Source organism: Vanellus vanellus (genome assembly GCF_965231255.1).
Source record: "Vanellus vanellus genome assembly, chromosome: 8".
In the NCBI taxonomy this organism is placed as follows: Eukaryota; Metazoa; Chordata; class Aves; order Charadriiformes; family Charadriidae; genus Vanellus; species Vanellus vanellus.
The window spans coordinates 25,201,336-25,778,051 of NC_138913.1; the positions used below are offsets into that span (position 1 = coordinate 25,201,336).

Sequence of the window (576,716 nt, forward strand, 5' to 3'; positions counted from 1 at the left end):
AGGCACGTCCACTGCATTACAAAACTTTGGGAAAGTGCTAGAGAAAGAAGACATTCCTGTGAAAGTCGAGGTTGTACAAAACCTCGGTTCACTTCTTTTTTTTTTGTTTTTTGTTTTTTTCTTTTTTTAAAGTGTAGGTTTCCCCACTTGTGCCAGATGATTTGGCTCTTCATCATTCTTGCTTCTTCATAATGCTTGGATCAGCTTTTCTGTGGGCAGCGCTTTTTGTCGGGACTGTCAAGAGGTGATCTCCACAGCAGGATGGATTTTCTGTCTTCCTCAGACTATCTTGCTGGCTGGCGGTGTGCTTTTCTCCTCCTCTGCATTTTGTCTGCTCATCTTTGTGTTTTACTGTGCTTTTTCTTATCGTCCCCGGTTCTAGCTCTTTCTGCCCGTTGTTGGACAATCTTTTGATCACTTTCTGCCAAGCTCCATTCTTTCAACTGAGAATGTTCAGAAAGTGGATCTGGTCCTGAAGTACACACGGAAGACATCAAATTTATAATGGATGCCATCGTGGTTTGTCAGGACGCTTTGAAGATGTTTATTTCAATTTGCTTAAAATGTACCTAGCCCAAATCCTGCGTGTGCATACAAACTTAACAGTGAAACAAACAGATGTGCCTCATAACTTAAGATGTGTCTGCTCAGGATTGGACCCTGTATAGACTTGCAGATAGCTTCTCTGTTGAAAAGCTCGTATCACTCAGGTTTATTTTTAATTTGTCTACATATAAGCTTCTCATTATGATAGTACGTGAGCATCTCGCAGGCAGGCGGTCAGATAAGAAGCACTCTTACCCCGATTTAGGAGGTAAGTGACCTGAAGGTGGCTGGAGGTTTGGTGGCAGAGCTTGTATTTCAGTTCTAGCTCCTGAAACAGGCTTGGGAGCTACAGTGTGATCTGTGCTGGCAGTCAGTAGCCTAGTGTTTCACCATGGGAATAGTTTCACCATGGGAATAGAAGAGCGCATGCTGCGGTCTCTCGGGATTTTATAAGGAATGGCATGACTTTAGTCCCTGCCGCAGGCACTGTTGTTACCCAGCTTGGGGAAGTGAGATGTATATGAAGAAGGGAAATACTTTGGTCTGTGAAATGACCTATAGCTCAGCAGATGATTCCAAGGCCGAAACCCAAGGGTTTCAGTCCCAGGTCTTTCTTGCCCTGTCAGCGGTTAGTATTTCGGTGCGCTGCGGCAGCTGTATGATTGCAGAGGGCTTTATGCCGCAACCTTGGGGTGCAGCTATAGCTCACAGAGAGCTTCCCCCAGGTCGCTTCAGGCACAGCTGGAAGCAAGTCCTCAATATACAACGGCAGCAAGCATCCAACCCCAAGCTTTGAGAAGGAAAAGAGAAAATTAGGTACTACTTTGGTCCCCTGTGTCATCCCGAGTTGTTCTGTAGCAGCCTGACCGGATAAGAGGTTTATGACTGTCTTTATTCTCTATCAAGTACTTTGTCTCTTTGGAGTTTGCATTCCTGGAGCTCATTCCCCTCAACAGACCCAAGTGAGAGCATTGCGAACTGTGTGTCTGTAAGTATTTGATTTTTCCTCTTTGATTTTCCAGGAGGTGGAACCAAGGTCTGGTGTTCCTGTAGTCCTGGTAATATATGTATGGATTCCTTTGGTGCTTGTTGTCTGCTGTTATTGTAGTTGGATTAATTAGATGAGATCTCTGACATAGGTCTCCGAGTGATGTGTTCAAAGCTTGGGGTGGGGAAGGGGTTATGGCTGTAAAATTAGAATAAATCCCCGGGAGTAAGGGCTGAAATAACCTTGTGGCACATAAAGTACTTGGTAACCCCTTATGTGTGCAGTACTCTTGCATTTACAAAAGAGATCCCATTTAAAAACAGGGTAGGACGGACTTTACATCATTCATAGCAGATTTTTTTTTCCCCACGTTTTGAGGAAAAAGACCCATTTCCATGCTCCGGAAAGCCCACAAAGCAAGCTCCAAGCTGAGATGTACCAAGTCTTTGGGGCTCTGTAAGCCTTGGGTTTCTAAAGTCTGCATCACTGAGAGACGCAGCAAGAGACCAAAAGGTACAATGTCATCTGTAAAAGAATTAAGATTTGGGATGTATCTGACTGTGTTTTAACTTTTGGTGACAATGGTGTGTCACCTTAGCCATGATCTTCATTGCAAAATTCTCCCTGTCTTTGCAGTTAGATCCTCTTAGTCTGCTCTGTTGTATCTCATAGATGAATTTAATTAGGAAGATTTCATAGGAAATCATTAGGCGATTTCATAGGAAAGCAACAACTTCTTCCCCACTGCCATCCTTCCCCTCCCTGGGGCTCTTACTTTGCTGTCACTTACTTCTCCCTTACTCATTGCTCAGGAGAACAAGCAGTTCTGAAGCAGCAAGATGAGCGAGCCAACTTCCCCATGTATTTTTGCATGTCTGAGTGACTGACTAGTCTAAAAGGTACAACCCCTGATAAATTTTGCTGGGGTTTTGGGGGGAACCGTTGTGGCGGTGGCATTTCTGTGTGGAGTTTCTGACGGCTAGTAAGGTGTAAGCTCACACAAGTGCTTCAGCTGAGGTGTGGGAGATTCCCTCTCCTTTTTCCATAGAAAACAACTGAGTCTTCTGGGAGCAGAGGAGTGAACTTTGGGTCCTCTGTCTGTTGTCAAACATGTTAGATACTGACCAAAAGCCTGAGAGCTCGTTGTGGGGGGCATTACCTTGACACCCCGCTGGGAAGCAGCCTGAAACCTGGCTGGCGGAGCTGCGGAGCGCCAGTTTGAGGGGCTGCTGAGGAACCAGACTCCAGAGCTGAGTATCTCTAGTTGAAAATCGCCTCTCTTCTCACATCTGCTTTTAGCCTCCCCAGGACCTGGCTGGGCTTCCCAGGCTCTCCGTTAAGATGCTTTCAACTCACCAGTCTGGTTAAGCCTTTTATAAGTTAACTCGTTGTTTTCCCACCAAATTTGGGGAAACTCGAGGCCTTCACATTAAGCACCGGGACCGCGACGCCGACAAAGACGTGTTTAACGCCCGTTTTCCCTGCGTCCTTCCCGAAGGACGGGGTGCGGAACCTGCCGGGGAAGGGGCAGTCCGTCCGCGCCGCCGCCGGGTCGGCGATGCTCTTCGCCCTCCGGCCGCTCCCGGGGCCGGGCCCGGAGCTCTGCCCGCGGGGGGAGCCCGTCTGTGCCCCGCGGCGCCCCTATTGCAGCCGCTCTGCCTCGGGGCCGGGCCGGGGCGGCGGCGCGGGGGGGCGGAGCCGGGCCCCGGGGCGGGGGGCTGCGCCCTGCGCGGGATTGGCGCCGGGCGGCGTGATGCCACGTCCGGCGGGGGAAGCCCTGCCTCGCTCGGGAGCCTCCCCCGCCGCCCGGCTCGGCGCGCAGGTGGAGCGGTGCCGGCGCACGCACCGACCGACCGACCCCGCCGAGCTCAGCCCAGCCCGGCCCCGCCGCCGGAGCAGCCCCGCCCCGCTTCCCCGCCCCGCTCCGCCCGGCCCGGCGGCGCCGCAGCCGGCAGCATCGCGGCGGGACTGCCCGGGGATGCAGCCGCGCTAAGAACAAAAGCCCTCTACGCGGTCGCGGCTCCGGGGCTTTAAAAGCGGCTCGGCCCGGCTAAACTTGGATCTCTGCCCCCTTCCTCCGCCGAGCAGCGGCGTCCGCATCGAACTCCCCGGCGCCTTCCCCGCGGGCAGCGGCAGCGCCCCGAGAGCCGGGGATCCCCCGCCTGCCGTCCCGCCGGGGCTGCCCGGGGAGGGACGGGGGGGGCCGCGCCCCGGACCCTGCGCCGCTCGGCAGTGCGCCGCCCCGGGGACCCCGGCCGCCTCCCCGCCGCGGGACCTTGGCTTTGCCCTCCGCACGGCAGGTGGCGGGGCCAGCGGAGAAGGATGCGTTTCTTCCCGTGGGGATTTTGGCTGCTGTGTGTCGCCTCCGCCCCGGTTCGCGGTGACAGCGGCAGCAAGGCGAGGAGCTGCGCCGAGGTCCGGCAGCTGTATGGGGCCAAGGGCTTCAGCCTCAGCGGCGTGCCCCAGGCCGAGATCTCCGGTGAGTCCCGCGGAGTGCGGTGGGGAGGCGGCCGAAGGCGCGGTGCCCCCCGGGCCGGGGCTTCCCCGGGCTCGGCTCGGCTCGGCTCGGCTCGGGGGTGGTGGCCGCCGCCCGCCTCTGGAGTTTGTCTCGGGTCGTGGGCGGCGAGAAGTCGGATCAAGAGGTTTCCCCGAGGGGCAGGCACCCCCTCTCCCCTTGCGGCACCCCTCGTAGGCGCTGCCCGGGCTGCAAAGGGTCCCTCTCCAGCGGCGGCGATGCGAAGGAAGCTGTGGGGAGAGGGGGGTGATCGCACCAAGTGTTCGGTGGTGGCTTTCTTTTTTCTTTTCTTTTTTTTTCTTTTTGTTTTCCATTGTCTCGTTTCTGCTGTTTTGAGTGCAGCTGAAAGGTTTTCAGGGTTTTGGTTCAGAAATCAGGATAATCGGGCTGTAATGGGTTTTGGTGTCAGAGCTGGAAAAATGCCACAAGGTTACGAGACAGAAAAATTGTTTTTTCTTAATCTTCTTTTGGATGGGAAACAAACCTGTAAATGGTATTTGTCAGTTGTTAAAAATGAAGCAGGAGTAAAATGACCCTGTGTCAAGTATGTAAAGTGTAGAGGAAACCTGAACAACCTAGATCTGACTGCCCCCTCTTCCCTTCATTCTGGTTTGGACAAATCTTGGTTGATTTCCTCCTCTTTGCAGAAAACCACTGAAATACCAAACAATATTCAAGGTCTGGTTTGTGTTGGGTTGCTTGGTTTTTTTTTTGTTTTGTTTTGTTTTCTTTTTTCCTGAAAGCTTGGGGAAAATATGCTGAAGTATTGTTTGTTTTTTTTTTTAATTCTTGTCGAAGTTTTGATACACCACCTTGTGTCCCATGTCTGAGAGCTTTCTCCTCACTTGCAGGAGCTTCCTTCTTTAGACAAAGCATAAAACATGCAGGCGTACGTGCCAAAGCCAACCTACAGGGACATCCCAGTAAAATTGCAGTTTGTAGTTCACATCTAAGCTACAGAATGCCTTATGTTGAATATTTCATTGTGTAGTTTTCCAGGGAAACCAATTCATTATCTGACCCAAGAATGGAAAAGGCTGAACCATATAAATGTCTCATAAACGTGAACAAATTAATACTTGCTTTGTCAAGTTGCAACCAAGAGTAAATTTCCAAAATAAAATGAGCAGTCCTTGAAGTCAAACAGTGGGAATTTCAAAATCATTGGAACATCACTATTAATAGAATAGTAATTCAGTTGAGCAAGAAAATGGCTTTTTATAAATTTGCATCTAATTATTACAAATGTGAATGCGTTAGCAGTCATATTTCAAGTGGAAAGTTCTTGGAAGACTAAATGTTTACAAATACTGGTGGACATGGCTGCAGCATTGTGTGCAGGGGTAGTACTACGGGGCAGTCAACTCAGAGTCACCTGAATTGCAGTTACAAGTATCACATATCACAGGTTAGCAGCGAGTAAAACATCTTGTGCCTACTTGAGGTTCAGAAAGTGACAGGGGACACAGATTTCTAGGAACTGGGAGTTTTGTCTCCTACTGTTTGTTGCTGTAAGCGTGTACGCTGGCAGTCTTAAGCAGCAGTAGTTAAAATTGTAGTATCAAACTGGGCATCTCTGTTACTGTAAACAGGGAAACTCTATAGGTAAATGCTATAAAAACTTGAGGAATACCGCATAGAAAGTAACATGAAGAAGTGCTCGGGGGAAAAAGGCTCCACACATAAACCTGCTGCTGATATTATTAGCCCGGTATTTAAAACAGCTAACGGATTTTCATTGGTAATTATCATGCATACCTTCTGACTGATACTTATTCAGGAATGCCCTTTTCTATTGCTGTAGTACTTACCCAGTACAGTTAAAACGTCAATGTATGTTAATACCTTAGAAATGTTTCTAATAAAGTACAGTGTTGCATATCGTGTATGCTTTTCAGCAGTTGTGCAGGTTAGTGCAGAAGTTCACGCCAGTTTTGTCGTCTCCAAAAAGAAGAGTCTCAAGACCCTCCTGCAGTGTCCCATATGTAGTAAATACAGGATTGTGCAGTTTATAGTTCCACGTTTTTTTGAAATACTCAGTCATCACTTAAGGCTGGTTCCAACAGCATTTGGTCAGCTTTCTGACCACGGGGGTTGTAATCATATGGAGCCTTGTCAGGTTACCCCTGACTGATACCTGTAAATGCATATGCATCAACATAGGACAACTTTTGGATAAGTTAAGGAATGCTGATGAAGACTGTTCAGTGGTGGCTCCAGTTGGACCTGTGCTGAGATTTCCTGATGGTGGCGTTCCCTGTGTTGTCAGAGAAGTTCAAGAGCTAGCCCAAGAACAACGTTTTTGTCTTATTTCCAAGCCTTCCGGAGGCAAAAGCCCTTCACTTTCTCCCTCTCCAAGGGGATCTTGCTGTTCCTTCTTTTTCCATTGCTTGCCCTGAAGCAAAGGGGAAGACTCATTTCTTAGCCCCACAGCCGTGTCCCCGAAGAGGTGCTGCTGTGCCAGGCTGACTTTGCTCCTGTCTGCTTTGAACTGGCTCCAGGCACTGTTTGGTGTGGGTTGCCGTCACACCAGCCCGGCACCAGGAGCCAAACCACACGCTGCTTGCACCTCCAGAACTTGACTTGAAAAGGAGTTTAGTAAGCTCCCATGATGCAGGCTCTGACTCAGGCTGAGATGGCTCTGTTTATGTTGGTTTTAGAACACTTACTGCACGCTTTACACCTTCTAATCTGTGTTCTTTGTTATGATTTAAGAGGATTATGAGTAATATAAAGTCTCCACAGCTCAGCAGAAGGTAGTCCCTGCTTATGACTGAACAGATCAGTTAGAGAAGCAGTCGCACAGTTATTAGCTGGCTAATAGATAAGCATCTGATTCAGGTGTAGACTCTTGGCTTACCAGATTTCACATGAACCACCTAGACAGGGGTTCCTGTTTTTTTGCTAATGTTGTACAATGCCTTTAACATGTCTAAGCACTTTAAATGTGTCGGGTACTGTTATTAAGTGTGTTTAGGGAATACGCAAGGTGTTATATCTCACTGCTTTGAAGTCAATGGCAAAACTCCCAAACATGAAAGAAGCGTCTGCTCATATTAGTAATCCTGACAGACAGATGTGCGCCCAGAGTCTCAGGTGAAGATCTGCCTAGAAGACAGTTTGTAATGCCAGGGGAAATGCTCCCTACTCCTTGAGTTTGGGAAAGTTGCGACACTTGCTTCCATAAGACGTACTAACTTGAGCAAAATTTTCCCATGTGTTGGAGAGAGCTGGCTGGGGGACCCACACCCCCTTTCTGGGATTGATACAAAATATGGGCAAAGAGTTTGAGAGCTTCCAGTTCTTGTTTCCCCTCGAGTCATCTGGAGGCAGCAAGCCTCAGTTCCTACTTTACCACGTTCTTGCTACCCAGACACCATCACCCCATCGTGGGTCCCCTACTCTGGTGATGGAAGGAGGGAGGTGCCCTGGTCTTGCTGTACTTCTTAGTGCCTGTGCTAAGGACTGGTCTTCTGGGGCTCACAGTGTGGTTCGTGATGGGAGAGAGCAAGCCTAGGGCAGAAAATACTCTGCTTTGGGGAGGACATCCAGCTTTCTCTGCTGACTTGATGGAGTCGTTTAGGATTGCTGATGTTGGGTGGGTGACTGCTCCCCAGTGTCTCGAGCAGAGATGGTTCTCTCATGTACTGGAGAAGACTTGAGTGTTGTGATTTGACTTGGATGTGCTTGGCCCTTGCTCACTGTTTGGGGTAGGCTTTTGCTTTGGATTGTTTATTCCCAAGATTAATCCTTCGTAGACTTGGCTCACTGCTGGGTTGAGCTTGTTGACACGAGTGATGGGTGTAACGCAGTAGAAGAAGAGGAGGGCGTGGAATAAAGCCAGCCGGACTTTGCCAGGCCATATTGCTGCTCAGCCCGTCATGTACCTGCTTCCCTGGTTCCTTAGCTGAAAGGAGTCAGAGCAATATTATTATTTTTTTAATTTTTTGGTCCTTTTAGGCTGCATAATTTGGTTCAGTAATGAAAACATTGTCAAGCGCATGTGCTAGAGCCATTTGGAGGAGTGTTAGCTGAGTAGAGAACAGGTCTGGCTACAGGATGGGACTTGAGGAGGCTCTGGGAGTATGAAGAAGGTAATGAAACCTAATACTGGAGGGCATTTTAACTTCTGGCAGTTGCAGTACAAAAGGCATAATAAACGCAGAGATGGGTAAACCTGCATCTGTGGTATGAAAAATAAAATCTGGGGCTCCTCCAGTCCCAAGGAAAGGCCTTTACCAGTTAGTTGAAAGGGGGCACTCTGTTGCTCCAGCACTTTTTGAGGTGGTTCTATTTGGGTTGTAGTTACTCAAGGCAGGAGGGATTTCGCAAGGTTAGCTGCTCTATGGTGAACTCCTGAATGACAATATCGACCCTTTTACGCTAATGAATTTGTTCGGAGTGAATTGGAATGGCCTTTGTAGCCTGCTTGGTGTGGAGTGCTATTTCTGATGAGGCGGAACACAGGGAATTGCGCCTTTTCCTCCATCTGGCAAGTGTTTTGGTGCGAATGTTAGAGGAGGCCATGCCTGAACTGTGTCTCTCCATTTCTGTTTAACTTAAAATATACATAGAAATTTGCATATTTTGCACTTTGTGGTTGTTTTGTTAATTTGTGACTGCAGAACGTGTGCATACAAAACTGTTGGGAAGATGAGATTTATGGAGAAAAATGAGCTCCCTCTAGCGGCGAGTGACGGCACCGACCCGGCCGCTCGGCGAGGCTCTGCCTTCGCACCCCCGGCGCTTCCCCGAGCTACGTCTGGAATCCGGGAGGCTTTATACTTCGATATTCTTTGGAGTTTTGTAGTGTTGACATTATTTTTAAGAGAATCTGCCTTTCTGTCGCGGTGATATGGATGACTAAGCTCTCACCAATAATTATCTTTATCAGCTGCGCCTGACAAAACTATTTCAACAGCTTCTTTTGTTGGTGAAGCAAAAGCCTGATATTTTCTTTTCAAAAAAAATTGCATGCATACATAGCTGGAGACACCCACCACCACTGCGTGCGACTGTAGAGCTCACCTCATCTCTCCTTTTTCTGTTCTTGCCCTGTAAGTGCCCTGCTCTGTTTAAGAAGACATGTCATTCAATCTCTGAGTACGCCGGGTGGGTTTGATAGGAGATGTGTGGCTTTTGGCAGGGATTGTGGAAGAGTTGGTTTAACGTTCTATTGCTTTCACTACAATTGTCTCACGTTGAGGGGACCAGATAGATATAGTCCTCTGGGTAATTTCAATAATTAAGCGTGCTTTGACTTAACCAAAGGTGGGGAAGGAGCTGCTAACTTCATTACCAAAAATGTGTGTTTAGAGCAAGAGGTTTTATTTTCCTCACAGGTCACAATGATGGTAACCAAAAACAGAGGCTGTGGAGCACCTGCCCAGCAGCAGCAGCTGAGCACAGGCTCTGTGCCGTACCCACCGCTGCCCATCGGACTGGGGGGGGGGTTCGCTATCAGCTATTTTTGTTGCAGCATTGAGTTGCATCAGGCACAGTATGGAAAGTGACGGCGGGGTAGAAGGATGGCCCCAGCCTGGGAGAGCTGTTGGTCTGAGGAATAATCCTGGCCCTGCTGCCTGCAGCAGTCTCGGCACTGCGTGGCTGGGGCCGGCGCTGCAGTTTCGGTCTCCTGGCAGCAGCTCAGCCGCTCCTGTTGCCTGTGTTGTGGGACCGTGGGAGCGAGGAGCAGGGTGGGTGGGAGGGCGATCAGCAGGTGTCACTGGCACAGGGAGAACTCTTGTATCTGCTTCCAGCCTCCAGCTGGAAATGCTGGCTGGGAATTTCAGGGGGAAACCAGGGGAATATCCCAATTCTGTGGAAATCTACAGGCTTCCTTGGGGGAAAGAGCTTTAATTTCTGTTTGCTGCCCTGGTTCCTGCTGAAAGCAACACAATTCTATATATTGGGTTTCTTTCTTTGTCCCATCTAGCAGGCAGGTAGCTTTTCGGGGGGGATGGCATCAAGACAGCATGCTGCTCTGGTGTACAGTTGGCCCTGTGGGCTCTGCCCAAATTCTGTAACTCTTTACCCTGCAAGCGGGAAATCAGCAAGCAGCATCCAAGACGGTATGTGCGCATGTCGCTCCGCTTGGAGAAGCGGTAACAAAAGCCCCCACCAAGAGTTGCCTTCAGCGCAGGGTCCTGTCCTGGCTGGGCAGGGTGTCTCCAGCTGGCTGCCCGGGCTCGGTGCGCTGCACCGCTGCTGCCTGTAACCGCAGGGCTCGGCTCTGACTGCCTTTGGGGGTGCAGTGGTCCTCCCCTATCCCCTTGAATGTTCTGCGCTGTAGCGAGCATGTAGAGTCACCTTTTCGGCTTTTCCTGTGGAAGAGCATCTCCTTGGTCAAGTGTTAATTCAGAAAGGAGCAGGACGTGCTACTTCTGGCTGTGTGACAGCAAAGCTGGGGAGGGCGCTTGATGTTGACTTTCATCTGCCCCTTTTGAACTTTCTGCACAGATTGTGTCTGAAAATCCTAAGCAAGTCCCTCCTCGTTTCCGCTTGTACAAGTTAAGTCAGAGTTGGGACACCTTCTTCAATGCTTCTCCAAATACTTCTTACCAGGCACAGCTGTGAGAAGGAAGGAGAGGTTCAGTGGGCAGCTTGGTGGGGCAGAGACGCCACCTGCTTGGGTGGTGGCCTGGAGCGCGTCCGTACAGAGTCTCTTCGTCTTTAAATCTCCCTAGAAAAAGTCACATTCTTGCTTTCCTGTCTGTGGAACGATGCTTGACAGTGTCTTCCTGACCTCTGTGAGGATAGCTGCCCCACCACAATGGGGAGAGACCTAGGGAAGGCAGACCCCAGAGCCTGCAGGACCCCCCGTAGCAGTCACTTGAAGATTATTCCATCGTGTTTTGTAGTTTGTTTGCGCAAAGCTGCTGTAGCTGCCGTTGAAGTAGGACATTTCCCTTCAAAGTGACCAACAATAAACACAATTCAAAACTCTGTGAAAGCAGAAAATTTCCTTTTTTCCCCTCTTATGCCTGAAGGACAGACCGCCCTCTCCTGTGATGCGTATATACCCTGACACTTTGTTGCTCAGAATATGTTATATCCCTGACAGGTGAAACCTGTCTTTAAGTAACATTTGATTCCCAGGGAATCGGGTTACCTCCGTTGCCAGATCGTTCTGCAAAAAATAATGAAGCTTTAGACTGTCGACACTTCAAATGCTTGTCTACACGTGACAGAGCCGTGAGCTGGGTCACTCACTTCTGCCCAGTAATGTGTTCCCATTTTACTTGGAATTTTTCAGATATGGAAAACTTTTTTTTTTTTTCTTTCTTACAGTCTGAATAAGCAGACTGTGCTGCGACAGTTATTCACAAGGCTCTAGCTCTGAGTTTTAGAAAATACATTCATCACAATTGTGTTGACTGTACAGAGATTATAAAACTAATTTAATTTTTCGTGCCTTTTCATATAGAGTGCAGCATGAATCAAAAGTACAGAATTACCCGGATGTTATGAACTCCTATGCTAGCAGCATGAGTAAAGCAATTTTTTAAATTGCCGTGCATTCTTCTGAAGTACTAAAAAAAAGAAGAAAACAAAAAAAAAAGTTTTACTGTGGTTTCAGGGAGCAACATGATAGTGCTTATGCAGACAGTCAATCTTTTATATGACTAAAATGCAAATACTCTATGACAAATAGTTTTGGCTTGCAAAAAAATTGGTATTTTATAGGATTGTAAAACTGTACTGTATAATTTAGTTGGAGTGTTTCCACTAGTTTTATTCAAGTCTCTTGCCTTTTAGCTGGAGCAGACAGGCATATGAATATTTAAGAAATTCTTCTAGCTGTAAATTTTGTTCATAAATAAAAATATAATAAAAGCAGTGTCAGAAATTAATTTTACTTTTGATAAATACAGATAAAAAGAGGCTACTTCACTCTCCTCTGCTCTCCATTTGTGTCGTTGCAGTCAAGTTTGCAGTGATTTGATTGTATAATTGATCCTGAAGTGAGGGCCAAGCATAGCCTAGAGTGAACTTTGCATGAGTGGCAGAGCAGGGCTGCTGTATTCGCACGTCTTGTCTGTTCCTGCTGTCTCCCCAGGTAAGCTGAATGGTGGAAATTACCATGCAGGTCTGGCAGGAGGGAGGTCTGGGTCCTGGTCCCTCTCTGGGTGCAGATTTTCACTATGAAGCTGGAAAAGCCACTTCACTTTGCTCTTTTCAGCAGTTTCCTCTACCATAAACACTACATTGGAATGAGAGAGCTTGAATAGCTCGTGGGAAGTTCGGTTTATTAAACTCTAGTCCCTAGATGTAAGAGTGCCTTAAAAGAGAGCAGTGGTCTTCTCCCCTGATGCAGTTGTTCGCTGTGCACAGCTGCATGAGTTTAAAACAGTTGTATAACCAGTTTAGATTTTACAAACATCTGTTTGGCTTTGTGACAGAATACCAAACAAGCCCAGCAAAAAAAAAACAAAAAAAAAAACAATCAACCCTCTTGCTCCCCTTTCATTTGTGGGAGGTCTTGTAGAGGCTTCCCTGTTGAGGAGGCTGGTATTTTTATTAGAGAGGCTCTCTAAGGCCAAACCGTAGCTAGAGACTCATCTGCTGTGAATTTGAGGAAGGGCTGCACAATAGTGGGAACCCGTGGGTAGAAGTCCCACTGACTCAGCCGCAGGCTCCCCAGGGCCTGTGCCCCATCCTGTCTGCTGGTGGTAGGATGTAGCAACATCCCAACTGCTTGAGCTTTGGGGGGGTTGGCGTGGAGGAGAGATTAGGAAGTGCCTGGGGAGGTCAGCGAAGTGCTCCAGTTTGCCTTTTGCCTTTCATCGGCCACTAGCACGTTCCCTAAATGAATTTAAGCCCAGATGAGCGAAAAGTGATTTGATGTTATACAAACGTAGGCATGAAGCTCTGTAACGTGTCAGGTAGTGGAGTCCCTGCACAGAGTGCAAGAGGGGGGAAGCCTCCTTACCCCCTTGGTCCTCAGTGCTGCCATGGAGCTGCTGTCCCCAGGCTAGTGACCAGGTACTGCGCTGTGTCTTCCCAGGTGAGTTCACGCATTTGTCCTCTTTCTAGGCTTTGCATTAAGTTGATTTAGAACAGTGTCTGTTGGACTTGCTGTGTCTTGGGAAGTTGTATTTGATTTTATTTGATCAGTTAATAGTAAACAATAGCTTAATTCTGCTACGCAGAGATAATTAAGAGGCAAAAAAAGTTTGGGTGTGGAAAGTGTGGCTTAAATTATTCTGCCTGCTAGAGTTTATATGGGGTGATAATACGTGATACCACCTATTAGACACATTAACGCAAGGTGGTCAGAAAGGATGACATGGAGGGTTGGAATTAGGTGTGGGAGAGCAAAGCAGAGTGCTGTAAATTGCTCTTTAGGTTTACCTGGCCAGTGTTTTACTTGACTGGTTGCGGAGTGTAAGAAGTGGAGTGTGAGAAGTAGACCAAATCATGCTAGAAAAGGATTTGTTCAAGTAACTGATGTCCAGCCGCAGGCATGTGGTGTGCTGGTAGCCTCTTCTTTGCGTCTTTCTCCATGAAGTGTCACAACCTCTCCCTGCCGTGTTGACTATCGCTCTCTTACAACTACACGAGAAGAGGTTGTAGAGAGGTGGGGGTTGATCTCTTTTCCCAGGTAACAAGTAATAGGATGAGAGGAAACAGCCACAAGTTGTACCAGGGGAGGTTTAGGGTGGATATTAGGAAAAAATTATTGACTGAAAAGGTTATCAAACATTGGAACAGGCTGCCCAGGGGAGTGATGGAGTCACCATCCCTGGAAGTATTTAAAAGACTTGTAGATGTGGCGCTGAGGGACATGGTTTAGTGCTGGACTTGGCAGTGCTGGGTTAACAGTTGGACTTGGTGATCTTAAAGGTCTTTTCTAACCCAAATGATTCATTCTATGACTTGTGGCAGGTCTGTTCTGTGCTCAAAATGCAAACTTTTGCAGGCGCGTGGTGGCTATGTGCTGGGCTTGTGTTGGATGAGGGAATTGTCTGGCCACGTTCCCTGTGTTCACAAACACACGCACCTCTCATGCAACTGGGTAAATCATCTGTTGCATACGATGCGGTGCCTATGCTTTGATGTAGCATGCACCTTTGCTCTCGCAATGCCTAAGGAATCGTCGATACAGCTTTAAAAGTACCCATAAATGGAGGAGTGACTCATCCCAGTCCAACGCCAGGGCTCCATGGCTTTACTGGCAGTGTTGGTATAAAGGTGACATTGGCAGCCAGAACAATTTTGTGTTTGAAAGGGATGGAGCATACAGCTATGTCTTTTTGAAAAGCTGACTGCTGCTGTTGCAGGAAATAACACCATAAGAGAGTTTATGGTTTATTGCCAAGAAACAGGAAGCAGCTCATGAGTTTTACATATGTGTAAGTGTCCGTATGTGCGCTGGTAGCTCTGGAAAGGGAATTTTGACAAGTAGCTCTTGAGCCCGTGCTCTGGGAGAAGTAAACCGGACCATTCTTGGCTTTGGCTGGATGAGGGGATGTGTCCCGTTCTGGGCCTGCTTCTTCCTGGCGCTGCTGGTTTGGTCCCAGCTGTGGAGGGGCTGCTGCCATGGCAGCTTGCTCGTGCCACTGTCCCTGGGGCAGGAGACTTCCCGGCCTGAGCTCAGATGGGCAGCAGCCTCCCAGGATGAAGGTGAGCAGTTGCATACAGAGCCGTGCTTGGTTCTGACACTAACTGGTTTGTCCCATCCTGGGCAGCAGCATGGAGGACGGTTTGTTTTGCCATATCCGCATGTGCTGCACTGTTCAGGTGTGGGATCGCTTAAAGCCCCAGATGTCTCCATGCCATGCAGATGCCTTTCCTGTCAGCATGGCTGCCTGTCACCGAGCCGACTGACTTTGCTGCCCTGTAGAACCTAAAACAAATGTTGATAGTGCTTTTGCAGAGCTCATTAAAATGAAATTTTCATCGGTAAATTTTCACAGGTGCCAGCAAATGTAAATAAGCAAAGCTTAAGCTGTGACTTTGCTCTTTTTGAAATAAACAGAGAGCAAGTAGCTTCTGACAAAGGGCACATTTTAATCGTAAGCCAGGAAAGAAAGCCACTGTGTTTAAATGCAGTATCATTTCTCCCACTATCCTGCATCAGCTGTCCGGGGGCTTGAGTTTTGTCTTAATAAGTAACACTGCTGCTACTGTTTGTTGCACTGAAGCAATCTCCTGTCACAGTCATAAATTAAAGATTTTTCACTGTTACCCGTACACTCTGTGACAGGGTTTAGGACTTAAATTCCTAAATATATCTGCTGATGTATGTGTATCCAGCAACGTGGTGTCTGGTGTTATCCTGCTATCGCTGATGTATTTTGAGTGTGTTACGTCACTCAGGCTGATCTGGCGATCTTTTTTGTCAGCTAGAGAAAAAGACATCTGAAATGCCCCTTTCCATTAATCTTTATGGGAGCAGTGGTTGCTCTCAGAGCCACATGTGCCTGCGTGTACTGAGACCCCTGCAACAGCAAACTGCCAGAAGTGGTGTGCGAGAACAATGTTCCTGTGTTGTTTTGTAAACTGAGGGATGCAGAATTTGTGTAGTTGAAATGTGTAAAAAAAAAAATACAATAATTGTTTAAAGAAAATGAACTATTTGCATGCTTTATTAAAAAAGAAAAGGTGTGGAGCGCCTTATACCCTTCTGTTCAGTGATTGTGAGACTGCATCTGGAGCATGATGTCCAGTTTTGGGCTACTGGAGTGAGTCTGGGACAGACCACCAAGATGGTTAGGGTGCTAGAGTACGTGATGCACAAGGGGAAGCTGTGAAATCTGGATTTGTTCAGCATTGAGAGGTAAAGTCTAGAAGAAAGAAGGCTAGGGGAGATCCCATTGCTGTCTGCAGCTACTTAATGGGTGGGAATAGAGAAAATGGAGGTAGACTTGGGTGTACGGGGGCAGGATGGGAGATGGCAAACACAAGCTGGAACTGGGGAAATTCTAATTTCATACATGGAAAGACTTTTTCAACATGAGTGAACAATGTGGAACAGGAGCCCAGAGAGGTAGTGGGATTTCCATCTCCATCCTCGAAGATGCTCAGAGTTTGAGTGGACAAGGCCCTGGGGCGCTTGCTCTAATAGGCCCTGGTTTGGTCGAGGGGTTGGACTAGATGTCTCCAGAAGACCTTTTGGCTTAAATTATTCTGTGATTCTCTGCAAATGCTGCAATTGTGCCATACACCGGCAAATCAAGTGTATGTGTGGGTAAAGCTCTTTTGTTAACGAAGGTCTTCAGAGGAGGAGGGGTGAAAGGAAATCCTTCCAGTTCTGCCACGTAACGTTTGTATTTTTTTGAACTTGTTAGTTTGTGAAATATGACATCTAGTGAAATCAAAGAGGAGAAGCAATGTTCTCCTACATGAGTAAAAGACCGTGCTGGTACTCCAGAGATCCGAGTTCAATTTTCTGCTCTGGCACATGTGTCTGGCATGACCTTGGGCAAGTTGCTTAATCTGTCTGTACCTCCAATCCCCGCTGTGCATTGCTGCCTTTAAATTATATCATCTTGCTTTTGTAATTTGTCTTTAAATTATGAAGTCTTGGAGTACTAAGTCTCACTATTTCTTTATATTTCACTATACAGTACTTAGCACAATGGGACCATAAATCTTCATCAGTCCCATGATACGTGAATAATAAACACTAACGGCATAATTTAGGGCCACATTCTGCCTCTGTTCTCATGATGTATAAAGACAGGGGATTTTTGTTGATTAAAATGCTGTGCTGTTCAACCTAACGAAGATACATGGGCCTTACCGAACAGGTTTTTACGAGCCTGTTGTTGGCTCTTTGGGTTTGTTGGGGTTTTATTTTGTTTCATCATTACTCATTGATTGCAGGTATCTAAACAATTTGCTTGGCAGGTCAGGGAATAATAAATTCCTTTAATCTGTATCTCTTTCAGTTTAATTATTGCTAACTCATTACTTGTTTAGCGCAGTGGATAATGAACTCTGTTCACAGTGCGGTGGAAAAGAGTTGGACTACAGAGGCAGAACTGGATTCTCCAGTTCTTTTGAAGATACAAACCAAAATTGCAGAGTCACTGAACATTTAACTCTAGGTTAGATTGAAGGTTACCAGCAGGCGTACCGCTTTTACCTTTGCAGGCTCGAATATAGGTTAACATTATTTCGGTTGGTTCCGTGCCTGGCGTTGTATTACATTTGTTGCTTTATTTTCAGACAGTTAAGAAACTGGTGACTGCTATGTAGACAGCTATTTTTGTCTTGATTATAAGACAGTGTCAAATAAAATCATATGTAGTACAATCCTAATTATTGCAGACAGACTTTGGATTTGTGACTGTGGTAATACTTACTGTGTCAAACTACTTCCTGCAAAGTTCAGTACTGTGTTCAGACCTTCCCGTTTCAGCTGCGGCCAGGGGAACCAGTACTTCATTCACCCAGGGGTGCTGCGGTCCCTGGTGCCATGCTGCTGAGCGCGTGGGCGTTGTGTTTGGAGATTAACCATTTCTCTCCTTTCTTCATCCTGTGATTTTTATTGTCTTTCCATCATAGAACACATCACGAACTGTACATAGCAGGTGCTGGCTGTCCTGCCATGTTGTGCCGGTTGCAGCTTCTGGGGCTGTGGTGGTGCTGAGGAGGCTGTCACCAACCCCAGAGAGCAGGCACAGGTCAGGGTCACCACCATCGCTTCGCTTTCAGTCAGGAACTCGGTTTGGCCCCTGAAGCCAGCATCCACTGTGTCGCATATAACTCAAACTAAAATACATCAGTATATTTTTAAACACCTTGGTGATGTACATGAAGCTTTCTTCCTAAGACTGAGGAAAGCTAGACACCAGAAGTTAGGGGAGACTGATGTCCCAGGGAGGGGAGCAGGACACGTGGGGTCACTCTAAAAATGAACAGCAGATTGTTCCTCCGTTGCTGCCTGCTCTTATACCCCAGCAGGTTTCACGCATGCCTCCCGCAGTTCTGCAGCTATTCACACAGGAATTTGGAAGAGTAAAAATGCTACCAAGATTTTTCCCTTATCACCAAGGCTGAGGCGCTGGAGCAGACCATGAAGCCTGCAAAGACAGTTGCCCTTGGTAGAAACGTAGCTTTCCTGCCAGGATATTACCAGCTTTTTCAGCTAGAATGAAGTAAAGAGGATAGGGGTTTCAGTGAGAAACCACGCTGAATGGCTTCTGAGGGTTTAGCAACATGTCACGGAGAGGTTGAGTATGGCTATGTGTCCAAGATCAGTGTTGAAATGTTTATTATGGGCTTGCTACTGTATTCTGCTCAGTCATCAGGAGAAGACGGTTCGTAGCACTCTTATGGTCTGACCGTTCTCAGCAGAAATTTAATGCAATGCGCTTTCTTGCCAAATAAACAAGGAGAGGGACCCTGGATGCCCTAGAATACTAAGCTGCTGCTCTGGAGATATTTTTTCACTTCTGGGGAAGGAGTTGTTCTTTGCACAGTGTCCCCCACAAAAGCCCTCTTAATACGAATGACATTACCCACGTTTGTAGAAAGAGAAAATGACACTTGCCAAATTTGCAAATCACAGTTGTGTTTCTGTCAGCTTTGGCAGTTACATGGCTTCTGGTAACGCTAATGAAGGCAATCTGCTTTTAATTTAAAATCCTCCCTGAAGAAAAAAAATAGCTGGCAGTTGAGGGATTCGGCAGTGTCCTTGTGTGAAACTTCTCTCTCCTTATTTTCTATGGTTTGCTTTAGGAATATTTTTTAATTAACAGTTTCTTCTCAGCTAAAGTAGCCAAATATGCAGGAATGTACTTATGCAACAACTACCTGTACCGGTTCTGCAGTAAATCACTTCTTTGTTTTCATTTGATGAGCAATTCTAATTAACCAAATAAAAATACTGCTTACCTTGCACTTAACTCAGCATGTTTGCTGCCTCCCCTGTGGTTGAGGGACCGAGGATGGCGCCTTTTGTTTAGATGACTTTTTTGAATTCAGCAAGGCCAAGGTGGTCAAGCGGCGCGAGGCGGGGACGATGCCCAGAGGAGGACTCTGCCTGTGGAGCGGTTGCTCCTGGCTGGGACGGGCAGGCGGGGAGCACCAAAGGCTGCAGGCTCTCCCAAAAGGCGTGTGTTGGGTCCGTGCCTCCCCCGGGCACAGGGGAAGGAGACAGAGGAGAAGGGGAAGACAGCATTGCTCAGGCCGCATTTGAATGCAGCTTCTTTGAAGGCATTTTGCCTCAGTTGGGAAGGTACTGGACCAAATCATGGATCCAGTCAGCCTAATTTTGCGCTTTGCACGACACTAAGTAGTCAGTGCTTGGAGGAGAGCGTAGGGAAAGTGTGTCTGTGTGTAAAAACAGGCATGTGTACAGTGATGCTGATGTGGTCCTGCAGCAGAATCATCTTGAAACCGTCCAAGTGCCCACGTTTTGAGGTCACTTGCTGCAGCCCTCGGTCCTGCCCTGAATCCTTTGCAGCAGTTCAGAGGCGCTGCAGGCAGGAGCTCCACCGTAGAATTTCTGCTGTAAAGAGCTTAGGGCACCTTTGGAGCTGTAGAAATTTGGGGATTGGGCAGGAGATGTCAGAAGACCTCTTGGCAAGTATAAAGCGATCAGGCTGCCTGGTCAGCAACTGTGGTGATCCAAGTACAGTATTTTCACAGGTCCCATTTGACAAAGCACCATCAGCTGCAGCCTGTCTGCCAGCATCTGGAGCAATAGAAATTATTTCATATTTTGGGGTTTGGATTGTTTGGTTTTTTTTTAAGCACGTAAAGATAGAGAATTGTCTCCAGCTTTAGGAGTACCTAAGTAAAATCTACTGTAGAGTTGTCTTGAGCTACTCCATAACTAGGGTAAGCATTTATAGTGCCAAAGGCTGAAAGCATTTTGCTCTTTATTGGATTGTAGTGGCTTCTTCAGCACTGCATTTCTTGTGTGCAGGAAGGAGGGGTTTGGGTTGTTTCACAACTACTTCACAACAGTTTGAAAGGTATTTGTTCCTTTTCTCATCACAAATGAAAAAATGGCCAGAGCTGTTAGCCCTGTAGCTGATTACCCCTTCACACCAACAGCTCTGAAAGGGATGGGGAGCTAATGAAAGTGCTGGTTCAGCCTGAGGCAGAGTAGCACTAGCCTTTGCCGTAATATAAGGAATTATTATAAGCCAATAGCTGCAGCAATTTTTCCTACCCAAAGTTTGGACGTCCAGCGAGAGTCCTGATCGTGCTGGTGGAGCAGCAGCTGGTACAAAGGGCTGTAGCTGCAGCAATCTTTGAACAGCTGAAAACTGGGCACAGCGTTCCAGGGCTGCACAAGCGGCGCGGTTCGCTCAACAGCACTGACTCCAGGCTCCCATCTGCTTTGAGGCTGTACTGGAGGGACAAAATTCTGGTCTCATTGCCTCCCCTGGGAGGATTTGTCTTGGAATTTTGAAACCTAACCTCCTGCTCCGTCCCTAAATTTAAATCCGTAGCTTCTGACTGAAGACAGAACCGTATGTTGGTGAAGCACCGGGGCACAGCCGTCCTCTGTGTATTTATAATCCGCGTTAGGAGTTTGCTGTAGGAACAGGGGCCAGAAGAGGAGCCGGCATGGCAGGAGGCGTTGTACGGGCTGCGCGCTTGGGCTGCCGGTCTGCTGCCCTGTTAAGGGGCACGCTGCTAGCCTCTTCCATGCTTGGCGAATGTGCGCCGGGGGTGGCGGAAAGATGGCTGATGTCGAACCCAAAGGTCACCTGAGGTAATCCAAAAGCTCTGTGCTGTTCCGTGGAAGCGCCGTGGTCCTGTTCTCGGAAGCAGCCATGGTCTGAAGCCTTGCTGCGCAAAGGAAGTCAGTTAAGCAGAAAGCTCGCCAGCCCAGCAGAGCCTTCCCGAGGCTGCAGGCCAGTTGTATCTTCCCTGGTGACCTTGGGAAGGGGGCAAATCATCTAACAGATGGAGCAAATATATTCTTGTGATTAATGGGTGATGGGCTCCTCCTAAGCAGAAGAGGTCTGTTCTTTTAATTAATTAGCTGTTTAATAGGTTTGTGCAGTGGCATGCCTAACTAACGTGCAGTTACTATGACTATACATACAAATGGTAGTAATGGGTGCAGATGGCTGCAATTACCCATGTTGATTTCTACAGTAATCACACGTGCAACACATCAAGTTGGCATAAAAATTGACAAGTATTGGGTGATTTGTTTTCCTCCCCTCGTTGTGTCTGAATGTGCTCGCATGGCCATCCTCTGTACTCCTGCATTGCCTGCGCTCGCTGCTGGGCTGTACCCACCAAGCTGAGATGAGATTTTAGATTTTGACATGCATGTACACAAAGAACTCAAGCCAGCAAGGTCAAGACAACTCTAACGTAGGTTTTTCTCTGCAGTGGCTTACACCCAGTGCTCTGGACTACGTATTTTGGCTGATGACAGTGCAGAAGCAGGGCTCTGGGGCTTCTGAGGGTTTCACATAACGCGTATGAGGTGTCTGGTTGGCCTTTGCAGGGCAGCTGGTTCTCGCGCTCACAGGCAGGCCTAGGAGTGGTGTGTCAGGGGCTTTGGTGCCCTGCAGTTGCCTTGGAGGAACATAAGAAATGTCTGACTGGGTCACCCCATGGTCCTACAAGCCCTACAAGTTGTGTCTGATAGTGAGATAGTCAGAAGATGATGTTTAGGAATGGCGTGTGGCTGTGGCATCTTTCTGAAGTCTCTCACTTTGTACTCCCAAACACCCACAGTTCCTGGAGAGGGGATATCGGGGGGTACATCCCTGCCCTGTCCTTTACGGATCTTTTGTCCATGAATCTGTGTAATCTCTCCAAACCTGCTGGATATGGTCTGCCTGCACAAACTCCTATGGCAGCACACTCCCAAAGTTCACCTCCCGCTATGTAAAAAAGCACTTTCTTTTGTCTGTTTTAAACTGGCAAAGTGCTTGAGCTTGCATGGCTGCCCTTCACTCGCATCATCTGGCCAGATGAATCTATAAAAGGGCTTTTATTAATTAGCCCAAATGCTAAGGAGGAGTTGTATTCAAAAGACAATTCAAGGTTTGGGGAAGCGGTTGCACCTTCTTTGCCCTGGGGGATGCCCTGGGGAAGGGGACAGTATCTGATAGTTGTAGTGATGCAGCTTCAGAAAGGAAACTGAGCTGCTTGGAGTGACTTTGGACCTGAGAGATCCTGGTTGGCAACAGGAGTGGGTGCTGCCAAAACCTCTTTTTGCTTTCCACACGGCATAGCGCTTACCTGAATTGGATGATGGGCTCCGTTGGAGCCTAATGACTGAGGAGCTACTTACCCGTCAGGCTGACTTCTAGTTTAGGAAATGGCAAAGACAATTTAGGGGAAGTATGCGTCAGAAAGCATTTCTGGGATTGCTAAACGCTGCTCCAGGTATAAGCACCGAACACCATCTGCTCCGGGATAGCTCAGCACAGAGGAGAAAAAGCTCTAGAAACTGCTACCGCTCTGTGCGTGGCAGATCCAGAGGGAAGCAAACAACAAGGGGAAACTGCCGGGTGCTGCTCTTCACCCGAGGGGCGTCTCTGCTCTGGCGGCGGGGGGGGGTGTACCTGCCTTGCAAACTGCTTTGGGCAAAAGGCTCTGTCAGAGTGGAAGACCTGTGGATAATTCATGTGTCTGCACTTCTTTGTGCAGCGGCATTAATCTTTGCATCAGGAGACTGCTGCTTTGTCTCCCAGGGTTAAATCTTGAAGGTTTGTGATGGCAGTTAAAAAGCTAGGGGTACAAAGGGAAGTTTAAAGAAGCCTTGTAAGAGAAATTCATGTCAGGCAGTGAATAATCTGAGGACTCTGTGCAGTGTAATGGAGAGACCATCTCAGGCTGATCACTTTAACGTAGTCAGTAGTGCAGAAAAGAACTGTAAGTACTTCCAAATCCTATGGCCGTCCTTTCTTTCCGCAGCAAAAACATCTCTTTTGTGATCAGTTTTTTTCCAGGCTTTTTTGTCTTTCTTATAGCACATACGGGTTCTGTTAAATATTTACTTTTCAACTAACATTTTCCCTATCTGGTTAATTTGTTTTGCGACACTATTTCTTGTTTTTTTGAAGCTTGTTTTGTTAGACTGCTGGGTAAAGCCTTCCTTTTTTGACAGCCTTTTTACTCATTCTTTAAAGCTCTTCTTTGATGTGAGCTCAGAAACACAGATCTTATTCTTTTTATCGCTTTCCACTGTCAGTTTAAAACCAGTTATGAGTACCACAAACTATTAAAAACAATCTAAGCTAACCTCTCAAGTGACAGATATTCAGGGCCTATCTCTTATTTTCAGGACTGTACAGAGCTGATTTTAGTTTTGAGGGAACAAGAAAGGATACTGCTTAGTAAAGAAACATGATTGCAGCAACTCGAAAAACTGTTTTGTAAAATTCATCTGGAAAAAAAAAAAAGCAGAGCAGCTGGATGTCCCAGTGAGTTTACTATCCCAAGGAACTGACTATCCATGCAGTCATGCCTGTCCTCGGTTTCTGTTTTCTACACTAATGTAGTTGATCCTTTGTTGATAATTAAGTTACTTGAATTCATTCCTTCTTCAGCAAGAAGGGGTAATGGTCTGGCAGGTTAGCTCATAGGGATGTGGAGTTGGAAAGGACAGCTGGGGTGTGAAAACCAGTCCTCGAATATCTCATGCAGCCTAATGCGTGAAGGTCTGCTGAACTACTTCCACGTGTCCCCAGACTCCACTAGCCGTGAAACGCTGCAAAGGATAATGATGAGGAGATGGCAGGCGAGATCACAACCATCGCTGCTGTCCCAGTACGTGCTAGAAAAGAAACTGTGGAAAAGAGCTCCCCAAGCTTTTTATCTTCCTTTGTGACGCAGCAATGTTACGGTTCTCCTAATGGCCCATCTCTGCCATTCCACGGGGCAGGAGTGTATGTTGGTATGAACTAAGCGAGGTTTTATCACTTGGCTTGCGCGGTAATGGTGCTGCTACTGTTTTTTGCAAAAATAACACCTGCCATCCTGGAGGCAGGTCTCATCCTGGAGTGCAGCACGCTCCATCACGCACAGCAGGTGGCATCCCTGGGCATCCGGGGCCGTCCTGGTACAGCCAGCCGCTTCCACCCTCACCCTGAGCTTCTCATTGTAATCCACCCAGGACACTTGTGGGCACAAGTTACCCCATTCAGGTCAGGACAGCCCATCTGCAGTGGATCCTCGCTGCTATGGGAGTCAGGTGAGAGGAGAATTAAAGCATTCTGTGAGCCTTAGTGAAATCATCAGTTTTTTCCAGACTTTGTCCATCATGCGTAGCCGTGTCTGCGAGGTCCTGAAGCTGTCTAACTAGCAATGAGAACTGGTAGAAATATCTCGGAGTGGAGGGCAAGAGGGCCAAGCATAGCACCGGCAAAAGGAAACCAGCTATTAAAACTGCTAGTAGAAAAACTGGATGCCTTCTTAAGAATAGACTAACTAGATGAAATAATTTAAAAATGCCTTACCTTCATCTATTCCAACACTGTTATAATTTAAATTTAAAAAGAGGATTTTTTTCCAATATGTAATTATTTTTAAGTAAATACATTTGGTTTGGTTTGGTTTTTTTTTAACTGGTGGTAAACAGTTATCTGGCATTGCTCAGAGGTCCCTGATGGGCTGGGAAAGCCATGTTTCTTAGGATTTCACTGCTCAGAGGTGCTGCTGTAGCTGTGAACAGCAGCAGCTGAGTTGAACTTGGCTGGTTCAGGGCTCTGGCAGGCCAAAATAGTGTCTTTTAACTCTATCAGATTGAGTTTCCTGGTATCCAGACTTCCAATAAGTGAGGTTTGTAGCTTTACCCTCAGAAGATCTGCCAAGCTCTTTCGCTCTTGCCTTTTTGGTCTGAATTAACCATTTTCTTATGGGCAATTTCCTCATATTCCTTTTCCACAGCTGCCTGACAGTCCTTCACAGACATCTGCAAAAGCTGGGGTGTTTGTTTGCAGTAACACAAATGTTTGAGTTACCAAATCCGAGGGGACACTTTATCCTTTCTGCTGAAAGAGGGGATACTTCGTAAGGCCACGTCTTCACCTCTGGGCCTGTGTCGTCCCCTGAAGGCATATACCATTTTCTGATGATCTGCCACTTGGTTGCCATGGCCAGATTTTGGAAAGTGCTTTGGCACCCAGCACCTCGCAGGAGGAATGGGACTCTCCCAGCGGCTCCCGGCAGCATCGCTGGATGGGGCTACAGAAATGGGAGCGACGGAGCTGGGCAACTCTGACTGAAACACCATTGCCAAAGCTTTCCCCAGTGGCCCACATTTCTCTCTCAGCTGTCGTTCTCAGCTGCTTGTGGACACAGACAGCTGCTGTTGTCTCAGCGTGGGCTTTGCTTTGTTTTGTTTTAATCTGTCCACTTCATTTATGTGCCTGAATTAGAGCTGAGCTCTTTGAAGATCTAACCACTTGTTTAGATCCTTATGGGAGTACTTTTGAAAGTCTGGCCCTTAGCCTCTGAAAATCTTTGATTATAAACTCACACCAGATTGGAGAATGAGGTGTCTCTGCGTGGTTTTTCTCCCTCCTCCCTTGCATTTAGCTGAGCATCAGGATATCTGGCATTTGCTACATCAGAGGGCTCATCTATAATTCATAAGGGAAAGCTCTCTACCTTGTCCAATCTGGGAGTTAACAGTTCCTTTTAAAAAGTGCTTCCGAGATGCAACCTGATCCTAGGTCCTAACCTCTGTTGGTGCTCTCAAGGCTGTCTGTCACCACTGTAGCCTCTGATTTCACTTTGTTTACATAAACACCAGCCTCTTGCAAAGAAACCAGAAGTCTAGACAAATTGGAGCTGCTTCCTGCGTGTCCAGATCACAGCTTACAGGGCTTCCCAAACCAGCCATCTGTCTGGGTTCCTCTCCTTTCGGCAGTAGTTCTGCAGCATTTGGTAAGGCCCCACGAGGGCTGCCCACGGTGCGCAAGGACAGTCTGTAAAGACCTTTCATCAGGATTGACAAGGCGAAAATCTGACTTGTCACACACAGAGGTCAGGATTCTGACTTTTATTGAATTTAGTTGCGAGGAAAGGATATGCACTAGTGGTTCTGGAGCCAGAAATCTCTCTGCAAGAGACACGCAGCCAGGGGTTTACAGCTTCCCTGGTAACTCCGAGCGGAGCACACCCTCAGTCTTCGTGTTTCTGTTGCATCCTCTTACATACATACACCCCTCCGTCAGCAATCAAGGCTCGGGCCGGGCAGGAGCTTCAGTGCTCAGAACAAATGGGGAAGAGCAAGACGGGGCTGAAGCCTCAGGGCTCCTCAGTTGGCCAAGCAGCAGCTGCTGGCACGCAAAGGATCTTAAGAGCAGGACTTTCAAAACTACTTGTGTTGACTGAACTGTTTCCATTGAGGCTCTTCTTGGCTTCACTGGGAAACATTGGGCTGTGAACGAGTGCTTTTACAATCAGAATCATGGAATTATAGAACGGTTAGAGTTGGAAGGGACCTTAAAGATCATCTCGTTCCAACCCCCTGCCCTGGGCAGGGACATCTCTCACTAGACCAGGTTGTTCAAAGCCCAACAGATACCTGTGCCCGTTCACTTGGACCTAGCTTGCAGCCCACTGACTGATCTTGCCTCATTCTGTCTTTTGAAAAGCTGCCCGTTCCTTAAAACCAAGGCTGGGGCTGTGCGTGTCGGTTAAATATAGGTAAGTCTCTTGGGTGACCTGTCTGTAGCAAATCCAGAGCTGCACTCTGCAGTCCCAGCCCTGCGCCCGCTGCCAGAGAGACACACTGCACATATAGGAACCTGCAAATCGACGAGAATCACGTGTGTCTGACTCTGCTAGAGAAACATCTTGTCAGCAGTATGTAAGAAACAGCAGATGATGTTAACAAACGCATACGCTGCTTCACACAAACACAAATTTTAAGGCCAAGTCTTCTGTATGGTCAACGTTGGATTCAGCGCGGGCTGCAGGAGCGTGTCTCACCAGCGGCAGAGCCTCCACAGGGCTTGGTGTAGTGACTTTGCTTAGTCAGGTGTGAAGGTGCATGTTTGTGCCTTGGCTTCTGCCAGGGATCAGGTGTGCAGGATCTGCCCCCGCTCGGCACTCCTGTCCCTGCTGAAGATGGGCAGTGGAAAGAGCTGGGATGTGATTTCACGCTTGTGGAAGGGGAAGTGAGCAGTAGGAGGCCACGGAAAGGGCAGGAGTGTGAAATCTTGACCAAATGAGAACGGACGTTTACAAACCACACTGCCAGGTCCTGGTGCGTGGAGAAGAACATCAGTCCGTGCGTTTGGGTCTGTGCCGTGGGAGAGGAGAGTAGGTTTGCGTACATGTGCGTGCAGGCAGGGCTGCTCCCATCCCTGCTCTGGCAGCGGCTGCTCAACCGGATTCTGGCTGTGTCGTGCGATGGAAGTTTGTCACCATCACAGGGCTGAGAAACACGGACTGGAGGCTTCCAGCAACAGAGACCTGGTTGTTATTAGGACCAAGCTCTTACCAGAGCAGGCTGTCTGCGGTTTGGGTATGTGTGTATATCCGTAGCGCATTTCCTCTGCCCTATTCATCAGTGACGGAGAAAAAAAAAAAAAAAAAAAAAAAAAGAAAAACCAAAATGCTGTCCCAGTTCAGTACACATGTCTGCCAGTAAGGGCCTCCGTGTGATCAAGCCTTTGTGGTTTGCAGCACTTGGCAGCTGCACAGCTGCTCCTCTCCTGGATGGGATGGAGCCATCACCAGGAATTTCTCTTGTGCTTTGAGAGAGCCCCACCAGCGCTGCTGGTGGTTTCCTCCCTGTGCTGCCTGGCTCTGTGGCATGCGCCTGCCCGGCCATAGGGACACCAGGCTGAAAGTTGGGCTGAAGCGGGGCTTGGTGCCACCTTCCTGGTGCATGTATGGAGCCAGACATCAGCGATGGGAGGAGGAGAGCCGAGGAGAAAGGATAACCCATCAGAGCAAACGTCTGCGTGGCTCGGCAGTCTCTGTCTCAAACACACACTGAATGCAGGTGCTTGGGGAAGAATGAAGGAACAGGGGGAGAACATTGGGATTTTTTGCCCCACAATGCTCTCCCACACTTGGGAGATCTGGGGCTTCAGGTATCTAGGGGTTTAGCAGCCATTTTGGACTTTCTCTTTAGGACTGAAATGAATAGCACATAGTGTGTTAAGGGAGTTTCAAGCACCTTTTCTATACTAAGTCAGGGTAGAGAAACGTAGCGCACGATTTCCTGCACAAATTCTTTCATCCTGTCACAGAGTAAGTAGATAAAGAGGTCTGCCCATCTAAAATATCAGATCCCATTTTGTCAAACCGGGCGCAGGAAATAGCAGTGTAGTTCGCGTCCTCTTCTTCAATTTCAAGTCTCCTTGAATTTCATTCCTTCCAAGAGATAAATTTGTTGCAGAAAAGCTGGACTATTTCCGTAGGGTGGGTGCTGTGGGGTGGGTGCTGGCCGCCCGCCGGGGCCGAGGCAGTGTGGTGGCACCTGGCAGAAGCGATCCTTGGGCTCGGGAGAGTCTGTGTTCATGGCTTTTAAGGGACCTCATCATGTGCCTTCCTGCTTTAATGGAAAGCGTTAAATGAGCTGCTGTAGCCCAAAGGGAGAAATAACGATAGTCTCTTCAGGGCACCTTTGCCACACACTGACTGTGCGACTTTATTGCAATTCACATTTCTTTCATTGAGGAAATAGTCTGTCTGGTACGCAGTCATTTTGCCCCGTTGCCTGCAATTATGATTTCTTCATTCACTTTCTGCTATTGAGACTCCGGTTTCTTGGAATTATTCCTCGTCTAATGACTTCCATTGCTAATTTAGTTCTAAGTGATCCCTGGACAGCCACAACCACAAATGCGTGTAGGTGGCTGGGCGATTTGTTAGGGCTCTGCCTCTAGGAGAGGCTTAGTTTCAGTACTTTTACGAACTATTTTAAATAGTTATCATCTGGCTTATGTCTGCACTATAAAGCAGTCTTGAAGTATGGCTTTTCCATTTTTAAGTCGAAACTTGTTGATTTCTATTAGCAGTTCCAATTTGCTGGCTTGCCTAAAGCATTCCCATGGGAACGTGCCGGGCTCCGAGAGCAGAGCTGGTTGTGCCCTGCGTGGTGAGAGCCACCCATGGGAGCACGCTCGCCTTTCGGCCACACAGATGTGTCCGTGTGGACCTGAGTGAGAAACATCCCCGTCGCTTGCTCTCGACTGGCACGGCCGCTGTGGCTGGCTGGTGGCTCGGCCCTCCAGGCCCCCCCTGGAAAGCCTGGTAAAGACTTGCCCCTCGATGATACTATTTTTGCTTTCTGGCAGTCACCACGTGCGTAACTTTCAAAATCTGTCATCGTTATGCAGTCGAATTGACTAAGTTTTTCCTTGCTGGAGGTTCGAGCACAGATCTGGGCTGCCTGTCTTTAATAGTGTAGCAAAACACAGAGAAACTCTTCTGGGAGGTAATTTCAATATTAAGCATTTAGGAAATGTGCACCATCCAGAGCTAACCATTTTATCTGGAGACATTTATGCAATGTTTTGCAGACTTATTATGACCTCCATTCCCACAGGTCATAAAAATATCTGCTGTCTTCTGCTTTGATAAGTTATTTATTTCCTTCTATCCCTCCAGGTCCTAAAACAGAGAAAGGGGTGCTGGCTAGTGACCAGCAATAAGGAGGAACTGATCACAGCTGGTAAAATAAGATCCCACCTCGCTTACCTAGACATGCCGTGGGATGTAACTGCACCTGTGGAAGGAAGGAGCTCATGTTGTGATACTTTCAAAGCCACTATCACGAGTTAAATGATATTTTTCACTCTGTCATTGCCATTGATTTTTAGCTGTGTTGGAAACTCAGCACATTGGGGCATATGAATGTTTTATATATGCATATATATATCTCTCTTCATCAACTTTTCCATCTGCGAAGCATATCCTGAGAGACTTCAGAACGGCCGCTCCAATAAAGTAACAGCAGAGCATTTGCTATCCTGTTTTGTAGTTGGGGAAATCAAGTTGCTACGAAGTGGAATGATTTGCTCGAGGTTGCTTTGAGAGCTCAGTGTTCAGAGTTATGTTTCCTAATTTCCTTGATTTTCATTAATATGGTTTCACTCTTTACTGTATTCTCAACTTTTATGAGTTTGTACAGATTAAAAAAAAGTGATACAGGATGGCCAGAGATAAGCGACTGATTCAACTAGGCTAAGGATAAAATGAGACAGTATCTGTTAAACAGACATAGAAAAAACGTGATTCCTCTCTCCTCTTGCACCAGTGCAGCCTTAGGCTTGCTCTTAATCTTGCTTTGTCTCAGGACAGTGGCGTGGTTCTTGCCGGCCATGTCACCCCGCAGCAGCGAGGAAGGGGTTTCTGGCTGAGTCCAGCTGTTCCCGAACTGGAGGAGACTCAGGAGCGGGTGCCTGGGCCAGGCCAAAATGTTCAGGGGTGCTGTAAAGAGCCTGGATGGATAAAACCTGCGCTCCAAACGAACATGCTGGAATGTTAAATGCCAGACATTGTACAGTTATGGTGGTGCTAATTAATGTTAAGTGAGAACCAGCTCTTACATGATTTATAATTCAGCATGAAACACGTGGTTTTAGTCCTTAGCGCGTAGCATGAATAGCTACAATGAGTTTTTGCTGGCGATACCATCAGAGTCTAGGTTGCGTTGCTGGCCAGGGTCAGGACACTGGCAGAGCCTGAGCGATGCGTCAGTAAAGCCCTTTCCAGGGTGGAAGTAGCGAAGCCAGCGTGAGAGCCTGGGCCACGCACAGCTCTGCAGCTTGGGCTTCATCAGCTCTCTGGGGCAGGTGGCTGTGGCGTTCTTGTGTGTCAAACGCCTCTTCTGGCTGCGGCTTGGCTGAACAGCAAGCGCACCGCTCAGCTGTGCTGGGGCCTTTGTTGCTCTGATGAAACACTTTCGCGAGACACGTGGTGCAGATGGCCATAGATTCTCCAGCCTCCCAAAGTGGCGGAGGGGTTGAAGCGTGTCAAACTGTCGTGTAAGCAAGTCAGGCAAATTCCTTCCAAACGTGCCATGTAGCTACGGTGTCTCTGGTGGCTTTGTGTTGATGTGAGGACAGGAGAGGAGTCAGGCCGGTGGGTCGGAAGGAAAAGCTGCAGGTAAAGGGTTGTATGTCCCATTGGTACTGTATTGTGTGTCGCGCACATCGGAGCTGTGCGGAGTCTGAAGCTTGGCTGCCAGCCTCCCGGTGACCTACTGCCTGAACCGAAGACAAATCACGTCTCTCTGCTCCTCCTGGAAAGGTGGCTTTGTACCAGGCTTGCTGCTCTCCATCTGCAGTGGACAGAAGTGTTGGGAACGGTGGTAAAAACCGCATGTGCAGCCTGTAGAGAAAGGAGGGGGACAACGGTCCTTGTCAGCCTCACATAATCCTCATTGCAGTTACCCTCGAATTACAGACAAAGAGATAATACAGCCCGTTTTCCTAGAGCGTGAGAAAAGCAGATAGAAAAGCAGATCTTATATCAACACAAATGCTCAATTTGTCATGTATCTTAATGGGATATCCCCTTCGGTGTAGCCTAGTCATTGAGTTGGTTCCAGCTGTTGAGCCAGCATTTTATGAAATATCCATTAAAAAAAAAAAAACAACCTAACACAAAGCACCATGTTTTCATATGTCCATATATCCATTATAATGTGTTTTTTTTTAAATGGACCTCCGGGGCAGCACCTTGGTGGGAAAACATCTGCTTTTACACATGGACCTCTCTCATGGTGATAGCCGTATAAAATATGTGGGGTAGAAGGTCCTTCTGGTAATGAGGGAAGCTCTAAAGCCCAGGAGAGACAAGCTGCTGGGTGTTTCAGGGGAATGACTTGTGTGTGTAAATTGAAGTGTCGGTATGAGAGCTCACAGATTTTTAAGGCCAGGAATATTGTCCCTGTTTCGAACTGTGGATTGTGTCCCCTTTGAGAGTTGCAAAAAGCTTCAAAACATAGTGGGCTGTGAATTATTATTAATAGCCTCATAAGGTGGTTTGTTTAAAAAACCAAAACTAAACAAATAACCCTTACCAATTATTATGAAAAGAAAACAAGATAAAAATCAAAATCAATAAAGGTAAATGGTTGCATACACATTCTCTTTTTTAAGTGCCGACTGTGAAATTTTACCCATTTTTTCAGCCGTCAGTGGGTTTTATGAAGACAGATGATCCATGAAGCAAATCAAGCTTTCAGAAAGTTTGATAAACTCTGCCTTCTTTTAATCACCCTGCATAGCTCCAGGTGTAAAATTTATACGGAATAGAGTTTGTAGGTTCAGGGACTAATCATTTTTCCTGAGTTGTAGAGCAAGCTCAAGAGAGCTGTTAGACGTCCTAAAATAAATAAATACTGAGCCCAAGGGAGAGATGCGTATGTAATTACCTGAGGTCTGGCTTTTGTGCCCTCTCAGAAAGTTAATTTAAACTTTGGATAGCTGAAAGCTCTCTGCAAGAGGGGGCACCAGAACATCTCTGCTGCCGGTGAATTTGTTTGGTGGCATTTTTATCTGTCGGCTTTCTGACTAAAATCCACGCACACAAGAAAATCGCGTGGTTTGGAGGGGAGGCACGTGTGGGGTTTAACTAGTAGTTGTGACCGTGAATGGCAGGAAGAAGGAGAATAAAGGGCTGGTTCTGCACAGCCTTCAACCCCGTGCTCGGTTCAGTTTGCACAGCAATTTTTTCTTTGGTTGGTTGATTGCTTTTCGTTTAGTTTTGTTTGGTGCTGATTTACATCATTGTGCTTGGGTAAAGATGAACACGTGATAGAATCAGACTTCAAACACGTTTAGTTAAACGAGGGCGACTCAGTGGCGTCATACAGGTATGGAGTATAGAAACAAAAAATACTCGTTAGAGATGAATTGTGTGGTCAGGCCTTGGGAAACTTGCTTGACCCAATTCCGCTTCACACTGTCTCACATCATCGTGAGCTAATGCTCTCTTACCCTGCAAATCCCATTTGCTTCAGTGGGGTTGCCCTCATCTCAAATTCCGCAGCGCATAGGGAGGTCATGAAGCCCACTGTGTGTTTATTTTCAGTCTCTTTAAAACCAAATGTATTTGGCAATGTACAATGTGATTCCTCATAATCCTTATTGAAGTCTTCTGACTGCAGAAGTCAGCCCAGAGTTGGAGATCTGAGTAGAGAATTGCGGTGTTGGATTTTCTTTTCCTTGCTGTTTTAAATCCCTCCACCTTCACTGTACCCGAGGACGATCCTGGCATGCACAGGAGCCGGGCCACGTTCTTTGGTCGTTTCCTCTGCTTCCGTTCAGCCTTCTAGTCTTTTTATATTTTGTCTACTTGAGGCAAATAGCAGCTGTAGCTTTAGCCCGGTGTGGAGGAGGTGGCAATTTCAGTATATTGGACATATAAATACTTCTGATCACATTCCTAAACATTACAGCAAGATATGAGTAACTGGTGTCATGATTCATTACCGCTGTAGCTTTTGAAGCTGTGCCCGGGTCTCCGAATCACACAGCACAGCAGAGCTTGGCTGTAACAGGAGCCACTGCGGCTCACGAGCCGCGTCCTTGGGGCAGGGAGCCATGTCTGTCCTGCGCGCCTTTGGCGTACGTGCGCTGGGATTCGAGCTTATACGGGAGCTCCTGGATCTTAGGCCAGCAATAATAATAAACCAAAGCCGGTCTGGTAGCACTGCGGAGGCACCCAGTCCCGTGGGGGGGTTGCGTACCGCACAAATAGCCGAGTGCTGCGCAGACAACGCGGGCTGGGGTGGCCGCGAGGAAAAAGAGGGTTTCCCCCCAGGCAGCAAGTAGCGCGTGGCTGGTGCTGTGGCTTAGCAAAGCCGCAGGATTTCTTGGGATATTTTAACGCGTGCCTAGAAGGCGGCGATGGGCGAGCGTTGGATCCTCTTTCAAATGTACCATATACAGCGATGCATACGGAGCTGCACCAGGCCTTCTGCTGAGCCCAAATATGTGTTGGGCAGCAGAGCCCAGCGATCCTACACCACCCTCGGAATCCCCGCATTCGGAAACATTGCGCAAGATTTGCCCGTTCTTTTTTCTTTAAGCTGCTCGGGTTTGGAGGTTTTCCAGAGGTGTTCTTGTACATTTGGACGTGAATGTTCTGTACCAACAAAAGAGAAAACGTCAGTGAATCTGTGTTTCTCTTTCAGCTACTGAAGCAAATGGCAGCAGTCCAGTACCGTAGCAGTGATACTCAGAGGAGGACGTTATTTTTACCTTTCTGCATTTGCAGAGTTGCCTTGGTTTTTGGAAGAGGTAGCCAAGTCATTGTAAGCAAGGATCTCAGATCCAAACTGTGCTTCTGGTACCTGTGTGCTGTGCTGTCTTTGGACAATTTTTGGTTTATTACTCATGAGGTTTGTCTCTTTTAGTGCCTTTCGTTGCTAATGGAACTGCATTAGCACTAACTACGGTGGTTTTTATCTTAGGCTTGAACGCATCCTAAATCAAAGAAAATTATCAAGAAACAACTCGGTAAAAACCCTATCTCTCAACAGGACTAACCAACAAAAACTGTGTGAGATTGCTTATTTTGCATTTTTATAGCGCAGGAAATCATCTGAAGTTGCTCTGAATTGAAGACAAAACCGGAAGAGATGTTTATGCTGTGAAAATACTTCTGTTGCACCTATTTGGTAGAGCTGTTAAGTGGTGCACTTGAAGGCTTACCTGTGCAACTTAAAGGAATAGCTCCCCAAATGCAAGTGGTTCCACACGTCATCCCCCTGGTTTCAACCACGTAACTCAGGGTGGGATTTTGGCACCTAACTTCCACAGACACCTAAGAAAATCCTGGTCTTAGGTCATTAGTTATTGAATTAGCTTTTTTACTCCATATGCGTACCTTCAGGACTGAAGAGCACGTGTTTTCCTGCACCAGGGTGGTTTCCTGGCCCTGGTTGGTGTGTGGCTGGCCTGAAAGTACAGATTTTTAAGGCATTAACTCCTTCAGCCTCTTAATGCTCTTGGACCTTTTTGCATACCTTCCTGGTTTTTATAAGCAGGGAATTTGAGAGAGTTCTTAAATCGAGCGTTAGACTTTGCTAGTGCCTCTTTCAGCTGAAAAACAACACCTAATTAAATTCAGGTTGGCAGCACCGAGTTGCATAAAGCCTTCCTTTTAAAAGGCGCTTCTTCCACAAGGCAGTGAACTTTAAAGCCCTGTACACAGACATGGATACAAAATATGAGAGGTTATAAGTCTAGACATAATCACTGTACATAACCGTGTAGAAATAAGGGCAGCTGAAAATGTGTTCCTCCACTGCATGTACCGTTTATGACTGTTCAGTATTGTTTCTGCTTCAGTTAAAATGAAATCTCTCTAGGGAATAGACCGTATCTTCTTCTGTGATTCTACTGTAGGAAGCACACCGTTGTGGTCTATAAATAATAACTGTTTGTATAGTGTTTGCCTTTAACCTTTCCATTCCCCTTGTAAATATGTAACAGTATTGCTGTCTTTGCAGTATTCTTTATATTAAGCATAGGGAGAAGTAGCGTTATTTAAAGAGAAAGATAAATTGCAGCATTAGAGTGTGATACATGTAGTGTGGATGACCACTGCAGTCGTTTCTGTTTCTGGTTTATAACGAAGGCAGACTAGATTTAAAACTCGTGATTGATGGTTAACAGAAAACTATTGCAGAATTCCTGTGGTTAAAATATACAATTTGCATAGATCTCTCGGGACACTTTCCACATTTTCATTGCAGGAGGCACTATTACTTCTCTCTCATTCATTTTTTCTGGCATCCTTCGTTAGAACATAACAAGGTGCTTTGCAGCAAATACCACTCATCAAGTTCACGACCAGTACAAAAGTGTGCAGCGAGTACCCAACTTCAGCTCTGGAGGCTGGCGGTAACTGCAGCGGGATGCCGGTACAGATACGTGGTGATGCACTACACGGACATCCCTTTTTGCCTTCTTCATGGCCCCCCTTTGAAACCAGGCACTGAGCCGAAGGGAGTGCACTAAGGCAGTGATGCTACAGAGTGGGAGATGTTCCTGTTTGCTTTAATTGTAAATAACTAGTACCGATGACTGCGAGCCCTCAGGGCACATCCTTATACAGATCTCAGCATTCATTGCTACCTTGTCCTTCATCCTGTCTCCTTTTTTTTATCAGTTAGGGACAGCCATGGACTGTGACAGGGAATTACGTGTGGGCAGGGATCTGCGCCTGGCACACCTGGGCTCTGATTTCTGTTGTCCTGTATGCTGTGGACTCACACAGTAAATTTCCTTGCTGGTTAAGCAGAATCCACAAGTTTGTGTTTGCTAAATTTTCAGTTGTTGTTTTTCTTCAGTACTTTCAGGAGTTGCTATCATCATGTTCATTGCCAGCTAGAAGGAAGTTACTCACCTGAAGATGGGAGGCCCTGAACGTGCACGGGAATTTTCCCTACTGTTCAGTAAGCTTTATGGGCTACTGCTTGTATGGTAAATATCAATTCTATAAGGCCTTCGTGTCAAATATCTGGACTGAATCTGACAGCAAATGGCTGAATGATGAGCTTGCATTTCCAGGCTTCTCCAGAGGGTTTGGGAGTTGAAGAGGACTAGTAAGTGATACATCTTGCCCTTTCCACCTACACAAGTTGAGCTTTGGAAATTTTTACTTTTAAAACAAATGATGATACGCCCTGTACAGGGAATACTTGAAATACTGAGCAAGTATTAGCTCATTTCCTTTTGCAATAATACTGGAGGTGGGTGGCCAAAATACGCTTCTGCATGTGGAATTTCAGCCTTATCAGAGAAGGTGAAACCGCAGGATGGTCCTGGCAGTCAGAGTGGGACTTCAGAAAGCTGATCTGGAGCTGATGGGTTTTAATGCGGTTCCTGTGAAATGTCATACGATACACAGAGAGGTATTCCCAAGGCCAACTTCAAGTATTTTACACAAGCCAACTGTGTTTGGATGTTCTCGCTCTCCAGGTTCTGATCTGTCTCTATCACTTAAATAAGGAGATTAGCCTCCTAGAAGAGCCTCAAAATTTGTCAGGGTGAATATTTATGCAAGTGATGGTACCGTATCTTCATCCTGTCCTTCATCTGTAATGCTTTCACTTTGACTGACTTTCTTACCTGTGAGAATGAGGAGTAACATGGAAATCTTTTTTCATTAGGTTCCCGCATATGTTGTGTGTAATGTGGCTTGCACAGTAATTTAAATGCAAGTATAAATTTGGTCTCCCAGGCATATTGGCTTTTGAAGTCCTGAAATTGCTGCATCTCTACCCACGTAGAGCAAGCTAACCCCCTTGGTTTGGAGAAGGTTCCTTGAGGTATTTATCCAGATGCTCCACGTTGCAGCATATAAAAAGCTTTCTGCTATTTACCTCCAGTCTGACCTCCAAAGACCCTTACTCCGTCTCCCAGAAAGAAACTTATTCACTGTGGTAAAGAAGTACAACTTCGGTATCCAGTCCCAAATTGCCTGAAACCGCACAGGGGGACGGACTCCTTTTGCTGAGTACTCGGTAGTGCCTTGAGCCACTAAACAAACTTGGAGTTAAATAGACTGACTGTCTTGCTCCAAAACATCTGCCCAAATAAACTCTTTCTTTACAGCCAAGAGCAATCTCGCCTCACTGGTTGTATGTTACATCCACTAGCATTAGTGGCAACTACACAAAGCAGCAGAGAGGTGTTTTACTTTGAATTCTTGGAACAAACGTTGGGAATTAGTGCTTGCAGGTCGTAAACGAAATAGCTTTATTTTATACGCACCTCTATTCATTGGATCAGAGGTCTAAAAATACATGTGAAAAAGGTAACTGGTGGCACGTACCCAGTTTTCTGGGGGAAATTTCCATTAAGTTGAATGACACATCAAAATCGCAGAGGAGAAAAGAAACCAAGACAGCTAAGAAGTGACAAGGGGGGGGGGGGGGGGGTTGAAGAAGCAGTTGGAGGATTGATGTGGCTAACATAAGAGGGCTGTTCCAGGCAGCAGGGGTAGGCGATGGGGGATGCTTTTTTATGAATAATGTTAAAATGATCTGAAGGGACAGTATAGAGAGCAGTGAGAGCTGAGCTGGGAGAACGAGGATCGTGTTTTGCATTGAAAACAATGACCCGACTTCCACTTGGCTAACGGGAACTTCCTGCATGTGTGCAGGAGCTGGTTTGTCAGCTACCGCTGATGGTGGATCCGTGGAGGAGAAAACATGCTGCAAAACACAGAATTCTGCTCTGATACGTACAGTGTTTTTCTGCATTGCTAAAAGTGCTCGGTGTGGATGGAGAAGAGTCGGTGGCCTTTCAAAGGGCGCCTCTAGGATAAACTCTGTTTAAGGGTGGTTTCGCCGCTGGCGATTAGTTGATGGTGTGCAGCTGTGATAGTAGCGCCTACAAAAATAATATTAGAGATCAAGTTCAGAGTCTGGCAGGGAGGATAAAGCAAACAACTGTTCTTTCTCCTCCAATACATGAGTTAGGCAGCAATGAGTGAAAAAAAAAAAACAAAAAACAAGTGTTAGGCACAAAACAAGCGAGTTGTGGGTTGTTTCTTTTCTTCCCTGTTCTTTCTCTGATGGGTGGCTAACTCCCAGTTTCAAATATCAAAATGCAGTTTCTGGTGCACAGGGTGGTATTTTCTTGCTGCTGTAAAACTCGTAGTGAACTATTAAACTTCAGCAGCATTTCATCCCTGAGCTGCCTGCACCTCGCTGTTGGATGAAGTGACCCGGAAAGAGAAAGTGTATTTTATCTTGTTAAATTCATAAAACACCGAGATGGTTTTTGAGAGTTGAAGTGCTACAGAAGTGCAAGATCTGATTATTTTGGGAAAGATGCTGTAAAAAGGGGTCCCGATGTGTATTAGCTCACCTGAGGGCAAAGTGGATTTCTTAGGGGAAAAGAGTATGTGTGGGAGACCTCAGAGTTAGTCCTGTGGGCAAAGGTCATGCTGTTAAACACCTGAAACCTTCAAGCTGATGATCGTGCTAAATGAAGCACTAACTCCTGACCATGCTGGTGCGCAGCTGCTCCAGGAAAACAGGTTTGCTCCCTGCGGAAGACAACAGTATTTCATTTAGGTTTTTTCCCTTCTGAGACTCTCTGCTTCATCCCATGCTTGGGTGAGTGGGAGTGATGCACAGGTAAGCGTGCAGTTTGTTCGTTGTTTTTGTATAGCTTTTCCTCTCCTCCTCTCCTGCTTCTTTGCAGCCAGATGTAATGGGTTTGTGAACTCCTGCCTTCTGCCGCGCTTGCCTAGCTGCCTTTACCCATGGTCGTGCTTGTGTGGTGATCCAGCAGGGCAGCAGTTCTTGTGCTTTGCCTGAAAGCAGGTTTTAGGCAGACTCTTTTTCTCCTCAGTGGCATCTTTAATCCAGAAAAACAGCACTGAAGCAAATAAGGCCTTCCTTTATGCAGAAAAGATTTTGGTTTTGAAGCTGTCATGTAACTGGCAGGAACAGAAGGGCACCACCAGCTAGGAGAGGAGGAGATAAAGATTTTTTGGCTCAGTGAGTTGTACCTAGGAGCTTTTCAGAAGATTGCACTAATTTCCTTCTAACACCCAAAGCAGCACACTTCATGCTGACACATAGCTTGAAACGGAGGTTAATAGTACCAGATGTTGGCTTGTATTATTATTAATTGTTTGTATTACAACATCCCTTGGTGGCCTTGTTTGGCGTGAGTGGCGCTGCGTGCAGCGAAAGAGGCAGCCCGGGCCTCACCTGCTGAGCGGAGGAGGTGGGTAAGGATGACAAGGGACACAGAAATGCCAAGATGTGACTTGCTCCAAGTCATAGAGCAAGTCGCTGGCAGGGCTGGGAATAGAAATCGGTTCTCATGAAACTCAACAGAAATAATATGTAGGTGATACCGGTTTTGGCACTTAATGCCAGTGTAGTACACTGGTTTATAGGTTTATAAGGCGTCCAGTTTGATCCTCTTTAAAGATTGAATATCTTTAATCTTGGTGTCTGTGAGTTTATAAGGAGAGCTGGAAACTGAACAGGAGAGTGACAGTGTCTTGGATTTGTCCTGATCCCACAGGTTACGGTAAGTCGGTGGTGGAAGAATATTGCGTATCATGGTGCTATGCCTGACTGATCAGCTCTGTCCTTCAAATGCTATTAACTTCCGCCTGGTTAATCTATATTCCTGTATGTTGAACACAAAGCAGTGCTGCCTGAGGGATTAGGGGAGAATTAAGTATTTGTTCTCTAATCCTGAATGTTTATAAATCAGTATTAATTACTTTAGGTGCTTTTAGAGAGTTTACATCCCAGTTTTTGTGATAATTTCATGATCCATCTGGCTAATAAAAATACTTCATTGCAAGAGAAGAAATAAAATCTGTTGCTGTGAAGTGGAAGCATGCATATCTTTTGCTTAATGGGGGCTAATTGCTGTTATTACGGATTCAGATAAGTTACAAATAACAGTGGGGCTAGCCACAGCCCCCATCGCTGTCTGCGAACGCTCAGCCCAGTCTGTGGGAGAAGAAAGCTGAACCCAGGCCAGGGGAGCCCCACTGTTTCTAGGAGTAAACTAGTGCCTTTGGTGCCTTTAAGGGTGTATGGGGTTTTCTGGGGTAGCCAAAAAAGAAGTTTAGGTACTAGTGGGGTAGGTTGGGTTGGTATTTTTGGGGGGGGGGGGGGGGGGGGGAGTTGAATGATAAGGCAGAGGAGAGCCATGGGAAATGAGGGTCCTGCAGGGTTTGTTGCCTGGCTGGCAGTGGGGTACAGGCACCACAGCAGTGCTGAGGAATGGTGTGTGTGGGGAAACAAAGACAGGCGTTATCTTCAAAGGATCATCTTTCCACTGATAAGGACAATGGTCTCAAAGCAAAGAAAAGGGGGTTTGGCTGCGGCAGGAAATCTTGCACTAAGCATTAGCGGGGCTATTGATTGCCCCAGATTCAGCAGTTAATCCTTCCTTTAATCACGAATCAATTCCACTGTGTGTTTTTTAACAAGTTTTTTAGACTTTTCATCCAAATGTTTCAGACTTCAGAACAGCGGTGTACCCTGTGCAGGGCTTTGGGGAACTGCAGCCCACCACCACCCGTCATTCCCGCCACTTAGGTGCAACCAGAAGAAAAACTATTAGGGGCAAGCACATATATCAGGACTTACTATGTTTGTGTCTTTATCTTGGCAGGAAGGAAGGAGTCCTTTCTAATACTTTGTCTCCTTAAAGTCCTTAATCAACTTGGGATTTTGCTGGAAAGAGTATTTGGTTTTCTTCCCTTTGATCTGCATTTAGCTTACAGAATAGATAGGGTGACGTGGGTTACGCTCCTGCCTGCGTAACACTCAATCTTCTGTATGAACGCTTCTGTATGCTCAGCTTTTGGGCCTGCTGAGAAACAACAGGGCTGGAAAATACGAATATGTGTGAATGAACATGGCATGCTGCTGTGTTTCCGTGATCTCCATGTTCGATGCTGCCCCAGCTCTTGCTGGCATTGAGATGCGTCCGTTGCGATTCGTGGGGAAGTGGTACGGCCGAGGCTGCGGAGCGCGAGCCCGGGTACCCGCGTGTGCATCCTGCTGCCTCCACATCTGCTGCCAGCACGGCAGCTACGGCTTCTCGGGGTGCAACGTACCAGCCTGCTGGTAGCCGGCTTTTAGGATGCTGCTTCTAATGCATTGCTTAGCTAATATTCATTACTCTTTTACACTGATTAAAATGGAAGGGACTCAGTTGTTGTGCATACATGTCACAGAAGTGCTTTATAATGGCTGAATAGTCATCTTGAGAGGAAGAAGAAAACAAAATGGTCTGAGAGAAAAATTTTGAAAGCTTTGGCGCACTTTCTTGTTCCCGGTTAAATATATTTTGACATAATATTTTGAGGTATAAACTGACTGGAACAGTGTTACACAAAGAAAGAACTGAAGCTCAAGGCTTCTGAATCGGTGGGGTTTTTTTTGTGGTTTTGTTGTTTTGGTTTTGTTTTTTTTTTTTAAATATAGCTAAATTTTTCTCTTGGAGTTGCTCAGTGGGACGGTGGGATTGGTGGCCGCATCCCCCTCCCTGGCATCTGCGTGCTGCCATTGAAGGGAGGGAGTCTTGTCCGGCTTGGAAGGGCGCACCAGCCTTGAGCACGCCTGGGTAGCTCTGCGCACCGGAGGTCGCAGTGCTGCTCTTGGGGTGATTCAGCTCGGCACTGTCCCAAGCCCCAGATCTACAGCAGGGCCTTAAACCTTAACACAACCCTTGGGTGTCCCCCTGCCTATCAGCACTCTGTAGCGCAAATGCTTTGTCTGATTCATCATGCTGTTAGTGTCATTTGAGGCATCTTTCGGGCCCACTTTTATTTATTAGTTTCTCATTAAGAGTTTTTAAGCACTCTTTTTTCCATGATGGTAAAACGTATCTGCCTGAACGCAGAAAAAGGCAAGGGAGAGAGGGAATGCAGTGACAATGGGTGTTAAGAAGTGTTGTTTGTTTGGTTTTTTTGCCAGGGTTTTGACAGTAGCACATTACTTGCAAGCGGGACAGCCACTGCTGAGTTAGAGTTGCCCCATTGCAGTAAAACTCCCAAAATTTTACAGTGCCTTTTGCCATCATGTTTGTGTTTATGTCACATCTATTTGGTGATGTAATGTGTCACCTGCTTTTAATAGCTTCCTCTAGTCTCCTACACCGCGGTAACAGGCATGTCACTCACTGGACAAACATCAGTGTTTCCATTACAATTCTGCTGGAGCATAACATGGCAGTGGAAAGAGAGTTATAGATGGGCTGGAGGGACTTTCCCGAATGACTTATTTACCTGGTGGCACAGCTGAAATTTGGACTTCTGTCCCTCAGTTATAAAGCAAGATCTTAGCTGATGGACCACGTTCCCTGAGAATCAAAGGTCTTGTTGGAACTGCAGTATTGCTGTTGGCTTACATCTTTTGTGGTTTACTTTTAAAGATTATCATCTCTGTGTTGTATCAGGCTATGGAGTAGCCTTTACATGTTAGTCTTGACATCGTTGGACGTGTCCTAGCCTTGTCTTGTTTTTCACTTTGCTGGCAATCGTATCTGTACTTGCCATATCACAGTGCTGGCACAGCGGACACCTAAACAGGGTACATCCAAGTTAGGGAAGGAGTTTGGGCACAGGGAGGTTGTTCTGTAGTTTGTTCGGAATTTTTTTCTGTTGTTTGTGTTTTTTTTAATATCCAGCAACTACTTTTTAACATACTAATGCGCCCTTTAGCTGTTGCTTACTCAAACCCTGAACCCCGAAGAAGGTCATTCTTTCAGTACCTAACCCCAGGTCAAGGTCAACAGGACTCTTGGTCTTGGCTGTCATGAGTTTGATACTGTCTAATCCTGAACGTTCCAGCCTGCACAGCTCTCCTAAACAGGGTAATTTTCTGAAATGACACATCGACTCTAAATATTCTCTTATAGGTCAAGGCTTTCCATTCGTTAATGATTTGTCTTTTTCCTCCTGAGCTTCCTCCAGTATTGCTTTGATATTGGAAAGCTTGCTGGAGGAGGAGGTGGGCTCTGAGGACAGGATATCCCTGACATAAAAGTAAACACATAAGATAGAAAAAGAAACCATCTTTAGCAATTAACAGAAGAAAGAATGTGAGAGGTGATGAATGGTGGAAGGTATAAAAGGCTGATTTTCAGCCACTGCATTACTCTGCTAGCATGTGGTGCTGTGAGAGAAGCAATGTGATATATGAAAATAAAAACATTGACTATCTGAGCTGGAGACTTCACTTCTGAAGCAGAAAGCGAAGGGCGCCAAATCCTGTTAAATTTTAATGAGATTTTAGATACAAGTCCTCGTGTGTCACTGCTTGAAAAACAACACTTGAGACTGATAACAGCAGAGAGCTTGTGAGTTAACACCTGCAACCCAGCGTGGGGCTTTCCGAGCTGAAATATTGGCCGCGCTGGAAGGCGCTTCACTCGGGAGCGGTGGGAAGCAATTCCTTTGGCCGGGCCATCAAAACCGCTGTGCAGTTGCTTTTGCTGCCTCCGAGCTACGGGAGCTTACCCGGCACGCGGGGCCTGGCACCGCGAGAAGGGGGGGGCTGGTAGGGTCACTGTCCTTCCCCACCCGCCTCTCTCTTCCAGCCCTCGTTTCCCCCGATGCCCGGGAGCAGAGTGGGAAGGGGGCAGTGAACCCAAGTTGTATCTGAACAGAAGAGCGAGGCTTTGGGGTTGTGGTTTTTTTTGTTGTTTTACTACTGTCATCATAGCTTGGCCAATAGGTAATATTTCAGGTTTTGTTCTTGTTTATGGGAGGTGGAGAGGTGTGATCATAACTTCTTTTCCTTTTTGGGCATGTTTTCTTAACAGGATACTATTTTTGCACCGGGCCCGCCTCTTTTTCTGATGGTTGCAAGAACTGAAGTGTTCTTCCAGTCTTCAGGTGTAGAAAGTAACATGATAAGAACGACATCATCATTCAAGTGGATGAGATTTGTGAAAACACCTCTATTTTTAATAAGTTTTGCAAATGAGTTTTCGTGAGGGCTGAGAGGAAGGAGAAGGGGGATAAGAAAGCTGAACTGTTTCAAAACATCACTTTAAAGGCTTTAAAGTACCAATACTTATTAATTCCTTTGGCATGTATTAGAATAATATTAATCCTGATGAACTGAAATGGTATTAGTGCAGATGTCATAAGTACTTCTACAGGCATTCAGCTGTAATTTAGCATCAATTAACTAGACCATTATTTAAAAGTGTTATTTTAATACATTAAATTTCCCAGTCTGTCCTCAGGCAGTTGCTAGAGCTGCTGTTAGCTTCTCTTATCGTTCTCCATTTTTCTTTCTAGCCGTCGTTCCTGTTCTCCTCTACTTGGCAGTGTGTGCTTTGCACAGGACTCCTCAAGGGTGGCTGGCGGTGCGCTCTCACCTTCTGCTTAACCTAATTTAGCTGCAGGAAGCTGCTGCAAGGGACGGTCCTGCCTGTCTCTCTCCACATCCCCTCCCTGTATTCTTTTTCCTCCCCTGTAGGACATCTAACATTTCTAGAGGTAGGATTTTGAAAATTTCAGAGCGACTTATGGTCAATTTTGTGACCTTGAACACATCCTCTGGACCACGTAGCTGCTGCTCAGTGCAGCACTGTGCTACAGGTTGCGTAGCCAGTGCCCGGAAACGTGGCACTTGTTCCTGTCCCTGCTTGGAGCCATGCAGAGATGCTCACTGGAGTGCGCTGGGGTCTCTGTAGCTGTGCTAGTGCCCTGCCATAAGGGGCTGCATGGCCTCGTCTGTCACTGTGCTGTGACAAAACAGCTGCTTGTTCGAGAGCTGGCAGGGGAACGCCTGTGCCTCCAACTGCAAAACAGACACAGTGACTGCCCGTTTTATCTCCCTGTTCTTGGGGAGTGCCCTAAAACCAGCTTCTGCCTTCAAAGATTGACTCTTAGGATGTAGGTGTAAAATGCCCTGTACAGCAAAGCCCTCACACAGATCGTTCAGGGTTTCTATACGTTTCTACAGTATAAATTAATAATAAGAATCTGATACTGGAGAGTGGAATGACCTTTTTCCCCCGTATAATGTATAAGAGCTAATCTGTGTTCAGTCACTGCTGTGGCGTAGTCTACTGTTTTGCGTGGAAGAATTTGGGATGCGTTAGTAGGCTTTTTCCTTTCAAGAAAAATCAGCTGCTGCCTTGCCCTTTTCCCACAGCGCGGTAACGGGCATCTTGGCTGATGAGCAGGGCAGCGGGGCCAGGACACGCTGCAGAGCACCCTGCAGGCACCTGCACTGGCGCTTGGGTCCATTTCCATGGGGCTCGTGACGCATCCTAAGGAGCCCGATGGACAAGCTCCCGCTGCCCCGGCAGCTCCCACCTAGTGAACCGTATTTCAGCTCATACGCAACATGTCAAGACAGGCAAAGTTGCCATTTGTAAAAAGTGCAGTTAACAAATGCTTTCTTTAACCTCTGTCTCCAGTTTGCTATTCCTGTTCGCTCCCTCTGAAAGACAAATTTGTGTATCTTCCGCGAAACGACCTTAAGGGTCTATGTTAATGCCTGCAGAAGGCAGGGCAACGACTCTGTGGAGGCAGTAGTCTTTGGGTCGGGCCCTTACCGATGGGGACAGACCTCTGCCTCCCTTGCCTGTAGCAGCGTTTCTACTTGCATTGTTCTGTCGTGGTGCAGAGACGCATATTTTGGATTTTCTTGTATCTTTTTTCCCAGCTTTACTGATCTCTGCAAGCTTCTGTGCTCTTTCTGAGCCTGCCAGCTACACGCCATAAGCAGGGCGAGGTTGGCAGGGAAGGTAGTTAAAACCAGCTGATAAGTTAAGACAATATAGCTCCTCACCCTTTCTTTGGATATAAAGTGGGAGCTCTTCCTACACTTCAGTCAACATGCTCAGTGTTACTACAATTCCTACTGTAAGCGATTTTTCTGCAGACCAGCAGAGGCCTGAGCGTTAGCAGGCCACGCTAAATCGGCAAGTTCAAAATTTGCGAAACGTATGGCAATCACTACCAAAACCTCCCGATTTCAGTAGAACCATCAAAATTACCAAATTCAGCCATGTCCCGTACTGTACAGTGTATTTTATTTGTTGTACCAGATGCTTTTGTGAGACTGGTGTGGATGCGAGCACACAACTGAAGAACTCTGAAGTCACTTGTAGAGGATGGAAATACCCGTTACTAATGGGACAACATTTTTCATTAAGCATCCACACTGTCTTACTCCTCTCAGCAGTAAGCCTCGCAGAAGAGCAATGAAACAAATTTGTAAATGGAAATTTGTAACTCCACTAAATCTCTGATTTTTAGTTGCAGTAGAGATGATGGGGTTTATGTCGCAGTAGAATTTCCCCGCACACCTCCCCAGTTTCCTCATTCATCCCCGATACATAAGCAGTAATTGTGGGTCTCCCTCCTCCTCCTCCTGTTCCACAATTGGTTTTCTCTTTAACTAGATCAGAGTAAGCAGTCTTCTTAATCTGTACTTAGCTTATTTTATAGCTTCAGTTTTAGACTTTAAGGAAGACCTGTGACCATGAAGTTTGTTGTTTTCCATCAGTCTCATAGAGATACCTCTCCCTACAGTCTATTCCTGCATTTAGTTGTATTTCACTTAGTGCCAATGTTATGACTTTCATATGCTGTATTTCTCCCCTTTTAAGCAGTCAGAATTCTTCAAAGTGTTTTGCAAGTCATCTTTTGCAAAGAGGAGATGATTGGTGTTTTGTGGTATTGTTGTTCTCTTTTTTTCCCTTGTCCTGTTCCCTTTGTAAGAACGTCAGTTCTATTGGACATTGCTTAACCTCAGTGCTGTTCATCAGGCTGGGACTTTGATCTGCCATCCGGCCTCTGCATTCGACTGTGTTTTCTGCACAGTGATGTGGACTGAGATGCTTTTAAAATGATGGCCTTTTGTGTTGTTTCACATGGATATCTAATCTGTCATTTAGTAATTAAACCCCTATGAGGAATGCAATAGCTGTTCTTTATGTGCTTCTCCTTGGCTTTCATACAAGTTTGTGTGATGTTTGCGCTGTAGTATTTTAAATTTCTTTTGGTAGACCAGCAATATATCCGCTGTCGTGCTGAGAGTCATCGTGAGATGTCATCCCTCCATCTCCCTGCCTCTGAGGTTCCTCCTGTTGGACTTTCGTAGACAAACCGTGCTGACATCGCAACTTGTGAAGATTTCATCACAGTGAGAACAGTCATTACCTTCCATCTTTTGTCTTTCTGAACATCAAAGAGTTGCAAGTCCCAGCAAGTGAGGTCCCAAGGAGTGAGGTTTGGTTCAAGGTTCCCATAAAGCCAAATTGGCAAGTCCGGTGGTTTCTCATTTGCAAATCGTATTGGGAGTCTTCTCGGACATCTGAACTGAGCAGCGACTGCAGTTTGGCTGTCTCCTGTTGACCCAGCTGCTTCTGCCCTTCTTGCTGGTGCCTGTAGGTGCTAAAGCAGTAGCTGTCAATATAACTCATGCTTTCTGAGAGTGGAAAATTCATACAGTGAAACACTGGGAGCTGACATTAGTGCGGAGATCCCAAGTGACAGCCACTAACCTGACTGTAACCACTGGTTATGGCTTTCAGAAATCCTGAAGTAGCTCAAGTGATCAAGAGGTCAAACCCTGGCATTTATGGGAGCAACGTGAGTGAGTAAATCGGTATATGTCAATACCTACGGCACGGGGTGCAGAATTAAGGGATTTCCTAGTTTTATTGTTTGAAAGTAGAATTGATCTATTGTTCAATTTCTGATGCATGTAGTCAGTTGAGATATTATTTATTTATTTTGGCGTTGGGCATAGGCTACGCTGTAATGCTCCCTGGAGTTGTTCAGCTGTCTCTTCTGTTCAAGTTTTGATCTCGCTGTCACTGCGGTTTCTGAGTACCTTCCAACCACGTGTCAAGCGGTATGACTAGCATGTGTCTCATTTACTTTCTTCTCCGGTCCTTGGGGATGAAAGTGATTTGGATGTATTTTGCTAGTTAAGCTTTTTTTTTTAATTTCTCATTTTTAATGAGCTACAGATGTGACCATTTAAGCCAGTAAAATTTTACCGGTTGCCTCAACGATGTCAGTGTTTGCTGTGCATTTGGAGAGTTGCTATTCCTAAGGGTTAATCCTGAGGCACGCCGAATGCCCACAACTCCTCTTACCTTCAGGACCAGGCAGCGGGTGCTTGACATCTCTCAAATTCAGCTTCCAAACTCAGTATCACCCCACAACCCGTTTGCTGAGATGCTTTCATTATGCAACATTCATATGTAAAACTGCATATTATTCTGAGGCTTGTTACTGTTCATTGAGACGAAACCAGCTCTGAATTTTTATCTTTGAAGGACTTGTGGGGCTGCCTATCCTATTTGTCAAATTTAGTAGAATTGCACTTTCCTTGCTTTGCAAAGCGTGCTGTAACACGGACTGCAACTGACGGCTTGAAAATTCTTGGGACTGGAAGCTGCGTTGTGGTCCTGCGCATGGCTCTCAGTTCAGCTGTACGCTTACGTTGGCTTATTTACAACCCTCCAACAGCTTTCAAAGTTCAGTTGTTAGAGCTTTCTACAAACAGAAATAGGCACATACTCCGCCCAGCCCAGTGAGCAATGTTTTCCCTCAAACTTTTGCAGTAGAGATAGCAGAGTTTGAAGTTATGTTTTAACTGGGTACATCATAGTGTCAGGGTGGATCAAGTCAGGAGAAAATAATCTCTGCCTGATAAAATTTGCTGTGCATTGATACTCAGCGTGAACTAGAAGATTACAGGGAGCTGTGCAGGTCTCGACTTCGTGTTTAAACACGCTTGTAAGCAGATGTCTCTGTTGAGGGAGAGATCCTGAGTGGGTGTAGGTCACTCCACCTCTGTTGTTTGCTATTGCATTTATTGTAGCTTGCAACTTGCTAATTTAGAGAAGATCGCTGAGCTGTTGGCTCTGTGCGGTTGTTCTTGCACCAGTTGAGCGTAATCCTTGATAGAGAGTCACGTCACTGCCACCTCTCTACCCCCGGAGTCATTTGTGCATCCGTTACTGAGGCAGTAGGTGGTGGATCCCCCAGTTTGGCCCCAGTCAGTCCCCGTGAGTCGGCTGGTTCCTGCTGGCTGCAGGGCAGCCTTGAGGAGGGCTGCGGGGACGGAGAGGTGCCTGGGGGGAGCAGCGCGGGTGTGGAGGGTGCTGGGGAGGAAAGCACGGAGGTCTTAAGGCAAGGCTCTTTGTCGAGGATTTGCTTGATGTCACTGGAAGGAGAAGGGGATTTGATGAGAAACCGGTGGGTACAAGCAGGGAAGGACAACAGTAATGATGACAGCCAGATGCAATGCAGTGATGGGGAGCCAATTCATGTCTTGGTTATGATACAAAGCTGTGAATGTTTTTTCTGGACTGTGTAGCTGTGTAAAGAGACTGCAGGGTTTCTCTAGAGGCAGCTGAGTTCCAGCAGGTGTTCGGTGCTTACTCACGGTGCTTATTCCAGGAGCAACATCAGGAAGATGCTGAATTTCAGTCAGGCACAGCGACTGGTTCGTTTCTTGTTTGTGAACTAGATCAGCATCGTGATGTAAAGGCCCTGAAAATGACAGCTGATGCTGAGTCACATGGAGAGGTCTGGATTTGCAGTACGTCTTTGTGGATGGCCACTCGATGTATATCTGCTGGAGTACTTCTCCGAGCCCATCACTTACCGACACAGAATTTGACTGGAAACTGAGCTGTGGGGTGGAGAAGTGCTCTTCACTCACTTTACAGAAGTGAAGCACAGACAAGACTCTGTAGGGGAAGGTCTTGTAATTAATTAGTTAGGACTTAGCTTCTGCAGTCTTCACACAGATTAAGTTATGTTTTGAAAATCTCAAATGACTTGCTGCTATTAGGTGGGAATCCCCTTCCTGGATCTGTGACTTGTACCTTTCTGTCTCCTTAAATACATCAATACATCATCTAAACAGACACTGCCTGTGGGACTGTCCAACCACAGAGACCTCAGGTTTTTGGTCTCTCCCGGGATCTGGGAGAGTTCACTGGTGTAGGCACCATAGTGGCTTCACGTTTAAGGCAAAAGCTCCTCTCTACAGAGCCTCGAAATGCATTCAGAAACACTTGCCGTGAGATGGAAGTGCAGAAGGAAGGAGAGCAATTGATTAATAAATAGTCTGTGTGCCTGGGAGACCAACCCTGACGTAAAACTGCCGCAGAATTGGGCAGAACCCGCAGCCCCAGTTTCCCATGGTCCCACCAGAGCTGTTAGCTGCGCCAAGGGGCGCGTGCCGCAGCGCTGCAGAAGCTGTGTGTTTCACATGAAGCCATCCGGTCAGTGTATCCGGGATTGCGCGCCTTCCAGTCAGTGTGTTTTAATGGCTCGAAACCAGACATCTTCTATCTGAGATATGCTTTGCTTTGCAATGTGTGAGCTGGATATCAGTTCGGTTTAGCAGCGTTGTCTATGGCTATGCTGAAGGAGGTTGTCTTTTTTGTTGTTCCAAAGGTTGGGATCAAGAGCGTGTACTTTAACTAATTCAGTGATTATTCCCCCCCCCTTTTGGTTCAGATTTTTGGTATAGATGATATCAAAAGATATCACCTCAGATTAAATTGGAACATGTTTTATTTTGAAGAGGTCATAAAAATGCTGTTTCCTAACGTGGCAATATTGTTATTAGGCAAAACTCACGTTGCAGGGTCCTTGTTAAGAAGGCCCTCCTTGTGAAAGTGAAGAGCAGTTGTGAAAAGTTGTTGGGGTTTACAAAAGCAGCAATATCCATACACCCGGAGGTTGGCAGAGCACAGGTCAGGGAGCGGTCCAGATTTATACGTGTGCTTAACTGTGTGATGGATAGACTTGTCACAGCCACGCTATGGATGGGATCGAATGGGAAGTTTTTGCACTCTGCTGCTATACGTGGATCCCAGCACTGGTAACTCGTGAAGTTTCATCACAAGCCTGGTGATGAGAAACATTTGCTTGCCAAGAGTGGGGCTTTGTGAGAAGTTTGACTCCAATTAAAAAAAAAAAAAACAAACAACCTCATACAATATAAAACATAACTTCTTCATGATAAAGAGGAAGAGATAAAAGATACAACCCAAAGCATTAAACTCTGGAAGGCACATACAAAAGGAATGTATAAACCATACAATGCCTTTTTTTTTTTTTTGGTAATTTCTTTAAATCTTGTGGTTGGGATGTTCTATTTGTTTTCAGGGTCTTGAAGAAGGCCTTTGTTTTTTTGAGTGTTTTTTTTTTTTTTTTTTTTATTTCTTGGGATCAGCCTTTCTGAAATACCTGTCTACGTAAAGACACACCTTGGTGGTCTCCACTGGGACTCATTCTCCTTCCAGAAAAACAGTTGGGGAAGGAACAGAGCTAAGCAGGAAGACAGGTTCACCTGATGGATTCAGACTTTGGTTCAGGTGCCCTTTGTCCCCTGTACCAGAGGTGGTTATGAAGCGCAGCATGTCACTCAGTGATGCTGTAGCGCCTGAGAGGTGACAAGGCAGTGGGACGAGGATGCTCTCCCTCCAAGCAGCAACATGTCACCGTGGCCATCATCTTGCCTTAGAGGAAACCCATCCAGTGGGGTGGCAGGCAGATGCTCTGTGCTGTTTGTACTCATCTCCGGGAGTCCTGCCTGGTTTCTCTGCAAAACCTACTCTGAAACAGGGCCGTTTGGTGTTCTTCTAAAGAATCAGCTAAAAACACTCCGCTATGGCATATCTTGCTGATTGTCCATATTTACTGAAGAGAGAAATTCTGATTATATTCCTTTGGTTTTGATCACTGCAATCAAATGAGGGTAATTTTAAAAAGAAAGAGCAGTGTTATGCACTGCTGAACAAATAATGAGAGACTACTGGGGGGAATAATGGGTGGTAGGAGAGGAAGTTTTCTGAAAAAAACTGGATTCAGGAACTAAGCAAATTTAATCAATGCTGTCTTTCAAAACTCTGACATAGCTTTAAGTAAAAAATCTTCATCTGGCGTATGAAGTAAGCAAGAATTTCATATAAAAGCCCGTACAGATATTGAGTTGGACTTTTAGATTATGTGCCTAGACGTGACATTCTCCTTTCATTCAGACTTCCTTTTATGACTGCGTGATCTTACCGTGAACGCTGCTGAAGTGGGGTCTGCCCACACAGAGCATATTGCAGCTTCAGTGCTGACGGCAGCTTCAGCATCCATCCGCTCTTCTCTCTGAATTTGTTTGGGGGGTGGGGGAATCCCTTTCCTTTTGGAGAGCAGATGTCAGTCTGCTACTCTCCCGCAGCTCCCAGAAATGAACTCTGCCTGGCTCATGTTGGAGTACAACACGAAGGAAAGGTTCTCCCCTGCAAACACAGGATGATAAATAAATGTACAGACCTTAAACAAACTACCTTAAGCGACATTAGTGCAGACCTCTGCTCACCAGGTAACAAATGCTGTATCAGGTTTCTCTGTCTCCTCTCATGTTTTACACTCAATTACAACACCTTTGAAATAAGTGCTTTGGTCAAGAGCAGCAGATGCTTCTGTCTTCAGCTGAAGAGTTCCTCCCGCTCTGAGCAGGACTTGGCAGAGTGTGCGCCGCACGCAGATGGCTGGGGCCACCGTTGTTACTGGTGCGAAAGCGAAGGGGAGGGAAGAAGCTTTGGGCAGTTGGTAGTGCGGTGTTGGGGGGCTGCGTGAGAGCCTGGAAGCTGGGAGAGGAGGAGCGAGGATTATCAGTGCTGAATAGAGATGTAGTGGTGGCCTTGTCCACGTGCTTTGCGTGAAGTTACCTCCCGCCCTCAGCACCTGGCACCCATAGGACGCTCTTGTGATAGCGGTGGGTTTTAAACTTCTGCTGGTGGCTGAGGTGCACATGCTCCTCTGCCGAGCAGGTTACGCTTTGGGAAGCAGGACAACCTCTGTAAATGAGGAGAGGCTGCAAGCCAGAGTAAGTATTTGAGTGCTGGACACCTGCCTCACCTGCCGTCTTCCCCTGCAGCCTGGCTGGTCCCAGCGCTGGGCCAGTGCCTCCCTCCTACCAGAGGGACGGTGGGTACCTCTTGCCACCACCCCTGGAGCCAGCAATCCAGGGCAAACTCTGCTCCCAGCAACCAGTGTGTCCCAGAGCTGCCCTCAGTGGGGGGTCCTGCGGGGAGGGCAGGAGTGGTGGGGAGCAGATATGCGGCGCGGGCAGGCAGCGGTGACCAGCAGGATGCAGGTGGAGTGGTCCTGGGACACGCAGGGAACAGAAACCTGTCTCAGCACTGGCTGTGCCAGGGCCTTTGCCCAGCTGCCTCTGGGACCAGGGGATGCCCTCTTGTAATGCCACTAACTGTGAGGCTTTCAAAACACCATAAATCGTAACGGCTGTTAGTCCCCGCTGGGTATGTTGGCAAACTGGGAACCACTGGCTTGTTTGATAATCTCAACTATCCCCCAAAGACTGCTGTCTTTGGAAATGAGAGCAGATGGCGAGAGTAGTGGTGGCCCCACTGGCACGTGCAGCTCTGAGCTCACACCAGAGCAGCGTACTCATAACAGTGCTGACCTCCAACGTTGCAAGAGAATAGTAACTTGTGACTTAAGGTGTTGCTGTCATGGCTTTGCTCAGAACATCGTGCTACAACCCCACAAGCTTAATTTTGGTTTTGACCATTCATAAACGGTTGCCACAGCCTGTACGTGGAATACAGCACGTTCACGATCACTGCTGTCGTGGTGGTTGTGGGAGGCAGGGGCTGGGGTCTCCTCGCTGGCCCTGACCCAGCCCCACCGGAGAGCTGGCATCCTCGTGGCCCTGTTCACGGCCTGGCTCCGGCACTGGTGAGACGCCGGGAGCGGAGCTGAGCTGTGGCACTGCCTGGTTCTGCCTCACCTATCGAGTGCCAGATTCAACCCGAGCTCCCTTGTGCTTCCCCCCAAAGCCAGCCGTCATCGTGCCTTCATTGTGCGGGTTTGTCAGAAAAAGGTCCCCTTCTCTGGGGGAGGGGAGAGGGAGAAAAGGGGGGTTGTGCTCCTTTGTTGGATGGACAAGTGCAGCCTGATGAAGGGGCCGCGTCCCCGGCTGCCCGCAGTCAGCCTGCCGCAGCGCTGCCTGCACGGGCTGCGAGGGCTTGTGAGCCTTCCTGCGCTTGCCCTTGGACAAACCCTGGCGTACCAGCACTTGGGAGACCTGGTAATGCTCCACCAGCTCTGCTGTGATTTATAAGCTGTTTTGTGGGTGCAAAAGTGCAGCTGGCCGCGTATTATAACTGCGCCAGAAACGGTGAAGGGTTTTCTGGAATCGCCTTCTGGAATCGCTGCAGTATTGAATGGGAAACCCTCAAAGCGCTGTGGGGGTGTTCAGAGAGACAAGGTTCAGCGTGTGGCAGATGGCATCCTTCCCCATTTGGCTGCTCAGGCTGGGACCTCGCTGGCCCAGGCAGGCTCGCGTCTTCCCTCCCCAAGGGGCAGGCTGCGTCTTAGAAGACAAACTGTCTGGCCGGCAAAATCAAAAGGAAAAGGCAGAATTCGTACCTGCAGGGTTTGGGGGTTGGGTTGGGTTGGGTTTCTTCCCCCCCCTCTTATAACAAATCATGCCCTGAAGTGGTGAGGCTCTGCGTCTGCCGGGCTAAAATTACCTTGTGATCTTAATGACTTGAAGTTTTAAAAATTAAATTCCAGCAGTTATTGATGTGGCAGATGTAGTTTCTTCAAATAAGGGAGAGATGATGAAAAGTAAAGAAGGATGAATAGATTATTGTTTTTATTAAAGGTATGATGGAGGAAGAAATTCTTCTCGTGAACAGGCTTTCCTTTCTTATTCCCATCCTCTCAATAAATCATTGCCACGGTGTCAGTTAATGCTGTTTGGGGATCTTGCTTAGGAATGTTTTAGATTGGAAGAAAGAAATTCATATAACAAAACAAACTGTCTCTGCCATCACCATAAGGGTTACTGTAGTTAAGAGAAAGTAAAATATTTACCATCTGATTCACATAATAGGTAAGATAAAGATTGACTGCTAAGGTGGGGAGAATAGCCCGAGGGCACGAGCCACTCCTACCAATGCCAGCCGGGATTAATGAACGGCTTTCGCTCCTACTCGCTTTTCTTTGCTTTGTACTTGAAAGTCTTTGCTGCAATAACTTCAGACTATAATTAGATTGGCTGGAAAACTGAATTATCTGCAAAGAACTACTCAGATCACGAATGAAGTGCATGAGCTTTATTTGTCCACCTTAAGCGTGTGTCACCTTCAACAAGCAGCAAAATGATTCCAGCACTTAATAAAATAAAAGACAGACATGTCTTAGGAAGTTGAATATAAAGACTCAGCAGTATTAGTCTAGAGAAAGACGGAGCGTCGTGGCTTCTTCAGCATGGCAGTCATAAATGAATGGCTTCGGTAAGAGATTTTGACTGGCAGCATCATTCAAAGAATAGTGTTTACCTACCTGAAGTTGCAGCACTTAATATTGGGATGAATAGATTTCATCGAACGTTGTTCTTTGAACTTAATTAAGCAACAGAAAACCCACTTTCTAGGCTTGTAAGAAGAGCGGTTTTGATGACCAGCTCGGTTTCTTTTTAACATGCATATTTTTTCATCTTGCCCTTATATTTGATGTAATGCTCTCATAGTTTTAGTAAAGTGTGTGATAATGGTGTCAGACCAACACGTAGGGCCCGAGCATCCCTGTCTCTGGCACTGTCATTAAAGGCATCAGATGTTGCTCAGCACCTCGGGAAGATTGACCTGTAATGCGAGTGCTCCGGAAACTTTGCAGATGCCTCCAGACACTGTACCATAGTGCTGAACTCCCGCGGGCTCTGGGGAAGAGAACTGAATTTGAGGTAACTGAACTAAATGTCCAGAGCAGTCCATCTTGCAAAACCGTGCTCCAAAACCATGCTCCCTGGGGAAGCTTTGCCCACAAGTAATCCAATTTTTGTTTGAAATGAGCTTGAGTTGGCTACAGAGCTGTACTCTACCCTGGCTTTTCTCTGACAGCAAACGGGAGGGGGCCACCAACCTTTTAAGCCCACACTGCATGTTCCCCTTCCCCTCTGCCAGCACCGCAACTGGTAGGAATGCATGAGAATTGATTTACTGAGAAGAAAAAAAAATATTTTGTTTTTTTTTGTGTGGGGTAAGTTGTCAAAGGGGAAGCTGAAAAGTAGGTTTGATCCCTTGTTTTCCGGGGTGGTGGGGTAAGCTGGAGGCACATCCCAGTGCTCATCTTCTGCAGCGTCCATCTGTCGGAAGCTCCTGCCGACAGCACGGTGCAGTGCCTGCACTGCTGCGGACTTGGGCTGAGGTCTCGGACAAGATCTGGCAAATAAGGGCAGGAATTTTACAACTGAATAAAATGTGAAGTCGATTAAATTTAAGGGGGGTTGCATTTTGAATTACAGTGAATAAATCTCCCCCTTAAAAGGAGAAATTGTCTCACTTCTGACTTTCTCCAGTGTTTTACAAGGTTATGAAGGAAACTTCTGAGCGTGTTTTGGCACAGTTCACATTCTGTGGTTTCTATTCAGAAGATCTTTTTTAATTTCCCTCTACAGTTAACCTTCTCTTGGGGCATCTCCCCTGGCTACCTTTTTTGTGTTAAGCCACTAGAAAGTTGGCAGCATCCTTCAAACTTCAAATGCATTTGTAGCAAAGGCTCTTGTTAGGACATATGAGTGTGATCAGATGCGAAACTGAGTTTAACTGACTTCTCCTCTTGAGATCCACTTACCTTCAGCTTAAATGAGACAAGTTGTCCTCCAAGTTGAAGAGTTTCTCTTGCATGTTCAGATGGGGTACCTGCAGGAGGAAGAATTAGGTTGGTGGTTGGAAGCCTAAGGTTAGCAGACATATCATATGTCGCTGTGATTACAGTACTGATATTTTTTTTTTTTAATGCGGGTGGAATACAGGATCAAAATTGCCTCCTGTGCTTCAGCTTTGAAGTTAATACTTCTCTTTGGCTGCCATCACAAGTGCCCTTTTAACAAACTAACCAGTGGCGATATTGGCACCCATGTGCTACCCAACCAAAGGCAGCTTTAGCACTGTGTCAAGACTGAGGTCTGTGCAACCTGAATTATGTGGCCTGTGGCTCCCTAATGCAAATGTGCAACCTGGCCTGGGGGGGGGATAAAGAGAATAGCACGATCTGTAGGCATCGTGAATGTCTGTGTTGAAGAAGGTGACAATGATGGTGTGTTTTGTAGCCCAGTAAGCACTGGCTGCTCCGGTGCTCCTCCGTTGAGGAGCGGGGTATTGAATGCAGATAAGTGCATGGTTTAGGGGGCTGCCACCACTCGGAAGCCTCCCCCCAGCAGACGGTTATGAATAGCCCCATTCACTTCTGGACGCGGCGTTTCCTATTCTCTTCCGGTCTGAGTTCAAATATCAAAGGCCAGCATAAGTTCATGTTACTATTTTACCACAGGAGTGTTATATGGTTATTGGAAAATAATAAGAAATACAGGGGAATAAGGTTCTTCTTAATACCTGGTTTCCTTCAAGGAGGCATCAATTGTTCTCAGAACGTCTCTGGTGAGTCTACTGTAATAGTCTCGGTCAGTATGCTCTTACACGCCTTTATAAATCTTCTAGTCACTATGCTTGCTAAGCTTTCCCACAATGTTAGTTTTTAGAGCTTGCTTGATTTATTTATTTTTATTTTTTCCATCTTATTTGCACCGTCCCTCCTCTCTGTGGTAAAGCAGAAACACACTAACTCTCATACAGCTCTGGTAATAAATTTGCAGTCTCTTATGAACTGCAGCAAAGTTGAAGGAATTAAAATAAATGTGGAGAGCAAACACCTGTTTTCTCAGGAGGCAGCAGTAATATCCTGCTCCTTCCTGTAAATCCAGTGCCTTTGGGTGCCTGTGGAAATACAGGACTATTACACCTATTTAATGCGCTTAGCATTAAAGGCTGAAAGATAGGGCTAACCTCGATATCCATAGGTTTCTGGCTTGGCTTCAGCCACAAAATCTGCTTCGCTTAAAGACATGCCAGTCCCCACCCAGCTGTGGTAGGAAACCTCAGTCCCCTGCTGAAACACGAGTGTCATTGTGTGGCTTCTTTGGAGAGCACACTGCAAACAGGAGTAATTGCGCAGAGGCAGAGAAGTGCTAAGCACAAGTTGTAAAGTCCCTGGAGAGGCACGAGCTGGATGCTCCATCTTAGTACAGCACCTGGCACTGCGGGACCCGACCCGTGACTGGGGTTTCCTATCAACAATTAGTCACTTTAAGGCCTTTCTCATAAACATCTGAAATAGCACAGGAGACTTAATGAAAACAGAAAGGAATAAAAGTCAATGGAGAAAAAAAAAGGCAGAGAAGTGAAAGGGAGTCTGTGCACTAGCGGAGTGGAGGGCAGAATAGGAAAAGAAATGAGACAAAAAAAGAGAAAATGAGAGCTGAATTAAAAGGAATGAAGAGGTGGGTAAAAGACAGAAGTGGGAAAGTGTTAAAAAATGTGAGCAGGAAAGTGTAAAGCTATAGAAAGAAAAGCAGAAAGGTGGGCAGGGACCTTACTGCCACGTGTGCTGTGTGCCCTCTGTGTGGTGCTGGACAAATAACATATATAATAAGGTCCTGCAGACAGGCAAATCACCGTTTCCTGCTGGTGTGCACTGGGCGGCCGTGGGTGAGACCCTTGAGGCTGCCCCAGCAGGTGACGTGGTGTGTCGGAGCAGAAGAGCACACGCAGCAGAACAGTTGGTGCTGAGGACCAGAGGTCCGCACCACGTGCATTTTGAGGGCTAGTGCCACCGGCTGTTTCTGGCCCGAGGACGGAATGCCTGCCAGCGGTGGGTACATTTCTGGTGTGCTCCTGTGCACGTCTGGCAGTTTTGTTTCAGCCACAAGGAATCCGGTTCCTGTGGTGTGTCACTGCCATAGCCTTGTGAGCCAAACCACGGTGGGTGAGGGTGATGGGGACACTGTCTCTGAAGCGTGCTTGTCTACAAACTGCAGCTTTAGCGTAGACACGCACTGAAATACCTGTTAGAGAGCTGCTGTTTTCCTTCACTCATTTGGATAAAGCAATTGGAATTGAGTCTGTGGGTATTGGATTTTTCTTCTTTCTCATACCTCAATAAGTGTGGGACGGAGACTTTAGGACCTTGAGTGTGCTGAGTTGTCATGCTGTTTGGTACTTAAATCACTGCATTAACGAATAGGTGAATTTTCTCCATTGCAGGATCAAGAACCTGCTTTGGGAAGAGGTAAGGTTAGGGACAGTGCTGAACACCAAGCATCGGATGCAGCTGAAGAATGTGTAGTGTAAGTGGTCTCTGCTTGCCCACAGCCCAGTGGGAGGTTCCAGTGGAGATTAGAACCTCTCGCATTAGAACTGAAACATCAAGTCCAAAAGTAAGCTCTCTTCAAGCTGGTGGACATTTAGTGGTTGCAGGTGTGCGTGCACTGTTGCAGGATGCAGAAGTTCGTTGCTCTCCAAAGGTCAGTCTCTGTGTCGCTCAAACCCAACAAAACCAAAAGTAAAGAAAGAGCTCAACCTTTGATTAATACCAGCTTAGTCAGGTGAGGGAAGGTGGCCTAAAAGTGGTGTCTAGGTCTTTGGAAAAGTACTTTCTTAATATTTGTAATGTGGCAGCATATAAAGGTCCCAGACACTTATGCCTTATAAGAATTTTTTTCTCACGTAAAAGATGTTGGGGCTACAAACTTCTAGAGTACCTGGACCAATAGTTTGGGGCTGGATTTGTGTACAGCTACCCTCAAGCATCTCCAGATTCATTGCCCGTTCCCCCGCTCTTCAATTTGACATAGGCTTGTCCTAGGAAATAAATGTTTGAAAACAAACCAACAAATAACACTTGTGTAAAAATTCTCTGGAATGAAGGTTTGTTTTTATTTCTGTGGGTGTGGAGCCAGGCATCAGAGGCAGTAATACTCCCTATTATTTAAGATTCTTCATTTTCACAATTGCCTCAGTCCAATCGATTTCTAGTCCTTAAAGGTCACTGCTATTATTTCTACGCGGGTTTTTTGCATAATATGAACGAGGGCCATTATCGTGTGTTGGGTTTGTCCTGGGCTCTGCCAAATTCATTTCCTGTCCTGGTCGTGACTTTCTTCTCTTGAAGCTTATTGCAAGTCGGGTCACACAGTCCTGTCTCGTTTCTTTCTGATGGGCCTGAATAAATCTCTCCCAGGCCGAGAGGTGTAATGACTGCACCCAGCTCGCTTATCACCTCTGCCTGACTAGCTCGGTAATCATGCGGGACAGCAGATCTCCAGTGTGTATCGGGTCTTTGCTTCCTGGGTTCCCAGTGTGTTGATGGTAAGAGTCGGCGGCGTTTAAAACTGCCCTCTTGAGCTTCATGTCCCATTTCCTCCCAAAGTGCCCTTCTCTCGAGTCTGTTAGTCTCTTCTGCATTTGAGGTGTTTACTTATCCAGTGGTTTGGATCAGATTTGGCTGTTTATGCCAAGTATAGAGCGGCGGTGTGTGTACATAGGAAAAGCACCTCTGAGCTACTGATTTGCACTTCTGTGAGCCCCACTGTGCTCTTACAAATGCTCCCCCGTGTTTGTGGAATGGCACGGAGAACCGGGGTCACCTCTAAGCGAGGAGATGTGACGCAGTGGAAAACCCACCTCACCTTGCACTAATTGGCCTTCACAGTGACTGACTTTATGGAGGGGTCAGGGAGCAAACGGGTAAGGTGATTACATATTTCATAGGCTTCAGAGACAGGAAAGACATAACAAGACCTGCAGGCCGTATTGATGTGGAGCGAGGCTGTGCTATCTTTTTAGCTCCTCTCCAGCCTGGTTCTAACTAGCTGTCTAATAGCGGTACTTTGGGGACGCTATTGTGCTTTCTAACACATCTCAGCACTATGCTGCCCCGATACTCAGTCTAAATTTACTTCTGCTGGTTGTTTTCATCATGTTATCCTTCCTCATAAGACCTGTTATTCCTTCGGAGCCGTTCTTGCTCCTGTGAGCCAGCCCAGTTTCCATTTGGGACGGGCTGTAAGGGAGCAGCTCATGGGATCTCGCGCCAGGCTGTTGCCTGCATTTTATCCATCGCTATTTCGGCACCAGTTTGGTGGGTTGTGACATTGGGGCTGGACAGCTAACGAGAGGCTGCTGTGATTATGTGGCATTATAGGCACAGGATGCCACACTGAGCAGGCAGGGATGAGTTAGTGAAGGAACGTGCTACCACTCTTGCTGCATTTCCTCCTTTAATAAATAATACAGGGGGCAGTTCACTGACAGTTACTTCATATTGTGCTGTATGATTAACTGCAAAACACTCTGCTGGCCTCTGTCCCCCGTTTATATAGAGCGAAGCAAACTGCTAAGAGCACTCTTTGATTATAATAGTTCTGAAAATGAGTGTGTGAGGGAGTGCTACATCCCCTAACTGCTAGCTTTTAGGTACCACCGTGTTTTTCTCATCAGACACAGCTTTAGTCAAAGCCTTCCTGCCCTGACAGCGCTCCGCTCCATCCCTGAGAGAGGGGAATATTCTTCAGCCGTCAGCACAATCCCGCTGTCGTGCTGAGGAGCGGCAAGCCCGCAACGCAGCTGAAACTCTAGGAGCTCTAGTTAGTTCCTGGCAAAATGCATCAAAAGGGAGGGAGATGTTTATCTTGCTCTTTTCTATGGGTGTATAAATGTATATATGCTCAAAATACCAACGTAAGGTACTGTTTTCCCAGCTAAAATCTTCCCTATTCTGGTCTGACATAAAAGAAGTAGTTCATTCCATCGCTTCAATATAAAAGTGCCGCTTGCATTCAAGAACTACAGCCTCTGGTTTGAATCAGAACCAGACTGCTGGTGACCAGAAGTTTTGCAGTATGGCGGCTGTTCATCTGTATCCAGTATGTGCTCTGAATTATTGACCCCGCTCCAGTTTCTAGCGGACAGCCTTCCACATCACAGCAGTACCCAGCTGGCGGTGTTACCGATAGCCTCGGATGGGAAGCCAGGGAATGGAGGAACCTGGAGTCTCGGAGGCTTCCGGGCATCAGAAGCGGTCCCTTTGGGTCAAGGTTAAAGCGAAGCAGTGTGGGGAGAATTTTGATTTGACACTGCCTATGATGTACGTGTCCTGGGTATCGGTAACTTTGCAGTTAATGTGCTGCCAGTACAGATTCAAGGGGAAGATATTTTTAAAAGCAGTGACTAACACGTCAAATTTCACTATTCAAAAACCTTTATTGTATTCCTAATATCCTTCATCTCTCCTGCGCTTTCCTCTAGCAGAGCTCACGCCAGCCTTTGGTAACCTGAGTCAAGTCCTCGTCTCGAGGTCCTTCCTATGCCCCAGCCCCTGTTAGGGGAGATCATGTTTTATGTTCCCCCTTTGGCTGGACGTTGGTGGCTCTGTGGCAGGCTGGGGAATGTCAGCTCATTCCAGGAGAGAGGCTGCTGAAGCTAAATTTATTTTATCAGTCTGTCAGTGCTGGAGTATTTTGCAGTGAAAAACGTGTTGTTTTGACTTTCTCTCCTTATGTAAATTCCTCTACGGTTAGCTTTTCCATGTTGTGTAGCCAGCCTAATTTTCCAAATGTGCATATCGCAAATGGCCGTGCTCTGTGTAATTCCAGCGCTGCAGTGTGTCCTGAGGAGTTGGGGCTCAGTGCTCCCAGCACTCCCTGCGGTGAGGAGCTGGGGGCACAGGGACAATCTTCTAGTGCAGTGGGACTTAGTACAGAAAGCGTCCGTGATGCCACGCAGGCGGAGTGGAGGAAAAGCAGCCACTTCCATTTCATTTTTTTATCGTCAGTGAAACTAATTCCAGACCCCTGATAGAGAAGTCCCAACCCTTGGTTCGTTCTTCTCTTTTATTATATATATTTATTTTTTTGTAGGCAAAACTTAAGAAACATGCAGGCACCCACACACATGCACAGAGTTAGATTTCAAGTCCTAACAGGAAATGTGTAATCTGCTTGAAGATTAAAGTGCCAAGTGCTTCTCTTAAGATTGGGAACCTGACACGGATGTGATTATGAATTAGAGATTGCTTTGTGGTATCGGTGGGGAAGAAAAATGAATGTGAAAATAGAAGGGTACAGACTTGTTGAGTTCTGCAACCGTCTTCAAACAGATATGGGAAGCCTGGAGGTTTTGGATCTTAGGGGATATGCGGAAGTAAAGCCAAGACTGTTACAAGAACACATTTTTCACTTTTGCTAAGATTTTGTGATAGGAGAAAAGTAGCAAATCTGACAAAATGTTGCAGAGCAGATGTCTGAACATGTGTCCTCAACGCTGAAGGTTAAAGGTATACTAAGTTAAGTGTTTGAAGAGAAATTCCTTGCTGCTGCAGCTTGGTGAGAAAAATAAACCATCCCTACTCCCAAAGCAAGGGTGGCAGAGAAGATATCTGCGCCTGACTACAGGCAGATCTGCTGCTTTTTGAGGAACAGAGCGCAGCACCTGCCAGATTATCCCAAGTTTACTCCTGCTGCCAGAAGAAGTTAAAAATAAACCTTGTCAAAAAGCGCTCCAGCAGAGTAAAAGGTTTGTACCTGGCTTACAAAACTGGAAGCAAAGAAGCAAAGCGGAGAGGCAGCGGATTAAGGTGCTCTCCCTGGTGACAGCTCTGCTCATCACTCCTGCGTGCTGAGCCCCGTTGCTGGACACTTGCCCGGCTGTCGGCACAGCTGGAGCTCACGTTCTGCCGCTGAGCGTGGCTTTCCAGAGCGAGCAGCTCTCCGAGCTTACCGGAGCTGTTTCCTAACTACAACTAAGTAAAAACTTAACCAACCTAGAAACATAATTCAACCTGACCTAAAACCTAACTTAAAACTAAGTTTATAAAGTGTACAAATATCTCAAAAGTACCCCCTCTAACTTTTCTCCCTTCCTAGCGCTGAGGATAGTGGGAAAATGTGCTTGGTTTTACATTTCAGAAAAAAATGAAGTATTCGTAGACTTTCCTGAGATTTAAGCTAACTTTGGTCCGCTGAGCCATTTCTGTGCTTTTCCTGTTGTAGCTCTGCCTTGAGAGCTGGATTTCCTTGCTGTGTAAACGGGCCGTCAGTGCTCATCTGAGAAGCATTGCCTTTTCTAGGCTGCTCTTAAGCTTAAGCTTATATATTGATAATCTCACAGCATCGGAAAATTGCTGGGGTTGGAAGGAATCTCTGGAGGTCATCTTGTCCAACCCTAATCACCTACAGCAGGCTGCCCTGGGCCACGTACAGATGGCTCTTGAGTATCTCCAAGGATGGAGACACCACAACCTCTCTGGACAATCTGTGCCAGTGCTCTGTTGCACTCACGGTAAAAAAAAAAAGTGTTTCCTGATGTTCAGACAGCACCTCCTGTGGTTTTGTTTGTCCACGTTGCCTTTTGTCCTGTCCCTGGGCACCACTGAGAAGAGCCTGGCTCCATCTTCTTTGCACCCTCCCCTCAGGTATTTGCACACATTGGTGAGGTCCCCCCAAGCCTTTTCTCCTCTAGCAGCAACCATCATGAGGCTGACCACGGCCTTCTTCCTGGCGTGTAGGAGGACTTGAATGTGCTTGGTCATCTTATTGATATCTTGATGAACTGGACCAAAATCTAACATGATGCTTAATTCTGTTGCATGGGAGAAGGGTCATAAAAAAGGGAAGACCAAGTCCATCAGTGCTTTTAGCATGAATTTGGGTCTGGTCAAGGAAGCCTGGGGCTGCGAGGTCTGAGAGGAGCCTTGAGTACAGCAGTGCTACACCAGAGGCTTTTGCCACCCTTACGGTCAGCTGTAGGGCTCTGAGTTTGTGTTCTTCTTTCTTTTAACTGAGAGGTGTTTAGGTTGGCAGAAGCCATTTTCTGCCGATCCACTTGGTCTCCTTGCAACACCCGCCTGTCTGCTCAGTGGCAGTTTGGGCACACGATTAGTGCAGGAGCATGCCTGACGCGTGCACGCGTACCAGTGCGTGTGAGCAGGCACCCGCAGGGTACACGCCGACCCTTCACACCCCGACTTATCACAGCCTCTGGCATTTTATCTCACGACACGCGTATCGCCTGTGCCTTATCTTAATGGGATTCTGTTTCTCTGGAACTCTGAAGTGCTGTCAGGCAGTTCTGTGTACAGAGGGTAACGAGCTGTGCTCTCCCCGCTGAGCCCTGTGGGACACAGCAGCATGAAGGTGGTCCGTCAGAAGCAAGGGTTTCGTCCCGGCCGTGCTGCGGAGCAGCGGCGAGGGAGGGGAACCGCTGCCTCCCCGTGCAGGCAGTGCCCGCTGGCAGAGCAAAGCTCTTCTCTTTCCCGGCTCGGAGGGGACCTCTGAGAAAGAAATTTTGTCTCCCAACCGGGTGTAAGCATGTTGTGCTTGTTATTAGTCCTTCTGGTTACCAGGCTTCTAAGAGGTCTCCTGCTGCATGGACTGTGTATGGAAGAGGGACTGATCTCTGCAGCCCCTAGCGTGCACGAAGAGTTTCTGGCACGGCCCGCGGTAAGGAGGTGACAGTGGATGAGCAGTCTGCGGGTGAGGTATGAGGGTATATATCACTGCAGTGACGCAAAGCCACTGACTCGGAGGGTCTCTACGTTTGGAGTTACTTTAGAAAATAATTTCCAAATGGTCAAGAAGTTATAATACTGCTTGTTTTTTTTTTTCTCTTGGCTTTCTAAATCCAAATACGCGCGCACACCGTAAACTCTGTTCCTCTGAATTGACTGTCAACGCTGCTGTGGGCTCAAAGGACAAACTGACCACTAATTTTAGGAACTGAAAGAGTTTTAATTAAAAAAAAAGACAACAAACAAACAAAGGGGAGGTTAAAAGAATAAGGATGTCCGTTTGTGAAAGAGCAAATGCATGATGAAAGGCTGCGAGACAGTTTCTCTTGGTTTCCCAAAAGAATTGAGACTGGCTGTAGATCTGCAAGGAAGGAGTCATAGAAATAACATTTAAATAAAGAATTTGGTTCTCAGCCAGGGAAAGGCACTCAGGTTTTGGCACTGGTGCTTCTCATTTAGCAGTGACAGGCGGCATATTGCACGGTAGCTGTTAAGAGCGGTAGGAAGCTAACCCGTGCGTGAGCGGAGCTGCGTGGAGGCAGAGCTGCAGGGCTCCCTCGCCCCACTCCTGGCAGGTGGCTAATTTGGCTGTGGGGAATTAGCCTTCACGGTGGCACTGGGCTCAGCGTGGCAGTAATTTGCCTCTTTGTAATGACAAGGACAGCCCCTAGATAAGTGCATACCCTGCATTGCTTTTCTAGAGCAGTTTGCCTGCCGTGAACTTCGCTTAGGGGCATTCTTTCTCTTGGGACACCCATGCTGGCTGGCTTTATTTTACACTTTCGGTTTTTGCCTTCCCTCTTGGCCCTATTGAGCTCCTGTCTGCTTTCACCCAACCTCCCCTGTAATCTGAAGCAATCCTGGGCAATACCAGGCAGAAGTGAGCTCTGGATCGTGTTTAGTGTGGGTGTGATCCATCCCAGGTTTGGACTTTGGGGCTGTGCCTGGCCACCAAGTTTATGCCAGCAGGACTCGTTGCTTGCTGGATCGCCCAGCGATGGGCTGGGTGGCGGACAGTGGCCCCTGGCAGGAGCAGGCTAGCTCTTGCTCTTGGGTACCTTCCTTAACCATGGCCCCCGGAGGCTTGAAAACCAGCCACGCTGCACTGCTTGGCTCATGGGCTACGGCGTGCCACCACCATACCCTCGCTAGGCACCAGGGGAGATCTTGCTGCTGGGTCTGTCCACTCCTCCCTGGTCCCCTTGGCACCACACCTGGGAAAAGCCAGCTTTCTCGCTTGCCAAAGATGGGCTTTAAATTGATGACTGATGTGCATATTATTGCAGCAGGTCCCTTTCCCTGTTATGTTCCTCTATTTATTCTCATAAGGGCAGGATGAACCCGGTCAGCCCCAATAATAGAAATGTCAGAGGCTGCCGAGGATTTGCTGAGATAAATGCTTATTGGAATTTTAACGTGGCAGGAAGCATCAATTTTGATAGTCATTTCCTTTGTGGAAGAGCTTGCTTGATTTCTTCTTATTCAGGTACGATTCTGTACCATCTAGGCTTCTTTATATAAAGATTTTGAAGTGTAGGCGTTTTTTAAAAATATATTTTAAAAAATTATCAATATTGCAACATGCCAATATTAGTTTGCTGAAGCTGAGCTCCAAGGAAGTGCCGGAGCTGCTGTCATGACTGGGGTGTGGGGATTTTTTTCCTGTTTGTTTTTTTTTTTTTTAACTCAACAGCGTATTTATTTCCAGAAGCAACAGCATAAATAATTACTGGGATTTTCAGAAAATATTTAAGGAAAACAAGAAATGTGTCATAATGTGTCACTTCAGGCCTTTCTACCTTGATTACATATGTGAGAAAACTGTTTTATTAAAATAGTTTCTACAGTGGTAAGCTTGCAGCATTTGTTCTTCCCTTAGATGCCCATTGCAAGAGCACCTGGTGGCAAGGGAGGTGGTTTCTGGGATTTCTTTTTATTCTTTCTTGTGGTTTGGTGGTGGTGTTTTTTTTTTTTTTAAGAGACAGAATCTCTTTAGAAATATAAATCCTTATGTCACAGCTCCCTTGCTGCAGTGGAAAGCCAACCTAGCAGTTGTTATTTTATCAGCTTACATCTTTAGAAAGCAAGTACACAAAGTTTTGATGGTAATTTGCGATGTTGGAGCAACTGGAGAAGCAGACAGGGAGACAGAGTATCTGCCAGGGTGGAAAAAAGCTAATAAAGATGAAAGCAAACTGATCTCCCTAGACTGGTATGTAGTAGTAAGCTCGGCTTAAGGCCAAAGTCGCTATCAAAGTATCACACTTCAGGACTAAGCCCACGAGAGAGATTTTTAGGATAGCTCTATCAGTTGTCACTGGGTTATTTTTAGGGTCCTCCTAACCCCGTCGCTGAGAGGCTCGCAGTTCTGTGTGCAGGTATATGTGCCAGATGAGGCCCATGGAGCTCTGTAGCTTTTCATCCTCTTTTCAGAGAACAAATTTGATTTTTTTTCATTGGTCAGGCTGCTTTGTGGGTAACTTTAGTGAACAGAAACAGCCTCACCCCTTGGTAGAATTTCCAGGGAAATCCTGGACTTTTTTCTCTTCTCTCTGTGATTTTTATTTTTTTTTTCTTTTTAATGTTTGGGCACAGCTATGGAAATGATCACAGTAAACAGGTGGGGCACAGACCCACGGCATATGCTGTGTAATGCAGTGTGCGCAACCAGTTGTGGAGCTTTTGTGGAAACTTCTCGATCCCTGTGAGTACTAAAGAAAAACAGGATCAGTTTTGATTCTCTCTGATACATGCTAAATCTGCTGCTGCTCTGCATTTATTGCGTGGTTTCGCTCAGAGTCAGTGGTGTCCCTGGTGTACGAGTACTTCATGGTGGTATCATCTTCATGTTCCCTCGCTTCTCCTTGCAGTGAATCCCAGGGAGCCGAGCAGCCATCCATTTCCAGTGATCACAAACATTTCAGTGTCATCCTTCTTACATCTCGTTCCTTCCCCTGGGGTGACTTTTTGCTGATGTGCCCGCAGCGGCATTTCAGCTGCCAAGGGACGTACGTCCTCCCGCAATCTTGTGCTGGGCTGAAGCATCCTGACAACAGATGGTGGGGCTCTGAAGTTGCTGCCCTGGTTGCAGAGGTCGCTGCCTGCCTTGGCTTCGTCTGCAGAAGGGAGCACACCCCCAGGAGCTCGCTGCCGCTGTCTGACCCTGCTTCGGGAGGCTCTGCCTCAAACCTCCAGGCTGCTGTGCCGTCAGTGGCACCCTCAAGGTCTCCATCGCCATGGGCACGGACCTCATCCCCATTACCTTTTTCCTGATGGAGCCCAACATGCCCACTAATGGCATCTCTGCGTTTGCGCCACAGTCCTGCATGCCTGAATGAGGCCAATTTGTTTTGCACTTTGCCGCCTAGCTCAAGTGCTCGCTTGGTTGTGAAGGTTAAGTTGCATTACGGAAGGGTTGTTTTCTGCAGGCTTACCAGGGAGACATGCTAATCGTTTGGTTGAGGATTTTTCTGCACATCTCTCTGCACAAGCACACCTTAATCAAGGACTCACTTGAATGTAAGAAGTGCCTTCATTAAGGGGGCTGGCATTTCAGAGATGCCCTTTGCTTAATTCCAGTTGTCTGCTTAATTAGACATTTGAGAGTGCCGTTAATTGATTGATGAACAATTAAAACAGCACCAGCTTCTCTCCTGACTAAGATGCATTCAGCAACTAACCCTTCTTGTCTTCCCCTCTGGGAATTCGCTCTGCAGTTGGTTAGCTGTTACCTTGCCTGTTTTGGTCTGTGGCTCTAGAAACACGCAACGCAAACACATTAGAAGTGTCTCTAAATAAACACACATTAATGTTCTGGGCTTGTCATGCGCTCGCAGCCACAGTTACACCCTGGGAAAAGAAGGCTGGAATGGGAAAAAGGAAAAACTGCAGAAGCCAGGGGTTTTCTTCCCTAGGATCTTGCATTTGCAGTTTCACGTTATATTTTATAATTACACTGAGGGTCATGGGGTGTTGTGACAGTCATGCCAACTATAAATTGCCCTTTATCAAAACAGAGGGAAAAAAAAATCTAAGTATTAATTAACTCTGGTTCAGGCGATCTGTGACGGTCAGCCTCACCCCGATCCCTGTTGCTGGCTGTATTGTAATAACCCTTTTCGTTTAATATTCAGAATCCCTGAGGGGTTTGGCAATTTGGAGACGTTTAACAGATGAAGGGGTGGCACTAAAGGGAACGTCTCGGAGGGGAGCTTGCACAAAGTGTACGTAAAGCCTAGTCTCGGTCCTGCCCCCGGAGCCCAGGGGCCGGCGATGGCCGCGGCGGATGCCGGCGCGTGCGGGCAGGTTGTGGCAGGCTGCCCCAGGAGGAGCACGCGCAGAGGGATCTAGCTACCCCAGGCAAAACAAGAAAAAAACCTCAATTAAAATTAAGATTAGATAACAGAGAGAGCAGCTGCTCTGAAGTGTGCACTTCGCAACAGCCTCGGGGGCACTTATTCCTCCCTACTCCCACACAGCTTTGTAACAGAGCCCTTTGCTGCGGAACAAACCCGGTTGGAAGGCTCTTGGTGTTCTTCTGGAGAAAGCAGCGGGCACCTTGCCAAGCTCCGAGGAGCCTCCCTTCTTCTTCGGGTCGTGTCTGCCCGCGCCCGTAACCATGTCCTGCCGCCGCCGTATCCCAACCTGCTGAGAAGCGGACTGGACCTGACGGACACGGGAAGGGTAACGCCGCTGGCAGGGCTCTCGCTTGAGCAAGGAGAGGTGTCCTCTCCTGCGGGAGCATGCAGGGCGCTTGCCTGCGAGTCCTTGGGAGACACCCATCACTCCTCTGTGCCTTATTTATACTCGGCACACCTTTGCGGTGTGTCTTATGGCCAAGGCGAAACAGGCTTTTATGTAGTGGGCGGGAAACACAGTGCATGTACTCCTGCGGTGCCCTTACAGTGCGCCGGCCTCAGGTTTGCAAAAGATTTTGCTGTAATGATTTAAGGCCTGAGGAAAAAAATTTTCACTGAACGGGTTATTAAACATTGGAGCAGGCTGCCCGGGGAGGTGGTGGATTCGCCATCCCTGGTGTCCTGGTTCCGGCAAGGATGGGGTTAATTTCCCCACGGAGCCGGCAGGGGAGGCAGTATTCCATCCCAGGTGCCCCATGCCCCGCTATAAGGGGCGCTAGCCGGGGAGGGGGGGGCAGTCGCCACTCGGGGGCGGGCTGCGGCGGGGCGGGTCTGGTCTGGTCGGCGCGCGGCGGTACTGTAATCGCCTTCTTGTACTCCTTTATGGGTGTTATTGTTTTTCTCTCTTCTTCCCTTTGGCTGTTCTGTTAAATTACACTATTTCAACCCACGAGTTTTGCCCTTTTTCTGCCGATTTTCCCACGGCTGTGGGAGTCGAGCGAGCGGCTGCGGGGTTCTTTGTTGCTGGCTGAGGCCAAACCACGACACCTGGAGATGTTCAGGAAAAGGGTAGATGTGGTACTTGAGGACATGGTTTAGAAGTGGCTTTGTCAGGGTAAGTTAACGGTTGGACTTGATGATCTTAAAGGTCCCTTCCATCCTCAGCGATTCTATGATTCTATCATTCTATCCTACGAAAAGATCATAGAATGGTTTAGGTTGGAAGCGACCTTAAAGATCACCTAGTTCCAACCCCCCTGCCATGGGCAGGGACACCTCCCACCAGCCCATGTTGCTCAAAGCACCATCCAGCCTGGCCTTGAACACCTCCAGGGATGGGGCAGCCACAGCTTCTCTGGGCAACCTGGGCCAGTGCCATACCACCCTCAGAGTGAAAAATTTCTTCCTGATATCCAATCTAAATCTACCTTTTTCCAGTTTGAAGCCATTCCCCCTCGTGCAATCACTACACACACTTATAAAAAGTCCTTCCCCAGCTCTCCTGTAGACTCCCTTCAGATACTGGAAGGCTACTATAATGTCTCCTTGGAGCCATCTCTTCTTCAGGCTGAACAACCCCAACTCTCTCAGCCTGTCCTCATAGGAGAGGTGCTCCAGCCCTCTGGTCATCTTTGTGGCCCTCTTCTGGACCCGCTCCAACAGGTCCATGTCTTTCCTCTGTTGGGGGGATGTGTTGTATACTCATTATTGGTGTGCTGTCATATGGAGGGGAGCAGTGACTCGGGTGGAGAAGGATCTTAAGAAGTCTCAGGCAAATACGCCACAAATTCCTCAGGGAACGAATGAGTCGAGGAGTATGTGGCAAAGCAAGGTGGGGAGCGTGGGGCTCTGAGGAGCTGGTGGAGACGGAGGTGTGAAGGGCACGAAGGAGCAAATCTGCACGCTCCCTGCTGCAGTGAGCAAACCACGGTGTTTGCTTAGGTGAGACACTGTGGGGCTGCCGAGGTCCTGCCGTGCCCATCAGCACATTCGCAGCTGAAGGTGCTGCCATGGCAGTGAGAGAGGTGAGACCCTCAGTGCTGGAGGGGGAGCGTCCGTGGCCATGGCTCTTGGTGGCAGTGTGGGCAGCCCTGGGTGTCCTGCCCACAGCCCCGCCAGGGGCAGAAGCGTATGGGGACTTACAGTGGTTTTTTGGGGGGTGGCTGGAAACATTGGATCAGCCTGGCCCCATTCCTGCCCGACTGCCAAACATGCGCTCCCTCCCTGTTTCCCAGGTGGCTAGCTTTCCAGTTTTCTTACAGATAGGCCACAAGGGTCTTTTTTCTAGAAATAAAAGTGTTTTTAAGAGGCGAGGATGTGCTGGCCGATGTACAGGGGACGGACTGGTGTCAGTTCCACATCAGCAGCTGGGTGGCTGAAGAGCAGCCGGCAGAGCTGCACGTTGGGCTGGTGCTGGGGAAAGGGTTCGGCTTCTCCTCCTTAGCTCTGCGTTTTTTCGTCACTTGCATTAAGCAAGATCAGAATATGTTTTAATGAATTTCCTTGTTCTGCCAGATGTGATTGAAGTTGCTTTTAAGTGGAAAATAAATACGCCTGCCGTGCTGGGAAAAAAACCTCTCGAATATCGCAGTGCTCTTGTTAAAGAGAGGAAGAGTGTGCTCTCAGTGACTGGTCATAGGTTGGGATGTTGCAGTCTGAGCTTCTCTCTGCACAAGGTAAAAAGAGTCATTGCATTTAGAGGTGTTAATTGAAAAGCACAACAGAAGGTAAGAAAATAAAGCTTCCGTCCCTCCATCTTTTCTGGCTACTGGGAGCTGACAGGCACGGAGTCCCCAGAAACATGTTCAGAAATATGAACGGTGTTAATGTTTAATTCCTACTGTAGAAGTAAATCTCCTCATTTGGATGAAGAGTGCTAGAACCAGTTTTGAAGGAACCCGAGTGCTTCCTCAGAGGGACGGATTTCCCCCTAAGTTTTGTGGAGTTTTGCAGGTCGGGTGCTCAGTAAGATACAGAATGAGCAAATGTACTGGTGGTGGTTAGTTTTTTTGCAGAAGGAATGAATGTTGTGATCTGATACCACCTTTCTCTGTCAACAGATAATCTTCAGTACTCTTCTAGCAAGGTTCTGAGTATCACAGTGGGTATAATTTTGATCTGATTATATGGTGCCCCTTTGTAACACCGAGGAATGCCCAGTTGTTGGCTTAATATGAACTCAAGTTGCAGTGCTTAGTGCAGCAGTGACAGTGCTGACAGAGTCAGCAAGGGTAACTTTGGAACAGAGTTTTATTTATTTGGGTTTTTGAAGTGGCTTACGCAAAAGTAAGGAACATTTTTGCAAAGCAGTTGTCATAGACTAAATACCAGATTCCCCAAACATCTGTTCCAAAAACCCTGTTAAATTCTCTTTCCATTCCATGGGGAAAGCCTGAGAGAAAAAAACAAGCAGACCTTTCAGTATAAGCTAAAGGAAATTAATTGCAGGCTAAGGAGGAAGGGAGTTGAGGTTCCCAGGAATGCGTCCTCTCTTTTTTGCTATGGTGAGCTGTTAGCTGGAAAATTCCAGCTGCCACAGATATAAATGGACAGAAGGCTAGTCTATTAAGCGCATGCACCTTCCAGAAGAAAATCATTTCGTTAACCTGTACGTAGATCAGAAATGTCTAATTTATTAAGACAGACACCCGCCCTCACACGTGCTCCAGGTGAAGCCGAGGTGCCCAGTCGTGCGTGCGGATATTGGTGGAGCGGCTCTGGGAAGGTGCCTGTGAAGCTAACGCCAGGGCTTAGACCCCGTGCATCGCTCTGGTTTATGTAGACATGTGCCCTTTGCTTTCTGTTCAGCTGCACAGCTGAATCACCCGTCCTCATTCAGCCTTTTAATGGTTGTACTTGTTCTTTCATTCCTTAATTTTCTGAGAATATAGCAGTAAAACCAACGATTGTTTGAGCTCAAGTGGACACGCAGTATGTGCAGCGCACACCGAGAGCAGGCGGGATGGTACAAGCTAGCCGGCTGCTGTACAGAAATGGTGCGTCCAAATTTTCTACAATCTCTCCTTTTTTAACCCCTGTGTCTTAGAGTATTTTTGGAGTTTAATAAACAGCATTAGTCTAGTAAACTGGTCCAGATAGGTCCTTTCTCCAGCTTCCAGCTTTTAATCATAGTCTGTTTTCACGTTAATAAAAGAGCAAGTTATATAAGTAATTTCACTAATATTAGCCCCAGGCTTCTCGCTGCTGAGAGTTTTGTGGTACAGTGCTATTCTCTGAATCCCAAAGCTATGCGTAATTGTGTGATACACAATTCAGCTCACCATATGCGCTTTATGTAATTGAGAAAATTTACTTAATTTTATCCACTATTAACACGCAGCTTTAAATGAGAAATGAAACTAATTAATACAATGGGCGATTCCTCCTGACTCTAATAAACTCCGTGTTTATGTTTTGTTGGTATCAAGCAGGGTTTATTTTATTATGGAACAATAAATACGGCTGAGCACCCAGCCATTTGTCAGTGTAATAAAGGACAGAGGTAATTACAAGGTAGAGCTCACTGACCAAATAAAGTTAGAAAAACAAACAAACACACATTTATATCTTCTTGGAGATCTCTGGTAGGTGTCAAGTCATGCCCCGCTTATTTCGATAGAAGGGGTTGATGCAGTGCTTCCCAAGCAGCCTGCGTATGGCAGGAGGGACCGGTGCCAGTAACCGCAGCACCAGCTCTTGCTTTGGTCTGGTGCCGGGCAGCGTGTGCGGGTTCGCGAATCTGCTGCAGCCTTCCTCCAGCTGGCACCGAGGTCTTCATTAGTGCAGCAGGAGAGGCTCCTGCTTTGGGCTGCTGAGGTTACGGCGTTGGCCTCATAGAAGAGCTGTTGCTTCCCAAGCAGCGTTGGATCTGTCTTCATGTCCCGTGCTTATCTCCATAAGCATTTATATCACTCACAACTTTCCGGAATTGTTTTGTTTTACACCCAATTATTCGTATGCTGCAGGATCTCCTCCTCGGCTGTAGTCTAACCAAGAGTAAGAGTGGGCATGATCCTGGGCTCAGGATTCAGCAGATAAAACTCCCATTGATATGGGAGTCAGATAATGCCCACCGTTTCCCCTGCCAAAAGACATTACAATCCAGTGACGGGAGGAGAACAAAGTATTAGGTGTCCCTTGACCCTTTGAGATTATAAGGGCCTAGAGCTATGTCAACGTCCCATCCAGTTCCAACACCACTGCATCTCAGAGCACCTTCTGTATGGCAGGGAGACCCGGCAAGAGGGAAATAAATCTAGCTCTTCAAATGCTCTCTCTGCTTTTGAACCGTCTTTGGAAAGCAGTCAGCGTGCGATGTTGTCGTGACCTGGTGGATCACACAGACGTCCCCGGGTACTCTGGTACAATGCCTTCTGTCTTGAATATCTGATCAGATCAATATCTGACTTTGCCCAAAACAATTTTTGCTGTTGGGTAGAAGTGGAATTTGTCACACAGGCTGCAGGTGAGTCACAACCTACTTTGCCAGCAGCAAGCAGAACGTTTTCTTGTTACAAGCTTTATCTTTAAACCTGGCCTGCTGCTCCTGGCGTTGGCCACCGCAGTGAGTTACCGGCTCCGCTGCTTCGCTCCCCACGTGTGAGGGAGGTCGGTGGCGGGGCCGCGCTGAGCCTGGGCGCTGCTGTCGCCTCTCGTTCCTTGCTCCCTTTGCGGAGCGCTCGGCGCGGGATAGCAGATGGGCGAGAAGCTGCTTGCGTTTCCCCAGATGGCAGATATTTGAACAGGGGGATATCGCAGAGCTGCGTTGCTGTTTGCTGACCGCAGCGTGGGCTGCGCTGTGAGTACCGACTTTCCCCTTCCCTTCCCCGTCGGCTGCAGACGGTCGCCTGGCTCCCGGGCAGCGACGCTGAGCACCGGCCGTGCCCAGCGCAGACCGGCCGCCTTCCCCTGCTGAGCTTAGTCCCAGTCGCCGCTAACTGGTTTTTGGGTTTCACGTGAATCTCTCGTTTCCTAGGCTGGGGAGATTCTTGCCCTCGTGGCAAACATTGCGCCTATGGGTGGGTGAATGTCTGAGTGATGCACGCTTATTGTTCTTTTTGCTTAATTAAATGGTTTAATTAAGGTCTCAGTTAAAATGCTTCTCACTGTTTATCTGCAGTGGCAAGGGGTGCCACTTCTGCTGGTTAGGGTGGACAGTACACAGTCGCTTTCCCTGGAACAGCAGGCAAATAAAAAGTGCAGTTGATTATGGTCTGAAAAGTTTTTCCCAATAAATTAATTTCCTTCACTTCATTAACTCTGGCTGGCTACCAAGGGGGCACTGTGAACCCTTCTCTGTGGAACATGTTTTAATTTTGCGCTCATGCTCATGACAGGCAAATTTACCTCTCGGTTAGGAACCCGCGTAACGAGATAGTGGAAATAATATCTTTGGCTGAAATATGTTCAAAACAGGTTCGCTGTTAAGAAAACCCTCAAGTAATTCAGTGCATGTTATTAAGGCAGCAAGAAGCTTAAACAAGATTTCAAATCTATATTTGACCTTTAATTTACCTCAGCGAGGCAGAGCTGAATTAGCATCATGCATCTAAACAGAGATTTTGATTTCCAGAGCGATGTGTGAGCCTTGATTTCATTCTCCAATTTCGCAAGCCATGTCGTAGAAATGAGAAAAGCTTTTTTTTTCCAGTCTGCCTGTTTGTGGAGTAAATGTTAATGACACATTTCCCCCTCTTTTATGGGCTTTTACTTGTGAGTGCTAGATCTGATCCCTTGCTCCGTGGCTGTACTCACTTGGCATATAAATTAGGATTTCTAACAGAGTTTAACTCTTCCAAATGATTGCGGGGTCAGAGGTGACTGCTGCTTTATGGTATGGTCTCAAGCACAGAATGTTGGGATGTTTTAGTCCTGGGAGAAGAGTTTATGATACGAGCTTCCTGTGGTAACACGGTTTTTAGGAGGAAAATAATTCTAGGCATCCTGGAGGCTCTAAGCAAGAAAAAGGATTTGCCTAGCAAATGTGTACATGGCTGGCTTAAGTCTTTGGTACCCCAGTAAGGCCTTTAAAATACGTGACATTTGGAGGGGGGTTGGTCCCGGTGATGGTGTGTGTGTGTGCTATGGAGAGCGTTGTCCATGCGGGGTGGCCAGTTCATTTGCTCTTCAGAGGCACTGGAGCAGTCTTAGCAATGGGAACTGCAAGAAAGTGAAGAATAACCTTTTTCTTCTTTATTCATCAAGGTAGCCTAGTATTACTCCAGGCATAAAGCCTGCGTAAATAAATGGGGTGTAGCTCAGTCTCACCCCCCTGGTGCGCAGATCCAGGGCTTCGTGAGAGGGGTTCTCTCCACTGTCCTTCCTCTCACGCAGAAAAAAAAGAGGTTTTTTCTGCAGGTCCGAAGTGTGGGACAAGGTATTACAGGTAGGGCTCAGGTTATGGGATCCTTATGTCTCCTGACGTCTTTGTGCAAGCCAGGAGAGTGCGTGAACATTCCCGTGGGTTTTTCTTCTTTTTCTCCAACTTTTCTGTTCTCTGTTGTAAAGCTGGGGGAGGGAGCTCTTTGTTACGCTTCTGGAGCCAACTTGTGTCTCAGTCACATGCAAAGGAAACTTTTGCACTTTCTGGCTTGCACATGTGTAATTGCTCTTTGTGAACTTGCATGCAGTTCTTCAGGTGGGGAGCCTCCACGAAGGTTTCTTGACATAGCAGGAGGTCCTTGTCAGGATGAGGGGACGGGGAGTGAATTTACTCTAATACCTACTGGAAAAACCATGCTACTGCGAAGGTAATGAATGCAGAGTCTTTTTGCCGTTCCGAGCTGGGATTTCCGAAGCAGTTAAAGGCGTGAGTTATGTGCCTCACGGCGCTGGTTAGCTGGACAGCTGACTCCTTTCGCTGCCTCTGAAAAGCCAAGCTATAATCTCCACGCAGTACATTAGCTATGAAATATTTGGGGCATATTTCAGCCCCATCCTTCTGCCATGGCCACCTTTGCCTTCATTTTGCCTTCCTTGTTCCTCTGTCGTCTCCTGCTCTTGTTCCTCATCTGCTCTTACTTCCCTGTTGGTTTACTCAGTTTCATTTCGAGTTGGAGGAACTGGAGCAATTCTTGTCCCGATGGTGGGTTTCACACCATGCCTCTGATGGAGACCCCAGAGGAGGGATGTTCAAAGGGAACTTTCAGGACTGTAGCGCCCACTTGTCATTGCTAGGAGGAGGATGGAGGGGTCTGAATCAGCTGTTTTGATGCTGAAATCACAGTAGGACAGTACACGGCTTATGTTCCTAAATGAAAAGAAATTCTTGGTGATAACTTACCTGAAAAGACATTATGAGGGCTTTTTCCAGAATAGAGCGGTACTGGCAAGAGTTCTGCGCAACGAATTTTGCTTCTGTGTCTTACCTTATTTGCAATGTTCGTGAAAGGCCAATGTTTCGCTGGCTGGAGAAAGTGGCTGTGGTCGCCCCAGTGGCGGGTCCCAGGGCCCCGGGGCATGGGTGTCTGGGTACACGGGGAGCGGGTGGGCTGAGGAGGGGGCTTGGGGCAGTGCCAGCAGATTCCCCAAAATGGTTTCATCCAGGGCACGTGCTACACCGTGAGGTGGTAGAGCCGACTTAAACACCGTAAGGAGGACAGAAATGTAATGCAGCTTGGTACACGCATCAACACGCTTATTCTGTAGAGCTGATTGGTGATTATTTTTTTTTTTTTGGACCAAGGACAAGGAAATTGATAAAAGGGAGCTAGAGGTGGTTCTGCAAAGGGTTTATCGTCAGAACTTAAGTGCAGAGTCCTGCTTCTGTCTTCATAACTCTTGGGTTTAATCTGCCATCCTTGTGGTTTCTCTGAGCTTTTGTTTAAGAACTCAGGAGGATGTGAATGTTTATGTAGCCAAGCACAGAGAGGTTTTAAAAATGACTTGCACAGAGAAAATCCCTTAAATATCAGGAGCAGCAAACCCCACAAGGATGATCAGTTTTTTATGATTACTGTGGCTTATTTGGGTCAATGAAGAATGTCTGCTTTTATTCAGAGAAGCTGTGACTGGGGCATAAAAAACCATTGCGAGGACTGTTAAGGGATTTTTAAGTTCCTTATGATATGTGAGGAACACCCAGGAGGCTCTCGGAACTTTTTTTATTATTCTAAAGTTGTTTTATATTGTGCTTGGTCTTTATGTGGAACACCAGAACTGTCAATGCTTCAAGCTCTAATTAAGTCGAAGGCAGTTACTGAGCTCAGCGGAGGGAAATAGTACTTTACAGGTGGTCACATTAAATGATCCAGTGGCCCCCTTCTGGTCATAAAAATGTAGGCTTTTTTTCCCATTATCCTCAAATGTAAAATATGCACTGAGCTCTTTGTTAGCCTTTAAATCAAGCTACAGAAGGTGCTGAAAGCAAACCCAGAGTTTTATACCGGATTATGAGAAGTATGAAGAGAATGAAACCAGGAAACAAAGCGTGCCTAAAATAAGCCGGTCTTCCAGCACAGGGGAGCGAGAGCAGTTTAATACACTGTCGGGCCTGGATATAACGCAGAGCGTGGCGAACTGCTTTAGGTGTTGCAGGGCTTTCTGCTTGCTGCATTGCCCTGATGTTCTGCCTGACACCCGCAGGTGGGTCTGTGCGAGGTGCCGTGAGCGATGGGGAGAAAACCCGGAGACGGGGAAACCTCTGCTGCTGGGAAAGCTCGTTGCCTTGGTTGTTCGACAAAGGGCTCACCGTGTTTGCGTGGGGTCACCAGGAAAATGCTCTCCGTGCAGCAGTGTGTTACGTGCCCAGGAGAGCGGCACTTGCCCTGCAGGTCGCGTGGCTCGGCACGGTCCCCAGGGCTGTGCGCGCCTGCGAGCCACAGGCACTCCATCCTAGAAACTGCCATCATGAGCATGTTCTCCTGGCGTGGACAGCAGCAAAGTGCTCAGAGGATTGAGGACTTTGTCAAAAGCACTTAAAGCAGGAGCACTCCCATTAGCTTTTATTAGATATGAGTGAGTGCAGGACTTTTTAGAGACAGCGGGAGTCAGCCAGGGGTAGGGCTGCTGCCGCACATTGAGGTGAGGGGTCTTATGGTTCATCGTACTCGTTGCGGCCACTTACACTCTGTGAGTAATAGAGGGCTTTGGTTTAAGGGGCTGGCAACATCATGCCTTTTGTGGGGCACAGAGTTGCATAGCTGCATTAGGTTTAAAGAGGAATTGCGTTTTTTGAGGAGGTATTGGGTAAGGGTGAAGTGTATTCCTAACGGTGTGCGTGTGGAGACCGTCGCTCTGTGAGGCTGAATGGCAAACATCAGTGACACACAAAGGGAAGTCACTGGGGTAATCTGAACCAAATATGGTTTAGCAACAGCAACAACAAAAAGATCCGAAACTGCATACAGCGGATTGTAGTTAGCTCCCAGCTATAGTAAGGACTGACCAGATCTATGTCCCGCCACCCTGAACTGAGTCAGCACTGTCCCCAGCGACTCACTCAGATTTCCTGGCTATTTTCCCCCCCCGTGAGTCTTTTGAAAAGCACAGGGTTTGTTCTGTGCAGCTTATAGGCTGGGTAAGAAAATGCAATCCTCTTTTCTTATTACATCATTATTTTCTTGCAAGCAATCAGGTATGTCCAGCCATGAATTTAATGAGCCAGGCAAACTGTTTTGCGTGAACTGACGGCACCATTGAGTTGGCCACTTAGCCCGGAGGGGCTTTAGTCCACGGTGGCACAGGTTCCTTCTGGACTTGCCTCCTGTCACAAGTGGTGCGGCTGGTATTTCTGCTTGTGCTGAGAGGTCAAAGACTTTGCTACTTTGAAGGAGCCACTGAAATAATGTTGACTGCAATCCAGTGTGTGAGCAGAATGAGACTCCACCAGTGATTTGGTCTGCAGACGGTGGGGACAGGTCACAGATGTTTACAGCTGGATTGCTGTCTATCTGTGACGGGTCCCTGGTGGTGTAGATGGCAGAAGGTTGGCCTCTTGCAGTTGCTGTGATGGGTAATAATTTTGCCTTCTCCTCCCCCTTCTCCATCCAGTAATGACCTCTCTGCTCAAGAGAGGCTCAAAAAACTGAAAGGCATGTTTAATTTGCTGTTTGCAGGCATTAGGTCTGTCCCTGCGTTGGGGTGTTTTGGCAGTGACTTCTCTTTAAATATAATGGTGTTACCTTGAAGGCTCTGCGCTGCCCGTATGAGAGACAGCACGCAGATATTTCAGGCAGCTTTTAGAAATTGGGAGGGGAGGCGGGAGGAGAAAATGCTTCACAATTGTTTGATGTGCTGATCAAAAGATAAACTAGAATCAAATTAAACCCCAAGGGTTTGTACAACCTTGCTTATGTTTTATGCAAACCCTCCTGTACCAAAGGAAATAAAACACCGTTGCCTTTCAAGGCAGATGGGGTGCAAATGATGAGCAATTTTTCCCTTTTTTTTTATTCCACTACTTACGTTGTTGTTTTTCATTTTCCTCTTACCTGTACCACTTCATTTCTGATCATTAGGAATATGGATACGGTACTTGCTATTCGTTCTGCCACTTGGGGTCAGGAACACAGACTCTTCGGATAGTTTAAATTGGCATAGCAGTGCGTCACTCTGCTGATTTCCGACACGCGAAGTGTATCCCTTCTCTTGTGGACTGAGAGCTTTCCACTGTCTCTCGCTAATGCATGCTATATGCTCAAAAATGTGGCACGCCACTTAATAAAGAGAACAGTCTTATACAATATTTGTGCTACCTTGCTCTGAAATAGGTTCAATACCGATGTAACCTGCCCCCTCCCTCCCAAAACTGAACAGCGCAAACAGGATTAGGTCAAGATCCACACAGGGGATTCCCCATCTCATTGCAACACCTGGATTTCACTGAGGTTTCCTGCCGTGTAAGAGGTGGTTGTATGACAAAGATGACTCCGTGAAGTCTCAGTGCTGGAACGAGCCATGAAAAATCCTCCCTTTTCCTACCCCGGGACTTCGCATCCTGCAGGGCATGTGTGTTTGGTTGGCACGAGGCTGGGTTTGCATGTCGACTTTGTGGATACTGCAGCAGAGACGACGCATTTTCTTCATCACTTCTCTCGCGCTGGCTGGAGAAATTGAGCCGTTTGTCTCTTGGCTTCCCATCAAAAGGCCAAGGGTGCACAGCAGGAGGGCAGGGAGACACTCATTTTGTTCCCTGAAATGAAGGGGGAATTCAAGAAGCGGACTCTGTCAGAGGCAGAGACAAAATCTCAAATATAGCCAGGTATTTTCTCAAATTAGACACCTCCCAAATCTTCTAGGTCATCTGAAAACACACAGGAAAGCGTGTAAGAAACAGTTTGTCTCAAGTATGAACAAGCCCCAAAATATCTGAAAAACCAAAACCTGACAGTGCTGCTGGCAAATGCGAGGCCTCTTGTAAAGCAAGAGAGCGTTGTTCTTCCAGCCCAAAGTACAGCACAGTCCTCCCCTGTTCTCTGGTCTGTAGAAGCAATCCTGGGAGCAGGAGATAGTCCTGAACTGTGAGACTGATCCTACCAGCGTGGCATTTTTGTTGTCTTTCCTTCTGATCCTGCAGTTCTTGAGCAAGCAGAGCTCCCCAAAAAGTTGGTAGGTGCCGTATCTGCTGGCAGGATTGCATGCGTGAGCAAAGATGCTTGTTTGGCCTCAGATGGACTAAAATCGCCAGTGAAGTCTGCACAGAGCCTAGAACGGCTTTAAGTGGTGATAACTACTGTCCTGTCCAGGCTCAGATTAATGGTCTGAGAGTGAGAGACTTCATCTCCCATTCCCAGTCCTGTGTTTGGCCCAGCAGTGTGTTTTGCAACAGCGAAGACCATTTCAGTGGGCATATTGGTGCTGGCTGCCCTTTGCTTGCGCCTTGTTTGCTCTTTGGGTAAGTGTTTAGCCGTGGAAGTGAAATGAAGAAATACCTTGGCTCGTGCCAGGAGAGCCATGTTGAATTTACAGGATGGTTTCTGTCTCAAGAGCTGGAATTCCAGCGAGTCTGCTCGGCTCGTGTTTCCAAATAGCAGGAGTCAGTGTTTTCCTTGGACACAGGACAGTATCGGTCAGTCACTGCTGTCAGATTTCTGGTTCTTTATCTTGTCATGCAGTAGCATGAGATGGTTTTATGAAGGTGGCTATTGCCATAACTACTATAATCGTTTCACTTGCCTGGCTGTATTCCGGCCTTTCGTCTTTTGGAAGCTGGCTAATGAAGCACTGAAAAAGCCGATTGTGGTTGAATCCACAAAATGGCAGTAAAGTGGGACCGTGGGCAGGGCTCTGAGGCACCCTCTCGTGTTTCATGAGACCATGTTTCTCTCTTCTTTACTGAAGCCAGAATACCCTGTGTTCAGAATGGCTCTGTGCTTGCCCTGGCTGTTGTACTCCAGCAGGATAACCACGCTCTGCCGGCGGAGCACGGCTGGTGCTCCCCGACACTTCGGTGTTGTAGGCTTTGCATCAGCTAAAGCTGCTGGGGCTGGGTGGGTGTGATGGGCGCGCGAGGTTAAACACAGATTATGGTTTGTAATACAGTGCGGCAAACGCTGGATGCAGGCGACAGCCCTCCCCTGTGCCCGTAGAGCTGATTTTCCCTGGGCTGTGGGGGATGTGCAGAACTGCGTTCTTGGGTACGGCACTTCCCTCCCGAGCACCTGAGTTTGTCGAGTGTATTTAAAAGACAACATTAGATGAACGAAAACTGATGAGAGATGCACGGGGCTGAAACTGCTCGCGACTGTCGACTTTAAACTGTTTTTTTTTTAATCTTTAAATTGCACTTTTTTATCTTTTAAATTCTTCCTGCCGTGGCAATCTGTGTACAGACGGTGATAATATGGAAATGCTGACATTCACAGAACCTTTTTCTATCACAAAACTTCTGTATAAAGATGGAGCTTTGAGATTCTGGAGCTGGATATACTGCATTTTCCTGGCCTGTGCAGATGGTACTTTTTGCTACGTGCCTGTCAGTTATAGCACAAGGACCCACAAAGAAGAACAGCCTGGTGGTTAAAGGGCAGATGAGAGATGCAGGAGTTGTGGATACGGTTTCTGGCTCTGTTGCAGACTTGCTGCATAAAGTTGAGCAAGGCAGTACCCCTTCTGCACGGAGCTTCCCTCACCTGCCCTTTTCCTGCCATGTCTAGTTAGGCTGTAAAGTCTTTGGTATGTGGAAAGACCTCTTCTGTACGTCCATACGAGCATCCAGCCAGAACCCATATTAGGTTGATGGCTGCTGGCAGCAGTTAAATAATTGCTAATGAGGAGCGAGCACTTCCCCATCTGCCTTCTCTCCCAGGATCTGCCCATAGACGCTCTCGGAGCAAGCCTTGCAAGGACCAGGCAGCAGCGCAGCTCCTTCCGAACCATCTCTCATCTATCCCTTGTCTCTCCAACACGTGCCTGGATGCAAGGAGATGGAAAGCTCTTTCTTGGCAGCAGCATGGGGGAGACTTGCTCGGGGTTAGCCCTTGTGTGGAAGTCTGTGACAGTGGAAAATGATGCAGCGCAGTCTCTTTGCGTTTGAGCAGCCCTCACACATACTCCTCTGCAATAAGGATAATTAATGGATGCTAGCTATTAGCAAATGAGGGGCAGCTGAATTGCTCTGGCTTACACCAGCCATTTCACTGTATCAGAACAACATCCATTAATAAAGGACTGTTGCTTGTGTTACGGCAATTGAAGGTTGGATTTGGGCCTCGCATCCAACCCGCCTATCGTTGGTTATCTCTGTTATTAAAAAAAGTTAAAATCTTAGCAATCTATGTGTTCCTTGAAGCAGGTACAGGAAGGAATTTTTAAAGCAGCAGCAAACACACGCTGCTGATGGGGCCAGATTTCCCATACCCAGCGACTCTCTGCTGACCTTGTTTCTCAGCTGAGACACACACGTGGCGTCCACTAGGTCAGCCTGCTTATTCTCTGGAACAGGCAGGTTATTGATATGTACGAGAATTGTGCTCTTGTAGCCTTCAATAATCTGTCAGTTCACAGAAGCGGAGCAGACAGGCGTAGGACAGGGAGGGCATGATGGAAGCCAGGGCTCGGGAGTTTGCTCACCAGTAAGGCATAGAAAGAAGGCCACAGGGTGGGAGTCCGTGGCAGAGCTCAGGCTTTCCTCAGGAGTAAATTGGGGTTTTTTGTCCTAGCGTAACTGGTGTGCCAGCTGCCGATCTGTGGCTTTGAAGTGGAAGGTGCAAAGGAAAGAGTGCTTGACAGGCAGTCAAGCCTTGTTGGTAAAACTTCGTGTGCTCCGTGCAGGAGAAGTAGGGCGCAGAAGTTGCTGAAGGCAACCGTAGTCTTTCCTTTGGACTGCAATTTTTGACATTTTCCAACACAGTGTTTTATGTTTCAATTTATGTTAACCGATGATTTCAAAATATAAAAGAAACCACTTCTCAGATGCTGTTTTCCAAATGGTGAAGCCACAGTGGTTTCCAGTGAAGTATTTCATGGTCAGGAATAATTATAATTATGTATCAGATGTTGTCCTCTTTTGGAGGGGTAAATACAGAACACAAGACCTGCAGTTTAGCAGGGACGTGTGTCCTTTCCGAACCGAGATGTGATGCTAAGATACTGGTAGCTCGTGGTCCTTCAGAATGACATTGGCTATATGGAAAGAGGAACGATGAATTCACGAGGGAAAGCAGTGTAACAAGGATGCAACTTCACCATCAGTGTTTGTGGACTATAGGACATTCACTGATTTCAAGCTGGGCTGTCAGGGTTGCTGGTTGCAAAAAGCAGCAGGATGTGGTGCTCACAGGGCTGAATTTAGGTTGGAAGCATTTACCCTTCTGTGTCCAAGGCTGTGCTACCAGCCTGCCTGCTGTGTCTTCTCTGTTGTTGGGTTGTAATGTTGTTTGACAAGGTTTTTTCCCTCTGGAAAACTTGGAAGGACTCGGCTTTCTTGCACATTCATGGGGATCATTTAGTGACACCAGTACTGGGGCCCTGGTGGAGTTGAAACAGCATATGAGTAACAGCCCTTCAGTAACTGCCTAGATGTGGTGCCGTTCTGCAGGGAACTCTTCTGTGATTTATTTTAAACAAAAACAATTTGTAAGTTGTGGTGCATTGAAAGAGTTGATCCTGAAGAACATTTCTGCTCTGAAAAAATGACGGTGCACAATAGATGTGCAGGTAGGCTGTAGTGAGAGTCTGGCTTGCTGAAGTTATGGCCAAAATAAGCAAATGTTGCGGTTAACACACAGCATGTATCGAGCCCACTGCACCTATGAGAGTTGAGCTGGTTTGGTTGCTTTTTCTTGCATCTTCAGCAAAAGGTTTACCCGGTTCCAGTCAGGAAATGGTGCAACTGCACTAAGGCTGACGAATCTTTTGTTTAATTATTAGTATATATTGGAGGTACTGGGAAGAAGAGGCTCCCCCCCGCAGCTGTCTCCCTTGATTCTCCAGATCCAGGCTGAATTTACAAGGTGACCAGTTAGGGAAAGAATGGAACCGTCAGCTGCATGCATATATACATACATGCATACGTATATATATATACACACACACGCGTGTCCTCCCTTGAGCCCGCTGCAGTAGGAAGGGTCCAACAATGAGCCTCAGTGGGCAGGAGGCTTGGCCCCTAATTGCTTTGCAGCTGCTGCACACGTGAAGCAGAAATCACCGCAACACAATAAGCACAAGGCTGCAAACGGCAGTGCGTTGCGGGCAAAACAGCTGGTACGGAAAGCAACGACAGAGATGCATTCAGCACGGATGAACTCTGTTCAACGCTTGGAAGCTGGAGAATGCAAATGACAGCTTTCACGGTGCTGGGGGAGCGTTTGGGGACTGGGAATTCAGCAGGCAGGCTGTCTCGCTCCTTGCCACTTGAGTGGTTTGGATGAAACGCGAAGACACATGGGCTTAACTCCACAGCGTGCCTTTTCAGCTGAACGGGGGCTGTGAGATTGCTCTCGCCGGGGTCAGCAGGGGAGGCGAGGAGAGGCTGAAAGCAGCGGGGAGGAGGATGAAGTGTTGGTTCTTGAACTTCTTTAGTTGCCATTGCAGTGAATTGAAAAGGTGTTTTGAAAAAGTTGCTGGCGGGAACTTTCAGGCACGGCTGCACGTGCTGCTGGAAGGGAGCTGCCAGGCGGATCATCCGAGCAGAATTTAATCTCGCCACTACGCCCGGTGAAAAGGGTCACTGGGAAACAGACAGTGTGGGAGGCAGTTCCTTTGGAAACAAGGGGCGTGTTTGATCTGCGGTACCTGTCCTGGGCTGGACGCACAGGGTTGTGTCTAATCTTGCAAGCAAGACAGTTCTAGCCCTCTCCAGAGCTTGAATGGGAGGTGGGAAAGAAATTCCCAATATTGTTGGCACGTGGCAAGGAGTCTTGGGGGAAGAACTAGGCCACAGAAATGAAGTGAGTCATAAGATTGCATTTTGGGTGCTGTGGTTTTCTGCATATTGAGGGGAGGTAGGAAAGGAGGTATATACTGTAGTGTGAAGTGCTCTCCGTGGTTTAGACAGGACTTTTTCAGACACTTCTTTGCTCTTACTCTTGGATTGTTGAAACTGCAAGTAAATTAAAAGTCCAGTTATTGACTTAAATCCTCTCTGTACATGTAAATTCCGTGCTTTATATAAAGCTGAAGCAAAGAACTGATAAAAATATTTAGATATGCAGTGCAGCGTGTCACACACAAGAACCCCTGTCCAGTGGATTTATGCTCTCAGAGCTGTTCCTCAAGATAAACCTAAACAGCAAATAGTGAACTATCCCTTCTGCGTCCTATTGCACATTTTCTCAAAAGGCAATTTAGAAGGAACCTTGAATACCTTTTAATGCTAATGGTAGATGATAGCTTAGAAACAACATGGGCTCGGGAAACAGCCAGCAACTGTAATGTCAAGAATACTGGTTTTATGACTGCTTAAACCAAGCCTGTTCTAGCTGGGAACCATTGTACTGCGTGTGCACGATCTCTGCAACGTATTGTAATACCTACTGTAGGTTGTGATTGTCTGGTGTGTATTTAAATACTAAACATAGCATAAAATTAGTACCAAACAGATCTGGACTTCACATCTTTCCCTCCTGTGCCATTCAAACTCAGTTAAGACCTTACAAAAAAATCCTAGAGTAGTATGTATGGATTTATTGGAATCATAGAATGATTTAGGTTGGAAGGGACTTTAAAGACCATCGAGTTCCAACCCCCCTGCCATGGGCAGGGACACCTCCCACCAGCCCATGTTGCTCAAAGCACCATCCAGCCTGGCCTTGAACACCTCCAGGGATGGGGCAGCCACAGCTTCTCTGGGCAACCTGGGCCAGTGCCATACCACCCTCAGAGTGAAAAATTTCTTCCTGATATCCAATCTAAATCTACCTTTTTCCAGTTTGAAGCCATTCCCCCTCGTGCAATCACTACACACACTTATAAAAAGTCCTTCCCCAGCTCTCCTGTAGACTCCCTTCAGATACTGGAAGGCTACTATAATGTCTCCTTGGAGCCATCTCTTCTCCAGGCTGAACAACCGCAACTCTCTCAGCCTGTCCTCATAGGAGAGGTGCTCCAGCCCTCTGGTCATCTTCTTAGCCCTCCTCTGGACTCGCTCCAACATAAATCGTAAATTTCTCCTTTAAATCAGAAAACCCGTTTCAGCTGAATTAAGGAAGTTAGGCAGAAAATGTCAGCATCAGGGATGCTTTACCTGGAGGGCTGTTGCTCCCAGACCTCTTTGGTTATGACCGTTCTCTCGCTTAGTGCACTTGCTCTGCCGTGAGAGCCGCGCTCGGGTCGCTGAGGCCAGGTCCGCCGGTGCTCCTCGCTCTGCACACAGCTACTGCCTGTGAGTGCTTAGGGACCAAAACGCACTGATGGATGTTGGCTCGAAGTGCTGAAGGTTTTTTATACCCCAAGGAACAGGGAGGATCTCGGTTGGAGGTGAGCCACTGTATATAAGTGAAACCACTGGGGAGCAGTGCTTTCTTTGGTGGTGGGGGGAACAGCAGCAACGTTTGTGCTGGGGGACACTTGCAGGTGGCTCTGTGGCTTCTCTGCAGGGCGAGGGCTGGCTCTGGTGCCTGGGGAGCCAGCAGCGCTGTTCCTTCTGGGGCTGAGCTCTCCCTGCCCAGGCTGGCATCGCTACCATGACTCTGCTGGACCATCTCTCATTCCTTCCCCCCTCGCGCACCAGCGATAGCATGGCAGACACAGACAGGAGCGTCAGCCCTTCCTTGTCAGGGGCAGATCAAACACAGCCTCGTTACTGGGAGGTGGCATGCCGCCATTCGTCTCCCACCCGCTGTCAGCAGCTGAGCAGATAAGAGGACAGGGAGATGCACCACAGGGACCTGGCAGTCGTTTGAGGCAAGTCTTTAGCTCGCCCAAATGACGCAGAAAAGCCACTGGGGCTCGCAGCATCCACCCAGGGTGGAATGGGGAGGGAAGCACGCTTTAGGCTGGCTGGATTCAGCTCTGCATGGTGGGTGATGGCTCCCTTTGATCCCGCAGCTCGGCGTTCTTTCCCCCTGCGCAGCCGTAGCTGCTGGGCTCGTCGCCATGTGATTTGGGCACAGCAGCATCCTTATAAACCTACTGCCATCCTAAAAGACATCACTTAGCTCCCTGGTGTTTTCAAAAAGGCTTCGTGTGGTGATTTCGCTTCCGTCTCAAGGCAACATCTGCCATTCTGGATCCGTACAAACCCAAAGCCCTGGCTCCCCCCGGGAGCTGTGGCACCCCTGCGAGGCGGAGGTGTGCAGCTCCCGGCGCCGGCTCTGTCCCCTCCACACGAGCCCCTCTCTGGGGCGCAGACTGCCCTGCGGCGTCCTGGCTTGGGGGCACAGTTTGAAGCGTAACGCAGCCCTCTTCACGCTCAATGAAGACACATATTTTTACTTCATCTGAGGGACCTCAATTTCGCTCTCCCAGCCTGGCTGCTTGCCGCCTTGCTCGGACGCGAGGTGGGAAGGCGCTCCCTGTGGGCAACTCCTGTCCGCTGGGATTTTGGAGGTGCAAAGCAGAGGCGCCTGCTGGGGAGAGCTGGGTGCTGGAGCCCCCCAGGTACGCCAGCAGCTGCTGCGCTGCCGCCTTCTGCTGCACGTGGCTCGCGGTTGCCCCGGCCAGCATGTTGGGAGCAGACCTGTTGGAAGCTCCGTGTTGGCCTGCCCATGCCCCCTCCATGGGGATCACCTCCCTTGGCTTCGACCTCGTTGTATGTGGCTTCTCAGCCTCCTGCCCTCAGCCCCGAGCAAGCGTCTCTGCTCCGCCGCAAAGGGAGAAGGCAGCCACTGGGGCCGGGGCTCTCCATGGGGCAGAGATGCTTCACCTGCTGATGCACAGCGTCGCAAACTCCAGAGGTGACAGGGTTGGGGACCGGAGTCTCGCTCTGCTCTAGGGCCTGCAGCTGGCATGAAGAGCTACTTAGATATTCAGCTTTTTTTTCCCCCATGGGTACATCATTATTCTCCACAGAAAGAGAATTTTAAACGAAATCCAGCTGGATTTGTCACATTGGAAGCATGGGGAAAAAGGTGCGGAAAGATGGCTGCTCCTGACTAGCACATGCTCTCTATTGTCATCATTTACTAACAGATTTTCAAAGTTGCTTCCATTGCCTTAACTTGTTTAGTTTGCTGCAGTAAGAGAGGCTCTGACTTTTGGAAGGCAAGTTTCAGCGTTTTTTTGAAAACTGGGCCTCTTTAAGATGCCTGTAGTCACTCAAAACAACAAAAAATTCTTGAAGATATTAATCAGATTATCTTAGTAACTCAACACCGATGGCCAGAGGGGACAGGAAGATATCCAGACGAAGGGCTTCCCTTTCGAGTCACCCACCCTGACCTCAAGAGACATATGGTTGAGGACTGCCACGTTTCAGGGCCATTTGGCTGCTGGTTTGTAGCAGTATCTGCCTGGTGTCCTCAACCTGAGCAGCACACGTTATCACAGATCCAGCTCCAGAGTCTTGAGCGTGCTCTGGAAGCGAGGGGGCAGCAGCCGCTGCTTCACGGTGGGGCACATTATCCCACAGGAGACGTGAGAAACTTTGGTCGAAGCGGAGAGGAGACCAGGTGGGTCTCCCTGCGGTGTGTTCCCCACCCGGGGCTCTATGGTGGCCTGGCCCCAGCACGTGAATGCAAGCAAAGGTGTGCCTGGGTCCAGCTCTCGGCTATCGATCCCACTTCAGCTGACACTGAACCAGATTTGCAGTGACTGAAAAACGTGAGAGATAAGCACACGAGCTCAAAAGGCTGAGCTCTGGAGCTGGGCTCGCATTTGGTGTTAGTCAGGCCCTGGGGGAGAAATATCAGTGACCGGTGGGAGATATAAACACCAGATACTGCTTAATTTACTGGCACAGAGGTTCGTGGTCTGGGAGCTGAACCAAAAGCAAAACAGTGGCTGCGCTGCTGGGAAAGACAAGGGTTATAAGCGCTTGTAAGGGCCTTCCACAATCTTGCTTTCATCAGTTAGGGTAAAGAAAAAATACAGCCTAGCTGACAGCAACCCTTTAAGGCGCGGGAAACAAATAGTGATTGCAAGCAGGAATGACAGACAGCCCAGAAATGTGCTTTCTGGGGCTGAATAGAGCTGTTAAGCAGCATCTGAAGGGCTTGAGCAAAGGTGATTAAAGAAGATGTTATCTCCCAACCTTAGCAGGCTACAAAAGGTGTATTTTCGACGGCTAAATCCTGAAACAATTACAGCCTTAGAGTGTAGTCAGGTTATTTCTTATCTTTCTGATGGCCTGCTGGCAAAATCTGTTTCCTTAAATGAGGTTTGTAATGTCTAATACTTCCAAGGAAAGATGGTGTTGTGGCTCCTGTGTGTGTGGTAGTGAGGATCAGAATAAACATACGAGCAGGCGTGGCTAAAACTGTGTGGGCTTATAATTAATACCCAGTTCCCTCAGGGAAGTGACATTTTTACTCTACTTGCAGAACGACTTGTTGCTTGTCATGTCAGGAGCGCCGTGGATTGTCCCTGCTCCCCACTCCCTGCGTCCCCTCCTCACAGGCAGATTTGGCATTTGCATGTGGGTTGCTGGGCTTGTTTCTACTGGGTTCTCCAGCCGCTTCTCTGGTGGAAGGGGAGTTGCTGTGGAAGGTGATGTGCCTGTGTTGGTGCAGCAGCGGAAGGGTGGGCGTGCTGACACCCAGCCCAACGCAGCGGTCCATTGCTACGAGTGAGCTGTTTCAGGGGACGTGGCGTTTTTTTTCTGATCCTGGTCCTTGACCATCTTTCCCGGCCATTTTACTGTGCACATCCAAGATGGACAAGGTGCCAAAGTCCTTTACTGGCATAAGGTGTCTCATTTGCACCATTTGGAGATGGTGGTCTGTGGTTCAGGTGCCAGCAGGCAGCAGTACACTTTGGGGGCTTCCCGAGCCTGCCTGGGGCGGAGGGTACGTAGCGCTGCTGAGCCTTAGGTCTCCAGCTCAAAATGAGATAAATAGTGCCTTTGCGTTGGTGATTTTGTGAAGGTAAGCACAATTTATTATTATAAACCACTTGTTTGTAAGCCTCAGTGCAACGTGCCCTTTCAGTAAGGCCACTCTATTGAATGTTTCTTTTTCTGAGGTGCTGAGCATTCTTAACGAGAAGTTTTTCTTTTAAAAAAGAAACACCTCGGGGATGCCTGTTCCGCCTGGCAGAGACGATGAATTCATGGCAGTGCGGCTGATGGGGTTTCTTTCTTCCTACTAAGCAAGCAACCCCAGAGTTGCATTCAAGTAGCTGAGGTTGCTAGCGCGCCCTTGTCAGGCTTCTTATCTATGAGGCATGGAAAAAGGACAGATGATGGCAAAGCACTTTGAATGGATGAAGGCAGAGGAAGAGATGTGAAAGACAGACAGACTGCCGAGGAGGGGAAACGCTGGCTGAACGGCGCAGGTCACTGTAAGGCAGAGGTGTCCCAGCAGCTGACTAGGAGCAGATCTCAGGGATTTAACTGGTAGGTGGTAAAGCCACAAGGAACTGTGATCTTCTGGAGTGCTCTCCTGCATAACCCATAGCATAGGATCACTATGCGTTAATTCTTTGTTATGGCAAAGCCTCCCTCTCCCTCCCAGGGAGAGGGTTGCTGCTGGAAAGGGAGCCATGACCCACCACCGTGGGCAGACTGAGGGATTGTTTTTAGGGAGCAAAGAAAGTGTATGGAACAGAGAACGAGGGTTGGGTTCGGTGCTGGATCACAGAGATTGAATAGGCAAACACTCTTTGGACTTAGTCTTTCTACTCACTCTGCTCATGAGCATCCTGGCTTGGTACTTGCTGATACATTGGGGTTTTAGAGAAAATGTATCTGAATTTCTTCCCTGCTCTCCATTTGGTCAGATGAGTATCCGAGTGTAGTAGAGAGTTTTCCACAGGCAACAGCGATCCATCAGAATTGGAATAGCGGTGTGGGGTTTTTTGGGGGGGGGGGCGAAGCATCTGAGGAAGAGGGAAGAAGTAGGATATTCCAAAATGACAACAGTCCTGAAAAGTACAGTGGTGCTGCTGCATTCCAGGCTGCTCCGTGTGGCTTCTCTGAATATAAATCAGCAATGAAAGTGGTGGAATTTGCTAGGAATTAGAGGAGATAATATGAGTAAAGCGCACATTGAAAAAAGCCCCTTTTAGAGAGTGGTAAGGCTTTAAGATCATTTTCCTGTCCTGAAACTATATTGTACTATTTTTGCTTTCATGCGAAATCTTGGTCGGTTTGAACTGCCTCAGGAAGTATACGCTATCTCGTTCCTGTGATCCTGCTGTGGTTTAACCCCAGCCAGCAGCTAGAACCTCGCAGGTGCTCACTTGTGCACCCCAGTTTGGTGGAGGGAGAGAATCGGAAGAGTAAAAATGAAAAAAAAGAAAAAAAAAATGGTGGGTTGAGATAAAGACAGTTTAATAAGTAAAGCAAAAGCTGTGCATGCAAGCAAAGCAAAACAAGGAATTCGCTCACTGCTTCCCATGGGCAGGCAGGTGTTGAGCCGTGCCCGGGAAAGCCAGGCTCCATCACGCCTAACGGTTACTTGGGAAGACAAATGCTATCCCTCTGAACGTCTTCCTCTTCCCCCTTCTTCCCCCAGTGTGACGCGACATGGCATGGAATAGCCCTTTGGTCAGTTGGGGGGTCAGCAGTCCCGGCTGTGTCTCCTCCCAACTTTTTGTGCACCCCCAGCCTGCTCGCTGGGGGGCGATATGCGGAGCAGAAATGGTCCTGACAGCTTAGCAACAAACTCAAAACACCAGTGCGTTATCAAAAGTATTTCTCATCCCAAATCCAAAACGTAGCACTATACCAGCTACTAATAACAAAGTTAACTCTATCCCAACTGAAACCATGACAGATCCTTGGATCCCTTTATTGAACCAGTACATTTCAGGCTGGAGAAAAAAAAACCAACAAAATTCCATTTAGGGAGTCCACATCTTTTGACAGGCAAAAGCATGAAATCAGAATACTTGCAGGACTTGTGAAGGAAGCTCATGTTTGGCGGTATCTTTAATTGCAGAGTCTAAAGGGTCATAGCTAGGAACTAGTTGACCACTTGGCACAGAGTATATGAAGTCCACCTTGGAGAAACTGTTGTTTCGGGCCCGTAGCGTCTATAAAGCACCTTGCCTGCAACAGGCTTCACTTCTGAAAAGCGGCACTTTGTTCAAGCTCCTGACATCAGGACAAATTGCTGTGTAGTGGTTGTGATTAAAGTAATTGAGCAAAAAGCTTTGCCTGTGTTTGGGCAAACCTCTCTCTGCTGTTCAGAAAAGGGCTGATGAACACGAAAGCTCTTCCCAGTTTGGCTAACCTGCTGTTCAACTCACGGGTAGGTTACAAGAGCTGAAAGCACGAGGGGTCAAGTCCCTCTGCCTCTGAAGTCAGCGGGAGTTTTGCCATTGACTTCGGTGGGAGCAGCTTCAGGCCTCGTGTGGGCAGCAACCTGAAGTTACAAGTGCTTTGCGTCACATTGAAAAGGAGCTGGATTTGAAAAAAAATCCTGGAGCTGTTGAAAAGCAGCTCCTCTGCAAGGAGATCCAATCGCTCCCATTTGTTCCCCTTGTCAGATGCTGCCTCAGAAGTCAGTGTCTCTGCCGGCTTAAGGCAACCGCTGATCAAAGCGCAGGTTTTATTTGTGCACCATACTAAATATCTCATTACGGCAGATGCAGAGCTCTGTAAGCAGAGGGAGGCGGTGGTTGTCAGTCGAAGGTGGTTGTGGGATAGAAGCAGGGATATTTCCTCCGTGTCCATGGCAAGCCAGGTGATTGCCATGTGCTGTGAGTGAACAGGATCGGAGTGGAGGGAAAGGGGTCGAAGAAGAGGAAGAAGGAGATAGAGTGAGTGGACAATCTGTGTCAGTGAGAAGAGCCTGGGAAGGAACAGGAAGAGATGACAGTCGAGCTGTCGGTCAGCCACGCGGTCTTCTCCTTCCTGCAATAATGCAGTATGGTCTGCAACTGATGAGCTGCGTGTGTGTGAGAACAGGCACAATTGTTGGTTACAGGAGACCAGTGACGTACCTTTCGTAAATGTAACAGAGAAGTGTCATGGTCAAATTTCAGAGACAGGGACTGACAGACAGGTGGAAGACAGGATTTACTAAAGGTTTAAGAGCTAAGGGAGGGAGGGCGATCTGGTGCTGAGTGCTGAGGAAGCTGAAGAATCAAGTCATACTCAGAAAGGAGGGAAGGGGGAGAGGTATCTGCTGCCACCTTCCTCCTCGAGCAAGGCCGAGTGATGGACACTGCAAATCTCAGGGGGACTCTCAGCAGGAATGGGACAAACATACTCTGCTGATGGTTGGAATTTGAAGTGGATCAAAAATAGACAGTGTGTGAAGTGTATTCATTAAGGGGTTTTCAGCTGTCACGAGGAATGAGGATGCAATTAAAGGTGCAGATCTTGTTGCATTCTCTTTATTTCTAATGCTGGATAAGTATGCTTGACTGTCACTCTCGCGTGCTGATGAATGTGTGTCGTGGAATGTGTTGTCCCGATTGCCAGATGAGGTGCAAGAACCTCACAGTCTCTGCCATTGCCTGACACCCCAGCCGGGGAGATGGACAGGTCATAACATCTTGGGAAACGGAGGATGAAAACGTCCACTGAGACCATGTGGTCTCGGCGAATACAGCAAATAAGAGTTGCTCAGTAAAGTATATTTAGAGCTGTTTGCCCAGCCTGTTTCTACGCATCCCCAATGACAACACCTGTTCCCATGAGGTTTCCACATGGATTTTCTCCAGTGCAGGTTCACTGAGGCTCGCCGTGACTGGCATTCAAGCTGTGTGAGCACATATGGTAGGAGAGGAGCAGTCCCACAGCAGTACCCTGGGGAAGCCTGAAGGCTGGAACACGACTTGCTTATAAACACCAAAACCCAGAGAATTGCAGTGTTTACTTCCGTGGGTGCTCAGAGGAGCATATCCACTCCAGTTTCCTACCAAATTGGTCAGTAAAGGCCACATAGTTAGCTGGTGGGAGGCAGTCAACCTGTACCCAAGTATGATTGCTCTGCAGAAGGCAGTCCTGCTCTGGGAGCCTTTGCTTCTCTGAGGGTACTTGGGTTTATGTCAGTAGCTCAGAAACAAGTCAAGAGGTGGGCAGGGCCAGGGGAAAGAATGCTGCAAGGTGTTGCTGACAAACCTATTGATCATGACGGTAGTCATGATGTCATCTACTTACTGGTCGGACTGGTATTAAACTTTTCCTCAGATCTTGCAAAAAGAGAAAGTGCTTTTGAATGACATTCATGGCTTGTGCTAATAGTGACCAGAGTGGTGCATGTGTGGAGGTAGAATATCGCAACTTTAAGAGTGCCAAGAACGTTTCCCACTGGCTTAACTGAATCTGGAAGTGGAGTTGACTTGCAGACTTGCTAGAACTGCTTTCTGAATCCTGGACATGGTCCCTTCTTTCTTTTTAAGACAAGAAAGAAAAATTTGATGACAATATTACCGTGCCACGATGCACAATGTGACTATTCAAGAGCAAGCGCATGTCATTGAGCTCAGAGAACAGAGGGATCAAAAGGAGAGCTTGCCACTTTGACGGGGATTCTGGGTTTAGACCTAGTTAAGTACCTGGGACCTCATGCATGAGATGCGCTTTGAAGCATTACAGATTTTCCCAGATGGGAATAACATACCTACTCAGATAACACAGTATCAGAATTAAATTCAGGTGTTAGAAGTTGCATCTTTTACTGATTGGCCCGTGATGTCTTTAAAGGTGGCTGCGGAGGACGCTTGCATTCAGGGGAACAGAGGTGAAGAAAAAAACCATGCAGTTTGCATTTAAACTGAATCTACCACTTCTTAGCAACACTGAAATGAAAAAGACCCAATAACCAAAATGTCAAGAACGGACCTTTTTCCAGTTATAAATTCCTGAAATTGCAGAACTTTTCCTTCGCCTGTCTTAATGCATTTAGCTGAGTGCTTAATGAATGACAGTTTCTCTAAGATATTCCCTAATCATAACCATACTCTATGGAGACCACTTACAGCATCGTTATCGTCTCTTACTCTGTGAACATGTTATGTCAGGTTAATAATGGCTGCAGTGGGAAAGCGTGATCCAGCCCTCTGAAGCCAAGATCTTGCTAACATTCCTGTAAATGATTGAAGGTACATGAGTAATCTTACCGAGTTAATTTCTATCTACCACCTTGAAAAGCAGATTCAAGTGGTGTATCTAGGAATTCTGCTTTGTACTGTTTTTAAAACGTGGCAGGAGTTCAGATCCTCGCTGCACATAAATACCGTGGTTACTACAATTTATAGTAGAGATAAGTACTTTCAGCCTAAAAGGAGAATTTTTCTTTTATGGTTTTCACAAATCATAGTGGTCAAGATGGTGGTGTATCTGCCTTCCTCCCAGTCAGAAGAGATGGTGTCGCTGTTCTTGTCCCCTGAAGGATGCATTGGGATTGTGGGGAGCTTGGTGGCAGCTGCCCTCGGGAATGCTGCGTAGTACCTTGCAGGCGCTCTCCTCTTTGTCACCTCTGCTAAGCTGTCCGAGGGGAAGCTCATTAGTGTTGGAGTGGGGAGCTCTAAGGGAGGCATGAACATTGCAGGGTGTTAGAAGCTCAGAGGTGGCCCAGTTTCCCATATGCCAACATCATCGGGGGTTGGACTACATGATGTCCAGGTGCCTTCCAACCCTGACCATTCTGTGACCAAGGTCCAGGAATACAGTGTTTGAAGCATGGTGTTGCTAGGTGGTGGCATCTGTTTCACTAGAACATCTAATTGCCTGGATAAACTAGTCTGTTCTTTAAAAACCTGTGCACCAAAGGTACTGGTATGAACATTCAGACCATTCACAGTGATGCAGTTCCAGACCGAGGGTTGCAAGTCTCCAAGCTCGCAGTTTTACGCTGTTTTTTTTCAAGCTGGGTAACTGTTCTACTCTACCACTCTGAGCTGGGTCTGCACTTGAAGCAGTTGCCTTCTGATGTGTGCCGCTTGTGGCATGCGGTGACAACCAGGCAGAGTGCCCAGAGGCTGCTGTACCTTGGTGGCCTGTGGTCCATATGTGTGAAAGTAAATCTTGTCCGTATCTGGGGACGCTGAATCTCTAGAGTGCTTCAGCCAGAGCTAGGTGGAAAAGGGCAAATGCATTCTTGTGTTGTTCTTACGAGTGCAAACAGCATTTGGGGCAATTACTGTGCAAACAGTTTCTCTCAAGTAGCTGAAAATGTTGTGAAAGGCTCTATTTAATATTGTCTGGGATAAAATGCCCAGTTGAGGTATTTCTCCTGTCCTTTCCCTTTCCTCATGCTTCCTCTTCCATGGTCCCCACCGTGCCCGTGTACCTGCTGAAACGTGACCACTAATGGAAGAGTGAGGTAGGTGGGGAGGAAGCAGCTGGGCGAACGTAGGGCTTGGGGGTGAGTCCAGCAGAAAGTAATCTTTTATAATCCCTGGAAAATGTTATTTCAAAGAAAGAAAGATGCAAAGAAATCTAACAGCTCTGTCCCATGAAATGTAAACCCATCTTTGGCACTAGAGGAATATACAGGGTTTGCTTCGAATGTAAAGGCCCCTTAATGCACAGCAATTAACACCATAGTAGCAATAGTTATGAATACATCCAAGGAACAGTTGCGTTGTAATTGTTGTGGGAGTCGCAACTTCAAATTCTGAAGACTTCTATATTTGAAAATCCCCGCTAAATTGATATTTTTGGTCCCATTAATCACACGGAGACATGCACAGGAACCAAACATCAAAGAGCCCGCAGAAGTGTGCTTTGTTTCTTTCATGAGTACTGCCGCGGCCTCAGAAGTAAGAAGGGAGTTGAAAGTGGGGAAAGAAAAAATTCTTTAAATGGCTTAAAAAAATAATCCTTGCTCTAAAATGTCTACTGCCAAATTTCCTCACGGACTAATTCCTTGCAGCTGAGCTGCAAACCAATATGAAAATGGGGGTTTACAGTGGAAACACTGACTAACTATAGCTATGCAGTCCCATGTATAATGACGCTCTAATTATGCCTTATGATCTACCAAGACCTGGTTTCTGTACCGCTCGTGAGCTTTTTTGCTGGTTGCTGGGTTTGGGAGCAAGGGTTGGGGTTTTTTTGGCTGTGGTTTGCTTCCTTTTGTTCGCATTATGTTGGCACATACTCTTTGAAAAGCTTTCCTCTGAAGGGAGCTGGGCAGACAGCTATGATTAAGTATGAAATGATTGGGTGAGCTGTTTGTCAAAGTTATAAATAGGATACCACACAAACCCAACACTAATCTCACTGGAAGACAGATACTGGCAACATTTCTTAGTCATCTGTTCCTGACGCTCAGGGGAGAACAGCTACACTTCCATTAAGTTTTCAAACAGAAGTTGCCTAAAATAAACTTCTCTGGTAAAATTTTGGGCATATGCCCTATGAACCATGCTAAGATCTAGCTGGGGGTTGGAGTTTTAAATGTTCATCCCAGTTTAAACCTGGTCCTCTGGATCACCTCTCTGTGTGGAGGTGAACGGTGATGGTTTGACTTTTGTGGAAACAGAAGTCTTTTCATGAAACGGTTGTGGCAGGACCAGAATGGTGCCCTCATCTCCTCCTACCCCTGGGTTAATTTTAAGGGTAGAAGAGGAGCTCCTTGTGGATATCCATTGCATCTTTGGGTTTACAGGCAGCTTCCTGCAGCCTGCTTTTGGAAGATCAGATGGAGGCATCAAAAGAAGAGCAATGGCAGAGGTTTCACCTACGTGCTTCTGCAGCCAGAAGTCAAAGGCAGCATATTGAATTCCTTCTGCTGCAGGTCTCTTGCATGCCGTGGTCAGAGGTTTCTGCAGGCTCCAGCCTCGAAGCTGGTACTCGTCCGTCCAAGTTCTGTATCAGCTTTGTCGAACTGGAAGTCTCTAATTTCATGCTCCCACAAGATGACCCCGTACTTGCCATTTCCTTTCATGGTGACTCAAATTGTAGGAGAGGGCTCCGCAGTTGTTCAGCACTTTTGCTGCCGGCCAAAACGTTCATGAGACAAATAGAGCACAGCAATAGCTGAATAAGAACCAAGCGTTTCTGGGGCTGACAAAAGCTTCAAGTTGCAAAATGAAAAAGCCCACAGCAACCAGAACTTGCCCCTCCGATGCTGCACCTTCCCACATCCCTGCCAACACATACAGCAAAGAGTTTTAGAGGAGGTATAAGCACTCCTAATTCCTGGCTCAAGCCAGCAACTCTGCTTAGGTGAAGTCTCTTAAATTTTTAGAAAGATCTAAAAAAGGACGATCTTGAACTTGTGGGGTTCAGAAAATTCATTACATGCATCTTTATATTTTTAATTTTGAAAGATGTATGCACATTTATGGAATTTAAGATTAATGAGTGTAATTAAACCTAATTTCTTAAATTTTTAGGTATAGTGGTTTTGTTTTCGCGAACTCTCAGAATCAGATTCAGATCCAAGAACTTAGTTTGTTTAATATCTATTTAAAGATACGGTTTTCTGCAAACTCAGGAGTTGTTTCATTCTTACCAGCAGACAGAGTGCTTGGGTTTTTTTAGTTGGTTTATTTTCCCTGGGGAGATTTTTGTTGCTAGAAAGCAAGATCCTTCTTGGACGCACACATCCTTCCGCAGGAAGGGGCTGAGCTGCCCCCACAGTCCCCGGTGCTACCAACAGCATCTGCAGCCCTGCTCAGCAGGAGGAGGCAGCGTGTGGTCCTCCCTTGAGTGGGCCAGCAGCCAGGAGTGTGGCCCGTCAAGGTGGGCGGCCGTGGCAGCCCGCTTGCGCATCATGCCCAACCTCCTCCCCTGGTGTGGTGCGTCCCGCTCATCCCAGCGTCCTGCGAGGGTGGCAGAGGGATAAGGAATAGGGGGTGCCTCGCAGGAGCCCGGTGTTGAGCGTGTGTCTGAAACCCAGGAAGATGACTTTCATCGTCTTCACACCAGCATCTACTCCTTGAGCAGCTTTGCTGGTGTTGGAAGGAAATACTCTCTAAGTGCTGCCTTCTCCATGAGAGGTGAATCCAGGTTTGTTCTGCTCAATGAAATGATTGGGACTGGCCACGAGCACTCCCCATTCTTGAGCAAGAGTCTTACAGCCTTTCTGAAGCTTGTTTGTCTCTTTACCCCAAAATAACCCAAAGTGCAGTATCACTGTTTTCTTTGCAGCACTTCAACAGGGGGACTGGAGGAGCCTTTTGGTTTTGACCAAACCCTTCCTCACATTCCTGTCATGTTTATATTAATTATTGCCCCAAAACTTTTTTTTTTTTTATAGGGAATAAACCAAAAGCCATCACCTCTTAAGCCTCTTAGTGGAAACTGCGTCTTTAATCTTCAGTTTACTATCGAGATTCCTTTTCCAGTCTGATCCTTCTGGCAGCAAGCTGCCGGAGCATGGGGAAGGGCTGACAGTTTCTGCAGTAGATATTTTTCTGAGAAGAAGTTGAAAAAGGTTCTGCTTAATGAACTGCTTTGCCTCTTCTGTAATAACATATTTATGTTGTTATGAAGCCTCCAATGAAGCTGCATCTGATAAGAGTGATAGGTTTCCAGTTTGATCTCATTTTAGATAGCAGAAAACTGAGGATAAAAAGACTCTTTATTCCAAAAAGGAGAGAAAAAAATAAAAGAAAAAGCCAAAACATCTGGTGAGAAGCTGATGTGCTCAGGACAAGTCTGAAAGAGGTTGATAGCGATGGATTACGACACACAACTTCAATATGTCCCCATAAGTGTTACGTGAAGAGACAAGATAATTCTTCCCTTGTCTAAGATTCTTTTTAAGAGTTTTCTGTTTTTCAGAGAACGGGAAAGAGCGTAACAGTGAACTCCCTGTGCATTTTTCCACGATCCTTGCAACTGGTCTGGTCTGAACTGAAGGCTTCTTTCAAGATGGATTTATTTGGAAACTGCTAATTGTAGACCACGTCCTAGCTCCCCTTTGAAGCCTTTCAAAATGGATCATCTCCTTTTCGGGAGCAGAGACGTGCTCAGAAGCTCCCCAACAGTGGGTCCAGTGCCCAGAGGAGGATCTGGGGAGCGCTGGGTTTTGGTGTGTTCTGCTAGATAGGAGGTCCCTCATTGCTTGTGGTACATGTGGATTTGGCCCTCATTCTTTCATTCCTCTGTCAAACTGCTGAAAAAGATATTTTCTATTGCAAATTATAAAGCGTTTCCTACTTTGTCCTTAAACACAGGCTTGGATCATTGCACCCTGTGCTTATTCCTGCTGCGTGAGTCAGACCCGTGCAGCTAAGGGCAGATCCAGGTCCTGAGTGAGAAACTGGGGGAGCGGAGCGATGGGAAGGGGTTTTCTGGAGCAGTGGGTTCATTCTGAAAGACACTCCCCAAACCCAAAGGAGCAATGCGTGGGTGAAGTGCTTTTGTGCGGTTCTTTTCAGTAAGAATCAAGTCTGTTGTCAGCATTTGTGACATTTTCTCTGTTCCCTTCCTTTGGGCAGTTTGCCACTGTAACATACGCAGATGACATTGGGATTTTCAAACTGCCATTTCTGAAGGCAGACTTATCTACTCTGTACTTAATATTTTTCCAGGTCACAGAGGTGGCTCTTTCTGCTCTGTTAATTAACTTTTTTTTTGCCCGTGTTTGCCTGCCTTATAAATTCCACTGATGTCAGGGTCTAGGATTAAACAAATTGATACCACACTTCCAGCATGTGAGTGTGACACTGAGCTGACAGCCCCAAAGCCTGAAGTGTTTTGACACTCGAAGAGAGCAAATACAGAGGAAATCCCCCATTCAGCCTCCCTCGTGCCCTCCCGCCCCGCTCCCTGGGAGCCAGGCTCCCGACTTGCACGGGCCCGCGTCCGTAGGAAACAGGCCAGTGCCAAAGCCCTCCCACCCATCAGCACTTTTCTGCTCCCAGGACTCTGGTTGTGGTAATTCTCAGGAATACCTGTACCTATTCACGGCGTTGGAGTTCCGCTGTAATGCAATTACAGAGCAGTGCGGAGCTGGTAGGGAGCCAACTCTACGCAGTAGCCAGATTAAGTTGTCTTGTTTGGTTAACAGTGTTTTGATGGTTTACTAAATCCTGGTAGGAACAGAAAAGGTAAGGAGTGGAAAGAGCAAATCTTCTGGATTATCTGGTCTTGGGTTTTCGCTTCCGTTGGTATAATCCTGGTCTGAACGATGAGCTGTGGGAACAAGCATTTCATGTTTTGCTGTTGTCTTGTCTTAAATGCATGCATTGCTTTAACAGGATAAGCATATTCTCTAGATATTCTTTTCCATTTTGCGGTTTTTATCACTGATGTGGAACGTAGTGCTTGTTTTCTGTATCTGCAACGGAAACATTGGTTGATCTCAGATAGCACGAGCTATTTGATCAGCCGTCAGATGGGAGGGCATTATAAAAGCTGCTGACACGGGACAAATTCAGACCTGTGGCGTGCAGCTTGAAAAGACTTCGTGCCCTTTTTTTCAGTCCCTTGAGATACCCAGCTACTCCCCCAGCAGCAGCGAAGAGAAATTGGAGTTGGCTGTGCTACAGCCAAACCCCTCTCACCTCACCGGGGCCGGCAGGCAGCAGCGACGTGTGTGGGGAGCCCGGCGTGGATGAAGAAGGCGAGACGGCACCTGCCTCTTCCCCGCAGTCCTCAGCGTGAGCTGTGACACTGCTCTGCGGTGGCCTTGGGCTGCCTGAGGTTTACCTGGGTCTTCCTACATAGCAGGCGCTGAGGTCCGTGAGGCTTTCCTGCAGGATGCTGGTGAAGCAGACAGCTTCTCTCTGGCACTCCTCTCCCCAGTTGCTGTGATAGGTCCCAGTCTGGCTCATCCCAGACGTCCACAGCGGGGCCAGGCTCCCAGCTGCACCCTGCCACCTCCATTCCTTATCCTGAGAGCGCTTCTTGGTATGAAAGTGCAGGAAGATCGTGGCTTCGTGTGAGCACAACCCTTCTTTGTGACCACTAGCCCCTCTTCTGCCCCTGATTTCTTGGCCAGCACATACCCCTGCCCCCGTCCCGCACCTCCTCATCCCGTGGTACTGCTAATACCAGGGAAGAGGATGGTTCAGTGCATTCCGATCAAAGTTTGAAGGTTTGCCTTACAATACGTAAAATTCAGGCCTGCTAAGACTCCCCTGACATTATGTGCAAACCGAAGCCAAACAAACCGATACTCTTAATACATAATCAGAAAATAGAGGATATCGTATTTTGCCGACAGCTGACTGCAAATCAAAGAAACAGGCTGCGCAGCGCTTAGCTGACACCTGCCTTGGCAATATGGGCGAACTTCTGATTTGCGCTCTCCTTTAGAGAGCAGCCTGGTAGCCCGTTCAGTTTGATGTTAGCAGCTACTGTGAGAGACCGGCTGTACCCCCGGACACCTCACACAAATATTATGAGGCGTAGGTGTTTGGACGCGGCTTCTCAGCTGATGTTTCTCAGTGCACCTAGAATGAAAAGGGCATGAAGAGCTCTTCCTGGGAGGGTCAGCCAGGGCTTTCTCCTTGTCCAGATGTTTTTAGGGGAACCCCTGTTTCCTCTAGGAGTTATCTGTGACAAGACTGGGTTTCAAGGGAGCATGGCTGTATACTAATGCTGGAGGCTGTGCTGTCAATTACTTATCAGCATGCTCTAAATCATGTTCTCTTTAAGGATATGTATTGCAAGAGAGATGGGGACAGGAACACCTGAAGCAGGAAAAGCTGGGAGGCATAAGGAAGGGGATTTGCTTTCATTGCACTACCTCTTTGCAAGGTGTTTTTAACATCTGTACCACCTCCAGGCTCGTTTTGCATCAGCTGCAGACACTTTGACACAGTTAAAAAAAAAAAAAGAAGGGGGGGGAGGGGGAGGGAGGGGGCAAGCCACGGTCTGAATGACACTGTTTTGTCCTCAGTGATGCTCATTAGCCTGGATGGGATTTGGGTGAACAGAAGGTAGTGCCTGCCAGGGACAGCAGGAGAGGGCTGGAGCTCCTCGGCTGCCGGGTGCTCTCGTGCTCGCTGGCTGTACCTGACCGGGGGCTGTGTCCTGGTGCATGTCCATGTCCCTGCCGTGCATGGCGGGGGGGCCCAGCAGCGTGGGACTTCAGCAAGCCTGATTGCCTGGGACACGTCCACCCAGAAACCCCCAAGGAGGGGCTTTGGGCTGTAGGTGTCCTGGTGAGGGGGGTGGACTGGGGCAGCCGGGGTCAGGTTTGGTCTAAGAGCACGAGATGAGGTTTTGGAGCCGTTTGGAGAGCAACTGGGAGGAGGGCTACAAATATGAGGGAAGAATCCTGACGGGTTTATCACAGCTTGAAATAAATTAACCTCTGGGAGGAATGATTTTGTAATAATTTGCATTTAGATACTCTGACACATCCAAATAACCCCGAACCTTCTGCAAACATTGTTATGAATTCAATCTCCAGCGTCCTGGGAGAGGGATAGAAATAGCACTATTTACATGGTTAAAGGAGCCGAGGACTCTTCTCTCGGTGTTGCATTTTACACGCCTGGGACTGCCTTTCTCTGGTGCTGGTGGCTGCGGAGCCTCGCGGCGGGGTGAAACACAGCAGCAGTGAATAGCTGGAGCCCTTTTCTGAGCTCGGTAGGCTGAGATCCTGCCACCCCGACACAACCGTGGGTCGCAGCGGCTCCCGGCACAGCCCACCACCGCGGAGAGCCTGCCGGAGCTAGGGCGGCCAGGAGCACGCTGGGGTAGAAGCGGGGAGCTGAGCCCCGCCACAGCTCGTGTCGGCGGCGGCTGCGGGCAGGGCTATTCCCCCCGCGGGGACCCCGCCGCAGAGCAGCCCGGCTCTGCCCCCGAGGGAGAAGTGGTCAAGTGATTTAATATTCAGCACTCCCAAACGCAGTAATGAATTTGATAGCCAAAGTGATCTGCTCACCCAGCCAGCTGAGAGGGTGTTTGAAGGACGATCCAAGCCCGTAGCCAGGCAGCGTGATATTTTCTTGTCATCAGCCTCCTGCCTATTCCTTTCCACTCCAGGGCAGTTAATCATAAATGAGATATTTGTTCGATGCTGTTTTCATGCATGCTCTGCCCTGTCTCCGTGTCCAAGAGACCGTGAAGTCAGTGGGTTACATCCCACCCTGATTTCGGCAGCCTTTGCAGGAGAGCCACCTCTTCCAGGGACACCCAGATCGAACCGCACGTTTTGGCTGCCAAAGGCTTGGGCAAAGCTGCTAGTTTTCTGCAGGGAAGCCGAGCATCCCAAAGTGCATCTTCTCTTACTTACAAACGTGTCTTAAATCCAGAGTGCTTAGGGCAGCTCAGAGCTGGTATTAGCAGAGCCGTTGAATGCACCCTGGGCACCTCCGTGCTCCGCTGCCGGACCTGGGGGGTTGCAAGTCAAGGGCTGGGGAGAGGCGGACAGGTTTCAGTTACAGACTCATATGCGATAGCGTAATTCATTTTTGGGCCTGGCCCAGAGATGCCCTGAGTCCCTGGGAGTGTATCCGTTATCTTCAAGGAGATTTGATGCTGTCGGTTCAGCTTCTGCCGCGCTGGCCTTGCTTTCTGCGAAGCTCTTCCAGGGGCCGGGAACACGCGCTGTGGTGCAAGGGGTTAGCACATGGCACATGTGTACAAGGGGAAATGTCTCTGCCGCAGCGGTGGAGAGGAGAACGAGCGGTATCTTGCAGATTTACTCCTCGTAAAACACCTCTATCTCTCCGTAGGTATCTGCAGATAATCTCCTGCCAGGTGAACCCAGAGATGTTTATCGTGCCGCTTCAGCAGTGTTAACAGCCAGTTAGCAAACCAATGAACTTTGAAATACAGGGAGAGCAAAAATAGGGTCTAGAGTGCGTTTATTTTGGAGTCAATAAAAAAAGGTTAAATAATAATAGTGAACTTTTCCAGGGTGGGTCAGGTTAAACAGCAAGGAAAGCAAAGCATTTTCATAGCGCTATAAGACTGTTTTGCACGCGCTGAGTTTCAGTTACAAAGACAAATGATAAAAACTTTGCTTCCCACTGAGATAAAGTGCTGTGGTGCTGAGTACCAGACAAATGCCTGCAGAAAGCCAAGATAAATGTGGCTTCAGAAGGGATCAAAACTACTCTGAGTTCCAAGCATTAAAAAAAAAAAAAAAATCTATATTCGATTCACAAGGTTGTGTAAAATTAAGCAATTTTAGCTCCGGGTGGGACTTTTCCCTTGCTTTCTGTCTTTGTCCCCGCTGTGTCTTTCCCGCTGTGTGCCGTGGTGCGGGCTGGCTGGAGGCTGTTCGGAGCTCTGCCGGTGTTGGACCGAGGCCATCCCGCTGCAGCGCACTCGCTGCTTTGCCCGGGGTGGGAGCGTGGTGGTTTTTTGTCCGGTCATGTCACGTTTTAATTAGCGTGCCTCACACTGCTGCTGCTCCTCGCTGCTGGTCAGGGAGCTCGGGCGCAGCACAGGGCTCTTCTTCCTCTCCGTCTTCCTCCTGGGGACAGGCTCTGTTCTATCCCAGAGGCGAGTCCCACACTTTCCCCCGTTCTTTTGTTTCTGAAGCCTGTGTGGGTTGGTTCCCCACTGCTTTGTCTTGGTTTACCGAACCAGGGGGGGTTGTAAAGGGTTGGTTGCGGCTTGAGCGAAACCTACAGACCCTGTTGGGGAACGGCGGGTGGAGAAGTGGGGGGACTGCTCGTGCTTTTGGGTGCTATCAAGTGCAGGGGCTTGCAGGACCAGGACCTCATCTGCAAAATTTATCAGCAACCCAAGGCAGTCTTCGGGAATCATTGGGATCCTTTGGGATCATTTGCCTTATTTATAGGGCTTTCGGAGAGGCCAGGCACTCTAACCTGGGTGGTCCTGAGGGCACCAGGGGCAGCGTGGACGGATGCATACCACAGTAAAACAACTGTCAACAAAACTTCCATCCTCGTCAGAAATCCTGTGGCAGCAGAAATCGGACGGAAGAGGCTGGGCACGAAGAAAGTTTTTAATTTGCCACGACAGGAAACAAAGCTGTGTCTTGTCAAAAAATTCTAGCTCTGCCTGTCACGTGTCAGCAGTCCTCACGATGACTTTCTTGTACTAACGTGGCTTTACAGAAACGAGCTCAGGGAAGGAGTTGCAGCAGTTTACGAAGGAAGGAGAGGCTTAGGCAAGCGCGGTGCCTCGAATTGCGTTTGGTACGGCAAGCGTCGACCCACGCCACGTTTGTATTTGACTCTTAGTTTTCATATTGAAGCAAGTTGCTGCTATTCCCGTTGCTTTGGCGGCGTGGCACAGTGGTGCCTGGGCTCTCGTGGGGACTGGGAGGGGGGGTACCGTCGGACACGAGAGCCCACGGGACACGCTGCCTCCCCTGTTGCTCCTCTCAGGTGGGAGTAAGTCAGGAGCCTGGTGGTGGGAGTTATCCTCCCACGAGAGGTGGCGGCAGCCGTGCCCGTCGCGTGGGCGGGAGGGCTGCTCGGCGGGCGCAAATGCACGCAGTAACGTGTTTCCCAAGGGCGGGCTCACCCCAGCGCCGCCGGTGAGCGGCGGCCCGAGGGCCAGCAAAGTGCAAACTCCTCCCGAAGGGTTGCTGCCGAAAATACATCAACGACAGAGCACGCCTGTCAAAATTGCTCTCAGTCAGGCTGCTAATGACATGGCACTCACAAGGGTGGGACGCGTGCCCAGTTTCAAAGACCCTTTGCCCTTAAGGCACCCATTTGCCGAGGGCTCAACGCTGGAAATAGCAAAGGACTTTAATGGGGAACTCCGGAGGATTGTGCAGGTTCAGGATTTGAAGCTGTCGAGACGCACGAGATAAAACGCAGTTTTAAATGTATGTTTCAGCTCAACTGTGATGTTAAGACAGCAGTTCTGTAAAACTGCCAGCAAAATCATTGGCAATCCCGATCAAATTATCTTAAGCACGGTAACTTCATTTTAATTGGTCTGTCTCAGTGTGCGCTTGGAACAAGGGGGTTTTAATACTTTACAAAAAAAACCCAACCCTGATGTTTGATTTGATTCAAATGAATTCTTACTGCTGGGTAAGGAGAAACGTAGGGTGTGTTTGCAGGTGGACGTGTCTTTGTTTGTAAGGACTCATAAAAACTTAAGCGATTATTTTTAAAATGTTGCTGACTCTGCCTATGCAAAGGCTCTCTTCTCCACAATGAAGAGATCGCAGAGGGCAGGAGGAGCTCCCGTACCGAGGAATTTTTCACTTTGACCGCCGAGTCCTCTTACCTTTCGGGTCCTTCCCTATAGCACAGGGTGTAGTCAATCAGTGATTGTCATAGGAACCCTTTTTGGGGTGGTCTTGTCTCTTGCAGGGAGAGAAATTTTTCATTGAAAAAATAGTGAATGGGCAGGTTCCAAAACGTGTGGAGGAGAATTAGTCACCCAAATTCCGCTGGCATTCAGCACATCTCTGTCTTCTGAAAACTTCTCACTCGTCTCACCTCTCTGGTTATGGAAGTGCCTTCTCAGGATAGTTTGGGGACGGGGGAGTTGGTTGAGGACAGGGAGCACATTGAAGTTGAGGTTTTTTTCTTGCCAAATTAGTTTCAAACAGTTGTTCTAATAAACACATTAAGTCTAATGAGGATGACAAATTTGTCATTTAATCAAAGACTTCTGTGTCTTCTGGGATTCTAGGTGGAGCTGGATTCTAGGGCAGACTTTGAGCAGGAGACACTTGTATTTCCCTTCTCCTTGCCCATGTATGAATTTTATCTCCTTCACCTTTCCTTCCCTCACGGTCAGCAGTGACAAAATTTGTACCTGCGTTCACACCAACCACTGTACTGATGCAGTATAACTTAAATTAGAGGGTAAACACGTAAAGCCTGACGCAGATCCAGGTTACCAGGGAGCTGGAATATTTTTATGCTGGGGTTGTCTGGGGTGAAATCCTTCATTTTCCAGACCTGGCCACTCAACTACATTATCTCTCATTTTAGGGGAGCACCTGCGAATCTGCCCGCAAGGCTATACCTGCTGCACCAGCGAGATGGAGGAGAACTTCGCAAACAAAAGCCGAAGTGAATTTGAAGCCATGATGAAAGAGGCTGGTCGCGCTGTGCAGACGACCCTGACAGCGCAGCACAGAAGCTTTGACAGTAAGTAAACCGGCGCGGTTCCCCCCCCTGCTCGGGATCCAGTCGCTGCTTAACTTTCCAAGCACTCTTCGAGCCGGGGATTCGTGTTCAACACGCGTTCCTCTGCGTCTCGCTCAGTCGTTCGCATGAAACGTAGACCTTAAACAGGAATCGTACCTCTGGCAGTGTTTTTGCAAGACCAAGACATTCGGAGAACTCCATTTCAGTGAAGCCATTGCAGGAGGCCGGGCAGGCGCTCGCACCAGCAAATTGTGTACCTTGGCACTGACGCAGCTTTTACAAGCGTGCTGTAATCGGGTCTTACCACAGCAGCATAACATTTGAGGTCGTGATGTAAAACTTGGCACTGGGCCTTGAGCCGTAAATTGAAGAATATGGTAAAGGTGACTGGATAGCTCTCAGCAGATGGGGAGAGTTTAAGGAGGCATGGATTTTTCTTGTCCTTTCCATATGGAATGCAAATGAAAAGGAGGTTAGTTCACATTAGACATTCATAACTTTCAGCTTCATACAAACATCAGAAAGCGTTGTACAGCAGTGCAGGTCTTCGAGACTGTAGCACGTAAGATGTTGTGGACAAACATGCTCACCAAGGTACTGTATCCCTCCTAATGTGCTAAGCAAAGGCTGAGGATGGCTCTCTTACTTTTATTGTTCCCTGAAGAATCCATTTTGCAGTGCACAGTAAGCCTCAAGGTCTGAAGGCCGCTGGAAATAAATGGTTTATTGGCAAAATTGAGATGACCTATGATTCAGAAACTGTATCCATTATCAGATTTTGAAGAAGGTCAGACATTTAGAATCATGGTCCTCCTAACTTTATCAACAGTCATCATATGGAGTTATCGTGAAAAGAACAGGAGTTGGGGAAAGAAGCTATAATAGCCAGAAAGGTGGAACTGGAAATCTCAAGCAGTAAATAATAGATCTAAAGAAATAAGCCTGACCTTCAGGGAGCCGATAACCAAAATTAAGTGCTTTTACACTGAATAGAAAGAAAAGGCAGTGCATCTCTGCAAAATGCATTGTAACTGTGTGGCCCGGGTTCACTGCAGTGAAGGCGTTCCTTTAAAAGCTCAAAATTAATTGATTTTCACCTGCCTTAAAAGGCTATAACCAGGGTTTTCAAGAGAGTCCTACAGTGCTGGTTGCTCAGACGGAGGTCTGAATGGGACCTGACGTAGCTGCCGCTGCGCGCGCTCGCTGAGCTCTGAAATCCAGCCCCTGGCAGGGCATCATGCAGGGCGTCCCTCAGCCTTGGCACCCTCTCCATCCGTCCAGCGTTGGCTGGTATATCAGCTACTTATTATTGCCACAGACACTCGAAAGAACATAGCTCTATGTCTGTCATGGAAAAGAGTGCAAAATTTGATGGAAGCTTTGAGGATTATATTGACGAGCAGAAATTGCCTGGTGAACAACTGCTTTAGTACGAGTGTGATGTTCTGGGGGATTAATAATAATAACAGCACTAAGAATAATAGTAAGCAAACCTAAGCATGTGAAAGGGGGATGCTTGTGTTGAGGTGACGATTAGATCTGTAAGGGATTTCCTGTTTGGTTTTTTGTTTTCTTTTGTTTATTCCCCAGCATTTTACAAAAATAGAGCTTTATTTCTGTGGTGCATACCCGAGTTTCTTTTAAGCATCAAACAAAGTAAGTGTTCAATAAGCCAAGTATTACTTTTAACAGACCATAATGCACAGGTAATTGGTGTTTTGCAGTGGGAATAACCTCCCTTGAGCCCGCAAGGCCAAGAAGATGTCTCCTGCTCCCATTATACATTTTTAACTTCTGTAGCAGTCAATATAGAGTTTATAACTTATGCAAGACACGATTTAAAAAAAAGTCATCATATTGTGTGTGAGTTTCAAGCATGACTTTACCTATAAGCAGTATTATTAATTTTTCTTTAGCTACTGCAGAGATGGTTTAAAATTGAGGGAGTTCTGGTGATGGGGCAATGGAGTCCCCTCAGCTTCCTAAAGCAATGCCATAGAAACCACCCTATCTTCCAGTTAATGTTATTAAGCTCACAGTTAACAAGTTGTTTTACGGGTAGTGCTGTTTAGAGCTGCTCAATAAGAGATTTTCTTAACATCACATTGATGAGCTCTGGTCTTCCTGGCACCGAATGCCTGGTTTTGTCGGATTTCCTCAGCAGCAGCATGGAGTGCAGGGCTTGGGTTGCAGAAGTGTTGATGCGCAGCTCGTCTTCACCTTGGGGGTTTTGTTTGGCCTTAGGAGGACATAGTGGGGGAGACTCCACTGGACGGGGACGTCCAACCCTTTCTCAACGTATTTGCAGCCTGGAGGTCAGCTTATTCATAGATTCTCTGCTAGCAGGAGTGGCACACTGAATTTTAGGCCTGGAGCTCTGTTTTTTAGATTCATCACGGCAAATCTTGCTTCTGTAATCTCACCGCTGATCATGGCGATAGTCCCTACTTGTAAACTGCCCTGAAGCTCCAGCTAGAAAATAGCAAGACTACAGAGATCTGCCTCTGAAGTAATATTCTCCATGCTAGTGTTCAGCATTTTGCTTTGGAGAATAATTCATCCTTGCAGGTCAGGGTCTGTAGAACCCTAAATTGTCAGAGCCCCTCTATTCTGAGCTACGGCTTTGTCTCACTGCAAGGAATTATGATTTGTTTCAGTCTCACTTGGCTGCTTTTGGGACGAGCACTTTGTGGGCAGGAGCAGAGTGTCCTTTATCTCATACAAAGTATTTTTAGAGAAAATATATGTATGAAATATAGATGACATACGATAGGTATAGCCGTATATTCAAAAGTGATATATGTGGAATAGGATCCTATGGTTTGAGTGCTCTCTGCATAGCGGAGGACACGTGCCTTCTGGGATGCCCTTCCTCCAGGGTCTGCCAGGGCTAAATTTAAAGTTTAACAGCCTGCAGTATTGCTTAGCTGCTCGCCGGTGCATTTGTCGGTTTGCTTTTGTTTACTGTAGTTAGCGGGATTTGGGGGCGTCAGATTCGAGCTACACATGTAGTCATTGGCTTGCTGTTAACGTTTTAGCTGAAAAGGTAGTACTCTGCTCTACGACGGTTTTAATTTAAAAAAGAAAAAAAAAAAAAAACAAAAATGTGAGCAGTGGGAGTGTACGCTTTTGATAAGTCAGTGTTAGGGAGGACGCTGAGGTCAGCGTAGCGGTATTTCATTAGCAGGATTATACACGCATATTCGCTATATTCCCTGCTCTTGGTCAGGCAGAGAGGGGGATGTAGTTACCTGGGTGGACAGCCTGTGGGGGGGGCGTGCTGGAGGCTGCTGGGTTCGTTTTGGTCAGCGTTTATTTGCCTGGAAAATTGTACATACCCCATACTTTAAAAGAAAAACGTGAGTAATAAAAGTGAAAACAAGACAGGGAGTCTTGGAGGGACCGGGGACAGTCTCTGTTGGGACTGGTACTAGGTGTCGTTTTAAAGATGCTACCAACGTTTATATGTGCCTTGGAGATTTTAATGGCAGAATGTTCTTGTTTTCAAACTGGTATCATCTCAGTGGATGGGACATTTTTGGTATCTGTTATTATAAAATTACATACTTTGACAAAGAACTTCGTTCAAGCGAATGGTTTGAAGAAAGCGGTGAGAGCTGGCTGTTGCCCCCTCTGCCGGCTGCACGACAGGAGTTAGCCAGCAAAGGGCTTTGGCTCTTGAACTGTGCTGAGAGCGAGTTATAAACATTGGGCAGCTTTGGGGGAGATTCCTTGGGAAAATTGGCGCTTTTTTGGCATATCACACAACTGTGTGTCAGCGTTGCACAAAGTCACGGGACTCCTGTCCTTCCCAGTGAAACTGGTGCCTCCGTAATCTGCCTGGAAAAAGCTTTGGACCATTGAAGAAGGGCTAGAGGGGTGCCTGGTCGCGTCCGGAGCCGGCGCAGCCCGGGATGGCAGCGCGGTTTGGGGCTGCAGGGCGGGCAGAGGGGGCGGCAAGAGGGAGCAAGAGCCAGCGGTGCTTGGAGCGACGGCGAGGGGCTGCAAGCAGCAAGGAACAAGGCTGTTTCTCTAGTCTTGATGAAAGCTCACTTGTTGAGAGTCTAATCCTTGTCTGTCTCTCTCTTTTCTCCCTTTTTTCCCCCCACTTAAATCACTTTTTGACAATACTGCCATGTTGTGCCAATCTTTCCTTCCCAATCGTTTTGGTACGCTTAGCGAGCGCTCCCTGTGTGACTGCTGACCTTTAGCTGTGAGCCAGGAAATCTGTCCTTTCAGAATTGTTTCATGTTTTCAGGAAATATCAACAAGCCGAACCAGAAATCTTGGCTTTTATTCCACGCTGCACAGCCTGAAAACTATTTGTAGCTCTCACAATTTCTGGGATTTGTAAGCTGTGGCAATCAAATGCAAGTTAAAAATTATGTATTTTATAGGTCGCTGGTCATTGGGAAGTTGATGTCATGTAAAAGCTTTTGTAATGTCCAGGGTCGGCAGCTGGAAATCACATGTGCTGAAACACAGACCATGCAGATAATTAACATTATTTATGAGTTAGTTTTAGACAGTTACATATTTCTTATGAAGATGAATCATTGTTTTAAATGTTACAAGGTAGGGAACGTCCTAGAAGCTGTTACACGCTGATGGTTAAAATTTTCGAGATTTCTAAAGGCCTTGTTTAAAATTCAACCCAATGTGTCTTTGTCAGAGGAGCTGACTTATTTAACGTGCAGTACCTGCAGTTTCATCCCCTAAAAGTACAGTTTGGGGATATATATACATATATTTATTTTCATATACTGTGGATGCTGAAGGAAGCTGATGGGGAGGCGGTGGAGTAAACCCAGCAGGCAAAGCTCTGTCCTACCCTGCTGACTTTAAACCTGGACTACAAAATCCATCCTGAATCTGAATTTTGCAAGTGTTTTTCTCAGTTGGTGGTAACATGAACCGAGCCCTGCCAGCCTGAAATTTTAAGGTATCTGAATTTGGTGCCCCACGCACCAAAAGAGGTGTTCTAAGAGGCGTGGGACTACTCTGTGCGGAAAATGATTGAGACAAGACCGGAGCGATGAATAGCCGGGCCACGGGGGCTCTGCAGTGCCTGCGTCCCCAAACGCCCTGCCCCAATGCGACTGCTCCGCGCTTCCGGTGTCCTGCTGCCACCACTCTTGGCGGCAGCTGTTTCAGGGTTTGGATTCGGTGAGGTGCTGTCTGAAAGATGTATAGAAACAGAAGAAAAATTTTCCAGGGGCTGGTTATGCCTCAAAATATGGAAATGCCGTTGTGTTTTGAAACTAATTCCTTTGTTTCAGGGGTTGTGGAAGGGAGCGCTTCTGGGGTCAGCGCTGTCCCTCTGGCAGTCCCAGCCCGTGCTTGGCAAGCTGGCTGCCACCCGCTGCCCCCGGCATCGGCACCAGCTGCTCCCTGCAGCCAAGCGTTTGGGTTTGGGCTCTAAATGTATTGCTTTTGATCCAGAGGCCCTTAATTAGCTGGGGACCCTCTTTTTTTTTTTTTTTTTTTTTTTTTGTGGTAACTCCCCAGGCTGGGGCTCTGCCCCTGAAATTGTGGTGTGTGGCCTCAGTCGGTGGCCTTGGCCGTGGGCTCAGCTCTGCGGCGGAGAGCCGGCCGCCGGGGCATCCTCGGGCAGGCGGGAGGCGGCAGCGGGTCCCAGCTCCCCGCGGGGCAGCAGGCTCAGCCGTCCCTACCGGCACGTGGTGGGGGCATGGGGATGACTTCCACAGCTCACCTGGTGTTTGCCTTTCTGAACATCACTCTTGCGTTGGCCTTCTGCCGGTCTCATAACCGAACATCTAATATCAAGCAGTGGCTGTGCGCAGGCATCTTTTCCAAACTGGAAGGCATAAACAGACCGAAAACACTTCAGCCCTCAAACAAAAAGTTTGTAGAGTCAGGGAAACTGAGGAAGGGGAGAAGAGAAAATTGAGAAGAGGAAAGTCTTTGAGACAAGCAGGAATCTTAACAATATCTGTGAAAATTATGACTTTTCCTAGTGACATGACAAGGAAACAGGATGAGAAGAAACCTGAGAATCAGTCGGTTTTGCTAAATAAGTGTTCATTGCCCGCCCTGTGTTTCTCTGACAGGCATGGGGTACCCTGTTTGGCAAAATTGGGCTACTGAAAGTGCTGTTAATTGTGTTGTGCCCCCTCCTGCATGGCGCTTTGGGCAGCATTATTCAGAAGACGACCAGTTCCTCCCCAGCTTTTTCTCTGGGACGCGTTACGAAAAGTACTTGTAAGAGGGGCTACCAAACATGATTCTGATTAGGGTTGGTTTGGGGAAGAGAGAGAACATCCTTTAACCTGGAAATAAAAAAAGCAGGGTGCCGGGCAGATCCAGGACGGAGAAGCAAATAAGGGGGTTCCCTTGGAGGCCTCCTTAGGAGGAAGGCAGCAAGCACCCATGCTCGCCGCCGTCCTTGTTTCCTCCAAGGAACCACCTTAAGAAGACCCCAGCACGAGGCAGGATTGATGCCAGTCCGGCCGTCGCTCCCCCGCAATCACAGTCCGCAGAAAGAAGATACTTTCATGTGTGGGGCTGAGCATCTCATTTGGTATTTATGGTTTCCTGGAATGGGGTGCGGCGTCTACTGAGGCGCATTCCTGGGCTCAGCAAGATTAATCCTGACAGGTAGCCGCCTCGGGGAAGCAAACGCTCAGGCTCACCTGTAACAGCTCCAGCACCTGGAGTTTTCTCCCCCCTTCCAGCCACTTCTCTTCACGTTTAATCTGCGAGGCTCCGTTCTGTGCTGCGGGGTATATTGCAATGTACGTGCAGCACTCTGCTTAACAGATGGCATAGGCACAATATTCTCTTTTATAGAAAGAAAAGAGAAGAAAACGAGGCAGTGGCTGGGATGAGAGCGCCGCACTGGGGTGCCTTCTGCTAGGGCTCCCCCACCCCAAAGAGATGAGCTGCTTCACCCCCGCAGAAGTCAGGTTAGGTAGAAAAGGTAGATCGGGCATCTCGGTTTCAGCAGCTGTCACCATGTTTTGTCACACACTCAAAAAAAAGCTGCCTCTGAGTGCTCAGAGAACAGTGAAATGTGCATCTGCTTGGGGACACAAAGGAAAGCACCTGCTCTTCCGAGATACTGGATGACAAAGGCGTATTTTGCAAGAAATTAGTGATGTCCAGATAGTAATTTCAGAAGGAAGTTGTTGGCAGCGTTTATTTTAACACTGAGGAATCAATGCACAAATCTCTTTGAAAACCTCTGATTTCCCAGAGCAAGCAGCCACGCTTTTATTACAGGCGCTGGATGTGGCCTTCAGTGGCTGCAGAAGCATTATGCCGCACTGGCCAGATGGAGGTCAGAGCAGTGGAACGGGAGACGAACAGCGGAGGCTTTTCTGCATGGCTCTCCTTCAGAGCCTGTGTCTTGAACCAGTTTACACTCGGCCGTCTTCCAGCAAGTTTACTGGTTTCCACACGAGGCAGTTTTCACCTGTCAGCTCTCTGATGCTCAGCGTTTCCCATAAGACTAAAATATTAGGATTTCCTGAGCTGCTCTTATTGCAAAGAAATGTAGGTGCTCTGAATCAGCTCTTGAGTTGGTAATTCCCCCCAGCTTGGCATTCGCCAAGAATTCCTAGCCAGGTGCTGTAGTAATTTGGGAGCATCCAGAGGCAAGGTGCTGTCCCTGCGTACAGACCAGCATACCCAAGAAGCTTGAATATACGCTGCTGAAATATGTGGCATGTCCTGACATAGAGGTTGTATTATTTTGAGTACTTCAAGATGTCTGTTCTCATTTGAGATGATAGAAGCACTTTGTTCTCTCTCACCAGAAATGCTCGCAGCAAACTGTTGATTCTGTTTTATTAGCTATTGGCATTGAAGTAGCACGTCCATAGAGCCAAGAAGCTTCTTGTTACTGTAACGCACTGCAGGGCATCCTGCCTGTCTGAGACTCAACCTGTGGTCCAAGGACTTTGTTTAAAAACAAGAAGCGACAAAAACGCTCGGTTTGGGTGAGTCGAGTATGGAGGGAAGAGATGAGTGGAAGATTATACAATAGGTTTGTGCTAGAGGTGGGAACAGAAACCAAGTCCCTTGGCTTTGAGTAAGGTGCGGGAGTACCAGAAGTCCCCGTAGTCCATAAAATGCAGTGATCTTCTTCTGGTAAGAGAAGAAAATACATCATGTCACCCCATGGCTCACAGGCATTTATCAACCAAGTCCTTTTAAAGCATTCATTCCCAGTGCCCCCCACCTAAGAGGGAATAGGCACTGGCTCCAAATGCTCGTGGGTCATTGGTACGAGTGGGTTTTTGTGTAATGCTCCTTCCAAAGTGGAAGTAATGATCAAAACCATGAGGAAGGTCTGCAAACAACTTGTATAAATGAGAGCAAGGATGTAAGAGTTTTTTTGGCATCTGGTAACCTGTGAGATTAGGGTAGTTGGGCTGATTTTTAGAGCGTAGCGTGAGTACCAGTGGTACCAACGGGAGCTTGAAGGTGCTCTGTGCTTACGAGAACTAGGCTGAGAATTGATCTATCTACAGGGAGGGTCAAAGGTAATCCCTCCTTGGGGTGGAAAGAGGCTGAATGCCTTCACTGACAAACGTTTCACCTTTATATTTGCCATGGCTGTTTAAGGATGCTTCACTTCTCCTCCCCTTTTTCATTCTCATTTAATTTCCTCCCTTCGGACCAACACAGCTTCTTGAATTTAAAAGTACAGTTAACATGCTGTAATCCATGCAGAGCTTTTTCCAGTACCTCACTTCCCTTCCAGGCTGGGTCATGGTATTTTGATTGTATTTCTTGTATTTTCTGAAATTAGCCAGGTTAGAGGGAAAGAAAACCCTCATTTTACCCAGCAGTTCATAGCTACTTCTGAAGAAACTCGGTAGCGTTAAGTCATTCTCGTTAAACCTGCAGATTTGGCCAAGACACCAGTGTGCTGGGTTTGTTTCACTGTGAAGGGAAATAGAAATGAGAAAACCCAGCCTTCGCGGGACCCAATTCTGCAAAATGCGAGTCCAGCATCAGGTGCTTTGAGTCGGTGGAGCCAGGCGTGGGATACACCACGGATTTTGCTTCAGCTAGATTGCCTTCTTTAGGAGAGGACATGTAAAAATGGTAGTTTTGTTGGGGGCCTGTAAAGAAGTCTCTTTAGAAATACTGCCTCCGCATCCACTGCTGTCCCGGCTGGATCAGTCCTTTGCAGAAAGTTGCTCCGCATTGCCCAGCAATGATTCCTGCTGGCCGAGGGGCCACACGTCTTGCCCAAAGGCCAGCATCAAAGCAGCCCCTGTAAGAGCCCAGGTAGGAAACAACGAGACTGCGTTCATTACTAGAGAAAATAAATAAGGAATCAGTTTTTCCCTCTGAAGCGCCTTTTTATCGATTACCTAGCTTTACTTTTGCATGTCATGCTGGAACTGTTGTCTCCATTTGACGTAGCTACTTCTCCGAGAGGGATACGTACATTTCCACGTTGATCGCTCCACCTGCTCCTTAAAACAACGACCTTAATCTCTTTCCCTGGCTCTGCCTGCGAGAGCTGCCAAATGATACTGTGAAACAAAATTAAACAAAACAGGGAAAATTATCATAAAGAGAGCCACAAAAATTGCTTGGATTTTCATTCTTATGAAAACAATGAGGGCTGTGATGTTTTGCAAAGCAGTACTGTCAAGAGCAGGAATTCATTGAAACTCAGCGGCGTGGAAGTGTTGATAAAGGGAGGGGGTCAAATACATAGAAAAATATATATGTAGATATGTAGACAGGTGTGCGTATTTCCCTTGAAATGGGGCAAGCCCCAGTTTCAGGAATTGCTGTATTCCTCATAGGTGTCACTGGGGATGAATATTGTAGTATGTTTACATGACAAGAGGTAACAAGCTTGTTCATATGACTCGGGAATGCCACAAATACCTAGTTAAATGCGAATGCTGAAGTGTGGTCTCCAGCCGTTCTTAAACAGAACCGAAGCCCCAAATCGGATACAAAAAGAGGAACGGCTTCACTGTGAATACGGGGGGCTTCAGTCTTATGGTTTTCATTTCCAGAAGGGCTTTGCGAGTGCTGCGCTGCTGAGCACCCCAGCGGCGACTGTCCCTGCTCTGCAGTTTCCCAAGCTGCACAGCAATGATAAAAATAAATGAACAAACCCAACACCCCCAACCTCCCTCCCCAAAAGCCTGAGACAGCTGGGAGCTGGGGATCAGACTGTCAGTTAATCAAGGCTGGGGGAAATAATGTTTGTTACAATTTAAGATTAGTACCGAGTCTGGATTCAGCTTTTAACCCACTGGAGATAATTGAGCGGCTTCCTACAGCCCCAGCGGTATAGCGAGTCACTTGTAAAATGCAACCTCTGTTTTAATGCTGCTAAAAATGAATAAATTGGTCCTCAAGGACTAATGAATGCCAATAAAAGTATTGCGCGGCAGCATGTAGTAAACTTGTCGTGGGGGAAATGGCTGGAATTTACTTTCCTGAGAGCGGGATTTCGACTCTCTCCTAGTGCGCCCGTCTGTGCCCGCGGCTCTGCTCCTGCCCTCCTGGTCGCAGGAGAAGCAAGGGCTTAGGTGGAAATATCCAAGAGTAGTATATAGCCCTAATTTGTTTGCTTTGCGCGTTATTTGTGGCATCTGAGGGCAGAAGTAGAGCATCCTGTTTGTCTTGGTTCGCTGTAAATCAAGGACTTGCCTGTATCTTTGCTCTCCAAATTTGGCTCCCGGTTAATAACGGTAGAGAGGTAGCGTTCCTCCTCCTCCTCCAAGGCTCGCCGCTTTGGCTGGCATCAAGAGCCCGGGAGCACTGACGGATCCTCCTCCTTCCCACTTCCGAGTGAATGGGAAGGCTGCGCGGTTGGCTGTGCCCATCACAAAACCAGACAGTATTTTAAAAGTCGGGCGTGCATTTGCCGCAGCTCCGAAAAATCACGGCTATTGCAAACCTGAATTTTGTCCGGCTTGAGGAGCTCTTTGAAATGCATAGAATTGTTCTTGTTTCTGCAGGATTTGGCATCATCTGCTTTTTGTGTCTGTGGCAGCAGTTTTTAGTCAGGTTGGAGAGGATGTGGTTGAGGCGAGCCGGGCGAGCTTTCCTCTGGTCCCCTGGCCGCGTTGGGCTCCCTGCAGGTCGGGCTGAAGCCCAGCCCCAGAGCGCGTTTGCCTTCCTGGTAGTGCCCGACCTGTCACCGCCAGGTCCCTGGACCTGGTACACAGTTCAGCTGCTGTGTGACCACGTCTGCTCTATGAAACAGATAAGAAACACTGAATATTTTCATGTTTGCATGGTCCGTCACGAAAAAGCAAGAAGGTGAAAGACTGGAACGGAGATCTCGTGTGCGGTCTTAATTCACGCCTCGCTCTCTGGCACAAATATACTATTCATATTCGCTCTCTAATGATGCGATCCTAGACTATTTTTTTCTCACAGGCCCCTTGCCTCTTGCAGGGCATATGATAGATGATGTCTGCTGAATCATCATCATTTGTTGCGTAGCGTGGTGCAATATTTACTGTACAGCAGCCAAATCCTGCGCTCAGTACATAATTATTAATTTCCTCATAGGCTAATTAAAGATTGTATCATAACGCACGCGCATCAGGGAGCTGAATTAAGGTTTCACCAGCAACTTGAATTTTTTCCTTTCCCTGAGCATGGTGATGTTTGGCTTTGCGATTATAAGGTGAGACTTGACCGTATTCGTTACGGATGTAACGTAAGGCCCCGCTTTCACCCCAGAGATTCTGGTTTGTAGCGTCAAATCAGCGGCGGCCAGTTTGGGAGCCCAGTGCCCTGGTAGCCCCCTTCCCTACTTTGCAGGGTGCCCAGATGTGAGCCGCTGGCCCAGGAGCCGCATCCCCGAGCGGAGGGGCAGCCGGCATCCCTGCCCGCGACCGCGGCCCGCCAGCTCCTAGGGGAAAAAAGAAAAGCAAAGGCAGCTAGCTGGTACCCTGGTAAAGCGCCGACTCCTCGCCTTCACCTCAGCCGTAGAAACAGTTAAGATGTTTGGCTGATCTTCTCCCCCAAAATTCACCTTAAAGCAGATCCCCAGCACGGAAGATTTGTGTGCGATGCGTAAGGTGAGTTTGCTGTGAGGTGTGTAATTACAGGAGCAGAGCAGACTGGGAGCTTTTCAGTCTGCTCATCAGAAATTTGCATCAAGTACAATTAGTTAAGCGCAATCTTTAAAGACATCTTTATTTGATTACCCCTTTTTTTGTTGTTGTCTAAAAGAGAGAAAATTGCATATTTAGACAGGAAAAGCTTTGGAGAGGGGTGATCTTTTTATTATATGTTTCTTCGGTGTTTGGCACAGTGTGGTTGAGAGCTTCCAGCGCTATAATAACAGTTATAAGAAATGCGCATTGCCAGTGAAATTGTATTTTTGTACTTCAAACACCGCAGGTGAACTGATACAGACTCAAACTGTTTCCTAAGAAAAAAAAAAGAGCTTTTCTTTGTTGTTGCCTTTAAGCTGTGATAAGCATTTCTGTTGGAGAACGAACAAGTGCTTTTTTGCATTTTTAAAGTTAATGCACAGAAAGCCTTCAGTTGATTAGCAGAGGTCCTGCGTAGGATGGCTGTTTCATTACCGAGAGTTTAAGTGAGCTATAAATATATTTTATGTCCTTGTACGAGTTCAGAGTACCATGAAATATAATTAAAAGATTCTGGGCGCTGCACACATAGAAGCAACATAGGAAATAAACGTTTGACCTTTCTTACCTTTGGTCACCGGTAAGCAATTGCTCTCTATGCTTCCTGCCTGCATTACTTACTGTTTCGGCTTAAATACAAGAGGAAAACGCCCACTGAGAATGCTGAATGAACATTCACGATTCAATAGTTCTTTGGTCTGGATTTTTCTCTTCTCTAGAAGGTGCAGTGGAAAATGCCAAGCTGTTAAGAAGCTAAAAATTAGCTTTAATTGTACGGGCCAGCGTTGGCTGTCAGCAAGAGAGAGGTTTGGAGTCTATTGTTGTTTCCTCTTATTTCTGAAAACAAAACAAGAAATGCGAATCGAGACATTTTATACAGCCGAAGCACAGTGTGTCTGGAGCAGTTCTGGTTTATTCCTCGCCAAGGAAAACACCGTACGTGTATCGCACCAGAGTCGGATCCGCCTGTGGATTAACAACGCTGAAGATTTACTGGGAAGCTGACTCACTGAAGAGCCGTTTCTGTAAAACTGAGCCAAGCTTTGACACTGAATAAGTTGGTGTAACTGCGTTAGGACACGGCCCGATGATTTTCAGGTTTGCACTGGGGAATAAAGCTGTGACAGACTATATCATTCTGAAAGAAACCCAGAAAATTAAATACACAGTAACAAATATAAAATTTTATCTCTTGGGGCCAAAGAAAATAGAACAAGCCCTTGTCTGCTGCGTGTAAAACAGGGAAAGAAACCGTTGGTCAGCGAAGGTAACAGAAATGAGTTTACAGGATCCGATTTATCTGTTATTTGAGCCTGTATGTACCGAGCTGAGAGCGCGAGCCTGTAGGGCTCACAGCCTTCTCCTTACCATAGCTGCAGTTTTCTCTGAGCCCTTTGGGGCTGTTTTCTTCACTCGTTGCGAGTGAGAGAGCTGGGAGCTCTTTGGTCAGTGATGCTGAGGTCAGTAGCGCTCCTGGAGGAGCTGGAAGCATCCGTGGCAGCAGCAGTGGGGACACTTTTGCTGGAGGTGTCCGCGGCACAGGGTCGGTAGGTACCTGCCTCCCGCACATCTCCAAAGGGAAGGGAGGAGGTACCCAAAGCGCGAAATGTGAAATCCCTGCTTGCTGTGATCCTGCTTGTCACTGCCCAAATGGCAGCTGCCCCAGGGCTGTGCCCGGGTGAACTGAGGGTGGAAGATGAGTCAGCCCAAGAAGTCATCTCATCAAACCCAGCTGCTGAGCGAACAGAAATACAGCTGTGGGAATAAATGTCTCTATTAGACCAGGGGTAAGCACTGTGGTGAGACTTATTAAAGAGAGGATACATGTAAGGCCATGAAGCGACTGCAGAGCCGGAGGGCAGTGGTGCTGGTAGCCGCTGCTCTGGTTTCAGCGGGGGAGCTGGTGGGGCGCAGGGATGGGGAGGACGCTCATGCCTCACCCTGCGCTGATTGGCACGGCCAGGCATCCATCCCTCTTGGGGCATCTTTGACTTCTCCCCGCAACAGGCAGAAATGAGGACCACCAAAAAAAGGCTACTGAAACAAACCGGCCTGTCCTCGCAGCAACTCTTTCCCCAGGATCTCTGCTCTTCGTTCCTAAACGAGCAGACACGCTCCTAGTCCCGTGGCCCTTCTTATAGAGCGTAAAACCTCCCTTCCTTTTAAATAAACATGATGCGTGGCAAGGATCTGATACAGAGGCGGTTGAAATTGCTGGAGGGGCGCTTCCATGGCCGCTGAAGTGGACATTGTGTGGATAAGGTGAAAAACCACCTCGAGATTTAGGTGTGAAGAAGCTGGAGAGGCTGAGTTCTGACAGGCTGTCCCTCCCAGGCATCGGGGCTGAGAATTTGGCTGCTTTGCACGCTCCACGCTTGCAGATCGGAAGGATTCTCTGTGGCTGGTGACTCTGCTTGGAAGACGGGGGTGGCTTAACACCAGGAGAATATATAAATAACCTGTAACCAGTAATACTTGCACACCCTCCATTCGGGGTCTTCAGAGGCGTGTTCCTGAGCGCGCGGAAGGGAGATGCTGGCAGACAGCCGTCACAGGGGAACGGCCTCAGCAGCAGCAGTCGCGCTTGGACATCTAGGGGATAGACTGGGGTATATCAGCAAAGAGAGAAAAGGGATACGTCTGGCGAACATAAAAAGCACATTTGAAGGAAATAGGAGTGACATGCAGAACTCTGTCAGCAGGCACAGTTTAGGTTTGGTCTTTTTCCGTTAAAAAAAAAAAAAAGAGTAGGATGATTAATTTTCATTAAAAGAACTAAAATGATTGGAATCCGTGCTGTCGTAAAACATGCGGGTCTCTATTGTGCAATGGATTTTAAGAGGGCAGGCGTTTGAGATAGCGGGCGATAGCTGCACAAACCACAAACCGCGATAGGAATCGAATGCTTCCCTGCCAGAGCCCCGCGACGGGTCGCAGCGTGGTGACTGAGCGCTTTCATCAGGGTAATTGGGCTGTTAGATATTTGTTGTGTTCCGCACCAGCAGCTTCCCAAGCAACCCAGGAAGCAGCAGCCACCAACAGCACATTTAAATCTTCTCAGGTCTCCCCTGCAGTCACAGCGCGGCGGTAAATCTTGCTAATTATTTCAGTAGAGTTTTGGCTTCTTTGTACGTAAACCCAGACGTTTATCTGTGGAGTCGCAGATTTAGGGTATTTCGTAGCAGTGTTAAACTGGAAATAGAGTACGTTTTCTCCGTACTTCCAGAGATCCACAGTGAACTGAAACAATTTGGAACCCGAAATCGGATACTGGAAGTTTTTTTTTCTTCTGGTAATAGAAATTCGCTCTGTCAAGCTAAGCTGATAAAATACTTCCATTTCAGATTGCTGCCAACAGGCAATTTGGGCAAGGAAGCAGTCGCACTTTGAACTCCTATTAGGAATAAAATCATTTTTCACCACTGTCAAATTAGCAAAACTAATATCCAAGAAACGATTTGTAATTTCTTATTTACAAGAATTGCTGATGTGGTGAACGAGACCTGTGTTTGTGCTCGGAGGGACTACCGTTGTGGCCGTGCTAGCGTGTTAGCCTCGGAGACAAAGCGAACAGTGCAAGTCCAAAAACACAGTATAATCCTTTAGAGAGGGACTTCTCATCTTCATCCCTAAAGGAGTTCTCATCTTAATCCCTCCTACCCCCAACACCTGTGCGAACGTGGGGGTTGTGTTTGTAAGCCTAATACAAACCCCTTGTTTTTAACATCCTAGAGAACCTCAAGTTAATAGAAAAATCCACCCAAGAGGCTCCAGACGCTTTTCACATATGGGCTAAATAGTAAAATATTTATTAGGGTCTGGAAATAGACTTTTTTTTTTTTTTCTCAACTTCCACTTTAAGGAATTTAAGTGGTCAATTTCCAGACAAAATTCTGTGGCTTTAAAGTAACGAGCATCAAAGACTGTCTGTTTTTAAGATGTTGAAAATGTTCAGGTAGTTGGCTTTGGATGATTTAATACTTGGCTTAATTTAAATCCTGGAAAGATTGAAGTAACGCATATCTTAAGAGGTAATTGCTTTGAGGAAGTGGAAAATACCGTCTCTTCTTCATTCAAAGGCGTGTGCCTGTGGCAATTAGGACGGAACCGTATTTTGGGGTTACTCTGGGCTCCTTAATGACCACGGAGGAAAAAAATCACGTCTTCCTGTGGTTGCAGTAAGAAAAAATATTCCACCCGCACTGTCCTGATGAATATTTGGACACCATCGGTCGCAGAGCCGTTGGGTCGGGAGCGCCGTTGCGGTAACCCTCCCGCAGCAGGAGGCTCAGCGCAGCTGCGTGTTTTGAGCACCCAAAGGTGCCAGGATGAAGCCCAGTTTTGAGACAGCGGGTTTTTGTTTCTTTAGGAAAGTTGTGTAGCGTTGCCTGGTGGCAGACGGGCTCGCTGTTTGCTTTTGGGAAGTTGGACAGTCAAAATAGATACCTGTGTTCGTCAGCAGAGTATGTTTAGACGAATTCCCAAGCGTGGGGGACAGGAGCTACGCCGCTCCTGTTGTGCCCGGTGGGTAGGTGGCTTGTGTGGTTTTTACATCCGTTGCCCAGAATCGGGCAGGGAACTGGTGGAGCCCCCCAGGAAAGATGGAAATTTCCTTCCTAAGCTGGCTGTGCTGGTCAGGGCATGTGTGTACAGCCACTGCCCAGCCCTCACCTGAGCACCCACCGGTTCTGCTCACCAGTGCTTCTGCAGGACAAAGCCAGGTGCAAAGGGCAATGGAAGTCTATTTGCTGCTCTGTAGGGGAAGAAATCGGGAATGTTGAGCTAAAGAAGAGATTTGGTAGTTATTTGTGGACTTTTCTGCAGAGCCTTTTGAGAGAAAACTGAGCTGGTTTAAAGCAGAGTGTACCAAAGTGGTTGTAGCCAGCGTATGCCAACAGTTGAAAGCTTTTAACAACAATGTGCATAGACAGAAGAGAAGAATGACGTGGTTTTTACCTTATCTAATATCTTTATCCTTTAGCAACGTACGACTAAATCAAAAAGGAAAAGCTGGTCCCGAAGTGAGCCCCCCAGCCTAGGGAGTGAGACTCTTAAGAGTGGTTCCCTGCTTCATTTAAGATGTCCTTTGTGATTTTAGGGACATAGCAGAGGCTCTGAGCCAGAAAAGCCATGGGGCAGCTAATCCCATTTATCTCAGTGGCAGGCCCCTAAATATCTCTGATGTTCTGAGCCTGAGACTGTAATAGGACTTTCCCGGCTCCCACAGGTATTATGAAGATAGATAGACTAAAAAGGTGCACACGTCCTCTAGTAACAACAGCCATATAAGTACCTTAAATGCACTTTATTATGCACGGAAGGAGTAGGATAGAAGCAGGATAACATTGTGCTCAAAACAGAGACGGGCTCTATTATGTTGAGAAATAGGCGATAGCCAGGAGAAATCCATGTTAAGAAGCATTTTTGTAGATGTGTCTTTGCCTCGTTTTTCTTTTCTCTCATTTCTCTTTATTCCAAGATTAAAATGAACGACTATTTCTTTTCAGAAAGCCCTGAGCCCAGAAATTAGACTAAAAACTTGCCTGCACGTAATGAGGGAGAAGCTAAAGTACATCATCATAACTCCGAGAGGTAATTTCCAGAGCTAGATGGTCCCACACTTGTAAATGTTCGTCCTTCAAAGCCATTCGCTTAGTGCGCTTGCCACGATTGTCTGGGTTACTGGAACTTTACAGCACAGAAATATTGGTTCCTCTCTGTCTGATTTCAGAGCGGCGTAACAGACGTAATGTTCTCGCCCGTGTCGTTGCTCAGTATTCTGCGGTCCCACCAAAATCAGCGGGCGTTTGAAGGGAGGCTCAGGATGGCCCAAGACAGGCACAGTAATTACAATTAAAAGACAGTTTGCCGGCTTTGAAGTGCTTGCAGCGATGGTATTTGTAAATGGATTTCACTCAGCATAAGCATGCTGGGAAGATGAAACTGCAAATCACTAGGAAATAAAGCTTTCTATATTCTTAACGTTTTAAGGATATTTTGGGTGGAAAGGCTGACAGACTCTTGCGTTAGGAAGGAAGCCGTACCCAGTCAGGCCGCTTTACGCAGCGGTGCTTCGTGGGGCGCTCTCCTGCCTTGCTTCCATGTACTCTGAGGAATAATAAAACGAAGATGACATTGAATTTAGCATTAATTCCGGAAACAAAACCAAGAGGAATTTAATATTTTCATATACATGCACTTTTGGTAGCTGTTCAGCCCAATGTAAATTACAGACAAATCTATCACGCTACAGCCTTATAAAACGGAGTTGTATGCAAAGATTTGCAAAGCATCCACTGCACAGGATACATAGACTTTTTCTTAATAGATGCAGAAATCAAGCCACAGTGAAGGTGTCAAAAAATAGCCCTTGAAATATTTCCTCTTCCAGCTTGGAAAGTAATAACATTTCTACTGCTGCTAAGCCCGAGCCTGGCAAATATTTTTCTGTCATTAAAATAAGCATTTCCCAATGCTATTTCCTTCCTGTCACGCTGGGTATTGGGCTATAATTCTCCCCGCTGCTGCTTTTCTTTGTGAGCGGGTGGAGGAGTCTAGACGGGCCGTGGTTTTGAAGGTGCGCTCTTGTGTCCTGGAAGCAAATAGGTTTGCTCTAGACGATTCAGTGGTGGTATCTCTTTAGCTGCTCATTTGAGGTTGTATATCTTTGCTTTCCATAAATAGCCCCTTGGAGCCAGTGGGAGTAGTTGTGTGCTTAAGGCAAACAAGACTTGACCTTAAAATAACGTAACAGCAAATATACAGGTTCAAACTGGTGGCTCGGTGGACGGAAGCACCAAGAAGTACCTACAACAATTAGCTGCTCACAGATCAGAAATGTCAACCCTCATTGTAATCCCAATTTTTTCCGCCTATTTCAGGAGGAGGCACCATTTAGTTTACATTAGTATGAATGATGAGTGCTAACCTGAGATGACAGAGCAATTTAAAACCGGCAGTAGGTTGCTGAGGTAATATCTAACATATGAAACGTCTCATTCGTTGGGAGAGGTGAAGATGACGAGCTTAACTGCACCCTCTCTCAAAGTGGTTTTATGCCAGGGCAGGTCTGCCGATTCTTGTAGAGCCCATACTCTGTACTGACGTTAGTTCGGGTTAGAGTTAAGGTACAAATATCACCTTCTTCACAGTAGCTCAGCAAGGTGGGTATAGAAACCGAGCGCTGTATGTATGTCAGCAAAAATCAAACAAAACCCGTTAACAGGGACTTCCCCCTTTCTCTTCCTGGCGACAGGTAAGGTAATTGAGGGCGATCCAAGAAAAATTAGGTCTCTTAAGCAAGGCAGTCTGCTTCCTATCTTCAGAGGAAGGGAATGACAGCTGTCCTTCTCCTTGAAAGCACAAGTGACACTGTGGCACAGCTGGCATAATTCGGATTTTTAGGAGGATGCGCGGCTTTTTTCATTACAGGCTCCACTAAATGATCTTGGCCGGAAATATATGACCAGATGGCATTCGAGCTGCTTTCCCTATAAGATTACAAAGTGCCACTGTTCACAATCTCAGCAGCTGAGAGATTATAAATTACTGGCGCAACCAGTCATTGCTTTTTCAAGCTCATTTTCTTGATGCCTGGGGAATCTTTAGGTTTCTCACGATAATATCTTCAACTTAAATGTGTCAGTTTTTATTAGTTGCCTGTTTCAGCTCTCAAAGCCACCTCTTTGTTGTGAAATTAGCGGGATGTTGCATCCTCGTGTTTTACTCTTTCTTGTGCTTATTGTCTGTCATCTACGGGCTTTCTCCACGTCTTCACCTTCTTTATTGACTGCGCTGTGCACTTCTGACCTGTGTATTGACTTAAGTGAGTGCGTTTAGACTCTTGCTAACTGTGAAACATGCTGTGATGTTCCTGTGTGACAGATATGCCACTGTGGAGGTAGCAGTGCTTTCCTCGCTGTTTGCATGCGCAGAAGCGTTGAAGGCAGATGATTTATCCCGGTCTTTGTGCGTCCTGGGTGCTGGGGTGTCCTGCCAGAGTAAGAGCAACTTGTTCTGGAGCCATGAGACAGTGGTGAGAGCAAGAGATGCTCATTAATCCTGGGCAGTTTCTGGGCAAGAGGGGGCAGCAGTGGGGAGTGAACCTTTGCTGGATGGTATTTCTCAGATCATCTTTTGAGTATCAGCTGTTATTTTAGTAGGCAGTTCTATCAAATTAGCCCAGTCTGTCCACATGGCCCTGCTTTTTCGAAGACCGTGGAATGCAAGGATGAAAGTTTATTGTAGATGCCTGGCTATGCCCACTTTTTGGAAAGTCAGCTCCAGAAGTGTCACATGATCCCAGAGAATCAGATAAAGAAGCTTGTGGGGTGAGTGAAAGAGGATTTATGGGTGTAACCTGTACTTTGGAAGGATGCCCACCGTCCCTCTGCACTTCCAGTGGCATACCAAATGACACTGAGATTTTCTACGGCGGGTGACGCAATTACTTTGTCTTATAGGTTTAATAGCAGCGCTGTTTTGCAAACGCGATGTTTGAAAATATCTGCCTCTGCTGGAATCCTTTGAAATGGAAGTGAAAAATACTGTGTTTGCTGCCCCACTAACCCTAGTTAAGTGCAGAGCACACTAAGTCTTAAGCAAATGGTTGTAAAGGCCCAGAAATAGGTTTCTCATCAAGCATTCCAAAGAATGTTTTGCAGATACGTATTAAAAGACATCCTCTATCTATATACACGTTTATTTATTGCCTGTAATTTTCTCTGCACCGTAACTCTGCTTGCACAGTGCAGCTGGGCATAAATCTCATTTTTAGGAGCCCTGCTCATGTTATGTTTCTTGACTTCCTATAATAACAAGAAATGGGACGCATTGAGATAGTCCAAACAAAGGAGTGTGCAATGTAATAACGCGTAGAAGAGTTACAAAGGCATCATTAATGCCGGCGGACCTAATGACTGAAGCCTGATCGTCGTTGTGATGTGAAGGTGACCTGAATTGGAAATCAGTTGCAGTTGTGGTGACCAAAATGCCATTTGACCTCCGGAGCAAAGTAGAAGGATCTTAATGTGAATGAGTCTCAGCTTGGCCAGCATTCAAGAGGAGGTTCTGTCTGTGGCTGTCTGGCCACGGCTTCTCAACCCATCTGATATCCAGGGAAGAATAGAGTGGATGGGGGAACGGTGTACCAGAAGAAGGAGGAGGTGAGCGAGAGCAGACTGTGGAGCTGGGCAAGAGCAGAGCCGGGACGGGCAGAGGTGTCGTAGAGGGGGGTGTAAGGGTCTGTTCGGAGGGGGATCCAGGAGACAGGCAGGAGTGGCCCCTGAGCCAGAGCCACTGCTGAGTAGGTAGGTGCTGCAGTTTTTATCACCATGGTATTATTATTGGTTTTGCTATGGGCTTTAGTGTGCATCAGGGGGGTGCCAGACTCGGAAGGGGGTCTGACCCATGTCTTCACCCACGCCATAGCCCTATGCGTGACCTAAGGCAGACCCTAAGCAGAGAGGAGAAAAGCAACCTTTAACTTTGCAAACAGTGATTAATTCTAGCTGTGTTTGTGCTTATGGAGGGCAAAAGGAATCAAAGCTGGGATTAGAGGCTTAGCAATCATCGTGCATCCGTGGGCAGCTACTGCTCTCTTACAACGCTGTAGCACTTGGGTGTCGCTGTGCTGGTATTATGCCATTGTCCCAAGTAACCCGCAGAAGTCACAGTGGCTGCACCCAATGAAAAAAGCATCTGGGTGGTTCTTGGCTTCCTGATGCTCTCCTGTTGTGGCTTGCTGGAGACGTACTTGTTTCCTAATAAGCTTCTGTATTACATTTTCTTATCCTTACTGTGTTAGGCTGATTTCTGCCTGCTGTTGGATGTGAAGGATTGCAATTTTGTGCACAGGTGAAATTTCAAATGGCTGGAAAAGTGCCTTGACGAGATAATACTCATTGGCTGCGCCTGTAGCTTACTGGCCTGATACATCTTTGCGTTAACATTTATTAATTGGCATTTGGAGTTGATCTCTCCAGTACTAGCCTGGAAAAGTTGTCACCTCTTTCTCCTGGACTCTCAGTGCCATTTCCTATTCACCTAATGAACTCTAGACATCTCCTCACCAGGACAGACAAGGTCTGTCTTTCAGCGCAGACCGTGGGAGCAGGTCTTGGAGCAGCTCATGTTAATGAGGCGCTGTGGCTGTGCTCCCTGGCCAGGGCCATGTGGCTGCTGCATTGGAGAGCACACGACCCCCTTTTTAGGGAAGCATTTCTGTTTTGAGCAGCCCAAGAACATGGGCGTAAATCCCTTCTCAAGCTAAGATTTGTTAGTGTGGAAAGGTTCCCAGGCTTCGTTTGTCCCCTCCCCTCATTTTAAGGTAATTAGTAATTGTCACATTTGGTCTTTGTTCTTTGCAAAGTAGCTCTTTATTGATAAAAGTACTAATAAGAACGTACTGAAAAAAGTTTGCTTTAACAGATACTTGCCAGTTAATGTTCTATCTCTATGTATCTTTACATTTTGAAGAATATCAGGACTCAGTGTTTCAGGAGCTGTATAGGAGCTCTCTGAAGTTGGCCTGGGCATTTTAAAACACTACTTAAATAGGATCAAGAATCTTGAAAATAAGATTTGTTGTAAGCTGTGTATTGTTGCCTCTCATACTCTTGCCTATCTGTTTTTCAAGCAGCATTTATAATCTGCAGTAAGCCCTGAAGGGTGCTTAGTTGTTATGGTTTGACTTAATATGATCTAAAAATGGCTAGTAATAAATCCAATCATTTCCATGTAAAGGAAATGTAGGATTGGACTGGTGGAACTATTATACCTCACTCGGGGGCAGAGCCAATAAATCCAATATATTTGTTCAGGTCCAAAATATCCACCTTAATTTGGTGCAAGGGGGGAAATTAAAAACCACGTCTTAGCTTGGATTTCTGGGGAACGGGGGGGGGGGGGGGGGGGGGGGAAGGGAGGAGAGAGGAGTGGGATTTGGTGTGATTAATACTGTACCAGGAATAGAGAACGTTGAAAGGAAAACAGAGCCGTCTCCTGAAGGCTGTTGATCTCTGCTCTGGGCTTCTGGCCAGTCTGACTGTCCGCTGAAATGACTGTAATTTCCTGAATTATACAGAGCCAAACTTCCATTTTTGAAAAGGACAAATTAGGCCATAGGAGAATCAGTTGTCTTTACAGCTCGTGACAAAGTGCTCCCAACTTAGAGGTTGGCCTCACCTTTCCTTGATTTTATAGAGCTCTTATTGGCAAGTACTAGTCTTGTTATGGTTTAATCAATATTAATCTCAGTTGGAAGGATACTTCTGGTTGCTAATTGAGATCAGGTTCAATTCCATCTCGTCATATTTGCTGTATAATTATTCGATGCTTTACATCATGTCAAAAGAGTCTTGGCTAATAGCATCGGTGTAACATTCCCATATGCCGGCACAACGTACAGCACAGAAAAAGCGAACTTGTTGCTGTCTGTGCAGGGTGTAATTCACTGAAGTTCTCCAAACCACGGGAAGGTTCACAAAACCTAGCGGCAGCTGTCCTGTTTCTGTTCAGCACATGTTGATACTTTCTTATTTATAGTTCAGTTCTTCTAAATACGTGATGATAGGGCTGGATATTTCTGATATGGGACTAAGTACGTTATACCCTTTTCCATGTGTTTCCCTTGAAATGAGAAACAATTTGCTGTGGGAGAAAAGGTAAGTGACCAATACCACCTCTAAAATAACTGTGATGGGAAAGACGTATGTATAAGAAATAATATCCATCTGAAACCATTTCTTCTCATCTTTGAAAGAGAGAAGCCCCAGTGGGTATCGCGCTGACAGGCTGTGTGCGCACCACATACAGCAGAGATCATCCACGTTATCGTTCATCCAATCTCAGCTGACCATCTGCATATCACAGGCGATTTTATTTTGCACAGGTGCTATTAAAGAATTTTCTTACCTCTCGGTAACGCCTGTTCCCTGGGCTGTTCCCGCAGCGGGCGGCTGCACACCCGACCGTCGGCCACTGCCCCGCTGCGGGATTTGCTCCCTTCTCCCCATCCCTGCCTCTGGCATGGCGTTTCTCAGGAGCGTGGCCAGTTCAAATCCCTAGTCTAGCTCTGCGGATTTGGGAGCACGCAGCGAGGCCGCTGTGCTGGCAGAGCCTGGGGTACCCACCAGGCAGCCGTGGAAAGCCCCTGCTGGAAAGTCTGTCCCCGGGAAAGCTGCTCTCCACGTAGCTTTGTGTCTTTGTGCTACGGTTTGCTTGAAAATACAAAACTAATCCTGTTAAGCTCCTGTGTCTGCCACCGGTCTCTTTGATGTCAGTAGGACCACTTCAGCCCCAGGAGATTGGGACCAGATCCGGGAATGGGGTGTGGGATGGGAGGAGCGAGTGGGGTTTGTGTCTGCATTGGGTTTGATGCCCTCGACTGAAGTGTGTGACATTCCCATAGGAAAGGGAGTCAGGTCTGGGGCCAGGGGGCTGTCAGAGGTGGGGAAAAGCGTAGCTGTTCCCGTTGCTCTTGCTCAGTGTCCCACACTGAGACTGAACAGCCTTTTACGGGTTAAAAAAAAAAAAAAAAAAGTGGGGGCAAACATCACTGCACTGAATGATTTCGGTGGGAACTGGAAGGTTTTGACAAGAGGGAGATGCCCAACTGTGGTTCTGCCAAGCGCCGAGCCGGGCCTCTGACTGACAGCCTGGCTCTAGCCAAAATGGCTGAGATTAACCCAAAAAAGGGAGCGTTGTTGTCTGTCTGTGCAGAGGTGGGTACGGCATCGGCACGGCCACGGTGGGCGAAACGGGGCGCCAGTGCTGGGGCAGGGCGGCGGCCGGAGGCAGCTTTCGGGTGGGAGGATGTGGCGTCGGGGTTGGATTTACCGTTCAAAGGGCGGCCCACGGCTCCCGGGGAGCTGCGCTGCAGAGCCGCCTGGCCGCGGTCTTGGGGATGCACACGTGTATTTTTAGAGCTGTGTATTGCAACATGTGTGAATTTATTAGAGCTTGTTAATTAAAATTACTGTGGTGAGTGCTTGTTACTATATCTGACCAAAAAGCTTCCACAGACAGTGAAAAGAAAAACCACCAAAACCCACGTTCGAATAAGTGCAGGTTAGTGACGAAAATGGGGTATCTAAAAATAGTTGCACTGCAAGTAAATTTAGGTATTTATGTGGTGGAATTGCTGCTTTTTTCTGCCTTTCATTTATGGGTTTCTTTAAAGATTTTTCTGGTTTCTTTTTTGTCATATATATATTTTTTTTTTATTCATACGTCCAGAATCCATTTTTATTTCCATGATATTGATCCAGATGTACAGCAGACGGCATCGATTTCTGCTTGTATGTAATACATACACATTAGCAATGTCATCCACCTCTGGGAACAGCGAGAACCTGGCTGACTGTGGTCTGCAGAAGGATAGAAGTGATTTTCTAGGATGAAAGCGTAGGTGCAGGAAGGGATATACAGAGTGTAGGGTAGGGTTTAGCTCACCGGTACAGAGTATCGTGGGTGGGAATACCGCAACCGATTTCTAAATAGATCCATACGAAAGACAAAATAGGGCAAAAAATTTAAACTTAGAAGCCTAAGGAGGAGAAGGCAAATGGATAAGAATATTAGGACAAAGAAATGGCATTTTGGAAGCAGCTTAGGAAACTAAAGAGGGTATAAAGAGGCCAAAGGATCCTCCCTCCAGCATCCCCCAGCCCGCAAACCTTTCTGTGCTGTTACCTCTTTTCTGCAGCAGGGCATGTGGGGGCTTTAAGATGTGGTCCAGACCCCGTGGCTCAGGCATGACCGGTGACCAGACTAAGAGGCGAGGCAGGGCTTTTTTTTATTTTTTATTTCCACCTCCCCTCCCCCATGTTCACCCGCAAAACCCCAGTCCCGCTGGGCTGTCCGGGCTGGGCTCACCCTTCCTGTGGTGGGGCTTTCAGGTGTAGCTCGCAGAGCGAGCGACTCGGCTTGGTTTTACCCTCAACAATTAGTAAGTGTGGCTTAATCCTCTCTACCTCCTAGCCACTGGCTATTATCGTGAGTTTTTACCTGGCAGAAGAGCCGTTTGTAGGCAATTCCCTGTTTTAAGTCGGTTTGATGGGCTGCCCACAAGTTGCCATCTACCTTTAATTCCTCCCCAGTCAAGGGCCGCATCAGGCAGGGCGCTGGCGTCAGCCTGGCAGAGCTGGAGCTGCTCATTTACCTTCTCAGGATTTGTACGACGTTCCCAGTTTTCTTCTTCTGAAATTTGTCCAGTGTTTTATGGGTTACTAAAAGTAACTATAAAAACTACAGCAGTTTTAGCACTCTCAGATACCGCGTGGCTGAAGGTTTTGGGGTTGGTGGTTTTGGGTTTTTGTTTTTTTTTTTTGAAATGTGCTATTTCGGTTGTTACTGTTTTACCTTTACTGCTGGAATGAGAAATATTTGGTCATCACCCTGCGATAGCGCTGCATTCATCCGAATTTTTTCTAGATAGTGAGCAAATGGAATTGCTCTCCGCTTTGTGTTATCCTTGGCAAGTCTGCTAATTCTGCACAGAAATAGCTCCATGTAATTGTGAAGGTTCTTTTCAGGGTCCTTGAGTTTTCTCTTTTTGCTTCTGACTATAGATTCTCCTCCTTGCTTTCCTCTGCGCTGGAGCGTGGGCCTGGCTAGGCTGTGAAGAGCCCAACAAGTATTCTTCAGAGGGTCTGTAGAATGAGCACTTTAGGACACCTGTTTTGTTCAGGTCATGCTCTCCTTCTTCCACAGGAAGCCCAGGGTAATTATTTTCTTTAATAAGCAGCCACAGAGAAGAGACAAGTTAAGGAAATTTCTCACTACCAACTTGGAGGAGGACTGCAGAAAATGGTTTTCTAAGGTGTCTCCTGCCCTGAGATAGTTTTGCATTTTAACACTAACTTCGAGGTGTGTGTGACACCCCTTGGAAGTTCCTCCAACAGGCGAGGTCCCCGAGCCGCCCCCCCCAGCGTGGCGGGAGGGAAAGGCCACCCGTGCCCTGCGGAAAGCCCCCGGTGCTTGAGAAGGGAGGTGCCCGGTCGCTTTTAATGCATCCATTAAATATTAAACAAGGCTTTACTGTTCTCGTGGTGTCAGAAGTCGAGGCAAGCCCTAACGGAAGCCTCCAGGACTGAATGGCCGCAGAACAGGAGGGAAGCGTGGCTGTAAATACCGGTTCTGGGGTGAAGCTCAGCACTGCTTAACGTGAGAAGCTGGGTGGGTTGGTGCTGGGAGCGCAGCGAGCCCCGGGGCCCTTCCCAAGTGTCTGTCTTGAAGCACTGGGACCTTTTGAATGAAAATATGGTGTTTGCGACTGTGTCTGAACAGATGCGGGATGCAAGCTCGTTCTGCGGCTATGTAGCGCTTAAAAATCCTTATTTCTTACAGCACCCAGACGTGTGCCAGGCATTTCACGGCACGGAGGTGATGCCGTACTGCCTTCCCCGGAAGGATGTGCCGTGACTGTACAGAGAGACAAAGTGGATGGAAGACGTATAATAAGAGATTATCTGCCAGATAATCCGGTAGCTCACGAGGGCTCCGCGTAGACATGTACACAGGAGGGAGTATGGTTTTGAAGAAACAAAATAAATCGCGGAGCACTGGGAGAGGGAGGAGAAGGGCGCGGAGGAAGGGAGCAGTGGGGGAAGAAAGCGTGAAGCAACTGCGAGAGGAACAAACGTTCCTTTGAGGATGATGTACATTACGCCTTTTGTGGGGTGTTCTAAGTTGCCTTCAGGCAGTTCAGGATGTGCAAGAGAAATCAGGAGATCAGAAGTGGCTGAATAAAAGTCGGCGCTCGGCCTCCTTCATCACTAGGCACGCTCGCCTTGTTTGAGATGAAAAACAAACATTGGGTGCGCAACCTGCTGTTTGCACCTCTGGTGGATGTATTCGCAGAGGGCTCTCCTTGCAGCCAAGGAAAAGGCTTTTTTCAGAGCTTCTTTTTAAGGTTTCTTGTTATTTTCACAGAAAGGATAAATGTGCAGTCAAAGTAGGTATGAGCAAATGCCTTGGAAAGGCCGGGTCTCTGGGATGGCAGACGTCTCTTAGAGCAGCACAGGGTTTCTGAGACAAGCACAGACCAGCCCCGAACCGGGCAGGCGCTGTGGGTGGCCCCGTGCCCGCGTGGCGATGCCGGGGCAGCCGGGCGCAGCGCCCTGCCGGCGGGGTGCAGCAGCGGGCGATGCAGCCATGCCGCTCCGGGACGGCTGGATGCCCGCGTGCACCACCCCGGGGATGTGCTGTGTCTGGAAGCAAACAGGCGTGGTGGTACCATACAACTGGTGGGGTTTACAAATCCGAATAGTTTCTTACCGCAGTATTTCAAAGCGTGGACTCCGTCCTGGTGGGGCGGTGCGGTTCTGGAAGCTCGCTGCGTGCCGGGCACGTAGCCTGTGTTTTCTCAGGTGTCCCCACGCCAGCGCTCTGTCAGTGGGTAGGACTGCTCCTGGGGGCTCCTGCTACAAATATACTCTAAAATTCGGAGCTAGTTATCAAAAAGAATTGAGTTTAAATGTAGGCAGCGCTCACTTTGGCTGTGTCAGTTTTGTTTCAAAACTGGACTCCATGGGCTGGGGAGCGTTTGCTGTCACTATTAGTGTTTCGTAGCAGCCTTTGATTGTCACAGTGATTTCCAGTCTTTATTCACTGGTCTGACCGTGTTCCCTGTTCGTGCCATTCATCACACCTTTTGAAGAAGAAATTGCAATGTTACATGTAGTCTCAGAGTTGAAAAAATTATTACTAGCTGGAAATGAGACGCTGATTTCAGTTTCTGGTCCTCCTGTGAGATGTTGCTGGGTCTGAGGAAGCTTTCCTGGCACTGGGCTGGACGGGACAAGGCTGGTGCAAGCGGTCTGGAGCCCCTCGGCGCTCAGCGGGTGCCCGGCAGGTACTGCACAGGGCTGGTTTGTCAGAAGCCTTTGCCATTAGCTGCCCACTTGGAAAATACGCAGGCTGAAGCCTATTAAGCACTACTCTTTGGTGGTCGTTTGACGACAGGCATGAATTTATGGAATATTACAGTGAACACAGGGAAAAAACGGCATCAGAGTTTTCTGTAAACATATTTGTCTTTTCAGCTGCAAATTGAACGTTACGAATTTAATTGCAAGTTAAACGTTTGGGCCAAAACCCAGCGTGTTGTTATTCGGAAGTGGTGCCAGGAGCTGTGGGTTGTTTCCATTCTTGCCGGCTGGGCTGCCTGCCGGGGCTGCCGGGCTGCGCCGCGCGCCCGCGGGAGCAAGGAGCATCCCCAGGGACGCGCTCTGGCCAAAACCCCACAGATGGGATGGTGGACACGAGGGGACTGAGCTACGGGTCCCTCTCAGGCTGTCCGAAGTGAAATATCTCAGGTTCAGTCCTTCCTTGGCAAACGATACTTTTGGCAAAATGCTTTTCTCAAAAGCGTTTTTCCAGCAATGCAAGTTTTTGTAGAAAAAGTTTACCGTCCTTTCCTGTTTCAAAACAATTTTCCAATTAAAGTAATCCATACCTGTTATTTACTAGAGGGTAACGGTGGCACCAGCCCCAGGCAACGTACACACAGATTGTCTTTAATGGCAATAGTTAGTTGTGTTTTCTTAGTTGTAAAGTAAATAATTTTTCTTTGTTATGATAATGATTAACAATAAGACAAATTTCAATTATGACAGCAAATCATTGCAGAATATTAAGATAAAATCAAGCTAAAGCGTGTTGTAAATAAGAATCCATAACTTATCAGAATTGCACGGGTAATACGTTATTGGATTTTTCCCTTAGGACTGTGGCAAAAAGAGAGAAATTTTATTAAATGTCTTTTTGCTTTTGAAAACTTAAAGTTCACATTGCTTTCATTTTCACTAATAAATTCAAGATGTCCATATTAGTTTAACTTGAAATGAATTTGGTTTATTGCTGAAACTGAAATTCCCCTGTGAACACCTCAGTGGATTAGATATATGTTGGTTATATTCTTCCATGATTAAGTTTTTATTGATTTTTTTATTTTTTTTTAAAGTCAGACGGTTTATGTATGTTACTCCTCATTGCCCACCTATATTCTGCTGTACTGCCCTTGACGTGTCAGAAAGGATGATATGTATTTAATTTACTTGGTCTCTCAAGAAGTTATTAATCTTTGTTTAATAGTCTTGAAGGTATGCTAATTTGGGATCCGAAATGGATGGCGGTGTACACAGCAGGATTCACCTAGCGCTGCTAAGCTGCAGAAGACAGACGTCGTAGCCCTTTTTTTCCCTGTCCCCTTTCTAAAGCGCAAGAAGGAGTAGGTGTTTCCTCTTTTCCTGCACTGCTGCTGGAGCCTCTGTGGTGGTGCTGCACCAGGAGCAGAGACGGGGCCGTCTGTGTGAGCGTGGGTGGCTCTCGGTGCGTCTTCTCCAGTAAGGTTTGGTCCGTGCTGGGAAGGGGTTTGAAATACTGGCCCAGCGTTCATCTCCGTAGAAAGAATTACCATTTGGGTAGAGAACGATTAAAGTAAGTGATGGCCAAGCTTTTTGGAGGGAGAAAAAAAAAAAAAACCTGTTACTGTTATAAACATATCTTGTTGCCGAGGTGCTGAAATCCAGACCCGCAGAAGATGGATCAAGTGCAGAACATTTGCAGGACTGACCCATCACAGTATTGCGCACTTAACCACAAGAAATACCAGCAGGGGTCAGAAGTTTCTCTGTGTTTAATTTAGATAATCCTGATTTGTCTCCATTGCCCAAAATTATTTTCTTCCCAAGCATGTGAAATAGCTAAATTATTTTTTTCCACTTGATCGTGACTCGGTAGCAAGACTTCGGATTGCTTTTTTTCATCCCCACCCAGCAAAACTCCCCGCTTTGCTTCAGCAGCGAGACAAACAAAAAGGCTTTAACCGTAATAGGGTCACACCTTGTGTTTTGCAAAAACCAAACAGCGGCACATCTGCCTTAGCTGTGTGTCTCACGTGGCAACAGTCCCGACCCTTCAAACACCGGGTCTGCTGGTGCTTTGGGGGGGTTGTGATGGTGGTGGTGGTGGTGATGGTATGTTTTTTTTCCCCTGGAGTATAATGTCAGAAAAATTCGTAGTTACTTGAGCAGGTTAGTGATCCTAATCATCTCCATCACATTAAATGATTTAGAGGGAGGGGTACTGGGAAGAGATCTGCCCAAAAGTGCAGTAAAATCCATTTTGCTGGGAAGAACAACGGTTGGAAACGCAGATGTTTGTTTTCCTACGATTTGAAGGTCATTTTCACACTGCATGGAGATTTTCAAAATGCATCCATGTACAACGTGTTGCCTGTTAGCATTCTGCTGTCGTAACTCCCTATTGATTGTCCTCTGCAAAGATTTTTAATAACAGCAGTAACATAAATTCACTTAATGTGAATAGAGGCTAATTAAGAACAAATGTGCCGGTCGTGTTAGGAAGTTGTTTATCACTAATTATGTACCCTTCATCTGTGACTTGCCATATATACTGTTGCCCAAGCTGAGTCTAAGCACGCCAGTCCTACCTGTAGGTATGTGGCGGCCAGGCCCGGAGGAGGAGAAGGAGGAGGAGGAAGGGGGCAGCGGCTGTGGCTGGGGCAGCCCAGCCCCTGGGTGGGAGCGGGAGCGTTTGCCAGAGGAATCTGGCTCTGCTGGGAGAGCTGGGGGAAGCTCCAGTTCTAACAAGAAGCCCTTTTGCAAACTTTTGCATACTTTGGCCCTGTAAAACCCCTGAGAAACGCGCACAGATGTGCCTCGGCCCACCGGGAATGTCGCTAAGCGATATCCCGGAGAGGCTGTGTTTTGAAGTCATTATACTTCAGCCGTTTTCTCTCTGTGAGTCCTTTACACAGCTGAGGAAGAGGAGTTTATTTACAACAGGGCGATGCGGAAGAGAATTTTAAATGTGCCCACTTGAGCATTTGTATTGGTGTTAGCATTTCTCCGTGCGTCACGAGATGCTGCTTGACAGGAACGGCTGAGGAGCAGTTGAATGGTTGAGAGAAGCGTCCAACAGTGTGGCGCGCAGGCAGGACCACCCATGCTACGCTGTGACAACGAGGAGACAGGGCAGCGGCGGCACGGTTGCGTGGGACGGGACGCTGCTTAGCATTGCCCACCCTCTCGCAGCTCCGGCTGTGGGTAGCGCGCGGGACCCCGAAATATGGAGTGGAAATCCAGGCAGTAGCTCTTCCCTCTCATCCCCTTTCCCTTAGGACAGTGCCCGTGGCAGCGCAGCTGGCCCTGGCAGGAGAGCAGTCACCTAGTGCTGCTGGTCCACCACCTTCCCCTGAGCTATTGAAAAGCTCCCAAACTTTCTCAGACCCTCTCACCCAACTTGAGGAACTGAAACTCCCTCCTGGGGCTGGAGAGACTCGCAATCCTTGGAGCTTATAATGGGAAGCAACAGTTATTCTTTGCACACAGTTGGTGATAAAAGCTCATAAAATGAAAAAAAAAAAAGCCCGTGAAAATCATTAGGTACCTTCAAATGAAAGGATGGTATCTGAGAGGGATCATTAATTAAATAATTGTCTAGTGGTTTTTTGTCTGTATCATGCGTATCCATCCCATATCTCAAATTATTAACTCAAACCAGATTTTCTAAGGGAATAACATCCACTGTTTAGCTTTTCTCATGAATACACTTCTGTTCTTGGACGGTGATGTATTATTGCAACGTGCCTTTTGCTATCAACTTCTGTATATTTGCTTAGAGTGGAGAGATTGTATTTGCTGTTGAAGACACGCTTTATCCCAAGCTCCGTCCTAAGTGTTGCAGGGTTTCCCGTTGTACCGGGGAGGGATTGCATTTCACGTTGGAGGAGGCGGCGGGGGCAGGCCCGGCAGCTGAAGGGAGCTGGCTCACCAAATGGATTCTTGAGACTTTCCCACCACAGCTGTATTGACAAGAAATTAAGTTCGGGTTTAAACAACGCTGTTCTGTTTTCAAGGGATGATATATAGTCGCTGGTGCAATAACAGAGTGATATCATATTGTCCAGTGAAATCCCTTAGCAACTGATTCAATATTTACAGGAAAATAGTCGGGATGGTGGAAGCCAAAGCTGCTGAATGACTGACAGTGCCCCAGCTCCGGCTTGCGAAGCTCTTCCCTGGGGGCTCTTCTGCACGTTGGATCCTCAGAGCTTCTGGGAAGGTCTTCAGAAGCGATGATTCAATGGTACCTGGAGATAACAAAATGATTATTTATTTCTTTTTTTGACTAACGTTTGTTTAGTGCTTGAAGCTTGGCTGGCAGCTGCTCCTAGCATCTGAAGCGCCCCGGAGCTCACGTTCCCGTGACGTGAAGTGGGCAAGGCTGTGCGCTGGGGACTGCTGGGCACCGGAGAGCTCAGGTCTGAGGGGATCGTTCGGTGTCTGCCTCTGACATTTGCCTTAACAAAGAAGCTCTGTTCTATCCTAACGGCCCAGAAGACCGTAATAATGCCTCTCTGACGTTTGAGGCTGCTGCTGTTGTGAGGGGTTTCTCTCTATGTAGTCTTCATGCTTGGGGGGGGGGAGGGGGAGGTTAGAAGGGAGGGACCAAATTTCCCGGGAATCCACTGGGACCTCCGCAACCGGTCATGTTTTAGTGGGCTACTTAAGATTTATTGCACAAACAGTTCTGAAAACTATGAAGAGATTTGCCATGCATGTCAGAGGAGCTGTGGGAACAGAAAGGTTGGCATTTAGCGCTGAGTGACTCCCATAAGAAATGGACCAGTTTCTCCAAGTAGGTGAGAGCTTCTGCACTGGTTGAAGGCATTCGGCGTGTTTGTCATCTTGTGCTGTAACTAGCGAGTCTGTTAATTTTTGGTGAGAGCCCAGCCAGGGTCAAACAAACAAACAGGAGACCTGAGCTGGGAAATGGAAACCTTCAAGTAGCCAGCTGGGGCAACTGGGTGGGCACACAAATGTTTCTGAATATACTCTACATGAAATTTAGTTCTTTTTGGAGGTTGTGGCCCCAGAAACGTTCAGGAATGGTGCCAGAAAAGCGATACGTAAATCCTACCTTTCACCGCAAACTGTCTCCCTTGTCTGCCCTGTCATCTGCTTCTATATTAGTGCTGTCAGCACTTCTGCTTTCCTTACCCTCCAGTTTGTTTTCTTTCTGGCCTAGTCTCCTTTATCTCTTCTCCTCTCCTGAGCTTTCTAAGTGCTTGTCACTCTTCCCCACCTCCCCCCTCCCCTCCTTTCAACCCAAGAACACGATATAATTCTGCTTTATCTGATTTCTCTTTGCTGATGTCTGGCTGAGGCAGCTGTCAATAATCCACTTCCATCTCGGTGTTCAAACTGTTGGATACAACAACCAGGCTTAAGCTTTGTACTTCTGTGTTTGTATTCCGTCCAGTCACTTGGACTTTGAGCTCTTTCCTTATCTACTGCTTCTGAAAATGCATATTTCCTATTATTATGGGCTAATTTGACACATCACAATTTGGAATCCAGGAGAAAAAAATAATAATAATAAAAAAAAATTAAATCTGAGTATTTAACAATAAAAGTGAGAGTAGAAAAAATATATAAAACTTCAATAGCATCTGTTTGCTAAACGCTTTATTTTTGTGCTTATCTACTTCAGTTATAAGAAGCCGTAATTTGGTTCAGATGCGCCTGTTTTGATACTGGAATTTGATTGGGTTTTTAATAGCATCACCCTGTATAAGCTTGAACTTCAACAAAAAGGAAGGTTGTGATCTTATCGTGAGGCTGGTGCAATAAAGGAGATTAGTTCTCTTTCCAAACCATGTCTTGCTAGATAGTGGAAGTATTTGGGCACATTCAGCATTCAGGCTTTTTAATCAATTGTCCTTGATTGCAGCCTCTTTGTAAATGCACTGCAAGAGTCATCTAGGGGAATTACGGGTTTACTTTTAATGCACGTGGAAGGAAAAACCAACCAAGATATAGTATTTTTATTAGATTTGTTTATTGGTTTCGGTGTATTTGCTTTTGATTTCATAGGATGTTACTGAACATTTGCACCGTGCCTTTCGACAGTCTGACGTGTTTGCTACCAACTCTCTAGCTGGCGTCGGTTGGCAAAGGTACCGGACAGCAGTAAAGCTAGGCTGAAGATTTGGCCCTCTGATCTAAGCGGTTCCACAGAGCTGCAAAAATTTCTGCTCCACGCATATGGGGAGAAGGCGTATTTTTAGGCTTGTCCAGCTGAATACCAGCTGCATTGATTTTGCTCCAACTTTACAAAAACAGAGGTGGTTGAACGATGAAGCAAAAATAAAGCAAGGCAGGAAGGCTTGGTCAACCAGAAATACCTCAGGCGTATTCTCTGTTTTGTCTCTCCCATAGTCTCTGAAGAGCCTTTACTGTTGCGTGGATGTTCAGAGAGGGGAATTAACCTGCTCTGCCCTTGGCGAAAAAGCTGTGCGTTTGCCTTCTGCCTTTGGCGTGCTGCCCGTTGCTGCTGGGAAAGCACAGGGTGGTGGGAAGCTGCCATGGAAGAAGTCCTCTGAAGTCTCCTTTCACAGAGATACGGGTTTCTCAGAAGGGGGAGACGGTCGGTGTTTCTCTCTGTGCACTCCGTGGTCCCATCCTCAGCGGCTGCCCTCTCAGAGGGTCAGTGGGAGACTGGGACCATTCCCATTGTGGCCATGGGTGTTGACATGCTCTTAGCAAGCCAGTGCTCGCCAACAATAGCAGCTGCCAGGCCGTTTGATGAGCCCAAAATGGGCTTGTGCATGCTTATGCTGAGGTCCTTTCTCTCTCTGCTCCTAAATTTTAATGGGCATGTTATGAACAACTGGAATACAAGCATTTGGTTCAGGAAACATACTCCACCCTTAACTATAGTTCCAGGATCCCAAGTTTATCAAGGCATTTGTCCCTGTAATGTTTTCTATTCGTAGCCCTACTTTCATTTACACTTTCAGGACTTAAGTTTGCAGACCACCACCGGTATTAACGACTGCTTCTGCCAAGCTTCAGATGCTCTGGGAAGCCTCCATTTCCACTCACTCCTTGGTGAGTCCTTGGTGTCTTCTCAACCCCGGTGCTGTTCTTTAGCTCGCACCGTAGCTGATGGTGAACTCCCCATTTCTCATGCTGGCGCATGTTCCTTTCAGAATCCTCGTCATTGAAGTCCCATTGCTTTTTGTGCAGGGAGTGGAGGCTTTTCAGGTTGCCACTGCATTAATAATGTGCCTGAAGCTGAGCAGATGGAGCAGGCATGTTTGTACAAATAAAAGCAACATGTCCAGAAAACAACAATTTGCAAGAGCTTGCACTGTGTTCTGGTGAGTCTCACTTTGATGGAAGGAGATTTATACTGCAGAGGTGACTTTCCCATTGGAAAGGAGAAGGGGGTTCCTACAATGGCCTGAGCATGGTCACCAGGTGGGACTCACGTTCGCACTGCTCCCTCTTGGAGCTTGCATGGTTGACGTGGCGTCACCAGGCAACTGTACGCGATTCCTCTGTGCTTGGTTATTGAGGTAGGAAGTGGTAGACTTGGAGAAGAGACAGGTCTGTCTAAAAACAAACATGAGAAACGGAAAGCGTCGTCCTAAACGCTGTGTATCGATAGGATTGGATCTGGCCGCTGAGCAGCATTTACACAGGTAAAACATTGGGAGAGTTTTGATACAAGTCAAGAGTGCTTTGCTAAACTTGTCCTTGTTGCAAGTTGGTTCTGTGGGGATAAGAGCGCAGATGTGTTAGGGAGAGCAGGACAATGCCTGCCCGCCGAGCCACCTGCGTCTGGAAAGACCAGTCCATCATGGGAGGAGCTGCAAAGAGCTTTTTCTTTGCTCTTCTCCCTGTGCAGGGTGTACAATGGCTCAACGTGTTCAGGCTCTGCTTAAAGTTCTATTTTTAAATTTTCTGCTTTTAAACATCCCTTTTCTATATTAACTTCCAACTTCAAACCAATTTTCTTGCTGGAGGACGCTGTGAAGCCAGAGAGAGGAGAGGAAAGCTGTTTCTCACACAGTACGTCTTGTTAGGTGGACCTGGCAACACGCTTCCCGATCTCTGCAGCGATTAAAGCCCGTGCTACGCTGGGGACCAGATGTACCGCCACTGAGCCACCTTGGTAATACTGGGGGCTTCGCAGGGGTCTCCCCGGGCCCCCCAGGGCAGGGCTGTATGCGGGGGGAGCCGGCTCACCGCACGGCACCCACGGCAGGGCGCAGGGCGCAGGGCTGCCGGCAGCTCCCGCGGGCACCGCCTGGGGGAGGCTGCGCCCTTGCTGGGGTCCCTGTAGTTCAGCCAAGCATTCCTTTTCCACTTACATTCCTTAGAAGGCTTTTCTTGGCACTTCTGTCCATCACTCTGTAAAGATACTGGGTCATTTTGGGGAAAAATCCCGGTTTCAAGACCAGCCCCGATGAAGGCAACTATTCTTGGCTGTTTGAGAAATAACATAATTTTTGGTTATAAGCACAGTTCCCTGGAGCTTTTTCCTGAAAATAAAAATCGTATCTTTTTGCTAAAGATAACAGTGCGCATTTCCAGGAGAAATGTAGGGCTGATGTGTTTGTTCGTTTCCTTAGAGAGTGGGCTGTGTGTTTAGAAGCCCGATAACCTCCCTGGAGGAGTCCCGACTTCAGCGGGGTTGACTCCGGGTGGTAAAGAAGAGGGCAGCGCAGCCTCCTGAAAGGAGCACGGGTCTTGTCAGCCTCGTGGCTCCCAAAAAGCAGTTGGGGCACGTTGCCTGGGCTTGCAGCCAGACAGGACAGGGGTCCCCCGGGGCCGGGGTCCCCCACGCTTGGCAGCTGGGAGGGCGGCTGCCCACCGCACTGCAAAGCACAGGGAGCGAATGGGCAAAGCCAGCCCGGGGGTGCGGGTGGTTAAAATGGGGGGAACGGCTCGTACAAAAGGTGGTCTGAGGGGTAAAACCAAGCGCTCACAGAGCGAAGGGAGGTTGTTTTAATTGGGAGGGGAGAGGGAAGGGAGAGGAATGTGAAAACCGCCCAGACATTCCTTTCCCTCCAGGGCTGCTGGTCACCAGCCCGCTCTTCAGGGGGTAAAATCTGTGCCATTGGAAAGGGATTTGAATAATTAAATCACTAGTGAGACCCTATGGGATTTGGGTTGGTAACATTTCCTAGCACAAAACTTTTCTTGTTGAGAGATTTTTATTTTTGCCCCTCTGGATTTTTTTTCCTTTGGCATGTCACGTCCAGCTGCTCCTCCAGATGGAGGCAAGGGACCAGTCGCCAGCCCCCTCTGGGACCAGGAGAGGGATGGGAATGATTATCCAGGAGCCTCCATAGTGCAGCTGTTCGGCTGTAGACACGCGAGACGCTTGGGCTTCCTGCAGCCGCAGCTCCCACCGTCGCCACGGAAAGCTTCGAGGCCTCGCCAGGTGGCGAGGCTGGTGGCTCAACAACTGGCCGCATGGCTTGTGGCCACTCGGGAAGCGTGCCTGTTGGCCCAGTCCCAGCTGGGGGGTGTTTTGGGAGGCGTAGTATCTCCGCCGGCACTCCTGGGTTATTCTGTATTCTGACTGCTCTTAGAAAAATGAGGAAAAAAAGATAAGTAAACTATGAAGTTCTAGAGATCTTTCCTAGACGCTGCTCATCTTTTCTATAGTATGATTTCTGGTGCGGAGAAGTCAGTAGGATTCAGCCTTTCTGGGGAGTAGGGAGGGATTTTATCTAGAGCATTTTCCATCATTTTAACTTTCCATCGGAGACCCAGTGTGGCACGCGGGACCCAGCAGGCATTTGCAAGCCTACCTCGCTCGTCTGAAGCAATTTGGTCATGCTTGGTTTGCCAAGATAGTGTAGTTCTTCCACTTGATCCTGTTTCGTCCTTATGGTTCACAAAGGGCTAATTTCAAGGTGAAGCTTGCTCAGAGTTTGATACCAGTTTTTACCCCTCCAGTCTTTACTTTTAGAGGCTTTCATTTCAAGGTATGGTATACCCTTCTACCATATAATATTGAAACACAGTTCTATCACGCTTTATGTATCCAAGCTGTCTAACGCTCCGTGTTTCATATCATTTTCTGCACCTTCTGGGAACATTACCTCCACCCCTGAGAGGCTTTCAGAGGCAGAAGAGATACCACTCAAAATTCTGCCTTTGCATCTGGGTACATGAGGTTTATACTGAAGTCCAAGACGTGGTGAAAGGGATGAGGGCAAGACAAAGCTTGCGGTGATCTTCCAAACTTCAAAGCCAACTTTCCTCTTGCATTCCCGATAAAGAGGCTGGAGCACGCGGAGCAGTGGGGTTATTTGGGAGTTACTGGGGGAAGAGCTCAGGCTTTAGGGTTCAGTCCTGCAACCTTTCACATGTTAAATAGTTTTCACTCGTTCGTATCTCCCCATTATATTCTGTAGACTGAAGATGACTTCAGCTGGAGACAAGCCTTAATTAGAGAGAGGGACTCGAAGCCTTTAGGACTTACTCTTTGTTTCCAGGTCTTTTTCCCTGGCATTATTTTCTGCTCGATTTTGGTTCCGTGTTCTGCACATCAAATTTTGCTTTTTTGCTTTACAGGTAGCTTTTCCCTTTGATTTAGCTTGACTGTAAATCACACCTGACCGTGGTTTGTGCTTGTAATGCTTCTGCGTGACTTCAGGCCAGTCTAGCCTGTATTTCCCCTCCCGGGCACGGCGGGCAGGAGGTTCAGGACACATTAAACCCATCCTTGGTCTGTTCCAGGCTGCCACGTTTCTGGTGCATTTCCTCTCCTCCATAGACACAGCAGCAGATTGTTTTCAGGTCATCGTGATCCTTCTTCCAGTGTTGCACCATATGAATAAAGTTGCAGAAATGGTTCCTGGTGTCAGGCACAGGATTCTCACCTGACAGGAATCAAGCGTGCTCCGCCGAGCTGCACCCAGCTGCGGCACCGGGCACTCGGGCTGGAACTGCACGGGCAAGGCTGAAGGTGGTTGAGTGGATGTGGATACAGACACAGATGGTACAACACGCTCAAAATTTCCGTTAGCCAAAGGCACTTGACAAACAGGACGGCTTTTCTCAGCCTGTCTCGTAATATTTATGCATTCTACATATGTGAGATGTTCCAAACTTTCATCTCCAAAATAGCAGGAACAGGATAAGTAGCGCTGCCAGCCAAAGGAAAATTAAAGTAAATCCCCAAAGAAGTGATTTATAGGACGTAAATCACTTACAGTAACGAATGTAATCCCGTCAAACAAGTTCTTCATTATAATAACTTAACAGTCATCTGTTGATTTCTATATCAGATCATAAATGCAGTCTCTGCAGTTTTATAAAAGCATTTATTTGCTAATGATGTTGAAAACTGGCTGACAGAATAAGTCTCATTTTATACGCGCAGGGCCAAGCTCTGCGTTCTTTTTAAATTTTAAAGTGACAAGAGCTTGTGAGTCTGCCCTTGCTCCCTGCCTGCCGTGAGCGCCCAACGGGCTCTGTAAACACCATCTCCGCAGCACGGTTCCCTTGCTGGGACCTGTAATCAGTGCGCGGCTAATGAGATTGTGCAACTTAATGTGCAACGAGTCGGTGAGCACAGACCCCTCCTGTAGTCCTCAGCAAAGGGGAAGGGGTGCACGTGTGTGTGTGTAGGTGTGGTGGGCAAATAGGTAATTAGAATGCTGAGAGCTACAAGTAGAAGTTAGATAGTTATTTTTGCAGACTTTGCTGTGATGTGCTAATCCCTTTCTTAGTACAGAAAAATATTTATTTTCTTCTGTACTTAGTGTTTAGCTTTGAAGTTGGGCAATAACATCTGCTGGTGACCACAGAAGATGTTATAGTTCTGGTCCATCAATTGCAGCTTAGACTTCATTGCAGACTCGATTAGAGGCCCTGGTTTTCTGTCAGTTCTCTGGTTCACATCAACTTTTTTTTCCCTCTGAAGACCCCAGCCCTTAAGGCACCGGATAAAAATCTCATATTTTTGGTGCTACGCTAATTAGTTATTTTAATGACCATTTAATTACCCGCCTGCTTAAAATACTGTTCACAATATCATGAGAAAACTTCAAGTAAGAAGGAAAAATAATTTAAACAAAATAAGACTCCATCCCCAGTTCCCAAAGGAACTAAACACAAGCAAGTTTTGCGAGTTAGAAAGGGGATAAGGCTCGTACGGCTGTTGGGGCAGCTTGTCTTACCCCACTTTGTCTGGGCACAGAAGCACAGGCATCTCGAAAGAGCAAGTTGGAAGAACAAATACCAACCACATAAGGAAAGCGATGTGGATGTGTTCGGATAAATGGGTGACAAACAGTGATTTTTCAGCCTGTTTCTCTGAACCCAAACTTTTGAATAGGTTTCTTTGCAAATCAGGAAGCCGGTGGTAGAATTTTAGTGTCTGAGGGTGTGGGAACCTGAAGCCACAGCTCAGGCTTCCCTCTGCTTCTGAGGTGTGTTCCCCATCACCAAATTACATAATCAGTCTTAAGAGCATTAGTGATTCGTTTGCCTTTTTTTAACCTTGATTTTTCCTTCAGCAGTTCCTCTTGCGTATCTCCTTCTTTTTTACTCTCCTACATTTGTCTGTTTATAAAGTTTTTAAAAGGTGAGATTTTGAGTATTAATGATGGCATATATTCACATCCATCACCTGATAATGTACAGCATTCGGGATCTGCTGGATGCAATCCAAATCCCGCTGAAGTCGGTAGGAACGCCTCTTTTAGAGGGCTTTCGATTAGACCCCTCACTGCAAATTTGGTCTGCCTTTTCACGACAAAAAAGCCGAGTAGCTAACTGTGGCTTGTTTCTTTCAAGGTATTATACTTTCCTCTTTATCTTGCATTTCTTTCCTTTCTTGACGTGCATAAAGGACCTTCATTGCGATTTGGTTAATATTTCCTTCTGCTGCCTTTCTGTAAGACACGGTGTGCAGTGCAAATACAATTAGAGTGTATTCAGCAGCGTACCCGCGAGCAGCAGCGTTGGGCTTTACATATGGGTTTTGTTCATTTCTAAGGGAAGGTTGAACGTTTTCCTCTGACATATTTTTTCCGTGTAGCAATTACAAATCAGATTTTGCTGAAAAAAATAACCTTATCTTGAGGGTGCTGAGGGAGGTATGCATAATCCGCTGTTAACTTAAATGGGTTCTGCCATGAATACAGAGTTTAGTTTTCTAAGTTGATATATAACAAACTGATTTGTCTTGACAGACTGACTTGTATAGCAGCTCATCATCCAAGTGTTTCCCACTGTGGCATCACTTGGATTTAATTATAAAAAACTGTTTTGAATGGTTGAGAGTGGAAAATGTTGGCTGGAGTAAAGGCTCAAATCCCAGAACATCTCAGAAAAATTAGAAGATCTGAGTTGACATGGGAAGACTCGCGTGCACAGAAGTGGTCCTGAGGTTTAGACCTCACTGATCATCTGTTACGCTCCCAGGAAGCTTTTTTAAATGTTTAGATATAATTACTTTTCTCAGCTGGGTACAGGGGATGAGTTCTGAAGAGAAGTCTGGTGCACAAGCTGAATTATATTAAATACTGTGAAAAGTAAGTAATTTTAATGAAGGCGAGCAAGAAGTGTTATTGCCTCCCGTGCAGCCCTGCGTGCCCTTGGCTTCAGTGTGGACAGTGTTCATCTGGCAAGGGAGCAAAATCCCCATTTCCTGCCGACAGAAGAAAAAAATACTAGATGTGGCTGTAGGCAACTTGCCATCACACATTATTTCTTATGAAACATGTTTTTGTGGTTTGATTTTTTTTTTTTTTTTTTTTTTTTTTTCAGTCATGCCATTTTTAAGGAACACAGAGGGTGTGTCAGGGTAGCAGGGCTGGCACTGGGTGTGATGCTCACCAGCACACCGCCAGCCTTCACGCCAGCTCGTTTTGGTCTGTTGCTTACCTGTCTGTCGCTTGCCTATGGCTTATGAATCACATGCTTTAAGGGCATTTCATAAATCCCCCACAACAGGTGTCTAATACTAGATTGAAGTATAACAGGGGGTTGTTTTTGTTTTGGTTTTATTCTAATTTGTTTTTCTCAGTAGCTTTCGGCTTAGCCAGCCCCTTAATTATGCATCATCACCTGGAGGCTCTTCTGAAGGTTACCACAATGCTTTAGTCGTGGCTTTCTGTGTAACACATACATTATGCATGTAAGCTGCCCCAAATCCTGGCTCTTAAAGCCCAAATACTTTGATTACTTATCTCTTTGTATCTATGTGCATGTATATAGGCAAGTAAACCAAACAGCATGAGGTATATGAAGTTTAAAAGAGAAGAAACACCACCAAAAGCATATACCGTATCGGGAAATACGACTCAAAATTAAATATGGGTATGGCCAAATCTTTCTGTATTTGCACGAAACTCATTGAGCATTACCAGCAAGGCCAGCACCGGGACTGGAGCTTCACCGCTGCCCCCTGCCCTAAGACTCACCTTGGCCAGCCTACGCTTGCAGCTTTGCAGGTGAGGGACGTGGGGAAGGTTCTCGATCGTTCTCTTTTGCCCCTTCACCAGGCGGCTTTTGTTCCTGGCGCTTTTATTGCCGGCTCCTCGGTTTTCGCTGTGCCTAGGTAGTGAAGGTAGACCTGTCAAAAGCATCGAGCTCCCTCGGAGGGAACCAGGTGGAGGACGTGCTGCGGGCGCCGCCGGAGCTGAGCTCGCGTGACGCGTGCACCGTCACAAACAGGCGGGCTGGAGGTCCAGGGAACCTATGCCAGGTCATGGGTACGTTATTGCAGAATACACAAAACAGTAGCTGAAACTAACATTTCACTATTTTCGAAGGTCACTTCCAGTTGCTCTTTTTTGTTTTTTTAACTTTGCTAAACTGTGAAAGGCAGTGTGGGTCGGTATGAAGGGGCAGCGCTGGGGCACCATGTGTAGTGTCCGTAGCCAAGCTCTTGGAGTGGCTCCATTACAAGGTTGTATTCTGTATTGTGTATTCAATAACCTGCCTGAAGCAAAGAAAGACATACAGGAAGTTTGCTGTCTGCCTTTAGCTACTGTCGTCTCCGCTTTTGTTTGCTGGGGCTTAACGTCCGACCCGAAAAAGCTTTTTGTACAGGTTAGTCCACTGCTTTCCTTCTGAAACAGCCTTTCTGTAGCAGTGACCTGGCAAGACAAAGCCAAGCCTTTGCGACGGGTGAGCTGATTGCTACTAATGCCCTATCAGTAAGGTGGTAATTTGCATGACTTATCCAAAGTTACGAGGAAAAATTGTAGCTGAGTGTTACAATTGAATAAAGGTACCTTTAAAAAATAGGGTAAAGGAATAAGTAATTTCCAGTGCTGTTGCCCAGTCCTCAGAAGTGTGATTCTTATCCAGCTCTAAATTTACTTTTCCCGCGACAGAAACATGCGTAGGTAACAGATGAAAATGGTTGATTTGCTGTTTTGGATACAGTAGCAATTAATTACAGAGAATCCTACTATTTTGTTCAGACCTGCCTGTAGCGAGAGGAGACAAAGATGTTCTTAGTTTGATTTGCTGTCATTTATGAGGTTTCAAAAGGGAATGGCCCTTCATTTTCCACTTTCTATTCAGGGCAGCCGTGGGCTGGTCCCAGCCCACCGATACTGGAGCGTACAAATGGTACATAGGAGCCCATTTCCCCCCAAAACAAACTGAAAAATCACCGGCTTGCGGTGCCCTGATAATCAAATACTGCTCTGACACCCTCCGTCTCACGGGTGCTCTGGTGCCCTCTGAAACTAGTCCGGCACCGCTCCTTTATAACGCCTTCATCCTTCGGAGCGGGCAAGCGGAGCTTACAAACTTGCCCCTCTGCGGCTCGCAGGCAGCAGCGGTGTTGGGCACAGCCGGTTAAAATCCGAGTTAATGTAGTGGGTCTTGTACCCGGCCACTGGGGAGAAGACAAAGAGCGTCAGCTCCTCGCTATGCCTGCTGACAAAATGGCATTGAAAAATCCGATAATGTCAGGGGAAACCACAGACCCTGGCAGGGCAGGGACGGCGTGCAATCGGCGGCTGCAAATAGAAAAGACTGATGGCGTTTGAGGGGTTTGGTTTTACAGAAACGGGCACAGACTGGAAGGGGTGGCCCCCGCGGCATCAGCGAGACTGGAATACGCGTGTCGGCCTTTTTCGGCAAAACAGCCCCTGGCAGCTTCCCCAAGGGGAATTTCACATTACTTTTCACATTACTGCAAGGTGGGAGGTACCGCGTGATAAACAAATGGGAGTTAATTTGTTGGAGGGACTTGGTTTGGGTTGACAAATCTCTGTTGCTTCTGAATGGCTGACTCTTTTTTTTTTTTTTTTTTTTTTTTCTTTGAAGAGTCAGGCGGTAATTTGGGTTGGTTTCAGCTGAAAGTCAGCTTTCTGCGGGCAAACGCTCTGCGTGCTGCCCAGGGATGCGCCCAAGTTTCTGGATTACACGTGGCAGTCTCCCACCGACCATCCCTGCGGCCAAGGAGGGCCTGGAAAATATAGGTTTCTCTCATTGGGCTCCAGAGGAACTTGACAAAAAGCCATGCTTTTCAGACAAAACATGGAGGATTACATCAGTTGGAAGGCATGCCACGCTGAAACCTCCAACACAAACCAGCTGACTTAAGCATGCCAACATATCCGATTGCACTTAGATTATAGAGCTGTCATCGGCTGCGGCACTGTGAGTAATTCCATAGTGACCATGGGCACCAGCGCTGTCAGGTCTTAGAGAGAAGGGGGGCTCGTTTGGGAGGGCAAAGGACCGTTGAAGAGGTGTAGGATGAAGAAATGCATTTCTGCCGTTCCTTGGCACCGTTTGCCGAGGGTTTGGTTTTTTTTTTTCCCCCCATTTCTTGGCACCATTTGCCAAGAAACTACAAGCATATGGGTTAAAAAAAATAATCCTTCCAGAGAAAATAAATATAATTGAGTAAACATTCATTCTGTTGCTGCGAGACTGTAACAACAGGACTGAAGAAGTGCCTATATGGAGAGATACATATACAGCAGCTACCGAGGCTTCGATTCAAAGTTAGTATATAGCTGTATAAATATGGGACAAAGAGACAGTCCTCGGCCCTAAAGGCTCTAGTGGCAAATGCTCATCTGAAAGTCAAGGAGTGATCACGGCGATATTTTTGTAGGATTTGTGTGATTTAAAAAGAGCTCATTCCATGCATGAGAGGAATTACGTGGGTGCCTGTGCAAAACCTGCCTTCCATCACTTCGTCCCGGCTGCCCCAGTGCTTCAGACAGGATTGCTTCAGAGTACGATTGTGACCCCCAGCTCTCCTGCTGGCATCTGAAATATTCTACTGTACCCGAAAGAGAGACAAACTCTGTGCTTTCTGCTAAACTCCCGGACAGACGTTCCTCCACTAGAGCTGCTCCTGCCCAATGCGTTTCGATGGTTGAGAGGTTCAGCTCCCCAAGGCTCCTCCTTGTGTTAGGCTCGCAGTTTGCTAGCAGGCAATGCAAGTGCTAAAATCAGTTCGATGTAAACTCAGGCGCGTATTCTGGCACCCAGGAGCATTTACTGTTGCAACGTATTTCTGTGGGGAGCAATGGAGTCTGTTTTTTATTTACCCTCTGGAAGATACGCGTTACCAAAATGCGAGTTACGGCACTTCTTGTGATGCAACTGATGAAATTTGGCTGTCTCTGACATGAAAAGATCTTGGTCAGCCTAGGTGACCCACAGGCACTTTTGGACTCAGGGTCTCTCCAGCTGGGGAAGCATCATGCAAGTGGGGACATGTGCTTTGTTGTTAACAGCCTCTTCTTGGAGGTGCCTTGCCTTCTCAAATCCAGAGGCGGGCTGGGTCTAAAGGTCTGGTGTGGCAGGGTGAGGGTACTGTAATGCTCCGACAGATCTTTCTGTTACAGTTTTGGAGGCAAGTGTAGCAGCTCTAATGGTTTCAGTTCCTGCACAGCCTTGAGTCTTCAAACCCATGTTACCAATACAGTGGGGAGGACTGATCGCAGGCCTGATCCAAGAGATCCTTGCTCTTATGAACTATGCCACAGGATCTCCAAGTTTTACTGTGTCAACTGCTACATGAAGGAGATACATGGAGGAAAACCTGTTCCTACAGCTACTGAGCCCCAATGGGGTTTGGTTTACGTGAGCTGGTGTTCTTTGAAGCTTTTCTTCTCTGAGCAGCATTGCAATGTTTCTGTGATGCATTGATTTCATCTGTGGAAATGCAATTTATTACTGCCATCAGCTTTTGAAGAAAAAAAAAAAAAGGATTGTTCTGTGTGGGGCCCCATAGGTTAGGTCAGTTAGGGAACGCAGAAGATGTCTCCTGAGGTTTATTAAGAAAATTGAGTGGAGCTATTAAACTGATGAGCAATCTACTCTACCAAAGCTATGTAATTTCTTTATCAGCAGCTTGTGGTTAGCTCCTGGACGAGACGGCAGCACTAAGTAGAATGAGCGCATTGAGTAGACTCCATCAAAGCCCGGAGAAGTCAATTCTCACTTTCCTGGCTTAGCGACCAGTTATGTTGTACTGCAACGTGAAGCATTGGTGTCCAGCATGCGTTAGCAGATACTGTGCTCTGGGTGTCACTGTTTTTCAGTAGGAGCAGAAAGCTGCATGGGATGGAGCTGGTAAAGCAGAGCTGAACCTCCCGAGTCAGACCGTTTTCTCTATGGGGCTGGCATGGAAGAGAAGCTCCCTGGTTTTGTTTGCAAGTGTGTGTCTTTGCCTTTTTTATCAGGTGGGAGAGAGAGTCTCAGAGTGTGACTCAACTGAATCTCTTTGTATTTCTACTTGTTAGGTGGGACCAAAGTTCCCGATAGGTGGTGGGTGGTTAGTAATAAAACTGAGAGTTTTCTGTATTAGCGGACTGGGCTGAAATTTTCTTGAGTAGTTGCACAGCAGCAGCTTGTTGAATGCTGCAAACCATGCTTTGCTGGCTCTGTTGCAGAGGAGGAAACCCCCCTGAGCAGCAAAAGGGTTGGTTTTTTCGGGCTGTGAGGCTGGTTTGTGCGTCCTCCCCAGGAACACTGGCTGCAGATTGAGTAGGGGATGGGGATTGTCAAGCATAGAGGAGACCTACCAGTTTTGGCATAAAAGTCAGATATTTTTAACTCAGTTGGTTCATGCGAAGTCTGGGGTGGAGGAGCTGTTTTCGTTTTGTGAAAGAGTAAACCTCATTTGAATTTCAACTCTGGACAAATTCATACTCCTCTACTGAACTGCCTGCTGGCTTTTGGCATCGTGCCCTTGGGACCTCTGCATGTGTTTATTTGATTTATAATTTGAAGTTGACTCTAGCTATTGTTGAGTTGAAGCACAGTAACGCAAAGAAGAACAACAATAAAGTTCATGTCAAGCCTCTTTAAAAATCGTATAGCAGGCCCTCAGGTGCAGCATCACGTTTCTTAAGATAGAGGTGTACCTATGTAAATTGTCTCTCTTTATGTCTATAAGCAAGTTTTCACGGGGTTTGGGCCAACCCTTGGCTCAGAGGTACAGTATCACACTCAGGCTGGGGGTTGTATGTCAGCTGCACGGTTTCTAACGTGTTCACACTGGTCAGACTTGAACTTTCCAGTTCATTTCTTCAGGGTTCAGTTTCTTGAAGCGTTCTCATCTTCCCCAGAGTTTCCCCCGGGCAAGTAATGCTTTGCAGCATGTGGGAATTGAAGTGATATGTCTTTATCCAGTGTTTTGTTAGTTCCATTGTTTGTATGCATTGGATTGCCTAGGAAACCATAATAATCTTGTTAAAATAAAGATTTAATCTTTCTGCGGTGTTGGGGCTAGTTCAAAAAGCCAGGATAATACTGGCTGCTCGTCACAGTTAGAGCACATTAATTTAGACCGGCTCGCTTTCTGGGGAGCGGGCGAGCACCAGCTCCCCGCGGCACTGCCGTGCTGAGCTTACGGCAGGCAACGCCGTGGGCTGCCCCGAGGGTCCCTTTGGTGTCGCGGAGGCTGGGGACCGGGGCGGACCAGCTGCACCGGGCAGCCGTGGCCGGTGTGCACGCTTTGCCGGTGGTGCCACGAGCAGATGGAGAGAGCCTTGAAGAGAGCCCTGGGTCAGCATCTCTCTTGCAGGGCTGGCGCGGTAGTTAACAGAGCCGGTTGCAGGAGTCACCGGCTGACAGCCAACCCCCCCCGAACCTCTTCTACTCCCAGTAGAACTGGAAGTGGAATAAGCTTAATTTCCCTGCGTTTCCTGGGCTATGGCCAGCTCATTTGATATCTGAACAGGCAACGCAGTGCCACTTAAAAGCTCTGTTCTGCTTAGTGTCTCCCCAGTGGCATGCGCTATTGGGTATTTTAGCAAAAGAATAGGCTGCTCTCTCCTCCTGCTCGCTGGGAGATCCCGCTGGTGTAGGCTTTCCAGGAGGGACTCCGCTGGGGCCTCTGTCGTCTCCTCCACAAAACTGTGCCAGGGGCTGGGACTGGTGTGGCCAGGTCCATCATCCGCTGCTCGGGATGCAGTTGGCTGTTCCTCCTCTCTTGGTCATAGCTTTTAATTTTGGATTACGTTAGGTCATTTGTACATATGTAGTTAAGAAATAAAAACCGAAGCGCTGACCTCTGTTGACATCCAGCAGCTCCTTCAAACAACTCCATGCTTTCTTCTCTTCCTTGGTTCCTAATTTGCACTTTAAAGAGCAGGCTGGTGCTCGGAAGGCGACTGAGTTGCTGATGGAATAAAACCCGTCACAGTTTGAAGATAATCAACAAAGTTAGTCCATGAAACAATTTCTAAGATATAAACAAGATCAAAGCGCTATCAGATGTGGACACCAACAGACTAGGCTTTGATAATTTAATCTACCAAATTACCAATTTTAAGGCATTTGATTTGTTATTTCTGCAAATTAGGGGCCAGACGCTGCTGTACTTTCTTAGTTTTTAATCTCTCAAAAATAGGAGAGATTACTGCCGGAGGAATGCGCTGACGAGGCGGAGGGATGCTGGTTAACCCTTTCTTTAAGTGTTTTTAATTGCAATTTGCTGTTTCTTCTATGATAATATAACCGTGTGTTCAGTGGGGTTGTTCCAGATAGGCGAACACACGGGAGCTGCCTGGTGCAGCAGAAAAGACCCATCGTGGTTTTGGCCACTTCTTCCTTTGGTTTGTATTTTTCTGCCTCAGGTGCTTGTGCTGTTGCTGCCGCTCTCAGCCCAAGTGGGTACCTCCTGCATTTTCACAGTCTTTGCATTTCAGCCCATCTCTGTCGCCTTCGGCGCATCTCTTCATTTACCTTTCTGCCTGTCCACACTCATGCCAACCTGCTCCTGCTTTCTCCGCCTCCAAGAAAATCTATATCCACTGCCCCGTGTTCCCCTGCTTGAGAGGAATGAGCAAGGTCCGTGTCTGCGCCGGAGCGGTGGAAGGAGAAGGAGGAGGCGTGGGGGTCGGTGGATGGGATCACGCAGCTTTGGGGCTGTGAGAGGCGAGCGGTGCTGCAGGAATCCGGTGGGGTTTCGGTAGCCATCTCGGCTCAGCTCTGCAGGGCGTACTCCAGCATGGTGGGAGGCACTGGGTGGACTGGTGCCTGTGCAGTATCCACTGGAGAACAGATAATGAATCTGGCACCGATAAAAGCTGTTCACCTTATGCCTCTGGGTGGAGGAGGCTGGATTATGTGATGGGCAAGTCTGTGTGTATGGATTTCTGATGGGATTAAAGAGCTGATGTTTGACCTGGACGCTTCCCGTGCTTTGGGCTGTGTGAAAAATCCTCCCCCGGGGAAGGGAGGTGTCTTCAAGTGGCAGAGAGTTTTCTTTCGTATAAAATAATACAGGATAAGCTTTCATGTTAAAAGTCTGTTTTATTGTCTGTATTTGCTCAGCGCAAATTAATTTCGCGTGTTTTCAAGCCGACAGGGGCTAACTGAGCCCCGCCAGAAGTCAACAGCAAATTTAGTAGTAGATACATTATTTTCTTTCAGCAATAGAACATGGTTAAAGATCAGGAGGAACGGCCTCCAGGGGAGGGGAAATTTTAGCCTGGAAGGGAAACTTGGAAGAACTTCTAACCTTGGGGCAGATTGCTCAGGAGAGACAACGAGATGACGCATCTCCTGCTGCTGCTCTGCTCCCTTCCTGCTGCCCTGAAAGCCGGTGTTGAAACGCTTTTCCCTCTTCTCCTGACAAGCGCTCGTTATGGCCTGATTTTTGGCGAGAGAAAGTTTGGAAGTGAGCTTTTTTGTTCCTCGTTATCAGTGCAGACCTTTTTCCAGTCCCATACCATCCCGCACCCTCCCACCAATGAACCCGCTTGGTGTTTTCATCCCATGCAAAGGGGCCAGCGCCTGGGTCACCACGCAGCTGTGGCCTTGGAGGAGGACAGGCACCAGCGCACTGCCTTTTTGCACCAGCTCACAAAGAAAAAGAGGAATTATTGCATCCTGCAGCGTTGCAAAGGACACCGACCTTTGAGCCGCGCTGTTGGAACAAGGGGTATGGACTAACGTGCAGCCCGCTGCCGTAAAACCAAGGCAAAGGTGGTGTGTTCCAAGGAAATTAAGCATTCCTGCCAGCGGGTGCGTCAGTGGGGATTACCTGGCTTCCTTGGTCTGCTTCTTTCACCAGTCTTCCAATTAACGGAGGGTAGAAGAACCGGGGAGATATCGCTGGGGAGATGTGGTCCACTTTCCTCTTAGCAGGAACAGGACAAACCTGAAACGAAGCACTGCTCAGGACGGCACCTCTGTCCTCGCATCCCTGAAGGGGGGGACCGAGCACCCTCCCCAGCTGGCACCGCTCTTCGTACCGGCCATTCAAAGCGCCCACCGTCCCTGCGAGCAGAGTGGCACGAGGACTTTATTTAACCACGTCACCAGGGCTGGCAGCGAGGAATTCTGGTTTGGTTTGGGTTTTTTTTTATTATTTTTATTTATTTAAAAAAACCCAGATAGATCACAGACCTTTAGAGCCCATCTCACCCATTCGGCAAACACACATAAAAATAACAACCCTGCTGGTTTTTGAGATCCCCAGGGAGCTGCCTGTGCTAAAACGCCGCACAACGGTAGATAGCGCTGAAGGCGGGCATGGAGGGGTTTCACAACATGAAGACGAAATGATTAACCACCACGGCTGATCGTTGCTGGAATCCGGCAGCCGGCGGCTACACGCTGAGCTGCTGAGTTTTATATCCGAGGAGCTGCAAATTGCGTATTGGCTCAGCGGTGAAGCTCTGCTGCAATGTCACCCCTTGGTGTGGTGTGAAAACCTACTGCCCGTTCCTCCGCGGCGATAAGAAAAATGAATGCCCAGACATACCAGCTCAATTAGCATTCAGTTTTCTGTATATTCCTAGCAGTAAATTAAAGACCTGAATACCTTCATTTGTATATGGAGATGCCTTCTCACACAGCCATCGTGCTGCAGAAAGTTTCCCTCCGTTCGTGCCTGGAGTGGTGGCCACCGCTGGGGTGGACGGAGCTGCGGTGGGATTCCACGCGCCCACGGTTTTATGGCTGGGTCCGACAGGGAATGCCATGTTCCACCGCAATGGCAGCGGCGGTGCTGCAGGCAGAATGTAAATGACTACAATTAGCTGGCATGGGGGTTGATCATGTGATTTATAGTCCCATTAATAATAACTGTTTATTTGTTATTGCAGTATATCAACAGGACTGCAATCCATCAGGTCTGTACCAGACATGAAATTATAGATTATGGACGTGGAGAAAATTGGAAAAGGAGGAAGGAATGATTTGTAAAATCTCCCGATCACACACGTATAACAAATTTTCTTGGGGGTAGTTGGGTATGTATTATTTGCTGTACGAAAGCAGTGCTGTACCCTTTTAGCCACTGGAGATCTCTTATCTTTCGTGATTGCTGTGGAAAAGCTTTTCCCCTTGTTGCTGAGGTTGGACATCCAAACCACGCGTCAGATAACCACTCTGAACAGCGGGTTAGTCCGTGTTTGCCTCTGGGTGGAGGCACGCAGAGGAGCGGCGCTGCCATGGGGCTCTGCAGGATGAACCCCGATGAAGGCAGCTGCGGTGATGCCAGGTGTCCCTCCTCGGTCGCAGGGACTGCCCAGCCTGGGGGGGGGGTTGCCCTGATGGGGAATTGCCAGCTACGGGATGAGTTTGGTGTCAGCGTTTGGAGACTGGTCCGGGGCAGTAGAAGATGGGGGGCCAGCGTAAGGGGGGAGGGCAGGGCTCCAGGGGATCCCTGCTCGTACCCCGCAGCCTGGGGGCTGCCAGCAGTGCTGCCGCGCGAGAGCATCCCTGGTGCGCTTGCCCTTCTTCCCTGGGCACGGGCTCCAGCCAGCAGCTCTGGCGTGCTGTTTGCTGACACGAGGGCACGGCACGGGCCCTTCGCATCTCGGTAGCCATCAGTTGTGTTGCGGGCACAAGCAGAGCTGCGAAGCCCTCCCGTGCAGCGTTGCCCGTGACTGCCGAGCTTGCCGCCTGCCCGGGTTAGGGGGGGTGGCAGGAGGTGGCCTGGCCCCTGTTCTCCTCCTCCTTATCGCAGCAGCTGGGAGACGCACACGCAAGGGCCACGTCAGCAGCATGGAACAGTTAAAGTCAATGCTACTAAAAATTTCCTTTTAAAAAACTGCCTCTGAGGCTTTCTGAAACAATTCAGAAAATGTTTACAACTGCCTTCTGTGTTAAAACCAGCAGCTGAAAGACAGAGGCTGGCATTTCCCATATCCTCCACAAATAACGCCCCTGCCCCCCACAAGAGTCGTGTCACTGAAATATCACAAAACCCACGGCAGGCAACGACTAAACAAAAGCAAAATACCAATGAAGGTCCCGATCCCACAAAGTTCAGTTCTCACAGCTAGTTTAACTGGTGTGACCTCTCCCGTTGACTCCTGTAAGACAACCAGCGTGCTGCAAATTAAGCACAGGCACAGATGTTGTTCCTGAAAATGTCTATTTGTGGAACAAATTATTTATAATAGGAAATGGCATCTGTGTTAATTTAAGAAGAGCTATATATGCACTAAGCGAGGATAATGGATATTTTATAGTCTAAAACAGAGTGGCACTCAAGGTGAGTCCCCGTGTGCGGAGCGGTGGCACGGATGAGTTACAGCCCTCCTACTTCTTGCCTTGAGGATCCTCAGGCTGTCAGTCTATTGCCAAGTCTGTCACTCTTGTAATTTTAGTGGGAGGATTTTTTGCGTCGTCAAGGCCCAGGCTTGCCTTTTGCAGCTTACAGGACTACTTTAAATGTAAAAGTAGAAATCCTATGTGATAACCCTGAAATTCGTTTAGGAATTAACGGCGCCTAATTTAGCCTTGTAATACTGTGGGACAGCAAAGAAGAAGGAGTAAAACTCTGGCAGCATAGGAAGAGAAGTTTCATATTTTAAATTCTGAAAAGATTTAAGGTCTTTGAATCCGATGGTTTTCGTTAGAGCCCTCTGCCTGCTTTCCTGACCTCAGCTGGGGATCGTGTTGACTCCTGAAGCTGCAGAGATCTGTGAGCCTCAATATTAAATTTTGCAACGCTTCTGAGTGGAAGCTGCCAGGAGCTGCCGTGCAGCTTGTGAGCCACAGGACTGGAAAGCTTTTGCCGTAGCCATAAATCATTACTTTTTCCTCCCTCACAGAAAATTTGGCCATAAATGCAGTGTTTGTCAGGGGCTGTACTTAGGCGTTCCCTTTGCGTGGTAGGTTGTGACCCTCGTCCACCATGAATGGATGCTGCATACGCCCTCTGCTCTGCGGTCCTTGGGGCTGCGGGATTTAACCCTTTGGGGATGGTTTTTTACCATTACGCTGTTGAATTCAAATAATAATAGCTTACCAAACGAAAAACCTTTGAGAAAAATATGAATGCTGGTTTAAAAAGTCATAGATGTGTATGCATGGTTTAAATCAATAGCTTTTTCTTATTAATAGAATCACAGCGAAGTAATTGGAAAATTCAGTATTGTGACGAATTGATATTTTTAATATCAAAACAAATGGAAATGCTAAAGGCTGATTGGATTAAATTGAAGAAGCCAATGTTACAAAATTTTCATGTGCTTTTATATGTGGAAATTTAGCGTCATCTAATTTTTGCTACATTTTGTCCAATTTCATGTTTGTTGAAACCAACGCTTTCCAATCTTATCCTTCCCCTGGGATAGTCCAGTGTTAAAACCCTAAACCACACATAATTTTCCAGTAAAAGCAATTACCATTTTGCTTTGTTTATGGTCAAGATCGGCAGTACTTGATAGCCTACCTAAGTTATCACAGATTCGATTTTTATGTAGTGTGAAATTATTGCAGAATCAAACTCTCCACTGCGGCGGATGACTCAAGATCGCAATAAATACTCTGGACGAAGAGTCCCACTACGTGCTGTTCTTCTCTTCCTCTTACCTGCCAAGCACATCCTCAGGATGAGTGGATTTTGTAGAAGAAAGGCAGAAAACGGCACAGATAGGTATGGTCCCTCACCCCTGCAGTGATTGCTGCAGCAGGGGACTTGGGGATGGTGCCGGTTGACGTAGGCGGAACTGATGAACCCCGCTGCCTGCATCAGCATCTGGTGGCGAATGGTGCGTATCGTCACGGTTCGGGCTGAATGTCATACCAAGTGGCATTCGCTAATGCCAGTGTCGCAGGGTTTGGTTTTCTGTGGTTCTGGTTGTAAAGCTCAGGTCTCCCGCAGCCGCGTGGCACCGGCTGCCACTTGTCACGACTGCCAGTACAACACGTTGGTCGGGGGGTCACACCGGGTGAAGAGGACTCAGAAGTCAGCCTGGCCCGAAGCACGCTCTCGGCAGCAGAGTAGTTTCGGGGTTTGCTGTGAGGTCCGTGGGCTGGGAGGTGGTGGAGTGCTCCACCGCAGCCCTGGCGAGAGCGGCACCTCCAGGAAAAGCGCGAAAGCTGAAGGTTCGGCAGCGCTGCCTCCCGTGCCCCGGGAGCTCTCGCAGGCAGGAGCGGCAGGCTCTGGGGTCTCACGGGTCCTTGGCGGCAAGTTCCGGGTGGTAAAAAGCAGGTGTTTGTGTTGGGATAAGACCTTTGAAGTGAGACAGCCTATGGTGGTGCGCACTCTTATTTATGCGAGAAATACACCGTGATTTTTATATTCGGTGACAAACGGTTACTTAAAGGCCTCCGAATTGCTGAAGAAAACTAATTTAATTGAAATCAAACATGAAAATACAGGGCAGAACCAAATACTACTTTAGAAAGCAGTTCTGTGTATTCGGCTGATCTTATTCTAGCAGGGTGCTTATTTTTAACTTTATGATTATGGATTTTTATAGTGTCACATCAACATAAAGGGCTTTTCTTCACAGCGAGAGCAGAACAGAGGAAGTCCAAGCAAATGAGATCTAATGTCCTTCAAGAAGGCAGTAGTAAACATGTTCTCAAAGGCAGAAGAGTTCAAATATAAACTAACTGTGCTCTCTGTGGGGAGAGAAAATAATACAGTAGTTTGATTATATTTGAGAAGACAGCTGGTTGAAGACCAAAATCATTATCCCCAAATTCTACCACAGTGATATTTCAGAAGCCCGTTCAAAACTCATGTGGCACAGACAAACAGACAAAAATAAATCCGGTGGTGATAAGTTAGTGATTTAGAGAGTCCTGTTCTGTGGTGTCTGTTTAAAGCCGGACGGCAAAAGCCCCTTAGATCCATTCCAAGGCACATGGGGACAAAAAAGGTTGGGGCGAGGGGGAGGGAGAGCCTTTGGAAGGAGAAATTTCTGTAAAAGCTGATAATGCAAATGGCTGCGGCTGATCAAGCGAAACGCCCGGGCGGGCAGGGCGCTTGCCTGGGTTTGGGGGTCTTGCGCGGGATTCTCCCTGCCCGGCTGCCGTGGGCAGCCCCAGGAGCCCCTCTCCCTCCTCCGTTAGCGCTGGCGGTGGCTTGGTGTCCTTAGGAGCTTCAGATAAAATTAGTAAGGAGGCAGGCATGAGTCCTGTGATTCAGGCTACGCTTGTTTTTCAGCTAATTGTCATCCTGCTAATGAACACCAAAGAGCTGTGCTGGTAATAACAATACTTTAGCCTCATGCTCCAAGTGTCAGCTTGAGTAAACCTTTAAAACAGCCTATTTTAAGAGGATTAGAAAAAGGAGTGCTATTAGATCAAACCAAGTGATAGAAATGCCAAGGGCTAAAAACATTAATTAGACTTAGTTAAGGCTTTCAGTAACGCAACTAAAGTTAGTTACAAAGCGCACGCTCTGCTTTCGGTAGTACGTGTGTTCTCCGAGCGGTCTCATTTTGGCGTCTGCCATACAGCCCGTGATTCTGGAGGCAGAGGGGCCGGGAGGAAGGGCATGGCTTTCTCCAGTTAAAACCGAACCCACATTTCTCTCCCACCCTCACGCCGAAGCGCAGACTGTTGCTGTGGCCGAACAAAGTTGAAAATCCAGCAGATATTCCTACCCCTTCCATGGTCAGCGGGGATGTCTGGCACTAGTTGGGCTTCCACTGGGCTCCGGCTGCTTTAGCAGAGTTCACAGCTGATCGCTGGGACTTGTGCTGTTGGTGTCAGTGGCCATGAACCCATCAGAGACCGATTGCCCCGTGCTCAGGTGCAGCACAGCTTCACTCCACACCTCTGCTGTTGTATTTGCAGGGAAACGCGGGTGACGCTTGTTCCCAGCCCCTTGCTTTCCCGTGCAATCCGCTGAATTAGAAATATGTCGGTAAGAGCGTAACAGGTCCTGCCCAGCCTCCAAGGTTAGCTGCTAGACTTGTAGTACTGCATAATTTAAAAAAGAATAACAACAATCACGAACGCAGTCTGCTGTAATATTGCCACGGATTATTTCATTCTAAGGCAGTTCTTTAAGGAAACAGCTTTTGCTTTCTCATTTGTTGAGGATGAATTGGTACAGTAGTTCCCAGGGCCATTTATTCAATAGATCTCTAATAAATAAGTTGCAGCGATTTGGCTTCTCTTTCTTGTTCTGACTCGTTTTAGCTTCTGGACATGCAGCTCTATTCTGCCAATATTTTACGACCAGTTTTTCTATTATTATTTTTTAACGTATTGTGCAATCGGTTCCATGAGCACTAGAACTAATGAAGTCTGGTTTTCAAGGGCTTTGTATTTCATGCACAATTGACTTCCATGTCAAAGAAGGTGTAGGATCCCACCGAAGCTTTTCCTGAACTCGGTACGCTTATATTGGCGGTCTCCTGCGTGCGTTCTCTGGGAGTCAGTAAACCAAAAGCTCACGAAGCCTTTCCCAAGCAGATGGCACACTCAGCGTCCCTCTCCCCTTCCTGGCCCGCTCTTCCTCGCTTCCCAAGGCTGGTAGGAGCTGTGCTGCTACCCATCTCGTTCCCTCTCTCTTCTAGTCTTGGATTGAATCCTCCAGCACCTTCCAGCTTCAGCCTAGAGGATGGACACTGTAGATAGGAAACCCTGCTTTTTAATTCTTCTTCTTTTTCACTTGTTCAGTCCACTTGCACGGGTTTCCATGGGCACATATGGGCTTCTGTGACACTTTGTTGTGTTTGAGAGGCACCGCAGACACATTGCACGCTGTCAGCTGCGTGAGACCGCCCACAGAAAAGCCTCACCAAGGAGCACCAACGCCTGTGTCACAGACTGAACAGCTGCAGGGACCTTAAAGGACTTCTTCCCTCTTAACAGCAGCACACAGCAGCAGCGGTTTGTATCGCCGTAGGACACTGATTAAAGGAACTGAAGCAGGAACGAGCTTGCAAATGCCAGGGGTTTCCTTCCCCAAGCATTTATAATAAAGGGCAGGGAGGTGGTCCCAGGAGCATAGCATGTTCATTTAATTAATTGAATGGGAGACTGAAGACTGGGGGTGAGTTTCATCTCGCCTCAGCTAGCACCTCCGGGTGTCCCAGCTACGCTATTGCTTATGAGTCAGTGAAAAGAGACGTCTCTGTCTTACTGGTGGAACCATGATTAGGTGCTGAAGTTGAAGAAGGACTTCAGATGGACATCACGCAGAGCAATTCCTCCGTCTGTTATGTGAGAGAAAAGTAACTGCAAAAGATCAAGACAGCCATGTCAAATGCTTTGAAGGCTGAAGGTTTGGTTATCTGTCGTGTGAAATGGGGGGGGGGGGGGTCCTTATGTCTTTGACTTGCTGATAAGTGCTACACATAAGTGCTACCCTTTCCTCATGGTCCTTACTCTTTTCTGCAAGAAGAATCCAGGGCCGTGAGCCCTGGGGCGTATCAGAGGGACACAGAGACCTCTAAGTGAACTAAGTTTGCCCTTTACCTCATTAACAGAGCTGAGCTGCTTTTCCCTCTTTGAAGACAGTGGGGCAGCATAAACGGAAAGTTGCCAAGCACGTAGTTGAACTGGGAATTAAAAGTGGAGGAAATCACCTACTTAAGTTGTTGGTTGTGTGCAGCAGTTAAATGGTGCAAATGGAGATTTCAGAAGAGGTACTGTGAGAGCGTGCCCCACTCAGGGGTTGTTCCTCCTCCAGGACCCCTCCGGCCGGCAGCTTCCCCCTCCGCGGCGTTTCAGGGCTGGGAGCAGCTCTTCAGCTCCCTCAAACATTGGGAAAGGTCTTTGCGTTTGCTTTGTCCTGTCTAAACTGCACAGAAAAGTACTTGATGTCCTTTTGAAAAGCTCATAGAACTTAACCCAAAATTGGTTCCTCCAGACACGAATTGGCTGAGTCAGATGAAATTCTCCGGGGAACGCGCTTCACTTGACCACTAGTATTTTTTCCTGAGCACACCAGAAATTTATATGACTGTTTTATAGTCGGCAAGTTAAAAGCAGACTTCAGCTGAAACAGCTGGGTGGGCCATTGATCTGAACCCAGATGGAGCATCCTGAGGGAATCAAAGGCGAATTGTTGAATTACCCCACCACCAGAGCAGGCAGGCAAAAAAGTCAATACCCAGAATAGCTTCTCCTTAAAAGAGAGCCCTAACGAGGGTACTGCTCAGGTTGTCTTGTTATCTGTTGCCTCTGCCTGTGGCTGACAGTAAGCGGCATTTATTGTTATCGTTGCAGTGGCAGTGTGAGCCATCTTCCTGGGTTTGCTTGGATTCATGTACACGCAGAGATTTTCGGGTCTCCCTGAGCAGCGTGTTTGTAAAGCAAAGGCTGTGCCTGTGTCACCTGGACAAGCTGTCCATTAATAAGCTGGGTGGTGACGTGGGCTGCTTCAGCCAGTCTGAGCGCGTGTTCAGAAGGCACATCTGCACATCGTCGTCTAGTGGTGCATCACACGGCCGTTCATTAACAGGAGATACATAAGTTGCTATCCTAATTAAGTTAATCACTGAGCTTCTGGGCTATGGAACATCCCCAGGGGTACGTTTAGGCAAAACAAGGTCACAGGAGGGGATTTGTGTCAGGAAGATGCTTCTGGTATAGGGGAACAGTGCCAGGCAGGAGAGCTTGTCCAAGCCCCGCGTCCCGGTTACAGGAGGCTGTGGGGATCCTCGTCCCCGGTGGCTCTGTGGAGCGGTCCGTGGCTGTGACCATGTGGATTTGCTGCGGTTCGCTGGCTCTGTGTTCTGAGTCTAGCGACCGGTTTCTTAATTTTCTTTTCCCAGACAATAAAATTCGCGTGGATTCTTAGCTTGGTCTTGACGGCATCCCAGGGCAATTAAGGTAAGGGCAATTAGTAAGGTGCACCCTTGCTTACAGAGGAAGCACCAAAGTGATCTTGTGTGCCTTCTGCCCCATGAAAGATTTGCAGTTCCTCTGCTACCCTGGATGTCTTGTTTGTTTTGTTTCATGCCCACCAAATGGACTTCCCTTTTTCCGATTTTCTGCTCTTTTGGGTCTATTTTAGTCTTCAGCATCCAGGACGTTTTGTACTAGGGGTGGGGTTTTCCATGACTTGCCTGTGTGAAACAGTATTTCCTTTTGTCTGTTCTAAATCTTCTGCCATGTCTGCAATTTCTCTGATTGTCCCCAAGCATTTGTGATAAGAGAAAAAGGTGAGTGACAGCTGTTTCTCAACATCTCTGTGCATCCTCCTAAAGGCATTAATTTATCCAGTTGTTTAATGAGAATTTCAATCTAAATTCATGGGAGGACATGTAAAAGAGGTCAGAATTTATTACTCACATCCAACTCACTGGCTATGTACTTGGGATAAAATCTGACAAAAAAAAAAAAAAGGAAAAGTTTGAAGTTGGGTAAAGTGAAACAAGCACATGCTTTTAACAAGTATCCCTTTCTCCCATCCTTCAAACTTGGGCCTGAGCCAAAGAGGCTTCAAAAGCAACAGAAACCCCAACTTGGGGAGGAGGAGAGTGCCAGCATCTCAGGGTAACCAAAAGCTTTTTTTGGTTGTTTTAAATGAATTTTTAAAAAGAAGGAGCACATGTAGTTTCCTCTGTTTTGTTTTTTTTTTTTTTTTTCCCTAAGCATAGCTGCCGCCAGAGTGTGGTTAGTGTTCCAGTTCTCAGCTAATATTTTCTTTAACACACATTTTTGATCTCAGTTCTGTAAGCATGATGACAGCCCATGGCGGATGCAGATGTTTTCAGTCATTGATGTATCCAGCTGATACTCCTGAGAAGCACCAGGCACCCAAGCAGGTTGTCTTCCAAGGTTTTGTACTGCTTGCAAATTCTAAGGTGATTTATTTTTGATTCATATAAATTATAAATACATGTATTATAGGTACATCTTAAAATGGAATTAGTGAGGATGGGAGATGAGAGACATTTCTCAACTTCTTGCAGACTCTTTTCTAAGCCGTCAAAATTGTATTTCCTCCAGATGAGGTTCTGATGAGGTTTAAATATCTACAAATACTGCGGAGGTGACTGGTGGTCTGTAAGTCAGCCCTGGCTGAGGAAAGCACGCTTGATTGGGAGGGGTGGGACATCCCCAGCAGAAATTGGTTTCTGCTTTGCTTTAGTTTGGTCCGTAAATAAGGACTATATAGTGTTCACGGTGGTTGAGGTTTGCAATGCTCACGCAGAATGAAGATGCCTCCTGGGTCAGTGAAAATGCTGATGTGCCCCATCTGTCCTGTTCATAGAGTGGAGGCGGAGGGGGCAGAAGTGACCCTGGCCACATATTTATAGATTGCTGCTGCATTATGCACCGCTGTCAGGTGTAGCATATGTGGCTATCCACAGGGATTTAGCCTAATTGTTGGACTGGGAACATTCACTCAGTTACTGTGTCTCATCTGAAGACAGCGTCGGTGAGCAGCTGAGGGATGGGGGTTTCTCAAGCCATAGTTAGGATTGAACAGCAGCTTCCTCCATCACACAATTTTCCAAAGCAAATAGATTTTGTGGTACATTTTCCATGCTGGTCACAGTCACGATGTGATTTTACTTTAAAGACTTATACACAAGTAGTAAATCAAACCGCTAATGTGTAACGTGAGTATAGTCCACAAACAAACAAAGATATGTTTATGCCCATTTAGAAAATATATTCAGACATAATTGAAAAAGGTCTAAATACCGGACAAGGTCTTTTACTTTTGTGAATCTCAACGAAGTGCAGTGCAATCAGCCAGCAGTAATTCAGTAGTAGTACAGCTATAACTTAAGTGTCCATAGCTTGTGGTGTCTCAGTATTTTGACTCATTCTGGATTTGAACCCGTCCTCCTCCAAGGCTTAGGACACTTGAGCTATTGCATCTCCTGGTCTGGTGCCACATTTTCATCCATCCATTCAGAAGAGACAACAGGGATGAATGAAGTCTTGAGTGATCAACCACATCTCTGTGGCTGAGCCAGTGCTACCGGGGGGTCGTAGGTGGGCTCCAGCCGAGCGAGGCTCCCGAGCTCAGACAGAGAATCCAGCGGCTTTATCCCAGGATGGCTAGAGGCCAGTATACACTTAGCAGCCTTTAAAAAAAAAAAAAAAAAAAAGGGTAGGTAAGCTAAGCTTAAATCTGTCTTTAGGACTGCTTTATAAGTGACTTGTGTTTTAAAACAGAAGTAGTTGAATGCTGCTTGGGATTTTTGAAAATCAAGCTATATCTAATTTTTTTGTTGTTGGACAAGGTGAAAAGTTAGCGGTGTTTAACAAAACAGGTGCTGTCAGATGGGAGGAGAACTAAAATCTGCTACTGGATTTATTATTGTAACATCTGCCAGGGAACATGGATTCCTTTTCTTTAACAGTTGATAAAATTTGCTTCTTTTGAAGCAGGAACCTAAAATTTTGGAAGAAGGCACATTTCTCTGTCCTCTGGGGAAAAAGTACCACGTGGTTGTATCTAGTATAATCCCCACGCGCTGAAGGGCCGAGGGGGTGCTGTGTTACCCACTGGCCTTCTCCTTCTAACTTTTCCTAATTTCTGAAAGTGCGTTGTAAAGTCTTAATATTATTTTAGGTTAGCTGCATATCGTATATCAGTATTTCAGCTGTATTAAAAGAGCAGTTCATATTATTCAAATAACAGACATGCACATTATTGTATATGTGTCCGTTCTCAGCACTCCCGGCTGTCAGATAGACATACGTATTGCGTACTTTGCGTTGCCTGTTAACAACTCTCATCTTTACCTATTTCTCCTTTTCATACCGGTACCGTGGGTGGCGATGTCATAAGCAAATTATTTTTACAAAGAGACAAGTTCTTTTCTGTTGGCATTGAAAGAGGGAAGATGAGGGACGAAGAGCTTTACACAGACTTAGATAAACTCCTGCGTTAATAACAGGGCAACTTCACCTGGCTAGAATACGATCCCCGCAGCTGGTAATTTCTGTCCTCCTCCTTTTCCTTTGGGAAAGCCCACGTGTCACATGCTCGAGATACTTGGATATCCACGGACCATGTGTCTTAGATACTCTAGACTGCAAAAATGCAGTGGCAAGCATAGATTCAAATGATCTAATTAACCCAGCAATAAATAGTTTGTCTAGAGGCCCTTTTGAGCAGAGGGCAGCACTAATGAAAAAGATAAAAAGCCGAAGTCAGTTCTGTCCCACTGCCACAGTATGAAGCCTACAGCTTTCAAAAACTTAAACAAGGAGTTTTGATCTTGACAAATAAGCAGTGAGGACGCTTGAGTGCATAAGTCCCTCTTTGAACGTGGAAAGTGTCACAGATAAGCAAAAACAATGGGGTTTTTCCCTTCTGTTTTTTTTTGGCGCAGATGAAAAAATACATTTAATTCTAAAGACATAATTCATTCATTGATGTTTTTCTCAATTAAAATATTACTGTGAAGAGCCTGACTTAGTGACAGACTGGTTCAGGATGACGGTATATCTTATAAGTAAGGAAGAAGTTAGAAGATGTGTGTTGAAAGCTATAAAGGCTTAATTATTTCCAGCAGCACGTATTGGCGGCGAGGGCGGGAGGCTGAGCTGCTCTGCTCTGCTCTGCTCTGGCAGGCGAACCTGTGAAGGGGCAGCTGTCTGGCGCTCGCTGGAAGGGGCGGAAAGTCAAATTCGGCCTCGGTGAGGCTGATGGGGATGGTGGCGGCGGAAACGTGATGAGCTGCACTGGCACTTCCCGAAGGGATCCGTCGCTTCTCTCGTTCGTGCCGTGTCTCCGCAGTTTGTTGCCGGTGGGGACGCAGCCGGGGCACCGGGGGGTTGCTTTGGCGGTGGCCCTTTTAGCCGCAGCCGGGAGAGCACGTTTCTGCCTAACAGGCTGTTTATTTCGGCAAGAGGAAAGGAGTACTTTTCTTTCTGGAGTGAAAAATACCTCAGCTGTATAGGTATGTACTGTGCATCTATCCAGGGTGTATATCGCGCCTTTTAAAACCGCCAGCAGCCCTCAATATTGTAAGATACCTCTGAGTTTATTTTACTGTTAAAGAAATAGAGCCCTTTGGGTCTTACTGAGTAAACCCGGAAAGGAACAGGCGGCATTAGCAATTATTTTTACCAGCTTTCATGTTCCTGTCAGCGGTAGCTGTGATGCTCGTTGGTTTGCCTTTGAATGCAGGCTTTCTTAGAGGGAAAAAAGTAGACTGGAATTCATCCTGCAAAATTTCATTCATCCAAAAGCTCAGCCTACTCCAGCTTAATTACCCCAGCTCCTACTACAGTCCAGGGAGAGATGAGTGGCTCTGAAGAATCACGCTGAAGTGAGCGCCTCCCTAAGTGGGAGGTGCCTTTTCTTCCTTAAGTGGGGACGAAGCCGCCAGATCAGACTTGACTCCCGTTTGATGAATCCCACCCACGTGCCTTCCCCGTCCTTATCTCGCAGAGAGGTTGCTGCGAGATCTGTTTGATAAGAGCCTGCTGGGGCAGTACTCGCAGTTCATCATTTGCTGCAAGTCTGGAGTTGCTTCGCAGATATATTTAGAAGGAGCCGTGATTAAAATCTCTTGCCAGCTCCGATCCCCGGGAGCACACGTGGGGAAAATAATCTTAAGATTCACATCTCTTGTATTTGCTTATCCCACCCTGGATGCAAACAGACCGAATCCCTTCTGCAAGGGCTTTCAGCCTGCAGCGGGTTTCCTCGCAGCGGGACCTTCCAGCACAGCTCCTTGTTCTCCAGCAGGCAGGCTGGATGGAGCACAGCGCTCCTCTGCGTGGAGCACAGCACCTCGGACCACGGGAGTCTGCTGAGCTTGATACACTGGAGGAAGGAGCCTGTGCTGAGGAGGAAAAGGGTGATGGCAAAGAATATGAAAGAATGAGGTTACTTTTTATAGATAAGACTCTTCAGCTTAGCACAGACACAGAGCCTGGCAGTGTCGCTCAGCTTATAAAGGGTCTGACAAGTCCACAGGAGCTGGTGACCAGTAGTGGCTCTCAAACAGAGGGGCTGGGCCAGGAAACGTTTTAGTGGGTGGGTTTTGAGGGGTAAGATCACTCCTTGTCCTGGTGTTAGTGCCTGTCCTGAGTACACAGTATCGCCGTGTTTCAGGGGCTGCACGTGTGCCTCCAACTCCAGACCGCGGAGCTTTGGTGTGACCCAAGAGAAGCGCGTTTCTGTGGCTTGTTGCCCCGTATTGGATTATAGGCTTCCATCAAAAGAAGGGTTTGAGAGGTGTAGTGGAACAAGGTTGAAATTTCACGGAGGCCCAAGTTTGAGGAAAGGATGTGAAAAATCTAACCTACGTGCAGCTTGTCTTTGCGTCCCACACACAGACACAGAGTCACATACAACTTCTGAATATTTCCAGTATTTCCAGCGGTGAGGTGCAAGGGGCCGCCTGCCTGCCTGCGCCACTGGAGGCCGTTTGACCTTGTAGTTGCTCGTGCAGACCTTGGCGCACCTTAGTAGCTGCCTCCTGCTCGATTATTTCAACTTTTGGAGCCCGGCCACGTGCGCGGCACGTGTGCGCTTCCACATGTGCAGCCCAGAGCGGCCGTGGGCCGCCCGAGCCCGTCCTCCTCCTGCCCCGGGTGTTGCGCCGCAGCGAGATGCCTAACAGGGGGATTTCAAGCCGAAACAATAGAGGAGCTACCCAGGCAAGTGGCTCGGATGTCAGCTGCGTTGCATTTCGTGGCATTTAATATGCCGGGGTCTGCGAGGGTGTTGTGTGGCGCCTGGAATCGCTTTCCGAGCAGGTGCCTGCCACTTGCTCCTGCTGCCTCCTCGCTATTTTTTCCACCAGGCGGAAGGGAACGCCGCAGCGGGCTCGGGCGCTCCAGCGTGGGGGTGCCAGCTCCTGTCAACGCTGCGGTGCACGCACAGGTTTTGTTTATGTGCCCTGCCAGTCAGACAGTGCAGTCTTCTCTGGCCCCATCCCCAAATGACGCTTGTCTGTGCAAAGTTATTATATGAGCTTGAATTCGGGGGCGTCTTAATGTTTGTACAGATCTGTTTCCGAGGGACCTTAGGGTGGTAACGCTGAGCTCATTAGGATCATCAAAGTCTAAAGTGGTTTCTTCACTAGCTGTGTTTTGGAGAGAGCTGCTGCTGGGGCTGGGGAGGGTCTCGGTGGCTGTGCTCACACCATCAGGCTTGTTGCTGTCCTTGGGCTTTCCTTGGGCACCCAGCGGCTGTATGGTGCTCAGCAGGAGGACAAGCAGAATACGCATCTTCCTGCTGTTCCTCCAGTGAGGGTCATCTTTTCCCACCAGGGAACTTTCCAGCCAGGGAACGTTCTCCACTCCCTTATTTCGATGCCTGGATCCATTCCTGCTTGCCTTGGGTGAAAGCAAACTATGTTCACGAGTCAGAGAAACAGGGGAGGGGAATAGGCAGAACAAAAAATAGGAGCGAATAATTACATCTCTCTGACTGCCATTCAAAACACTGTGAAATGGGCACAAATCTTGCATAAGATTCATAAAGTATGAAAATGTTACCCAAGACCTAGCAGAAAAATCACACTTTATTTCTTAGGAGTGGCTGGAGGTGCTTCTTCCCTGAGCATCTCACTACCACAGCCGTGTTCCGAAACGGTTTTTCACACAACAGCAACTGCCTTTTGCAGGAAAAGTTTTTGTTTTCTCAAAAAGCTCTATTTTTCCTAACAAAAGAAACAAGCTGTCTGCTGTATATCCCAGACTAAAACCAGTTTAAGGTAGGCCATCTTTTGCTCTTACCCAAAGCCATCTATTGTAAAGATTAGGTCAAATCCTTTATAGCTCCCTGCTTTCGCTGTTGCTCATGGTGTGTCTGTTCTATCAGCTAATCTCATCTCAGGAGACTTCAAAGGCATTTGCATCTGTGCCTCGAGTAGTTAGTTAAGCTGAAGAAGATGGAAATTAGTAAAGGAATTATCAGGTGAAGAACTTGCTCGAGGAGAAGCAGCAATACGTTGTGTTGAAAGAAGAGCTCCTGGGCTGGAGGGAGGTCCCAGTTGTGGCTCTCAAAGACCAGCCTAGAGCCTGGTTAACAGCCCCATTAAAGACCGGCACAAATGATAAGAAACGCGTTCCTGAGATTAATTGGTGAGACAGTGCTGGGAAAAGTTGTCACTATTGAAGAGGATAGTGGTGGATAACCATGGCGACCAAAGTAATAGAAATAGGGTGAAATTCAATATTCCAGAGTGAGGCATACAGCTGGGGACTAATTGGTTGGGAATAGCAAAGGGGAGGGTTGGGGACGTACCAGTTGGTGGCAGAAAGTCTGTGAAATGCTAATGTGATGCATTCCTAAAAAAGGTAAGTGCAGTCCTTGCAGTATTCACAGTGTTATTTCCAGTGAAGAAAAGGAGATGTTCTTTGTAGTTCTGACCACCCACAGTTAAGAAAACTTGATGCCAACCTGAAGAGGTGAAGAAAAGAGTTAGCGGAACCATCAGAGGACTGGAGAGTCTGTCAGGGGTGAATAGGGGAAAGTACCTTCGCTTGTATAGCAAGGCAGCATGAATGCTGAGAAAATATGGGACTTTGCGTATAAACATCTGGTGTATGAACACCAGGAAACAAACACAACTATTGAAAGTACAGGACTACATTGGCAAAGACCAGAGAATGAACTTAGACCAGAACTTAAGAAAAGGAGTCCATCCATCTGAGGAGATGTTCTGGACCGGCCTTTCAGAAGGAGCAGGGAGGGCAAAATCTCTCAACTGCTCTTGTGCTGGGCACTGAGGGGGTTTAGGAGAGTACAGAATCGATGATTGCACGGCAGAGCTGGCACTTGTCTCATTGGCCCACAACATCTCTTCAGTCCTATGTTCCTACACTGTTCTCAGCACCCCCTGGGTGCAGAGTGCAGAGGAGAAATCAGATAGAGCTATTTGGTTTCCCATTGAACGCAAAGTGGCTCTTTGGAGAGAATCCTAAAAGTTTAGAAGTGGCACTACCTAAAAGCATCATAATACTTGCATCCTGTCACATTCGTTCACACTGTTCATCCTTTGGCTTCTAGGTGGAAGCTAATTTTATCTCCATTTGTTTGGGCTTTTTTGCAATCTGAGTCTTGGTTTCTCATGACGCCTCTTAGGTCACAGCCACCAAAAGAGGCGATGTGCAGCGTGGGACGGACGGTGTAGAGGAGAGTGATCCACAGCACGCCAGGAGGGACTGTGTTCTCCAGGGTGGGTCGGGACTGGGGAAGCAGCTACACAAGAGCAGCTGTATCACAGGAGTGTGGAACTGTGAGGAGAGAGGTGTCTCCCAAGGAAAATGCCATCAGGGCTGCTGGGTGCAGGACTATTTGCACGTGGAGCCTGAGCCGCTTGGTCTCACCGGGGTTATTTCCTTGGGTAGCTCCCAGCTAAGGTACAAACCAGAGCGTGCGATTGCTGTTGTATTGATGCCGGCTCTTCAGCACAGGCATGGGTAGTACTTAAATGAATACTGAGTAATAACAATTTTATAAATAAAATATCACCCTACTTGCTGAAGTGAATAAAATAGACATGAATGCATTAGATTTGGATTTTAATGGCTTAAATCTGATGCTGAATTATTCTCTTCTAATAGTAGTCTGACTGCAAGGACAGCATTAAAACCAACTGAAGAAGCAAATTGGTATTGGGATGTGCAGCGGTGTATTAAATGGGAACTCAGCCCAGGAAAACGCTGTGCCTCAGAGGGACGGGGCTGAGAGGGAGCTCTGCTCTAGTAGACGTCCTCCTGCTATTTCTTTCCCTGCTTTTACTGCTGTGCAGCACACTACAGTCAGCTTATTTTTCTGTCCTGTTCTTAGTCCATTCTTGAAACACAGTAGCTGTGCTATTGGTGAGGATATTCACTCGGCCTCCCTTCAGAGCTGAAAAAAAGTATGAAATTGGAAGGTGGAGGCAGGCAAGAGCCCTGGCTGCGGCTTCTGCGGCTCCAAGGGAAAGCGAAGGGTTGGAGGTATCGCCGGCCATGGGCTTCCTTCCTCCTAGAGTCCTGGACCCTGATACCTTTCCCCTCCTCTTATGCCTGGCTCCCAGATGTAGATAGAGGTGGTTGCCCAGAGTCTTCACCAAATCCAATCATCCAGTGCTAAACCTGCCTCGAGGAACAGCTTTCTTCCTAAAGTCTGATTTGTGAATTAATGGCAATGTGTTTTCCTCCCTCATCTTATCCGATCTGGTACTACTTTTTTTCCAGTTGTGCTTGAGGCTTTTTGTACTGCAGTTTTCTGCTTAAGGCTTTAATAATATTCACATCAAAAGTAGTTCAGTCACCTTTCTCCAGTTCTCATATTTCTTCTAGTATGCCTCTAAAATGTGATGGCCTTTGAAGAAAACCAGATCTGCCGCATGCCCAAAGAGCATTTGGATGCTCTTCCTTCAGTGACCTCTTCATTCCCCCCTGCATCCATTCCCACTCCATCATTATGTTAGTTGAAGAAACCCCAGTGAGTTCCAGATGTTGAGTGATCAAATGATATCAAAGAGCTTGGATAAAGTACTCGGTGCTGGGAGGGGTGAGGAAGGGGGAACTCAAAATTTTCCATCTTCAGAGAGAAGCTGCGGGTCCCTGCCTTGCAGTTCACAGCTTCCCAATTTGAATCCAGAGTTGTGAAAATGTGGAAACTGTGAAAATATGAGCTGCGAACACTGGGAAGCAGTGAAGCGGGGGAATGGGTAGGGATTTACAGTCTCTCTCGAATGCAAAGGTTATAGATTCTGGTTGAAAACTTAATTCTCTGATAAGTAGCTTTTTGTCACTACAACAGCAAGAGAAACAGCGGCCACGGTTGCGGAATTGTCTCAGTTGTAAAAACCTTTCATTTCTTCTCTCATAACTTTCTGGCATTTTTGTATTTGAGGCAGAAGTTTTTCAGACCTGGCCTCTGCCAAAAGGCGGGTTTCGTTTGAGCAAAGCCAGTTGCCTTGTTTCTGAGCCTGGAAGAGAGAGGCAATAATAATAGTAATAATAATAAAAAACAGACTCCCATTTCTTTTTTTTTTTTTTTCTTTTGAATACCTTTGCAGCAAGAGTGTGAAAGGTGATGTTTCACGTAGGAACAGCCTTGACCGAAGAGCTGTGCCTTTCACTGGCCCGGGGAAAATGGCGTTTGATTTGACTGAATTACTGACGTTAGAAGGTCACCTGCTGGCTTGGCAGTGCTGCAAAGCCCCTCGCCGGCGGCAGGCAGCGAGGGCTCGCCTGTTCGATGGCTCTTTGAGAAGAGTTTTTGAAAAGAGGGGAAGCCCATCGGTGGATTTAGCAGGTGACTTGCAGGAAGGTGTCTCTGGCTGGTACCGTCTCTGGCTGGTACCACCTCCGCTGTAAAATTTCTGAGGCTGAAGTTCAGAAGCTGAAGAACACCCAAGCTTTTTCAGCGTGGGTCCAGAAAATACGTCGCTGCCTTCTTGTGATTCGGAGCAGAAAGAAATGCATCATTTCAGGGAGAAACTGGCCCTGTGCAGAGCCAGCTCGGGTGTTTACATACCTGCTCCCAGGGGTAGGATGCAGCGGTGACTCCTGGAGCAAGCGAGGGCTTTAGAGCTCCAGCGCTGGCTCCTCATGAGCCCTTTCCCGCCGTCCCTGCCGTTCCCAAGGCTAACGAAGCCACGTGCTGCGGTGCACGAATGCAGACAGCTTGAGCCTGTTGCTGCCAGCCTGGAGAACGTGGCGTTGGCAGAGCTCAGGGGCCTTGGGGATGTGACCTGGATGGAGCTGCCTCCACATGCTCGTGCCCCCGCCTGAGCTAATCACTCTAATTGTCCTTTGGGAGGCAGGGCAGACCCGGCAGTGATGGACCAAGTGAGAGTTAATAAATCCAAATGGATCCACTGGGGGTTTATTTTTAATTTCTTACAGAAATAGCGGGACAGCTGCATTATTAGATGTTTCCCACCCACCATGGCTACAGATAATCGGGTGCTTACCCTGGAATAAATAATTGCTTCTGCCTGAAATCAAGGACAGATGCCTGAACTGTGGTTCAGCAGTTTGTTTCATCTTGAGGCTCTGCACATCCTTAATCTACGACACATGTCCAAATACATTAAAAGCTTAGATATTAGTAGGCAGGAAGTGTTAAGGAGAAGACGCAGTGTTAATTGGAGATACCTGTGCTAAGTATACGAGCGGTGCTGGCTGAGATGGTGGCGAGGACCAGGGCGGTTGGCACAGGTTTCTGTGCATCCCTCTTGATAAACCCCACTTCTTAGTTCCTTCTAATGCTGCAAAATGGGCATTTAAATCCCCTGCCAGGTCAGCCATTCATCACAAACACATTTAGACTTAATTGCTAATTAATTTTCCCTAGATAATGTAGATACTTTTTTTTTTTCCTCAGTGTGTGAAATCTAGAAGAGCTTTCTGAGAACCAGCCACGAACGAGTTGACTGTAATTGGTGTTCTTTCACTTAGGTGAGAAGTAACAGTTCATCAACTCTTAATTAGCTTGGACTTTTTTGAGAGCAGTTTCCAATTTTTTTGACAGGAAGATCTACATCTTGTTTCTCCCGTAGCAATACAAAGAAAGTCATTTTACCTTGAATTGACAAATTGGGCTGCGTTTGTTGGTGTTTTCTTCCTTGTGATGGTGAGTGCCAAGCTGCATGCATGTCCTACCTGGATTGCTGAGCAATTTATTCGGTCAGTGCTGCTTGTCACAGAGAAAAGAGCACTGATTATACAAGAAACAGAGTTTGAGCTCAGTTTAATTAAATTGTGAATGGGTAACCAGCACCGCTTGGAGCGATAACATTAAGGTACGGAGCAGCTTTTAGATATCTCATCAGCATCAGAGAAGCTTTGTACTTTGTGTCTGTTGTCGGTGAATGCTGTTCTGTTCGTTGTACACGTAGGAAGGCTGTGGCAACAGAGAAATGAAGCCACCTCAGATCAGTCAGACCTGAAAAAGCGTCCTGCCAGGACAAATGGTCTGCCTGGCAGTTACCTGCTTGGCTTGTGAGCCCAGGAGGAGTGAGCCCCTTCGGGAGATGCTGCGCGGGGGGTGACCATGCAACACGAAATGGTGACACTGCGGCAGCCCCAACCTGGGCTCGTCCCGCGGTCATCTCCTTAGCCCAGGCTCACGTGCGACACTCGGGCGGGAGGGAAATGCTGGATGAGAAGCTCCCACATAGTAAATCGTCCTCTCGCAGCCTCTCACCTGTCGGTGGAGTAGCCGAAATTTCGTAAAAGTGGGTGCGATGCTGTGCTGGGGACGGAGCCGTGGCTGTAAGAGGGGATACTCGAGCGCTTTCCAGAAGGAAGCGGTCTGCGTAGAGGCCGATGAATCAGGGTTGCCAGGATGGGTGCTACGTCTGTGCCAGTGACACTTGCCCAGCTTTAATTACATACTGTACAACTGTTCAGCACAGATGAGGCCTTTTGGTAAAAGGGAAGCTCTCACCTGTGTTAGCACCCTGCAGTTCTTTGCGATAATTTTGTCACAAGAAAAAAATTGCCATATGCCACTGCATTTGGCACTGGCGATGGCCGAACTGTCCGATTCGGGGGAGACAGCCCCAAAGCAGCCCCTTGGGCTGGGACGAGACGCCCCAGGCTTGGCAAAAAGCTTCTCCCACCGTGGGAGAGAGCCCGTGGCTGGCAGCTGGGGCAGGGGGGTGGGAGCTGGGACCCGGGAGAGGGCAGGGGCCGAGCCCCCCGTTGTGGAGAGGTTCCCCAGGAGAGGCTTTGATAAGCCGTGTTAGGACAGCACATGCTGCAGGCATCGCTGCTTGTTAAACTGAGGTCCTTCAGCAAAGTACTTGTTGATGGGATCAGCTTTTGACTTTTTTCTTACTAGGAAACCTTCATGACAAGGTAATTTTATAGGTGGCTTAGGTGCCCGCTGTCTGTAGGAGGACATCCGGTTTTAACAGGGAAGATGGAGAAACACCTGCAGATCAGTCGTGTGAGAGATGGAGGGATCCCAGTATAAGTGTGTGGAGATATGAACTGCTAACTAGGTCAGGTTGAATAAGAATAAATTTCGTCCAGAAATACTCTTGAAAACTACAGCTTTTATTCAACAGTTTAGATAACATATTTTTATTTTCTGAATAAGTGATTAAACTTCTGCCGAGATCTAGTTTGCTCGCAATCTTTTAACAACACTTAAATCAGATTTTTAAACTATTAAGCAGTACATGATTGTGGCTGGAGGAAGCCAGGCTATTAGTGCTTCGTATCGGTTTGTTAAAATACTACGAGAAGTTTCGGTAGTAGCAGCCCGTGGTGCGGAAGCAGAGGCTGTTTTCACTTGCTCCATCCGCTTGTTGAGTTTCAGCTTCATTCAAATCTGAGAAGCCAATGAGACATTATTAATGTAGGAAAGCTGGTATGGCCCTTCCAGTCTGTGAGTATAAGCAAGACCCGTGGAAAGGAGCTTTACTAATCCTGAAATTTTAGGGGTCTTTAATTGTAGTCAGTGCCGTTCCCTCAAAAAATACTTTGCTTAACAAAACTTTGCACGTGCAATATGCATTTTTCAGAAGCTTTTCTTTCTTTTATATGCCTAGCACAGTAAAGTTAATTTATATACCTAAATACATGCTGTTTGATTTTAATTGAGTAACAGTTTCCCTCCAAGTAGAGCTTATCATACATCACCAAAAAATGAGTCATTTAGATTTAAAGAATAGTATAATCAGGTTTGCTTCAAAAAGGCCCTAAAAAGTACAAATGTAATTGAAATGAAAATGATTCTTCAAATCATTTTTCCTCTCACTGACTTAAATGATGATTAAAGTCGCTTATGTAAATCAATAAATTGAATCCGGCCAGTCCTGCTATGAGTTCCCCACTGTGCAGTCTGAGAGAGCCTGAAGGGAGCGGCAGTCGAGAGGATGGAAATACCTGAAGATGTCGGTAAGGGAGGAGCCGGATCTGTCATCTCCACCCCGCTGTGTGTAGCAAGGGAGTCGCGTTTCCCCGCGACCACCGAACCTAGGGTGTAAACCCAGGTAGTTGTTTATACCTAAACAAAAGCAGGGTGCGAATCCAAATAAGCAAATGGGATGAGAACCCGCCTTGGCCTCAGTTCAAAAATATTTGAGCACAACCCTGTCTTTAAATGCATAGTAACGCGCGCCTGTTTCTGTCGCAGCGGCCGGGACTCTGGCACAGGCTTTAGGGGCTGTGCCTCAGAGCCAGGCTGGCTGCGATGGCTAGGGCTGATGGGGTTGTCTCCTGTGAAGGGTCGGCACCATCGCTGGTGGCAGCCCCGCTCCATCTCACCAGGGCTTTGGAAATAACGCATCGGAAAATAAGCAGTGAGACAGGAGAGAAAGGCGGCTCAAACAAGTTGCACTGATTTCTCCAAAGGCAGCTTCAAGTTGTGCAGTGGGTCGTGGTGGTTTTGGGTCGGTGGGGATGACAGCTAGTCAGGGTGAAGCCACGTCCTCTTCAAGTAAACGTGCTGCCCCAAAGAAGAGCTCATGCCTGCGGGGACCTTGTCTTAGACCGCTGTGCTTTATGCTTCAGACATGTATGTTGTACTGGAGTCCTGCTGGCTTCCCCAGATTATCGGTGCCTCATCCAGGAATGGCAGCCTTCCAAGGAAAAAGGAAATTTGGGGCAGAGGGGGAGAAGTTCTGTTTTAAAATCGAAGAAGTTGCAGTCTTCTCCAGAAGAGCCCTCGCCTTTGTGTGGTGGTAAGAGCAGGCGATGCTGGAGGAATTCCAACCTTGGACACGATGAAATGGAAGACTGCAGGTTATCTTGTAGATGAAATCTTTTTCTTACTTTGTTCTGGTGTGGATGCTGATCTTGATAGACTAGTCTGACTCTAACAGCAGTCATTACAGCGTAGACCTGCGTTGCCTGAGCAGCATCCAGGCATCCTTGTGTGTGTTTACAACATTTTCTAGTGATGTTAAACAAGTGTCAACTTCTGTGCCAGAAGTGGCTGGTTCTTGATTCAGAGTTGGGTGTCTCATAAGGTGTTGGCCGACAATTGTGGGAAGTTGTGGTGTATGTCAGCAATGCCAGTTGCCGCGTTCTGTAAAGAAAGCCTATGAGTAACACTATGGCACCTCACACGCTCAGAGAAGAGCCTCAATTTTGGTTCCAGGTGAGGCTGCCAGAAGAGGCGGAGAGGGCCCAGACCATGGTGCACTGGCACTGGGGGGTTCCTCCTCCAATCTTCTCAGCTAAGGCTCAAGACTGAGAGTGTGGGTAAGGTCGGTTGGAGGAAAAGCTCTGTTGTGCTGCCAAACAGCACAGCCTGTTGGATTCCTGCTTGTCCAACTGATGCATCACCGTCTCCTTTTCCTTCTCTCTTCAGGTTATTTCCAGGATTTGTTAAACAAGTCAGAAAAGGCCCTTTATGATGCTTTTCCAAGCGTGTACGGAGAATTGTACACTCAAAACATGAAGGTCTTCAAGGACTTGTACAGTGAGCTACGCCGCTATTACCGGGGCTCCAACATCAACTTGGAAGAGGCCCTCAACGAGTTCTGGACACGCTTGCTGGAGCGGCTCTTCAAGCTGCTGAATCCCCAGTACCATATCACCGATGAGTACCTGGACTGCATGGTGAAACACGCGGAGCAGCACAAACCTTTTGGGGAAGTTCCCAGGGACCTGAAAGTGAAGGCGACCCGAGCCTTCATCGCAGCACGCTCCTACGCACAGGGCTTTCTTGTGGGCAGCGACGTGGTCAAAAAGGTGTCTCAGGTATGTTGGGGTTCTTCCTTCTCCTCCATCCTCAGATTGGCCGGAGCTAGTCAACTACTGCTGTTGGGGAGAGGGGACTTTATTTCCCCTTATGTTTTTGTTACAAAGCAAGCAGGTATTTTTCAGTTTTATAAAACAAACTGGTTGAGGGTCACCCGTCAGCGGAAGGGACCAGCAAGCCTGGACTTCTGCAGGCACTGATCGTGCAGGAGAAGCAAGGTATAACTCACCACAGATCAGTCTGTACCTCATTTTAACTTATGCAGCAGAGTGCCAAGGAGACGTCCGTCCCCCAGGCCGTAAGGCCCTTCTGTTGCTCGCCTAGATTCCTCCCGCTTCCCTGACGGGGAAATGGCATGCCTCTAAATCACGCTGCCTCGTTTTCCTCCTTAATGGCGGTATGATGTAGGGTGTGCGGAGCTGACCTGCCACGAGTGTGCTGGGAATACAGGCGGAGAGATGCGTTTCAGCCGTCGGTGATGGGATCGCTGTGTCTGTTTATGTAGCCGTGTATATTTGTACAGCTTCTGTGTACAGAGAGGGTGAGTTTGTGAAGTGCATTGGGATCTTCAGGGATGAAAGGTGCTATATAAATGTAAATTAACGTGACTGAAGCCAGGGTTTCAGGAGGAAAGAAATTGTCTGTATTCTTTACTGCAGCAGCAGCCTTTCGGAGCCAGGAGAAGGTGATTGTCCTGAAACAAGATATTCAGGCTTTTCACACAGGTAGCAAGGAGAAAATCCATACTAAAAAAAAAAAAAATGACTTGCGTACTGCATGTGGAGGTGGCAATCGGGTTTGAGAATCAGGGCGTGATTAAGCTGTGAATGTAAAAATACAGAATCGCAATTAATTTCCTCGGAAGGTAACGCGTGGCAATACGTAGCAGAGGACGGTACTATTTGATGCAGCAAATCCAGACTTTGATCTCAGGAAGAAACAGTAATGTGGTAACAGTGACAAATGCTTTAATTTATCAACGTGGGACTGGAAAACTGTTCAGCTACCCAAAAGTCTTTGTACATCTCATTAACATCACACTCATCTGACACTTAAGACACATAAAAGAGGGGAATGGTGTAATTTCAGGGGGACCAAAGTGAAATATTTTCCATAAATCCTCCAAATGGCAGAGATTTCCAGCTCGATGAGTGCGATGCTGCCTGTAGCCGAGTTTGGTGGGTAAAGTGGGCTGGCACGGCGCCTGCAGTCATGGCGTCAGCGGAAGGGAAGGACCTGAGGTATCAACATGCAGCGTATTTTTCTCCCACCTTCATGTAGGCTTCTGACCCATTGGATTTTGATTCTGGTCCCCCCTTTTCTGAATTCAAACGGGATGTGGGGTACACAACCAGTCACCGATCCTCCTCTTCCCTCTGCCTCCCCCCAGCCCATTCCTCCAGGATGGAGGGTCTTCCAGGAGGGTCCCAACCATTCCTCTCTCTCACAAGAGCCCTCCTGGGGGTTGCAGTTGACCCGGCGCGTTGCCGTTGTAGCACAATCTGCGTGAACCGAGTCGGGGAACCTCAACAACGCCTCCCTGAGAGCTGATTTGGCAATGAAAGCCAAAACTGGCACATTTTCCCTGTCTTCAGGAATGCGTTTAGTACTTTAGGCAAGAGGGGGTGAGCATGCTGAGGTGGGAAATCCTTTTTACGGATGCCCTGGTAGCCCTTGACTGTGTCTGAAATAAAAGTCCTGGTTTACCCACCTTCCTTTGCCAGATGTGGGCTGACGCTAGTGCCAAACGGATGTGAAGTGCTGAACTCAATCTGCAACTGGTGCTTCGGTTTTAGTTATTTATTCACGTTGCTTCATACTTACGACGTTAGGGGAAAGTGCGTAAGGCTTTTATTAAGATCAGAGACTGGGATTCGACTTCCCCATCAGCTGGTAGCAGCGGTCTGTAACTTTGAGCCGCTCTCTCGTACGGAGTGCTTTGGTGAGGAAGTCTGAGGGAGCCTGTCCAGATGAACACTTGGAAATAAATTACCTAGCTTTGGGCTTCTGAAAAAATTAGATTACTTCGGTTTGAACTATTTGCAAATCCCACATTTCTATTAGAACCCTCCTGGTTTCGGATTCTCAGATATTTCCGGGTCGGTGTGTGTCACCTGTGTCCTGTCGCTGTTTCAGGTCCTCGGGCAGAGTCCGCATTATTAGAGAAATTCTGGTGCTGTTCGCCGGGTTTTCCGGCTGCCTTAAAATGGGGAAGAGCCTGCCCCGACTGAGCTACGGGCAGGGATTTTGTGAGATTCCTTTAATCCCTGCTGCCTCTCCGCTGTGCCCGAGGGGGGTTGCTGAGGGTGACGGCTGGGGGGGGCGCCGGGGTAGGACCGGGAGCGGTGTGCCGGGAGCGGGCGCTGCGCATCCTGCTGGGGATGGCTTGAGGGCAGCCGGGGAGAAAATGGCAAAACCATTTCTCATCTTTACTGTCCTCCTAGCTTTTAAAGCAAAGTCACCCCGACCAAACCGCAGGCTCTGACGCCGAGATCTGAAGCGTTTAATGCCGCGGTCCCTGCCACCAACCCGGCCCCAGGCTGACAGCGGTGGAAGCGCTGCCCATCTGCGCGGCGGCTGTGGGAGGGGGCACCGGGGCACATGCCGTGGCTGGTGCGGCTCTTTGCAGAGCGGCCGGGCTGGGGCTGGGGGCGCGGGTTGGCTCCCTGCCCTGCTACGGGGTTAGGGGTTATGGAGGTGCCACGTGTGGATGGGGGCGTCGGGGCAGCATCTCTGCATTCGCGGTCAGGTTGGGTCTTTCCATACCTCTTCTTTCAGCAGAAATGGCAGGTTTTCCCTTAAGTTGCACAACGCCAAGCGCAATTTTTCATCGTCTGCGTGAAGTAGCAGCTACCAAAACAGCAGCAGCCGCCACGCGATGCCCGGTGAAGGGCACACGGAGACGGGGCTCCCCCAGTGACGCACACCTCCCGCTGCGTGCCAAGGCAGGAGAGAAGAAATATCCCCATCAGGATATTCTCTCCCGTCAGGGAGAGGAGGCGTTTTAAAATGAATTTTGCTCATCGGTCAGAAAGTGAGTTATGAGGACAATCTTCCCTTTGCTGGCTCTTCCTTGCTTCTTGATCCTGAATTTTAAGTTTCCCCACGGTAATAGAGATTGATGTGAAGCAACGCCAGCTACGTAAGCAAGAATCACTTAAATAATCAATTTTAATAGTTGTTTGCATTTCCTTTTCTCAGTAGATGTTCTTAAGGCTGGTTCTCATTTGGGTTTGAAACAAAATGTGATGATTCTCTTTACTAATTATAAGCTGTTTCACAAAATCCTGTATTTCATCTTACCGATGAAGTTCATCTATCAGTACATTTTTATTTAAGCAGTGCTGCGTCTCACAATACATTTTAGCCTTATTTTTCAAATTTTTATGTTAGTATAAGGTAAATGGCAGCTTTCCTGTTTACCGTATGAGTAATTTTTAAACACATGGTGGGGTCAAGATGCATTTGGATGGAAATTGAATTCCAATTAAAAAGGCCCAAAAATAGACTTTTTATAAGTGTTTTTAACATTTAAATGAATGTGCTGGTTACATATGGAAAATAATGTTTATCTAAACATGCTTTACATTTCAAACAAGTCAATAATATAACAAAGACAGTATGGTCATTCCTGGTCCTCATGTCTTTAAGATTGTAGCCATCTCTCATATCCCGCTTTTTTCCATAGCTTGGAAGGACGTAGTTGACTCGCGTCTTTCAGCTTCCGGTTGCTTTTTGGGTGAACTAGGCATAAAATTAATCTGACTAATAAAATGAGGTGAGAAATCTAATCTCTTTTCACACACTTACAAAACCACTGTGCTAAAACAACCTGAGCGCGATGAATTCCTGTCCCATGTGCTCAGTGACACATCTCCGTCCTTTCAGTGGCTTATCTTTATTCAGAGCGTCAGCAGCAAGTATATACAACCGTAAATAACATTTTATTCCCTTTAAAGGATTTCACTTCTGTAATAAAATTAAGCATTTATCTAAGTTGGCCTTCTCTTGATCCTGAAAAGACAATATTCATTTTTGTAAATAGATGTTATTAGAATGTTGTTCCATGGCATTGGTGAGTGGCAATATCCTCATCTCGCCACGTTTATTTCCTTTTCACTGGCTGTTATCCCACCTCTCACTTCGGAGCTGTTCGTTTTTTGACACACACACACACACACCCCCCCCGAGATGTGTGTTCTTGTGTTACGCGTCGGTAGCAGGACGCTGTCGTGCAGAGACCAGCTTCGCCCCAGGGAGCCATAAGGTGCCACAGTAAATTCTCTCTCCGTCTGGGAGAAGCTCTCATCTGGGACCTGCTCCCACCAAAAGAGGTAGCGTTTTCCTTCAGGGAGATCATCTGTTTTCCCGCGTGGGATTTAACAGCCCTCCCGTGTTCAGACCGCAGTCAGCTGTACCTCGAGACACCTTCAGGGACAGTTTCTGCAGCAGCTCCTGCGCTCGCTCCCTCCTGTTTGTGCACAGCCTCTGGCACAGCCGCCGAGACCAGCCCCACCTGCGGGTGCTGAGGTTTTCCAGCACCGCTGCACATGAAGGTAGGGAGAGAGTTTTGCAATAAAGTTGGAATTCGTTTGGACGGATTCAGATCGAGCTGGATGGGGAGCGTGCAGTGCTGAACACATCCTTAAGTATTTCATATATTACTTTCCAGTATTTCTATCCGGTATTATGTTTAAATCACAACCCTTCCGGGATAAAAACCCATAGGTGTTCTGAATATAATAGAAATAATGCAGGCAAGCAGCTGTACATCTCCCATATTTACCTGGTGGTTAAAAGTCAATTGAATCTAGTTTTCAAAGGATTGAAAATTGTACCGGCTGGAAATAAGTGCGTGAGACGAAGCGAGCAGGGAGCGTGTTGAATAGGCAGGTGGGGGCTTGCAGGGTTTTCCTCCAGAGGGAGAGGACACACGACAGCAGTCTGTCTGTCCACAGGAATCTTCCTCATTTTAATATCTGAAGGCAGTTGGGCAGTAGAGAGGAATGGGAAGGCGCAGATCCTCCCGGTCGGCTGCGGGTCCTGCCCTGGGGTCTGGTGTCCCTCGCAGGCTGTGCTGCCTTCTGGAGTCGTCGTCACTGCCCTCTGGAAGTGTCCTCGCAACTGGCTGCGGAGGGAGCTGGGGCTGACTCTGCTCCTTGTTTCGCTGCCCCGGTTTGGCTGGATTACCCCAGCCACCTTTTTTTTTTTTTTTAATGTGGGGTTTTTTTATTATTTTTCTGAGTCTGCAAAGTGGCCAGCTGGCTGCTGGGCTGGCAGGGCCGGACCCAGGCAGGCTGCCTGGCCTCGGGCTTAGCACCAGCGCCGGTTTGCTGAAGCGCGAAGGGCACAGCTTTGGCACCAGTCTCCATCCTCTGTGTCCCTCGCCCTGTGCTGAGCCGGGCGGGGGGGTCACCGGACTGCGGGGTCGTCTGTGCCCTACCCCTGTCCCCAGACCCCGGCACAGCCGCCAGGCAGCACGCTGCGCCCGTGCCCGCTCGCTTTCTCGTCCCTGACGGGGGTTTGGAAATGTGCTCGCTGTATCTTGAACGACGGGCTCGGTGGGGCTGGAAACTCTCTGCGCTCCAAGGACCCGTGGCTGTGCGTTTGGGTGAGGAAGATGCACAATAACGCCTGAAGTGATTATACAATTCATTAGACTTCGAAAGAATCATATTTCTGTCAGCCTCGCAGCTGTTTCTTCGAGAGTTTTATTCTGAAAGGTTGGAACGCTTGGTTCATTTAACGCACGTCAAGGTGCTAATTGCATCAGGGCTGGCGTAAACACGCGCGAGGCAGCTGCTGACCATGTGGCGGAGAGAAGCGGGGTCTGCTCCCCGTGCCGGCTCCCCCCTGCCTGCGCAGCGCCGGGAGCACCCGTGGCTCCCGTGCCTTCCACCGGGGAAATGGGGCCACCATGGCCGCGGTTCCCACCTTGCAGACGTGGGCAGCACAGCCCTGCTGCTTTTTTTTTTTGGTCGTAGTATTTGAGCATCCTTCCGCGGGGAGACTGTAAAGATGAAATGTTTCCCGATGTGAAATTGCCACGTTGCAGATAGCCCCGATCACAGAGCCGGCCACGCAAACTGTCCTCCCAGTGCCGGTCTTGTTATAAAAGCAGAGGGCAAGGCTGTCCCTCTGAGCGTGTTCCTGGGCTGCCCTCCGTCCCACGGGCAGCGCGGCAGTGCTCCTCACCGCCGGCCCGGCAGGATCCGCTCCCCTGCTTGGCCTTTTTTCGTAGCTGCTGTTCTTCATACTGACAACTTTATCCCAACTGTACAATTCCAGCTGAGGGATTTGGGGTAATTGGAGAGGCTCTGAACACCCACCTGTCTTTCCCAGCACAGGCGGCCTGATCTGGGAATTAAAGAGCTGACCTGTTTTCTCTTCAACACTATCCCAGAATGGGCTTTTCACAGCTGGCAGGAAAAACTTCCCTTACTTCTGTCACCTGCCTTTAAAATACACATGGGAAGGTAAGTGAGGGTGCTACAAATGCCTCGGCTGCAGACGCCTGTGTCGCTGTGTTCGGTCCCCAAACCTTTGGAGGTTTCCAGCTGTAGGTGCTTTCTTCTTCTAGCTGCCCAGCACATCTGCCTGCCTCTAGAAAGCCATCTGCGATCTTCTGGCTTTAAGGCACCCCTTCGTATGGAAACCTCATGTCACTGGGTTGAACTGGTGCTTCTGGAGGTTAGAATGGCCATCCAGACAGTAAATCCTTCTACCTGGAAAAATACACCCGAGAGATAGTTCAGGCTCATTTCGACATACATCTGACATGTCTGGAGGTATTTTATGTTCTCCCCAACCATCCCCGCATCACGCCAAAGCCCCAGCCGGGTGCTGCAGGTCCTGGTGCCCACCATGGGTCTGCCCTGCTCCTCGGAGGCTAGGGACCGGGAGGGGACCGGGAGGGCAGCCGCACGGCAGGGACGTGGTCCAGCTTGGTGAACACCAACCCCATGCCGCAGAGAGCACTCTGCGGGCCAACCTCCTGCTCCCTTGGCCAACATTTGTAGGGAGGACAGAGCCCGCAGAACGACACCTCCACTGACAGCTTTAGGGACTAGCTCAGCCTTCTCCCTCCATCGGCCGATGTGCCTGCATCCCCATGACAAGCCGGGGGGGTGGGGGGTGACAGCACTTCCAGCAGCCCGTATTTTTCAGCCACGCCTCTTTCCCCATCCCCAAATCTCTCCCCTCTACCTAACCCTGGCTCCCCTGGGAAGCAAGGCACAGATGGCTCACAGCAGCCTGGGGGTGAGCGCGCAAGGGGAGGGGGGTAGGAAAAATACCCGCAAGAGCTCAGCTTATTTTATTGGTGTTAAATGCCTTTCAGATGTACTTAAAGGCCCCTGAAGGCCGAGGAGTCCCATCGCATTGCAGCTAGGCTGCAGGTTCTCATTTGCTTTTAAGCCAGGCTTCAAACGGAGAAAGGATTTGGGGTTGGGATTTGGTTTTCTTTTTTTTTTTTTTTTTTTTTCTTTTTCTTTTTTCTTTTCCTTGTTTGAAGCCAGCACTTCAAAAGCAGCGTGTGCAGCTTGGCTGCAGGTTCCGGGTACCAAAGGAGCCGGCCACCTCCTGATGGGCGCAGGAGGAGCAGAGCGGGGCTCACCCCTCGCAGCCGGCGGCACAGCCCGGCCGCGGCCGTGATGCTGCGGGAGCAGCTTTGGTACTGCCACTCTTAAAACGGTTCTCCAGATGCTCGCGGCTTCCTAAAGCTCAACCTTTCTCCGACGCTCAGGAAGCTGCGAGGGGGAGACAGCATCATTGCTCCATGGAAAAGACCCTGTAACTCCGGGACGTGAGTGCGGAGCTTGTCCTAGCACTAGTGCCTCGATGGTCGCCATTCCCCGGGGCCTTCCTCTCTGTGTCCCACGCTTCGTTCTTTGGTCTTTCCAGCCACCTCTTCAGGAATTAATTGGCTCAGATAAAGAAATGCATTTTGGAGTGAGGATGATGTAGCAGCTTTTAGCTAAAAGAGACAGAGCGCTTGTGAAAACTCAGTAACATATAAAGACTCGTATCATCACTTCCATAAGTCTTTTCCATGCCCTGATATTACTCAGGGTGTTTCGGAGGCTCTTGAATATTTTCCAAGCAGTAGGCAGTAGGGTAGTGGCAGAAAACACATCTTTGCACCTCTGTGTTCTTCTGTGTCACCTGTCAAACGAGGTCCCCGTTCAGAAGGGTAACAAACCTCTCCCTATTGTAGGTTCAGAGAGGTCCGGGCTCAGGAGGAGCCTCCTCCAGGAGGAGTTGCACCCCTCTGTTGCCTCCCTTGTGACTTGTGCCAAACCTTATGCTGAAAAGACATCTGCAAATCGGTGGGGGGTGTTTGGAAAATCAACGTGTAACCTGGGTAGGTGCTTTAGTGGCAGAAAGAACAGGTAACGGTGGGTCTGGGAGAGAAGTGCCCCGTGGCTCTGTAAAACGTGCTTTTGTGGTCTGCGAGCATGTGTGTCTGCGCAAAGGTGGGCAACTTGGGTTGAACGCACAAATCGCAAATTCGATTCGTTCTTTAAAGGCGCAGAGGAAGGACAAGAAGGCTTTTTCCTATGTTCTGGAAAACTCTAGCCCATTTTGACCAGAGTGCTGCCCTGCTGCTGTGTGTCCCAAGAACTGTCTGCACTCGGGTGTCTTCAGTCCCTCGCGTGTCCGGGCAGGGGTGTCGCGCCTGTCTGAGCTGAGTGCTTTCCCCTTCTACAGGCAGTTCTGCCGCCCTGTGTCTTGGCTTCAGAAAGTTTATAACTGCTCTGAACTTACATTTTAGGTAATACGAAGGATAACTTATCTCTTCCCAAATGTGTCTCAATGCAGGGAGACAGTAGGTGACTGCTTGCTGTCCCTGAGCCTCCTGTGTTTCCGCGATTCTCTGCCTGGAAAGCATAGCAATAAAATACGTGGCAGGAGCTTTTTTTTTTTTCCCTCTTTTTTTGTTAGAAGCCTTTCACACTGAATGTTTTCTAAATTGGCTGGGGGGTGGCAAGGAACCCAGCTAGCGACTAATCCTCCAGCCCATCCTCTCAGCAAATTGCTTGCAAAAGTCATTAATTTTACTGTAATTGATTTAAACATTGCTCAGGAGGAGAGAAAAAATTAGGGAATCCGATGCCGCGCCAAATGCTGAGAATTGTGTGTTCTCGATTTTCTGTCATGCTGTCTCCACGCGTGCCCGTTCCCTGCTGGCGGCTGTGCAAACACCGGTGCCGAAACGTGGCCCGGCGAGCCCCAGCTCCGCAGTCGCGCTGGGCGGCTGTGCCGTGAGCTCCGCAAACCTGCGGGCCAGCTCCAGCTCCAGCTCCAGCTCCAGCTCCAGCTCCAGCTCCAGCTCCATCCCAGACCCCGTACAAGAGAGCCTGCAAAGATCTTTTGCTCTGGCAAAGCGCTTGCCTCCGGCCATTTGGATTCCCCGCATCTGGTGGGGTGGCTCCATCAACAGAGCACAGCCACATCAGGCTCTGGAAGGCAGCCATGGAAAAGCGCAGAGCTCGGCTCTTGCTACGAGCCACAGTCGCGGGGTAATACCTGATGACAACCTCCTTGAAATGTCAGCGCTTATGGTGGAACGGAGCTTTTTATGAGGCAGCCACCTGTTCCCGTTGCATTACCTCATTGCTACTCGAACCGACTACTGTATCCCCAGCTGTAAAGTGGGTTTAATTAAAGTGATTTATTGCTCAGTACTGATTTGTCCCCTATTTTGGGTATATCTTAGAAGATAATATTTTTTCCTTATCGCTTCATCACTGGGCTTACACTTCAAGGGACTGTACGCACTGATGTCGCTGGGATCAGAATAGCGTATGTGGATTTTGACTGAGCAACGATGTAGGAACAATGCATTCTTAAGCTGGGTTTAGCTTTGTTTTGCGTGTTTATTTATACCTCTGACAACTGCATGAGGAGTGCCCTGGCTCCAAGCCATCTCTCTCAGTAATAATTTCTTTTCAGATCCTTGGGAAATGGCATCTCCAATGTATTGTGCATGTTCTCTTGACATCTTAATGCAGTTTCTAGGTCACCGAGCTAAGAAAAGATGATAGGTGCCACTAAAGTAAAGGAGCACCATGTCTCCTTAAAGGAGAACCAGCCACAGGCTGGGCCAGGTTGATGATTCTTAGAGAAATCAGTTATTGTCAGGTACTGTCTTCATGCTGTGCCAGATCATTTAAAGACGAAGAAATTATGTCGGCTTTCGCTCTGTCTGCAGGAGTTTGCGTGCCCCCGCTTTCAGGCCACCCGTGAGGAATAGGGGACGTTGCTTATTGATCTATCAGTTACTGCAAATCTGCGCTGGGAAGCCGGAGGGGCTCTCGGTGAGGTCTTAGCTGGCACCCGTTAGCTGTTGGCCAGGGGCGTAGGTCATAACCCTTCAGGTTCTTTTAAAGGCAGAAGGGTGAAAGCAGAAGCATGAGGAAGTGAAGACGTCTCAATGTGCAGGTGGAGGTCAGTCTTGACTTTGCCAGCCTGGGGAAGCTGCTTTGCTGGGGGGGTGTTTATCTGGAACGAGCTGCCACAGAGGGTGCGTGGTCACGCGGCTCCATCCTGAGGACCTCTTCTCCCCAGCGGCACTGCTGGAGCTGGCTGTGCCCGAGAGGTGAGCAGGCAGGAGAGCTGCAGCGCTCTCCTGGTTGTGTTGCTGTATCCACACAGGGGAGGGAATCTCAGCCCATCTTAACTGGGGCTGGGATTCCCCTGTTTGGATACAGCATCCCTGAACAAACCCTGGAAGTTTACTTCAGCAAACTAATCCACCAGGCCTGAGAGATGTTTGAAGGAGTCTGTTCCTTCACATACTGCAAGTCCCCCAAAGGGATGGTGCAGGATCAGGGCTGGGAGGGACTCTGGGAGCCCTGAGCCCTCACTCTCCCCTGCCCTGTGTGGAGCAGAAGTCCATGGGCTGGGTGGGACGACAAGGAACTGAGGTCTGGCCAAGCAAAACATGCAGAAAATACACTCAGAAATGCCTCGTCCTGCCCTCTCATCCCTCTGTTCTGGGTTCACCTCTGCAGCCCGCTTGTGAAAAAGGAGCGCTACCACCAGCAAGAGATGTGTTCTGCGGGGACGGGAGCGGAGCCTGGTCTCTTCCATCTGCAAAAATGAATGCTTCTCCTCTCCGCCAAGAGATTAAGTTGAACACTTTGGCACCAGCTGGACTCTGTGGAGCAGCAGCTGGTGGTGGATGTCTCACATGCACGTCTTCAGAGGAGAGGCTCTGGGGCAGGGGAGCAGGGATGAGGGGTGCCACCTCACCTGCACGCTGCGGGGTCCCCGCGCCTGGGGCTGTGTGGCACTCCATCCTCCTCCGTGAGGCGAAGCCACCCTGCAAGAGTGACCGGCTTGGTGATACGCACACAGATCCTCTCTGACATCTAGAGATGATCCTTTTTCCCCCAGACCATCAGGAGCTGAGCTTGAGCCTTGGACAACATTGTCACCCGGTGCTCCGCCTGTACCTTCAGGTGGCAACAGCCCATAAGCGCTATGTGGGCAGGAGGCGGTTGGTGTGGACGCAGGTGGTGTGGTGGGGGACCGGGGGTGTTGGCGGGCTGACAGCCCTGGAGGGGTAGGAAGGAGGAGCAGGTCCCCACTGCCAACCCCTTCTGCAGCTCTGCGCGGTGGCCGGACACAGGTGGCCCTGCACCATTAGTCCCCGGTGGGCAAAGGTGCGTGAAGGGCCTTTCTGTTTTGGTGGAAAAAGACACGCGCAAAAATAAACGCGGAGAGCAGGATAAGTTCCGCGGGCAGAAATACTTGTGAAATGCCCCCTGGGCCTGTCACGAGCTTCATCTAAATATGGGCTTGCTGTGGTCACCTGGGTAGCTCCAGTGCAGGTGCTGCGTTTGCACTGTACTTCAAAGCTAAGCGTGTTGGAGACGCTTTTCTGAGCCAGGGTCTGTCGCTTGCCTCTCTCCGTGTCCCCCGCGGGCTCTGGCAGGGTACCAAATAGCTTTGTTCTCTAGCTGCAGGTGGCTGTCCTTCTCTGCCACTTGGGTGGCTGTCCCGCACTGCCCCAGGGCTGTTTCCAGCGCAGGCGCCGCCGCGATCTCACTTTCCAGCCGAAGCACTTCAGCTCCCTCCGCCCCAGCAGGCTGCCCAGCGCTCCCACGGGGGTACGTGGGCGCAGACGAACCATCATCCGTCTGCTCCCTGGTTCTCATCAGTGCTGTGGAAGGTCTCGCATTTACAGGGTGACTCATTTGTGCCACGACTCCCCGGCTGCTGCAGCCCAGTTTGTGCCTTGCGAGGTTACCGTGCTCCACAGGACAAGCGGTGACGGGGCATGCCGGGGAGACACAGAGACAAAGTTGTGCTCAGGACCTGATTGCCTGCCCAGGTTACGTGCTGTGGTTGGAGCTTCACATTCGCAAATGCTCTGTCTCAGGAAGGAGAGGTCACAGCTCCTTTCCTGGCTGCATCTCCTGGTTTCTAAGTAAACTCTCTGGTTTCAGAAGGTCTTCAGCTACAGCCTGTGTTAGCGTTTAACGTGCTCTTACCTGTTGTCTTTTCAGTCACTATTCAGTCATGGTTATTTAAATGCTGAGATGAAAAATAAGCTGTTCTTTTGTTTGCCTGTCCCTCTGCTTTGTTGCATCCCCTCTCAGATCACTGAGGCGGGAGACGGTGATGCCTTTCCCGGGGACGAAGCGTGTGGTACCCGTGCGGTGCAGCAGGACAAAGCCTCCATCTCCTGGCAGCACAGCCGCACGGCAGCTGCGTGCCGCTTTCTGTCTGTGGGAGTTCTCCCAGAAAGGAAGCAGGAAGCTGGCCGAGGAGGCAGAAAGCTGGCCAAAGAGACAGAAAGCTGTCCAAGGAGGCAGAAAGCTGGCCGAGGAGGCAGAGCAAAGCCTTGGTGTGTGCGGCGTTGGCTGCGATGCTCAGCCCCTCCAGCCACGGTCCACAGGCATCTCGGGGCTTGTCCTGGCTGCCAAGGCAGGGAAGCAATCTCTGTTTGGGTTCTCAAACTTTTGTCCTGGTCCTGAAGAAGGATCTCATTAGGTTATTTTAATGCACTCCTGCCTGATGAAACCCCAGCGCCATCCAACATCTTTTTTCCAAGGCTGACTGGAAGCAAGGTGCTACCGTGTAGGCAGTAGTGGGCTCAGCATGTTCACACTCTGCTACTTCAGCACTGAATCTTTCTGGAGTCCCCCAGGAGAAACTTAAAAGGCCATATTCAACGTATTTTTCACATGTAGTAAAGAGGTCGGGGCAGTTCTCAGCATTGGAGCTGCAGCTCGAGGCTTTTTCCATGTCGAGATTTGCCCCTTCCATCACTTTTCCCCCTTTAAGCTCCTTGTGGGTGCCAAGTGCCTGGTCCCAAGGGAGACTTGCACGCAGACGCTTATGTTGTGTTTATTTTTGTAAATGGTTTTAAAAGAACAGCAAGGGAGTTGCAAATGGATCTGAGGAAAGATGGAAAAAGACCACAAAGGAGAAAACACTTTAGCAATAAGGCAGGGGAGTGCTGAGCTATGCCAGCATCTCTGCAGGGTCCGCCAGGATCTCTGCAGGGTCTTCCGGGTTGTTATTCATCCCTCAGCTTACGCTGACAGCCCCTTGCCCATGGCAGTCGGAGAGGGACACTGTCCCATGGCTGACAGTCTGGGGGGGCTCTGATGTGCTGCCCTGCTCTCTGGGCTCTGCACCTGCGCTGCCTCTATGCTTATGGGATCACGGTGGTTTAATTAAAGGTGGCAAAGCCACCTCCCGAATCACCTCTGCAAAGCATCGGCTGCACATGCAGTGCCTGCGAGCCGCTGGCACGGTGTATACTGGCCCACTTCGATGGCTGCCTGCAGCTCCCGAAGTGCTTTCAGAGAGCAATCACTTCCCAGCGTCGAGTGCTGGCAACTGCCCGTATTTTTGGAATTGTTCAAGTCTTCCCCCAACACCATTCTCCTTTCCAAAGATGCCAGCTGAGAACTTTCCACATCCAGGCCCCCGCTGTGTGTGCCCCCTCAGGAAGCCGGAGGCGCAGTTTGTGGTGGGACACCTGCATCTGCTGGGCAGGGACAACAAACCCTTCCTGCAGAAAGGGCACAGCGGTGGCACTGAGTGCAGAGGCTCTAGGGACACATATGTGCCATGCGTCAGGGTCACGGTTACAGCTGGCGGACAGCCCGGGCTGTCCTTGTGGCCACCAGACCTGACTGGAAGGGGATGGTGCTCACATAGGGCTTTTTCCCAGACCCCTGCCCGAGGAACTAGCACTTGCCTCCAAAAAGGTTGACACCCAAGGAAGGGTTGGAGGGAGGAGAGGGGAAGCGGCTTTCCCAGGGCCATGTACCCGGGGAACCGTGCTGCCTTTCAGGTCACACCAAGCTCCTTCACCCTGGGGAATGGGGGGCGGGGAGGGGTTCCCCCATTCCCCCCCTACCAGCCTGTGTGCCTCACTCCCGTCTGTCTCCCCCAGGTACCTCTCAGCCACGAGTGCACTCGTGCCATCATGAAGCTGATGTACTGCCCGCACTGCCGAGGCATGTCCAGCGTGAAGCCGTGCAACAACTACTGCCTGAACGTCGTGAAGGGCTGCCTGGCCAACCAAGCAGACCTGAACACCGAGTGGAAGTACCTGATGGGTAAGATGTCCTTCCTCTGCTGCAGCACAGCTGCCTCTTATGGCACCTTTTGAACGCTCTGAGGCGGTGTTTGGCGAGTAAAGAAAGGACTGTTGGAGACTCTTTCACACTACAGTTTCCCTGTGATCTGACACCTAGAAGCTATTGGGCCTGGTAGAGTTAGATAACAGTTGGCCTTGATGATCTTAAAGGTCTTTTCCAGCTATAACGGTTCTATGATTCTATTGCACAACGTTTTGCTGGGCTTCAATACTTAGAAAGGACGCTGCTGGGCCGGCTAACAAGGGCTTAAAGAGTTCCTGTCTTGCCTGAGCTCATTTGGGATTGCCCACACTTTGTATTCAAGTAATTCTTCCGTTCCTCCCAAGCATTGAAGCTTAGGGACAGATGCTGCCACCTGTACGCTGTCAGAGCTGCCTCCTCATCCACACCAGAGCACTCGTGAGAGCGCAGAAGAAGCACTTGCTGCCCTCCTTGGGAGGTAGTCTGGAGATGTGAAGCCATAAACTCTTTCCACGGGTGGAGAGCAAAGGGATCAGAATCACGTACTTCTAAACAGAAAGAGGTGTCTTTAACAAATTCATGAGGAGGGGGAAGTTACAGGCATCGCCAGGAATGGGCAAATTAGACTAGTATTTTAAATAATAAGAAGAGCTCATTTCATTTTTGTTTTGTCACTCAACAAAGATGATAGATATCTTAAAGTGGGTTGTATGTGTATAAAGGTGTCCATTTCATTGAGTTCAAAGCCAGCAGTAGCACTGTGATGGTGTGGTCACATCTCGGGTGCAACGCAGGCTGGAGAACTTCAACCAGACGTTTCTGCAGGGAATTTCGCATTGCCTAATCAGACCCAGGCACCTCTTTTAAGACGACCTCAGGTGTCACTCGGCTGTTTTTCCAGAGCCTGTAGCTCCTGGTTTAAATGTGTGAACTGCTGCTGAGAGTGGATGTGGCTTTAGATGGATGCGGTTTAAGGCTGGTGAGGGTCTGTATTTAGAAAGTGGTGTGTGTTGCAGCACACGTCCTTTCCCCATCTGCAATCCATCAGGGAAGGCTGGTTGCAATGGTAAAGCTCTCACTCCTCCTTGTGCCCACAGAGCACCACCCAGCAAGCTCCTCTCTCTCTCCCAGGTGGTACATTTAGACCCGGAGTGGTGTGAGACCTGAGGTCTCACCTTGATGGTTGTCTGGGCTCACAGAAGGCGGGGACCAGAGGAGCTGAGATTTGGGCTTGGCCTCTTCCCTTGCCTTGGCACCCGCTGCCTGGCCAGCGAGACTGCCAGCTCGCTAGCCAGCTGCAGCCCACTAGGCTGGCTCAGGGCTGACGTGTGGTGGTGTTAACAATAAAAATCCCGCTGAAGTTCAAGGAGTGTCATCTGCTTCTCAAGGGACATTGCAAAATAAATAGCGAACTGCTGCGCACAGAGGCCGGCGCACTTGCTTGGTGAGGTACGTCGGCCAGCTGCCTGCCTCCCTCTGGGGGCTAACGAACCACGTGGCACCTTACCGCGGCTAATTGGAAGTGCTCCCCAGGAGAGCGACTGGGGAGGCTGCTGCAAAAGAGGGGGAGGGATATTCCCTTCCCCAAGGGTTTACACCAGGACTTTGATGGCCCTTTGGCCTTTCTGACCGGAGCAAGCCAACTGTTACCTGTCACTGCTCTCCTGGCAGGATGACTGCCCATCTCCTCAAAGGTCAACATACAGCTCTCCTTGATTGACAGGGAGGCAATTCCGGGTGCATTTTGCACTTATTCTGGCTTCCTCTTCCCCAAGAGATACATGGCTCGGAGGGAAATTGGAGCTTCTTTCAAATTGCAGTGGTACATTTTGGTGTCAGGGGTCACAATTTGATCAAGGACTGGAGCACGACATAGAGACAAAGGTAGCAGTTCACTGGCGTTGTCCATTCTTCACCCTTCTCCAGGCCCTTCTGTGTAGCTGGAGAGGATTTTGTGACGCTAAACACAGAGTTACTCTTTCAATTTGACAAATTAGGGCAGGTCAAATTAAGGGAGTTTTTGTTAGTGAGTGGTTCAGACATAAGTTATCACTAATTTCAGGGTGCAGCCTTTGATTTAAATATCTGTATCTCAACATTAGTGTCTCTGCAAGCTAAAATTGTCTGGAAAATACAGTCTCGAAGATGACACCGCAGCCCCTGAGTGGCAGCAAAGTTAAACTGCAAGCTCTTTAATGTTGCAGGAGATGTTATTTCCAAGAACACAAAAAAAACCCACGTTACCCACTTGTCTGGCATGTTTAGCTTTAGAAATCAGCACTGCCATAGGACTGCGTTGCAGGAAAAGTGAGCACATTAACTTGGAAACCGTGGCCTTGCTCAAGCTAACCAGCAACGCCTTTTTCCTTTTTTTTTAAGTGCTGAAAATAAATACATAATGTTTCCAAGATGTGACTTTGCACGTTGTTAAATCCTATATTATAGACCTGAGCAAAGAGTATTTTGTGATCCATGCTCCGGACTGGCTGAGCTTTGAGCCCTCCCGGTTGTTTGGCTATTGCCTTTGCTCCCCACGGCCTGGACCTGCTTTTGGGCTGTGAGCCCAGTGGGCATGATCTGGTATCTTCTGTGGGTTTGTGCTGTCCCTCATCTGGTCTTTGCCCGGCTGTCAGGGTCTGAACATCAGTCACGCAAGAGCAGAGAGAACACGCTTGTGAGTGTTGAGAGTGCTGTTAAATTGACAACAGTGAGCTCGGGATCAGACCTTTGTTATTTACAGGCTATGTCTGCTGTGGACCTAGTGTCTCTGCGCAAACCTCACCTAGACCTCGTAGAAGCCATTTGGGGTCTCCGTGCCGAGTCCTGCTGGCTCACCCAGGCGGGGGACTGAACGCTTTCCGAGCAGGTTTGAAATGGCAGTCCGTGGTTGTGCCCCAGCTGGCTGGACTTCTGCTCGAAGGAAATTTGCTATGCGGCTCAAAGATGAGCCTCAGTCCTTTAAAGCAGCACCACGGGTGACACATACACACCGTGGGATGGTGTAGGTTGAAGGATGTGTTTTACTGATACTCTGTTGAACTGCCGGCTGTAATCCACCCGGTGGTTTCATTGCTCCTGAAAAATGTCGGCAGTACAGACTCATGCTGAATAAGGTTTTCTGCAACATCACACCATCTGCTGTGACAGTCTCCTGCCAGGCTGATGGGTGAGGTATCAGGATTTAGGACAGAAGAATTAATCACTCCTAATTAATACTTCCATTTACAAATGGTACAGATCTCCATCCTTAACCCTGGGATTCGCCCTCTTTGTGTAGAGAAGAACCACCACGAAGCCATCGCACTTGTTTTCTCCTGTGTGGTGAGGCCACAGGAACATGAAGCACTTTCTGCTCCCAGATGAGTGCAGGCCACCCCAGCGCTCTGACAGGTCCCTTGTCCTGCCAGGAGGTTTCTGGTGTGCCCTGGGGCACACAAACCACACTGGAGCCATCTGAGGTCACAAGTAACTGAATGCCAAGTCCCTGAATGCTGACAAAGCTTACACGTGGCCTGGCCTCCGGGCTACTAAAGCACAAGTGGAGGGAAACTGAGGCAGCAGCAGCTTTAGCAGTGACTTTCAGAATGACAATTTTTGAAAGGCAAAATCAGACCTGGTTAAAATCTCATTTTAAATGTCCAAACCCAGTTTTGTCCCTGGCCTGAGGTCTTATTTAAATCTCGCTGGACACCGAGGATGTCAGCTTTCCTCTGTGGTGGCATTCCCCAATGCCCCGAGCCCTGTGACCATATAAGCTGTCCTGGCTTCAGACCCAGCTGGGGTGTTGAGAGTCACCTCTGGAGGAAGGCAGAGATTGCTAAATTTTTGTAAGCCAGGCGCAGTCCTAAAGCAGCCGGCCAGGCAGGAGCTTCCAGGCCAGGCAGGAGCACTTGGACATCAGAGCTGAGAGCAGGAGGCACCCCTCAGTCACTCCCTGTCCTGTTTACCAATTTAGCTGTGGGCATTTTGCTCTGCTTCTCTGCCTTTATAGCTTGATATTTCCCTGGCTGGTCATATGTTGTCCTTCCATACGTGATGGTGAGAAGAATTACTCCTTTTCTCACTCCTTCACTGCCATAGAAGCTACTGCCCACATCCAGTACCTTTGGCGCATTATTGACCCAAATTCTCCCACTTTCTGCTGACTGCAGTGCTTTACTGAAGATGTGCAATGAGTTAAGAGGGTTAGGGACAAGTATTGCTAGGAATTACTTAATATTTCTGCACCAGTTTTCCATTTTTCCTTTCCGTAGCACCCTGGTAAGTGTTGGTCACTTTGTGGTTTTGTTTTTGTTTTTATTGCATACTCGTTTTTGTTGCGTTTACCATTTGCAGGAGGTGACCTCTGTTCCTCTGCCACTGAGGGTGGCTTTACCCATGCGCTGGGAAGGGACAGCTGTCCCATGCCAGAGGAAAACAAATGGGCACTTGGGCAGTAGTGAAATGAAGAGATGTCTTCCAACAAGCGTGCCGAGGGGCCAGCCGCTTATCCCACCCAGCATGAGCGTGATTTTTAACGTGGTTTGTACGGAGGCTGATGAGAGATGTCTCTGTCCTGTTTCACTAGATTCCCTGGTCGTAGTGGCTGATCGGATTGATGGACCGTACAACGTAGACACCGTAATAGGGACCATTCACATGAGGATCGCTGAAGCTATTTCTAACTTGCAAGAAAACAAAGATTCGCTCACAGCCAAGGTAAGAGCGTGTGCCTGGGCCTGGCTGAGGATACACCCCGTGTCGCTGCCGGGGCCAAATGCTTTTTGTGCTCACTATTTAACTGAACTAAAGGAGGTGAAGGATGAAAGAGATCAAATGGCCGGTCTTGTAATGATAGGAAACCACCCAACTTATGCAGGCAAAAACCTTCTCAAGTATTTCTAAATATTGCTCCTAGCCAGATCCAGCCAGCGTCCGTTAGGTACAGACGCACAAGGTGGGACTGCATCTGCAGTGACTGTGGGAGGCGTGGTGCCATTAGCTGTCAGGTGCCTCTGGGTCTGAAGAGTCCTGAAGTATTTTGGCTGAGCTGAGGCGTTTACAGAAAGCGCACAGTCCCTAGTGACAGAAAACAGCTGCTTTAGCCTGCCTTGGGGTGATGTTCTGCAGTGGGAACACTGGGCTATCGGGTTGTCTCTGTGGGACAGAGCTGCAATCTGGCAGTCCATCTGGAGAGTGTAAAACAGGCTCTCCTGATGCTCACCTGTCTTCCAAGAAGTATATCATGAAGGTCTCTTCTATTGGCCTTCTATTTTTAGTATATTTATCCACTTAACCGCAGTCACCTCTGTAGCTGCAGGTAAGAGAAGCTTTGGGAACAAAACCAGCCCTCCAGGGCTTCTGCTTTTTGCCCAGACATTCCCCAGGTCCTGCAGCTATCCCACAGTTAGGGCAGAGATGCAGATGAAAGGAGCGGAGCAGGTCCTAACTGGGTCTTGGTGAAGGGAAGGGCCAGAAGTATTGCTTAGGCAAGCAGGAATTCACTGGCACGTGTCAAAACACTAACAGCAGCGTGCATCCAAGTACTTGTTTAGGTTTCTTTTCTGACATGAAAGGCCATATTCTTTTTTCCCTTGTCACATGAGACTGAAGTTGTCCACATAAAAGAAACCCACGATGCGGGAAAACATGGTGTCATCTGCAAAGAAAGGTGTTTCTAAGGGGCATGTAGTAAATTGGAATGAAAAAATGAAAAGAAGTAAATAGTCCAACTGGTGTTCAGCTGGAGTAACCAAGCATGTTTGATAAGCTGCTCAGTATGATGTGGTGACCAGGGGAATGTGGCAGTCTTTGCTGGTGGCACTGGAAGTCAGGAGCTGCAAATTGCTGCAGCTCTAAGCTCTGGTTTTGAGCATGGCAAAGTGATCGGGTAAAGGATATCTTTGCCAGATGAGCTCCGGACTGACCCAGGCCAGTCCTGGGAGTCTTCTCTCTCAGGGCCGAGGGCAGCAGGCTCAGGCTGCAGCTTGAGATGTTACCAGCCTGGAGCCAGGACACTGCCTGCCATTTGTGAGAAGAGCCAGAAGTAGCCGTTGGACCCAGTGACACCCTCAGTCACCGGTTCTCCTGGGATCTGGGGGAAAAAAAATGGAAAGAAACACTTTTGGTACTGAGCCCCGCGTTCGGTGCACTGTGGAGCACCCTCCCTGCTTCCTCGCACTCCTCCTCGTGCCCTGTGGTACTCCGATGGATTTCAGGCAGCTGGAGCTATCAGAGGCTGCAAACGTCCATTTGCTGTCATCATGCAGCAGATGGATCACCTCAGCCTGCAGGACACGTGTTCTCTCCATCAGTAATGGGCGTTGCTCACCTAAAGCCCTTGGGCTAGCAAGAGGATCGCCTTGATACCGTGCTGTGCTGGAGCTGCTGCAAGAGCCACTGTCCTGGAGACCTCCCAGGGCTTTTACCTCCCAAAAGAGTATTTTCCTGCTAACGGTAATAGGCCAATAAGAAAGATACCGCAGTGAAACCAGATTGGTTGTATTTTGGTAGAACCAAGTTGAAAATGCCCTACATGCAGTTTTCAAGGTGGGGCTTTTTTCGCACAGAGCAAAGGACACATGAACAAATTGGCTTGGTGCTGAACTGCCGTAGCGGCTGGATCCATCTGGTCAGCAGGATGGTGCACCCCAGGAGGGGGCTTTCTAGGCTGAATGACCCTCAGGCACACTGACGAGACCCACTGTCACCAAAGGGACTTGTCTAGATTAGAACTTTGCTGATGGCTATCAGAATCCACGAGCAAAAGCATTCAGCAGCTGGCACAAGCTGTGTCAGCAGTGCTCCTCTCTGAGGTCTTGATTCCTCTGCTTTAATGGGACACTGCGAAGATGAATTTATGAATAGCTTCTGACAGCACCTTGGTAACCACAACAAGCTTGGAGCCATCTTTTCAAATCAGATGGCTTGCTTTGTAAAGGCTGGTGTTTCCTGCATCAAACGGGCAGTGCAGAGGCCCTCCTGACCTCTGACGCTTTGTTAAATTTGGCCATCCGAGCACTCCTTCCACCAGCCACGGTGAGGCTCAGTTTCCTGAGCACTGGCTATCTGCAGCAGAGGTGTCATTGCCTGGACCAGTCATGCAGAGACTGGGAGAAACAGGTGCTTCCAGGGGCATCCTTCATCTCCTCCTGGAGGCAAAGTCTGAGGATTTGTACCTTCAAAGTGTTTCTGCTCTTCTTTGGGTACAAAGCACACCTGGGTAGGTAGTTAGGATGATGGGTAGTACCCAAAGTTGCGAGGTAAATCAGTTCAGCTTCCTCATTTGCCCCTGAAACATCCAACCTGACAGATTGTGACACATTTACTGTCTTCGCACTGCCCTGGTTGGAGGGGGCATTCATTTGCCCAGACGGATGCCAATGGCAAGAGTCATTGGGGTAGTCCCACCTCGTTCTCTTGTCCAAATCAATGAACCTCACATGCTTTGCAGTCTTGAAGCCCACACCACTGGTGTAACAAGTGTGAGCTGCTCCCATCTTGTTCTTCCAATAATTTTATTTTTCAATCATAACAGGAGCAGATAAAATCGCTAGAAATAATTTAATATCAATGTTGGTGACTCATCCAAAACCATGTACTAATTTGTGTTAGCGCTGAACATTTTGTTTGATAGCGGTAACCAAAACCAGTTACAGTGTGTTGAAAACACATCCTGGCACAAGAGTAACCTGACCAGAAACTAAGCCAGAATCTCAGAGATCTTGCAGGTAGGAAAGATAAACATTCTTAAGAAAAAAAAATACAGCTGTGTAGTGCTAAATAATTAAAGAGATAGTATCAAACCATGAGATAGAGGGTTTGGTTTGTTTTTCAGGTTTTCCAAGGCTGTGGAAATCCCAAAATCAGCACAAAAGGCTCCAGCAGTGAGGACAAGAAAAGGCGGGGGAAGGTCGCGTTGGAAGCAAAATCCTCTGCGCAAGCGCTGGAGATGCTGGTGAGTCTGCTGGCGAAGCTCCCTCCCCGCCGGTGTGCCAGGGCAGGCGTGCTGGTGCGCTGCCTCCCCGGGGAGCCCCGGGAGCCCGGCCGGCACAGCGCCGGGTCCAGTGGGTCGGGTCAGACCACCCCACAGGCTGCTGAATCGCCTTTGCTGGCGAGTCGGAAGAAGATCAGATCGGCAAGTGCTGGCGTACAGTTGGGGTCACGTTGCTGGTAACCAGTTTCTCAGGGATTTGGTGCCAAACTTACCTGAAAAGCCTCCTTGCCATTAGTGTCATTCAGCCTCAGGCAGTCCAGCCCGGATACTGGGGCCAGGCATCCTCCTCCATGGAGATTTTGGATTCTGTGGACGATAAGCTGAGGGATCTGCCATGGTCCCACATGTCAGAGGCTCCTCACTCGCAGACACCTGCCTGTCCCACCCTGCCAGAGCCCTGCCGGCTCCCACCCAGGCTGCTTCTCAGCACCGCCCTCATGGCCCAGAAAGTGATCTTCTCCTGGTTAATCGTATGATACCAGGACAATCCTTAGCATGTAACCTTCAGCCTTGGGTGCTTGGGTTGATGGTTGGTCCTTAGGGGAAGCTTGGTGACACATCTCTGTCTGCATAAAAACAGACTTTGTGATGGCAAAACAAAAAGAAAAATAGGCAGAATCCTTGTCCTTCCCACAGCCCTGAGGCGCCCCAGAGCTCTCCTGGCCCTGAGCATCCTCTTTGTTTACAGGTTTTAGATGCCAAAGGGAATCTGACAGCTCTCAAGACTTACTGGATCACCCTGCCCGGCAGCCTGTGCAGCAAAAAAGTCATGGCCAGCTCAGCAGCAGATGACAAGTGTTGGAATGGGATGACCAAGGGCAGGTATGGAGGGGGTCAAGGTGCCAGGATAGCACCATTCTGGGGTGAGAGAGGGAGGGTTTGATAAAAGGCACTTAGACATCATGTCAGCCAGCCACTCTTGTTCAGACTAAGCCGAAAGGTCTGTCCCTGTCCACAGAAATGCTGCGTCTCCCGAAAAACTGGTACCTGGGGATGTCAAGCCTATTGTCATTTTGCTGCATGTTGGCAGGTTAAGCACTGAAACGCATTTGTCATGAAATAACTGTGTAGTTCTGTACGAATGAAGCAGTTTTGCAATTCCGCGTGCACTCAGGAGGCAGGAGGGCTGGATTTACCTCACAGGCTCTGGAGCTGTTGCTGAGAATTGCATGTGCACCTACCCATCGCTGCTCTGCAACGCTGCTCCCTCATGAGAGGGAGGAGGCACCCAGGTGGCGTCAAACATCTGCAGAAACACCTGGCTGGCGGTCAAAGGACGGCTGTGAGGGGAGGTGGGCAGCTGCTGGACATGCACCTTTCTCCGCTCATCTCCATGGACCTGCTGGGCTGGTCTCTGCCAGCCTGGAGACAGCGCCTTTGGTTCTTCCATACTTCACGTTGTTGCCAGCAGTGCCACAAAAGTGCAGGAGCAGACGGGCCGGGGCACTGCCGAAGGGAGCAGCGCAGCTTTCTTTGCTGGTTGATACCTCCAGGTTAGCTGAAGCTTCCCTGGGGGCCTGTCTGGTTGTACTGGGCTGGGGGCACTTTGTTGTCCCACGGTGTCTGTCCCCACAGGGTTTAACCGGGGCGGGGACGAAGGTGTTCCTCAGCCTCCCATACGGACAGAACTTTTCCGCAGGGGACTGTCACTGTGACTCCACAGGTACCAGCCTGAGAGTGACCCCTCAGCCCTGCACACAGCCTTTCCTGCAGGAAACCCCTCCCCGTGCCAGGACAGTGACGCTGCAAGGCCACCAGCCACCTCCTGCAAGCTGAGGTGGCCTCAGGGCGAGCCCCAGGCTCTGATGGGGTCTGGCCATGACAGCATCGCTTGGCCATCCGTAGAGTTGGCTGCCTCGCAGCAAACACCAGCTCATGGAGGCTCTTCGGCAAGCCAAAGCCACTGACCGCAGCTTCTCGGGGGTTCAAAGAGGCTGGACCATCACTGGTGTCTGTAATGAGGAGAGGTGAGCTTAGCTGGGGGGACACATCTAAACCTGTCACCTTCCTTTGCAGTTACCTGCCCGAAGTGATGGGGGACGGCTTAGCTAATCAGATTAACAACCCGGAGGTGGAGGTGGACATCACCAAACCAGATATGACCATTCGCCAGCAAATCATGCAGCTAAAGATCATGACAAACCGGCTGGGCAACGCTAACATCGGGAATGATGTGGATTTCCAAGACGCAAGTGAGTTTAGCAGAACTGGAGAGGTCCACAGCAGGCGAGAGGGACCGAGCAGTCGCTCCTGCCAGCCTGCAAGGGCCCCCATGCCTGGGATCTGACGGCAGAGAGGGGTTGTGGCCACCTGGCTTTTGGCTTGGGGCTGCAGAGGGTCTGTTCGAGTGCAGCCACCTTGCTGCGGGGTGGCTGGAGGCTGTGCTGCTCTCAGAGCCTTTCTGAAACCTCAGGGGCTCTCTTCAGTCCCAGCCCAGCCTTGCTCACGGGGCCACTGCTCCCGTCTGCTCCGGAGGTTTCATAGAATCATAGTTGGAGTTGGAAGTGGCCTTAAAGATCATTTAGTTCCAACACCTCCCCCTAAACCAGGTTGCTCAAAGCCCCATCCAGCCTGGTCTTGAACACCTCCAGGGATGGGGTATCCACAGCTTCTCTGAGCAACCTGGGCCAGTGTCCCACCACCCTCACAGTAAAGAATTTCTTCCTAATATCTAATCTAAATCACCTCTCTTTCAGTTTAAAACTTACCTCTCATCCTATTGCTACACTCTTATAAAGAGTCCCTCCCCATCTTCCCTGTAGGCCCCCTTCAGATACTGGAAGGTCGCTATAAGGTCTCCCCAGAGCCTTCTCTTCGCCAGGCTGAACAACCCCAACTCTCTCAGTCTGTCCTCATAGGAGAGGTGCTCTAGTAGTTTCCAGCTGCTGCAGTAGCAGCAGTGGGTGGTTAAAGTCAGCTGGAGATCAGGTATGGACTTGTACCCCGTCGTGGGGGAAGCAGAGAGAAGGAGGTGGCCTGGGCAGAGCTGGTGGCCAGAGCTCCCCGGGGAAGGCAGGGACATCGCCCGCCATAAGGGAGGCCATCAGGGCTCACCCCATGTTTGTCTCTGCGCAGGTGATGACATGAGTGGCTCCGGGAGTGGCGACAGCTGTCCTGATGACGTCTGTGGCAAAAGACTTTCTAAGAGCCCCAGCACCAGGCAGCCAGAAACGCACGCTATTCCTAAGCAGTCTGGACACGGCATCAACGGGGCCAGCAGCAGATCTTTGCCTTCTGCCTTCCTCCTCCTCCTCTCGGTGGCTTTCATTGCCGCGCAGCACTTGTGGCGGTAACTCACTAGCACAGCCAGGAAAGAGACTGCGGCCGAGGGCTTCACTTTGCCAAAACCAACCAACCAACCAACCAACAAAAGGACATATTTAATTCACCTTGGCAAAAAAAAAAAAAAAAAAAAGAAAAAAGAAAAAAAAAGAGGGAGGAGGAAAGGTTTCAGTTGTTTGCTATTTCTGGCAGTGCTCGAGCTGTTTTCTTCTTTCTTGGTCTCTTCCCCAGTGCTGGGCCCTTCTTTCCGTACCTCATGGTTTTACTTTTGTTATTGCCACAAACTGGCTCGCGGGGCTGAAACGAGCCTTTGCGGAGAGGCCTCCGGGGGGAACCCAACCCGGCCGGCCCCTCCGAGGGCAGCTCTCCTGCTGCCCCCAGTGGAATATGCAATTGTCCCAATCTTCTTACCCAGCCGCTGGCCAGAGCGCTGCTCATCACACCGCTGCCGAAAGCACGACGGCGCCCAGAGCAACGCCGCTTCCTAACGCGGAGAGACGGAGGTCGCCGGCGCTGCTCAAGTGCTGCACGCGGGGGATCTTTCAGGTTTTCCCTCTGTGCTTCCTAGGCAGGCAGGGACGGCCCTTCGCCTCCAGCGGTGTATGTAGGAGCCTGAGCGGGTTTGGTGGGTTGAACTGGAACAGTTTGGCAGTGGCTGTTGGACCCAAAAACACAGAACTCCCTCTTTTTCTTTGGAAAGGTCACAAGTGGGTTTCTTGACTAGAGCTCCTAGCTGACGACAATTTGAAATGTGGGTCTCCTACATCTCAGTGACTGGGAACGAGTGTTAGGGGTTGGGGTTTGGTGTATTTTTTCTTTGCATGCTAGTTGGAAAGCCATTTTTTACCCAAGTAATAATGGTCCAATTTCTACCTGCAGTGCAGTACCGTCGTAGGTAACAGAGAGACGAAAATATGCACAGTGGGATTCTCTGCTTGACAGACAGTTGTGCTGCCTCCTCCCCCTCCTCCGGCCCCAGCTGTGCACGGGAATCCCTCTTCTGGGGGGCGATAAGAAAGACCGGGGACTTTTAACTAACTGGAGCATTGCGACTGGTTGTGAGAGCTCACACTGGGCCCTTGCGGGAGTCACCTCCCAGGCAGCTGCCTCAGGGCAGAGAGAGGGGGGCTGGTGGCCATCAGCCCTGGGCAGCGTCCCTACCCAGGAGACAGACTCAAGGTAGCACCTACCGGGGAGGACCTACGGGGACGGGACACGTTTTGTTTGGGATATTTTTTCTTTTGGTGTTTGTTCCTGTTGCATTGTAGGTTTTTAAGCGAGTTCCTGCTTCCCCTGTCCCTTCCCCATCCTCCCACCTTCCCTAATGGCTGCAGGGACGGGGGGAGACAGCAGGTCAGGTACCCACCGGCAGCTCTGGGAAGGGCCAGGCTCACCCTTTGCCATCCTGTCCCACCACACACCAGCCGCTGGGACACACGGGCGGCTGCCCTTACCCCAAAATGCTTGGTGGGGTGGACTGTGTACCGGGTTTTGAGACTGGGGGTGGTCGGTGAAAGATATAAATATCCTCACGTAGCTGTAGGAGTGTCTGTGCTTGTAGGGCTGTGTGCTTCGGGGCTTCCAGAAGGCTTCTGTGCCTCCCAGGTACAGCGAGAGTCGGCTGGAGATGTAGGTTTAGCAGATGTTATAGATACAACGCAGTCACTGTGACCAGTTGGGCCAAGAGCACGGCCGGGGGTTGGGGGCTTCATTCGTACGGGGTTGGGGTTGAGTTTCAAATGGGTTTGTACTGCGGGCGAGAGGGAGGGCAGAGGTGTATCTGTCTCCCGCTTTGCTGGTCTGCGCAGCGCGTCTTCGAGCGTTTCTCCTCTGTCCTGCCGGAGGAGACATGTCTTCGGGCTGAGCAAACACTATGGGGTTGGGGTCTGGCTGTTTTCTAAGAAAGGGGGAAAAAAAGAAAAAAAAAAAAATTTTTAACATTAGCGGTTTCTAGAATGTGCAATTTAAGGGAAAACAAGAATATGAGCAGGGTAGAGCTGCAGGCGGGTGCGGAGGGAGCTTGTCGCTGCCCTCCATGGGGCGGGGGTCCCACCAGGCGCTGGGAGGCAGCAGTGGCCCACCTTGCCCCCGGGGCCAGGTAACGACACTCACGGTTCGTCAAACTAGGCAGAGATTTTAGGCCAGCTTTGACTGCCTTCTCCAAGTCACAGTGACTGATGTTACTGACTCGGTGTCCTCCCTGCCTGCTCGCCGCCTTCTGATCTAACCTGGCAGGGCTTCAGAAAGCCGGGATGCTGGAGACGTTGGCTGAAGGACAGACAGCACCACCGGACCCATCAAAACCCAGGAGTGGATAAATATAACTCATGGATTTATACCGATTTATTTACTTCTAGAAATATGGCGAGTTCCACATTTTACTTTTATTGCTCGGAAGAGTTCCTGTCTTCTTTTTTCTTTTTTTTCTTTTTTTTTTTTTTTTTTTACCAGAATTGCCAATACAAATTCAGCCTTCAGTTACAGAAATCCCCACAGCCAATCCTGCAGAAACTTTACATCCAAAGCAAAAAAAAAAAAAAAGGGGGGAGGGGGGGAGGGAAGAGAGGGGCATTGAAGCATTGTACCCTCTTCCAAAAACGGTTGGGCTGGGTTGGAGTTTTGTCACACGACTGCCGAGGTCGATGTTTTGCTTTGCAGAATGGGAGACTGAAAGGAGAGTCCTTGTCGCTTCCATCCCTGTGCCATTAGCGTTTGCTGTCAGCCTCTTACCCTCAAAAGCTTCTCACGGGCCCCAGGGGGAACACACCTTCCACGTGGAGCTGATTTACTGATTGCCCAGTTAATATTTTAACAATTTAATAGCCCAAATCATTGATCCTGTTATGATGATAAAACCCAGTAGTCCCAACTTAAAGGCAAAGCCTCAAGGATACGGTAAAAACCGTTCTGCAGGCGAAACCCTTCCTGCTGTACGTCACCACTTCAGCTGGGGTTGGGCTCGCGCTTCAGTGTCCCTCTGGGTCCCGGGGGCCACCGCTTCGGTCCTCCCGGGGCCGAGCTGGGGATGGAGGCGCGTCGCCACAGCCCCGGGTCTGATGTCCCTCTTTGCCAGGAGACGCATGATGTTGGTGTTGATGCTTCCCTCCCTCCTCGGCCCCGGGTCCGCTTGGGTTTATTTTGTATTCCTTCTCACGCCGTCTGCTGCTTTTTGTCGGTTCCCGGTTATTCAGTCTTTCTGTTCTCTTCGTTAACGCTGAAGCGGTTTCCCCGACCTGCTGCTGCGGTTTGGTGGCCCGGGGCTGCGCTTTGGCTACGCCGCCTTCCCCTGGGGAGCCGAAACGGCCGAGTCCCTCCAGGGTATCGAGTCCGTGTCGCTCTGAACTGAAGCAAACCTAAAACAAACGGTAGTTACCCGACCGCCGGACAACCGCTGGCGCGGCTCAAACAAGCTGAAGTCAGCCCGGGGCCCGACAGGAGCCTGTGGCTTTTTCAGTGCTCATAAATGACATTTCCTGGGCTCCCGCCCGCTCGAAGGGGCTGTGACAACCCCCCCCACCAACCCCCCCAGCCCCGTGGCGGCGGCGGGACGAGGGCTGCAGCCACGGCGGGGGCTGGCGGCCGCCGCGGGTCGGTCACGGGAGTGGGGGAGCTCTGGGGAGGAACGTTTGGTGCCATGTTCTCGGGATGGCGATTCGTGGTGTTTTGGTTGGAAAAGGCCTCGTGCTTCATGGGGTGGGGGGGTAGCGGTCTAGGGAAAAAAATTAACGAGGAGCCCTGTCCCTGGAAAGGGGAGAACCAGAAATAGTGGATGTCCAAGCGTCTGTCTGTCTGTCAGCCTGCTCTTTCGTGCCATAACGTGTATGTTTTAACTAAGGGCGAGGGTCTCAAAAGGCTTTGGGAGCGCAGCTACTTATCATTTACAAATGACAAACTGCCTGTCGTTTTCCGGTGGGCTTGGTAGGGGCTAAGGTATAGCAAGATATCCAAAGTCCACCTTTGCTTTGAACAGATGCATTTCTACCTGCAGAAGTAAGAATTATTTCACTTATTGGCATAGCTGGACAGTTATCTCTTTCTTTCTGTTACCAAGGTACTTGTAACTCTCTTGCACTGTTTAACTAAAGTCGAAATATGTTCTTTGAATCCTTGTATAAATAAAAAAGGCTGGAGACTTAAATCTGTATTTACAGGGCAGTTTTATTTCTTCTCCGTTTAAGCTGAGTTTGGAGTTTTCTTTGCTTTTCCCTTGTTAAGGCACAGATAGAGGCCAGGTCAGGCGTGCCCAGGAGCGAAGCCGTGCGTTGAGCCGCAAGGTTTGTAACGGGCTGATGCCAACGCGGGCGGTGGGGGTTTGCCTGCCCTCAACCCTGCGTAGTCTGGAGGAACAACTGCTGGGGTTGTCCGGCTGCGATGCGCGTGGGAACGCGGTCAACCCGCTCTGGCTCATCGAAGCGAGTACGCTAAACGTCCTCTTCCTCGTGTAGACGCGCAAAAAGTCACGGCGTAATAGCGCGAGGAATCAGAAATACCTTTGGTATTTGTCGTAACTAAGTGTTGTCCTAATTACTTGCCGTGGCCGTGTGCTAGTGCGGCCGTTGGCGGGGTTGGCGGCCAGCGAAGCAGACCGCGGCGCCGTCGCACGGAGGCGGGTGTTTGGTCTCGCGCTTGAGAGCGCAGCGACGCAGCAGAAAGGGCTGTGCTTCAGCTCTGCCCCGGCCACTTCCACCAGTGGGCGGATGCGGGAGAGGGAGTAACGCGCCGAAAGCCGCTCATGAAGTGTCTAAAGAGATTTGGTAACTGGAAACTACTAAAAGTGTATCTATCTGCCTGGAAGCAAATATCACTTAAATTTAATAAATTGAGTGATACCCTTGAGTGAGTGGTATTTCTTTAGTTCCCTGTCCAGCAGTCACAGCTGTTTGCACCACGTGCATACTATATACATACAGAGAAGTGTAGAAAAGGTGGTCTTCTCCTGGGAGACCAGTCACCTCCTTTGCCTCCTCCGTGGGGATCTCAGATAATGGCCACTCACGGCTGTGTGCGTATTGAAGCTGTTTGAAAGCATTTCTGTTGGTTTGTAGCACCGCGTGTTTGCAGAGTCACTGCTAAGACGACGCGGAAGGCGTAGGGGGTGGTCCAAGCTCAGCTCAGCTCCTGCTTCCCCGGGAGGGGAAGGTTTCGGGGGCTCCAACAGCAGCTTCTCGCCTACAAGGAGCTCACGGAGTCGATGGGGCTGGGCACCTTACAGCGGTGCGTGGCGCCGGGACGAGAGACAGCCGGCGTAACCGGGGCTCCTCTCACCATAGCCCAGCGGCACCGAGACCCGAAACACCCCAACAGCCCCCAGCAACATCCGGACTGAGGCGTCAGCCCTTTTCTAGCCAGGAGATGATTATTATTACCTCTTATCTATTATTATTACCCTGCAGTTCAACCAGCGTCCTGCAGAGGAGGCAAATGTCTTCACTGCCGGGAGCCGGCACATGCATTTCGCTTATAATTACCATGTAACGATAACGACCCTGTTCCTATTTCCTCCCCTGCACGGACACACGCTATGGGGCAGGCTGGTGGGAAGGGACGACCTTGCAGGCACGAAGAACCCTCCTCAAGTCACCTGCGGGCCAGTAGCCAGTAAACAGCCATAGCCTCACAGAGGGGCAGCGCGGGGGCAAGAAGCGGTGACGTTTGTGGGTGATAACGGGACAGCAACGCTGCTCCGGGATTGGCGGCACCTGGGGGCCTCCTGGACCCGTGCCGGGGTGAGCTGCGGGGAACCGGCAAGCCAGTAAGCCACAGCAGGCACGTCCGGCAAACCCCGGAGAGATCCGTACGGATGGGTGGAGGGTTCACGCCACGTCAAGTGACATAAAGATCACGTGTTTGGTAAGCAGAGCAGGCGGGGTGGCAAAACTCAGCACAGAGGGCACTTTTCTTGCTGGTAGACATATTCTTTTAACAGGATAATCCCTCTCCACAGCTTTTTGGGCCGCGCTAAAACCGAGTATGACACACAGAGGCAAATAGCGGGTGCTCAGGAGGGAAAGCAAAGCAGTGAAATACACGTTTTTCTAACAGCGAGACGTGACACCGCACAGCAGAAGCGGCTCCGAGGGGGCGATGGGGGTGGCAGGGGGCTGTCAGCTCAGCCCCAGCTCGGTGCCCCCCCCGGAACAACAGCCTCTCCAGCCCGGTCCAGCCCACACCAGTGCCCGGCCACACCCGTGGGCACCGGGGCCAGGGAGGGGGTGCCGGGCAGGAGTGGGGGGACCAGGCCAGCTGGGAGCCAGGGATGCAGTGACAGGGAGGAAGAAGGTCCCTCGGCCACCAAAACTGCTGAGCGCGGCCCGGCAGCAGCAAAGGCAGCGCCCAGGTCCCCCCACACACACCAGTAGCCCAGATGCTGGGAGGCACGGGGAGAGCCCGGTATTACGAAAGGCTGTACGGAGCATCCCGCTGCTCAACACATCAGCCCTACGGATCAGATGAAGAAAGAGGCAGCTGCAAACATTTCCTGCGCAGCACTGAGGAGGGACAAACTGAGGCAAACACACCCTGAGCACACTTCAGCCTTCCTTTACTGCCCACTTACAGGAGAGAGAGGGGTTTTCAGCGAGTGTGTGTGTGCAAGCGTCTGTCCATCTGTGTGTCTGTCCAGCCCTCTGTGGCTGTGTGTCTGTCCATCCGCCTGGCTGCGTGTGTGCGTCTGTGTGTGTGTGTGTGTGTGTGTCCATGTGTCTGTGTGTGTCTGTGTCCGTGTGTGTGTCTGTCCATGTCCATGTGTCTGTCCGTGTCCTTGTGTCTGTCCGTGTGTGTGTATCTGTGTCCGTGTGTGTGTCTGTCCATGTCCATGTGGCTGTCTGTGTGTCTGGCTGTGTCTGTGTCCATGTCAGAGTGTCCATGTGTCCGTGTTTGTGTCTGTGTGTGTGTGTGTGTGTGTCTGTGTGTCCGTGTGTGTGTCCGCGTGTGTGTCCGTGTGTGTGTGACCCGTTGTCCCCAGCAGATGGGCCCAGGAGCCGCCAGGACCAAGGCCACACGAGGGCCCCGTTGCATCACCCCTCCCCACAGCCCCTCCCCCCGTGGGGCAGCCCCTCACTGCCCCCAGCCCCTGCCCGGCCGCACTGTGGGGAGGGCGTGGGGAGGGGGTGTGTGGTTGTTTGTCCATCCATGTGTGGCCCTGTCCAATGTGTGTGTCCGTCCGGCTGTATCCCTGTCCGGCTGTCTCTGTGTGTGTGAGAGAGACTCTGTGTGTCTCTCTGTCCATGTCCGTCTGTGTGTGTGATTCCGTCCACGTGTGTGTGTCGCTCTGTCTCCAAGTCTCTGTGTGTGTGAGAGACACTGTCTATGGGGGGGCATGTCTCCGTCTGTGTGTGTGTCTGTGTCCATCTGTCCATCCGTGTCCCCAGCAGACTGGCCCAGGACCTGCCAAGGCAACATGGGGCCCCTGTTGCATCACTCCCATTCAGCAACATGGATGTACGGACACACATGGATGGAGGCTCACACACACACAGACACACACACACACGTGGACAGACAGAGACACACCACCCTCCCCCACCCCCCCCACCCCCCACGATGTGGGGCAGCCCCTCACTGCCCCCAGCCACTGCGCAGCGTCACTGTGGGGAAGGAGGGAGCAGAGAAGCCAATGGGGTGGGGGGTGGGGTCTCTGTCCGTGTGTGTCCCTGTCCATCCACGTCTCTGTGTGTGTGTGAGCACGCATCTCGGTCCATGTGTGTCCATCCGTTCATGTCCGTCCATGTCCATGACCAGCCATCCCTGTCCGTGTGTGTGCGTCTGTCTGTCCAGCCGTATGTGTCTGTCCCCATCCATCCATAGCCATGTGTCCATCTGTGTGTGTGTGTGTCCCCATACATGTATGTATGTGTGCATCCATCCATGTCTGTGTCTGTCTGTCCATCTGTGTCTCTGTGTGTCTGTCCATGGCCGTGTGTGTGTCCAGGCATCCAGGTGTGTCTGTGTACCTGTCCATGTCCATGTGTGTCCCCATCCGTCCGTGCGTGTACCCATCTGTCCATGTCCGCATGTCTCTGTCCATGTCTGTGCGTGTGTGTCCCCTCGCTACATGGGGGGGGGGTGGGGGGTGGGGGTGAGGGGGTGTCCCTCCCCCATCCATCCATCTATGTGTCTGTCTGTCCACATCTGTGTGTGTCCATCCTTCCGTCCAGGTCCGTGTGTGTGCCCATCCATCTGTGTGTGTGCGCGTGGGCTTCTGTCTGTGTCTGTCCGTGTCCATCTTTCCATCCACGTGTATGTGTGCATGTCTCCATCCATATGTGTGTGTGTCTCTCTCCATCTGTGTGTGTGTGTGTGTGTGTCTCTCTCCATCTGTGTGTGTGTGTGTGTGTGTGTGTGTGTGTGTGCGCGCGCACAGGCTGCCGTCTGTGTCTGGCTGTGTCCATATTTCCGTCCACATCTATGTGTGCATCTCCGACCATAGCCGTGTGTGTGTGTGTGTGTGTGTGTGTACTCTGTCTGTGTGTGTCTCCATCAGTGTGTGTGTCTCTGTCCATGTCAAGTGTTTGTTGGGTGTGTTTGACTCCGTCTGTGCATGCGTGACTCCATCCATGTCCACCTGTCTGTGTGTGAGAGACTTTGGCTGTGTGGGTGTGTCTCTGCCCATGTCCGTCTCTGACCGTGTGTGTGAGTGTTTCCATCCATCAGTCCTTGTGTGCTCCCATCTGTGTCCATAAGTCTGTCCATGCCCCCAGCAGACGGGCCCAGGACCTGACAAGACAACATGGGGCCCCTGTTGCATCACCCCCACCCCACAGCACACCCAACCCCCCCACCCCCCCACCCTGGGGAAGCCCCTCACTGTCCCCTGCCAGCCCCTGCCTGGCTTCACCCTGGGGAAGGTGCAAGGAGACCATGGGGGGTGGAGGGGCGTGACTCTGTCCGCATGTGTGTCTGTCCATCTGTGTCTGGGGATGGGGTGGGGTGTGTTGCCCTGTCTGTCCATGTCTGTGTGTGTCCATCCATTCATGTGTGTCCGTCCATGTCTACGTCCATGCATGTCTGTGTGTGTGACCAGCCATCCCTGGCCGTGTGCACATCTGTCTGTCTGTCCAGCTGTGTGTGTGTCCCCATCCATGTACACATATGTGCATCTGTCTGTCTATGTCCCTATGTATGTGTGTGTGTGCATGTCCATCTGTCCATCCATGTCTCTGTGTGTCTCTGTCCATGTCCGTATGTGTGCATCCCTCCGTCCGGAGGGTTGTGTGTGTGTGTGTGTGCATGTGTGTGTGTATCTGTCTGTCCATGTCTCTGTATGTGTGTCCGTCCATCTGTCCATGTCTGCATGTCTCTGTGTCTGTGTGTGTGTGTGTCTGTCTGTGTCCCCTATCTACATGTGGGTGGGTGTGAGAGTGTGTGTCCATCTGTCTGCAGAACGGATCCGTGTTGGAGAAGCCGGGCCATGCGCTGAAGCTGCTGGGAAGCGGCTGGTACCTGCCCCCGGGCCCAGCAGGTATGGCACTGCCCTGGTGGGGCACTTGCCCCATCCCCTCCCAGCCTTCACCGCGCCAACGCATGCACGCACACTCACGCCTGAGGTGCTCCCTGCCCCGGCACCGCACCAGCAGTGCAACTGAAGTCCAGAAAGATTAGCGCTACCCTATCTAGCGAGCCTGGTAAATCATTTTCTGGGTCCTCAAAAGACGCTTCTATTGTAGGTGAGGGGCAACCAGGTGAGCTGGAGGCGATGGGATCCACAGCCCGTCACCGCATCAGTGCTGACCCCAGCAGCAGCCTTCCCGCGAGGAGGACGGGGGCTTCCGCTTCTTGTAAGAAGCTGCTGTAGGGGATGGGGGGCTGTGCACATCCAACTGTTCCACAAACGCTCTGCGGGGTCTAGAATTGCATTTAGCTGTTAAAATCTCAGGACGCAGCAGGCACTAGGACCCGCCTGAAGCCTTTATGCTTGTTCAGAGGGGATAAATATAGCACAGTGCAGCCCTTACCCGCTGCCGGGGAAAGAAACCCGCACCCTGATCCCCCGGCGTCCCGCCGCAGCCCCAGCGCCGCGGGGAGGAGGTGAGCTGTGCGGTGGTGCCAGCAAGGCTGCCACCTTGGCCACCGATGGTCCAGCTCTGCAAGGTGACGGCCTCGCTGCTCATCAGCAACGCCAGGGCAGCCTGCAACCAGGACCTGCTGGCGCGAGAGGGGGTCACCTTCTGCATTAATGTCACCAGGCAGCAGCCCTTCCCCAGCCTCCAGCAGGTCCGGGGCATACGCGTACCCGTGTTCGACGATCCGGCTGAAGACCTGTACCGGTATTTCGAGCAGTGCAGTGATGCTATAGAAGAGGCGGTGAAGAGCGGCGGGAAATGCTTAGTGTACTGTAAAAACGGCCGCAGCCGATCAGCTGCCATTTGCACGGCTTATCTGATGAGACACAGAAAGCTCCCACTCAAGGATGCCTTTGAGGTATTGTACTTACACCCAGCTTTATATTTAGCCGTCTTTTGGGTAAGAAATGCAATGCTTATTATGAGTAATGACGATTTCTCATAGAATTATTTGGGTGCTCTCACCTGTTTATCAGCAGTTACATAGATATTCAATGTTTGAATAAAAATTCCAGTCAGTTTTTTCAGTCCCAGCTCAGACGAATAAGCTTTCAACGTGAGGTTTCTGGGCAATAATTACAAATGCAAATAGGCTTTAAGCACTGGCAGCAAATACGCAAAGCCGGTTGTTTTGTGAACATTTTCCCTATCGTTTGCTTAGTCATGCTAAGTGAAGTTAAAGACAGAGCCACAAAGCAAATGAGTGAAATGGAGGCGAGCATGTGCAGGAGCAGTCTTGCAGGATTTTCTCTTAAAATCGATGCAACAGCTCAACAGCGGAAAGAAACATCACCCTTTAGGCCAGCTAAACATCTAGGGACCGGCCAGCTGTGAGTAGTAGCAGCTCAGCTTTATTAGGAAGCCCATCCAACACATATGACTTATGCTCTACCGTCTTTTAGTCTGCACCCATTTGGTAGGCAGATCACTAAAGTCTCTCATTTAGGTAACCATTTTGCTCAGTACCAGAGGTGTGCAGATACACGACCAAGTTTCACGCTATCTAAAATATGAGCGGTGCCACCGCACTTTGTGAGAGACATTCATGTTTCCGGCAAATTCAACAGCTCCTTTTCACATCTTGCCTGTGAATCCATTCTGTAACAGGGACCACACGCCAAGAGGTCTTAGCAAGCACAGAGTGAGAACAGCTCACCAAAATATCTGTTTATTATTCCGTGGCCAAATCAAAACCCAAGTAAATCTTCTCAAAAGCCAAAGAGGAAAAAAATCCGTTTGCATGATACCCACCCTTGCTTCTACAGTGTTTCTCCTTTTCCCTAGGCTGTGAAGACTGCCAGACCAGTAGCAGAACCCAATGCAGGATTTTGGTCTCAGCTGCAGAGATACGAAGAAGATTTGCAGATAGCGAAGCAGTCTGATCTGCCGAGCAAAGGACTTAAAAATAGCAATGTGTGAAGATGTTTTAAAGAGAGCTAAATAGCTTGTGACAGATTAAAAAAAAAAAAAAAATAGTCACTTCATACATAAATAGTCACCTATACATAAAATGCCTTACTCCTCAAACTGTGTTGATGGTTCATTAAATTCCTTCAGAGCGTTACTGTGGGAGCTGCATGGGAAAGGGGCTGATGAGCAGGGAGAAACAGCAGAAAGAAAATGGTTGGAAAGACTGTAAACAAACCAGAGAAAGGCACGGTATCTTCAGCATTTGTTTTCCCCTGAATGACACAATACGATAACAACGTATTGAACGAATGAATGAGTTACTACATAGGGGTTTTACTCTTGGTTTTTAATTAAACTTCCCAGTGACATCACTAGAAGACCTGATGCCAGGCCAAGGAAGTTCTGAATGTCTGTATCACCTACTTGATCGTAATTCCTGGCAGTGAGATGACACAACCTTTCGTGGGAAACCAACACTGGAACTGCTTAGTCTCTGCTCGAGTTCTGCATTTTCCTTACATTCAACTAGACCAAAATAGCATCACACAATTACCTAAAAATCCAGAGGACAGAATATACAAATGATGGTAAGCAGCTCAGCTCCCACCATGCAAGTTAAGTGCCTTTTCAGCTTTTGAAATTATTCTCCAGAATACCAAAGGAATGATTTTTAAAATAATAGTTGATAGCGGAGGGAAGAAGATGACACTGGCAGTCTAAAAGTAATCCCTACTCCTTTTGGCTTTACTTACTAAGGCCCACAAGATCTATCGGTGCCCAATTCATGCCTTACTGTGTCGGTTTACAAGTCAGCTGTACCTGCATGCAAGCAACATGGCTAAATCATTTCTAAGACTGCTTGCAGGTTGCCCTGTGAAATTATCCACTGGGATATCAAGGAAGCTGCACAAAACTTCTAAATCAGACCGCAATTATATTTATCACTAGACATTAAAAGCAGAGAGACACACCAAGGCATTTTGTCAAACTGTATTAATACATTTGTAATTTAAAAGGGACAAGTTATGAAACCTGTGAACCTGCAGCGTGAATTTCCATTCCACGTTGCTCAAAGCATCAATACGAAGTAAAGTTAGCTCATCGTCATCTGAGTGCTTACACAAGGCACACGTATGCTCCCAGCAGCGGAGTAGTTTAAGGCAGAAATTCTAATGATGGAACAATGACAGAGAATAAAGACGCTGGGGAATTACATGAATTAGTTTGGATGCAGAAGAAGTTCCCAAAGCTAAAGATTGCTCGAAGTTAAAACAGGATTATTTTAAAACCTGAAAACATATAAACAAAAAACAAAAAATTTGGGCTATCATCTTCTTAGTTATCACAAGGCATTTTCTCCACTCCCAGCCTTGTTTGTTTCATTCTGTATCATTTACCTTTGGTACTTGCATTACAACCAACAAGAAATTTGTTGCACAGCTGCAGATTTAGAGGTCAGTGGTTGTTAGGGAATTTTTTGTAGCTTTTATAAATCTTGACTATCATACACAATATAAATTTCAGTACAACAGGAGACTTCAAGCCCCCAGACTATATCCTTATTAATGGCCAGGCTACCGCTCATCAAAAAATCTGTTTCAGTCAGTCTATGGAATAAAGTTTATTTCCCGTAAAAAGCTAACGCTGCTAAACAAAAGTAGGAAGCTAAACATTAATGAAAACACAACACATTTCTAACTGTGAGGCGTATTAACTTGCAGTCAGCTACAGCATATCAGTTCCGCATTTTTGAGTCAGCTGAAATAGAAACAGTTGCTCTTGATTGTCAGGATACACCGCACTCTGTGGTTAAATTTTACCAGGCTTCTCAGCATGCAGAAAACCTTCATGCCACAAGATTTCACGTCACAGCATTTTCTGTAGAAACCTATTTACATTTGAGAAACGTTCCCAGAAAACCATTCCTATTTACATTGAAAACCGTACCTCCTCCTTGTACTGCTCCAAATTAAGATGAAAAATTGCAACTTGGAACCGGAACCCTGGAAGTAGTTCACTTCTTTATTTGAGTTCATAACCTACTAATGTTACAAGTGATGTAAAAGATAAGTTTAGACATACTCCTTGTTGCTTATGACTGTCTCCGAGTTTTTGGTGTAAATGTGCTGCTGATGAGCTGCCTGGCCTGCTGAATATGCGTATTTGTTGCAACTGTAAATTAAGGAAAAAAAAAAAAAAAAGATAGAAAATAATAGGTATTACACACGCTTCCACAATTTCAGACACTTGGGAAGTTACTCATTTAGGTCTGTATCCAACCCACCGATAGCACGCACTTCACAAAGGTGCAGAAATTAGAGGCCTATTGTTCTCATCAGTCTTGTAGCTACAGGGAAAGAGATGGGCTCTTTGACAGGCAGCACAGCCATCTCTCATACCCAGAAAACACACTGGATTCCTAACTCACGTGTGCTCTTCCTCGAGGCATTTTAGTCAGGTCCCTAACGCAGAAGAGAACCTAGACTTTAATGCCTTTGTGTAAGCTGCATTTTTTAATACAGGAATCAAGACGATGAGAAAGGAAAACAGAAGTATCTTCAGCCAACCCCTTCAGGTCTTCAGCTGTCATTCGTCATGTTGAACTCCTACATCAGTTTTACCCAATTTCCAAGATATTTCAGGATATTTGGTACTTTGTATCAAAGTACGGTGAGCAAGACCTAAAGTCCAATGTGGCTGATGAAATATAACCATAAAACTTAAATGGCTTCAGATTAGGCCATGGAGTATCAGAGGAAGACTCACTTATTATGTGTTTTGACATAACTTTCCTAAGATTAAATACAGTAGCAGTGAACATGCTTCTCCTTTCCATGTTATCATCCTCTCAAGTTTAGCCAGTACAGACAGCCTCCAAACCATTTGGGTTCTTCTGGGTAGACATGGACCTCTGCTATTTCTGACAATTTCATCCCTCTCCTTCAGAAAGGGACCTTCTGTATGTGTGAATAATTTAAGATTGAAAAAAAAAAAATCCAGGCAAGGTTAAATACTGAGGCCAGAAATCTTGACTTTTCTGATTTGATACGCAACAAGACACTTCCATAAGGAAGAAGAAAAAAAAAAATCACATGCATGTAATGATCAATTGGGTATGCTTTGGGAAGGAAATGCCATTACACTTTCTGCAAATTAAATGGCATTTGAAAGTTTTAATAGTAGTGAGTATTGCAGAGAAACTTGATGATAATACACTATATTCTTTGATATACTTTTATTTTGGCAATAGATAATTTGCTCTTTCACTGCCCATTTTCATTGTGTAGATCTTAGAACCATCAACAGTACCCCAAATTACCAAATACTAGTTATAGGTGACTGCTGATGGCAAAGTATCAACAAGTACACTATCTGGGGGTATTTGGTACAGCATCCCCTGCCATCACAAGTCTGTGATAAGCCATAGCACTGAATTAATAGGTACAATTTCCTGTTTGTACTTTATATAACTACAGATTTATATCAGGGGGTGAGAGAGAGAGAATAGTATACAGATAGAAAATGGTATATAATTGACAGCTACTATTTCAACTGACAAATCCAAGATTACCTGTAATCCTGTTTTTTCTTCCCTTTGCACGAACAGGTCAGTAAGATCCCACCAAGCATACAAAGAACAGATCCAGCCCAGCCTAAGTACAGAGCATCTCCCAGTTCATACCTGCAACGTGAAAGATTTTATGGAAACAGCATATAACAGGATCACAAAGCCATTATTTTAGACTGCCGTTATTTTAGACTGAGCCATAAGGTGCACAAATCACGCAAACAAACAAATTCTAGTCTGTGTAGAAATCAGCTAACTGATAACGGAGGAGAACAGATCTGGCTTTGTGTCTCTTCAGTAAAACCCTTACCTGTATATTTCAGTGTTCTGCCAAATGACAGTGACAGTACAGAAAGTACTAAGCAACATGAAGATAAGTAGCAATAAATACTTGCATATATTTAATAAATTGTTGATAATAAATGATAATAATATACCTTCTGTGCAGTCCACAACACTTATTTCACCCTTGTATTAGCTGTGCCACTTAAGTCATTTTGTGAAACTGAATGATCGGACCTTACTCTCTGTGTCATGAGAAAAGTCTAACCATAGAAATCAGCTTTCTACGGACATGACGCTAGGTCACCTACAAGGAGCTATTTGTATAGGGCTCGGTTTTGAACTTATGTATCCTAAAGAATATTCAGCACTCTCTGTGGTCCTATGGCTGAAATAACAGTTATGAATAGTTCCAGGTTGGAAAAGAATAGTTCTCAGTTTTACTGTACAAAACGACACCTGTCAGGAAACCCCCTAGTCCAGTCCAAGAAATTCACTGCTAATGAATTTGACCCAAAGACTAGACACAACTGAGCCTGGGAAATCATGGCAGAAGTTTCACAAAAAGAGGAAAACAAGTTTTTATATTCAGACAAAGACTGTATCCACAATACGCCTGTACCTCCGTGGTCTGAGATATCTAATCTAAGGGCAAAATAAGTGTCGTGGACTGCGTAGAAGGTATACTGAAACCAGATATGTGTGTTTACTTTCCACTTGTAAACACAAAATCATATTTAAAATTGTCCAAGTTTCTGACTCCAGAATTAATTGCTAACAGGAGGGTTTCAGAGGTTTACCAGGTTCACTGCCCTCTGTGTTCTCATCACACACTGGAGCTGCAAGGTCTCCACTGTTTTAGGCACTTTCCAAACACGGAACAAGCAAACAACCATTATCTCAAAAAAAAAAAAAAAAACCAACCAAAAAAAAAACAACCCAGGAGTGCAAGTTGCTGGAGGAATACTAAGGAACAACCAGAATGTTGCCCGCTGTGTGCAATCGTCCCTGCTCACTAGTCACCTACAGACAGGAATGCTGTAGACATCATCATACCAAAGGAAAGTATAATAGGAGGGATCTGCAGGAGAACTTAGGTTGCCTTCACGGCTGTATGAGAAATTCCCCTAAGAATTAATAGTAGTTAACTTTACTATTTTGCTGACGTCAGGCCAGAAAAAAAAAAAAACACAATCTGAAAAAAACAGATTTGCTGGTCTCTTAAGAGTGAAGATCAATACTGGCCTGTAATTGAATGCAAACCTATCCCACAGAGTCCAAGGAGCACAAACTTCCTCAAGAGCATGTCTGGCTTTACCAATGATCAAAGTTAATTCACTAAGAACTGCTCAGTGAATTGATAGTCTTAAACATGAAGTTCAGATATTTTAAAAAAAGATTTCTTTAGCCACTGAATCCAAACCATCTGGTAACTGATTAACATGCATTGATGTTGAAGCCCCACAGCTATACTAGATAACTATAAAACTCGCTAACTATCCCACTAACTGAAATTCCTTATCAACAGTTGTTTCGGTCCTCTAACGTATTTATTACCCTTCATATAATTCTCTCAAGGGGATATAAACCAACAAAAAGCATTCACAAATGCAATTTCTTTGTAAGTGCGTGTTTGAAAAATACAAGGAAAGCTGACAAACATCCAAAGCTGTTGCTTAAAGTACTTTGATTCATAACAAAGTGCTTCACCTCTGACTTCCCTGAACTGATCCTCAGGAGGAAACTAACAAAACACTTCAAATATGATCATAGCAACTAAAGATTATAGTTTACCGATCTAAAAATTATATACTCAGTAGCAGTACTGGCAAATGTCCCCTTTTCCCCAAACCAGCACTCTCATCTTCCACAATATGGCAATATGTTATGTTATGTTTCCCTCTCCCTTTTTCCCCCCCTCTCTGAAGGAGAGGCCCGGTCACCTCCACCCTTGTTCCTCATTGCTAAATCCATTGACCTAGATAAGGTGCCATAAGCGGGCATTCGGTTTTGAAGACTGTGGCTTTTATATCAGACAAGAATGAGGGCTTTTATACATCAAAACTTGTTTGTGCGCAACTGCATGAGCTGATAGTCCCACAAACTTTGCCTCATTTTAATTCATAAGGCAAACAAATGTTGAGCTGCTAATATACAGTGAAAAATAATCTTTTACTTCTTCAGGACTAGCAGCACACTTCAATGACATTTCTTAGTTATCTGCAGGTTACTAGTATGCAGTTCAAGCCCGTCTCTCTATGTTTTTTCATTTGTATTCTAGCCATAGCTAGAATTTTCTACCTCTTTTAGTCTAAATACTGAGGAAAATTAAGACTTTTACCTTTTCTTCTTCATACTATTGAGATATGCACTTAAATGAGTCTCACAAGAAAATGTAAACACAGTACAGAAACTCTTCAGGTATGGGGTTGATATTCCCCAGACATTCACTAAACCTTCCATTAGAGAACTCTCCTCCCTCCCCAACAACATCTCTGAGATGAAAAGGTTCCCTGAAGACATTTTTTTTCCTCCTGTAGGACTGGATAACAGGATCCATCCAGGTTCTGAAACTCCAGAGCAGCTAAGTGCAGCTGTCTGTAACACATGATGGAAGTTGGTATGACAGATCTATTAACTTACTTGGTTCCAGCATACAATGGGTCAAAAAACTGAGCAGTAATCATCGCAGCATACCAAGAAACAGCCACCATGGAGCAGAGACCTGCCAGAAAAAGTTTAAAATGCACACAGGTGAATGATTTCTTTAATAGCTGTAGCACCTTTAAACCAAGAACAAGTGTTCGTTTCATTTAGTCTAGCTGTGAAAGCAACACAAAGTATTGCTAGCATTCTCATTTCAGCCTCTACATTACCTCCCAAAATAAAAAGAAATCCTCCCGTGACAGCAAGCTTCATTTTTCCATCTTCATCGCTCAACCCAACCTTTGTGCACTTCAAACCAAGCAGCGAGATTACTGTAGCTATGAATCCCAAAAGAATGGAAGTAATCATCAAGGCACGGCATGCCTGAATATGAGCTAAGACAGAAAAAGAGAAAACAAATCAGGATCTATACAGAAATTAAATTAATCTTGTGTTGAAAAAATAAAAGTGTTTAGACGGAGTGACAAAATTAACAGGAGCAGTAATGAGGGAATCTTGTCCAACTTTGTTACTCTGTTCAGAGAAGCATTCAAACCCAAGAGTGCTTAGCCTTCAAGTCAATCAGACTTCAGAATTGAGCTACACTTACACTTTATAAGCTCAGTAAATCCTTTTGGGCCTTTAGTAAATCCTGAAAAAACAGAGCAAGCCCTTCATAGCTTACATTTTTAAGTCCTGTGAAAATGCATAGCTGTAAATATGGTCATTTGCAGAAGCAGAAATAAGTCTCCTACTTGCAAGTCCTGGTGACTTCCTTACACCTGTACAGTGGTGCACATGGGACAGTTCTGAACTCCAGGCCCTGGCCAAGGTATGGGGGGCTCTGGCACTACAGAGGAATTGGAAAAGTATGCCAGCTTTGCTACTTCCAGTGAGAGATGGGAAAGAAAGTGCTCAAGTTAGCAGTGCACTTTAAAGTCTGAGTCGGGATAACAAACAGGAGATGAGCAGATCTGAGAGCTGCAGCACTCCCCTCCTCCCTAAGACATATTCCTGCCGAGAGGCTACAGCTGGTGTGGGCACATCAGGGAAATTGCTATTCTGGCGATTCTGTGTCGCTTAAGCTCCCGGTCATCATATTTGGGTATCAATTGCACAAAAACTGGAACCAGATTATTAAGCAGCCTAAGAAGGAAGGTCAGACAGGGACTTGAGGCTCCTTTAAAATGGAACCCTGGATTTGGCAGATTCCAGGTCAAATGGCACTTTGGCACCCTTGTTACGTGATAAACACACCAAGTGTCACCAATCGGGCAGGTCTTGGCTGCTAGATTTGTTGGACCTGATGATCTTAGAGGTCTTTTCCAATCTAAATGATTCTATGAGTCTAAGCATACATCAAACGGGTCTGAACTGGACTGCATCTGGACAGTCGCATCATTGATGCTAGCATTCAAGCTCTTGCTCCCTGATGACCTCCGTGTCCTCCATGGTAACCCCCTCTCTAGCTCTGTAGTGGAGTGAGTCCGTAACTCTCCAGACAACAAAAATCAGACACAGAACCAGGAGGTGAAGTAACAGATTCACTGACTCAGCGGGCTGTACAGCTTGATGTGGCTTAAGAGTATTGGTCCCGCAAGCTTGAGAATTATCAAAGACAGTAATAAGCAGTCATGAGATAAACACACAGAATTAAATGATAACATCGTTTAAGGAATTCATGTTTCATTAAGCGTTAATTTCAAGTTTTTCAGAGAGAAAATACAGACAGTAATAAAAGTGAAAAGACCCCTCAAAGTACCATTAACAGTTCAAGATTTTTGCCTGCAGAGGATACTGTTTGGACAAGCACTCAGTTCCGATGCTGTTTTCTAGTTTGGGATCTTACACCACGGCAGCAGGAATTATCCACGGCAGGGATCCAATAACTTAAATTTCAGGTCTTTGGGACTCCTGCAGTATTAGATGGGAGTCCCCATATCTTTCTACAACACACAAGCACATCCTCAGGCTAACTGCTTGAAAGCAAATGGCTGTATTATTTTAACAGAAGATATTTCATACCATGTCCTCTTTGTACCACAACACAACCACCTCAACAACCTCCACTGAAGAGATTACTTCACAGTCCAGAAAGTTCCAATTTTTTGTTGTCTTTATCTTAAAAAATGAGCTTATTGAACAAGATACAAAGTCAGTTCATTTTGTCAATCAATTCTAATAGTAAGAAAATATTCTGTCATTGGAAGAAATGCCTATGGAACCTTAAAAAGAAAGGGGGGAAAAGAGTTTAAAAAGTATTTGGCAGCTAAGTAATTGTTCTATATCAAATGTTTGATCTAGTTGTGACTAGATAGGTAGTGTTAGCTATACATAGTAGCTAGCCAGTCATGGTCTCAAACTTATGCAATATTGCTTTTAAAAAGGTCCTCACTTCAAACATTTGTGACTTGGCTCGCTGAATTCAAAAGCTTTAAATCTGTTTAAAAGAACCAAGTCTGGTATTTCCCATGCACAAAACAAAACCCAGATGTATACCACATAGCTCAGCTGCCAATAAGGAAACCTTAATGAAAAATCTTTATGGTCCTTCTGATGAGAGGTAACAAAGACACTTTTGTTTTTTCTTTTTTTTCCCCTCCCACCAATCTCTGGCATCTTCTGCTGCAGCAGCAGTTTCTAAACAGCAATTTAAAACACACCTAAACCGACCATGGTAATTTTCAGTCTGTCTTGGCTCATACCTGCAAGTGCTACAGACATTTCTTGGGGGTCCCACTGTTTGTTCAGCTCTCATTGCTACCAACCCTGCTTTCTTCCTCCTTCCTGGTTTGCCCACCTGTCCTCTCAGCTTTTTCTACAATTCAATGTCTTCTAACTTGTTTCTTTTTCAGTTCACCTTTCTGAAACTGTTTTTTCTCTACAATTCTGCAAGCTGCTTTTCATTTCCCCTTCCCCTTGCTTATACCCCTCAAAGGTATGGATGTGGGCTTGGGCAACCTAGTCTAGTGAGAGGTGTCCCTGCCTATGGCAGGGGGATTGGAACTCGATGATCTTCAAGGTCCTTTCCAACCTAAACCATTCTGTAATTCTATGAAATATACTGCCATCTTCTCAACAGCATAACCAATCAACATATCAAATTTAATCTTCCCAAATTCACTTTCAGAGCCTGCCCTGTTAATTCACTTTCTGTCTGGCCCCATTTTTTTTCCTTCCGGCTGACTCCATGTTGTTATCTGCAATTCTCCAGAAACTTTGCTGTTGCTTGCCTTCCTTTCTGTTTTGCCTTAGCACATCTACTCACGATGCTTTTTTTTTGCCCCTCCATGCTCCACCCCAATTTGTTTAAAACCCTCTTTTTTCTCAGCAGCTCCAAGATACTGACCTGATGTGGCCCCATTGCCCACATGGGAGCTCCATGACACTCTCAGAGGCAACACCCCCCGTAAATACATCAATTACAAGGTGCTGTCTACAGTCAGTGGCAGTCAGTTGGTCAGTTGGCAGGGATATGATTCCAGACAGCCAGCATGGCTTCACCAAGTGCAAGTCCTGCCTGAACAGCCTCGTGGCCTTCTGTGATTGAGTGACTACATCAGTGGACAAAGGAAGAACTATGGATCTATCTGAACATCTATCTGGACTTCTGTAAGACCTTTGACACAGTCCCCCACAACATCCTTCTCTCTAAGTTGTAGATAGATGGATTTGATGGGTGGACTGTTCAGTGGATGAGGAATTGGTTGGATGGTTGCATCCAGAGGGTAGTGGTTAACAGCTGAATGTCTAGATGGAGATCAGCAACAAGTGATGTCCCTCAGGAGTCCATACTGGGACCAGTACTGTTCAATATTTTCACCAATGACACAGACAGTGGGATCGAGTGCACCCTCAGCAAGTTTGCAAATGGCACCAAGCTGAGTGGTGTCCTTGACATGCCTGAGGGATGGGATGCCATCCAGAGGTACCTGGACCGGCTTGAAAATCAGGCCCCTGTGAACCTCATGAGGTTAAACAACGCGAAGTGCAGGGTCCTGCACCTGGGTCGGGGCAACCCCCAGCATCAATACAGGCTGGGGGATAAAGGGATTGAGAGCAGCACTGCCAAGAAGGACACGGGGGTACTGGTGGATGGAAAGCCAGACATGAGCGGACAATGTGCACTTGCAGCTCAGAAAGCCAACTGTGTCCTGGGCTGCATCAAAAAAAGTGTGGCCAGCAAGTCAAGGGAGACGATTCTGTCCCTTTACTCCACTCTGTTGAGACCCCACCTGGAGTACCACGTACAGCTCTGGAGCCCTCAGCACAAGAAAGACATGGACCTGTTGCAGCAGGTCCAGAAGAGGGCCACAAAAATGATCAGAGGGCTGAAGCACCTCTCCTGTGAGGACAGGCTGAGAGAGTTGGGGTTGTTCAGCCTGGAGAAGGTTCTAGGGAGACCTTACTGTGGCCTTTCAGTACTTGAAGGGGGCCTACAGGAAATACACGGACAAACTTTTTAGTAGGGCCTGTTGCGATAGGACATGGAGTAATGGCTTTAAACTAAAAGAGGGGAGATATAGACTAGATAAGGAAGAAATTTTTTACATGAGCGTGGTGAAACACTGGCACAGGTTGCCCAGAGAGGTGTTAGATGCCCCATCCCTGGAAACATTCAAGGTCGGGTTGGACGGGGCTCTAAGCAGCCCAATCTAGTTGAAGATGTCCCTGCTCATTGCAGGGGGGTTGGACTAGATGACCTTTAAAGGTCTCTTCCAACCCAAACTGTTCTATGATTCTAAGTTTTGAACTAACCCTTGAAGTGGTTTATATATGAACCAAATGCACACTCGCATAAGCACTCTGCAGAGGATAATGTCCAGTGGACAGGATCCTGCTGTTGCTGAGTCTAAGAAGTTTAAATAGGGCTATGTTTCTCAATACACACATGCATTTTAAAACCACTTGTTAGATAACACTGAAAAATGAAAAAGCACAGATTAGTCCCTAAATACTAGACACAGACAGTTTCAGAGAATTGCTATGCTAGAGTCAGAGCAGGTCAACAACATCAGTTTATTTCAGACTGAGAAGTTGATTTAATACCTCATTCCCACTAATCCAACATTACACATTCTTCAGCTTGGGAATATCATCCTTACCTATTTAAGTTTAGCCACCTCGCAGTATAGATTCAACCAAGTAGGATTCAACTTATTCTGGGATAAGTACCTATGTACTGAATTATTCAAGATTAACAAAAACTAGCTTTCTTCGTTGAGCATTTGAGGACAAACCACAATTCTGCTGAAGACTGAGTACAGGAGCCAGCAGATCTAAATTTCCTGATATTTAGAACCACATCCAACAAGAGTGTACTTAACAAGTCCTGACAAGTATATTAATTTATAAAATATACTCATTGTATAACTTATAAAACGTTATAATGTGCATAACATATACTCATTGTATTTCGTGCATTATCTACGATTTTCAGTCTCAACACACAAAAACCACTACCGCTTCTTAGCTATAAATAGTATTTCTTATCTATTATATAGAAAACCTCCAGCTACAGTACATTAGCTATCAAATATTGCAAAAGAAGGCCTATACAATAATTCCAAATAAAGACCATAAGATGCGTTTAAAAATGTCTCCTACTAATTCCTCCCACAAGATGACAGAAAAGTTTACACCATATTTTAAATGCCTATTAAAATAAATGCTTGATCAAGTGACTTCATTTGCTTTACTTTATAGCCTTTCCTCATGTGCCTGACACATCCTGCTGTTTAAAAATTTTTATTACTTCAACCCACAAAGTCCTTCTTAGCCAGTTATTTTCCAGTACTACCAGATTACCAAAACAAAAGCCTTTCTGCCTTTTTCCCAACAAATTTTTAAGCAATATAAACAAGACCACGCAAAGTCACATACCAGGCAGTGCAAGCATAGAGTCAAATTCTCTGCAGTTGGATACTCCAGTGCTGTCTTCTGCACAGCTCTTCCACAGGTTTTCAAACAATGTAGACGTTGTGATCACACTACCATGTATAGAGGAGACTTTCCAGTAATTATTTGGCAAAGTAGCTCCAATGATTGCCCACCCACCCAAGCCCAAAAGAAAACCAACAATTTCCAATGCAGCAGTCATGCTTGTGAGTAGTAACAGTTAAATATCCCTATAATTAGATTACAATCAAGTGAAGCCTTTCAGAAGCCTTCTTGCTGTTTTATCTCTGGGTTTCACTCCAAAATGAGACTACCTTTGCTCTTTGCTCAACCCCAGAGATAAGGCTTACAGTGCATGACAATAAGAAGTGGGAGCAGTTCATGATAGAGATATTAACATTTTTTTTTTAAATGACAATATTAATTCTTTTTCTAATGAGAAGTGACAAAATGAAAGTCCGGTCAGTATTTCTACAAAACATCTTGTAAGAGTGATAATATTGGCAAATATTTTATTTCTGTCTCTCCTCTGAAGTCAACTAGGATTTACACATGATGAAAATTGTTTGTAACTTTAATACTGATCTCAAATCAAAAAGCTTTACTGTGTTATTGTCTTGATGACTCAAGCATAAAAAAAGTTTGAGAACAGGAACTTTATTCTGTTGCTAAAAAATTTAGCACATTTTTTGGAGTTATGGTCATAAGCAATCCATAGCAACTGTACTGCCAGCTTCTTTCAGGAAGGTTAAGTCTGTGAATGAGTGGTTCCCATTAATATTTTACAGTCTATTGATCTATAGTTAAACACATTCAGTCTTAAAAATAGTCCCACTTACACTTGAATACAATTGTAATGATGTATGTTTCACAGAAATAAAATATAAGGCAATGAAAGAGCCAGTGCGACAGACCTATCTCAAAAGGAATAAAATGATGAAGGAAAACGGCTATATGAAGAATAATACATATCAGCTGATTGCATCTGTTTATCAGAATATCTTAGTATTAAAAAAAAAAAATCTATTCTAGGCAAAGTAGAAGTACATTAAACTTGGTTTACTTGCTTCTGCTCTTGAGAAGACAAAAATCACAGACTCAATTCACATCACCCACTAATGTCAATACCTTAAACTGCTTGTGTATCCAAACGGGGTTAACCATCTCTTGCAGTCATAACCTGCTCTTATCTCCAGGAAATGGAGTCAGAGTTTCTTCATAAAATAATCCTGCTATGATGCAACATGGTAACAGATTCACGGCATTTACATAAAGACTACCAGAAGGATTAGCCGTTGAGAGAGTCACAACTTGCCCGTAATAGGTATCTGGGTGGGTTTTGTTTGTTTGTTTGTTTTTTCCAAACTTCACTGGTCACTTTGAGCTGATGTTGAAGGTTGGTAGGCTCGGCTGCAAAAGGATACAACAGTGACACTGCAACATTTCTGCTCCCTTGGCACCCAAGAGGATCATTGCCATTTATTTAAGTAAGAACAGATTTGGCAGCACAGCCAATGTGATCCTGTGCAGCTCTGTACTTGCAATCTTTTAAAGAAACTAGATGGTGTGTGGTAAGAATTTATGTTCTCAAGTGACTTTTACAGAATTCCCTCCTTCTGCTAAGTCACTGCAATTTGAAAAATGATGGCATAGTAAAATGAACACACTGTACCAGTATACTGGAGTATCTACATCCCATTAAAAACCCTTCAGAGAGTTTCAAATTAATTTATCCATACAGGCATGCTACCCTGGTAACCTCAGCAATCACTTCTGCTGACAGCACTTTCAAAGTTGAATTTAGTTGGGACCTTGAATCAAGTGTCCCCAGATTTTATACTGCTGCCAAGGATAAAACATTTTTTAAGAATTTCATTTTTAAAAAAATATCTCTTCCTAATTAAAAAAAGCTATTTCAACAGGCAGTCATAAAGCACACATACAAACAGAAAAGATTAAACTGCAGACCCGGAATGCATGAGTTTCTCCCACATGGCACCAGGCATTTTAAGCATTCCCTTAAGGAAATCACTCTTCAATGGTGTTGAAGAACATAAGGTTATTCTTCACTAAATTTCATAAACTATGGTTTGGTAAGCGATGGACATAAGAGCAAATGCTGCTCTGCAGGAGGCTGTGTATCATCAGCATAAAAGTGTTGTGTTGATAGCTTCACATCAACACCACCTATGACTTGGGAGTTTTCCTTCAGACTCGCTCTAACCTGCTCGGGTGAACTGAATGCCCATCTACAGGTGGAAGTCTGAAAGTATGTTCCTGGAGCATGTTTCCCTGCTTTGTTTCATCCATGAGGAAACCAATTTGCGGACTCCAAGACCACTCCCAAGTGGAGTAAATGGGAAAAACAAACCAAGTGCAGTAGATGGGAACAATTGGAAAATTCAACACAAAAGCGTTCTTCTGATGTAAGTAAAATGTTAACATAGACATGCCAAGATGTGACTATATAGGACCACAGCAATATACGACCAAGGAGACAAATTGTTTCTAACCCCTCTGATATTCTCAAAACAGAGCATATTTGCATGTATTATGGTTGAGAAAGGGTTTAGAGGCAGAAATAATATTTTTTTTTTTAAATCCGTTCAGCCAATACAGTTGGGAAAAAAATACTGAAAATATTAACACCTTAAACATTTGACCAACATGAGCTGTACCTTTTTGATCCCTGCTGTAGATTTGTTTCAAGACCAGAAATGCTGACTGAGGGCTGTAAGGAGAGAAACAGCCCTGCAGCAGACAGTAATTACTCTGCAGGCAGCCACATGACATGCCCATCAGCTGGCATGAAGAACTCCATGCCGATTTTAGGGGATACACAGTTCTTTGAACAGCTGAAGATAATCCACCCAGCCCTGCCAACCAGGGGTCCTCTCTTCCAATTATGGGGGCTATGGGAAGGGAGGGAAAAGAACTCCTGGGAGGCAACTGCTTCAGTTCACCAGGAACTCTTCCGTTCCTGGGGAATATTTTCTTTCCATGTTGGGTGTAATGAAACTGCATTTCAGAAAAAAAAGGAGGCTGTCCTGCATTGACTCTGCTTGTCTCCATAACAGGGCTGAAACATCTGGTTTGCCCTGTTACACGAGGCAAAGCAGAGCTGCCACACCATCGTAAGCACCTGTGCCATCTTGCTAGCATGTATGAGAACTGAAGGATTGTTGGCCCCACCTCATCACTCTAATTTCCAGAAATAATATCTAAGTTTCTAGATGAAATTTAGTATCTACATAAAGGAAGTCTTAGAGAGCAGCAGAACAGGTACCACAATGGTATGAAAAGCTGACATTGCCTCTGACACAATGAGCAGTGTTTTTAAAACCCTTGGAAGCACGTGATTAGCCTCCTTTTGAGGCTACAAATTCTGGCCTTGTTACAGGATGCTGACGCTTATCCTTGAACTGGCACCATCGTTATGAAAGCAGATGAGAATGCCAAAGCCAAGGCCCTGAGGAAGAACCACGAATACGTCTGTGTCAAGAAAGCACTTATAGTCCGAGAGATGTGATATTTATAAGTTTTCATCACTGTGCATTGAGAATAAATCAGCTGGAAAGAGTCCAGACAAACAGCAATGTCAGTAATCAGGGAACTATAAAGCTTGAAGGCTTGAAGAAATGATTCCATGATATAACTCATAAAGTGACTGCACAATACTGGAAGTTGTAAAAGAATAAACACAAAAGCTTAACAAAATCCCAGTTTTCAATGGCTATACTGTTACTGTTTTTACACTCAGTTTTCTGAGGAAAGAACTTCAATGTCAGCCCTTCTTAGTCCTTTACCATAGAAATGGCATTTACAGAAAGATATTTTTAAAATCCAGAACAATCCAAACAATTTTCAGTCCCTACTAAGACAATTCTTCTCTATTTGCAGATAAACTACCCTGCTAGCACAGTTCACCTCAGAAAACACAAAAGCATCAGTCGCACCATGCATTTTAATTTAAACTGGCCACCTCTGAGAAACTCCAGAGCAAAGTAGACAAAGTATCAAACAAATTCTGGAATATCTAGGAAGCCCTGTCTGGCATCAAAGCACAAACAAGCACCAGTGCCCACTGACCTATGATCTGCTTTCAGTTAAGTATTAGGACAAGTAAAAGGATGCTATTCCTTCCAAAACAACAACAACAACAAAAATCTTAGATTCATTGTGTATCACCCATACCTTTATGTTAACACAACAGAGATGGCAATAAAGCCACAGCAGTTACTGAGCTGAATTGCAGGTTGAAGCGTGTGTTTCACTGAGGCCCTTTAACCTGCCTTCAAGTACTACAGAACAAATCCTATCCATACTAGACCGTCTATGACAAACGCAGTATATGCCATCCAACTGTGCTAACACGCTGTCCAGAAAGAAGGAATAAAACTACATCCCAGGATTTTACATACATATGCCATGTGCACTTACTGTCTGAACTCAACATGTAGGGAAATTTCTTGCACTGTATCGATCCAAAAGCAATCACTGCACAGTCCATCCAAAGACCTTCAGAAATCCAGTCTGCAGTAACTAGCACTGTTGCGGTGTCCGAAATTTTCCATCTGTTGGACATGGTAGTAACAAGTAAAATGGTGAATCCAGCTAAAGCCAGCAGCAATGCACAAATTTGTAGAGAAGATGACGCCATTCTTCTGACAGAAGTTGTTTTCAAAGAAACCTCCCAAAATTTCTGATATTAGAAACCTGTTGAAACAGTTTATACATATACAGTACATGGAGTTATCTCTACATAAGCCTGACCATTATGAAAACATCAAAAAGTTGCCTACCTACAAAATAATTTATCACATAAGGGAATTGTAGAACTGGAATCTAAATCTCATTAAATAATTGGAATAATTAAATATTCTATGACATCTGAGAATTTTCTTAGGAACACTTTCATTACCATACGTGTTTACCACAAAAAAATACCAACAGAGCAAAACGAGAGGACCCAACCGAGGAATTCTCTAATTTCAATTTGCAATGTTTCATCCGTTCTTTACTTGTTTGCTAGCTTAAAATTCTTTTAAAATTAAAACTATCAAATGAATTAATAAATTATTTATCTCCCAATTACAATGCTTATCAATACAAATTTAAAACAAAATAAATTTTTATACTCACGTTTACAGTATGTTTCTAACCTGTTTCATCTACCTTCCTGCTAGACACTAGTGTCAGCACTCTGTAAGTACCAGTTTGATCAAACAAGTGAAAGTTTCGTACTCTTTAGGACCTTTCCCCTCATTCTAAAAATCAAGGACCCGGGGGCCAAAGCTCTGCCCAACTGTTGCACAAAGGCTCAGGCATGGCTTTTCGCTATAGCGAAGTTTCAGTGAAATGGACGACTCGAATATTAAAACTGCAACAAAATCATGTAAGTTAGAACCAAAAATGCTCAGATTAACCTGGCAACCACTGGCATATAATGTGCTTTGTCAGTGCCACTGAGCTGCCCACATACCATCAGACTCCAATGCAATACAGAAAAATATTATTACAATATCCACAATGATTGTTTTACGTGAAAATTTTGTTGCACTTGTCACCAAGATATTGTTTTCATGAAAGGAGGTCTGTGTCCATATACAACAGGCTAACAATTGAAGACAATATTTGTTTTAGGATGCAGACCACACCATAAAGGAATATGCAAGTTTTCTGCATTTTAAAAATAAAAAAAGAAAAAAGAACAATTCAACCTACCTCCTATAATCACTCATTTTAAACAACTGCAGCACTTGGAATTTGTTTGCCCAAGGAAAGAAGGAGTAAATTTATTCCACTCTTAAAAAATTTGTATATTCCACTATAAAAGCTTAATCTCACATTGTGGAGGGAGCATTTGTCTCTCAGGTGATTGTGTAACCTGTTCAAAACACACATAACTGTCAACAGAGAATATCTGAAATAAATTACAAATTTAAATTAAGGAACAAATTCAAGTAGGCTTCACACCATGTGGGCAGGCCAATAATCCAAATGAGTGTTTCCACCTATGACCCGTGCAATCACAATGCCTGCCTGGCAGTAAGGAAAAGAAGATCAAACTATATGCTCTACACCATCACTATGGGTAGGACATATGTCAAAATTGTAAACACAAACTTCTTATTAAAAAACAATAATTTAAACCATCATAGGCTTCAAAGTGAGGAAGCTTGGAAACTAGATTTCACCAATACAGAGTTAACAACCTTCCTCTACCCTGACCCAACTTCAACCATGTTATAGCAGTATATAGTCAACCATTTATACAAATACCACTGTGAGAGTCCTTCTCCCACCCTCAAAACAACTGTCCCATATTAATGCACCTGTTAGAAAGGATACAACACCCCTGAGCTCCTCACTGTGGGCAACTACTCCTCAACAGAAAGCTGCACATGTGGTCTGAATCTAGGTGGTGATGTTTCAATTCAATACACAGGCAGATGTAAAGTCACAAGAAGGATAAACTTTGATAGCATGGTGCATGATAGACCATCTGAAAGGTGTTTTATTTTCCAGACCTTCTTAAGACAAGCATGCAAAGAAAACCTTTAGTAATCAGAAAGCAAAGCACACAGTGCTGGTATTTGAATCCTCAGGGGCCAGGGAGTGGGTCTGTTATCTCAATGAGTGTTGGGAGCCTGGTGATGGGCCACATATCAACAGGCCATACAAGGTAGGAGCAGAGAGCCCTAGAGCCTCTCCCAAAATGCATATCTATAGTGAGTAAAATAAGGGTCAGTGAAAGGAAAAAAAAAAAAAAGGCAGCAAGGGGGATGGGGGCTGTTTGCTTGTTTTTAAAAAAATCCATTTTCTTTATATTCTTTATATCTCCCTGGCAGCTTTTAAGCCCTGCAATCAGTAACCAGTGTGGGACAGCTCTACAACTACTTTGCTGCTGTTGTTCCTCCTCTCTTTGTCTTCCTCTGCCGCAAGGAGCCACTCTCACTCATCCCTTCCTGACCCTGCTGCTACCACACAAAACCCATGGGACAGTCCAGACCATACCTTATTCCCTCTGGGCCACCAGTCATGCACAAGACTGCAGTCCCCATGAGATGGCAGTGCTGATTTCCTACCACTCTTGTAGCTTTAACAATAAAAGTAATGCCACCAAAATGCATTGCTTTAACAGGGTAAGAGTTCACTAACAGAAACCACCTGCAAAAGAAAAGCTTTCAAAAGCAAACAGCTTGTTACTTCAACTGATACCACATCCATCTTCCTCTTTCAACCAGTACCACGTACACTTTACCCTTCAGGACTTGATTGTCCTAGCTGCCATACGCTCTCACTGCTTATAGATTTGAGATGATGGCACAACTAATAACAAATATGCTTTGCAACTGCACAAAGGAAAATGACCATAAACCAAAACGAAATAAATACGTGAAGCCCAGAGCATCATCCCTCGCAAATTACACACATAGGCTATACACAACTAAGAGCTGTAGTGTGATAAAAAGAAGCCCTGTGGGAGCAAAAATATCACCTCAACATTAAAAAGAGAACAACCAAAATGTATGTGGTTTGAACACAGGACAGGAAGAGTTAACAAAGAAAAATATTTAAGTCACTTAAACAAACAAATCACTCCCGATAAGGTCTCTGGAAGCAAAAATGAGTGATAGAAGTGTCTAACCTGAAAAGTTAAAAAAATCTTTTACTTCTTTTTCATTTTGTTACATAGAAAAACAGAGACACAGCATTGATTACAACACTGGTTTCATTTACATACACATATATATTTTAACACCAGCACTGTATGACTTTGAACCTGCTAATCATTTCTTAGTTCATGCAAATTCTGAGGCTGACCCATGGCCACCAGTGCAATCAGAAAGAGATAAAATGCAGATTTAAATACAGTACTAAACCACTTAGAGCAGTCTCCCACCACAAGCGTACGGAGGTTTCCTCAGGTCAGAGTCTGGGCTTAAGTTGAGAAGGCAAATTCTTTTACTACTTGTCCAAAAAAAAAAAAAAAAAAAAAAGAAGAGGAGGAACAATGTTAATTTATTTCTTCTCCACTTCCAAACAATTTGACTTTGTAACTGTGCTCCCAAAGCTGGTCTAACTAGCTGATCTAATCAGGCTTATAGCTACTTGCAATTAAAATACACAGATATTCTGTTCTTGCTATTAACTTTCTCTCCACACAATGAACTGCAGAATAATTTGGGTTGGAAGGGACTGCACTGACGCCAACCTCCTGCTAAAGCCCAGCTTCAACGTTGGGTCAGGTTGCCCAAGCCTAGTCCAGTAACAACAGAACCGCCTCCAGGGCTGGAGACAGCACAACCACTCTCCCGTGGAGTGTGTTCCTCACACCCACACAAAACTTTGGCTGCTGCCTCTTGTCCTCCCCATGCACCTCTGAGATAAACCACTGTTTTTTCACCTGCTTGATTTTCATGGAATCACGGAATTTTCAGAGTTGGAAGGGACCTCTAGAGATCATCCAGTCCAACTCCCCTGCTAAAGCAGGATTGCCCAGAGCACATTACTCAGGACTGCATCCAGTGGGGTCTTGAAAATCTCCAGAGAAGGGGACTCCACAACCTCCCTGGGCAGCCTGTTCCAGTGCTCTGTCACCCTCACCGTAAAGAAGTGTTTCCGTGTATTTGAACAGAACTTGTGTTCTAACTTGTGCCCATTACCCCTCATCCTGTCACTGGGAACCACTGAAAAGAGCCTGGCTCCATCCTCCTTCAACCCACCCTTTAGATACTTGTACACCATGGTAAGGTCTCCCCTCAGCCTTCTCTTCTCCAGGCTAAAGAGTCCCAGCTCTCTCAGCCTTTCCTCATAAGGGAGATGCTCCAATCCCTTAATCATCTTAGTTGCTCTTCGCTGGACTCGCTCCAGCAGTTCCCTGTCCCTCTTGAACTGGGGAGCCCAAAACTGGACACAGTATTCCAGTTGTGGCCTCACCAGTGCAGAGTAGAGGGGGAGAGTGACCTCCCTCGACCTACTGGCCACAAATTTTGGCAGCTCTACACTCGGATCTCAGGAGGCCCAGGTGTGACGGGCGTGTAGGCTGCTTGGCTGTCCCATTTAGTATATCCACAGTAACACAGATAACTACAAAGGTGCATGCAACTTCTTGAGACTTACAATTTATTTTCAAAGCGCAGCTATCTTCTTTTTTCATTCAATTTCAGGAGGATGTCGGTGTTCGCAGCACTGGCCGGGTAGGGACAGCTCTCTGCCAGCACAAGGCCTCGCCAGCCCTGCAGGGAACCACCCAGCACACTGCTGGCATGACGATGGCGCCAGGAAGAGCAGCACAGTGCCAGAGTCTGGCACTGGGGCAGCAAGGGGATCACGGGACACCTGGGGGCAACCGACCTGGGCGAGAGGTAGCGCAGAGAAGAGGCCTGAAAGGAGGCTGCGGGGCAGGAGCAGCTGCCTCGTGCCTGGCCAGCCACGTGCAGCCCTTCGCTGGAGCAGCCCGGTGGTGAGGTGAGGTGAGGTGAGGAAAGGTGGTGAGGTGGAGCCACATGGCGGCGCAAGGCAAGGCTGAGGCAGCAGCCCCAGCCTCCTCGGCTGCTGCAGGCTGAGCCGCAGGCTTAGGAGGCGACACGCTCCATTTATTCTGGAAGGCATCTACAAAAACAAATACATTAAAACCATGGAAGCCCCTAATTACGTGGCGCCAGCGCTACTCGCCAAGGCGGCCCGGGATGTAAGGGCGCTGCCACACTCATCATGGCGGCCCAAGGCGCCCCACAGCGCCGCTCCCCCCATGGCGGCTCAGAGCTGGGACGACCCTCTCGACACGGCGGCCGGCGCGGGAGGTGGGCAGACTCGACCCGGTGGCCGTCAGCAGCCGCGGCAGGACTCCGGGAGCCCCGCGAGCGCCCACCGAGCGTAGCGGTCCCGCGGCGCTGGGCCAACCCCCGAGCGACTCCCTCCGGCCCCGCCGCCGCGCCCGCAAGATGGCGGCCGGCTGCCCCGGAAGCGCTCGGCGCGCGGGGAGGCGCCCAACATGGCGTGGCGGTGCTGGGCCCACGCCTGGGGCCCGCGGCCGCACAGGTACCGCCGGGCCGGGCCGGGCCGAGCAGAGGGGCGGCTGTGGCGGGCGGGTGGTCGCGGCGGTGCTGACGGTTCGTGTCTCTTCCCCGCAGACTGACGGTGCTGCTGGAGCAGCGGCAGGGCTTCCGCCGGGCTAGGCCGCGGCCCGAGGAGCCCCCTGCCGCCGCCACCGAGGCGCGGCCCGGCCCGCCGCCTCCCCGCCGCAGCCTCTGCCCGCCGCCGCCGCCGCCCACCCGCGCCGGTCGCCCTTCGCCGCGCCGCCTGGTGAAGCCGCTGCTCTTCGCGGTGGGGGTAAGCGGCTGCCGGGGGCGGGGGGGGGGGAAGTGGGGCGGCGGGCCCTGCCGTTAGCGGCGCTTTAATCGCCGTTAAGGCGGGAGCGTTGCAACCGGGAACGGCGTGCGGGGGCGAGCCGGGCTCCCTCGGGCGGGGAAGGGCGCCTTCGTTATGACTTGTGTCGGCTCTCGCCCAGTTCACAGGCTCAGCCTTCGGGTCCGCCGCCATCTGGCAGTATGAGTCCCTCAAGTCGCGGGTCCAGACCTATTTCGAGGGAGCCCGAGCGGACTGGCTGGATAAAATACGGCCGCAGAAGAGAGGGGACTTCAGAAAGCAGGTACAGGGGAGCCGGGCACACCCGCTCCCACGCGCGTGGGTCCCGGCGGGAGCGTCAAACGTCACCGCCGCGTTCGCCCCGTGCGCCATTTGCACAACGGACACTCGTCCTGGTCATCCCGATTTCTGACTTGAAGAAACAATAGATGGTTTCGCAGCACATTACACTAGATGAGTTTCCTTACAAGAAAAACAATCCTATAGAATTCATTCTAGAAAACTGTAAGTTCCAGTGTCACGGCAAAAGCTACACTGGAAGAAAATACCATCTTCGCCCTGAAGTGCAGGGAAGAGAGGTCGGGAGTATTGGTTTGTATATCTAAACTAGGTACCTTTTGATTTTTGACTATAAAAAAACCCTGGTTTTGCCACGTCTAAACGTTTTCAAAAGTGAACATGAACTCCCAAAGAGGACAGAGCTAGTTTAAATTCTGAACCTAATGCTCTGGCTTCTGAAATGCATTTGTATTTCCAACCTGTACTTAACAAATATGAGGGTTTAGGAGGCTTTTTTCTTTCTTGTAGCTGACATTTCCACGCAAACACTTTGGAGTTTGGGCAGTAAGAGCAACGCAAGTACTGCAAGACTTGCTATAAATTTAGTTGGCATCCCGAGCGTATCAGTCATTTAGTTTTCAATTTAAACGTATTTAAAACTAGACTGAACGTGCATGTATGTTTTACTTTTGTTTCAAGGTTACTACCCTGGCTTGTGATGGACCAGGCTTGATTACTCTTTCAGGTCTGCTTATCCAAGGGAAGCAGTATTTCTTTTGATATGGGCACATGTTGTGGGTTAACCCTGGTGGGCAGCTAAGGGCCACACAGCCGCTTGCTCACTTCCTCCACAAACCCCCACTGGGCTAGGGGAAGAGGAAAGGAAGAATAAAGGCAAGAAAAATTGGGGGTAAAGATAAAATGACAACCAAAAAATTGCTAAATAAGCGAAGGCTGAGTGAGAGAAGACGACATTAAAACAAGTGATGCAAAGGCAGTCAGTCATGGTTTTATGTGAGCAGACCAATGCCTAGCCAGTTTGTGAGCAAAAGATGGCTAAACATCCTAAAATCCCCTCTTTTCCCTGAGCATGACATTATATGATAAGAATATATCTTTGGTTCATTCAGGTCATTTGCCTGCTTGTGTCCCCTCACAGCCTATTGCGCAGCCCCAATCTATTCATTGCAGCGGCAGAGTAAGAAATGGAAAAGGTCTTGATGCTGTGCAAATGCTGTTCAGCAAAAGCTAGAACATTAGTGTCTAATCAGTACTGTTTTGGTCAAAAATCTAAAACACAGCACCATGTATGAGCTGCTATAAAGAAAATTAACTCTGTCCAGTTTTTAACCAGGCCCGTGCTTTCTTGCTAGGTGCATGTGAACTGCAGGTGAGATTATGATTGCCACTTAATATTTTAAGTAATTATGGTTTTATACTTTTATTTTCCTTCAAAACCTGAAGGGGAAGATCTGGTGATTAGCTATAAAAAAAAAAAAAAAAAAAACTGCCTTGTTGTTAATAGGCTGAAACTCCCAATCCCTGTCTTCAACTGGTAAGTTCTATTTTTAGAAGTCCAGGATTCCCCCAGTAGCTTCTGAGGGCATCTACTGCTTGTATTTAAGAAAAGTCATGTTTGTTTAGTGTTCTTATACTGGGGAACTTTGTAGGCAATACCGTTACCTGTATCCTGTGCCAAAGAATTAAACAAAAAAAAATGCAATAAATTTGTTACTTTGGTATCAAATAGTGAATGATTTCTTTCATACAGCATTATTTCCCCCCGCCTCCAATCTACAGATAATTTTTATGACATTGTCCCCATTGATGAGGCTGGAGGGTCATTGAGCTATCAATAAAATATTTGTCCAAAACGATTTTGAAAGCTGAGGAAGGGAAAGGGGGTTGGAATTTGTCTGTGGGCTGACCAGGCTCAAAATAAACTTTTTCAGGGGTTTTAAACATTGGAGGAGGGCTGGGTGAGCTGGACGTGAGGGGGAATGGATTCCACATCTTGTGAGCCACCTCCGCAAAAGTGACCCTGGCACAAAAGTGGAATGTCTCAAAGGTGGGTGGTGTGATGTTAGACAGCGCTAGGGTGAGGCTTAGTGGAAGCAGGGTTTATGCTAACTTTGGCTAATCTGCTAAAGAAAGCATTACGGGCTAGCTCTTTGTTTAGTACAAGCAGAGTTAAACCCATGGAGTTGTTTAAAAGGATAACCCCATTCTTTTTGAAGAAACTCTTCATCTATGTTGGGATATTTTATGAAAAGGAGGGTAAATAACTACTCTTGAGTAAGGAAACGCCAACTTGAAAAGCTAAACCAATCAGAAATAAAAAAGTTTGAAACCGATTTACTTAACAGATTTCAAGCAAATGCTTTCCATTCTTAAAAAGGTAGAACCTTGTGTGACTGGTTTTGAAATTGCAAATACTCTCCAAGTGGGATTGATGTACAACAATTCTGTTTCAGGTTAACAGCTGGTGGAATAACCTGACCGAGGGTCAGCGGACTGTGACAGGTTTGTGTTAGCTTACAAGTATTAGACATTCACAGGAAGAGAAATATGGCAAACAGGTACAGTATGTTAAAACAGACGGCTTTCGTACTACATTTAGGTTGTTAGGCTCAAAGCATGTGTAAACTCACACCTGCATATACACTATTTCTGCTACACTTCCTTCTCACAAACTATCTTTTGTGTGCTTTAAAAAAGACAAATCATATGCATCTGTGTGAGAGAGTGTGGAGGATTAGCTAGAATCTTCCCCTGGCAACATTTTTCTTAGGAACTGTGAAAAACAGCAAATGCTTTTAGAAGAAACATGAGTATATATTCCTCTGAATTAAAACGCCCTAATAATTTTTTGCTATTTTAAATACATAGTGTTGCAAACAAGAAGCAACTGTCTTGTGAGCTTTCCTTTGGTTATCATGTAGTCTTTGTTGGTTAGCCTAGTATCACTTGGAACCCCCAAGATTAATGTAATATGCGGAGAGATATTGAAGAGAACTTGATTAAAACCTAAGTAAAGTAGGTAAGCCATATCTGCCTTTACGTGTTCTAGCGATTCCTGTTAAGAAGTTTTGTACAATGCATTGCTCTTCATTGTGCAAGCCAAGTCACGATACAGATACAGATCTTGTATTGGGGCAGGGGGTGTGAAGATTCATATTCCATATTCCTTAGAGCATCCCTCAACATGGAGGTAATCTCACAAGCAATATAAATTGTATCCAGTAGACCCTGAGCCATTGGGATACTTGCCCCTGATTACCATAAGAAGGTCGGGCTTACTGTATTGAAGTTGCTGAGAGTTCTGTAACATCTTGGTGTAGCATGCAGGGAAATTATTTCCTCTAACAAAAGAGCGTAGTGGAATAGGATGGAGTGCCAAAAGAAGAGATCTGTTTACATTTTGGTTCTGGGATTTATGTGTCGTAGTTTTTCACAGTTCTTACATTTTGTTGCAAACTTCAACTAGAGAATAATTATATGACAGTTACCATTCTGCTAAAGGAAGCACACTTACTTTCCCCTTTAGTGTTTCTAGCTATTATAAAACATTTTAAATATGTAAATGCTTGGATAGAAATAGAAAAGGCACTTTAAACAAGAAACAATAACTTTGCATCATTATTTTTCTAATTATGTACATTCTTATTTAAACTGAAATGATTGCAGTAAGCATCTGTGAAGTAAAAAGCTGTGCGTTTGCTGTCTCCCAAAGGTAACTGTGCCTTAGCAATGCCAACTCAAATTTTTGTGCTCCATCTCTAAACGCTGTCTTTATAATTACCTCAAAACCTAAACCTCCCCAGAAAAGGGGAGGGGCGCGTACTGCGTGTCTGTGTGCTTCCCCTTGCCTCCATGCGCAGTTAAATGCAACTGTGCGTCAGATTGGTGGCGTTTGGAAATAAGCAGCTCAAGAGGCAAGAAATGAGACCTCTTAAGCTGGCTCTTGTTTCATTGGTTCTACAGTGGAACAGAAGTTTGAAACCATAGCTTGAACGTCTGAAGTACAGATTTTCTGGAAAGTTTCATTCATGCATTATATCGTACATTAAAACAATTGCAATCAAATGTCATATTTCTGGAAGGCTTCCACTATATAAATGTACCTTTCAGTATTTTTCTTTGCTTTTTCTAAACTCTTTGTAAAGTAAGAAGTAGATACTGCTTTTAATGAAATAGTGAAGAAAAAGCAGGATTCTTGTAAGCTTACTTTTGAATGCTTGTTTACAGTAAGCATTATGGCGTGTTACGTTCATAACTTGCTTCTATACTGTTTTTACCTCTTCATAGGTATTATAGCTGCAAATGTCTTTGTATTCTGTTTATGGAGACTGCCTGGTATGCGACGGGTTATGTTTACATATTTCACTTCGGATCCATCCTCCAGTAAGTGAACAGTAATTTGGGGAAATTCTATAAATCGGGATGACATAGAACCTCTGATCATACCGCAAAAGCTTTGCATGGCACACAGCTTACTTGCAGCTCTGTCACCCACAAGCAATATCAGTCATGCCCAAATACATCATTTTGTCTAGGCAGAAAACACTTCTGGGGGGAAAAAATTTAGAAGTAATGGATTAAGAAAAAAAAAAAACAACCCTCGCTGGTGCTTTTCTAAATATTGTAATGTCAAAATTGTTGCCTGCTATCTGGCCTTACACTGCGTTCAGCAGGATGCAGCTCTTGCCATTGTAAAGGTGAAGAGGCACTTCTCCCAGGGATATTACCGCTTTCCTGCAAAGAATACTAATCATGCCAGTCTTTGGAAAGGGGGGGAAATAAATCATGCTATGTAATACCATTCAAAAACTACTCTCAGATGTGATTATTTTTCTTTTCCTTTAATGTTCTGTGGGATGCAGATAGAACAGTCATCAGTGCATTTTCGTCAATGGACAAGCATTACTCTGTATGTTATGTACAGAGTCCTTGTTTCAAAGCTGTGCTTTGGGTCACATTGAGAGAAAAAAAAAACCCACAGAAACTTGGCTTTCACTGTGTGTGAAATGTTTTGAAGAGGTTAACTTAGAAAAGCAAGTTGCTAGTATTTAATGGCAGAACAGTTAGTTTTCATTTCTACAGTAGAGAAAAGAACTAAGAGACAAAGAACTATGAGACAAACATGCGTTAGGAGAGTACTTTCTGCTGAGAAAGGGGAAACTCAACGAGTTCCCCAATGCACGCTCCAAAGCTAAAGGTAGCTATTATCCAGATCTGAGCATCAGTCACCCCAAACACTCCTATTTTAAATAATGTTGACCTTTAAAGCTGCTAATTGGCTTTTTTTTTGCATTTTCAAGGCTGCTGTTTCAGTGAGGAGAGCTAGTAGCTTTTTGAAAAGAAACTAGTTTTTCTTTACGAGTCCATCTCTGCAGCAAAATAATTTTATATAGATGCTCACATAATATATTAAAAATGTCTCACCATATACATATATAAATAAAATCTTTTTTCCTTTCCAAAGCATACGAGACGTGTCTTAAAATAAACGTTTTATATGAAACATTCCCCAGTAGGTAATAAAGACTTTCTGAAGTAGCTGTTTGTACAGTTTGCATATCTCTAGGGTATATGTCCTACCTTTCAGAAGGTATTGCTTGGAATTTGAAATTTGTTATATTTCAGGATTTATTACATAGCTTGTATTTGAGAATTCTAAGAATAATTAGCCTATAGTATGTTTTGTTAAGTTTCTAGTCTGCATGATATGTAGGTTGAAGCAAATTAAAATGCTGACTTTTTTTTGTTTTCCCATTGTTTTTGTCTTTTACAGAAGCCCTGTGTTCTCCCATGCTGCTCTCTACGTTTAGTCACTTCTCTCTATTCCACATGGCAGCAAATATGTATGTTTTATGGAGTTTTTCCAGCAGCATTGTCTCTCTTCTGGGATGCGAGCAGTTCATTGCAGTGTATCTTTCTGCTGGTAATGTTAAATACATACATATATTTACAACACTTAAAAATGTATATTAATGCAAGTAAAGAGTATGCATGGTTAATAGCTGTATGATGACAGATGGCCATCATTCAGTCCCACACATTGCTCTATACGAACTGCAGTGCTTATTTGCTGTCATACAGAATTTTGATGGGTTTAAGATACTTGGCTTCAAAATATCATGACAATACAAGTATCTGGTTTTAAGTCACGCTTAGCTACCAAAATAAAGTAGCTCTTAATACAGACTCATGGGAAAAGATGACAGTTAATTCAAGTTAAAACAAACACATGCACACAACCCAAAAAAAACCCCAAACGCCAAACCAAAAAACAAACAAAAAACACCAAACAAACCAAAACCCAAACCCAAACAAACCAACCAACCAACCATACCATCTACAGTAGCTTCTGTAGGAAAATGTTCAGATAACATTGTTGTAACTTTCTCATTCTTGTCTGCATTGCTGGCATTGTTTCCAATAATATTTTTTTCCTTTCTAGGGGTTATCTCCACTTTTGTCAGTTATGTTGCTAAAATGGCCACTGGAAAGTTTGAACCATCCCTTGGAGCTGTAAGTATCTCAGAACGTGGGAGACCTTATCATGATTTCTGAAGCCGTTTTCAAAGCCTGCTGTATTCTTTTACCTGCTTAAAAGCCAAGAATATATTTGGGATAATGGAAACTAGGAAGGTTTACCAAAACCAAGTAACCAGGCAGTGATTCCTGTGCAAGAACTTGCCTGTTCTTCAAATATGTTAACTCCCTTGCACTGGCAGCCCGGCAGTAATGCCACTTAATGCTAATGGTTTGTGTACAATTACTTAACAGCAGGACCTCTTGTCACTGAGCAGATAGTTCAGTTCTATAACTTGTTTCATAAATGTCATTTCATAATTGCGTATCGGTCTTATCTAATTGAAAATAGAATACTTTAGAAAGAGAGAATGTAATCAGACAATCAAAATCAGCATGCGATACTAGTGGAAGCTGTAGGGCATGCTGTGCCGAAAGGGCAGCACTCCTGCCAAAAGTCTCACAGTAGGAAAGATGTGAGGCAGGCTGAGGAGGTGTTGTGATTGTCTGTTCTTTACAAGTGTTTCTAGTAACAGAATATTTTAAAACACTTAACAGGCTACAAGTTTGAGGTGAACCTGGCCATTTGCCAAATTCTAAAAACTTCTTAGTTTATTTTATTAAGTAATTTTGATAAAAGCCAAAAGTCAGATTCTTATTTTTCAATTGGAATGAAAACATCTGTTAAGCTGTCCCGAAGTTAGAATTTTTGGTGGTGCTGTCTATGTATTGTCCCTTTATCTTTTAAATAAACTGTATCTGGAGCAAGTTACTTTCCGTTAGTCTTACTGATCTGAACTTGCTGAAATTGCCACACATTGCATTAGTTTACTGTATTCACAGCCTTTCCATTGAAATACTTCATGGATACAAAAGCCCATGGTCAATTTAGTACAGACCAGGGAATTGCTTGTTTCACTGACAAAAGATTTCTTGTCCCTGTCTGTCTTGTTATTTTCCTTGTTTTGGTGCAAGCTTCAGAATGATTCCCTTCATCTGTGATGTCTGTATTTGATAAATATATTGTAAATTTCTAGGGTTTACTGAGAAAAAAGCACATTAACATATATTGTTACCTTAAAAATCAGGGAGGGGGGGTGGGATGGTATTTCTTAATTATATAAGGGTATCTGAGGGGTATTTTTTTTTTGAGATGTTGAAATTAAGTAATGGTGTCCTGCTTAATTTTTATTTTGAACTTTGCTGTGGTACTTTGTAATGTGAGGTTTACCACAGGGCTGTATTTGAAAATAAAAGCCAAAAGAAAAACGGGTTCACATGCAGAAAAATAAATTTCCCCTTATGTAACATCTCAGCTTACTACCATGTGTTTTAATGTATTTGCAGTCAGGAGCTATAATGACCGTCCTTGCAGCCGTATGTACAAAGATGCCAGAAGCAAAACTAGCCATCATATTTCTTCCAATGTTCACATTTACAGCAGGAAATGTAAGTGCCTTAGAACTTCAAAGAAATCCTACTCTTGAAACATTTTCCCCATACCTTTCCAGTATCTGAGCATGTGTCATCTTCGTTTGTGTTTCTAAGCTGTTAAATTTATTTTGAAAGAGAATACAGGTCATGGAAGTCCTGGAGACTGATTCTGAATTGTTGCAGCCTAGCACAGTCATTACACAACTGTGTAGTGAATTTAGAATTATCCTAAATTCTATCCTCCATGAGTCTGTTTCAAATCTGGTACTAAGAGATGAAAGAAGTTAGGAGGGACTCGGTTTCCCATCTCAGGAGACATGCATAGACACACTGTTCTTTCTGATAGGTGATATTTTTTAATAGCAGCACTCATTACAGGCTAATCTCATACATGCTTTTTGAAGAAAAATTTATCAAGATGGGAAAAACAGAACTTCTCAAGGGAACTAACTTTCCAGCCCTGGAGGAATACCTGCCTCACCATTTGTTTACCATCTTTTGATACTTTTAAGAACACTGTTGGGATTAGAAATACACTACTGAGGCTTTTCTTCACGTCTAGTACTAGGACTACTTTTCTGTTTCATTAAGTTCGTTTAAGCACATCCGCTGCCCCATTTAAGAAACGCAGCTCATGTCTGTCTTGACTTGCTTTAATAAGTTAATCATCTTTGGTCCACTACTTAAAGTTATTTTACTGGTTTACTTAAAGCAGTTAAGCTTTGTCATTTCAAGATCACGAGATTTAATATTTTTTGTAAGCAAAGCTAACAAATTTGAACGAGTGTCTTAGAAGCAGCCTTCATGTTTTTCTTGCACTTGTGCTTGAGGGGACCTGGTTTTTTGCATGCTACCCTTTAACTGCATCTCTCCTAAAAAAAGATGGCCAAGGAAGAATTATTGGCAGAGCCAGAAAGAGCATTGCCATGAGGAAACACTCATTGGAACAGTAAAACGAGCAACATTGGCTATTGTGGTATAAACATTGGAATAATTTTAACCCTAAGTAAGAACCTCTACTGTGTAGTTATATTTGTAAACTTTGCATACTACTCTAGCCTACCTTACATATACTGTAATCTGCTTTTAAAATAAAGAAGTCAATGTAACAACATATTCTAACATGTGCTTAAGGAAAGAAATGCTACTTTAAGTAGGATTTCATCCTAATGTTAAATCTGTTGGTCTTTTTGGAATAAGGCATTTCGTAAAATTTTGCACAATTACAGTTTGTGTCGCCTGAGGATGGTATACTTTTGCTCATGCTGTTTCCAGCCATGGAGTTGTTTGCTATCATCCTCATATTCTACCTTGCAACAGATGTGTCGTTTAAGAGAGCGTGATGATCAATTTATCTCAGATAAGATGACAGAGATGCTGCCCCACGCTTCATCCACTAGAGGATTGTGTTTGGGAGATCATATGCACATAAGTCTAATATATGTCAGAATTTAGTGAAAGAGAATGTTGCAATTCCACAGTTTGTGGTTTCTTACAGCATGTACTCTTTCAAGTAACTACTTTTTTCCTGCCCCGAGTTTGGAATGTATGTGTAGCTTTAGAAATGAAGATTGAGTATTTGAAAAGGACACATTCCTACCTTGCATTATTCTGTAGCTGCCCATGTCTGTGTTTGACAGCACAGTGCAGCTAAGGACTGAGTTTGTTGGTTTAAAACTTTTTTTTTTAAAACAGAGATTGCTTTGATATAAATTTTTTTTTTATCCCAAATTTTTGCTGTGTGCCAGAATATGAAACTTTGTTATTCGTGACCATTATATGCTGTGACTGATCGTGCCCATTCCGTGTTCTGTTCCTTTCCAGGCTTTAAAAGCCATAATTGCATTTGACACGGCAGGGCTTGCTCTAGGCTGGAGACTTTTTGACCACGCTGCACATCTTGGGGGAGCTCTCTTTGGAATGTAAGTCTGTATTTACTGACTTCTGTTTGTTTCGTATTTAAATCCATCCTATTTTTTTTTTCTCTTTACTTCTTTACTGTCTTATCTCTGAAGTCTGGGATTTTTTGGAAAGTTGTCTTAAGTAGCGTTGAAGACAACTCGCTGTTATTCTTAGAGTGCTATAAAGTTGTGTGGAAAATACTGTTAACAAATTTTTAGAACTGAAAGAAATTGAGCTGAACTGCCTTAGAACGATAGATTAGATGTCAGATTGTCCTGTCACCATAACCTGGGCTGGCTGTCTCTGTCCTGCTCTCCCCCGCTCATTGAGGAGAGTCACAAGGCAGAAAAGATTCTCACAAAACACAGCATGAACAAATTAAAATAACTTTAGAATTAAACAGCTAAGAAAATTCCTTTGTCACAGTGTTTTTCCTCTAATTACCAATTTAGAGAGAGCTACAGAGTTAGTATAAGCTCAGGCCAAATTCCTTTGAGCAGCCTCTACTGCTGTTTCTCAGTGTTCCTGTGTTGTCTTTGTGTGGAGCCTTCCTAATTGGGAAGAACTACTAGAAACCAGTTTGTAGGAAACAGTTCTGCATTATTCCATGTTTGAACTACATTACCTAATGAGTGCTTCCCCTTCTACCTGATCGCCATGTTACCTTAATTTGCCCACTTACTGCTAAGACCATTTTTAAATTTTTTATATAGGCATAGTAAAAGCCTACCTCACACTTAACAAGGCCAGACAAAGAACCAGGTGGAGGACGCTTTTATTTTGTTCTGCAAAACTGGTTTGCCTTTTTTTGCTATTTTTTTGGCTTCAGCATCAGTAAGTTCTGTGCTGCAGTCTCCTTTTCCCCCCCTTCTTTGGCATCACAGATGCATTGATGTAGTCTTACTGATTCGTAACTACTTTCTGCCTTGATGCTTGTTCATTATAATACAGATTCACGTGTTATTAAAATAGGATAGCGGCTGCAGTAAAAATTGTCTTAACGAGTATCTTTCCTTCCTCACCTGTGTATGTTCTACCTACATGTTCTACTCTGTGATCATTTTGGTCACTTCTTCCTAAAACAGGGCCTCTATTTAGGACATATGTTGAATGGCCAATGTATTTTCTACATATTGCCTCACAGACAATTGTGCCCTTCAGAATGTGGCTGTATGATTTAACGGAGTAGCCAGTTTACCTGGCACTGGCTGATGGCTCCTATAACATAACAGTGCTTTTATTCAAGTGTGAGGTTAGGCCTGTCGCAGAACCCTCAGCCTGTCTTCATGCAGTTGCTTCCCCGCCCACCTCTTGACCATAACCTCCCTTGCTTAATAGCTTATGTTGATATTCATATATCAGCATATATAGTTCTCTATGGATATAAGTTAAGCTAGAACACTTTGATAGATTAAATCTTCATTTAGATGTCTATGGAAGAAGATTCACTCGGAATGGAATGTGTCTGTCTATTATGGGGCAGTTGAATTTACATAACAAAAATACTCTCACTGGTGGTGTCAGTAAGGATTAGCACGAGCAACGGTACTGTTTTAAGTCTCTTAAATGAAAATAGGTTTTTTGCATCTTTTTTTAAGTAGAAATCATGAGAGCATGAAATTAAAGGCATGAAAACCGTTCCTCAGGACTCAGATAAGCAACAAACACAGAGAGATTAACTATTAGGAGTCAAGAGAACAAGTGGCTTACCTGCCACTGCCGCTTTCCAAGAGTGATATTCTTTCTGCCTCAGTTTATCTCATCTCCTATACTAAGCATTTGAGTTACCTGATTTTAGTGATCAGCCTCTTCTTCAGATACAGAGAAAAGTTGCAGTTAGTTTTAACTGGTATTTTCTTTTTCAGGTGGTACGTGACTTACGGCCACGAGCTCATATGGAAGAACAGAGAACCACTGGTGAAAGCTTGGCATGAAATGAGGACAAAGAACACAGGAAAAGGAGGAGGTGGAAGGTCTAACTGATTCTAATCCTAGAGCTTCCTTGTGCCCAAGTGGTATATTACTTGAATTGGGATTGAATTGGTTTTGAAGGTTTTTTGCTACTCCACATTAAGTCTTTGAGGAGCTGAAGTTTCTAATATAAACTACAGTTACACAAACGCGTATCAATAGAAAATGAACTCTGATAAAGGTGGAACAATAAAGGTTTTTATCCTATTGCTCTCTGAGGTAACAGTCTGCATTAGATTTTTTAAAGGAGGAATAAAAAAAAAAAAAGCTTTCTAATGAAGCAACCAAAAGCTCTGCCCAAAAAAACTTCAAAATGGGGTACAAGTGGCTAACACTTAGGAAGATGAACATTTTTAAAACTGAAGAAGTTAACGGATCACGCGTCCCCCTAATGTCCACCAAACAGCACTAGGTGCTTTCCGAGAAGGCACGCTTTAGACGGATTGTACTCAATATAAGGCTAATGTGGTGAAGTTCAGTGGTCTTCATTGTTGAAAAGATTGGATGAGATAAGCCAATGGGCTCTTTCATTCTTAAGCTGGAAATACATGGAGCGATACTGGATTGTTTGCCAAAGCTTACATACCGGTTAATGGTCCGGCTTTATTTGTCAGCTGTGGCTTATTCAACCTGTGTTTTTCATTTCTGTCTGCTTCCAAGGTGCTGTCACATCTTGTTAGAATTTACTACAATGATAGTTTTTTCTCTTTCAGAATTATGTGCAGTGGAGGAATGACTTACACTGTGGGTTTGAATATTTTGTCATGAGTTATAGTGCTTTCTATATTTTTTTCACTGCACAAAGCTTTTTTTTTTTTTTTTTAAAGTTGTGCTGTATTGCTGGTTTCCTTTAAGGTTTTTCTAAGAATTTTAAAACAGTAACATTTGGTTCAGAAGGTGCCAATTCCTGAAAAATAAGCAGCTTCAGAAAGAAATAGATGAGGTGCCCGAGATCAGCAACGCTGTGGCTGGAAGGAACTACTAAAGTAAACCTGAGGGCATTGCCACAACCAATGTTCCTATTCTACAAATAAAAACAAAAATTGGGTTTTGGGTACGCTGCTACTCTGTGCCTGTCCTGCAAGGATGACTACCAAACCCCTTGCAGAGGGCTGAGGAGTCTGCCCAGGTACGAGCTGGTGGGTTCAAACCCTGAACTCTTGCCCGTAGGCAGAATTAGTGGTTCTGGATGGACTGACTTGCCAAAGAACACGTTGCATCTGTAAGCAGCAACTTGTGCCTTTCTACTTTACAGCAGTGCTTTGCAGAACGTGTAGTTCCCATAGGGGCGAAGAATACATAATATTAAACGGCACCAGCTGTAATAAGTGATGGAGTACAAAATTGCTGCAAACTCCCTTACTGCCACAGGCCAGCGCTCAAGTCTAAACTTTCTTCCTTGGAAAGTAAGACACTCAAGGATTTGTTCCTTTAAGTGCCTGACGATTTAAACACTTAAAAAATGAAAGAAAAAAAAAGAGTTGGGAGTATCTAATATTCCTTTGCTCTGCTCCAGAAGCTTTCTGGCTTTGTTTGCCATCTGTCACCTCTTTTCTTTTTCTGCTTCCTTCTCCGATACCAGGGACACAAGCATGCCAGCTTTTAGGGCTTCAGCCACAGCGCGGCCCTGCCTGCAGCAGAGGGCAGGCAACACGCAGCCCGCCGCACTGCTGCCAGCAGCCGCCTCACACGGAGGCAGGGGAAAGCCAGCAGCATCAGAAGATGGCCACTGAATGGGCTTGTCATGAGGGGGTATTATTTCATGCCAAAGAAGCTCCAAAGCCATAGCTCACCATGTTTTGCATGGTGGTTTTGAACTATTTAACACTTATCTGTTGTCTTTGTCCACTTCCTATTATTTTTTTCCCCTTCTCTTCCTTCCATTACCTCTTGCCCACTCAACAACTTTTCTAGTTCTCTTCAACACTTTTGTATGCGCTGAGGGTTTTTTTTGGAGATCCTGGCTGAAAGCAGCAGGGGGCAATATGGCAGGAAATGCAGTTTGTGAACCCTGAAGGACATTATATTTTACAGCCCTAGAAGAATAAGCCAAGGTTACAGTTAAGTTCGTCACCATAGTAGGTAGTGCCTACCTCAAAGTTTGAAAATCATGCCCCTGCATGGAGTCCCATTCTCGTGGTCCGTGAGACCTGCGAAGGCAGCGTGGTACTGGATGAGCACAGAGCCGTTCACAGCTGACCCTCCAGAGGCAATGCCTGTGCTGCTGCTGGAGACTCAGAGTTGCAGGGGCACAAAGCTCCCGAGAGACCAGCCTCGAGCCGCCAGAGAGGTTTGGAAGTCACTGACTTTTCATTCAGTGGCTGCGGTTTGAGGGTCTCATGCCTGAACTTCACCTGAACTTTAGGCTTTAACAGCATTTACCCTTCTAAAGGCTGTTCAATACCTTAATCTTCCTCCTTTATAGAAAGCCTAAAGGTATTCAACGTACGTAAGGTTGTACAAAAACATTCACGTGGCCAAGCACATGGCTTTCATGTTGTTTTGCACCTGAGCCTTCGTGCAGCAGTGTCTGCCAAAGGGAGACTGTTCTGTGGTCCAAAACAACTCTCAAGCTGCAATGGGGAAGTCAATATTCAAAGCAGTCAGACGAGGAACATCCTGGAGTTATGACAGCTCACTGGAGTAGAGGAGACACCTTTCTGGCAAGCTTCTTGCCAAACCTGGCACAGCATATGCCAGTATCTCAGTATTTAGTCGCAGCTTTGAATGGCAAAGAAATCAGAAGAATGGAAAAAAAAAAAAAAAAAAAAAAAACCACAACCAACCACCACCAAAAATCTCCATTAAAAAAAAAAACAACTTGAACCCAGAAAACACAACAAAAAGAACCAACCACCTAAAACAAAACTAACCACATGGAAAGACCGAACTCTCCACCCCCCCCAAAGAGCTTATTGTTGTGAATAAAAATACAATGTGGCAATTATGTGGACGCTTGGCAGAGACAGCAGCTAGTGTTTGTGTAGGAAAATAGCAATAAGTGTAAAGTCATGGTTAATTGTATGGAGACACAATCCTTTGTCCCTTTCTAATGGCTCTAAGAAAGTCTGCTGTGGCCTTGCTGTGCTTAAGGAATATAAGGAATATTTTGCGCCGGTGTAGTTATTTATCTGCTCTATTGAAATTCCATTTTAGCATTAGAACACACAGTGTCTGTTCGAGCTTCCAGCCCCCATTCCTGGCAGCAGCGGCTGTTTTCCTGCCTGATGCGATGGCTTGCCTGTGTTTTTGTGTTACAGCATCTCTCCCCCCCTCTCCCCCCCAAGCTTTTAATCATGATAAATCTCTTCTAAATGCAGGCAACTTTTTAATCATCTCATCCAGTCTGAGATAGATCTTGTGCCAGTTTCATCCTACAAGCTATGATGAGCAGCTGCTCAAAGCTTTCCTGGTGCTGTAGGTGGGCTCCGAGACGCGCGGTGCCAGAGCCAGACCTAGTGCTAGGAAGCGGCAGGCACAGGGAGAGCAGAGACATCCGATTTATTCTCCAAGGTATTTTGCTAAGTCAGGCCTAGGAACAAGGATCAGAGCGTTGTTTGTACTGCGCCAGTGATAGCAGATCATAAAGGGCATGTTCCATTTTCTCCCATGACTGTAAAATCCATTTTTCTTTACCGGGGTAGAGTGTTATGAATTTCACCCAAATACGATTTATTTTTACAAATTATTACATAGAGCAAAGTGGCTCTAGGGAAAAAAAAAAAAAGGAAAAAAAAAGAGAGCAGCGGAGAATTAAGAAATATCTCCCTGCATATTCCCAGAAGTAAAAATTCTGTTTGGATGTTTTTCAGGCAGCAAATGAAACGCAGCATCCAATATCCCATATGTTACTGTGTCAAGACTTCTGTGTGGGACCAAAACATTATTTACCTGTAATTTCTGAGTCCCGTTGTCCTGACTGACACCCCAAAACTGCTGGTAGCACCAGCAAGCATCAAGTCTCTTATTTAGGACAACAGGACCATCTGCAAAGGAATTTCTGTCTATCCCTCGATAACAGCGTTTCAAAGAGAGGCCAAACACTTATAGAGAGGTTCTGCCCCAGTCCATAGCCACATTTCTAGCCCTCGTCCCCACCAGAAACAAGTGCAGATCTGGACTGAGGTGATAATACGCTACAGATACAGACTGCTCAGCTGAACTAAAGCAGTAAATCTTTTGGAGTTCCACTGCATTATTAATTTTTTATTAGACCTTATCAGATAACCACCTGTAACTAGATTATTAGGTTCTAAAATTAAGTATCTGTCTAGTTAGCCTTTAAATAGATGATTTTCTAATAGGTGGCATCTCAGTTTATCTGCATTCTTCACTTTTACAGCCTTATATTTCCTAGTTCGGCAACCCGATGGGAGATTCAGCGTCTGTAATAACCATCTGAATGGGGAATTGTGGAGGAGCGTTATGGCCTGTAGCCACTTATTACATAAGATGTCAAATTTCAAAAGCCAGACTTATCCCCAGTGTAATTCCGTCAGCTTCAGTGGTTAGCGCCAGGACTGTTTGGTTTTGAACATGAATGTATAAGAGATAAGCTGTAATTTGCAGTCTCTGGCAAATGCTAAATGCTGTGGACCTTAACGGTGTGGACCATATATTAAGATATGTAATAGATGCCTGGATTTTGGTCAATAGGTAGTATTTTAAAAGTGCAGCAATTAATTGTAAATGTGAATGGAGCGGGGGGGTGTTAAGTGCAGGTTTGGGTTTGGTGGCAGTGGGGTTGTTTTTTTTTTTTTTGTACTCAGCTATCAGAAGCTCACACTGCGAGGCTGCTGCTTCTCATCCAGACCACTTATTTCATAAACATCAGGTTTCGTATACAAACGCTTTCTGTAACCATGAACGGTTGCGGCTCACTCGAAGAGGTGTTGCTAACGCACAGCACCGCTCCCGCCTCGGCCCGTGCCCGCCACCGGGGATGCTGCGGAGCTTCCCGGGCACCGGGAGAGGATCCCAGCGCACCGGCACAGGCATCCGCACTGGAAGGAGGGGGGGGGCCGGTACCTCTCGGGAGCCGCCCCAGCCCCGCCAGGGCAGGGATGCCGCCGCACCGCAGCATCCCTCGGGCTCCGCTCTTCCCCCGGTGGCCCCCGCCGGCAGCCCGGGTCACGTGTGCGGGCCGTAATCCCGGAGAAGGGAAGGGGGGGGTGTCGTTACCGGGGGAAGGGGGCGGCGGGAGGAGGGGCCGCCGCCGATGAGGGCTGCAGGCGGCTGCGGGCGCCGGAGCGGCGGGGGCTGCGGCCGCGGCCATGGCCTGGCCCTGCATCAGCCGGGTGTGCTGCCTGGCCCGCTTCTGGAGCCAGCTGGACAAGTCCGACCTCTCCGTGCCGCTCACCATCCACAACTACTCGGACATCGAGGAGCAGGAGGAGGGGCCGCCCCAACGCGGAGGACCCCCCCCGCGGGGCAGCGCCCGCCCGCCCGCCCCGGCCCCCCGCCCGCGGGACACCGCCGCCAAACCGGGCGGCCGCAGGAAGAGCCGTGCGGCGGCGGCGGCGGCCAGCGGAGAGCCCTTCGCGGCCGAGACCCAGTACCGGCGGGACTTCAGAGCCTGGCCCCTCCCGAGGAGGGACGCCTTCCCCTGGGTCAGCGCCAGCAGCGCCGGCGGCGGGAGGGACGGGGCCGCCCCCCTGCCCGCCCCGGGCCGCACCGCCTGCGCCCTGCCCGGTGGCGGGGGGGGACCGGCGGCGGAGGGCTGCGGTGGCACCGAGCAGCTCCGGCCGCGCTCACCGGCGAACGGCGGCCACACCACCTCCTACAGGTAACCGGGACCCGGCTCCGAGCGCCCGGGGAGGGAAGGGCGGGGGGATGCCGCGGGCGAGGGATGCTCCTCCGCAGCGCGGGGCGGGGATACCGGCGGCGGGGAGGGGGGGACAGACGAGACACGGACGGACGGGGGCTGCCGCCTCGCCGGCGGGCTCAACCTGTCGCCAACCGAAGCCGCGTTTGCTTTTGGAAGCGCGGTCCTCAAAAGCGTCGCTTTTTGCCCCGGCGGGGGTTAGGGGGGAGCCGCGGGGGCGGGGGGATGCCGCGGGTACCGGCAGTAACGGCGGGGTGGGATCCGCCGTGCCGCATCCCCAGCGCGGCGGGAGGCGGGAGGGCTGGAGCCGCCCCCGACCCGTCCGTACGCTACGGCCGCACCGACCTGCGCCCTCGGACCCCCCCGGTGCCACCGGCTTTTGCCCCTTTAAAACTCCTGGGATGCCGCCTTCACGGGGAGCCGAATTGCTGCCCCAGAGGTTAGTCAGACACAGAGACGTAGGGGGTATACCCGCAAAAATACACCAGTATGGGTAATGGGGGGGAAAAAACCGTCACAAACCACCTTTCCCAAAGAGCTTTTGAAAACCATTAAGTCACTTTTCTGTTACTGATGCCTGCCTTTGCCAGGGATCAGTCATACTGATCACACGCACTTATTTTTTGGAACAAGCAGTCAGGAGGGAGGCATCGAAATTCAGCCCCCGTTCTCATTGACATCCACCATGGGAGGAGAGGGGATTTCAGCTCCTACATGGCTGCTGTTGAATATCGTACCCGTTTCATGTTCTTACAACAACGCTCCCTAATAATGACATTCAGCAGATTTTAGTACACCTATGAGGTATATTAATAGAGTAATTATTTTTATTCCAATAGAACCCCAAGTATTTAGACACTTATTCTCAATTATGCACCTAGGAGACATTTCCCTTCAAAATTGCAATTCATCGGGTTATTATCACAGGGCTTTTAAGACAAACACCCTTGGGGCCCTGGGAAGTAATACAGTCCTGCATGAAAGCACGTATTGCTTATCCCACTCCTCCCTACACGGGCGGCTGCCCTGGTACTACTACAGTTAACGTATGGACTCTGGAAGGGATAACTGCAGCATCTGAATTTATGCGCTATTTTATCCTTTACCACATCTCACAGGACAATCACAGAACAATGATTATTTTTGAAAAGTACTTTTAAATTTCAAAGCAGCACGGGAATTCCTTCAGAGAAACCTGCCTAGAACAAGACGAGCAAGGTTCATCTTTCAGAAACACGTCCACCTCCACGTTGCTGGCGAGATCTCCCTCCTGCTTCAGCCTGACCTCGGAGGAAGGGTGCATTAGCCGGCGTTAGAGCCGCAGCTGCCCTACAGCAGTTCTGACACTCAGCAAAGTCACTTCTCGCACCTTTCTTCCCTCCGACTTGTCTGTTCTTGCACAGGGCTCTCAACTACAGGAGTGAAAGGGCAAGAAATTTGCAGGTCATAGGACAAACGCTGGCCAAAGCGAGATACCAAAAAGTAAATCAAAAATACCTCACAAGAAGTAAGACTTAAAGGTAGTGGAGGAACTCCTTGCAGCTGACCGGAGGAGCAGTGCGGGACATGCAGGAGCAGTGCAGATAGAGATGCAAGCCGGGGGCAGCCACACCAGGACAGAGTTCTCACAGACACCTTTAGGCTGTTTGAAGGCTATATGGTACTACTAACGCACACACAGCTCTGCGAGTCAAGCCACCTTGGGCTTATTCCAGTAATTCCCATGGTTTCTTTGAGTTATCACCCAGTTCAACACCACAAACTTAATAAATACCCATACCACTGAGCGCACCCTAGAGAAGTCACAACAACCAGCAGGAGAAGAGTCCGCAATTAACTTTGCAAGCAGCAAGGGTCTGTTTTGGTTTGGATTTGTTACCTTTTTTTTTTCCTTTAAAAGAAAGGCCAAGCAGGAACGGAGTGGTTGGTACTCGGCAGAGTTCCTCACACTCGCTTTCAGTTACACCTGGGTTGGTATTTGGTAGCTTTAGTCCCTCCAAAGCCCCACTGGCCTGAGGCAGGGAAGTGGCAACCCACAGCACACGCACCCTTTGTGAGCTCAGCACCCACAACCCCAAGGAGATCTCCAGTAGCACCCCTGCCGGTCAGGTCTCGTTCCTCTTACCTTATTATTTCCCAGAGGCAGCGTTGCAGTCTGCAAACATGTCTCTCATCTTCAGGCAGTAGCCAAACAGCTCCATTAAGGGTTGAGCGTTCTCCACCTTCCTAACAAAGGACAGAAGGACCCTGCTCATGCATTAAGCTGTCCCTCAGTGGCCACACAGCTCCACTAACCTCTGGCAGGAGGGACCTGCCCCGCTTCTTGTAGGCTGCACCCACCCACAGGTGATGTGGAGCACTGGGGCAGCAGGAAAGGCACATCAGCTGTGGCAGAGGCAGAGTGGGGAGGAGGTCTGGTACTGGGGGCAGCTGGAGGATCTGGAGGAGGAGGAGGAGGTTGGGTGTGAACTACGTAATGCCTTTGGGGTGTTTGGGAAAAGGGAGAGGGTGTCCTGCACAGAGACACACAGGAACTACTGGAGGCAGGTTAGAGAGGAGCAAAGGCGTGGAAAACATACATTTTTGGTCAGACCCTCTTATTTTCTTTCTAGGCAGAACCGTGAGGTGATTCCCCCTTTTCTGTTGCAGGAATATCGTCCCTTTCCTATGGCTCAGCCCTGCGAGTGGGCAGGGCAGCCTTGAGGAGGGGGCTGCACGCGTGGGGAGCTGTGTCCGCTCTCACAAGAGATGGACCATTGGGGTGCTGGTGCTTCAGCCGCCTCAGCTGCACACCACGAGGCTCCTGCCGGTAGTTGATGGGCTCCTGCCGGGTGGACACGGCCTCCAGCTGTATTTTGTGACTTTGTCCAGTCCCAGCAGCTGGCTGGGCTTGCTTAATCTTAAAGTGCAAAGATCTTGAAGGGAGGGCAAGGCTGGCTCGAACAGGGCAGTGCAGAAAAGTTGGCATCGACACATGGTCCGCTCCAAGTTTTAGTGGCAGTAGTGGTTTTCTTGCTGAATTCTGTAAGGTGTTGGGATTTTTTTCTTTTTTTTTTTTTTTTTTTTTAGGTCTTGTGGTTGGTTTGTTTCTTTTTAATTCAGGGATTTTGACTGCATGGTTCTACAACAGCGTGTTTGTTTCTGTGGAGCACCCGAGTGTGGCGGTGAGTCCCCTGTAACATTCAGCACCGCTTGAGACGCTTTTGTGCTTCAGCGCACTGCTCCCGAGAGACTTTGTTCTGCAAGCTCCTGCTACGGCTTTCTCTCTGCCACTCTTTTTTAAGCTGAGAAGGAAACTCGGCTGCATACAAAACCGGCTGTACGTGGCGCAGCCAGCCAGCCCGACCTGGCATTTCCCAGAACAAAATAAGCCCCCGGGATCGGTGACCAAGCCCAGTCCCATTCCCAGTGACTTCTGGGGCAGCCTTTCTCTGGCCAGAAGAAAGGCAAAGGTGGAGGGGTTGTTGGAGGAATACCTGTACCTCTGAAGAAGCAAAGATATTTTTTCATTTTGAAAGAACAACGCTGTATAAAAGGTGGTAGCGGAAAGAGGGGACAGCTGCCTGCCCTCCAAACTATCGCCCCAGGTCCCCAGACCTGTGGGGCAGGTTCTGTCTCCAGTCCCTGGATTTCTGGCTGGAGTTCTGCAGGGTCTGAATGAAGTCAAACTGGGCTACATGGGGGGAGCTCAGGCACACAGGCTGAGGCAGATCAATACGAGCTGCACTTGAAAGACTAAAATGGGATGTGCTCCAACTGTGAAAAGATCCCGGGGACTGCCGCAGAGAGTTGCGGTAGATCACACCTCGCTGATGCTGGAGGAGGTGGATGGAAGCGCTGAGCCACCCTCTCTGCACCTCCCTGGGGGTTTGTCCTTCGGGGTCATGGAGGTGGTTTCTCCCTTTCAGCAGTAAGTTGAAGGTGCTGTGTACTCCTGACACAGCAGAGACTGATTGCAGACAATTAATTGCAGTACTAGGTCTTGATTGCATCTAGCAGACATTTTAGAAGTAGACAAGTGTTTTACTTAGCTCCCTTCTACAGTGGATGAGAGAAGCTGGTGCTGCCAGGAGGTATCTCCAGCTGGCTTTGCTCTCTGGCTGTCATCTTCTTGCCTTGTCAGAAGGCACGGGGGCTGAGGGCCCAGCCTGTCTGCCGGGGCTGGTATTGCTGGGAGGAGAGCCCCGGTCAAGGCTCAGCTGTACTTCTTCAGGTCACTTCAGACCTCAGTTTCCCCTTCGGTAACCCGCCAGTTTCTGGAAAGCACTTCAAACACGTAATTGAAAACGTTGCATCAGAGCCGGCAGCGATCGTTTTGCCTCTTCTTCCCCCACCCATCGGTTTTGCTTCTATTAGCACTCGGGGAAGGGGGAGGATGACCGGGAATTTCCGCACATGTGCGCAACACCAGCCCCCAGCGGAGCCTAATCTCTGCCGCTGGTGTTCCCACACAATGGGTGTTTCGAGCGGGTGCGAGAGTCGAGAGCGCCCGACCAGTTTGCGGGTGGGAGGCACAGCGGGAACGCAGAGCAAACTGGGGGCCGTGAGAACAGCAGGGTTTCCTGCTCACCCAGAGCGAGCAATCTTGTTTTGTTGCTTTGATGAAAAGAAAATGCACAAAGAGCTGAAGTCATGAAGGGTAAAGGGCCTGATGTGCAGTTGCTAACGATTTTGGGAATAGCAGGGTGGAGGATCCCTCCACAAACTGAACTCCCACCTTCCTGAGCAAGTATTCAACACGTGTGCCGTGAGCAGGAGCAAACAAATCCTTCCCACCAGGGGAGATAATGCAGAATAAAGAGGAATGACACTTCCCCCCATATTTTCACAGAATCACAGAATGCTCAGGGTTGGAAGGGACCTCTGGAGCTCATCTAAGTCCAACCCCCCTGCCAGAGCAGGGGCACCTACAGCAGTTGCACAGGACAGCGTCCAGGCGGGTTTGGAATGGCTCTGCCCTCACAGGAAAGAAGTTCCTCCTCATGTTAAGATGGAACTTCCTATGTTCAAGGTTGTGCCCGTTACCTCTTGTCCTATCACTGGGCACCACTAAGAAAAGACTATCCCCATCTACCTGGCACCCCCCCTTTAAGTATTTAAAAGTATTGATAAGATCCCCCCTCAGTCTTCTTTTCTCTTTTGCTGTCTGTACTATTCACCTGCCTTCAAATAGCACTTGTGCGGAAGGGCAAGGTCCGCCGTGGTGACTGCTTTGCATTGGAAAGCATCTTATTTCAGCTGTGCAGAAGAAAACTGAGAAGACACCTGCCCTGATGTTCAGCAGAGTATGGGATCACCACGCACACCTGAGCCAGCAGGGTTAATAGTACTGTGTATGAGGAGCTCCATCCTTGATCCAGCAGGATATTTAAACACATGCTTATCCTTAATAATGGGAGTAAAGCTTTTATAATCAAGGCTTACAGTTATCTTTACATTCTTAAGTATCTCGCTGCTTGGGGAAATTAATACCGAGGCCCCTGATTTTTACCCTATTTAAGAAGTAAGCTTGCTTGGTGCGGGCATTGGGATGGATCCAGGGAGCCGCGCTGTGCAGTGCGCAGCCTGGATGGGGGAAGGGAGGGCTTGGAGGGGGACAGAGCCGTGGGAGCAGAGAGCGAGGGGGGCTGGAAATAGTGGCTCAAGAGAGGGCGTCCGTTCTGCAAAGTACGCGGCAGAACTGCAACGGGGAAGATTCAAAGCTGTTGTGTAAAGGTAGGAGGAATTCCCTCCACTCAAAGTACACCCCAGCTTACGTTAGAGGAAAAGGAGAAAGAATGGGATAATGACAGAAGTCAAGACCCTAGGGAATACCCACAAACTCCCATTCACACAGCTCCGACAGGAGGGAGGCAGCTGCCTATCCTCTCACACCACTGTAAGCGCTCCTTCCTCGGGGGTCTGGCTGTGAGCACAGCAATCCCCCAAAACTCACCCTGAGATAATAGCTTGAAGCTTGAGGGTTTTTTCCTCCCGGCCTTTCAGTCCAGTCTTTTGCAGCTGCTTCTCTCCGGTGAGTCATGAGCAGCTCCAAACTCCATGTAGCTGCCTGACCTCGCTACAGGTGAGAGCCAAGGTGGGAAGCAGCCAGATGTCTTCTGCCTTCCGCCTCTGTAATTCCTCTGCGCTGCTCTCTCTGCCCTTCTGCTACAGCTTTCTTCTGCCCCTCCAGCTTTTTCTGTCAGCCTCTCCTTTTTCACCCACGTCTGTCCTCGCGCTGTGCTCTTTGGCTGGACAGGAGAATGGGCACAATCTGCTCCTGCGTCCCAAGGCTTGGAATGGCTTCCAGCACCCCACCGGTGTGTGACACAGCTCAGAGGAAAAGCAGTTTAACGGCTCTGTTATCCATGAGGGCTCCTGGCTTTGTCCATCCCCCAGAGCTCTCACCGCTGCGTCCATGACTCATGACATTCGCAGTCGTTCATTGAGCGGGAGATGTCACAGCGCCCTGAGCTGTGCAGGCTTTTGCCTGTCCTCTGGGAGGGCACTGCTGGCTGCCAGCTCTGCCTGGGCAGGACACAACTGTCCCCCCGAAGGGTGGGACACCACCTGCACGGCTGTGCCAGGAACCTGCCCGAGCACCTGCGAGGAGCTGCACTGCAACCGGGGTACCACTGCGTACCCCACCACCTCCTGCCCGAACCCCGTGCACACCAGTCTGGCTTCCCCAACAGATGTCTGGAGTAGCGTGTATTCAAAAAGAAAATCTTAATAACAGAGACCCCCAAAATGTGCACAGGGCTTTCCCTCTGAAGGGGGAATGTGACAAATGTTCACTATGCTGCTTAAATCTCACTGGCGTGCTGGGTACGAGAAGGAAGAGGGCAGTGGAAGAATAAATGCAGGCTAGCTCAGGCTGTGTAGCTCAGAGTTACTTCCAGCTACACAGCATGAGCCTTTTTCTCTATTTCTTAGATGAGAAATTGGATTATAATACAGTGGTTCAGAATGCCACTGATAATTAATCACCTGAAGGAAATCGTGACATGATGAGGTACTAAAGAGCCAACTGCGATGGCACTGGTGGTGTACTATGAGGCAAAGGAATGCTATAAACACCAAAGGTAAATCTGGCTGTAAGTGGCAGCCCCAGCACTGCAAACAGCATGGATGGTATTTCCACCCTCTGCCTCCCCACCCCCAACAGAAATGCCCTCTGTCTCAGTGAAATCAAAAAGTTTTCCAGGTTAGATTTTCACCAGGTCAGTAAAGTAAAAAAGATTTGGCAGGCAGCTTTCCCTGCAAAGCCAGAAAACATTTGTGGAGAGCATGAAACGGGGGAAGAACTGGAGGCAGCACATGGGCCAGCAGCCGTATGGCTCTCGGCACCCACCGACTTGGGCTGCAGCAGCGGCACACTGCGTTTGGAAGGAACAGTCCTGAATCCATCATTCCCAAATCGCTCCCCCAAGTCTGCAAGGCCACAGGGTGAATCGTGGTGGGAGCATCCCCCAGCCCAACCCCTCACCCAGGCTGTTCGACAGCCCTGGTACAGGCGGTCCTGCTCACCCCGGGAGGGAGACAGCCCACAACCACCAGCTCACTCAAACAGCTCTCTTCGAAGCTGGGCTTCCTAGTAACGCTCTGGTAATTAATAGTCCAATGCTTTTATTTGTTTGTTTCTAGCATATACATTAGCTGCGCTCCCACTTGGTCCACTTCCCATCACTGCCGGGGGTTAAACTGTCCCTGCAGGCCACCAGCCTGCCGCTTTCCACACCGCACTGAGCCAAACCTTCCCCTCCGCACGGCTCATCCTGACACTTTACAAAAGAAATGCCGTTCCCCGGGCTCTGTTAACTGGTTACCAAACAAACGATTGACAGACCAGTGATTTATGGGAGCAAAGCAGTTCCACAGTGTAATGGGGCAACCTCATGGAGAAAGCTGCTTCTTATTTCTTCCTAGAGAGAGTCGGAGGTAAAGAAACAGCAGTACACAGAAAGCAGCCCTTCCCTTTTGATCTCGACTACTTTAAAGCCTGCCTACAGCTCAGGAGGTCTCTCTCTCTTTCACAACCTCAGTGCTTTAGTGCTTAGAAGTACCACTGGGTCATTTCTATTTATGGACATCAAAAAATCTCACCTCTGGGTTGTAACAACGGAGAACAAAACCGAACCTAAAGAGAGCCTGGACACTGAGCTGTGGGCCTGGAGGCTGTTCCACCTCCACTTCAGGTGCTGCAGCCCCAAAGTAACCTGACAACTGCTGCTGTCTAGGGACAAGAGGAGGAGGAGGGAGGGAGGGTACAGCAGGAAGGATGAAGATGACTGTCTCCAGCAGCAACAGCCAATGTCTCCCGTGTTCATCCCCAGCAGCAGCTGGATGCCACGCCACTCTGGGCTCTCCCCTTCTCCATGCCATTTCTGTAAATTCCTCTCCCACCATGCTAATAACTGCTACTTGTGTGATCTTGGATGGACACCATGGATGCGGGAGGGGAGGGAGAGGCGATGCACAGGCTGAGCTGGACCTGATGCATTGGCCTCCTCAAGCACAGGAAGCAAATGTTGCACCAGGGAGTACATGGGGGGAGAAAGTCACTAAATCTTGACACTTGACATCTCAAACTAAGTACCATTAAAAAGCGGTGGTTCCTCTTCCCCGGGCTCTGAGTAGCTCGTGTATTTTGACTCGACTCATGACTGATTTTTAGACAAGTCAGCAAACTGGTATTTGGGCTCGTGTTCCTTCTGGCTCTCGGCTGTACAGCTGGAGATGGGTGCAAGTGTCCTGCAAGCTGAAAGGCAGAGCGAATGTGGTTAGCTGTACCTTCCGGACCAAAGGTTCTCATTTTCATTTCTTGCTCGGTTTCAAGTACCCTGGCTCCCGAAGGAGAGAAGCCCTCTCTGTTGCCCCCAGCCCTTCCCTGCGGCCCAGTGTCCTGGCTTCCCCCAGGAGGAAAGTCTGGGTCCAAATAAGAAACGTGACTGAGCCCTGACTGCATCTGCCCTCACATTTCTGTTTCTGTGGCTGAAGGCAGAGTGTCTCCTCATTCCACGTAGGTGCCTCGAACGTCGTTTTGGCTGTCCAGGCTGAGCGGAGAACGGTTTGGCTTCCAGCCAGAACGCGGGTCCCGAGATCCAAAAGGAGCTGTGTCTGGGGGGCTGCCAAATCAGCAAATGATCTGCTCCGGAGCAGCAAGACGGAGCCGGCTGCAGAGACGGGCAGCACAGTCGTTCCCTGAGAGCTGGGGACACACTCCCCTGCAGCGTAACGCAGCGTAATGCAGCAGGGAGACCGGCCGGCACGGGGATGAGTGGTTAGGAATCAATGCCACCAGCATCCTTTGAGGCAATCTGGCTTTATGTGGGGCAGCAGGCTCCGGTTCCTGGAAACTGCTGGGATGTAATTGATGGCTTTGTACCACTTTGCTGGTATTTTGCCCAGTAGCTCTGCGTCCTGCCTCTGGCTGCGCAGCAGAGCGGAGCTCAGATTGAACTCAGCGTTCACACACGCCCTGCTTGAAAGGTTGCCTTCCCGGCACATCGCTTGTCCAAAATCACCTTTCTGCAAAGGTCCTTCCTTATCTCGCGGTGCTAAAGCAGCAGGAGCAGCCCCAGGAGAGCGGCGCAGGCACTCACCTGCTGCCTGAGCTAGGTGCAGGGAAGGAAGAAGGTGGCAGCTCAGAACGACGAGAGCAAACCCATTCTAGACAAGATTTGCAGCTCTCATAGGCAGCCCTGAGAGGGGCCTGCCTTTCCTTTCTCATGGGCAGGAAGCTCTTCTGTAGAGCAATATCTGTTACCAACCGAGTGGATTTAAGGACTCACTCCCCCTCCGCTCCAGCTGACCAACCGCCGCCAGCCCCGGCTGTGGGCTCCTGCCCGTTCCCTTGTGCCGGCGCCTGCGCTCATCCATCCTGACGGAGGGCCAGTGCCGGCAGCTAAATCAGTCAAGAAACAGTAACTTAATTTTTTTAGAATTAATTCTGTTATCATGCTGGTTTATCTGGCTGCGATACAGCCCAGGGTCGTGCCCTGTATCTACAAACCAACCAAGAAAAGAGGCAGCGTTTTAAGGCTGAGCCTATGTTTAGAAATCGAGCGTAAAACCAGGCAGTGGATATTTTTGGTAATATACTAAAAAGATCAAGACTAAACTACGCATTCTAAAATAATACTCCATGCTTATACACTCTAAATACGATTCTTTAAAGGAGGAATTTGCAGCTACTATCAAAACAGCAAATAGCACGCTTGGAAAAATGAAAATCAGAAAGGCTGCGATCAGAGCTAAGCTCAGCACATGAACACACAGCCTGGGACATGGCTCAGGACTCAGCCTTACCCCTTGATCCTGTGTATAAGCAGCTAGTAAAATGCAGTTATTTCTTAAGTACGCCAGGGTACGAACATGAAGTTGCCACATCTTGGTTAATCACCTCTGCTTTTGCTACAGAAGCTGTTTGCCAGAGGTACATACACAAACGGAGCAGACTTGTCTTCTCCTGTGAGCAAACAAGCCAGCTCAGCTGGCTGCTCCTGCAGCCTCCAGAAAGCCCCGATGGAGAGGGCATTAGCGGAGCCCGTTTGTGACAAGAGGCGCAGAGAAGCAGTGGGAAGGCCACAGAAGGGAGCTGGCAGCTGAGCTAAGCTGGACCTTGCCACGCTGTCCCTCAGTGCTGTCAAAGCACGTGCTGCCCCTTTCTCAGGGCGGTCTCCACACCCATTTCTCATGTGTCACTGCTCCAAGAGTAAGTCAGCCAAGTGCCTTCTCCTCAGACATCACCATGCAAAGTCAAAGCACTTGCCCCCATCTGAAGGAAAATCACTGGCAGAAACATCTGCCCGCTGAGATGGTGTCACCCTTCGTGTGCGTTTCAGACCGAGTTGCCACGGAGGCGCAGCCCAGCACACATTGGCAAACGCGCCTGCTGTTGAGAGAGATAAAGCCAAGTAAGGGAGCACCAGCGGCCTCCCTCCCTGCGTGCGAGGGCTAGGCACTCCCAGCCCCAGACCACGATGTTTCACGTTGTAAAGTGGCCAGTGAGCCGGCCAATGTTTTAGCTTGTAAGTCGACAATGAGCTATCAAGCAAAAAGTCACCCTGACTTTTTCTTACCCAGGAGGAAAGCACCGAGCACCTCCAGGCAGAGCATGTTTTGCCAGGAATAAAAGACGAGTGAGGTCAGGGCAGGCAGGGAGCCCAGTCTATGCCCTGTTGCAGCTTTCAGCCTGGGCTTTCTGGGAGAGGCAGCCCCCTAGACTCAGTTCTTCTTTTATTCTCAGTGTGCCGTAGACAAGTTCCAACTCATGAGCTGATTGAAACCAGCCTTGCCTTCTGCCTCTGCAACCACTCTGAGCAGAAGTTCCCCTGTAAGTATGTCGTGTTTTACAGGTTCTTCTGTCTTGACAATCTCATTTCAGGCAAGAGTATCGCCCATGGACTGGAGCAAAACCATCCAAGCCTATAAAGACAAAGCAAGGCTTCATCATCCCAGAAGACCATTTTGTTCAAGAGACAAGCTACAAGGCAGATTTTAAGGTAATTAACATTTTTTAAAATCCCAAAGTCAACGTGAGCAAACGTGAGGCATCAGGAATGTCTCATTTGTTATCGGTGTGGTATGTGTAGAATAAAGCCATGTCCTCATTGACCACTCTTTCATCACTGCACATTAGGTAGCATGGCCATGCCTTGCTGTCAGAGAGACATGATAGAGCATATCATACTGTAACTTACCATAATTCAACCCAAGACCAAGACTTTATACTGCATGACAGTCACCAAGGTCAAGATTCACAATTCCCTCAGTTGGATACCTTACATACAAGGTGTGTGTCATTCTCTCCCTCCGTAAGATGCTTTTGACAGCCCCTGCACACACTCAGCACAGTCAGTGTGCATGAGCGTTAGGGCTGTAGCGGGAGATTCAACCCATGGTGCTAACACCAACCGGGGACACAGGTGTTTGCATGGGAATGTGCACAGATGGCTGCCTGAGGAACAGCACCCACCCCAACAGGACAACCCCCCCCCCTCCCAGGGCTGGGAAGGGCAGAAGGTCCCCCTGGTACCAACACCAAGGAGGATGCAGCTGTGGCGAGTGGCCAAGCCCCACGGCTCTTGGGCCTCTGGGACTTCCTTGGGATTTCCCTGTGAGTTTCTACAACCCTCTATACCAGTGTAAGGTCATTTTCTCGTTGGTAAAATACATCTAAGCATTACTGAAAATCCCATGAGGAAATGTTCTCCCTGTACTCAGCATTTTCCCCTGTGGGGCTCCACATGCTCCCCGTCCCCATGAGGAAGGAAAGTGCGCACCGACCAGGCTCTGGTTTAGCTGCTTTTTGCATTAGACCACCAAAGAGAAGGGCACCTCACAACCAACCGCAAAAGCCGATCACAAGCTGCACCGAGCGACTCGGAAAGCAGAGACAGGGCCAGGGCTGAATTCCCCGGCCGCAGCCTGCCGTGCCGTTAGACATTAACAGCAGCTACTCCAGGGCCCCTTGTACAAAGTAAATCTTTGCCTTGGAGGAGACAAAGAAGAAGTGTTTAATCAGCAGACAGCCAAGTGCCTCCTCCACAGAGGACGGCTGGCACACTGCTGCGACAAGGCGCGCGATGGGTATATCCAGCTCCACTGAAAGTGGGACAGTGACCTCAGGCAAAACAGAATTTGCAAACCTCACCAAAACTTCCTCCTTGCTGTGAATGGTCTGGGCTGCTTACCGAGGGGCAGCAAGGAGGATAGAGGGTATTTAACCCTTAATCCTTGTATTTAATCTTGTATTTTGATCCTGGAGGGGCAAAATACAGTGTCTTCCTATTTGGCAGATAGGATGCAAAGGAGAGGGTCCCAGATGAACCCCTTGGAGTCCCTAACCCAGATCTTGAGAAAGGGAAAGAGAAGACTGGAATTCCAGACAGAAATACATGCCACCAAGGACACCGCACTCTGGACCATGTAAGCTAAGGTCCCGTTTCCTGCAGCCCCAGGGTATCGCCACGGCCTCTCTTGCAGACAGCATGGGAAACATGTAATCTGGGATGAAGATGGTGCTGAGGAGCCACCAGTTCAAGCAGAAGTCAGATTGTCCCTGGTTTACACTTGGCCATCTGGACTTTCCCTGTTGCCTGAAGCCCATGGCTTTGCTGGACACATGGGAGTCAGGTTTATGTCATGTCCTGAGAGTGCATGTAGGACTCAGACTGCCAGTTCTCCCCAGCTACTGAGCTGTGCACAGGCTGTTTGTGATGCTCCTCTTGTTCCTTAGTGTGTCAGATGCATCCCCGGAGGAATGGAAAAATCAGAACAATGCAAAAACAACAACAAACAGATCAATAGCTTTCCCTATACTCTCTTTGCCTGTGGTCTTGCTCTTCTTTCTCTGCTCAGATGGTGCCATCAGAATACTCAGCACCCAGAAGAGCTTTCCACCCTTTCATGTTTTATGGCCAGATTCACTCAGAGTAATAGAATCGTCTAGGGTGGAAGGGACCTTTAAGATCATCGAGTCCGACCACTAACCTAACATTGCCAAAACCACCACTAAACCATGTCCCTCAGCACCACATCGACCCGTCTTTTAAATACCTCCAGGGATGATCACTCCACTACTTCCCTGGGCAGCCTGTTCCAACGTTTGAAACCCTCTCTGTGAAGAAATTTTTCCTCATATCCAATCTAAATCACCCTGGCGTAATTTGAGGCAATTTCCTCTCATCCCATCTCTTGTAACTTGGGAGAAGAGACCGAGCCCCCCCCTCGCTCCAACCTCCTTTCAGGTCACTGTAGAGGGCGATATGGTCTCCCCTCAGCCTCCTTTTCTCCAGGCTGAACATCCCCAGTTCCCTCAGCCGCTCCTCATGAGCCTTGTGCTCCAGATCCTTCACCAGCTTTGTTGCCCTTCTCTGGGGCAAGAGTCCTGGGCTGGATGCACAACTAAGGCCAGTCCTGTTTCAGATCCTTTGGCTTTTAAGCATTAGGGAAGACACAAGCATCCAGGTGTCCTTCATGCTTCAGTACAAGCACAACAGCTACGTATTGGGTGAAATTCTGACTCCACAGACATCAGAGAGAACAACCTCTGTTATCTCTACCTTTCCTCTAGGCCTGAGGAGTTAACGTCCTTATCAAAGTCCTTGCAGTTTCACAGCCTGGCATGGCCAGTAACCAATTTTTCTCCTCCGGGTACTCCAGGCCTGCTCACAGCACACGTAACGTGTGGCCCCATAAAGCATTACAGTGGAGCCTTGTGACGGAGCCTGGATGGCATTCTCCAAAAGATTAAGGACCAGACATACACACCGCCACAATTCCCGTCGCTTAAATCCAGCGCCAGCCCAACGGGGAGCGTGTTGTGGTGTTTGTAGAGTTCGTGAAGAGGGCAGCTCTTTCTCTGGCAGAGGCTGGCTACTGCCAAGGCCTGCCCATCCCTGATTGTCCCACACCACACACCTCGAGGTCCACAAAGACCCTCCTCGGTGGCACAGGGGAGGCTGGAATCATCCTGTGCGCCAAGGCTGGTCTCACCTATGCCCAGCCAAGAGCTAACGCTTGTTGGCGAGTGGCACGTTAGAGGGGAGAGCAGATCCACCAGCACAGCGCTCCAGACCCCTCAAACTCTCCAGACGGTTGCACCTTGTGTCGCACTAACGTTTCTCTCGCCCCACTAGATCCCAGAGGTGAAGACCAGGTTCTCCCCCAACCCTTCTGCTGTTTTCCAGGCACCGTCACGGATCCTCAACGTGTGAAGCCGGACCCTCCTCACACCCAGGCAGCTTAAACGCGGCGTTTCGGTTAAGATGTATCACTATGCAATTTTCATGAGGAGCGTTAAGATCAAAGAACCGGTATTATCAAAAGCAGCTCCAGCGATTAATGATATGCACACACACTTTCCGTCAACACAACAAACCGCAAAGCACTCTGTTCGGGACCGGCAGAGCACGCTGTGAGGAGTGACCTAGTTTTTCACGGGAGCAGGTTCATGACTACACCAGCTGGCATCACGTTAGGAGATCGACTTTGGGCAGCAAAGGCAGCACTGCAGGCAACATCCCTACGCTTAACCGCGCAGGGTGGGAGGGAAAGTGATCACAGGCAGGATGGGTAATTAAAACCAAAAAGAGTTTTATTTAGCAGCACCCTCTAAGTAGGCCAAGTGAATGAGAGGGAAGGGTGTGCCTGGCTGACTTTGAGCTTCTTGAGGGGTTTTGGGAATAGGACCTCAAATGGCATCACCAGAAATCATAGCGCCAAAGGGGCTGGTCTGAACTTCCAGGGTTGTTTTAGAAGCTGGAGGAAGCCAGCGTCGTTGAACTCTAAAATGAAACGGGCATGTGCAGTGCCCTGGGACTTTAAGGCTGGAAAGCTGGATATTGCCAAAATGGGTGGGCTGATGCGGGAGCAAAAGGGGACTGAACTTGGTGAGACAGCCCTGACAGCAACACACCGGCCTGCTTCGGAGAAGATGGCATGGGCAGAGTCAGCTAGGCACCTACCAGACTCCACAGGATCCAAAATATTTACGTAATTTGTATAGCTGTTAGGGTGAGTGTAAATATTGTACATGGATTTTACCTAAAGCAATTTGTGATCCTTTAATGAAAAGGACATGCTTATACTTTTAATAAATATTAACTCTTTGCATATGCAAGGTGGAAGATATTGCCTTGAAAATCCTAAATTATTGCCTGTATATTGGTAATGCTAATGCTAGGAACAACCAGAAGCGAATGTTACTTAGAAACTCGTCTTAAAGAAAAATGTAACGTAGAATGTAAGACATCTTCATTTTTAATATAGGCCATTTTAAGAGTCATTATTCTAAAGCTGATTTTTTTAGATTGGTGTGCATTTAACTTTTGCTGAGGTACACGTGTTTTAAGAAACCATTTTTTATCCTTTGCTCATCAAGACTGTAGTGGGTTACAGTTTCTATCTCAATGACTTATGCAATATAATCAGTCTACTGCTTATTTCATGGTTTTGCTAATTACTTTTTGGGGAAAAAAGACCAAATTGAAAAACGTTTATTCTATGTGTCTGAAACAAACAAATGTGTTGGCCAGAAGGAAAGGAAACTATCCTCAGACCTGAACAGTGACGGGATATTCTTTCATCTGTACTGAAATGGACTTCAGCGCAGGAGGATTTTTTTCTTACCCTTCCTACTAGCTGAAGTCAAAGGCAAATTTAATGAGCCCTGGGCGCTCCGCAAACACGTATGCGTTGCTGGTAATTCCCAGAAGAACAATTTTGGAGCTGCTGGCAGGGGGATTGTATTTGGAATACATACAGACAGCATCTTTCTCACCACGTGATGTGAGAATAGGTAACATCTGCAGTACGCTGCCTTCAGTTGGGACAGGGGGTGGCACTTCCCACGCTCATCCTTGGACCCAGAGGAACGTACAGTAATACCAGTGCTCGCCAAAATAATTTTTCCAGGAGATTCATTTTTCAGGAAATTCATTTGAAACATTCAAACTGTACTACAGGTTTTGCATGTTAGATGTTTCTAAGAATTCAATCTGCTTGTTTGATCTCTTTATAATGTTTTTAACAGTTTTGTTCAAATAATTTAAGTTCATTTCAATCCTGGTACTTATTAACAGCAAAAAAAAAGAAGAAAAAAAAGAAAAAAGGATAAATTGTCTATTCAGTCTCTCTTCTTAATTGACTGTATTTCTTAAAAAAAAAAAACAAGCCAGTTCTAAACAAACTGGTAATATAATAAGCTTGTATTTTATCAAACAGACTGGATTTAATTTAATAAATTGAAATGTATTTTGGCTATTGGTTCTTTCCCAAATTTTTTTTTGTTGTTGTTGTAGAACATAACCCATGGGTATTCAACCTTGCAGGACAATTTGTCACTGCATTTCTCTCTCACACAGCTGCACGTGCAGAACACGTGCGGCACGCAGGACACCAAGCACGGTGCCGCAGAGACACCTGTCTGCATTCACAGCCCTCAGCAGTCAAATCCTGACTCCTCAAGCTCATCCACAGGCGCAGAGCCCCAGCAAGAAGGGCTCCCGAGGCACATTTCAAGCTGTGGCCCGACTGCTGATTTGAAAGCGCAACTGCTTTCCAAAGGAAAGCTGTTGCTCTGCAGAATTCGTTAATCACTTACGTGACTTTTCCCAGACATTTTCAAAGGGAAAGCGAACTATTCAGCAAGCAGTACATCAGCATGAAGGGGGAAAAGGGGTGAACCGATGATACCAATTTGCTACGTGCGTTGTTGGGGACACAGAGGCTGAATCTACTCTGATGCAGGTGCCATGCAACATCCCCTTTCAGCGGTGCCCGCAGCGTGCCCTGTTAACAGAACGGGACAAGCCACTTGCATTTCAACCCGTTTTACTCTGCCATCTCACACAGATCACGAGAAAATGGTGCTAGCTTTGAATTTTAACAGAATTTTAACCATAGCTTCACAGTTGCTCCCAAGAACATTTTAGTGAGTAAAGGTGCTGATGGTACAGCCATCCTCCCCCGATAGCTCTTCTAGCCATGCCCCACAAGACTTCCAGGAGAAAGCCAAAGGCTCGTGAGCTGTTGCCTGGCTCCAACTACAGGAGGGAAGAATGGAAGGAAAACCAACCAGGTACTTACCACTGCAAGGGATGGGGCGATGCAACTGGCTGCTGACATCTGCAACATACCTGAATTTGTATGGAAAGCGCCTGCCTCGGCCAAATTGAAAGGTATCACAGCAAATTCCTCTGAAGAGGGCAAATCTACACAGGTTTTGCAGGCTCCGGGGAGTCACAATGCCGGGACCGCTTCCAACGCTGCTCTCACACTAGTATTTGTCTTCCCAGTTGCTCTGGGTTCACAGCCAAGTCCATCAAGGCTTCCCAACTGTGAATCACACTGCAAACAGGGGTTATTTGACACATAAAGAAATGCCCTTTAAAAGGAAGTTTTTACCAGCTGAAGCATTATAATTTACTACCTACAGGGTGACACCGAACCAGCTTGTTTCATTCCGTCTTGCTGATACCTGGCCTGTTGGGATGCTGAAAGTGGGTTTTGGGCCAGCTGCATGCACTATGCCAGGGAGCTGTGAACATCTGCACTTCCACGTGCTCAGGTGAAGCTCTGGTGTGGGAAATACCCCATTGCTCAGGACACTTCTCCTTACCTGAACTTGGAAAGTTCACAAGCAGCTCATTAATGATTTGCCTGCTTTCGTAAACTGCATGTTTCTCTTTGCATCACACTGATTTCTTGGAGGGTGAACAATCAGGTGCAAACCTACCACCTCTGCCTTATTCATACTGGTTTTCTCCAGCTTGGCCGCTGCAATAATGTAGGATCCTAAGGACCAACCTGTTTTTACCACAAATGGGTGTTGGTGCCGTGTAGCCCAGAGAGGCTGTGTTTGCTTTCAGGGCAGAGATGGCACAGAAGGGATGGACGATCCCTCGTTTCTGGTGGCACAGGCTTCGGTGTCACCAAGACTGGACCCAGACACACCGCTTGCTCCTGCACCAGCTGTGTGTGCAAACAGCTTCATTTCCAAAGTGGATGGCCCCAGGGCAGCTGAAGAAGCTGAGCTCCACAGAGGAGACCTGAGAGTGTGTTTTAAGAAACGGAAGAGGAAGGACGGGCAGAGAGGGACTGTTATGGGCAACCCCCATTCCCTTGCGCCTCTTGCAGGGGGAGAGGAGGAAGGAGTCAGGAATGAAGGACTGGTCGAGCCTTAGGAAAAAAGTGTGGGGGGTAAAGGTGTTTCATTTATTTTCTCTTTGTTTCTCACCATCCAACTCTATTCTAATTGGCAACAAGTTCAACTGACTCTCCCCAAGTTGAGTATGTTTTACCTATGACAGTAATTGGTACGCAATGTCCCTGTTTTTATCTTGACCCACAAGCTTTTTCATCTTATTTCTCCCCTTGTGCAGCTGAAGGGGAGTGAGAGAGCGGCTGGGTGGGCGTCTGGCAGCCAGCCAACGTCAGCCCACCACGCTTTTCAATCTTCAACACAAACCTTATTTGCTGTTTAAACAGGCTGCTCTGGAGGATGAACAGCTAAGCTTGCTAAGCTCCTGGCTTCCCTTCCCCCAACCTCCAAACCCAACAGCTTTTTAAAATAACTAGAAAAGGGAAAAGTTAGCTTTTCCGCCAGATCAATTCCCCAACCACCAGTTTTTATCAAGAAGTAACTAAAGCATTCTGAATATACAGAGCACAGAGAAATATATGGATTTGGAGAAACTTCTTTGAGTGACAGGTGAGAGTCAAGACAATCCTATCACAGCTAATAAAAGAATTTATTGTAAACATACGTATCTTACACAATTATACAGTATAATACAGATAACATGAAGGATTAAAACACTCAGCATTACAAACAGGGGTAATATTTGTAAAGAGATCTTTAACTTGTATCAAGACTCTTTAGAAAGCCAGAGAAATATACCGTAACATTTCTACACACTGTATCATCTGTAGCGTTCCACACACACCTGAAGGAATGCATGAAATTCCACAACCTCTAACTCATCTCCAAGCAATTCGCACAGGAACTTCTCGCCAACAGATTTTTCTCCCACCAATTCTCAAAATTCAAAGAACTTGTTGCAAATGTTTCCTACATCTGAAGGACTAAACAAATGTGTTATTTTCTATCTGCTTTTGTTATTTTTCTCCAGCAAACTTTATATATTATTAATATAGCATCTCCTAGGAGAATCACCTGTGGTTGCTCACAAATGTAGCAATAGATGTCCACTGCAAGAACCCCCTTAAGAGCAAGGGGCATTTACCTGCCTGCTTCAGGGCCAGGTTCAGGACTCATTCTGAAACTCTATTCCTCATAGAAAAGCAGGACACAGGCAAGGAAGCCACAAGTTGCAAACAGATGCCCAAAGACGAGCTCCTGCATCCTCAAGAGCTGCTCTGGGCGTATCAGAATCCCAGAAACTAAGCCCACAGGAGACGGGGGCTGGAAATGCAAGTGTCATTCCAGAAGATCACAGCACAACTGAGTTTGCCCAAAAGGCTGTTCCCACACAATCTGCAGGCTGTCATAGAGATAGTGACAGATATCTGGAGAATGCCCTTCTCTTTTGTAAAAGCTGCGTACAGGGGTGCCTGAAAGCAGTATGGATGTTGAGTTCACTACAGCCTACAAAGTGTGGGGCCCGCAGTTCCCCGGCGACCTGGATTCCTCTGTGTTCTCAGCACTGAGCTCAAACATAATCACCACTGCTCAACTCCTTCTCACACAGACCTCAGCTGAAAAACTTATGTCAGGGCTAAGCTGTGCACCTCACTTGTGCAGGCAACCCTGCACTCAGCTCACCTGAACAAGCCAGGATTATCTTTTGAACCCAGAGCATCTGAAATGCCCTTTCTAGGGGGCGTTTAAGTCCTTCTCTGAATGCTGTTTGGATTTCATCCATTGGTCCCACTTCCTATGTTCAAGGGCCAGGTTCTGCCACTCCTACACAAGCAAACCGTAACTCCGTGTTAGCTCTGATGAACTGAGAGGGGCTTATCTGCAGACCCTAGTTTTATTTAAGGTACAGAAGACAGGCAGCACCTCATATGAGGTACACAGTACCTTCTTCATTTTAAGAACCTGTGCTATTCTTGTGGAAGCCTGAAACCACCCTCTCACTGAACCGTCTTCCACAGTTCCTGAAGACTACTGGAGTTACCATCATCTGTCTTCTAGCCCAAAAAAAGCACCAAAAGATAACATTTTTAAGATTTCTGTTCCTACCCCAGGCCAGGAAAGATAACTGTAGTTTAATGCTTATAAAAGGCTTTGTATTGTCAAAGCACGGCACCAACAAGAGCGAGGCCTCAGTACACCCCTGTGAGGTAGGTATCCTGCTCCCCATGCTCAGAGATGGGGAAACTGAGGCACAGAGTGATTAAATCAAAGGCCATGCAGCAGATCAGAGACCCAGCTGAGATCAGCGCATTGGAGGTTCTGGCTGTTTGACCCATGCTTCACCCACATGACAGCACTGCTTCACAAAACAAGCACCCTGAAAGCATGACAGGCCAACAGGAGTCCCACCAACTTTACAATGGCTTATTCACACTACTAGCAAGCACCCATGGGGCAGGACAAAGGGGTGGTCAGGATGTTGTCAGCAAAGCCTTCTTCAGCAATGTGTTGACAGCCAGGCTGCAGACATGTCTCCCACACCAGTGATGTTCCTGAGACAGGTAAGTGCTGGGGTTAGTAGCAGAACTTCTTCCTGCAGTCAAGACATCAGAGGAGCTCCCCACAAGCAGCAAACCAAGTATTCTGATTCCCTCTGTGTTGAGCAGAACTTAAGCCAAAGTGGTACTGCTCCCACAGCACTTCACAATCTACGCTGATCATTAGTGAATGCTGTCAAAACATTAAGACTTGTACAACACAGCTGGTCACATGCCGTCCAGCACACTCTAAACCGTCTGGCAGCCTGGGGAGGCACTCGCTGGGCAAGCAAAGAGTTTCAGCCACTCCAAGCCCACAAACACTGAATACTTGCTCCTCTCCTTCCCCATGCAGGACAAGTGGTCAGTCAAATCTTACCAAGCCTGACCACGGTTTGTTCATCTTGACTGAGCATGTGCCAGTCTACCCTTTCTGAGATGACTAAGAAAGGTGGCATCTGACACCTCCTCTAGAGAGGCAAGGAATTTGGTTAGGCGACACTTAGCTGAATAAGCTAATGATAGGCCCACCCAGCTGTGTTCTCAGTCACATACATCATGCTCAAGCAGAACTGGCGGAATTTGTTGCAGCCATCAACCTTCTGCTCCCCCACACCCAAACCTAACCAACCAACCCACCTACCTACTCAAATGACCCACCTTTAAAAGCTGCCTTTGACTTTTCTCATGTTCAGAGGGCCAAAGCGACTGTTCTGCCCACTACATGGGGAAACCAGCTCGTATGTAGACTGCATCAAAAAGCGTAATTTCTTTTCATAAAAAAATGTTCAATCTCATCAATACAGCTGTCTCAGAGGGACTGGCCTGTGGAGTCTCTCACAGCTAGCAACTCGATGCAAACTGACAATGTTTGTTCAGCCACTGAACATACACTTACCAAGTAAACACTGACATTTAACAACTTGATTTGGAACAGAGCATCATTTTGTTGCATTAAGGTGCATCTTTAATTGGAGGTAACAATCTAGTAGCCCAATGTTATAAATGTATATAATAGTGTCCTACAGAAATACTGGATTTGTCAACCCAACTTCAGTCATAAATCCACCTTTCCTGTAGCATCTTCTCTGCTCTATTTCATTGTTCCTCATTTAGTATCTTCATATGTTTGTTTGTGAGGAAGTCAAGAAAGGGAATATTACAGATGGCTTTGTGAATATTCATCACTGTGATCTCTCTTGGAGTCCTGCAGGGAATGCATCAGAGATGCTATTATAATACATAAAAACACATGTGTCCATAAAGCAGCAAGTCAATAAATGTCTTAACAAAGGGGGGAATAAAAAGAAGAAAGATCAATAAAAAAAGCAGGATAAAAGAGCAGGTGTTAGAGCAACACAGGAAAAGCATTAAAATGTCACAGCACAAAAAAGCTACTCCCAAGTGACCGAGGGAAACATCTTGGGCACTGGGACTGGAAAATCAAATGCTGAAGTATTAATTCTTGAACTTCTATAGCACAGACTATGTGTACCTATTTCTATATATAACATATATATGTATGTTTAATATATATTATAGAAATATTTATATATTGCATACAAGTAAATATTTAAACTAGGCATTTTTTAATAGTGGGTGTTTTTTTTTTTAAATTTCAAGCTATCCCAAATCATGCTGCTGAACAGAAAACAAAATATGGCCTAATCATTACCATAAAAATCACTCAGTATCTGAGCCAGAAAAGAGTATATCAGTAAAGTAGAGATTTTTTAGGTTGTTTAAGTTCTGGTGGGCCACGGGCAAGTTGTCTACGTGGTAACCTGAAAGGGATGAGTGGCTCTGTAGAAACAGACCATCTGCCTTTGAGCGTGGCAACACCAAAGACTGCTGCCTCAGTTTTTAATGTTGTCTATGTTACCGCTCCTTTGCCATTATGCAGCTAAGAGATGACAAACCTCCTCCTAAGGCTTGGATCTTCCCAGATGGTAAATTCCCTCGCTCACATGGTCTGAGATAATCTGACTAAATTCCCAAAGCAGTTTGGCCCTTAGTGCTGGCATAAGTGGTCCAAGAGGAACCAAGCTGCTATACCTGTTGTGAGGAGCTGTCTGGTATGCCACAGCCAGCGCTTGCCGTAGGATATCGCTCATAAGCTGTTCAGTGGCCTGTGACAAAGACAAAATTAGGAGACAGCATTATGAAAAGAGGAAAAGGAACATGCTATTTGCTCGAGTATCAGTATAAGAGCAGCTGAAATTCTGGCTCACTTCAATCCTGTATTCAAGCAGCAGAGGGCAGTTCAAGATGCCCAAGTGAGTTTTATTAGCATAGTAATAAGAACTGAGTATATTTAATAGAAAGGAAGAGACTTACAGATGCACACAGTTCCGACTACCACTGCCCAGTCTGGTTTCTCTCTGGACCTGCAGAGCAGTATGTGCGCAGCAGGGTGGATCCAATGTTCCAGAGCCTGTGCTTCAAGGAGCATTTTAGGGCCCTGCCTCTCACACACCAGAGCTTGTTTTGTACGTGGCAGATTCCAGATATTCTCCTGGGAGCTGGTGAATGCTTGTTAGCCACTCCCTGTGGTCACCAGGCTTATGTCAAGACACATAAAAACCTCCCAGTCTGGACAGCACGCAGACAGCAGCCATATTCCCTACACTTGGCTTAATCAAGGTTCAATCAAAAGGTAATCAAAAGCTCTTGGCTTCCTGTGCCTGTATCAAGACTAGAGCAGAGGTTTCTGGGACGTTCAGTCAGGAAAGCTGGCATAACTCTACAATTATAATGGAGCAATCTGATGGTTACAATCTGTGTCCACAAATGGATGTATCTGTATCCGAGTTCAACTATGACAAGTAACAGAGAGCACAGCAGGAGTGCACATGCGAGTGCGTGTGTGGCCTGGAATCAATTAGCTTTTGTAAAACTGATCTTCTGATAAGCAGCAGCCTGTATAAACAACCCCCAGAATTGCCTTTGGCTTGAAATACAGCAGAGCACTGCTAAAAATAATCCTTGTTAGCCTTTAGTCCAAACCCAAGAACTCCAACTCCATGCTGTTCAAAGCTTTGGTAAGAAACCACCTCTGTTTTTCCAAAAGTGATTATGATAGAGAAATGGTTTCTCATAAAAGGCAGAATTGCTGCTGTTTGCAGGAATTCAGCAGTCTCCCAGCAGAGACAACGCAGGCAAAAAAGAAATCAAACGGTGTTTAGGAAAAAATAGCTAACCTTGTATAAAACAATCAAGTCTGAAAGAACTCTGACAGATTCCTCCCCAATTCTGAAGGGTAGAACAAAGTAAGGGGTACTTTCAAAGTTACAGAATGAGTCAGTAGCTTACTGGCAGTGAAAATCTGCAAATCACTATTCTGTGTCCAAGCCAACAAATCAGTTAGAAAGCTGGAAACACACACAGAAGTATATGACTCTTTTTGGCCAGCTATTTACCTTTCTATACATGCACAAAGGTACACATCAGACTCTGCATCTCCTGACTTGATAAATGCATATTAATAAGGATTTCAATCTTTTTTTCTATGTTACTGAGTTACAGTTACAGAAAAGTTCTTATTGTGAAGTAATTTCTTACCTTTAAAATCATATCTTCTATTACTGATGCATAAACATTCTTTTGTACCTCAGCAGGCTGAAAAGAAATCCCTATCTATAAAATATGAGAGAGAAAAAAAGAATTAGTACATCAAATAACACAACCCACGTTGTACTGCAAATTAGATGAGAATGAGATTAACAGAAAAAAAAAATCTATTACAAAGGGTAGTCAAAAAACAAGCAAGCAGACACTGCAGAACTTTCAAGCAGTACAATCTCAGGCTTCATTTAAAAAAAACTCTGGAGAAAATGAAGCTTGACCATTAGAACAGCCTGCAGAAATGCCTCTAAAACACAGAAGAAACAAAAGCAGGTTTTAAATTTTGTTTCATAAAGTCCACATAAAAACCAGGCTGCATTGGGTATCTTTGGATTGAGAATGGAAGCTCCATTTTAAAACTGTACATATATTCAATCCATCTATGCATGATCTTCCCAGCACCTAACTATGGCAACTGAAACCACTTTAAACAGTACCCCTGGCACAAAAGTTCCACATCAAGAGAGTGTTTCATCCCCCAGTCTCACTCTCATCATGCCCATGCCCTGTCACCTATGTAGCCAGAGACTAGCTACACTGCAGAAACGAAGCCTTGTCAGCATTTGAGGTGGAGACAGAGATAATTTCTTTCTTCCACAACTGCTGCATGCAAAACCCTCTCGCTGCTCCTGCTGGTACAATGGCGAGCACTCTTCCCTACAAGCCGAGTCAGTCTCCTCTCTTTTCTTCCTGCTGCTGTGACAGAAGCCCCCTCTTCTCCCCTTCTTTTACCCTAATTTGAGTAGGGGGAAGAAATCCAAGCAGTAGATCAGTTTGCCATGGTCTAAGCTTTACCACAATCCCTTTTCAGGAGCTGCTATTAAACAGCACTGGTCCAAGCAACGAGCCTGAATCTTTCATGTGATGGGACAGGAAGAATTCAGTGCTAGTGCTCCTCTTCCCTCAATTCCCCTTGCTTCTAGACTTCCAGGATGATTTTTCTGGTACTAAGCCCTTGCAACACAGCTACTCTGAAATGACCTCCTGGCTGGCAGGCTTCACCTACTCCCGCCACCAATGGCCAGCTGAGTGTCATGAGTCAGAAGGTCCAATTTTTCCAGAGCATTTATAAAATCTTTCATAAAGCATCCAGAGGCCCATACAGATGAAAGAAAGGCAACTAAATATATGTAAGAGCACAACTGCTTAAAAGCAGTTCTTATTAGTTTTACGATTCACTTTATACCTTCTCTGCAGTGTCCCTCACAAACTCTGATGCAGGCAAAGAAGCCAAGTAGAACTTCATCTCTTCTTGTTTCTCCTCCTGTTCTTTCTTAATGTTTATTTTTAATGGCTCACTGAAGTTGAGAATATCTACTTCCTCTTCGTGTTCTGGTTCTCGTTTCAGAAATTGCTGTAGTTCCTCTAGTTTTCGGCAGAGCTCCTCACCGCTGCTGTAAGATGAAGGGCATTCTGAAAAAGAAGCAATCAATTAAACACGATAGGTTATGGAAAGCTGTTTACAAACAGATGCACACTCACAAAATATGGTAAGAAATTAAGGTAATTGGAAGCTATTTTTGTAATTCCTACCAAACATAAGGCTAAACAGAAATGCAAACGGTCGTTAAGAGCCTTCTAATTATATCTTCATGACACTCATGGTCCTCTCCCTCATCTGCTCCTACACCAATCAAGAAGGCTGCATTTCAAACAAGACCAGGCTAATGTGAGTCTCCCAAACACTCTCAGAGAAGCTTTTTGACAACTGGCAAAGCAGTCTGATGCTCTTCAACTTGCTTGGAGAAACGGAGTTTTTACTGTGTAGGCACAACATAGCACTAAATCATATTTTACATTGTGACAAATATTATCATGCTTTTTAGAAAAATCAGAAGACAGATTTGCAGTGGAGTTACAAAAGGGTAACCTCTTCTCTGTATGCTCAACATGAGTGAGCAAAACCTTTAGTGGAAAGCTATGCAATAAACAGATTATTTTCTTCAAAGACAAACACAAATCTAGCTATTTAGATACAATATTGAAAGGTGGATGTAGGCTTCCTTTCCACCTTCAACAACTGCAATGCAGGGCCAGACTTAGCAAACAATAATCAAATCCATACGCTTCTGTGAAATATCTTAGATCCCTGTTTGATCAGATCAGGAAAACATTCAGCTTTGGGAAAAGGATTATCTGAAGGTGAAACAAGGGAGCTTAACTATGAAGAATGGATGAAATGAAAAAATGTATGTTTAATACATACTAAAACGGACTGTGGAGATCCTACGGTAATGTAGCAGCTGTAGTAACAGAACATGAAGCTTCACACAGGCCAATTCACTTCACTTTTGGAGGTAAATCAACCCCCACTGAGCTCCGTGCTGCTGCTGCCAGTTTTGGGGTTTTTTTTTTTTGCACCTGAACTCATTCACAAGGTTTGCACGGTAAGTCTTTTAACAGAAGCTAAGCTTACCCAAGAGGAGAACTGTCATTACTCCCTACGCTTAGTCTGCGTGCCTACTTATAAACGATTACACTGTGGGCCAAGAAACATCTCTCATAAGATTTCTCTACACTGCACTTCCAGAGGCCCCAGAGCACAACAAAATCCAAAAGAGGCCCCAGAGAATATCAGGATTGGTAGGGACAAGGGGCAGCCTCACATGTAGGCTTGCCCTTAAGATCTCCAACTTCTGTTACTCCAGAGTGAATCAACTTAAAAAACAAAGAAAGTAAGAATCCCCTTCTCCGAAAGAAGCAGCGCATGTGTGTGCGTGCACAGTCTTGAGCCACTTAATAAACAGTGTCTTTGGCAAAAAGGAGCTTTCTGTCCCTCCATACTCACCTGGCTCACTGTCTATCTGTGTCAGTACGTCTTCAATTGAGTCCTCATCGTTCCGCAAAGTCTCCGGGTCAGGTGGAGTGTAGCCATGGCATCGGCACCAGTGCACCACGTGCTTTGTTTTCAGGGGTGTAATGTTGTGAAACCTAGGGTGCTTCTCTATGATTTCTTGAAGGATCTTTCTCACTGTCATTGCTCGTTGCCACTGTGACAAACCAAAGGGAAAGCTCATCACACTGGCTAAAACATTTAAGGCTAGACTATGGCCCAGGACAAAAATCCAGGTTGCAAGGAAAACAAAACGAATGAGATTTTCTCAGAAGTCAGAATGACAAGGAAAAATCAATGTGGAAGATGGGCCTAATCCTGATATTAGGCAGCTGCAGGCAGGTCATTTAAACTCTGCTTTCTCATACAACCTCAAAAAACCTCAAGAAAAAGAGACACACATTTACAGTTGTGCAAACACATTTGTCTTGACTTTAACTGTCTCATCTCCCAAGTAAGGTGGCATAGGGCAAGAAATCCACCAGAGCAATATATGCTGCTCAAAATTTTGGTTAAACACTTTAACCATTTAATTTGGCAACAGCAGAGGGTCTAATCAACTTTGTCTTCCCTGTAAAACTCCATAGCAAGATAACAAAACTATGAAGAAACAGAGGAAAAACATAATCACGATACAAAAAGGTCCAGATTAACTGAAATATTTATCTTTAGTGAACTGACAACTTATTTCAGCACTCGCATTGCTTATGTCAGATTCCTCAATTCTCTTCCTACAGAAAGCAGACACAATCCCATGGAACGACGAACAAAGTATGTTGGGTAAAACTCCCATGACCGTAATGTGCCACACAGGAGTGATGAGGGTCAAGTGCTAACTTAACAAAAATTCGGATTTTGACAATGCTTCAAAAATATCTTGCCTTGAACCAACTGAAAAATGACCTTTAGAGTCCCTTCTGCTTGAGAAAGTCTCTGAACAATAAACTGGATCACTATGTGGACACAAATCAGTGCATAGAATCATAGAATCATAGAATTAGTGAGGTTGGAAGGGAAGATCATCAAGTCCAACCATTAACCTACCCTGATAAAAACACCACCACTTCTAAACCATGTCCCTAAGCACCTCATCTACCCTTTTCTTAAACACCTCCAGGGATGGTGAATCCACCACTTCTCTGGGCAGCCTATTCCAATGTTTAATAACCCTTTCAGTGAAAAAATGCTTCCTAATAGCCAATCTAAACCTGCCCTGACATAACTTGAACCCGTTTCCTCTTGTCCTATCACTTGTCACCAGGGAGAAGAGGTCAGCTCCCATCTCTCTAAAACCTCCTTTCAGGTAGTTGTAGAGGGTGATAAGGTCTCCCCTCAGCCTCCTCTTCTCCAGGCTAAACAACCCCAGATCCCTCGGTCGTTCCTCATAAGGTTTGTCCTCCAGACCCTTCACCAGCTTTGTAGCCCTTCTCTGGACACGCTCCAACACCTCAATGTCCTTCTTGTAGTGAGGGGCCCAAAACTGAACGCAGTACTCGAGGTGAGGCCTCACCAGTGCCGAGTACAGGGGGGTGATTACTTCCCTAGTCCGGCTCACCACACTATTCCTGATGCAGGCCAGGGTGGTGTTGGCCTTCTTGGCTGCCTGGGCACACTGCTGGCTCATGCTCAGCCGGCTGTCCACCAACACCCCCAGGTCCTTTTCTGCCAGGCAGCTTTCCAGCCACTCCGCCCCCAGTCTGTAGCGCTGCATGGGGTTGTTGTGACCCAAGTGCAGGACCCGACACTTGGCCTTGTTGAACCTCATACCGTTGGCCTCAGCCCATCTGTCCAGCCTGTCCAGATCCCTCTGCAGAGCCAATCTACCCTCAAGCAGATCAACACGCCCCCCTAGTTTAGTGTCGTCTGCGAACTTACTGAGGGTGCATTCGATCCCCTCATCCAGATCATTGATAAAGATATTAAAGAGAATGGGCCCCAGCACCGATCCCTGGGGGACACCACTTGTGACTGGACACCAACTGGATTTAACTCCATTTACCACCATTCTCTGGGTACGGCCATCCAGCCAGTTTTTTACCCAGCGAAGAGTACACCTGTCCAGGCCATGAGCAGCCAGTTTCTCCAGGAGAATGCTATGGGAAATGGTGTCAAAAGCCTTGCAAAAATCCAGGTAGATAACATCCACAGCTTTTCCCTCGTCCACTAAGTGGGTCACCTTGTCATAGAAGGAGTGTTGCATTCCTCTTGCAGTAAGGAATGCTTCCATTTAAAATGCAACAGACTGCTTCAGAAAACAAACCAGCCAACAATAAGGCAGGTTCCATAATTCAGAAGTCCTTCTTGCACCCCTAATGACTGCTTAAGAAACACAGGAGGAGTGGATTACCTCGGCTGCCCTCCTCTTCCCAATATTCCAGCTGTAATACTGTTCCACTGAACTGGCACAAAAAGAGCTTGCATCTTCACCTAGAAACCACAAAGCCAAAAACAGTATTAAATTTTAATACTTGAAGTAAGAAAGAGAAATTCTGGTTTTGATGTTTTTTAGTGTAGAAGAAGAGGGAAATCTGTTTCATGCTCATAGGATCAAGGACTGTAACTCCCACAACTGCTGTGCTCTCTCTGAGCACAGCACAGATATATGCAGCAGACACTTTGGTTTTTGAATGCAAAATCAGCATCCCTCTTGGTCAGGATATACAGACATCTGTGGTTATGGGCTCTTTTAGCCTCTTCTTCCCCCAAAACTGTAATGATGTAGATCTGTAAGTCCGTCTTACTGGGCAAAGTCTCTTCCTTTGGAAAACATTTTTTTTTGCCAACAAATTGCAATATAAAAATCAAACAGTGAAAAGGTTTCCTGGCAAAAACACAAGGAGGGGATATGAATCCTAAGCAACTGATTCATGAATGCTACTGTAGGCCAGAGAACTGTGTGTAATGAAAGCTTTACTGTGCCGCCCACTCCTACTTTGCTCGCTGTGCTTACCTTGAGAGGGTCTGCCCTACCCAGTCTCCAGGACCACTTGTTCAAAGTGCATCAGTTACCAGCGAAAGCTGATACATTTTCAGCTATGTACATGAGCAAGAGGTATGCAATTAAAAAGTACCATAAGAGATTAAAATGTTTGTCTGCAAATTACCACCTTTCCTTTAAAAAAAACCCCAAAGTAAAAACCCCAACAACAAACACATTCCAATGCTGAGCTATATTATCATATTTGCAAGTATTTCTGAAATGCTGGCATTAAGGAAGGAAAAAAAAAAAAGGCAAAAAATCAAAAAAGCAGCACATCTATTAAGGACTAGTCAGGGAAAAGAAAACCTACTTGCAGCCATTATACAAGGAAATACAATCTATTTCTAACCAAAACAGCTGAAAGTTAATAACCATTGACAACTTATTTGGCTTTATTGGAAGAACCTGATTCTAAGCATCTTTAGAACAACTCCTGGAGTAAGCTATGTAGGAGAATGGGTTCATTTCATTCAGCCTTTTAATAATTATTGTGGCTACAGAGTGTGCAAGGCATTTTGTTGATACATTGAAAATAGAAAGCAAAGCCTTTTCATTTACTGCTTACTTTTTTCAGCAATTAACGGAACCTTCTTCACTATTGCTGTTAAAAGCTGCTGGGTGTTCTCCAAATATTCTATGCTGCAAGGGATAAAAAGAGTCACAATGAAGAAAACTGTTGGAAGCAATGAATCAGATGGAAAAGGTTTCAAAATCACTGCATGGTTTAAAGTCCCTAGCCCCAAGGCATTATAGCAGTACTAGTATGAGGATAAACGGTTATGCCCCAATTCATAGAAGGTATTTCAAACAGCCCTTCCTCTTGCTGAAGTGTCCACATCTGAAGCTGCATTTGTTATGATGAAGAAACTGAACACAGGCTTTTTTGGGCTGGCTTGGAAGAAATCCCTGCATCATCGTGCAAGCTGCAACACTACTTTGAGGGATAAGGCGCCCCCACTAGTACAGGCCGTCCCAGTAGGAACATGGGATGCTGCATGGGAAGCTTTGTACTTACGTGAGTTTAGGGAAATTTTACTTAACCAGCCATACTGTATTTAACTGCCAAGAACTGTATTTTATAACTAAGATAATTTCCAGTGTGTATTGTCTTACGGTTTATTCCTGTCTCCTACAGAAACTCTCCATCAGGATAATGTCTGCAGGGATATATTGGGATAAAAAAAACCAACTTTTCAAAACATGGAGACGGGAAAGTCAGCCACTGTAGAAATCAAGAGCAGAAAAAAAACCCCTACACATTACAAGAAATATGCAGAGAAAGTTCTGCAGACTGAGTTCTGGTGAAAAAATACTAACAAGTACTTGCAAGAGCATCACAAACAAGGCACTGGATTTCACAGCATCCAGTGAACAAATACTCCAATGATCTTTATTATTTAATTCAAATTCTGAACAAAGGCAGCCATCATACTAAGTAATTACAGAAGCATATGAGCTTTACGAGACTAGAGAGGCAAGAAGAGAAACAGTTCTCCTTATTTCAGATGCCCCTTTTTTGACCTGCATTTCACTGAGCAGTTTGACCTCCATAAGGACACACAACGGCAATGGGAATTACATAAGCAGCAGATGACAAAGAGGTTTTAGCAGCTTGAGATTTTAGCAAACCCCCAAACAACTGCAAATCTTCAAATATTTTTTTCCCCTTTCATGAACCCTGCATACAAATCAACTTACAAAGAAAATAGTCAACACTGTCTGAAACAAATGCCAGCCAGCAGAATTAGTAGCGATACAGCAGTGTACGGGACAGAAGATTTTATAATGTATTTCTGGGTCAAACTTAACACTACTGCATGTCTGCCTGGAGCCTCCTCCTTTCCCCCTGGTATTTCAAAGATTAGAAATACTGATAGAGAAATGAACAATTACTTGATAACGTAATTCCCAAGTTCAGAGCTCTCTTCTGTTTTTACTGCTGCTTGGCCTTCTTGGGTACCCACAGAACTGCAGTTTTGTCCTGTCGAATCAGGCTCCATCTTAACTTCAAAGAAACAGAACACATTTTAAGAGACAAAAAGTACCAGTAAGCTTGATAAATCATGTCTTGCAAGACTCTGGTAAGACTAAGGGTCTTATGTAACATCACTTAATTTGTTGTTTGCATTCTGATTGTTAAGCATGAACAAATTTGGCCTTCGATCCTGCTGAAAGAAAGACACCAAAACATGACACTCTCCCCCTACCCCAATCTCAACATGCTCACAGCCTTTTTAGAAAATTTGCATGTGCATAATCAATTGCTGATGTTTTGCATATGACTGCCTGATCTAGATTGAACTGCCTGCAAATGTGCGTTACCCTTTCTGTAAACAAAAAGCTGTAGAGAAAACTACTAACAGTTTTAGCAAGAAGTGACATTTCAGAGTGTGAACCTTTTTGAATACCTCACTGATTTTGATATCAGTGAACTTTCTGACATCTAGGACAGAGCTCTGGTGAGACAGGAGCAAGACAGAGAGAGATATGTTCCCAGCCCAGAACGGCCAGGCCGTGTGGTCATTCATCTAGGATGGGAGAGAGGCATGACAGGTCTGCAAGAACTGGACTTTGAGTATCTCAGCTCTTGGCTATGCATTATTCTGCAAAGTACCGTGTGCACATCTTACCCCTGTGCGGGTGTGTGCACGCACACACGTGCAGTTTACATCTAGTGCTGCTGGAAAGCATTCTCCAGTACATTTCACCACAGTCACTATTCCAAAGACAGCAGTAACTGTGATTAAATACATACTGTTCTATGCATTTCTGCAAATAGGGATTGAAACCAGGAAGGTTTAAGGTACTCATGGTAGCTTTCTATAGCACCCTCATTTCTCTCTGTACTTGCCTCTCCTTTGGGATTTGTTGAGGGAGAAGCCACTGTTAATTTCCTAGTCCCCCAGTGCCATTTTTACTTGATTTATACCCTATTAACAATGGAAATAAAGGAACCCACAGTCACAGAGTCTACTTTCATAGTCAGGCCACTTGCATAAAGCAGCACCAGCCCATTTCTACTACTTTTCTTACCGAGAAATTCCTTGTTACCTTTAGTGATGGACGCTGTAGAGGGACTAGGGACAACGGTACTTGCTGCTGTGACAGCTGTAACAGCTGAAACTTTGCTGGTAGAAAGTGACTGTATCACTGGAGAGGAACAGAAAAAAAAACCAACAAAACAAAGAAAAGAAAAAGAAAATAAAAATCAAACTTCATACACTTTGACAAATAACCATGTTCAGAAGCAACACAGTCTTTGCAGCACAAAGTTTAGGGATGAATTTCCTTGCTACATTTTCTTCTATCTCTAACTTTGGCCCACGTATGCCAACAGTGACCAAGAGCTACCCTGTGTCAAAGGGGATTTTCAAACACCATCTGTCATCCTCCTCTGCCCTTTACCTTTGTTCATAGGCATGAGTATTGTCTGAACACCTCCAGAAGCTGTGTTTACACCGAGCTGTTTAAGCTGGCTGGGAACTGTCAGAACAGCCTGCTGTGGACTAGACTGATTTGAGTGGATTTTTAGCAACCCTGCAAGAAGAACGGAAGACAAAATGTTAAATAAAACACACCATTTTGTTTATCTCCAGCTACTTCTCTCCCTTTCTGCCTGAACTAGGATGGCATGTAAGCTAGCACTGCCACCCTCTTAAGAAGCCACAGTTCAGTGAACTGTCAGACAAGTTTTTACTGACACAAATGATTACTAAAATACTGGGGTGCTGCACCACAGCATGCGCAGTATTACATGCCACACAGTACTTTGATATTTGTGAAGCAGGTTTCCCAATTAGCTAAGTAATCTTAACCAAAAGTTGATGTAACACAAACCTTTCAACTGAAGCAGGCTCAGCACAGAGTAAAACACTCTTGTCAACACAAGACCTTGTGCTCAAGGGTCTGGTAAGCCAGTGACGGACAGCTCTGTTGTACTTACACAGCCACTCTCACTGAGGTACCCAAGTGCCGCACACACCTCGGCAATTTGGCTTAGCAGAACCCACTGCAGTCAGCCGAGCACCATCAACTGTGTCTTAACTAAGTGACAAGCCCAAAGCTGCGCAGCAAGCCTCGTGAAGGACATACCTGAACTGAGTGTCCTGTGTTTTCCCATAACATGCACTGAATACATCCATAAGGATGGCTAATCAAGCTATGGAGCATATTAAAGCAGGGACTGAATTAAATCACTGATTTTAGTCAAGGCTAAAAGAACAAGCAGGACATTCAGATATTAACAGCATTATCAATGGCAGCACCCAGTGACTTTGGTGGAAACCAGCATGGCTCCAAGCTGTGCCACAGTACCATGGGTGAGTAGTATTCATCACCCGCCCATCAGCTCTCTCCTCCACAGTGATGACACCTCACGCCACCACAGCCAGCACTCTAACACTGTGATTTGGGCCTATGCCCATCCCTTCTACTGGTAAACCAGCTGTTTCCAATATAATTTTATTCAATCTATAGCTAACTTTTATTCAGACTGTGGAAATTTAATAGGTTTCTATTTTAGAACATTGACAACAGTAGACTTCTTAGTTTCACAGTCGTAATTTTATACTCACGATTTGTTTTGAGTTAAAGTTTCCATTCTCATATTTTATTATTATTGTTTAAGAAGCAGAGCTGCCTTTCAAGTACTAGACATGCAAGGTCTGATGAAGGTGTTTCTTGGTTTTGAAAGATGCACAGCACTGGTCAGTTAGGCTTTCACCACCAGGCAAGAAGGCTAACCTAGTATTACCAATTAATTTTTAAACATCGTAGTGCATTCTATTTAAGACTCATTTAAATAAAAGCCCGTATTTTTAGAATTAAAAATATGATTGCTACACATCTCATCAGCCCCAGGATGGCCAAGCTCAGTGGTGGCTGGCTCCCTTTGATACACTGACCCCCAGCAGTCCTTCTGGGGATGTTAAATGGTGAACTGAAGGTCTCTTTGGGCACAGAGCCAGCCTCCAGCAAGCGAGTAAACACTCATGGCTTTTCAAGTCTCCTTCCAGAACAGTTAACCACACTTTGAGAAAGTGCATCATTTAAGAGAGTGCCTTGGGGGATGTCCCAAGTGTGTGATCCATAGACGTGTCAGGATAAGACAGCGAGGGACCCAAACAGCAAAGTGAGTAAGAAGACAACATTTGCAACTAACCCTATTAGCTTGATGGGTCAGAGACATCGTTCGTTGCAACAATAGAAAAATTTGAGATTCTTTTGAAAAGTTGCCTTTAAAAATAAAAATCTGCAGAATTGTAACACAGTTTTTTTTCTTTTGGTTTTACATTGAAATAACATGTTTTATAGCCACTGCTTCTTTTGGGATACCTGAAGAGACAGTTTTTTATGATCAAGTCAGTGCCTGAGGTTATAAAAAACAGTACAAAACAAAATCTAGAGAACATTCTCATACTTAAATGGGAGTTTTAATCTGAAAGCTATTTAGAATGGTGTAGTTTACACAAAAAAAACCCTCACTGCTTTGTTTGCAAAGAGGAAAAGTACTCAACTGCTTATTGCAGAATTATGACAGTCAGGAGACTGTGTTGTTTACTTTTGAGCTCTGGGAAAAACAGTGTGATGAAAACAGGAGAAGTTTGGAAGACTGTGGCACATAGGAAACAAGAAGAGTTGCTTTAAAAAGACACTGTCAGAAGAGGCCACTGCAACTTACTTTCTTTTCTGCAACTTACTTTCTTTTCTGTATTTTTACTCTGTTTGCACGAAGTAAGATGCCATTTCAAGTCAACAGAATATGCCAGCAGGTAAATTAGTCAAAATGAAAATTTCTAATTTTTAACCCATAATACTCAAATTAAACCTGCTATATTTGCTCTCCATGATACAAAAGATACTGGAAGACAATAAAACTGAAGAATGAAAACTCCCCTCTACATAAGGGCAGTACATCTTTATTACCGCATCTTTATTAACTTGAAACATTCCAGATCCAAACTTCCTCACTGTGCTTAACAGATTTTGACTTCAAAGCCTTCAGTTCCCCCTAAGCAACATCTCTCTCCTTTCCAAGTCAAACAGAGCAGATGCAAAGCCTCAGAGCCAAATTCTGCTCATGCAGCTTCTCCAACTTCAGTGGAGTTACACTTTCACAAACTAATCAAGTCTGTAGTACTGCTGGTACCTCGATAGTTTCTGTGTTCAGTGACACACCGTGCTCTTGAATAGGCAGAATGCATCTTCTAATGAGAATTTGGCATGAAAACTAAAATCCCTCTCCAATACCAATGAGCAACTCGCACTGTTATTTGTAACAGATATAGTCAATGCACTGATGTGACAGGATGCCAAATTATTTAGACATCTCTTTGACTAAGGCAAAAGTTATGCTAATAAGACGTGTTTTAGAAAGCTTGACTTTTCCTTTGCACGTTCACAAATGCAGGTGAGTCTACACTCTTCCGTTTACAGTGAAGACATCTAAAGAACTCACACCTGGATTCTAAGTTTCTACAGGAAAGTCACGAAGGGAGTTTAATACCTGATACTGCAGCTTTTCCAGTCACAGGAGTTGGTGTAGTCATCAGAGAAGCAACACTTACAACAGTGGAAGTTGCAGTCTTATTCACTACTGATGCAGTTGACTGGCTCTGGCTTATACAGATTTGGTGTTGTTGTCCAGACGTCTTTGCTGCAGGAGTTCCAGAAGATGACGAACTGGAACCTGCATTATCTATTTGCTGCACCAAAGAGAGAGGGATAACAATTCCTTTTCATGTCATAGGTGATTCAACAATAAGCACAATGAGGGAAATATCTAGAAGTTGCAAAACCAAATGTTTATCTATCAATCATTAAGAAGCAAGAGGTTCTCAAGCACATATGCAAAAACCCTTATGTTTCAAGGAGAAAAAGTGAAACCATGCATGCAGGAAATGCTACCACAACTGTTTTGATAGTATCTGGAGCCAGGTCTCTCAACTTCAGCAAGCAGGGAGGCCTCCAGATGAGAAATTAGAGGCAGGAATGTTTCATAGTTCCCTGCTGCTCAGACGTCCAGAGGTATCAGCAGAGAAATGGAAAAAAGTTTGGGATACAGAGGCTGCATGGAAAATTTCTGTCTCTGCAGCTTCACTGAGAGCTATAAAAACAGTGAATAGCATTTAACGCAAATTTTAGCACCTTCACCTTACATATGCTGTGTGTGTCAGCGTTCAGCCCTCTGAGGGCAGCATGGTGTCAAATTGCTGGTTGTTTAATCTTTGCGTCCCCACAGGCAAGAGCAGCAGGGCCGGAGGAATCCTCCCAGTGAACTATACCCTGCTCATTTTGCTGCCTCCTTGCCACCCTGTGAACTCCAACCCCACTCCAGTTGGACAACCTGCATCCACACACAAGAGCATTCGCTCTAGGAATGCAAAAGTTTTACTTCCAACCTCACTCTATGCCAAAGCACCCTGTTCCAAGGCTGTGCTGTTACAACTCCCCCAGGATACAGGGGGGATACATCCTTTGCTACAGGGGGATACATCCTCTGAACACAGTCAAGACCAAGGGACCACAAACCACAGCCATTGCTGGCCTCTGAAATCTGTTGATGACCGACTGCACACTAAGTACCATGTAGAGCCTGTGATCTCAGAGAAGTGACCGACAGTGTAGTTACTGCTGGCTTTCACTGCCCTGCTGGATACAGAGCTTCAGGCATTTCACATTCTTCTGCAAATTCTTGTGCCAGCAGCAGATTTGGTGTTCCGAAAGCTGCGTAGCCCAAAAAAATCTGATTTGTATGATTCCAAAAGCTGTTTTAGATAAAGACTTCCCAGCCTACCTGAATTTTAAGAACATTAAAAGCAAGAAAGTGCAAGTTTCAGTTTCTCTCCTCCCCTTGTTTCTTCACAGATACTACTTTAAGCCAAACAGCAAACAACCCAACAGACGAGGAGTGGTGTGCACTGTGCTGGTACACGAACAAGCGCAGACCCACCAGCAACGCTGACTGAGAAGAATACCAATAGGGGAAAAAAAGCAGAAGTCCTTTCTTGGGGATTATGCTGGCCAGAGTGAAAATGTTGTATTACACAATATTGGCAATGTTGTTTCTCACCTGGGCCACGCCGTTTGTGGGAAGGGCCATGGCAGGAGCAGCAGCCGTGGTGATGACACCTCCTGATACTCTCAGCACAGTGGTGCCAGGTTTGGAGAGCTGGGATGAGGCAGGCACTGATTTTATAGACCCATCTGATATTTTCACCAGCGACGTCTGCCCACTGGGTGCAGCCTTTGAAAAAAGAATTCAGCATAAGAAAAAAGGTGTATTTGTTTGGATTTTTTAAAATGACTTAAAAAAACACAACCAAACCACAACAACACAGCAAGACAAATGCTTTGTATACTACTGAAAAATATTTTCAAAAGACTTTTGAAGAAGGCAAACTGTGGCAATAATAGCTGGAACAAAATTATCACGTCAGAAATAAACTTTATCAAACTGTTGACTTTGCAAAAACATGCCTATCAATCTTGAATTTTGGATGATCAATTAAAAACACTCTTGGGGAGTTTGAATTTCATAGGGACCACTTGGTAGTTTTTAAAAGAAGGACCTTTGAGGGATATCAAAACTGTCACGGTTTTAAGAGCTTCACCAGGTGACCCATTTCTAAGGTTCAAATATTTAAGCACATTTTTGCACCTGACTGTATTCACTTCTCTAATTCCATTTCACTAAGAAATCCCAAAGCACATTTACAAACTAGCAACCCAAGCTTACAGATGACACACTTTGAGAACAGAAATAAAGCTGGAAAACTGTGGTCCAATATCTGCGTATGAAAGTAGGCCTTCATATGCTTTCCTTATCATAGTACAGCCAGCATCATAATTGTACAAAAGACAAACCAAACCAAACCACTACAAAATGAAAAGCTTTCCTAATCCGTGGCTGTGGTTCCTATGCTTTATCTGACAAAATGCTGACTGGTAAGACAGAACCACATCATTTGCACATTACCTGTGTAAATAGAGCTGTTTTCTGTCCAGTTATCACTTTCAGTGCTTGTCCTTGTGTGGAAGATGCTCCAACTCCTACACTGCCCTGAACAACTGAAGCCGGAGTCAGCTGCTTCCCAGAACTCTGAGGAGAAGGCTGGCCAACCAGAAAGGTGCCCTGCTCCAGAAATAAGTTAGGGAGGTCAGCACTTTGAAACACAGTTAAGAGTCAACAAAAATCTCAGAGTGTCAATATAGGACATCCTGTAGCTGTAATGCAACAACATTTCATCTTCTAAAAACAAGGCACTGCTAATTACAGTGGATGCTTCTGCACTAAGAGCAGAACACAGCCTTCTTGGTGCAGAACACCACTTTCTGATGCAAGGGAAGGGGTGAAAAAGCCACAATACGTTTCCTATCTTGTCAGAAGCATCCACTAAAATTTAAACACACTTTATGCTCTTCAAGTTTATTCTTTGTGACAAATGTTGCTTAGCATCAGAAAGAAATGTTGCAAGATTAGAAAGGCTACTGCTGGGTGAGGAAAAAAAAAAAAAAGAGAGAAATCGAGACATTCTGTCACCTTCTCACTTCAAAATATATTTAGTTCCCCCACAAAGGCTATATAGTCAGAGCTCAACACGCAGCAGCAACTGAAGGTGTGTGCTCTAATAACCTACCAGCTGAGACCTTGCCACCCTTCCTTCTCCTCATCAGTATTCAGTTGCTACCCTTCAGAGGCTTCATTCACCCACTATCACACATGGACCCCTTGACATAATTTTCTGTTTTCTCATTTTTCTTCCTTACTCAGCCTTGCTGTTTCTGTCCAATAACTCTCCTTTATCGTCCTATCTCTACTGCTTTCCTCCAACTCTTACACATCCTACTGTGTAAGATAACTCTTCATCTCTGTCATAGCACCTCTCTTATTTTGGAGACCCTTTGGAGACTCTGTCTCTTCTCCACCCACTGCTTGCCCTGGTCTTACGCAGTGCTGCTTTCTCAGCCTGCAAGGAGCCACGAGGGTACCACCCTGCAAGGGGAGATAAGGGGCAGAGATGTGCCAATAGCAACAGCAAGCGGTAAAGGAGGTGCCTGGCAGAGGGGAGAGGTTGTTAGCACGTGTTGTTAGAAAGGATCTAGATCCCATAGTCCAAGAATGTTTCATGTGCCACAGGATATCCACATATCACCACTGCAGCCTGAAATGTCGATACACTTTAATTAAGATGCTTACACCACCAACCTGGGGCGTCTGCTTCAGGATGTAGGATGTATAGGTGAGGTGCTGTGACAAGTTACTGCTTGTGCTTTGAGTCCCTCCTCCTCCACTATTTGTAGAAGAACCAGATTGGAGACCTGTAACAAGAAGAAAAGGCTTGACCCTTTGATAACCAGACACTGTCAGCTGCTAAAGTGTCCCTGTATATACAAGTAATTGAAAACACTTTGCAAGATGCTTGTTGCCACATGTTTCGCGACTAAATAACATTTCTACCCAGTACAGCACAGTTCAGATGTGCTGCTGCGGTCTTTTATAACTCAGCAAATGCCAGGAATGAAAGGGCCTATGGGGTAAATAAGGAGGACTGGTGGGCAAGCAAAGCTCGTTTCAGGCTGGTTTGAAGTTTCTCTCAAAAGAAGATGCTGTCCAACACATGAACAGTCTTTTGCAGGTAATGCAGCTGCAGCAAAATCCCTAAAACACTTTAAATCCCCCTGGCTTCTTAATTTTACTTTTGTTGGCTGTTCCAATGCAATTTTCTTAACAGAGTATTAGATCATGGATAGCAAACAGTGGTAATTTGCAGCAACACTGATATTGCTCTGCCTACAGAAGGAACAGACCAAACACTGACTTTTTTGCAGTGTCTCATTAAGAAACAAGGATAAAAAACCTGTACTTATGGCTCTGTCATAAAAATCACAAGTATTTGCTCTTCCTCGAGGTCTGTGAGATTATTTCCTTCTCAAGGTTGGACTGCCCCAGCTGCCTCTCTAAATCTCAAGCAACGGGGCTACCATCACCAGTTTTACAGCCCTCAGATACCTTCACCGAGACGGTACTTTCATTACCTTTTCAGTGACACGTACTTTATTGCTATGTTGCTGGTATTTACAGCCTTATATATTAAACTGAATAATACCTTTTCCTCACTGCCAAGATCAGAACAGGGAGCAAAAAGTTTACGACCAATCCATTTCCCTTCCCAACCCCCAGCCTCAAAAGGAGCACTCTGGAGAAGGCTCACAACAAAACTCTTCCTCTGCAGAGTCCCAAACCTTCAGTATTTCTGCCCTACAGCAATAGCACACTATAAACAAAGTATCTCTCATTGGAACTATTTTAGCAATGTTATTCTCCAGGTATTTCACAGAAAGTTTGATTCACAAGCCCATTACCAACAAAGGGTTTCTGCTGATCTCAACAGCTTAGGGCCAAACCTAGTATCAATATTCAAAACCATTTCTTTCCCTCATTCCAGATACAGTATCTTGTACTTTTCAAAGTCAATTTCTTATGTTTCTAGTTTCTCCAGGGTGTCAATCCATGACTTAATAGCTTTCACAACTACATTCAAATCCACCTTGGTTCTACATCACGAAAATGCAGTTGTCTCTTCCTACAGATCACAACAAAGAGTTAAAGATAGCCCTTTGCTGAATTTTGAGGAAAATTACACTGTCTGCTTTCAGCACAGAAAGACACTGACAGCTCTGCATGAAAAGCGTTTCACCTAAAACAGATGACACTTGTGAGATCTCAGTCTTAAAAAGCACCACATACCACATTTGTTCTGAACAAAGAAAACCCATCCCATTACTGACTTCTGCAGTACCAGGATGCTTTATAGCAAAAATGCCAAACATATTAATCATGCAGTGATTACATTATTTAACTCATTAGATTTCCCTGCAAGACTAACTAGCATTATTTGTGGCTCGCAGTATGGCTCCTTGGGGTATCAGAAGCAGTTTCCCTTTCCCAGAAGGGTTCTTGCTGTTGGTGGTGAGGTACAGTTTGGTGCCTGGTGGTAAGTTTGCCAAGTTTGCCAGGTTGGTGGCTGGTAACTGCAGTGTAGCCATCACTAGAAAGAAAGAATAAAAAAATTAAAATAAAACTAATGTTAGCAGAAAGCAGTACGCACTGAAATCTGCACAGGATGAAACAACTAGGAGTCACAGGCAGCTAGCCTTTGATAATCCAGTCTTAGCTGGCCTAACTGCAGATTAACTCCACCAGTGATGCACAGGCACTCTGAACAGATCGGAAAAAAACCCTCTCTGCGTGCAGTGCCACTTACAGTTGCATGCCAAAGCAGCACAGCCATGGGCTCTACAGGCTTACTTGAGTCTAGGGGCCATACGGCACCTTTCAAGCAGTCCAGAGCCTGAGCTAACGTGCCAGCTGTGTGCAGAAGCAGGCTGGGTGCTTCTGCCCCAGCTCTTGTAACTGTAACCACTGGGGAAGATGTGAAGATGCAGTAGGGACAGTTTGGCTCTTGTTGGTTGGATTTATGTGGAGCCCTTGTGAGCATCTAAGGACTACAATGATCTGCAAAAATCTGAGATCTGGCTCCACAAAATCTGCTAGGTCTCTAGCACATTCCCCAGCATATCTGCCTGACCCCCACTCACAGAACACAGCATCTTTTAAAGTACTTGTGCTCCTTCTTCCATTTTACAGATAATGAGTTAACGTTTTCATTATTACTAATCACAGTCAGCCTGAATTTCCCTATAGACCTCTACTCATTTTGAAGTTTTTCAGTCACACGTAGCTATTTCGCAGTTGAAGAAATCATCATAGAACCCCAAAGTCTACCCATCATGAGCTATTAACAAGGTGCAAAATTACCCTACCTGAGCCTTGAGATGTACTTTTCTGAGCACCTGTGGAAGAAACTTGCGCCTTTGTTATAGTCTGCACAGGCTGAGCAACAATTGTCCCTCCACCTCCACTCACGATGGCTTTGGCTACACCTTGAGTCACAACCTGCTTCGGACCAACAGCCTTTGCTACCGAAGAGCTAGATTTTGCCACAAGTATCTGGCCACCACTGATAGCCACTGCTTGTTTCACTGTCGACTGCAAAGCAGAACCAACTGGAACGCCAACAACCTGCAACAAATAAGTATTGGATGATGTGCTGCTGGCAAGGGCAACCATGTGAATTCTACCTGGTATGCTTCCTCCATCTCTAGACATTTCAGGACACTTTATACGTGTCTAGTCACGTATAAAAGCTATTCATTCAGAAACAAAATTAAATTGGCAAGAGGCCAATCCCAAGTAAAAAGATAAACTGTTAAACACAACCGAGATTTCAGAGCACCCACAAAAGATTAAGTACATACAAATTATAGGGCACTTCCATTTTTTTCTGATATATAAGCAAGGGCTTAATTCCAACCGAAGATAAAACTTGCCTTGGCAAAGCACAGAGATCCAGAAATTGAGTTTCAACACATTCATGGGAACAGACTCCCTGGGAAAACTATGACCTCAAAGCAGAATCCACAAAGTGCTTGAATTTTATGTGTTGATAATAACTGCAGGCAAACACAAGTTTGCATACTGCTCAAACAAGCATTAAAAAGGACAATGAACTGTTGCAAATGCAAATATATATTTACTTATGCAAAAGTGAAAGCTCTGTATGTAGTCTCTTGTGCTTGGCACATGATTTGACTCTATCCACAATGGAAACAGGCAAGAATGGAGACAATTTCTGACACATCTGTCATCTTGTCACCGCACAGTTACCGTGCCTTCTCAGAAGCTGCGTCACTCCTGCCATAGCAGCGCTGCCTTGGCACAGACTCCTACAATAAAACACTTGGGTTTCCACTCAAGTAGGACTGCTTCCATCTCATATTAGTTCTGGCTCAGCCTCCACCCCATTTCCTATTTGTCCTGTTCTTTTTCATTTCAGGCCTGTTGTCCAAAGAAAGAATTTGCCTCCTCTTGCAGAAAGACCTGGATGAGTTTCAGCAAGAGCTGTTGATGGCAGCCAACTTTCTGGGTTGACAGGCTCCAGTTCAGAAATACCCCCCACCCCACCGTTGCGATGGGTTAGACAAAGTGGGAGATGTTCCCTGTACACAACGAAATGCAATAGTGCCTCCTCACCCTGCTCCCTTCTCCGGGACTACAGGTGAGCATGATGTGAGACTCTGTGCACACGGGGAAACCAGCTAACCATGGTGCTGCTGTCTGGGTCTGAGACAGAAGCAACCCTACACCCCCGAGAGAAGCATGAGGTGTTGCAATGAAACCACAAGAAAGTCAGCTTACATCACACCAAAGATGCCCGAGTACACCCCTCATACCTTAGACTGCACCGTCCCCTCGCCTGTGCTCACAACCGGCTTCTGCGGTGACAAGGCTAACATGTGGCTCCCTTTTACAGTGACATACTGCTGCACAGAGGTCTGCGTGGTTGTCGCTGTCGCTGGGAGCTGAGGTTGCTGGGGCAGCTCTCCTGGCTCCTGCTTTATTATCACCTTTTAAATAGGAGAAATAAAAAAAAAAAACAAATGTAAACAAACACCTTTAAATAACTGGGGAGCATTTCTGGAACAGCCTGTCTGCAAGAAAGGGCAGACAACAGTCAGTAAACTCAGATGTGGTTCTTACACAGTACCAGGTGCACTCTCTATCTCAGCTCCAACGTGAGGGCTACTCCCAACACAAAAGTGTGTGATGGGGGTGTCTGTATTTACAGAACATTCCAAATTTGAGAGGTGCTCACAGAAATTAGAGAATCACAGAAATCACTACTAACATTATAACTAGTAGCCATATTAACGATGGACACAGCCAGACCTGACTACTTCTTCAGTCCCCACATCTCGGGAAGGAGCCAGAACAATTTAAGGTTTCCAATTGCTAGGCACCTTCCTGCTGAGAACATGTTCTAAACTTCTTTTTTTTTTTTCTATCCTGCAAAATTATAACCAATATTATAGCTATAGATATTGTAAATTATTATAGCTGCTATTTTTCTCTTGTGCTAATGTTTTATGCTTCAATGGGAAAGGCCCTAAATCTAATCCCTACAGCCAGCAACTCAAGAAAAGCTGGGTTTTTTTTTTGCATTAGATTGCTGTAGGTACCATAACTGGCAGGAAGCGTTCTTCCACCTTTTACTTGGATCACCCTAATATTGCCAGAAACAACTTTAAACTCTGGATGGTAACTTTTATGGAAATGAACTCACAAGTGGCAACATCTGACAGTCAGAAATCTCTATAAGATTTTTCAAGAAATGCCTGACAAATCTACCCCAGTTTACTTTTACTGTATCCCACTTAAAATAGCTTTAAAAACTACCAGCCTCAATATGACAGTGATTCAAAGAAAAACAAGAAAGGCTTAAAGAGAAGACAGAAAGAAAGATCACAGGAACAGCAAAGCCATGGGAAAAGAAAAGAAAACAAGATACATTTTTTGAGAAGTGCTAGAGAGCTCTTGGCAGCAAGACACACTGGTGACAGTAATAGTTTTATATGCACTGGAAGTTACATGGTTTGTGGCACAAGTCAGCATGAAATAGCACTATGGGGCATCTTGTCCCGGCACAAAAGCCAAGAGGAATACCTTTGTAAAAGCTCCAAGTCCTCCAGTGACCGATTTGGGGCTTTGCACCTTGGAATGACTCCCGATAGGACAAAGAGGTGGCATGGTGGCAAACAGAGAATCCTCCTGCTGCAAACAGGAAGACATAGCACAAACATTGGTGAAACGTCCAACACAAGAAATAAAACAAATGATTGCTAAAGGGTAACATGGAGCATTGGGGCAGTCCTAAATTACCAAAAGCCATTTACAAAGTCAGTCAGCGCTTAAGTAAAAGGAGTGTAACATACTTACTACAACCTACAAAGCAAATTTTATTTGGAAAGTTACATCTCCAACAGCAGTAACGGTTTCTTACCATATCATACACAAGAAATCGACTCGTTTGCGAGTTTGCATTTCAGAGCTGTAAAATTCAAGTAGGCTGAGAGGGGATCTTATTAATGCATATAAATACCTGATGGGAAGGTGTAAAGAAGACCGAGTCAGACAACGCTCAATAGTATCCAATGAAAGACCAAGAGCCAACAGGCACAAATTGAAACACAGAAAATTCTGTTTTATTATAAGATTTATTTATTTTCATTTAATGGTGATCAAACACTGGAACAGGTTGCCCAGAGAGGCTGTGGACTCTCCAGCCTTGGAGATACTCAAAACCCAACTGGATAAATTCCTGAGCAACCTGCTCTAGTTGACCCTGTTTTGAGCAGGCAAGTTGGACTAAATGATCTCCAGAGGTCCCTCCCAACCTCAATCATTCTGTGATTCTACACACAATCTCAGAGAGAGAAGAAAATGTAAGAAGAAACAAGTTAAGGAGGGGAAAAAAAAGAATGTTCAATTTAAATCTGCAAGCAAAATTCTCTTGGATGAATTTTTGTTCTCCTGTAACTAGAAAGACCTGATGGCTCATAGTGTTTCCAGGCAGAACTCACCATTTGGCAGAAAAAGTGAGGCTATCTAACTAAAAGGTGTAAAAAACATTTCCACACGTGCAAAATCATGCACCTGGCATTCCTGGACCTGAGGCTGGTAGAGAAGTGAAATGCATTTGAGGAAGTTTGTTACATTTATGTTTTGTTTAATTCAAATAATTATATTCTTTTACAATCAATGTGAACTCCAAAGCCACGGTTTCACAATTACTTGGCCCATCCTCGGGTTGGGTTGTGACCAGAAAGCAAGCACTCAGACTCTTAACCTAATACTCCTGCTGTCTTCCTTGTGCTGACACACATGGCTGAAAACAGGTTAGTTTTCAACTGGATCTGTTGTTTAGCGGTGTGGTGAACCAGAGCAGACAACTGGTAGCAAATGGGGGGGAAGGTGTGAAGACAAGGCTAGAGGCGTAACTAGTCCTCTCAACAGCAGAATGCATATGAGACATTTTAAAGTGACTGAAAAAACACAGCCTTAAGTCATTAAAAAAATATACAGAGAAAACGAGCACTCAGTGAGGAGATGAGAAGTGGTCAGTTAAGCACAAGCTGTAATATCATGCTACAACATCCTCTTTAAAGAAACCATAAAACTACAGCCTTTCCACCATCCAGAAGGCACAGAGTCATAAATCAAAATACATTTCTGTTTACAGAGCTCTGATTTTTGTATTTTTTTAAATAAATTCAGTTTTTAACTTTGCCCTGGAAATAAACAATTCAACTGTTACTAACGACACGTGCCTACTTTGACTCATTTAAAATCTTTCAGGAAGAACTGCCCCAAATCAGTGAAAAATAAAGACTAACGCATGGTTTTCAACATAGTTAAGTGAAATCCATCTGAGCAGACAGGCTTTTAAAAGCTGAACAGCTGCACACCTGACACTCAAAATGCTACTTTGGAGTAATTGCTTCAGACAGCAATCTTCAACACTTTTCCCCTAACAGACACAGGAAGTATTTCAGTTCCAAATGCGAAGTGATTTGCTCTCTGCAGGCTCACTGGCAAACCTTTCGCCCCCACCATATCCAGAATTAATATTCTTGTGACTTGGAGCCAGGGAAACGCTCCTGTTTTCAGCAGCACACCCACCAGCTGCTTTCAGAAAGAGCTCACTGCCACCACTTGCCTGCCAGAAATATCCTTTCTAGTACAAGATGTGGGAGAGATTTTATGTGAGACCGTTCAGCTCTGTACCTTTTGGGCTTTGCAGATTAGAAGCATGAACCCTATTCATCACTGTTTGTTTGCACATTTGGTTACTCCACTGTTTACACAAACATTTTTCTAAATGCAGGCAGCTGTAAAGCTACTAAATGAGCTATTTTCAGGCTGCTAAGAACAGCTGCTGCACAAAAATAATGAACAGAGTGAAGGTTTTGAGGTAGACACCTCTGGTTTAATCGCATACTGTCACTAACAAAGTGAAGAAGATCAAAGTCAGCTACAAAAGAGCATTTTTGAAAGATTAGACACTTTGAGAGTTATGCCCTCCATGGATTTCCTTGCAGAGAAACAAGAGAGCAGTGTCTTTAACAGGTGTAGGCAAATCAAAGCACAGCTGCACAAAGTGACACTATCATCTTGTATAACCATGTTCTTATATGGCTCCATCTGTTATACACAAGTAAACCTTATGAAATGACAAACAAAAGAACTTGCCTGAAATGCAGAACTGACAATACTAAAAAGCCCTTCTTAATAGAAAGCTGGATTTTAAATGGAAAGTACGCACCTAATGAGAACATTACCTTGACAGCTGAGGTGACAAAACTGCTCCCATGGGTCTTTGATACAGGAGATCCAGTTCCATGAGAGGCCTGACAAACACTGGTCAGTTTGCTGGTTGGGCTCCCTGCGTATCGGGAAATAAAGCAGATGTCGGGTGAGGGACGGGGAGTGGTGCCACTGAACACATGAAACCTCTTCTAACAAGAAGTATTGCATTTTGACTCTGTATTCTCCATGAGGTACACTGCTGGGAGTTGGCATGGGCACAAAACAAATCCACTACCGAATTTCCACCTGCTGAATTCATGCCCCAGAGAAGGTACTCTCGGCTCAGAGCTCCGTTTCTTGAAAACAAATGGTCAGGCACCTTCCTGGGTGGCTGAGGATATCTGCTGGAGGTGTGAATATGTGAAATTAGGACAGTAAATGAGCTGTCAGTGAGAATTTGCTGCTGCAGATATAACACCTTCCACTGCCCATAAGCCCTCTGAGCCTCAGACACTGGCATGGGGAAGGCCTGGAGGAGGTTGGAGTGGGATGGAAAAGGAAGGCCAGAAAAAAGGAGGGAGACAAAGGGAGGAGTAATAAGAGGAAGGGACCAAGTGATGGAGGGAAAAGGAAGAAACAGAAATAGGGAATGAAGTCATAGGCTCCTCTGTCTGCACAAGACTGCTCTTGCAAAATCATCATACAGAGACGTGTGCCACAGCACTCTCCTGACCCCCCGAGATGGATGGGGGTGCAGTGGTAAACTTACCCTGCGTTATCAGAGCATGTAAACAACACTGCTGCTGAGGAGCAGTTTTGTTACTGCTGTTGTTTTGGTTTGTTAGTTTCATTTAAGAGATGCAAATGTTTGTACACAGCTGTACTACAATCCACACTTAAATTTAAAAGTAAACGAGCAGCCATTTCTTGCAATAACGGGGTTTGGGAAGGCTGGATTTCGTAGAGCATGAAGTTTCAGATCCTGGCCCTCTTTTTCAATATGATCTGTGACTTCGTCTGTAATATCACATTACACTCAATCCAGCCTGGCTGCTTTTGCTAAAAAGCCAGTTCCACATTCTCTCTTGCTCCCTCGTATAGGGTCTGGTGATGAGGCTATCTGACAAAGCTCAATTTGTGGAGGGGATGGTATTAATTTTCTGCTCTGACTCATGCAGGGGACAGGGGAAGCGGCAGGAGTGCAGGGGAGGGAGAGGCAGCAGGCAGTTTCTTCCAGGCCAGTCTGTACTCACATCACACTACTGTGGTGGGAAACTGCACCTTTAGTGGAGTTAAGACTCATATGTCCAAACCCTCTGGTGCATCTACAGATCCTATCCTCCATGTACAAACCTCTACTAGGAGAACATAAAGGTTACCCAAACCATGATAAACCACATATGCAGAGCAGACAGTCAGGCTGGAGGTAAGGAAGAAACAGGAAAGAAAAGACAGAAAACGCCCAACCAAACAAAAAAACCCACCCTATTGGTGAAGAAGCTTCAGTGTTACCAAGAAAGCCCCAAAACACTTTAAAAAATTCAACTGCGACTATGCTCCCCCTACCAAGTCCCTCTGTGATGAAGTTAAAATGAACATGACAGCTGTATTCCTTCAGACAAGAGGAAGAACCATTATTAAGAGAAGAATTTTTGCACCTTCCAACCATGCCCAGAGAACGGTTTGCATGTTACATGGACGCTGCAGTTCACCACATGGCTCTGAGTATCCTTCCAAGACGCTGGCAAGCACACACATACACAAACAAGTGTGTTTTTAAATAGACAGCAGTTCTTGGCCACAAATCACAACAAATAAATGACTTTCAAGTGAACTTTCCTCCAGCCCCAGCACAAAGACTACCAGTTGACTCCCATACCCATCATCCATCTCCTGCATTTCAGTCGTCCTCCCACCCTGATCCCAGGCTTTTGTCACCATTGAAGCACCAAGGGAATCCAGTTAGAGGAATCCAAACCATGTGGAATCAGATCAGCTAGAAGTTGAGAGCAGCAACAGAAACTAGCGTGGCTGTTCTCTTAGTAACCCGGGTCTACTCAACCGTTTCAACACATCTAGAGCACCGTACACTGGAACTTAAGACTGATCTGTAAGTTGCTGCAAGCTCTCCACACTTTTTGCCCATATCCGCAACACAGTCCTCACCCAACCACCTGTGCACTGTTTCTGTTTAAATCTCTGTGCACCACAGTCTACATTAATTTCTCCCCTTCCCTTTGTGCCTGCAAAGAACAGGCCCTCTTTGAAGAGGTATCTATGAATTCAATTTGCCTTACACCATGTGCTGTTTCCTAAAGAAAGTTATGTTAAAGTCTGAGAATACCCTTAACCATGTTATATTGGCCAGCTGTGCAAACCAACAATACCTCCCTCTTTCTTTGCGAGTACTTTTCCATCTTTACAAGCTGAAATACTGTTATTATACTAATCATTTTAAAGGGAGAATAAACTTGAATGGGTAAGACTAAGCCACTGCCTTCTGTGATCACACTACACACCTGTGCTTGTGGCTGCTGCTCCAACCATCTGTCCAGGCTTGTCCACAATAATATACGGATTATTAATGACTGAACTAGCAGAGCCTTGCTTCATGTGCACCGGAGTGGAGGTTGGGGTACGAGGTAGCGGAGATGGACTAGGGGTCGATATTGGAGAACCTTAAGAAAAAAAGTCCAATGCTTCTATCTTGTAAATATTGCAAGAACATAAAAATACAGCAATAGTAGTACTTACTTAAATGGCTTAGAGAATGAACATTTTTTGAGGATGCAATTCCCAGCCTGAGCGAGATCACAGGACTTGGAGAAGGAAAGAGGAGACAGAAGGAAAGGAGAAGGGACATAAAGCACTATGGCTCATACCTACCCTGGTCATTCTCTGCCTACCAGGACAAGCAGAGTTCAAAAGGGACCTTGAGAAGCCATCTGGTCTGTTCCTGAATCCTAAGGTTTCCTACCTAAACCGTTCTCACTACCAAGACCAGTCCATCCAAGGAGATGAAGAAAGAGAGCTAAGCTCTTTGACAGGAGCTCTCTTTCCCTTGTGGAGCGCATGATACAAGCATTCAGAGACAGGAACCAAGCGGTTCACATAAAAAGGCTGTGTGATACAGCAGCCTTCAGACAGGCACGAATGCTCTTGTCTCTCTACTGCTCTCACTACAGCAGAAGCCCTTGAAAGCAAACTGTAAAACGTGCAACTTCTGGGTAAGAGGACCAGGAGAGAGAAAAACTAGAGAAGAAAAAAAGCTGCATCAGGGGCTAAACAAGAAATGCAGAGAAAAGGACAGGCAAGGAAGTGATCAGAGAAAAGAGATGGCAGCAAGCACACTAAGCTTCAACTGCCTATTAATCTGCTTTCTTGGCAGTGATTGACAATTAAAATGGAACATAAATGCTGATCAAATAAAATCCCTTATATCTTATAAACTGCTTTTGAAATCTGAAAAGGGTGATGCTTCTCAGCAGAACCTTGGAAAAATATTTAGCAGGGAAACATTTAAATAGCAAAGATAAACAGAGAATAGTCCAAGGATTTTAAGAAAGACAGGATGGCCCCTCTAATTCTTGCTTTCTGGGAAGCCTTGGGAAAAGAAGATCAAGAGAAGAGCTTATTAAGACAGAAGAAAGCGCTTGGCATAGGTTCAAATGTAAATCAGCCTGAGTACAGTTCTAAGATGTCAAGGAAAAAATACTGAAATTTAATAAAAAACACCCAACAAACCAGACAAACTTGAGGAAAATTATTTGGGAGCAGATCACCAGAAACCACACATACTGACAGCTGGTGTTTCGTCCTCTCTGCCCTGAATACCAGAAAATGAAGGGATGTAAGAGGTCATCTTTCAGCTTCACAGCATGTGACACGGTGAGCTGCACATTAAAACTTTCTGATGTAAAGCATCACCCAGTGGATGGTATCGTGCCCAGGCAGGGAAGGGTCTATAAGTGAAATAAGTAAACAGCACCTTGACCATATTTGGTTTGGAAGCTGTCAAAAGAGATCACATTGCTCACTGCAGTCAGCTGACAATTTAATCCAACAGAGGGTGGACTTTCGGAAGAGGAATACCAAAGCTGTTCCATTTGAGGAGATATTGCAAGTATCAGAGGGATCAACTGAGTCTACAAGGTTGACCCTAATTATTTGCCCAATAATCAGAAAAAAAATTTCATCTTAATCCATCCCAGCCGTCTGAAAGTGTGAGGGAGAAGAACAGCTTCTTCCCACATACAAATACAGCACATGGAAGATGTGTCCTTGCCTGGGCCTTTCTGTGGATAGCAGTCCAGTTAAAGACTATCATTTTCATACTTAAAGGCATTCAAGAACAGGGAGAGAACAGCTCTCATCCTGCTGTTGATCTGATGTGAAGCATTTCACACCTGTATTTTTTTTCCTTGAACATTAAGAAGTGCATTTAGCTCCTTATTCTAGAGTATCCTACTGCCTGATGTTCACACATTGGCAGGAAATCAGGGGAAGGACGCAGAACAAGCCCAACTGGTTCAATCTCTTGTTTTCCAGGGTGAAGCACTCACATAGGTAAACTAACATTCACCTGATACAATCTTGCAACTCATGGTGATAGGCTGGAAGGATTTTCCTGGCGACTCTGCAGGGCTTGGACTCTGACCTTGAGGCACTATTTTACAGCTAGCTGCAATGGGTTGAAAGGCTGAATTTCCATGAGAGCCAAAGGCAACTTTCTGTGTGGCTAACTTGGTGGGAGTCCGTTCTATCGAAGATGGCAGGGAATAAAACGTGGCATGTCTTTCGGTTTCAGCATTCCCAGGGAATCCTGATTAAAAAGGGAAAAGAAGAGAAATAGTTCTTAGGCTGAGATATCTAATTCCTTACTGTGCTTCTCTACACAAACAAAACTCGGGTATGACAAACATGGTCTCGAAGGAAGGAAGAAAGGAAAAGCAACTGGTGGGCAGCGCCAAATGGGGAGAATGAGGGGAAGGGGGTTCCTCCTGCGCAGCTGTTTGTCTGTGAACAGAAGAACAAAATGCTACCATGCACTGCCTGTTCCGCTGCAGCAGGTGGCCAGCCACTTCTTACACATTTTCTTGGAATGACCTTTCCATTAACCAAAAGCTGCCGGTAGTTTCGAGCGTCCTCGCTTAGGGCTCCACAGGACTAAGGTCAGATCTCCTTGGCAGAGAATCTCGCAGCACATTTTTTTGAGTAAGAGCACAAGGAGACCACCTACTGCCTTTTGACCTGGGTTAAGGAATCCATCTTATCTGACGTTAGAAGGAGATCAACTAACCTGGAGCTGACAAGAGAAGCCACTGCATGTCAGTGTAAGAAAGAGGCAGGTTTACTTCCTCCCTGTTGGCTGTAGCACTGCTCACCTAAAGGTGCTGCATATCTGCCTGTTTGAATAAAAGTCTGTGTAATTAAAATTTGGTTGCGTTTCTCCTTTTTTGGCCACAAGAAAACACCGCACCTAAACAGCAGACATTCTTCTTGCTGAGCCAAGACACTGCCAGTGGCATTACGGCGCCTACCAGAAAGCGCACCATGCAAGATATCAGCTTAAAGCCTTTCTTTGAACACAGGAGTGTCAGGATAAATCAAGAAAGGCATCAAACCATGTTGCATGCAACCATACTTTGAAATATAAAGTTGCTCCTTCCATCAAGTCTCTCACACTAAATGTGCAAACCATAAAAGACACCCTCATTTCTCAGCCCAGTTAACCAAGGTCTGTCACGTAAGTCTTGACACCATATATTTCAGAAAATAAAGCTAAATGCTAACAGGCAGTTTTTCCTACTTCACACAAACTAAAAATCATAACAGTGTGCCCAAGTGGACAGCACTAGCTTGTTTCAGACAATTCAAATGATCCTCAGGTTATCGACTGCTGCCCCATTGAAAAGGACACCGCATTTCCCAATCTTACAGGGGAAGGTGAGAAAGAGACCACGACATGCACAGACACCATCCCTCAGACAAACGTACACTACATCTTTTTCACTTTTATTTTCAACACCACAGTTATGCAGTCTTTTTTTGTTTTTCCACAGTCAACTCATGTTAAACACTAATGTATATGACTAAACACACCACTAGACCAATTCCTTAAATCTATACACAGTCCCCAGAACATTCAGAAACCTAAAAAACCCTCTGACAAGAGTCTGCCTGGAGCAAAACTACAAGTGCTATTCAACAACCTTTTTTCCAACTACATCTACTCCAGAAAGCTCCATATTAACTATGTTTAGCAAAACAGAGCCCACCCACAAACTCCAGATTAAAAAAAAAAACTCAAACAAATAAACCGTAACAATTTCTGAATTGCATTTCATAGTACACTGAGGAAATAATAATCTGAGGTGAGCAAGGAGCAGGTGGCACTGGCAACCTTTAAGCCAAAAGAGCAATTAAGAGGAGGTATCCAGAAGAGCTGAGGTTCCAAGAACTCAAATTTCACCAAAACCCATTCGCTTTACCTTTGTCCACAGAAGCATCTGGGCTGGAGTCCCGCAACTGCTTAATTGGTGAAGAAGCTTTCACTGGTGCTGGGATACTCAATGGCAGCGGTAAAGATGTAGGAACATCAGAAAAGTCAGATTCCGAAGACTGAGAAAAGAGATACTCCTCGCCAAGGGAATGCCTGTGTAGCTCCACATCCACTACCTTCCAGAAACAGGCAAAAGGTTGACATTAATATTTGGTAGCTAGGTAAAGATATAAAAACAATTCTGCCCTTTATTTGTATTTTCATGTCTGGAAACTTCTGCCTCTCCTCCCCTCACCTCTGCATAAAACTCCCATTCATTTCAGGGAGACTTCCCAGAGGTCCAGCAGCACCTGGACTAAGACAAAAATCTTGCAGCATTTACCTACCACAGTAAAATAGCACACCTCAAGTCCACGGGGAAATCTGAATAGTGAACACTGTAAGGAATGAAGAGCCCAGCTCCAAGCATCCCACTAGGGAAAGGACTGCATAGCCCCTTAGGGACAGGCACATAACTGCAGCTTGCCTTTTCTGCCTTTTTTGATAAGGCCTTGAGAACCACACCACATTATCTACCCTTCAAAAGTGCTCTTTAATCACAGTAGACATCTCACATTAATGTTTTCTCCACAGACTGAAAAGCTGAAATAATGCAATTTCACCATAACAATTTCCATTCACTACAGTACAACAAGGGGAAAATAATAATAATAAAAAAACCTTTAGGGATATAGCAACTGAGTTATGCATTCATTTATTTTATTTTAAGTTTTAAGAGTTCATTTTCCATGAAGATACTGAATCCTGACAGACACAGAAACTTAGAAGTACTTAATATACTGCAAAATTTCAGCAGGGTAGTTGGGTGATCCCTTTAACTTAAATTCTTTATGTATGAGATCTGCAGCACATCAGAATGCAAATCAAGACATTTGGTACCAGGTCCACAAAGAAATAAAAATTAAAACTGTAGTATGAGTTAAATTCTTTATAAAAGAAGAGATGGAAACAACCTCCCAGGAACTAGAAAGGGGGGAAAAAAATGACTGTTGTCATGAATGGTGACAAGGTGTCATAACGATTTCATTTAAGAAGAGAGCAAAATCTATTTTCCAGAAATTGTGAAATCAAATGGGTCTGACTCTGTGCTTAGCCTCATCTATCTTTTTCTTTTTAAACATACTTAAGGGAATCAAAGTACAACATCCATCCCACAACCCGCTGACTCACCGTTTCTGCGCCAAGCGTCTGCAGGCCTGTGTAGGTCCTGTCCAACTGGGTAAAACAATACAATATATTTATATTAACCAGGGCAAAGCAATAGATTAGCTAGAATTTACAATACAATTTGTCTGAAAGGAGTTGAAACTATGTAAGTTGAGCAGCAGCGCATCAAACATTTTGAGGCCCCAGGGTCAGAAATCTGCGTGCTCTGTTTAGTACCCTCTCTTCTGCAAAAAAGCCAACCACAACCCAAGGCCTATGCTAAAGTAGAAAGGTGCAAAAAATCTGAAGGAGCTGAAGGAATTGAGACTGTTGGAGTGACAGAATCATAGAATGGTTTGGGTTGGAAGGGACCTTTAAAGGTCATTTAGTCCAATCCCCCCTGCCATGAGCAGGGACTTCTTCAATCAGATCAGGTTGCTCAGAGCCCCGTCCAACCTGACCTTGAATGTTTCCAGTGATGAGGCAATTATTACTTCACTCTAAGAGAAGCCTTCAAGGCGTATCCTTTTTTATTCCTGATGTCAATATACAGAAATAATAATGAGAAAAAAAACCCCAAAGATATTTAAACTAACCAGCACAAAGGCTGTGTTTACACTATAATTTTGATTAAATTACTCTTCACACAGAGCATCAGCTGATGAAGAAGCACCTATTAAGATACCTATAGAGCAAAACTGGGGTGGACAGGCTCTCGGTGCCTGGAGCTCAGGGGCAGAGAGGCTGCCAGCCATGGAGGAGGGCTCAGCTCACTCACCACCTCACAGCAGCCACAGGCTCAGTATACGAACAGCAAAGATTTGCTGATGTGAGTTCTCATGTGCCATGAAATGGCTCAGTTTTCTTCCCTTGGCTAGGCTTCCTTTGCTGCACAACATCCACCATACTGTTGCAAATTTCTCCCCAAGTTCTATCTCTCCAAATACTCCAAACATATTTTACTCATCATCTTCATTAAATGTCCCTAAGTTCCAGGGGAACATTTCCAACCTTCTCTACTGTCAGTATTTGGGGTATCTACAGTAGCAGGAATTCATTAATGCAGGCAGAGTTTAAATAAAACTAATCACGCTGCTCAAAAAAACAGGAAACTAAACCAGCTCAGGAATTAATTCCACTAATGCTAGGGACTAATAATTAAAAGGGAAACAAGAGCAATGGCCCTGTTTTTCAGAACTGATGCCTACTATAAATCCTATTGAGTATCGCAGGACAGGTGAATGAGTTGAAAAGGAAGGCTTTCTTCAAAAGGAAAAATTCGGCATTTCAGCCCCTCCCTGCCCACTCTACCAACAGAGATAATCTCTAGCTGTTACGTGCAAGTGCTGAAGGAACAGAAGAGATATAGCAGTCACTTTACCAAAAGAAAGACAGCCCTGCAGCGCACTGTGAAGTTAAAGACAGTGAGAGCATGATAAAAACCTCAAACCATAGGGAAAAAAACAGGTAAATGCTTTGCTGCTCTGAGCAGAATCAGTTCCAGCTTCTGCTTCTCCAGTTTGCTACCACATCGACTCCAATACAGCCAAGGTAAGAGGCTTTCCTGGATCTTTTTTGATTCTCCAGCTCAGCTATTCATGTGCAAATAACCAGCAGGACATACATGCAGCTGAGAGAGGCAGAAGCACACACACCCAAGCGGAGCCTCTTCTAGATTATGCAGGAGACCTCATGTAATTGCCTTTCTCTCAAGTATTTTGTTCAAATACCTTCAAATTGTGTATGATATCGATCCTCTTGTTCTGGCTATCCTTGAAGTGTATCTGGACTCTCACAGGAAATTCTCCCCAGCCTCTTCTGGTCAGGTGAAAAGGAGGTTCTCTGGAAACAAACAGTGATTCACATTTTGGATGCAGAGTGGTACAGCTTTCACCTACCTCTTTTTCAGAAAGCCAAAGATTGCTTTTCTAGCTGACAACTAAAGCTATCTTCTGGCCTGCTACTCAACACAGGGAGAATGCAATCACAGAAATGAGAATTTTATGGCTTTGGGCAGCTGAAAACACTTCTATTTGCACAAGGAGACAGAGAAGAAAATGGTAAAACACTGCTGGATGAGAGAACATGGGAAATAAGCACCTTAAAAAAAAAAAAAAAAGGCTGTGTCATGCCAAATGAAAAAGTCCTGTTTCAAAAGCCCCCAAGTCAGCTCCTAGGCGCACAGCTGCAAGGTGAATTTTCAATGCATCATTTTGCAATTACTTTTTGCTATTGCATATCTAGCAGCAAGAAGGTGCATGCTTCATATAATGCCAAGAGAACAACATACAGACAAGGAAAAGCTAACAAAATCACTGTCATTCTCCAAGCTGAAAGAGAAGGGCATATTTATCTAACATTTGCTGTTACTTTGTATTTCAGTTTGTTGTTATTGCAAATCTCAAATGCAGTTTTGCAATGAAACAAAATGCAAGAGGCTTAAAGGCTATTTTTAGTCCAGCACATTAACGTTCACTACTATGACTGGAACGGCATGACGAGAAATCAATTAACCAGCTGGGAATAAAACAGAAGACAAACAGCGCTGACATCAGATAATGGAAACTGAGAAAGGCACATAAAGACAGCAATCAAGTGTAATTTAGTATGTTATACAAGAAACACAAAGGAGTTTGCTTTCATCCTGCTCGGGGTTGCCTTCTCAGAAACATTACCTAGCCTTACCAACACTTCTTATCTCAGATAAGTCTTTCTGGAGTTGCCTTTCTGTAGTTTAATTTTGCCAGAATTAAGTTGCCACTCTGTACCTAGGCAGTCTCCCCACCCTCCTCCAGGAGCCAGCTGAATATCCTGTGGAGAACAATTTATTTGGGAAGACACAAAGTAGTCTGAAGGCATTGTCCCACTGTCTTGTCCAAAGGAGCAAGAATGAAAGATTGACAGGGCGTTTCCCTGCAGCAGCCAACAGAGAACTGACCCTGCTCATCTCATTAGGGTCACAGCTTTGAACACCGCTCGGGGAGAGGACAGAGAAGCTGCCCTGTTTCTCTAGCACCAGCACCGTTACACAGGTGGGAAATCCCTTCAAGCATGAAGCCAACTCCACTGGATAAATATTTGGGAGAGGGATACAGTTTCCTGCCCAAATGCACATTTATCATTAAAATTATGAGCAAAACAGCTTTCTGAGACTCCCCTTTTCCACACTGGAATGGACGGCAGGTAGAAAACACCTCTCAGCAACAGAAGTCGAACCTGCACAGCAGACAGTGTGTAACACATCCAGGAGATGCGAAGTCCCATAAATAGCATGAAATGCAACAATTGAATGCTTTTTCTCAGTAGGAAATTCCAAAAAAAACCCAACCAACTGTTTGGCACATTTGCTACATAAAACCTAATTTCTTTTTATTATTATTTTGGGGTAAGTCAAGCCGAGCCAGAGGTTAAAGACAGACATGGAATACTAAAACAGGAAAAGAAGTTGCTAACGTTCTGAGAAACTTGGCACAGCAAGCCTGGCAAGCATAAAGACTGGAATAGTGGCTGGAATAATTCTTGATTACCTCACTTCTACCAGGTCATTAGGTTTGTAACTGGGATGGAGGAAGAACCAAACTTTCTTGACAAAATGATTTATGCTGGGTTCTCTCCGAGAGCCTCGGACATACACCATCCATTTATGAGTCGACTGATCATTTTCTTCTCTCTTGTCAGGGGGAATGTACCTGGCAAAGAAATTAAAAAACAAACACAAGATAAAAATGCCAAACAGAGAAATACCACAAAAAGTATTTTGGGAAAGATTAGGCAAAAAAAATTGGGGATGGTAAAATGTCTATGTGACCCTTTTACCCTGTACAGTTCTGCTTGTTATTCCTTACTCTCACAGTTCATCCAGAAACAGGCACAGGTGCCACCATCTATGTCTATCTCTGTGCTTCTAACACATTTCCTCTATTTTAGTGCACAACTATCACATGAAATTTGTCCATTTAAACATTTGGCTCTTAATTAGGAAGACTTAATTTTACCATTCTACTATTGTCAAATCCCTTTCACCACCTTATCCTGATATCTCAGAAAGCAAAACCGCACCAGAACACATCATCAGGAATTCTGCTACCACAAATACAAAAAATAACAATTCGTCTTATAAATTTTTAAGAAACTTCATAGTCAATACTTGGTTCTGGGTCTAGGCTTAGGCAGATTTTCAAGATACAATTCTAACACCATAAGTCTCGTCAGCAAATGTTTGCTACTTTCTGTGCAAGAGGAAAAGACCAACCTGTGTGGTGCGAGGGTGAAGAGTTAAAACCTCGACTTGCCCATAGTTTCCTAAAATGAACGCTTTTATTCACTAATTTCCTCAAAGTCCAAAGTCATATATATTTACCCGTCTTAATTTTTTGGGGGAAAAAAATTATAAATAAAAACTGTACAAATTAATTTCTTCAGACTATGCTGGACTTTCACAATTTTCCTCATTCTGGTGGTTTGGGGATTATTATTTTTTTTTATGTTGTTGTTTAAAAAAAACACATTGTCCTTATGGATGCACTGAATTAGCCATTAGGACAACTTGCTTTTCCAAATTTTCATGGAAAAACTTGTGATTTCTAACTCGTTAGAAAAGGCTGAAAGACCCCCCTTGAGATAAACAGATCTTAAAACCTCCATATAAATATATATATATAAAAAATAAAATAAAATCAACTACTAAAACACTTGTTCCTCCCACAAAAAAAACCTCATGCAGACACTTGAGGAGGGCAGCCTTGGCTACAGTGATTATTCAAGAGTAATACCTCATATTGTGACAGCCTACCAATTTTATTTGTCTCCTAATTTTAACCTCCTATTCAATTTAATCCTGAAGTAAAAGATCATTCCTCAGACTCTGGATACTAACTTGGAGACGTTGCCAACCACAATCGTTTTCTTCACATAAAGCCGTGAAGTTTCATCATTTGACAGTCCGGCATTTCGTTGTCCTGGTTTTTGAGAGCTTGAAACACCCGAACTGTCCTGAGGGTAGGGGAAGAAAAAAAAAAAAAGGCAAACAAAAAACCAAACATTCTTCTTAAATATCATTTTGTTTGGCACTAGAAAGGTAAGGTGTTGTTAAAAAAAGCAAACCTGCACAGTTAAATGAGAGACCAACAATGAATCATCCCTAAAAATACTTAAATTGCTATCTAGGCACATTTAAGCAACTCAGGCATGCAACAATGATATACTACCTAGCCAAGTGTACACTGCATGGCTTAACTGAGTGTACGTTATGCGACATAATGTGGATCTGAGCCATGATTTCAGCTTGGGTTTCAAAAGCACTGCCACTGCACTATCTGAAAAAAATCAAGCACTGCTAGAGTGGCATCACGTTGGTCACTAATCAGAAACAAAGGTAAATCTCCCATGAGTGGCTCCTGAAAATCTAAATCTTTCTCATTCCCAGCCTCTGCCGCTTTGAGGGACGCCAGCATTGCTTCACAGTGAAGAACAGAGGCTGGGCTTGAGACAAGAATTCAGCTCCAACAGAGAGCTGAACAGAGAGAGCAGTCAGCCATACCAAGTCACTGACTCTAGATAAGCCTACAAATCCACTGCAACGCTTGGACATAACAAATCCAGCCTAAGCAACCTTATAGCACAACCTCAGCTATTAAGCAGTGGCCAAGACTCCCTTGTAAAATGATGACATGACCGCCCACAGTGCCAACGCAAGCTGCGCTATCATTTGCACAGGAATGAGAGGCTTTTCTACGACTCTGTTGGATAAAGCGGCTGTCCAGAGAATAAGAGACTGCCATCCTCTCGTGAACAACACAGTTGGTGCTGCACCTTCCTGGAAGGTATTCCACTGAGCAGTCGTCAGACGAGGGTCAGCATGGGGAGCAGTGGGTTCACTAGGAACTGCTACACCTCCTCTGTTAAGTCAGTGATGCCCCAAATCGCAGCAAGGAGCCACAGAAGGCTGCGATGGCTCCTGCTCCTCACCACTCCCTCAGCCACCTCTGGGCCACGGGCTGCATTGGTTGAAGACATACCAGCGTGCTACATCAAGGGATACACCTGCTCCATCAATGCCCCCAGTGCAGAAACAAGTTATATCAGTCTGGTGGTTTACAATATAGGTGGGCCCACATTATATATTGTATACCTGCCTTCTGCTACGGACCCTAGGCAGGGTTTCAGCAAACTGCAGCCCTGTTATCAAGGTGTCGTGCTGCTCAACAGAGGCAGAATCATTGCTCTTTCTGCCACGTATTACTGCAACTTGTTCAGTTGCAGAATGCAGTCATATGCAATGAGATATACCCATGTCTGGTTTGGGTTAGAGGCTGTATGCCTCTGGCAGGCCTGACAGCTTAAAGGAACTGAAAGGAAGCTGAAGTTTCATCTCACCTACTAAGAGACATTTCACCTGCAGCCAGTGAGTGAGCACCCCTGGTGGAGCTAAGTGCAGCTGGCAGGTGAAGCATTTCTGTAGCTGCATGGCGAGCCATAAAGGGAATGGATCCAGGTCAAAAAATAACCCAGAAAGAAGTATGGGGGAAAAATGAAAGAAGGTATTTTTAACCTGGATCAGTCTGATTCAGTTAAGCAAAAGCAATATTAGCACAACAGCAAGCAGCACCACCGAGAGAAAAGCAACTCAAACTACGCACCCAGGCTCTACAAGCTCATGCTCGCAGGGTGAGCTAATCCACCGGTGTCACTATGTTTTCTGCACAGGCTGCTGAGGAGGCCAAACCCCAGACTCCAGTGGTTCAACCACTCTAAGCAATGCAGTCCCCATGGGCACCCAGGGCCAGGCAGCAGCATTACTTCTTAAAAACACTGCTGGGAATGACACATCTTGCTCTTCTCTCCAGGCTCTACCCTTCCTGAGCTGACTTCCATCTGCACAGCAAACCCCTTTGCTCAAGCTGTGAAACACCTCCTTCCCCAGAGGCTACCAGCCGAGACAGCGGCAGATAGCTGTGCTAACACGAACGCTACCACCGCTGCCTGGCTGACCCTCTGTTGGGCAAGACTGAGTTAAGAGGAGTTACCCAAGTTACATGCACTTCAGTTAGCCTTCCAGCAAAGCCAGGCTGAGAAAGTGGGAGCAAGCGGTTGGAGAGGGCAAGAAACAGATCTTCAGCAAGGTGGGTGAAAACATGAAGAGCTCCTGGTGCCAGCACCGAGTCCAGACAGAGCACACACCTCCAACAACTTGACCACCACTCGAGTTTTACTTTACCCGGCCAGTATTTCTGCTCTGTCTCTGGTCCAGGCTGTTTGTCAGACGCTCATCTGCGTCCAAGTTCCCATTGTCTTTATCCAGGAGAAAGTCATTGTGCTGAGAGAGTGAGTCACTCTCAGAGTGGTTGGCAGATGGAGTGTCTGAGCCCTGGTTAGCTGGAGATGATGATCTGGAGGGTGATTCCAAGAATTTCTTGATTGAAGGGTGATTAAGAATTGTCGCATCACATGACCTGGTACCCTGCAACAAAGAGGTCAGGCAGATCCATCACTACTTCCCTGCAGCCCAGATAAAAACAAAGGTGTGCCAGCAGCAGAGCAAAAAGTCAACGTATGAAGAAAGAGCAAATATTTAACCAGCTGCCTTGCAGAAAAATATATGCCACGGAAGATAAAAGCTTACAACGGTTCTGCAGAAACAGGATCCCAAATTGAATCTGTTCCTTTAGACCTTTTTATCTCAGAAACCCACCTGGTTTTGGAAAAGAGATCTGCAGCCTACTGCCCTTTGAAAATACCAGCTTCCCTTCCTGTGTAGACACCTATGGTCTCATACCAAACGAAAGACTGCAGCTGCCTGATTCCTGCAGGCAAGCAGGGTATGTAAATGCATCAGGCTCTTTAGTTTTGATACTGACTAGCAGTCTTGCCAGTGCCTACGAGGCAAGTTACACATATTAGCACCCTGTCTGCTCCCAAAGCTTAACGGAGGATAAAGAATAATGTGCCTACACATGTTTGCAAGCTTTCCTCAAAATGGACATCTTGGAGCCAATCTTAGATCCTTCTAAACCTGCAAAGGGGAGGATGGGGCATATGTGTGTATGTTTAAATATCTTTTGTTTTTTTTACTGTGACAAAGGTCCAATATACTTTTTTCCTGCGTTTGCTTTTAACCCTTGAAGTAGCAAGGAAAACACCCATCACTCAAAGCAAGCATCCCTCAGCCACTTCTCCCAGCCATCAGTCCTCCCTGTCACCTTGGTTTGACGATGAATCAACCAAAGGCAGCAGAAACACCCCTCTGCCAGCAGCAAAGCACCAACAGATAGCCTCACTCAAACTCCTCAAGCCACAGACTCACACTAGAGTTACACTGACAGATTTCCTTGCAGGCAGTATCAGCTGAAAGGCGCTATTCTTCCCTGCCCAAACCACCCGGATCAGCCGGGCTGGCACAATTATCCAGGGGGAGGGGGCAGGTCACAAAGAAAAACAAATCAAGAAACTGAATTGGGGTTTGTTTGTTTGTTTATGTTTTTTGTTGTTGTTGTTGTTTGTTTGTTTTGTTTGGAGGTTTTTTCCTTCGCAGGGTTATTTTTAATCCACATAAATTCCCTGATCCAAAATTCTGCCAATGTGACGGAGCTGGTGGCATGGGGACAGACACCAGCACCACTACAGAGCAGCAGAACTGCCTTGGGGAGGTGGTAGCAGGAGTGGAGTTAAACACTGATCCACCTTGGACTTTAGAGGTTCATTTGAGAGCTTTTTTTCCAATTGTCCGTTAGGTATGTGAGAGGAGCAATTACCAACTCTCAATTACCCACTCAAGAGCACTTAAGAGAGTTATATCCATATATCCAACGGCGGGAACATAAACACAACATGACTAAAGAAACCCCCAAACCAAACCAAACCACCATCAAGAACCCTTTTTTTTTTTCCTACCTCTAGTCAAGTAAACTGACCAACAGCTTGTCCACTAATTTGTGGAAAAACATAATAAACTCTAATCATACGGAATCATAAGCCTCAAAACCCAGCAGCAATAGGATGAAGAACTGTTTATATTTATAAGAACAGGTTAGGAACTTGCAAATCATCTTCCTAGAAGTTCTGAATTTAACTACAAAGATTCCCATTCCATCAGAAGCAGAAACAAGACAATCACTCACTACCAAATGAGTCAAACATACATTAACCACAGATTAAAAATAGACAAGAAAACAGAAACCAGTAACAATTTCAAAATAAAAAGAGAACTGATTTAGCTTGCATGCAAATCAGGAACTTTTAGAAAAAAAATTTAAAGATGCAGTCGAAAATACAGCTACGCTAGCCATAAGCTCATAAAAACTTCAGGAAAACTAAACAAAGCAAGGCCACACCAGGAAGTTTTGTGAACACTTTGAAACAATGACAGAAGTTAGTATTTCTGGCAAGTGTGAAAATCAGCAAGCTAAAAACAAACACCCTGCACGGCAGAACAAGTAAAGAACAGGGGACAGTACAAGCTCTTGCTGACACACGATGACATTGGATAAAAGCACTTCCAAAGATCAGAACCTAGCTCACCTTCTTCAGCTGCCTACAGAGAAATCAAGGGGGGAGAAGGGATCTCCAACCCTCCCAATACTACCATAATCTTTCTCAACTCCAGTTGCTCAACTCAAGTTCAGTGAGGGAAAAACAAACTGGACCTTTTTGTTTTTACACCCCTCCATGTCTTCTGGAAATCACAATAGGGAAACAGCAGTAGCAGTGTGAGCCACTGCCTGGAAGAGAAATTCTCATGGTATTAATGTGAAGCCCAGGTTTGCAGCTCTCATCTACAGTTTTCAAAAAATCATCTCTCTATTGGAAATTAGATCAATTTCCTGAATTGGACAGATGGCAACTAAAATACCTAACTGGTAGTGAACTGCATGTCAATCGGAAGTCTGTATTAGCCACAAACACCCTGTGATTACCAGCCCATTAAGGACAGAGTGCTCAGAAGTAGTGTGTTTTTTTAATCTCCTTGTGAATTTTTAATCTCTCTGTGATATCTCCTTGATTTACCTCCCGCTTTACTGCTCCCATCAGTCTGTTCACCAAACCATTAACACACTGGCTGCCAGGGTAAAGGGAGGATGGCTTCATGGCACTGCCCGAGACTCAAGAAATCCAAGTTTTTATTTTTTTATCCGGAGAAGTTTCAAAACCCATCTGCTTCCATTCTCCTCCTGTGAAACAGCAAAAAATGTTCCCCACTTTTCAGGGCTTTGCAAGGACAAAATGGTGCAGTGTGTGAGAAGCAAGTTGCTCTCATGGAAGAACTAATGAGAAAAAAAACCCACAGAGTATTTCAGAAACCAGAACCAAGTGCTGCTGAACAACTTCTCAAATGCTCATTGAAGACTCATCTTTGCCAAGTACCTGAGGCCCAGGGGTCAGTGACGCACAGGTGTCCTCTCCCACTGCCACCCCATTTGCAGTTCACATTCCACCATTTCAGAAAACCACATCTCAAAACTAAACATCAGCTGAATAGACAGAGAACTACACATCTTCCTTAGCAAATATTCCCTGAAGTCTTATCAGTCCCAAAGCAATTTTTACCTCTCCAGCTTTAAGGAGACCAGCAGACGCGTAATAGTTGGCCACAATACAGGCACGCAGCTTATCCATCATCCTTCTTGCTTCAATCAGGCGCTATGAAAAGAAGAGGTAATATATAGTAATGGATAATCACTGCAGCAACCCCCCCAAACTCCGATACACCAGGAGCTTATCTATTGTTAAGAACAAAACCTTTATACCTGATCTATAACTTCAATTTCATGTTCTTTACTCTTCATTTCGACAGCAAACTGTTCTTTTATAATTGTCTCAATCTTCTGCACGGCAACATCTCGAGCTATACAAGGCCACACATGGAAAATAAAGAAGAAAGAAGTATTTATAATTCTATTTTTGAGGCTCTATTTGAAAAAATCAAGATCAGAAATCATTACGGAACGAGAAGTGAAGGGATACTAAGTTCAGCACACATTAAAAAATGGGAAGGATCATTTTTCTGCAAAATAAAGTCATTTGTCTTAACAAAAAACACATGTATCTTTAAAAGCTGGTTTATGCGAAGGGCTATTTTTTCCTTTTTAGGTCTGACAAATAACAGAAGATGGAAGAACAGGACCAGTCTGTTTACTTCTGTCTCAGTAAAGCTGTAAACAGTAATAGGAAAATTCAAATGTGCTACAGCCAAGTGCAGTTACCACTGCAATTGCGCAGAAGTACGCTGGAACACTACATACATTTTTCTGCTCTCTTTGGCCCAATTCGTATCCAGGAAATTTACACCACATCACGCAGCAATAATAAGGCAAACTAATACGTTATATGTTTAGCACTGGCATGAAATGCAGCCTGCTCTGGAGTGCCTACAAGCTTTTTATTACCCACAAAAGAAACTACATTATCGAAAGCTGGTCTACCTCTTACAAAATTCTCTTCCAGCACAGCAGTAAAAAAATTTTAGCTTTTCAGCAGGAGTTTATTGACCTTGGTGGAAAGCATGTAGTTTAATATTTCAAACTGTGCAACTATGTTACTGCAAACTAGTGGCCAAGAACTAAATTGGCATCTTCCTGCGTTTTTTGAGGACATGTATAAACATAAGAAGAACAATTCTTTTTGCTCTATATCTACCATAGGCTTGAAATATTGCCCTTCCTTTAAGCCATCTCCATTATAACAGGGGGTTCAAACAACATCTGTTTTCATCAAGAACTTAGAAAAGCAGGAATTGTACCTCTAGAAGAAAGGCTGGAAAAGGTTCTCCAGCCTGAGCCAGAAATAGTGACCCTGGTACAAAGCAGATCAGAGAAACAGCCTGGGTTCCTCTGAAAAAAAACTCTTACAACATTGTTCCTATGTGGAATAGGAGGCAACAGCATCAAGACTTTGTTCTCAGCTTCAGAGGAAGCATTTGTTCGTCTAGTGGGTACATACCTGTTTGAAGAGGTTTCCAATATCCCAATAGAAAGAGCAAAGAAATCAAAAGCGAGTCAAAACTTTGATGGTATGTTCCAGCCAGCACACCTAATTTTACTGTCTGATCAGGTATCAACAACAGGAATAAGGCAACTGATGCTTCCACTTGCCACTGGGGCATCCTAAATATACTTACTTATTTCCAGATATGCATACATATATTCTAGGACCAGAAATAGTTAAAGTCTACATTAAAACAGAATTATGGTTGAATCTGTATGACTAATTCAAAATTAAAAACCAGAGGGATATAATTTTCCTCAAACCATGAACACCATGCCTTGGAAATTCACATGTAAGGCTACACTTAAACCTACACAGAATAAGATATGAGATGTGCAGTTCAGACAGGGACAACTGCCTCTCTTCCCAAGACTGATGCCATGCAACACCAGCATTATGACAGTTAAAGTGCTTCAGGATTTGTGGTTTTATTGCAGAGGCTTTTAAGAACACTGTATTTTCCTATTTTTTCCCAGCTTAGCGTCAACCACAGTCCCTAATTAACATCATGTTAATGAAATTTGTATACTTAAGGAATTCTTATATCAAAAGTTGGAGATCTTCCATGAGAGGAAGAAAAAAGCCAATTTGGAGGAATCACCTGAACAGAAAGTTCACTTTGGCAAGAAGTTTTCCAAGGCCCTCAGACTTTGCCTGCTAACTGTGAAGACCTTCTGAAAAGTTGCTTCAGAAGCAGATTAAAAACCCCTCTGCAGCCCCTGGGACACTCCACCACAGAGGGTGGTAACTTCTGGCAGCCAAGCAGGGCAGGCAGCTGGGAGGGGTGATGCTCTTCTTCCATGGCCCGCTCCGTTGACAGGGCCCCTAACCAACCTCACAGACAGGACCTGCCCAACAGCACATTCAACCCGGAGTTCAGCCTCCTCAGACATGTCCAGCTGTATGTCGTCCTCCAAAACATCACCCGCAAAGGCATCATCTGCACCTCTCCAACTGGCAGCTCCAGCATCCTGCTCTGCTCCTAGATCTTCTTCAGATCCCACAGCCAGCTTCAGTTTCCTCATCTCCCTGTTTGTCAGCTCCTCCCATTACGATCTCACTATTTGTGCCATGCCAAAAATCAATAGCCTACTCCCTATCCCAGGGGCAAGAAGCTCTACTCTCATTTGCCCAGAGATGACTGCAACCTGTCTCAGGCATCCAGCCAACAGGCAGGCTCCCAAAGCAAGCATAACCAAGTGTGCCAAACACAAACCTACTCATCCAGATACTCTCCCCAGTATACTTCTTTATCCACTTTCCTTCAGCCGGGTAGATGTTCCTCCTTCCTTGCATCTTTCAAAGCCCCTTCCTTCTCCCTGACTTACCTCTTCTACGCTGCTCCATTTCACTTTATCTGCCTACTCTTGCAAGCACTTGGCTTCTTCCAAGAGCCAGTCCATTGCAGGGTCATGGAGTTCCTCCCCCCAGCCCCCATGCTGTACTGCGACCCGTATCCTCCAAAATGTAAACCAACTGTCAATCTTTCTGGAAGCAGACTTCCGCTGCAGAGCAAATGCAGAGGTTGGAGCACATCTCAGCATGGGTAACTGCTGCAAAGATGCACTATCAAACACATCAGCAAGCAACAGGAACCCAGGCAGACAGCTGGAGCCCTGGAGAGCTCATGCTCTAGACGCCATCACACACCAAAGTCTTCAACCCCATGCTTTACTGTCGTCACTACTGAAGCCCAATTCAGCCAGCAGGTAGGAACGGCTCCATGCATGACAATCACATCTTCATTTGGCTGTAGAGGTATCGCCAGCTCCCTTAGCTCCCACCCCAGACCTTTCCTGACCTGTCTATAGACAGCATGCACACCCACCACATTTCTAACTCCGCCTGGGAGATCCCTGCGGATCAGACAGCACCTACCTGACTGCTCGGCTGCTTTGTGACGCTTGTTGGGATGCGTGATGGTGATCTCCTCATAGTCAGGGTCCTTCTCCACGATCACTCTCTTGATCCCAGACATGTTCTCTCCACTACTCCACCGAGAGGGAAAATAAAAGCGTTAACATCACCCGTACGGACTTCTGGGCAGGCTTCAACATCCCACCGCGGGGAAGCCCAGAAAGAGCCGGGACACCTCCTTCCCCGGTTGCTACATATTAACCCACAGCTGCAACGCTGGGAGCCGGTCCGGGAGCTTCAACCACCTCCCGATCTCAGCTCACCACAGCCCCTGTGCGGGCAGCCATACCGCTGCTGCCATGGCAAATCGCTGCCCGCTGCAGGGAAGAGCCCCCTGCGCCCCACCGACCCGGGAGGACAGCCAGCTGCGGCCTGGGGGGTGGCTTCGGGACAGGCGGGTTCCCCGCGGCACAGGCACCGCCACCTCCGGGGCTCTGGGGAAGGGGGAAGGCATCGCTCGGCCTCGCTGAGCCGGGAGCTCCCTCCACCCACACCCCGCATTCGTGAGGAGACCCCCGCGGCCGCGCGGGCGGGCCCGGCCCTGAGGTAAAGCCGAGGCCGCGGGCGCCGTGCCGGGACGCCCCGGGGGCGCGGTGGGCGGGACAGTGCCCGCGCGGCCCACCCCACGTGCGCGTCCCGCGCCGCTCCCCTCCCCCTGCCCGCCCGCCCGCGCGCGCGCGCGCGCGCGCGCACAACACACACGCACGCACGCACGCACACACAAAGCCGCCGCGAGCTCCTGTTCCCCCCTCCTTCCCCCGCCGCTCACCCGCGCGGCGCCACGCGCCGCCCGGCCCCGCCGCCGCCTGCACCGGCCGCCCCCGCCCGCCGCCCCGGGGCGCTCAGCGCCGGCCCCCGCCGCCCCTTCCCGCCGCCACCGCCGCCGCCTGCAGCGCCTCCGCCATGAGCGCAGGGCCGTGTACCGGGCTGCCCGTCAGCGGCTGGGGCGGGGCCCGCGCAGGCGGACAGCGGCGAAGGGGCGGGACGGGGACGGCGACCGCCCCGGGGCGGGGGGTGTGTGGGGGGGGCTCGCACCTGCTGCCGCGCGCAGGTGCTGCGTCAGGGCTTGGTGGGCGGCGCGCGCTCCCTCACCGCCGGGACCCCAGCGGGGGAGCGAGGAAGCGGGGGAGGTCCCCGAACGGCCGTAGCTGCTGCTGCTGTGGAGACGTGGGCGCGCCTCACCCCGGCGCCGGGTGCGGAGGTAACGAACGGGGTGCGGGCACTAATTAACCCTCAGCACTAGAAAAAAAAAAAAAACAAACACAAACAGACCGAGACTGGCGATGCTGTAATGTTTCTGTTTGGATATTTTCATGTATTGGCCTAATACTGACTGAAGGCTGAAGTAACCGTAATAATAAAATCTGAAGATGTCTTAAAATAGTGATGAGTTTTCAGCCTTTCGGGGGCTGATTAGCCAAGGGCCCCGGACGTGAGGTGTAGCCTGGCTGAGGTGGGGGACACCCGAAGGCCCCTCACAGGGCCGGGGCTGGTGGCACAAGGATTTTGCACCCATTGCCTTACAGGTCGGCTTCAAAAACATCTTATACCGTACTTAGTGGTCACTGTGCTTCATAGGCTCTGAAATCCGGGCTAAAACTGCCCAAGTGAGTGCAGTTGGTACCGCGGTTTGTGTTTGGTTTTGGCCAGGCTGCAGCAACTGTCAGGTGTGGCTCATGGCAAACAGTGCGTTGGTCTGCGGTTCTCCCACGGCTCACGCAGGGAGCTGCTAACCTGCATAAATTAATGTCCTGCTCATACATGTATTTGCAAACTTATTTATGAGGCAGCTAATTAGCAAGTGTATGCTGAATGTTCAAGGATTAGCCCTTAAAGTCTTTTTTTTTTTTTTTCTGGCGCCAGGACCACCACTGCAATGGCTTTCTGACTTCTCACCACGCAACAAGTATGAGCTACGGCAAATCGATTGAGACTGTGCTTATACTTGGAATTGTGTCGTGCTCATCAGGAAAAGTATGTATACAGTGTACTTCAGTTTTATTTTCTTCCTTTCTCCTGCTTAATGGGAAGAGGAGGAAGAGTCTGTTGTTAAAATATTGCTGCCACTTGACTATTTTTAAGACTTCAAATATCTTAAGATGGGCTTCCAACCCTCAAAAATGTTTCCATTGCTTTGCAGTCTGTGGATTCCCTTTCAGAAATGTTACTTTTTTCATGAAAGTAAACTTCTGCAAGCATTGAACTTGATCGTAACTTACTTTTGGCACCACAGCGAGTGCCTCTTGGTTGCTGTAAGCAAGCCTGTCCACCCTGTAGAGCTGCAGCAGACACTGTTGGCTTGCCAAGTTTTATTTCACATTAGAAGGTATTTGTAAAACCACCAGGTATCTCCAACAGTGCAACACAGAGACTCTCTCATTTCTGCAGGGCTAGGTTCAAAACTGTTGAAACTAGTGCAGCTACTTCACTTCTCTGCATCTCAAAGCTGCAGGAAAAAAAAAGATGCAGCAGTATCATCATGTCCATTTAAGTAAGTTATGTTAAAATGCAGAATGTCTGGCACCATTTCTACAAAGAGCTTCTCTATCTTTATACGTATTTCACCGTGTCAGAGACACACAGAGTATATCAAGTATCAGGGCCCCAGTGCCTTGGTTTTTATTTTGGTATATCCAGAACACACCAAATCTGAATACACCACACTGGGAATAGACTTGCGCTACAGATTAGATCTCAGTGGGCTACAGGCAAAGCTATGGAAGCTGTATTTGAGTGCCACAGTATCTAAAAGAAACGTTTTTGGAAGAAGGCAGGACTAGGATTATGTGAAGGGCAAGTTTTGACTCTGAGATCCAGAATGCAAATGACAGGGAAGAGGAAGCCAGGAGTACAGCTACTATTCCACTAAAAAATACATGAAAGATGGATGTAATTTGTAAAAATAAAATGGTATATTCAACCAAATACTTTCTTCATATCAGTTGAAGTGTAGTAGTACCACCCCATCACTGTGTCAGCCCTTACCCTGCCATCTGCAAGCAGGACCTGGAGGTGGCCAAGTAGCTCATTTTAGGAGAATTAAACTTTCTGTAGGATTCTTCCCAACCTGCATTGTTGCCAGTCACCTTCCTAGCATTACGTTACCTTGACCCGATTTCCCATGCTGGTTTTGTCTTTTCCCATCACAATACCCAGGACTAAATGGTATTTCACATCCCACCCCTCTGCTTTATCATTTTTCTTTGAAGTTTACTCTTCTGCACAGCCCCGAGACTGCCTTTATTCATGTCAATAGTAAGTTCCACAACAAGGACAGAAAGATGAGCAGGGAAACACCTAGACTGGGAGACAGAAGAACGGACTGATGGATGGATATAGAGACCACAAAGGGGCAGAATCCAACAAGTTAAATGGCCCAGAAAAAAACAGGAAGGAGTTTCCTCCTTGCATCATGAAGCCCCACCCTGGAACTTCTCATAACCTAAATAAAACACAGTGAACTATTCAAAAGGCGAATGTTTATTAGGTACACTGAACTTTAAAAAACTTTAAAGAATTATGCAAGAAATATATTTAAATATAACAGGTGTTATTGCAATTGCGCTACATTACAAAATCACGTTTCTACTGTCAGCACAAACTGAAGACCTTAATGTTATATGCGAGATAACCTTACATTGACTCTGGCACACAGTAAGCGGTCTGCACTTTTTTTTTTTCTTCAAATGTCATTTCTGCTGCACCAGGTTGTTCTTGAAGACAAGATCAGCTCTTTGTGGAACTACGCCTTTCATGTTTCAGTAAATAAAGGAACTGGCAAGGAAAAGCACAAACTGCTGTCTTTCTCAGCAAAAAAGGAAAATCAAAACATGATTTCAGGTGAAGATAAAATATCCTATGAGTGACAGTCCAGGGGGTAAACTCTTTCCATGGCCAAGTAGCTCCTATTAATCTGACTCCAAATTGCTACAGGTGCACCAGAAGGAGAATGACTCATAGGACCAGCATTTACACAGATGAAATTAGTAATGTTACATTACATTCTAGTCTCTTGATCTTGCTTATTGCCATGCTGCACCATATTATTGCTTCATATTACATATATTGAACAAGAGGTTCATGACTGACAAGTCAGAGCGTTCAGAAATACGATAGAGGCTACTGACTAAAACAAGAAACTGTACATGTTAAGGACAGGAAGTCAAAGACTAAACTCAAATCCTTTGTCACCGAGGGGTGCTGGAAACAAAAAAAAAAAACAGGAAAAAAAAAATACTGATTTTCCCTAGATTAAGTTTGCCATAGCATTGTAATAATGGAAGCATCCTAGGCATATTCTAAAAAAGAGGTTTTACTATTCTAGTTAATGAATGGCAAGATTTATTTCTCTTAGAAGGACGTCAACAGTCTGGACAGTAAGACTGATCCTAATAAAGACAACAAACTGGGAGAAGTAATCCAAGCTCTTTTTCACAATCAATAAAAATATAGGTGAATTCAAGGCACAGGTATTTTCAAAATTAACACACCTTGTTTTCTTTGGAACTAATAACACAAAGTAAGCCATAATTACATTATCAATATGCTGTACACAGGAGCTTTTATGTGCATTACTTATAACAGCATTATAAGAAAATGATCACAGAATTATTCACACGCACAGATATGCACACATAAACATATAAGCATAGACTGGAACACTACAGTAGAAAAAAGAAACGTTCCTGCAGATAGAGTTCTTAGACAGCAATGTTATCAGGGCTATACACTTTGAGTAACATGAATTTACATGTAGTGTCAGTTACAGAAGACAGCTGATGTAAGACCAGTGTATTCTCTTAACAGGTGATTCACACATCTGGGTTTGAGGATGGTAGGAGGCTGCCTGCTGTTTTGTGGCAATGCTCATGGCACTGACACAATCATGATAAACTGACAGTGAGATCCATTTTTATTAATGCCACCTGAAATAATTCAACACTGAGGAAACTTCGGTGCTAGACATGTTAAAAAAAAAACAAAACAAACCACAATCACCGCTCAGCCTCCAACCAGACAGCAAATTTCTGCTTAAAAAACGTCATCTTGCCTTATAGACTCCTTTTCTGAGTATATATTGCTCAGATTTTTTTTTAACCAGGCACAAAAAACTGTTTAATTTGTATTTTCTTGTGTGCATGAGACAACATTCAGATTAAAACATTTGTTTTGCCTCACAGTGATCAAGTTGTGCAAGTTTCTTAATGCTCTTGAACTGGCTTTTGCCATCTTCAGTGGCAGAAAAAACCTCATGTATACTTGCCCAGCTGGGCAATTAGAAAGATGAACCTTTGGCTTTCTTGAAGATTTCTTTCTAGAAGACCATGACCATATATGCATCTGTATCACTCCAAAGGAGTTTAGTGAGTTGACAAATGTGAAATATTTTTACCACCTGAGTTTCAGCATCTGGAAGGACAAGCTTATGAGCATCCAGAGTGTCTTGGTTTCAGCAAGCCCAACGAAATGCATGCACCCCAAATGCGCTGCCTTTCCTCCTGGCATTTCTCACCCCCTGTGAGTTTCTCTCATCTCTCTGGAGCTGGACTAAGTTCACAGCTCCACCTGCCCACTGGGAGTGACAGCTCCAGTGCAGAACCATGCCTTGGGCAGGAGGGAAACCTGAAGTCACAGGGAGCCAGACTGCTTCTTGTTTTGTCCTTGTAGCTCAAATAAGACAAAAGCAGGATAAATTGAGTAATTGAGTAAGATAACATGGTGAACTCAACTATTTTGAGGAAGAAGCTGGAGCTCTCAAGCACAAGTGACCAAAGCTTCCTCTGTGAACCTCTGTCAAAGTGGGTACCTCCTCTTCCTACATTGTCAGCCTCTCAAAAATTTGCAGTTAAAAATACCATTTAAAAAGCTTGAGTAAATCATCATAAGGGTCCATATCCAACATAATTAAAGATTAACATGCATTAAAGACATCTGTGCTTCAGAGAGTAGAAACAAGAGCAGTCTTTGATAAGCACTGCATTGGCGCTAATTAAAAAATAACAGTACAACTCTGCACCCTTGGTGCTAGAGTTGAAAGCACAGTGCCTAATCCTCAAAATGCACACCAGGCACATAGTATAAAGTGAACCACCTGATGGTACAAATGGAAGAGAGTCCACAAATTATGCCTACTTAAGCATTACCAAGAACGGAGCGTACGTGTAAAAGTAAGTGATTACCAGGCAATGTTACATGCTTGATGGCTGTAAAATGAGGGAAGGCATGGTATTGGAAGAGCTATAGACTGTACTATAATGCAGTACTGAAGGTATCTACTCAGAACCTTCTCGAAGCCAGGCTGCAAAGAAGCATCAACTTTCTTTTCAATTAACATCGCATTGCCAGCAACAGAAGGATGCAACTCATGAAGTGGACATCAAAATGGAAGAGAGAAACATTTACTTCACTTCTTTTTAAGAGTGAAATACTTTAAAGGTAATTATCTCTTTAGTGGAGTGAAATATTAGACAAGACTTGGAATTTTTTTTTTTTTGGTATGTCTTTGAAGATACTTGAACCCTCTTCCCACATGTGGTTAGACTGAAGTTACATTTTTGTGCAGGTGTCTCTACATTGGAGGTGCCAAATCTATTACCATTTATGATGGAAATCTTTTGATTATACTAGACAACATTAATAATTTTCTCTCCTGAGACAAAAAAAAAAACCAAACAACTTGCTGCTCAAGCCCATAAACTGCAAACAGCTAGATATGCATAATAGTGAGAGTTGAAATCTTTGAATTCATCTATACCTAAGTGAAATGCATTGGAGAACAGGTGGCTCAGGAATGAGACTTCCAAGTTAATGCATCCTTCTAGAAAAATGGTACATTTTCATTAAACCAAGGTTGAATTGTTCTTATCTAGTACCTCTAAATAGAATTTTATAACAGAGCAGGCCATAAGTGCAAATTATTTACAGAGTTAACAAGCAAAAAAAAAAATTAACTGCTTATTTTAACGAAATAATTGCATGAATAACTCCCATTTTAGCAATGTTCCACACATGTAACTGTTCAGCACTGAATATAGTTCTCAAGAATTGTAAGCAGAAGTTTTTGTCTACGTTTCTGCATTTACTGGTTCATTAAACACTGTCATTTTCAAAATAATAGGTAACAGTAACAGTACATAAATTGATAAGAAAAGACAACTAAACTATAAAATGAATCTTCAAAACCACAGAAAGCTGTATCTTATTTACAGAGTAGTGCAGTATTATAAACACAGATTAAAATATACCTATACATAAATGACATTGTTCTACACCCACAGAATAAAGAATGTTTAAAAACAGTTTAGCATGACAATCCACATTACAAGTCTTAATACAAACAAAATGGAAATCAAAGGAAAGGATAATATTTTTCAAATTGCATGAATGAAGTGCTCTTTTTTTTTTTTTTTTTTTTACATTTTCATTTACAATGATGGCATGAATTATATACAATGCTAATATATAGTATCAGTTACTGGGCAATTACCATTGCTATCAATGGACCTTATTCTCAGGTACTGGAATTACCTTTTTAAAGTAACACTTGTCAAGCAGAAACACAAGAAACTTAGAAAAGGATTAATTTATCCAATTCATTTGTCTTACATTACTGAGGGACTTTCTCTTTAGGGTAATTTGAATGCACATGCTCAGGGACTGACTTCCTAAGTACATCACAGATATGCAGAGATTTGTACTTTGTCAGTATTCTTAACATATACAAAGCTGTGTTTGGTATTCAGCCAGAAACTGAAATTTGTGTCCTTTCCTGAGGTTACAAGTTAATGCATCACAAAGTGCAGCTCTCAGTGCTCTTTAAAAGTCATGACCATATGTTACTGAAAATGATGACTCCCAGTTTGGCACAGCTTCACTGAGGGTCAGAATTTCCATCTAATGAAGAAATACTCTGGGAAAACAGATGAAGAAAGTCCAGTGGAACAAACGATGTTCCAGAGATGGTGCTTGTTTTCACCCTCCTGAGCAAGCAGAGACCAGAACCCCGAGGCCGGGGCTGTCTCTGCAGGGGCCTTCTGGTTTTGTTTTTTTTTTTTTTTTTTTGTTTTTCCCCCCCCCCCCCCCCCCCCCCCCCCCCCCCCCCCTACCCTGGCACTGACCAACTTCCCTACTGGCTGCTGTCCTCAGAATTCCTTTGAAAGGCAGTTCCTGAGGTTTTTGGTGATTAACAGGAAATTGGTACACACACAATCCTATTCGTTTTCCAACTCTCAAGTGCTATTTCAGTTTTTATGAACTTGTGCCTCAACTATACAACTGTGCCCTGGAAGTAAAGCAACCTAGTACCGAAATCTAGGGAGGACTTGAGAAAAAAAAAGGGGGGGGTGTGGGCAAAATACAGGCGCTTCCTAGGCTTAAAAACTAGCCAAAACATTATGTGGGAGTTACCTCATATGGCTACATGGACAAGTCCACAGATACTTTTCTGGTGAGAGAAGGGACCTTCCCAGAACTTCTTTATCTGTGGCCAAGCAGCTTATACAGTAGTTTAACTGTGCTAGAGTAAGTGATTGTCTGAAGAAAGACCAAGAAATACTTGGCAGGTACTCTGGCATCTCTGCAGATGAGATATCCAAAAGACCAATTTATAAGCTGTAGGGTGCAACCCAAGTCCCTACCTCTATCACCAGGTAATTTATAACGTGATTCAGAGAAGTGGAAGAATCCAGAGTTCATCATCCTTTATTCCTTTAATAATTTAAAGATACTTTGCAGCAAGCAAAGAGAAAACCCAGTAGCTTTCAGACTTCAGCCATACTATTCAAAAAGTTACGAACTGGGATTTGAAATTTGCTTCACAGATGCATGCCTACACCTCAGTGGTCACTAGTTTTCCATGTCACATAGCTTCATACTTCTGATGAAGATTTATCAACATTATGAATAAGGTTCATAGTGTTAAGGTACACAATCATCACTTCAAAAGGCTGTAGTGGCTCACTAGAAACCAGTTTCTCCTTCAGAAAAAAGCATTCCTGAAAGATACTAACATTTGTCCTATGTAGCTTCTTTTGGGTTTTGTTGTTTGGTTTTGGTTGTTTTTTTTTTTTTTTTTTTTAATTCCAAACCATGCATGATCTGACATAAAGTCTGCTTTGTAAGCCAAGTAATCTGCTTGCAAGAATGCTGTGCATATATAATTATATATGCTTTTTAAAATTGTAGGTAATTATGAGATGATTCTCTGGAATTTACTCGCCTACTTCTGTTTCCAATTAGCTGAACCTGAACATCTTGCAGATATCACTTCTTAGGACACAGGCACAAATGCTTGTGAAGGCACTTTCCCACAAAGCTTCCAAGATTTTAATTACCAATCACACATAGGGCAAACTTTCTGAATACTAGTACAACTTACTATTACTGCTCTTGTAACAAAGCCCACAGCAGATAAAACTGAACTCTGATAACTGGACAGATTTGTAGGCTTGTTTTGCAAGTTAAATGAACCCTTTTTTCTAAAGGCACAGGATACATTTTTCATATGACATGTAGGTAGAGAAAGGGCATTTTCCCACTTCAGGAATCTTTAAAAAGCCTGTCTTGCAGCAGACCACTGGATGCGTCCATGCCATCTTCTTTATTTAAGAAAAACAACTACAGTTTAAAGCCTTTTTCATTATATCTATGAATTGTCACACAACCGTGATATGATACTGGCCTGGGCATGGCTGCTACTCCTGTGATAATGCCTGTTGCAGGGTCATAACAAAGAATAGTGTCTGTGGCTTCACCATTTTCTCGTCTTCCTCCAAGGATATAGATTTTTCCATTACACACAGACATGCCACAATTCTCCTGTTTCAAAATACACAAAGGAATACATGGTTATTTAAAAAACATGACCTCAGTTCCTGCATGTCTACCCCAGTGCAGAAGGACAGCATTCTGACTACCGTTTGTAACCAGACCGGTCTATACTACTCCCTCCTGAAAGGACCAAGGCAGAAAGCGCAATAGTTGGGGAAAACAGCAGCACAATCCTACAGAGAAGAGTATTTCAGATCTAAGCCTTCACTGCACGTAGCTCAGACAAGGAATACAGCTGAACACTGTACTTACCATTTAAACATCTGAGACAAGGAAAGGAGGAGAGAACAAAGGTTTTCAGAAGAGGGACCACAGTACGCACTATTAATGCAAAACATGGGAACAAGGAGAAGCACCTTAGAGGAGTAACAGATAATTAAGAGGGATGTAAACAGTGGAGAGGAAAAAAGTAATGACTAAGAAAAAAGTGCATAAGAAAAAGAGAGCACTATGTCTTACTTGAAACAAAGAAAGATAGGATTTTATTTCTTTCTTAAAAGCAAGCATGGAAAAAAATATTGAATCAAATTGAGAACACAGATCAAAACAGAGGAAAGGCCAGGAAAAAGAAGAACAAATTTCTGTTAAGGTAATACCTTAGAGTATGTGACTGATGTTTTAAAAACACAGGGAGAATTAACTGATACACACACACGCGCTTTACTACCAAGGTGACAGTTTTAAATTCTGCTCGGTGTTCTGTATGTTGAAGCGATACAGCTCTCTGCTGAAGTCAGATACTTCCTGTGCTATACAGCGGTTTGTTCCCCCCCCCCCCCCCCCCTCACACTGGAAAACCAGCCTTCAGTATTTTTTGTTACATTGAAAGGCTTTAATCAATTATAAAGTTACTCTCTTCAGTCTAAATTAAGACATGTAGCAGAACTTGACAGAGATTAATTTCTAGACAATTAAAACATCATGTGTTATACTGTTACACTGTTCTCCACAGTAACTGCTCTCAAACAAAAAGGACTGGACTAGCTAACAGTGACACCCAGCTGAAAAGCTACTGGTTTAGAAACTGCCTCTCCTATCAGGTTTAAAATTATATATATGAAGAAGTAAAACAAGGATGGAATCAGAGATGCAATTTTCACCGGGTTAAACAAGTGTATAGTCATTTCATGCAAAGATATTAATGTAAAAAAATACCTTTCAGATGTCTACAGGCCATTGAGTGTTAATTACCTGTCTGCTGAATGTATTCTGTACATGCATCCAGTAGTCCTCAACTGGATCATAGCAGTATATTGCTTTGGTAAGTCCACCAGCAACATAGATCAGATTGTTTAAAGACACAGCCGTAATACATCTTTTTGCGATAGGGATAGTTGCACGGAGCAACCAAGAATTAGTATCAGGATCATAAGACTGAACCTGAAAACAAACACATGCATTTCACATTAAAAGCCTAATTGAAATAATAACCTGGCACACTCACACAGGTTATATACAAGGAGAGCCAAAGAAGCAACACCTGGTAGGTAATATCTCACCAAGAAAATGAAGTCAATATAAATATAGGTCCATATAGCAATAATGTCTATACATGCACTATATTCAACATTGTTTTCCTAACACTCAGGTTCAAGAATTCACAGAACTTGTGAAGCCAATGACATTATCCATGAGAAAAGCCACAGTAACAGTATGTTACTGAGTTGATGTTTTCTGCTCTGTATTTTTTGTATTATAATAATTCCATACTCCATTCAGCAAACCAGTTAAAACAGATCTCTATATGATGTGCTTTTAAACCAGCAATACAGTTTACTGTGGATAGAAGGTGCGCTCAAATACAATTAACAGACCTTGTCTGAACATGTGTTGTCATCAGGGCCACCACCGATCACGAACAGTTTGCCAACACAACTGGTGACTGCTGGAGAGCTCACAGCTTCTTTAAGGGGAGCCACCTCTGTCCATCGATTGGAAAATGAATCATAACATTCTACACTGCTGAGACGGTTTTGCCCATCGTATCCTCCAACAACATATACCTAAGCAAAATGGTGAGAACTATCATCATTTCATTTTTAGAGTAGTTATTAAATATGAAGTTAATTTAATTTGAAGCTGCAAGAATCCTAATTTGCTAGGTTTGTGAAGGGATACTTTCCTGACATTTTTAATTTAGACATAGGAAGAGAAGAATATAGTCTAAAAATAATATGTAAAGACTCTCTGGAGAGTTCCATTCAGTCACATGTGGAATGACACTGCAAACACAGGTCCAAAGCACAGTATTAATACTGAGATAGAGACTTCCTATTTGAAGGGTGTTTGTTAAAAAAGGCACTTCCCTGCATTTCTCTTTTTACAGATTACATTCAGCAACAGCAAAAGTCCATCTGAATTTACCTTTGCTTTTCTGTGTTTTATTTTTTTCCTACTTGCTTACAAAAATATTTCTTCCTCTCAGTTTGTAAACATTTCTTCATAGTCCTGTTGCTTCTCTCATATTTAAGCAGCAGAGCTCATTATTATTTGTGTCTACCTTCTTCCCTCTGTCTGCTCCAGCTGTAAATTTCATCTCCATGAAGTTACTCACTCCAAGGGACACCACATCCACAGCTTCCCTAACTTTCATTAATGGAATCCTCATGGACAGTTGATTCCAATTACTGATTCTATGTTAAGGCATATATGCCTTCAAAATACAGCAAAACTTCCCATTTCCCCCACACCATATGTTTGGTTAATTTCAATATAAAACATTAAATAAAAGAGCAAAGAGCTGACATTCAGAGCAGCTCCAGTTTCTGTTAATAACTGCATAAACTGTTAAGCTTTTGACAGCACTTGTGAAGCACAGGCAAATCCAGATGCTTCTTTGCCTCCCAAAATATTGCTTCTTGGGGATTAGACACTTCAGTAACAAAAAACCCACAGAAAATAAATAATCAAGGGGTAACATGATTTTCATGTCCACAGATAGTTTTGAGTGGCAAAAAGCCTAATTGTTTAAAATATTATTTTATTTGAAATAGGTATTTTTATAATTCATAGGAAATACAAAGTAATACTAAATATGTACCTATGTTTTCTACACTGTTTTCTTATATACCACAAACATCCCCACTATAAAAAAAATTATAAATATACTTCTCTTACTTTACCAAGAAGAACAGCCATTTTATGACGCCATCTGCCTTTATTTAAGGAGGCAACTCTGATCCAAATGTTAAGTTGAGAGTTATAAATCCAAACATCCCGGCTATTGATTCTTCCACCTTTAAAAACAAAAATACGCCAATTTGAATAAATTCATTATTGAATGACAAATGTCAACTATTAACATGCCCCTCTACAGTGGGCAATGAAAACTTTATATCCTTTTTAGGTAAAATAAAGATCTATATATTTGTATGTTAGACTGAAAAAGTCAGTTTCAGTGAATTTCAAACATAAAAACATACAGTAAGTTATTTTACTTGTGTGCCTTTCCTAGTAACACACTGGGATCACATTAGATTTATTGAGATTGGAATGCATTTTAATGGCTTTTGCCCATGCTCTTCAGATTTCTTTAGTGTCCCTAACTGGATGAGACACTCCAAGTCTTAACCATTTGTGTGCCTCATGGCACAACCCTAACACTAGCTGCTCCCCTGTTTGCTTTCGTGCATACATTTTACATTTTGTTCAAATGACACAGCTACTAGAAATTGTCTCCTCAGATTTGTTTGGTTAAACTAACACATGGGGCTTGGTGTCTAAACCATCAGCTGTACCATGCAATGTACCCTTGCTAAAAAAATGAATGAGGTGTTTAAAAACCTATAGCTATTGCTCATTTCACTGTAAAAGGCTGGTATAAACGGATCTCCAACTCGGGTGCTAAAAGGAATTTGTTTCCTTTTTACATTTCTACGAGAAGCTTTAACTGTTTTTCTTCTGGAGTCTACACAGCTGTATGATAGAAACGAGTCACCAGCAACATACCAGTGCTGCGGTGCTCCTAGGCAACTGGTGTTTTTAACCAGCACACAGCACGTTTTGTAGCAGAGAAAATGCTGCTGGGAAGAGACTGCTTGGGATTTTTTTTTTTCTCATAATTTTCCCCACTCTTGCTGCAAACAGGCCATTACTATATTTCAAAGCAGCATGCTTAACAAATGTAAGCTACTCTCTTTAGATACAACTGATACCCTGGAATCAGCTGTACAAACCTGCCAATTAATACCAAATAAAAATCCCAGAAAACACTTTTGTCTACAAGAATATTGGTTTGGGCCTAGTGTTGACCATTTACATCAGAAAGTGACTTTCAGTTGAGTTTCTAAAAGTTCACACTACTAAAAAACAAACAAACAAAAAATCTCAATGCCCCAAACCCCCAAAACTAAACCATCAACAAAGAAAAGAAAGAAGTCTTAATTTTTTTTTAGGATTATTCACCTGAAACAAGAATATCATTCCGTAGAGCGCACACTGCGTACTCAGACTTGGTAAACTCTGGAAGTTTAGCCAGTGACTTCCACTCTCCTGTTACAGGATCGTAGCACTCAGTATATGGCAAATTAAACCCTCCAACTCGTTCACAGCCTCCAACAACAACTATCACCTCAGAATAACCAGTTGATCTAAAAAAGTGAACACAGAAAACTAAGATGTAGAAGATAATTATTAGTACAGGTAGGTCAAACAACATTGTCTTCAGAACTGTGTGAAGATTGCAAGATTTACTATTCAGCATTAACTTCTACAGCAAAGAGAAAAGAAAAAAGAAGAAAGAGTCATTTAGCACAGTTAAAGCTTTTCACTATTTCCAGCTGTCTCATTACATAGCAGGTGACCACACCAACAGGTGTTCTGTGTAAGTGGTGGAGTTGCACTGCACAACATTCTATGTAAAAATCTAATAATTAAAAAATACAGAAGGCCCTTACTCTAATAATATTTTTCCATTAACTGTGTACGTAGAGATATCAGAAACAGTGTTCAAGCACGGCCTGAGACAGTGAGATGAGCAATCCGTTTCACACCGAAGCCACTACGCCCCCTGAATTTTACAAAATTCATAGTACTTTACATTGGTTAAATATTCAAAAAGTTTAAAATGTTTTAGGTTATTTCCTGAAAAAACGAGCTGAAGGCATATAGTCACCAAAATAAGGGAAAAGAAAAAGAGACTTTAGAGCCAATGCGCAATTAAAAAAAAGTAAAAAACCAGTGTAGCGATAGAAGGAAATGTTAAGGAACACTGAAGTAAAAATTCAAGCCTGAACTAAAAACTAAAACTCAGTGTGAAAGAATTAAGCGTTAGACAGTCTGCAATGTACACAAACAAGCCTTTACATTCTATTCCACACTCTCATTCTCCTACTTAAACTGATGCTTCTGCATTATACATACACAGCAATAACAAAAATTGTTACGTTAATCCACAGTTGAATGTACAGAATCAACCAACCATCTTCAACCTGCAATTTAAAGTATGACCAACTTTTATTCCTTCTCTCAAATTTACAATTTCTTGTAAGCATTTGTCAAAATCCTTTCTTTTCAGAACATTTTCAGATTAAAGGATTTTGCACTGATATAGTTATTTCAAGGACTGTTGTCTATTAATAAGTAAAACAATGCAAGATTGGTTTTGGTAAGCCTTTTTGTTGTGTTTTAACTTCAATCCCAATATGAGTTGGCATCTTGTTCATACTACTGCTGAGTACTGCAGTCCTCTTCAGAAAAAAGAGTATGATTTATGACTGCATTTGAGATAAAAGTTGCATGATCTGTCCCCAAATTTCCTAACATGTGAACTTATGCACATATTAACTTATGAATCCTGATGATGTTTTTCCCCGTTTTGAAACATCAGGAATAAAATTAGTTAGCCCTTCTATCTCCCTGTCACCACACACCATAATTTAAATATACCATATGTATTTATACTCAGAATATTTTTAAATAGGCAAAGGCAATGCTAAATAACAATGTACTATAAGACTATAAAATGAAGGCATGTATCTGAGGAAGCACACTTACGCACCTGAACTGGTCAGATGAAACACTCTCTTCAGCTCCTCAGCTTTGAAGTCATGCTCATTCCTGGTTTCTATGTATTTACTGTTACTCTTTTTTGCTTTTTTGAGGAACGACTCTGAAAAGAATCTCTCAAAGGATAAGGGAGGGAAAGGTCCTGTGCCAGCAAAGCATTACCCAGAAAGAGAATTTCCTTAACAGCAAGATACTCATCTCAATTAGAAGCAAGCCCAAATTCATCAGCTAACTGTATGTACAAAAGAGGTTTGTCTGCTGATTACTTTCTATATTAGAATCAAGGGCTCCTCTTACTTACTGAAAAGCTTACTGTACCCCGTTATCAATATTTATTTTAAAACTAAATGAACCAAAAGTCTTTGATTGGGGAGAGCTCTTTATGAATTGCTACGATGGTGGTTTGCTCTTTAAAGGAAATATTAACTTAGTACAGTATTTCAAATCCACAGAAAACCCAAACGTTTCCCAACATTTTAATACCTTATAACCTTATCCTTTCTTCAGTTAAAGATTTTCTCCGTTACATTTTCTTGAAGGAGTCTTGTGCCATACAGGTTTTAAGGTTCCAAAAGATTTTTTGCAAATGATTGAGAGCACATCAGTTAAAAAAAAAATTAAAAATGTGGGAGTATACAAAAAGAACATACAGCCAAAGGCTAATTCCAGAAAACAACTAAGGACAGATTTGAATGGAGATGAGAAAAATCTGTGATCTCAGTCAGCAGTACAGAAAGTCTTCTTTCTAGCCCTCAAAAGAAAGGGTGTGAGCAAAATAACAGAGGTGAGCTAAAAAAGGCACCGGAGACATTCCAGGGGACAGACTGTCATCAGGAAAAGGTGCACAAAATAGAAAAAGGGGAGTGGAAGACAACTGACAGAGTATCATATAATCCCATGCGTTCCCAAGAACAGATTTCCAATGGATCCCAAGTTACACACAGACCTCCAGACAAGGTGAGAACAGCCAGCACAGCGTCAGCTGGACAGAAGAATTTTTAGTAGTTCAGACAGATTACATCGAAAGACATTTTAAGTTTGGGAAACGAATTACCATGATTCTGGTAAATCCCTATTTTTTTTCCCTGTTAATTCACTTTTGGGTAGCAAATGGGATAAAAGACAGAAATGTAGAGTGAAATAAAAACTCATCGCCTTGGATAAAAATAAGGGACTGCATTAAAGCTTTCTAAAAGCAAGCAAAAAGGATGCATTAAAATCTTTCTAACTAAAGAAGACACTCGTATTATTATCAGACAGCTCAACTGTCTGATAATAATAACACAGCTCACAGGAACTGTGTGATTGAAGAATTCACAGGTATATGAAAAATCTAAAGATAATTCAAAGCATTGATGTATGGTTTGTGCATGGAAATGCATTCTTGCTCACTACTTGATCTCAGCTTGGAGATTTGCTGTGCAACACAACCAGCAGGGGACAAGAGAGACTTCAAAGGAGCATGAGAGACAACCTCAAGATGTCACTATGTTTTTGCAAATACATAACTGAAAAGCTGTTTCAAAAAGACCTTCTGCATGTGTCAACGATGCCTAGTGGCATACCACGCAAAGAGCAAACAGGCAACCGTTACGCCACATTTTAAACTTTTATTTACTTTAGGTAACTCTTCACAGGCTTCAGAAAGACAAAAAAAAATCAACAGTGAAATTGCAATGCACGCTGTTCTTTTAAGAAAATGGGTAGGCGTGTACATACCCATACAAGGAATCACAATTAATTTCCAGAAGCTTCAGTGAAAACACTGGTGTGGGAATTTCTGATCCTGCAGCCTGTCTCCTTTTAGAAACAGTTTATATATAAAAAAAAAAAGAAATTTAAGGAAAGCAAGAAAGAAGGAAAAGAGCTCTCCAGTGTCCTCTCCTCTCCAAACCCCTAAGAAAGGCCCAGAAAGCGTGTGATTAAAAGATGGGGGAAGGGGGACCTGGTAACAGTTTTAAAACACAATCCCTTTTTGCTATAGGCAACAGAAACAAACAGGCAACAGAAACAAGTGACAAAGAACTATTCCATGAATGTAATATAGAAAAGGGGAAAAATTTTCTGCTGGGAGGCCAGCCAGTTTTTCTCTTTGTAAATTGCTTCTCTTGTTCCTGCCTACTGGAATTCACAGTGCAGTTTAATAAGCTCAGCAGTAAAACCAACAAAACCCACAAAATCCCAAACCAACACCGCCCCCCCCAGCTTCAGAAATCACCTGTATTAGCCAAGGTACTTTGTTTATGAACTGGAATGCTACACTGAGGCTATTCAGATTCTCAAGTAGCTACCCTTTGTGCACCTTGACAAAACTGTTAGGTCTGAGTGTATTTGCTTTCTTTATCAAATCGAGTAACAAACATACAACAAACACCACAGTAAATACCACAAGATGCAGCCCCCCTCCAACTGCTCATGAAACAAGGAGGTCTTTGGTCCGAGTTCCCATGGTCCCTCCCTGAAGCCTGGACTCAGGGTATGAAATGCTCCAGAAACTATCATTGCACCAGTTTCCAAACTGCCATGATCCAAAAGTTTCCAAAGACCCTCCATGGCAGTGTACAGCTTAGAAAGCCTGGCAGCAGGGCTGCAATGAGTTTAAGAATTTCTTCTCTCACGGCAGGATTGAAGACTGGAAAGCCACTAATGGGGCAAATACTTGCCAAGTATTCCCCTCCCCCCCAAAAAAAACCCAACCCTCCAAGCCTTTAACACATGCCAAAAAAAAAAACAACCCAAAAACCAACAAAGGTTCCCAGCACAGTCACTGTACAGCAACCATGTATGAGTAAGAGTAAACAAAGAGGAGTAACTCCTAACACAATCTGTTTGTCCAGACTGGATCATTGCATCACCTCAATATAAGACGTGATTTTATAACTACAGCTTAAATCAACTGGAGTTAACAATAAGCTATCATGTCAACTATCATGTGGAGCGTAAGGCTTTTACCAGGAAAATATTTTCCAGGGGAAAAAATCATAACCACCATTGCTCATAAATACCACTAAATGGACTCTTCCTCATTTCTTCTTGCAGTTTCAGTCAGCTATTTGTGTAACGCATTATTAAGTAGCAGCAATTCTGAATTATTAAAGTGTCATAGAATAAGCATGAAATACTTCAGGAACTGTTTCATAATTCTTTAAAAATGCAAGATTTAGTTTCTTTACAGTTACGAACCTGTTGTTCTACTGTCTATTAGAAATCTGTGTACTACTCCATCTGTAAAGTATTTGTGATGTAGCAAGCGAATGCTCTGAATATATATCCCCATCCACATCCTTTATAGTGTGCTGTACACTTACATGACTATTATAAAAAGAAGGAAGGTTGGGAACTGGAATGGTTTACCTGCTATAGCACAGTAAGTTCCTTTCAAGACACTGCTATTGTATGAAATAACTTAAGATCTCCCCTAGCAAACATTAACCTTTAGAAAATATTTTACTTGCAAGGTAATATAGCTTCACTTACCTGAACACTCATTTATTTCATAGCAATAAAGTGATCTATGCAAAAAGACTCACTTATGTACATTTTCAAGACGTGCACGAGCTTCACGTGTTGTGGGGAAATACAGAAATGTAGCCACTGCAGTGGCTCCAGAATGCAAAATAAAATCATCAGCAAGATATTTTTTTTTCTGGGCAAGTGTGTATCAAACACCCATACATCAGACTACATCCTTCTCCTACAGCAATAAGAAGGGGGAGGCAGGGGAAGTTTTCTCACCTGCGTGGCCGAGTTCTGGGAGACATCATCTCATTCCCAAGGATATGGTATCGCCTGGCTTCATGCAGCAGCTGATAGCACTCTGGGGAATTCTGAATCAGCTGGTCCACTTCCACAGTCTGAACAAAATAGTTCGGGTGCAACAACGGGAGCCTGACATGTGTCAGAAGTTCATGTAACACTGGTCTTCGCAACTCAACTGCCCGGTACACCCAGCGCATGACAGCTTCAAACACCATCTCTTCCTTACTGATGACCAGTTCATCACTGCAAATGTAATCAATAAGCTCGTCCTTCCCCAGTTCAAGGAATTCTTCATGCTGGGACACATCCTCAAATGTCTGCAGCGCAAAATTCCTGCACTTGGTGAACAGTGTCTTGAGGGAGTGTGTATCTGCAAAGCGCTGGATTCCCAGGCAATTGCAAGGATCCAGCTGTTCTTCCAGGAACTTGGCACAGGCATCACGCAAAACACTAATCTGAAAGAGACTTGATGTTTCAAAGAGATACTGCACGTTCTCTGTAGTGATTTTCACCTTGCCAGTGTACACATACTGTAAAAAGCAATCCATAGCTTCAGCAAAAATGCCGTTGATCTCCACTAACATCTCTCTGCTTTCTCTATGATCGTTGCAAAACATAGCTCTGAAGTAGCTGCTGCAGGCTGAGAGAACTGCCCGATGGCAGGGAAACTCCCTGCCTTCCACACAGATAATAACATCTGTGAACAACCGGCTGTCTCGAAATTCATTGAAGATCTGGAGAATGCTTTCAGCGTGGGATGATCCCGAGGAGAAGTCAAAAAACTCAGGGCCTGACAACGATTTTGGGTCCATTTCAAAAACCTTCCGCTTGGTTGCAGGGGAATCTCGTATCCCACTATCCTCTCTATTCAGTCTGCGTCCCAATATTAGTACCATTGTTACATCAGTTGGCTATAGAGTCATTGAGAAAAGTTTACAGTTTCTCCTTCACGGTGCTGCGGTCTGAAAAATTAAAACACTTCAGTATTCAGTCTGGTATATTCTTAACTTCATCATGAGAATTAGACAAGATACTTGTTTGGTCACTCTAAAAATTGGTACAATTTTTGACCTTTACTAGAAGCACCACAGTATCACAGGGCAAATTACCATGCGCCTTGCGCAGGGCATTGCAGCATTAACTGCTACATGTTAAATACAAAATACACCCATAGAACAGGTGTCATTGATGGCAAGTTCTGAATGTCCCAGCACCACTGGCATTGCATTAGTGTTCAAGATTAAAACAACACTGAGATCTCAGCTCCAGCAAATCACACAACTGACAAGAGCCAAAGATTTCCTGGATAAAGATCCAGAGCTTAGGCTTTTCTCATTTTTCAGTGTAATCGTCACATCAGCTGGAGCCTCCCAGTGCTACTATAACAGCACTAGTCAAAAAAAGGAGAAAAAAAGATTGAAAAAAAAACAAAAATCAGTTAAGAAACCACTCCATTATTTCCATAATGAAGTCTATCATAATGAAGTCTTATAATACTAGTGTTTAATAACAGTTATCTCTGTGAATAACTTTGACTAAGTTTTTACCTGTTCATTTGTAGCATCTAAAAATTAGTTCACTAATAATCTAAGATTCAATTAAAAATTAATGTAAACTGCTAGCGCACAAAACAGAATGAAGAAAGAATTACATTTGTTTGTGTAAAACTACTGAAAATAAGAACCAGGGGCAACTTCCTGAGGACAGGGAGATCTGCTTGCCAAAGTACTACTAGCAAATAATTATTAGCAAAACCTTGTGCTCAAACACTTTCCACTTTCAAATACAGTGTATAACGTTCCCCCCAACATGCAATCACACACATTATCAGAGCACTGAAGTCGCAAAAATCAGGTACTCAAGTGTTAGCATATGGCAGTATTAAAGTTTGCAAGTGAAGAAAATGCAGCTGATTTTGCAGATGATGCTTGTTAGAGGCAGTGTGATCAACCAATCTAGCAGCAACAGGGCTTTTTGCCACTCCTGAGCTTTAAAATGAACTGGATGAACATCCACCAAAACATACTGAGACAGCAAGAGACTGGGGAAAACGCCCTCTTGGGTCTGACACAGGTATCATGCCAAATGCATGTAATTTTTATTTGTATGCCTAGAGAGACATGCACTGAAATATTTTAAAGTTTGTGGACGTATTTTTCATGCTTCCAAGAGGTTACATTCAGTTTCCCTCATTTCCCACCTACAGAGTCAGTAGACATCAGCTCCTCACAGCTATTTCATTTCCTGGTGTGCCAGCATCTTTAGGGCTGCAATTACCCAGTCCAACTCTGGCTACATCATCGCTTAATATAGAAAACAATGAACACGCTTTTTTTAAACGGGTTTTTTATGTTGCTGGCTGGGGCAAAATCACAACAAAATCACCTTTAAAAGGCACCAACAAAAAGCAAGAAAAGAATCTGTGCTGTACATTTACTCATTAAGAAAAGAAGTTTTTAAACTATCATTTTCCATATAAATTGTTTTTACACATATTTACAAGGTAGATTCTTGATATGTCTCATTTACCCTACAAATTATTTAACTTTCATTTGAATTAAAATAGGATCAGTTGTCACTTTGATGCCTGAAAAACTGTTGCAATGAGCCTGTCTAATAACCGATTGCTTCAGAGATTTTAATGAGGCACAAATGGACAGCTTAATCTGTAGCTGATATTCCATCCAACATATTTCACAACCGTTTTACCCTGTCATGACGCAGGCCAGATAAAAAACAAAACCAACAACAACAACCACCACCACACCAGCTTCTTTGCTACCACCCTAACCCTTACATTGAACTTGATCTGCAATTAATTCCAAACTACTCAGCATAAGAAAGTGGGAAGAAATGAAGCATCAGCAGCAGAAAAAGGAAATGTAACAATGAAAATATAAACCCTGAAGGCTTGATTCCAGTGTCACAGATTTAAATCAGAAGAATTTCACTAAAGATAATGGAGCTTTTCCAAAGAATGTTAGCCTGAAATTGGAAACAAGACACTGGCATATTGCACGCAAACAGCAAAACACAGCAACTAAGTCAAAAAAGCTTCAAGATTAAATCTTTCTTATTACGTGAGAAGACTTAAGACGACACTATATCATGCAATCATTAATAAAAGGAAACAGGGGCTTTGGGTTAAGACTGCTCACTGCAGGAAGCAATGCTTCTTTATGCTTGGAACAACACAAAATTAGTGGTCAGCAAATGATTTTTTTTTTTTTTTGATGTCCCAATGGTTTCAAGAAATGGGAGATTAAAGAAAAAGTCCACAGAGCCGAAACTAATCAAGGGGAGAAATATCAGAAATTCACAAATTAGAGAATGGAAAGGAGAAAGAATTGCATTCCATTGCAGAAATAATTGCTTTTGAATATACTATACTTCAATTTCTGTCCAGTTAATTACTTGTGTAGGTTTGCTTAAGCCAAGTAATTTTGTAAGACTATCAGTAACGCCATCACATGTTCAGCTCTATCAGATATACATATGCCTTTCTTGCAGAACTTGCTCTTGGGGTTTTAAAAAGTCGCCACTTCAGCTGCCTGCCCCACATCTCAGCCCCGAAGCTGGCAAGGCAGAGGGGCACCTGTGCCTGGAGCTGAGCTGCTTGGTGCGCAAAGGAGGGAAACACAAGAGGATATAGCTGTCTGCACCTTCCGCGTATATAAAGGTACTTACACATGCCTGCAGACCTTGCATTATAAGGCACCAGTCATTTACAGAATTTAACACTGAGGTACCTTCAGAAAGTTTAAACGAAGCAAAAGAATAACAAATTATTTTTTTCCACATGCAACTATTAGAAATTACTATATCAAAAAAATATAAAATGTATTGGGTTGCTTGTGAGCAAGGGTCAACGAGGACTGACCTATATAGCAAATCAGAGTCTACCCATTCAAAAAACTGGAAAGGAAAAACAAGTCATGCTTTCTATCAGCAGGTTTTAAAAATGGTTTACAAATACAGAATGCCTCGGACATGGATGTTACCTGCACGCGTACATCTCTAAATCAATCTCTGGGTTCACTAGATGATATAGATTAAGGAAATAGAGGAATCTGACTATCAGTAGGCTTGTCTACATAAGAAATAATTGAAGAGCCCAGTTCAGAGGCCAGTCTATAAAAGTTTATGAAGGGCTATAAAATGTTTGCCCTGACACCTTCTATCAGTAAAGCCTCCTAGGCAAATTACTTTCATGTTGCAGTAGATGAAGGAAGAGTTTAGTGCAACATCCTCATGGATTTTACCCCTCTCCTTTCATCCACACCTCTGGCAACAGCTAGCAGCTTTCTGGTAGAGCTGTTTTTCTGTCACTGCTGGGTCACAGAACTCCTTTGGTCGGTTAGCAGAACTGACAGAAAGCAGCAGAGGAACCACGCAGCCAGGGTCGGGGCGAGGTCCGTCAGTAACACCTAGTCATCAGGTGTGCCCGAGCTCGACCAGCAAAGCTCACCCTCAGGGTGTAGTTTTGGGAGTACCTGAAGCTGAGCCGGGCTTCTGCTGCTGCCAGTGGAGGTGGCTTCCACCCTGCGCCCGTGCCCGCTGCCGCGTCACGTCAGCACCAACACTTGCGTGGCGTGGCTGGACCGGTGACTGTCTGTGAAGGGAGAAAAGGAGGTGCTGGGAACAGGTAGCTGCCCCAGGAGCAGCCCTGCGGCTGCCCTGCTCACTCACCGCACAGGGACACTGCCAGCACAGCCCTGTCTGGCAGCCTGCATGCACCAAGTCACATCTACCATTACCTGGTACCATATTAGTAACAGCACCCCACAGTAATGCAACCAAAATTAACAAAGTAAATGGTAATTTCATTCAGAAGCATGGGAACTGTAACTCAGGTTTGGCTAATTCTACTTATTTTATTTGTGATTTCAGATAACGTGATCTGCAGATGTGCTTCATCTCAGATGTCATTACCACAAGAGTCAGAGAAAACAAACTCCCAGTTGTATCTACTGCAGCCACTGGCTAACCCACAACACGTGCTCTTGTTTTTTTTTTTTCTTTTAAAGGAAGAGATAAGAGGGGGAAAAAAAGCATAACCTTTTCCTCCACCAAAAAACAAACACAGCATTTTTTTTTCCATCTCCTTTCTTTGGGATATAAAAAAAAAGACCAAGATGTTGTTGATTTTAAAGGTCTTTATAAAATAAAAAAAAATTTGTTTTACAATAGGAATTGAGGATTTGAACGCCTTTAAGATGAATGAGGTTTTCAATACTAACTAGTAAACAAGAATTCAAAGTGAACAAGCTGACTGACACAGTTGAACTGCAATAGTTTTTTTATTTTTAGACACTATTTTGATCAAAAAAAATATACGCTGAATACAAGAACTCAATAGTAATCAAGCTAATGACACCCCAAAAAAGCCCTAAGTGCCCTCAAAAATCACCCTGCAAAACCAGGAACTGATTCAGACATGAGACTCATGATTATTAAGTAAAACAAAACAAGAACAAGAAGCAAAAAGGAACACCTTTAAATCATGCAGAAGTCTTGACATAACCTTTTTGTAAGTGTTAAGGTCACCTAAAAGGGCACACACCCACTGGAGAGAGAGGAAAAAAAAAAAAAAAGGAAAAAAGCACTGCATACTCTCATCAATCTGTGGGGAAGAGACTGTGAAGAAGTCACCACTCTTCCCCCTTGGTTTCACTGTAATTTTTGCACATATTCAGGTTTGGTTTAAAACCCCGGAACGCGGCACACGCCGTGACTGTGTGTTTCAGTGACTTCCAGGGGGTTCAGCCAATGAAATCTGAAACAAACAACCTGCAGTAACGGAACAGCCCAGCAACGGCCACGCTGCCATCGCAACCCGGTGACATTACTTCTTTCTGAAGGAACAAGAATTTTGAGTACGTAGCAACGCGAAAATTAGACTAATACATAAACGTTTGTTATCTGAAACCGTCAGACACTCGTGCCCACGAATCCCCAAACGCTTCGAAGCTGTCAATACCCTTTTTTTGCTATACAGGGAAACAAAGCGCCATCCAACCAACCAACCCGCCCACCCGGCAGCACGCCCGAGTTGCGGGAGAGGCCGGTGCGGAGGGGCGGCCCCGCTGCCCGGCCGCTCACCGCGGGGGCTGAAGGCGGCCGCACCGCCACAAAATGGCAGCGCCCGGCGGCGGCGGACGCGGCTCCCAGCCCAGGGAGGGCCCGCGCTGCGCCAAGCACAGCGAACAACCCCCGCGGATACAACCGAGGTCGGGGCTTTAACCCCGGCGGGACGGCCCCGCAGCTGCGGGCCGAGCCCCACCACCACCGGGGAGTGCTGCGGGCCAACCCCCCCCCCCCCCCCCCCCGGCGGAACGCGCTCTCGCTCTCCCTCTCCCTCTCCCTCCCTCAGAGCCAACGGCCGCCGCCGCCACCCGCTGCCCCCTTCCGCCCCCCCGGTGGACACTGTGCGCATGCGCGGCACCGCCCCCTCCCGGCACGAAGCTGCTCTGCGCACGCGCGCCCTCCAGCTCACCTTCACCCCGAGCCGCTTTAGCGACAGGCACCACCACCCCCCCCCCCCGCCCTGCCCAATAGGCGGGCGACCCCGCGCCGCGGCCCCGCCTCCCCCCGCCCGCCCGCCCAATCGGCGGCCGCGGAGCCCCCCGCCGCCCCGGGGGGCTCAGGGAGACCCGCGTTACCGGACGGCTGCGGGAGGGCCCGGGGCGGGGGACACCGGACACCCCCCAGCCCCGCTCCGCCGGCCGGGCCCACCGCACCGCCCGCCGGGCCCCACTCCCCGCGGGGGGGGGGGGGGGGGGGGGGGGGAGGGGAGAGGTGGACGGGGACATGGACACACGACACGACACGACACAACACGACACGCACAGCCGACGGGTCCCGGGGCACCAACGGCCCTTCCCCGCCCTGGCACCGCCGCAGCGGCCGCCCCGCGCTGCCCGGCAGGGCCGGGGACGCGCTGTCCCCACCGCGGCGGCTAACGGTCCCGGCCGGCCCCGCGCCTTGCCCCCGCCTCCGCCACAGCCGCGCCTCGGCGGAGCCCCGCGCCCTCCACGGGGGCCACCGACCCCCCACCGGGGTGGGGGGGTGTCCGCTGCCCCCCGAGCTCCGCGGCCCCGAGCCGACCCGCTGCCCCGCACTCACAGCCGGCAACGGGCCCCGCCGCGCTGCGTCCCGGGGGAGCTGCTGCCCGGGGGGTCGGGTCCGGTCGCGTCGGGTCGGGTCGGGTCGGGTCCGTCGGGGAGCGGAGCGGTGCGGTGCGCTCAGGCCTCTCCTCCTCCGCCGCCGGTCGCGCTGCCAGCGCCGCTCAAAACAAAGGGGCCGGCGGGGCATGTGACCTCGGAGCCACCGCACATGATGTCACGTCGGCTCCGCGCGGCCCTGGGAGCTGTAGTCCCGCCGGCCCGCCCGGCCCCGGCACCGCCGCCGCCGCCCGGGCGGCTCCTTCTCGCTGGCGGAGACACGGCGGTCTGCGGCAGAGTCCCCGGAGGAACCGGGGACGGGAGAGTCCCCGGCAGCGCTGCGCGCCAGAGGCTTTTGTCACTGTCAGCCCCCACCGTTAGCCTTCCCTTGGCCGGGACCACCGGGGGGGGGAGTACGCGTGCCCCCGTGTTGCTGACCGGACCCGAAGGCCCCGGGACGGCACCGGGCACAGCGATGTTCCTGTGCATCGGCTGCGGGGAGCCCACCCGAAACACCCCAACGTGGGCCAACCCCACACCGCAGGTGTAGAGGTCTCCATGTAGCTTATCAGTCTGCACGAGAAAAATAGAAACTATGAGCATACACACACACAAAAAGAGGCTCTTTGTCTACCTGAGCTATGGCTTCACCTAATCAATACCGAATTTCCAGCCGACAAAACTTTTCAGCAGCTCCTGGTCAAGAGTAACAGGGAATGGGGCGCCCCTTTCCCTGCTAAGCGGTGTAAGGCAAGGTTAGCCCAAAGATGAGATGTGAAGAGCGCTGCCGTCGCAGCTGGGGGTCGCAGTGGTGGCAGCCCGTCAGCTGCAAATATTAAAAGCAGGACCTTGGTGTCATCGCCATGCAATTTCAAGAGCAGGTCTGAGCCTGTCCTGGAGCCCAAATTCACTTCATATCCAAACTATTTGGACACTGGCCCATGCTCTGATGCAGGCTGATGGAACATGCCTGGGAGTATGGAAATTTATTTTTGCTCTGCCCTTTAGCATAAGCAAACTTTCGAGTCCATAACGCAGAGTAGTGAGGCAAGGGCAGGGACACACATACTTAAATTAAGTTCATTACCAGGTACCAAATAAGGCCTTACGCAACACTATGGAGCTAATGTAGGCAGGTAACTGGCTTCGTTCTCCTTCCTAGAAGGATGGACCTCTCCCTCTTGCCCCTCACCACCGAGGGAAAGGAAGAAATACCAATTCTGCTATGAGCTGCTGCCTACTTTGCTCTCCTAAATGTTCGATAGCAATCCCAGGCATAACACATCTTTACCTTTTAGTGAACCTGCACAATCTTCTGACCTCAGAATATTCCTCCCCTTGCCCCCTTAACCCCCCCGGGCAGCATACGCAGCCTTGTGCTCTTCTCAGTAGCTGATGGAGCTCCTCCACTGAAGCGACTGGAAAAGCAGCATGTGCTCAGGACTCCAGGACTGATCCTCTCTGGAGCAAACCAGTCTCAAGTTTTCATATGCTAAACGAGCTCTGCTTTTCCCCGGGGTCAGGTAAATTGCAGCTTTGCAAAACAGTTAGAATTACTAATTAAAAAGACTGAGTTTCTGAAAATAGACTGAAAAGGTCAATTGATTTTGATAAATAAATTGTTTTCACTAAGATATTAATAAATTGAAACCTTCAACCATTTTCCTGCCAAGCTAAAACTCAGACCTGCTTAACAGATTTAATTAGAAGTGAGACCACTCAGGCCATTTTTCATCTTCTGGCTGGAAAAGCAAGAAGGACCCCAAACAACAAAAACAGCAAAGAGAAAATCAACAGACAGTTCACCTTGTATAGTACCGTTGCATTGCAATAACTTATTTCATCCACCGAATATAAAAAGGATTAATAAACTGAAGCATTACTTGTTACAAAGACATTAAATCTAAAAAGTATATGACTTAAGAAAAAAGTTTCATTTAAAATAGATCTCTTATCTGATATATCTTCTCGTCTGCCCCAGTCCTATGAGCCTGTAACTCCTGGGGTCAATATGACGACATAGAGTTCACTTCAGAAAACATAAGCGGGATTACGGGAATGAGTCACAGGAAGGAAAAACATTAAAAGAGGGTCAAGATACCTCTGAATTGGCTTGGAGGAGCTACCTGAACGGAGTATGTTTACTCCAATAAAAACTGCACGTGGCAAAAATACCTTGTGTGAAGAGGGCAAATGGAGCATTTAAAAGGAAAATACTAATTAAAAATACTCATTGAGCAATCAATCGTTTCATAATGTGCACATGTATGCATGCAGTCACATCCAAGCACTTCCAGTTCTGAAAGCCAACGTCACCGAGGATGTCTGAAATTAAGGATAGTTGAGTTGCTACGACATCCTATTGGTCTTCCTTCCTCTGCTCGCAGGGGGATTGGCTGTTCTTCCTCCGACTGCGCCAAGCATTTCTCTCAAAATAAGCAGTTACACGCTGCCTGAGAAGCTGAAGGCAACTATTAAAGATTACTCATTTCTACAAAGCTTTGTTAATACTTTTTTAACAATGTAAAGTACTTGTAAAGCATTTAGGCCAATATTTTCTGAAGAGCTCAGTGATTTTTGAGATGCTGAAGGCATCTCCAGGGCACTGGAAAGGTTAAAACCTAAAATTAGAAGCCTGCGTGAAAATTTTGGTGTGTATCCACTGATGTTCTGATGTTTTTCTGGTGGTGTTGAATTCAAATACCACCACCGTCAGGCACTTTTCACATACGTTTCAACGATGTGGTGTGCCACCGAAACGAGTCAGTGCATTCCTCCAAATAAAGACATTAACTATTTTGGGAAGTCGTGTGCCAGCACGCTCCTGAGTATTTTCCTCTGCTGTGGGGAGCGTTGTAATTCCTAACTGCATTTTTCCAAAATTAAGCAAAACCCAGATGTTTTTTTTAGTAGTTCAAGCATATGGAAAACGAAACTAAAGAAAATCCATTATTTCTTTTAGTAGTTGTTTACTGCTAGTGGACACCTGTCCTAATCAGTCTGGGGAAGGGCTCAGCGCCGAAGGAAGGCAGAGATGAAGGTGAGCTGCAGCAGCTGTGAGTGGGAAGCTGAAGAAGAATACGAAGGGGGATGACAGTCAAAGCGCCACGTCCCTTACCCTGATCACTGATCAGAGAGAAGACAGCAACATTAAACAGTGGACAACATTAAAACCCTGAGTGTGACATGGGGATTGTATCACTGGGTAAAAGAGAGAATTTAGATATTTGATTAACGATGGAAGACAAGTGCAGGATACTGACTGAATACGAGTAAGTGACATAATTTATGCTGTGAAACAAATGGAGCAGAGGTGAAACAAAAACTTCTCAGCACAAGGAGGGAGAGCAGATTCTGGCGTTGCTAGGAAAGGTCTTAGTGGACAGAAAGCTTCAAGAGCAAAGAGGTGGTGTTTAGTGACAGCATCATTGCAGATCCTGGTGCAAGTAGGCACAAAATGTAGTGACAGCAGCCATTCAGCAGGATTACAAACAATAGTCAGTGCTGAGCAGAAGGAAAGGTGACATTAATAGCAATTTGTGAGAAAGAGCAGAAGAGTGAGTTCAGAAACTATTGAGGAATTTGCTTTTTGAGTATGCCAGGAAAAAGGGCTAAGGTGCATTAAGTGAAAAGGAAGAGGTGTATGGAAACAGCATTAAAAAGAAGAGTCTGGATTTAGAATGAGGATGAAAGTACAGCAAAGTCTTTTCATGTGATAAAAAAACCCTCTCAAAGAAATACAGAACACAGCAAAACTTGCCAAAGTCCTTCCCTTGACTTTGAACAGACTTTCACCACCATCTTGCCAAAAGCCCTGTGGGTCACATTGACTCGAGCTGGTCTGCTGGGGATAATCAGCAGGTATAAGCATTTCGGGTGGAAGGCACTTTTCCAGGACCGCTCCCTTTCAGCCTCTCCTCTTCCCATCACCTGTTTGAAATGGCAGCTGTACCAGGAAATATCATCTGCAACGCAGATTGCTGCGCTGGCGCTTGAATAGCGAAGGGCCCTGGCAAACCAGTACTCCCTCTCCTCAGATACCTCTTATTCTTTTCCATTTTCACTGCCTCCTGCCTGACTCTGTAGATCCCCCTTTCCTCTGGCGCCGCATCCACACGTCCTAAGGCTTTGGTCAGGCCGGCAATGCTTTCCTGGGCATCTGTCTGCAGCAGTGAGGCAGCAGGACAAGCGCAGACCCTGTCACTGGGAATGAAACGGGGCATCCTCTACAGCCAGACGCTGTGCTCGTCCCTGCCCACCCGGTGCTGGGGCTGTGGTGCCGTCCCACCACTTGCACGCTCAGTGCTCGCTCCTGCTCAGCCGGGGAGATGCTGGGATTACAGAGCGTGTACTTAAGCACAAAAGTGACCTCGCAAAACATCAATAACATGTTTACTAATTTAGCCCTGCAATCGGTAGTGCATATCCCCCTGGCCACTGCGGTCCTCACTTGGCCAGCCCATGTTCCTGGCCCAAGCAAATCCCCTCTCTTCCTGCTCACCCCAGTAGCCACTCACCGCTGTAACCGCCTCAAAACAAGGCCCATGCCAATAATGCTCCTGTGCAGAAAGAAACTGTCTTAATTTTTCTGCCCTGTATCTCCCATCTCCTGAGCCTGGGAGACAACTATGGGAGTGGAATTGCAGAGCTGAGAAGAATGAACATTGCATCACTGCTGCTATAAACACTGGACTATTTCTTTTTTTACAGCACTTGCAGTATCGAGACAGCACGAAAACATGCCTAACCAGGTGAGATAGGGACAGAGTCTGCTGGTGTTTGTCTGGTTCTTCTCTTCAGGGAGAAATAAGAAGCAAAAAATAAAAGTTGCTTGACCTCCTATTGGCCACACAGGCAAAGACTTGAAGGGAGTTTTTCTGGCAGAACAGCGAACAGACGACACGTGCAATCGCTAACCCAGCAAAAGAGCGAGATAGGTACCTGCAAAAACAGTTGCCCGAGCTGATGTGGCGTTATCACAGCGTTCCCACCCAGCTCCGTAACCTCAAGCCCAACCACAGCCCCACAATTGTTTGCATTTAGTATTTTCTCACAAGAGTATTTTTTCACACATCCCTACACCACACATCCCTTTATGCCATGCTGCCGCTGAGCACCCTACTGCAGAACTCCAGCTTTGTCCTTCAGCCACACTTAATAGCTCTCTCCTCAAACCCTTTGCCAATGCCAGGACCAATTAATAGGCAGGAGCATTGCACCTCTTCATTTCCAAGACCTTCAGGCATTTCACAAGTTAAATAAATCCTTTCTCCAACTCAAGTGGCCGTGAAAAGCTTTGTCTGCCAGGGAAGCAGAAAGTAAGGCAGGTTTCAAATAAACATTATTTTGAACAGGCATGCGCATGCCACTATCCCAGATTTGGGAATCTTGGACCTGCAAAGCTAGCAGTACCCTCCATGCTTTCACATCCATGTCATCAGCCACTTCTGGTGCAGTACACACCCCTCCGGCAACAGGCTGAGGAATAGATTCTAAGTTTACAAATCGGTTAGCTTGGATTGATGCTCTTCCTACCCCTAATAGTGACTGTGGGACAGCAAGCTCCCAGCTGAAGGACCAGCCATCGCGCATGCTGAGGTAGTCCTCACACCAGTCTGCTGCTGCTGTGCCTTTGGCTGGTGCTTGGGCAAATCTCTAGATGACTTTTGCCTTCTTATAATTTTGGCTACCCCTTCACTTTGGTCATCAACAAAGCTTCATCAGGTAAAGTTAACCCAGGAAGAGTGAGTTCAGCGGGTGCTCCATGATTTCTTCCTCCTCTGCTTGCAGCCAGACATGCTGAATGGCACAGCACCTGCTTTCTAAGACACACGCAGCTGCTTCTGCTACTGTTATTGGCACTGCGGTGCAAAGCTATTTCTCTCCAAGCTGACTGACAGGACTTGGCTCTGAAAAGATGGAGGAATCATGGGATGCCAAAAGGACAATTGGCAAGTTTGTCCTCAAATCCCAGGCTTCCTGCACCCAGCAGAGCAGCAGAGAAAAAAAGGCCCCTACTCTCCAGAAAACTGGTGGGACTCACCAGCCCAGCGTTACCAGCCTGAATGCTGCTGCCTTGTCTGACAGCGGCGGCTGCCTTGGGCATGGATGGATGGGGAGGGATGTGCAAACAGCTGCTGTGTGGATACAGCTGCTTTGGAGCAGCACCCAAAATGCCAGCCCAGAACAACACCCCGGTCACCCCCTCCTTCGTAAACAAGCTTTTAAGCACCTGCTCTGATGCCCAAAATGGGACTGTCTCTGGACCTGAAATACTCCTATGGAAAAGAGTTGCGTGCTTCTCTAAGGAAAGCGCTCAGCTCTGTTAAAATGCTAAGCCAGACCAAAGCAACTTCGGATCACCGGTCCTGGGCAAAGATTTGTCATACAAAGACAGGAAAGGAAATGGTAGCCAAAGTAATCCCAGGAAAAGCACACTTAATGAAGGTTTGCAGATTCCAGTGCAGTAGCTAAATCAACATGTTATTTTGCCAAGAAAACATTGTGAAATCTGTGGTTTACTCTTTGATCCTAAGCCTTCCTTACCCATCTATTCATGAGCAGTATCATTAGACAGAAATGATTGTAAACATAAGATTGGTTAGTTGGTGAGCTTCTGATAATAAACATTGTTTTGTCATGTCGCAGCCGGCTGCTAGCCTTTTCCGGCATACGTCAATATGGTACTCAACCTTGAAGAAAAAATGGAAATATTACACATGGTATGATAGGATTTCTTAGCATTTTATATTAACATTTTGATATATAGGAGACAGTATTTTGTAATTTTAAAATGGGAGGAGAACTGAAATGAGGAACAGGTCATTACTGTAAGCAGGAAGCAATAAAAAGATTAATACATGTCTCATTTCTTTAGATGGTTGTTATATGTATGCAATTTATAGTTTTTCCTAAAATTAAATAAACCTAATAATGCCCATCTTTTTTCTAACACAGAAGCACATTAACATGAGTATGAAATTCTGTAGCTCTTCTGTCTTTCCCTCGGGCAGATACCACAAAACTGGAAATTGCACTGGAAAATTAAAATGCTCCACTCTTTTTCATGGGAGAATTAAGTTGTTTTGAATCAATATTGACTGGTAGAAAAATTAAAGTAGCATTTCTAAAGTTAAGAATCTAAAATTAGAAGTGACGAACTTTTAAAAATTACCTGTTTTCTCAAGTCTAAGATGACTTTGGTCCCCTCTTTCTCCAATGTCACACCTCCAAAATTTCACACGTAGTCAGCTGCACTGCGACTCCCTCCCCGACGCTCGGTGACACTGAACACAGCCAGCGAGCTGGGCTCCACCTCCTGGCCCTCATACCAGCCAGCACAAGTATCTGTCACGGTTTCCAAACTCTAAGCGTTGCGGCGTTCCCGAGCTCCTCGCCGGGCCTGGTGCAGCTGTCCCAATGCCCTACATTCCAGACAGCTTCCCTGATGGATTGCACAGCCCCAGACCTGACAGCCACCCGGGAGCTTTCACAGCACCTCCCCGGGCTTCTCGCTCCTGCCAGCCGCCAAGGTCTGCAAGTGGCGACACTTTAGTCTCTCGGGCTATGCCAATACCGCCAGTGAACTGCAGCCTGTAAGCCTGTGTAAGCACGTCTTGCCCCGTGCTCTCGGAGCTTCCCCTGCACCCTCCTGCCCTGGGTAAACCCCAGCTTGCCGGCAACGTGGCCAGGTTGGGGCTGGCTCCCTCCGCTCTCTGGGCTGCAGGCTGGGGAGTGAAAGTAAAGCCTACGTGAGTCTTGGTGTTTCCAGCCGAGGAGCTTTCAGCCCCGCTCGGGCGCCCAGCTGCAAGGTGGTCAGTGGGAGCCCGCGCTATGCCGGAGACCACGGGAGGACCAGGCTGGAGAGTGGGCTGGAGCCCTTGCTCCCCAGGAGCCTGGGGAGAGCGGAGCCTGGGGCACGCGTGGGGCGGCCCAGCCCGTATCGCACAGGAGAAGGCGGCCTTGGTCTAGAAAATCATGATGTTCTTTTCTGGCTACAGCTGCCAGGAATCTGCTGTATTCATAGACAGAAAGTTATGGCTGTGTTAAGCTAAGATTACTCTGATCAGCTTAAAAAACAAACTCGCAAATGAGCAGCCTCCTAACAGCATAACACCTTCAAGTCCAGTACACAGCCAGTTAAAACATACTCAGATAATTTCCCTTCCCCATCAGGAAATACTACAACTTTTTCAGCACTTCCTCTTTTTCTATTTTAAATCATTACAATTCACGCTGTATCTTTATTTGTATAAGGATATTAACAACTCACCTACACTTTCTAACTTTAGGTCATTCATAGTTCAGTTACGTAAAACGCAACAACGATTTTTACTACTAGTAATAAGTAGCAAAATGTACATTTCTACAGCATAATCTCTGCTCAGATTAATATTTTTCTACCTGCTCAGCTACTTAGCTAACAATCTGCCAATTTAATTCCTCCCCAGGCTGCAGGTAGCTGGGAGCTGTGAAGTAGGGCTCATTCACATTCCTGAGCTCCCTGGCTCACACCACACAGAGTTAAGGTGAAAGACCTTTCCTGTGTATAACTAATGTCCAATTGTCTTGAAAGCTGTCTAATGATGCTGCCTAAAGACCAGTTTCACACACGTTTCTTGCAAAAGAGACAATTAAGACACCCTGCTAAAAAATTGCAAAACCTCAATTTTTTAACGGTATTTTAAAACTTGCTGAAACTTCAGCTGCTGTAACAATGATGTGGAAGTAGCTGAGCACTATAATCAAATTTTTTAAACCAACGTTTGGGTTTATTAGATGTTCACCATTCTTGTCACCATCTAACTGAAAGTTTACAGGTTAGCTGTAAACTAAATTAAATCGCTCTGGAGGAGGAGAAAAATAAACTGGAAATGTGACAGATATATGTACTGTCTTTGTACAAGAGAGCATGTGTGTGGAGGTGTATTAAGTCAAATTTCACTTTGACCAAAAGTTACGTATTTATTTATTGAAAATATGTAAAGTTCTGCTTCTTTCCAGTTTGCTTCTGTCCCCCAGACAGAGCAAGGCCGAGCTTTCAGCAGTCAGCTGCCAAGGAGCCAACTGATTCTGCCCTTCATTATGTCAGAAAAGGAGACACAAGAATTAGTTACATAAATGTTGGGTTTCCAGTGAAAAACTCATGTTCCAAAAGTAGTGATATTTGCCAATGGCATCCTTATTTTTTGGATAATTAGACAGGGTAATAAATGACCCCACCTCAGCCAGCAGCAGGAACTATCCCATATGGTGGGCAAAAGAAATGACTGATTCTGTGAGTTGCTGTGTGCACTGCATAAAACGTCAACTCCATCTTGTAAAGTGTCCCACTCCCTTCCCCTGTTACCATCTGTGGGGAAAAAAATCTCATTTGGCTTCAGCCTGTTTAGACTGGGCTTCACTTGAACATTTTCTTTTGCTTTGGGTCCATGCGGGTTTCTAGTCTGATAGACTTAGTCCTGCAGAGGAGGAAACAAAGCAGCCTGAGGCTAGTCGGCAAGTGGTGTGGAGGCCAGGCTGCTGTCTGTCTTCTGTGCCCACAGAGCACACAGATCATCGCGTTGGCTTTTCCTCTTTTGGTCTTCCCAAATAACAAGTTGAGAGTCTTTACAACCCGAGAAGGAAATCTGTGTTGCAAACGAGCAAAAGCCCACCACAAGGAACACAAAGACCCTGCTGGTTCTGGGGCCAGTGTTTCTAAGCTGGCCGTCCAAAAACCAAAGGAAAATTCGGTCACAGCTCTGGAGCGTCACTCAGAGTGTGAATTCATCAGTTAGGTATGTGTGCACAGAACTGGCTGAGATCAACAAGCCTTAATGAAAAATAGAAGTCAGCATTGCTTTAGACTTCAGTAAGATCTGAGACTAGGTTAATTTCCCATGGTTTGGGGTCACACTGTCAGCATAAGGGCCACTTAGCATATGCTATGAATAGACTCCAGAACTGAAGTTTCAGTCCAACCAATGTCCCTATCATTCATTAGCATCAAGCATGCTCTAAAACACAGACCTCTACATAATTCACTATAAACGGCGGTTTCCTCCATTTCCCAGCCTTTGCCAAGCAGAACAGCTCTCCTTCATTTCAATGCTACTTTGGTGGTGATGTTTTATCAAGCCATGGAACAAGTGCCTGAACTATAGTGCTATTACTTCTTACCGAGGCTGCGTTTCTTACCTTGGCAAGCTGGACACCAGAGCCTGGCTGCAGCAGAAGATAGAGGCACACAAAGAACACAAGATCCAAATATCACTGAGGGCAACAGGCCTCTACTTCTTCTAGCATGGGCCTAGTTCCTTGTGTCCACTTATGGAGATCAAAGGTATAATTTACTTAGAGGAAGAATTATTTGTGCATAAACAGCCATTAACTAATAATACAGAGAAGATGCTTTCAAATTCAAATGGGTGGCGCAGCAGCCAGCACTAGACAAGTGACCCAAGCATCTCGTTACTTACATAAACTGAAGCAGGAGGGAGTCTAATGCTGATGACAAAACCTCTTTGTGAGTAATGCTGGCAAAATCTTTTAGAGAGCAATTTAGGACTAAGTTAAAAGAAAATGGGGCACTTCAGCCAGTAGAAGCTAACTTTAAGAATCACATTTCTTTTTGCGTACAACAGGGAATGGAAATAACTGTTGCTATTTTGTTTCAAAATCTGATTATCTTGAGGGCAGAAAAGGGGAAGCACTCCTCTGTTCTCATGAAAAACCTGTAGTAGTGTAAGATGCAGAGGAAAGAACATTCTTCTTCCAGGGAGAGGGAAAAAACTATTCCAAATGGGGAACGCTGGTTACAGCGCTCATCAACTACCATGGCCTGCACCTACTGCGGTTCTTACGAGTCTTACCTTCAGCCCCATCCCTAGGCTTCACTCCTTCCAATTTCGTTTGGGTGCATCTCATCTCGGGCTATAAGGTCTTAAAATACAGAGCTAAGTGATGTCTTGGCTTGTTCTGCCTGCAGCTTTGGGAGTGACCGTACGGCACCCCCAGACTGCAATCCAGCTTCTTCAAATAGAATAAACACTTATTTAAATACTAGTCTTCCTCCACCACTCCCTCAAAAGCCTATGAGCAGGGGATCAAAGATTTCTCAAGCTCAACTGGCCCATCCACACGTCAGGGTTAACGCTTACGAACCTCTATAGCCAATAACGCACATGGGAGTAATGTGATTAGGATGACAATCAGACTTCGAATACTGAACCCAAATCATCTGGCATTTACAGTTTGGTCAGCTGGAACCTCTCTTTTATACAAGGTGGAGGCACAGTTTGGAGTCACTCATCTTGATTGTTAGCACAATGCCTGACTATCCCACTACCCCTAAGAAAACAATACATGGAAGCAGCAGTTATTCTAGAAACATTCCAGTGACTTTAAATACAAGTGAAAACAGTCTGAGAGCAAAAGTTGGGAAGATAATAAATGCAGCACTAGCAGAGTGACATTGCGATACTCTCAAAATAGAAGATGCTTATCAAGAGTGAGGGGATGAGACAGGCCAACCTCACAAAATCATGGTTGTTTGCTGACTTTGAACAACTGCAGCTGCCCAGAGGGAGGGATATGAGAAGGCTCAAGGACTGGGCTTTGAAATGGAAGGTGGTGCTGGTTCAGAAGAGGGGGTATAACTGTGATGAAACAAAGATGCCAACTTGCAGTTTATGGAAAATCTGATCCGCAAATTCTGTATATATTTTCAAAAACAAAAATCACATTTGTTTCCCCATAGCTAAAATAAGAACATGCTATTTTAAGCTAGTGAACATTATCCCAATGAACTGAAAACAGACAAAAAATCCAGCAAATTTCCAGGGTTGGCAAGATTATCTCGGGCCTCAGCTATCTCAGTTTGTACTGTGCTAGAAAATAGCTCATGGTTAGATGAGCCCTGATATGTGTGTCCAGCTGCAGTCTCCATCTCTCCTTCCACACAAAGGAACTGTCTCTGCATTAAGCACTCAGCTGTGTGCCCCCCAGCAGGGTCCTCTTCATTGTAAGGCTTGTCCCGCAGTATTTATCGGGTTGCACAGTGGAAGTGATTGCAGTGTTGGGATTTCAGGTAGAACTCAAAGTCTTCCCTAGACTTCTCTTATGCTGTTGCGTCCTCCTCCTGTTGAAAGCTGGCACCTTTAAACAGGCCACCTTGGATGAAAGAATGCTCCCTCCCACAACCATCAGGAAGTGTGTTGAGGTCTGAAGATGTAGCTGTCAATACGTTGCTGGGTGGCTTCAGCTTTGCAAGTTATCTGGTTGCTCCTTGGCAGCTCTGGTGATGATTTTTGCAGCACTGAGGGAAGTATAAGGTGCAATAGCCAACAGCAGCCACTTAGTCATGGATCACACATACCTGGAGCAATGCTGGTGGTCATGAAATGGAATAAGAGGAAGAAGACAAACAGCAAGGGTGCACTTTGTGGGAGCTCTGCAGTGACAGGACACCCACAGTAGAGTTCCCTTCCGGGTCAGAAATATGAAGCCATTGCCACCTCCAAGTTCAGCAACCTGCTCGTGACCTAGAGTAGGAAGTTTCCAGATCCCAGTGCGATACTAGGCTGGCTCAGCATTTTCTTCCTCAGTCTGGAAAACTGCCTGCCAGTCTTCATCTGGCCTCTTCCTTGAAGCAGCCACGTGTTCCCATGTTTCTTTCCCAGTTTCTCTCAGACTTGCTAGGTTCTGTCATGGTTTAACCCCAGCCAGCAACTGAACACCACCCAGCCGCTTGCTCACTCACCCCTGGTAGGATGGGGGAGAGAATCAGAAGAGTAAAAGTGAGAAAACACATGGGTTGCAATAAAGACAGTTTAATAGGTAGAGCAAAAGTCGCACACACAAGCATTCACTGTTTCCCATGGGCAGGCAGGTGTTCAGCAATCCCCAGGAAAGCAGGGCTCCATTATGCCTAATATTTACTGGGGAAGACAAACGCCATAATTCCGAATGTCTCCCCCTTCCTTCTTCTTGTCCCAGCTTTATATACTGAGCATGATGTCATATGGTATGGAATATCCCTTTGGTGCATTGTGGTCAGCTGTCCCGGCTGTGTCTCCTCCCAGCTTCTTGTGCACCCCCCGCCTGCACAAGGGTGGGGTGGTGTAAGGAGCAGAAAAGGCTGTGACTCTGTGTAAGCACTGCTCAGCAATAGCTAAAACATCCCTGTGTTATCAACACTGTTTTCAGCACAACTCCAAAACACAGCCCTATACTAGCTATTATGAAGAAAAAAACAGCCAAAACCAGCACAGGCTCTGTTAGCTAAAGTACAAGGACTGTGGGATGCAAAACAAGTAACAAGAACTGCCAGAAATAGGTTTCTATGTTTCTGCCTTTGCTTTTAGAATGCCTCAGCTCCATACGCTTGAGCCATTGTTGGTGGGTGTCCCAGGTGTGATTTCTTCTGGCCCTCCTATTAATCATGGCCCCATGTCCATGACACTTCCCAGTGACTGCCTGAATCTTTCACTCTTCAAGATGGGAGCCAGCGCCCCTAGCCAGTCTGGGCAGATTCACCGGGCACGGTCAAGCTTTACAGTACTGAAATGCCACAGTGATGAGATGCTGGTTTCAGCAACAGACATTTGAAAATGGTCTGGTGTGAGCTACAGATCAACATTTAGGCACGATCAACGGATAACAGAGGATGCAGAGGTAAGAAGGCTAGAGCAGGATGCAAGGCAGTCTGTCAACTCAGCTCGCCAGACATGTACAAACGAGGTATACATATGTACCAGGAGGAGTCTGTGATGTTACATAGCTCTATGCACTTACTATGTGTCAGAAGTGGTGGATATACATTATTTAGCCAGTAATTCCAGCCAGTTATCTCAAGCTGGTACAGAATCGACATAGGTCAATTCAGTGTGTGTAAGCTAAAGACAAGAGACAAACACTTAATGAACAGACAAGCCTTCATCTCTTACCAGATTAAGTGGTTCATTTAGCTAGCAGGTAATTCTTTAATTAAAACAATAGGAGCACAGCCAGCACAAGTTTCTAAAGGCCAAAAAGAAGAATGTATTTGGAAGCTGCTACCATAAAGTAACAACCTGGATTTGCTCCAGGATTAATGAATGTGTTGCTGCTGCAGTCTTGGGTGATGAAGCAGCTCAGGCAAGCAACTCCCTGAGGTTGGGTTTGTTCCCTTACACTTGCAAAGACACAACGTTCACCTCAGCGCTGCCCTGGTGCTCATCCAAATAATGAAACTAGCTACGACATTTGCAGATTAATCCCTGAGCAAGGGATTCTGTAAATATTAGGCAGCCCTATAAAAACAGACTGATACAAGAAGAAAGGAAGGGAGGCGCTCGGTAGGAAAAAAAAAAGAATTTTAAGGGTTAAAAATACATCACATGGCTTGGCGATGGCACAGAAGGAGACAGACTGCAGATAGTGATCACTGCTACTGCTAGCCAACACTTGTTAGAGCTACTAAGGTCCTTTCTACAGTGCAGTTAATGGGTGATGGGGTGACAGTACCACAGCTATCAGCCAACCTAGTTACTGCAGGGTTTCCATTCCCAGCGCTCACAGCCAATACAATCTTACTTCAACTTTCGCAGCTATTGGTGTTTTGTTTAAAGCTTCAGCAACTGGAATCAAGTGATCACTGCTGAATCTCAGCTTTCACTTAAAAAGATAAAGAAAATAGGAAGCTTCTCACCACCAGAGAAAAGCCTGATAAGATGGATTCCCTAAGGTCAAAAGTCATGACGATAAACAAAGAGAACGTAACCCAAGATAGGGTTAAAATATTGTGATTTTTAAAGCACACCAGATATTTTTGAGGCGTCTCCTTCATTTTCTGATTGTATACCTGGAGGAGTACTGGGTGGAAAGATGGGATTGGCCTTAAAAATGGAAGCATTCATTACCAAAAGTTAGTACAAAAGGCAGCAGGAACACATTTACATCAGCTGGGAAAGGAAAAAGCCAAAGTGCTGCACAGACTACACAAAATGAAGAAAAAAACATTACAAGGAGGTAGGGGGAAAGCAGAAAAGAGATTTTTTGCTTTCCTTCCTCTTGATCATCCTATCCCGTACAAGAACCCTCTAAATCTGGCTCGCTCTCAATGCTGCTTTCACCTCCCTCTTCTAAGCCAAGCTTCCCTTAACACTGTGAGTTCAGCTATACAAGCTGGAGACAAAAGAGGAAACCAAACACACAATAAAAACATGAGGATTGGCCAAATGAGGATTCCTAGAAGTAAGTATCACAAAAGCAAGGTCAGTTAGCACTCAAGCTACCAAAGGTTAGAGGTTAGTCCTGCATTCCTCTTGGGGGGGAGAGAGAGGGGGTGTGATTTTCTAACTCCACAGCATGAGAGTTTCCTAAGCGAGCCAGGGGATTTACCGTGTTACTTTCAATAGGTTGTGTGGTTTATCATCTCTGTCAGCTTGGGTCAACTTCTCATCTAGGTGAGGTCCAAGTAGATCCAATTCAGTCTTAGGTGAAAGCGAAATGTTCAGCCCTGTGCTCTGTGTGCTCCTGTCGTGCTGGAGGGTCAGTCCCAGCGCTCCCCTGCAGTGTCCCCACCGCCAGCTGCTCAGCCCACAGTCCTACCACCATCTGTGTTTATCTCGGGGACTGCAAGTTAGATGTAGATGTGACTCGAGCTACCTCCAGCAGCGGGGATGGTGGGGATGAGCACACATACACTGCTCCCTAGGCTCTCCTTTAGCTACCACTATTAGCCAGAGCGGGTGGCATGACACTGGCTGCATGGACGCATGAGGGACATCGCTGTGCCCAGCAGAGTGGCCTGAAGACCATCAGCTGTGAGATCTTTGATACTGCTCTGTGTTCTGGAGAGACTTACACCAATTTAGCCTTAAAGAAAAGCTATCCAAAGTTTGTCAGCTAAGATGTCATAAGGGACAAAAACAGCCACTTGGAGGGCTTTCTGAACATGTGAGCATATTATTAAAAAACAGACCAAAACCAAAAAACAAACTCCAAACCAGCTCAGTGATTAAAAATCACATACCTGGAAAAAGACATTTAAAATAATACCCTCTTCCCCTTAGCAGTCCAGCCTGGCAGGAGTGACTCGATAACCATATGGTGCACCTATTGCTACAACCAGCAGATCTGGATAACGGCAAAGGACTGGTTTGAGGGTGGGAAGCAGGCCTTCCCTGTCACTTGTAATCTTCTCACATCCAGAGGCATCTTAAGTCCTTTTTAAACACGTTGATACTGCCTGAAATTTACCGAAAAAAACCCAGCCTTTGTTTGTGTTAACAGGATGAGAAAGTGCAAGGCTTCCTGTTATGTGTGTGTGACAGCTATAGATAAGCGGAGACCTCTGGACAGGAAATCCGCCCAACTTCTGCAGTGTGACTCGTCTGAAGCTTAGGAGCTCTTTTTAGATTGAAACGCCAACAGAATGAGACGGTGCTGGCCAGAAAATGGGGGACATGCTAGAGAAGAGCTCTGAAGAGCCCGAGATCTCTTTGGACAATGAGCGTTTGACAAAAATGGGGGACTTGGTGGAAGTCTCTAGTGGCGAAAAGGTCAAGTTTGATGATACGGGACTCTCTCTGGTGCTCCAGAATGGCCTGGAGAACCTTCGGCTTGAAAATTCCCTTACAGATGTCATCCTGTGCGTGGAGAGCAGGGAATTCTCCTGTCACCGAGTGGTCCTTGCTGCAGCAAGTAATTATTTCAGGTAAGGCATGTAAGAAACAAAACAAGAAACTTACTTTGCTTCTTAGCCTTGAACCGTAGATCTCCAAGGACTGTAAAGTGGGTGCTAAACTCTGCAAATTTGCAGCGAGTCTGTAATTCCTGACACCTTTCAGCTCTTTTTTCAAAGTTGGAGACTTAAATAAGGCAGGTGCCAAGTTGTGGGTTTGCTGGAGTCCTGCTACCAGCACTCAGCAAGTCCGCTGAAGTCACACAAAGAAACAGAGAAAGGTTTGCAGACAAGTAGATGAGAAAATTTTGTTTTAACCAAGTATCTGTCACCCCTTTTATTGTCCCTTTGGGATTCAGGCAAAGAGGGATATTCACGCAGATCATGCGGTATTTTTATTAAGATAGGAGTGTGTTTGTGGAACTTGATTGGTTTTCTATTACCATTCCGTAGTAAAAATATACATTGCATAAAATTGTTGAGGAGGGAAGAGAAGGAATTTTCCCTTTCCTAGGGTTACTGAAAATCAATTGTGATGGGAAATATCTGCTTGAAAGCCCTTTTACCGTTTCACCCCCTTCTGGTCCTCTTGAATTTTTCATTCTCTCAGTACTGCAATAGATAGTCTATCTGAGACTACTGGCCAGCAAGAACAAATTTTAGACACATAGAGGAACTCAGTATCAGTTTTAACACAGATTTTCCGTTATCGTTTAGACAATCACATTTGCATGGCTGGCATTTTTGTTCTTTCTTTTTTTTACTGCTAAAGTGGTCAGATGACTGAATAGCTACAGAGGAAACATGAGAAAAAAGAACCTGTGACCACTTGTGACATTCGCAAAAAGCTAATTTTGATGGAGTTTAGTAAGCTTTCCTGGCAGCGCCTGGAAGAATGGTTCTGCTTTTATCATCTCGTAATAGATTGTGTTTGTGTATATAAAGATGGGTATTATTTCTACTGATAGACCATGTAGATCACACATGTGAAAATGTACAACTAAAAGCAGAGACGCCCAAATATTTCTTACCAGTATCATGTGCAGGAACAACAGAAGATGCACAACTTAAAATAAGAATTACCATAATGCTTCTTTGAAAAACAGCAAGTCCTCTTCTGCTATGAGGAAAAGTTCTGCAATCAGAAGGGACCTCAACAGTTAAAAACAGGCAAGACAGTTTTCTGATAACCGCTGTTGGCTGGTTTTCCACTGAGGCCTGAGCTGCAGCCTGCCCCTTGGAAGGAAGGGGGATACCTGGCTGGAGTTCATCTCATCCCAAGGCAATTGCACACGTACGTAGGTTCTGCAACCCTGGGTTCTTGTTTTTGGCCTGGCTTCCCACGGAGCTGAGATTTATATCACGCTGTCTGCCTGTCTGTCAGTGCCCCTTGTCACAACCTTTTGGGTTAGTTTCAGTCAAGTTTGGCAGAGGCTGGAAATATCAAAACTGAAGTTCCCACAAGCTTGATGGAAATTAGTAGCTAGGCAGAGGAGAGGTCCCAGGACTGGGAGCCCATGGTGCTCAGTTGGGTAACCAGCACTATGTCCTGGCCAGCCAACACACACAGCGCCCAGAACCAGCCAAAGCCCATGCTGCCTGTGCTTGGCCGGACACAGGCAGCCAGCACAGAGCTGAGTGTCCTGAGAGGGACAGCCAAATGTGTGAAAGAAATAACAAGAGAGAATGGAGCACTTGGGAAGGGGAAGCTGAGGTTACTGTGAAGAGGGAAAGGAGGACACAGGTCTCCAGGGAACTGAGCTTCACTAGTTCTGATACTCACAAGGCGGCTTGTTTCATCTTGCTGTAATTGATTAGAAGATGCATTAGCCCAAAGAAGGAAGAAATTCTTAAATCACACTATTTCTGTGAGCACTTCCCGTGCTATTACAGGGCCTCTAACACCCATGCACAGGAGCAAACAAAGGGACCCTGTGAGTCATGGGCTTCACCCTGCATGTTACACAACCCCCTTCCTGAACATTGGGTGCCATAATGCAAGCGATCTGTAGCAGCTGACTTAAACACAGTTAAACAAAATTAACTACTTCTAGTCCTTCCTTCAGCACTGTGTGAGAGTAGACAGACTAGTACTTCAGACATGTCCTGCATCTATAGACATAAGAGCATTAACTCTCCACTTTACCTGGGTGAAGGTAACAAAGCAGAGAAGAGAAATACAAGCTGACCAAGATGGACCAGCAGTTCTTTACTCCTGCACTGCCCAAGGTAGTGGAAGAATGGTGCTGGGAGAGGTTGAAGCAATATTTTCCAGAGCATCCTCAAACTCCAGCATGGTTGGTTGAAGTCAGGTTCATAATTCCTAGTACAAGCAGTCCAGTGTGGGTGGGTGCTTAATAAGTGCTTCACAGACTGCAACCTTTCATTTATTTCATTGAGATTTCTCCCTGATTTTTCTGAATTTACCCATTTTTAGGTATCGAAATTTGGCCCTGGGCCCCTCACTTCAGATGTGCATTTCTTAGAGTAAATGTAGGGTCAAAGGCTTAGTTTAGAAATACATGGGGGCAGGAACCAGGGAAACAGACAATGAAACTAGTAGCCACATCTGAAGGATTTAGAGCCCCAGAGAAAATAATCACACACCTCTCTGGGTAAGTACAGGCAAACCTGGAGGTTCAGAAGCAGCATTTTAATCCCCAGCAGAGAAGCTCAGCCTGATCAGTCCTGAGTGGTCTTGGGTTCTTCCCTCCAGTTGGCACACAGTGTGGAAATGAGGTCCACTCCATCTGAGCAGAAGGAAGGTCACTACAGGAGTCAGCTCTCCTGGACAGTACAGCCCTGTTCAACCCTGTCACCTTCCAGAGAGGAGTACTGGCGGGAGAGCGCGGTGCTTTAGATGTGTGATGTCTGCAGGTTGCAGCCATGCTACACGAATCTGTACCCTACGAGACTGGGAGTGGACGGCAGCTCTAACGCAATTTCACAGATTAGGAGAGAGATAGGTGAAAGCACTTTGACAAGATCCCTGTGCAAAGCCTCCGCCAGAATCCCAAGGCTGATTTCTGAGAGGCCTTGCAATGGTGTAATACTGGGTATCTCCAACTGACCTCCATCAAACACTCCGGCTTTGAGGGACGGAAGTGAGAGCTCTCACCTCCCCGACAGGGATGGTTAAATACGAGACTGGAGTCACCAGTCTAAGAGATGAAAGGAACAAGAGCAGACAACACCTGCATCCTACAACGGCCTATTTCGCATTCAGATGCAGCATTTGGCACCTATCAATCCCGTGCAATTGAAATGGCTGTTTTGTACAAAACTCCCTCTCCACACTGAAACACCATTCCCAGGGAGAATTCAGAGGTACTGAAGGCTGTTGTTTTCAAATGGCCGCCTGCCCGCATGCCCCAGATGTACAACATTCAACACTGCTAAAAGGCAGAGAAGCTAAGGAGGATCCCACTCTTGCACTCACTGAAGTTAAGGAGCATTTTGTCTTAATGCCTTTCAAATACTCTGATCTCAGTGGCAGCAGAAACCAGGCCAGGGAGCAGAGCAGTGAATCAAAAACTTCTAACAAGCTGAGACAAGTGAAGGGAAAATGAGAATTTTGGCTGAACATCTTTTCTGACAAGTAATTTCTCTGCCCAAGTTTCCTGCTCAAACACTGAGATAACTAGTACCAGCTCTCTCTTGCTATAAAATCTCTGCTGAGGCAAGGAACAGGTAGATTTTAGAGCAACAAGTAGATGGTATCTTCCATCCATTTGCCATTCACCATGCCTAACTGTTTTGCAATAAAAACTGTTAACATCTTGGTTCCAGTAAGATGTGTTAATCAGACAGCTTTATTCTGGCACCGCTTTTACAAGAAAAGCATGGCCTTTGGATCTCTAGCCACTTCCCAGGTTGCACTGTCCTGTCAACATGGTACATGACTAATAAAGATGGGCTTGGTATGCGGGGTAAAGAACACTTCTAATTACACTTTAGATCTGCACATGATTTTCATCAGGGCAGCTACAAGTGGACTCACGTACTTCTAATCTGTTGAGCCAGATCCCAATTGATGTGAAATCTCACTCTCTGAATGCATTGAACAAGACATGACTGATCCAACTTCTAAATAAAAGCAAAAGCACTGGAAGAAATACTTTAAACTGTGAATTGAAAATGCAGATGAAGATGTGTGTGTTTGCCTTGCAGCTATCACAATGCAAAGTGGATTTAAATAGCTCTTAGAGAAATTTTGGATTTATATCCCACATGAAATATCTGACTAGTGCCAAAGGTGTGTGTGGTGGTTGCCTTTCAAATGCAGTATTATCCACCAAAGAAGAGGTGATATCAGCGTGCATGAAAACACTGCACTTTCTGGCTAACAGTAGTTCCAATTAATGATTATTCAAGTATTTCTCTAGCCAAGAGGTAGCAGCTCTCTAATCCTACCGGAAGCTCCCAAAATTTAGCAGAGGAAAAGACAGCCTCTTAATTAGGAGCAAATCCATAAGCCATTCCCTCCTGGCCCATCCCTGGGTATTAAAGGGGTCAAAGATCTGTTGGGAAGCTTAGAGGTTGGGAAGCTATCAGACATGTGGATCTGGTCTGGCCCTCAGGGTCCAGTCTAAGCAGTGTTCTGCACCTCCAAAGCACAGGGGTATTGACCTTGCCAAGGGTTATAAAGTACATGTGCTAAGTGGGAACAAAGTATTGAGAATGCCAGTGGCTTGGAGGTTTGGGCTTAACGAGCAGAGCCTGTACTAGAAACAGAAGGAGTAAGAGTCTGTAAGAAGCTAGCAGGTGAGACATCACAACTGCGCTGCAGCATCAGTCCAGACACAGAGCGCTACTCAGGGAAGGTCTCAGCTGCCTTTTGCTGCCGGGGAGCTCCAGGTCTACTGCAGAGTCCAGCCCTGGGGTATCCATCACGTGTGTATGCCTTATCAAACTCATGAGTAAAGACGTATAAAAGCAACAAAAGGATTTTCCTTGTTACTTTGCTACAGGAGTTATTGCATAAAATATGAAGCAATTGGAGTATTCTGTGTTGAAATCTATATAACCAAATGTTTTCAGAATGCCTCATCCTGCCTGGGATGCAGTAAAAGTCTTTCTTTTCAGGGCCATGTTCTGCAATGATTTAAGAGAGAAATATGAAGAGAAGATCATACTTAAAGGAGTTGATGCAGAAACCATGAATATACTCTTGGACTACACCTATACCAGCAAGATGCTCATCACAAAACAAAACGTACAGAAAGTCTTGGAAGCTGCCAGCCTCTTTCAGGTACAGATAATTCAAATGCCCTGATCCAGTCTTGTTGCTCTGGCAACACTGGTTAACATACTGCAAAATTCTCTGCTTTCATGTGTTCTGGAAGCATTTTGCTTCATATTTACTTACACTGCAGTAAAAATTGTCAGTGGAAGCCCTGTACTAGAATGCTGCTGTGCTGGGTGCCGTGCGAAAAGGCAAAGAGCCAGGTTCTGCCCCCAAGAGTTGCTCCCATGTGCCGCCCACCAGGCAGCAGGATTGTGTTGCTGGGGCAGTGCTCCCCAAGGTTCAGGTGAGCTGGTAAAGGCCGGTCATCCTCCAGCCCAAAAGAGTTAGTGGGCAGTGGCTGGTATGGCCGGCCAGAAAAGGAAGCTAACTTCATCTCTCCCTCTCCACTGCCCTGAGATGGAGGCTCACCAGCCAAAGTTAGCATCCTCCTTTGTAGGACTTGTGATGTAAAAGGTTTTAGTCATGACCTGGGACTTGTGGGAAGTCCGACTTGAGCAGTGTTACTCAGCCTTTGGTCCATGAGGTATTCACGTGTCCTGTAAATCACCCATGAGGTCTACCAAATTGCAGTCCCTGGTACCAAGCTGCAAATTGCTAACAAATTGCAACCAGCATAACCTGCCAGGTGCCAATGTGTGTACGTGTGTCCAGTCTTTTCATTAAGGAAGGCAAGAAACACTTAACTCCATAATCATCGTGGTTCATTATGAACGTCAGATTCTTGAATCTTACACGCAAGGTTTTGCTCTGAAATGAACCTGTGGCTTTTGGGGTAATGGGGGTTGATATTTATTTCCTGTGGGAAGAGAAGGGAAAGTTATCACAAAGTGCTCCCTAAGGTAACTCAGAAAAGGTGGTCTAGCTTTAATGTCGCCTGCAGCCGAACTGACATTTTCAGCAGACCAATACTGCAAACTGATTGCACTCAAAGGTTACTTCTGGTTTACTTTCAGGACACTTTTCTGTCTTCTTTTTGTGTTTTTGTTTTTTTTTTTTTTTCTGAGCCTTTTTTCTTTAGGATCATTCCTCAGGTTTTGTTTCCGACACTGTCAAAAGCATAAACCTACTATTTTTCATTTATCTTCCCTATTTTTCATTAACATTAAGATTAAATTTGATCACCAAGGCTGGTGCTGTACGAAAACTATCAAACACTGTTAGAGTAATGTTAAAATCATGAGGGTGCCATGAGCAAGAATAGTAAACTACAAAACCCTGGAAAACCAGGAATGTTTTGCTAAAAGCAGCGATCCCAAGTCTTACTGCAATGGTCTTGGATGCTATCAAGATTTATAAGGCCTTAAAGCCTCACGTTATAAAAGGGTGAGGGTTTTGGCTGAAATTGTGTTTTGTGTAAAAAAGATTTAGTAACTACTAGCATTCTGCCAGCTTGTCTCTGCTATTTACACCGAAGAACAAACAGAAGCAGTTGAAAGTCAAATGTTTCATTTCAGTATATCATGAGCTGAAAAGATTCATTCTGCAATTTATTGTAACATTTTTGTTTGGGAAATTCTTTCCTTTCCAATTAATGACATGTGAGAAAACCAAATTCCAAATAGGACTTCTTTATCTGACTAGCAACAATTTTTGGCAGTGCCTCTTTTCAGTCTCTCAGACTTGACAAAGAACCAAAAAAGAAGTAACTTGCACAGTTCTAGTTATTCCGACATAGATATTCCACTTTTCTCTAGAAACTATTTTTGATAAAGTTAGATATAATTATGCCTTCCCTTAGTCCCTTCCAGTAAGTTTTGACCAAATGCAGCCAAAACTGACAGCAGGGAGAGGTGGGAAGCTATTCAGAGAGAGGAGAAGTCCTCGCCACAGTGTGGTTTGTGCACAGAGATTTCCTCTGGGGGGAAGCAGGTGAAGGATTTGGAACAGGGAGCTGCTGAACAGCTAAGCCTCACCCTGGAGTGACACGGACAAATTTTTTCCAGCTAAAGCATAGTTGCAACATGAGTTCAGCAGTCACCTCCTCTGTCTGGGCTGGCGGCTGTCCAGCCACCATGCTTACAAGGCTGGTGCCCACCCTGGATCCAGCCCAGCACCCTCTGCCACCCACACTGCCTGCGGAGCAGCTCATCCCTTCATCTTTTGGTAGGGATAAGACCTCAGGTACTTCTCAGGGCTGTGGCAGAGGGCTCTGTTTCCCCCATAGTAATTCAACAACAACCTTCAGACCTGTCTAACCCCTCCTGCCCTTGCAGGAACCTCTGTGTTACTCCACTCCCTCAGCACAGCTTGGGTGAGGGGCCATGCCAGCTGGAAGCAAAGAGTTTGTGGGAGGGAAGCAAGCTCCTGAGCAGATGTTAAAGAAACAGTACTGTCATGAAGGGCTGTGATGACCACTGCCATGGAAATGCCAGCTGCAGTGGGAACAGCGGAGGATGCCCCCGAACTGCCTCTGAGCACTCTAAGCAGAGCAGGGCTGCTCTGTCCCCAAGGCACAGCTGAAGCACCACCAGCCTGGTGGCCTTACTGACTCCCAGAGCACCTCTCATCCATATGTTAATCCACTTTTCATGAACAAGACGCTATAAGGACAATCCTTTGCCAATTACCTGAAGACCATCCTGTAGCCACTTAGCAGTGAACAGCCAGGGTGGCTGTCGCAGGACAGTACTAGTTACGCCACAGCCACTGCACAGTGCCAGCCAAGAAGGCACGATTTGCTAACGAATGGCTCCTGGGCAGCTCTGGGTCCGAGATCAGTCTGCAGGCTCAGAAAGCTGTCAGCTCCCCGGAGAGATGCCCTGCAAGGGTCGCTGTGCCCCTTTGCTGCCTGGCTAGCTCCCTGCCATGGGGCTCCTGTGAGACGCAGGTGTTACTGCTGAGCCCGGACGTGCTGCCCCTGCAGCCACAGGTGGAGTGGGTGGCCAAGGGCAGCGCAGCTGCAGGGTGCAGGATCTGACCCCGAAGTGCGCTGCATACAGAGAGGGAGTATGAATAAGAGCCCTTTCAACCACCATTCCCTTCCCTTCCTGGGGGTTATAGCAGGAGGCAGGGCTGCTGGCACTGCTTACACTGAACACTTGAATCAAAGCTGGGACAAGCAAGGACTTCAGTGAGGAGAATAAATTTTATTATTCAGAGGGAAGGCCAAGTGGAGGCCAAGTAAGCATATGGGATGTCTCTAGCAAGTAAGAACTTGGATTCAAATGGGTATTAGGAGAAGGAACCAATTATTGAAGAAACTGTTCCCAAGCAACAGGGCTTTTAAAATGCCTAGGGTGGCACTGGGAGGGGTACTTGCAGAATGGAAAGAAGAAAATTTAGAGCTCTGCAAGAATAATCAGAGCAGATGAAGCAGAGGCTTAGGGGTGTCGTCCTCCTGGGTGCTCTCCTGAGTCACCTGCTCTCATGAGACTGACTAAAGCAGGCCCGGCAAGTCTGGGGGAGTTTTGGGGGGAGTTTTGTCTCTAAATGAAGGGAGTGGTGGGGAGACAGTGGAGCACGGAGATGAGGAGCAGCAGCCAGGGAAAGTCCTGCCTTGATATGCTCCTGAGTGGTCCGACCTTTCTGCTTAAGCCCTTGGTGGGGACTGTTTCTCACACCCACATCTTGCAGTTCCGCATTTGTCTGGCCACAAACACAGCTACCCAGTGTGATTAGTGGTGCCTGTGTGGCTGTGAGACCAGTGTGCACTGCCTGGGAGAAAACCCTCTGGTGTCATCTCGTGAGTATCGCTCTTAACAAGCTATGTATAGATAATTAGAGCACTCTACAGTGGCTGGGCCATAGGTTGGTGAGAACGTCATTTTGGGGTCTATACCCAGACTTGCAGATGACGTGATGAGTGACCTTGGCAAATCCCAGGTTTGTTTTTTGGCATCTCGTTACTGCCAACTTTTAATGGGCTAATGCTTAACCTGCCTCAGGTCTGAGTGTTGGCAAAGTCCTTTCACATCCTCAGGAAAATGCTCTGGAGAGTTCAAAGTGTTAGCCTTATGCTAGCCCAGAGAATAGGCAATGTGAGCGTGGCAGGCACCGAGGGGCCACTGAGCTCTGCCACGGTGCCACAGCATGATGCTGACATATTTATATCCCAACGGCAGCAACATATTCTGAGACCTTGCGTACCCTTGTTCATCAGTCAGTTGCATTTCTCTAAACACTTGACCACATCTAAATGTAAAACAGGAACAAGGTAGTCTGTATGCAGCGTCTGCGATCACTCAGCTCTGGTAAACAGTCTAAATGTGACAACACGACACTGCCGGGTCTGGAAGATTCTACCCTAATTACTGAAACAAATCTACATACTACAGTGTTTAAAAATGTTTCGCTTCCTCTTTACCCCTAAATTACTGTTGTGCAACTTTCCCCAGTGGGACAGAACGAGTTAAAATGGTTCGCTTGCTGACGCTGGATGGAAAAAGGACCCAAAAAGTGTGGACGGAAATGCATAGCATCAGCTCTGACCCATCTTTCTGTATGTAGCTGTTTGCAGTGCTCAGGGGAAAAACCAACATGAAATATCAATGCCCTATCCATCTCTGAAATCACAGAGGTGACCAAAAGCCCAGGATGAAGCACTGTAACTTATCAGTTCTATCCCAAATTGGTTCCCAATTCCTGAATAATCACTGGCAACCCAGCTCACATTGTAGTTCATGGCCAATGCCCCACAAACACCTGTGGTCCAGGATCTGCACATTTGGGGCCCTCAGGTGGGGCTTTTGTGCAAAGTAAATTAAAGAGAGTAGTTGTGATGCCCTGTTGAACGCAAACATGGGAAGTTCTTTGATTAAGCAGACTCTATGTGTAAAATGCACATCTATGTTTTTTTGAACCAATGGTGATGACAAGGAAAACAAAGGTCACTAAAACCTCTGAAGGCCTCCCCCAGAACAGACACTTCCCAGACAACCCCAGCTGTCAGGCAACTCAGAGACCAGCTGATGGTCAATCTCTTTCTGCCACATCCCCCAGTACAGGAGAGCATGCCCTTATGCTCTGGGGAGCCGCACTTTGGCCCAAGCCTCCCAGACCCCAGCATTCATTTTCCACCACCCTGGCATGGCCTCAGGCACGTTCAGAGTTTGGATGGTGGGAGCATAAATGCAGACAGTGGAGCCACCTGCACTCCAAAACCAGACTCCCTTCTAGTTGATGTGAGCTGATATACCAGATGAAGCAGGGCAAGCACATCTGAAGCCTGGGGACCTTATCTGTGCTTTGTAACTCCATGTTTCCTAGTGCTTTGAGATCTTATGGAGGTAAGGGGAATGTTAGAAACCCTGTTGCTTTTGTGGGAAAAATAAAATTCAAAAAGCTCTATAGCTCTTCTGCAATACAGTCATGCAAGTAATCGCTCTGTGCTTATAAATGCTTTTTCTGTCCACAGTTCCTTCGCATGGTAGATGCTTGTGCCAGTTTTCTCACCGAAGCCCTCCAGCCAGAGAATTGCGTTGGCATCCTGAGGCTGGCTGATGCCCACTCCCTGCACAGCCTAAAACAGCAAGTGCAGAATTACATTATCCAGAACTTCACCCAGGTCCTGAACTATGAGGAGTTCCTGGAGCTGCCGGCTGACATTCTCTGCAGCACGCTGAAGAGCGATGACCTCTACGTCACAGAAGAGGCACAGGTGTTCGAAACTGTAATGAACTGGGTTCGTTACAAGGAGTCGGAAAGGCTTCCTCTCCTGCCATATGTGCTGGAGAATGTCCGTCTGCCCCTCTTGGACCCTTGGTATTTCGTAGAGACTGTTGAAGCCGATCAACTCATTAGACAGTGTCCAGATGTTTTTCCTTTGCTCCAGGAAGCAAGAATGTACCATCTGTCAGGCAATGAGGTGAGTAAAAAAGGAAGATAATTGCTGCTCTTTCTAAATGTCTCACGCTTCTGCTCAAAAATTCCATCAGAAGGAGCAGTACCATGAGGCAGAAAAAGGCATTCGCACTGAAGTTTCACTAACTGGTGCTACTGAAAAGTCAAGGTGGGCCTCAGCGGTTATCCTGCGCATTTAGAGAGCTTAGAAGCTTTTGGTAGCTTGTTTTAAAACAAAGCATACAGCTTCCTGTATACAAACATCTGAGCTCAACCCTTCCTACACACACTTGCGCAGCTAAACAAAGACCCCAGGTGACTTCCCTTGTAAAAAGGCAAACGGTGTTACTCCTGACACCTCACTCTCTTAGGTAATATTTCAAGCCTAAGAAAGGAAGAATAATTTTCCCACTAAACTCTGCCACAATCTGTAATGACTCTTTCAAATTTGAATATGTAACATCTCCATTCATTACTTATGGGGGGAATCTTTCAGAAAGAGACAACCTCCCATGAAGACGGTCTCTTCCCAGAGGAGAGGTCTGCCTATCTTCCTCATTTGCAGAGGTCCCTGCACCCAAAGAGACAGGCTCATCCAGACATCCAGTCGAGTCCTGTCCTGCCTGCTCAAGGTAGGCTGTGGTAGATCTCCAGTTCTTCAATTGCCCGTCCTCTGTGGAAAGTTAGGTATCAGTCACACCTCCTGGCCCAAAATGTGGGATAGAGGGGAGAGCAACCAGAGGTCAGATTTCACAACAGGAGCAAAGGTATATGAGTGTGTGAGGAAACTTGTATGTCTCCTCAGTCAGAGAGTCAGAGGAAGGCTGGAGGCCTCAGGAGCATGTTGTGGATCCATCACTAACAATGGATGTGTCTATGGCAGTGGAGGAGAGACCAAGGGCTCTTTGTGCCATTGACTACGTAAGACAGTACATGACAACCCGGGCAGTGCCAGCCAGTCTGGTAGGAACTCCTGGAGGAAGCCTTGCCCCACTCAGCAGTGCTATCAGGTTCATGTGGGACAGAAAAAGGGAGTGTTGCTCAGGGCTGAACACTCATTATGCTCATCTTCAAAGGGGCAGCCATCAGAGGCAGCCCTGACAGCTGTCCTCCCCAGGGCTAATGCCCAACAATGGTGACAGACGGGTTAAAAACAGAATTCTGAAAGCTGGCAAGTTCTGGGACAGATGTTTTTAAAAATTTGCCTAATAACAGGGAAAAGACAAGATTTATGTCTGTGTAAATAATCTTTTTTTAATATAGATAAACTATGCCATATTTATAGAAACATATTAAAAGTAGTTTAGAAAGAGAAATAAAACTGTAAGTAAGCTGCCTACTGCCACAGAATTTAACCTGTGGGTCCACAGACTGCTTCTCTGGGGTATGCAGAAGGTAAAAACTGCAATCTGATCCTCGCCAGATGTAAGATTGCTGCCGAGGAGTGCAGACCTTTCACAGCAGACTTTGAGGGCCTGCAAATTAATATAGCAGAAGCAGAGGAACAACTTTATGTGCTCCCCATACCTTTTACACTGCATTTCCTCCAGTATGAAAAACTGAGGGGATAAAGAAGCTTATTACTTCTGTCCTTCAGCATAGGGCCAGTGTACCTTGGGACACTAATGCACTCATTTCCACTTGCTTGTAAGTATTTCCTCCAGGCAGAAAAGAAGTTTCCAAGCACCCCCTGCATTCTTTGCTCCTGGTGAACATCTACCCGGGAAGTGACTTTTTCCAGTGTCCCTGAGAGAAAGACCTGGCGAATAAACTGAGCCAACAGGCGGTAAATCAGAGCTAACCACGTTTCAGAGCCTGGTGCTGGCTTTAAGTAAATCTTCTGGGTTTGGCTTGAAATTAAGGCTTATAAACAAAGAAGCCAACAAAAGCATCCCCATAGTAGAGACCTGCTAATTCTTCAACGCTTTAACATATCTCTTCAGGACAAATAATGAGAGCGGTTATTTTCCAGTAGTGCTAACTGCAGTCTTGCTTTCTCCAAGCTCCCCAGGGCATACACAAACATTTGGGCCCTCCTACCTTGCCCTCACTCTGTCATCCCAAATAAAACCTGTTCTCTTCAGCTCCCTCACATGCACCCAGCCTTGTCACTAGTGCTCACTAGCTCTTGGTGCCACCCTGTGACTTCCCAAGAGGATCTGAAAGGATCCTAGCGGGCAGGCAAAAGCAACTAAGACCAGTGTTGGAGAAATCCTGCTGAAAGAAGGATACAGCAACCTCTACTGAACGCTTCTAGGATGCTTTCCAGGCTTTCAACTTATAGAGCGTTTGATAATTGGTTCAGCTGGTGTAAGCCAGTTGTGATTTACAAAACAGGTCATCAGAAAAAAGGTCACCAGACCTTTCTGTAACTGTAGGTGTAAGTGCCCTGTGTACTCACTCTGTCTTACTTGCATTTAGATTATTACAGAAAGAACCAAGCCCAGGATGCACGAGTTCCAGTCTGAGGTGTTTATGATCATAGGGGGCTGTACAAAAGATGAGAAGTTTGTAGCAGAAGTGACTTGCCTGGATCCTTTGAGGCGAAGCCGCCTGGAAGTAGCAAAATTACCAATCACAGAGCAAGAGACGGAGAATGAGAATAAAAAATGGGTGGAGTTTGCATGCATTACGCTAAAAAATGAAGTCTACATATCGGGTAAGGAACAAGACAGTGGGAGTGGAAGAGGGGAGCAGGGGGTTCTCACAATTATTTCCAGCTTTTATCATGAGCATACTTGAGGCAGCTTGAGTAGAATTAAGCAGTACAGATATCCCTTATGCTTTGGCTGTGAGCAGGCTGCAGAGAAGTGCTGGATGTGTGAGAATATTGCCTGGTCCTGGCAAGAGCTCTAGCACAGGATTCCTTTTCAAACAATATTCATCTATATGCATGGCTACTTGTGTGTGCACACTCAGTGACTGTGCTTATGGAAGGGTCTCTGAGAACAGTTTACCAAACATAAAATGAAGAATAATTGCTCCAGCATCTTCTTGTAATAAGTCCATTTGCAGCTCCACATGCGTAAGCAAAAATCTGCCAGAATCTGACTCATTCTGCAAGGATCAGTCAAGAACCTGCAGGGAACTGTCACCGCTGTTTGGCTGCTACCCGAAACTTGCACTTTCAGGAGCACTTCAACAGCACATCAGACAGCACTCTCGAAGTACCCGCTTGCTAACAGTGATATTAACTCTCAAAGCCAGATGAAACGCAATGGTCCAGACACACAGCATGGATCTGAACACACTGTTTGCAGGCACTCATCCTGAGAGCTTCAGGAGGCACATTTAACTTCCCACAAAAATACAGTTGAGCTCCATGTAGGGGTCTGATCCTGGACCTACAGAGTTTTTACTCAACAATCAAAAAGGTTAAACTCAAGCTTGCTAGTCAGTTTGACAGCTGGTTTTGATGGCCTGTCAAAAACAAGTTTGATGATCTCGTTCTGCTTTCCAAAGGAAAAGTGACAGCAAGCTTGTAATCACTGGCATGTTACAGACCACAATACAGAGCAGTGCATCCATGGGCAGGACACTTCCCTGCAAAATCATCCACCGTGTTCTGTGCTCAGTTAAGACAGGAGAGAAGAAAGGAGGAGGGATGGCTAAAGTGTGAATGCTTTGCTTAAGTATGAAGCGTGGTCCATTGCATTTATTCAAATATCTTCCATTGCATTCTCTCTTTTGGGAATTCACAGATTTTTATTACCTCATTCCAATTTAAAGTTTATTAAATCTTTATCCTAGGATAACAATTAGATTATTCCTTCCCTAATTACAAATCAAGGAGGTTTTTTCTTTCAGCCCACCACAGGAAGTTTCTTTTTACGCTGGCAGCAGACCCTCTGGTAAAGGTTAGCTGTAGAGGGGAACCTAAGTCAAACGTCCCAGCTAGGGAACATTCCTCACAGCTTCACACCCTTGAGTTGAGAGGTCTCTTTTCCATTTGTCTTTAATCTTTTACCCTTTCCTCTTTTTCAAGGTCACAGGCTGTTTGCTTCCTCTTATTCCTGACATCTTTTCCAGTGTCTCTTCTCCACTTTTCTTTTATGCTCTATCCAGACTACCTCCAGGCCAAGCTAACACCTCCCCTGCTATGGTGAGTCTAAGCTGGCTTTCCTCTTGCTGCTATTCTCACAAGTCCTCTTTCTTCCTTTTCTGCTTAATTTCATATCTTAGACTCCTCCCCTCAGTTCCTTCTTAGCCTTTCTCCTATCTCCTTTTCACCGTTCCCACCTAAATAAAGGGCTGAGAGGGCCAAAGTCTTCAGTATTTTCTTTCCAGCTAAACCAAATTATTAGTGTCTCAATCCTGGTTAAACATCTGCCTCCTCCCACATGCTCTTGTTTTCTTTCTTTTAGCTCCTGTGACTTGGTTCTTTTCTAACTTGACTTACATCTTTCCTAACTTGATCTCCCCTCCCACATGCTCATTTGCCTCACTATATTGTTACAGTTTGGAGTCTTCTCTGCTCTTTTAGCATCTGAACAATAGGAAAGTCCTTTGCACAAGATTATGACTACTTTTAGATCACCCTTCCCCAAACAGTTTAAATGCTTTGACTGGGTGGACTGAAACACAACATTTGTAGTGTAACTGAAAATGACATTAATTATGACTCACCATTCTGTTAGTTTTCCTACAATTTTTCCTCAAGTTCGAAAGAACTGGGGTCTAGAGAAAGAACAGAAAGAAACTAAACGTCCAGTCCTCTCAGAAATCTCTCCCTGCCCCCTAAAGTGCAGCAAATTCACCCACCCGGTCCAGCTCACGCTCCTACCAGAGTTTCACGCTGTGCAGGAAAGAACAAGCTCATGTAAAAGAGAAATTTCAAGGGAGGGTAAGGGGAACACCTGCAGTCTCTCAGCCCCATTGTAACCATGAATGCTGCATTCAGGCCCTTCAGCCACTTCAGCTATTTGAGTGCAAATAAAATTCAGCACATACATGTGAAAAATACTGAGACAAAAGCATTACAAACGATGCTTTCTAGCATGCTAATTATCTCCTATTCAATCTGCTATTTGGCCCAGAGATGAGCTCCATCAGTTTGCAGTGATCTGGCTCCAGTACAGAATACCAATGAAGGCAGATACTTTCTCAATGGAATATGAATTATCTTTTCAGTATATTCACCAGTGAAGCAAATGTTTAATCAGGTTGCAGATGACGGAATGAGCTACTCAGTCTGTAAATGTGGTTTCAGGCTTAACTCGATCCATTCATATTGCAGTTGCACCAAAAATCATACGCAAACAAAAGCGCTTGTTTAAAACACTGCTCTCCACTTTAGCATGAGTAAAGACTCACTTGCAAGTCATCTCTGGAATGGGTTTGCAGAGTCCAATTCCGATCTTCAATCTATAAATATGAAGCAAATCCAAGTCGGTAGAGAAAGAAACCAGAAGGAGAAGTACAAAAATGAGATCCCAGCCATATGATCCCAAGGTTGAACAGTAAAACTTCTACTATGTCATGCAGGACTACTGTTGTTAGGGGTTCAGAGTCAGGTCTTTTGTTTTACGATGTAAGGCACTAGGCTATAGCTGACTGGAGCTACCCTGCACTAACTGGCAGTTCCCCCGTGCAGGCCTGTCTTCGAGGGATTTGGCACTACCAACAGCAGCATCCTCCACTATCCTATTTAAATCGTGTTTGTTTATTTGTCATTTCCCAGCATTCTGCAAAGCCCTGGTTGTACACAAAAATCTCCTGCGTATCACCATGCTGTGTGTGGTTGGTCATTCACTCAGTATTAAAATGAAAATGGTTGTGGTCTGGTAAAGTGAAGAACAGTGATTTATCTTTACTGAATATTTCGCTGAAGAAATTTTTCAGTTTCCTTCTCTATTAAGTAAACTAAATGCATAAATTTTCTTCTTGGATAACAGGTCCAGGCCATTCGTATAGGTAATTAAGCTAATAATAAGGACCAATGATTTATTTTCTATTGTGAGAAAACATTTTTACATTTAAACGTATTGGAGATTTAGAGTAAATACAAGCTATGCTGTCGTATTTACATGTGTTATGTACACTGCAGGTGGCAAAGAAACAAAGCATGATGTCTGGAAATACAACGCCTCCATCAACAAATGGATACAAATTGAGTATCTAAATATTGGACGATGGAGGCATAAAATGGCTGTATTAGGTGGCAAAGTATATGTCATTGGAGGGTTCGATGGCATGCAGAGAATCAACAGCATGGAAGCATATGATCCCTTTCATAACTGCTGGTCAGAGGTAAGATACTGCATCACATAATATTTTACTCATTTGGAACATTTTAATCAGAAAAAGTTAGGGCTTTGAATCATAAAAATGAACAAGACAGGATCTAGTACAATTCTTTTAAGTATTTCTGGTCTGTAGAAACCCTAAATATTTTTTCTATAGAAACGCGTATCCTTCAGAAAGTAAAAATCATAGGATTGCCTGCCAATCATTGCCTGTGAGACATCTAATGCCTAATTTTCCTTTTCTTAGTTGGCTTTTAAAGTGAGTAGTCCATAAATCAGTAAGAACACAGTATATGGGAACCAGAGCACAGGCTGAAAACTACTGCTCTGATACCTAGTATATGTATAATGTGTATAACAACCTGTGCATTATACACAGTATGGGTTATACATTTAAGTTGAAAGTACAGGTCTCAAGGTAAACAGGATGGAAAAAACCCCAGTTCTAACTGTACTTCAAGCAATGAGAAGAGAGTATTAGGCAGCCAATTAATCCATGAAATTAATGAGATTAGGCATCATAATGGCAGATACAAACCCTAGTTTTCAGATGATACAAAGCCATGTGGAGGAATCTAACAATCACAGCTGCAAGTAGAAAGATCAGTACAAACAAGTTTCTCGTGTTTTTTTCAATGTACATAAGTATGAAAGGAGATTTGGGGCGTTTCTGACATTTCCTAGCTTTTGAATTGTTGACAACATGATTTTAATAACAGCATTTGAACAAGAGCATATTTTTATTAAGGGGTTTACAGTCTTAAGAAAAAGCTGAAACATACTTCTCCCTTATCTCTAGAAATATCATCCCCTGAACCCTACTGATCATCTTAAAAGAACATCTGACTTAAAATTCAGCAGGATCCCACCCTGTAGGCATCAGTCTGACTACTTGAAATCAGAATGGTTACTAACGAGTTTTTACGGTCATACAGGCTGCTCCCCTTGTAGTCAACGTAAGTTCCTTTGCAGCAGCGAGCTACAAGAAGAAACTCTACGTGATTGGGGGAGGACCCAATGGGAAGCTGGCAACAGACAAGACTCAGTGCTACGACCCTGCGACCAACATGTGGAGCCTGAAAGCTCCCATGCCAGTAGAAGCCAAATGCATCAATGCTGCAAGTTTCCGTGACCACATTTATGTTGTGGGTAGGTGAAGCATTAACGTTCCTTCTTGTCTAGGCACAGCAGGGCTTGTTTCTCTGTGTTAGTCTTACCCGCAAACTCTATGGAGTATAATCAAATGGTCAGATGGGTCTTCTCATTGAGCTTAGTGAGGGAGGGGAATCCAGCACATTTACGAACAGTAGTGAAGAGTCACCAAGTCAAACTCCCTGTTAGCATGGTAGGTATCTTGGAAAGCTGGAGCTAGCCCAAAGATAACTTAAAGCCATCCAAAGGTGGGTTCATAGTGGCAAGGGCATGATTTCATGGCTACATCATGTCCCCTCTCCTCTCCAGGGGCATTACACAGGATTTATGTAGGGATATAAGTACTAGGAGCAGGTCATGGGAGTGGAGCCACTGATACCCAAAGATCCAGACCTCTTCACTAGATCATGCTTGGGGTTAATTCAGTCAATTGCCAGAACTGGAAGCGAAGACGGAAGAACAAGTGTTTAATGGTGGTAAGCTGAACCGTGGAGAGAGGAGGGAGCCTGCACACATCTCCAGATGCTGCTGGAAAAACCAAAAGAAGGAAAAAGGAACATTTCTTTCCAAAACAGGAGCTCAGAAGAGTCGTCCATCCCAGCCCTGGTGCAGAAATTTTCTCACTTACAGTATAATCAGTATGGTGCTGAGGGGTAGCATAGAGCCAGGGCATCACCAAATAGTAAATGGTGTTCTGAAGGGAGATTTATAATATGCATGTGTGTGCACATATCTCTCTTTCTCTCTATGCATGCACCTTGTGTGTATGTAAAAATTCTGTGCTTCTCCTCAGCACAGAGATTGACATCACCCTCTTCGTACAAGATAAGAGACAGAAAGAGAAGGCATGACTTACGGACTAGCTGATACAACTCACAATAAAATTTAACACAATACTCCAGTTACATTCATTCAGCATCTTTCACCAGCAAACCTATTCTTTCCCTATCTGAGAAACAAATCTAGTTCAATTGGATAGAAATCAGCCCCACCCTAGGTTTAAAAGATAAAAGAGCATTTGTTTACTGCATCCAAAGCCATCATATTACCCAGACTGATGAACTGCCAGATGAATCACTGTAACTAACAATACGTATGTTTTCAGTCTGCTCCAATTGAGAAATAAAACTTGTTTAAGTCACCTCACAGTGACTTGATCATCCCTGAAGTACTGGATTAATATTGACAAAACCAATATTTATTGTAACTACAATAGATAAACACTCACTTTGCCAGTGAGTAGGATACCAGGCATTGTTGCAACTCATCAATAAGATCATGGCTTGAAGGTTCTCCCAGCCCTATTCCATACAGAAGACAAACCTAGTCCCTGTAAATTTCAGAATGAGAACCATTCAGCTGTTGGTACTCTCAGGAGTAGTGTTTCTTGTGTACTGAGGTATTGACCATTTTTCACAAGAAAAGGACCCTGCAAAATTGGAAAAGGTTCACAGAAAGTTTCAAGAATGACTGCAGATTTGGGAAACGTGGAGAAACTGACTGTCACTTTCTGTCTAGCTTACCCATAAGAAGATTATGAGTTCAGTCTGACAAACCTCTAAATGAGAAATGGGGTTTTGAAAATAGCCAGCTCCAGGCAGAAGAAGGTTTAAGGGGCAGGTGGACACTGAAGTCAGAGGAGTCAGTCAAGAAATCATGCACCCATTTCTAATAGTGACAGCTTACCACATCTAGTCCTTCATGATCTAAACCCTTCTAAACAAGACTGTATTTTTCTAAAGTTGTGTCCTTAGCTGAAGCAGCAGGTATGAGACAGGTCTGTTGCTGGCTGCACTGTGGTCACACTGCATGACCACAGCAGTTTGTTCTGCCCTTAAATTCCACAGCCTTATGAACAATAAGTGGCCTTCTGCGGATCTGGCTTTCAAAACAATAAAGTATCCTGTGACCTTGTTTTTTCTTAGCTTTGGGGCATAAATCATTCTTACGAACGTCAGGAATGGAGTCTTGTTGAAGTGGGTGGCTTAGTTAAAATCTCTTACAGGAATGGTGGATGCAAATTGATATCCATTTCCTCTCCAGGTGGGGCAATGAAAGCACTCTACTCCTACAGCCCCCAGGAAGACACATGGTGCCTGGTGACTCAGTTCACCCATGAGAGAGCCAGTTGTGGGATTTCTCCTTGCAACAACAAGCTGTTTATCACGGGGGGCCGAGACGAAAAGAACGAAGTCATTGCGACAGTGCTGTGCTGGGACCCTGAAACTCAGAAGCTGACAGAAGAGTGTGTCCTGCCTCGGGGGGTGTCTCATCATGGGAGCGTTACCCTCAGGAAATCTTACACGCACATCCGTAGGATTGTGCCTGGGGCAGTTTCTGTCTGACCAGAGGAGAACTGCAAATAAACCCAATACCTCCATGCCCCTGTGGCACAGCCTGCAGTGATGATTTTTTTAGCTGCAGGTAGCAGTGGATGGAAATATTGCCACTGGGGTCCTCTGGGGAGTATCTGTATATATGCTCAGTCCTTGCATTTCCTCTGTACAGTATATCCTTAAATTATCTTAATTCCTTCCCTCCACAGAAAAACAAAGGGACCAGCTGTAGTTTACTCCTGCCAACACAATACCTCCAATTGGGCAAAGAAATGTGATGTGTAGGCGGGAAATTTACTTCCCAGCTATATCTGCCCCGAAACATGCTTGAACTGGCTCAGCCTGGTCCTGAAGTTTGTTCAACTATTTATTGTGTTAAATTGGATTTGCAGCACCGACTAGTGAAAAAGAGAAGGTGCTTTTTTTGGAATGAAAGCTTTGTAACTTTGATGAAATGTAACATTGTTTCCTCCAAAGCTGTGCTTTTTTTTCCAGTGGTTGGCACATTAGATAAAGTTAAAACTGGTTTGTTTGTTTGTTTGCTTGAAGTTTTTCAGTTCTGCGTGACCAAAAAAAAAAAAAAAATCCACCTCAGTTTGCAAACCTTGCTGTCATTCCCACAAAAAAGACTGCATAGGCTGCAAATATACATGAACGCCAATCTGGTTCCACTGAACATTCATTGTAGCTATTTTCTAATAAAGCAGACCAAAACCTACTTCCCCCTTTGTTCTGTTCTGGGATGGTTTACTGTTCTGCCTGAAAGGCTTTTTCCTCTCACTTGCTGTACACAAGCGCAGTACCGGTGCCCCCGCCTGGCATCCCTGCCTCCATCCCCACTGGGTGGCAGTGCTCTCCCAGGATTTTTCTCACGGGTTTTGATTTCCTGGAATGCAACCGGACAGAACAGTCTGCTGGAGAGAAAAACAGTTCCAGGTACTGTTCCCAGCCTGATTCCTGGGACCATCACATGCTGTACCAGAAGGGGCAAATGTTCAACAGGCCAGGAGGGCCCGAGTCTCAAGTCCCAGCATCTGGGTCAGTTGTAGAGAGAGAAAAATAAACACTGAAGAGGTCACGCCCGGGACACATTGGGACACTCTTGGCCAAAGGCTGGGAACACATTCCCATCCCTCCTCCCCTGCCTAGTTGCTGGAAAGAGCCAACTCACCATTAAATCAAGACAGAAAACACTGTGCAAAACAAATCTGTCCAAGCAGAGAGCAGTGACTCCTTCCAGCCTCTCTCCCTCTCTATAATGTCTCCTTTTGCCTTATACAGTATTAAAAATAATATTTCTCTCATGTTGGGCTGAGAAAAAAAACCCGTGGCTTCCTGAATCTCAGCATACTAATGCTGGAGTGCTCAGCAGTACGGCAGGGCGCCAGACAGTGCTTACAAGTCTGCCACAGCCGTGCAGACTAAGCGGGGCAGATGCAGCCCATGATGTAGATGCATGCCCTCCAACAGCTCTCCACTGCGTCCTTCCCTCACAAAGACTGCAAGAAATTCTGTCTCTTCTGCAATTGGCCCCATGCCTTGAAACTCACTTCTGCAATTCCAGCCAATCCCCACATTTTCTTACTCTAATCTTCCTATAGTCCTTCCATTTTCAATCTTTTTTTTTTTTAATTGGTCCTCTTCCTTCTTAATGCTCCTGTTGTACTGCAGGGTGCAGCACTTCTCATGCTTCCACGCTGGCCCAGATTGTCCCATCCTGGTCTCCTTTTCGGAGGGCATGAAGAAATGCCCTCTAAAAAGGGTATTTAATTTCAAAAGGTTTTTGTGAAGAACAGTTACCACCTTTGACTTGGCTAGCAGTACTGGCTGGTCTACAGGGACAGAGAAGGTGAATGAATGATGGGGGTGTCTCACTTTCCCTTGAGGAGCTGTGCTTCTGCATCTTCACCTGTTGCCAAAACTAATGACAGTGGCTGTTGAAGTTGGCCAGTTCTTCCTACCGGGAATCATCCTGAAAACCAGCAGCCTCCAGGAGCTGGTTGCTGATTTTCTCCCTGTGATGTCAGTAGCAAAATGTATTTTTTTGAAAATAATCCACCGAGTTGGAAAAAAGTTGTCCAAATAAACTTTCAAATACAGATTCTTAACTCTACGTATCAGAACACAGCCTCTTGCCTCTCCTGTGACAGTTCCCCAGCCACACCTGCAGATCTTGGACAAGCACAAGCCAGACCACCCGTCACTGACAAACATGAGACAGCAGAACCATGCAGCTTGGCTCCTTTCTGTCTCCTAACTCATGAGAGTCTCTCAAAAACTCTGACGTTTTAATAGCAGTGCATGAAGAGTTGTTTTTATTTGCCTCCCTGCTCTTCGTACCTTTCAGATTCATGTTGCAATCTGAAGGACTCAAAGCATATTGAAAAACAAAAACATTCAGGATAGGTAGTTTTGTGAAGAAGCCAAAAATCACGAGGCTTGTGAAAAAATGGCAAGAACCAGCAGTGCTGTGCCCTCAGTTACTAGCAGCGAAGTGGGGGTGGAGACAGGAGGCAACAGAAATCAAGTTTCAAGGAAACTTATAATTTCCTTTTCCTATCGTGGGTTCTCTCGCATCTGTCTTACATACCACCCTCCCGCAGGGAATGGCCACAATCACAGTTTCTGTCAAACCATACATACAGTATCTCAGTGTACAAAAATAGCGACCAGCGAAGCAAAGAATAGGTGACTCCCTGCAGGAGCTGCATGACTTGTCCCAGGGGCAGCCAGAGCCGTCCCCCAGCGCTGGGACACAACCCCAGTGTTCTCGGGCTGCCTCGAGTGCAACCAGGCAAATGCCAGTTGCCTTCTGACCTATTACTATATTAAACTTCCCTTGAAAAATGAAACAACCAGCTGATGGAGCAGAAGTAGACACTCTAGTATTAATTACTAAAACTGCAGGAGGTTAATTAGTTTTACTGTATAATTACTCAAATAGTTGCAAATGAACTAAACCTCAAATCCAAAGCTGTGTGCTTGTTTACCTGCCTGGAGGTAGGCATCTTGTGACACTGAAACTGATCTCGTGCGAGGCACAGACCTAACTGCAGATTTATTTATTTCTCCAGTTCTATATGGCATGGATCCAGTCCCTGGAACGAGGTCTGGCTCCCCTCTGTCTGCAGGTTGCAGACAGCAGTCAACTGCACTGTCAATCCAACTGGAAGAGGGAAGAGAGCAGTGGTAAGCTATGCGACAACATTGGCACAAGAAAAGAGGGGAAAGACTGACCAGCAATATATCTGGGCTATAAATTAGAATCACCTTAGTGAGTCATGCTATTGCAATTTATTAAAGGATTACTGCCCCAGCTGCCAAATCACATGTTAAAGTCAACCGCTCTCCATTTCACTTTAAATTAAAATGCTGGGCAGGCACAGCGACATCCAAGAAGTTCACTTATGCGATCTCAGAGAGGTCAATAGCTGGGGTCTGGTAAATAGTCTCAGTTTGAACTTCCAGAGTTTATCTAGAGATATCCTTACAAGGTTGCTGATCACCACAGCTATGAGGTTCTGGTAAAAAAAGAAGCCAAACTATCTTAAAGATAAAATTCAAGACATTTATGAAAAGAACTCTAGGAACGTAGTGCTTGTGATATTGCCCTGGTTACTCCTTTGGTCCCATTCAGATAGATTTGGGAAATCCCCAAAAGGCAAATGATTCAGGTGTACAGTGTGTTTCTTCTACGCATGCTGTTACACGCTGCTTCTCTGCCAAACAGCACAGTAATATTCCATGGTAAGAAGTTATCTATAAGCTGTCACTTAAGAAAATCTTATCCAAGTAATGTTAAACCAACTTAAAGTGGGTTAATAAAACATCATCAACTTGCAATGCAGATGACCTTTTTAGAATTCCATTCAGCTTAATTTCAATTCAACTAAAAACTTTTCTAGGCAAACACCCATTTTAGGGAACAATTTCAAGGACATGAATAAGATTATTTAATTCATCTTTCTTAGAAGATAATTTCCACAAAGCAGTGTTTTGTGTGCTTGGTCTTTGTATCACTCTAGACAGATTTCACACACACACAATCTTGCCATGATCATCAATTCATTTCCTCCTTTTTTCAGTGTCCTTCTTTATGTTACCAAATTTCTAGTTGTCTCTAAATATATCCAGGGAATGTGTAAGAAAAAGTTACAGAATTGGCAATATCAGACTCTGTCCTGGAGATTAACTTCATAATTGACAGAGGTTAGCAGGAAGATCAAACACTATTAACCTGCAGCTACTCAAAGTCACCTATGTCTGTATATAGTACTACCCTACTTTATACAATTTACACAGTTGTCTTTACTACTTCGCATGGAAATTTACAATATAGGTAAACTTCAGGTAATAAAGCTTGAAAGAATCTTGCACAGACAAAACAACCTATTAGCTATCAGCATCTTTGCCAACAGGCATTGGCATAAAGATTTGGCCCAGGATATGGGTGGCCTGGGGAGTTACCGGAACCTCTTCCATTCTTGATCATACTGCATGCTAAAGGCATTTAGCAGAAAGCACCTGGTCTAGTATACAGACATTTTCCCCATTCTTCCTAGTGTTATGGAAGAGCCCTGTTATAGGCTGAAACTAAAGTCTTTATACAAACATAGCTGGTGTGCCAAATGCCTACGGCACATTCATCTTGGAGAAAAATAAAAGCAGCCAGTAAAAAGCAACTTTTAGGCTTTTAGGTCCTTTTTTTTTTTTATCGAAGAGGAAGAAGAAATTGAGAAGAAATGCGTTTTTTTTTTTTTTTCTGAAAAACAAAACCATTACTCAGGAATTTAATGTTTCTTTGGATCACAATACAGGAAGTGCAGAACCATGGTTAAAGCAAATACACAATAATACAGTTTATTCACTTGCAACAACATTAGCTTAAAGATGCTCATACACGAGAAGTGTCCCTTAGCAGCAAAGGTGCTAAGATGTCCCTGCTCATTCCCATCTCTGCACTGGAATTTGTTACCCCCCCAATTCCGCTGACAGAGCTGTTTGCAGAAGATGCTATAAAACAGATCACTGGGACAAACTTGGTTAAAATGAAAACACCACCACTTCTTTCTGGAGGGATGTTTTTAAGGTGCAACCCCAGAAGCAGTTGTATCAGCAAACTGGGGAGAGAAGACACTGCAACATGAGGAGAGTAGCAAGCAGTTTGGGAACGAGGAGAGAAAAAGATAAGCAGGAACTTCTCAAACAGGATTCACTGCCAAAAGAACATCTCATGCAACTAGACACCCATCTCTTCCTGGCTGACACTTACTGGAATTCTTCAGATGACTGTGAAATACACAAAAGCCACATTCAGCACTTTCTGGTGTACTGCTTTAAGCAAACAGAAGGTGGAGAGAGTTTGCACACAAGTGAAATATTGCACAGAGTGAAATCAAGGGCTGTTTTCTAATGCCCTTTTTTTAAAAGCCCAATGTATTTTTATATAAAAAGTAACAAATTCTAAAAATATCTTCAGAAATACAAAAGGTCATTTCTCAAGTCCAAGGAACGGCACTGCAATTTGAATTTCCCACATTGACATTTACATCTAATGAAATGTTGAATCACGGTATCACGGAGTTTTCAGAGTTGGAAGGGACCTCTAGAGATCATCCAGTCCAACTCCCCTGCTAAAGCAGGATCGCCCAGAGCACATTACTCAGGACTGCATCCAGGCGGGTCTTGAAAATCTCCAGAGAAGGGGACTCCACAACCTCCCTGGGCAGCCTGTGCCAGTGCTCTGTCACCCTCACCGTAAAGAAGTTTTTCGTGTATTTGAACGGAACTTCCTGTGTTCTAACTTGTGCCCGTTGCCCCTCGTCCTGTCACTGGGAACCATTGAAAAGAGCCTGGCTCCATCCTTCTTCAACCCACCCTTTAGATACTTGTACGCCATAGTAAGGTCTCCCCTCAGCCTTCTCTTCTCCAGGCTAAAGAGTCCCAGCTCTCTCAGCCTTTCCTTATAAGGCAGATGCTCCAATCCCTTAATCATCTTAGTTGCCCTTCGCTGGACTTGCTCCAGCAGTTCCCTGTCCCTCTTGAACTGGGGAGCCCAAAACTGGGCACAGTTGAGATCTTTAAAGATTAGAAAACCATTTTACTCTTCTATATGTAGGTGGCTGATCTGGAAAACCTAAAAGGCTCTTACAAAATATCATCTCTCTTGCCCCTGAGTACATCAACAGGCTCTGCAGCCTCTTCTCCTGACCTTCCTAGGGGTTTGGTGGCAGGTGCCCAACACCAGCTCTGATATGGTACAGCCGTGACCCGGGATCAGGCTGCTGGAGAAGATCTATGCGAAAGAGACCTGGGAAATGCCTCAGCAGGGACTCAGGACCAGTGTTTACACTTAGTCCCTCACCCCGGCTTATGTCTGACCATGCTATGGGTATACCTGCGCCCAGCCTCGTGCCTCACTGCTCCTGCCCTGCTGCCCCAGCTGCTGGGCACAGCCTTGGCCTGGTTGCATCAGTAAGGACTCAGCAGGGAACTGGGGCTCTGGGCTGACCCAGGCTCCCTGCAGCCACCCACTTGGCTCACCCAGCACAGGCAGAGTGGGACTGCACCCTGCAGGGAGGCACTGCCACCTGCTGCTCCCGGATAATTTTCCCTCACCCAGCAGCCTATCTCTGTTACTCCCTGACAGCATCACGTGCTGGGCTGCCCAACGGACACTGACCAAAGGGTGACTTCCCATCAGACTGAGCTTTTATAAAAATTCAGTGTTTTTCAGATTGTCAGACAGAATCCATAAGGAAACTAATATGCTAGCACACTGCAAAAGATGAAGCACAGTGCTTTACTGAGTACAGCAGTTTCCAGAAGCACATTCCAGCATATGTTTTAAAGAACAGGACATTGGCTACCAACCTTGCAAGAATACACTATGATTGAAAGAAATAGCTGTTGTTTTCACAGCACATTTGGTTAAAGATCCTCTCTGCTGTAGGTGATGCTGTCAAGAGATCTGTGGTTACCCCCTTTGCTTTGCACCATCTATTTTTCATTTACTGTTTTCTAGAAAGGCATCTGCCACAGGTGGGTGAAAATTATCTTGATTCAGCACCTCCTCCAAAAGATACTGCCCTCCCACATCAGAACAAAGCTCAGAACTTCATCCAGGGTAGCATTCACTGTATTCCCAGCTGTGATGTGATGAAAGATCTGTGGCCTTCTGGCACGAAGGAGACAGAGCAATCAACCCATGTCTTCGCTGACATGGGCTGATCACTTCTTCAGATCAGTTCTTCAGAAGCTGAGTAATTTCCATCTGGCTTGCATGCTGTCAAGGTAAGGACAACTCCTCTGCTGTGGCTGTGCTCTGTGTTGGCTCAGGATGGCGATGGAGCAGGTGACACCAGGTGAAGATGCTTTCTCCTGACAATGGATTTGAGAGATGCTGAGATCTCTCTGTATCGAAGCCCATACAGAAAAGGAAACAAAACTTTTGGCAGAATCATCAGGATATTGCAGACTGTCAGGGAGACCCAGATTCCTGTCTGTGGTCTGATTATAATGTTAATGCAGAGGAATGACTCTACAAAAAGGGCTAAGAGTGGAAAGAAGTAAAAAAATAATACAGTGTTATGCATTAAGAATGTTACACTGGCTCTTGAGCAGATGCTCTCCCATATACCCAATTGTTTGGTTTTAAAATACAGAATAGCATAGCAACAAAATATTAGAGACAGGCAGAGAAAGATAACTGCGGCAGAAAGCCAGAAACAGAGTTTCACAGCATCGGTCCCATTCAAAGTCAATATTAGTATTACTGGAACTGAGCACATTTCCAGGACACAGGGCACAAAGCTGTGAGCGCTTGATAGCACCAAGAAGAAAATCCCAGGGAAAGCCCCAGAACACATCCATAGTAATACAATAATTTTTTTGGTTCGTGAAGGTGGCAAAATAGCAATATAGCGCAAAGGAAACAAGATAGCTATGTATGTGTCCAAGACTATTGCAGCAGCTGTGAACAATCCTCCACAGTAAGCCACTGCCAGCAAAAATAACAGGAGGACACAAGCTTCCTCTGGGAGATGTACATGTGCTGCATTGAGAGCGGCTGACAGGGTGTAGAACAACAGGTAGATCAGGTCAGAAAGCAGAGCATTTCCCAGCAGCATGTACCTTGTTTCCTGATGGATGCTAAACCTAGAGAAGATCACAAACAAGATGGTAGGAATGATGAGGACACCTGCCACGAAGCAGACAACTGGAGGGATTAAAAACATCTTCATGTTTGCGCCTGGTCGGTTGAGACCCCATTCCTCCAGCAAATAGTACAAAGAAGCATCATCCAAATTTGTGGAACTGTTGAACTCTGTATCTCTTTGGAGGTATGCAGTTGCATTCGCTTTCTTTACTAAAGCACAGCCAGGGAAGTCCATTTCCTTAGGATTTTGGGATGATTGTCTGGCTTGGAGAACACAAGATCTTCTACACTGAGTCCTTAGAAGGGCAAATGAAGCAGAGGATGCAAAAAGCCTGTGGAAGCAAAGTGATTTCTGTAGCCAATTCTACCAGCTCTTCTCAAGGACAGAAAGTTGAAACTTGGAAGTCAATTCTGCAGTGCCAAAAGATGTTTTTGCCTAAAGTAGAGATTTTCTTTTCTTTCTGCAAAATCTAATGTTTAGAAAAGAGAATGAATCTTTGTGTGCTTTAAAAAAAGTCTAAATCCCTCAGCTAGCTCTTTGATCAGAAATGAATGGGTTGATCATTTTCAGTAATTTGAGTTTGTTCTCATCACATTATCATACCAATGAGGCAGGTGAAATATTAGCTTGATCAAACAAATACATGATGATACAAAACAACATTCCACGTGTACTGATGTAGGAGAGCCATAAATGTGATTGGGTGATGTTTTGTATCAATTTGTATGCAACAACACAATTGATTTGAAGTGATCAATAAAAATGGCTCTCAATCCTGTTGTAAAATTGTATTGCAATGGCTCTAGTGAATGAAATTATCTTATTTATAGATGACAAACATTTTTGCTTCAGTGAATCAAATCATGTTATTTATAGATCATAAGCCTTCCCCTGCTTTTTTTTAATGCATGATATAGATGAGAATTCAGTATTTCTATTACAGACTTACAGTCAATATGTGACTTGCCTGGGATGAGTGACATACACTACAGCGTACCAGCATACCCTACAGAAGACGTAGCATTTCCAGTGTCCATTTGGACACAAATCCTTGGCTTGCTGGCCAGCATGCTGCTGCTGCACTGCGCTGCTTTTACTATCAGATCTCAGCATCAGAGCTGGGGGTACAATGAGAGAATTGTGAAGCATCTGGACTGTGGAGAAGGAACTCTTCAAATCCTTCCAGGCATGGTCTGATCAAAAGAAAAGCTGTTTTTTTTTTAAATAGGCTCAACACTGGCTAATGATGCTTTAGTTTTGATCAACAAGACTGTATTGATGCAGTTGTTTATCATCTTGTGTGATGCAAAGTGGGCAGAACAGCACAATTTTATTTCATTGTCTACACCTCGTGTTGCTTACACCTGTGTACGCTGCACAAAGCAGCACACCGCTGCTACAACATCACATTACCTTGCTGTTTACACAGCGTATAAGTAGTTAAGACAAGATCTGCAGAATATGCAGTTTTGACAGCTCCCAGCTCTAGGTGCTCTTCTCACCAGTGGTGCAGGGGTATCCTGGAGCTTTTTAAGTAATGGTAAGCATCAAAGGATTACTCACAGTATTTGAAAAACAGTGCCTGCACAAGCCAAAGGAGTAATAAAATAGTCAGAATAACTAGTCAATGAAAACTGCTGGATGCTCAGCTGTTTTGAAGTTATATTATTTATCTAGGTGCCTAAAAATATAAATATCTAAGTTCAGGCAACCCCTTTGACAGTCCTGACAAATCTACCAGAACCTCCCACATTCACTAGCATGGTCAAATCTTTAACTATTGTTTCAAGTATGATCTTCCCCCCTCCTCTCAAGTAATATGGATATACTGGTGCTACAAGAATAGAAGGAATGCAGCTCCTTACTTAAAATGGCATTATTGTATTTGTTATTTCCCCAGCACTACCAGAATATAGCAATGTAGTGTGCTTCCATCCATGGGAGACAGTGCATAGTGTCACCTCACAGAAAGTCGTGCTGTGCCATGGATATGCTGTCTCAGGGCATGCCAAGTAACAAAGCAGACAGCTTATGAAACTCAGCATCACTCATCAAATCCTGCACATGTTTCATTTCCTTACACACTGATAGCTGGCATCCATGGAACTATATGTTAAGACAGTTTGACAGGCTGCACCATATGGAACAAAGGGATAGGAGGGAAAACTGGTGATAATTTTAAGCACAGCATTTCAGTTGCTATGGTGCCTGGGTAGGCAAAACAGAAGGTGATTATTTTTGCTCACTCAAACCTGCATCCGCTGAAAAGTGCGTGAACAGTATTGATGCAGTTATATATTTGGCTTCAGGATCATGCCCTGCATCAATGAGTCACAACACAGTTAATACCTTAAGTAGATGGTAGCACTCAAACACTCAAATTGTTGAATTATACTATTATTGCAAAATGGAAGGGAAGCAATGAAAACTCAAGTGTGCGCCAATCACCTTCAACTATAATTTCAGACCTTTGTTAATGGTGGAAGCGTTTCCTACCTCCCAGCTCATGGCATTCCAAGGGCATCCTATTAATGGGCAGATTCTCTCATTTCCATATAAAATCACCTGCTCGTTAGCATTAAATATGAACAAACAAAAGAGTTCATTGTCATCTCTGCTGCACACTTTTGGCTGATAGAAAAATAAATGCAGATACAACATACAATGATCTGCTGGCCTTTATAGGAGTGTCTAATGCAGCCAAGTATTTCACAGAGTGATGTTATACAGCACTGCAGTTCTACAAATATACATATCTCAAGGGCTTGTTGTTTATATATAGTTGTTCAATTAACAAATAGTTCTTATTTCTTCAGTCTAATTATTTTCCTCCTGATGCCTGAAAACAACATTGTTATAGCAGATCTATTCCTTCCTCTTGGATAAAAGAGCTACTTATCATAAGCTAGAAGTTCCAGCTACATCTGGGAGGGTAACAAACACTGACATCCTCACTACTGAAAAGTACAAAGCCAAAGTGGTAACTCTAGCAACCTTCCACTGAACCACCTTTTAAAAATCCACTTCTACGGCAAATGTAAATGTAAATGTGAATAACATAAGGCAAATAATGTTAAAGATAAGCAAAGGTATGAACTTCCTAATTATCCCGCAGTAGCTGACTGCAGGTTCACTCTCAGCTGAGATCCTCATGACAAATGCAAAGTAGCTCATGAGTCTCTCATTAGCTTGCATGCAAAGAGTACCACAGAGCCCAGGAGACATCACAAGTTCACAGCCTTGCTTATCCTGTGCTCAACTATTCATCTGCTACAGCTAACGGGTTGCAGAGTAATCCCTATGGCATGAGCTTGTTCAGCTTTACCTGTGCTAGTCCAAAATTCTTAGGAACGCAGGCAGGCTTTAGTTTCACAAAAATGGAAAACAGCAAATAACTGGAAGACAGATTCAACCCCATTAGACCTGGGCAAGTCCAGGCCAAGCCACTCCCCTCAGATTTCAACAGGGGCTTATAACTGTTCAGTATAGTTCTCCTAAATTTAAAAATTTAAAAGCTTGGTGTCAAAAGGTTGTTATCCAGAATAGGTGGCTCTGGGAAGAATATCCGGTTGTTGTCTCGTTTCATTTTCTTGAGCTTATGAGGCATTTCCACACCTAGACTATTTGCAAGCGGCTGGCAGCTCTGTAGACCACTCCTGAGGATACTGAACTTAGCCAGCCTCCTTGCCATTGCATCTCAGTGTTCAATATTTTGTGGTGCCAACCTGAATGATTCTCCTGCAATTTCCTGTAAACCTGATCTTAATGGTCTAGTCATTGATTTTTTTAAAATGCTCTCTGATAAATTTATGTTAGGTGGATGCACTTTTTACATATCTTGCTGATTCAGACCTATAGTATTAGCAGCCCCTCTTCTGGCTCTTATTCTGGTTCAATACAGTCTGTATTGATTTTCAAACTGAATCACGTACTGTTAATTACTTTACTCATTTCTGCTTCAACCAACATCCCCCTGAAAGCTTAGTTATCTGTTGAGTTTGGGAGATCTAAGAAAGCATGCATTCAGCCATACTGAACACTGTAAATCCAGCAAAGACTGTACTACATTATATTCTGTTACTGACTATAATACCACAGGTATTGTGAAATTGAACAGAAAAGGTCAGAAATATTACTGTCTTACAATAGTTAGTATGGACTTAACTGTGTACACACATAGGGAAGCTTCCTACTTCACAGAGTTTAGTCCAACCGATTCAGCAAGTCAACAAGCACACTGCTGCCATGACAGAGAAGCACAATACAAGAAAGCGTTATTCTGGTTGGCTTCCCTAAGACTTCCCCAGCTGTTCATCTCAAGAGATTGCCTTAGGAGGGGATACCCAGAAGAAGTGTGTGACTAAATTGCATGCTCCCATTCACCTTTGAGGTTCCCTGGGTGCCATCATGTCACTGTCTCAGTATGATCATGGAGTCTTTGATGTGGCTGCCTGTTCCAGCATCACTCCCCAGGTCCTAGCCTAAAAAAATGATACCGTGCTTTGGGTCTGCCCCAGAGACTGCTCTGCCTGGCCAGGAGCCGAGGGAGAGCAGTGTAGAAATGCTGCCTCAGAGTCCACCACAGCTCTTTGAACAGAAGCGTGTTGGATGAGACAGTTGGGTCCAACAAATCAACATTTTCACTAGAATGTTGTTTCATGGGGATATTTCCAGTCACATTTAGTAACAGAGCCTTGAGGTCAGGAGCCTTCATGTGCCATTGTAGTTTCTTCAACTTCCTTCCAGGAATGCCCCCCCTTCTGGACTTATCTAGGTCCAGAAGGCATCTCACTTGCTAGTGAAGCTCTCTCAGCTGTGAATAGCCAAGTGCCCATGAGCAGGGCTGGGAAAACCAGCCATATTTCCTGCCTGTATCCATATTCTCACTCTGGGGAAATGAGCTGCTGTCAGTGAAAAAACAAGTAATCAGAACAGTTTCACTGTACTGTTTTTCTGGTTGAGCTTTCCTTTGTTCCTCTCCTTTAAATAGAAAGTCAATTAAAAGATAACTTTTTTTTCTAAACCTTTAAGATCCCCTCTAAGCTTTTCTGCAAGCCTCTTCAGGGTCAGGACCCAGCAGGGCAGAGGCACAGTTTGTCTGTCCCAGTCTTATTATCCTAGACTCCATGCATCAGCTATTTGTCTTCACCTGGTTCCAAAACAATTGTTCAGTGCCTTGCTTGTTATTAGCTATAGACAAGAGACATATGCATTGCTCTTGTAACTGTACAAAGTTCACAAATCAGGCATAGCAATTACCCAATGAAACGGGTGTGAAAACCAAGATCAGATTACAATGATTTTAAAGGTGAAATGAAACCCGAAACAAAAGAAAACACGGATTAGAAAGCACTGTCTTGAAGACGTTTTGATGAGGGTCCCAAACAAAAGAGGGAGACTGGGACAACTCAGCACTGAATTCCTGAATCACTTTTTCTAATTCCTAATACCATCAGGTCATGGTGATCACAAAGCCAAGGTAAGTTTTGTACCAGATCTGCCTTGCAGGTGCAATATTAAGAATTAATCTGGATGTCAGAAGAACAGAATTTTGGAATATTTGACAAATATTGCAACAAAAGGTTAGAGAAGTAACACAACCTGAGCACAAAAAAGTGCCTGTAAGCCCCAGACATCATCTACTTTCCTGCAGGTCACTGCTTGGCCCTGACTGCTGTGAGCTGCAGGTAGCAGAACTCACCCATTTTCATCTCCTGAGCCTGGCAAGGCAAAGCAGGACAGGTTTTCCTCCTCTGCCACAGTGCCTCTTTCTTGCTGAAAGGACCTACATGGCTCATTCACTAACATGTTTTCATGTGACAAGCTGCAGATATGACCAAGGATTTATAGCAAACAACTGCTAGTTTGCATGGTCATTTATGGATAGATTCACAGGACACCAAAAGAAGCCATTCTAGACTGTTTCTTAGATTTATTGATCTCTCCTGCCTACCTCCCTTTCATAACAATGCATTTGTGAAACAGGAGAAATTGCCTACTAAATAAAGCCTATTTTTTAAATAGAAACCTTCTTTCCTAAAGGAGTTTAATCTGTGAGAATCCTTTCTAAAAGAATTTCAAACACTATACAACATCAGCACTAACAGGAGTTACTTGCAGAAATCCGAGGCCTTAGGTAAAGAACGATACCATATCACTTATCTGAGCATTTATCAACTAGAAGAATAGATTAAACTTACATTCAAGATCACACAGAGTCATGGGTAGAACTAGAAATATATATCTGCATTCATGGCTCCTCCTTGAAGTCAGGCAGAAAGCTCCTCCTGAGAGAAAGCTTCTCAAAGTGGGGGAGCTACGTACACCCACCAACCTCCTAAGGGCTTCCTTCCATCTCAGGCTGTCTGTCTTTCTGGTTGTGGCTGGCACCAAAAATTTTGCCTCTGTCCTTTCTCACCAGCAAGGATCTCCAACATGGCATAGGAAGGACTGCTGCAGGCAGGCAAAAGCAGAAGTTATCTGGCTATGTCCCTGTCTTAACATGTTTTGTCTCATGTAAAAAGCCATGCAGTACAGGAGAGGTTTAGCATGACATTTCCTTGAAGGATGATTTGATGAGAAGGGAGACAGATGGCTGGAGAGTGTAAAGTGCAAGATAAAATGAAATACCAGAAGAGAGATGGAAGGAAAAAGGGGTAGAAGAGACAGGTTGGCATATACAGGCAGACAGACGATGGCTTTAATGGTGATGCAGCAGACAGAAGGACCTCAGCCACAGCTGTACACTGTCACAGTTCCTCCCTGACAGCTGGGAAGTGTTCGCCTGCACTGTACAAGCTGGGGGGCAAAGACAGTGTAGGAGTCAAGATGGAAGGAAACATGCTGGAAGTGGAGAAGCAGCAGAGAAAAGGTAGGAAAAAAGCAGTGTGAAAGAAACACATGTTTTCTCTTCCTATTCATGCCTTTTGATGACAGACTGTGAATGAATGGATACAATCTGTACACGGCATGGACTAGCACAAGGCACAGCACCATCCTGGGGAGGAAGGAGCCTCACTGCCAAAGTTCAGATGCTCCTTCCCAGCACTGTACCTACGAACCACAGTTGTTCCCAGGTAACAAAGACACTGAAGCAACATTGATTATCTCAAATACCTCTGCCCACAGGGAGACGCTGACCTTATCTCACACTGATGAAGCAGGTGCCAGGCACAGCCACCATATGGCAGAGAGATTAACTGCCAGCATGTGCTGAATAAGAGTCACAATCTCTTATTAGCCAAGCAGGGGATATGCTGTGGGTCACATACACAGTGCTATTCACAAGCTCTGTTGTCCCTTCCCAGCAGCTCCTTTGTTACTTATCCAGCACAGGTGCTTAAAAATTAGATTTCCTCCACATGAGGCCTCGCTCTGACTTGTCCTCATAGCAGCGGCTTTGTACTGCTCCCACTCATTTCCATAGCAATACCCTGTCCTCTCTAGGCAGAGATTCAGACTTCTTGGCAGGAAAGCAGTATTAGCGGGGGTGTAGGAACGCAAATGCTCCAAACTTGTAAAGAAAAGAGATATTTTTTTTTTTTTTTGGCAAAACTACTAGTATTTGGGTTATGTAAGCCCACATCAGTCTGACTCTCCTGTTGACCCCCACAGGCATAAGGCAGAGGGCACATCACCCCCTGATATGCCCAGAACTTCTCACCAAACTGCCTGGCAGAGTTACAGCTCACAACAGGGAGAGAGAGGCACGGAGAGAACATTGCTGAAGGCAGCCAGCAAGCTGAGATCTTCACCAAACACAGTCAATTTCATTTCCAGTTTAATTATTTGTTTCTTTCTTCTCCAAGTTCCAGCTCATTAAAGGATGTGCATGAGGAGCTCCAGAGAAGATATGTCCTCTCTTTTCCTTGCTGTTATCCCCAGCAGCACCTAGAGCCAACAAAGGCTCTATGAACAACAGTACAATGGTACCTGATGAAGAACAGAGGCCAGGTGCATTTTCAGCAATTTAACAGAAATCATACCAAAAAGCAGTGGCAGAACCAGAAATTCGAATTTCATCTCCTGAGTTTTGGTTCAGGGCCAATGTACTGCACTCCCTTTTCAGTCTCTCTGCTTTTGTAAGCATTGCTACCTACTAGCATGGTAGCCAGCTCTAAACTGCCTCCAGGTTGCTCAGATATAACTCAGCTATCCACAGGAAAATGCCTGTCTTTTGAAGAGTTCATTATATTTACATCTACTGGGAGCAACTAGAAAACAAAATTTTTCTAACCCATTCTCAGCATTTTAGGGAGGGACCCTTTATCAGGCCGTGTAGTGATAGGATGAGGTGTAATGGTTTTAAACTGAAAGGGGGCAGATTTAGATGACGTATTAGGAAGAAATTCTTTACTCTGAGGGTGGTGAGACAGTGGAACAGGTTGCCCAGAGAATTGTGGATGCCCCATCCCTGGAAATGTTCAAGGCCAGGTTGGATGGGGCTTTGAGCAACCTGGTCTAGTGGGAGGTGTCCCTGCCCGTGGCAGGGGGGTTGGAACTAGATGATCTTTAAGATCCCTTCCAACCCAAACCATTCTATGATTCTATGACTCTGATTTTCTTAGGATTTCCTAGGTTCTTTTAACTGAGCTGCTTTTTCCTTCCATGAAGCAGCAGTCTTTTGCTCGAAATAAAACATTTCAGTGCCAACCCAGCACGACGGATAGCAACTATGAGCAATATATAGATGCACAAAACTGCTATAGACCAAAAAAACTGCAAGACAACATACACAGGAAGAAAACTTAATGAATTAGCAACCCATTTTAATGAGCCATTTCAACAAGCTGCGAGTTGAACCTGATCAGAACTGCACTGGTCTCTCACTGAAGTCCCTAAGCGATGCTCTGAGACAGTTCAGGGGTACACACCCAGATGACCCATGACTCCTTCCCCTTTCAAACACTTGGCTTCCCTGGGAAGCCCACAATATTCTCTTGGTTTTGGATCTTGCCTGAGCTGTATTCAAACTAGTGCTGTTACATCCATGCCAGCTACAGCTCTAGCACAGCAGCTGCGGAATTATGTGTGCTTTCCCCCGGGACACCACCTCAACCCTTGCCACTTGTGTCTCTTCATTCCCTGCCAAGTATCATGCCAATTTCTTCTGCATCAATTTCTGAGCTGAGATTGTCTCTCTACTTATTTTTGCCATCACTTCAATCTCCAACAGCAGGTAGCAGAGAGAAATAAGATTCACAATGCCACTTCTAATCCCCAGCTATCTGTCCTGAAAGTCTCCTACACTGTCTATTTGTGAACCACTTCAGCTCCTGTTGCCTCACAGAGGGTGTTGGTTTCTGATATGCATCACTGAGCCCCACTTTTAGTCAAAGCAAACATATATCTAAGGCTCTTTCTGCTGTTGGCAGCCTGGGAAGCTGTGGAGTCAGTGTAAGGGGAAGCCCCTCTGCTCCTCTAGCCTCAAATCTACACCACCAGTAGTATACAGGCTTTTCACATAAATCAAATGTTCTTGAACTCCTGCTGTCTGCTTGGGCAGACATAGGAGCTGCCTACCACATACTTTAAATCCAGTTTCACAGCAAGCGTCTCACCTTGACATTTTGCTAAAAAAATTACAGAAACAGCGACCTCAGCCCTGAAGCAAGAGAAACGGCATGTAAGGACAGACCAGAGGAAGGTAAGGGCCCTTGAGGCTACACCCCAAGCTGTTTACTGGCAAGATTCCCAGGCCCTCCTTTACTCTTCCCAAAATAGAGAAGTCTGTCCCATGATTAGCCATCAATAAACGCCAGCTTGAGGGACTAGCCCCCTCTCCCCCCAGCAAAGCCTTTCAACCTGTTGAAGAACAGCATGCAGCAGGTTAACTTTCTCTTTGTCAGATTCAAAATAGGGTCCTTGGAGCCTCACAGGGTGTCTGCAGGGGTGCAGAATTATAAAAAGATATTTGCTTTCGTAAATGAACTGGAGGAGGGTCAGCTCCTCCTACCCACCCTTCATACTGTCCTTTCTGGCTTTAGAATGCTATAAATGACCAGCTTCTCTAGTAATTTATGCATAATCAGGACTGATTTCCAGCAAGAGGCCCAACAAAAGCAGCTCTGAACTACTAAGTAATTTATTGTTTTTGTTTTCAGTTAATATAGTAGCCTTAGGAACAAGCAGCCTGTGTTCTTCATTTAGGCACAAGAAGTTCTCTAACTGGACAGAAAGCTGAGCAGAGGTTAGGCAGCATCTAGTCTGCTGAAGAGCAGAAAGAAACATGTTCTTACACTCATGCACCTTATTTATTTTTCCAAGTATCCCTCCTAATCTGGATTTTTTTTATCCATTTTCATCTGCTCTGGAATTTCCTTCTGCCTCTAGACAGAATTTAATCTTCTCAGGGAAATATCATGCCTGCCCTGAGCTTTTACTTGGTGGGTGGGTGGTGGTTTTTGGTTTTTTTGGGGGGGTTGGTTGGTTTGGTTGGTTGGGGGGGTGGGGGGGGAGGAGGAGGGAAGGACTTTTCTGTACAAACTTGTCCTAGGAGCTGATCAGCCTAGGCCTCCTGCATTGCCATGCAGTAACAGTGAAGACAACAACTGCAATAAGCCTATGTATCATGCCTCTGAATCCATGCAGGAATTAAGCCCAATATGAGAGATATGCACAGGAGGAGAGATTATGGCTGTCTAATTCAGTGTGCACTGGGCGCTTAGGCCAAAGAGAGCCTGGAAGACACCTCCATCTGATCTACTTTATATTTCTGCACTATGATCTTCTCTGGGGACAAAACATTAGGGGATTGTGGCTGCTGTGAGCAGCCCAGAAAAACCACTAATGCCTCATCCCATGCTACATGCATTTTTTTCCCCCTTCCAGGCCAGAGCAGACAGGTTCTTGCAACCAAACTCCATCAGAGTTGTGACTGGCACCCCCAAGACTGACTTGGCTTGTTGAAGTGCACTTTGAACCACATCTGCCTTGTAACATTGAAAAGGATGGGCCAGCCTGGCTTGGACTGGGAACAGTTTGTCTCAGAATAACCTTTTCTTAAACAGATCTTGACTGGTCTTGCCTCTACTACAGTATGAGCATAATTACATTTATTATGACGAGCCATGACTGTGTACAGGCACCCTTTTTCCCAGACTCAACTCCCATAATCACAAAAAAGTTGGGTTAATCCTAAAGCTTGCCTCTTCCTTTACAAATTCACACTAGTAGTGACACTTAAAATTGTTTTATCTGCAATCCACATGTCCATGTCACTTCTCAGCTTCTGGTTCCAGCCATGAGGTTGTCCAGATTGTCTCTTTGTCCTTTTAAGACCTCTGCACTAATCCTTAGTAAGCAATCAAATCTCCCCATCTGTGCTTTTACTATTTCCCTTGGCACCATGGTATGACTTCTCTATTTTAATTAACTCGAGCTGGATGCCTTGTCAAGACTTAGCTGCTCTGATTTCTCATTATATTATCATAATACCATTTAGCAACACCACCCTTCTCAGCAAGGAGAACTGATTCCAGTCCCTTGAAGGCAACACAGTGAAACAAAGAGCACTCACCAGGGCCCACAGCAATATTCAGTCGCATTGTTCTTAACCTTGTGCATTTCCTTCCCAGTGAACACACCAGTTCTTGCCTAGTCAGAAAAACACATTTTAAGATATGTTTTCTTATTTTGATGGTCACGATCACTTAATTTCAAACTTTTAAACCCCTCTGCACATTGCCTGATCAATGGCCCCTACACATAGCATATTAGTGACAGTTTTAATTTAGTTATTACCAGCATCAGTTGTTAGTACCCCGCACCACTGTTTGCCCTTTTCCTGCCAAGCAGCTCATTACTTCAAATTATCCTGAGCCTATTGCATATTTAGCAGCAGCTTAAGACCCAAGGTAAAGTGACCCACAGACAAAATAAGACGGAAGACTTTTGCTTTCGTTTCAGTATGGACATTTCCAAACCTGCTTAGCTGGGATACGGTTATTAGCAGCAGCAACTGAGAGGACAGCAATAGCACCCAGCTCTGCAATAGGCTGTATGCGCTGCACTGAGGCATGACACAAAATTCTTCTATCCTATCATTTTATTACAGCTTCCAACCCATAAGCCTAGTCCCCAACCCCTGCCTTAGCCCAACCTAAAATACACCCAGCCTCAGCAGCACCTTACCCTTAATCTCAGTTCCTTCCCCATGCCTGTTTCCATCTCTTAAATTGTTGTGTGGTTCCTGCAGGTGCCACGAGTTGCCATTTGTACACAAAGCATCAAGTTAGCAGCAGGGACCTGTTTCACATTAACTCCTCATCAGCTGCTTGGTGAAACTCCCTTTGTGAGCACCTGCACACCACCAGAATGAGACACAGTCTCTGCCGCACATCCACCATCAGGCTCACTTATAAAGCTCTGGAGTGGTTGTGTACCACTAATGGTGTGTGAGTTGTCCTCTGGGAATAACTAGCACTGGAAAGAGCTGTGTGTGTAAGGAGTTTACCTACATGGAGCTCATGGCAGGAAGATGAGACTTGTGCCAAGCATCCTGCAATTTAACACTTGGCAGCAGCAGCAGCAAAATGCAAGAAGCACAGGAAGGTGCTATTTGGACAAACAGCGGTGACCTGGAGGAACAAATATGAAGAAGTATTCTCTGCCACACTCCAAGGAAGAGACCTCCAAAAATGGCCCTCTGTTGGCTTGTCAGAGGCAGAATAATGAGAAGGGATGTCTCTCAAAATTCTTCAACCAAAGCCAAAGCTGGGGTTGATCAATGAAATTCTTTAAATGTTAATAATGTCCATTTACATCCTCTGAAATTTTAGTTCTGTGTTTTTTTCTCCCTTAGGAAACCCTGCCAGATGTAAAAATTTTGAGCAGGTGCAACAAAACAAATGACAAGGTGGTAATATCAGTGCTTTCTCTTTTGTTCATGAACATGAATGACAACCTCACAACCTTAAGTCCCAGATCTCAATTTTTCATACCTGGATAAAAAGACCATTTAACGGCCACTTATATAGCTCCCATATACAAGAACGCAAGATTTTAAGCATACGTATTCTGAGGACAGGTTGACAGTAAAAAAGACAAGGTATTTTAATGTAGGTATTGAGTTGCAGGAATAGATGGCTGCCCAGTTTCAGGACTGGGGAAGACTGAGTTTGGACCATGTGAATCATGGGATAGAATGTTTGTTGACAAAGCTTAAAACCAAGAAATTGTTTCCGTGTTTACATGGAAACACATTCAATGTTTGATGTGGAGGGCCATCTAGTGGAAAGTCTCTTTGTTTGCAACAACAGCCCAAATATAGGTAGCATTTTTACAACAGTCTGAACAAAGGCATCTTTGCCCGTTGACGTCTCAAAAATGCATTTTATGAGCTTTTCTTTTCAGACGGAAGGCTCCCCTGCTGAGACACTACAGCATCCGCGGGAGAGCCTTTGGAACAAGAAATCAAACCTGTCTCGCTGCAGGATCTGTTGCAACAGTGTGCATTTCCTAAGATTAACGTCCTTTGACTAATGACTACAGGAAGCTTTCCTCAAAAAAAAAAAGGGGGGGGGGGGGGGGAGGGAACAGCAACAACAACAACAACAACAACAAAACCCAAAGCCGCAGTTTCAGTTTTTGTTCTCATTGATGCAAGTGCAAAACAGGCTCAGTGACACTATCAGGCAGCATGCCCTGATGGTACAAAAAGGCATTAGTATATATGTAACCCTGTATCTCTGGTATTTGACTGAATTAATCAGATCACTGTGCTGGCTGATACTCAGTATTTTTTCACAGAAATATCCAGTGTTCTGAAAAAGATTCTCTGGTCAAATGACTGTGGTAGCCCAGAAAATACTGGAGTCACTTCAGAGACGTTTAGGTTAATTCATCCAGCTACCCATTTGTGCAGTGAGGAGGGTGAGAAGTGGGTTTTACAGCAGCAGTAGGGTTACCTATAAATCCCACTATGAATCTGGAAAACAACCAGGATTTCCAAAAGCATGGAGAAATCTCTCAGATTTAGCTTTTTACCATTTTCTCATATTTTCTTTACTACTGGATTAAAGCTTATAAACAATTGCTGCTTAACAGAGCGGTTTTGTTCCCCTCTGATTTACATAGAAGGGAAATAGTTCAAGCACTATAACAAAGCCTACTTTTCTGGGACCTGTAATCTGCTGTCGATCAATTGCTTTTTGTATCTAAGATGTTAACCTGCCTGCAGTGCTGCTGATTTGATTTCCAATAAAAGCCGAGTTTCTTTTCCAGCCTTTTTCTCCCTAGTGGAGGTACTTACATGGCCTGTCTTTGCTAGCTTGCCATCTAGTTTCATGAAACCTTTAAAAAAAGGCAATGTTTTCTGAGAGCTCTCTCACCATCTCAAGTTAGGATAAACCTGGCCAATAGGTGTAGAAGTTATTCAAAGGCAGGGACAAGTATGCAGGTACAAACAACAAGATTTCATAAATCTTGCTGATCTGGAAATGAAGCTAAAAAGAAGTTACAATATTGTTACAAATTTTTCTGTTAAAAATGCTTTAAGACTGTGTGACCATTACTTCATTCCATGAAAGCTGACTTTGGATATTTATTTCTTCTTTATTATGAAGCAAATTAAAACCCAGTTATATTAAATATATTAAAAAGAATATACAGTATCTGAGAGTGTAGTTTGGACTGTTCTGTAACCAACCACCATCTCTCTTATAAGCACAATACTTAATATATTAATACAAATTATGCCTAATTCAACCAGCAAATGGAAGAGGCCCAAAGAATTAATGGGAACAATAAACCCTTGCATTTTCCTAAACATTTTTTATGTCTAGAAATATTTCAAATGCTTATTGAACGAGGGCTGTTTTTCCTGGCTCTGTTTGACTCCACTTCCCTTCTCCTCTTTTATTGCACGAGCGCACTCTGTACGCTCTGCCCACAAACCAGGGAGAAGTCAAAAGAGACCCCGGAGCTGCTCTCTGGCCTTTCGCAGCCCTCTTGCTGTGGCACCAACCCCAGGCAGCTCCCGCACACCACAGAGGCCCCAGCTGTAGATGCAGCAGCTGTGTTCCCCTTCCCCTGTCTCCTGTCCTCAGCCATGTCACCGCACAGCAGGGCTGTCACCAGCGCATTACCCACAGCTAGAATGGGGGTGCTGGAGCACAGACAATAGTCTACTGCTGGGGTGCTAAAATGCAGTGTCATTACGCCTGTTTGCTTCCGCAGTGAGTATGGTCTCCCTCTCCTCATAGAAAGTGCTAATGATTGCCATAGTCTGACAGGCATATCATCTCCATGGAAGGCTTTTGTCCTCCTACAACCAGGCAAAGATGAGAACTCTGAAATAAAACACACGTTGCCGTTCATCCCACACCCTCGAACACTGAGGGGATGTGACAGTCTAAGATCTTAATAATCAGAAATACGTCAGACATTTCAGGTGGAAACAGCAGCACACATCAGGTCAAATACCTGTTTAGGTGATGAAGAAAGATCTTTATGGGACAGGGAAAATAATATTATTATCAGAGAATTTAGAGGCTCTATCAGAGTGCCTTGGGCCTACACACTCACCTGGGAGCTGCTGCTGGGAAAGCAGGCGATTCCTGCCCACCCGGTTGCCCACTCCTCCCCTCACCGCCAAGGGTGGTAGCACTTGTGGGAAGAGGACCACAGCAGTTAAGAGCTAGCCTCCTCCCTGACTCATGTTTCTCTGCATATTACCTGCACTCTTCCACTACTGAGGTATTGCAGCACCTTGTTATTTTAGGTCATTTCTAATTACTGGGGCAATGCTTCCCAATCTAACCTGGGTTTGATGCATGCTGGCATTAGGGAAAACATCTATAACAGGCAAAAGTCAAAGGTGAGAAATCTGTCTCCTCCAGCTCCAACCAGCAGTACTGGCACTACTGTGACAGATTTGCAGGTTGTCCACCACAGATCCCCTGCCCTACACAGTGTGAGGAAATGCAACAACATTTCTTGTACAGAGAACTTCAGGCTAAAGCAACAAATGAGGAAATCAAGGTCCCCCATCGCTCTGTCATTCTCATACCATTTCTGTGACAACACATGTACCTATGTGTGAATCCAGACTTCATTCTTGACTGGGCAACTCATTTAATGAGCTGAGGAAGAAGTTAACTCATTTTGTGGCTGGCTTTTGTCAATTTTGGGATACCACTCTGTTAGCTCTGAATGGACCGGGCGCTTTGAAACACTGTCAAGCTCTAAATGACTAACTATGTAGCTATAATCGTGCAGACTATGTAGCTATGACCATGCAGTCAGCAGCACTCCCCGCTTCATACTCTTTCATGCACTTTCCACTCAAGCTCTGTGAACTCATTGGTATCCTGATGCCTCCCCCCCCCCTCCCCCAGTAAAATCTCAACATATAAAGGGCTTCAAAGCACCTTAAGGTGTCTGATTTTCAAGAAGAGTTAGACTCCGTGAAAGATGCTTCAAACCATGTTCCAAGAAACAGACTTATTAAAAAAACACTAGTCCTTTTCAGAAGTGCAGGTTGTAGCGGTGTGTTTGCAGGGCGAGAAATTGCCATCTCTGTATTAAAGCTCAAGAATAATTCCTGAATCTCTTTTCCCAAATGAAGGTGTCCTATTTCACAGGCTTACCACCCCCCTCAACACACAGCAACAAAGAACAGGGCATCCAGCCTACCGTAACATAGCACCGCTCGCATGGCCCAGCTGAGCTCGGCTCCCAGCTTTCTGTCCTCGAACACACTGTTCCTGTCTCCAGCCACTACGCCACCCTGGCTTGCACTGGCACTCGGCTACTGCTTGGAAAATGGCTACTGCACATTTGTAAGAGAAATATGTAGCAGTTTAATACGCTTGAGTACTGCCTAGGCATATCAGCTGGCTTAGAAACATTAATAACCCCTCTGTGAAAAATTAAACAGCTGGGAGAGATTGTTTTGTTGCAGAGCTATGGTAACAGCCAAAGCCATGAAATGATAAAGCCCAAAGAATAGTGCTCAACAAATCACCCCTCTCTCAATAGCCTGCCAGCTAGAAGACCCATAAAATACCATATTTTAAAACCTGCTGGTAATTAGTGTAGCTGCAAACCAAATGATCACCTTGGCATTGTCAATACTGATGATACATTAATGGAGCACTCCGTCAGAAGTTGAGTTCTTCCAGTTTTACTGCTTTATTTACTGTAGCTGAAAAAATATATTAACAGTCGTATTTCACTACCATAAGAGCCTTGCTTGTAATGCCATACTCCTACCACAAACAATGAACACGGTCAGAGGTTTCACCTTCCAGCTGTGATGGCAGTTAAAGCAGCAGCAGGTTGTAAACTCCTGGAGTTAGCCACTACCACCTAGAGCACAGGAAGCAGGAGAACAAGAGAAACAAACACCACCGAACATTATCTCTAGATCTGCTAGTAAACTGCATTTAAATGCGTATATTTTATTCTCTTCAAAGATTTACAACTTGCCACTTTAAAATGAAATCTGGCTGTAACATTGCCACTAACAACATAAATCCAACACACAGATTTGTTTCCAAAATGTATGTTCCACTGACTAAACCAACCATAAGCATTTCTAACTGCTTTGTTATCAACTGCACTGCTGGCGATTTCAAAGGCTTCATTTATCATCCATCTTCAAATGTTCTTTTGTTTGCCTGTATTTAAATACTGATTGGTAGACAAGTGGGATTTTACGTACAGCAAGTTGCTACATGTCGCAGTTAGCAAACTGGCTGTAGTGCTGTTTCCTCAAAGTCCTACCAACTACATGCTTAGCCAAGAAGTTTCTGCCCTCAGACCAGGATTTGTGATTTGTTTCATGGCCCCCATATCATCCACGAGGACTCCTTTGCAAGATCCTGTCACAAGTGTATCTTCTGTGATGTGACCGAGCCAGCATCTCTGTGCAACACACAATTTATATTTTTGAGATACTACACAAAAGCTTACGAACAGTGAAAGGCAGAAGTGGGAGCTGCAGCCTGTCCTGCTCACAGCTCAGTATCCCCCTGTCAGTGCATGTAGACCCGACCCTGCTGTGCTATTGCGCTCACTCTCACTAACTTTGTCTAATTACTCACGTCTCTCTTATCTAGGTCTTTTTGGTTTTAGCCCTCCTTTGATCCCAGCTTTAGCATTTGAAAGACTATCCCATTAGAGCCACTGAAATAGTTTCTGCCTCACTGATGCTCTGTCTCTGTGCATCTATGGCTACTTACACCTATATCTCTTTTTTTCGGTTTCCTGACTGAGACTTTAACAAAGCCTTTAGAGCACTGAATTGTATGTATTCAGGCAGACAGCAATATACAATTAAGCAGCGAAACCTGACTTCATTTAATGACAAAACAGTCATTAAAAATTTCCTATAGCCTTCCCTCAAGTCATCACAATAGCATCTTCTTCAGCAGATACTGAGAAAATTTTGCTTATATATTGCACTGGGATGTCTGTGGAATAGCACGTTTTGCCATCCCCCGTGCTTTATGCTGAATGATTATTTTGCCTTTGAGACAGGGAGAGTCTGTTAATGACAGTAGCAGTTCAATAAACTGGAGGTATTCCTGCCACATCTGGGCAGATGTCTGTGACACACAGGCATATGAGGAATGGAAAAACTTCTGAAAATATGCCTTGTGTTTAAACATTTCTGTAGACAGGTCCCTGAGGTGTCATGTACTGCCCCAGGTGTTGTCTCTGGTCTATAGAGCCTTGGAGTTCTTCATGATTTGGTGAAACAATTCTTCTGGAGTAGTTTTTCATAGCATTTAATGCAGCTCATTTTTCCCATGTTAATTTCATAGGTAAGCATTTATTACCTGAGAGCTTTTTGTTTAAAGCAGAAAGTTTAAAGGCAGACACTTTTCTAACATGAGCAACTGGACAAATGTCCTCACCATATTCTTTTTTCCTCAAAACCCCTTTTCATTCTCCTTTGAGGCAACAAGCATTTCACAATCAGTCATCCATAGTCCCCGGAACAGCAATACTGAGAATGTGATCAGTCCCATCCTGGAGGCACTCGGTACTCCTTCCTGCCCTCAAAGGCATTATTACTGGCACTCGGAGGGCTGGCTGGCAGGCAGGACAGCTAGGCTTTTTAATACCAGTACAGAAAGGGGCTCTCACAACCCTACCAGCTCCACCTCATCCCCTTGGCAGCAAATATGGCAACAACAGAGCTTCACAGGGAAGACAGTTGTTGAGGTGGAATACACCTAAAGAAGTCTGTGGATAAAAATCCTTCTATTTCCTGTGTTGAATACTGATGTTATTAACAGCAATTCACAATCCTAAATTTTGCAGCAGACACTAGCTTACCAAGTAACAGAGAAGAGAGTAGCAATTAACTTAATGTAAGCCCTGGAAAGCAGTCAGATAAATAGCAAAGATTGTTCCCTTCAACCTAGGGCAGTCTTCTGCTAGCAATCTGTAGAGAAAAAGCTCCATATCCTATTACCAATTCTCTACGACATGCAAAACCAAGAAATACTGATAAGAATCCATGAATAATTAAGTTTAAGCTGATGTTAGCAGAAAGCTCAACTGGATCGGGGATGTTAGACTCTTCATTAGTTCACTGGCAGGAAATAGCCTGGGTCAAATTCATTCTGTAAGTAATTCCTTGGAAACAAATAGAGCAATCTCAGCAAATGGGTTTATTTTGAGTCTTGGGCTTAAAGAATCTGCTACATTCTTCCATAACAGAAAATTAAAAAATAGTACAGTTTGCTTTTTGTGAGTTGCTCACGCTAATAGTTGTCTACAATCACTTGATGCAAACAGTTGCTACCCACACAGGGGAGACGCAGGTTACAAAGTTCTGTCAGGCTGAGCCTGCTTCATGTAAAAAATACTCCCTCCCTGAGTTTCCATGCTGCCCCTATGTGGATTTTCCTCTTCCTTTCCCCAGTCCTCCTCGTTGGATACCAAGGATGCCTGCTGCCCTACTCTTGCCATGCCAGGGACCGTACGTTCCTTAGCCTCTCTTCTCTCAAGGGCCCTCTTCTTATTCCCCATGCCAAGGGCTGTGTGCTTCTGCTAAACAGATGGCAGCTGTCCCATATGCCCCTCATTTGCAGTTTTCTGATTTCCCTTCCCTTTTATGCCCACTGATGCCCAAAACAATTCTGGACAGACTGAATTAATCAGAATTTAATCAGAGAGGATGATTAGATTCTCCAAGAACCAACCTTTTGAACAAAGCTGATCAACAGCCACAGTGAAATCGCCTGAAATGAAGTCATAGTAGAAAAGGATAGTTCAGGGAACTACAAGTTGAGAATATTTAGGAAGAAAAAAAAGCTCTATTGCAATGCATAATGGCTACCATGGTTCAGCTGCTATTCAACATACTGTGCATTTACCAGTGCATGCAATGAGACTGTGATTTAGGCCAATGCAGGCTATGGCTATGGATGGCTATGGACATGGATGGCTACAGATAACTATGGCTATGGATGGCCAATGGATTTAGGCCACTTCTCTTGATGAAGGGAAATAAAAGGCCCTAAAGATGGAAATGTTTGTCCATATGCGCATCATAAACATCCTGAAACCTGGAGTTCTCTCATCACAGGAACTGCTTTACCTGTGTCACCACAAACAAATTTAGGTATCTCTTCCAGGTCTAGAGTGATCTCCTCTAACTCCTCCAGCAAAGGGACAACAGGTGCCATTTGTTAGAAACAGGGACATCTATATGAGAGCTTTCCTATTTCCTGAGGAGAAGCAACAGACTGTCCTAGACACAGCAAGTATGGGAACTACCTGAAACACTACTGGAGCTAAGATCTCCTCCCTGGCCAGATTCTCTTCTCTAAATCTTTAAGGATGGCCTGTCTTACTGAGTTTGAGCTGAACATGAAGTAGGCTCCAAATGCCATTTTAAGTTCTCTCTGTTGTCTATTTCCTTCTCCACGTGGCATATTTGCTGACTCCCATGTCTATCCACATTTATAACAAGCCTTGGTGTTACTTTGAACAAAGAAGGACTTCAAAGTTTTAAAGGCTCCCTCTTTCTAAAACAAAGTGCACAAAGTGGAGGCTCTCAAAAGTGATATCACTGCAGAGCAAGGATGTACTACCTGAAAACTCAGTGGCTTCACATACGCATCTTGAAGAATTGTATTAATATAAATCTAATTCTAATTAACGCATTTTCTCTAATGATTGGTCTTAATCTACTTGCCAGAGCTACTAGGATTCACCCACAGCTTATTCTTTCCTCCCACCAGTCTTATGGTGAAGTCTCACAAGGGCTTTCTACTTGTTGCAGGTTGGACTGAACCCAGGGTGTTTTCCAAGATGTAACTTCCCAGTCTCTACCATCGGGGACACATGCGTGACTTATTGGCTGGCATTCAGGGCAGGAGCACTCTGTTCTACCTCCTTTAAGGTTAACTGGCTGATTTTTCAGCTTTACAAGCTTAGACAGCACAAAAGTTTAAGGTCCTTCCCTCCCCTATCTCCAAGATTTAGCTCAAGCACACTGTGAAATGGAAGACAAGAACAGGTATAAGGTTAAGGCTTGTGTTCCCTTTCTGCTGTCATGTGGGGAGAGACGAGATCAGCTCTCTGACTAATGCACCCACTCCATCTTCAGTTCATACGAAGTTGGAGGATTTTCTAAATACCTGCACAGATTGGGCCTGTCTGAACTTGTTCTGTTTCACTCAGTCATCTGAGAGCTGCCTGTTCACTACCTTAGAGCAACCATGATGTTAGCCCCTACATCAGAAGGGTGAACTGCCCACAGATATGTCAATCATCTGTGCACAAACTACTGCATTATCATAGAGTACAGCTGTAAACTGCAGCTCACAGGAGAGCTACTGAAGTGGGTTAAGCCACTACTTCATGGCATACACTTGCTTTTAAGAGGCTCCTGTCATGCCCCCAACAGAGCAGTTTCAACAAGCAGGAAGGAGAAGGCAGGGGGTTTGAGAGACTGATGTAAAGGACTCAGAGGAGAGTTAACGGGTAGGGACAATCAAGATATGATCAGGTTGGAAGCCCTTCATGGGGAGAGGGCTGGGGCAAGGATGCCACCTTGGTATTAAAAGTCAGGTGTTTGTGATGGTAATAAATTCATCCATATAACAAAGAATGATGTTGTAACATCAGATGTTGACTTCACTGCACACTGAAGCAGAAGTTAGACTGCCTGTAAGGAGAATTTGATAAATCATGTTTGTTGAAGGTGATATGAGGCCAACAGCAGGCATTCTAGCTTTGGGCAGCAGAAATACTCTCTCCCCTTATTGCCACTTTACTCCCACATGAAATCCCCTCTAACTTCAGCATTAACAAAAGCCCTACAAAAGGCAGCACAGTCCAATAATCTGTATGCATTGCACAGTGAAGCATCTCACTAACCTAAGAACATGTTAGGACAGTTTTTCCTGAATCCTAGTCAGAAACAAAAAAAACGTGAGAAATGAAATTAATTTGGATGTATTCCTCCCTATTTAATAAGCAGTCATACCGAGAGGAATCAAAATGCTGGCTCAGGACTCTCGAGCTTACCTTCTGGGCTTTTATTACTTAGCAATGAAGGCATTTCCATGGCATCAAGCAGATGGCTGAAATAAGCATCTTTCCTAAATCTAGCTACATGCGGAAGCCTAGAATCTGTGTAAGGTACAAAAAAGCTTCAAGCAGGAGGAATGAGGGGGTGGGGATGAGGGAAGAAGGAGGAGGAAAAGACAGGGGGTGGAGAGTAACACTGGAGAGCAGCAGTGGTCCAGCCCCTCAGAATCTGAAAAGCATCACAGGAGCCTCTGGATAAAGACCAGCCTCAGTAGCAAGGCTAGGAGACAGAGGATTTCTGCTCAGTGATAAAACATGGTGAGTATGATTTTTGTGATCTACCTTATTGTTTGCTGTGGTGCAATGGCATTTCCTTTGCTCTGACACTCACAGCAACTCCGAGGGACTATTATTTTGGGATGACTGCTCATTTTTGAAGCATTGTTTTTTACTTATTTTTCCATACATCTGACAAGTGTGTGCCTGTATTTATATAAACGCACATCCTATCTCCTTTTAAAGCAATAAATTACTGAAAACAGCCAAAGCTGACAGCATTAACACTTTGCTGTCTGCTACCAACAGGCTGCTTGTCAGGGCAAGTAAAAAATGCCCTGTTTCCTTCTCAGGGAGACAGCGGAAATTTCTGCTCATCTGCCTTCTCCTAGCAATAGAGTGATGATTCGATAGCTCCCTGTGCAGGAGTTTATGCTGCCCTTTTACACAGTAATTGGAACATTTCAAGCAGTTACATTTCTCTCAGCCTCAGGTATAGAAGAAAACTGAGTGAGGGGTGCAGAGGTTTTGTCAGAGAAGAAGCCTCCTTTTGTCATGGTGTCAGCATCCTTCCGCCCTGCTGCACGCCCCACGCGTGGCTGGGGGAAGCAGTTGGGTGCTGCTGCCCCGTTCCCCGGGGATCCCTCCTGTCGGCACACAGCAGGACAGTATGCTGAGAGTAGAAACATGGTTAGTTTTACTATGAAAAATCCTGGGCTCCACAGAACAGTTGGCAGGGCTTAAAGGAAGGTTCAGGCTTCCCTATAGCACATTGCTAATAAGATTAAGCATTTAACTACACATCCTTCTAGTATTCTGCTGGGGAGTATAAGGTTTTACTTTGTGTGCTCATTGGAATTAAGATTGAAGAAAAACACACCAATGTGCTTTTTGCTGGTTCTTCATGAGAAAGCCATTGCCTGACCTAAATGTATATGCAAATAATTAGGCATCCTGGGTTACCCAAGAGAGACAAATGATTAAGGGGAATGATAAGATACAGCCACTAAGGATGATGAGAGGAGTACTCCTCACAAGAGGCATGATCTCAATGCAGGTTTGTGTGTCACACAGGCGTCTTTAAAAATAAACATTCTTCTGTTTCCTGAATCATGACTGCCCCTGATTACATCCTCCATCCTTTCCACTCTGTTCTTTTCTGTTTCTAATGGAGATGAGATACTAGCAGGGTAATCAGTTTAAGTGAGAAGATGAGCCCTGCTTTAAAATCCTCTTTGGTTTTCACCATAAGAACTGTTATGTTTATTTGCTGACTAGAAACAGTGTTACAATAACTGCGGACAAGGTATCACTACCCTCTAGCAAGGAAGCATTTTATTGCTTTGTAATTAAAAATCAGATTAACAGAATGGAATATATGCTCATGATTATTAGTATGTATTTACATTACTAACTTTTATCTTCTGAGACAGAGTTAAGGTTTTTGACTGTAAACAGTCTTCCAAAAATAACCCCTCCACACTTTACTGGAGCACCAGCTGTTCTTTATGCATTGCTAATTGATTAGATGCTAAGCATTAAAAATTAGTATTGTCCACCCACTCTAAAAGTAGCTGTGGCTCTCACCACCTCATGTTTGTTTGTTTTTGCATTTTAAGACTTCCAACTAACTGGTGCCCAGCAAAAATCCTCCTGAGGTTAATGAGGCATAGGAAGGGAGAGCCTCCCGGAGCCCTTTGCTCTTTTTCCCTTTCCCATTATACAATTTCTCAAGAAATATTAAAAAAAAAAAAATAAATTCCATCCTAAAGTGCATCCATTTTAAGCATAATAGATGTCCAAATGCTCAAACCTGATATATATTTTCAGGAAACATAATTATACTACCTTTTTTGTTTGGAAAGCAGGGGTAACATTTTCAAAGGTAACTCTGATACTCAGGATCTTAACTCTGATTGATATGAAGCCACTTGTAGGAAAAGGATTTTGGACTCACTCCAAACTTGTATCCTAAAACATAAAAGCAGTCCAAATAGAGGTTTTTAAATTAAAAAAAAAAACAAAAAGAGTATGCATTTTTTATCAAGTCTTTCATTTAATAAAAGGAAAATGCTTGGAGGGAGGTGAACTTAAGACTCCAAATGGCATGCAGAATTCTGCTTAGTAAGAGACAGCAATGTACCATCTCCACAACCTGCCAATTTTAAGAATGATCTAAAAGTAAAGAAGCAGAAAGAGCACTCCTTTCTCCCCTGCAAAACAACAACTGTATTCTGAATATTGCTTATTTCTCTCTCCAAGAGAGACAATTATATATAAATTACACATCAAACAGGCAAGTAAGAGTGTCCAAGCCAGACAGCTGATAAGATTTTGGAATAAATGAACCTGAATTATATTTTTTCCTACTCAAGCAAAAGCAATTTTGAGCCAAACTTGCTGAAGCCAGACAGTTCATCTAAATTTCCTCTTTGTAATACTATTATTTCTATCCATGTAACCTCACTGAAGCAGATACTTCTGCTTTCCCAGTAGGATGATATTCCTAGAGTTACGTTCCACAGGACTGCTATTTTAGCTACTGCCACATTAAAGCACAATCTATTTTCCCTTTTCTTTGAAGATAACCTAAACAAACCTTTCCACTGTGAGATAAGCTAGCAACATATAACAACTTTGTCACCAGCCCCCCCCAAAAAGCAAGTCTTCCCCTATTCCACCAGTGAGGGAAAACTGTAGACAGGTCAGCCTGGCAGAAAGCTTTCAGGGCCATGAGCAGAGGCAAGTGTGGCTCCTCTCTTCTCTGACCCACATGACAAAGGCAATATTTGCACAGTTCAAATCCTGCCTTCGCCCATCTCCCTCCTGCTTGCTAATGAATACCCAGTCCAGCTCCACTGCACCCCTCTTTGGCTTCCTTGTCTGTTGACCTGGACTTCGGTAGAATTTAGGCCACCTGAATATGGCTGTTATTAACCAGAACAGTTACCTAACTCAGTCTTGTTCAGGTCCTCATAACCCAGAACTATAAGCAATTGTTTTGACTGTCCTGAAACCAAGTCTCCTCAGCCCACAGCAATGTGTTCACTTTCCCATTATAAAACTTTAATTTACTTTTAGATGAATCACAGACACAGTAAAACCTTCTGGGTTTATGAAAAAGCTGTCAGATGCTCTGCACAGATGGTATATGTTTGAGCATGAAGTATCCGTGCATTTTATGAGAAATATTATCAAAATTTAAATAAAACCTTATTTCCATTATAGTATAACCCCAAAATCGAGATCTAATTGACTGCTTAGACACTTGTGAAATCCTAAAAGTGAGCAGCTGGTATGATCAAGACAGATAAAGGTACTATTTAGTGTAGATGGGAAGTCTCAACGCTGCTGCACCTAAATCATTGTAAATGACAATTAAATTGTATACCAGTATAAGATTCAAGGATGTCCTCTATTTTAACATGCTTTCCATAACATAAGTAATTCCACAGATATTAAAAAAAGAGGTCAAGCAACACTAACAAAGAAAACATCCAGAGCTTGTTGGAAACAGAACAACCTAGCCTTAGTAGACTGACTGCTAGTTTGCACAGGTTTCTATTCTTTACAGTGATTTTTAATTGCAAAATATATTTCCTTTGCAAAGGTGGAAACCAGTCCCTCATATACCCTTTATCCCTGTGGAAGATGAGGTATACTGCAAGTTAAGTCCAAGAGGAGAATAATTAAAAAGCAGCAGAGACAGGCAATAGTGTAGCTGAGTGCATGGGTCAAGAAATCCCAGAGAAGATGTACCGTTTTTTAAATGCCTAGAATAATTTTTCATAGAATTTTGATTAGCTTTACATAACCACTGGAGGTTAAATTTCCCTTACAGCACTTGAATCTGTTTCTAACTTCACTGGTACAGCTTCTGGGGTTAGAGATATAACTCTATAACTGCTCCCACAGAGAGAAAAGAAAGGTACATGGTATAGTCCATTACAACCAAAAGTGCTAAAAGTATTAATAGATATGGAAAGACAGCAGCATCACATAAATATTTCTGTTCCATATTTGGAAAGAAGCTCATTGATAATTTCTATCACATGAGGACAAAGAACTCATAGTACGGGAATTTACAGAACAGTATCTGAGACGAACATTTTAAAAAATCTGCAGATTCTGGTAGTCTGCCCTTAAGACCCCTCACAGAGTTGACTAAGGAGATCTTCCCTTTCTTGGTGTTCATTTTGAATAACATTTTTAATAACATTTTTAATGGGGAAGATTCCCGAAGCTGTGCCAGTATTAAAACAGGATAAGCAGGATGACACAATGAACTAGATCCTAATTAGTCTGGGAAGAATCCTGGGGGAAAATGAGAAAAAGAATATATGAGATTAAATAGAGACATGAGAGAATTAGAATACAAAGTTGGTGCTTATATGTATAATAGATCTTTAAAAAACAAAACAAAACAACCCCAACAACACCTAACTTATTTTTTTTTCCTCATCAGAGGAAACTGAAAAGGTAGCATAGGCTACCATCAGTGTACCTTACATTATTATACTACATTTGTTCTCAGAACAGATGTTATTCAGGCCATTTGGCCTTTGTGTTAAAACTGTTCATCTAATCTATAAAAAAAAGACAGAAGAACAAGCCTTGAAGTTTCTAGACCTAGTTTTCAGACTGGTAGTCCATTGTGTTTCTTATCAAGGAGATACAATTCAGATCAAAGATTTCTTTATTCAAAAGATTATCTAATGACATCCTGAATTCTTAGCTTTAATAATTTCATAATTGACAATAAAACAAATCCACTTCTGAAATCCTTTTTAATGCATCTACAGAAAAACTTCCCAAGTATGCAATTTCCTACAAAAATGACCCTTGCTTAATACTCAGAATGGGCAGAAACAGCTGTAGGACTTTGAAGGGTCCTACTTAACATTGTTATAGTGCTAGCATTTGCCATGTCACAGACCTCTAAGGAGCTTCTCAGTAGCAGGACTTCCCACAGCGACACAGTACCTACTTCTACAATTGCAAAGGACTGAGATGTCAGACACTTGATTTTTGAGATATTAATAAATGGTATTGTGTCAGCTGTTTCTGAGCGTTTTCACAACTCTGCTGGAGTTCTGCGCACTGAATTTCTTCTTGATCACACCTTGCTTTTCAGAAGAGGAGTGTAATCATGTCCCAGTGACCTATTTCTAAATATGCAAAACAAGGTTCCTGCAGCATCAGTGAACTCCAGATACCTGACAGTGTAGTAAAATGTTTATTGGCTTTCATTAAGAATGCTCTGCAATACTCATGTGCAGCCCCAAATGAAATTAATGTGCCAACATCTCAATCATACTGATAGACACCCATCTATCACCACCCACCATGTTTTCCATAGCATCCATACTCTTGATGTTGAATGTTCACACTTTACCCTCACGTTTTCTACCTTTTGTCACTGACCTACATTTAGTTGTAAATATTGCTAGCTGCCTGCTAGTTTGCAGCTTCTATGAGAAACAGGCTGTCACTGATCTGCCTATCGGAGAAGCGCTGCAGGGGACACAACTCCTGGATACACAGACTGGTTTCTTGTGAGGTGTTGGTCAGTGTTGCTGTTCCCAGCAAGCCCTGGCAACTAGAGAGCCTCTGGAGGCTACAGCCAGCTGTTATAGTTCAAGGTAGACTAAAGACTGCTTTAAGCTCTACTTTAAGCATGTATAAAGGCTAGGGTCGGTGTTGAATTTAAAATCTCCCTGGCTGTCTTTGTATTGGGTGCAAGTCTGGATCCACAGGTCTGATCTGAGATTGTTCTCAAGGGAGTATTAGTAATTTTTCATTTCGTCAGACCTGTTACATATGGCTTGTCAAGAAGTGCCAGAGATAGCACTGTGTTTTTTGTGTGGTGCAGAGTTTAATGGCTCTAAGTGGTTTTAGTTATGTCTAAACAATTTAAAATAAGATAACCCATTAACTGAGGTCTCATTAAGGAAAGATCCAAGCACATTCTTTCAAGAACAGGACTTGGAGATTTTGTCCTGCTTCCCATCCAGTAAAAATCTGGTTTCTCTAACAGCTTTTAGGAAGTGCATGCTTCTTCCCTGACACACCTTCATGTAAGTCCATTAACTTACTCAACAATCGAGTTGATATAAGGCAGAAAAGGATCAGATGTGTCCATGAAATAACTGCTGGAAAATGTGAAGTGTATGGCTAAAATAAATAATGACTAATTAGATGTATGAAAACATAAAACATTCAATACTAAACCATACAGGCAGAGACCAAAATTGGCATTGATACAGATAATAGAGTATTTTTAGAAATAGCTAATCAATGCGCAATGCAGATTGAATGTGGTAATGCCTCAATGTACTACACTGATCTTTGTAAATAAGAAACAACACTTCTGTGATAATTAACAGTGATTTTCAATGGGGCATTTTTGACTTTTTACAATAAAAGTAGTAGTGCAGAAAACTATACATTATGCTCAAGAGGAAGCAAAACCAGTAATTCAGTTTCAGCATGCTTCCCAGGGTAGTACCAAGGTTTATGGATTTTCTATTCACAGGTAAGGATTATTTTAATATAAAGTGAGCATCATGTGTCAAATGTTTGATCCGTTTTCTCAGGAGACTTCTCACCTTGAGCTCTTTGTTGTCCTCAGAGGTACAGATTTATGAACTGCTGCCTCCTTAAAGCACACATGTGCATGCTAAAGTTCCTTAGGCATTTCTTTCCATTGATATCTCTTCTACTTTTGGAATAGGACTGCTTTCTTGTTAAAAGCCATCCTGCAGTCATAATCCTAAATCCAAACCCTCTCATTTCTAACAGACAAAATGTCTCTGAGCCTCAGCTACCAACCCATAATGTCTACTGTCTTCTCCTTGCCGGATCTTCCAGCCATTGCCAACATATCTTTAGTTTCACCTGATCTGTTTCTTATGCAATACCATGACTTAGTGATGGAAATTTCTGATGACAAACAAAACCAATTGTATAATGCTTACTATTTGTCCCTTTGTTCTCCAGTTATTTTCAAAGTTTACAAATGCTAGCCACCAACCTCAAAATATTTTTATTCTGCTGTTTTCTTTGCAGAAACAGATGTGAGGAAGCAGCATGGAGCTCAAAAGAGGAAAGACCTTCATAAAATCCAGTGTGCAACATGAGAAAGTGCCACCAGTGCACACAGTTCCTATCACCAGCAACGATACAGGGAAAGACAAAAAGGCAGTTCTGGAGGGAAACCAAAGTGTAGCTGAAGTCCAGCTCGCATGTTTGGCCACGCACAAGAACTACAGATTTTCTACCAGAGCAGCAAGGAATGGAGCTGGTGACAACACTCCGGAAAAATCATCTGGGTCTTCCTACAAACTTGTAAGGAAGAGTAAAACCCATGACTGCGTTACTGAGGCAGACAAAACAGAGCAGTGCAGCCCCAGCAGCAGGGCTTGTGAGGAAGGTTTTTCTGGAAAGGGTAAGGGGAGACTTGTCAATAGCATCAGCTTTTCGGGGATGTCCAGCTCCAGCAGTAAGAAAGAGTGTGCGGTCAGCCCCAGCCAGTCTGCATGCAGCAGTCAGATGATTGATTACAGGAACTTTGTGCCACAGATGCCTTTTGTACCAGCTGTTGCAAAAACCATTCCCAGGAAGAGGATTTCCCTCAAGAGATCTAAGAAAGGGATCAGAGACATATTTCATATAAAAAAAAATAAACCAGACAGCCTCGCGTTTCTGGTTGAGAAGGACAAGAATCTGTCCTCTCCAGGCTGCAAGAGGGAGTTGTCTGGGCGCCTGGCAAAATATCTTTTCAAAACCGGAGAAACTTTTGCAGCTGATTGCTTGTCACAAGACTGCTCAGACAGTGAACTGCAGTCTGACTCTTCCTATGACTGCTGCAACACCCTGTGTGAAGATGTTGCCTCGCTGAAGAGCTTTGACTCCCTCACTGGCTGTGGGGAAATCTTTGCTGATGAGAGCTCTGCTCACCTAGAGCTGGAGAACAGCAAAGAAGTTCTGCTGAGACGAAGCAAGCACAAAGACAACCCTGTCATGGGCTCTTTCCAAGGGGGTGTGGAACAGCTGGCCTCTCCTGGCCAGAATGAGACCGTTGAATTTGCAAAGTTTTGGGACAACATCAACAAATCAGTGAGGCTACATCAGAGTGCTCTGTTTGATAAGAAGTTACTGAAGGTACCTGGTCCTAGTGTGGAAAAGGCTAGAAGCCAGGCTGCTGCATCTGTGACAGACTCCCAAGTGTCACCTGATAAAGATGGTGACAATTCCAAAGACAGCTCCACAGAAACAGGAACGCCAAAAAGCGACAACCAGGAATCCACATCCACAAGTGATGAAGGTTACTATGATTCATTCTCTCCTGGACAAGATGATGAAATGAAGGAAGCTCAGACCCCTGGGGTCCCAGGTAGATTTCCAAGAGACAGCTACAGTGGAGATGCCCTTTACGAGCTTTTCTATGACCCAAATGAAGTCAAAATAAGCCCGGTCCTAGACGATGACTTATGCACATCTGAAAGCATTTCAGAACAAGCCATTGAAATCCCTTTGTCCATTTACAGCTTTCATGTTGGAGCTGAGGAGAACATGGCTTCCCAACCAGCTCTAGACATTATCAGCCAGGGTTTTTTCCACAGCACATGGAAAGGCAAAGAATGTTTGCTAAAGCTCTGTGATACCGAGATTTCACTGACCATGGGGATAATAAACTGGCTGCGAAAACACTCAGGACTTGTTTCCTCCCCTGACTCTCTTCAGAGTCCTCAATCACAGCCAGAAAAGTCTAATGATTCATCAGTCCTGCCCAGCCCCAGTCCGCAGCAGGCAGAGAGCACAGAAACTCAGCAGGAGAAACCAAGCGAAGAAGAATCTAATAAATTTAACCTACATGTGTCTTTGGATGAAAGCAAACATGCAACCCGGTCCTCTTCAGTAAATGTTGCTGAAAGAGAGCACAGCCTGGACTCTTGTCCTGACATATCTAGTCTGGATTTCCAAGGACGGGAAGGGAGTCACTGCAAGGATATAGTGCCTGGGACTGTGGAAACTACCAAAGCATCAAGTTATGCACCACAGTCACAGGCTAACGGAGACAATCTGCAGACATCTTCAACTGAGAATGAGAAGGCGACAATTTCAGAAGGATGTGAGACATTCAGAGATAAAACCCCACTGCCAGAAAAGCTGAATAGAGAGAGTGGCTCCCAGAGCTCTGAAAACCCTTTGTTAGATGATAATCACGAAGTAGAATCATGTTACTCCTACAAGACTGCTGCGACCTCACTCCTGGAACCCCTGGAGAGGGAGGACAAAAATAAACCAATGCATCACTCTCTCTCTGTTTCCTGTGACAAACCGCGGCAGCCTCTTACTCTCAGACACTTCCAGAGCTACATTAGCCCCACACCAACAGAGAGCAGCACTAACATAGTGCAGCTCTTAGAGCGCTGTGTAACACAAGTGGCATCATTAAAAATCAGCTATGAGAACAAGCACCTGGAAGATAAATGCATTGGGAATGAAATGAACAATATAATTCGTAAGATGTCTCAATACAAAAACAAGTTCTTGTTGCAAAATGAGTGCAACTGCATTGCCCAAAATCCAGAATACTCCAGTATTCCTAGCACAAACCAATACAACTATGAGACAAGTTTCCAGTCCAGCAGCCTTTATCATTTGAAGCAAAATGGGGAGCAAATTTGCTCTGAAGATCAGAAAAGTAGAGCAAAAATCCTAGATGAGGTCACTAAAAACAAAATAAATTTTGAATATGCCCAGCTAAATAATCAAGCACTCTCCTATTTAAAAGACTTTACATTTGACCTCAGTCCAGGTGACTCTGCCCCTGCTACAACTCTTAGTAGACCAACATTTTTACCTCTCTTTAACTCTGTCTGCTCAGACATACCTGTTACATGTTCACAAGCTTCGCGCAGCACCACCGTCTCTCTAGCTGACTCGCTGCAGCCTAAGGAGGCCAAGCAGTGCAGCCCAGGGCCATGGAGTTATGCAGAGACCCAATGCAGAGGCCTGGCTGGAGGGAGTGCTCTGTCCCCTCACCCAGAAGCAGTGACCCCGGACACAGCAGGGACAGGGAAGAACCACCAGTAACACACCTACATTGAGAAGGTGAGTGCTTATGGGAAATCTGAAATGAAATGTGAAATAACTAACGTCTGTTCCCTTTTCCCAGAGGGTCACTTATGCCAGTGGAATCTAATATATAATCAGGGTTTTTCACTTTTACAGTTTCATTGTTCTTAACCTTCACTTCAGTGTGTTAGTTAAGAGTAATCAGACCTTAAATTACACAATTGGCCAAACCAGGTGCCACATATAGCAGATATCACATTCACTGTGACTGAATCAAAGACTGAAGCCGCATTTTCTACCCAGGTGCAGCAGTTTTCACACCAACTGGAGCAGGGAAAATTTTTCCTTCTCCCACTCCAGGATCTGCCATGTTTGGAACAACACGGTGGATACGGCTGCCTGGCCACAGACTGCTGGCACATTCAGCTCAGATTCCTCACTACCGGGTCATGAAATCCTCTTGCCACATAATGACTGCATAAAAATCATGCCCTGCTTACCCTCTGGAGTGATAACTGGATATTAGTCAGAGCTCTCTACTGGAGTCCTGATGTGCGAGCTGCTATGCCGGGGGTCACACAAGAAAGCCAGAGATCTGCAACATTAAGCCACAGGGCAGACAGACATACCCTGTCCTGCAGATGCATACATATGGTGCACCCTCAAGCACAAGGGAAAGCCCACAATACTATGTTGCTGCTGTGAAGTGTACCAAAAGGATGTTCCTTCTTCTTGCAAGCCTGAATATCTCCAGCAGGTGCAGCTGGTCCCTGGCCAAACGGTGCTGTGGCAGGCTGAAGCCAAGGCATGCTCCACATGCGAGGCTTGACAGGCTTCTCAAGAGAGGGATTATAGGATCTGTGCTGCACCTCAAGCTTTTGAAAATCCTTGAGCTACACTTATGTAGTATAGGGAGATCCAGAATTTGGTCTCTGACATAGGGTAAGAAACACCTCTGTTGTAAAACAGAAAGAGTTGATCAAGTACACAGCCATTGTGCTGTTTCAGATGTGCCTGTCACATAAGGCTTTAGGCCAGAGCAGATAACTATCTCTACGGACTACTCTAACTCTATGCCAGCTGAGAAATACTCTGTCCTCCAGTTGCTGAGAGGAATCTGTTGTAGAAGTATAAAACTTGTGTAAATTCTCTGTCATGTGCCCTGCCAAATCTGACAGATTGACTGGACTCTGCCCAGCCCTGGCACTCTGAGAAGGAGCCTTTGGAGGTGGTGGAAGATGGAGAGGAGGCTGCAGCAAGGGCCAGGATAGAGAATTAAGGAACAGCTCGTTATTGAATGGAGGGAACCAGGGAACATAACACTTCTCTGGCATTTGTTGCTCACAGCAGTGTGACTGCTTTCTGGTCATCTCTGAAGGCTTTCCAAGCAGCACAAACTAAAAAGCACAGTGTTTCTCTCTGCATGACGCAAAACCACCCTCGCATTTTCAAGTCTTGGGAGATTCAGCCACATGCTTTGCTATTTAAATCTTCATGAAAGTGCCCTTCCCCACTAACAAGTCTCCCATTGCAGGGAGGGATATTTTTCAGGGGTCTGTGTGAAATTAAGGGCCAATACGCTTTACTAACATGTTGTCTAGTTATAATCTGTTCATCAGTGAACTAGGTCTTCCTCTAGCGAAAGAAGTTATTTTGCTTTTTCTCCAAAAAATGCTGCGAACAGTGCTGATTAGCAAGCCACCTACTTGTGTCATCAGATTTTTGGGCAGGACTTGCCATTTGAGGACACGCCATTCTAATCCTTAGAACTACATGCTTCTGTTAGATTATTTCTGAAACTAAAAATTCAATACAAGCAAGGAAAGGTTTGTGAGCACAGCTAATATATGTAAGAAACCGGTGTTAGGCACAGCTTTAGGGTTAGAACAGCAGGTCAATGTCTACATTGGGCTGATATTTTTAGTTTGTTGTATTAGTCTACAGGGTACTGCTAAGCCTTCGCAGGCTAGGAGAGCACAAAGGGATTCTAATTTTGAGGAGTCACTTCCTTTCCATTAGAAATGGAGAAGGGAGTCCTAGCTGCCGTGACTGTCAGAAGTGGTAACAAACTGTATCTTTACATGGTACAAGACATATTGCAAGTAGACATTACTGGACTGGGGGCACTTCCTACTGCATTGTATCAAATGGCAGCTGCTGTATGCCACCATGTGTCAGCACTGATACCTGCAGTGTCAGGAACGTGATGCAGTACATATGCTCTCATCTGAGTGTCAGAGAGAAGACAACTCAAGTTTTTTCCAAGGGATCTGCTGATTTTTCATAGAGGTTTCTCTAAAAGTGAAATGAATGGCATTTTAAAATATAGATGGGATTTGCATATTCATAAAGTGACTTTGAGGAATGGTCTAATTTAAAGGAATTATTTCACTACAGGCTTGATGTTTGTTACAATTTCTTACAAGAAAATAATTTAGACAATAATTAAAATGTCATGGTTAAAAGAAATGGCTGGGGTGACAGATATAAACACTGCCATGTGACTGAATTTTCCTACCCAGTATCTTCTTGCCTGCCCACATTAACAGATGGCCTACAGGTTTGCCGGAAATTTTAATTTTTTTTGAAGGTGACTCAGGATCTTTGCCTTAATCATGGGGGTGGTAGTGTAAGAGAGGCAACTTACAAACATGGTGTCACTTCTGAATCAGACAGATATCATCAAGAAACACTCCTACTTGGACATGACTGTCCAAAACCAAGAGCTTATACATGAAGAACACTCCAAAGTTCACTGTTTTAAAATGCCATGCTTGGGAGCTGTGAGAGAAGTTGCAGATCCAGAGGTGGCTCCTACGGTGTCCCTCAGAACAAAAGCTGCATAAGCAGCTCCAATTGCAGCCCCTGCTCCTCCCATGGACTCCCAGGCCTGCACTGGAGAAGTTGGGAAGAAGGTCAGCTTTCTTGCCATTTATCATGGGGCAGAGGAAAAGCTCATATTAAAAGCCATTAAAATCTCCAGGTTTTGTGACTCCATCTCCACATGTCCCAGTACCCAGAGTAACAAATGAGCCCATCCTCTCTGCTCCAAATAGTGTGCAGGGTTCCCCTGAGCCATGCCTGGTCTTTGGGGCTTTGCTACCCTGCCTAACACAGATGCACAACTGTGATGAAGAATGGTACGAGAATTGCCAGTCCCTGGCATTTTAAAGAGACTTATGCAATCACCTCATACCTGAGCTCACCAGGAATTTGAACCCTGATGGTAAAGGAACTGGCAGTGGCAAATGGCATCCTTACATGGGGATATAGAAGGGTTATGTAGAAGGTGGAAATTACCAGTAGGAACTGCAATGAAAGCCATAATTTTCATTCTTCAGTATCAAAAGGCTAGGACTTAGGAAGTGAATGCTGTCCATTTCCCTGAATATGGGGAGGATTCCTAGATTTGTATACCCATGGACCACAGAAACCAAGCTGCAGAAGTTTGTGCTTTTCGACCAAATGTTTTCCAGCAGGAAACTCTTTATCCTCAACAAGGGAACTCTGTCCTAGAGCAGTGAGTTAGGATGTCTTTTGCTGACTGTTAAAATCTCTGGAACTGACTGAACAGACAAATACTGCATGTTATAGCAACTGGACACAGGTAGAACAAAGCACTCTTCAAACAACAGTATTTCAGGCTACTGAGCCATTTGTACCACTTTAATGTGGTTTGAACTGCATCTTCTGTTAACTGGTAGATGTGGCAGAGAAATAAAAATCACGTGTGCTTCCAACACTATGTGCTCACTTCATTCACATGCTGAACCACCACATTATGCACCAGTTGGGGCTTTTGGATGTGTGTCAGTGATAGCACTGAGAGGAGCGCATCGCAGTAAGCTTGCCCTCAGGTCAGAAAAAACAGATAACTGTCAATCAGAGGGATTGCCATAATAGATAGGGCAGTTGTAGATAAAAGAAGACAGTATGGCAGGCATACGTGATTGCTTTTATCAAGGAACTGAGATTCAGAAGCAGATAAAATATGGCATAGACATTGCAAAGTGACACAGGAATGTGTATCTGATCCTCACCAACTGATGGGCTACTCACAGTCTAGGCAATTTCTGTGATGCTTGTTATACCCTCCTGGTTCAATTTTATTCCCTCTGTCTTAAATTAGGTTGCATTTCTCCCAGACAGATATTTCTCTGTCTGCCAGGCATAGGGAAGGCAGATTGCAGTATTTGAATTTGACAAAAATGAAAAGCAGAATGGAGCCTCATCTGCATATAGGCAATTATCCGATAAACTATAGTATTATTTCTTGAAATGGCCAGAGAGATGCCTTAATAGGTGAAAAAATAAAGGCAGAATCCCTCTACATGCAGCAGGGAAAGAGTATGGTAACACATTCAAAGCCTGAGGTAAGAAATCCATATATTTCCATGCTTCCTCAATGGCATAGCAAAGAGGTCCTCTCTCAAGTCTCACATGATGAAATGTAAAAACAATAAAGTGCAGAGACAGCCAGCACATTTTCCATATTGGAAATGCCTCTAGCTCTGAAACATATACCTTTATAATGTGAGTTGCCCAGATCATCTTGCACTTAACCAAATACTGAAATCTCATCTGACAGTCCACCAGCCACATGCACACACACGCAAGCACATACACACAGGCTCCTGTTCAGACCAATGCATCACAAGGTACAAATGTACTGTTTTCCACATGTGGTACCACAGAAGCAAAGAGCGGGGAGACAGAGGTGACAGGCCACTGCCTCTGCTAATACATTGGAGTGTTAGTCATCATGTGCTCAGATACTTGGGCTAAATGCTAAATTAAACAATTTTCTCCTTCATTAAACACTGTTGCTTCTGGACTTGGCTCCATCTTGCTGTACTGTCTTCATGGGACTTTGTCATCAATGCTTACTCTACCCAAAATCAGAATTCTATCAGGAGGAAGAAATGTTCTTGCCAGCTTATTTGCTAGAGAGGGGGTTTTCAACACAGTTATCAGCACAGAAGATTGGTTAAATGGCAGATGCACTATAATATTGTTAAATGTGTTTCATTTTAAAACTGAAGAAATTGATTTCCTGCTTTACCCGCTATTGCAGTAGGATGGTTTCCATGGATACAGTCTTATACGGACTCTATTTTTCCCCTGTTGACAGCAGTACAGAAAGCTAAATTCTCATCTTCATTGCACCAGCATAAATTTGAAGCCAGAGGAACAATTCGCAGATTTAACCCTGATAGCAGAAGTTGGCTCCCAGTATCTTTCAGCTTTGAATTTGAGATTTTCAAGGGGATAGTGATGGAGGGGCAAAAAGAACAGGAAAACAGTTTCTGTAGACAGCAGCATGGGCTGAGGGACAGGACATAAGAAACAAACACAGTGCCTTTGCATGAGAAATGGGGACAATCAAGGCAGAATGCAAACAAATTGACTGCTTATTCAGAAGCTTAGTGTCTTGCCTGACAACCGTAAAAACACAAGTCAAGTTTTGGCTATACAAGTTTGGCTATATATCGGATAATTATCTGCATGGGATTTGGCCAGATATCACCCCATTTGTTTAAATGAAGGGATGAATCGGTTGTTATCATTCTGAAGAAAACCTGCTTCACTTCTGGTGTGATGGCGAGAAAGGCATAAGGCTGGGAAGAAAGGGAAAGTGAGAGACTAGCATCCAGTTACAGAGCAAGTTTCTTCATTCAAACAGGAGAGAATCTTGCCCCGTCTGGAGCACAGTCATGGAGACACTGAATGCAATGCAGATTCTCAGCTTGAGAATGCTCTGCACAAATCTGATGGCATTTATACTCACCAGCTAGCAAGTAAAAAACAGTAGAAGGAAGGGCCTGGTAACCTCAGCTTTTTTGGACCTCAAGTGTAAAATCTCTAGTTCTGTCCCCCCCATCAAAACATGCAGAGAGAAGTAGAACCAGAGTCCTCCAAAGAACTCTTCAGCCTACCGTTACCAATAGGCTGCAGTAGGTGCTTGGAAAACAAGTTTCAGAAACAGGGCAAATGGAGAAATTTGAAACCTAAAATAGCCAACCTCCCATCTCCTGGCAATCAGCACTCCCTGAGCTACACAGTGGCTCCTTCTGGATGTCTGGGTTTAGCACTCCTTTTCCCAAACTCACTTAAGCATATGAACTTCGAAGCCTTCTAATTTATGTTATGAAACTACAGTTTGTTTAGTGTGTGTCTTTCAGGCACCTCTTAAAATCTGATGTCTATTGTGCTGTATGTATCAATTTTCCTTTGTAAAACTTCCAAAATATTCCTTTTAATTTCCTCCTTTTCCGACATCTATTTGTCCCCAAAACAGGCACTGTCCCTTTTGTGGCCTGGCAACACTTGGGAGATTACAGACACTGTTGTGATTGTATATTCAGGGCAGAGGCCATGCTTCAGTATGTAAGTTTGGGGTCTCTGTGTAAACAAAGACTGATGGTCCAAGGAGATAGAAAACACAGAAATCTTCAGCACCAGTAGATTTTTTGCATTTTTCTCTACCCTCCCCCCACCCCCCGCAACAACCAACCAAACCAGAACATATTAAATCTGGCTAAAGTAAGAGCAAACAATTTGACCATCACAGTGAAAGGCATAAAGCACTGTTGTTGTAAGCTAGTGCTCATGAACAGTAACACAGGGAACCTGCACTCTTTTAAGGAAATGTCCAAAATGAACACAGTTCCCCATCAGGTCTTATGGAAAGCTGTTCTGTTTTAAGCACATTCTCCTTGTCAGTTCTTCAAGAGAGGCTAGACTGTATACATCTGGTGTGGCGAGTTTCTTATGCCATTCAAATCATGGGGACTGCATCTCATTTACAACATTTGAAGGTGCGAAAGATGTTCACAGTTCTTGGACAGCAATACAACTTAGGGTAGAGAGAAGCAAAAAAGTACTGTAAGTTAGATTTTTCCTATGGAGCAAGGCATTAAATCTAAGCATCTCTCTTACATGCTCTGTGGCAGGCCTATTCAGGTAAAGCTTAAAAGATCTTGTGGCACTTAGTGGCAGCCAGTGATTAGAACTGCACAAATGATACCATGATATTGCAGCCAGCAAGTTTTTCTTTTCCCACAATCAGCTATCCTCTCCTTTGAGGTGATTATATCATCCAAGAGGAAACTGTCCGTCTGCAGGTCAAGCTACAGGGAGGATTACTGGAGATACAAGAAAAAGGAAGGTCTTTTTTGTCCTTATTTCTGATTGAATAATTCTCAATTCACAACAGAGAACAAGGTAGGAAAATGCAGATTGCATTGCCCCATCCTCTCTTTACTAGTCCCCTCTAACTGTGACAGAAACAGATTTACCTCTTTGTCTCTTCATGGCAACTTTCCCTCTAACTTGCCCCAAACATGCCCAACTCTTTCCTCTCACATGCTGTACATTCCTTCTGCTCCCCCTTGGTGACTAGACTTCAAAACCCCTTTCCCTTTCCCACATGTCTGCCAAGCTGACACCTCCTTGCAGCTCTTTACCCCTCCCAGACAATTCTTCTCACCCTCAAGAGGCTGAAAACCCCTCTTCCGGCAGGCAGCCTCCTCCCCAGACTCATAAGATCCCTGCATCGCCACCTCACTGGCTGAGTCTGAAGCAGTGAGGAACAGCTGGGAAAGGGATTTCACACAAAGGAAGCAAAGTCGCAATTTAGAACTGCCCCTTTGCTACCGTGGGCTGCTCTCCTCCTCCCCATTTCATTCTGCAAAGGAAATGTGCTGACTCTGCAGAATCCCAACCTGCAGCATGTTGTAAATGATCATGCACAAAATGAAAATCGAGTGCTCAGCACACTATGAGAGCAAACAGGCTTGCACAGCACCCATGGTGCCATTCCTGCAAAAGCCAGTCAAGCTCTGTACAGTAGCCACAAAACTGAGCTTTGGCTTCTGTGCTTTGGTTGCATTAACAGAGGTGCAGATCATGACCGAAGGACACAGGGATGGGAGAATCACAACCTAAGATTAGGCAGGATTAAGGATTTTTGTTCCCCTGCCTTTGTTCTGCAACCCCTTTGTTGTGTTTTCCCATCTCACAGCCAACAGAGGGGAAAAATAAATGAAGCCAAGGTGGCTTCTGGGCTGTGATACACAACCAGGGAGATGTTTGCAGAGAAATCTATAGCAAAACAAATTCCATTTGACTTCAGTAAGGACGGAGAGGGAGCCTTATTTACAGCAGGAGACACCAGACAAAACAATCAGAAATTTTCACAGCTCCAGCTTGTCAAGAGAGATTAAGCCCTCTGTTTTCAGCTGCACTTTTAGGAAATATTCAATTGGGTGTTAGCCTTAATTAACCCTGGTACTGTTGCATTTCTGAAATAAGGGAAGGTTGTATTTTACACGAACATCGAAAGGGGCTTGTCAGCAGCAGGAAAAACATTGAGGAAAAGGAGCAGCTCGCCTGTCTGCCTACTTTAAATAGAGGATGCTGCAATTTGTGGCTCTTGGAGAAATACAAGCTCAATCTCCCTTCCTTACCCATTCTGTCTTCCCTCGAACATACAGGCAAGTTGGGTTTTGCTCTGAAAAAAGCACTAAGTAGACTGTTGCTATAGCAACCAACTCCCTGATACCCATTTATAATTAAGATGGTGGTCTAACCACCCACAAAATACATCTTGTGAAAATTCCAAGTTTACAGCTTCCTAAGTAACAACTGAATGTTTTTCCAGTGAGTCCATCCGATCAGGGCAAGGTTGGTTACATTATTTTACAGGAGTCATTAGGTATTTGGAAGCAGTTTGCTACTGAGATAGCAAAAAGACTTGAGGAAACAGCAGGGTTGCAATTTAAGGCTTCTTTTTTGCTATATTTCTTAAAGCTTCAATCAATAACAAGACTGCTTGAATCATATCAGCTCTCAAAAGTGCTCTTCAACTATAATGTGTAAAATTTTGGAACACCTAATGCATCATACTTATAAATTTAAAAATGCTCTTAGCTTTTTTCACAATTCAAAAGCTGTTTTACTTAAAAATCACGTAACAAAATTAATAAATAATCTTTCTGTTAAAGGTATGTTAGTTTTCCCTTCAGTGTTCATTAAAGACATGACAGCTAGACTGTATGATTGAGTCCAATGCTTGAAACACAAATTAAGAACGGATGAGGTTCATTTAAAAATGACATTTATTGCAGATTGAGGGCTGTATGATGTGAATGATAGAAATGTGAAGGCTTTATGTTATGAGATTTTATAGAGATAAACACGTGTCCAGATACTTAAAAGGAAGAAAAATGTGAAAGTAAAATAAAATATACAAAGCCTCATCAGGAATACAGCAGAAAAAAAGGGCAGTATATGCATTCAAAAAGTGTTGGTTTGGCGTAACTACTTATTCCAGACCAAAATGCACCCATATACAGACTATTTTACGTCTGTGATTTTGAAGTTCAGAAGGAATTTTAGGAATGTAGATGCCCCGGTATACTCCTTTGCTCTTCCTTCTCCCTCCTGAAAGATTTAGGTAAATCTCTTTGAAGCACTGGCAAAGCATCCCCATTGAAATGAACACACTTTAATTACTATCTATCTTATGCAAAAGGACTTTTCAAGTTCCTACTGCTATTGTAAATATCAGGGCCTAGTGCCCCTTAAGAGAGATTTGTGTGGTACTTCATCAGTGGGAATGAAATCTAAAAAAAGTTAGAGATTCAAATTAACCGAGAGTTGGCACTAATAAAATAATACCAGAGAGAGACTCTGAAGACCAACCCCACTGCCTACTGCATTGAAGATTACATTTTTAAACCCAAATTCTCTCTGTTGCTCCCTTGATCTCTGAACCTTACACATTTTATACTATTAAAGATAAAGATAGCGTACCCATCAGTGTATAAAGAAATTGTAATGCTCTTGACCCACAGTGGTTCAATCAAATAGCCATCAAACTATACAAACATAAAATGCTGGGGCAGCTTATTGTTTCCCAAGTAAGACTAGTCTCTATTGCAGACTGTTTCAAACTTACTTGATTAAAGGGCCATTTAGTCTTTAAAATATTAAAAAAAAAATTCCAAAGATGAAGCAGGCTTTTAAAAGAAGTCCAGAGATCAAGCAACTTTTATTTAACTGAATAAAATTTAGTCTAAGTATTGATTGCTAATACTTTACTTCCATTTTCCTACTTTTTGTTTGTTTTCTTTGGAAAATGTATGTTTTTCTCCTCATTTTCTCAATTGTTTTATTACCCATGTTCTAGCATTTTATAGACCAGTAGTAACCCCAGAACCCCAAACTGCAAACAGCTGCTCTCTGGTGTACTTCTGAGGCTTCCAAAAATTCTAAATTTCATGATCAGAAAAGGAAGGTTCCACCTTTATAGTCACCTTCCAATAAAAGCTGCTTCTTTCTAGCTTGATTCTACCCCTTATCAGTCAGTCACCATTGTCTACCTTAACACTGTTCCCGTTCTGCTGTTCCTCTCCATGCCCTAATTGTGTTTTAGGGAAGCTGTATTTTTGCAAGGCCAAGGTTCATTTTCACCCTAACAATCAGTAAACACCATTAGGAATTGTGATTGATTTAAACTGATAGGATACTGCTCTTAATACCTGTGGGATTTCCTCAGAAATCAATTTCACTAATCCCCATCATGTGTATGCTCATGTGAGCTGTGCTGCACTGAGCTGTGTTCTATCTCAGATCAGCAGGGAAAGATTCTTCCCTGAGCTGAAATGTGACCTATGTCAGGAGGCATGCTATCTTCCTTTATTTATTATTTAAGAAAAAATTAAAAAGTCTACAACTGCAGTAACTATTATTGAATAGTAACTATTATTGGCCCAATCCTGAGTAGCAAAGTGTCCTCAGCTGTACTTTGGCTTTTCTGCAGATAGATGATTGAACTTCCAAGTGGCCCACACTGTCAGACAGTGCTGGCAAAAAAAAAAAAAAAAAGCAAACCAAAAAAACCCAACCAGTTTCTCCATTTCTTTATCTAATGTTATACCTCTACAGTCTATCCAAAGGAATGCAAAATATGGCAATTCAAATGAATATACATAAATCACCTCGCTGAATATAGACCGTAATTATGATTTTTCATCTAGCAAACAAAAATCTTTATGCTGAAAGTCAAAAGTGAACAATAAATCATTACCTTTTCCCTGGTTATACACTTCAAACTTTAGAGATAAATTCTTGCAAGGTACAACCAGGTTCCTGTAGGAATGCACTATAAAACTATGTACTTTACTACTGCCACTCAGAAAAGGCCTGGGGTATAAGAGCAGGAGATAACCATAACAGAACATCTGGGTTACTCTTCACCGGTACTGAGAACCAAGCAAGCCAGCAATGAGCAATCAGCAAAGGGAGGAACACAATCCCCTGCAAGCCAGCACCACTTGGCCTGGGCAGGGTGAATGTTGTATACCGAATGGCCCTTTTGGCAATTCAGGAAGCCAATGATGTGACTCCAAAATGGAGGTGGTGGATAGACCTCCTGCACTGAGCTACAGTTACTATAGCTGAGCTGACACTGAGGAAGGAAGTTAAAGTTATGTTACAACCTGTATAATCTTAAAAGGGCAATGAAAATTTTCATGAAGTATGGGTATTTGGGAAACCTACAAGTGAAACATTGGCAAAAACCTAAGCAGCACAATTTAGCTATCTGTCATGGTTTAACCCCAGCCAGCAGCTAGAACCATGCAGCTGTTTGCTCACTCACCCTTGGTGGGATGGGGGAGAGAATCAGAAGAGTCAAAGAAAAAAATTGTGGGTTGAAATAAAGACAGTTTAATAGGTAGCACAAAAGCCACACATGCAAGCAAAACAAAACAAGGAATTCATTCACTGCTTCCCATTGGCAGGCAGGTGCTCAGCCATCCCCAGGAAAGCAGGGCTTCATCACACTTAACAGTTACTTGGGAAGACAAACACTGTAACTCCGAATGTCCCCCCTTCCTTCTTCTTCCTCCAGCTTTATATGCTGAGCATGACGTCATATGGCATGGAATAGCCCTTTAGTCAGTTGGGGTCAGCTGTCCTGGCTGTGTCTCCTCCCAGATTCTTGTGCCCTCCCAGCCTAATTGTTGGCAGGGCAGTATGTGGAGCAGAAAGGGCCTTGGTTGCCCAGCAATAACTAAAAACATCAATGTTGTACCAACACTATTTTCATCCCAAATCCAAAACATGGCACTACACCTACTGCTAGCAAGAAAGTTAACTCCATCCCAGCTGAAACCATGACACTATTCTATAGGTACTTGTTTTGTTATACTGTTCTAGATCACATACCTCTCTCCTGCATATGCTCAGGGTACGCAGGCAGTGTGCAAGACAGTTGGTCCTCCCCAATCAACACAACATCTGTTTCTGTGATCCTATGAGGCATAGATTTCTTCAAGTGCTCACAGCTTTCCATTATTTGGGCTTTCCAGTGGGCTAGGAAGACCTGTATAGTGGGAAAAACATAGATAATATGGGCTCTCAGGAGGACACTGCAGTAGGATCAAAAGTTTTGGAACAGCTTCCATCTGGCCTGGCCTGCTACAGCAGCTAAGAAACCCAGACAAACCTACATTCTGGGAGAGCACATCAGACACAGTACGTTCCCACACATTTATATTGTGAGGCACCTTAGCTAGGCCTTTGTGCACACTTTGCTTAATCCACAATCTGAGTAACTGCCCACGGATCATGAAGCATTAGCTGTAACTGCAAATCCACTGGTCACCTCTGACTTCATGCAGTGATTTGCTGAAAAGCGCTGTTCCCTACAGCGCACAGGCCATGGACCATCCTTTCACATCCCCTTTGCACAATCTGCTTCACTGCCCAGCCATCGCACAGTTTCTTCGTGCTAGCATGCCTGTGGGATAGAGTGGGCACAGACTTTGGCCCAAGAATTTCGGTGCTCAAATCAGCGCCATTGTTTAGTCTTTGAGGATGGTTCTATTAATAAATGCACTGTTAGTCACTGTGATTTCTGATGGGATTCTACATGCGTTAAAAGAATGAATGCTTCATGTAACTTCCAATTAGCTTGGAAATGTTTTCTGATTCTTTGCCTAGTAGGACTTAGACAACGGTAGCATTGTTAGCAATGAACTGCCACCTCCTAAAGTTGAGTTACAAGAATTAGTGGGTTAGTAAACTACCACTGCCTTTCCTTTATTTTTTTTTTAATTACTCATGAAGCTTTTGAAAAATGCTATAAAAAAGATATTTTATCAGAAATTGGGACTGTATGTATTTAGAATAGATGAGTTTATTTGCAACTCTATGGCATCAAACAATTGTTCAGAAAAAAAAAAAGACAGGATTCCTAATATGTTTTAGACTGGCTTCCCCGTTGATCTGTAAAACAAATCAGTTCAGCAAAACCAGTCTTTTTTAAAGAAAACTGCATTTTGGCAATTGTAGATCCTGAGCACTATCCATGAGGATGTGGTGCCAAATTTTCTTACTTCTAATGATCAGACTCAACCTCTTCACAATTCTGTGCTACTGCCTTGCTTCTGCTGCCTCTTTGACCTTTCTTAGCGCTGATTCCTTTCTGCAGGTGGAGAAGAGATGCAGGTCTGAAGTTAATATTGCTAGAAGCAGCATTAACTTTATGTGCTGCCCCCAGGAAAGAGGTTGCAGAGAGAACGGTTTCTTATCCACCTCCCTCTGTTTTTCTTGTATGTTATTTGGACACAAAGCTTCAAGACTTCCAGGAAGGTCTTGCAGGAAGGGACTTCCAGACCTTCTTCTGCTGCTACTGGTGCATCTGCCCTCCTCTTAACTATATGTCTTTTTGCCTCAAAGCAAAGAGAGCACCTCAACCTTAACCTGACCTGCAGGCATTGTGATGTTGTCTCAGACCTCATTTTATTCAATCAGCTCAGGAAATATATAGAAAGTATTCTGTTGTCTAATAAGAATGTCATATGGCAAACATCTACAGAATATAAATCAATAAACTTCCCCTAATGGCAATTTATCACGCATCATATCACATAGCAATCCACTTAGTGTTATAATTAAAGGCATGAAAATTTTAACTGAGCACAATACAATGAATAATGGCCCAATACAAAACATTGCATAGTGGAAAAATATCCTCCCATAAAGAGAGCTTTCTCTAGGACCCAGGAAGAAAATCCTTAAGTTGATTAAAGACCTAACTATTACCAAGTTAAGCGATATGAACATTGAAAACCTTGCTTTACTAAGCTTTCTGACAAGAGAATCCTGACTTTTTACAGGAAATAGTTACTTAGTTCCTTAGACATAAGTATACGGTAACATAAATATCCAAAGCACCATAATCAATTGAAAAAAATTCTGCTAAGTTATAAATTGGCACACAGTATATTTGTTTGTGGCTTTGGAGCATACCTGAAAAACACATCTCAGCCAGAATAAAAATATGTGCTTTCACCAAAAAGATCAGGAAAGTTCATCGCTGTAATTTTTTTTTTCCTCACTTTTTCACCTGTGCAGTTCCCATATTACAGTATTGGGAAGATAATAGGTAAAGTTCACGTTTCCACATTTAAAATTGTTACTGGTAATGCGCTAAGCTCCCTTCTACTGAACAATGCTAGAGATCAATCCAATGTTAGGGAAAAGCATAACCCAACCACAGCTGGCTAGCAATGGGTCTGAATTTGCTTAAAGGGCTCAGGCCTTTCTTTGAACACAGTCTCTCAAGATGGTAAGGGATCACCAGCGGGACTCATTACCTTCTGTTTTGTACATCACTGTCAGATATCTTCCAAAGACTGACCTCTCCATTAATTTATAACTTGGTACTATTTCTTAACCACATTTCCATGAACATAAATACCTCAGGGTATAAGGCACAATGAATGATGTCCTTCACTGATTTCTGGAAGTCTTCAGCCTTTTACGCCATGGGAGCTAACCAAAAACATTCACAAAACTTTTGGTTTTTTATCAAAATTGCAAATTTGGAAAACCTCTGCTCATGGTATCAGTGAGGTTCACTCAAAGGGTTTTAGAGAATAGCAAGACATGAAAGCTTAGACTCAATTTGTAACAAAAAAAATTAACAGAAATGACAAGATTACAGTAGTTCACAAGGCTGAATGTACATCTTCCATAATTCAAGAGTCTTCCTGAGGAATTCTGTTCTCATAAATGAGACAGGAAGAGAGATAGAGACAGTTACAATACATGGACAGTTATGACAGACAGATATAGATAGATTTTAGATAGATTTTTAGGATGGATACTTTATTAACAGATTTGACACTAAACAGTTGCATTTATGTGAGTATGCAAAGCATCCATATTGGAGAAGATGAAAACTCCACTTACCTTTTCCCCAGCAGTGACCAGGAGTGAATGCTTTGGAAGAGAATAAAAATAGGGCAAATAAAAATAATACAAATATTCTAGTATCTCTCACCATCTTGCAATCAGCAATCAGTGGTATTAAGCTATCTAAGCTAAGGGCAAACAACGTTCATGCAACTGTATTTAATAAACAGACCCATCTTCCATTACGTATTTAATCACATTTTGAACCAATACCTACTTTTGGCCTCAATGACATTCTATGCTAATGAATTCTACAGTTTAATTTTGCATTGTATAGGAAAAAAATTATGTACTTTACATCTACTGCCCCATCAATATTTGGGAACCTGTACTCCCTGTATTCTGTGAAATAATGATTCATCTCCTCTTCACCAACTGTGTACCATTCACGGATTATGTTCACATTCCTAGGAGTCATCTTTCCAAAATAATACACAAACATATATACAACCCTTTCATTTACCTCTGGGTTGTGCCTGATTTTACAGCAGGTCCAGTAACACTAGCAGAACCTTGTGTGTTTTCCAGTATTATCCAAGCAGATCTGCCTGGATTCAGCATCTGTGGCTCATTCTAACAGGCTCCTGGTAATAACTAGTAACAGAAAGACCTGCCAGTCTTCCCAGAGAGACGGTGTGTTTAACACTTAGTGTTAGGAAAAAAGCATAGTGTCCGAAAAGAAGTATGTTAGACCACAGAAGAGTTTGCAGAATATCTAACTTAAGATGAGGTTTTCACCCAGCAGAAAAGCCAAGGATGTCTTAACTTCTTTAGCACTCTACAGGATTCTGTAGGAGACACTCATTTGCCTTCAACAGGAAGGGAAACGAGCTCAGCTCTCAACATAAAATCTGCTCCACGGTTCATAGCCCTTGTGGTCTGTTGTACCCCATCACTGGTAATGCCAGCTATTCAATCTGGCAGGAACCTAGAAGTCACAAAGCCCAAAGGAAATAATTTAGGCATTTGCCCTTTTCTTACCCTGAGGTGTTTACCAAGGCATGTCTTAGACTGACTCACTGTTTTTCCTTCCTGTTTTTCTAAGAGGCTGCTATTAAGGTAAACCCATGTAGCCATACAGTCAGTTCTAAATAACAGGGTCGTAAAACTCAAAGAACTTAATACAGTCCCGATCAGTTGCTATTTTTACGTCATGAACACTGCTAAACATAGCACAGGAAGACTTCCTTCTCCCCTCCTCCCCACCTCAGGCATGGCTGACAGCTACATTTATCATATTCCCAGCCCTGACAGTTAAAAAAAGAAATTAGCTTCCAAAATTAAAATCACTTCCTTCAGCAACGTGAACAGAGTCACTACACTAGTTAGATGTAACTCTATATTCATCTCTCTAGTTACCTGCATGACATATACTGAACCTAAAAGCAAATTTTGAAAATAGACCTTTTTAAAACACACTTAAAAAATTAAATTCTTGGGATAAAATCTTGGTTTTATTGGGATTACCATTTACTTTTTTAGCTTGTCAGAGGCAATTTAGTTTCTTTAACAAAGAAAAGCATGATGTATTGCTGGAGTTTGTCTAACAATATAAAAAACAAAAATACAATGCCAATACTTTAGAATCCTGCAGAAATGTCTTTTAAAAAACACCTTACCAAAATGGATCAGCTCTAAACCGCAAGCTCAAAGCACAAGATTTTAGCACCATCGGTGTTTTCTCTTATAGACCTTATCAGACCATGCAGACTAAAATTTACCGTCTTGTGTGCCTAAATTTAGATTTTAAAAGCAGATCCAAAAATTCTGACTCAGCCTATATATTTCAGCTGTACATATTCCATTGGGTCAGACGATCAGACTATAAAACAGGGAAATTCTAATTACATTAGTCCAGAAATGAAGGAATAGTTGAAATCACCCTGCCATTGAACTAACTGCAGGCAACAAGGAGGGCGTTAAGTAGATCAGCTCATCAATAATGGAATATGGAGACTTTCAACACTAAGTAGGTCAGTGGTACATATTTCTCACTCAGCAGACTACTCACAGTGAACACAGACTGGCTCCTTTCTCTTCTTACCAGACAGTCTTCAGCCTCACATAATTTACCAAACCCTCCCATCACTGTTGAGAACTTGTGATCTGAAAATGCACGGGGATTGAAGCTGGATAGTTGAAGGATGTCATCCAGGAAGATTGTACTGAGAAGTGCATTGATATTGCTTATTCTGTATGAGCTAGGGATGTGTACGGAAACAAGTCTGTGTGGATGCTAAAAGGTACAGTTCTGCATAAATCTAATCCTGATTTGCTGTATTCAATGGAATGACTCCCATCAACAGACATTGCAGAGGCTGTTGCAAATTCATGGAGATTTTTCCAGAGGTTTGTCCAGAAATATGAGTGGGTCCTAAATCAATATCTAACATGACTAAAACATGACGTTTTGAGATACTTATATGAACCAATGCTGATAGCTGTGTTACTATTAGTGCTTTGGATAAGAAAATACCAACAGAAGAATAGAAATGCACTATTTTGGAAGTGCCTCTTTCCTGTAGAGGCTGTAATGAATGAATTTGAATAATTTCAGTTAAAGAAAACTTGCTTTTTCTTCCTCTTTTTTAAATTGATGCCAAAGGACCCAGTCAGCCCACCAGATACTTGCTGAGTCTCTGCAGAAAAAAATTCAAAGCTGATAGAACAGGAGCTGTCCAGTTCAAAGTCAGCATCATCTAGCCCTGCAGGAGAGTAGCACAAGTGGAAATGCAGAAGCAACTATCTATCCAAAATTAAGGGCAACCATGACATCTAATACCTTCAGTAAGAATGCTGTTGATTGATTAACATAAATCGGCAACAAGATTCTTGCTGGGTACATTAATAACCAGCCAGGAGATCTGATAGCCAAAGGCAGTGTAGAAAGCCAAACAGATTAGTAATCCCTGAAAAGATTTAATAGGCATTATTTTTACTGCAACCAAAGTAAATAGGAAAAGCAAAATCAAACAAACATTATTACTCTAGAGCTACACAGACGGGGACATCTCAGTGTGGCATACCACACATAGGAAGACTGAGGGATTCAATAACACTATAATTATAAAGACCAGATATTAGTCAGACAGGTAATTTCAACTGTTAAATAATATTTTCTATTTGGGTTAGCATGGGCACCAGCTAACAAAGCACACATCAGTTGTTCTCTATTGATAAATTTCACTGATGGTACCATAGTTACATTCAGAGAAAACAAAGTATATTCCTATCTCCTAAATTATATAAAACATTTCTTATTATTTCTGTTAAATCAAAGCATTTATTGGAAAGTATGTCCAAAATGAATAAATACTCTAGAGCATAAAAGTTTTAAGTCTAATATATTTGCCACTCCAGAGCACTTTTCATTTGTTCTCCTCACTCTTTTTAACTGAACAAGCCATTTATGTGACTAATGAAAATAATCTTATTGTGCAGCTTTTAAGCTATTATTCAATAGCTAAAAGGAAAGTAAAAATCACCCTTTCTATCAATAATTCAGCTTCAGTGCTAATGTAGCCATTCAGCTGCCCCCCTCACCAGAGTCTCATACATTTTTAATGCTTAGGCTCTTTGTTAGGAGGTCAAACGTGTGAATTGTGGTTAGAAACACAGTTACTAGATGTGGGAAGCTTAACTAGAGAAAGTATTCCTATTGCCATCAAAACGAATTAGACTGGCAGGACTGTAAAGGAAAACTGTACAGTAGAGTCCTCAATGCCTGACTTTGCTGAAGACCAGAAAGATAAAGTCCAACTGCCAGCACTGCCCTGACAGTCCAGGCTGGTAAAGAACCTGGAGCTCTCGGCAGACCCAGCAAAGTGCCAAACGCACTTCAGCCAGCTTTGTCTGATCATGTAGTACAGTACGTGTCCTAATTCAGTCTCTCCTGAAGTTACTCTTAGTCTATCTGGATCCAAATCCCGATGCTGCGACAGCTGCTCTCTCCAGAGCACCATAGACAAAGGTCAAGGATCTGATGACAGCAGTGTTTCCCTCATAGTCAAATTTTTACTGGTTTGGATGGTACTGTAATTTGGATACCTGTCACTAAACTTTAAACTTGGACTGCCTGGATCAGATCTCATCATCTAATGAGCCTACTTGGTCTCTTTAGCTTTATCTCCAGAGAGGCATTTTTAGAGAATTGATCTTTAAACACCAAAACAGTTTTGAAAGCCCCAGAAGTATATAGCTGGCTTCCTCAGTCTACCTTTCCTGCAATGTGTGAATAACAAAAACAAGAACTTCATTAGCAAGGCTTTTTCATCTGCTAATAACCCCCTTTGAGAGTACAATTTTCTCTAATACAGTTATCTTCTTTGGAAAAGATTAGCATGAGGGCTCCACAACCTCTGTGCTCAAAGACCCACCATGTCCTCTCAAGGGGGGCACAGAAATCTCTTCTTAGTTGACACTAGAGAGACCTATGAACTTTTAGAGCTCTCCCATGAAGCAGTGCACGTGAGCCTGGCATCAAGGAGCTGCTATTATCTCTGCATGACTTCCCATTCTGTCGGATGGAGGGGTTCTGGTACAGAAAAGGGACCCTTCCCATGTGTTCCTGGAATAAAATATTCCTCCCTTAGTATGAGAGGCTGCCCCAGTCAGTCTCATTCCTCTGCTGATGGGTCGACAAGTTAGCTGAATTTCTGAACTGGAAATAGTCCATTTTATTTTTATGTCTTTGAAAACTCTGCATGACCCAAGACTTTTTATGACAGAAAAAGTGAAGGATTTGCCTTATTTCATCATGGCTCAAAATGAAACCAATAAAATTATATGTAACACTTGGCAATTTCTCTCTACATCTATTTCTTGCTGTCTGGCCTTCTTCAACATGAGGAAGTGAAATTAATTTGTTCCTGAGAGTGTAAGCATTCATTCTAAATCTGGAATTGTTCCAGATGGAAAATTAGGCTGATTTCTCTGTGTATCACATCACTGCTTCATGTAGATTTCCATTCTGTTGAAGCTCAGCAAAAATGTATATAGATCTGTATAAAGGTTGCTTATTAAAAAAACAGTATCATAACAATTGGCCTTATAAATACACTAAAGATGTAAAAATGAGTAGGACTATAGCATCAAGGATAGTTGACCATAGAGAATATTCAGGCAAGAGTCAATTTCAATTTCAGTTTCGCAGAATCAAAGAATAAAGATGATGTAACAATTTCTGTTGCTGCCATGCCCACATATTCCAGACCCAGACATCTGACTTCCTTCTCCCCCCATGTTAAATGCTGCATAAACAAAGATCAGTTTGGGGCTCTGTACTCCAAAGAGCTAGAAATGATGTCTAGAAACGACAGCGCAAAGCAAACGCCCACAGATGGATACAGACAGATGGTAGAGTACAACGAAACAATGAAATAGCACCAGTCAGCCCATCAGAAGTGTCATCTAGTGTTATCATACTTTTAGGGATGGACTTCCAAACACAAGAAGCCCCATAGGACAAAAGATTAAATTTCCTTTTTGGAGATATAACAAGGAGACAATGAAGACTGGTCTTGTTGACTAATCATAAACAAGAATCAATACCTAGGTAGACCAGGATACCACTGACAGGATAGAGATTGGTCTTCAGAAGCCTTGGAAGGGAGGTCAACCACCAAATGGTGGATGTCATAGAGAAAGAGAAATGAGGGGAAATATGCAAAGTGACACGTATTTGGATTAGTATAAACAGACAGAAAAATACCATCTTTGTGACAACATTCTGCGTGGATATGAACAGGCAAGACTGTGCTTATCAAGGCCAGAGGAAGGGAAATTTTGATACCTTGGACGCAAAATGAACAGAACATGAATTAGAGCCTTAGCCATATGGATAAAAGGATTTTATGTACAGAATAGACCAGCTGCAGACACAGTCTGGATGTGAGAACAGAGAGAGAAATTGCAGTCAAAGAGCACTGCAGTGACTTGAAGGATAGTGGGCTATATCCAGCAAAAGAAAAGCAGTTGGCTCAAGAAAATTAATTACAAACATACTTAGGCCAGCTTGGTACTTACTAATGATTGCTAGGGTCTGGTTTGCTGACCCTAACTCTAGCAAGTCAGCAAATATACCATAGATGTGCAACACAAAGATGACACAGGATTCACTGCAATCCAGACTGACTGTGCCCTGCAGACACAGCCAGTTTGTACTTAGCAATCAATAAGCCAGATGCAATTGAAACACTGCTAACTGCCTGTAAATGATATCTTTTTTTAAAACTGAAGAATTTGAGAGACTGTATTGCATTCATTACCATTTCAATCAACAATAGCACAATATAGCACTGACAAGATTTAAATGACTATCCAATATAAATAATCTGAAAGGCTCATGGTAGCTAGGGGAAGAGATTATTTACAGGCTATTTTATTATACGCTTCCTATTTGGCAAAGATTTTGCACATGTGAACTTGTCCCATGCATCAGACATAGGTCTGTGCAGGCAGGTCTTTCATAAAGAGAGATAAGAAAAGAAATAAGGTTGAGGAGGCATAATGGAGGCATGGAAAATTGATTTTCAGACTGTCTATGACCTTGGCTCAGAGGCTGAACGTGACCTGTGAAGCAGACAATGAGGATGGGAACAAGCTGCAGACAGCAAACCTGCAAACTTTGGAATCGGAGATTACAGACAAATTCTGACATCAAGTGCACTAAGCATGTGATATTTTAACTTATAGGGACAGTTGGGTACTTAAGAAAGCACAACAGAGCTCAGACACTATTTCTCTCAGAGAGAACATTGTAGAAGGATGTTATTCAAGTCACTTGTGATTAAAAAAGGAAAAAAAAAGGAAGAGAAATTTCCATACAATGTATCAGTTATTTTATCACATTGTGATAATCCAATTTCCTCACATGTTCACGAAATGCTTCCACTAATTCATCTTCTGGTCTGAAATATTTTAGCATGGGTCTGCAGACATGAAAAGATTCAAAGAGAGAATGTAGTCATGAAGGTAGAGAAAAACACTGGTCTGGTTAACATGTGAGGCAGTTAAGGAAGGCAGGGAAGAGTGGCTGCCTAACATTTGCAGTTTGTCACTGAATTATGGGGACAGATACAAACTGATCTGAACAGCTTGTTCAGAACTGCAGAACAACCAGGGATCACATTACTACTACATGAATATGCTTCTCAAGCGAGAAACAGTTGGAGAGTGTTTTTTTCTTTCTGTGCCTTTTCTTGTGTAACTTGGGGCTAGCAGGTTAGGCTAGGTCCACACTCAGAGTGCTTTGGCAGCACAGGTATTATATATTATAATATTATGCAGTATATTATGCTGGCACAGCATTCTAAGGCAGATGCAGTTTATAACAGCAAAATAAATTTTGCGGCTTATAACAGCAAAATAAGTTTTTACAGTGTAACTTCTTGATTCCCTGGGAGTGACAAGTCAGTTTTTTTACACAGGTGACTTCTGGCAACATTACTGTTTGTCAGGTCACACTCCAGCCTGCTGATCTGTGCATAACTGCACCATAGCAAAATCTATAGTACAGTACTAGTCTTTGAGCTATGGAAGAACCTCTGCTCTACCTAGAAAACACTGCTTTGGCTTCTTAGGACCTCTAGAGTGGCATATAAAGGCTGGAGGAAAGGGAGAGTATGCACTGGATTTCTTCCCTGTCTAAAGCTCATTCTGACTCAGACTGAAAATTTGAGATCTATAAGCAAGCAAAAATGCACAAAAATGCACAGTGTTCAGAGATACAATATTACATAAAGGACTGATTTACAACATCAAGATCCTTTAGCCCTTGCACAGAGTTCCTCTTAACTTGTGGGGCACCAGCATAGCTGCACTCTTTCTGTGTGGGTGGTCAGCCTTCAGCAGGACTGAAACCAACCTAGTATTGCCAGAAATATTGGAAGTTTCCTGCAAAAAGTGCTTCTGAATAGAAATCATAGTACTTACTTTTGCTACTGTGCAATAGTGTGCTCAAGGCACTATTCAGAAATTATACATGCCCTGAGGAACTGAGGGGACTGGCAAATGAAAGCCCTTCCTGCAAAATATTTTGTTGGGTTTTTTTTTAAAATTGGGCCAATTCAGGATTACAGTATTTTAAAACCATACTTTTCATGGAAAGGGAGTTTCTGAATATCTCCATGGCAGACAACTGAGACAGATTATCTGTCTGTTTAGTGCATGCATTTTATGACCAATTCTGTTCTACTGATTAGCAAATCTTCTAGGCAGTGAAGCATTTTTCCTATTTTCCTGGAAGAATATTTTTGTTCCAGTAAAACTGAATTTTCACAAAGAATATTTTAACTTTTGAAAAATAGTGTATTACCCATCTGAAAATCATTCCATCAGAAAATTGCAAGCTAAGTTCTAATCTACACAACCAGCTGCAGCAATTAGCTCTGCGTGATAATGTCAAAGCAGAACTATTAAATAACCTTGGCATCAAGGTTACAGCAATTCAATGGCCAGGCTAGACAAAGAATGCTTCAGGGCATTCCTTCATGGTAGAGACTGTTCCTGCAAAAAGCCTGCCTCAATTTCCCTTTCCCAGTGTCTACTTAAATTAAGTTCATCACCTTTCTTCTTTCTCTTTTTCTTTTTTTTTTTTTTTGGGGGGGGGGGGGGGAGGGGGCAGGGGAGGAGGTGGTGGAGCAGGGAGCATTCGGTCTGTACTGATCACTTCACTGATGGTGTTATTACTCTTCCAGTCCTGACTTGCTTGATTTAGAATTTCCTCCTCCTGTTCCACTTCAACTGCAATCAGCAGGCTTTTCTCCTAGCTTGGGGAGAAATTGGGCTTCTTAGCCCAATCTTCCTTCAGATACATGGTTAACTTCACTCAACTAATTACTCTCAGTTCTGAGGCTGATAACACAGACATATCTTTGTCCCAGATGAGAGAAGGAGAAACCTTGTAATGCCATACTATGAGATTCTACATCTCAGGCCCTTAAGGGACTGGGGCCCTACATTCTAATTTGCCCCTGACATTAATAGCTCCCAAGACACTCTTCTCTCTAGCAAAGGCTACATTAAATATTTTTAAACAGATTTCCTTAGGCACATGACCAACTGATATTGCAAAACATCCCCTCTGGCCTTAAGGGGCCAGTGTCCTGCTGCAGTGAACAAAAGATTGGAATATGTTCCTTAGGTAACCTATAGAAAACTGTATGATGCAAAAAATAAAATAGATGAAAAATTCAAAGCATGTACAACAAAGCTTCGAAATTCAAATGATAAAAGTCACACCAGAAACAAGAAAAATCTTCAAATATGCTTGTAGAAGGAAGGAACTGAGAGTCAGGACATCACTGAGACTATCCCACAGTTTTAATTTGCAGGTACAGCTGAGATGTCATGAAAACTGCATCATAAAAGGGAGCTGCTAGAAGGAAGTGATTAAATAATGCCAGATTTTACAGAATCTTTACATGAAATGACAAAGCTGCCTAGGAAATACTAAAAATCAGACATTCTACCAGAAAACTGGACTTAATGGTAAGGATGGCGACCTCAGAAATTACAGGCTGCAGAGCTCTCCTGCACTGGCAGGCACTCTGTTAGGACCCAAAAAGCCTGCCACCAGACCTACCGCCCTGCTGCAACCCTTTCTTGTTCAACCGAGTGGTACTCCTGCTCTGCTGTGCCACCCTGTGCTCGCCAACTGACAACACATTGCCTCATGAAATGAGTTAACTGTGCAAGGAGTATAATCATTAAAAATGTTCTGGCTTAAACTTTCTGAGACCATAATAATGTACATGGTAGTCTATGCCAGGTGACAGCTATAAACAGGACACACAGCTGGAATGCTGTACTATTCAAAATCCTTTCTGTATTCTCATGAAAGCCAAGATGCTCACAGATGTTTTCAGATTTTTCAGTGATTACAGGCAGAGTTTTGAGTTCATAGCAATTCAGATCATCTGGTAAGATCTGCACGGTGGGCATTTCTCACAATTGTTACCAAAGCCATTGCATTGTCTCCTGTCCTTGTCCTCTGGGCTGTCAAGAAGCACGTCCCAGGGCCCAGAGCGGGGTTACACATATTAAGAACTTCCCTATTCTGTTACCAACTCTGATGCTGACATGTAGTATTCTGAATAAGCAAATCACCAGCCTGAGTCTTTTACTTACCTCGCTGTAAATGGATATGACATTTATTTCACCAGGGTGACAGGGTTTTGGTGTGATTTTTTACAGCAGATGGGGATTTAGACATCTGCAAAGTACATTACAAGCTGACAGTACCTCTCTGAAAACAGGACACACACTGGGAGCTTAGCAGAGTACATGCAACAGAAAGAAGTCACTGCAATCGAAACAGCTGAGAAAGGCCTTTGCACTTAGCAGCTTTTTGTATCATTTTTCCAGCCACATGCTAAACCTCTTTGCTTTTTTTCAGGGACCACCAACATTCAGGTTACGTGGGGTTTTTCAGGTGTCAAAACTCTCTCATTTTTGGCAAGCATCCTGAATGACTTGGGGCATGGCAAAGAAACTGTGCTTGTTGGCAAAGAAACTGTGCTTGTTAGCTAAGAACCTTCGGAACGATACAACTTGGGAGTCAATCTGACAAATTCCTCACTGCAGTCGACCTGGCCTCATCAATCCTGGCATACAAAGCCCAACCACGGAAACGTATCTATTATGCGAAACACTGCAGCAAGGACCCCGCTGCCTGAGGCTGCTATGGCAGAGGGAACGTACCCAGGGTCTGGAAGCCGGAGATCAGCCACTAGGTGTCAGAGCTCCACCGGCAGTCCTGCCGCTCCGCCTGCCGCGGGGAATCCCGCACCACCGCACCGGCAGCTGGGCACGCTCCGGCGGCCTCCAGGCTGTACTGCACAGTGCTGGAGGGGGCAAATTGGTTCATTAGGGACTTTTAACCCGTGGAAAAACAGCCTCCGGATCAAGGAAAATAAACCGTAGTAAGCCTGTGAATATCCCAAATTCCTGTGCTGGCCTGCCAAATACCACTGCAGTATTTGTATTGGGATTCTTGAAGGATTAGGCCTCCTCCCTGCTTGGGAAGCGTGCCTGGGTCAGGGAGCAGGCAGGAATGCAGCTATTCCCAGCCACTCTGAACGTGGGCACAAACTGGGGAGCCATTTATGCAACTGCCTAAGGAAGCCAACATACTGGTTGTGTACAGGAGACCCTTAGCGTGAGTTTCTGAGTAAAAGTATCTGCTTAAGTATTGAAGGAGTACAAATGTGTCCTATATAAATGAAAATGTAAATAAAGATAGTATGAGGGCAATAACTGTTTTTTACTTAAGAGCTTGAACTGAGAACATGTTAAGAGTGAGCTCCTGCTGACTCAGAGGTGACTTTGGTGAATGTGTCACGGGGATGCCCTGCGCTGTTCATCGGGCAGGCTGCCCTCCTCTGCCTGCCCAGTCACATTTCTGTTGCCTCCTCCTCACAACAAGCAGAGGTTACCAGCTGGCACAAGGGAAGCAAGAGTGCAGCAACAGTCATACCATACTCTGAATTACATCTACAAGAGCTCGTAAGTCTCAATACAGTAGAGAGGTCCATCCCAGCTGATTTGATATTATTTTTTAGGAGTAACTAAGGCAGGTCTGTTGCAAGAACTGTCTGGTGGAAGAGTAGGCATAGTCTTTCCTCTGTCACCTCATTCAACATCTAATCCTGGACTTCTTTAAATTAGTGCCTTCCAAGCAAGTCACTTGGATGAGCTCTGGAAAAGGACTCTACCAGGCCTGGAAAACGACACAAGTAACACCAGAGAGAAATACACTGATCCATCCAAATCTATTTGCTCAGTTTTAGTGTAACTGCTGTCTGAGCCAACAGCAGAGACAGAGATGTCACAGGAAGGGAACAGGAGAGCATCAAAGAAAGGGAAGGCTGAGAGGCCTGGGCTGGGTAGGGTGGACAATGGGAAGGCTGCAGTTGGTGGGAGAATACTAAGGCCAAACACAACTAATCCCAGATCTCCACCTACAGTTCCTCAAGGTGAGGTTCCTCTGCAAAAAGGCTGGTAAACCACTGAACTGCATTGCTGGCAAGAATAATAAAAAAAAATAACCACTTTTTTAGGAGTGGTGAGGGCTCTGGGAGTGCTTTACTTATTTAATGAAAATTCAGAGGCTTAATGACAAAACCCCTGCTAAAAAGACACTTGCGGGGAGATGCAGATGGCATACGGTACAAAGTTGACAAGTTCTCCAGACTTGTTTGTTCTCACCAGCATTCCTATTCCACAAAGAGCTGCTGCATGTAGCTTTGAAGTGTGCAGGGCAACTACATTGGGGCTTGTGACTTGAACTTTGAAAATGGGACGAAATGAGAGTGAGAGCTGGCATCTGGCTGGGTGTTGGGGGGTCATGACTCCTTTAATTTCTTGTGCCACAACTCAAGGCTGTTCACAGCATTTGCACCCTCTGCTCTGTAGGAGTATTCTCAGAGTGTGTAATAGCAGTAGATACCTTGATGCTCATTAAGTAACAGATTTACTGGATTTCCAAGAAGAGATGGATTTTGATGATAGGCACTGCAGTATTCTGTGACTGAAACAGTATTTACTTTGAATCAACAAAACAGGAAATTCTTTTGTCATTGCTAATCTGGCCCTGGTTGCACTCTGGTGGTAGCTAGTTTCTATTTCTGGTTTTAGTTATTTTCCTTTGTTCATTCTTTCAACAATATATTGTCAAATAAAAACATGAAATAAATATGTGAACACTTAAAATGTTTTTGCTTATATTGCAGGTGCAACGCTGAAGAATCCACTTGTAGATATGGATGCTGCCCCCACCATATGTAATACAGCATGACATAGTTCCATGACATTATATCGATGTCAGAATCAACGCTGATTTCTCTCTAGAGATCGCACTAGAGGTGTTGCAGCAGAAAATCATGTTAGTCCGTCTAACAGACTAATATAGTTAGGAGTTCCTGACAACCACACACCCTTGAAGCCATGGTTGCACATGGGTGGTAACTAATACTCTTTTTAAAAAAATAAAAAAAACCCAAAAAACAAAACAACAAAACCCTTCAGTAGGATTTTGAAAAAGTCATGACATGACAAGAAGGTTTAAGAAAAAAGATAGCATATTTCTGTCACATTGTGTGACACAACAACTGAAAATACCACTCTATTTTTAAAACACAGGTATGTGCAGAATGAGCATTCACTTGGGTAATTGTTATGAAGAGGTAAAATTGTTTTCCGCTGTACTAATTTTTCTTGAATTTTACAGAAATGCTTTATATCTTTTATGGAAACTGTTTAACCATCTTAAAGCAACAAGTCTCTAGACTGCAGATTGCATTAGTATGGCAAGATTTACTGCCTGGGGAACGGTATTTTGTAAACATACAAATTTCCGGAAGCATAATATAGTATGCCCTATATTGTCCAAAGGCATGTATTTATCATGTAGCAGAAATGGTGAATAGGATAAAGAGGTATACTTGAAAATTGCCATCAAAAAGATAACTTCTTTGATTCTGTTTTAAAGGAGAGAAAACATGCTGTTTATATCCATGACAGCAGCTGTACTTAATCTTATACGGTCTTCCTTCCCAATTTAAAACACAGTCTCAAAGTACGAGGTAGGACACATTGTTAATCCAGTTTTCATTTTTTTGTGGCACCCTTGGAGTCAGTTTAATACAACAGTCATTATTTTCATACCCCAGTTCAAATCCGGTCTTTTCTGTTTTATAATCTGAGAATAAATTGAAAAAAAAAAAACAACTGTGCTTTGTAGGTGGAACCAGATGATCAAATGGTCCCATGTTTGAAAAGATCTTAACAACTTCCTCATCCAGTATCCTGCCTCAGACAGTATTTTGTGACAGTATCTTTGCCCTGAGATTTGCAGTCTCAGGGAAAAATGGAAGAAGGACATATGAGACTGGAGACTGAGGCAAGGGAAAAATAATTCCTTCCTGACTCAACAGTAAGCTCACACCTTGGTACAGAAGAAGGTAACCATATTCCTAAAATTCACGGAAGTGGTGAGGAATTAATCTCATTTAGCATTATTCATCAAGGTAACTGTCTGTATCTTGTCTATAGTAAACAGAAGAAGACAAATAACTACAAAGGTTGATGAAAGACTGTCTGGAAATTTTCCACTCTCTGCACTGACCGTATAAGGCTCCTAGACAAACACCTTAGATTAGATGCCTGAATTTTGATGTCTAAATTTAAGATGTGATGTCTAAATTTAAGATGACTTGTACCTTAAATCATTTATAATGGCAAGAATATATAACCGCAGTATTTAAACAATGTCTGAATTTTGCAGAATCTGGTTTTAAAAATTTATTATGCTATAAGATGAAATCACATCCCCTATGTATGGTATGCACTTTCTCAGTATTACTCTACGATTCCCAAGAAGAGAGAGGTTCTCTCTCCAACACCCCAAGACTGCCAATACAAGTCAACTTTCAGAATGCAGTCAATTTACCACAAGCATCTCCTTAAAATATAGATTATGGGTGCCCAAGACCCTCTTACATGGCATAAAAATATCTCTGGAGACTGCTAAGAATTTGCCGTTTAACCTATGAAAGCCTGAAATGCCAAGCAGTTCATCACACAGGCATTCTTTTCTGAAATACTAAATGGCACATTAGATTTGGGCTAATCAAAAAATAATAAGCATAGTGCTTAACATTCCAGCAGCAAAGAGTCTGTACAAAAACTAGTTGTTCCTCACACAAGTGATCCCTTTCCTTTTGTAACTACTACACTAGCCTCCTTCACTACCTTCACTCTTGTAACAGCGCAGAGAGTCTTGAGGGAGCAGAGAGGCAGAATTTCTCGACCCTGTAGCATACTGCACATCTCTTCCCTGGATTTCAGGTTGAGTAACCGTCATCATGGAGGAAAAGAAAGGCAACATACGGAGAAAAGTCACCTTGCTGCCACACAGCAAAGGAGACAGTATTTCAAAGGAGACTATTATCTCTGCTGCCTTACAGGCACAGAGCAACAAATGTTTTGTCCAACATTACTTGTCTCCCAAATTGGTGTCGCGTTTCTTCTTCTGTTGCTCTTCACCCTGTAAGTCCTACTCGTCTGTCAGGGCTACCCAGTCCGTGCTGCCACAGCTTACATTAAAAGTAACCAGATGTCCTCTCTTGTGGTCTTTGCCTCATGCAGAGAGAAGCAAACAGCTTCCCTCTGCAGGACTCCTCCTTCTACTCTCCTCACTGACTTTAAAGCTGGGCTCTGTGGCACCATCAGTGCCCAGACAGTGGTTCCCTTTTGAGACAAACCACAGGGAATAAGCACAGACAGGGAAGATGGGCTTTTACTCTTCTTATGCAGGCCCAGCATTAACACACGTAGCCCACAGTTTCACATGCACACTCTTCTGTTGAGGGCAGCAGGGAGGCATGTAGTTTTATGAGCCACCTGCAGCCATTGAGCTACTGGACACATCTAATTCTAGCAATAAGTATATTGCGCTCTGAGATTCAAAGGTCCTGGGTTCAATCCATGCTGCCAAAAGAACAACTGTGGATCTGCATTACACACCATGGAAAAAATGCCTGTAGGTAGTCTATTCTAGTTCTCCCCATGTATGACTGCTAGTGCAATGTTGGGGGAAGCTCAAAAATCTTTCAGGCTCGATCATTCTCCATTTAAAGAACTAACAGAAAATCTACCTCCTCAAGATCATATTGAATAAGGTGTTTACCAAGACTGGCTGGGGTTTTTTTGAGGAAAATCTTTAGATGAAACTTGTTATATTATGTGAGCAATGACTCCTTAGGAAATGAAGACATGCTGGTGAAATTAATCCATACATGTGAATATTCACTTTCTCATGCAGCGTGTAGCTGTGAGAACAAGTTCCTTCAGCCTGCTTTCAGCCTAGCATATTGTTATTCCCCTTTGGTACTAGATGGCTTTTCAACTTTTAAATGGATAATACAGAAAATTAAGATAAATTATGGAAAACTTTGCACAGATTTTTGTGGCTACAAAATTTCAGATCAGCTTCTATGAAACTGCTTGTTTATTTCCTGTCCTGATTTACAAGAGTGGAAGCAGTGACCAGTTGTGTCCACACGTAAGATCATAACAATAATTAAAAGAAGAACCATACTTTAGTGCTAAAGACAACTTCCAAAGAACAAAGAATATTTTTTTCCCCTTCTCATGGTTCACTAAAGCGAAGAAAAATGTTCTGGAAAAATTATTTTTAAAAAGCTATATTCTGCTAAAGACATCAATCCTTGACATTCATTCTTTTAATGCAGAATTCACTAGAGTTTCAGAGGTGTTTTGGGAAATCCCAGGACATAGACCAGATACTTGAGTATCCTTAATAAAACCTCACTTACTGCTTTGAGTGGAGAGATCACTCACCACTTTACAGAACGGGAGTGTAAATAATCTCATACTAGTAAAAATGTCTGGAAAAATGCAGGAAGAAATACCAGACCCACATGAACTGTCAGGTAAGTGTTCCTTCCAAAAGCAAAGTGTTAAAACGGCATTCAGGTATTCCATTCAAATGTAAGTGATGTGAACTTAGCAACAAGTCCTCGAGTAATATTTCGCTTCATTTACAATATTTCATTGTCCTAAGTAAGCTGGAGTGTTTGGTGGCAAGATATTGTAAGTGCTTATGCTGTGCAGCAAAGGCACAGGATGCACAATAAAGTTGCAGGTAAATGGAGGGATATTTAAGATAGAACAATGTTACATATTCCGGCTTCTACTCAACGAAAAGGATACAGACCAGTGGTACTCTATGATGGACAATGTGTGTGCATGGTACATATACATATACATGCATAATGAGTGTGTATACACACCTAAAAAGAGGGTTTGTGCAAACTTGTTAAATCCAAGAATAGGGAAGAAATTTGAAGCAGGTACCATTTAAAAATCTGAGTAGCAGATTAATAAAATTTTCAGTACATATATGATTTATTATGTAACTAAGATACGTGCATTTATATGCTGTTTAACATATTTTGTTAACTATTTTTCATATATGTCATATCTGATGTACATATGCTTTACGTATTATATTTTAGTTACCATATTCTACATTACATATTAAAGTCACTTGGATTCTATGATATGTTTGGTCTCTAATCAACATCACTTTATTGTTTTACATGGCATTAATGAATCACTATTTTCCAGGATTGCACAATCATTATTCAGCAAGAAAAAAAAATAATCCTACTGCTTCTGAAGAATTGATTATTATTTTTAAATCCACAGACTATATCTGAGGCTTAAAGAGGCAAAATTCACTATTCCTCTAATTCTCCTCCTCTGTGTAGGAGAACCTGGCTTATCATTCAATCAGCACTGGGAGAATCAGAATACTGAAATCAAAATACTACCTGCTGTAATCTTATCCTGAGGAAGTTAGCAGATTATCAAGTGTATGTCCTTTGGAAAGTAGATTAGTTTCTAAACATAGACACTTACTGCTTTGGGAAGTGCCATGTATAAGAAGAAGGGAAGTTCTGGCCTCTCTGAGGAGTTAGTTCTGATCTAACTATTTAACAAAAGCTCATCCCTACCTTTTACAACATGCTTTATAAATTAGATGGTTGACTCCTTGAAGAAGGTGCTAATCTCCAGGCACATCTTAAAGTGTCCCATCTTCATAAGTCTTAACTGCCTGAAGAAATAAAGAAAATAAATTAAGAGTTAAGTCTGGCATAAGAGAGCACAGACTACAGTTTGAGGCTTAATGCTAACTAAGTATATATGCACATTATATTTGGCTTGTCTTTCTAACTGTGGGAAATCATGTAAGTAAAAGGATATTTACAAATACTTCAAAACTTCAGCAAGATAAAGATGCATCATTTTTAAGTTGAAAAAACACACTTCTCAATTTAGTTTTCTGTAACAATGTTTTCAATATATCTACACAGCTCTCATAGCTTTATAAATACCTTCATACAATCCAATAAGAGCTAGCAGAAAAGTTCCTTCAATTTTACCACAAAGGGACTATTTAAAAGAAAATTGTTACATTACTATAAAATTATTATTAATCCATATTCTAGCATAGTTTTAAATTTACTTACAAGCAGACATACAGTGCAAGTACCACCTGAACTTCTGTAGCATTATAGTATATTTTGTAACCTGAGAACTCCAAACTGACTCTGTGTGGTGCTGATCACCACAGCATTTCCACTTGAAAGTCAATGAGTACTCAGGATGCTAAGCAGGTCCCTGAATAGTAACTTTAGTCTTATCTTGAGTGTTTAAATGGATTCAGTTATAAGCATCTGTCACTCAATTACAAGGGCTTTTTAAAGGAACAATTTGCTTAATGTTAATATAATTGTATCCATGTATTAATGCTCTTAAGAAGAAAATTGCAGAAAGGAAAGGAAGAAGGCCAACCTTTCCATGATGCAACACCAGTCCGCTGAAAGCTGGTACAACCTGAAATGCAATAATTATCACTCAAATGGAAGAAAGCACTACACCACACATTCCTATCAGTGGGCCTTTGGCAGGAGCAGAGAAGCCTCATCATCTTGAAAAACGAGGATCGTAATGACAGATGTGATAACACAAAGGAGAGGGCCACAATTCAGTTGACAATACATAGTGTGGCCAGCAGGACTAGGGCAGTGATTGTCCCCCTGTACTTGGCACTGGTGAGGCCACATCTCAAATAATGTGTTCAGTTTTGAGCCCCGCACTACAAGAAAGACATTGAGGTGCTGGAGCGCATCCAGAGAAGGGCAACGGAGTTGGTGAAGGTTCTGGAGCGCAAGTCCTGTGAGGATCGGCTGAGGGAACTGGGGTTGTTCAGCCTGGAGAAAAGGAGGCTGGGGAGAGACCTTACCGCTCTCTACAACTACCTGAAAGGAGGGTGTAGCCAGGTGGGGGTTGGTCTTTCCTCCGAAGTAACAAGCGATAGGATGAGAGGAAGCGGCCTCAAGTTGCTCCAGGGGAGGTTTAGGATGGATATCAGGAAAAATTTCTTCACAGAGAGGGTTATCAAACATTGGAACAGGCTGCCCAGGGAAGTGGTGGAGTCGTCATCCCTGGAGGTATTTAAAAGACGGGTAGATGTGGTGCTGAGGGACATGGTTTAGTGGTGGACTTGGCAGTGTTAGGTTGATGGTTGGACTCAATGATCTTAAAGGCCCCTTCCAACGTATATGATTTGATGATTCTATGACTAAAAAGGAGCACCTTCCTTCACCCTCTATGGAATGAAGAAAGGCACATTGCTGTGGTAACAGAAATAAGCAGAGCACCAGGAAATGTGCATGTGGCGATGCACCAGGGATGTGCCAGATACCAACCCACCATGCTCTCGCCTACTTTCTGTGTGACTAGGGGTATTAATGGCAGCGGGACACCAGCAGACCAGACCAAGGGGCTGAGCGGGATCCAAGTGCTGAGGTGCTCACCCGACCGCTGCAGGCTCCTGGGGCTACCCCGGGAGTTCAGCTCACGGAGCACTCACCTCTCACACCCACGCACAAACCAGCGGGCTTCCACGGGCAATTCGCCCTGCCCGCTGCCCGCCCCCGCCCCGCTGAGGGAGGGAGGGAGGGAGGGAGCGAGGTCGGCGCAGGGCTATGGGGGCGGCGTCTCTTCAGCGCCCCCGGCGCCGCGGGTCGAGGGTCCCGCTCGCCGCGGGTTCCTCTGAGAGGAAAGCCGGCGAGCCCCACCGCGGCGTGGCGGCCCAGGTGAAACGGGGACCATGTCCCCGTGGCTGGCGAGGGCTGTGAGGGGACCTGAAGGCGCCGACCCGCCTTTCCCGCCCAGCCCTCGAGGCAGGGCGCAGCCGCAAGATGGCGGCGCTGGCAGCAGCTGAGTAGTGCGGCTTCCTGGCTCCCTGTGGCAGGCCCCGTGCGAGGGCAGCCCGGCAGAGGTGGAGTTGGAAGGAGAGGACTGGGCTCTTCCCTGAGCAGTTCACCCTACAGACTCCCCGGGGGGCTGTGTGGGGAGCCATCGGGAAGGTGGAGGGGGACTGTTGTGCAAGGCCCTGTGAGGGGCACAGCGCTGGGCTGGGGTAAGGCTCTCAGGGTACAGGCGGCATCTGCAGGGGGCATAATTTTTTGGTGAGCCCTGGCGTCCTGCCTGCAAACCTCAGGGCCCTGCTCCAGTGTGCCCTGGGTTGGGGTGCGAGGGCTGTGTGGTGCAGCTTCGGGGGGAGCAGGCTGTGAGACCCCGAGGTAAAATGGGGCTTGGGCAGAGCCTCAGCAACATGTGTGAAAACTCGCTCACTTTCCCCCTTTCTCCTGGGATACATAGCAAAGATTTCAAGGCTGTCTAAAACAGAGAACAAAACACATATTTACTACCACTCCTCCTCACCAAATCCCAGGGCACTGCTAACAAGCCTGGAGCAAGGATGAATGCTCGAGCAGGTGGACAGAGGTCTGCCGAAGAAGACTAATGCTTGCGCAGGGTGTTTACATCCTGCTATGAACTGGAATAATCTCTTCCATGCCAAACCGCAAGCTGCTGGCTGAAACCTGAGCTGAACTTCCTTGATGACCAGAGGAGCCTGGTTAACTTTCAGCATAGTCAGTTTTCATTTTCACACCTCTGCAAACTTGCTGGGACAACAACCAGATGTACAAGAATACAGCGAGCTCTTATTCTTGGGACATAGCTGACCCAATCCCAAGCAGCCTGCATCAAAGAGTATGCTAAAAAAATCAAAAGATTTTGTGGTTTGGTGGGGTTCTTTTTGAGGCTTGTATGGTTTTTGTGGTTCACAGAAATGCTGTGGTTTTGGCCATCTACATTTAGCTAAACCAAAGTTCTGAATCCCTTCACATATAGGCCTTTCTGTGAGAAAGCCTCGTGTTTTTCATGTGGTCCAGTTTCTTCCCTCACTGTGAGGCAAAATGTGCCCAAAGGCTGCATGTTCCCCAGAATGTAGCATGTAGAGATCTGCACGTCCTGGCTTTTCTCTCACTGATACTGGTAACATATCTGTGTGCATGCTCGTTACCAGATTAATTCCAAAGCTCCTCAGTGTTTTTTTTGTACAGCCTAAGCTGAAGTCCGTAGCTTTACTGCTGTTGGCACGCAAGCTAGTTAACTAGCAGTAGCTTGGGTGTGTTTGCATGTGCTGCAGTCACACCTTCAGTTCCAGTGCAGACATCTGTCTGCTGTTTATATCCCAGTGGAGGTTTTAATGGATGGCTGTCCAGCAATTTCTAACTCATGCAAGAAATGGCTCTAAATACTGCAATGTGTTTGTGAATAAGTAGAAGTGTTAAAATGCTCAGAGCAGTATGCTGGGAAATAGTCCAGCCAGACGGAAATAGTGCATCAAATACCACAAGAAACCCCGTTGCTTACAGTGCATTGCTTGATCACTGTGCAGATTAGGGAGGCTTTTCTGCCTTCTTAGGTGCTGAATAAATCTCTAAGCACTAATGCAAGAGTGCCAGCAGGTTCAAAACAATCAGAAGTATCATGTGTCCTGGCCTATTTGGAGGATTGCTCAGACAGTTGAAGAATTCTGCTCAGGGCCCTGTGGCTCCTTTTGGGATTTCTGGTAGCCAAGATGCTATTTGTAGGGCTATAAGTACCAGAGTTTTGAGTGAGACAAATGCAACAAAGCAAAACTGAACTTTTAGCAAAAGGCAGTGAGAAGGGCAGGGAAGACAGCTGCTTTCTAGTACGTTATGTCTATCCTGTTGCCTTAAGGCATGTTAAGTTTTCATAATGAAAGGGGAGAGGGGACTAAGGCAGGTCCTGGAATCTCAAAAGAGTCATGAGATAGTACTCCCAAGCTGCAGAAATACTGGAAAGAGTATGGAGGACCAGTGCTCTTCACTCATGATAAAAACTTGCATCTCCAAACAATGTTATCTGTCTTAATACCTCCCTAATGGCTTCCATGAGCAAGTGGCTGCGTGGTCCCAGTTGCTGACTGGGGTTAAATCATAACACCTAGTCAAGCAATTTATGAGGAGCCAGGGCTCTCATTTTAAACAGATTTCTAACAATCAGAGTGTTGGAGGAAATCTTGGAAGCAAACATAAAATGCTCTGAAATATGAAACTCCCTTCTGGTGACAGGAGGGGAAGTGTTACTCTCTCAATTCTGAAGCTCAACTTGTGGTCACTGGGTACTTGGGGCTTATCACTGACTCTGGGCAGGAAAGGGCAATGCTCTGGTGGTTAGTAATGAAGTGAAGTCTCCATCAGGAAGAGGCAGGTTCACCTTCTGTTTCAGGTCCTGAGCTGTCTCATCCTGTAAGGATTTCTTCTAGTCTTTCCCCTGTACCTATACCGTAACAATGAAAGCCAGAGGTTCTTCCAGTTTAAAAAAAAATAATGCAAACAAGTAGAAAAATCCCCATTGTGCTAATGATAGAATAACTTGCAGTGGCATGATTTAAACCATTTATATTAGCACCAGCTTAAAAGTGTCTGATTGCTACTGTTGTTGCTAGAGATAAGTCTGATAAAAGGAGTAATCAGTCATGATAGGACTGAAATGGGCTATACCTCATTTGAAGATTTTATTTATATAGATTCTAAACAGGTTTTAGGAGTTTAAAATGCTGTTTATTGCCATTTCAGTGGGCCTTTTGACTGCGCATTGGTAGAACCTGTGACCATCAATTATTCACCTAAAATCTACTTAGCATTACATATGGTAAGTAGTGTAAATATATATACTCTATCCATATATATACTCTCTGTGTAAATATAAAGGGAGTATATACATGTAAACTCAAATTGTACTCTATATGCAACTAGCTATTAACTATAAACCATTCTGAACTGGAACTTTAATATGATACACAACCACAAGATATCCATTTAAGCTATCTGGGCCCTCTGGGGGAACATCAGGGTTGAGCAGTCTTCTGGGTAAAGTCAAGGTTAACTGCGTTCCCGGGGCTCCAAGATAATTTTAATTAAGTAAATCTTTGAAGGTGGGAAGTGTAGTGTCATTGCTGAGTGTTCTCTTCCCCACTTCATAACGTTATCACTGTAGAATCTGTCAAGCAAAGCACAAGATTTAAACAACTCAATTCACTCATTGTGTGACATCCATTTGTCTCATTGCCTAATTTAAGAAATTGTCCCAGTACTGTTACCAGTTTGTCCTTCCTAATTGGAACGGCTTCTTAACTGCATTACGTCATGTTACCTTGTGTCAGCAAATTCTCTGTTACCTTGCATTTCAATTCGTTAGCAGCTTGCCCTTCAAAAATCTCATTCCTCTGAAATTTCTCAGCTTCCCCTATATAGCCTCTAGTTACTTTATAACATGGATTTGTACAATTTCAATGTCAAACTCTTAAATACCTCAATCTGTAGCTACTGAATGCTAAGTAATACTGAATTATTAACAGGTCAGGGATAGATTGGCCAAGAATGGCAGCAAGAACACTGGATTGAAGGTTATCAGTGTTACTTTCTGAGCCCAGTTTGCCGAAAGCCTTCTGATAATATGCTTAGAAACACACAGGAAAATGAGGTGGAGGTGAGGATAATAGAAATAAAACTGTGAAGTGGTTTGGAGGTTGTTGTTTTGTTGGAGTTTTTTTGGGGGGGTGGGGCTTGTTTTTAAGTCTTGGGATGGGGAAGCATAGTTCTGTCTAGAGCACTTGTAAGCAGCTGTTCTTCAAGCTGGGCAGAACTGAGTAGGGAACTGGGTATGACCTGCCAGGACCTTACACGCACTCCTCTGGAGCGTAACATCATGCTTCTGCTATGAGTCATTTTTAGTTTAAAATAGCAAAACAAAAAACCTGGACCTGATCTTCTACAGTACACTTTGTGCTGAAGAAGCTGGGGGGGGCTGCATGGTAATCATATCTGGCCAGAAAAGCTGTCTCCAGTATGAGTCAGTGGTCCAACACAAAAAAAAATTGGACTTGTGACTACAGGCCGTGGGGGGAAAATTACAGATCACAGGGGGGCACTAAAATTAAATCTTCATAATTGCATTGAATTCTTATTAAGTTATAGCACAAAGTTACTATTTGGGATTATTTTGTGTGTGTGTGTGTGTGTGTTAAGATTTTGAAGCAATTTCAGATACCGGACTTTTTGAAGACAAGCAAAACTAGTATCTGGGCACTGCATGCAGACTGATTTATAGTTCACTTTCTACAAGTCATTCTGATTTTGTTTTTTCTTGGAAAGTCCTGAAAAGGTGTTGTAGGTAGAAGAGCTGGCCTGCTCAGGGATAGAAAATGGGACTAGAGAAGTGATATTATCACTGAGGAAACAGGAAATTATTCAGAGGAGTAAAGGAACTTTATACTTTCAAAAGGATGAGGAAAATTTGGAAGGAATTCAGGACTTAAAATTATTTAAAGACTTTAGGTAGTTTTCAGTTTGTAATGTGCATATTCAAGAGAACCCTAGCGCTCTAAGGTTGCTTTTTAAATTCCAGAATAGACACTCCTACAACTTAGTCATAAAAGCTCTGTCCCTGGAAAAGTGAGATGACATCTAATCAGATATGAGGGAACACAGAAATACACCTTTACCTGCACGAAGATTTTAAAGCTGAAGGTTAAGCATGTACAGTATGATAGTGCAGGGCTAGATTGTTTTGATGTAAATCCCAAGGCATCTGCTTAGCACTTACCTGGATGAGCTAAAATGACCGTATTAACTATAGCAAAGTGTAAGAACTCCAGATCAAGGAGCTTTAAGGCTTGGTCCAAGCGCATATGACTATTTTCCTAGAATTGCTGAGACCTGCTATCATGGCTTCTGCTCAGGATAGAAACACTAGGAATGTTGGCTATCTGAAGGGTTTGAGTGGATCTTATTTTAAAACCATTTTGTTTGCACTTACCAGGGCAAGAAAATAGCTTAGCTTGTCTTTCTTCATTCATATGTCATTATTCACATCATAAATGGCAAAGATTAGAGAAGAAATATTAGGGGTAAAAATATCTGATGTAGAAACTCCCTAGTGGTCAGAGTCAAAGAATTGGGAAGCAACAGAAAGATGAAAATAATATGACTTTACCAGTATGTGACAATGTCATGTCCTGCCGGGAGCAAGCTAAGAGAAACTACCTTCGTAACATATGCAGTTTTCATCTGCATCCACTCTTGTAATTTTAAGCTCAGCTGACAGTGTTATACAAGTTTATAAGCTAGCTCAATTATTTGCTTCTTGACCTTTCTTTGGTTTGACTTCTCCTTCCCTGTCATTTTCTGTGACAAGTGTTCTTTAACTGTGTTTAAAATTGGCAGTAATGGTGATACAGACTTTTGGCATGGCCACAATTGCTTTCAAAGACAGTAGGCTACTCACCTCTAGGGAAAAGAGAGCAGGCAAAAGCTGTAAAACTTTGCTCCACGTGAACTAATTTTCTTTCATGCTCTTGCCCCTGTGCAGAGGAGACTACCACACGATGGCTATGGTAGCTGCCTGCTGACATCTGAAGCTCCATAAGCAGCACCCTAGTCAGCTGCAGGTGGGAAAAGGTAGGGACTGCTGCTGAGGATTACTCAAAAGTTGTGTTATATCAGAGTAAGCATCATGTGGGAATTGCAGGCACATTGCTGTTGGCAGCAGAGGGATATGGCTAGGAGGAGTGAACGCTGGGATGCTATCCAGCTCCTTTGCAATTGCTAGAGCCAGCTTGCCTTCAACATCTGTACTCAGGATTGCCTGCAGGAATAGAAATGATGTTCTGCATTATTACAGCAAGCTATCACAGGAAGGTTTGGCTCTGTAATTTGTTCTATTTTCTCTTTCTCAAATTTGTGTGAACATGAAAAGAGAGGGAAATAGTGCCAGCTGTACCCATCAGAGGAACCAGGTGAGCCAGACACCTTGCAAAATATATCAGAGAAAAGAAATGTGATAGGTTTTCTGCATTTCATTTGCCATTTCTTATGGACTGTCTGTATATGGGTGTGTAGCAGCTTTGGTTTTATCTTTATATTGTGAAACACCCATTCTAACAATGCAATATATAACTCACAGATAGTCCTATGAAAATAATTGAGATTAGGTCAAGGTGGTATTTAATATGGTTAAAAATCATAAAATTGGATATTAAGCATTTAATGAATAACTGCCATGTCTGATGCTTAAGAGTGGGTCAAGGTGATGGAATCTTTGAGTATTAGATCCTCCATACATTAAAAAGTGCAGTGTTTCGAGATATCGGAGCTCTTGATTACTTTTTCAGCAAACCACAGTGATCTCTTGAATCTGTAAGGGGAGAAATACTTTGAAGAAAGCATAATTTTCTGCATGAAGATACCAGTAAAGTTAATCCTATTTAAACCTATTTATTAAAATTATGTATTTTATTTGTTGATGCTGTTGAATTCTCTTAATTGATACTATTAAACCTAAACCTTCAGGTCTTTTCTAACTGTCACTAAGAGTAGGCTAAAGTTCTTTAAAATTGCTCTTAACATAGAAATTTGAGCTGTCACAAGGCACAGATGAGCTGCTTAATGTTTAGCTAAAAATTACATGATTAATCTCTTGCATATTTTCTTAATATTTTGGCCTATGGAAGGGCTATTTGTTATTTCAAAACGTCTTGGCTCTAGTCGATCTGCAAGACCTCATTTATTCTTTTGAAATTTGTTGCCTTCACAAGCTTGGCATCTGCGATATCACAAACAATGAATTACTGTGGCTAGAAGTCTCTGGAATTAAAAAAACCCTCCTCCATAAGAACATATTTTTTTTTTTTACAGAATTGGGGTTTGTTCTGAGGAAGCACAGTTGGCAAAAAAAAAAAAAGTTTTCAAATATAACAGATTTTTCATCTTTTTTTCCCCCTCCGAATGAACAAGGGAGTACTGATGCCGGGGACTTGCTCTTTAAATAAATGGAATCTTTCTCTTCTCTCTTGGCAACAGCAGGAGTATTCTTGTGCTGTATGACAAGGCTAGCTGGTGCTATATTTATCTTGTAGCTGTACACACATTTGCAAGAGATCGTTCAATAAGAGAAAGGCAAAGAGCCAATGTAGTTTAAAGAAAGTTTGTTCTACCAAAGCCTTAACTTTTTGTGTTGGCTTAAAGACAAGGCTACATACTTCTGGAGGAAGTATTTCTGATATGAAATAAAAACTTTCCTGAGTTGTCTCTGGAAAGATCAGGGCTTTGTAGAGAATGGGGGAAAAGCATTTTTAAAATGGAGTTCAATAGATGTTTGGGTGCATCAGCAGAAGAGGAAAAAGGAAGACAAGAGGGTGGGGAAGATGATATTAATAGTGCTGGCAGTAGTGTTGCCCATGAAGAGCTGGATTTGGTACAAATGTACCTTACCTGTTTGCCTGAAAGACACATGAAAGCAAAATTCACTCTGACAGCATACTTGACATGCTGGCTGTTGCTGAAGCTCTGCAAGGTAAGAAATTTTAGTACAAATATGTGAGAAATTTAGTTAACTTCCTATGTGCTTAAAAGACAAATTGATCAAAGTCTCTACTGAAGCATTTAATAATTTGTTAATAGGTAGCATACAGTTATCTTCATGGCTTGTTAATAAAAGGAGCATTGTAAATATAGACACTGTACCCAGAAACAGGTGGTCCAACAAAGGAAAACTTGTAGGGGCTACTAATTGAGTACTATACAAAGCAATACAATAGTAATTGCTAGCTGGTTTATTTCTATATACTGTTATGTAGTTGTAAGGAATTTGAGATTATTTTAGGTTAATTTCTAGGTGAAATTTCTTGTAGTGCTCTTCATTGGTTTACATGTCTCTTGTGTTAGATGAGCAACAGAATGTATTTTAGTCCTGAAAATGTGGACATTGTGAAAGTAAAGAATCAGAGGTTTAGAAGATTTTGTGAAATATAACGGGCAATCAGTTTTAAGGCTGTGGTGGGACTTGTTTTAAATGTGAGCTGGGTACAACTAATTAAAATACTTTTGCCTAGTGTGTTACACTAGGAAGAAGCAAGGTGTTGGACCAGGTATAAATGCTATAGTTCATACCATATCACCTTGCAGAAAGGTGCTTTGATATTCAGATCCAAATAAGGAAACATTCAGTCCTACAAAAATGATAGGTTTAAGTTTTTAGATTTAAACAGAGCAGCGCTAAGACACTTGAGTTTAAAATGCTGGGGTTTTTTAATGCATAACAATGCTATATTAGTAAATTTAGAATTGTAATATGTCTTCCTTTGCCTCTGTATAATTACATGCCAGTCTTACTCCTGTAGGCATTTAGTTGATGGGCAGATCACTAGATAGAGCAAAACAAATGCCAAAGCAAGATTTGTTGGCTGTTTTCTTTTTTTTGTTTCTGAAGTATGTGACAGATAGATAGGAAATACATGATGATGATGGGGTGGAGACCACAGGTGTGGGGCCAGGTGGTGCCTCAGAGCAACAAGCCCTCTCCTGCAGGCACCTCTACATGTGTGGCAGTTTTGTGGCAGTAGCTACATCATTTTTTTGCCAGCATAGCTATGCAAAACCATAACATAAAAATTTAACCTGAACACTACTAACAGTTTTATCTGTTAGATTGCTAGATAGCTTTGTTTCCATATGTATTCCATATTTGTAGTGCCTTTGCTTTTGTCTGTGCGTAGGGTATATCGTGTGATGCCAATTCTTTGCATTAGGGGGCAGATACAGACGCTTTATTTTGTATGACTTTTTCTTGCAATCTTTCTGCTTGCTTACTGCAGGGATCTTTTGTGAGGTTGACTGAAAGGGGTAGGAATCCATACAGCTATGTGCAGGGAGTAAATAGTCCTAGGGCAGATGTCAGAGCCATCATTTGAGGCAGACTGCTGGGGTAACACACATTTCCTGATGGATTTGCAGAGTGCTTATCCAGGGTGGGGAAGGTTGCACCTAGTCTATTTTCTAATTGATTTGATTGGTTTTGTTGTGGTTTGACCTATTTGCAGGCATTAAATTTGTAGATTTTAAGAGCCATACCTGTGTTACAGAATGAGCCAAAGCTAGTGGGTGTACATCTAGTAGTCAGTCTGGGTGCGTGCAACAACTTCAATACTTTGGACTCAACTGCCAATGTGTAGATTTTTTTGTGCATTAATCGTGATGTGTGCAGGAAACATTGATTGGCATGCACACAAGGGTCTTGTGCACACGTTATCCTTCAGGATAAATGGTTGTTTTTAAACCTGACAAGTAGCAAACAAAATATTTGGGGTTGGACTGTTACAAAGAAGTTACAGTTTGATACAAAGAACAACATGAAACGTCACTACCATGGAGGGAAGCGGGAACTGACAGTGTGTAACAGAGGAGAACTAATGCTTGCTCAGGTCCTTCTCCAAGTAAGCCCATACCTATACATAGTTCTCCATGTGGACTAAACCATAAATTATACAATATCATTCAATACTTCATTTAGAATCATATGTCTGAAGTATGCCACGGTTGCTTCATTTCTGTGTGGATATTACTTATTAAATGACAGGAGGAGTTATTAAAATACATAAGCTAGGAGAGGTGCTTCTGCCTGTGGTTGTATCTGCTTGCATATAGCATTATATTTGCACAATGCATCTAAGTCCTTCGAGTTGCGGAAGGAACAATTCATATTCTGTGAAAGTAGAGTGAAGAGAGGTAATGTGGCTTCTGTTAAAATCACAAATTTCTTCAGAAAGCTTTCTGACAACCTTACAATGCCCTGGCTAAGCTGAGAGGATAACTAAACCTCTTTATTATAGCAACATCTAATAATTTACTCATGCTTCTTTCTTGCTGAGCTTTCCTAAATACTGTTTGGATTTGAGACCCCATTTTCTTGTTTCCTGACAGTCTTCCATGAGTTCAGTCTGTTCCAAGTCCTAATCCATTCAAAAAGTGCTAATTTTTTTCTCCTTCCCCTTCACAAGGACAAAAGCAGCACAGTGTTGCTTTTTCTCAGGTTCTGCAGCTTGGCAGAACCTCGCAAGCCTGCCCTAGTGGGAGGGGAAGGAAGGCCAGCAGCATTAAAATGGTACTGCTGTGTTACAGAGGCACTCTTTGTTACAGCCTGTGTACATCCCCTGTACATCGAAATTACTCCAGTTCTTGGCTACAGATAGGGCTCCAGGTGCTTATGACTTGGAAAACGTCAGGAGCTCCCTATAACTTGTTATCAGTGGTACCCCAAAAGGGGAAATAGAGTTGTGTGGCCTTTCTGTAATTGCTGTGGAGAGAGCCATGTAGCCCACCCAGTCTTCTACAGGCTACCATCTGGGAAACTTCTCACTTGCGTGTCCCCAAGGTAGGCTTCAGTTTTTAGGGGTGACCACAACTTCCGGGGATGAGAGAAAAGACTGAATCTTTCTAGAAGTTCCACGTGCCAGAAAGGTTATCCTTTCAGCCAGTTGTCTTTTTCAAGCCCCATTTATGAATACTGTACAGTTGTGAAGGAAGGACCATTAGGCCTGTGAAGAAGTTAAGCTTTTTGGTCTGTACAAAGATGCATTTGGCTAAACATTACAGATTGTCTATAGATGGAGCTTTTCTAATATTCCATATATTATCAAAGGTAGTTGTCTCATTAAATGATGAGATTTTCCTCTTGTGCTAACAGGTTTCATACTCAGTAGTCCTTACTCATAATGGAACACCTTGGGTCTATAAGGTTGAGTTGCAGACCCTGTGAAGGCAGGTCTGCTGCCAGATCTCAGACTTGAGCTGTGTTTCCCTGACATTTTTATTACATGTGTTGCTATTGCACAAAAGCGGACTAAATTTGTAACTAAATTTCTTGTGTCAAACTGCATGAAACTACACGCAGATTGGTGTCTGGTTTCTCACCTGCTAAACACAGTCTCTCCTCATTCTATTAGTGTTAGCCTTTCCCATCGTAAATAAACTCTTCATTTTCCAGTTCACGGCTGCTTACCTGTATTGTGTCCAAAGGTACTTGCTCACAAAGAAATAAACAGCTTTATAAACTTGAGAAAAGTTTTAGAAACAAATGATTGAATTAGTGAAGTCTCCTGTGGGCCATACCCTTTTTATGTATAAGAATGATTTATATTGATTTAAATAAGCTGATAACTTTCTAGCTTAAATAAAATTGTTAAGATAAAGACTTCTGAGACACTTTGAAACAAAAGGTAGCCACAAAGGGAGATGGACATCGTGTTCCCTACTGATTTCAGGTTACACTAACTTTACAAAATAGACAATAGTTAATAGGTAAGCTTGTTCGAAAGATATTAAACAACAGAACCCCCCAAAACAGAAGCAGGCTGTAATTCAGATGTAACATAAATTTAGTTGAAATGATTCACTCTTCAGTAATATACAGTACCTCTGAATATCAAAACCAGCTGTTTAATGCATGTGGTTTCCCTGTTACTTACTATACCTTAGGCATTTTCTGTCAGCTCACCTGGTATTCTTTTAACAGTCTAAAATCCATACAAAAAGCAAAACGATGAGGCAGATCTGTAATCTAATTTCTTTTCTGTGTGCATACTTTTGAGTACTTGATTCTAAGGAGCTTCCAACTGCTGTTGCTGCATGAGGACTTCAATGCTATGTGCTTGTATATGCTACATAAACCTACCAGAAGGAATCCCAAATGAAAGATAAAAGTACTTAAGTCTTTGTCCTATGGTTTAGGGCATAAGGGCTTAATTATCAGCTGCGCAACTGATTTATTACTCTGTATTCATAATCTTTCTGTCCTTGGCTCAGCTCATTGCCTGTAAACAAATTAGTTTGATTTTTTTTTTTTAATTTTGATCTTTACGCCCAATTATAAACATTGTAGAGTTGGATTATCTTTCTGTATGTACGTGGTAGTGGTAAGGGCAGCCTTTTCAACAGTATGGGATGAATCCTTTTTGAGGGCAAAGAGGAGCCTGTTTTTTCTATACTGTGAATGAATTTTGTGGCTATTAGGCTGTGATCACAAGGAAATGTGGAGGCACTGCCTGCCTGCTTTTGCCATTCATTTGAGGGAAAAAATGATGCAGAGAGGCAATTTTTAGCCTTTTCTTATTTGCTGTCTTCTAAAAGATTTTCAGTGAAAATGTGGCCACTTTCGGAGATGTCACTTCTGTATTCCATCCCTTATTTCTCATCCCAGGATCTATAGACAACAGATTGGAAGTTAGAGACATTGGTAATTTCTTCAGGAAAGGGATCTCTCTTTGGATTCCAAATGGCTACCCCTAAGAAAGCCATCTAGTGAAGGGGGAAAGAAGTTTCAGATACTTCTTGTCACTATTTGGTAGTGGTTAGATAAGATTGTTGCCTGCCAAACATACGGTTACTGTTTTTAATGCTCTCCATGTACTCTGCTAAGAACACTTAACTATTATAAGTTTTAAGCAGGTTGGCTCTGGAAAACCCAAGTTGAGGTTCCTGTCACTTCTTTTAGTTTGTTCCTGACATAACTTACTATGGTCATGGAAAGATTTTGGCAGATGGAGGAGCTGAAGCTTGATATACAGAGTCTGAGACAGGAGCTTAAGCAGTGGACCATCCTTACTGTCCTGTCATGGCAGATGGCATTTGGATCAAAAAATGAAAATACTCCAGCGGGAACTGGCTGGCTTTCTTCGCAGTTGTTTTCCAGCTACCTTAACATAAGTATTTGTTGGAAATTACAAAATTATCTTTTTTTTTTTTTTTTTTTTATATATATGCTTACATGATCTTGCTGTGTCTATAACTCCTCCCTAATAACTTTTGAACTCTCTGGCCAATCTCAGCAAAATTTCAGTGAGGTAGAAGTTAGAGAACTCACATCAGGGAGGCAGAAGTAGGTAGCAGGGAGTGGAAACAGAGACTTAGCTAATGCCCCTGCTGAGGGAAAGGATCCCGCATAACTTTATCTCCTATTAAACATCAGAAACATTGTAAAATGTTTCCATTTCCCCAGCGGAGAACTGCCGATCTGTAGGAAACAGGACCATGTTGGTTCAGCTGCTTGCAGAAATACATGTTTTCTCAGTAAAGTGTTTTTTTTTTATTTGGCTGTTAATGGAACTCCACTGAAGCTTACTGTTAGCCTTCAGTCCTCAGAGTAAAAGCCAAGATTTTTAAGAAGTGCAACTTGAGACAACTGAAGAGGGATGTTTTTCAGGAAGTCCTAAACATTCACTCCCCCCTCCCCTTGGAACACTGACTTTTTAAGCTGTCTCAGATGTGTCAGCCAGAATACTCAATCTCCTTCCACTTATTTGGTCAAAACTGCCGATATTCTATTTCGGGTCAAACTGCTAGGGTGAACAGCCTGATTAGATACACCCTTAACCCCTAAAACATCATAAGCTGTTCTATGGGGCTTATTTTCTTCACAGGAAATATTTCTGATTCAGTTTTCTTTTAATTTATGCTCAAATTTTTTGGATTCGTTTGGGCCAGAAATATTTAAGCAGCCTGTTTTATATTGGAATAGTACTTACAGTGTGGGGTAGGACCAAATGCTGTAGAGGGACAAAGCAATGGAAATGCAAAACAGTGGGGGGAAAATGGGAATGTATTGGACCTGACAGTGAGCTTGGTTCAGATTGGTTTCGCATTCTGGGCAGAGATTCTGTTCCTTATAGGCAGTGTAAATCATTCAGCATGTGCCGGGGAGTTTGACTTCTTCCTTTCCCCACTCCAAAAAGCCAAGAATTGAATTTTTTCCAGTATCTTTAGTATTCATCAAGCCGTCTCCTGGATCCAGCTCTGAGCTACAACCAGTGTGTTCAGAGAGTGCAGGCTGTGAAAGACTGATACGTAGAACAATTCTGAAACATTCTTTATAAAGCACAGGGAATGATCACTGGAAAAGCCAGTCACACTCTTTTTTATAACCTCATTCTCTTAAAATTACCACACCTTAACTTGTGTGGGGGAATGTATGTTTGTATTCAGTAGCTGCTATTCTGTGAAATTGTCTTTCTCAACTATCACAGTTCTCAAAAAAGGTTACCAATCAAAGCTGTGTTATTTTCTTTATGTTATTACTTTAAGCCTAGTTCCTGCAATGAACCTGCAGACTTATGCAGCACTGGAGCTCATGAATCAAGGCAGAACTTTGTTTCTGAATTGTGATTTATGATTAGGTTAAAAAAAAATTGACCAAAATCCCGCATGACTAGTAGAGTACACAGGGTGAATTAAGAACCTGTAAATAGATGACTGAGAACAAATTACTTCTTTTGTGCGCACTGGAATATTTGATGCTCTTCCTAGAAAGTTTCTCATTATTACAGACATCTAAGAAGGTGCTGTAGTTTTTTTCTCCTCCTGGTATTTTCTGTTGGAAGAAAAGCACAGCTGGCGTTGGACAGAAATAAAACCTCTCAATTGGTGCTTCAAGTATGGCGCTCCAAGTATGATTATTTACAAAACTGGATGAAAACTGGCAAATATTGAAGAATTTGTGGTGTTACAGCTGCATAATAAAAGCAAGCCTTGAATAAGAAGTTGCCAGATAGTACAATATATAAATAACCACAAAAATGCTTGGGCAGGGCAGTTTTAAAAGTCAGCTAGATCACTCTGCTATTCAGGAGCAAGGAGCAAAATAAAATTTGAACTTCCAAATATCAACTAATGTATTTTTTCCACACACGTGGCTCTGATTTATTTGGAAACTTGCATTTGCACTGAGGAAGAGTATATCTCAGTGTGAAAAAGCTATTCTTTGTAGGGCCATCGACCTTCAATTGTACCACTCCAATTCCTGTAAAAGTGACGTAGAATAATATGGATAATTAAAAGCAACAAAATAGCAAGCTATACCTTTTCTTTGAGTTTTAATAGATATATTGCATTTTTTCCTTAGTCAAAAGCAGGTTTTGTTCTTTAACTGTTGGCTTTGCTTTTGGACAGAATCAGTGGTTTATTTGTAGATTAGAGAAAATAGTATAATTTTGATTATGGTCATTGTAAGTGGACTGTCATTTTGATTCTAGCAAAAGAAAATGGCAAAATTAACTTGGTAGCTCGCCTTTTGTGTCCTTATGGAATAGATGAGATTGCAGTGTTGGGGGTTAGAGAACTTCCAAGGAATAGAGGAATCAAAAGAGAATTATTTACCATAGTTCAGGTGCAAGCTTTGAGCACAGACACAAGTTCACAGGCAGATTTTCAAGAAATGACTGTCCAGGTTTACCACTCCAAATTCTCCTATCCACACTCTGCCAGCAGATACTGCTTCTGCCACAGGGGCAGTAACATAGGATGTGAATTTGCCACCCTGAACCACTGTTTGTAATATTCAGATGTGTTAACATAAACTGAAGTCAGCATTGCTGTTTTCTTTAGCCATTCCAGCTGCCTCTCTGCATTGATATAAGTGAGGCCCACTAAGTCAGACAAGGTCAGTATTACATCCACTTATACTGTACAGGTGATAGGAATCTATCCCTTGGACAACATCTGGAAAGATGGACTAGTAAGTTGTGTGGCAAAGTTAGTTACTAAAATCTTATATGCTTAGATACACTATGATGGCATTGTATGAGACACAAAATTAAAAGCAATTAACAGCAGAAAAGGTACAGCTTTATTTATAGCTCCTTCTGTATTTTCTTCGACTTTTCCCAATAATTGTATTTGATGTTTTTCCCCAGAAAGCAATATAAATGCCCTATATTAATTACATGAGAGAGAATGTCATAGTCTTTGTTATACTTTTTGTCTGTGTGCTCCTGCAGAGCTAAACTGAAAAGAATGGGCGGAAAAAAACCTCCTAGTATTTGGAAACATTTTTTAAATGTTTCTCTGCTGCCAAAGCAGACAGATAGCTTTTGTGCTCAGACAGAAAGTTATGGGGTGGGGCAGGCAGAAGGGATTAATGCTGTTTCCGTATGAAGAAGTGTGGGGGGATTGGTATTATTTGCTATAATCCTATTAGCAAAATGGACAACCCTAGTACAGTTTGGTAGCCAGTCTCTTCCTGTTGAAAAAGAGACCGGGCCCTTAAGGTGTGGTGAGAAGCGCGTGGGTGATAAACTAGTATGTGGAAGAAATATTAATGTCAATGCTCAGGAGAAAATAGCTGTCGTAATGTAGGCAGTTGAAGTTTTCAAATTGGAACTTTTTCCATTTAATTCCTAGCTCCCGGAGGCAAGTGACTGCATAAGAATCTGATTTTTGGAAAAAGAAAAAGAAAAAACAAAAAAACAAACCAAAACCAAAAAAAAGGGTTTTCAGGTGCTGTAACTTCAGAGGAAAATTGAAATATCAGTTTGCAATTGAAAGTTCTCAAACCATGAATCTTTCATCCTTGGAGTTGTCAATCATCTTGTCAATCAGTTTTAGAGCTGGGATCAACTTGTAAAAGATGCTGATTATAATAGCTGCTGGATTGACTTTTGTTCTTTGCTTAGTCCAATTAAAAATTCTAAATGGCATGACCATAGCAGTGTTCATGTGAAAAGTGCAGGCTTTTGTTTCACATCTCACATAAATAACCATCCAGGATGCCCAGCAGAGAGTGCAGGGGGACTGACATCAGCAAAACCCATTGGAAGCAGGGGAAAGCCTCCTAAAACAAATAAATAAATAAATAAATGCAATTAATCTGTGGAAGCAGGCAAAGGCTCCCAGAGCAAATCTGCGCACAAGACGTCCTGGGAACTTTAGTGGTCATAAATGGTAGAATGTTTCACGTTGTCCAGAAAACCTGGGTTTGCCACTCTCCTGAGAAGACAACTGCCTGTTGAATTGTCACTCTTTCTTGCAGTGCATCAGTATGCTTTAGAAAGTGTCTTAGCCTGAGTACCTTTGTTAGAGAGGTGAGGATGACAACACATGGTAGCGATAATAAAAAAAAAAAGTGATCTCAGTGTGATCTGACAGTATTCCAATCTTACTGAAACTAGGGCTCTGCATACATCTTTGTTTTCGTAGGCATGTGCTCTTTTTTGTCCTCTTTACTTTCAAATATCTGTCATCCCTAAGACAATGGCACTTCTGACTTATTGTCTCATGTTCCAAAATCCTGTGCAGGAGTGATGTTTGTTTGTGTTGGGGACCACTAACATGGATCCCCAGGGGAACAGCAGCCTGGCTGGAGCCAATATTTGTACAAACCCTGATCTCCAGAAACCTACACTGTGGGTCGATGTGCATCCCAACAACATTGTCTTACTGTATGTGCTCAAACCAGCTTTAGGCTTCTAATATAGTAGATTTAATCCTTTCCAGATTGAAAAATGCGTACAGCCCTGTGTGAAGACACAGATCTGTGTTCATTCCTATTTCTGCTTGAAGGTCCCAACAGGGCCTTGGATAAATTGCTTCATCTCTGCACCAGTTCTTCATCTTACAGGGAATACTTGCTTATTCCCACCAGGAGGTACACAGCTCTTTGCGAGAAAGTATGTGCCTATGTGCCTTGTATAGCAAGCCTCCAATTTGGGAAGTGGTCTGTAGCTATCACTGCATTACAAACAAATAGCAAATGGAAGAAGGTCGACTTGTTAACAGGAGAGAAGAACTGGAATTTGAATGACATCTGCAATTTGTAAGTTGAAGAGCATCTAAAATTAGTGGAACATTTGAGTTTTCAGATTTATTTTAGAGCTGTGTAATAAGAAATGGTTAAGATATTGCTGAGAAGCTTTCACAACTGTTTTTGGCTTTTAAGTCCTTTTTTTGGTCATAGTCATGCCTTGAGAAGTTCCAGCCCCTAATAGCTTGTTTCTTCCACACACACACACACTTGTAGCAACACAACTCTTAGTGGGATGCACAATGAAACAAGTCAGGGTGTGGACATGTCTGAAAACCTCATCTCTCTTCTGCTTGCCCTGGTTAATTTTCACTTTCATGAAAGTGCCGTGTTTCAGAGCACAGTCCCACAAACAGCACAGAAAGAGGCATGGATGTTGGTCAGCTGGAATTTCCTTATGCTGTCATTGCCACAAAAGCATGGCACTGTAATTCACTACATTCTCATTAGCTGTCAGAAACTCTTTCCAAGAAAACCAAACCTACCTAAACAAGGTCAGGACCTGTGTTGTAAAATATATACCAAATATAAAAAGTTTCAGGGAAGATTCTGTTAAATTATGAGAGAGAAATAATTGTTTCAATAGATCAAAGGAGAAACCTCAATGACTCATGGTTATTTACATGTTGTGTTTGATCCTGCTATCACTTTGCTCTTCCCTTGAGCAACAGCAGGAGTGGATTATCATCAGATGAAAAAAGAAAAGGTTAGAGACATGAACTATTTTTACTTGCCAGTTCTTCAGGTTAAGTAGAAAACTCGAGAAGTGACTGCAATGGCTTATAGAAAAAGTGTGCAGAATCAAAAATTTAATTTTCAGGAATCTGATAACTTCATTTGTTTTCAAATATGCAATCCTTGGTGATTTGAAACGGTTTAGAAGAATTTAGTAGTGAGGGGTTTTGTTTTTGTTTTTTTGGTTGTTGTTGTTGTTTGTTTGTTTGTGTTTTGTATTGTTTTGGTTTTTTTCATTTTTAGAATATCAGAGTGAGGTTTGTGTAAGATAATGTTTGAAAAGGTTTAATACTGCCACTACAAAAATGGTAATTCTTTGCAAAAAAGAGGGAGTTAAATGAAAAAAAAAGGAGCTGACAATTAGAACAGGTTAAAAATAAGCATGGAGAAAAGTGGATAGGTCGAAGGCTGTTCTAGGACAAGTTTCAGTAAGCTTCATTGTTCAGGGATAAACTGAATTTGCTTTAAATTGAATCCTATCTATTTAAACAGTTTGAGCTTCAAGAGTTGCATATGGTAACAGATCATTCACTCTCCCTTCTTCTCCTCTTTACAAACTGCTTTGCATTTTATCTTAAAGCTCCCCAGGCCTGCAGTGCTTGTTCTAAAACAGAGGTTTTAAGTGGGTGTGTTAAAAATGAATGCTAAAATTGAGGGAAAGCACCACATTGAGAAGAGCATGAACTCATCCAAAAAAAAACCAGTGGGGCACTTGCTGCTGGGAAGATTCAAAGCTGCCATAACTTACGGTGAATAGCAAAGGGATATATATATATATCAGACTAATAAATAAAGGCATATAATGGAACCTGTGAATCTAAACTTGGAATTACTACCACTGACAGGACCATCATAACTTTTCAAAGTTCTTCTATATTACTTTATGACTTTCCTTAAAAATCAAAACTAACATTTTGTTTAAGAATGTGTTGTTATCATTACTTAAGTAAGCTTTTTGGGATGGAGGGATTTTACTCCTGTGAGTGAAAGAGTATGCATACTGTGTTTCTGTAGCTGGAGATCTTCATCTTAAAGATCACAGTGTCTGTGAAGCTGATGAGGTGGGAGAAGTCCTTAGACATATAGAAAAGGAAATCCGGGTAAAGGTATATGAGGAATGGGGTTTGGGATCACTTTGTAAAATACCAATTATTTTTTTATAAGGCATCAGTATTGAAGATGGTCAAAATGTCTTAAGGCAGAACCTTCAATTTGAAAGTTTTATGTTTTAATTTCCAGTGCAAAGTTCGGGGCAAGTTCACTAAAGTTTGTGAACCCTTCAGCAACAGATGGCTAAGTTTCAAGCAAACCTGAAATTGCATATGGTTTAGGTGCAAATCAGGATGGGTTTGATCCCAAGCCACTTGAAATACAGCACTTTTGGCTGCATGCAGCTTTGTATTTCAGCCTTCATTGCAGCCCAGACCTAGATTTGCCCAGAGTGAAGCTTTTGCTTAAAGCCTGATGTACTTTTCACTTATTCAGTACTTGCAGAGTACATCTAGCTGTGGCATCTTAGTAGTGCACAGAAATGGTGAGCGTCCATGTATTTTTGGATGGATGACTTAGGCTCCAGTTCAGCTGGGTGGTCATTATAGGTAAACTTCAGAGCTGATGAGGTAACACGTGGTTCTCATCCACTTGCCCACAGGTAGTTTTGTTCAGAACAAAGTCACTCCTGGTGCTGCACTCAGACTCTGGAGAAAGCCAAACTAATTCTTCCTGAGCTTTATTTCTGGTTTATTTAGTCCAAAGAATTTTTAAAAAATTAATCGTTAAAGACTTTTTGACCTCTAGAATTAGATTCCTTCACATAGGTCTAAAAGGCTTTTCAGTTCTGTTCTGTGTAGTGCAAGGTCTGCGGAAAATTTCTTGCAGAAGCCACATGTTGGTTCGTGCAGCGCTCATGGATTTCTTTGTGCCAGTAGTCACAATATGACTACCTGCCACGATGGCAGGGTCAAACCTTAGATAATGCAAAATGAGCAAATGGCGGTCCTTTCTTTGTAAAAGACTTTGACATATGTGGATTTGAACAGCTAGGTAAGATGTTATTAAAAATCATTACTATAATAAATTATTGTTATAAATGCTGGGAGGACTTTTACAAAAGCTATTGTTATGGATCGACTATATTTTGCCGCAAAGTAGTACTATGTTATTATTTTACTATATTGGGTATCTTTTCCTCTTTGTTATACTGAATTGCACAACTTTGAAACTCCAGCTGAACAAGTCTCCAACCTTTAATGAATTTTCACGTCCTTTGCTGGTTTGCTTTTCTCTCTGTGAAGGGCAAGTTCATTAATAAGATGACTGAGAAATAAATGCAAGCACCTTTTAAGTAATAACATTAGGAGTGATTCCACAGCTCTTATGGCAAGGTTTTAAAGGGTTGCCATGTCATCACTTCCTTCAGAGCCAGCTTCTGTTAGAGAATTCCTGGGATGTGCTGTGTAAGTAAGATGCTAACCCCAGGGGCCCAGGTGAGGCAGAGTTTTTGGCTCTGGTTTTCTAGTGAGAAATGGGTAGGTTACTTTCCTTGTCACTTTGACACAGTCATCACTGGCTGCTCCCCAATACCTCATGTCCATTGTCACTTGAGCAGTGACTTCTTTTCTAGAGGAAGCAGCTACTGTTTCACTGTAATTACTCATCTGTAAACACTTTTCAAGTAACACAAGCCTGACAATTTTTACCTTTATGTAGCAAGCATTCAGAAAAGAACTGTCTTAACTTTTCCTTTTATGGTGTCTAGCAGAGGAGTAATTGACAATAATAGGGAAAACTTGGGATATGGGGTAATTTTTTTAAAAAGTGGGACAGCGCAGTTTATAAATCTTTCAGTTTGCTGTTAAACTATCCAAATGCTGCCTTGATGTATGCACTTTGAAACTGGTTTGTTCCACAGTCCACAGTGAAATCTAGCATTTAAAGCAATTTGACGTTGTTGAGTGCCATTTTTAGTGTATTTTGATACAGGTGACAATCTATTACTGTTTTCACTTCCAAAGAATTACTTCTATTAAAAACCAAATGTAAGCTTGTGATTTTGCAGATAAACAGAATTTCTTCTTGGAGGCAAAATTACTTGCACCATACACTGGCAATCACTCTAAGCTAACCTGCTAAGTAATAAAGAATTTAGGGCTTATTATATGACACTAGAATTTTCTAATGCTCCCAAGTAAGGGAGTCACACCTGACATATCACTGTGAAGTCAGAGCATGGTCGGGCCATTTCTATGAAGTCAGGCTCAGAGAGCTTCCAAATGGAACTTCTGTTTTACAAAAATTCTTCTGAGTCCCCATCCAGACTGAGGTTTTCATGTGGTAGCACAGTATAAACATGATTACTGTTTTAGGGGGCTTGTAATCTTAAAGAAAAAGGGTAAGTGAAAGGATTAAAGCATATAAACTAACTGGAATACTGCTAGGCAGGCATTATAGTAGTGTTGTTGTTTTTATTGCAGTGTGTGTATATAAAGCCTCCTCTCCTCCATCTTATGCTGAACTCTCTAAGTAATTGTTAGGTTTTCCTTTTCTGTTTTAACTGTTAGATTTTCCCTCTTTTCATTTAACCCACCCTCTCAGAAAGAGTCCTGAATACATAAAAAGCTTTTGCAATGTGCCCCGACGCATGTATACTGATGAAGCACATACAATGTAATTACGGATAGCACAATGCAACATCATGAAGTGCCTTTGTTTACAGCTTGTCTGTCATGAGAGTATAATGAATGGATTCACTGAGGAAATGCAAAAGCAGATGCCTTTGGCTGGCTTCTGTTGTTCTCTTTTTGGCAAAGACAGAGGGACGAATCTACCCTGGGACAGCCCCACTGAAGTCAGATGAGTTACACTAGGCAGGAACTGGAACTTTTTTCTTTTCTTCCTTTTTTTTTTTTTTTCTTTTAAGAACACAGTCTCCAGATCTCTTTCCCTGACTGTCACAATTTCTCGTTCCACAGAAAGCCTATGAGAAAAGACTCTCTGCTTCTAAAAAGGTAGGATAACCTTTTAGTCACTAATAGCTAATTTCCTCAGCAGTTTAAGCTCTGTGTGTGTCTACCAATACCTGTAATCATAAAATTAATATCTAACTATTTATAAAAAAATAAAGATAGTGAAATCCTAAAATCATATTTATTGAATGGGACAGTAGGAATAGAGAGTACTGTGAGAGGAGTGCAGTACTAACACACAGCTGTGCTGCTTCAAGTGCATGACATATGCTTAGAGCTGGCCTGGGTATCAGCATATGGTATCACCTTGAAATGTATAAACATACCCTGCACATACTGAGGTGTAACGTTGGACAAAGCTTCTGAGGGCAGATGTCTGTGAAAGCACCCCATTTCACATATCTGTGAAATCTTTAGGGAAGAGGAACCTGCGGCAACTCATAGTATCATTCATATTTGCAAGGGGTGATCTTTAAAACAGGTTTGTTAGGGCAAACCTGGGATTGCACTTCATAGCACAGTGTAATAACAAAAGTTAGTGGGACTGCTGATGCTTTGTGCCTGCTAGTGCTGTGCCCATACTTTTTGATTTTTTTCCTCTACTGAGGGCCTGAATGGTGCCTCTCATATAAAACCTGCCATTTACAATTTGCCTTTTGCTGAGGCCTCCTTTGTGTTCACACAAGGCAGCTGGCAGCAGTGCTGACCTCCCTGAAGCAGAGACTTGCCAACGCTAGCTAATCAATATTCAGTAGAGTTGCCTGCTCATTACCAAGCCATTGATTACCTCTGCAAGGCTACTCCCCCTGTGTATGTGTCATTTTTCAGTCTCTTCACTTTACCACCCCTCCACCCCCCCATCCCAGGCTCTCAAGAGGATAGAGTACTGGGATGGAAATGAGGTTCCCTTTCAGGATCTGAATAGTTTGTTGTCAGATGTCAAAAGAGTCTTTGGAAGGAAGGTAATTTCCTCACTGCCTGTTTTTTGTTTATACCAGGTTTGTACTTTTAATTTCTGGTATATTTCTAATGATTGCAAGCTGTGGCACTTGAAGTGTTTGTTGTATTTGACTTATGCAGGTTGCATTAGTTACACTGGGCCTTGGTCTCCTGTAAAAGCCCACCCACATCTTTTACGCAGCTATAGCTGACCTGTCTGACCTCTTGCACAGAAGAGGAGAGCCATGGTTTCATATTCCATGCTATTCACAAGCAGATGGACAGAGAGGCTCATGGAGAAGTAAAAACATGGTGCTCGTCTACTGGTGTGGTCTGCTCAGAATATACCCACGTACAGTACACGGTCAATTCCTCTTCTCTAACACAAGAGGGAAGGCCAGTGAGGTTTGGGTGGGATGATACCTGCCCATTACTCTGAAGTCAGTCAGGCAAAAATTGTAACTAAGTCTCTCCTTTTAAATGTGAATTCTCCACTTAAGGGTGTATTCAGTCGTCAACACAGCAGTACAGAACTGTGAGATAAATATGCAAGTCTAAACACTCAAATTTATCAGGAGTGATAGAGTAGATGCCAGATACATAGACTGATACAAAAGACTTACTAAAGTAATTGTTTTGGTTGGTTTGATTTGGTTACTTTGATTGTAAATACGGCATTAACAATCACAGCAGAGATTACAGGTCAAAAAGGCAAGGTCTGAAGTCTCAAAGGAGAGAAGCAGGCAGCTGGAGCTAAGAGGCAGCTGAGTAAAAGAAAGGCAGTTGGCAGAGAATATAATACTTATCTCCATTAAACTACTCAGTTCAAGTTAGTACCCTCTGCAAAGAGCAGAAACTGTACTGTGCTGTGACAATCTACCTCACGGAGTGACTCCATAATTGAACTCGCAGGTGATGGGTAGTATTTCAATGTCCAACATTTTGTTTATAATAAGGGGATTGAAAGTCAGTAGCTCTCAAGCTTTATACTGCTTGTCTCTTCTTGACTTGGATTTAAGGCATCACTAAATTCAAGCTAGATGCTTCTGTCTGAATGGGAGTAGAGTCAACAATGCAAGTCAAAGTGCGGTGTAAGTTATTAACTCAGTGAAGGTGAGCATCTTTTCTTGTCCTGCCCTTATCACTGAAGGAGGAGCTGTTACTGCATGGAGAGCAGACCTGCTCTCTACTTCCAGTTTTATACAAAGTGCTGTATTACTAGGGTATGGAAAGCCAGAGAATACATTAATGCTGTGGAACTTGTGCAGTGGATGGTAGTATTCGCTGTTGATAGAACAAAACATAGAATCATAGAATGGTTAGAGTTGGAAGGGACCCTGAAGATCACCTGGTTCCAACGCCCCTGCCATGGGCAGGGGACATCTCCCACTAGACCAGGTTGCTCAAAGCCCCATCCAGCCTGGCCTTGAACACATCCAGGGATGGGGCATTCACAGCTTCTCTTGGCAGCCTGTTCCACTGTCTCACAACCCTCACAGCAAAGAATTTCCTCCTAATATCTAATCTAAATCTACCCTCTTTCAGTTTCAAAACATCACCCCTTGTCCTACCACTACAGATCATACCTGGTTAGGACCTTGCATTGGTGTGTCTTGGTACATCTCACAGAGTGGTCTGTGATTTGTCAGGTGCTGATGATATAGCCCGTGACTCCAAGGGCTAGTTCAGAAGCCAGCTCTGTGACCATTGCCAGCAATTTGATCTTGTACAGTCATTAGCACATACCAGAGAGATGATGACAGGGATGAGAAAAATGGCAAGCTGGCATTAACTGGGGTTTGTTTAGCCAAGGGGGTTTCCTGTCAGCTCCTTGTCTGCCTGATCTGTCTGACTGCCAGAGAAAGTTTGTGATGCGTAAATCAGGACTTAAAGTAAAAGTGGACAATGGAGAGACAGTTCCTCAGCTGACAGAGAGGGAGCTGTCCCTGGCATGGGAGAAGAGTGTCTCCACATGCCATCCTGTTTGTCAGGAAGTACTTCCTTTCTGGTGCCAGTTGTCAGCCTGCTGGCATTAATTTCTGTTTTGTTTTTTTTTTTTCTGCAAAAAAAGGCTGTGTTGCTAGTCAAGGGAGAGGATCCCTGAGATACAGTTTTGTATTAAGCTCGGAACAGTCGTCATTTACATCCAGTTTGGCTTTCAGCTGTCTTTAACACACCTGAGATGTATTTAAGGGATGAGGTGGAAGGCTAATGTTATGTCTTGGTCAGAGAATATTATCAGTGTATTGCAAAGGAAATGTTAACAGAGAGCATACTGTTTCTATTCCTCTATTAGGCAGAATTCTTCCTGTCCTATTTATGTTGACATTACTGTGTAGTAATCATTGCAGTCCTAGAGGGAAATACTGAACTGAATGTGTTTCTAGCTATTGCAGCAGATGGAGTAAAGTAAGTTAGTATGTTGGGACCAAACAGCTCACACCAATCACTAGCAGATCTGTCTGATGCAGCACAAACATCTGTCCTCTGTATCTCCTTTTCTTGGTGTTCATACCACTTGTGCTTTGGGATGTAGTAACTTCTCAGGGAAGCAGAGTCCTTTCAGGGGTACAGTGACAGCCAGTGGGTTAAAGAGTGGTGACCTCTTTGTGAAATACTGCATAAAAAACTTCCAAGGATATGTGAAATTCCTCTGAAGCCACCTTAGGTGTTTGGCGAGTGAAATTTAACCACAAAGTACATTCACTTTTTCCTTCTGGGTTTTCATTATGCAGATTATGACTTCTAGCTGCACAATGACATTTAAATAATAGAAATGAAAGATCTCGTATAAATAATGATGTCCTGAGTTTGTATTATATTGAATATGAGAAGCCTGCATTTGGTTCAAGCATGGTTTTGTGGAGAAAGAGTATGTGTTTCTTTTGGCAGCAAACATGGAAGGAGATACACAGAGATTAACTGTGTAAAGACTTTTTGTAAAACCTCCCATGTCAGTGTGGTGATGCAGTCAAAATAGCTGTAGGACTGACCTCCACAAGTGGCGGGTGCAGAGCGTGAGTTCTCATATTTGCAGTGTAGCAAATGAAATATCCTTTGGAATTTGTAAGTATAGAATAAAATTTTGAGAGGTCAAGAAGGCTTTTGGTGAGAGTGTTATTCTTGAATTTTTGAAAATCCTTCCCTCAAGGAACATAGATGTGAAGTAATGGCTGATATTTTTGGCTATGCAGATTCTTGGAGCAAATGCGGGTCCTGTAGCTAAGAGTACAGACTTTGCAGACTACTTTGGTGTGGGTCTGAACCAGTGAGTCTGTGAGTCTGTTCATATTGGAGATAACTATGATCACTGAACCCATATGGACCTCATTTTATTAGGGGACTCCATAAAAAACTTCAATATACTACCGTCTGGAAGTAATAGAACTGCAGCTTCCAGAATTGTATGGGAGGCCATGCAGACTTTAGTAGCGGGTATGCCAGTTCAGACACTGCTGTGTACTTATCTTTGAAATGACTGGCCAGGAAGTATTTTCAGTAATCCTTGCCCCCAGGCAGTGGGCTATGTGAACCGTTTGTGCAAAAGCTGGCATTTCACATTACAAATGAAATATATTTCTATTAGAGGTGAGCTCTTACCCTGCATCATCAAATACTGTCTTCTCGCTTTTTTTGTCTTTGATTAAATACCAGCAAAAAGGCCCACGAAGTAATCAGTCTTGTTTGTTTGTTACCTGAATTATGATTACGAAGGTGCTACACGTCTCTATTGCCTTCTATGTTGGAGTTGTGCCAAGTATTTTCTCCTAAATTGATGAAGTGTAGTGCTGGTTATTCTCTGTTTGCTGTCAGTGCAAGCTCTGAAAGCAAATATAGAATCTGGATTCATTTGTCTGCAGTTAGAACTTGCTTTCATTCTGGTACTTCAAAGGGTGTTGTAGAAAGAGTACTCTGGTGATATGCGTTTGTTAGTACATGACAGCTGAAATTGTTGCATGCAACGATTGTACTTCTCAGATACGTGCTCTGACGTCTAGAGAATGAGTTTGTGTCATTGGCCAAACTTAATTTAAGCATGGAATTGGTATGTAATAAATTCAACATTAGCTTTCTGATAACTTGTATTAACATTTAATGTAAAGAAGCACTTAGAAGATGACCATGTCCTTTGCAAAGAAGGAAAACAGAATGCTAAAAAACAACTTGTTACTTTGCAAATGCTAAAGATGGTTTAGCAAAAGGATAAAAAGAGCTTTTCTGGTAAAGAACAAAAAGCAAAAGATCTTGGAGGAGGAGGCCTTTCAGGAGAACACATAGTTTACAGAAAGTCAGGACAGCATTATCTTTTCCTTTAAATAGCCCTGTACTTTTTTATGTATAGAACTTATCACCATGGTGTTTGAGTGCCTTCTCCATGAATTCAGTCTTCCAGTATCTTTTGTGATATAGCAAAAGGAGACTGAGGGATGGATACAGTGAATTATTTGCTCAAGGTCACTCAGAAAGTCTGAGACAGAGCAAGGAACTGAATGCAGATAACCTAACACTCATATAATGTCTATCCTTCTTTATTTTAGGAATGAATGAATCCCAAAGTTTGAAAGCAACCCACAATATTATTTCCTGCAACTATTTTAAGGTTAGATTGACTCAAACCCAGGCTTTTCCTTGGCATCTGTTCAAAGTAGTAGAAACAAGGCAGGTGTATTCAACAGTAAGCCCCTGTTTACAGCATGACATTTAGGCCTGCATCACTGTAGCCTCTTTTTTTATAACAGTTTCTGTGCAGTGTCTTCTTTGCCTGCCTGCTGTAGAGCATCACTTCCTATAGAAACTGGCTTGTAAACCCCTGGGCTCACAGTCAGTAAAGACAAGGAATTGGCCTGGGGAGAGCACAGAGCTACTTCTTGTACATGTTGCTACTCTGGCATTCTTCAGTCATTTGTGAAATGTTCCCCCTTGTTGCAGGTTATGCAAACAGTAACTCTTATTCAGGGTGAACCTGGACTAGCTCCTCCTAGCTCAGCATGGGGGTAGAGTGCATTTCAGTGTCTCCATTTTACATTAGTGTTGACATCTCCATTTGTGGCTTTCCTAGGCACTGTATAAAGAGCACTGGGATGCTTGTAAAGATCCTTCCGTCATGGTAGATGTCTGCTTCTGGTGCTGGTTTTCTTGTTCTCTGGAGTTTGTAGCAAGACTTGGTTGTTCAGTGGTATGGAGGCCCAACTTGTTCATCTTTCCATCTTGGTGTCCCTCAGTGAGGGCAAAGTTTATGGCTTAAAGACATCCTTCCTCCTCTCAATGCTGGGCTAACTTGGGAGTTCAGTCTTTTATTTCTTGTTGCTTGAACTCAGTTCCTGTCTTCTTTCAGGTGACAAAGTGAGCAGGTCCTTGGGGAAGTTGTGCTCCCGTCAGGTGCTCTACCTGATTTAGTATGATTTCAAATCAGAATTTGCCCACTAGCTTTGGATTTAGGTGTCAGGGTCCGTTGCAAGTTAGGCTGCTGAGGAGTACAACTGTACTGTATGCAGATCCTACACTTTCTACCTGTTGCCCCACTGACTCAAGATTATCAGCTTCAGTCTCCCTTTAAATTAAAACTAAAATTGGTCTATGGTTTTCATTCAGGGAAGTGGAAACAATGAGGAATGGAATATTGGAAATTTCTTGGTTAGGTGAAATTGATGCATAATTTCATACCCACTCTTAGTTCCCACTGGGGACTCAGTGCAGATTCAGAATCATAATCAAGATGCATATTCTGCAGGATACATTGCTTTTTGAGTCAAATACACGAAGCTATTAAATTGTTATTTTCACCAGGTTTTCTTGGAGAACCATTTTGTGAGACTTTGGACTGTACACAGCATGTATGTGAAAGTATGAGAGGTACTTCAAATTATAAGGTATATCTCCCCCCATGCTGGGAGATGAAGGGACTGAGAGCAGCCCTACCAAGAAGAACATGGGGGTACTGCTGGATGGAAAGCTGGATATGAGCTGACAATGTGCGCTTGCAGCCCAGAAAGCCAACTGTATCCTGAGCTGCATCAAAAGCAGTGTGGCCAGCAGATTGTGGGAGGTGATTCTGCCCCTTTACTCCATTCTGATGAGACCCCACCTGGAGTACCACGTCCAGCTCTCGAGAGCCCTCAGCAAAGGAAAGACATGGACCTGTTGGAGCAGGTTCAGAAGAGGGCCACAAGGATGATCAGAGGGCTGGAGCACCTCCTATGAGGACAGGCTGAGAGAGTTGGGGTTGTTCAGCCTGGAGAAGAGAAGGCTCTGGGGACATCTTACTGTGGCCTTTCAGTACTTGAAGGGGGCTTATAAGAAACATGGGGACAATTTTTTTAGCAGGGCCTGTTGCAATAGAGGGTAATGGTTTTAAACTAAAAGAGGGGAAATATAGACTACATATAAGGAAGAAATTTTTTACAATGAGGTTGGTGAAACACTGGCACAGGTTGCCCAGAGAGGTGGTGGATGCCCCAACCCTGGAAACATTCAAGGACAGGTTGGACAGGGCTCTGAACAACCTGATCTAGTTGAAGATGTCCCTGCTCATTGCAGGGGGATTGGACTAGATGACCTTTATAGGTCCCTTCCAACCTATACTATTCTATGATTCTATGATCCTATAATAAGGAAAAACTGAGCTCAAACCTTGGAAGATGAAGTGCTAAAGCATACATTTCATACAATATTTGCTTGTTTGTAGCAAGTATACTGCAGCTACTGTCTGTGCAATTATTCATCACACAGCTTATGTTATAAAGAGAATTGGGAATCTGCTTTCCAAATACAGATTTACAGTCCAGTGAACACTTCTGGTGCAGTATACAGCATGAGATATATCAGGAAACCGGGCTTAATCATCACTATCCAGATGAAAACATTTTGAAAGATAGAAAGTAATTCAGAAGTCTTAGATCTATTTCATTGTCGAGAGATTTCATTGGTATCACCACTTTGCAGTATTGACCTGAAAGATTCTGCTGCAATAAGCCTGTATCTGGTGAGCATAATCATACTTTTTATACGTTGTTTATGTTTATTCATTACATGCTGATGTCTGCAGCATATCTGTGTAACAGATAAATTCGGACTGTGGTACTGCAACAGACACTGCAGCAAATATATGGACGTGTATAAAGTAAACTCCCTCAATCATTTGACAAAGAGAATCCCTAAGAATCCAGTGCTGTCTCCCCGCAACACCTAGTTTAAGGTATTATGTACTTGAAATGGCCGCTGTCCAGCCTTTCTAACTCACATACTGAGCACAGTACACACACTCTATAGGTCTCTATACATCACTTCCTGCTCTTTCAAACTTCACAATGATTGCTTGACACTGATTAAAAGTGTTTGTGTTCAGAGTTTAGTAAGATTTTTTTCCACATGGGGCTGGAATACTTTTTACCGAAATCTGCATCCCTGGAGGCTATGGTTGTGTTTCTGTCCATACATGTATACCAGTCCATGGAAACTTAAGCTCTGCTGCCATCATATCAATGAAAGAAGTGGCTTATTGGGAGTCCTAACTGTCCCAAAATGGGCAGTGAGGGAAGGAGATTGTACCCAGTATCAGAGTGAACGCTCTAGTTCCTGAAATGGCAAAGGACCATCTTTTACAGTCCTGAAGAACTTGAAGAATAAATTTTTAGTAAGTTTTTAGCTTAATTCCTAAGGGAATGAGGCAATTGAGAGACCCATGTCTGTCTGTCTCCCTGCATACAACTTTTGAAACTACTGACAATTTTTAACCAAATTTAAAAGCGAGGTAGAAGTATCAAAGCTTCCTGCAAGTTTCATGAGCACTGGCAGTTGAGTAAAAGAGGAACATCCACATTAGTGCTCTTACTGAGGGAACTCTTCAAATGTGTGTTTTTATTGACAAGTCCCATCTGGCCAGTCATCATTTATGTATTGACAGGCTAATGTGTAAGGAGTATGGATGGGAACAGAGCTAGTGTGGTGACTAGAAGGTCTATTAGGGGACAAAAATCTGTAGGAAACCAGGCTTGATCAGTTCTGCCTCTTGGGGAACAAGCTGTTTTTTAGCAGAGCACAGAGATGCTGCGTAGATGCAAAACCTCAGTTACAGTTTAGCTTTTGTCTTCTTAGCAGAGTATAATGTGTAAAGATTCTTTCAACATTTGGACAGTGGAGCTGAACAAAAAAGAGACTATTATATGCAATATCTGTCAAGACTGGAGAATGGTCTGTGCTAGCCTGCCAAATGCAAATGAGGATTATCCATTCATTTAGTCCAAAAGAGAAAATGATAAAATTTCTTTGGTTCAATTAGTTTATTGTGACAAATAAACAAGAAGAACAGGACCCCAAAATGGCAAATGTTCAATGTCACATAGCTTTCAAGGCTGCAGAAATTGTACTGCTCTGATGGTAAGCCTTATTTTACATTCTTTGCCCAGACATAGTCCCTGGAACTTCAAAGTGATTTGTATGCTTTCTTTTTTTCCTAAGTAGAGAATCTCGTAGAAGAACTGAGACCCAAATCTCACTTATTTGCCTTGGACTTCTAAGGCAAGGATATACTCATCTTGGTTGGACTGTGGGTTGTTCTCAACCAGCCTGAGCTACCTGATTTAATCTCTGCTGTATTGTTTAGTCAAAGCACTAATGCAATTTTGTACATCTCTGTCATAAAGTAGAGATGTTCCAGATAGTTGTTTGCAAACTGATGGTCTGTACCCATGGGTGGGAGTGAAGCGACATGGGGGATGTGGAGCTGAAATGTGCTGCCTGGTTTCGAGGGTACGAGTCCAAGGCACTTTGCAGAAAGAGGCCGCAAGGAAAGGGTTCAGCCGCTCCTCTGCTCTTCAGCTGAGTTTGTGAGACTCACCTGAGGCGTCAGTAAGGCTCTGGGAAAAAGATGCGTGGGCTAGAGGGGAAGCAGGCAAGCCTTTGGTGGTGGTGGTAAGGCATGGTATGAAACAGTTGGAGCACTGTGATTGAGCATGTGCAAAGCAGCAGATTGAATGCCATTGTGGGGCGCTCTTGTGGCCATTCTCAGTTGACAAGAGATGGCAGTCCCCTTTTGCTGTGGGGATAGAGCAGCAAGCTGAAAATTACTGTGCCTATACACCCACAGTCATGCTAGGAAATATTCAGCAAGGTGATGGGTCGGATTCAGCCTAGAGGTCAACAAACTACTATGAAAGTAGACTGTCATATGAGCGTCCTTCCCTCACAAGCTGGAGCTTTCTTGGCAAAGTAGCTGTGATTCCTGGCAAAGCCACCAGCACCATGTTATGGTTGGTCGCTCAGCACAAAAACCTCTTGAGCGTCATAAAGAGGTTGCAGGCTTTCAGTGCCTATGGGCTTCAAGCACATCTCATTGTTACCCTTTCACTGCAAGTCTTAGTGACTTAGTATAGAAAAATAAAAAATGAGAAGGTTTACAACCTTTGTCTCCCAAGAATGTTTTGTAGAAAGGTAACGGTCTACATGGGTTGAAATAGGGTCATTCCGGGAGCCTGATTTGGACGGACTCTTGATATTTGGTTCACCTTTCTCTCCCCCTCAGGCAACATTCGCTGGTTACTGCCTTTCCCCCAGCCCCAGCTCAGTCCAAAAATGTATTTGCTCAGCTGTATTTGAATAAAATGGGAAGGGTGAAGTGGTGTCAGAAGGCTCCCCTGTGCTCGGGCTGGCGCAGGGGCAGCTTGCCCTCTGGTGGCTGCTGGCACCGAGGCAGCCCGCTGCAGAGGCAACCGCTTCGGCGGCATGGCCAGGGTCTTTCTGAGCAGAATTCGTGATCTGGCCAATCCTACTGGAATATAAACTGATTAGACCGGAATGGGTGTCGACATAAAAGCTCCTTCTTTACGGTGACTGACATAGGAAGTTGAGTTGTCTATCTACAAACCAGCATGAGCAGTAGCATAATTGTCCTCAGGCTTGAACTTGAACCATCAGGTGTCAGCCTAGTTCTGTCTCAAGAGTTTTCAGTGCCGGGTTACACCAGTTATCTTCCTCTCTGCAAGCTCCCTTTCTCTGCTCCACCATACACATGAGACTGAGGGACAAGTGCTCCTAGTGAAGTCCACAGTATCTTCATATGCCATTGGGGAGAAAAAATAAAGGGATTGATGGATAACTCGGGAATAGCCAGAACTGCTTTGTGTGTGCTGAAGTGCGTTGCAGTCTTTTACAATAAGGTACAACATACACATGCTGTGCTCTTCTCCTGCTTGTGGGAAGGTGAACAAGGGTGGCATGGTCCCTCCCAGAGCTCCAGTGTGCACAGAGATTTATATTCACCTTGTGCTTACATACTCAAACCTGTCCACCCTACAGCTTCTCTGTCCTTGTGAACTGCTTCTTCAGCCACCCTGAATTTGTTTTGCCATGTCCTTCTGTCAAAAAGAAAAGATGTTTCCATAACCCTTATATTTCATGGTTTGATGTTAATCCTGACATTCTTTACCCAAATCCAAATAATATGCATTGCCTTTACAATTCTAAAGGAAAAATACTTACCTTGGATCATAAATGCTTAATTGCATCTGATTAAACAAAGCCTTCTTAAAATAGACCCCAAAAGGAAAAGATCCAGTTGTCGGCCTATTAAATACCAAAATAAAACAAAACCCTGAGGAAATGAATGGATAGTAGTCAATGGTGTTACAGTTGCTTAGGGACTGATAGTAAGAAAAGTGGCATGTGTCCAGAAGAGGCCCACAGCAAAGAGAGGAAACCTCTGTCTCACATGTAGAGTGGGATAAGGCAGTGCAGAGACTGATTTATATTTGCAAGTGAAATTCAAGAGACAAATGTGTATATATTTTATAGTTTGAAGGCTATTCATGAAATTATATGAAAGAGAGTGAAGAAGAAAGTAACTATGATAACAAGAAACAACTCAAAACACTACTGTATTATTTCTTTAGCTGCCTGAATACTGCAGGTCTTTGTGTTTCAATGCATGAGCTACTGTTTGGCAGGTTTCCTGAACCACTTTGTCTATTCACTTCTTGCTAATGTGAAAATGCCCAGACTCCCTGGAAAGACGGCTTTGTTGGAAACTTTTCATTATCAAGGATTAGCTGTTTGGTAAACCTGTGTCCCCTTTAACAGTCTGACGGGAAGTGCCGGCTAATGAAGGGCTCATTGTGGTGGTGCTGCAAGTGTGGGACTTGAGTCCATTTTATTGCTCAGATTTCGAGTCAGGCTTCTTTGTGCTCCTGAGGACTGACGGGAAACTGAGTCATGCCCTTTGGTTCTGCTGAAAGCATGTGGTGAAAAATATGTTTTCCTTTCTCAGTAATCTTGCCGTGTTTGTGGTCTAAAAGCTTTATGTAGCAGGGAATTTTGTTGATACGTTGTAGAATTCTGTGTGTAGTTTTTAAAAGTCTTGTGTCAATGCCTCTAGACAGCTTACTTGAAACATTTCCATATAACACCAACATGAAAAACCGAAATAATACAAACCATTAGGTCCTGTTATCACTTCATAGTGTAGTTGTAAAGGATTTACTTCACTGATAAACTTCCATATGTGTTTTAAATCTCAAGATTTACCAGAATCCCTTATGAAAGTAGTGCACTAGAAATCCATTCTCTGTGAAAAGTATTCCAGTGCAACTTAAATAATGAAGAAATACTGCTGAAAATCAGCATCAGAATCTGTGATGTCAAACAGGATTCTTTTCTCTTTACAATAAATCTCTCTCATTGAAACTCCCAAGCCACTCTCCACCTCAGGGATGCCCAGTGCCTCCAAATGCAGGGAAGTGAAGAAAGGCAGCCCTGTAAAACCATGGGGAAAGAAAACAAAGCCCTACCCACACCCTGGGTGGGTAGCTTGGCTGGAGGCTTCATGTGTTTGGGGAGGGGTGTGTGGAAGGACCCAGGGAACTATTAAAGATCCAGAGACTGTTAGGCACCAGTGCTTTTGGGTGGAGGGGTCAGCAGGTCAGTGAGAAACTGCTCGTATTAAATTCAGAGGAGGGCCCAAGCACATAATTTGGATTTTGTTCTCCCCCTCCATTAAAGCTAATTAGGTGTCGTGGTTTAGGCCAAATCAGCTACTGGGGACCCCAGATGGGACCAACAGATGCTCCCCTCTACCCCTCTTCAAAGAGAGAGGCAGAGGAGGGAAAGAGAGATGTATGAGTTTAGAAGGAACTAAACTACTTTAATGAAATATTAATAATAAAATAAAAAGAAATAATGAAATATATACAAAACCATATCAAGCTCCCAAGATGACAATCACGACACCAGCTGGCACTGGGGCAGTCCCAGGCTGGACTCAGTGGCGGATGGGAACTGGATTCCAGATCTGCATTCAGGATTGGGATCAAAGGCAGATGAACAGAGTCCTCCTCAGACGTCGGCCGTTGAAGGAAGAGAGAGCTGACCCTTTGATCCCTCAGCTTTTACACTGAGCATAAGGCAGATGGGATTGAATACCCTGTTGGTCAGTTTTGGGTCACCTGTCCTGTCTGCTCCTCCCCGCAGGTGGGACCCCACTATGCTTTTCCGCTTCCGACCCTCCAACGGGGCAAATAACAAAGTTGGTTGGCCTTGGCTGTTATAGCAATAAGTATAAGCAAGAGCTTTCCGCATACCATGCCTGGGCATCAGCTATAAACATAGGTCTTATCACTCTGAGAGAGTGAACATCATCTGCACAATACATTGTTAATTTCAGTAGTTAGAAGAGGCCCAGCTAAGAAGCAAAGTTACCAAACAAAATTGGTTCTGTTTTACCTCAAACCAGGACATTAGGCCAAGTGCAAAGAGTGTCCCTACTGATCCTAAACACATATGTGACACAAGTGGTTCCTTCCAAGGGGAATTAGCTCTGGGACAGTGTTATTAGCTCTCTCTGGGCAGGAAGGGCAATCTGGTAGCCCAGGGATGTGTGTGTGTCACTGGGGGAGTCAAGGAAGAGATTATGTTTTAATGAAGTGTTTTGAACTCATTATCTGGCCTGCATTCAAAGACTGGAAGAACACTAATTGTGCACATAAATGCGTGTGGTGGGAAGTGACTGGAAAGTGGCCAAGAATACAGAGGTTACTGCAGCCCACGTCTCGCACTCCCTCTCCCACTCCCCAAGCGCTGCCTGACCTCTAAGCTTTGTGTGGGTTCTGCCCGTCCAGTTGTACGGGACTGTGGGAACACATGGGGACTGTGTTACTTTTTTACTAGGGATCCTACAATAGTTTTTCACCGTAGGCTTTTTATGTGTAGATACCAAAGTGGCTTCATTCATAAATGGAGGAGACACAGTGCTACTTTTATATCTTTTTGGTGTAGATATCTAAGTGGGTGTAGGACACCAGTTCCCAGAACAGTTTAGGGCTTTGTGGGACATGGCACCATCAGGATGCAGAACAGGAGCTGTGGCACAGCTGGTGACACCAGTGCAAATATTCCTCCAACAGCCTGTGGCTTAGCTAAGCAGGAGGAAGACTGGATGTGGGATCATTCCCTGGGTAAAACTCTGGTGCATGGGCCCACAGACACCAAAACCTGGAGCAGGTCTCAGCCCCATCAGTTTCTCAAGGAGCACACCACCTCTGGCGTCATGGTGGGACACTGAGGTGACAGCTCTCTACTGAGCACCCTGAGACCATTCCCACACCCAGAGGGTTGTAAAGTGCTTCCCCATCTACAGCAGTCAGATAATGAAGACTGGAGCCACACGCTGAGACAGGCCAACAGAAGGTGACACCTTTTTTTCCCTCAGCAGCAAAAACCAGGCACCTAATTCCCCCAGCCTCTTGGGAGTGTTTCCCTGGAGGGGGACCTCATGCGGGGTGTGGGCCTCCAGGGAGGTGGAGGAGCAGGGCTGACCCTGCCAAAGGGTGCTGTGGCTGGGTGCACACTGGGAGGGTGCTGATTGCAGTGGGATGTGATGCTGAACAGCCTCCTCCAGCCAGCCCTGCTTGGAGCAGGGTCTGGACTCAAAGATCCCTTCCCACCACAGTGAATCTGTGATTCCTCCTGCCATGTTGACTGCAATTTGAGCTGTCCCCTTGCGGATGTTTTTTTTTGTCTGTCTTGCTTGGCCTTGCTCTTAATTTTTTGTTTTGTTTTCTCTCTCCTGTTTCTAACAGAGCAAAAATGTGTAGAACCATAAAATGCAGAGACGGAAAAAGACCTATTGCCCCATCCAGCCCCGTCCCACTGCAAGTGCCGAGCCATGCCCTTCAAACATCCTGGGTGACTTGTCTAGACCAAGCATGAACCATTCTAGCAATAGTGTTTCCAGCACTTCCTGGAGAAGATTATTCCATAGTCTAATTGATGTTATAGCTAGGAAATTTTTCCAGATCTCTTGCCTCAAATGTTCCTGTGCCGAGTTTGAGCCTATTGCTGTTACCTGTCTTCTCTCTGCCCAGAACATCCATCCCTTCACCTTGCATGGCCATGCCTTTTGCCTGCAGACCTGGTATGCCCCTGGGCAGGGTTTCCACCCTGTATTTTGTCGCTTCCTCTGCTCTGGATCGAGCTTCTGTGGTATTCCTGAGACGTGACCCCACAACTGTCACCTGTGCGGAGAGGATTGGGATGGACTGGGGAGTGATTTGAGCTTAGAGCACACAGCATGGAGACACACAATTAAAGATTTAATTGGCCTCTCTGAAGATGAAATAGTACCAGTATGTAGCCAAACTCAGAGAGAAGGCAGTAAGAAGAATTCAATTTAATTATAATAATAATTATTATAATATAATAATTGCAACTAGAGACCCCGTTTCTGATTAACATGGAGACCTTTAAAGCTGTGCAAACATGATTCTGATTGAAGTTTTAGAAGTCTTGGACATAAATATAGCAAGTGCTGCCTACCCACTTGTCAGAAACCAAGTGACCACATAAAGAGAGGTGCTGTGCTAAAGGGGTGTCAATCACTCTCGCTTGGCCTAGCAAAGGTCTCCTGCCCCTGGGCAGAGGACATCTGCTCAGGGTTTGTTCCTCCTAATTTGATCTATCCTGGTTTAACTCACAAGCAACCCATCCACAAGCAAAGCCTGAATTTCCAGTGAAGTGAAGCAGAAACGTGGAAGCCACCTGTGGCCCTCACCCAGTCTGTGCACAGCACCAGGGTTTTCCTGCCTGGGGCTGTTCTGCAGAACCTTCTTCCACCAGAGGGCAGCTGGTAAAAGGAGTGTGATAGGCTTGCCTGGCTCAAGATGAGACAGAAGCTAATTTGATGCTAATTATTATGGTTGTAATTTGCTCCCTAACTAGATGCAATCCCCTTCAGCCATCTCTGATAGTGTTACGCTTAGGGAATGCTTCCCACAATAAAAGCAAAGGCAGTGTTCTTTCCCAATTGCCCACAAGATCCATCCTCAGCCTTAATCTGAGCTAGACACAGTACAATTAGTTATTTGTGTTCCTGAATTAGCAAAAGACTAAGCTTTAAAAATCCAATAATGCATCAGAAAGATGTATTTGCAATCAGTTTATCCCTGAGCTCCATTCGTTGCATATCTGGCACGCTTTCTGCAGTCTTAAGGTGGGAAGAGCAGAGGAAGCCGGCAGCTATTTACAGAGAGCTCAGCACTGCGTCTCCACCCTTTATGAATGGTGTAAAGCCACTTTGGCGTCTAGACATAAAAAGCCTATAGTGAAAAACTATTGTAGGATCACAAGTAAAAATAAGTGACAGCTGCTCCCTGGTGTAGTTGTACATGAAGAATATAGGGAATGAAGAAAAACAACTTGTGCTAAGTACTTATTTTGCCTCTCATTGTGATAAAAGAAGAATGCGGTAGGAAATCAGCTACCAGACTTGGGATCCATCTGTGCTAGTATATCCCACGCTCCCTGTGGTCGTGATGTGTGCTTTCACCATTACAAGTTTCAGATAATCACTGAAGACAGAGGCAAGGGTTTCAGTGTTTTCCAAATAAAGACAAGTAGCAGCTCTGACTAAGCTCAGTCTAAGGTGTTTCTTGCTTTTCATCTTTTCTCTTTCACAGTTTCTTCCACTTATTTTCACTTTTCTGTGTACTGTTACTTTTTCTGGGGAGAGAGATTTGCTCCTCTATCTCATGTTAAGGCTGAAATCAGCTGAAGTCAGTGAGTGCACTAACAGCAATTCTTCCTGTGGAAATAAACAGGACTTCAGAGAAATGGAGCTTGATGATGCTTGCAATTGAAATATTATTTTAAGGGTTTTATGTTTGATGTTGTAAACCATCATATTGCATAAACACGCTGAGTGAGATGTCTCCATAGTACAAGCCTGGAGGATGAGAACACAAATGCATGATCTCCACCCTTATCAGATGCTCACAGAAGTACTTTTCGATGATAGACCAGACATTGAGACTTTCTTCTTTGGCCAGATGATAAAGAAACCCAACCCACTGTATTCATCTCCCACAAAGATAGCAAAACCTTACTTATGACCAGTTCCTATCCCTCCAGAGATGTCACTCATGTCAAATGTGAATGTCTGTAATTATTTCTGAAGTTTTCATTAAGACTCTGCATTGAACTGAGAGGAGCTGTGTACTCTCAGAGCTGAAGGCATTCTGCCACTTGTTGCCTTCTTTTCAGGTTTTGACTGGGACCTTCAGGGTATTTGCATACCCCTGATCCCTCTTGGTTTGTGTGTAGCTGGTGTCTGATGATCAGGACAAACATGGAAGACAGCGGGCAGCAAAATTATCTCCAGATGACTACAGGATGAGGACAGATGGGATATGGGAAGAGTAGAGGCATAAGAAGATAAGAGAAGGACCAGTTAACCTCTAAGGCATGCAGAAGAGTGCCTGCATTAGTGAGGAAGTTTGAGTTGCCAGAGCTATAAACAGCAGAAACTTATCTCCTCCCGAAAATCCATAGAGGTACCGAGACGAAGCCACAACTTATGCAATGGCTGGCTGCTGGCAAGAGCATGGGCTGTGCTCTTCTTCCACGCCAGCATGCACTTGTTCCTCCATAGCACACAAGGCTGTAAAGAAAATTTGGTACCTAATGCAATTACTTCTTCCCTCTTCTTTGTACCCTGAACAATGATGATAAAGCCAAGTATTAAGTGAACATTGTCCATTCCTGTGTTGAGTGAAGCATGAAACTTGTGAAAAACCCTTTATGTTACGTAATTAAAGACTATACTCAAATATGTAAGGGAACTTCTTTAGTGTCACTGTTATGGTTTGTGAAAGCCACAACAATTTATTGTTGTTTAGACAATTATTATATCACACAATGACCCCTCCCCACCTGGGAAGGGGAATCGGGAAAAAGCAAGGAAACCTGAGGGTTGAAATATAAAGAGATTTAATAGAATAAGACTAGATAAGTCACATTAATAACACTTAAGAACCAATATTGATCCCAATGCCAACATAAAATATACAAGGATTATACTCAGCCAATTCTATCAGTAGGAAGCTGTGCGATCCCAGCAGTAGACAGCAAATGTCGGACACTGTGAGCGCTACGGCTTTGGGAGGAAGGGAAGGCCTCAGGGGTCCGGCACTGGGGCAGTAAGTTCTCAGGATGGCAGCCATTGAGGGAGAGAGAACTCAGCAAACTTTCTAATTTATATTGAATGTGACATTCATGGTATGAAATAATCCTGTTGGCCAGCTTGTGTCAGGTGCCTGGGTCTGACTCCTCCTCATCCCTGCACCTGGCGAGCTCAAAAAAAATGCCACCATGAAACCCACATACCATAGCTGGCTATAAAGTAAATATTTTCACAAATTCAGACACCAGAGTCTTCTAAAAGTGCAATAGTACTGATGGCTCCTTGTTCCCTAAAGGTTGAATTGATTATTTTTTTTCTTCCTTCCTGTATCTCTGCACAGGAGTGCCAAGGAAGTGCTGTAAGAAAGACTGCTGGAGAAACAGAAGAGAGTTCTTCTGAGAAGAGGCAGGTCCACATCCAGGTGCAGAGTCACTTCTCCTATTTGAGTTGGGAACATGTTTTCATTCATGGTATAGTCAGAAGGGCTTTTTGTGTCTGCAGGGACTGGAACCAATTATCTGTGTTCTACCTGTTGAAAACAAATTCTGGCGTCTTTAAGTGGGAATATTTGAGCATCACAAGAAAACATGCAGAAAAATCTATTTCAGCATGGTCCATAGCAGATGCCAGCTTGTAGTCCTTACAGCTGTCTTTAAAGAAATTTCAGGAAAATCCTTTAATGGAAAGCTAATTTTATAGCATAATCGTTCTACCAAGTTCTGACAATACCAAGTATACAATTGTAAGTTCACTCATTCCTCTTATGTATTATGATATTGAATTACAATAGATTTTTAATTATATGACAGCATAATAAATATCATATACAGTATAACAGAATGTAATTTAATGATTCATCTGAAGACAATGCAACATAAAGTTGTTCAGCCCTTCCTAGGATTGTCCCCCACATATGTACAATAACTACAGCTCAAGAACTCAAAGTAGCAGTGTAAATTTTTTTGCACAATTGTGAGCTATGAGGAGTTAACTATTGTTTGATTCTGTCAAACTATGAATTTCCAGAACTGAATCCTTCTTGAATATTAACCAGAATTGATCTTGGATAAGTCAATGTCCCAGACCTTGTACCTGGAGCCCTGTTTGATGCTAGTTTTACTAGTTCATTTCATTAATTTTCCTGGTATTAAGCAGACCTGTTTTATGAAGGTTAATAATGCTCTCAGAGCCCTCACACCTTTCTATGTAATTTGTGTGCCTCCATTGTCATAGGATGTGAGTGCCATGCATTCTTTGTCTTTGCTGTTTCATTATAGCAATTTGGGGAAGCACAGTTATCCTTGGGGAAAAGCTAAGGAATTGGGAGCGCAGAAGTCAAACAATATATCCAGAGAAGTCCAAGGTAGAAATAAATACCCGAGTCTGAGATATAAATTCTTCGAACTTGTGCTCAGTTACTGTGCAGCTGGGGTTGCTCGGTAAGTTCCCCAGTTCCTCAGTATGTAGTGGAATTAGTAAACTAGATATTCTTCTGTTCATCTTACCTGAGGTGCTTTAACTGGTCAATATTTTTACAGATTTAGGTTTTGCATACAGTGAAAGACTAGGCAGGTAATGGTGGTTTCACTTTCTATACAGTAGCTCAGTAGTTAGAATACTCAGTGAGGACCCAGGATGCTTACCTTTCATTTCTTTCCTCCGTGTGTGGGTTAAAGCCCATGTTTCTTATTCTTTGGGAGAGTTTTCTTGCCCCTCATAGCTTAACCATATGTTGAACTATTTTGTGGTAGGATTGCTTTTGTGCTTTCCCATTCAAACTTTTCTACTCTACGTGGTATAATAAAGGATCAGCTGAAATGAGAAAGATCAAAAGCAAATATTACTCTTTAGTTGTTAAGACTGTGGAGGTGGAAGGGAGGTGAACAGCTAAGATACAGCTTGTCTCTGCTCTGTCTTTTCACATAATTGCTCTTCTTAAAAGCTTGCTCTAGTGTCTCCCATTTTGCTGCTTCTCTGTTTCTTATTTATTACATCTCCATTCTTCGCAAAGTCATAAAGCACCTCAGTTTCCATATGTGTATCTTTCCTACTTCCTTTAATCTGGCTTTTGTCTGTCTGCTGCCAAAAGTGTGGCATATAAACTGGAACCAAGCTTCCTAGCTATAAAAAAGACTTACGAGTGCATCTTATGTATCCTTCTTATAATTCAAAATAAATGAACTTTACAGCAAACCAAATGGTAATGAAAGTGGCAATGCAAGTGGGACCTTAAAAGCATCTGGCCAGTGAAGCTCTTTCTGCCAAGTTCCTTCCCTTCCTAAGCCTGCCCATGGAGGAGTTCACACATCACTTGTTGCAAATGTTTCCTCTATAGCTAAAACTGACTCATCATATAAGGGAAATTGCTCTGTTTAGGGAGGAGGAAGTCAAAGGACTGTATCTGTACTTGTGTGTGGTTCTGTTTGGGCATCTTGGGGGAAGGCTTAAGTTGAGAAGAAGCCCAATTTAGAACACAACTGAAAATGAAAGATAAACCTATTCACTTAATTCCAAGTAAGGTTAAGAGGAAGGCTTCCTAGCCACTGCTGTCAGTGGCCTGTTTGCCAGCTTATGTCCTTTTCTAGCAAGCAGCAATTTAAAGTGATTAATATGCAGTCTCTTCATTTGAGTGAAATTTTAACAGCATGCAATTTTCTCTGTCAGTTTAATACATGTAAAATATTCTGCCAAATGCTGGAATTTCGTGCTGCAGACACATAAATGTATCCCTTTCCCTGTGTTCTCCTAACAAGAACAAGAACATCAAACACCCTGCACATACTTACCTTTGAAAAGACAGAACAGTTAAACTGGTTTCATAGAGTTCCTGTCTGAGAGAATACCATTCTTAGAACATCCTGCATATTTAACATTTCTGCTTGCTCCCTGGGAAATTAAGTAGTAAAACAAGCTTGTGTGTATGTGAAACCAGTTATAGAAGTCTTCCAAATGAAAGTGAGTTGTCTACTTATAAAAAGTCTTAAAAGTGTGGAGTTTTTCACACAGTGAAGTAATTTCTGTTTGCATTTAGCATGGGAGCTGATGATCCTTTCCTGTTGGAAAGGTATAGCAAGTGTTTGGGAAGATGAGGGCCTCAGTGTTTCAGAAGCTAAACAGCTTCAGCTCACTTCCTTTACCTGCTCAGGAAGGTGCTGACTTATAAGCAAGCGCAGATCTTGCAAACAGCATTGAGAATCCCTTGAGCTCAGAAGCACTATTTGGTATTTCTGACACTTCGAGTGGAGTAGGAGACTGTTCCTGGTGAGATCTGCACGTCATATTTAAAATCCTAAACATTTTATGAGTCCTGACCGCTGTTTGAAAATAGGCATCCAAAAAACAGTGACAGTTGAGATGATCAACTGTTTAGTACAGATTTAAGAGCCTGTCTTTAGTACTCCTATTTGAAAATTTTGGCTCATACTTACAGTCTCTATAGATTCCTCTCTTTACAAAAAGAAATTGGGTATTTATTCAAACCCACCATGGGTATTTATGGATTACCAGTGTTAGGATTCATATGGACACTATGCTTTCATTTATATTTAGGGCTCCCTGAGCAAGAAAATTTTCCTGGGGTAATGCTGATTATCAGTGGAACCTTATATGAAAATTTGTTTGCTGATACGATATCTGATATCCCTTTCACTGATTTGCAGGAAATGGAAGGCATGGGCTTCAGCAATAGCTCAAAGATGAGATGTGCCACATAGGCTTATGTGATATAGAAAAGGTTGTGGAGGAAGTTAGATTGTTTTTCAGTCTTTGTTTTCCTAGTCATTGTTCAAGTGGATATTACCTACAAATCCTGGGATCCCTGAAAGTAGAAGCACAAGTACCATTAGTTAAGATAAGGCTTGCATGGAGTTAAAATGGAAGCAAATCTGTCTCGTGTGTGGTTTGAACTACTGGTAGGAGAATAAAAAGCCTTATAAAAAGTGGTGCTGTGGCTGCTGACATAAAAATGATTCAGGTATAGAAATGTGTAATACAGACAGCTTTACTGCTCCTCTAATGTTGCCTTCATTAGAAAATAGGTATACTCAGTTATTTGGAGATATCATCTAAGTGGAGATGTAGTTGCTTGAAGATTTCGAACAAAATTGCATATTTAGAGCAAGGGAAGAGTTGTCCACAACTGAAATGGATTTATTTACTTGAGGAAGGGTTCCTAGCATTAGATGATTAGAAGGTATTTAATTTAATGAGACAATTAGAGGACACAGATGTTTTTCTAGGTGGATGTACAACCCTGGTCAATTTGCAAATCGGAATCAGTTTTCCCAGTTTGAAACAGAAGTATCTAGAATTCATTTCACCTTGAATGACTTAGGTCAAATATATGAAAGCCTTTATTTTCTCCTGTGCAGTAGTTGAGCACAATGGTTGGTAGAAGAGTTTTAAGTATTATTATTTTAATAGCTGGCATAGTGTTGTGAAGACATGAAGCAGCATGCTACTTTCCTGATGTATCAACACTGTCCTAGGAAGTGTAAACTAAAATGAACTTCCATCTGTAGAAAAGATTGTTGGGGTGAGATTTTCTTAAAACCAGCACATAGCTCAGGTGAGAAAATAGCAAGAAAATACTGTTAACATTAATTGGCATTGAAGGAAAGATGGCAAATGGAGAATACAGCAAAAAGGAAGTTTTCTTTCCCTGACACTTTGCAGCTTTCACTGTCCTGGAGCTGTGCAACTGGTTTTGTGTGCATGGAGCAGATGGGATATGACAGGCTTAATCTTGTTTTTCTTGATGTTGGTGACTCACCTGAGCTTTAGTATGTGTGTTTTGAAGCCCAGTGATTAAACAGCAAGGACTGAAAGGGCATAAGGAATGACATACCCTGTAAGTCAGTGGAGTGCTGTTTCCAGCACAGCTTGGTATATAGCTGAGAGCCTGAGAAATCCAGCTCTTCTAATTTGATATCTTCTCAAGCACATAAGTGTTTCCTTGGAACCTTTTTTAGTCTGTATCATACTTTGTAGGAAAGAACTGGTTTTGTGGAGAGCCAAAGGGAGCATCTGGCAGGCTATTAAACTAGTAGCTAACCCTTAATGACTCAGAAGAAAACTTTGTGTCCTGCCTTGATTTACTGCTAAATCATAGACAATGAAGCTGGCTTTCAGTCCAATTACTAATACCAGGTATACGCAAACAACATAAAGATTGGGATGCAGTGATATCTTCCCAGTTTGAAACATTTCATTTCTTTACTGAACTGCACCTTTTGGGGCAGCATTCTCCCTTATCTCCATCTTTTCTGCTTTTGCTGCTGATTGGGAAGTGATTTTTACGGGTTATTTCTGCAAGATAGGCGTCCCAGTGCAGTGAACAGGAGCGGGAGCAATGATCAAAGCAGGCTTAGTACATAGAGATGTGTGTGTGCAAGCTTGAACTTGCCAGTACATAGCACTGCGTTAGTGCATAGGCAAATGCAAGCCAAAATATTCACATTGTCTTAAACACGCACTGTGTAAAATTTGGTCCATTACTGTAAAAATATCTTAAAACTATTCTTCATGGGATAACATGGTTGAATTTCTTTTCCTTCTGCCATGAGTTCTCAAAACATTCAATAGCAGTGTTTGGCAAAAATAAAATGCAACGAATCTTCTACACTTGGCCCATTTTAGAACATAGATTTGCCAGCTTTTTTTCTAACAAAGTGCTGCTGTTTGGGGTGTTTAGCCAGAGAGTCTCATCACCCATTTTTTTACTGGCATTGGTGTCTGGGTTCTTTGGGCTGTGTGGATAAAACAACCTGGTGAATGTGAGTTCATTCAAGGGTATAATGCTCTGCATCTCTAACTTTCTCCATTACTTCAATCATCCAGGTCCAGTTTTTCTCTCTGGAGATCTCGTAACTATTTTACTTTTATCTCACTATTGGCTTTTCTCATATTTTCCATTTCTTGTCATGGAAAGTTTCTATGAGAAGGTGTCAGAATCACCTGGGCAGAAATTGGCAACTGTACGTGTTTCTGTTCCTTCCACAGGGCTAGCTGTCACACAGCACCAGCTCTCAGCTTGTTGTGATTTGTACGTGCCCTGGCTTTTCTCAGCCGCCTTGAAAATTAGAGCTGTGTAGAACCAGCTCAATATCCCCAAGCTGTGCCTTTTGCAGAGATCATTCAAAGGGCCTGTGCGCATTGCATCTACAGCAGATTGGCTGTATCTGGTAGCTTTACCCTACCTGGAATAAATAATAGCCATGAAAGTGCAGCTACTGATATCATCCTGAGTTTCCCAGTGGATTTGTACAGGTTGTGCTGAAGTGCATGTAATCTCATCTTCATTATTATTGCAGCATCAGTATAGCCTCATAAATAGTGTAACTCTACTGGCATATAAAGCAGGCCAGTATTATAAAGGCTGAGTAGAGGCCTGAGTATTTGATTTGGTGTCTTTGTAACAGATCTGCTCAGTTTTCTAAGATTCATCTAACATGAACATGTCCCAGAGAGGAAATAGAGGAAGAGTGAAATTCCCAGTGGGATGAAAGATTAGCAGCACTTACATGGTTACAGATACTGTCTTTCCATTCCACCCATGCATTGCTTATTAATATTCCAAGTGGAACATGGACTTCTGCAGTCCCCAACTGTATTACTCCGGTGGATGCAAAGATGCTTTAGGGCACAGCAAGCTGAAAATCAGCAGTTGAGATGCACCTCCATTACCAGTTATGTCCCCCATTAAGAAATACATTGCAAGTCTTGAGGTACTGATCAGTGGTTAAGGTTGAATTCTTAGGTATTAATTTAATAGATACCAGATGCAGAGTCAACACACACACTGTTAATCCTTGGAACACATATTAGATATATGACAGTGACTTGGAACAGCTCAAAGATAAATAGCATAAGGTTTTGGTGCCTGAGCCAGAAATCCCAATAGATGGTCTAGTACAGTTCTGCAGCTGTAACTGCAATTGTTCAACTTAATCCACTAACAGAACTTTATTTTTGTTTCACAAATCTTGAACCTTAATCTTGAATACAGAACTGAGGAAATGATGGCTACGTGAGCAAGGTGGGCTGGTAGTCTGTGAATGTCACCCTCCCTTCTTGCTGCACATTCCAGTTCAAGCCTGCAGCAGCTTCTGTTGTTCCAGCTGTAATCTTCCTTCTTCCTGTCTCAGTCATTTGCACTGAACAGGGTGCATTACAGTTCTGTGACATGAACTAATGAGGGTTGCTTGAGACTGTTCTCCGGCCTGATGAGTTCAGGGTTCCAAAACACTCAAGTTAGTGTGATTTTGGGGGCTTTTGACACCTGCCCACGGAGGTGTTGCTATTTGCCATCTGTAGTATAACACAAATAATAGGTCGTGCCTTACATTAACAACTGGTGGTAAGTTGCTGGAAGGAATTAATGCTAGTAACTATGTGTCTTTATCTCTTGCCATGTGCTATTCCATGCTAGGAAAGACATGCATACTTTCTTATTTTAATCTGATACTTTCTCACCTTTATTGGACTGTTTGTTTCTAGGGGGTTTCCAGCAAAAGAGCTATTGGTAGAGACTGGGCAACACCTGGGTTTTCCAGTGACGGGTAAGCCAGCCAACAAATATGCAGCTAAGAGGTGGGGTGCCCAGTCCTCAAACATTGAGCTTGTTCTGTAGAAGGGTGGAAACTGGAAGCATGAGACTTAAACACATATTACTTGGATTCTCTGTCAATAGAACAAACAGTTGAGTTCTCTCCTATAGAATGATTGCAGGACAAGATTTTAAAGATATTTGTGAAAAAATTACCTTCTCAAAAGGGCTAAATCTAACATGGAGAAGTGAAAACCAGAAAACCCAGGAAATAATATAAGATGACACAATACTGCAGGGAAAACACACGCAAGAGGATAGACACAGTGAATGGATGTTGAAGATAGTATAGGAAATGCGTCCCGTGATTTTCAGGAATAATGAGTGCTGCCAGGTCAATGAGGCAGGAAGCAGGAAAGCAAGTTGGTCACCATTCTATATCAAAAATGCAGGGGAATATTGTTTCTTATGCCTGTATACACAACACTTTGGACTATGTGTTTACATGCTCAAAGGCTTTTAATATTTTCCACTGTAAAGTGCAGCAATATATGACAATAATGGCATGCTCTGTCATAGCTATACAATCTATTGTGTAGCCATTGTCTATGTATGCACAATCTAATTACTTGTGCTACAAGTGAAAGCCTACTATTGCTATCAACACCTTGATTGAAAACATGTTGGTTAACAAGAACAGTGTTTATATGTTAATCAAAGGAATAATTGTACCAAGAGTACAAGTACTTTGTTTTTTTCTCAGTTTTGAAGTAGTTCTTGACTGAAGAACTGGCTCCATCTCAAATAACTAACCTTGTGATGTCACCTACTTGGGAAGAAAGCTCTAGACTTTCTCGCTCCCTAGTGCTCAGCTGTGGGATCTCATCAGAGAGGGAGACAGCAGCTTGTGGGAATTACTCTGCTGTGTGTACTGTCTATTCCTGAAATGGTTTCCAAAGAGCTTCTCCTACCGACAAACATCTCCATAAAGTACTCTGCCTCTGCCACAGGAAACTTTCTGGATTAGAAATCTGAATGTCGTGAGCCCTTGAAATAGTATCATTGTTCTAACTAGAATCTATCACCTAATTAAAGAGTATTGTCTTCTTGACTGTCTTAACTGATCTCCCCAGAGGCCTGCTTTGATCGATTCCAGTAGCCAGGCCCTCAAAGTGGGACAAGGACTCTGACCTGAAAGGAATCTTTTAATAGCCTTGATACTGGCTGTTTTAATTTTCAGTCTTCCATCAGATTGGTGATACCTAGCGTTGATTTACCTCTCTTTCTGCACTTAATGGCTTGACATTGTAGCATTAGAACTTCTTCTGGTATCACTGCATCTCACCTTACTGTGGGTGCTGGCACTTTCTGTGTATCTGGGGCTTATGCAAAGACATGAAAACGGATTTTATGTCCGGTGTCAGGTACATTGAGAGTTATGGCTTGGATTCTCATTTGCACCACAGTAATATTTTCAGCCAGACAGAGGAGGTTTTAACAGCAGACTTGAATCTGACGTAATGGTTATAGCTTTGAGACAGTTGTTGTGAGCCTCTGAATAATTTTAAGAATAAAAATAGCGGGACTCTACTTCATTACACCCTGTCATTTTCATCATCTGCATGTGATAGCACCCCTCTGCCATCCACCTGGCCTGGAGATTGTAGAGAATAGTAGGTGGAGAAGCCAGTCATGCTGCTTCTAACTAGCTTACTACCAGCAGGACTTCTGTCCAGGCACAGAGACAAATCACAGAAGCCTACTTCTGCACTGCATTCAAGTTTCCATTTAATTGAGTGGTACTGAGCATATTTGAGGGCAGAGTTCTAGTTTGGAACCTTAGTATTTCCACGTTGGACTTTCTCTGGACCCAGTAAATTCTTTCTTGAAATTCTGCTTGGATTTGATTTATTTATTGCTTTATTAGTGTCAAAAGCAAGTATTACCCAGTTGTTTCTTAGCTCTTTACTGCAAATGATTTTTAAATGAATGTGAATAAAATATTTTCTAAACCTATAGCAAGAGCTCCCTATTGGACTATGTTCCCAGGCATCTAATTCTGTGTTACCTATACCTCTAACTCAGAAGAGAACTTTGGAGATCTCACCAGCTCTGAATTAACCTTGCAAGATTCATAGCAAGGCTGCTGTGTCTCACAGTCTGGGCTCAGCCGTGAATAGAGGCATCAAACTGGAGTAAAAATACCTTCATCTGCCTTGGGGTAGGGAACTGAGCTTGTGGTGACAGCAGTTACTTTTCTTCTCCTTGTGGCAGCACCAGCAACTCCCCATCAATGCTTTGGCAGAAATCAGTGCTGGTGCCATTACCGACCACATTCCTTCCAGGGTTCAATCCATGGCTTTTGCTACTCAGATTTTCTTTATTATTTTTCTTTAGAAGTTGATAATTAAAACCAGCTCTTAAACTGTCCCATCGTGTAAAGCATAGCCTGAGAAGTTCTACCTTAGTTGCCTGTTGCTGATGTCTGGCAGTAATGGGATTTTGTTGGGCAACAGTGGCCATTATTGGTGCATGGAGATTTCTGGCTTAGCAGCACAAATGTTTACCCAGCTGAGAGCTGAGGTTGTGGTAAAGCACATCTCATCTCCCAAAGGCGCAGTTTGCCATTATAAGCCCAGAATCTCTTACCTTCTATGAAAACTGAAAACTTAAATGCTTTGATTACAGGAGGGAAATTCAGAAGGATTTGAAGAGCACTTGAACCAACATGTTAGGCTGCATCAGGAGGTATATTTTTATGATAATGGTAATCAAATGAACTGCCTGAGGGCAAATAAGCAATTACACTGGAGATGAAAGTGTCTGACACGATCATTCAGAAATTAGAATACCTGTTTGGTCACTTAAGTCATCCTGCTCAGGCAGTTACTGATGGCTGCCTGCAGCGTGTCCCTTACTGCCCAGGTCAGGGTGTCAGCTTAAAGTCTACAATAATGGAACTTTTTTTTTTTCAAATTGCAGTTATTTCAAAGTATGAGAGTCTGGGGATATAAATTAAGGTTCCACTAAGCCATATTCAATGCCTTTTTAAATAGAGGATGGTTATGTCTTTACTGACATGAAAACAATGAAATCTCTAGGCTTTGTACTCTAAGGGGAAGACAACATGGGGCAAAATTGTTCTTCCTTGGAGGAATCTTACAGAAGCATATGATGCTCTCAGAAGAGGCAAGAAGGCAGGTCAAGTCCCAATCCTCACTTTAACCTATGCACTATACACACAAGACTTCTCATTTTTGACCTTTGCAGCCATAAAGCTGGAATAACATCAACATATTTCCTTAAATTTAGTTGGTTTGGAAGCCAACATGATACAATCTATATAATACCCAGCTAGGTTAAACTGACCCAAGTGAATGGTATGTGAAGTAGTCAAATAGTGGAAATCATGGGAAGAAAAGCCTAGTACAGCAGTGGAGTTTCAGTGCCACTTGTCTGCCTTTAGAGAATCCTAATCCCAGTGCTCTGCAAGGTTTTGGTACCTAACTATTGGTAACCTAACTTTTGGTACCTAGACAGATGTTTTTGGTTCAGGCACCCCATAGTGCCTGATCTGCTGAAGGCAGTGTCAGTTTAAACACTTATTTTTCACTGTGGTGGCAAAAGGCAAAATGGGTTTTTAGTTCTGAGTCAGTGACAGTTTTCAGGTGCTATTCTTTAAAAAGCAGAAAAGGCATATAAAAGATAGTGTATCGGTAAGAAAAATGTCACCATGTCAACAGTGGCTGGCCTTGGGCACTTGAATGTTAGCACCTCTATGCCTATACGAAAGAGAATAAATCCTCATTGATCAAATGAGACCTTGGAATGATACACTGAAAAAATGATCACCACACTTTTACAAGTGAAGTTTATGTTAAGTGATAAGCTCTTCACTCTGAAAATGGACTTGGTAGTAGTGAACTCCTGGGAACCCATTTTTTATTTCTAAGGGGAGGGAGAAAAACTGTGAAAGGTTAGCTATGAAAAAACCCAGTCTCTTGGCAGTAGGCTGATGTTCTAGAAAATGCAAAATTTTGGTTATCAGAAAGCTTTTTATAGGTTTACAAATTGAAGTTACTGTCAGGGACTTCTTCATTAGACGGAGGATAAAAGGGGAAGGGAGATCTTTTAGGTGTTTTCACATATCATGACAGAAATTATGATAAATAATCCAGGCTGCGATTCTCTTTAATGCAGTTAGGTCTGTTTGTAGCCATGATGCAGCGGTGTGGCGGGTTGAGGTTGGTGGGCAGCCAGACACCCACCCAGCCGCTCTCTCAGCCCCCTCCCCAACAGCACAGGGGGAGAAACTAAGGTGAAAAGGCTCATGGGTTGAGATAAAGACACTTACCAGTTACCGTCATTGGCAAACCAGACTCAACTTTAGAAAAATTAATTTAGTCTATTGCCAATTGGAATAAAGTTTGATGGTGAGAAACGAAGACAAAAGCTGAAATATCTTCCTCCCACCCCTTCTCTTTCCTCTCCAAGGCTGAAGTTCACTCGTTCATTCCCGACCCCTTCACCTCTCCCCTGGGCTGGTGGAAGGGCATTGGGAATGGGGGATTGCTGTCAACCCATAACAGTCCCGTCTGCCATTCGGTCCTTTCTCCTCACACTCTTCCTTCCTGCTCCAGCGTGGGGCCTTCCCACAGGCTGCGGTTCCTTCAGGATAAACCAGCTCTGGCGTGGGGTCCCTGCTGTGACCCTGCTGCCTCACACTTGTCCCTCATGGCTCTGTCACGGGGGGCCCCGCCCGCTCCTCTGAGGGGTCGGCTGGGCCCCGCCCGGGGCAGTTGGAACTGGCCAGAACCAGTGTGGGGCAGTCCCGCCTCTCCTCACAGAGACCCCGCGGGCGGCGCCGGGGCACCAGCACCCGGTACGACCTCTGGTTTTCAGGAATGTAAAAGGACTTACATAGCTCTATAATGGCACGTTAAGATGCAGGTGCACAATGGTCTGATTTCTAGAAAGTTTCTTGCCATTTTCCTGAAGGTTTGGGCAGCAGAGTTCCAGGAATAGTGGTGTTGGCTTTAAGGAATTGCAGGCCTAAGGGAATACTGTGCAATTTGCGCATCCTGTGTGGTGAAGTAAACCAGTCCAAGAAATGTGCCAGTCGGAGGGAGAGATCTCAGCTGATAAGGAATGTACTTATTTCCAGCCCATGAACAAGCATGGAAAAACAAAGTGAGTGGTGGGCAGTTGAGCTTTAACCTTAATTTCAGAAAATATAAGTGAAAGAGGAGTCGAGTTCTTGGGGCAACTCCCCTGGCCAGTGGCAATGACCTGCTTCTGGCACATTGTTTGAGACACAGGCGGTTCTGTAGAAAGTAGATGAAAATCAGGCAGCAAAAAATCTGGCTTTTCACGTGCATAGGTTGATTCTTGTTAAAAAGGCCTTAATTGGTTTCTTTTCCTTTTCGTTTGTGAGAGATAAATGCCAAGGCACCGCAGAGCTGGACTCGTCTTAGAGGGCATTTCCTTCTGCTCAAAGACCTGAGGTCAGGGCTCGAGTACAGAAGGCTCCAGCTGAACCGTGAGCACAGCCCAGGGAGCCAGCGCCAGGAGAGGCACGCAGGAAATAGAAGTCTGCCTGCGACTGCTTTAAGAAGCAGGGTGTAAAAGAATGACAATAATTTCAAAACAAACCATGAAAAGTAATCCTTCAAAATAGTTTAAACTTAAGAATTTATAAATAAAAGCATTGAAAACTCATGAGCTAGGCCCATTTCCCTCCAAGGAGATTTTTTTAAAACTAGCATTGGATTTTTAATTTTTTTGAGACTTTTTAGAATTTTTATCTGCAGTTTTCCTCCCAAATTGTGGGAAAAAAATTTACTTTAAAAGATTGCAGTGCGTATATAATATTGACATGCGTATGTCTTTTGGAACTAAAATTTAAGGGAAAACACTCTTTTTATCCATGAAATCATAAGAGATGGCAGAACTGAACTTCATGAAGCAGTATGGTCATTTGGCAAATCAAACCACAGACTATATTGCATTTGTGCTTTATGTTGCAATTTAGAAATTATTGGCCTGGTTTCTAACAAGTTAGGTGTGCCCTTCCTTATTACTGTGTATACTTAACTTAGGCAGTTCCCACAATGGCAGAAAAATTGTGTACGTGGTAAAAGATGGCCTCCTGCTCTAAAGTATTTGACTTATGCATAAATGCCTTATTTACGTGTACTACCAAAACAATAATGTTTCTATTTGAAATAGACTAACAGGAAGAATGGCTGCTGGCAGCTATAGAGGGGTGTGCAGTATTGTGAATCCAAGGCAAGTGGGGCATGTGCTCGCTGGGGGGATGATGACAGGGAGATCCCCCATTCCACAGAGCAAGGCAAAGAGTATATTTCGTGTTAGAGCTGGTGTTAGTTTTGGGCAATTGCTGGGGCATCAGCTGCAGTGGGGAATTGTGTCCCTCCTGCCACTTTGCTGTGCTGGGCGCACTGCACATCTGTCTCTTTTTCTGCCCTGTGGCAAGCAGCATGGAGCATCAGAATCTACTCTGGAGCATCTCTCTAAAACACCTCTTCCTGGTGTAAAGATTTTAATAGCGTGTGGTTTGAAGAGTTCAAATATAAGCCTAGTTAGATTAAAAAATAAATGAAAGTATCTGGCTGTGCCTGACAGTTGCTGTAATGCAGAGTGATCCCTCTCTGAGAACTTGCTTGCATTCTGTAGTTGTTGTCTTTAATTCTAAGTGCACTGTGAACAGACTACCTGTAACTTTCAGTCCTGGCCTCTAAATGTTGATAGATTCCTTACTATGTCACTTAAGTTGCATCTCTGTGTTGCTGAACATTACTGAAGCACAGATAATATTTAAGGAACTTTAATGTTAAGTGGGAAAAAATAAGAAACTCAAATTGCATTTACTCTTCTGCACTTCAAAAGACTTGTTCTGCAATTTTTCCTTACCTTTAAAGATAATAACTAAAAAGCTCATAGTGTGGGAGCTTTTGCTTTTAAATGCTGCAGCAAGCATAATACTCACTGATTGAACTTGCAGTTGGCAAAGGGAAAAGCTGGGGGGGATGTAAGGGAACATGTGCTGTCCTTTGTAGTTCCAGTTCTTTTAGAAGCACTCACAAATAGCTTTAGTTTCTTTAGCAAATACAATGGCATCATTCTGGGCATGCCTAGTAGAAGTGTTCTGGGGCTAGTAAACTGTGAACAAACCTGTTTGCATTGCTGTACTGTACAGCGCAGCACAGATAAGCCCTAATTGTTATGCAACTCCTTAGCATAAGCTCCTGGCATGGCTCATATGCTTCCCTTGTACTAAGACCGTCCAAAATAGCAACAAGAAAGCATGTAACTAAAGACACAGCAGGAGTGTAGGAATTCACCCAGGCCTTGGATGTTCTAAACATTGAACAATTCCTCATTTTAAACCTTCCAAAATGCTAAGCATAATGTATTTTCTTCGGAGCTTCTTCAAGGTAAGCAATTTCAAACTTTTCCTGAGTGTGGGAGTTTGTTTGGTTTAGTTTTGTTTTGACAAGAGAGAAACCTAGATTTGAAGCCTTTGTACAGGAATGTAGAAAGTAGCTTTCTTGAGAGCTGGTACCCTGTAAGTGCGCTCACCAGGTTTGCAATTTGCTTTGCTATGTTAACATTTGATTTGTAGAAAGAGGTTATTTTCTGTTACAAAAAAAAAAGGAAGCACTTGTTGTGGATTTACATTGAGAGATCCTTATAAGATGAAAACCATAACATTTATGGTGTAAGCCACATCCATCAACAGGGAGTTGTTAGCAGTGAAAGATGCATTTTATGAGGCAAAACCAAATTATAATTCATTTTTATTATGTTTTCCTGAAGCGTTTGTTGTATTTTAAACATGCCAAAATGAGCAATTGAACACTACCATTATTGAAAATGTTTTAGATAAAAAATAAATTATAAAATGTTGCCAATAAGTACAAGTTTATATTTCATATTATTAAAACAACCAGACCAAAAATCTAATCTTCACTGATGGGTGCGTAACTCTCTGGGGAAAGTTTCATTTTCTGTGAATCTAATAAATTCTGCAGTTTTATGACTGAGGTCCTGCTACTGTCTGCTGTTAGTCTGAAATAGCTGTTTAAGATCTAAGTCCCAGCTGTGGCTTTCACCCTGCTCAGAATTGTGGCACAGTAGTGTTGCAACTGGAGCGTGTGCTGCAGGTTTCATTTGAAGTGTGCACTGTGAAATGTGTAGATGGTTTGGAGAACTATGGGTCAAAGGAAATGAAAGTTTAATCGGATTAGAATACTGCATTATTCCGTGATCTAAAATGTTAAAATTTGAACTGCAATGAAGAATTAGGCTAACTTAGAAGTAAAATTCTTAAGCAATAAAATAACTGCAATCAGCTGAATTCCAGCTTCCCATTATGTTGTCACACATTTTCATGTCAAACTACTTCTTGGTAACGTATGCTGCAGGATTGCAGCTGTAGTGTAAAGTCAGCAGTAAATCTCAACCCAGAGTTGCTCTGTGGAGACCAACTGCTGTTTGAAATAAACGTGAGAAAAGGTTTAATTTTGGTCCTGAAACATGTAGCTACAATTAGCACCTGTGACCACCCTCTGGTTTGTAGAGACGAGCAGCGCTTTACTTAGAAGTAGAAGGTGGGCCTCATTTTTGGCAACCTTCCTTAGGGAGATTGTGTGGAGCTGGTCTTAAAAATTGTCTATATTTGGGTAGAAAATATCTACTTAGCTTTTTCTGAATTGCTTTGTTACTCTAAACACTGCATTCTTTGGGATGTAAAAGCGAGGGACAGGAAAAATACAGTAGAAGGTTTTAGTCTGTTGCTGGGATATGGCTATTGACTCATCATACCTGTATTGCTGTTTGATCACATGACAAGCTGTGACTTTGAAAAATTTTAGCTTAAAACATTCTGCTAAAGTGCATGTGAATATCTTACATTAAGATGGGAGAGTATGTGCTTCTCCCTACTTAGAAGAATGTTGTTTTTTTTTTACATAAGGAACAGACATATACAATAGCATTAAGACATTAGTATTTGAGAAAAACAGGACTGAGTAAAACTGGTGGCTGTCAGCTGTATTATGGTGATTAATGGTTTCATTCTGAGGATGATCATTTTAGTTTATAACAGCTTTGTGCCATCTCTGTTGGTTTCAGTTTGAGAAATTGTCACAGGTCAGTTTATGTCTGTGAATTTCATTTTGCATTCACTGACTTTAACAGTTAACTAAGTCAGTCAAACTTTGTCTGAAATGGAGGTAAAATTAAGAGTGTTTTAATAAAGTTTCTTCATTGTTTTCTGTGACCTTTTTTTTTTTTTTTTAATAGAAAGCTCTTAATTGAAAGCTGTCCAAAACCCAGTATATCTAGAGCTGTATTTTACAGGTCCTGCGCACCATGTGGCACTCTGGTATTCTTGTAATTCGGGTCACACTAGAATGACCCAAAGAGCTTGAAATGCAGTCTGAGGTCTTAGCTGTGTATCTCAATAGGATTTTAGCTCCTAAGATCCCCATATCCATGGCTAGGAACTTTAGAAATATCACCCTCACCTGACTGGAAATAAAAAGTAGCCTGGGCCCAACAGCTAATAAACCTGGCCTTGGCTTTGGCATAAATGCCGCTAACCCTATGTGAGAGTTACTGTGGTGCCTCTCATCCTCCCCTGGAAGTTGCATTAGCTGCCAGTGCTGATGGGAGGAGCAGGAGGAAGAAGGAATAGCATAAACACGTCCCTGCGTGAGGGAGCTAGACCTGGGTGCAGGGCGGTGGGGCAGGGTCGGGAGGGAAGAGCTTGGGACTCACCACCTTCCCTCGTTTGTTTCTGGCTGGAAGGCAGAACTAGGAGTTTAGGATGCATAACTGTGCAACAGTATCACGGTTCCTTTCACTACATGTTCAAAGTAGACATAAAGTTGCATGCACATCTGATCGCCTGAAGATGTGTCAGCAGAGATATCCTGTTATATCTTGGCCAGTCAAGATTTCTATCTCCCATAAAAATCCATTTAAAGGCTTAATATTTTTATCTTCGGTTCTGCCAAGAGAAATGGAAAGAGATATTGAGGTTGTTATATATACTCATCTGCATTTGTTCTAGCTGCTGTTTTTTCTCACTAGTTTAAATAATTCTCTAATTAAAATATTCTATATGTCAATTCACTTGACTTGGTATGAAAATATTTGGTTTTCAGAGAAAACGTGCAGAAATCATTGTAACTCCTTAGTAAATGAAAAATCATATTAATGGCTCAGGTGACCCATAATTGATCAGCTTTTGAGAAGTGCAACAGTGAAGCTTGGAGAAGTATATTATTATTTTCTTTAACTTCAAAACCAGAAAGTGCTGATTAACACTGCTGTCTTTTATAATGATGGCCACAATAAGAATCGTGTTTGCACTTATGGCATGGAGCATTTCAAAACAAGCAGCCTGCTGCAGTCATTTTCAATTCCTGTCTAATACCACTGGTACAGCAGTAAACAAGGCACGGATGCAGATTTGCCACTAATACCTTTAATGCCTCTAAAATAGTACACCTATTGTTCTCTCTGAACCAAAGCTCCAGGCCACTAATACCAGCTAAACAATTCCTGGCCACTTCAAAAGGCCAGCGTATGCCTCAGCAGGGATTGCTGCAGTCACCAGTTGCAGGCAGAGCTTTTGGGAGCCCTGCTGCTGCTATCACAGGAAACAGTATTGCACAGCTGTAGAACATCCTACATTCGTATCAGATTCAGTGTTCAAAGTGTCATATATTTCTCTCTTTCATTGGCCACAACTTTTCATTTAATTCTGCTAAGGAATCTGTGTTATCTGCTTGGTTAGTTTTTGCAGCCAATCCAGCTTAGACTTTGGACCTGAACCTAACTTTGCTGGTTTTCTGCCAAGCTTGCATTTACATGATTCGGACTGAAGAGTTTGTTCACAATATATGTGTTTCTCTGAAGGATTTTTGTTCCGATTTAAGAAGTCATTTGTAGTAGTTTTAGGTCCTGCATCTGTTTCACCAGATAGTCACCTATCCCGAAGTGTTAGGTTCCCTGCTAAACTTTGTGTTTCGGTTCCTTTTTTATGACCATCAGTCTTTTAGCTGGGCTAATCTTTGTTAGTCTCACTGTTGGTACCTCAAAGATACCTGTGAAATGAGCGCTAAAATAATGTCTGGTTGTTCTGCTCTGAGGGTCAGTTTCTTTTTCTCTTGTAGTGAAACTATAGCAGAGATTTTTAAACAAAGTTGTGATTTCAGGTGGACCTGTGCCAGACATTTACATAGAGGCAGGGACTCTGCTGAGTGGACATTCCCTTGGAAAGTCAAAATGTTGTCTATGAAAATGTACCTTGTTATCTGCAGAAGCATTGGTCCTGTTGTGTGAGGCTGTAACATTGCTGTTGCATGAGGCCATGTCTCGAATGTACCATATTTAGCTGAATAATGACTGTGGGTATTGCAGGTTTTGCCTAAAACTAAGGAATGGCTGTAACATGCAACTGTTTTAAAAATGTGTTTATCATTTGTTTGTCATCTAATGTAGATGATGTGGTGTACTAATGGGATCTTTAAGCATGCTCAACTGTAAGGCAAGCAGATACAATGCAGGTGTCTTAACAGTGTGTTGACCTTTGGCACCCTGTGAGTGTGTGGGATCTCATGTTTCAATCTTCTAGATATCACGGTCATCCTGTACAGTGGGATTTCTGTGCACTGATGCTGCAGCTTTCTAAATAGCGACAAAAAGTATAAAGAACAGGCAAACAGAACATTTCAGTGTTGGGTGGGAACAGCTTTCTTGCAAAACTGGCTGAAGAAGACTGTCAGTGTTTAGCTAATGAACTTCTTGTAGCATAAATTAAACCAAGCCAATATTGAGCTGGAGCTAAAATGACAATCCTACAATGTCAGCTTAGATCTTGTACTCACATCTATAGCAACTCATACTACCTGAGTAACAACTCTGCAAGTAATACCAGAATACACACCTCTTCATTAAAAACTTAAAGAGGGCTGCTAATGTCTCATATAATATGCAAAACAACAAATTTGTATGATTGCACATATGGTTGTAAGAACCCCTGGTTTATATATACATGTAGAATGGGTATTGTAGTCAATGCTGTGAATTTCTGTTCTTGCAAAAATATTAAAAAAAAAAAAACTTGAATTTTTAAATGGCTTTAAATACACAGCTATCTTAGGAGCATAAATTCACATATAAAACATCGCTGTGAAGGTCTTGCTTTCAGGGAACTGAAGATGCTGTAGATTAATACTTTTCAACTGAGGTAATCACGAACTCTCAATTTTGTCCACAGAAAGTAAAATGATTTGACTGAAGTGCGTTTTCCACTGACATGGGGCATATGATGGCCAGAGTTAAAATTTTCTAATAATAGCTTTAATACTAAGGAAGAATGGAAATTCATCTATTTTATTCCTACAATAGCTTCCATCTAAAAAACATTGTTTCCTGATACTGAATTAAGCAGCAGAGTGTCTGGAAAATCCTCAGGATTGAGAATTTCTTATCCCAGACAGTTATCTTGTACCTTCTTAAACACAAAATGCTGCATAGCTCATGGCAATGGGCCGTCTTCATGGACAAAAAAATGCTGCAATATGGGAAAGAACATGATACCAGATGAGACTACAGGAGCTATCCATTTCTGCATCAAAAGCAAATAAATTGGTGAGATTAAACTAAAAGCTAGTTCACATACCAGAAGATTAAAGAATTAGCCTGAAAACACAATTAACTGAAAAATGGAATGAGGTTTGGATCATTCATAGCTATTGTGTCAGTGAAGATATGCTAGCAAGGAAACAAAGTGTCAAATGAACTCTCACTGTTTTTAAGGAGGGAATGCATTTTGCCTGGAAGAGGCTTAAGGAGATATAAAGGGAAAGGCAGAACTGCTTAGTATGCAAAGTATCTGAATAATTAAAAGACAGAGTCTCTGAAGCGTTAATGAGTCTTTGACAGTAATGGAAACTGGAATTAATGGCAGCCAGGTAATTCCTGATTAACCTGCCTGTATGTATGTAAATTAAAAGGGGTGATGTGCACGCACACACACAAACACAGTCTCCATCTCAAATACTGCTGTGGGAGTTAAGTTGTCTTCCTCTCCAATAAAAGAGTGCTATTACCAGTTTAGGATGGTGAAAGCAAATTCTGCATCCAAATCGGTAACATTGGTGATTAATACTTATTTCGAGTATATAGTAATGCCTGTCACTTTTAAGGCAGGACAGACTGATCCATGACTTACATTGCAGAGGACGTCCACTAAAATACGAGTGTAACAACAGGTAGAATTATAATGCATCCATTGACAGGAATTAACAAATCTATCCATTTGCTCAGACTTTTACTTGAGAGGAGGTACTAAGTGAGATTACATTTGATGGAATCACTTTGGCTTCTTGTCCACTAGGATTATTTACAAATTGCATCTAAATACGTGACAACATAAATAGTTTGTAGGCTCTAGATGTTCCAATACAAGTAGTATCTTATGTTTTAGAAAAGAAAACTTGGCCCATTAAGAGAGTACATGTGAAAAGTGACATCCAAGAGTGAAGAGTGGTTTGCTTACAGATAAAAGTGTGGAAAAAGTCCTGAAGGCCTTGGTCAGCTTTTGTGTAATCAAAGCTTATGTTATGTTGAGATCAAGATTTCCTGCAAAGTGGCCATTGGTACCTAGTCAACAGTTTCCCAGATCACCAGAATTGTGACATTGTTGGCTGTGCTCCAAAGAATTCAAGATGCTTGGGAGACACAATTTTCTTTTGCCTTCAGAGATGGAATCCTGCACAGCTAGAATAGGACTTGCTGCTGAGAAACTTCCAGTAACATTATTGAGGTCATACAGATGAGTATATAATTACTTAGATAAGCAGAGTTTTAATTAACGATTGCAATCTCGTAGCACTTAAACAGTCTTCCTTAAGAAAAGGATTTCACCCTGTACACAACCTATAAGTGAAGAATGAAAATCTGTATGATTAAACCACACCACAAAGTTAAAAATTACCAGGACCTATACATAGCCTTAGGTTCAACTTTTGGCACCACAAGAATTAGTGCCTGAATAAAAATCCCAGGAGACAAGACAATAATTCGCATCAGATTAATTGTCAATGACAGAGTTTTTGTGGTTTTATGCAAAATGCAAGAAGAAGATTAAAATAATGAACAGTTTCTTGCAACATGCAAGCAGTCCTTGAATAGCCTTGTTCCAGGCACCTCAACCAACTGGGGCTGGAGCTTATGGAAGCATTTTAAACAATTAACTGAAGTGCTTCACAGGTGACATAGCATCTTTCAGATCACACACATAAAAATAAAAGTGAAATACTCATGTGCTCTTCAGAGAACAGGTCTTGCCAAGGTTAAAGGTGGCAATTCAGGCAACACTTGCTCCAGCAGTGAATGATTCCTCCTCCTCCTTCTGATTATAACACTTCTCTGTCTCAAACCCCCTCTGCTGAGCCAATTTTCTACAATGACACTAAATAGGTGGGGGCTAATGAGTTGCTTTTGGAAATCTCCCGTGGTAGGCTTGCTACAGACATTTGCTCAGTGCCCGCAAGTGGCAAGTTGAGGACAGCGTTCAAATTTGAGTGAAATTCTATCTAATCATATATGTGACCTTTCTGAAAAAAAAAAAAAAAAACAAACCCAAACAAACCAAGACAAGTGCTTTTCCTCTTCAGTGGGGTCTCAAAAGCATTTTTGCTTCTCTGGTACTAAAAAATTCTCCTTCTAAAAACAGTACTGTGGTCATAGAGGGCCTTGGATAAGCCTAGTTTGCAGAGCTTGGGTCTCTCTACTGGCTGAGAATTAACATTTTCAATAGACAACTTTCTGATCAAGGTCACAATATGACCTTTCCAGTTTTAAGTACAACTTCAACAAATCTGTTTATAGCAGGTGATCATCAAGCCCTGTGTATTCCTTGTGAGTATTAAAGAGGTCAATTATAATAATTTAAGAAGCAAATAACTAGTTGTATGAAGAAAGCGAAGTTTTAATAAACATCCTTTGAAAAGCAACAACAACAACAATTTGATGCATTATCAGATGAGCATTCAGAAATCAGCAAATTGAGATTGGGTTAAAAATGGGTATTTCTGCAATTCCGGGAAGGGAAAAAAGTCTTTTAGTTCACAGTCTGTCCCTATTAATGGAGGTAAGCTTCTGCAGTCTACATAAGGAGTGAATTCTTGTCTGCTATCTCAAATTCTAGCTTATATCTATTCCAGTTTTTACTTTGACATTTAAATGGCAAATGTATGTCATTAAATGGTATTTGGGATATTCTTTATATTTTTTTTTTATTTTTCGTAGGAATTAAGTTCCATGAGTTGAAAGTCTTAGGGACCTTTGTAACAGAAATAATAAATGATGGAAAGGTAATCATGATAGTTTGAATCAAGTGTAAGGGAAATCGTATCTTTTGAAAGTCAATATTAACATGGTCTAATAAGTGTGATCCCTCTGTCTTCAACTGACACTGTACCTTCTATAGATTTATCTCAGAGCTTGTCTGCTAGATTGATTGCTCTGGCTATTTAGGTATAATGCAGACATTTAGTGTACAGGTAACTTTCAATAGTGAAAAGAACTGTAATGTACTTCAGATCACCAGCAGGCTGAAATAATCATGACCAAATGGATAAGACATGTTCTTTCATCAGGCACAAAGGTATTCTAGAGTACTTATGGTTATTACAATGTTTCAGCTATATCGAATACCGTATTGATATTAATTATAACTTTTTTTTTTTAATCACACAAAGCTTGTCTGTAGTGCATGCTGGTAGGTGATCGCAGTTCCTGTAAGTGTGCATGAAGGTAACGTGTAAGTTCATTCAGCTCTATACACAACCACGTAAACCCTCCCTATCAATGCTAAATACATTTTTGTTTATTCTAAATTTCAGTTAAACAAGTGCCATAATGCCCTGGCAATTGAATCTTAGCTTAACATCGAATGGTAAAAAGATTCATTCCAGCTTCAGGGGACTGTTTTGAAACAGATGGCTTTAAATATTTGTCACCAATTACAATGAAGATAATTATTTCTTCAGAGGGAACATCTATTCAGAAGTTGCAGCTCATGCAGTAACACCTCAGCTAGCTTGCTTGTCGACAGCGAAGTAACATGGGAGAACACGGGGACTGATGTCACAGCAAAATCTGTTTCAGTGTCTGGGTAAACAAGCGAACTGTGAGCTTGCGTGGAGCCACTGCTGCCGTGCCTGAGCTCTCAGCCTGCTGTCAGCTCCTGGTTTGGCTTGTGTTTGCAACTGTTGCAACAAAAGTTGGTCTGAATTTTGAAATTAACATCTCTCAAGTAAGCTGTAGGGGTGGTTTTCTTTATTTTATTTTATTTTAATTTATTTTATTTTATTTTACTTTATTTTAATTTGGAATACCTAGCTGATTTATTTGAGGAGTAAATGCTACCTTATTCTGATTTTGACCATCTTCAGAAGTGTCAAACTATTGGATTACCCTTCATTTATTTAGAAAATGAAATAGTCTTCTGATCCAGAATAAAACATTTAATGATCCCACAAGTCATGCCACGTGTTTCCTGAATGAAAATGGAAATCACCTGTAAAATTCCCTTTAAAAATTCATAGCAAAGCTAGCCGTTCTGCACTGCTGTAGCAATATACATATAATATATATGTATATATGTAATACACATAATGTACATCCTACATTGCTGTAATCCACCGTTTCAACAAAAGAAAGTTCAAAAGTCAAAAGTTCAAAAATTTCAAAAGACAAATTATATCTGTAAGTGGGAAAGCCAGAGATGTGGTGTTGCAGTACCAGAACAGAGTAGTGCACACCTCTGTTAGTGCAGAGGTGTGCAGTTATGGTCATAGTGTACTCCTCGGGGTTTCTTTTGTTTCTGAATTTACTCCCAGGATATCTGATATCACCGTGTTAGAAGAATCAACCATAAGCCGAAAAACTTTTCTGCCTCTCCCTCTTCTTCTCTTCCTTTCACTCGCCCCCCAAATGCAACAGAAAATAGACAAACCAGCCCCACGTAGAAATAAGATGATCTGCTTCCTCAGCTTTTTTTTTATCTTGCTGGCGCGAGCTCAGCTCTGCCCATTGCATTCTGCCTGCTCGGCAGGTTCAGCTGGATACTGCGTTCTCTGTGCTGTCGCTGTTTTGTTCAGCTTTATTCTGCTGATGAGGTGTTGAGTCTCAGTGCTGGGGGAGATCAGTCTTGTGTATCTTTTTTTCTCTTGGGTTTGAGGTATAAACTCCTGGAAAAGCATGCTCTACACAGTTCAGAAAAGAGGAAAAGAAGCCAAAGTCAGCTTGAATAATATACTCCCAGAAGTCTTTTTTTCTGTGAAGAAATAATTTAAGACTCTTGCTAAGATCCTTGGCCTTCTACCATCACACCTGGTCATACCTGGCCTCCCTCTGTAAAATACATCACCCAGCAGGCGGTAAGAGCATGGGCCTTCACACCCAGGTTTTGGAGTGCTGTTTCATACTTGCTGTTGCGGGTTTGATATTTTCAATTGTTCATCATTCAGGCACCATTAGCTAATATCACAGGTCTTTGCCAGAAAGCCTGAAAGAACTGGAATAATTGTTATTTGCAATATTGTAAACTTTTTCTAATTAATTTATTCTGTTTTGTTTTTTTTTTTTTTCTTTGAACCCCTGTTGCATTTGTTTCTCTGCAAGACTTCTGAAATAGGCCAACTTTTGCCTTACTTACTCTTTGTTTATCCAAATCATGATGAAGGCATTTACTAAAAGCAATTTGTATGTGATCTTGGTGTACCATTCATAGCCTTCCCAAGGCTGAGCGTTTCCATGACAGCTAATTAATAATGATTAGCTTTTCTTATGGAGCATAAGACTCAAGTACATCTTGTTTTGTGATGTAGATAATCTCTCAATCTGGTTTTGAAGATTGGGTCTTGTCAAAGAGATGCCACAGCCAATCTGTTCTAATTGATAGCCAGACTTGGAAGACCATTAGAGGTGAAATCTTTTTGATAGCTTTTATTTTCGCAGTTCTTACATTTGTCCACTTGCTCATTTGTTTACCTGTCCTTAGTAGGTGAGAGTTTCTAATCAACTTTTGGTTTGAAGGACTTAGGAGGAAACCGCACTCCTCAACTTTCGCTAACTTTAAAATTAGCTGAAGAACAACCTAGGTCTACAGACAGCTAAATGGTGTTAAAACAAAGGTATTTAGGTGAAATGCATGATGTTATATTGCTAATAACATAAGAGGTATCATAACACAATATAACATAACTCTCATATTTTCTTAACATAATGCTTATGTTATATAACATATCTCTTATATTATTAAGAGGTATCACTGGAATTTCCAAAACAAGCTGGATTTTGCCTGCCAAATTACTTTCTGTAGTCAGAAACAAATATTTGATTTCATACTTAACCTTTTCTCAACTGTGAAGTTGCTAACAATGCTGTTATTTTCTATGCATGGGAAAAGGAAAGACAGGCATCCAAGCTCCCTTAAGGACTTTTATTATCAGCTGTACTTGGGCAACATCTGCTGTGTGTTTCAAACACACTTGGCTGATACTTGCCTGAATGGGAGCCTATTTGTTTTTGTGTAATGGCAAGCCAGGGACAGTCTGATGTTCTAAACTTGATTTTACTTGGATATCTGGCCAACCTGAAACTCATTTTGTTTGCTAAAACAAAGAATTTTAGAAGAGAAGGGGTTTAGATTAAATCAAAGATGGTGGCTTTCTATAACCTGAGAATATAAGCTTTACATTCATGCATTTCTTGTCTTACTGTATCAAAAAACAGAAAAAAATGAGAATGCTAGTCTGTCTTAAGTTTTGGTTTTGATCTTCCTTTCTATCTGTGCCTTACCTTTTTGAATCAGTGAAGTACTACTTGGCAGTTCTCGATGTTACATCAGTGCCATGTTAAGCTATGAGAAAATTCTCCCAGTAATAACAGTGTAGAGCTGTCACTCTAGTGACTTCTCAAGAATTACACTTCAGCAAAATGCTTTGTTTTGCCTTGACTTTTGTACCTTCTTATCGTGCAAAGCAGTTTTTCAAGTGAAATCCTTTTTACTGCTGACATTTAGTTATAGACTTGTTGGTTTGGGTGTGTCTTTCAGCTAGCAATAGGTACCAGATGCTTTCTGATGTGCTATCAATAGATTGAGCTCCATTTTGTCTATCATAAACCCTTTGACAAAAAGCTAGTCTTAATAAGATCTGAAAAAATATCTCCTGAATAGATTTATTTTATCCTTCCTTCAGTACAGCGGGTTCTCTCACTAGGCTTGCATGCAATAAGCAAGGCTTGACTGACAAAACAATTTTCTACAAGGTCTCTCTGTAGCCATTCAGTGCTGTATCCCATTTACATGAACTGTGCCAAGGGCTTTTGGCGCCCTGGGAATGAGAACCATGCTCTTGAAAGCTGAGACATAAGCCAAGACCACCCACATTTAGGAGGAAACGTGCAATTGCAAACTGAAAATTAACTGATGCATCATGTAGCATCACGGCAGTGTGCATTGGGCAGAGTGGCAATAATGTGGAAGCTGGCCGGAAAGGCAATAAGGAATCAGGCTGTCAGAAATCCATGGAGAATCATGTAATTAGACATAGCAAAAAGGTCTGACTTGCCAAATTCTCAGCCTTGGTTTTTCAATACATCAAATTTAGCACCTTCTTCTTTGCATCTGTATGTAGAGTCAACCAGAGAGCCTGAGTTGCCTTTCTGCAGATGTGCACAGCTGGATTGTGCCCTACAGGGCCAGGAATGGAGAAGCTCCCCTCCAGGAACTCTTCTAGCCCTGGGCTTTATTCCATATGCCAGCCACAGAGGGGTGCTGATTCTAAGTGGGGTGTCATCTTGGTGTCTCTGAGCCAGCAGGGAGGGTGCTGTGAAGAACAGCTGCAATACTAGTGAGAGAGCAGGGCTAATTTACACCCAAACCTGTACCAACCCCAGGGCAGGGGAACAACAAAGGCACTTTCACTTCCCAACTGCAACTTGGATGAGCTGTGGTCCAGCCTGTCTCATTCCTTGTGCTCTTGTTGCCTGAGCAATACCTCTACAATCCTTAACTAACATGCTAAATATTTACATGTCTTGCCAGGAGAATTAGACGTAAGTGTAGAATACAATTATCCTGGAGAGAATTTAACCCCTCATTGATCTTAAACCACACTTGTGGAACTCTGCTGCAATTAGTGGCATATGGGTCTATGTCAATGAACTTTATTTGTTCTGGGTTTATGGCATTCGATCTGGACTGTAGGGCGTCACTTGAAAGTATATGAATTCTGCTTTCACTTCACAGTGCATGTGACTGTCATCCTCCTGTTCTTCTCTCTCATATTTTCTGTTTACATTTTGACACATCTGTGCTGTTTTAAGAGCAAACTTTCCACATATTTTTAACTCCAAGAGTTTCAAAGGAAATGACACCACTGCTTCATGCAAAGAACCGTGTGAGCTCGGATCTCCGTGTAAATGCGGAGATTAATGTAGATGCAGCTGACTTCTGAAGGAAGAAACACATGCAGGAAATGTTTTTGTTGGCAAGATTATTTCCACTTTTGGACTGTAGAGAACATCCCCAGTATTTTACACTGAAAATTTTACAGGGTTAGAACTTCTGTGTCAGATTATTTGTAAAAGAGGTTTTTCCTTATTTTGTGGATGGGTAAGAATACTTATTCCACCTTTTCTTATGATGGGAGATATATAACTCCCTCACTTTTAAGATTTTTAGCCTGTTGGAATGTGTCCCACTTCTTTTTACAGGGGTCTTTTTTCAAATAGAGCAGTTTCTCAAAAAAGAGTAAAGGCACTGATTTGGGCATGAGGGGCTAATGCTAGGTTGAAGTAAATAAAGCATTTGTAGGCACAAGTCACTTTCTGGAGAAATTAATATGCTGGCATGAAATATGACCCAAAGTGTATTAAGAATGAAAAATTTCTCCTGCTGATATATTTAGGCAATTCACGTATGACTTTCAAAAGAGACTATTTTCAGCAATGGGGGGGTCAATAGGCTTCATTTCTCTGCTTAGTTCATTCTCAGCCAGCTTGAATTTATGAACAGTCTAGAAATTATTTAAACATCAAAAACTATGGCATTAACCATAACACAATAGAAAATATAAAAAATGCTGAACGTTCAGTATCAGCACAAATTATTGTCATGTGTACGTCTTGAACCTCAGATACTATCTCACCCTTCAGAGTAACTCATGCTTAAAAACAAGTCCTCAGGTAACCTGAATCCTCAGGTGACACCCTCCTCCCCCCCCAGGGCCAGGGAGGACTGCCAGGCAGAGGCCTTCGGCAGTAGGCAGTGGTGTTCCTGGGCACAGGGAGCAACTGAGGCCTGGGAGCAGAGAATATGGGGATCTGGAGCAGGGGCTCTTGGGCGAAAGGTCTTTGGAGTAAATCCTGCTCTTATTATTCATGCCAGCACAGCAGCACTAAGCCAAGTTTTCATTGATGTTTACATATGTATTTATCATCTTTAAAATGACAAGATACTTGGAGGTTTTCACAGGTTGTGTGTGTGTAGTATGTTTGACATAGCAAAATTTCTGTGTCTTGCTGTTTTTTCTGAAAACTTTAATTGTGGAAGTAGAATAACCTTTGCTCTCTGAGAACAGTATTCATCCTATTCCAGTCATTCTCATAAATGAGGCTTTCAAGAAAGAAGAAATAAGACTTTTACTTCTGAATCAATAGGGACCTTTTTTGCCCCAAAAGGGGAATAGAACACAAGGCTGTATTCTTGCAAGCAGGATACTCCACTGAAGCAAGAGTTCAGCCTTCGAAATAAGCGAACCTTTTCAGATCTTGCTCTTAGTTGCTCTCAGTCTTTGATTCAGAGATATAACATTATTTTAAAATTATTCCTAAATGTTTAGGGCTTGTCATACAACTTACATTTTGTACAACATGTGCTTTGTAAATTTAAGCTGATGCCAGGGGAGTTATTTTTACCATGCTCTTGGAGAACAAGTCCCCAGACACTGGAAAGGAAAAATTTAAAACTGTAATAATCTATGGGAAGAATTTGAAAATTGCATTTAACTGCTTAAAAGTAGACAGAACTGTGTGTTTCCCTGTGCTGGGTTATGTGTGTATGTTGTACCGCTTTGTTACCAGTTTTATTGGTCTGTCTTTCCCTGAGGCGGAACTCGCTCTGACAGAGAAAGCAAACTGTGATGTTGGTTCTTTGCCCCTTTGGGATTTTCAGTTTATGCTTGCAAACATGAACTGAATAAGTTCACCCTCCTTGAACACTCTGTCTCCTTGGCAACTCCAAAGGGAGAAAAGATGTTGGGAATGCCTTTACAAACAGAGAGCTACTCTACCTCTGTGCTACTCTTGCCAGTGAAGACTTTGGAGTGAGTCTGCCCTCTCTGTTCTTGCTGAATTGTGGCACAGGCCTTGACACTTCAGCCAGCTTTTTCAGACACGGATAGAAAACTGTGCCAGTTTTGACTCTTGATGATTACTGAAATGATTCTAAATCGTATAAATGTGAAACAGCCTCTCACATTTTTAGCAGCTGGGGACACTGAATCTACTTGTTGTCTGTGGAGAATATGAAGAAGGCTCTGACTACAGGTGTTTCATAAACTAGATGTTTCAATAGCAGATCATGCTCTTCAGGTGCCTGGTTTTTAGATCTCCCTTCTCTTCTTGCTGCATAGCCAAACACAGATTTATGTCAAAGACATCTCTTGCATGCTGCTTTTTATTAAGCATATCCCTGCAGGAGATGCCAGTAAAGTGTTTCATCTATGTGAAGTCCCTGTGGGTTGAAACATAGCAGGGATGCTAAAAGGATTCTACTTGAAATGCAATAGTTGTATTTGTTTCATATCTAGATAATTCCTCAAAGTGAGAATCTCCAATATGCTGTCAGTGCCTTTTATTCTCTTAAAAAAAAATGTGCTGGGTCCCTCCTCTGAGCCTTAGTTACTTCCTCCAAAAACAGTGTATTAAACTGATGGCTCCTAATCCAAATAATTTAGAGACAGGTCCTTAGAGCACACAGCGCACGTGTGCTGGAGTTTGATATGCCAATTTGGATGTCTTGATAATGCTTTTCAGAGTTGTGCAGACAACCTTGTTCTTGGTTTTCTGGATCTCTGAGCTGGAAGCATGTGACCCATTTCCATGAGAGAATCTTCACAGCCATGTTACCATAAAGCTGATTCTGAACTAGTATGTCCTGACTCATAACACACATGAATGATGTGAAACTATTGGCACCCACCCATATGGATATGAACTAACTTTCCTACAAAGTTTGGTACCAGAAATGTAAGCTAACTAACAGGAAGCACTGATAAGACTTGTATCTGAAATCCCTCTTCTCTCCACTTTGAAGTTGAAGACAACAGTGGAATACTGTGATGTTTGGATTTTCATTTTCAGATTACTTCTTGAACCATTTGGATTTTACAGTCAAAAACAAGACAGTAGCAGCCTGGTTGCCGGAGGGAAACCTCAGTGGGAAGTTGTATCCCATGTATGAGTGTATCAGCTGGCTGTGTCCTTTGGGTAGAATTGTTATTTTTATCCTTTTGCAGTCATCTTCCTTCCTCTATTCTTGTTGTTAGGGATATTGTAGAGGTCTTTTAGCACAGAATATGGGAGCTTCACAGCAAGGTGTTCTCAGTGTGGCCCCTGCAGTTATGGACAGCTCCATATGTCTATTCTGGGTGGTTTGGGGGGGGAGGAGTGGTAGGAGGGGGAGAGGATGGAAGAGTGGGCCCATGACTGAGTATAATGGAGTTTTAGCTGGTGGTGAATTGATTGGTCACAACAAAATTTAGCAATTTCAGTATTGGCATAATAGTAAATATTGGATGGGGAGCGATTCTTGATATTGCTCTGAAGAGCTCCTCCCATGACCCTTTGGTTGATAGAAGTTGCAGGGGTATATTGGTATATTAAAGTTGCAGAGGTATATTGGAGTCATCTGCAGACTGCAACAGTTGAAACATAATGGCCCCTGCTTGCAAAATGTGGCAGAATGCCACTGAAACAGTATCACAGATGTATGCGGGAAAACTGAAGTGTTTATAGGATTGTGGAAGTGTCTGACCATTTGAGGAAGGAGAGGCTGGAGTCCAAATATAATCCTATGGGGTGTTTTTGTTTAGCCAGTTCTTTTAAAAACACAATAAGAAGAGAGGCAGATACTGCCTTTCTACTTTGGTAAATATGGTAAAAACAGATACTGCAGGACAAGTGCAATAATAACATGCTGGCATAGCTGTACTTCTAGGTCTCATTTCTGCATAGCAAAGGCACCAGCTGATAAACTTAATGGACTTTCCCATTTCTGCTAGTCAACGCAATAGGCAGAAATCCTGCCCGAAATCCTGATGGAATAGTGTCCTACATGGCAGCTGTCCAGACATGGTTAATCAAATACCTAATTATCACCATGATGGTGATCAAGCACCTGATTTGAAACAGAGCAATGCGCTTTTTTGGAGCAATAGACTAAAACTTTGGGTTTGGTCTCAGAGCTTAGAGAAGCTATGTAAAAGGAAAAAAGAGAATAGCTTGGAGGTGATCCAGGGGAGCAACAAGAGACAGGAAGCATTGGCTTTAGCTGCTCTGGGTTGAATTCAGAGGAAGAGGTACTGTTACCAGTGCCTCCCTTGTGAAAGAGGTCACAGCGGTTTTAGAAGTGTGTGTGAACCCGTTTCTGAGAAAAGGGCTTAAGAGTTGTGTTTGAACTTTTGATTACCTGTGTAAGAAAAATGATGACTGACAAAAAACGTTGGAGTAGCAAAAGTGGTGCTGAGCTGTCTTTGGCTGCAGAGTCGTTGCTTGGGTCATGGATGGAGCCCTGCAACCCCAGCCACTTAGCGTGTGGTTTGCCTTGGAGCTCCTATCTCCATCAGGATGCCTGAGGAAGTGTTTCTTACTTTATGATTTATTCCTGCCACCCACAGCCACACAGCTGGGACAACAGACCTAGTGCAAGAGAAGAACAAGGCTGCGTTTGCCCATGAACACCTTTTTGGTTTGGATTTTTCTCTTATAATAGGGAAAGATATTCCTTCTGCTTATAAATGCCTGAAAACTAGGGACTATGTGGACTCTTCTTACTTGAGAGACCCACAAAAGAACTGAATCTATCAGAAATTGAGGAAGTGTTTTCTGGAGTACTGTTGCATAATCTTGCATGTTTTTACATGCTGTATTTTGATTTACACCATGCTTTAGAGGATTATTACCCCGTGTTGAATTTCAACTTCATGCTCAATGCACTTCACCTGGAGTTGAATGTTTGAACAAGGGAAATTCTGCCAAACCACTTGTGACTTGCGCAGATCCAGTCCAAAGCTGTTTCCCTCCTGCCAACCCCCATACTATGTCTTCTAATGTGTCAGAAAACCTGATCTTTTTAGTTTGCTGTGAGCCAAGGTTCAGAGGGAGAGTTATTAGCTTTCATTAAAACAGCTGGTATATTTGGGGAGAAAAACAGATACCCAACCCCTCTCTCAGCTCTGACTGAGGAAGTCTGGCTGCTCGCCTGCCTTTGGCATCTGTCTGTTCCCCAATGTACAATAATATGCTTTGGGATCTGAGAGCAGTGGGTCTCTGAGGGTATGCCTCTGCCCTGGAAGGAGCAGCTGTTCTGGGCAAGGTGGCTTCTGAAGATGTACATGCTCATCACCTCTGCTAGGAGGTAGGGCTAATGTGGTTTAGCTTGGAGATAATACACTTCTTGGGGACTGAGTTAGTATCTCCATGTTACAGTGCAGGTACAGTAGCCTGCTCAGGGCTTTCTAATCTGATGTCACACCATATGGGTCAGACATTCCCAGTGAAGACCCCAACTAGGGACCTTTTTTGATTCTTCTTTTCCAGGACTGGAAGGTGTTGCAGTTCTGTTTCATAGGGTTTGTAGATTTATCAGCAGATATATGAAATATTATGACGTTACTGACTTCCTTCTTTACTGTGAGGGTGGTGAGCCCCTGGAACAGGTTGTCTAGAGAAGTTGTGGATGTCCCATGCCTGGAAGTGTTCCAGGTCAGGTTGGACGGGGCTTTGAGCAACTTAATCTAGTGGAAGATGTCCCTGCCCACAGCAGGGGTGTTTGAACTAGATGATCTTTAAGGTCCCTTCCAACCCAAACCATTCTATGATTCTGATTCCTCCATCAGCGGTTGAAGGAGCTGGGACTGTTTAGTTTGAGGAGGAAGAGGCTGAGGGGAGACCTCATAACTCTCTACAACTATTTGAAAGGACACTGTAGAGAGGTTGGTGCTGGTCTCTTCTCACAGGTAATTAATGACAGAACAAGAGGGAAGGGCTTCAAGCTTCAACAGGGTAGATTTAGACTGAACATTAGCAAAGAATTTTTCACAGAAAGAGTGGTCGGGCATTGGAATAGACTGCACAGGGAGGTGGTTGAGTCACCATCCCTGGATGACGTTTAGATGTGGTGTTGGGGGATATGGTGTAGGGGAGAACTTTGTAGAGTAGGGTAGATGGTTGGACTCGATGATCCCAAGGGTCTCTTCCAACCTAGACAATTCTATGATTCTATGATCTAGTCTTCTTGGCCATCTTAACTGAGAGAACTTTGCCATTTGGGACAATTGTTCCCTTTCCCTGCTGGGCTGATCTCATCCCACACTTAGAATGTGAGCCTTTCTATGTGTACTGGAAGATTCTACTTGCCCAGGTAGTGGGGGAACTATGATTCTGTCTTTGCCCTCTGGAATCTAGCGTGGGCTTCTCAAAAACAACTTAATATGGCCAGGGCTTTCCCATTAGTTTGTTGTGTGGCTGTGTATGGATATTTGCTTGTACTGCTGGTTGGTACTATTCTAACACTCACAAAACCTAAGTCTAAATAGGCAAAGCAAAACGTAGAACAGAGTAAGTTCAAGTACCTAACTTCCCTGCAGGCTGGGAGCCCTAATATCTCTGTAAAACCCGTCAAGGGCTTCCAAGTGTGATGAAAAGCTGAAACTCCTCCACAGTGTGAAGAAAGCTGGAAGAATACTATCCTGGAAAGGGAGCTCTTGCCTAGGAAAAGCAGCTGAGTATGGACTGAAAAGTAATTTGCTTCTGTGCAGAGGGGAGCAGAGAAGCCTGAGATGGGTGAGTGTGAGACAGGCCAGGGATAAAGAAAATAGGGGCATTTGGGGATGGCCAGGTAAGGCGAGGTCCAGAGAGCCTAGAGCAGCTGCAATGCTAAAAAGAAGCTGTGGGGAGAGGAAGATAAAGAGAAGGCTGAGTGCTTGATGTGTGAGAAGGTGCCCTGTTCCTTCTGAGTATCTTATACTTTGGAGATCTGCTCTGTCTCTGTGGGTGGAGAACTTCTTTTAGAAAGCTTGTTCTTTCCCTTGCAAAGGAAGAAAATATAAGGTTGAATTACACTTAATAGCCTAAGGAAACAGGCTTTCCACTCTCTAGGTTGAAGCTCAGCTTCACCTGGAGCAAGTCAGGGTAGGCTAAGGTAGGGCTGGCTTTTGAGCTTTTCCACGCATCAGTATGCTTTGTCAGGTGGAAGAGCCGTCCAGTGCTGCAGCTTCTGTAGACACCCCAACCTGGGCACATCTGGGTTCTTGGGTAGAAGGGGACACTCACTGGCTGCACCCAAGAGACCTGTCTGAGCTAACTGAACTCTTGTTCAGTTGCTCAGGTTTTTTGCACTTTGGATTATATTTTTAAACTCCAGCATAATGGATGAGGCTCCAGAACAAGAGTTGCTTTTTCTATGACAGGTCAGCAAAGAGTCAGTGTACTCAGCTGTGCGGTGTTGGAGGAAAACAAGGAGCCAGCAACATCAAACCCCTGATGACCCCCAGTAATTTAACAGCAGAAACAGAATTGGACTCCTGCTTTTCATGCTCCAGACAATGCCTACTCTGCTGTCATCAGTTTGGCAAACTTTCTGGACAGACAGTACTAGTAAAGGAAGGACTATCAGATTCACTGGAGGTACTCTCAAATAACAGGAGGCTGTCAGGTGTAAAGGTCAGGCTTGGGCTGAGCTATGCATGAGAGGTACAAGCCTTCGTATTAAATGTTAGCTTCCTTGTCCTCCTTTGTTGTAGAGCTCAGTTAGGGATGAGGAAGTCTCTCAGGAGGCAAATCCAGCATGCATGATGTTAGGCCTGAAAGTTTCTCCAGAGATTCAGATTCTGGTCCTATAAATGCCAAATGTATATCCAGATGCTGGGAATTGCTTATCCAGGCAGTTTGAACCTCTTATGTCTGAATTGTTGGGCTGGAGTCCTTGCAAAATTGTTGAATGTGGGAGTGAGATTTCTGGTATGTTTTTGGCTAGCTATACCAAAGTGGGGAGCCATGTATCTCTGGAAACTGTGCTCAGCACATACTTCTCTGTTTTCCTTCAGATCATCCAGGAAAGGAGTTTAAGGAGTTTTGAAAAAATTGTGAATGTAGATGTTTACAATTTGGGGGGGGAGGGGAGGATTTTTTTTTTCTCTGTGCTACACAGTTATAGGACAAGTAAGTATAATTTCACTGTGTCAGAATAATCCAATTCTCAACTTCTGCTTGTCAAAATAACCTACAAGAACCATGAGGGAGTGGATGAGAGAGAGCAATTTCCTGAACGGGAGAGCGTTATGGCCGGGCTCCACCTGCTGCTGACTGGGACTCTCTGCACGGGGCTGCTGCCGCCAGCCACAGCCAGTGGGAGAGCCTGTGCAGAACCGCCATCGGTCACTGCTCTATTGTGCAAAAATTAAAAATAGTGGCAGAAAGGAGAATTGTGTCCTTCGTGTCCCCAAGTTGTAAGTTTAACTTGTTTTAGGGTTCTCTCTTGTGTAGTTGATGTGCAGCAGTTTCTATAGATCTGTTGTGACCCATAGGTATTTGTAAGATTTGTACGTAGTACAGTATCTGTTCCTGGAAACTGCCTGAGCTTTGGTTGTTAACAGTCGGTTATCTGAATGAAATCTTTGGGGTTTCTCCCACTAAGCATGGAAAGATTAACATAGCCAAGTTCTGTATATTTTGCAGCATCATTCAGTGCCGCTCATTAGTGCTGTTAAATAACTTTGGTTTCAATACTTCTGTAGTTAAATACAGATTTTCTTCAGAAGTGCTCATAGTATACTTGGTGCTGTGTAAGTAACTAAGCAAGGGAGGAAAATGGGGAAAAAATCATAATTCTTGTGCTAGTGGGATTTTTCCAAAAAGGAAAGCTGTCCTTAAACATTCATTAGTGCTACCATGTTGAATACGTTCTTAGGAATTTGATAAGCTGGCATTTGCTGCTTGCATTATGGTTCAGGCTTTGTGCCTCTTCACATGTGATGGAGTTTCCATTTTGTTTTCTTGTCAATTCTTTCTATTTCTACTGTCTCTGAATAGGGTGTCAGGACTCAGGCTGGATTATGAGAGTCTGGAGACTGTGTAAACTAGATTGATGCGTTGAAAAATAAATGCTGTTTCAAACCACAAAGTGGCAGCATAAGCAGTTTAGTTCTTCCTTCCCTCATTCAGTTTTCTTTATTAACCTACATTTTGCTTTTAATTGTAAGCAGAGCACTTAAAGGTAGCAGACTGCTGTATATATCACAGGCGGGTGCTGGCTGAACTGCCCACGTATTGCTCAGGACTAAAACATTTTCAAAGCACCCACACTTGTTCTTCCAGTTCTAGGACTTGTTTGGGCAGAAATTTCTGCTTCAGTGCAGTTCTGGGTTGCTTTTTTGATGGCTACTAGTGAACAGGATGAAATGCTTGTACTTACTTTTCTTTGAGACAGACTTGGGCTTTGAATCCTAACACGTTTAACTCTGAAGTACGCAACATCCTCAAATATTGTTTTCGAAGAGGGCTCACACACGCAGCCCTCGACCCCCCAAAACAGAGTAAATAGAAGAAATCTAAAGACGGAAAGGCCAGGCTTGTCTGTCAGTGGAGTTGACTTACGATCATTAAGAAGAGTGAGTGTCCTTTTCCCCTGGTCTTTTGTTCCAGCCAAATAACACATTCCAGTGTTGAGAATTAGTATTTGAGAGATACAATGGGAAACCATAAATGTTCCTGTTCTCTTACTACAGTCTGCTCCCAGTCTCTTTTTCTGTTTTCTGCTTTCTAAAGTATGAGCGGCTTGATCCTCGTTAAATGACTTTTCCTCTGACGCTTACGCTGTTGCAATGCTTTCCAGAGCCTGTCTCTGCAGTGGTCAGGTGCCACAGTGGAAGCTTCCACTGAAGCTGAGGAAAGTCTTGGGATGAATCACAGAATCACAGAATGGTCAGGGTTGGAAGGGACCTCTGGAGATCATCTAGTCCAACCCCCAAAAGAGTGGGTTTTGGTGTGAAGCTGATTGCTCCTACCCCTAAGCCTTAGTCTTTATCCTGTGTTGAATTTTCCTTTCTCTCTTTTCTCTTCTGATGGTTCAGCATATCTTCTTTAGACCTTCTCATTATCTCCTTAAGTCTTTCTGCATTGAGACGGATAATCTTATCCCTTGTTCCCCTTCCCAAGTGCAAAGGGGACTCTGGCCCAGCCTGAACAGCATAGTACCCTGCTGGGAATGGTGGTGCTGCTGATCAAACAATTGCACAGCAAAAGGAATTCAGTTTTCTTTCCTGCTGCACTCATCTTGCATTTCCATTTCTCAGCATTGACCAGTACCATTCATTTTATACTCTCCAGACTGATCAAATATTTCAAATTCAATTGGCTTGACAATTTGTTTTTGTTCCCCGAATAAATGACTATGGGCAATTCATTATTATTATTTTTAAACAAATCATAGTTGGGGCTGGGATTGCTTTTTCTCTCTTTGACCAGCAAAGCTCTATTACTACTTGCCAGTGTAATTCTGTCACCTAAGGAAACCTACCTTTTAGGAGCCTGGCTTTGCACAAAGAAGGTATGCAAACAGCAGCTTTGCAAAATACCATGTTGGGAGTTTATTAACTGCATAAACGACAAGCTATTGTTGTATTGTCATATCATCTCAAATTTTTGAGGTCTCCAGAGAACTAGACAAATGTCTTTGGGTACATACCTTCACCTCAGTTCGAAAGTAAAACCACAATTGCAGTGCCTCAGAAGGAGCCAGACATCTCCCAGGGGCTGGAGGAAGACAGCTGAAGGATGGCTTCCAGATACCAGGCAGCAGTGCTTTGCATTTGGTTGGCTTCTAGTGCTGAACACAAAGGTGGCCAAGAGAAAAGAGTAACAAATGGAGTAGTCCTCTTAAATGTGGAGAGGACAGCGCCCTTTTCACTAGTCTTGAGAACTTGCAAAAGCCCCATTTGGAGACAAGCTTCCATAGAAACTGCTATTTTAAATAAAGCAGATTACTCTTCTGTTCCTTGAGGATGTGTATTGGTATTAAGCATGGGTAAATCAAACTGTACATGAATGTTAGCCTTACTTGTTGAATTAGATTAATGGATATCTGATCTGTGGGTACAGTTCTCCAGGAGAGGGAATAGTTCCTGGCAGGCCTCATTCTGTAGTAATGGGGAGTGGGAAGATCCCATGTGCAGCCACTAAGGGTGTCAGCACACTGACAGGCCTGCGGTACAAGCTAGGGGTGAGTTCAGAGCATGTCACCTCCTTTGTGGTGCCAAGTGATGAGTCTGTGTCTAAGCAGTTTCCTCTGATTCATCACTGCTTTTTGTTATAGGCTAAAGATAGTCTTTCATATAGAAAGCTCAATTTGAAGAGTAAAAAAGTTGTTTTCCTTTCTCTCTGGTTGCTTTTGAGCTGCTGCTATTCATCTTCTGGCAATCTTCACTAGCTGGCAGTTTCTGTCCTTTACCCACCCTTATCACTTTCCTCCTTGCCTTCTCTGAAGGGTTCACTTGTGAGGGACTCTCTTAATTTCCTCATGCTGATTACATAGTGCTGCTCACTGAAAAACCGCACCCAGTGAATTTTGTATGAGGTTTAAGACTATGATGGGGCAACCTGCCTGCATGTGAATATGTACCTCATATGTAGGATTTTCTCTTTTAGCGTAAAATCTTCCGGTAATCACAAGTCCTCCTAGGATGATTCTCTGGTTCAGAGGCTCTGTAGTTTTTGACTGAAAATTGCATGTTGAAACTCCTGGAGGGCACTTCCCATGATTCAGGGCTACTTGCATGAGTGATTTAGAGGCAGAGACTTTGGAGAAAGAGTTTGTGGGCGCCATGCATTTGTGTGTTGTTTGTAAAAAATGGGTGGGTTTGCATATGCAATGTGGATAAAGCTGCTTCAAGGCAATGGGCAGGGCACACTCCGGCTTTAGATGTTCAGAGTTTCAGAGAAGCTGTGGTAATTTGTAGTAGCAAAAAATATGGCCTAGTGTGCCTTTATTTAAGCAGTGGCAGGAAGAATGTAGAGACACTTTTAAGAGTAATATTTGCCAGACAGATGCACTGCAAGTCTTCCACATTTGTGCTAAGGATCAGATTTTGTATCTGACATTTCTTGAAAAGTATTTCTGTCTGACAACTTGATATTGTGTCTGAAGGTCCTTAAAAAAGCAGTGTCAGTAAGGGTAAGTCACTATTCTAGTAGAAGAGAAACCAAGATGTAATAAATGCACGCAATGCTCATTGTTTGGTGATGCTATCAAAATAGGAAGCTGCATTCTGCATTACAGACTTCATCCTGAAAAGGCTGAAATACAAGGACTTTATGCAAAAAAAAAATACAAGGAGAGCTAACAGAGTCTCATCCAGTGTCCTTTGAAAAGGAAAAAGTATTTCAGTTTCCTTTTTTTGACAGGGATTTAAATGTTAGCATCCACCTTGGGATACAATGCTTTTGCGAGAGATTCAGAAGTGCAGTGTCACAAAATTAATATTCCTGTAAACCAATTATTTGGTAAATATATACATTGCTTTAAGTAAATTTATACAACTGTATATGTCTAAATGTATAGTGCGGCATGATTTATAAACTTCATGTTGTATTTGGTTAGTGTTGGATTCAGTACAGTAACTTATGTTGGATTATTATGCAAGGGTTCCATAAATTAAACATGCTTCCCTCAGTGAGCTGTCCTGATTAATTATTATGAGGGCACTAATTGATTTGGCAATGTTCCCTGTTATTGCTGACTAGTATCCAAATTTTTCCTGTGTTTGCATTGTTGTGGCTTAAAATTTGTATGACACAACTAGATGCCAAGTCAGCACATGTTTTCAGTCTATCTTTATCATGTGGTGCCAGGCTTTTTTTTCTTTTTTAATAGGAGACAAAGGAAATAATAGTTATACAGTTACTCATTGGGGTGGGAAGTCTTTCACACTCTTGATTCTCAAGGACTTTTTTCCCAAGCAGTCATAACTTAAAGCTCAGTGCTGTCTTGCCATACTTAATTTGGTGGAGCTTTCAAGACTGCTTGAGAAAGGTAACTTCCTTCAGCTCACATTGTGTAAGGGTCCAATACTCTCCTTTTCCTGAACCATGCCCTCCCCAGCAGCAGCAAGCATTAGGCACTTAGCAGTGGATCCACTAAACTTTTCTGCAAAGCACAATCTTGACTTCAGGATTCCCAGTACTCTGGAAACAGAGATGTTCTTGAAGCCTTTCTAGTTTTGCTCCAGCCGAAGAAGTTAACCAGTTCCTCATGTGTGGTTGTCAAAAGAGTGACCCTTGCTCCCTGGGCTTATCACTATTGCATAATGGCATTGTTTGTCATGAAGATGGAAAGGAAAGGTATTGGTCTCTGATCACTTTGGAGACACAAATTCCCATGTACACATCAGTCATCAGCCTTTTCCAAGCCTGATGATTGCCCTTGGCCTCTGACTTAGGCTGCCCTGGGAATAAAAGGAATGTACTTGGATTTGGTGCACTACAGAAAATGTTTTTTATCTCTCCAACCGCTGGCTTGTTGCACAGTTAAGATTTTTTCTCAAATGAAAAGAATAAACCCATACATTTCAGTTATGTGAAACTTCTGATACTAGAGCTTTGAAGTGAAATGTTGCAGGATACATTCCACAAGTCTTTTCATCTTCTGGGAGCTCTAGCAAGAACGTTATAGCAAGGTCTTGTTCAAAAATCCAACATCTGTGGAAATTAACAAACTTTCAGTTTTATCTTAATTCCCCATACTTGTTTCACACCACAGCAGATAAAGTTGAAAGCACAAATTCTGCACCTGTATCTTAGACTTCAAGTGGGAGCTAAATGTACTATTGATCACACTGACACCAGAACTGTTCCTGCAGTAGTGGCCAACTGTGGTCACGTGCGTTAACCTTGGTATTGATCTTGAGAATCTTGATACTAATCTTGATAAGAATATCATATTTTTGAGTTTAACTGCTGTCTCTCACACTGTAACCTGGAGAATATCACATAGCTATCTACCTTCCCCTCTCCCTTTTCTCTTTTTCTCCTTTTTTTCCTCTTTATCTTTCTTTTTCTTTCTCTTTCTATTTCTTTTTCTTTCTCTTGTGACGCTGCAGGTTTTTTTCCTGGGAAAACCTGAAATACATTGTTGGACAGTAGAGCGTGAAAGCAATATTGGTTTCTCTGTCTCTGCTTTTCTATAATGGGATACCCATTAAGGCTGAAAAATGAAGCTCTTCTATCTTTATTTTACCTCATGGAAAAATAACAGGAAGAACTTCAAGTTTACCCCCAAACAATTGTCATTCATCAAATACCAGCACAAGCACATCTTAGATGTTTCCCTCTATGAGCAGCTTTTGGCATTTAAATGTTAAAACGTTATCCTGATATTCCAATGTTACAATCTTATTGCAGCTGCAACAAGGGTTGCGCTACCATTGCTTCATGGTCAGATTTTTCTCAGCTTTGCAACACTTAAAGTGATATGGGAGAACCAAGTACATACATACAATTAAGAAAAAGAGGCAAGGATATGCAGGAAATCCTGGGAACACATCGAGCAGTGGTTAGGTCTTTTAAAAAAACTATTCTATCTCTTTTACCCTGTTATATCAAATGGCAGTGAATACCAATGGATTCACACTTACCCTGTGTTCATGTTACAGATAGAAGCATTGTGGCATAACATGTAGCAAGCCAAGGTAATGATGGAAATCTGGCCAAGTCCAACTGAATTTGCATTCTTTAAATTGTCTTGGGTCCCAGAGGAGAAGTTAAGTCAGAACATTGTTTATCTCAGCTTGGTACAGAGTTGAGTGAAGCAGACAGAGCATTCTGCTTTGGAAAGAAGCCATATATTCCTGTGACTAATGAAAACAAAAGAGGGCAGGGGTAAAAGTGGCAATTAGGACACAGGAAAATGTGCATGTCATTTCAGAGTGCAAGGCTTCACTTGTACCTAGTTCAGTGCTGTGAAGTTGGTGCAAATTCCACTCTATGGTAACCAATCTGAAAATTTGCCTCACCTGAAATTAGGTGATCCTACCACCATATACATTTCAATTGGACATCTCCATAAAATTGTGCAAGGTTCACTGGTAAAAAGAGGCCCCAAGCAATTACCTCATGATTCTTTTTCATTTTAAAGAAGTAAAAGAAGGGGTTTCTCCCAAATCCAGGAGGTCTTTCAGCTATCCCCGGTACTGCTGATTCACACTTTTTGTAAGAAGTACTCACTTCAGAAACTGTGATGTTGTTGATGAGTAATGAACAGGATTTTCTAAAAGCTTTTAGGTAAGACTGTTGGAACCACAGTCTGCCTGCCTCATCAGAGAGCCTTTCTAGCAAGCAGCGTGTTTATTGTGATAGCTCAATGAAACACAGCTGGTGAAAAGAGGACTGTTTTGCTAGGGCCGTCATTTGCATCAAGTTTGCCATACTATCTCTCTCTCTGAGGTGTTTAATGATCACTTGGCACACTGGGTCCAGCAGCCACTGAAGAAGAACTGGAAGAATAATCTTTATCTACAGAGGTAGGAACTGGATTAATACAACTCTTCCTCAGCAGCAATTACGGGCATAAGCTTTTATACTCCCTGGGCCTGATCCATTAGTTGCTTACTCTTACTAAATGACTAGAGAAAGGCAGATTCCATGTAAAGGATTGTTCCTGCCACCTTTGTTTGATGCAGTGATACCATTCTGAGTAACTTCATTGAGCAGATAAACCATTTAATAGATGCAGGTCTCATGGCATTATAACACTCCTGGAAGCTAGCCCCATAGATTTACAGTCTTGAAACTGATGGAATCCATGCATTTGTAAAATAGTTGATACAGTTGATTGATAGGTTTTCAGTTCAGACTATTGAACTGATATGGTCATGTAGCAGCTCCTGGATTTATAGTAATGCAGGAGTTTCTGGACTATAACCAATAGAACTGACCTCCTCGTATGCTGTCTATGTGGGAGTCATTTCCAGGAGGTTTAGGTCGTTCATATTAAATGCTTTGACATCTTATATGAAAAGCTTTGTGGGACTGCAGAAACGCATCATACTATGGTGTCATGTTCTTCTTAGTGTTACTGCTTCTCTAGTGAGTATCACAATCATTGTGTCTGTCCTATAGCCCCAGAGTTCATAGCTTTGCTAAGATGAACAATTTATATTTTTAAATCAGAAAAATATTTTTTATATATATATTACTCTCTACATGTACCTGTCAGTACCTCCTTCTTTAAATATCACCGCTTTCCTTAGGAGCTGAACATAGCCCCTGGTGAGCTGTAGTCACCAGTACAAGGGACTTGTGAAACACAAACTGAAAGGTCAGTCTCTGTGAGCTTGACAGGTACTATTGCAGCTCCCAGTGTTTACTGAGGTCCAGATACAATGCCAGTCTTCTCCAAATCTGCTCTTGTTAATTTTATGCAAACCAAAATTAATTTTTAATCTCGTTATCTTTTATTTTATACACCAATATTGACATGTGGTTCTGCACTGGAAGCTTTAATAGCATGTTTGCCTGTGCTTTAGGAAATCCCACATGCAATTTTCCCCCCTTTCCTAATGTTGATGATCAGTGAGGTATGTGATTAGAAGAAGGCCTTTTCAGTTGATCCTATAGGACCTGTTTCAATGCTGTAGGTTGTTAGCAACACCATGTTCCTTCACTTGAATGCACAATGTATGTGCTGAGAGGGCAAATCAAACTGCTTTGTGATACCTTGCTTTCCATACACCACTATGAAAGGCAAAGTTTATGCTTTCTGGCCAAGTTAGACAATTCTCACTGGGGGAAACCTGTGACGAAATTCTTGAAGCACCTGGTTCCTTTTATTTCCTGAATACTTGCAGATACTCATTTCCTGCTCCACAGGGCCCCAGATGTCTTTCTCTTCTGTTTAATCCAGACAACCCCTCCTTTCTTCAAAATCTCAGTGTTGTTTCTTCAGGGAGAAAGGCATCTCAGCTCTAGTAGAGACAGTGCTGTGGCAGAGGCAGCCTCCCTGCTCCAGTGTGTTCTTTCTGTGCCTGGACACATTTTTGCCATGTGAATTTGAGGGTCCTGTTTTGGAGACCTTTCATGTAAGTACTCCTGAAAGGGTAGCAGTTTTTTGTTTCCTAATGTCTTTAAATTCTACTCTGGATTAAGAAGTACATTGATGAGCTCAGCAGGGTTATGGCAGAGTCACATCAGAATCTCAAATTCTGATTTCTGGCTGTGTTGCCTCCTTCCTTGCATGTGATGGAAAGGTCAGATGTCATAATGCTGTGCTATGAGATGTTCGCTTTGTGTTTTCCAATGTCTGTGCCTGGCTAGATTCAACCAAGGTGTTGTTAGCATGTAAATTCAGGGTTGCAACAACTTTCTACTTAGTTTACTGGAAAGGGCTCTCTGACAGCTGGTTTATTCATTTGTTTGTTTGTAGTGTGTTGTATGTCCTCCTCTCTTCCATGAAAAGGCTGTGCCTGAGCAGCAGGAGCAGAGCTCCACGTTTTGGGTTAGGTAGACAGCTGGAGCAAAGAGTGTAGGAAAGTAACTGCATGTGTGCAGCTGAGGGGAAGGATGGAGAATGCAAAGACAGAGATACAGCCAGTAGAAATCTGCGGCATGGCATGGACTGGGAGAGCAACTAGCAGACAAACCACTGTACCTAAGAGATGACAGAAAATACACAGTGGTTCCTAGAAAAACCTTTGCGTGCGTTTACTATAACCCTGGCAGCTGTTTCAGGTTGCTGGACTGAGAAGAAGCCTAGAGAAAGGACTTGTCCTTCAGGGACACTGGGTATGGGAAACTTCATCCACAGCCCATGGTTTCATCCATTTTGTCTGACTGATCTGAGTTTTTTCTGCTTTAAGTCATTGGTTTTTCTGGTTTATATTCCAATACCACTGAAGTTTCACAGTTCACAGCCACTTGGGTATCTGTCTTTCCCAAGGAAACCTGCAGGTAGATCTGTGTCATGGATGGCTCAGGTAACCCAGATACTTCTGTGCCTGACTAAACCTGGAGGGACTGGATAAATGTTGCATTCCAAAAATACAGTGAGTACTTCACTCCTTGGCTGTTGAGTTCAGCCAAGCAATGAATGGGAAAAGCAGCCATTGGAAACTTATTCTATGCCATGAGCAGATGAATTACATATCTCAGAGAATTTTGGGAGGCCAATTTACTATTTAAAATGAAGAAAAACTTGATATTCGTTTGTAGATTCTGTATAATTCTTTCACCATAGAGATTTCAGCGCTTCTCAGAGAATTAACTACTTTGGAAGGACAGATGTGCTTGCTAAGAATCTTGAAACAAGCACCTCTGAAAATCCACAGCTCTGTTTCTGAAGGCTCAAATCTGGAACAGGGGAACATTTGTAATAACTTTCGTATGTCATCCAAAAGAAGCCTTATGCATTTTTCTGCATTCCATGAATAGAAGGGAGATGTTTGTCAGGCTTTGTAAGTAATCAATACAGAAACAAACTTCTGGCTGTATAGTACTCTTTGTTTAGTACTCTCAAAGTATAACTGACCTCGAAGTTGCACTGATAGAAAAAGTTTGTCTAATTGTATGAACTGATACAACAGCCTGCCCAGCTCTCTGCCATCTGGAACATTACTGGAAGCCACAATAAACTGCAGGGTGGTAATTCTTCCAGCTAATGTCCAATCGAGGGAGAATTTGGCCTCATGGCAAATCAGAGTCTTAATTATTACTGTCTGAGACTTCTCTGTTGCTATTACAAGTCACATGAAATCCTGACACTATTTACAGTGATGATCTTTTTAATGCCTGAGCAAGGATACATAACATTAACAGTGTTGGCTGGAATGGATTGTAAAGGCAATGATCTCACAAATACTACTCATGCACTGCACCCTGGAACAGAAACTGACAGGAGAGCATGATCTTGTTCTCCATTGCTCTGAAACATATATGAGTGCTTGCTAGATGTGATGGCATTTGGCACTGAATCTGTCTTCCCTGAGGCTACCCAACACTGAGTGCAGAGGTGCAGAGACATTCCTTTTAAAATAACAGGCTTAGCTGATGCAAAACCCGTATACTGGCTTCTATAATTATTGAGTAGTTAATGCAGCAAGCTAAGATGGGCGATGTCTCAGAAACTTTGGTGCCTTGGTGCTGTCCTGCAGAAGACAAAAGGCCAGGAGATGTGGTCAGGATTATTTCAGCAGTGTATTGCTAAGCCATTGAGATCCAAACGTCCTTCAGTGATTGTCAAAGCGAAGAGTGTGCTCCACAGCTAACCTGCTTGAAGGATAGACTTCTATAGCGGTGAGGCTGCATAATATACCTGGCAGCACTGGGGCAGAACTGGAGAAATGCTGCCCACACTAAGGCCAGCCTGTGGACATGTGCAGTTCACAACCACAGGGACTGAGGATACAAACTGTGACAAACTCAAAATGGCCTTTAAATCCACCTCCCAAAATTAATTTGCTGAAATGGGGAAGGCAGGTGAAATAAAGAGGATGATGAAAGAGAAGAGATGACGTGAATTTGAAAAGAAGTGCAGATTTATTAGTGAAATGTGCAGCGATAAACATATCCATGTGAAAATTTCCATGACCACTAAGTCCTGTGGATGTACAAGCTGGTTTGTGGTTTTCAGCCAATAGGACATCCAGAGACTATATAACTTGCCCTTGCCTGATCGTGTTATACTCATGAGTCTTGTTTAATATGGTCAGAATTTGAAGAAAAGAAGAAAAGGTTTTGTTCTTCAGTTTTCTGTCCCAAACTTATAATATCCTAGCACCTTATTTACAGAGAATGCAAAAAAACAGCAGTGTTCTTGGTTTTAATTAGCAAGTATTAGAAGTAATGCACTTCTGTGTGTTTCTGGTATTTCTAGTTTAAGTGTGATGTCTCCCGGTACGTGAGCAAGTGTGCAGTCACACCTCGGAGCAGTAACGCAGGCAACCTCTGAGAAGTGGGTGGGCAATGACAGAGAACATGCCTCTTATGCAAAGCAGCTGTAATTAGCATTGAAAACTCATGTTCAGTAACACCAATGCAGAGCAAAGTAATAGTTACAGAAAGGAAAGACTTGACTAAAACATCATGTTTGCCATTCAAGCTGGATTTTTTGTCTTCTTTGCAATATAATAGGGTTGTTTATATTCCCAAGTCAGCGGAGTTTGGGGCGTGATGGAAAGCAGGAAGATCTGCCTGCTCAGGTTTGTCTTGTGGTATCATGGTTTGTAGGCAAGAAGTTTCAGAATGGTATTTGTGCATAATTTTTAATCTTACCCAAAGGTTTTTTTTGCATATTTCTGTCCCACCAGGGTTCTTATCATGGTGGGGAATTATGTGGTTTAGTCATGTCTTGACAGTGAAGCTTAGGGTGTAGCCAGCTCTTTGTACCTTGTCTGTGTTGTACTGTTAATGAGTAGAGGCTAGATAAGTGTCCTGAATGCTAACGCCATTTCTCTTGACTCACAATGTTGCTCCTAACACTGAAGAGTTGTTGGCAATGATATGCCTGTGTGAATTGTGGGGAGTAGTATCAATTGTATCAGTAGGATTAACAGATTCCTGTATAAGTGGCATCCTGCCTGCGCAAGTGAACACCGAGCACACCCAGGGCTTTCCTTTCTGTCGACACTAGATGACATGGAGCAGAACCTGCACAATCACTGGCTATGCCTTATTGACGTACCTTGCCTACCTCATAGGCATAACTCTTAGAAGGATGGTTTTCTGAAGGAGCTCTCTGTAGTTTGGCTGGATGTATCTTCTTTCCATTTCTCCTAATCCCCTGTAAATCACCAGGGCAGATGCTGTTTTGGGGCTTATAGAAATGTCTCCTTCACTGAACTCCCATCTCTAAACAAGCCATGGGGACATGTGCACATTTGTTTTCTCCTAAGTTAGATAGCAGGCAAGGTGTTCTGCTTTTCCTTGGCAAATACCCTGACACGCCTGTGGACTTTGAATGCAGAACTCTCAGGAAGATTATTAACACCTTGAAAAAGAGCAAACTTCCTAACAGCTAAGTAGTATTGAAATATTCTACTAGGCATTTTGGGTGGCTTCATGAGAAAATATGAACCCCTTATAGCTAATCCACATAAACGCTTTAACTTGGAAATATTTCATAGTTGAAGCCAAGAAAGAAACAAAAGCATTGGCTTTTTAAATGAGGGGTGTCTGAGTACAGTTGGAGGGTGTGTCTGGCATGACAGGTCAGTTAATCTGTCCACTCCCAGTTGTCCCAGCAGCTGCCTGCTATGACCATTCTGTTTCTGGGCAGGTATTCTGGTATTCCTCTGTCAGGTGATGGGCTGATGGCTCCTGGTAAAGTGAGTGGCTGGGAGCAAACTGCTGCTGCAAGAGCAGCTTCTCCGGCTCTGAGGAAAGAGTGGATGGAGATGGCCAAATTAAGGAGTCAAATGACTTACTCCTGGCATGATCTCTTGAAGGGTCACTTAGACATGGTTAAGGAGCACAACACACTCTGTGTGTGCAGAACAGTCTTTCTGGAGATCTCCAGTATGTCCAGTAGTCATATTAGACCCAGGTCAGATGGCATGTGTTTGACCCACTACGTTGTAGAGGGTTAGAGCTCTTGACTTGAAGAGTTGGTGCAGTTCTAATTTAAATACACAAGGTCACTGTGCAGTGTATTTGCTCTTCACCCAGCCGATTACTTTATTTGACTTTGCATAGTTCACAGCAAAAGGCTTTGAATGCTGATTTTTATAGGCAAGGTTTCCAGAGGAGGCATCAAGATGCAGGTCTCTATGTTTAAAAATTCATCTTGAAATTTCATGAAGGAGGTATCTTTTTGGCATCATCCTGTTTGAACTTGTTTCCTTCTTTGTGAAGTGAGAAGATAAGAATGGCCACAGTGGCCAGATGGATCTGTAGTCTGTTCTGTTTAGCTCAATATACTGTCTCTGTAAGTGATCAAAATAAGATGTCCAGGAAAAAGTATAAAAATATAGCAAACATATAGCGAGGCTTCTCCTGAGCATTCTGACAGCTGCCAACAATTTTTAGTTTAGGCTCTTCTTCAGTCAGAGAAACCTTCTAAATAGGGTTGTTGTTAAATATAGGGCTTGTTATCAAGAGCTGGGGTGGCAATAGCTTTTGACTATCTTTTGACTAGTATGTTTGTTTCCAGAAGTAGCGCTGCCACGAGGCTACAATGTTAATGAGCCACTGAAGAAAGGGGCATGGGATACTGAAGCCCTAACTCCTCATCCTGGCTTTGTCTCATTTATTGTCAAGAGCAAATCACAGTGTTTCTGAGCTCCCTTTCTCTATGTAATAAGGGGAGTACTGACCTAGAGATGACATGAAGCATGGTGTGAAGATGCTTGATATGTTAAAGGATGTCTGATTCGGTCCAGAAGTAGATTTGTAACAGTAGGATTCAGAGTCCATCCCCTCTGCCTCCTTCTGCACAATTATTATTCTAGGTCATCTCATCTTTTAGGGAAGGAAACATTTCTTCAAATCCCTCCAATGTGCATGAATAGCAGTTTCCACTTAAGGAAAATACATTAGTTATGCTGCTGAAACTTCACAATCTATTAACATTATCTGATATTACCGGTGTATTTCACTGACAGTTTTGTCCAGCTTTAATAAAGAGCTGTTTAGAGTTTTACTTCACAGGAATTCAGACAAAAGGCTTTGCACTTATATTTATTCTTTTTTTTTGCCCATCCATGCACTGAATGAAGTGATTGTCATTGTTTTTGTGTATGTTAACTACAGATCAATCCATGTCTTTTTTGTTTGCTAGCTTTTGACAACATTCACTTTTTAATTAGAGCTCCATTAATTAAATGGAAGTAAGGAAGTAAACCAGCACACAGACTAGTGATGAATAATTTAAACCCACCTTCAACTGCATTAAAAACACATCCTGCCAGGTTAGTTCTGGCCTCAGTGTTGTACACTGTACACTACAAACTGTTGTACTACAAAAGAGTAGTCCCCTGCATCTTTCCTCAGCGTCTTCTGTGCGGCTGCACCCCTCCAAGAGAAAGGCAGGTACAGCACTCGAGATGCATGTTTTGCCTCCACTGGGCAGTGTCCTCCTGCCCTTCGCCAGCCATTTTCTATGCTTTATGTCTGGTGACTACAACCTAACTGTACACTGGAGTGTTCTGAGCAAAGCAGTTCAAGGCGCTCTGGTATTTTAAATTTTGCATAGTTTTTCAGGAAGTTCACTTTCATCCCCTTTTTTCTCTTAGTTTAATACCTTCAACAGCTGACCCCATAAATAAATTAGCAATCTTGTAAAAACAGTGGACACTGGGAATTTTGAGCGGCAGAAAAATTATGCGCATGGGGTAAAATTTAGGGTTCTCTTACAAAAATAACAAAAACCTGTGTCTTTAATCTCTGTACAGTAAATCTTATTGCTAAAAATGGGGCTGAGACACTCCAGATTAATTTTAACCTAAATCCTTCTTTATTAAATTGTTGGGACGATACTTTTTAAACCTCTTAAAGTTCAAGTCTTTGAAAAATGCAAAAGCTGTTGAGTAATTCAGCATTGCAGCTCCACTCAAGCTTGTGTGACCAAGCCTTTAGTGAAACAGCTAGTATGCTCCTGTGAAAGAGAAAAGGTAAAGCAGTGGGCAGGTATAGGTAAATTCATGAGTTTCTCCAGTGGTGTTTAGAATTTTTTTTTAGCCAAAGAAAGTGCTTTATGATACTGTTAGTAAAAATTTGATCAGTACTCCTGAACTAATGGAGTTGGCTAGTTCATTGAGAAAGAGTACCTTAAAATTCTGATTATCTTGGCCTATATATAGAGATTTGCTGCAGAGAACTGCTTCAACCTCCCTGATTACAGGGTGGGATGTATAGACCCCTCTGATCTCTTTGGCTGGGATACACCAGACACCCACCAAAATATGAAAAGGGCTAAAAATTGTTTCTTAGTACCATACATATTCACAAACATGCAGGGCAAGCAAGACATCTCCTCCTTCTTTTTCATTGTCTTTTCAACAACAGACTTTTGAGGTGCTGTGTTTCCAGTTGTACCTGCTACGTGATCGTAGAAAAAAGGTGCAAAATGGAGGCAGCTGCAGACTCCAGCCCTGAGAAGAAAAATTGCTCGTACAAAGATCTTTCTAGAGTTCTGCTGCTCTTACATGCTGGTAGGATTTATCTCTGTAAAATGCTAGTGAAATAGTGCCACTTTTGAACAGATCAATAGGCTCTGGCACAGGAGGACACCATACTTAGGCATGATTGTTAGACATCGAAAAATAAAGAGCTGACAGCCTGCAACTATGAAGGCAAACACAGGTCAGCCTTGACTTTCAGCATCATCTCATTGCCTCTGTAGTCCTGCTCACTTTCTACATATGTCTTGGTGGCATGCGGGGATTGTTTTGCTGGTGAAGATTGTGCTGTTTATTATCGTGAGCAATGTGTATAAAACCATTAAATCTGGATTTTGCATTTGATTCCTGTTAAACATTTGACAAACTTTAGTTTAGGGTGTTAGGGCGTGCAACAAAAGCTTCCTAGCAGGGGAAACAGTCTTTCCATCTCATCTTCTTGTTTCCTTCCCATTCATTTTTCTCCTCTCACGCTCACTGGCCCCCACCCTGGTTGCCTGCATGGGAGGAGCGCTGTATTTCCTGCCCAGCCAGACAACCTGGGCTGGAAGGCAGGAGTCTTTTGGATGACAAGAATTTGCTTCCTGTGACAAGAGGCAAAGCGTTTGTGATGTGCCTCTATGCTCCTGATCAGAGGTAGTGGGAATACCGATGGACCTACACAGCAGTAGCAGTGAAGACTGGGGAGTTCCAGTTGCATCTTGATGCTGGTTTACGCCTTACATATTGCTGGAACTGTGAAATCTCTCAGGCCCCTGGTGTCAGTGACTGATTGAGATTTGGCTGATACAGATAAGTGAAACCTGAAGACTCCCTGAGGATTGTTCTCCAGTCTTTGGATGTGAAAGATCATAGGATTTTTACAACCCTGGTTTCAGTTGCCTCCTTTGAAGAAGCAATGAAGAAGCTCTCAGGGCACATTAAGCCCAGACAGAGTGTGGTATTACAGAGGTTCCAGTTCAGGCAGCGGGCACAACTGCCAGGTGAAACTTTTACAACCTTTGCTTTGGCACTACAAGAATTGGCATCAGTCTGTGCTTTTGGCTGTTGGCAGGAAAAGCTGATCCTGGACCAGCTAATTGACAAAGCAGCAGACTGGCAAATTCGGGAGAAGCTATTGATGCAACTTGATACCTTGACTCTGGCCCAGGCAGTGGAGCTGGGATCGCAGATGGAAAGAGTGCTGCACAGAACTTGCCCCAGGTTTATTTCAGTTCTGACAAAGCAGTGGGAGAGCTGGAGCAGCAGTAGTAAAATCTGGAAGATAAGAAATGATAATTACTGTAATCAATGGTACTGCTGGGGACAGAAAAAATCCTCTGCCCTCACAACAAAATATGGCCAAGAGAAGCAAAATCAATTCACGCCATCTTGTCACAGCCCAGTGTCATCCGCACCAGCTATGGGGAGGCAGCACTTGGGCTGGCAACTGAGATGTCCTGCCACTTCAAATACAAAACACGGGAGAGTCAGGAACTTCCAGGTAGGCTGTTGATTGCAAAGTGACTGGGAAAGAGTGACAGAAAACTAAACAAGGGCACCTGGGACCAGACCATTCAAACTGTGGGTCTGTTGCTTATACAGAATCCTAACTCTAGACTAAGTTGCAGTCCTCAGGTTATACTGCAGTACTTGAACACTTGAATAAATATCTGTCCTCTCTGGAATGAAGGTGTTGGCTGTGTGGTGTTATGTACTGTGACTTTTGCCTTTTGTCTTTTGCAAGACTTAAATATTGCATGAAGGCTTTTGGTGAGGTCTTAAAATTGTGAAAGCAGTGTCTACACTGGTTTTGGTGTATTCTGTGATGGATAGAGGCTTCTACTAAAAGAGCTGGCAGACAAATAATGTTATTAACGGAGTTTTGAACTTTGTACTAAAGGAGGCTGTCTACTGCCTGAAGAAAATGTTCTTAACACTTTGTAACACATAGGAACAGAACTCATTTCTGTAAGAGCTAAGATCTGTGGAAGCATCCATAGCTCCGTAGCCGTTGTGCTTCGGAATATAATAGTTGTGTGATGAAGCATCAGATTTATATAGATATCTATAAATAAAGATCCTAAATAATAACATATAGGGAGGGGATAAGCCATTGTGCATCATAGATTTGCACCCATATCTGAGGTACCTGTGAAATGAGATCTGCTGTAACATATCTCTGTCCACAGTATTCTGCTCTTTTTTAGTCTAAACTTCCTACTTCTACAAAGTGGCAGAAGAAGGGAGAATCAGTTACTTTCTTCTTTTTTCCTTTTTTTTTTTTGGTGTTTTTGTTGGTTAGTTGGTTTTATTTCTTTCTTTTTCATTAAAAGACATATGATATGAACAACATCCACCCTCTAATTGATTGCTCTCTGACAGATCAGTGGAACTAGCCATTTGTGTAAAGATAATAACAGGGTTGGGAAGAAAGGAAACAATGATAAGAAGACTTGATGGAGCCAGATCCGAGAAAAGGACAATTGTTAGCAGAAGTGATAGTAGAATAAGAGAACCCAAAGCACAGTCTATGTGGAATTGGGCTCTTTTCTAACAAGATGATCATCACTGGGCTGCACAGAAGCAAGCTGAAGTAGTCTCTCTCTAAAACACTAAGAGGAAATAGGGTTTGTGAATGGTTTTAAGACATTTCTCCCTGTGCTGCTTGCTTTGTCCTTGCCGAATTCTGTGCCATGAGCTGAACAGGCAAGCTGCATCCCCTCGCAGCTGTCCTGTCTTCCCTAAGGCAATTATTTGTGATTAGCTGCCATAATGTAATTAAATGTTTAGGCTGTCCTGAACAATTGAATATGCCTGTTATTAATGCTGTTCCTGACAGGTAATGAAAAAATTGTTGAGGTTAAAAATGTCTGGTGCTCTTTGCGTATTCAGCATTGAAGCAAGTGAAAAAGCTGACTGAAGAGAAACGAACTGTACTGAGAAATACTCTGACCTGGAGTGGTGCCAGCAGGATCTTCAAAGACTTGAAAATGTATGATTTGCATCTTTTTGTTTCCTTTTAAATGTCACTTGATCTTTGTGGGTAAGAGCAAAGTCAAGATCTGTTTTGTTAACTAAAGTTTACAGCTTTTTGGATGTTCATGCAGGTCTGTGTGCCATTTTTCTTGAACTGACCTTAAGATGATATCAAATGAGACACAACTTTTGCAAGATTTTTTTTTGACCTGGTGAGGTACCAAGCAAAATCACGAGATAGGAGGCTATGGTTACTGTATTACTGATCCTACAGTGCTGCAAGCTGAAAGCTGTATTTTGGTTAAAATCCACATCTCTGAACTGATACACTTCCAAATCTCTCTGTGTATTCAAGTTAGCACTGGCTAGCTGAGGAATTGTGGTATGTATCGAGTGACTGGATCTTGCTCCCCTCTGACTGTGTATTCCCTACCACATGGAGTAATTTGCTAATACCTAGGTAGATAGACAGGGCAGTCTGGGAGCCTGGAACTGTTGAGGAATGAATGACTTGTTACAGCCACACCCACTCTTGCCTCCTGCTCACAATCCTGCTGCCCTGGACTTTCTTCTGCAAGACCTTTTCCTCCTTTCTGCGTTCTGCCAAGTTGGAGAAATTGTGTGTGACGATTTATTGCAGCTTTTCTCACCTCCTCCAGCCCTTTCTCTAACCTTACAATATGGAAAGCCAGATCCTTCCCACTGAACTAATGAGTGACACGCTCTTGAAGTTAACACTTTTTTGGGGCAGCAGTTTCTGCTCCTGTTTAAAAAAAAATAGATTACTGCTTCATTGCTAAAGTTCAGGGAAGCCGAAATGAACACTTCAGCTGCAATTCTAGAATCTGCCTTGTTATTAAAAACGTATAACAGAGCAAGGAGCAGGTCCTCCACCTGAAAAACTAAATGGATATTATTTGTAATCCCATTTAGGGATATAGGATGCTCTCTGCCAGTGGCAGAATCTTCACCATACTATCAATTTTCCCATGAGAAAGAGGCACAACTTGGATTGTAGGGCAGGTGTGCCTAGATGGATGTGCCAAAGGACCTAGGATAAGGAGAACTTCTGTACCTTTTGCTGTCTTCCTTATCATATTGCAGTTTTGAGGCTTTAAATAAAAAACTTAAGTTATAAGGACTGGGTGGTATGTACTGTTTTGTAGTGTGAGGTCTTTTCTAGGCTAAGCAATGGGTCTGGTTCTTTCAGTCTTTTCTTGTATGTCACGCTTTCTAGACTTCTCATCTCTTCATTGGACATTCTTGGGCACTTTCTGAGCTCTGCACCTAATGTGTGGTTGCCTGTAGTTGCAGAGAGCAATGTAGGTTGCTTGTAGGTCTGGATTTCTACAGGAGTTCTTTGCTTATGACTGCTCTTGTGTGTCACGTCTGTTATAATGGCATATCCCCCTGGGCCTGTGTATCACAGTAAAATAACTGAATGAGCATCTGAAAGTTAATAATTACTGAATTAGAGGGCTACAAGAAGGCAAAAAAAGTCTTCTAATCTGTCCTTCCACCAGAGATCAGCTCTGCCTGTGTCATTCCTGTCAGATGTGTATCTAATTTGTACTTAAAGACAGAAAGTGATGGTGACTCCATGCTATCCCCAGGCGATCCGTCCCAGTTTTTCATTATCCATACTGTTGACAGTTTATTGATTTTCTCTAACTTCAGTCTTCTCTGCTTCAACTTAAATCCCTTAAGTCATGTTTTATCTGTCACATATTTTGAGAGATTACTACCTTGTATCAGTAGTTAAAGGCTGCTTTCACATTGTATTCTCTCTCTGAGAACTACACACTGTACTTTCAGTCTTTCCCTGTAGCTTATTCATCCTAGATCTTTCTTGTTCTTCTTTTGACTATTGCCACTTGCTCCATGTACCCTGATGTAGGATACTCATCAAGTTTTCTTGTATCTTCCAGCTGAGGCCTTACCTGTGCCAAGCTCAGGTTCCCCATGCCACTGTAACTACTGTATCTATTGGTTTTGCCATGCATACTGTTGGGAGTGTCAGAAAATCCCTAGAAGCCATTTACGTGAATGGGGCAGGAGTCTTGTGGCAAAAGTACAGTTGGTAGTTATACTAACTTACCCATGTAGTGACTTAGTGTATCTAAATCAAAGCAAGTGACATCATGTGAACTCATCACTGGGATAAAAGGTTCCTGAGAATAAGCAGGATCTCACAGAGCAAAGGGGGCATTTTGGTCACAAATTCGTACAGCCCTTGTGGATCTTGAAATATAAGGCAGGGCTTATGTGACCTCAATTCATCTCATGAGTCAGGAGATTTCATTCCCCTGTGCATAGTCACTTAATCTTGTATTTACAGTGCAGCTCTGAGGTTGGGAGGTGTTACCATTGTTTTACGGAGGAGGAACATAGGTGAAATCAGGTATCCAAGGTCAAAGGAGAAGTAAGGCATTAAGCTGGATGCTGAATAGCTACACCAAAAAAGACACCTGAGTCATTTCCTAAGCCCCAGCAGCTGGATGGCCTGCGCCCACGTGTAATAATATGCAGTACCCTTCAGCTTCAGTCCGGGTCTGAAACCCTGGCAGACACTCAACAAGAAAGGCTTGCTCTTCCTTGCAGCGTGCTATGTGGACATAGAAAGGGTTTGAGCTTGTTTACGAGCAGTGCGCCCTGATCACACATGTTTCAGCTGCAGATCAAGCCTAGCGCTGATGCAGTTCTTCCTATAGTGAAGGAGTTAAAATACCTGTAAATAGCCCTTCTACTTTCTGTTATGTGGGAAGAGAAGTGGACGCTGAGCAAAAAAGGTCTTTGCAAATGGCACAACTTCACGCAACAGAATCCAAGCTCTGCAATGGCATTGCTAGCTAGGTTTTTCTTGAAAGTTGCTATTTTATAGAAATTGGCACGTTATTTGATCTCTTCTGCTTTTAAAAGCTCATCAAGAAAATTTCTCAACCACTGTGGAGAGAGGAGGAAGGGAGTGAGCAGATTGTTGGCTCTGGAATATCTCATGTCACCCAGCTAGGCAAAACTCAAATAAGGTGTGAGGATGAAAAGTTGTGCTGGATTCAGTTCACTTCCTGAACTCAGGAGCAAGACCTAGCCTGTCCTTGTCCCATGGCTGAAAATCAACCTTCCCATGTTCCTCGTTTTACTGCTGACTCCAGATCTTATGCAGTCTGCTTGTAAGAGCTGCCTTTGGCTACAAAGCCTGTCAACTGAGTTTCTGTTTGTGTAACATTAGCAAGAGTCCAGAGGCCAGGTTATACCCTTCAGGGCAACTGTGTAAGAAAGAACTACTAAAAGTCGGTAGGGGTAGCTGGGAAGGGGAAGTCCTCATCTGTTTCATGCACATGGAGTGATACAGACCAGGAGTTAACCTGAAGATGAAGGACTATGACAAGAAGAGGAGGAAAAAACTTGTCTGACTATCAAAGGCTAGGCTGACTTTGTTAGCAAAGCCCTTACTTAAAACTGTCAAGAACATGCAGTTAGTAATGGCAAGTCAGACTGAGACATGTGAAAGAATAATGCTTTTATTATTCATATCTCATGATAGGGGTGCCTGTTTAACTGAGCGTCCCACAGAGCTCCATTAAACTTGTCCCAGTGATGCAAAATAAAGTACTATACTTTTCCTCCGTATTTGTTCTTTCTTCCTACTTATTATCTTCCCCTTCATGCCTATCTCATTTCTGCTTCTACTTGAAGCCGTTCCTTCTTAAAATGCAGCAGGAAAGAGTCTACAAACGTGTTAGGTGCATTTCTGTTCAGTCAGCCCTGTGAGTCCCCAGCTGATGTATATACATACCTTTTACATCTCTTTCCTTACTGCCCTTTTTTCTCCTCTGTTTACATAGTAGTTTGTGTGAAGAGACCTCAACCCTTCGAGAGGCATTAGACTCAACAGAGAAATGAAAAGATAAAAATAATGAGCAGGGGCTGAGATGGTTGAATTCCTGGCTCCGCTACAGATGTCCTAGTATGACTTGAGCGAGTCATATACTCTGAATCTGTAAAATGATCTCCTTGTTTCCCTCCCTTTATCTTATGTAATTAGACTATAAGCACTATGGGGCAGACACTCTCACCGTGTTTATCCAGCACTTAGTGCAATTAGGTCATGGGCATTGTAGCATCTAGGAACTCAGCAGTATGATGTGCCAGAGGAAGGGTGTTTGGTGAAATAATATTGCAACAGGGCTGATAAAAAAGATCAGCATGACCACAGAAATAATAGTTCAAAAACAAACACCACAATGAAGAGAGAGATGCAGTGGATGAGTAGTGTATTGAGCAAATGAGTATATTGTGATGATATTTCCAGCGATGGTAGGAGGAGGTCAAGAAAGGCAGGATTTTCTATCAGTCACTGCCTTGTGTCTCCCAGGCTTCATAGAGGCCCTTTCCTTCAAAGTGCTTTTTTAATTAACAGAATTATAACTGTCTGCAGACTGATTTTCTTGATTAAATAAAGAAAGCCTATGGTTCTAAAAATGGGCTGTGTGATTAGATTATAAGACAAACAAGCCATATATCTCATGACTTCACACTTGACTTCCAACTTCATTGCAGTCCCATACTTGAACACTGAATTGCTGATCACTGAACATCAGTGGATGTCTGGTGGCTACATGTGCACACATACACTTAGGATTTCTTGGACCACTCTTTGTCTTTAATTGAGTATTTTTTTTCCAATTTTTTCTTCTTCAGAGGAGTTTGCCCTGTCTTTAAAGTATTTGCTGTCTTTCTACTCCTCTGATTCAGCATTCTTTCTATAATTTCTCAACGGCACTCAAGAAAATAGAATGGCTTCTGAAAAAAAGGATTGAGTTTAAAAAAGGCAAATATGTCTGTGCTAAAGTGTACTCACAAAAAGTGATTGCAGCAAGTTTACAGTGGAAGGACAAACCACCACAGCACTCTGCCTGGTCTTCTAGAGCAGAAGTCTCCACTTCTTTCACCAGGAATCCTAAAGGTTCCCACTCAGAAAACCGTTCAAGCATGTCCTTAAACACTCTGAAGGGAAGCTAACTGTGAGTACTGTGTTCGTTTAGCAGGCCAAAATGATCTTTTAAAGAGGATACAAACTTCCACTGATGTTAATACTTGAAGCCCTTAGCTGCATAGTGCGAGAGTTCAGCACCGGCCCAGTCTTTGGAGGAGGATTCATTGTTTCTGAGTGGGATTTTTGGTCTGTGCAGAGCTGAGTGTTGCTTCTGCTAGACAGCTTCAGTCTCATCTAAGTGCATCTGCATAAGAGAAAGATTAATGGCAAAACTTAGACAGAGGTAGATGTACATTTGCCTCCATGACTGTGAGTCAAGAGCTTCCCTGTGGCCAAGTTTCATTTCCACTTTAGCACAAAAAGTGTTTTCACTGAGGCTTATTCCCCTGTTTCATAGGAGCATTTCGTAGGAGCAGTGATGTCACCTGTTCATATCTTTACACTGTATCTTCAATATGAACACAATAACTTCTGATTTTTTTCTTCTGGGGCAGTCCTGAGCTTTTGTCTGTTAAAAAAAGTAGATGAAGGGTGTGAAGGAGGGAGGAAGACCATTGACTTGGTATTATAAGGCACGCAAAATACATCCCTGTTTTCATGAAAGATAATTAGAACT

The 576,716-nt window shown here is 44.8% G+C and overlaps 10 protein-coding genes across 13 annotated transcripts; 6 read left to right on the plus strand and 4 right to left on the minus strand.

Annotated features, from left to right (window-relative positions):
* Positions 1 to 3,856: 3,856 nt before the first annotated feature.
* GPC1 (glypican 1) lies at positions 3,857 to 213,314 on the plus strand (the record flags this gene model as incomplete). Its single annotated transcript, XM_082486860.1, has 9 exons — positions 3,857 to 4,013; positions 110,429 to 110,587; positions 186,397 to 186,788; positions 201,209 to 201,374; positions 205,945 to 206,075; positions 209,194 to 209,313; positions 210,041 to 210,174; positions 211,369 to 211,544; positions 212,428 to 213,314. 9 exons carry the CDS (start codon positions 3,857 to 3,859, stop codon positions 212,643 to 212,645), a joined length of 1,653 nt encoding a protein of 550 aa, XP_082342986.1. The 3' UTR covers positions 212,646 to 213,314.
* Positions 213,315 to 222,612: 9,298 nt separating this feature from the next.
* DUSP28 (dual specificity phosphatase 28) lies at positions 222,613 to 224,192 on the plus strand. The gene is made up of 2 exons (XM_082487067.1): positions 222,613 to 223,053; positions 223,980 to 224,192. Exons 1-2 carry the CDS (start codon positions 222,706 to 222,708, stop codon positions 224,112 to 224,114), a joined length of 483 nt encoding a protein of 160 aa, XP_082343193.1. The 5' UTR covers positions 222,613 to 222,705; the 3' UTR covers positions 224,115 to 224,192.
* A 1,985-nt stretch (positions 224,193 to 226,177) lies between these two features.
* Positions 226,178 to 241,159, minus strand: LOC309674916 (claudin-19-like; the record flags this gene model as incomplete). Its single annotated transcript, XM_082487100.1, has 5 exons — positions 226,178 to 226,277; positions 227,677 to 227,787; positions 230,599 to 230,680; positions 230,832 to 230,996; positions 240,940 to 241,159. 5 exons carry the CDS (start codon positions 241,157 to 241,159, stop codon positions 226,178 to 226,180), a joined length of 678 nt encoding a protein of 225 aa, XP_082343226.1.
* A 5,325-nt stretch (positions 241,160 to 246,484) lies between these two features.
* Positions 246,485 to 259,214, plus strand: PARL (presenilin associated rhomboid like). Its single transcript, XM_082487453.1, has 10 exons — positions 246,485 to 246,546; positions 246,639 to 246,837; positions 247,016 to 247,156; positions 249,627 to 249,675; positions 251,461 to 251,556; positions 252,947 to 253,096; positions 253,616 to 253,686; positions 255,037 to 255,138; positions 256,948 to 257,045; positions 258,891 to 259,214. The coding sequence occupies exons 1-10, from the start codon at positions 246,500 to 246,502 to the stop codon at positions 259,006 to 259,008; spliced, it is 1,071 nt and encodes a 356-aa protein (XP_082343579.1). The 5' UTR covers positions 246,485 to 246,499; the 3' UTR covers positions 259,009 to 259,214.
* Positions 259,215 to 264,269: 5,055 nt separating this feature from the next.
* On the plus strand, positions 264,270 to 279,522 carry MAP6D1 (MAP6 domain containing 1; the record flags this gene model as incomplete). Its single annotated transcript, XM_082487160.1, has 3 exons — positions 264,270 to 264,781; positions 276,189 to 276,306; positions 279,445 to 279,522. The coding sequence occupies 3 exons, from the start codon at positions 264,270 to 264,272 to the stop codon at positions 279,520 to 279,522; spliced, it is 708 nt and encodes a 235-aa protein (XP_082343286.1).
* A 7,339-nt stretch (positions 279,523 to 286,861) lies between these two features.
* YEATS2 (YEATS domain containing 2) lies at positions 286,862 to 335,256 on the minus strand (the record flags this gene model as incomplete). The annotated part of the gene is made up of 30 exons (XM_082486934.1): positions 286,862 to 287,153; positions 288,002 to 288,075; positions 289,508 to 289,582; positions 290,757 to 290,983; positions 292,359 to 292,560; positions 294,751 to 294,830; positions 295,949 to 296,022; positions 297,277 to 297,388; positions 298,435 to 298,533; positions 298,789 to 298,920; positions 301,889 to 302,087; positions 303,455 to 303,628; positions 304,361 to 304,516; positions 305,591 to 305,703; positions 307,272 to 307,433; positions 308,209 to 308,467; positions 309,679 to 309,852; positions 310,949 to 311,056; positions 313,624 to 313,727; positions 316,111 to 316,269; positions 318,174 to 318,413; positions 320,083 to 320,269; positions 321,324 to 321,368; positions 323,030 to 323,141; positions 324,827 to 324,988; positions 326,176 to 326,291; positions 328,516 to 328,758; positions 331,842 to 331,934; positions 332,042 to 332,139; positions 335,157 to 335,256. The coding sequence occupies 30 exons, from the start codon at positions 335,254 to 335,256 to the stop codon at positions 287,045 to 287,047; spliced, it is 4,188 nt and encodes a 1,395-aa protein (XP_082343060.1). The 3' UTR covers positions 286,862 to 287,044.
* An 8,035-nt stretch (positions 335,257 to 343,291) lies between these two features.
* On the minus strand, positions 343,292 to 369,231 carry KLHL24 (kelch like family member 24). 4 transcript variants are annotated; one of them, XM_082487020.1, is made up of 8 exons: positions 369,126 to 369,231; positions 359,282 to 359,400; positions 354,765 to 355,750; positions 349,428 to 349,612; positions 348,141 to 348,259; positions 346,838 to 347,026; positions 346,215 to 346,403; positions 343,292 to 345,011 (listed from the first exon to the last, which is right to left on the minus strand). In XM_082487020.1, exons 3-8 carry the CDS (start codon positions 355,682 to 355,684, stop codon positions 344,811 to 344,813), a joined length of 1,803 nt encoding a protein of 600 aa, XP_082343146.1. In that variant the 5' UTR covers positions 355,685 to 355,750; positions 359,282 to 359,400; positions 369,126 to 369,231; the 3' UTR covers positions 343,292 to 344,810. The 4 variants fall into 4 exon arrangements, with proteins under 4 accessions (XP_082343146.1, XP_082343145.1, XP_082343147.1 ...); XM_082487019.1 differs by lacking the exon at positions 369,126 to 369,231 and adding an exon at positions 361,914 to 362,085; XM_082487021.1 differs by lacking the exon at positions 359,282 to 359,400 and having other exon boundaries at positions 369,126 to 369,224.
* A 9,115-nt stretch (positions 369,232 to 378,346) lies between these two features.
* Positions 378,347 to 400,080, plus strand: KLHL6 (kelch like family member 6). The gene is made up of 7 exons (XM_082487068.1): positions 378,347 to 378,632; positions 383,685 to 383,850; positions 389,201 to 389,650; positions 392,047 to 392,284; positions 395,672 to 395,874; positions 396,806 to 397,019; positions 399,066 to 400,080. The coding sequence occupies exons 1-7, from the start codon at positions 378,373 to 378,375 to the stop codon at positions 399,365 to 399,367; spliced, it is 1,833 nt and encodes a 610-aa protein (XP_082343194.1). The 5' UTR covers positions 378,347 to 378,372; the 3' UTR covers positions 399,368 to 400,080.
* Positions 400,081 to 406,692: 6,612 nt separating this feature from the next.
* GPR148 (G protein-coupled receptor 148) lies at positions 406,693 to 407,751 on the minus strand (the record flags this gene model as incomplete). The annotated part of the gene is made up of 1 exon (XM_082487101.1): positions 406,693 to 407,751. The coding sequence occupies one exon, from the start codon at positions 407,749 to 407,751 to the stop codon at positions 406,693 to 406,695; it is 1,059 nt and encodes a 352-aa protein (XP_082343227.1).
* Positions 407,752 to 437,379: 29,628 nt separating this feature from the next.
* On the plus strand, positions 437,380 to 440,391 carry AMER3 (APC membrane recruitment protein 3; the record flags this gene model as incomplete). Its single annotated transcript, XM_082487142.1, has 1 exon — positions 437,380 to 440,391. The coding sequence occupies one exon, from the start codon at positions 437,380 to 437,382 to the stop codon at positions 440,389 to 440,391; it is 3,012 nt and encodes a 1,003-aa protein (XP_082343268.1).
* Positions 440,392 to 576,716: the final 136,325 nt, after the last annotated feature.

What these genes read in the sequence shown, in the direction of transcription:
- KLHL6 (XM_082487068.1), top strand. Translation starts at nt 378,373, where the DNA reads ATGGGGGACATGCTAGAGAAGAGCTCTGAAGAGCCCGAGATCTCTTTG. An exon ending in AAATGAAGTCTACATATCGG is followed by an intron (nt 392,285 to 395,671) that starts GTAAGGAACAAG and finishes TGTACACTGCAG; the next exon opens with GTGGCAAAGAAACAAAGCAT. An exon ending in TTCATAACTGCTGGTCAGAG is followed by an intron (nt 395,875 to 396,805) that starts GTAAGATACTGC and finishes ACGGTCATACAG; the next exon opens with GCTGCTCCCCTTGTAGTCAA.
- KLHL24 (XM_082487020.1), bottom strand. Translation starts at nt 355,684, where the DNA reads ATGGTACTAATATTGGGACGCAGACTGAATAGAGAGGATAGTGGGATA. An exon ending in TGGCTGTTCTTCTTGGTAAA is followed by an intron (nt 347,027 to 348,140) that starts GTAAGAGAAGTA and finishes CATTTTGCTTAG; the next exon opens with GTATATGTTGTTGGAGGATA. An exon ending in AGAATACATTCAGCAGACAG is followed by an intron (nt 345,012 to 346,214) that starts GTAATTAACACT and finishes ATTTTGAAACAG; the next exon opens with GAGAATTGTGGCATGTCTGT.
- PARL (XM_082487453.1), top strand. Translation starts at nt 246,500, where the DNA reads ATGGCGTGGCGGTGCTGGGCCCACGCCTGGGGCCCGCGGCCGCACAG. An exon ending in TCACATTTACAGCAGGAAAT is followed by an intron (nt 255,139 to 256,947) that starts GTAAGTGCCTTA and finishes GTTCCTTTCCAG; the next exon opens with GCTTTAAAAGCCATAATTGC. An exon ending in GGGGGAGCTCTCTTTGGAAT is followed by an intron (nt 257,046 to 258,890) that starts GTAAGTCTGTAT and finishes TTTCTTTTTCAG; the next exon opens with GTGGTACGTGACTTACGGCC.
- DUSP28 (XM_082487067.1), top strand. Translation starts at nt 222,706, where the DNA reads ATGGTCCAGCTCTGCAAGGTGACGGCCTCGCTGCTCATCAGCAACGCC. An exon ending in CACTCAAGGATGCCTTTGAG is followed by an intron (nt 223,054 to 223,979) that starts GTATTGTACTTA and finishes CCTTTTCCCTAG; the next exon opens with GCTGTGAAGACTGCCAGACC.